General features: G+C 45.0%; 5 protein-coding genes and 1 non-coding gene across 16 annotated transcripts; 4 read left to right on the top strand and 2 right to left on the bottom strand.

Annotated features, from left to right (window-relative positions):
- The first annotated feature begins 12,988 nt into the window (after positions 1 to 12,988).
- Positions 12,989 to 88,582, top strand: PIAS2 (protein inhibitor of activated STAT 2). Of its 6 annotated transcripts, XR_004421048.1 has the most exons (15): positions 29,798 to 29,863; positions 41,251 to 41,725; positions 48,762 to 48,846; positions 56,849 to 56,899; positions 57,033 to 57,123; positions 60,216 to 60,350; positions 62,697 to 62,802; positions 64,137 to 64,210; positions 66,134 to 66,294; positions 71,362 to 71,495; positions 73,042 to 73,213; positions 80,015 to 80,154; positions 82,126 to 82,298; positions 84,968 to 85,005; positions 87,700 to 87,803. XR_004421048.1 is itself a non-coding variant. In XM_033087139.1 (14 exons), the coding sequence occupies exons 1-14, from the start codon at positions 13,156 to 13,158 to the stop codon at positions 87,780 to 87,782; spliced, it is 1,743 nt and encodes a 580-aa protein (XP_032943030.1). In that variant the 5' UTR covers positions 13,001 to 13,155; the 3' UTR covers positions 87,783 to 88,582. The 6 variants fall into 6 exon arrangements, 5 of the variants coding, with proteins under 5 accessions (XP_032943031.1, XP_032943030.1, XP_032943026.1 ...); XM_033087139.1 differs by lacking the exons at positions 29,798 to 29,863; positions 82,126 to 82,298 and adding an exon at positions 13,001 to 13,179 and having other exon boundaries at positions 87,726 to 88,582; XM_033087135.1 differs by lacking the exons at positions 29,798 to 29,863; positions 82,126 to 82,298 and adding an exon at positions 13,001 to 13,179 and having other exon boundaries at positions 87,697 to 88,582.
- A 43,834-nt stretch (positions 88,583 to 132,416) lies between these two features.
- ST8SIA5 (ST8 alpha-N-acetyl-neuraminide alpha-2,8-sialyltransferase 5) lies at positions 132,417 to 187,577 on the top strand. Of its 2 annotated transcripts, XM_033087417.1 has the most exons (8): positions 132,417 to 132,547; positions 141,648 to 141,755; positions 160,891 to 160,983; positions 169,999 to 170,085; positions 173,615 to 173,759; positions 177,482 to 177,594; positions 178,371 to 178,463; positions 179,605 to 187,577. In XM_033087417.1, the coding sequence occupies exons 1-8, from the start codon at positions 132,417 to 132,419 to the stop codon at positions 180,071 to 180,073; spliced, it is 1,239 nt and encodes a 412-aa protein (XP_032943308.1). In that variant the 3' UTR covers positions 180,074 to 187,577. The 2 variants fall into 2 exon arrangements, with proteins under 2 accessions (XP_032943308.1, XP_032943309.1); XM_033087418.1 differs by lacking the exon at positions 141,648 to 141,755 and having other exon boundaries at positions 179,605 to 180,073.
- Positions 187,578 to 198,201: 10,624 nt separating this feature from the next.
- On the top strand, positions 198,202 to 342,138 carry LOXHD1 (lipoxygenase homology PLAT domains 1). Its single transcript, XM_033087872.1, has 41 exons — positions 198,202 to 201,807; positions 206,106 to 206,220; positions 212,588 to 212,668; positions 214,943 to 215,127; positions 233,675 to 233,773; positions 236,177 to 236,325; positions 244,217 to 244,340; positions 246,899 to 247,149; positions 248,945 to 249,080; positions 249,636 to 249,796; positions 250,808 to 250,894; positions 251,319 to 251,454; positions 261,710 to 261,864; positions 263,344 to 263,504; positions 268,803 to 268,879; positions 269,735 to 269,931; positions 272,312 to 272,504; positions 274,323 to 274,483; positions 276,759 to 277,233; positions 277,707 to 277,861; positions 279,658 to 279,791; positions 283,937 to 284,076; positions 284,817 to 284,921; positions 288,452 to 288,580; positions 289,744 to 289,908; positions 292,959 to 293,140; positions 297,779 to 297,895; positions 298,606 to 298,768; positions 302,503 to 302,657; positions 306,662 to 306,871; positions 306,997 to 307,132; positions 309,061 to 309,269; positions 310,115 to 310,300; positions 313,260 to 313,387; positions 319,282 to 319,399; positions 320,304 to 320,478; positions 321,987 to 322,172; positions 331,149 to 331,319; positions 334,045 to 334,177; positions 335,532 to 335,690; positions 341,117 to 342,138. Exons 1-41 carry the CDS (start codon positions 201,675 to 201,677, stop codon positions 341,595 to 341,597), a joined length of 6,813 nt encoding a protein of 2,270 aa, XP_032943763.1. The 5' UTR covers positions 198,202 to 201,674; the 3' UTR covers positions 341,598 to 342,138.
- LOC117011999 (U6 spliceosomal RNA) lies at positions 314,196 to 314,302 on the top strand. The gene has a single exon (XR_004421081.1). It is a non-coding gene; the product is annotated as a U6 spliceosomal RNA (small nuclear RNA).
- A 5,294-nt stretch (positions 342,139 to 347,432) lies between the features above and the next one.
- Positions 347,433 to 450,066, bottom strand: ARK2C (arkadia (RNF111) C-terminal like ring finger ubiquitin ligase 2C). 2 transcript variants are annotated; one of them, XM_033087695.1, is made up of 8 exons: positions 449,953 to 450,066; positions 369,761 to 370,076; positions 368,131 to 368,241; positions 362,907 to 363,036; positions 360,849 to 360,953; positions 360,419 to 360,514; positions 354,106 to 354,212; positions 347,433 to 353,583 (listed from the first exon to the last, which is right to left on the bottom strand). In XM_033087695.1, the coding sequence occupies exons 1-8, from the start codon at positions 450,011 to 450,013 to the stop codon at positions 353,466 to 353,468; spliced, it is 1,044 nt and encodes a 347-aa protein (XP_032943586.1). In that variant the 5' UTR covers positions 450,014 to 450,066; the 3' UTR covers positions 347,433 to 353,465. The 2 variants fall into 2 exon arrangements, with proteins under 2 accessions (XP_032943586.1, XP_032943587.1); XM_033087696.1 differs by lacking the exon at positions 368,131 to 368,241.
- A 52,342-nt stretch (positions 450,067 to 502,408) lies between these two features.
- Positions 502,409 to 570,137, bottom strand: ARK2N (arkadia (RNF111) N-terminal like PKA signaling regulator 2N). Of its 4 annotated transcripts, none has more exons than XM_033087154.1 (5): positions 570,013 to 570,137; positions 545,673 to 546,455; positions 525,531 to 525,713; positions 514,989 to 515,115; positions 507,010 to 507,381 (listed from the first exon to the last, which is right to left on the bottom strand). In XM_033087154.1, exons 2-5 carry the CDS (start codon positions 546,385 to 546,387, stop codon positions 507,192 to 507,194), a joined length of 1,215 nt encoding a protein of 404 aa, XP_032943045.1. In that variant the 5' UTR covers positions 546,388 to 546,455; positions 570,013 to 570,137; the 3' UTR covers positions 507,010 to 507,191. The 4 variants fall into 4 exon arrangements, with proteins under 4 accessions (XP_032943047.1, XP_032943045.1, XP_032943044.1 ...); XM_033087153.1 differs by lacking the exon at positions 570,013 to 570,137 and adding an exon at positions 569,397 to 569,660; XM_033087155.1 differs by lacking the exon at positions 570,013 to 570,137 and adding an exon at positions 568,342 to 568,363.
- Positions 570,138 to 576,716: the final 6,579 nt, after the last annotated feature.

The following is a 576,716-nucleotide window of genomic DNA, read 5'->3' as shown; positions in this document are numbered from 1 at the left end:
GTACGTTTTTGAACTTCTGTCACATATGTACATATCCATAAAGATACAGCACTGTTTTATGTTTTTGAAAACTACATAAAAGGTACATAACTTTTTTTCCAATTTGGTTTTTTCATTTCACATTGGTTTTGTGAGTTGTTCATGCTCTTATATGTCGCTCTGGCTTATTCATTTTTTTCTTACTCTATACGTAGCACGTTTTTGCAAGAACACACCACAAGGCTTCTATCCACTCTCTTCTTGATGGACAAGATAGGTTGTTTTCAAATTTTCACTATTACAAACAATGATGTAACAAATATCCTAGTATATATCTCCTAGTTCATATGTATGTGAATAAGCATTTCTCCAGGTTAGCGCTTCCTAACCTTTTTCAGGTCATAGCACACAAAGAAAATGATAAAATTTCTGTGACATGTTGATAAGCTGGAGGGAATTTATGAACTGGAGGGAATTTATCTACCTGCAACTTGGTGAAAAAGCTCACCATTAATTATAAGAAAAAAGTGAATGCTAACATAGTAAGGAAAATATAAAATATTAAATCTGTTAAAACTTCCAAATAAAAAATTTCAGAAGTTTTAATGAAAAGCTTGAGAGTACTTCCATGAGCAGATTTAATGCTTGAAATAGTTACACTTCCTGATTAAGGCATTTTAATGACAATGTCTTCAAATTCCTATAGATACAATTGACAAGAAATTGCATATTTTTACAATCATTCAAAAGTTGAAATTATATATTTGAAATCTAATAGCCATTACTTTTCTATCATTAACAAATATAATTTTGAAAATTTATGATTAATAAAATAAGTTTTAGATTCCAATTGTGCACACAGTAGAGTGTCCCATATGTCTGTTTCTTTTTTATTAACATCATATATTTATATGGTACATATGTCACAACTAATGAACAAATATCAATCTATTATTATTAACTAAACTTCATACTTAATTTCCTTAGTTCTTGCACTGGCCTTTTTTTGTTCCAGGATGCTAGCCAGGACACCACATCATATTTATGTCTCCTTAGGCTCCTCTTGGCTATAACAGTTATTTTTTCTTTCCTTGTTTTTGATGACTTTTACACTTTTAAGAAACACTGGTCAAGTAGTTTGTAGAATGCCCCTTAATTGGGATTTGTTTGATTTTTTTTTTCATAATTAATCTGGGGTTATGGGTTTTGAGAGGAAGGTTACAGAGGAAAGTGCCATTTTCATCATATCACCTCAGGGTATATACTATTACCATGACTTTTCATATCTGAGCAAAAACTGGGAGATGATAAAAAAAAATTGTCTCATGACAATCTCTATGGTAGAGAAGTGAATGAAAAACAGTCTTGTAGCAGTTCCTCACAAACCTCCCATGTGGGGTTTAGTCACTTGATCTTGTTTTCTAGCATGTCTGGTAATTTTTTAGTAAATGACGAGCATTGTTTATGAATTATATGTTAGTTTTCCCTTTCATCAATTTATTTGCTTATGTTTAACATGTCCTTCCTTTTACTTTCCTTGGCTTTATTTTTTTGTACTGTTTTTTAAAGTTTAGGTCAACTGAGTATCAGCCTTTTTTCTTTTTTAACATATACATTTAAGGTTTTAAATTTCCCTACAACCATTGCTTTAAGTACAGTTTGCAAATTTTAATATGTAGTATTTTCATTATCATTTGGGTAAATAGTTTTAATTTTTTCATTATGATTTCTTCTTTAAGCCATAGATTATTTAGAAAGGTATTTCTTAATTTGCAAAAATATGGTGATTTTCTAGTTATCTATTTTTGATTTTTAGTTTAGTTGTGCACAGTACATAATCTGATTTCAATCCTTTAAAATTTGTTGTTGAAACTCAAAACAAAACAACAAACAACTGATTAAAAAATGGGTAAAGGACTTGAATATACATTTCTCTAGAGAATATATACAAATGGCCAGTAAGCCCAGGAAAATGTGATCAATATCACTAGTCATTAAAGAAATGCAAATCAAAACCATGAGATACCACCTAACACCTATTAGGATGGCTACTATTAAAACCAGGAAATAACACGTGATGAGGATGTGGAGAAATTGAAACGCTTGTGCACTGCTGGTAGGACTGTAAAATGGTGGAGTCAGTTTGGAAAACAGTATGGCAGTTCCTCAAAAAATTAAAAATAGTATTACCATATGATCCAGCAATTTCACTTCCAGGTATTTACCTAAAAGAATTGAAAACAAGGTCTTAAAGAGATATTGGTACACCCATGTTCATAGCAGCATTATTCACAATAGCTAAAAGGTAGAAGCAACATGCCATGGACTGAATGTGTCCCCTTAAAACCCGTATGTTGAAGCCCTAATCCGCAGTGTGATGGTATTTGGCGGTGAGGCCTTTGGAGGTGACTGGATTTAGCTGAGGTTATGAGGGCAGAGGCCCCATCATGGGATTAATGTCCTTATAAGAGAAAGAGACCAGAGGCCCATCCCCCACCACGTGAAGATATAACAAGAAGGTGGCCATCTGCAAATCAGGAAGAAGGCCCTCATCAGACACCAAATCTGCTGGCACCTTGGTCTTGGACTTCGCAGCCTCCAGAACTGTGAGAAATAAATGTTTGTTGTTTAACCACCCAGTCTGGTATTTTGTTGTAGTCCAAACTGATTAAAACACAATCTCAATGTCCATCAACAGATAAATGAATAACAAAATATGCTATATACATACAATGGAACATTATTCAGCCCTTAAAAAGGAAGAGAATTCTGTCACATGGTACAACATGAGTGCACTTTGGCGATATTATGCTAACGGAAATAAGCCAGTCACAGAAAGATAAGTGCTATATAATTCCACTTATATGAGGTACTTAGTCAAATTCATAGAGAAAATAGAATGGTGGTTGCTAGGGGATGGGGGAAGGGGAGAACAGGGAGTTACTGATTAACGAGTAGAGTTTTAGTTTTGCAAGATAAAAAGAGTTCTGGGGATGAAAGGTTATGATGGATGTGCGACAAGTATAATCCACACAATAATCTGTGTGGATTATACTTAATGCCACACAGAACTATACACTTAAAAATGAATAAGATGGTATCTTTTGTTATGTGTATTTTATCATGATTTTAAAAATGATTGAGACCTGTTCTATTGTCAGCATGTGTTCAGTTTTTGTGAATGTTCAATGTGTACTTGAAATAATACATTTTCTGCACATTATTTATATTCACTGGGTCAAGACTATTAATTATGCAGTTCCAAAGTTCTATAGCTTTAATGATTTTTTTTGTTTGCCTTTTTTATCAATGATTGAGATAGGTGTGGTAAAAAGCTTCCCTATATTTGTGGATTTCAACTATTTCTCATTGTAGTTCTGTATGATACAGAGGCATGTCATTTGATGCATACAAGCTTAAAATTGCTATATTTCACTGGTAAACTCAACTCTCTCAGGAAAGTACCAAGTATGGCATCCCCCCATCAGGTATTTATAATTCATTTTAATTTCTCCTCTAAAGGCAATTTTCGAATCAGAGATGATTTTTTTTTTTAAAGTTTATTGGGGTGACAATTGTTAGTAAAATTACATAGATTTCAGGTGTACAATTCTGTATTACATCATCTATAAATCCCATTGTGTGTTCACCACCCAGAGTCAGTTCTCCTTCCATCACCATATATTTGATCCCCCTTACCCTCATCTCCCACCCCCCACCCCCCTTACCTTCTAGTAACCACTAAACTATTGTCTGTGTCTATGAGATTTTGTTTCTCATTTGTTTGCCTTGTTCTTTTGTTGTTTTTAGTTCATATACCACATATCAGTGAAATCATATGGTTCTCTGCTTTTTCTGTCTGACTTACTTCGCTTAGCATCATACTCTCAAGATCCATCCATGTTGTCACAAATGGTCCTATTTCATCTTTTCTTACTGCCGAATAGTATTCCATTGTGTATATATACCACAACTTCTTTATCCATTCATCTATCGAAGGACATTTTAGTTGTTTCCATGTCTTGGCCACCGTAAATAAAGCTGCAATGAACATTGGCGCACACGTGTCTTTATGGATAAATGTTTTCTGATTTTTTGGGTAGATATCCAGGAGAGGGATTGCTGGGTCATATGGTAATTCTATTCGTAATTTTTTGAGGAACCTCCACACTGCCGTCCATAGCGGTTGCACCAGTCTGCATTCCCACCAACAGTGTATGAGGGTTCCTTTTTCTCCACAGCCTCTCCAACACTTGTTACTATATGTCTTGTTGATGGTAGCTATTCTGACTGGGTGAGGTGATATCTCATTGTGGTTTTTATTTGCATTTCTCTGATGATTAGTGATGTTGAGCATTTTTTCATATGTCTATTTGCCATTTGTATGTCCTCTTTGGAGAAATGTCTATTCAGGTCATCTGCCCATTATTTTTCAATTGGGTTGTTTGTTTTTTTGTTGTTTAGTTGCATGAGTTCCTTGTATACTTTGGATATTAGCCCCTTATCGGAGGCACTGTTTGCAAAAATCTTCTCCCATTCAGTTGCTTGCCTCTTTATTTTGTTGATGGTTGCTTTTGCTATGCAGAAGCTTTTAAGTTTTATATAGTCACATTCATTTATTTTAGCTTTTACTTCCATTGCCTTTGGAGTCAAATTCATAAAATGCTCTTTGAACCCAAGGTCATTAATTTAGTACCTATGTTTTCTTCTATGCAGTTTATTGTTTCACGTCTTATGCTTAAGTCTTTGATCCATTTTGAATTAATTTTGGTACATGGTGACAGATTGCAGTCCAGTTTCATTCCTTTGCATGTGGCTATCCAATTCTGCCAGCACCATTTATTGAAGAGGCTGTCTTTTCTCCATTGTATGTTTTTTGCTTCTTTGTCAAAAATTATCTGTCCATGTTTATGTGGTTTTATTTCTGGCTTCTCAATTCTATTCCATTGGTCTATGTGTCTGTTTTTCTGCCAATACCATGCTGTTTTGATTATTGTAGCCCTGTAGTACAAGCTAAAGTCAGGGAGTGTGATACCTCCAGTATTGTTCTTTTTTCTTAAGATTGCTTTGGCTATTCGGGGTCTTTTGTGGTTCCAAACAAATCTGATGATTTTTTGTTCTATTTCTTTTAAAAATGCCATTGGGATTTTGATGGGGATTGCATTAAATCTGTATATTGCTGTGGGTAATATGGCCATTTTAACTATGTTGATTCTTCCAATCCATGAGCACGGAATGTCTTTCCATTTCTTTGTGTCTTCTTCAATTTCTTTTAAAAATGTCTTGTAGTTTTCAGCATATAGTTCTTTCGCATCCTTGGTTAAGTTTATTCCTAGGTATTTTATTCTTTTTGCTGCAATTGCAAAAGGAATTGTTTTTTGTATTTCTTTTTCTGAGATTTCATTGTTAGTATATAGGAATGCAATGGACTTTTGTACGTTGATTTTGTAGCAGACAAGTTTACTGTATTCGTTGATTGTAATAGCTTTTTGGTGGAGTCTTTAGGGTTTTCTATATATAGCATCATGTCATCTGCAAAGAGTGACAATTTAACTTCTTCATTCCCAATTTGGATGCCTTTTATTTCTTTCTCTTGCCTGATTGCTCTGGCAAGGACTTCCAACACTATGTTGAAAAGCAGAGGTGATAGGGGAGAGCTCTGTCGTGTTCCTGAACGTAGAGCAAAGGGCTTCAGTTTTTCACCATTAATTATGAGATTAGCTGAGGGCTTGTCATATATGGCCTTTATTATGTTAAGGTATTTCCCTTCTATACCTATTTTATTAAGTGTTTTAATCATAAATGGATGTTGTATCTTGTCAAATACTTTTTCTGCATCAATTAATATAATCATATGATTTTTGTCCTTTATTTTGTTTATGGGATGTATCACATTGATGGATTTGCGGATGTCGAACTATCCTTGTGCTCCGGGGATGAACCCCACTTGGTCGTGATGAATAATCTTTTTAATGCATTGTTGTATTTGATTTGCTAGGATTTTGTTTAGGATTTTTGCATCTGTATTCATCAGAGATATTGGTCTGTAGTTTTCTTTTTTTGTGTTGTCCTTACCAGGTTTTGGTATCAGGGTAATGTTGGCCTCATAAAATGAGTTAGGGAGTACTGTCTCTTCTTCAATTTTTTGGAAGAGTTTGAACAGGATTGGTATTAGATCCTCTTTGAAGGTTTGGTAGAATTCACTAGTGAAGCCATCTGGCCCCGGACTTTTGCTTTTGGGAAGGTTTTGGATGACTGATTCTATTTCATTACTGGTGATCAGTCTGTTTAGATTTTCCAGTTCTTCATGGTTCAGCCTAGGAAGGCTATATGTTTCTAAGAACTTGTCCATTTCTTCTAGGTGAATTTGGTGGCACATAGTCCTTCAAAGTATTGTTGGATGATCCTTTGTATTTCTGTGGTGTCCGTGATAACTTCTTTTTCATTTCTGATTTTGTTAATTAGGGTCTTCTCTCTTTTTATCTTAATGAGTCTTACCAAGGATTTGTCAATTTTGTTAATCTTTTCAAAGAACTAGCTCTTTGTCACGTTAATTTTTTCTATTGTCTTTTTGTTCTCTATTTCATTTAGTTCTGCTCTGATTTTTATTATTTCCTTTCATCTGCTGACCTTGGGTTTCATTTGTTCTTCTTTTTCTAGTTCTTTAAGGTGTAACATGAGGTTATTTATTTGAGATTAGTCTTGTTTCTTGAGATAGGCCTGTAATGATATAAATCTCCCTCTTAAACTGCTTTCGCTGTATCCCAAACATTTTGGTAGGATGCATTTTCATTGTCGTTTGTTTCTATGTATCTTTTGATCTCTCCTCTAATTTCTTCTTTGACCCGGTCGTTCTTTAAAAGTATGCTGTTTAATCTCCATGTATTTGTGTTTTTTCCTGCTTTCTTTTTGCAGTTGATATCCAATTTCAAATCTTTGTGATCAGAGAATATGCTTGGTATGATTTCAATCTTCTTAAATTTGCTGAGGTTAGTTTTATGTCCCAATATATGGTCTATTCTTGAGAATGTTCCATGTGCACTAGAAAAAAATGTGTAGTCTGATGTTTTAGGATGAAGTGCTCTATATATGTCAATTATGTCCATTTCATCTAATGTGTCATTTAGGGCTGCTATTTCATTATTTATTTGCTGTTTGGATGATCTATCCATAGCTGTCAATGGTGTATTTAAGTCCCCTAGTATAATTGTGTTTTGGTCAATTTCTCCCTTTAGTTCTGTTAGTAATTGCTTGGTATATTTCGGTGCTCCCTGATTGGGGGCATAATTATTGATGACTGTTATGTCTTCTTGTTGTATAGTCCCCTTTACCATTATGAAGTGTCCGTCTTTGTCTCTTGTTACCTTTTTCACCCTGAAGTCTGTTTCATCTGATATCAGCACGGCTACACCTGATTTTCTCTGGATACCATTTGGTTGGAGTGTCAATTTCCGCCCTTTCACTTTGAGTCTATGCTTGTCCTTGTAGCTGAGATGTGTCTGTTGGAGACAGCATATGGTTGGGTTTAGTTTTTTGATCCAATCTACTACTCAGAGATGATTTTTATTGTAAACCTCTATCATGTTGTTGTATGGAAAGAGCTAGAAAGTTAGCTGAAGGTCAAGTTCTCATGCAGAATGCGAAAGGGTTTTGTTAAGCCTTTACCTACAGTATTTTTCATTAGTCTGGAAAATCTCAAACTTTATCTCTTCACACATTACTTCTGCCTCATTCTGGATTTTTCTGTTCTTTGAGGACTCCAGCTAAACATTTGTTAGACCCTTTCAAGGTTATCGTTTATCTCTCAAATCTATGTCTCGAATGTTTTCTTATATATTTTCCATCTTTTTTGTTGTCTTTGTGTTATTCTAATTAGCCTTCTAGCGTGTTCTGGTTGTTAATTTTTGCTTAAACTGTGTGTAATATACTAAACTTATCAATTGAGTTCCTCTTTTTTTTTTTTTTTTTAAAGATTTTATTGGGGAAGGGGAACAGAACTTTATTGGGGAACAGTGTGTACTTCCAGGACTTTTTTTCCAAGTCAAGTTGTTGTCCTTTCAATCTTAGCTGTGGAGGGTGCTGTTCAGCTTCAAGTTGTTGTCCTTTCAGTCTCAGTTGTGGAGGGCGCAGCTCAGCTCCAGGTCCAGTTGCCGTTGTTAGTTGCAGGGGGCGCAGCCCACCATCCCTTGTGGGACTCGAGGAATCCAACTGGCAACCTTGTGGTTGAGAACCTGTGCTCCAACCGAGCCATCCGGCAGGCAGGTCACCTCAAGGTGCCATGTTCAATCTTAGTTGCAGGGGGTGGAGCCCACCATCCCTTGTGTGACTCGAAGAGTTGAACTGGCGACTTTGTGGTTGAGAGCCCCTTGGCCCATGTGGGAATCGAACCGGCAGCCTTCAGAGTTAGGAGCATGGAGCTCCAACCACCTGAGCCAACGGTCCGGCCTCAATTGAGGTTTTAAACCTCTCAATTTTAGAATTCCTGTTAGATTTTTTCAAACTTTTAATTTAAATTTTAAAAGTGTAAGCATGCTTTTATTGCAGTCTTTTTCTGATTTCTGACTCTGCTAGTCATTTTATTTGGAAAATTATCTGTAGGATAATCTGAGGTTTGAGGTAAAGATGCCTTCATCTGGAGAGGATTTTTGTTTGTTTCTGCCCAGTGACTGTGGCGGAATGCCAGTCTAGGACCTATTTATTTAGTATTCAAGGCTTGAAGTTTCTTGATTACTGTAAAACCTGATTGGAAGTGCTGACTTACTTCTGGTTTATCTTTACCTTATGGGGTCTTGTATTAAATATGGGGAGTGTTTATGTTAGACTTTCCATCTTCTGTGGCACTAGATTTAGATTTATTTCTCTCTTGCTCAGGAATCCTTCAAAAGTCATAGCTCAGTTTATAGATTTTACCTTTAGATTGTCAAATGCCTTCCGGAGAGATATTTGGTTTAACTACCTAGAATACTGCCTTCTAAGATTTGGGCTGGATAATTCTTTATATTAGGTATTTGCTTTTGTTTTTCTAAATTCAGATATTTTGATTGTTCTCAATTGGTGAGTTGAATCAAATTATCTAGCTGTTTAATATTTATGCCAGCATTCCTGGGGTAAGATTTGTTTATAAGTTAGATAGGAAAACTAATTTTTGCCTAGTTTTGGCATTGAAGTTATAATAGCATTTTATAATAAGTAGAGAATGTTCCTTCATTTTTCAATTTTCTCTGTAGTATTAGAAGTCAGATCATTGGTTGTTTCTGGTGGGAAGTTTGACTGGGAAGGAGTAGGAGGGAACTTTCTGGGGTAATGGAAATGTTCTGTATCTTGATGAGCATTTTTCAAAACTAATTGAAGAGTTTACTTAAGATATGAGGATTTCACTATATGAGAAATTCACTGTATGATGAGAAATTATACCTTAATAAAAATTGTTCAAATATTAACAATTGTTGAATCTAGCTAGAGTGTATACAGATGTTCATTGTATTATGCTTTTAATTTTTCTTTACAGATTAAAAACAATTCAGAACAAAAAGTTGGGGATGTAAAATTAAAAGATAAATTAATTGTTCAGTTTCCTTGATATTAGTTTCAGTAAAGGTGAAGCCAAACACTATTTGCAAAATGTAAACGAGTGAATATATGTGATTAAAATAGATGTATGTTTGGCAAAAGAAGAAAGGTGACCTGAAATTATCTAGGAGGCTTGAACATGGTTATAGGAAGAGGAAATGAGTGGAAAGGAAAAGAAAGATGTTGAGATCAGGGATAATTGATGTGTTCAGAGATAGAAAGGGAAAGAATTAAAAAGACCGGTTCTTGGGACTAAACTCAATTTTCCATGAATGGTCCAAGTAGGTTGAATACTCCTTTCTGAAGATACTAGGACATACCATATGGGTATCTGAGTGCTTCTTAATACTTTTTTTGGTGTGTTTATCACCTATTTAGATACAAAAAAATTATTATATATCAATTTTATATTGATATATATTTTTATTATATATCAAGTTTATAAAATGCACTCATATACCTTATCTCATTTAATCGTCCAACATCCTTAGATCAGTGATAATCATTCCTGTTTTATAGATTAGAAAAGATAGGTTGAGACTTTGCTAAAGTTACACACCTAATAAATGGAAAAGCCAATCCTGAGACTTTTGACTGTATGAGTATGTAGTATAATCTTAGGACACTTTCATTGTAATACTTATTTTTAATTGGAGCCAGATTAAGATGATAGCCCAACCAGGTAATTGCCTAGAATCTCAATCCATAAAACAGATTTTATCCTTGAAAATGTAAATAAAATAGTATTTAATGGAATTCCTCTGGGGAAACAATTCTGTATGTGGCTGGAGTGGTACTTTGGTATGTGGTCTACAGTGGTGGTGAGCCTACTGTTATAACACATTATAAGGAAGTTAGATCCAAGTAAGTGCAGATTTGTTTTTGATAAGTAGGATATATTACAAATTTGAGCCAGAGCTGAATTGCTCATGACAGTAAAGAGAGAGGCATTCTTTCTATACTTTACCACTCAGCTTTCCCTTGAAAAGAATATTGAATGAATATAAGGAGTATAGTTTAGAAAAGATGCCAAATTAGTAATCTGGCCTGGGGAGACAAAGTAGCATCCTGTTTCAGAATTCTTTTGGTTGCAACTAACAGAAAACTCATTTCAAACTATCCAAGACAGTAAAAAGGAATTGGCTCAAGAACACTGGCAAGTACAGAGGTGAGGTGGGTGTCAAAGCTAATTTTGATTTTTTTTTAGTGATTCTTGCCAATGACATGGGTTGGTCCTCAAGCTGGCCCCTCGTAGCAAAATAGCTACAGCTTTCCACATTCTAGAGAGTCTCCTCAGCTCTAATCACTGAATATCTAAGATATTTATTGCCCTACCTGATTGGCCTACCTTGGGGGCAGGGGCCCACACTTGACCTAATTGGCAAACCTGGAAATGCCCTGTAGTTGGATTTACAGGAACAGTTCTGATCTAATCACGGTATCCAGGAGGACATCAGTTGTTATTGGCATAAACCAGTCTGGACCAGCTCCTAATACTCTATGCAGTCAAACCTACCCAACCCTACAATGAACACTACAAACAAGTTTCAGTGCAGCCTTGCTTCTCTTAGTTTTGTATTCATGATGGTCCCTCTTATGGGTTGTAAGATCCTTGGCGGAAAGGCTTATTGTATTCTATTCTTCTTTCTGTTCCCCAAACTCCAGTCCACAGTAACCTTCATTTAATGTCTGTTGAATAATGTTAAACTCTACTGAGGTATAAACCAAGGCCTAAGGAGACTAAGCTAAGATCAAGAATAAGACAAACTAAGACCACAAAGTTAATGGTGTAGAACAGGGGTGTCAAAATGCAGTCCGTGGGCCAACTGCGGCCCGTGGGTCAACTGCGGTCCGCAATCCATTGTTAATTGGCCCACAGCAAATTCCAAAAATATATTTAGTTTACTTAAATAAACCAGGTGAGGCAATAAGTACTTCACCTCGAGTGACTGGCCCGGCTGTTTGTGTATTTTACCACATATGGTCCTTGGTGAAAAACGTTGAAAAAAGTTTGGACACCCCGGTGTAGAACCTACTCTAGATACTGTTCTTCATTTCTTCATTAAACAAATGAATAATTTGTCAGGCGTTTATCAGTCATTAGTCTAGTGGGTTAAACAAATTTTAAGGTAAAAAACTTAAAACACTATTTATGTAATAATCACACAAATAATTACATATTTACCAGGGAGAAATATTACGAGGAAAAGTTCAGGTCCTATGAGTCGTCGTAGAGAGGGATTTGAATTGAAATGGGGCATGTGGGTTTAGGGAAGTTCTTCCTGAAGAAGTGATACTTAAACTGAGACCTGAAGGGTGAACAGGAGTCCAAGAGGGGAAGAGGGAAAGAGTGGGAAGTTATTCTGGGCCCGAGGATCAACATTCAGAGGTCTGAAAAGGTGGTGGTTGATAAATCACTGTCTCATCAGTCGTGGTAGTGGGTCTGATGGAGGAACTGACGGAAGTGCATTGTTGGTGAAGCGAGGGGGAGTGGGAGGAGGCAGTAGGTAGGAACCAGATTAGACGGGGCCGTGGAAATTCTATTAAGTGTTTGAAAGTCTTTTCGTGGATGAGTTCCATTCACCTCTTCAAGGAAATCTGAACCCTGTACTTGGTCCAGCAAATTTTCTGATCAGTTTTCCTCAGCATCTTCTCTCATCCTTTATCAGCAAGTCAGAAGTGCCATCAAGCTTCCTTCCATCTTCTCTTGCCCTTGCCATTTCATTCTTCCCTAGCTATCAGATTTCCCTGACTCCTCGACTTTTTATCATGGCCCTTCTGATAACTCTCTTATTTCACTTCTCTTCCAGTGCCGCCCCTGCCCCCAACCCTTTCAACTCTGCTGGCCATGACATTCAGTTGCCCTTCAAAGTCAGAATCAGCCCCGTTAGTACTTTGAGGATATTAGCAATCCAAAGAGGCCGCAGCAATCCTGCATCATTAGATCGGAACAATGGCTCATCCAGCACCCATTCTTAGATCGTTCCCACACAACTACGCTGGAGGACGGTTTCATTGGCAGCTGCTTCCTCTGTCCACAGCCACCGTGTGAAAGGGCACCGTAAGAATTCTCCCGAAATGTTCCTGTCACGAGTCCCGACCTCTTCTCAGCCACTCCCCGGGGCCAGGTCTCCTCCAAGCCCGCGGGTAACGCGGCAGTTGCGACGGCGCTTCAGGGGGTCGGCCTCCGGCCGCCGCTCGGAGGAGGGAAGTCACCGCTCGGGGCTGAGAGAGGACCGCGACAGGGCTAGGCACGAGAAGGCATGCGGGAGGCGGGCAGGGCACGATAGAGGGCGGGAGCTAACGAGAGGATCACGCAGAAAGCGGGGAGCGCGGCCGGAAGAAGCCGGCGGAAAGTGGCGGGTCGGGTGGGTGGGGGCGCCTGGTGGGCGGGGCCGCGCGGCCGGGGGCGGAGCTCCTGTGCCTATCACGTGACGGGCCCGGCGGCGGCGACGGCGGCGGCGGCCGCGGCGTCTTCAGCGGCGCCCAGTGCAGGATGGTGCTGGAGGCGGCGGCGGTGGCCGTGGTGGCGGCGGCGGCGTCGTTGGCGGCAACGGGAGGGGGTGCTGTGGCGGCAGCGGCGGCGGCGCCCGCGGTTGGTATAAAATGGCGGATTTCGAAGAGTTGAGGGTAAGCGGGGGCGCGGGAGTGCAGAGCGGAGGCCGCGGGGGAGGGGAGGGAAGGCGGGGAAACCGCAGCGTCGCCGGCCGCCACCTTCTTGCTACGCGGGGACGGGTTTGTGGAGCCCGGAGTCCCGGCCCGCGTCGGAGTGAGTGGGCGCCGGGGCAGGCGGCGGGAGGGGGAGGGGAACGAGGCGGCGGAGGACGCCGGGGCCGCGTCGGGGTTGGCGGGCCCGGGGCCCAGGGCTAGCGGCCCTTTGGTCCGGCCTGGGCTCCGCACACCTGGCGCGGGGGTCCGGGGCCGCCCTCGGCAGGGGCTCGTGGGGACGCGACTTCCCCGTTATTTTAAGGGCAGATGTGGAAGCAGGATTTGCTTTTCCACCTTCGCGAGGGGTGTCCGAGTCTCTGGCTATTCAGAAGTCCACATGCTCCTCACTCGGTGGGAGACTGTTTTCTGAAACGTGAAGTTGGGTTTAGGAATTCTCTTTTCTCTACGACTGATGCTACCGTTTAGTCAGATGGGTCACGAGAAAGGCCCCTCCCACCAGTGCTTCCTCAACGTGTTGGAGAGAAGCGTTGTCTTTTGGGAACCCTGCCTTCAGTTATCGGCCTTCAACCTTGATATTTTCTGAGGGCTATGGTAAGAAATCCGCAAAGTCCGTGTTGTCATGAGGTGAGTTTGTGAACTCGTCTTGCTGTTGAGGAAAAACATTTTTCCTCCTAGCCTTAGAACAAGGTCACAACTTTATTGTTGATGCCTTTGTACAATAGAGGTTTGAAAAGGGGTGTGCTGGAAGTAGAACATAAAGGATATTCCCCCCCCAACCCACCCCCCGGGTTGATAACCTTCAGAGTCCTCAGCGAAACAAAACTGTGATAAAGGGACCAGATTTATTTTTTATGGCTCACTTGAATTACTGGTGACATAACTGGAATATTTAAGGACGGAAACCCTGATTTTTAAAACAAAGTCAAAATAGAGATGAATATAAACTTGAAATTCACTGTAAACGTTTTGCTTAACATGAACGAATGGTGTTAGGATTACTTTTTTGGAATAAGAAGGAAAGGAGTCCGGTAAAAGATTCAGTTTTGTATGTTTATTATTGTTTTTTGGCAGGGGATGGGGTCGGGGAAGGATGTTGGCCGGTGACCTCGCTGGTACAGTGGACATCAGCAAAAGAATGCATGAATTATTCTGATCTAAAGGGAGATTGTTACAGTTTGTATAATGCCTGTCATTTTTTCCTCCTGCTGTTTCAAGAATTCTTTAATTCCCAGTAAAGATAAAAGTATATTAATGAATTAATGCCCTCTACTAGTTTATACAGAGAACCACGATAGTAGGAAACAGGTGTTCGTAAGGCTAACGTACGTATAAGGATTTTAGTGTCTCCGAAGCCCAGCTGCAGAGCTTTCACACCTGTGGAGCTTTTGAAGCAACCAGGCCTTAGCCTCACCTGTGTAAATTCATGTGTTAGGTTTGGGATGGGTTGAGAAGACTGAAGTTTAAAGTTAAATTTATTTTTACCTGCAGTATTGTCTTAATTTTTGTGTAATAACAGATGTACGAGGATACAACTTTTCTAAGATTTTTTGTTGATGAACTTTTCCAAGTCTTGCATTACACTTTTTACATATTGGTCAAAGCTTAATAAAAAGTAGACAGTTTATTTACTGGTATAGAGCAGAAAGAACAGTCAGTGCTTTGGTTGGAGTGGAACCAGAAACGGCCAAGTGGTTGGAAATCAAAGAAGCTTTTCTCTCTGTGTCTCCGCCTTCCACCTCTTTCCCTTTTCTGATTTGTTTTGTGGGTCAGCTTCATCATCGCTTTCTGTAAATCAGTTGTGATTACTTCTCCCTGCACTTGATAGAAGATGGCCCCCTCCCTCACAGTTCACATTAGGTAACTAACAATAGATTAATGGGGAGAGTTTTCAGAGGAGGGGAGCGTGCGGGCTGTGGAGATGCTGGAAGAATTATCCACTCCAGTCGTTGCCTTAGCTGCTCCGTGGCGTCTTCTACATTTAAAGATGAACTGTACTCCCGCCGCCTTCGGCCCCCTGCCAGTGCGAAGGGTGATGATGATAAGATAATGCAGATATCCAGTAGAATATAGTGCTTATTACAATACATGCCTGGCTCTGGTCTAAGCGCTACACAGACATACTTAATTTTCACAGCAATTCTATGAAGAAATTGAGGCACAGAGAGATGAAATAATCTGGCCTAGATCACGCAGTTCGAGTCTGGAAGACGTGGGATTTTTAAACCTCAGGTGTCTAGCTTTAGAGTTGGTGCTCTTCAGAGTCTGAACTACACTGCACTGTTCATTTTCCTTTGGGTCCAGGCGGCACTCCCAGCTATCCTCCTGTAACCCATGGACTAAATTGCATGATAAATAACCAGCACCCTTCTTATGTGACTGCTGAGGTAAGAACGTCCAAACCTATAGAAAATTTTATAAGAGTTTATTAGAATCAAACTGAAGACATGCCCAGAAGCAAGAGCTCAAAAATGCTTCAGCGAATGGCAGTTTTGCAGTTCTTTTTATACATTTGGAATGAAAGGAGGGAATGTATTTTTACTATTTTTACAATGAAATCTATTGGTGGTAGTAGGTTAAGGAGGTGGAGAGAGCAAGGAGGGGAAATCCCTATGACTAGATAAATATAAAATAGAGAGATATATTTCTTTTACATTGGTGGGTACAGGGTAGTTTATATTTAACAATCACAGTAGGAAATAGTGATAGTATATAGGCAACAAGTCTATGAGCTTCCTTGAGGATGATTACCAGAGGGGTTTGGAAAGGAGGATTACTCTGGCATTTCAAAGGTGTATTACCCTAGATTCGAAAGAACAATGGACAGAGCTTGCTTAACATGAAGATAAACCTTTCACTAAGGAAGTTAGAGGCCTGGGAATGACTATCCACCAGGTAGGAATTTATGATCAGATCACACTGTGAGGTTACTTTGGTCACTGAGCTTGTCAGATTTGTTACATAGCCCCCTTTTCCTTCACATAACATATAATATTGGAGGGACAATTGACTGAAAAATCTATTTAGAAAAGATGAAAAGGGAAGAAACATCTCGGACATTCTAAGTGGCCTTTGCTTCAGACTATATTGCTATGGTCAGAGTGATAGTCAAGTAAATTAAAGCACCAGGAAAAATCACGGGGATTAGTTTGTTGGCTGACTTCTTGGCAGTAGAGGAAACAGCCGACCTGAAGCCACATGTTTGGCTGCTGTTGGTCTGCTGAGAGGATTTCCATTATCTTTGTCCATTATCATTCAGGGCCACTCCATGAGTCTGTATAACCAGAGCTGGTCACTTCTGGCTGGTGCTGCCATCTCCTGTCCTGGAGGTCAGGAATTTGGGGAGAGGTCATTCTCATAGTGACTCCTGTGCTTTTGCTTTGTACGCTTGGGGGAGGGGAGGTTGTTTGAAGGGACAACTCCTGTAGAACCTTAAGAGGCTGCTTGACAGTTGCAGTTTTTGAGACTGCTGTGTGAGCCAGTACCAGAGATCTTGTCTGGCCATAGCAGAATATGGCAGCCCTACACTTTCCTTCTTTCAGTTCTAGTGACCAGTAGAATACAACCAGCACACCTTTCTTCCAGTTCTGGGAGAGTGATGGGCTGACCTTAGGTGAGAGTCCACTTCTGTTATCATCATCTATTGTCAGGTTAGAGTCCCATCATACAAATCTGACCCATGAGAGAACCGTGGTGGGTTGAGAGAAAGGAAGGGGCAAATTCCCTGTGAAGGGAAATTGCAGTCTGAATAGTCATCGATCTTGATTATAATAATACATCATGTATTAGAAGCTTCCAAGGTGCTAGAGAAGAAATGACTCAATTCACCAGTTGCTTATTTGCAGCACTTACTATGTTGGTAGGAGTTTGCGATTCACTGGTTTGCAGATTTAACTACTGTGTTTCCCTGAAAATAAGACCAGGTCTTACTAATTTTTGCTCCAAAACACGCATTAGAGCTGATTGTCTGGCTAGGTCTTATTTTTGGGGAAACACGGTACTTCTCTCCACTCAACTGGAGGGATTGAAGGGGATCTATTGTTGTTAAGATTTTTTCAAAAGGATCGCTCTTCTGTATTTTTCACTATTCTTTTTGTGCATTGAGAATTTATTATCTCTGTGTGTCAGAACACGAGAATGAATGCGTGTGCAAATCTCTGGTTATGTATTTGGGCTAGTGAAAGTCAGTGATTATAACTTTCTTAATTGATACTGGTAAACCAGACACAGAAGATCTTTTATACTAAGAGGCTTAAGTAACTTTATAACAGAAGATTTTCTATCTAGAAGGGTTGAGTGTTTAGTTCCCTATACCTAGCAGGACTTGCCATCCTGGTAGCTTCAGGTGCTGTTGGGTTGCAGAAGGAGAATGGGAAGTTAAATTAATGGGGGACTAGAGTTAGAGGTCCTCATAACCCCCAACCACTGGGCAAGGAAATAGTGTAATACACATAGATGTGATAGATGTAACAGAATCCACCATGTGATTCAAAGCTATTAGTGGTGTTAAAAGATAAACTGAGGCATATTAAACTTTTAGGAATTTATTTGAGCAAAAATTGATTTGAATCAAACAGTGCCAAACCAGAAGTGGTGAGGAGAACTCCGTTGACGGAAGCTGGGGGAAAAACTTACAAAGACAGAAGCAAAGTAAGGAAATTATTGACTGGCTATAGCTTCCACCCTAGTTGGCTGTTTACAGGCTTAGATTTTGGTTTCCTTACATAGGTGCCAAGCATTAGTGTCACCTCAGTCTGAAGGCCTCCTTGTTTGATTAACAATTGTCCCCTTTTGATTGTCACGTTGTACGCAAGAGATTGACTAGAAACTTGGTATTAGCGCCACCCGTAAGTCACCGTCAGAGTTAAATTGCTCTTGTCTCATTGTGAAACGCATAGGTTATGATCCATGGAAGAATTGCTTTTGCTGCTGATCCCATTGTTCGTCTTGTGTCTGTTTCTGGGTAGCGAGGAGGATCTGGTATGGTCCGTTTCAAAGAGGTTCAAGGGCATTCTTTCTTAGGTGTCATTTCCAGAAGACCTACTCTCCAGGTACTAAATTGTGGAATGTTTGACCATCTGTTGGAGCTTCACGGAAAGCTTTCTTCACCGGGTGGAAATTTACTTTGGCATAATTCATTAAAGCTTTGCCATATATATATATATATATATATATATATATATATATATATATTTTTTTTTTTTTTTTTTAAGATTTTATTGGGGAAGGGGAACAGGACTTCATTGGGGAACAGTGTGTACTTCCAGGACTTTTTTCCAAGTCAAGTTGTTGTCCTTTCAATCTTAGTTGTGGAGGGTGCCATTCAGCTTCAAGTTGTCCTTTCAGTCTTAGTTGTGGAGGGCGCAGCTCAGCTCCAGGTCCAGTTGCCGTTGCTAGTTGCAGGGGGCACAGCCCACCATCCCTTGTGGGAGTCGAACTGGCAACCTTGTGGTTGAAAGGATGCGCTCCAAACAACTGAGCCATCCGGGAGCTCAGCGGCAGCTCAGCTCAAGGTGCCGTGTTCAATCTTAGTTGCAGGGGACGGAGCCCACCATCCCCTGCGGGAATCGAGGAGTTGAACTGGCAACCTTGTGGTTGGCCCACGTGGGAATCGAACCGGCAGCCTTTGGAGTTAGGAGCATGGAGCTCCAACTTCCTGAGCCACCGGGCCGGCCCAAAGCTTTGCAATATTGAGTCATATCAGAATTTATGAGTATAGGAGACACATGTGGTTCTATCATAAAAGACATAGGTCTTTCTGTTACTATTTTATAATGTGCTAATTTATGCTTTTCTATAGGTGTTGATCTAATTGCCATCAAAACCAATGGTGAGAACTTTTGTCCAGGGCAGTCCAGTTGATTCTATTAATTTAGCTAGCTTTAGTTTTAACTTTCCATTTGTCCATTCAACTTTCCAGATGACTAAGGACAGTAAATGCAATGTGTCAGCAGTGCCTTATTTAATTGCTTAATTATTTGTCCAGTGAAATGAGTTCTCCTATCATTAGAGATTTCTCTGTATACTCCATAAAGGAAATACAGTTTCTGAAAGTTTCTTAGCCACTGTTGTGGCATCAGCTTTTCTGCATGGAAAGGCTTGAGTCCAGCCTGAGAACATACAAACAATTACAATATGAACATATTGATTACCCATTGTGGGAGGCAATTGAATGAAGCCCATTTGTAAGTGTCCAAAGGTCTAGTAGGTGGTGGGGATGCTCCATCTAACAATACCTTAGTGGTCTTTCCAGGGTCATGGGCTTGACAAATAAGACACCGGTTGTAAACGACTTTCGCGACCTTGGAGCAGTCATCCCATCAATACTTTTCCATATTGTGTCCGTGCCATGATGAGTTGCTGAATGTAGAGCTTTTAGTAATGACATTTGTAAGGGTGCAGGAAGAACCACGTGGCCGTCCGGGCCCTCAGTGAGTCCTTGTTTAATATTAACTTTGCACCCTTATTGGTCTCAACATTGTTACTCCAGCTTAGGTGCCTGCTTTTGTCTTTTATGTAAATTATCATAAGTAATTTGGTTAGACTCAATCTTATGGAGTTCGTTCAAGTTGCATATTGTAATAATTTTAGTTCTGGCTAATGTAGCATGGAAGTCTGCTAGAGCATTTCCCAGATACGCAGGTTCTGTTTTTCTAGTATGAGCTTCAGTTTTAATTGCAATTTGGTTGGGATTCCAGTAGAAGTGAGGAACCCTCTGTATCTATAACATACCAAAGTCATGGACCACCCCAAGGGCATATCTGCTCTCAGTATAAATGTCTGCTGCTTTTTCTTTGACCAGCTGCCAAGCCTGAGTGAGGGCATGTAGGCCTGCTGGTTGAGCAGACTTAAACTGGGGAAGGATCCCCTTTTCCAGTAGTTCACGTTGGCTTGTTTCAGCATATCCTGCGTGACACTTCCTTTCTGCATTCTTAGCACAGGACCCAGCAATGAAGGGCATTAAATCTGGGCTTTCTAATGTGTTTGTAAGCGAGGGCTTAACCGTGACCCCGCATCTACGCAGTTAACAGTGATCGGTGCCATCGTCAGGCAAGGGTCACAGGGTTGAGCAAGTTGCAGTGCTTAAAGATGGAGTTCAGAAGGTGAAAGGAGAATAAGGTATTATTCTCCTTATTATTCATAAGGTATTAGTCTGCTTGCTGAAAAATGTTGAGTCTGATTGGACCTTAATAGACTCTCAGTAGGATGAGGTACTTGTAAGTCGTATCCTAAGACCCATTCAGTTGAAGCTTCCCTCAATTTAGCTGCTGTGGCTACTGCTTTCAAACAGTTTGGATATGCTCTGGCTGCTGGTTCTAATTGTACGCTATAGGAATAGGTCTGTGTGTTCCTCCATGCTCTTGTGTTAGAACTTGTGCCTGGTTATCACGCTCGTGGGCAAATAAGCTGAAAGGGTTAGTATACTTTGGGAGTCTTAGGGCTGGAGTTTGTTGTAGGGCCAATTTTAGTTGGGTAAAGTCTTGCCATGATTATCTTCCCAGGTAAGGGCTCTGGAATTGAGTTCCTTGTAAGCTCCTATAGGGGAGTTGCAATCAGAGAAAAATATGGAACCCAAGATCTACAGTATTCTGCAAGTCCAAGGAGGCTCCTGTATTGTAATTTAGATGCAGGTCTAGGGAAATTTTGGATAGTGTTTATGCTTTCAGGTGAGAGGGAAATGCCTTCTGCAGTCAAATCGTGCCCTATGCTGTGAACCTTCTCTTTTGAGAATTGGAGTTTTCCCTTGGAGGCCTTGTGGCCTTTACAAACTAATTGCTGTAATAGATAAATTGCATCTATTTCTGAATCCTCCCTTGGAGGGGAAGTTAGCAATAAGTCGTCTACATATTGAATGAGTGTAGAGTTCTTAGGGAATTATAAGGTTGCCAAGTCTTGATGTAAAACCTGTAAAAAAATAGGATAGGGCTTCAGTGTATCTTGTGGCATTACAGTCCAGGTATATTTCTAGTTTTTTCCAAGTGAAGGTAAACAAATATTGATCCTCCTTGTCAACTGGGATACTGAAGAAAGTAGATCAAAGATCCACCATTGTGAATCATTTTGAGTCTGTAAGTACCTTAGATAACAAGGTATTGGGATTTGTAACTATAGGAAACCTTGGTATCACAGTTTTATGAACTGCACGCAGACCCTGGACAAATTTCCAACTTCATCCATTTGGTTTGTTAATGAATAAGATCAGAATGTTACAGGGATTAGTGCACAGAATTATAAGTCCTTTCTTAAGTCTTCTACAGTTGGTGAGAGTCCTAGGATAGCTTCTGGTTTTAGTGGATATGAGGGGAGTTAGGCAGGGGTTTAGAATGATCTATTTGGATTTTCTTGGGTTCAGAGCTCTTAATTTTGCCTTTGTTGAAGAAGAAACCCATCAGCATTCAGGCACTTCTGAGAGATCAGGGCTTTTATACTTTCTCAATTTCATCCATTCCTGCTTGCACAGGAGCACAGTAGCTCAGGTTCAGGAGGGTCAGGAAATTCTAAGATCATTTCTCCTTCTTGGTTAAGTTTTATATGACTTTTCGTTTTAGAAAGCAAAATCTCATCCTAACAGGTTTACTGGGACAGTGTCAGTCACACAGAAGGAAATGTGGTTTCCTGAAAATGGCCCTAGTGTTATCTGGACCGGTTTAGACTCAGGTGCCCTTTGAATTTGGTTAGAAACTTCCAGTACAGAAATATTCTCTACTCCCAGGGATTTGCTGTTTTATGGAACTATCCTCCAATACGATACAGAATTTTCCATTGATTTTTATCTTAGTGTTTCCTCTTGCTCGTTTAGAGATATCATGAAGAGCAATTTACTGAAGGATTCCTCAGAGCCCCATCAATTCCTCAGAGCCCCATCAATGATTATTATTTCGGTAATCAAATTTTTTTAAGACTTCCCCAAAGGAAAAACAGTCTCGATTAATAGGTGGAGGTCTATTAAACAATGGGTTCAGCATGGGGCATTCCCTTTTCCAGTGCCCTGGTTGTTTACAGTAGAGGCAGGCATTTTGGGGCAAAGTGTTCCTGAATGGAGGATCTCTAGGTTCTGGCTTGAAATGTGTACGCGGAGGTTCTCAGCCTGTGGAGCTGTTGTAACTGCAGGGCCATAAGTTTATTGGCTTTTTAAATTTTATCTTGCTGCAAGTTTTTTCCAAATGCTCAGCTAGGGCTGTTAATTCAGCAAAAGGGGCAGTTTCCCAGCCCAGCTTGTGTCTCTTTGTTTAGTTTGGACTGGAGCCTGCTAATGAATAAGGAAATCAAGGCGTTTTCTGTGTTTGATAAAGCCCAGAATGTTTCACAGAATTGTTTTCTAATTTTTTAGTCTGATATTGGTTCATCCTTCTTTCGTTTGCAAGATCGAATGATAGAGCAGTCAGTCTTTTGAAGAAAATGCCTTATCAGTACTTTCAAGTAGGTCGTGGGCTATTTTTCTAGTGTGTTTTGGGCCAACCCTGGCAGAGCGATTAGTATGTGGGTCTTTAATATTGCTCTTGGGATCTTTCCGTGTGGCTTTAGCCATCTACATTCAGGTGTCGCTAGGTCCTAATGTCATATGAATAAGTTGGTAGATATCCAGGAGTTCCAGATTATAAGCTCTACTTAGAATTCCAACTTACTGAGTTTTTGAGCATTCTCTTTAGGGTTTGGAAAATCTTTGACAGTGGCCGGAAGTTCAGCCTTTGACCATAGAGAAAAGATGAATGTAATGCATTTGGTTTTCCAAGCTCAATAGATGGCCTCACTTTAAAAGGCCTTTGTTTAATCTCTAGCTCATCTTCAGAGTGAAAGGCAATTGAGTACAGGGATTAGTAGGTTCAGGATATTTAGGAAGAGAAGGGTAAAGGGAAGACAGTTTGAAAAAGTGTACACTTCCTTTTAGATTCACCATCAGCTTGTTGCTTAAACTTTTCATTTGCCTTTTGTAAAGCAGCTTTTAAAGAGGCATTTTTAAAATTCATTTAGTTTTTTAGAACCTTTGCATACCAATAAAAAAATACGTCCCATTGTTTAGGGGGAAATTCGGGACCCTTTTTTCTCTAGAGCACCTCATAAATGGATAGGCTTATCTAGGTTGAAATTTCCCTACTGTGACCACTGTACTTCAAGATTATTTATTGACCATGGGTTCAGAAAAACACAAGTTCTGGGCCCATAATTTTTCTATATACAGTTAGCCACGGGCCCCAGATGGAGGAGTCCCAGATTGTGTGGACTCAGAGGCACCCACCTTTCTCTTTTTCCCCCCTTATTACCTGAGTTAGATCCAGTCCAACCCAAGTTGGATCCAGTTCGGTTTCTTTTAAGTCTGCCAACCCCAGACCCAGTCATGAGAAAGAAATACTCAAGTAAATTCGAAGTGCTCTTTTAAACACAAAAACTGTGGAACTCATATTTGAGAGGGACTTACCTGTCACCTCCAGATGCAGCAGGAAAGTAGTGGGCTCAGTGGGCTCAGTGGGTGCCTTCACCTGGTTGCTTCTTGCTCTTTGGGGTTGTTGGGGGGTCTCTTCTGGGTCCTGCATCTGACACCAGACCTGTTAAAAGATGAACTGAGGCATATTAACATTTTAGGAATTTATTTGAGCAAAACTTAATTCGAATTGGGCAATATCAAACCGGAAGTGGGCCGAAGTGTTAGGGATACCAGGACCGGAAAGAACCCAAGCGGCACTCAAAGAGTTAGGAGAGTCAGCTTTATTACCAGGGGGTCAGTGGGATCCTTCCCAAAGACTGAGCCCCTAGCAAGGTTGTGAGCAGGTTTTTATGGGTTGGGGACTTCCTTGAGTTGGGGAAGGGGTGGTGTCGTGTGGTGATTGGCTCGGGGTGTGGCTTGGAGGGGGTTATGTGGAAGTGGGCTGGGGCTTAGGCTGGGGACTTCTCTCTCCGCTCGGGCCACCATCTTAGGTCGGTTCCATGTGGCAGGGAACCATTTTAGGTCAGTTTCTCCATCAGAAGTACTCTGTTGACCAGAGGTGGGGAAAAACTTTTATAGAGAAAGGGTGAAAGCAAAGTAAGGAAATTATTGACTGGCTATAGCCTTAAGCCCTAGTTGGCTGTTTGTGATGGTTGTCTTTAGGTTTTGCTTTCATCAGCTGGAGGTATTTACAGGCTTAGGTTTTGGTTTACTTATGTAGGCACGGCAGAACTAATGCCACCTTAGTAGAATGGGCTTCTTGCTTAATTAATTTAAGAATCGATACTGGTAAACCAGACGCAGAAAATCTTTTATACTGAGGCTTAAGTAGTTTTATAACAAGGTTTTCCGTCTAGAAGGCTTGAGTGTTGGGTTCCTTATACCTAGCAGGACTTGTCATCCTGGTAGCTTTAGATGCTGTTGGGTTGCAGAAGGAGAATGGGAAGTTAGTGAGGGATTTGAGTTAAGAGGGCCTCATCCCTCCTACCCCCAACTATTGGGCAAGGAAATAGTCTAATAGATACGATAGGTGTAACAGAATCCACCATGTGATTCAAGGCTATTAATGGACACAACTGAAATTTCCAGGAGGACCTCACTTGAGATCATGGCTATGAAAGCACGTTCAAAACTAAATATAGTTAATATATAGTCACAGGATGTGGAGTACAGCATAAGGAAGAGTGTCAGTGGAACTGTAACAGCTATCTGTATACGATGTCAGAAGGGTAGTAGGTTCGGGGAGGGGGTTGTCACTTGTGAGCGGTATACATGTCTATTACATTGTTTTGTACACCTGAAACTAATAATACTAAACTAAATATAGTTAGTTGACCCTTGAACAAAGGCAGGGTTATGGGCCCTGACCCCTGCGCTGTTGGAAATCTGCACATATCTTTTGACTCCATAGTTGGCCCTTCAAATACTCAACCAATCACAGATTGAAAACAGTATTTTCAGTCCTTGGTTGGGAAACTGCAGTTGGGAATGCAAAAATACTGTTTTTGACCTGTGACTGGTTGAATCACAGATGCAAAACCCTTGGATGGGGAAGAGCCAACTGTATTTGTTGGGGAAAAAAAACCCATGTATGAGTGTACCTGTTCATACATGGTACGGTTCAGACCTGTGTTATTCAAGGGTCAATTGTATTTAAATTAAAATGAAATCGTTAATTCCTAGTAGTCATTAAACCAAGATATTCTTACCTATAGTAGACACTTTTGCACTTCTTTGCTCCTTAGGTCTGCACCTTTCCTCTGGTAAACACAAGTATCTTTCCTGATAAAGCTGACATTTTTCTAAGTATAACATTCTCCAGATGTTTCTCTTGACTCAGCATTTTTGCCTTTATTTTTCTGGATTGGATCTTAACTAGTCTTTTTAGATTTTTTAAAATTGGGATATACTTCCCATACCATAAAATTCAGCCTTTTAAAGTATTCAGTTCAGGGTTTTTGGTCCCTTTATAGAGTTGTGCAACTGTCACCACCATCTAATTCCAGAACATTTTCATCGTCCCCAAAGAAATCATGTACCCATTAGGAGTCACTCCCTATACTCTCTTTCCCCCAGCCCTCAACATTCACTAATCTACTTTCTGTTTATGGATTTGCCTATTCTGGGCATTTCGTAGAAGTAGAATCATACATGTAGCCCTTTGTGTTTGGCTTCTTTCATCTAACAGGCTTTTCAAGGTTCATGTAGCATACATCAGTACTTGTATTCCTTTTTATGGCCGAATAGTATTCCATTGTATGGACTAGACTACAGTTTGTTTATCCATTCATAAATTTATGTACATTGGGGTTGTTTCTACTTTTTGGCTAATATGAACATTCATCTACTAGTGTATAAATTTATGTGGACATATGTTTTTCAGTGTTCTTGGGTAGTTTCCTAGGAGTGGAATTCCTGGGTCATGTGGTAACTGTGCTTAAGTTTTTGAGGACCTGCTGTACTGTTTTCCAAAACTGCCACACCATTTTATACTCCCACCAGCAGTGTATAAGGGTTCTAATTTCTCCACACCCTCGATCTCATGGGTGTGAAGCGGTATGTCATTGTGGTTTTGTTTGCATTTCCCTGATGCCTAATGATGTTGAGCATCTTTTCATGTGCTTATTGGTCATTTATACATCTTCTTTGGAGAAACATCAGTTCACACCTTTTGCCCGTTTTTTAATTGGGTTATTTGTTTTTTTATTAAGTTTAAGTTCTTTATGTATTCCAGATACAAGTTCTGCATCAGATACGTGATTGCAAACATTTTCTTTTTGTATACTTGTCTTCACTTTCTCGATAGTGTACTTTGAAGCTCCAAAGGTTTTGATTTTGACAAAGTTTATCTACTTTTTGTTTGTTGCTTGTGCTTTTGATGTCAAGTCTAGGAAACCATTACCTAATCCAGCGTCATAAAGATTTACTCCCATTTTCATCGAAGAGTTTATAGTTTTAGCTTTTGCATTAAGATCATTGATCCATTTTGAATTAATGTTAGTTTATGGTGTGAGATAGGGATTCAGCTTCTTTTGCATGTGGATATGCAGTTTTCTCAGCCCTATATTTTGAAAGATGATTCTTTCCTTATTGAGCTGTCTTGACAGGTAGTGTTTTTCTTCAGGTACCTCACCATCACAGTTGAATTGAAGTACAAGTGTTATGTGGTATCAATTGGTGTCATAGTCCAAACTGTTTTCTATGAATGTTCATTTTGGACCCCCTAGTAATGTGGCCTTTTCCCTAGACTTTTTGGAAAAATAGTTTGAAACAAATGTGGTTTTTTTTTTTGACTTTGCAGACAATATAAACCTAACAAAGACATTCAGAGCTCTCCATTTGCTTATTCATAGTAAGAGAAAATCTTGATTATGTCACAGAATGTGTATTTTTTTGATATTAGTATGCTATTCAATTTATGATGTCGAACAAGTAATTTTACTTTTTTTCTAATCTGGAAAATGGTTTTAATATTTTTTATTCTCTTATTTCCATTCCTCATCGCTCCCCTCTTCTCCCTACCCCCCCCCCCCAAATAAAAGCAATACTTGTGCAGACAGTGCAGGATAATTCCAAAGGAAAAGTCCTTCCTTTCCCCACTAAGTCCCACTTCTGATATAACTGCCTTAAACTGTTTTTTGTTTTTTTAAAAATTTTTTAGGTTAATTCCAAAACTCAAAAATACCACCTATCTTTCTATACCTTGAGTTTTCTTTTAATTCTTAACAGTATCTGTTGCTTGACTTTCTAGTAGATAAGAAATTTAGGTCATTATGTTTCCCACTTTTTCCTAATTCTGTTGTTGATTATTTTTAACTTTTTGTAATAGTTAAATTTCTGTTTTTGGCCTATCAACTTTAGACATCTGTTCAATTCCCAGCCTTTCCAAGAAGGATTTAACATCCACCCATTTCCCTTTGTTTCTCTTACCTCCACACATCCTTTCCATCCTGCTTTCATTTTTTATTACATTATCAAGATTTATAGCATTTATATTATGGTTTATAACTCTTCTAAACTGTGCTTCTACAGGAGATTCTAGAAATTGAGTACTAAGAATCCGCTTTGTAAAATGTATGCTGATGATACGTCTTAGTCACTGTAGAACTAATTCATGTGGAGCTGTATAATTCATGTGGAGCTGTAGAGCAACTTCTGTTACTAAACCAGTGCTCCTTAAAGAAGTACAACAAAGTCCTGCTTGAGTGAGGGAAGCTCATGGATATCATTTTTAAAATTTCATATTACAGTGTGTTCTGATCTTTTAACCATTCAGCTTTTCTTGAAGATAGGCTTTCTGGAGCGCTCGACCTTATCTCATTTGGGCAGCTTGCTTTCTTGGTGGCTTATACAGCTGTCATCCTGGGATTACTTTACATTGCACTCCTGTGTTAGGTCTGTTGTTTGGATACCATGTCTTTTTTTTTTCCTTCAATTTTTACTGGAATATAATCATGGGTAGTTGTTTCAGCAAGGATACATGCTGGTGATAAATTTTCTAATTTCTTGAATGTTTGAAAATGGCTTGCCTTTGTTTCTGATCGAAAATTTAGATACAGAATTTTAAGTTGATAATACATTTTTTTCGCTCTGAACTTCGAAAGCTTTGCTGTAGGAATTTAAGACACCCGGTGTTGCTAATAGAGGTCCATTGCAAATCTGATGATTATCCTTTTGTAGTAACTGTTTACAGTCTTTATGGTGATCTCTTTATCTTTGCTTTTGTGAAATGTGTTTAGTTGTAGGCATGTTTCATTCATTGGTGAGGATACCTTCTCAGTTCTAAGACTCTTCAGGTCTGAAGAATTATCTTCTATTTCTTTGATCATTTCTTCACCTCCTTTTCTATTTTCTCTGAGACTCTTGACAGGTGAATGTTGGACTTCCTTGAAGTTTTATTTGTTTACACTCTGGAAGAGTTTCCTGACTTTGTCTTTGAGTTTTTCTACAGAACTTATTTCAGAAATTATATTTTTAATTTATAAGAGCTTTATCCTCTTTTTCTCTTCCTTTGTATTGTGTATATTGTATGTAGCTGTAGTTTGTTTATGCCTTTTCACTAGCAAAATAATAAGAGTTCCAGTTGCTCCGTGTCCTTTCTTGTCCACCCTTTTAATTTTAGATATTTTGGTGGATGTTCAGTGCTTTTAAATTGCATTCCCTTATTCCTCTAACGGGTAATGATGTTAAGCCCCTTTTAATATACTTATTGGCCATTTGGATATCTTTTGTGACGTGGTTTGCCAAGTTTTACACCCATTTTTATATTGGGCCATCTGTCTTTTTCATATTTATTTGTAGGAGTTCATTACATATCACTGATACCAGCTCTTACTGGTTATATTTCACAAATATCTTCTCTTTTCCCCAACCCTGTCAGTCTGTTCAAACTTCTACTTGACTTTTCAACCTATCCGCAGGTCTTTGCTATCTTTGCAGCGCCTTATGCCTTCAGACAGATGTTTTTTTATGTTATGTTCAGTGTTTGGGTTTTCACTGGGAGGGTTGGTTTGAAACAGTCTATCTAGTCAGTTATTGGGGTACATGGAAGTAGGTCAAGTCCTCCTGACTTGTGGTTCTTTAAGGAGATTCTTGGCTGTTTCCTTCTCCATATACTTGCAGAATTATCTTTTTAAGTTACCTAGCTACACACACACACACACACACACACACACACACACACACACAAAAAAAAAACCTGTTGGGATTTTGATGGGAAATGCATTGAATCGAAACCAATTTGGAGAGAATTAACATTTTGTTAAGTTTTCTTAACCATGAACATTGTAATCTCCATTTATTTAGGTCTTTTACTGTGTTTCTCAAAGTTATAATTTTCTTCAACTAAACTATTGCAAACATTTTGTTACATTTATTTCTGGGTATCTTATTTTTATAGCAAATCATAAATGGTATTTTTATATAATTATATTTTCTACGTTGCTGGTGTATAGAAGTAAAATTTGACTCTGTATAACAACCTTGCTATACTCGTGTGATAAATTATCTGTAGAATTCGTTTGGATTTTCTATGCAGACAGACCAATCTGTGAATAATGACCTCTTTGTTTCCTCCTTTCCAATTCTTATGCTTTTTTTTCTTTCTTTGTTTTTCTTGTCTTAATGTGCTGGCTAGGATCTCCAGTACAATGTTGAATAGAAGCGATGATGGGGGCATCCTGATCTTGTTCCTGATTTTAAAGGAAATGCTTTCAGAGTTTCACAGTTAAGTATGATGCTTACTGTAGGTTTACTGTCGATAATCTTTTCAGGTTAAGGATGTTCCTTTCTATTACTGGTTTGCTAATTTTAAAAAATGGATGTTGAATTTTATCAGCAACTTTTTCTGCATCTTTTGAGAGGATTTTATTCTGTAACCTCCTGTTGGGTTTTTTTCCTGTAATCTGTTAATATGATGAAATACATTGATTCATTTTCTGATGTTTAAATCAACCTGTGTTCCAAGTATAAAGTGAACCCTGATCTGTCTCTTTTTTTCATTGTTGGATTCAGTTTGAAGATAGTTAATTCAGGATTTTTGCCTCTAATAATGCGCAATATTGACCTGTAATTTTAAAAATACATGCTTTTCCAGTTCTGGAAGAGTTATTGTAAGATTAGAATGCTGTTAAGTGTTTGGTAGAATTCCCTTGTAAAATTGTTACTGGTGTTTTCTTTGTGGGACACTTCTTAACCACGGATTCATTTGCTTTGGTTATAGGATTGTTTGTATTCAATTTTCAAACTGGTTTTGGCAGGGTGTACTTTAATAGAAAGTTGTCCATTTTATCCATGTTCTTGAAATTATGGCATTAATTTGTTGATCTCTAATTTTGTAGTGCCTGCAGTTAATGTCCGTTTTCTTTTTAAGCCTTCTTTTCCTTGATCAGTTTTTAAAAGCTAAAAGTTTGGCAATTTTTAAAGACTTCAAAGAATCAAGTTTTTGTCTTTTTTATGCCCTTTAGTGTATCCTTCCTCTATCTCATTAATTTCTATTCATTCCTTATGCTTCCTTTGGGTTCATTTCTATTTTTCTAATTAAGTTGGACGCCTTGCTTATTTTCAACGTTTTAACATAGGCATTTAAGACCATGAATTTCTGTGTATCGTTTTTCCTGCATCACACAAGTTTTGATGTGCAGTATTATCACTATTTTTCTATTTTCCACTGTGAATTCTTTAATTTATGAGTTATTTAAACTTTTTATTCCCAACCGTATGGGGGTTTGTTTAGTTATTGATTTGTAAGTGTGTTGTGGTTAGACAGCATGATCTGTATGATATCAGTCCTTTGGAATCTGTTGAGACTGTGTTACCAGTTTTTATAATTTTTGTTTGTACTTGAAGAGAATGTCTATTCTTCAATTATTGGTGCAAAGATTTATATATGCCAGTAGTTAGGCATCTTAATTCTGTTGTTCAAATCTTGTATCTTTATGTTTTAGAGAATCTTTTTATGTTTTTCCAGTTTTTCTTGTAGTTCTATCAATTTTTAAAATGTATTTTTAAGTTGTTATTAGTACATGAAAGTTTAAATTTGTGATATTTTCTGTTGAATTGAAACTTTTACTCTGTGTAGTGACTGTCTAGGAATGCTTTTTGTATTACACACTGCTGTCTGATATTGCTGTACCTACACTGTTTTTCTTTTCATTAGCTCATTTTGGCTGATTTTTAAAATTCTCCCTCCCTGTACGTTCTACTTTCGTCTCTTCTGAACATCATGTTACTGATGGTCTTGCTTTTTGTAATTTTAAACTTTTTATTAAGATAATTGTCAGTTCAGTCAGTTGCCAAGACATAATACAGAGACATCCCATGTACTCTTTACCCAGTTGCCCCCAGTGGTAACATCTTGCAAAACTGTAGTGCAGGACCACAGCCAGGGTATTATGGACACAGACAAGATACATCCCTTTCCATCACGAGGACCCTCATGTTGTCATTTTTGTAATCACACCCACTTCTTTCTCTCCCCTTAATCTCTGGGACCATTCATCTGTTCTTTATTTCTATGATTTTGTCTTTTCAAGGACGTTATGTAAATGGAACCGTACAGTATGTCACCTTTTGGGTTTGGTTTTTCTCACTCAGCATCATTCCCTGGAAACTCCTCTTTGTTGCTGTGTGTATCAAGTGTTGAGTAGTGCTCCCTTTTCCTTGTGGAGTAGTATTCCACAGCAGGGGTTTGTTTAACCACGGACCTCTTTAAGGCATCGGGGCTGATTACAGTTTTTGGCTATTATGAATAAAAGTGCTGTAAAAATTTGTGCATAGGTGTTTTGTGAACATAAGTTTTCATTTCTTGGGATAAATGCCCAGGGCTGCAATTACTGGGCTGTACGCTTCTTGTACATAAGATTTTAAAGAACTTGCCGAACTGTTTTCCAGAGTGGCTGTACCATTTTCCCTTCCTACCAGCAATGTATGGAGTGATCCCGTTTCTCTGCATCCTAGCCAGCGTGTGGTATTTCAGTGTTTTTCATTTTAGTCATTCTGGTATGTATCTAGTGATATCTCGGTAAGGTTTTAATGTGCATTCCCCTAGTGGGTAATGATACTGAAGATACTTTCGTGCTTATTTTTCATTTGTATATTCCCACTGGTGAAATGTCTCTTTATGTCTTTTGTCCTTTTTCTAATTGGATTTTTTTCCTTCTGTTGAGTTTTGAGAGTTTTAGATACATTTTAGATACTAGTTGTTTGTTGGTGTGGGGACAGAGCCAAGAGGGCAGTTTCCAGGCCTCACGTGGAAAAGGGCTGGCTCAGGTAGTAAACGGCCGTCAACTGTGATTGGATGGCCATCAGCTGTGGATAGTTTGCCATCAGCTGTAACCAGTGAGCCATTGGCCAGTAATATAACTGCTGTGGCTACGCTAGCAGAAAATGGGGACTAGCAAGAAGACGGTGGCTGAGCTAGCGAGAGTGGATTGCAGTTAGCACGGCAGATTGCAGTTAGCAGGGGTTGGTTGGTTGGCAGAGAAGTGGACAGCAGGTTGTGGATCGTGTGGCTCCTGCTTCCTGTGTCTCCAACCCAGACGGCAGTGAGAATATAGTGGCATGGCTCCCCATCTATGGCTCTGTGGGTGTTCCTTTTTGGCCTAGCCATGTCCTGCATTCTTATGTGGGGAGCAGGAGCATGACAGTTGGATGTGTGCTTTGTAAATATTTTCTCCAAGCCTGTCGATTGTCTCTTCATCCTTTTAACAGGGTCATAACAGCACAAGTTTTAATTTTGGTGAATTCCACTGTATCGTTTTACCTTTTGTGGATCTTGCTTTGAGCATCACGTCTAACACTTGATGTCTTTTTATAGCCCTAGGTCCTGAAGATTTTCTTCTTGTTTTTTCCTAAAAGTTTTGTTGTTTTATTCTAACACTTAAGTCTGTGATCCATTTGGAGTTAGTTCTTGTATAAAATGTGAGACTTAGGTGGAAGTTCTTTGTTTTTTGGTCTATCTATGGATGTGCAGTTGCTCCAGCACCATTTATTGAAAGGCCGTCTGTCTTTCCTCCATTTGAGTTACTTTTGCACTTTTGTCAGAAACTATTTGGGCATATTTGTGTAGGTCTATTTCTTTATCCTTTTCCATTGACATATGTGTCTCTCTGCTAATAGCCCAGTCCTGATTACTGACCTAAGATGTGAAATAGGATAGACTGATAACTCTATTCTTTTTCAAAATTGTTTTAGCTCTTTTAGTTCCTTTGCCTTTTCATATACATTTTAGAAGAATGTATATCTATAAAAAAATCTTGGTGGGATTTGGGTAGGAACTGTGTTAAATCTGTATATCTGTTTAGGGAATATTGATGTTGTTACTTTGTTGAGTCTTCCAATCCCTGAAGAACCCATTTATTTAGCTTAGACTTGTTTCATTAGTGTTTGATAGTTTTCAGCATTCAAGTGCATGTTTTGTTATGTTTTAAAACATACGTATTTTAATTTTCTTTGGAGCGATTATAAATGGTATTTTTTTAAAACTTGTTTCCACATATTCTTTGTTAGTATATAGAAATGTGATTGGTATTTATGTGTTGGTCTTCATATCCTGCGACCTTGCTGAACTCATTTATTAGTTCTACAAGTTGTTTTGTAGATTCCTTGGGAACCTTCAAATACAGGCAGGTTTATTTTTTTTCCTTTATATTTTTCCAACTGTATGCCTTTTATTTCCTTTTGTCTTTTCCCACCAGCGAGAACTTCAGCACTACACAGCTCAGAGTAGACATCTTTGCCTCGTTCCCCATCTTAGAGGGAGGCAGTCAGTCTTTCACCGTTAAGTATCTTAGCTCTAGATTTTTTTGTAGATGCTTTCTGTCAAGTTGAGGATGTTTTTCTCTGTTTCTGTTTTTCTGAAAATTTTTATCATGGGCGGGTGTTGAATTTATCAAATGCTTTTTCTGCATTAATTGTTATTATCACATATTTATCTTGTTCAGCTACTAATAAAGTGTACTATGTTGATTTCAAACATTGAACCAGGCTTGCATCCCTTGAACAAACATCACTTGGTCATGGTGTATAATTCTTTTTATAAGATGCTGAAATCTATTTGCTAATATTTTTAGTATTTTAGCATTTATATTCACGGGGGATATTGATTTGTAGTTTTATTTGTTGTACTGTCTTTGGATTTGATATCAGGGAAATACTAGCTTCATAAAATGAATTTGAAAATATTCTGTTATATTTTCTGGAAGAAATTACACAGACTGGGTGTTAATTCTTTAAATGTTGGGTAGACTTCCCCTGTAAAATATTCTGAGCCTGGTCGTTTCTTTTAATTATGAATTAAGTTTTTTGAGTAGTTGGTGGGTAGTCACATGATCTGTGTCATATTTGGTGAGTTTTGGTGGTTTGTATTTTTCAAGGAATTGGTCTTTTCATCTAAGTTGCCAAATTTATGTGTATAGAGTTGTTCATAGTATTCTTGTATTCTCTCTTTGATGTCTGTAGTTTCTGTGGTGATATCACTAATCTTGCTCCTTTAGTTAGAGTTTATTTCATTTATATTTGTTGGAATTACTAATGTATTTGCTTTTCTTTACCTCTTCATTTTTTGCTTCCTACTTTTTCTGTGTTTTCTCTCTCCATCTGTTTTCTTGCCACCTTTTGAGGAGATTTTTTTCCCTTTTCTCTATCTCCTGTTTTCCCCATTTACTAGTTGTGAAATTATATACCTTTTCAATTAAAACTCTTGAAGTTTTCATGAATTTTCTTGAAGTTTTAATACATGTATGGAAGTCTAAATTTACTATCTTTTTCTCATCTACAGAATACTTGAAACTGTATACCACACTACCAACTTATACGCGTGCCACTGTTGCCCAGCATTTTTGTTCTAGCTTTTCTTAGCCTCACAAATTTGATGTTAGTTTTATACAGTAAATGTTTGTTTAAGCTGATCACCTCCCTCCTCAGTTTTATCATTTTTAGCTCATGATTTTACTATCTTAATACTCATTCTTCTATATTACACTGTTGAGCAGTGATGGGCTTTTTAACTTTCCCTTCAATGTGTTAGGCATGTGCTTTCCTCCTCAGAACTTGTGCACCCATTGTGTCCTGTGCCTTGGACTCCTTTTCCTCCCGTATCCATTGGGTGCTCTCTTATTCCTTCAGTTACTCAGTTTCCTTCTCAATGAGACCATCCCTCCTTTAAAGTGGAAATCCTCTGCCTCTTCATTTCCTGTTTCCTTTTCCTCCTTTATTTTTGCCCATGTATTCACCACCTGCCTTATTATACATTTCATTTATGTAGAAACATATATTCCTTAATCCATGTTTTTTCTCATCTTTCTGATAATAGCCATTCTGATAGCTGTGAGGTGATATCTCATTGTGGTTTTGAATTGCATCTCCCCGATGATTAGCGATGTTGACCATCTTTTCATGTATCTGTTGGTCATTTGTATGTCATCTTTGGACACTGTCTATTCGGATCTTCTGCCCATTTTTAAAAAATTGGATTGTTTGGTATTTTGCTATTGGGTTTTATTAGTTCTTTATCTATTTTGGATATTAATCCCTAATTAGATACTATATGATCTGCACATATTTTCTCCCATTCAGTAGGTTGCCTTTACATTTTGTTGATGGTTTCCTTTGTTATGCAGAAGCTTTTTAGTTTGATGTAGTCCCACTTGGTTTTTTTGCTTTTGCTTTTGGTGTCAGGTTGAAAAAAATCACCGCCAAGACCTATATTATGGAGCTCATTATTGCCTGTGTTTTCTTTTAAGGGTTTTATGGTTTTAGGTCTTACATTCAAGTCTTTAATCCATTTTTAGTTAACTTCTGTGTAAGGTGTCAGATAATGGTCCAATTTTATTATTTTGCATGTGGCTGTCTAGTTTTCCCAGCACCATTTATTGAAGATACTGTCCTTTCCCCATTGTATACTCTTGGCTCCTTTGTTGTATATTAATTGACCATATATGTGTGGTTTTATTTCTGGGCTCTGTTCTCTTCCATTGATCTGTGTGTCTGTTTTTATGCCAACACCTTACTGTTTTGATTACTACAGCTTTGCAATATAGTTTGAGATCAGAGAGTGTGGTACTTCCAGCTTTGTTCTTTGTTCTTAATATTGCTTTGGCTACTTGGGTCACCCCAAATGATTTTAAAGGAAATCCCATATATTGTATAATTTTATCCATAAATATTTCAGTTTGTGACTATAAGGATAGAGATCATCTGAACCAAGTAATTAACTAAGTTTATGTTAAACCATTTTTATTTTCCTTGATTAAACTATATTAGGGTACATTGAGGGCTTTCGTGTCTATACTCACAGGAAATATTGATGTGTTACAGAAAGACTCCTTATAGTCTGTATTGGAAAATGAGAAAGAAGAGGTAGCATACTAGGCCCCCTGTTTCATCAGGCTTTTGCCTAAAGTTTTGGTTGGATGAGTAGACTGCCTGCTGAAGTTTGAAAAACAATAATTTGCATGTTTTTAAAATTTTGTGTTCAACAAATTTTTCCATGTTGGTCTTCTAACATGTATTTGACTTTCTTTTATTCTCTCAAACAGTTTTAAGGAACAGAATTTCATCTTTTTCTTGAAGGCTTAGTAGAATTTATTCATTAAGGTATCTTGTCTGGGTAGATGCTTTTGGAAGTGGAGAGAGGCAAAGATAATATACCTCTTGGGCCGGCCCGGTGGCTCAGGTGGTTGGAGCTCTGTGCTCCTAACGCCGAAGGCTGCCGGTTCAATTCCCACATGGGCCAGTGGGCTCTCACCCACAAGGTTGCCGGTTAGACTCCCGCAAGGGATGGTGGGCTGCGCCCTCTGCAACTAACAGCGGCATCTGGACCTGGAGCTGAGCTGTGCCCTCCACAACTGAGATTGAAAGGACAACAACTTGACTTGAAAAAAGTCCTGGAAGTACACACTATTCCCCAATAAAGTCCTGTTCCCCTTCCCCAATAAAATCTTAAAAAAAAAAAAATATATATATATATATATATATATATACACACACACACAGATATATATATATATGTATATATATACACACACAGATATAGATATATCTGTGTGTGTATATATATATCTATATTTTGAAGCAGCTTGAGTAATTTACATTTTTCTTGGAAATAACTTTTGTCTATGTCTTTAAGTTATTAGAATGTAGTTGCATACGCTACTCTCTTTGTTTAAAGAAATTTCCTTAGTGTTTGTGGTCTTTATATTCCTTTTCTCATTCTCAGGACTGTTTCATTCCTTTTGGAACCTGACTTTACAGACTTTTCTGCTTTTTGCTTTCTAATTCATGTTTTATTTTTTAATTCTTTACTCTTTTTGAAGATGTGTGTTTATTTTGTTGTTACAGTCAGCCTTCTGTATCCACGGGTTCCACATCCGTGGATTTTGGTCCTGGAACCACTCCCCCAGGTACCAAGGGACCACCTTACTTTTTTGTTTCTGAACTTACTACTTATTTTCAATCTTGTATTGTATAATAATAGAAGCATTTAGGGGGATGTTCTCCTAAGCTTTGGCTTACTTTATAGATTTTGAAATGTACTATTCTCTTTATTGTTTGTTTTAATAGTTGACTTTCAATTTTGATTTCTTTAGCTGAGGAGTTACTTTAATCAGTGTGTAAGGAAGAGATCCACATAAGGGGTCTCAAGTAAAAGAGGATTTAGTTATAGGGAATATGTGATTTCACAGGAATGCAGGGCCAGTAACGGGGGCCTCCTATGGCCTCTGAAATGGGTAGTAGTTAGGAATATCTGATGGTTTTTCTTTATCCATTCCTACTTATAAATGAAGCTGTAGATTGTTTTAATGTTGTAGGTGGCATAGGCAATATTACTGTGATTTATCAGTTTCCCTCAGCGGCTCCTCTCCCTACTCCATATAATACATGATCGCAGCTAGAGGATCTACAAAGTTTGTATTGATCTTTACCACGGCTTCCAACCTGTTAGGGCCTCCCCAAATTCCGGGCTATGTGTGGCAGTTTCCATCTTATGTTTAAGATTTGAAGAGCAATTTCAGGGAAATATTTTTACTCACTTGTAATCACATGTAACTATCATATTTACTTGTTTGATGAGTTATTTTCTAAAGGTAGCACCTTCAGTTTGCCTTCACACTTACGTGTAATATTCCATTATGTAATGTCCCAGCTTTAAAAGCTTTTATAATTTTGTGTTACTTAGATTTGATAAAGAAACAAGGTTGATTTGAAGTCTTAGTCTTAATTTATATTAGCTTTTCTTTGGAAATCCAGATTTTGTATCTTTTTAAGAAATCCGTTATGCCAACATATTCCTCTGTAGTTCAGAGAATTTCCTTAAAGTCAATCAGCAAGCATTTTTTAAGAAATTCCTCTGTGTAAAGCTTATAGCATTTGTAACTGAGGTATTAGAAGGGAGATTTTGGGAGGCAGCAGGATGGACTGGATAAAATCCACTTAAAAATTATACTAAAGATGTAGGCAGCAGAAGTCAGTGGAAGAATGATAGCTGAAATCCATTCTTCGTAGCAGTTATGGCAGACTCCACCTTACCTGGTGACGGCTGAAATTGGGTTGAAGATTGAGTCAAAAAAAAAAAAAAATATGCATCACTTTAAGAAGAATGGGATCCAGCAAGGATTGTTAAGAAAAACGTTCATAGAATTTACTCAGTAAGCTCCTTAGGGAATATCTTAATAGTAAATGCTAAATAAAGGGCAGTTTTTGTTGTTGTTTGTTTTTAAATAGATTTGACCAGGGGGATGAAGTGACTTTCCCAAGGTCCTGAGTCTTGATGCTAGTATTTGACCTACAGACAACTACTTACTACTGTTGTGAAGTTTTCCACAGGAGACGATCGAGTCTCAAAGCCATCGTCTTTGGGAGGGCTTGACATTACTTTACCTTTGGAGCATTTTGCAGTACAAAGACTGTCCTGGCTGCTATTGTTTTCTTTGCCCTTCCCCAAACCAGAGGGCTTCTTTTTTGGGGCAGAATCCTGTTATTTCACATTTGTAGGTCTAAGCCCTTATCTCTTTCTCTCCTTTTGTTTGTATGTTTACAATAGCTAATAGAGCCATTTTCATTAGCATTCTTTGTCAGGTAAAGTTACCATTGGCAATAAGTGAAATGAGACCTCCTTTTTGAGAGCCAAGCTTAGGATGACTTGGTGTTCTCTTCCTTTATTTCTGTAAAACAGGTTTTCTTAACAAGAATATCTAAAAATAACTGGAAGGAGGGAAGCAAAGTAATGTATTCCATTTCTTTAGAAAGAATCACAGATGTCTTGTTTCTTTATGACTGTCTTTGTTGGGTGTTAGTGTTCTCCATGATTGAATGTTGCTTATACTACTGTAACATAAGCACACTTCAGTTGAAATATTTAGTATGATTGGGGACTTCAGGGAAGAAGTCCCATTTCTTGCTTGGGAAGACACTTAGCCTGGAAAGCTGTCAGTCCTTTTTAATGCATGAAACCTTGAGTAAACCGGAGCAGGTGTATGATGAGATAGGCCAAGAATTTTCTGATTTTCCGTCTTTGTTTTGTTTTTCTGTCTTTTTTGTCCATAGCATAGGGGTAAGATAAATTTAATATTCATCTTAACACATGGAGAAAATCAAGCGAGTTAAAGTATGACAATGGCATTATGACACATGTTGCTGTGAGAGTGTCATTTAGAGCTACACTGGCTTGTGTGGTAGCTACCCTGTTTCCCCAAAAATAAGACCTAGCTGGACCATCAGCTCCATGCGTCTTTTGGAACAAAAATGAATTAAGATCGGGTATTATATAAGACCCGGTCTAATACATACTATAATATACTATAATATAATATAATTAATATAATATATAATACAATATCGGGTCTTATATTAATTTTTTCTCCAAAAGATGCATTAGAGCTGATGGTCCGGCTAGGTCTTATTTTCGGGGAAATACAGTATTTAAATTTGTTTGCAGTTTAGAAAACTAAAAAGTGTTATTCCTGACAACTATTAGAAGCCAAGGAGAGTTTTAAACAATTGCTTCTGGGCTATCTATGAGACTTGAGTGCAGAACAGAGGAATTACGTATTATGAATCAGCGCCTGCTGTAGGTATTGCCTACGCATAGCTCCCAGGTTGAGAAGGAGTCCCAGGGAGCTGTGGAGTGTGCACTACTGAGGACGGGCGGGGCGGGGGGTAGTTTCTTTGGGTCCATTTCTGAAAGGGTAGGTTTCTGAAAGGGTGTTTGGTCAGCTCTAGGTCATACTCTTCTTTTTGGCTAGGTGGTATGTGTGTGACACGTAAATCTGACTACCTTCATTGTCTGAAAACACTAGGTGGATTTCTGAGGCAGCACATCGCTGAAAGTATATACTAGGTTTTGTTGGAAAAACGGACGGTGAGATCTGAAGCAGGAACGGCTTATACCCTTCATTTTACACCCAAGAACAAGTCAGTAGCGAATGGCTTGGACTCTTGTCCTTTGAGATGTTTGATCACTCATTTCCTTGCTCTTCAAAAGTCTTTTTCTCATTGGGTGCTCAGTTGGGACCTTCAGTCGTTTTAGAAGTTTGATATCTGCTAAATAAGATATATGAATTTTTAGCTTTACTTTTAAAAAATAATTTCCTTGTATTTTCTGTTTCTTAATATTTGAGTTAGGTGAAAACTTCATTGGATCTCATTTCTGTCTTGATTTTGTAGATTTACTACTTAGCATCAAAAGTGACGCATGCAGTATTGTAAAATGTAATTCTTCGGTTAATTAATAATACCGTGACAGACACGTATTGGTAAGGCTTAGTTTCGAAAAGGTACATTTTCATTGGTTATAAATTTCATAATCAGAAAGCAAATACGGGTTTTCATGTGTGTATAGTTAGATAATGGTTTAATAGACACCAATAGACTACCAAAATTCAAAGTACAACAAAACATAACACCATAACTTCAGTGTGATTTGGCGGGGGCGGGAATGACAGCATGAACAGGAATGAATGTAACTGGTAGGTGGAAATGCTGGTTACTAGCACATGCCAGTTGAAAGAATGCTGGAAAAATCAGAATGTATAGTATATTTTAAATAAGGTATTTATATACTTGAAGGTGACTGACTATTTGCTTATGTCTTTTTTTTTTCTCTTTCCTTTTAGAATATGGTTTCTAGTTTTAGGGTTTCTGAACTACAAGTATTACTAGGCTTTGCTGGGCGGAATAAAAGTGGACGCAAGCATGACCTCCTGATGAGGGCGTTGCATTTATTGAAGAGCGGCTGTAGCCCTGCGGTTCAGATTAAAATCCGAGAATTGTATAGACGCCGATACCCACGAACTCTTGAAGGACTTTCTGATTTATCCACAATCAAATCATCCGTTTTCAGTTTGGATGGTAGCTCGTCACCTGTAGAACCTGACTTGGCCGTGGCTGGAATCCACGCCTTGCCTTCCACTTCAGTTACACCCCACTCACCGTCCTCTCCTGTTGGTTCTGTGTTGCTTCAAGATACTAAGCCCACGTTTGAGATGCAGCAGCCATCTCCCCCAATTCCTCCTGTCCATCCTGACGTGCAGTTAAAAAACTTACCCTTTTATGATGTTCTTGATGTTCTCATCAAGCCCACGAGTTTAGGTAAGTGTTAGAGCAATGCATTTATTCTGGGAAAGCGAGTAAATAAAGCAGGAGTCCTTCAACTATTGAGTAATGATTTGCTATTAATATTATAAAATTGAGGCATTAATGCCAAATGTTGAAATGCCCAGATAAAAAAATATTGGCAACCACGACCTAAATCTAATATAAAACTGTTGATTCATCATTCACGCACGTTCTTATGGCTTAGAACTCAAATTGCTTCTGTGTGTGTGCGAACAGACACAGATCTTATTGCCTATGATTCTGTGTTTTGATACTTTGGATATTTTTACAGAGAGAATTACTGTTTAACATACCTTTTAAACTGCTTTTCTAAGAAATAAACCTTTTATAACTTAATTTTTTTCTAAAGTGGCACAGGGAGCTTGACACATGTTTTTAAGCTTTTTTTTTAGCTTAATATCCATCAACTGCTCAGAAAATTTAATAAATTTTATTATATTACTAAAATTCGGTATGTGTGACTTTTAACAAATTTGTACCTAGGTTGATGACTTCTGTGTTATAATAGCATAATTTCTTACTGCCTAATGAAATTGTTTACAGAGATATTTTACTTTATTGATGAAATAATTGTTTGGGAAGTGATATTTCATAGTTAACCTGAGTAATTATTTTCTTTTCCATCCTGGGAAAACCTTTTTGTTTTAAGTCATTTGAAAACTCTTAAATATATCAATATGCTTTGGTCTTTTGTATAGGATTATACTGCAGATTATCTTGGTTGAGCCAGAAGGAAATTTTGAGGGCAGAATTGGTTAATTGGGTCAGTATGACCTAATTGGTTGGCAGGGCAAGGTTGCTATGCTTTTCCCAGGTCCTTGTTTTAATTGTTTTTATTTAGTAATACTGAGCCAGGCAGGTAAAATAGTGCATTTCATCCCTTCATTTTGAAATACCGTGTTTTCCCGAAAATGAGACCTAGCTGGACCATCAGCTCTAATGCGTCTTTTGGAGCAAAAATTATTATAAGACCCGGTCTTATTTTATTGTAAGACCGGATATAATATAATATCCGGTCTTACAGTATAAGACCTAATTTTTGCTTCAAAAGATGCATTAGAGCTGATGGTCTGGCTAGGTCTTACTGTTGGGGAAACACGGTGAGAATTCTGTTTGTTTGCATTTTCATATTTGTACAATGTCCTATGAATAGAATTATTGCATGAAAGATTAAAAACATTTTAGATTCTTGATAACTAACATTGCTAAATTAGTTTCCAGAAGAGCTGTGCCAGTTTAAATTACACAGAGTGAGAGAAAGACTGTCTCATTGCACTTTACTTTCTGCCTTGATTAGGTGTTATTAAAAACAAATCTTTGTGATTTTGTGGATGAAAACTTACTTAGTTATTTTATTTTTAAATTAATAATAGGAGCAAACATTTTAAATGTTTGTTACCCAGTTGCCTTTCTTTTATGATTGTACTTTCATCTTTAACTTTTTTTTTTATAGGTCCATTTATATGGTTAAATGTTTCCATAATTAATTTGTTTATTTCTCCCATTGTCATGGTTTTTGGTTTATACCAGTGCTACCAATACACAGTATCATGGGCATACATACGTTTCTTTTTCAGCAGTTATTGCAAATTTATTTCTTTGTATGTATTTTGAGAAAGATTTAGACTAGTGATATGCTTAGGTGACCGCCTCCTGGGACGCTTCAGGAATCTGGCCCAGGTGAGGGCTGAGAGATGAGTGCCTGTGGGGCTGTGGTGACAGTGGAGGGTGTTGCTGAGACAGGGTTGAGGGCCTAAAAAGAAGCCTGGAGACTTGAGACAAGATGGAGCATTGTGTCTGCTCTGCTCCCAGCATCCGGGGTGTGCCAACGGCTGAACCCTGGGGAGGCTTCCTGCTGTTCTTTCCTTTCCTGCTTGGTTCCCAAATAGAAATAGACATTTTCTTGCTTTTCTGTATTCTTCATCGAGTTTGTCTTCAGTAACTTCAGTAAGGTTAAAGAAAAATAGAAGGGTTTTTGTAAGTTTACTAAAATAAAACTTTTGTATCTCATTTGGCTTAGATCATGCCAGAGGTATTTTGTGTAGAAGAGTGGCTTAGAAAAATCTGCCCTTTTCTTATAGTTAGAATGTCAGAAACATATATGTAACCTCAGGGCTTATAAAATAACTTTTTATCTCTGAGCTAAAAACTGGGTATTTATATGTTTTTCAGGAGTCCTGCCTATGACTGTTTTTCTAAACTTATGAACTGATTCTTGTTTTAAAATAAGGCTTAAACATTTTTTTATTCTGCCTTCTTCCCTAAAGAGAAAAAGAAAAGAATTTTCTTAATGTGTATAGTCTTATTAATATTATGTCTGTTTGATAAAACAGTGATCTAAGAAATGCTCTTTTAGACTTTGAGGTAGAAAGTTTAAAAATCAGCATAGTACCACATAGTCTGCCAAATAAACGTGGAAAAAATATAATAATTTCCAGTAATGACGTTTAACTGAAAATTGTTAGTGTCACAATGTCTCACAATGTCTAAGGCAATATTATACGACCTTCAGAAGTTCCCTTAGTTTTTAATGATTTGGTTTCAATATGTTGAAAATACTTCTAAAAATAAAAATTCTAGGAAAATTCATTTATGGGGAAACCTGTTTACGTTTGGGAACTAAGAATTAAAAATCCTCACGGGTCAAAGAGAGATATCAAATCCATGTTTCACAGCACATATTCTGCATAATGGCAAGCCAGTCTGTGTGCTCTTGGTTTTATATGTAATTCATTAGGTGTTTCCTAAACTGTCACCATATTGTTGAATGGGAAAAAATTGACAAGGGAGAGAACGGAAGAGCCATGGTAGAAGAAACAGACACAAGAGGTCAAAAATGTCGTTCTAAGATCTCTTGGGATATTGAAACGCATAGCCCTTTAATAGTAAGAAAATCGCTTATATCATGATACATGTATTAATGCTATAAAAAAAAAAAAGCCCCAGAACAACCATGGTGAGTATATTCTGTTTAAGAAGATACATTATTATATATTTTGCAGATTGGAATTATTTTTATTCAAAATGGTTAAAATAAAAATTTTTAGCATTTAAAATGACAGACTGGCATCTAGAAAACAAATGTACACAGTGCTAATTGAGTTCTCTGTAGCTAAGGTTATACTGTCACAAATGGATAATCCCCTAATCTAAAAACAAAGTAACCAAAATCTCTGTTCTCCTCACTTAAATAGCTAGTCTGATTTGCTTTCACAGGCAGTCTTTCTCTTCTTTTTTATTTTCTTTTTTCTTTAGGATAATTTCTTTTGAAGGTGAAATCCTTTGGGAATTTTATTTCTATTTAAAAATTTTGTCTATATTCAATCTACCCAAAAGAATATATATGACACATTTAAATTGTAAAGAACATGAATGAAGTGAACACCTGTGACCCTTTTCAAATTACAAAAGTAATTTATGCTAGTAATTGAAAATTCAAACATCATAGAACTATAACAGGAAAAGTCCATAATCTCATAATATTATCAGCTAGAGCCATATCAGTAGCTCTCTGTTTTTCTTCGTATGTTCTGTCATCTTTTTTGGCTTGTCTTTCTCCTAAGATGTCTGGGATCTTAGCTGAGAAGACTTCAAGGCTGGGGGTGACTTGACTAGAAGCTGGAGGTATCTTCACTCAGCATGTCTGGTGGCTCTGCTAGCCATTGGCGTGGACTGAGCATGGCTGTTAGCTGGAATACCTACACATGTGGCTTTGTCATGTGGTCTAGTTTGGGCTTCTTTATAGCACAAAAGCTGGGTTCCAAGGGTGAGTGTCCCCCGAGAGCAAGGAAGAAGTGGTGGTGCCTTTCTGATCCAGCCTTGCAACTTGTATCGCATCATTTGCACCGAACATTGCTGGTTGCTGCAGTCACAGAGAGCTAGTCAGGTTCAAAGGGAGGCTGATACAGACCCCACTACTTCACTGCAAGAGTATCAAGGTTACGTTGTAAAAAGGGCATGATGGGAGATGTAGCCATCTTTGAAAAACAGAATCTACTTATGAAAGGTGGTTGAAAAAGGAAAGGGTTTGAACAGTGTCATATCTGATTCATGTCCCTGAGTCATAATCTTTTTCCTTTTCATTTGCTGCTGTTAACATAAAAGCATTCATTGGGTCTACCGTGTTTCCCCGAAAATCAGACCTAGCCGGACCATCAGCTCTAATGCATGTTTTGGAGCAAAAATTAATATAATCTTATTTAATATAAATTAATATAATCTAAATTAATATAATCTTATTTAATATAAATTAATATAATCTAAATTAATATAATCATATTAATTTTTGCTCCAAAAGACGCATTAGATCTGATGGTCCGGCTAGGTCTGATTTTCGGGGAAACACGGTATGTAGAATTGGTTTTCTGATCCTACGTTGGAGAACCTAATGGGGAGAAAAACCACAAAACCTGCATGCTTCTACTTTACACTTTGCCATTCTTTCTCCTGATCTGCATTAAAATGAAAGTCTAGCTAATAGATTTACCTTATGGCAAGTTTAGTGTGTTTTTGGCTACTGTTCTGTCATAAAATTGCCCTACCTAAAAACTGTCAGTAAGTGTTAATACAAATTCGATTTTATTACCATACACACTTTTTTTTTCTTGCTGTAAGTTCCTAGAACCTAACTATCGTTCGTAGTGATGAGATAGATCCATTTTTCCATAGAAATGGCGTGATTATTTGGGATTATATTTTGGACTGAAAATCTGGCAGCAAATAATTGATAAAGCCAAAACTATTTCAGAAAAATAAAAGGCATAGCAAAGATGTGTCTGTTAGGATATAAACTATTAACATTAAGCTGCAAGTTCTATAAATTGTACATAAATGTTGGCATATGTTGACTATGGAAGCATTCCAGTTTCACGGTAAGGTTCATGGTATATGGGTTTCTCTGGGTAGGTTGACTCCAGTCCTAGAAGGACCTCAAATACTGGCCTTTATGCTGATGAATTCACTGAAGATCTTGTACCAAGCTTTGTAGGTGTAGATACCTGACATTTTAGGTACACTAAGAGTGGATGTCTCTGGAGATTTATGTTAATGAAACTTATTAGAATGAAGTAAGAATCTCAGCTGTTGGGTAATTTCATTTATTCTTTTTGCTCTTGTCATGTCTTTTACTTCTGCCTGTGTTATAAATCCTGCCTTTCAATGCCACTACTTTATGTTTTTAAAGAAATCATAAGAAAAAACTGCATATTAGTTTACCTTTACCATTTATTTACTATTTGTGGTTTTCATTCCTGAAAATTTGGTTTTGAATTTGGTATCATCTTTTTTTTTAATCCTGGTAATTTCTTTTTACATTTCTTATACTATATGTCAGCCTTCAACAAATTCTCCTTGCTTTTGTTTATTTAAAAGTCGTTATTTCACCCTATTTTTGAAGGGTATTGAATTTTCAGTTGATGGTGGTTTTCCTTTCACCACTTTAAAGATAACTTCTGGCCTACATTGTTTCTGATGAGAAGTCAGCCTTTATTCTTATTGTTATTTCCTTGTACTTACTGTTTGTTTTTTCTCTGACTGCTTTCAAGATTTTATAGTCATCATTGATTTTCAGTAGTTTGATTTTGATGTGACTAGGTAGATTTTTGATGTGACTTGCTTTGTATTGATTTTGCTTGGAGTTTGATCTGTAGGGACTTTACCCGCTTCCGTCAGAGTTGGGGGATATTCTCCCATTGTTAAGTATATGCCCCATTTTTCTTCTTCTGTGTTCGACCATTTGAGTTTTCTGACTGGAGGGACTGGGTGCTCATACCATTAACTAAGATTGGAAAATCAAGTATGTTTACCGCTAATCTCTAAATACAGGTTATTGAATTGGGCAGTTAAGAGGTCATTGGTGACCTTAGCTATGGATAGAGTGGAATCTGCACAAGAAAGAGTGAATGGGAGGGAAGAAATGGAGAGACTTAGTACTGTAGTTCTGTGTTTGTGTTTATGCCCCACGGTATGGTTGTGATTTACATTTTTGATTCATTTTCAGGCCTTCATCATAAACAGCATCCCTCTCCCTCCTCCTTTTTTAAATGTACTGTGAAAATATGAGCCACTTTCTGACATTTCTAGGAGCGTAATTGCTGCAATACACTACCTGTGCTTAAAGAAAAGATAGTTTTACCCAAGGAGTTAATATTCTCCTTGACTTGGTGTGACTTGTGGATTGAAGGCCTCTGACATTTGATATTTAACTGGCATCTTGTTGATTTATCTTCATGCATCTGGAAAAATGTGGCTAGAAACATACAAGAGCCTTTTTTCCTTTTCTTGCGTGTTTCAGTACTTGTTAGGAGCAGAAGACTTGAGGGCTCTGTATTAGCTTTGGTTTTGTGTTAATGGGCAGGAGAACATTAGTGAATAATATATCAGTATAATACATCTGTTGAAGTTCTTTGTGAAGTAAATATATTACAATTTTTAATAATCTAGTTACGGGTGACTTCATTAGGTCATCTTTTTTAACTAGATAATATTTTGTGTGCAAATAATCATGTATCTTAATATTCTATCAACTTAGAAGTTTTAAAGTTTTAAATTTTCTCTTATATGAATGATATGTGTAATTGAATATAAAAGTATTGAAAGCAAAACACAACAAAGAAAGAAACAAAACACAACAAAGAAAGAAACCCAAAAGACACCTGCATCTTGGATAGCGTTCTCCTGGGGAAGGGGGATTGGCTTGGTCAGATTTTCATTAAATGATACTATATAGTCAAGGATGAAATGTAATTTTGAAGGGTTGTGTCATATTTTGACTTATAATTTGTGTGTTAGAATAAAGAATGATTAAATGCTTAAAAGTGAACCTGCTTTAGAGTGACTTGACTTTCATGATTCCAAGATGAGTGCAGTATAATACTTGTTTATTTTGGAGTATTTTAAATCCATAAAATTTTTAGAATTTGGCCGACTCTATTAAAAGTACTTGGTTATTGCAGGTGCTAATATCCTTGAATTTGTTATTTGAATATTATCTTTTTTTCCCCCTCCCCAGTTCAAAGCAGTATTCAGCGATTTCAAGAGAAGTTTTTTATTTTTGCTCTGACACCTCAGCAAGTTAGAGAGATATGCATATCCAGGTAAGAGGAATGTTTGGAATATATTTCTCCATGAATGTTGGTGTGTTAGTCTGCTAGGGCTGTCGTAACAAAGTACCACACACTGGGTGGCTTACACAACAGAAATTGATTTTCTCACATTTCAGTAGGCTTGAAGTCCAAGATTACGGTGTTGCCAGATGTGGTTTCTTCTGAACCCTCTGTCCTTGGCTGCGGATGTCCGCCTTCTTGCTGTGTGTACTCACGTGGCCTTCCCCTGTGGGCCTGTGGTCCCTGTGTCTCTTTCTTTTCTTATGTGGATGCCAGTCCTATTGGATTAGGGCCCTAACTGGATGACCTTATGTAACCTTAATTACCTTTTTAAAGTCCCAGTCTCCACATAGGTCACCTTGGGGGTTAGGGCTTCAATATGAATTATGGGGCATGCAATTCAGTCCATAAGAATTGGATTATTTCTCCTTCAGTAAGTGTGGTATATAAAACTAAGGTTAGTCAAATATTTAATAAATACTCTATATGAGAAAAAAAATGTAACCTTTGAGTAAGACACCAGAGTATCTTTGAATTACTTTTCGTCACATTTGGCAATAATTTTTTTAATGAAAATTTTGTTTGAAATATAACAACATAAAAAAGAATTTGTGGTAACAGCCCACAGGTAGGATGATCTTATATACTTTATCATGCAAACTGAGGTATTTTTAGAGTGAAAGTTAGACATTATTAATAATTTTCCTGGGACGAGAACATAAACTGGGACTGTTCTGAGCTGTATGATCACCTGGACAAAAAATTGGCAGAAATCTGAATACAGTTATGAAAAGTACTCTTAGCTTTGCCATTTAGAAAAATAGAAGAAACGTAGACGCATTTGTAATAAGTAAATGAACTAACAGATACCAGAGGAAAGAAGAGGACATCTGTAGTGTATACTTTCCAATTAAAAATGTAGTCATCTTTGGGGCTGGCCTGGTGGTGGCTCAGGTGGTTGGAGCTCCGTGCTCCTAATTCCGAAGGCTGCCGGTTCTATTCCCACATGGGCCAGTGGGCTCTCAACCACAAGGTTGCCAGTTCAATTCCTCGAGTCCCGGGGGGATGGTGGGCAGCGCCCCCTGCAACTAAGATTGAACACGGCACCTTGAGCTGAGCTGCCTCCCGGATGGCTCAGTTGGTTGGAGCGTGGGCTCTCAACCACAAGGTTGCCGGTTCGACTCCTGCAAGGGATGGTGGGCTGCGGCCCTTGCAACAAGCAATGGCAACTGGACCAGGAGCTGAGCTGCGCCCTCCACAACTAAGATTGAAAGGATAACGACTTGGAAAAAAAGTCCTGGAAGTATGCATTGTTCCCCAATAAAGTCCTGTTCCCCTTCACCAATAAAATCTTTAAAAAAAAAAAATGTAGTCATCTTTGATGTTAATAATATTTATATGACTTTTTGAAATTGTATTCTTAAAGATTTAGCATAAGGAAATTGAGGCTCCTGGAGGTTAAATAATTTTCTGGGGTTGAGAATTAAAAGTGGAACACAGAGTTGAGCAAATTAGAAGTCTTTTACTTCCTTTCAACTATTCATTAAAATACTCATCTTTTCTGATATGTTGAGAGTTTTTCAGAAGTAAGAATTCTGCAGTTAAGTTTTAGAAATTCTGTGTTCAACAAAATTACGTAAGTTCTTTACTGTCGGCCTTTTCGGAGGCTTTAGTATGTTCATGTTCATTTTCAATTTCCCAGGATGGTGGAACCACATTTATAGGCCTCGTATCGCTTTTAAACACCCTAACATCTTGGAGATGCACTGTTATGTGGAAGATCCTGGGGCACAGCTTAGATTCTTTCACTAATCATATCACTTGCGGATAGATAGATAGAGTGCAGATTTTCAACAAAATCTCAAATTGATTTTATAATCTGACCCTGTAAAGGTTGAGCTCCCAAAGAGTAGTGCGTAGACAGACTGGCTCTCTCACAAAGGGGAAAAAGACAAAAGTGTTGAAAAATAAGGTTTAAAAAACCAGACAGTACAAGGATTAGTCCAAAAGATCCAGTATCCAAATAATAGGGGTTTCAGAAAATACAGAGGGAATTTAGAGGAGACATTTATCAAAGAAGTAAAATGAATATAGCTTGATGGAGTTCATGTTCATCGGGCAAGGCATTGCAGTGAGTTTTTGTGAATTGGAAGGACTTTCAAGCTTGGGGATGGTAAGAAACCAACAAACAAATAAATAGAATAAATATTTTATCTAAAACCTTATCATTAATTTTAAGTGTTTTTTATTCAGTGATGTTTCCTTGTTCGAGATCAACACTTACTAGGTGTTTTATTAGGTACAAAGCACTATATTATATGATATGACCCCTTTCTACAGGTTGCTTGTAGTTTTGTAGTGAACTAGCTCATATACGTGAAATGATCACGTTAGCATTGCTAGGTATTGTATGAAAAGAGCCAGTTCAGTGATTGACAAGAGCTTATTCATAGGAGGAGGAGATTACTCTTAACCTTGGAGATCTGGGACAGCTTCACTAGAGTGTTGGGTGGGCCTTTGAAGGAAGGAGATTATTTAGAATAAGTAAATTTCAAGATACAGGTTTCAAGATACAATTTTATATCTTTTTGAAGTTCAAACTATATGAATGTATTAACTAATCAAAAAATGAGTGACTAAAATTTGAATAATTTTCAATTTAAAATTTTAATCATATTCTGGAGATGGATGGTGATGATGGTTACACTACAGTATGAATGCACTTAATGCCACAGAACTATACACTTAAAAATGGTTAACGTGATAAATTTTCTTACGTATTTTTAACCAACTTTTTTTTAAAATTAACATTTAAAGTTATTTGCAACCCTCCCCCCGAAGAAAAAATAAAACACACATACACATGTACATATAAACCCCAGCCTTTTCAGAGTTGTGTAATCAAATAGTAAAACACCTTCTTTGTGAGTGGAAGTAAGTTTGATACCCATTACCTAACTTCAATTAATCAACATTTTGGCAGTCTGTATGTGACCTCCCTCCCCTTTTTTTCCTGAAATATTTTAAAGCAAATCACAAGTATCATATAATTTCACCCAAAAATACCTCAAGATGCATGTCTGGTTAAGTTTTAACGTAATCACACTAAAAAATTAGTAATTCCTTAATATAGAACAATGTCTAGCCCATATTCAAATTTTCTCAGTTGTTTCTGTATTTAAACATGGCCATGTATTATTACCTTTGACTCCCAAGGTTTTTAAAACACTTTTTACTTTGAAGTAATTACAGATTTACAGAAAATTTGTAGAAATAGTAGATATACTCTTTACCCAGCTTCCCTTCATATTAACATCTTACATAACCATAGTGCAATTATCAAAACCAAGAAATTAACCTTGGTACAATACTATTAACTACAGACTTTATTTGGATTTTACCAGTTTTTCTGCTGTTGATTTGCTGTTCCTGGATCCAATCCAAGATCTCAAATCACATTTAATTACGTCATTTTGGTCTCTCAGTCTGGGATAGTTTCTTAGTTTTTTTCCTTGTCTTTTATAACTGTTGATACTTTTTGAAGAGTACTGGTCAGGTATTTGTAGAATGTCCCTTAATTTGGGTTCGATGTTTTGCCATTATTAGATGGAGATTATGCATTTTTGGCAAGAATTCCTCAAGTTACATACTCTTCTCAGTGTATCCTATCAGGGGCTACATAATATTGACACATCTCAGTTTTGTTGATGCTAACCTTGATCACGTGGGTAAGGTGTTGTCTACTAGATTTTTTCACGGTAAAGTTGTTGTTTTTTCCTTTGTTATTAATACATATCTTGGGGGAGATAGCTGGAGACTAGGCACTTTTCTGTTTTTCTTCAGAGTTCCCACCAACTTAGCTTTCCCTTGTGGATCTTGCCTTTAGCAATTATTTCATCAGGAACACTCTTTTCTAGTGGTATGATTTTCTATTGTCCTTATTCTTTTTTACACTGAAGTTACTCTTTTGTAGGGAAGGAGCTGTCCCTTTCCACCCACTTTTTAATTCAAGTATTTACTTGTATCCATGTGGGCTCTTGGGTACTCTGAGGGTCATAATTCAGTGCTGTAGTAATTTAGGTTGTTGCTCAAACTGTTCTACCTTTGGCCACTGGGCATTCTTTCAGGTTGGCTCCTGTGCCCTTTTTGCGATGTCTCCATCCATTTCTGAGCACTACTTTATCTTTTGGCCCAACAAAGATGCTCCAGGCTCATGTTGTAATTTCTCTGCCCCAGTTCTGGAATCAATCACTTCTCCAAAGAGCCCTGGTTCCTCTCTTGTTATCCTACTTTTACCACTGTCTTTAAAAACAAAAACAGTCATTTGACTTCTGTAGCATATTACACATCCTCGATTTGGATGATTGCGCTTATTGTGTCATTTAACTTCTGTCCCTGTAGTTCTCAAACTTTGCTGCATGTTAGAATCAACTGGGGAGCTTTTAAGATTCCAAATACCCAGACTTCATTCATACCAATTAAATTAGGTTCTGAGAATGGAGCGCAAACAGTAGTAGTTTTTAAAGCCCCCGGGTGTTTCCAGTACGCAGCAAATTTGAGAACCACTGCTGTGCATCCAGCGCCTCTTTGCCTGTAATGGTAGTAAGGTCTAAACCAGAGGCTTTAATACATTCATGTTTGGGTTTGCTCTTCTTACCACATCTTGTGAAGATTGATCAGTGAGTTCAGCTCTCGTCGGGGTTTTAGCACTCCCCCTTCCGTTTGGTACTGCTGCCTCTAATCAGGCTCTCGGTCTCTGTCTTCTCAGTCTCTGCCATCTGTGATCAGCTTCTCACTACCCCCCGCTGGTACCCATGAATGTGCTTTGTTATCTTTATATTGGTGGCTGCAGAACCACCAACACTTCTCCCTGGAGACCTTGCTCACTGCTTCTACTTTGATGACTCACAGGTACCATCAAACAGCACATCCAGAATTGAACTTGCTTTCTTCCCAAACCTGCTTGTTTGTCTTTTGTTTTTTTCATTTATTCATATAGTTTCACAGCATATGTTTATTTACTGTTTACTATGGTCCAGACAGTGTTCCAGGCACCAGAGGTTCAAAGTTGAAAAATGAACTTGGCCTTCAAGGAGATTTTTGCTTGGCTTATTTCCTCCTACTGCGTGTTTCATCAGTGGCATAGGATCTGCCTGGACAGAGGCGTCTTTGTATTATCCCACACTTCATCGACCACATCCCTTCAATTTGCTACACTCCGTTGATTCTTTTACTTAAAACAATGCAACTCAAGGTTTAAAACTTGACACAACTCCCTTTGAGGAAGCCAGCATTGCCTTTAGAGTAAGACCAACTAGGTCAGTCACATAGCTCTGTATGCCGCTGGGTAAGGGTAAGCTACTCAAAGCCCATCGAGTCTATTTACCCAGTGTGTAACATTGGCAAGGTAATCGTGACCTCACTCAAGTTAGTGAAGGCCGTGCTTGATCTACCTCTTACCTGGGAGTAGTGTCACCATCTGTCCACTTGCACCATTCCAAACCCTGATAGCTCCTAGATGCTTCCCTTCCCTTCACCTACCTTCCGGCCTCGAGTCAGCCACCGAGTCCTATCAGTTTTTATACCTCAGTATCATTCAGTGGTATTCATGTTTACATAGCTTTTGAGCCTTCATCTTTTGCTTGTACAGTTGTGTTCTCCTGACTGGTGGCTGACCCTGTGGTGTTTCTAAAGCTAATTCAGTTTTTTCTCTCCTGTGCTTAAAACCCCTGTAGTGAACTCATGAAGTCCACACTCTCTTTGCCTGGCAATTCTCTTCCACATTTTGCTCTTACTCATCTGTTTTTATCACCTCATGTCCTGTCACTCTTCACTGGCAGCCTGTACTCCAACTAGGCTTTCACAGCTGTTTGCATATCCTCTTCCTTGCTACTCGTTTTAAGGGCCAGTTCAGGTCTTAACCTTTTCTGTGATACCTTTCCCGATTTCCCCAAGCACATCCTTTGTCTCTCATTGTACTGTGTACATATATTCTATTAAAGTGTTGTTTCATTTATTTGACCACTTGCATTTCAAACTTCTTAATGAAAGCAACATCTCCTACTCATTTTTATATTCTCAAAGCCTGTCACAGTGCCTGGCATATAGTAAATGCCTACTTTACACCTGATGAATGAGAGCAACTTGTGAAAGTTCCCAGGACGGTGAAACGCAGAAAATGAGTGTCAGAAGATGCTTAGTCATTACTTATAATGTTTGTGAAGATATTTAGCGCATTGCATTTCCCAGTTTGGTACTTTCCCATACTGGAATAAAGTCTAAATCTTTAGCGAGCTATTCCAAACCCTTTATAACATGCTTCCATCTACCTTTCTAGGCCCATCTTTAGTCATTTCTCCTTTTTTCAAATTATGTTCCCCAGCCTAGTCAAGATTCTGTTATGTAGCTCTGGTTGATCCTCACCCTTTTGTTGAGAATCACTGCACTCGTGAAGCCACTGTTACTGACGGAAGTGTGTCTCTTAAGTAGAAATACGCAGAACTGTTGTACAAGCAATTTTCTAATTTGATCGGACCAATTGTAGATAACTGCCTTGAACTTTTGAGACAGAATTAAATTTCCCGTTTTTCTATAGCATTTATTGTTCATAATGTACTATAGCACTTACTACATTTTATTTTAGTTGTATATATGTTACCTACTAGCATATACGATTTTTGAGAGCAAATATTGTCTTATTTACCTTTGAAGCTCTAGCCCCCAAATTGTGAAATGTTTCTTGAATGAGTGAAGTGATACCGGTTACTCAAAAAAGGTCGGTGTGGCCTAGGAGATTGGGATGCTTTGAATAGACACTCGAGAAGGGTGGAGGCTCCCACTGGCAAGGGAAGCAGTGAGGACATAGTTAACAATATTAGTAGCCAGCTGGTCACACATATTGAGCACTTCTTGTATTCAGGCACTTTTAAGTGTGTTATTAACACATTTAGTCATCACAAGAACTCCATGGGGTAGATGCAGTAATGTTCCATCTTTAACAGATGTAGAAACTGTGGCCCAGAAAGGTGAAATCATTTTCCCAAGGTCATACAGCTTGGCACTGTAGACCTTAGGGTGGTCCCTACTGTGCTGGACGGCCTTCCAGTGAACACAGAGAATTGGAAACAGTGAAAAGACGGGCTCAATAGAGCAAGAGGAGGGCTTAGTGTACCCTCAAGAAAGGAATTATCTCTAATGTTATTCTCGCTGAGAAAGTCCAAGATTGATGATAGTAGCTACGGACAGTACTTCTTAAACTGGTAGTATGTGTCATTTAGGGATCTTGTTAAATGCAGATTCTAATTCTGTAGGTCTGGGCCTGAGATTCTGCATTTTAAACAAGTTCCAAGCAGTAACATGCTGCATCATTGTGGATTCCATTTTGAGTGGCAAGGGTTTTAGAAGGTTCAGTGCCAGAGATATTTTATATGGGACTCTAGTAGGTTCTCATCTGGAAATTCAAAGAGGTTCTGTGTCCTTGGTTGGATACATAATTAGGAAGTTGCCATGGTGTAGAGATATTGGTACCAGTTCTTTGTTGTAGTTCTGTATTAGAATCGCCTGAGTACCTGTGAAAAACAAATGCTCAGGCTGACCAATAAGAATATCTGGTGAATGGGCCTTTATGTTAAAAAAAAAAAGGAGCAAGTGATTAGAATGCTCAGCCAAAGTTAAGAACCGCTGTAAGCAAACAAATTAATTTATTAAACTCTACTAGGACCTAGGGTACTCCTTTTTGTGTTAACCAAATCGGTTGCCTATTGAAATAAATACTGCATTGTGAAAGTTCTGTGAAGTGAAAATACCCTAACATTACCACAAAGACGTTTATTACATGTTAAGTAAATGAGGGTTATCATCCCTGGCTTATTGGTAGGCTAGTGTTCATCTTTTAAGGAATAAGAATAAAAAATGCTAATGTTTTTTTCTGGTGAGAATGTTCCTGTGATTCTTGTTGTGCTTTCGTAACCCAATTTCTTTCCTTTTTCAACAGGGATTTTTTGCCAGGTGGTAGGAGAGATTATACAGTCCAAGTTCAGCTGAGGCGAGTTTGAAATTTTCTCTTAACTTTAATAACATACTTGCTGACTATGTGCATATAGCATGAATTTGAAAATACATAAGTATGTTTGAATACGTTATTTCAGAATAATTTCTTTTTTTTTTCTTTAATGCAGACTTTGCCTGGCAGAGACAAGTTGCCCTCAAGAAGATAACTATCCCAATAGTCTGTGTATAAAAGTAAATGGAAAGCTGTTTCCTTTGCCTGTAAGTTGCTTTTATTCACCAGGGGGTGGGGTAGAGTGGTAAAGACTGATTATGAGTAAATAAATTATTGAATTGGATGATAGGGGTGTGGGGGTTTATTATACTTTTACCTCTTTTTGTATGTGTTTGAAATTTCAATAATAAAAAAAGATAAAAGACATCTTTGAGGCAGTTGAGAAATTTTAATATAAACTATGTTAGATAATTTTTTTAAATTATGGTTAATTTTGTAAGGTTGTGATACTATTTTTTTTTAAGGTCTTATTAAAGAAGTGTGTAAAAGTATCTGGGTCAAATGGCATGTCTAGAATTTGCATTTAAATACTCGGGGGCAAAACCAAACATGTTTATAAGTATGGTGTGTGTATTTTGGGGTGGGCTGGCAGTGAGGCCAGAGGCAAACAAAGCATAGCTAGCAACATGTTGATAATCATTGAAGCTGGTTGGTGGGTACTTACTGTTCTCCCTACTTTTGTATGTATTTGAAAATTTCTACAGTAGAAAACTAAAACACATTTGTGTTGATGGTATTAAAGTAATAGTGGTAATTAGAAAATTCTGGGGGAAATGTTAAAGGTACAACACTGTCAGCCTTTGTCACAATTACAAGTAAGGTAGGACGTTGTCATCGCATGTAACAGAAAATGTTCTTTGAGTATATCTTCTATTGAAATGTTAGGTTGAGACTGAAACCAAATCCATCACTGGCTCTCCAGCAGCGTTTACGTAGGAAGCCTTTCGATTTGCTCCAGAGGTTCCCTGTCAAATGAACTTCATTTTATTTTTGCTTTAGATTTGGAAAATTGTTCGAAATATGTGCAGGCTAAACATTTGTATTTTACAATATTCCAGCTATATTCTGTTCTTAATAGCCAGGTAATTAATGGTTGAGTGGAGGTGTTGCTGATGGTCAGAGGGAGAATACAAGTTAACAGATAACTCAGTTACCAATGAAACCAAACTAGTAAGTGTGGAAAAGTATAGATTTAAAATACTTAAGGTGGTTAAGACTGGTACTGCACTTGACTTTGAATTTGCTAACACCTCATTCTTATCGTCTGTTATTCTCCCTCACCCCTAATTGCTGTCTTTCTCTGTCAAAGTAACTTAAAACAGGGTTGCTTGGTGTCTTAAATTCTAATCTCCAGAGTTCACCGTTCAGCCAGTTCATGAGTTATTATTACCATCTTGGCAGATGCTCTGCCATTGTTTTTATTTGGTTGACGTACTGGAAGACAGAATTCTCTTCCAGGCCAAACACTATGCAAAACAAAGGTTTCATTCAAAATTACCCAGATAGTGGTGTTGATATTCCATATGCCTGTTGCTCATTGAACCAGTTCCTAGAATCTTATTTATAAGAGCACTTATAAATTGTTTTATTTCACTTGAACAACTTTAGATGAGCATACCCTTCTGCACACACACACACCTCCCTTTTCCGTAGTATAATCGAAATTCTTTTTTTATCTTCTCTTCCTCTGTTCAAACTTTTTAAAAATGATTTTCAAAGTCTTGTTGCAAGTTGTAGATTACAAATTACCATGTGAATTCCCACTTCATAAATAACTTACTAGGTAAACCTCCTGTGAGGCGGTGAAGGGTGTTCCCTGAGTTGTGACAGACAGGATGTGTTCCTTAGCTCTGCTGTGTGGTACCACCAACATTGTATTTCTTTTCTTTTTTTAAGGTGCTTATTTTTAACATCCCTAAAATCCAGAGGTGTCTTAATTCGCTAATGACCAGGTGGCAGCTGTAATGTATTGTTGTTGCCTGCATGTGTACAACCTAGATGTTACTCGCACGGCAGGACCAATGAGCTGCACGCCCTTAGTTTTTCATTCAACGAATGATTTTGAGGAAGGTACATGAATCCTGGCTGTATCCAAAAACCTTTGATCAGTATATTCTCATAAGATCCAGAATATATCAGCATTAACGGATGCAATGAATTTAAGGGTGTCAGTGACTTGAAGGAAATCTGAGAAATGTGAGTGGAGTTGAATATATTAATAGTTTTATGCTGAAATTAAATAAATATATAGAATACTTTCTCCAGAGCTCTTGGTGGCATATAGGAGAGTATTGTGTGGAAAATATATGCATTGATGACTGAGTAAAAAGCAATTCAGAAGATTCTTATGTAGATCCAAAAGGAATATGCTAGCCAATTCATTTCGCGTACGAGTATTACTTCCGTGCTATATACGCAGCAACAAGTAATGATACACTAGATTGTATCATTAGTGTTTTTTCCTTCTTGATGGTAATGGTACATAGTTAAATTACATCAATGGCATTTTATTCAGTAAAATATGGCATCTACTTCAATACGTAGATGTTTTTGCAGCTTAGAAATTTTAATATTCTAAAAATATTTTGGTTTTGAAAATCACAAACTGAAAAGTGGTAGTTGAGATTTGGATGTACTGTGAATCAAAAATGAGTGCATTTGCTATTTAAAAAATGAGTACATTAAATACTTAATAACTAGAAAAAGTAGAATAAAGCATAAATAGCAATATTATAGCCATCAAGCTAATATACTGCCAGTTGAAATATTGATTATTTGTTAACCCGATGTTGAAGGTTATAATCTCTGTTCTACTCGGGAAAAAGCAGTGGAGAGCATTTTTGTCACTCACAAGATTGTACTAATTCCTTTGAAACTCATTAATTTGTTCTCTTTTTATTTTCCAAACCTTGTTTTCCCTCTTTCCCATCCCCATATTTCAGTGCATTTTGAATGGGAGCTCCTAAGATGAAGCAGTACAAAGAGGTGCAACTCCATCATTTATAAAAAGGAAAGAGATTCAGAGCTAAAATGGCAAAGTGTCAGCATCTTTAATTTTAAGGGTGGAACATGGAGTTTGTTTTTTTCTTTCTGAATTTGTGAACTACTTTATAACTTTTTTAAAAGGTCATTTTCCTTTTCTGGATTGGTAACCTTAAGGTGAGGACTGTGTGATTTCCAGGCTAAAATAAAAATAACTAGTGTAACTGAAATTAGGCAGGATCCCGAATCTGTCTTAGAGAAAATGTTTGATTGCCTATAGATAATTTTAAATTGGTTTTCTTTCTTATGGTTATAGGGCTACGCACCACCACCTAAAAATGGGATTGAACAGAAGCGCCCTGGACGCCCTTTGAATATTACATCTTTAGTTAGGTTATCTTCAGCTGTGCCAAACCAGATTTCCATTTCTTGGGCATCAGAAATTGGAAAGGTAAAGATTCTCTCCTCTGGGTAACATGAACGTAATCCCTCTAGGAGTTGATTTATTTTGTTTTTTTCCTTAGGTTCCTGCTCCAGCTTGTTTTCATTTTCTGATTGTAATTTCTAAAAAACAGTAATTTCCAGTTTAGGGGTAGAGGTGGAGATCCTTAAGGTTATAAAATTTAAAGTTTTCCTGAGTGTCCTCTCTTTATTTTCCTGGAAAGGGAACAAGTATAATTACAATATTTCTTAAGGTAGTGGTTTAATCACAATTGTGTTTAAGTAGTATGTTAAGAAACTTGAAACGTTGGGTTATGTTACGTATTTATGAAGAGGAACGAAGAAGCTTTATTAAGCTTTGGGGAAACTAGTTTACTCATGTTGTGATGAGAAATAATCTGTTCCAGCTTTTACATAAATCGTTGATACTTCAGAGACTATGTGGACATCTCATGAAATATTTACATAGAATTGTGGTATTTTCTCTATACCTTTATACCTTTAGGTTGATGAACCTGGCTTTCTGCTGATTCTTTATCTCAAAACGCATTATTTCAGTTGTGAGATACTGATTAATACAACAAAGGATTTCCATTTTAGAACTACTTGTTCATATAACTGAAATAATAGAATGGCAAAAGATATTTAATTTCTGAGCATAAACTTTAAAGTTGCTGTTTCATAGAAAAAAAGGGTAATATTTCTATTTTATGGGTGAAGAAGTTGAGTCATACATTTGTAGCAGGAATTTTTTTGGTTTTATTACCAAGGTAATTGCAGAGCTGGACATAAAGAAGGGTGTTTTTGTATTAATTTTTGGACTGTAAAAATGTTACTATCTCTTTAATGATTGTTCTCTTGTACTCTCATTTCTGTATTTTTACTGAAACTTATCAGTATTATCATAGGGTGCTGATTTCTAATATTTTTCATTTGTGTGAACAGTGCAGTGGTAAAATATTGGATAAGTATTCAGAAACTCTTGGCTTAGTCCCAAGTTGGCCATTGTTTGATTTTGGCAAAGTTGTGTAATTCTTTGAGTCCTACTTATAAAGAATTAGTAAAATCTTGAGAATGGGTGTTGTATACAAATGTAAGAAACATTATTAAATGAGCAAGTATTAATGCTTTAAAGCTTAGTAAGAGGAATTTGAACAGAAGAGTATATCTTATTGAAATGTTCAGATTTTTTTATTAGTTTCAGGTGTACAAAGCAACATAATAGTTAGACATTTACACACCTCACAGAATGATAACCCCCCCACCCCGAGGCTACTACCCCTCTGACATCTTATATATAACTGTTACGATACCATTGGAAATGTTCAGATTTTTGAATAAATAATCGTAGCCAGTGAAGACCTGGTTGGTTTGTTTTTGTGCCACATGAGGGGAATAATATCCTTTCCTTGTAATTAAAATGATTAATTGACTTAAAATTTGCACATATATTAGGTATTCAAATATTTAAAAGGACTATTGCAGGACATTAAAAATATTTAAAACATTTGGTTTGGCAACTACTGAAAGTATTTTGTTTATTGTAGAATTGATTGAATGAATATATGTAGTAAAATGGTAAGATAGATTTTTAGCATTTAGGTAAAATTATATTTTATCCCTTTATAGCTCTATAAATAGCTAATGAAGGTTCCTTTGTGCCAGATCTAACAGGTATGGGACTGGCCACTGTTATTTTCTAGCCTTGTCTTTTTGATTTTTATCATTTCTTCATGTGTCTTAGATACTCCAGTAGCTGCCACTTCCCTAGTAAAATGCCCATTTGGGAGCAGGAGTTATTTGTCAAATGTTTCCTCAGCTGAAAGCTGATTTGGGGTTCATTTGAATGATTTGTTCAAGACCATGTAGCAAGTGGGTTCTTCTGACAGAACTGGAACTTTGGAACTCTGGATGTGAAGGTTAATTCAGACCACTGGTGTTTGAGCGTTGTTTCTGCAGTGGAACTCAGTTTTCAGTGAAAATATTGTGAGAGCCCGTTACATAAAAACAGAACAGTTCTAGTTAGAAGGAGGCATGGGAGGGTACATCTCATTCATATCATGGTGGTCCCTAAGGTACCAGTTTTGCTAAATTAGAAACACAATTTGAAAAACTGATTTATCTTTCACATGGATGTGTTAAAGTGATAAGTGATTGACAAATATCTTTAATCTGATTGAGCTTTTATCTTCCATGATGGAGCTGAGCTGATTTTGTTCCCTTAGCAGTCATTGACCTTCCTGTGGAAGTTATTTTGAATGTTATTTTTAGAAATCAGAGGTTCTTAAACAAGTATTATGTGTAAATAAGGAGACTATTATCTCTCATCTTTAATACAGATTGTCTTTCTTTGTAGAATTACTCCATGTCTGTATATCTTGTACGACAGCTCACATCAGCAATGTTATTACAGAGATTAAAAATGAAAGGTATTAGAAACCCTGATCATTCCAGAGCACTAAGTAAGTAATGTTTGTAAGACTTGAGCATATGAGATACTTTAATGGAAAAAAAAAAGCCTCACATATACATCAATACAGGAATAATTTGGGGACAATTACTAGAAACATAAAATGAATTTTGAGTTAAAAAAAACTCTAAATTTTAAAAACCCTCCTTTTAGAAGTCACTCCCAAGAGGATTAGTTTTAACCCAACTAGTCTGATTTTGGGCGTTTTCATGAAAACTAATTTAGGTAAACCTCAGGTTGATGGTCGTTTTGATACATACATTGAGTTGAGAATACGAATGCAAGTTTTCAAAACCTCCAGTGTTTAATAGAATGTACATTTTTATAAATTCTAAATAATAAAAAGTTCTTTTTGCTGAAGAGATGTTGATAACCACCACCAGTATTTGCCTTCTAGATGTTTTATTTTGTACTTTGCTTTCATAATATAGAATAATAGGTAGAGAAAAAAATGTCTAGTTCGAACTGTAAATAATTCAGTTCAATAACTGAATTTAATTGAAAAAGACATTTTTCTGGGAAAGGGAATATTTCCCCCCAATCACCTCCATACCAGTGAATGAACCAGAAAGGAGAAAAGGATCTATAGATTTAAATGGGAGTCAAGTATGGCTTTTGAAATGGTATTTTGTTTCTTATAACTCAAACCATTTCTCCTCTCCTCAAACAGCATAGTATGGATCTTCCTGCCTAGAGCTGAAAGCCAAGAAAACTGTTTCCTAATTTTTCGTACCCCACTCCAATTCCACGGTCTCCAGTTCCAGTTCCATTCTCCCTATAATGGTGTTGAGAATTAGGCATCTGGAGGCAGTGCATATATTTATTAGCTTGCATATACAGTAACTTGTATACATTATCTGGGGAATAAACTCAAAGGCACATTACCACATTTTTAGTCATTTTCAGCTGTCAAAGGAAGTATAAGAATATTTTACCTTTTCTGTTTACAAATGTATTAGGGTAGCATTGAAGCTCAGAGTATTGCTGCTTTCCAAGTGTCTTTCCTAATTGTTTTGTTCTTAAGTCTTAAACAACTTTCTGTTTTGAAACTCTTCCTTATCTGCAGTTTTACTTTTAAAAATTCAATTAAATATGTGATCTAGAGTTTACAAGTTTATAATTCTTTAACCTAATACTGGAAATATGCTTGTGTTTTCAATACGTTAGTACTTAACATTTTGTTTTTTTGTTTTTTGTGTTTGTAGTTTCTTGACCTATTCAAAGTGTTTGGAAAACTTAAAATAAGATGATATGTATTTCTTCAACTTTGTTCCTATGTCACAATTAATTTAAAAAAAATACTGTTATTTTTCCTTCTTTTTAAAGTTAAAGAAAAACTTACTGCAGATCCTGATAGTGAAATTGCTACAACGAGCCTTCGGGTATCCTTGATGTGCCCTGTAAGTAAAGTAACAAAACATTCTGGGGTGTTTTAATTTTTAATGAATTACTAGTTTTCCTATAAAAGTACGTGTGATAATGAATGACATATTGTGACAGAATTGTAAACTTTTGTTGTTTTCCTATCCAGGAATCTTCATGCTTACGCATTTTAATTCAAAAGAACGCACACATTCTTCAGGCAATGACTAAGCAATAAGAGACCTAAAAGGATATTGTAAGAAAGAGGGAAGAGAGCTTTAGGTTCAGAATAATCTGTCATAGGTAACGCTATAGGTAATCTACAGCTGATAATAAACATATGTAGTGAGTTGGCTCCTCCTATCAGAATATAAGCAGTATTGAAAAACAGCAATACAAGTACTAGGACCTGATAGATGCTAATTGATGGTTCTGCGTTAATGAGTTAGAATGTGTGAGATGTCTTAATTCATTTGTAATGTACTTCTAAATTGCACAATAATTTTCATTTTATATCTCCTTACATAGAGACTGAGGCAGAATCAGTCAGCAACTCTAAGATTCTTCTGTGTGCTTGGCACTGAACTAATTGTGGGGAGAAATATTGAGGACTTGATAAAAAGTTTTCAGAAAGATAGTGTAGTTTGAGAGAGAAAACCAACTCACATGAAAAAGCAGAAGCCTATACTTACCGCATGTAATTGTGCTATTGGAGTATCAAAGAAATGATGGGAGAGGTCAAAAGTGGATAAAGGCTTTAAAATCAGTACTATTGGAGGGGACCCTTTCACATGAGAGGAACTTTATATGGAATCTGGAATTTATAATGTAGTTTGGGAGGCATTTGGTGACCAGCCACCATTGTGAGACATGTACAGAGTTTTAAATGGAGATAGAATTGTGTCAGAGAGAGAAGGGAATAATTTGTTCAGTTCCTATTATGTGCTTCTTATTTAACTGTCTTGGCACTCCTGTATGAGAGTTGTTCCCATTTTGCTGATAAGGACACTGAGACTGAAAGGTTGGCTAACCCAAACCATGCAGTAGTAACTTGTAGTAGGACAAGGATAAAAATTTTGGTCTGACATTCCAATTCTCTTAACAATATGTATACCATATTGCCACATTGGACTAAAATATAAATATCCTGATTGTAAGTCCATCTCTCTATCATCCTGGAAAGTGGTGTTTGCATATATCTTTCTGAAGTTTTTTTTCTATTATCTTTAACTTAAAACTAATTTACCTTTATTGAAAGTGAATAGAATTACATGAAATTGGGATTGCTTACAAATTGGGAACCTGTGGTTATCAAACTCAGAGAGAAGGTCTGCAGTCCCAGCAGGGGAGGACATTAATGCCCTGAGGTGGTGGCAGAGGCCCTAGAGACCATGTGTTCGGACAGGACCTTCTCTGGTCATAATCTGTGTGCAAACCTTCAGGCATACGTTCTCATGCTTCCTATCAATTACGGTGCCTTCGTATCCTGGTAGCTTTTTGTGTATTGATACATGGGAGACAATCACCAAGTTATATTATGTGGTGGAAGGTTCAAAATTATGCATATTGTATGCCACCATTTGTGGAAAAATGTTTTTCAAAACACACACTTGATTATGCATAGAACATCTAGGAAAGGACATGCAAGAGACAAACAACAGTGATTCGAAACACGGGAGCGGGTGAGAAAGAGACATGTTTTCATTGTATATGGATCTTTTTCTACCTGTGAATTTATGTTACCTATTTTCAGAAAGTGAAATGGTCTTTTAAAAATTATAGGGCAATCATCGAATACTAATAAAATATTCAGCGATCTTGTTGGAAATTCTGGTTTGAATTTCTTTTTCATTTTGATCTTCCTTGTTTGATTTCTTCAGACTTTTATGACTGACTGTTCCCTTTGAGGCTTTGTTCTCCTTTCTGATACAGTTCCCCATGTTTTCTTCCCTGTCCTGTAGTTAGGGAAAATGAGGCTGACAATCCCATGCCGGGCAGTGACTTGTACACATCTACAGTGTTTTGATGCTGCCCTTTATCTGCAAATGAACGAGAAGAAGCCCACCTGGATATGTCCTGTGTGTGACAAAAAAGCTGCCTATGAAAGTTTAATTTTAGATGGGTAAGTACATCCCGATATAAATGTTAGCTGGTCTCCGTTCATACAGCCTCACATAAATTCTACTCTAGCATTAAGTCCAGGTGTTTGTGTGATTTTTGCTTTATACTTAATTATACTCAATCTTATTTTTAAATTGTGGTTAGTGGCCCTTTTATCTTTATTATTTGTGTTGGGGGCAAGAAGGTGAGTAGTTTCCTTTTCTCTTTGCTTCCCAAGATCATATTTTGTAGCCTATAGGCAAGAGGGCAAAGTCCACTTAGTGATGTCATTTTGCTTACCTACCGTGTTTCCCCGAAAATAAGACCGGGTCTCATATTAATTTTTGCTCCAAAAGGTGCATTAGGGTGTATTTTCAGGGATGTCTTAGTTTTTCATGTACAACAATCTACATTTATTCAAATACAGTCATGTCATCTTCTTCTGGAACATCGTCATAATGGACTAAATGCGTCCTTCTGGCTGACAATCTTAACTGGGGCTTATTTTTGGGGTAGGTCTTATTTTGGGGGAAACACGGTAGAACTTCTTGAAGAGAAACTAAAGTCTATGCAAAAACACAGAGCAAGTAATAGGGTCGGTAGAGTTCTGTTACGCAGCTGGTAAATTCAAAACTGGAATACACATCCAAGTTTTTCTGATTCAAGTCCACACTCTAAAGCATTACCTCTTGTGTCATGTTGCATGTGTCAGAATTAAGGAAAATGATATGAACTATCAATAAAAGTGAGGTGCCCTTTTTTTGAATAACACTTTTAAAAAATGACCTATATCATCCATGCACCACTATAAGTTTAGAAAATACAGTTAATGAAAAGATTAAAATAAAATTATCAGCATTTCATCCTATGGTGATGATTTTGTTATTGATGTATTAAGAAGATTGAAGTCATACTTTACATAATGACTTGTCTGTACATACGCTTTTTCATTCAATATAGAGTGAAAAATATCTTAGATCTTTAAAGATACTTGTACAACATTTTTTTTTTAAAGTTTTAAAAGAGTATTTACTGTAGAAAGGAATGAGGCAATGAAAAGCAAATGGCACTTTTTGCTTTTCTCTTTATAAACTTCCACCTTACCGGGTTTTACAAATTTTTTAACTTACTTTGAAATAATTTCAAACTTATAGAGAAGTTGCAATAGTAGCACAAAGAACCTTTCATATACCTTTGACCCAGGTGTGTCAGTTGCTAACATTCTGTCATACTATTTGTTTTATCACATTCCCTCTTAATACATATGTATATACATTTTTGGTGTGTGTGTGTGTAAAGAGAAAGAGATGATTATTACTATTTTCAGAATTCTTTTGAGCCATTTGAGAGTAAGTTGCATATGTCATGCCCCTTTGCCCATTAATATTTTAGGGTGTGTTTCCTAAATACTTGATCCATTTTATGGGTTTACTACTAATCATTTCAACATTTTTTTCTGTTATTGCCTATATTTTTTGCTTCTACTTTTTCTTTTTTAAGTTGCCTTGTGATGTGAACATTTTTGAAACTTGTGTGTATGTCTATGGATTTTTCTTTACATTTTTAGAAATTGCAGTGCTGAATCAAAGAAAATGTATGATTTTAAGGCTTTTACTATTATTAAGATGCTTGCCAGAGGGAGTAAACTATTTTACTCTTTCCTAGAAGTCATTTTACTCTCCTGCCAGGAGAGTATTAAAAGCCTACTACTTCTCAGTCTTCTTACCAATCTTATCATATCGTATTAAATTTTAGTTTTTAAATGCCTTTACAAATTCCCTTGTTGAAAAGATATCTTACTAGTTTGATTTCTATTTTTTTATTATAAGAATTATCAGACATTTCTTCATCCATACATTGATTGTTATAGTAGCTTATGAATTGCCTCTTAATGTTTTTTTTCCTCCATTTTTTAAATGTGGTTGTTGATATTTTTCTTACTAATTTATAAGTGGTCATTATAATTTGAGGACATTAATTTCTCTGTCCACATGTGCCAAATATATTTTCCCAGTTTGCCTTCTAATTGTATTTATTGTGTTATTTTTCTGATTCAGAAACTTTGAATTTTTATTTCATCAAGTTTGTCTTTTCATTTTGAATTTCTGTCTTTCATGTTTAGAATTTCTGTCTTTAATGTTTAGTGTTTAGAAAGTCCCAGAGATTTTATATGAAATTCACTTGTTTTTTTTTTAAGTACTTTTAAGATTGCATTGTTTTTTTCCTTTCAGTCATGTAGTTCTTCATTCTATCATGCATTCCTTCATGAATTTATTCAACACAGTATTTATTAAATACCTGCTATTTGTCAGATTCTGGGTCTAAAATGGTTAACAGAGCACTTCTGGTGTTTGGAGACAGTGAAGAATTGCGTATCACTGTTTTTTGCCGTGTATAATGCACACTTCTTTGCCCACATTAGTGAGGGGAAAATAAGGATGCGCATTATATGTGGTTGGTACTAATTCTGTATCTATATAAATGTTTTAAATTCTTTCATTTAAGCTTATGAGTTAAAAGTGTAACTCTAGAAATCAGTGACAATATCCGTATACAAAATAATACCCTGGAATACCGTAATCAGTTTTGTTGAACTTAACTACGAACTTGTGTAACGATAAAGTGTTCTTGGCCTTCTATGGTGTGTAAATATCATAAATTTGTTACCGGTACATAAAATTTCTTGTACCATAATATGTTAAAAAATAAATGCCAAAATTCCTTTATAATATTAAAAAAAGCACATAAATGTAAACAAATAAAAATTTGAATTAAAAAATTAAAATGAAAGATTTTTTCCTTGAAAATTTGTGCCAAAAGTGTGGGTGTGCATTATACATGGCAAAATATAGTATGTGTTAAGTGCTCTGAAGGTAAAGAATGGAACTATGTGAGGAAAATTTGGGATGGGAAGAAACTTTAGGTTGGGAGTAGGTGATCCCATTATGGTAGGGTCACTCCACCCTACCACCCTGATTGTTAGTCAATAGTCTCACCAACATTGATTGAATAATCTCTCCCATGAACTTAAGATACTACCTCCATCATTTAATACATTCTTATATACAGTAGTGTTAATTTCTGAACTGCTATTTGCTCCATTGATCAAAGTATTAGTGGGCCAGTATAAACCTGTTTTAATTATTGGATTTCTGTTACGTGTTAATATCTCTTAGGCCATGCATTTCAGAATTTTCTTTACTATTACAATTCTGCCATATTCACTTAAATAAAAGTATTCTCAAGTTACACATATATGTATGGGTTTATTTCTGGACTCTATTCTTTTCCATTGATATATCTATATTTATGTCAATACTGGACATATGGTGTCTGACTTTGTTCTTTTTCACAATTAATTTGGCTGTTATAGATCTTTTGCGTTTCGTTACAAATTTTAGAAATGGCTTGCCAATTAGAAGCTAGCGAGAGATTTTGATTTGTATCTCATTGAAACTATAGATCAGTTAGTGATGACTTAACAGTATTGTCTTCTGATCCATGAACATGATATATCTCTATTTAGTTAATTAGGTCTCAGTAATCTGGTAGTTTTCAGTATATTAGTCTCGTACGCCTTATGTCAAATTTATCCCTAAGTAGTTCATATTTTTGATGTGGTATTGTTTTTTTGTTATTTTAGAAAAATTTCTGGTTGCATATAGACATATAGTTGACTTTAGTAGATTGCTCATATCTTGAAAACTTACTGAACTCATTTTGTAGTTCTAGTTGCTTTATTGTAGATAATAGAGCATATTCTATAGACAGTGATGTAGTTTGAGTAAAGTCAGTTTTATTTCTTTATAACCTGATTGCCTTTTGTTTCTTTGTCTTGCTGTCTTGAACTGGCTAGTTTATTAACATTATGATTTACGTTCAAATGTTAAATTAATCATGCATTCTGGTGATAAACCCCACTTGGGTTTTTTTATCCTTTTTATTTATTTTTGTTTTGCTAAATTCATGTTTTGCTAAATTCATGAGGGATTATTGGTCTGTTTTCTTGTAATGTCTTTGTCTGGTTTTAGTATCAGAGTAACGCTGGCCTTATACAGTAAGTTGGGAAGTGATGGTATTCTGTATCCTCAGATATTTGGTAGAATTGCCTAGTGAATGTTTGGCCCTGGAATTTTCTTTGTGGTAAAGTTAACTATAAATTCAATTTGTTCCATAGGCATAGGGCTCCTCAGGTTATCTGTTTCTTTTTGATGAGCTTAAGTCTGACTGGAAGTTGGTCAGTGTCATTCACCTTAAAGTGCCAGCTTTTTGGTTTCATTGATATTTCTATTTTTTCTATTTCATTTGTTTTTTTGTCATTTCCCTTTTCTTGTTTATTTTCACTTTAATTTGCTCTTCATTTTCTAGTTTCATTTAGGTAGAGGCTGAGCGTTTTAGTTCTTTTCTAGTAGAGGAAGATTAGTACTAGAAATTTTCCTCTTAAGTACTGCTTTAACTACATTCCACAAATTTTATTACATTTTCATTTTCTCATTTAGTTCAAAATACTTTCTGATTTCTGTTTTTATGTTTTCTTTGTCTCGTGGGTTGTTTTGTTTAGTTTCCAAACAGTTGGTGATTTTTTACCTATTTTTCTGATGATTTCAAATTTAGTTTCATTTTAGCCATAGAACATCATTTGTATGCTCTGAGTTATTTTAAATTTACTGACACTTGTTTTATATCCCTATTTCTTCATTTCCCCACCCTATAATTCTTTTTTCCTTCGTAATCTTATAAATTGTTTTTTGTATAGCAATCTTTATGTTTGCTTATGTGTATTTTACGTGTTGTTTGAAGGTGGTTCTTTACTGCTAGTCTCAGTTTGGAGGCTCCAGGTGTCTATTTCTGTTTAACCACTAATTTTTTCGATGACTCGATAAGTCACTTAACTTGTATTGCTCATTAAAGACCTAAAACTTAGGAGGAAAGGGGTATAATAGTTGTGGTAAAGTGTGAAATGTTGAAATACTAAAACAAACCGAAATCAGGTTTTACTTTTGTCTCCAAGGTAATGTGTATTTCTTTGTTAAAATTTCACCATTGAACAAAGCCATTGATTACATTTATGTACTTAATTGATTTATAGGCTTTTTATGGAAATTCTCAATGACTGTTCTGATGTGGATGAGATCAAATTTCAAGAAGATGGCTCTTGGTGTCCAATGAGACCGAAGAAAGAAGCTATGAAAGTGTCCAGCCAACCCTGTACAAAAATAGAAAGTATGTGCAGAATGGCAGCAGAGAATGAAGCAGTGAGATTTGTGCAGCATTATCTTTATCGTTAACCTTGTCCAGTAGAACTACATTTGGAGCTCAGTTTGCTAACTTTATCTTTTGATCATCTATTCCATATGTAATTTCCCCCAAGTAATTTTTATTCTTTAAGAAATGTGCTAAAGATTATACCATCTTATAATCAGCCTTTTCATAGTTTATTTTTCATATGTGAAGTAAATGAAACAGTCATCTAAAATTGTTTTAATATATGGTGTTTATACAAAATGAAAAATTATAAATGATATTTCTGTGGACAGTTTTTCAGAATTGTTTTTAGAGTACCTGTTGGGGTAACCCCAAATGGAGGTGTGGTTAGATTTACCTCATCCATTCATCCAGGGTAGGCAAAGGTGGCCACAGGTTAGTTAAAAAAGTTAACAAATTGTTTCCATTTCTTTGTGGGAAGGCATTTGACCATTGCCTTGGTTACCTAGGATGTATACTCAGCCTTCAACTCCCTGCACCTGTCCACATTGAGTGGGAAAACTAAGGGCAGTCTGAGTAATTGAAACCCATAGATGAACTTACTGGTTTCTTTTTATCTAATCTAATCCACTCACTGCATTTGAGTTTTATGTTGACTATTTTTGATGTTCTAATAACCAGTGAATAATAGGTGTTCAAAATAAGAAGAGAGGCAAAAGGAAAGGATTAATGTCAATATTAATCATTCTCCTTGATTGTTACTGAACCTATGGGTAAAATAATTAAGGTTTGTTTCCCTCATCTTTGAGGAAAATAGTGATTTAGTTGATTAATTGCTGCTGCTTTTTCATTATCAACTATAGCATTCTTTTTCTACTAAATAGATAACAGGGCATAATATACTTTCTATGAAATAGTGAGTTAAATATGGTGCATGAGATCATCATAGTGGACAGAAAGGAGAACCTAGGTGGTTAGTAGGTAATTGATAAGAAAAGTTTTAAATGTCTGAATCACTTAAGTGAGAAGTTGGGGGTTTTTTCAAGGTGAAAAGTTTTATCATGTTCTTGCTTATGGTGAAGAGCCTATACATTCTTTTGACATGAGCACCATTGCTTTTCTAGAATGGAAGTATCTGATTCTACTGAACACTGCCATGTGTCTGGGGGAATACATAGCCAGTGAAGCCACATCCTCTTGTCCCTGGCTAGCAATCAGCCCCTTAACTCCAGATGTCTGTCTGAAATGACTGCTTACCTGGGGAGACAGTGTGAACTGAAGGGTATGCACAAATGCATTGTCAGTACTGGGGAGATAACTAAGAGCCTGCTGCCTGAAGAAGGCTTTTGACCTTCTGTCGAGGCTTCACCCTGGCTCCCCAGGTTAGTAGTCATTTTACATACAGATGTCTGGTGTTAGAAAGTTGGTGACTTTCCAAGGGACAGAGTATGTGGCTTTATTGGCTGTGCATTGTCCTGGACATGCTGTACAGTTAAGACTCCTATGACTAGAGTTTGTGTCACACCTTTGAGTTTTTTCTTTTCCTTCTGTTCCTTACATGCAGGTTCAAGTGTCCTCAGTAAGCCTTGTTCAGTGACTGTAGCCAATGAGGCAAGCAAGAAGAAAGTGGATGTTATTGACTTAACAATAGAAAGCTCTTCTGATGAAGAGGAAGACCCCCCTGCCAAAAGGAAGTGCATCTTTATGTCAGAAACACAAAGCAGCCCAACCAAAGGGTTTGTTAATTTATAGTTCACTATTGTTTGTTACACTTGGAACTAACTGTTATTGGGACAGGTTTGTAAATATCTGAGTTACATAATCATAGAAGGCTATTTTAATTTGCCTTTGTTCAGCAGAAATATTTTCAAGTGAGCATGTTATTTATAGGAAAGCAAATTCGGATAAAGAAAATATTCCCATCTTTGGGAAGTGAGAGTTGAAATCTCGTGTCACTATTTCATATTTGATACTTTTTGTCAATTTCTTGAACCTGTTTGGCATCACAGACCAACGGAGAAAGCCTGCTGTAAGAGAGTGTGGAATTGGGAATCTGGCAAATGTGGATTCCAATTTTGACACCATTGTTGACTCATTCTGTGATCTTGGATGAAGTACTTAACTTGTTTGAGTCTTCTTTTTCTGTTCTGTAAAGTGGGGTTAAATAATGCCTACCTCATGAAAGTATTTTCAGGTTTCAATAAGATAATGAAAGAGCTCAGCCTCAGTGTCAGGCACCTGCTAGTTTTTCAGTAAAGATTGATTGCCTTCTCTCCCTCTTCCAGGGCAAAATATGGGCAAATTAAATGCCTTCCAAAATATATTCTTTACGATTAATCTGGCAGAAGCCATTGTTCGCCTATAGTAAGTGACAGGTTTGAGTAGTTAGCAATAGGTGCTTTTTAGCCAGAGATTTTGGAACCTGCAGGAAAATAGCAGAGAGTTCGCTTGGACAACACATGAACGCATTCTTTCTGTCTTGGGTGTGCCAGTCTTGTCTTTTTGTCCTCTCAGTGCACTTATTTTTTCTAATGACTTTATTGGGGTATAATTTACATACCATAAAAGTTTCCCAACTTAAGTATTCAGTTGCACAGATCAGTGATTTTAGTAAACTCATAGAGTTGTACAGTTATCACAATTTAATTGTAGACTATTTCCAATACCCAGTAAATTTCTCTCATGTTCATTTGCAGTTAATCCCCATTCATATCCCAAATCTAGACAACCATTGGTCTTCTTTTCATCTCTATAAATTGGCCTATTCTAGACATTTTGTATAAATGGAATTATTCTCTCAGTGCACTTCTGCAACATTCTTTAAAAGGTGCTTGTGAAAACAGAATTAAACCTTTTGTGCTGCCTTCCTCACTGTTAAAATACTTCTATTTGCAGATGTTACTTAGAAGGGTGTATATATATGTTTTTCACCCATTTAATCAGAATGTGATTTATTTATTTATTTTTTTGGTGGACCAGAAAATGAGAAAAGTATTTCAAGTGAGTTTTTTTCTGGGATGCTGGTCATTTATTATTCCTTTCAGAAAATTTGGTTGGAGCTTCTAGAATTTAAATGATAAAAAAATGAAAATAAAATTTCTAAATGTTTACTGGAGTGGAAAATCATGGGAATGAATATTTAGATGTGGTGTCTCCAGGCTTTACTTTTCTTTAGAATATGCTGGAAAAACACAGGTTTCACAGTATTATAGTTAGATGATTCATGCCAGGTTGACGGGTCATGCATAGTGATGCTGACTCATGAATTGATGTGGTCTTGGAGAGGGTCTTTGGTGGCCATAGAGGTCACCATGAAGGTCTTCTGTTTGTCTGTCCTTTAGCACATTTTTACCAGTATTTGATGACACGAGACTGGAGGAATGGCATGTACTTTGGGTGACAACGTGAAATGACTTCAATATGCAGAGGAATATGGCTAGTTCACATCCGTGGTCAGCTATTATAGAGCTAGATGTAGTGCTCCTCTTCTAGGTTAAAAAGAAAACGAAAACTAACATTGTAAATAATAAGGTGGAAATTTGTGATCACACCAGCAACACATGAAAATCGCATCTATAAATGCAGCTACCCAGCTCATTCCATGAAAGTCAGCATAACTCTTAGTATCCAAACTAGATTTACACATTAACAGCCATACAGAACGACCCTTATGAAACCGGCAGACATTGGGACGATCAATGAAAATTCTGAATTCAATCTTAGGAAACCATTTAATTATATATTAAAATGGCATCCCTTATCACCCCGTAGGGTTTATCCAGGAATGCTTTACTATTAGGAAGTACATTGATAAAATGGATCTTGGCATATGGACAACTATATAGTCATCTTAATAGGTACTGGAAGAGCATTCAATAAATTAATAGCCAGTGCTGATAGAAACTCTTTGAAATGTCAGAATTCACTTAATGATTTGAAGGGTTCACCATATAAGTTGCTTTGTTGTTAGGCAGCATTGATAAAAGTTCAATGTGCAGGGTACACACATACATTGCTAGTTTGGTTGAATTTTAGGTTAGATGCCTTTCACTTTGACCATTTTAGTCAGTGCTGGTCATCACGAAGAGTAGTAACAGATGAGTGTAGTCAGAGTTGGGGAACGGGATGGTAAGTAGTGGAAACTGTAGCATGATGGGTGAATGGGTCTAGCGACTGAAGTTGTTAAGTCGGGAGAAGAGAATATGTAATAGCTATCTTGTAGTTCTTTATAGGGAACCATTGATTAACTGGATTAAGTTTATTCTTTGTTGTAACATTTGGTAGATCAAAGTCCAATGGAGGAAAGATACATGGAAAAACTTTCCACTGGAGCTTTCTGAACACTAAGAAAGTTGATGCTTTGTGCTAAAATCACATTTTCTGTGGTAAGGTAGAGTAGATGGCACCGGTCACAGTCAAATAGTGGAGACTCATGCTATAGTTATCTCTGTACTCCCTCCAACTCTTACACTTTTTTGGTTTTGTTCCTGGTCATTCTTTTCATATCGTCTCTTGTGGCTCAGCATCTAGAATTTTTATGGTTTTCCTTTGCTATGTAAGTTCATCATAGGACTTCTTGCTCAGTAAGCAAATCAGAAAGAATAGAGAATGAGAAACCAGGAAAACTTACTTTAAGTTACAGTACAGAAATTATGTCAGCAGTTATTTTTTAAGAGGTGTAGTTTTAGTAAATATTATACTTATAAACAATTTTACAAAGCACCAAGAAGTTGAAAGCATTCTGCCTGGAGATAACCACTGATAACATTTTGATGGTAATCCTTCTAACTTCTTTCCTTGCATGTCCTTAAATGCAGTCATGTAATAGCTATCAGAAGAAACTGGCACCTTAATTTAAGGCTTTTGGAAAACCTCTGATATTTTTCTACATTAAAAGATGATTTTAAATATTATGCCCCTACCCCACCTCCTGGAAATTGAATGATTGCTTTATCATTAATATGGAGGTATTCTAAAGACATGAAACAAAGAATAGAGATAAATATGTATTTCTCTGGATTAAGGATCATTAGGAATTCATAGCAGAATTTACCTTTGTGCTATGATATTATGGATAAAGGTATAAAATTTAAAAACATATATGTACACATATGCCTATGTGTGTTATTTCCCAATTGTACGAGGAGGCAGTAACAAATGTTAAAAGCTTTTAAAGAATTTTTATTACTTTATAGCATCACATTTTTATACTCACAGTTCCACCAGACATAAGCCATTTACGTTTCTCCATGGTCCCTATTATTCTACCATGTTTTCCCTAAAATAAGATGTAGCCGGACAGTCAGCTCTAATGCGTCATTTGGAGCAAAAATTAATATAAGACCCCTTATCCATACATAATTTGATAATCCTAGCAAATGACTAATTTCACCCAATATATATAAAGTTGTATGTGTTAGTGGTTGAAAAGTTCAGGTAATAGGAATTAACCTACACCAAATAGTTTAGTTTTTCAGATGTTTGCTGAGGTTTTAGATGTTGATTTAATAATTTTTGCCTTCACTAGATTTTGACAATTTTACATGTTGTGACAGTCATCAATTTTATATTGAAGAAACAAGGAAGGTTAATCATTTAAGTAAAGTTTCATGTTATAAGATTACAACATATGCAATAAGATGTTATTGTGACAGATGGCTTGTTGGGACATTGATCTGACTCCTTTACAGATACAAGTAAAGGGGCGGGAGAGAACAGTGAGTTTTGTTGTTGTTTCCTGTAAATCTGATCCAAGTTGAACAGTCAGTTCAAGATTAAGACAAAAGAAAATCTCCAGTGTAAGATATCAGAGGAAGAGAAGGGCGAGCAGGGGAAGGTGGGCATTTTCTTTTTCTTGTAAACCTGAACATTTTCTTGTAGTTTCTTTTAGTGTCAGTGGAAAACTAGATAGATTAAATGTACGTTTAAGTAGGAACTTGTTAAAAATAAATGAAATCATGTGTGTGTGTGTGTCTGCATATATATATATGTGTGTGTGTGTGTGTGTGTGTATATATTTGTCTTTAAACAAGATGTTAATACTGTGAGGCAGCCAGAACGATAAAAGCCACTTTTTAAACCCCTTCCTCAGCACTAACGTATCAATCTCTCCGCCTTACCCCTTGTGCCCCCTCTCCTAATTTCTGATACACATTCCTGTGTGGGAAGGAGGGTCATGTGTAATTTGAAAATACTTTGGTGATTTCCTGTTTTGCTTTCGTTCCTATAGAGGACAACTGTTTTGAAACCTCCAGAAAAACGTAACTTATTTGATCTCATCCCAGGTTCTCTCTTTCCCTCTCCAGAGTCTGCCTTTTCCAACATTGTTCACCTCCTGTTTATCCTGTTAGGTCTCCAGGTCACATTGGAGGCTAAGAAGTATTGATTCTAAGCTAAGCAGGCTGCTATTTGGAAGATGACTTCCTTCCATCTTCATCTACCTCTGGAAAATGTTTTTTAAGTACTAGGCTTGTGTTATCGTCTCAAGCATATTCTATTTCCTATGCCTCCTAAATGGATCTGTTTTTCAGATTTCTGAACTCTGACCTATGTTGTTTATTCATTTTTCTGAGATTACTCAGTTGCCAACGCAGCTGTATATACTCTCAATATGACTTCATTTTGCACATTTACCATGACATCCATATTTCTGACATACTGCAGAATAACAGCTGGACAAGATCCTTATGTCATAATATAAACGAGTTTTAGAAAGATTCCAGTGTCTAAATAGGTCGTGGTTATGTAAGTGGTTTGAAATTTAAATTGAGGTTATGAAGTAGTTATGTCAGTTGTTTAGAGTATAAAGAGTGTCATGCAACTATGTCATCATATATTGTTACTAGTATTTAATAATCTGAGCAATAACAAAGTGTTTTAGCCAAGGGAAAGGACATCTAGAGGGCCTAGTTATCATCTCAGTCTAGCTTTGTGACCATGGTCCTACTTGAAGTTTCTGTCGGTTTTACTTTCTTCCTCTTTGTAATCGTCCCTTCCAGCTACAGAATTCTGTGCCTCTCATTAAGCTTGAACTAGTTTTCTGGCAGTGCTTTGGGATGCTAACATAATGTCCCTGTGTCCCCAGCCCACCCTCCCTTTGTTTAATAAAGTTTTATTTTTCAAAATGTACAGTTGGTAGGACCTATTTATGCATCAGGGGCATCTCCACTGTTGGTGTTTCTGGTGTAAATCACTTGAACTTTGTGCTTGGGAACCAGTTTAGTAAAATCCTTCACTGAGGGGCTCCTGAAGGGCTGCCCCAGCCAGGAACTGCGAATCTTCAGTCTCTCAGAGCAATAGCTGGGGTTATCAGCTGACAGTTGGGAACTTCCTTCACAGAATTTGTTGTATGTGGCTTTGTCAAACAAGGCTAGATTATTGTGCTTGTCCCGAATTTTGCTTTTGAACTACTACTTCTTTTTGGCCTTGCTCCCAGATTTGTTCCCTGGGTCTTTGTCTTTCTTGGCTGACTTTCTGGCACCTATCGTCTTGTCATCTTTGAGTGACATCTTGGGTGACATCTCAAAGCTCAGAGAGCATTTGCTACCACTGCAACCTCAATGAGATGTCGGACAAAAAGATGTCCGCCATCAGCCACAGGACGGTAACATTGCTTAGTTCCTTGTGTACGTCCAAGATGTTTTTCTTGTGAGTTCTAATTGTTTACCCTGGGGCCAAGACAAAATGAAGCTTAAATAGGAAGAATGCAAAATCATCTTTTATTCCTGAACTTTTTCAAAATTATGTGTAATTATACTGCTTAAAATTATAAAGTTATAATTATATATAGTGTGTATATATAATACCAGTAATAAAGGTTTTCTTAAGTGTGTTAAATTTGTTTAATTAGTTTTAGTAGAATGAACAGCTAATTTCAAAGCCATAAACCTCTCTTAGAAGAGTAGATGGTATCATAGTAGCCAGTGTTTTCATTTCTGAATATTATATCTTAAATCCTGAGTAGTCATTCTAATTTCTGATTGCTGCCTGTCGTCATCAGGTTGGCTGGCTTTAGGATTGGCTATAATTGCTCAGGTGATTCCCAGATAAGAGCGCTAATAATTAACACAATTCAAGTTAGAGTGGAACAAATTCTGGTTGAACTACAGTAAGTAGCTTCACTCATGAAGGAGCCGTGATTTAAATTAAATTTTAGGAGTCCTCTATTTCTAAATTTCTTTATAAGTAAAACTATTAACACCTACGTGTTACACATACATTAATAAAAGCATATGTAAAGTATATTTCTATTTGTGGATGAACATTTTATGTATTACTCCAGCACTACTGTTCATTACATTATGTTTCAGTACTGACTTGCTCTTACATCGCAGCTGCTGTTGAGCCAACGTGCATTCATGTTAAAATGATTGTTAAGGAAAGAGGAGAGGAGAGGGAAGTACTGTGTAGTGAGTAGCTGCCAGATAGTTGTGTTGAGACTTAGTGAACTTACGACTGAGAATGCCCCATAGTGCAGCCCTTCTCTCCTGTGAACTAACAGCCAGATTGTTTGTAATTTCCCGTGCTATTTAAAACAGGGTTCTCATGTATCAGCCATCTTCTGTAAGGGTGCCCAGTGTGACTTCGGTTGATCCTGCTGCTATTCCGCCTTCCTTAGCAGACTACTCAGTACCATTCCACCACACGCCAGTATCGAGCATGTCATCAGATTTGCCAGGTATGTGAAGAGTTGTTTTGTTTGGTTTTATCAAGTTTTGTCGTTTATTTTTAATCTTAATCTGTGGAGCAAAATTAGTTAAAAAATTTTAAATAGAAAAGGCTAAGGAAATCTGAAGGCTTCGTGTAAAGGTAGTGTCTTTTAATATATCATATTCAATTCCTATCATTTTAACTATAGAGCAATCCATAGATTCCTGATGGTAAAAATACATAGTAGTAGGATAGTAGGAAATTTTTATAGAATTTATTCTCCCTCACGGAGAGTTTGCATTCAGAGACTTTTTTTTAGTTTGTTTATTTTACAGGCTTCACAGGTTAGGGAGAGAATTTTCTCGTACTCTTCTTGGTAGCCCATCACAACTGCAGAATATGCTGGTGTGCTGTGGCATCAGTGCTGCCTACTAGCTTTACCAGTTGGAGTTTTTTCCCTGTCAAAGTAGGATCTACCAGCAGTTTCCCTAGTGCATCGCTTCCTATTTGGGGATATCTCTATATGTATCTATCAAATGGGAGCAGGTTAGAACCAGTGCCCCTTATGTTCATGACTTCCCTTCGCTCTGAAGGGCCCTTTTAGGGGAATTCAATTCCCTCCTCCTCTTATTAATTTCCTTTTTTAGATTTCTGAAGTTAATTTTGACCTATGATTTATTCTTCTTAGTCCCCTTAATGAGGTCTTTAAGAACTGTATATTCTATTGGGCAAGATTTGTGTTGTGTAAACAGTTGATAGTTGCATTATCTGGCCCAGTGTAATTCTGCCATGTGAAATTTGTTCAGATTATTCAAATGGAAAAACATAGGCTAACGATAGTATCCATCAAAAAATGTTAAATACCTTTTGCTTCTTAAATATGTTTATTCCATATGTGCTTTGGGAATTGATATTTTAAAAAATTGTTCATAAACCCAGCCATCACTAATTATAACGTATTTGTTGTATACAAAGCTTGATGCTAAGGTGCAGGTGAGATTTTCATGGTCCATAAGAAAGAAAAAAACTTGGAGGGTCTTAATTCCTCACTGCCATGTTTTGCTCTAATGTTGGCTAGTTTTAAGTGAACTTGAAGAGTGTTCATATATCATTTGTATATATGCAGTATATAAGTAAGCATTCCAGAAGAATTTGTTTCCTAAAGACTTTGAATTAAAAATAATCCTGATATGAAAAAAAAGGACAAATGTTCTGTTTATTAAAGTGACCCTGGTGGCCATTTAGCAGTAAACAGAATTTATAAATCACTTTGTTTTCAAATTGTGTGATTGATTCTGGAACAATTTTTCGTTTATATTTAAAACAGATTTTTAAAATTAAATTTATTGGGGTGACATTGATGAGTAAAATTATATAGTTTTCAAGTGTCCAATTCTATAATAAATCATCTATAGATTGCATTGTGTGTTCACCACCCAAAGTCAGTTTATAGTTTTTCAAAATTTGGGCATAAATTGAGACTATTTACTTTATAAAATGTGTAGATTTGAGAAAAGTGCAATAAAATATGTTAACTGTGTATTTTATAAAATACATTTCAATCTAGTATTAAGGAACTAAGACTAATATCCAGGGTTGATATTTAGCCAAAATAAACCAATATGGTGATACTGGTTATTAAAATGTTGAAATGCTTTCTACCAATTCATAAACTGAGTAGAATAGGATCTGTTGTACTTTAGAAGAATTAGCAGTTTATCATCATCTGTGGATTATGTAGCAGTTACTATATCTAAATAGTTTTTACTTTGGTTTTATTGTTAATGTGCTCTTGTATAATTAGTAATTACTTTGGTTTTATTTTTGTACATAATTTTTATGTAATTAGTCATACTGTACAGAGTTTTGATATTTATAAATTTAATAATTTATAATAAAATATTAAATAGAACACCAACAATGGAGAGATGACAAAGTTTTAATACATTTTTTAACATTCCTTTTAAACATCATAAACATGAATCTTCTGAATCTGCAGGGGAACAAAGAAGAAATGATATTAATAATGAACTGCAGCTTGGAACATCTTCTGATACTGTGCAACAGTGAATTCAAAATAAAACAAATAATTTGTATTTATGGAATGGAAACAGCTTGATTATTTCAAGAAAAAATATGACTGCCTTATTATTGCTAGTGCCATATTGTCAGGTGCGAATGGTGCTCAAAAGTTGTATCATTAAAATTTGAAAGTGCTAAACATTTACATATTTAATCATGTAGCAATCATGTTTTGTTCAAGCTCATGGCTCAAGTAAGGAAAATGTGTTGTTATTAATAAGATAAGTAGAGTCAGTTCCACATAAAGAAGCACTTAAAATCTAAAAACTACAATTTTATCAGTGTTAATAAAATAAAAAGATTTAGAATGTACCATCAGAATTTTTAAGAGTACCTGATTATTAGTTAAAAATAATTGAGCATTTTCAACCATGAAATACATAAGAGGACATAAATATGTATCAACATAACCTATTGTTGCAATTGAAAACTTAAGGTGAAATAAGAAAACAGCATTTTGCTAAACTTACAAAATAAGAAAGTAACATTAATTGCTGTTCATGAAACTTCATCTATTTCATACAAGTTTTAATAGTCTACTTAAAATGTAAAATGCAAGAAAGACTTTGATAATAAAGTTTTCTTTTGAAAGAATAACATCTGAAATACTATATCAAATTTTAGGTTAATGTTTGAGAAAAAATGGTTTCAGTGAGAAATATTTACGTTAGAAGAGTGTTGGATTTTGTGTAGACAGCATCTGTGTAATGCTAGGGAGATAGTCTAGAGTTCAACCAACATTTTAGAAAAATGTCTAGGTTATTTTACTGTGCGGTGTGTAAGTTATCCCTGGAGGAGGTGTTAAAAGATGCAGGTCAAGTAAATCTTTTAAATCAATGGATTGTGTGTGTATATACACACAATCTACATACACACACACACATACACTGGCACACATGAAATTATCAGAGATTTACACTACGTCTGAAGAGCTGGAAATTGATAATGAAAATAGGAAGACGCTTTGTACTTCAGTGGGCAGCCTTCAGTGCTGGAGCTGCAAAAACAAAGTTATATCAAGCCTGTGTATGTATTTATATTGAAGTTACGAAATGGGAGTAGTTTAACATTTAGAGAATGAAAGGGGTTTTTTTTGAGAGATTTGACTTCAAATATTCGAACAGAGATATCAATACTTTCTTAGCTTTATATAAAGTTTGTTATTCAAGTGGACTGAGTGATTGAACAAACATTAAAAGTAACTGAATATATAAAATTAAATAAACTATAAAAAGGCAGAAGCTATTATAAAAAGAAAAATGTTACACCATTTGAAGCCAAACAAAATAAAATTAATAAAATTAAACCCCTTAATTAAATGACATGCCAATAAAGTATTTTTGTGACTTATTCAATAATAGAAATGTTGAATATATAAAATTCTCAGATGGTATTTTAAGCGTTAGCACATTTTGAATTACTGTTCAACAGAAGCAGAGAGAGGATTTATTGAATGTTATCATTAATGTGAAGAGAAACTCTCCTTATTGAAATACATCACCTACTGATGAATAGGGAAGTTGTTTGAAAAGTTTGTTTTGATTCCCTTTGTCCAGTGTTGGCTCAGACCCCACTATATCATATAGCTAATGACAGGCATTATGGAGTGAAAAATCATATCAACAGTTTTTTTAAATGCTTTAGAAATGGAATGATTTCTTTCAAATGATTGGTGCTACCAGCTTCTATCACTTGATAAGCATTTTTATCATACCTTAATTTAGAGATTCTAAGGGAATAAATATACTTTAAAATTGAGTTATAAATTATTCGTTATTAAATATTTTAAGTACCATTCCCACTAATATTCTCTACTTTGAGTAACAGTCCAATATCAGACTTTCACTCTGTATGATTGTTATTTAAGGTGACATTGAATTGCTGGCAAATAAAAATGGATAGAATTGAATAGAAATTGAGCCTGTCTTAGTGACCTATACCTAGCATGTGGTTATTCTTTTTTTTAATGTTTTGCAATTTAGTCAAACAGGGAGGTAGGTCTAGGGGAACGGACTTTGAAATTTATTGCTGGACTTTTCACACCCGAGACTTTTTATTATTTATTGTTATAACTTGAATACTTCAAAATGGTATTTATGGGCAACCTTTTTCACATTCCTATTTCTAAAGCTTAATTGGAGAATCTTAAATCTTTGGTTTGGAAAACTGCATTGGCTTATAACCCAGTATGCCTTGGTAAGATTGAGCTTGTTAGTGAGGAGAAATTACCAAGTGCTTGCTTTGTGCAGAGCGTGGAACTGTGTACTATTGATGCGGGAAGGGGGACAGAAAGCGCCCCATGAAATAGACATCTGTTTAAGAAGTGGCATTTTAGATGAAGCTCAGTGTGGTGTATTGCTAAAAAATAAATGTCAAGTTTCTTAAGAGCCTAAGTATGTTTTTTTAATGGTCCGTATCCAGATCATTATCTCATCATTTTTATTGCTTTTCATTCTGTTAAGTGATGAAGCGGGGAAGTGCTTCCTTTCACTAAGTCCTACTTCCTCTGGAAATTTTTGGACTCCTCCCTTTAAGTCTCTGGGAAGTGATTTTTCCAGATGTTTTCTCAGGAAATATGTTCGTATTGGGGTTTTATGCACATTATATATCACTGCTTTTGGTGTAGAACTTTCCTATCGCAGAATGGTAAGCACTTACCCCTAGTGTTTTATGCCTTATGATAAATACAGAATGATTTTGGGAAATAATTCTTGTCTCCAAAATATGAGACAACTATTAACAAAGCATTTTTGTTTTAGGTTTGGATTTTCTTTCCCTTATTCCAGTTGATCCCCAGGTATGTATCCTGAATTTAAGCAACTAATTTGTATTTGATTGTTGCTTATGTCACACTAACTAAATATGACCAGTTGCATAAAATCAGGACAGTCAACTCTCAGTTACTCAAATTGATGGAGAGGAGGTGCTTTGTGACTATTTTACAATTTTATTTGGAGGAATAAAGTTACTGTTTTTCAGCTTATGATATTTTGGCCTTACTATCTGAATTTTTAATTATATTTTATTTAGTTTAATAATCAGTTGGCATTTCTTACAAGCATTTGAGTCATTAAAATGAAAAGAAGCAGTGCTAGATGACAAAGTGAAAACTTTGCAGAAATAATTATAAAACACTTGTTCTATGCATAGGAAATAGCTGAAGCTGATTAAATTGACTTGAATCATTATCTTGATTTTTCCTTGGTTTTAAAGGCAGTCAGATTCAGACTTTGGGGATGCCCCAATCTAAAGTTGCTGTAAACCAATTATTCCTGTTCTCTGTCAGGAATAAGAAACTCTGGTATCCCAGAGGCCCAACATGAAGTCCAGATGAGTGTGGACTCTACTGACAGGTGTATAGCAGAAGGAGAATGGAGGAGGGGAAAGCATGGGAGAAGCCAAAGGGGAAAGTGAGACAGAACAAGAGAGAGAATTTGAGAGAACTGTTGAGAGCAGGCTGTTCAGAGGAAGAACGTGGACCACCACTTCATAGGCTGGTCAGAATCCGTCAACTACAGGTCTTGTATCGGCCTTCTGTTTGAATAGTCTGATCACACAACACTGGAAATTTGGGCCCAAAGGAGCTTGCACAGAAGGAGGAATTTCTTCTCACTCTGAGTTGACTTTGACATGAGTAGATTCTATGTATAGCAAAAGTATATTATTTTTTTAGGAAATGGATTCCTCAGGCTTACAGTATTACTGATTTTTTTTACGTGAACCATCCTTTAAAAAAAACAGAACAAAACAAAGATCTTGGAACCTAGAAGGTTCTGATTTCATAGTGCTGTTTGGCAGGCTAAGTGTCAGGCTAACTTATTGACAAGCCAGTAAAAGGGTGAGGTTATACCTTCAGTTTTCTTTAGAATCTTTAGATTTATTCTAATTTTCCTCCATATTGCCCCCTAAATTTGTTATCCTTGGGCAGGTATGTGCTGATTACACATAATAAAGGATACAGTTAGAGGTAAAATGGCCATAACCTGAGTATTATAAAAATTTAAGGCATCAAGCCTGTTGAAAGCAGGGCTGTAGTATCTAGCATTCATTTTATAATTGAAATAGAGTGCTTTTTCACTACTAGGCAGTCAAAAACTGCCGCAGAGGAAGTGGAAATAAAATGTGTATTTCTGGGCTTTTTTCTGAATTCATTCCCAATTTTAGTGGAAAGTTAGAAATTTATTGACTTTTAAAGAAGTTTAGTACCTGAGAGTTCAACGTTCTTTAGAACTCTTTAGAAACTCTTCTCCCTCTTAACTAATGTCCCTTGAATCTCTTGTGCATGGCATTCATTTTATTGGCGAACCAAGACAGTTATCCATCCTAAACATGAAATTACTTTTTTAAAAGGCAGCCTGAATTGTACTTGTTCATCCACTGACTAGCTACTTAAATCTGGGGCTGTCATTCCCATATCTTTTTGAAGAGCATATAGTCTAAACAACCTCAGTTTCAAAGTCTCGTTCTATAACAATATCTCTAGTGATAACCGACTATAGAATTGATAATACTGGTCAGGTATCCTTACAGATCTTCCTTCACACTATCATTCTAAAGACAGACCTAGAACAGCTCTTATAGTATATACTAGACCTCACTTATTTTACTAAAGTTACTGCAGTTGTTTCTCACATAAAATACGGTGGTGTGAAAAAGCTTTTAGCTCTTGTCTCTTTCTACTTCTCTTGGTCAATATTAGAGTATTAAACGGAGGTTTGAATTTGTGTAGGAACCAGCAACCAAGATGGTAAGGAAACGAAATAGGAACTCTTGGAGAGGGGTGTCAAGCAAACATCACAAGGAATATTAGACTAGATCTCCTTTAAGGTTCATTTCAAAATTCCGTGATGACACGAGAGAATTCTCTGTTCTGAGTGTCCCATGGTAGTTAGCCTCCATGTAGTCTATTTTAGAATGAATGACGTCCTTGTAATTACACAAGTATTGTTACACGTATGTACAAAGGAGTCAAAAGCCACCATTTAGCTGATCAGTCTTAACATTATTCCTCAAGGGTCTGATGGAGACTTAATTTTGAAAGACTTACTGAATTTTGTATTAGCATTTCTGCTTAATACCATTTAAAATAAGTATTTACTAGCCTATTGCAGTGTGATTTAAACCTGGTGTAAATGCATTTAGCAAGCAAATTCTTTTTGAGGTTAACTAGGAGTCATAATTGTGGGGCCAATATTTGCTATTAAATAACCAGTTATTGTTGACATTTTGTAGTTGGACCTATATGTTTAGTCAACAAACAAATTCTGTAAGTTTTGAGAGACTTAAGAATAGGCTGCATTCACTAAATAATGTAAAATAACTAAATTCATGCCACCTTCCATCCAAAGACGTGAAATTTTGAGAAAATTTTAAATCCCCCTGGGATTTAAAAATGTGGCTCTCACTTTTGCATATCTAACAGTTTCTAGTCTCTTTATTTAAAAACCAATGTAGCCTTTTCCTCATCGGCATCATTGTTTGTTTCAAGCAGTACTGTCCTCCTATGTTTTTGGATAGTCTCACCTCACCCTTAACAGCAAGCAGTACGTCTGTCACCACCACCAGCCCCCATGAGAGCAGTGCTCATGTTAGTTCCTCCAGCAGCAGGAATGACACAGGGGTCATTACCAGCAGTGGAAGTAACATTCCTGACATCATCTCATTGGACTAAAGGAGGACTCACTCGACTCTAGGAATCATTCATCAGAACTGCTCTTTTCTTGGATCTCTGGTCCGTGGAAGCTCTTTTTTTGGTATCAATTACTTTGATATTTATTGAAATGTCAAATGGATTCTTTTGCTTTCTGAGAGATGAACACAGACGACTGCAGCAAGAACCAAACGACACACAGCATTTTTCTTACTTGTTCTGTGCTCTGAGCATCAGATGCATTCAGCTATCACTGTCTTCTTGGGAGACGGATTTCAATTTCGTATGTGACTGGTTGGATTCTACAAATCAGTTAAAAATTTTTTTGTTGTAATAAACAGCAATAAAATTACGTACATGTTCAAGTAAACTTTTTTCTAATTAAAAAAGATGTAATTAATGATTCTAAAATGATAGCAACTTTTGTTTAACCTGATGTGAAAGAAAAATACATGGAAAGAAGTTATGTTTGCCGAATGCATCCTTTCCATGGAGATTTGTTCTATTTTGTTGAAGTAATGAAGTCTCGGTAAGTGGCCAAAGCTTGGGTTCCACTTCTCTTCTGCAGTTCCACTTTTCTTCCTGATTCCATCAAAGAAAAATGGCCTTTGTGTTAATGCATTTTTTCCCTGGTTGTCATTTACACTTTGATACTGTTCGCTACTGAATGCAGAGTGAAGTTTTAAGATCTGGCTGCTCTTTTTAGTGGGTATGTTGAGCACTATGCAGATTCCACCCTGATACAATGTGTGTTATCTTTCGTAATTGAACATTCTCATTCTAGGGATTTCTATAAATTTGAGGATTGCCTTCTCAAAAAAAGAAATTCTATGCAGCCATAGAATGAAATGTTTTTGGAGTAAGGTGTGGCTGGGATGTTTGTTAGAATTTTGTTCATACTGTCCAGAAATACTGAGCTTGGAGGCAGTGGCAGAACAGATTTAGGGGTGGTGGGAATAGCGTTTAATTTGCTCTTAAGAACTTCTTTTGCTCATTTACTTCACAGAATAATATTCAAATCTTTGTTGAAACTTTTTAGACTTTAGTAACACTGACAAAGAAAATACCTTTTAGATCTCTGATGATCATGTTTCTCACCAATGTAATCTGTCTCCTAGCAATCATTTTCAAACTCAAAGAAAAAACAATCGATAGGGACGGCATCCCTTTTTTTAAAAGGAAATCTTTCCTGAAACCACAAAAGGTAAAACAGAAATGTTTGAATTTAAGCAAGTAGCGGTTGGGAGATGGGCTTGAATCCCACTTTGAAAACCGTTGTCTTACATAGTATGTGTTTGATTTTAAATCCCTCAGGAAACTGAGTTTTACCCTTAGAGAAACATTTTCATACAAATTTTATGTTTCCCGTTGCTTCATTTGGCTTCCTAAATAATTTTTGAGTTCTCAAGGAGTTAATACTTTCCCAATGTTTAGCTTTCTCTCCCTAACTTGTATCTGCTTTAAAGATAAAACCCCCTTTTTAAATGACTGATTCTCAAGCTGAAGTGCCCTGATGGAGAGTTCCAATTTCAGTTAGAATAGGGGTGTGTTACTTCAGGGTTGGTGCAACTCCACGGAGCTGACTTGTCACTGCTTGGTTTTCACATCTGCTCAAGTTTTCATGGCCTCTGTGCAACTTGTACTGATTTAATTTCATGTGATTTTCTGTATCATCCTTTGTTTGGCTGCATCATCCACTTAATGTATTGTCCCTTTTTGGAGAGCGGCTTATTAGGAAAAACGTGGAAAACAAACTTCTTGCAGTAGTTGCACCATAGTTGCCAGTCTTCTTGTCGTTAGATTTCCAATCCGTGTTACAGTCCTTTGGTCCAGATATAGAATTTCTTCATAGTAAGATTTTAATGTTGCTGCTTCAAATACAGATGCAATTTCTGTAACTCTGTAAGCAGAAAAAGTAACCTGATTTGTGTGGTATAATTTGTTAATAAAGAAATGATGTATATTTGTTATCATTTTGTTACCTTTTAGATTCTGAGACTACTCCCCAATTTAACCAACAGAGTTTTATAAGGTAAATGAAAATATTAATAGAAATTAGTTTATTTACTTGGTTCTTGTAACCAATACCTCTCTGCTTTTATAGTTGTGATTTGTTTCCTTTTCGATATTTTATGTGAACAATTTTAGTGTTCGTTTTTGGTGCTTTACACTGAAATTATATACAAATTTATCTCATTTATCCAATTTATCTCATACAGGTGACTTAACGTTTTTAAAAATGCACTTTTAAGTTTGTAATCTTAAAATTGGGGCTTTTGTGTATGTATCTTTGAAGGTGAGTACTTTTCTTTCTGCCTTTGGCCTGATGACAACAGCATAGTTTTGAAGCCATGATCCCTTTTTTACTATGGTCACTAAATAATTTAACCGAGACCCTGACTTTTTAGCAGTTGATTTTGCTAGCCCCGATTTCTGCTTAACCAAGCCCAGTATAACGTGTTCTTGGAGGAGGTTGTCTTAGCTGTTACTTAGATGTCAGCCAACCTGTATGTATGTGGAGCATCTCGTTTAAGAAAAGGTACTGCAGTTCTGGTCTCTTACAGACACCAGCCACCCTATATTGTTACCTTGATTCACATAGAATATTAAGGGCTTTTCTTTGGTAACGCCTGACAGTGTAATTGGTGCTGAATACAGCTTTACGACTAAGATCTGCTTACATTCACAAACTTTCTGACCCTTAGGTGAGCCACTCGAGGATTTTACTTGCATTTCTGCACAGAAGGTATAAATATTTGGCATCTGTCCTAGGATAATTATAAAGGCCAAATAAAACAATAGAGGTGAATATAGATGATGTGGCATTTATCTAATAATGTGATTCAGGAAAGCTAGAATGAAAATACGATTAAAGATCATGAGTATAAATAAATTCATCTATGACTCTTGGTATAAAACAAATTTCCCTAGGGTAGAATCTTAAGGAATTTGAAGAAAGATGTTGGATTTCAAGTGGTGTTCAACAGACTGTTCTGACTTTGAGGTTCAGACCATTCAGGCATTCTACCTTCAGACCAATCCTGGACACTGGTCATTTAGTGACCGACTTTTCTGTTTTTCTTCTGCCAATGAAGTCCTAATTAGTTAACATTTTGTCTTTTTAAATAAAGTCGATTTTTACAAAGCGTTAGTTTAAGTCTCAGGTATGCCGTTCATTTCTCTCTAGCCCCCATTCGGTAAAATACCACTTAACTGTTGTTTTTGTTTTTTACTAAAAACTTTTATTTTCCTAATGTTTTTCATCTTGGAAAATGTAGAGCAGTGTGCCATTTAAACTTGGGTTTGACATTTTATTTATTGGCCCTGGATCCATGTGGTGTAGGAGCTTGGTGTTGACATTTAGATCCATGATTGATGATTCAACCTGATTCACCGTCGTTTTGCTACAGTTCTACATATATAAGGTGCAACTTGTGGAAAAGACTAAGAATTTCTCTGCTTTTTTAAGAGTCTGATACGACTGTCAAATAGATGATTGGTTTGTAAGCTTTTTTTTCTTTTTGGTCATTGTTGCTGGGAACCACACCAATTCCTAGCAGAAACAAATAAAGCTGTGTGAAAATGCCTATTCTTTAATGCTTGCCTGATTCAATAATGTTTTTGTTTCTGTTTATGCCAGTAATACATTCTCATTATGAAAAATTTAGTCAACACAGAAAAGTATAAAGAAAAATAATAATTGCCTATAATTCTATTACGTAGAGGGAAAAAAGCACTAATATTTTTGCACATTTCTTGCCAGTCTCTTGTGCATGTTTTTACATAGTTTCATTCATTTCTCAGTATAATTTTTATCTTGGTCTTTTTCTCAATCTGCAGATGTTATTCCATGTCACTAAAAACTATGTCAACCTTTATTGCATGCTATTCCATTGCATGGATGTGCCATGATTTATATCACCTTTCCCCATGGGACATTTTAGATTGTATCTCGTACTGTTACAGTTGAATGTCTTTGTGCACAAATTATGTCCTTAGGAAAAATTCCTAGAGGTAAATTTCTGGGTCAAAGATAGTTCTTGATTCATGTCACCTTTCCAAGTGGATATGCTAATTTATACGCCCACCATGTGATATGAGAGGAGCTGTCTGATTGTATTTTCCACAAACATATCCATGCAGCATCTGCACGATAACCCTCTGCCCTTCTGACCCTGGTGAGCCGGCTGATTTGGACGTAATTGGCAGTGATTTTCCTGGGCTGTCTCATCAGATATACCGTGTTTCCCCGAAAATAAGACCTAGCCAGACTTTCAGCTCTAATGCGTCTTTTGGAGCAAAAATTAATACAAGACCCGGTCTTATGTAAGACCAGGTATTAATATTATATATTATCCGGTCTTATATTAAAATAAGACCGGGTCTTGTATTAATTTTTGCTCTAAAAGACACATTAGAGCTGATGGTCCGGCTAGGTCTTACTTTTGGGGAAACATGGTATGTATCTGACATGTTCCAGAAACACCTATATACTATATATGGATAGCCAAATGATTTTTCACGTAGTTTTACTTGCACTGTGAAGTAGCCCATTGCAAGGCTACATTTTTCTTTCTTAGAAATCCTGACAAAGAATAAAAATAAAAAGCCATTTGTGCCTAGGGCCAGCCCTTAGTGGCCAGTTCTCTTTTTCCTCTTCCTGTAGGCTCCATTTTGGCCTTTCTGAGCTCCCCAAAGGGGAGCAGTCCCACACAAACTGGAAATGTGGTAAGGCTAAAACAGCAACAAAAGCTGGGCCAAGCTTTTTCACTTTGTATTCTATGTTTTCAGTCAGATCTTGGTATTCTGAGGGCAGCTGTGGGGAAAGAAACAGATTGCTGTTTTCAGAATCTTACTGTGTATTCTTGATTGGTATACCACATTCATTATTTCCCAAATTGCCTGTTAAAGCTTTTGTTTTGAGTTCTCAGCATTTAACTCTTTTAAATGAAGAGTTTTGTGTTACAAAGTAGAATGTGCCTCAGAGTTTGGCCTTCAACAAGCTATTCAACAAATATTTATTCAGTGTGTTTTGTAAGTGTGTGGCATACAATAGTATAAACGATCTGGTCCCAGACTTCAAAGGGCTGATAATCAAGTTGTCAAAAATCAAGAATTCTTACCTACTAATAGGCATTGTGCTAAGTAAGAACTTCACAAAAACATGTCTCATTCCTTACCATATCCCTTCAAAAGAAAATGATATTGCCCCCATTTTACAAATGAAGAAAACAGATTTAGGTCAGTTTCACAGTGGACTTGGGAGTCTGAAGTAGACATAACTCAAAAGCCCTCTGACTAAACTGAAGTGGCATTCATTAGGTATGCTATTTAGGAGACCGATAAGGGAATCTAGACATAGAATTAGGAAAACCCATTTAAGACGATGGCCACAGGAATAAGGAAGGAGTGGATACTGGAGCCATTTCAAAAGGGTTACTCCAGATTCAATGTCTGAATGGGTATGGGGGTAAGAGCCGAGTCCATTTCTCAAGCCTGAGTCTTTTAGGGGAGACAATGATGCATTTGATGTTAAGCATGAGAGATTTCAGAAGGGAAGTGTCCATGAAACCCTTGTTTTTCTTCAGTAAGAACTGCAAATTTCCTTTGTCCTCCCTTTTCACCTTCACTTGTCTCCATTCTGTATATATTCTAGTCACTTAAAATTGCCCTTCTACCCACTCTCATCCCTAAACCATGCTTGGCTGCATTTCAAACCTTTTCATTTTTCTCTTCCCTGACTTGCCCTAACAAATTTGGCTGTCACCTGAAGTCCTGCTGTATTCTGTATCTTTCATCAGTGTGGCCTATGTTCACATTCCACATCTCTCAAGAGTTGGTCATTGCTGCCCTTCTATGATAATTTTGAAATTTCTCCCAAGGTCTCTAACAAAATCTGCCCCTTTGCAGCCCATGCCAGGAGGTTATACTCTCAGCTACTTCTACCAAGTAATCTCCTGATCACTGACTCCCTGAAGGCTTCACTTCCTGACTCACAGTGTTCTTGCCATCTCTAATTCTATCATCATTCTCAATATCTTCAGTGTTCTTATGAGTGGTCCGTCCAATAGTTGAGCCTGTGAGGTTTTTCATTTTCTCACCTCCACCATTTTCTTCCACTGAAACTTGCGCTATTTTGCTCCTTGTTTTGTCTGTACTTTTGTCCAAGTTAGACTGCTCCTTCATCACAGCCTTGAACATATGCTTGGATCCCACCCTGAGTCACCTGTCGGTCCTTTGACTTGGCAGTGCATGGTTCTTCGGCCCATTCTCGTCAGTTATTACAAATAATACCACTCCTTTGTGAACCCACACTCTTCTCAGCGGATAACTTTGCTTTCTAATTCAACCAGAAGATCTAGTTACTTCAGCCTGGTTTCTCTGCACCTATGCCCACCTTCATCTTTATTTCCATTTCAGGGTGAGGTAGGCCTGAAGACCAGTTCAGCCACATAGACCTGTCATCTTCATGGCCTAACTTCCATCAGGCTTTCCCTCTTTCCTCCATGTCTTTCAACTTCTACAGCTGTTTTTGGCTTACAAGTCTGTCATCGAGTATTTGAGATCCTACTATGTGCCAGATACTGTATCAGGCACTTGGAACACAGGATGGATAGGTACCTACCTTCACCAAAGTTGTACTCAGTAAAGTATGCAGATGAGTAGATTATTAATATATTAAAATGCAACCGTAAAAGGCGAAGTAGAGGGTTCTATAGTAGCACACAGAGGCAACTAACCAATTTCATGGAAGTAGCATGCAAGAGGGAATAAGAGTTTGTTGGAAGTTTGTCCAGTAAAGAGGATTGAACATGCTCACAATCGCTGGAAATTTGCTCAGGAATAGTGAGTATGTAAGAAATCATGAAGGACCTTGTACAGCAGTGAGAAGGCATTGAAGAGTTCTCATAATCACGAACAGTAGTGAGCATTTACTGAGTTGGGTATGATTATCTCTTTTACAAATGTGGAAACAGATTCTGAGGGTAAGTTACTTGCCTAAGGTCATGCAGCTTATAAGTAAGGAACCAGGCTTCAAATACAGCTTTTAACCACAAGAGGCCTCTCCTGATCATTCTGTCTAAAAAGATGTTTCCTAACTGTATCACAGCGCTCTGTTTATATTTTACATGGCACTTATAACCTGTGTGTTTATGTATTTATGTGCTGTTTCCTTACTAGATTGTAAGCTCCATGAGGGCAGGGGTGATAACCTTATTTCACTTGCTTCCCAGAGCCTGACAAGGTGTGGTGCATAGTAGGTGCTCAATAAAGATTTGTGAATGAAAAAATGGTGGGTAACTGTGTATTTGCTGACTTATGCTGACTGTGGAAATCATTTTAATACCTGAGTAGCAGATGTTCACCAAGAAAGGAAAACAGGAGGTACATGTTTGGGGCAGATGGTAGAGATGAAAGGTGCTGGGGAGTTGGGAAGAAGTCAGTGCACTGAACTGCTAGACTCCAAGATCTTATAGCGGCATGAGCCAGGAATGGGGGATTGGTAGGGCAATGTACACAGTGGGGATAATATGCGAGTAGTCCCAAAGCCTGTGACCCTTCGTAGACCCAGCCTACTCTATATAAAGCTGGGGAAATTCTTCGTGTAACGTATATACTGAGGAATACTTGGGCTAGGGCAGGTACACTACACTGAGTTACACAATACAGTCATGGGGAAACATTCTGATTTATCACCCTCAGTCTCTCTAGGCCATCAGCTTGACCCAAGTCCTTATTGGACTCAGTACTTTGTAACTGGAACAGGATCAGTTAACTTGATGTCTCTGGACGTCATGCCCACACATTAGGTGAGCTACAGGCTCATCCTACAACATGGTGTTGGTACTGAAACCATGAAAGTGCAAGAACTCATCCAGACAAGTTGGTGAGGAAGAAAAGAGCTAGAAAAGGAACACAAGGAGATTGAGAAGGAACAGCGGAGACAGGAGGTGTGGTATCAGAACGGGAATGGTATCACAGAGACTAAAAGAATAGAGGGTTTCAGGAAGAGTGGTCAGTGGAGTTAAAAGCTTTTGCTATGATGTAGCAAACTATGCTAAACTATAAAATAAAGTAGTCATTTAAAAAAAATCTTCAGGGGCTGGCCAGGTGGCTCAGGCAGTTAGAGCTCCATGCTCCTAACTTAAGGCTGCCGGTTCGATTCCCACATGGGCCAGTGGGTTCTCAACCACAAGGTTGCCAGTTCAATTCCTCGAGTCCCGCAAGGGATGGTGGGCAGCGCCCCCTGCAACTAAGATTGAACACGGCACCTTGAGCTGAGCTGCCGCTGAGCTCCTGGATGGCTCAGTTGGTTGGAGTATGGGCTCTCAACCACAAGGTTGCCGGTTCGATTCCTTGGTTCCCGCAAGGGATGGTGAGCAGTGCCTCCTGCAACTAAGATTGAACACAGCACCTTGAGCTGAGCTGCCGCTGAGCTCCCGGATGGCTCTGTTGGTTGGAGTGCGTCCTCTCAACCACAAGGTTGCCAGTTCCACTCCAGCAAGGGATGATGCTGTGCCCCCTGCAACTAGAAACGGTAACTGGACCTGGAGCTGAGCTGTGCCCTCCACAACTAAGACTGAAAGAAGAACAACTTAAAGCTGAACGGCACACTCCACAACTGGGATTGAAGGGACAACGACTTGGAAAAAAGGCCTGGAAGTTCACACTGTTTCCCAATAAAGTCCTGTTCCTTTTCCCCAATAAATAAAAAAAAAAACAAAAAACTTCAGAAACACCATATTTGATTGAATTTATAACTGATTGATTCTAAGACGTCTTTATGTATTAAGTTGGTGCAAAAGTAATTGCAGTTTAAAAGGTTAAAAATGCAAAAGCCACAATTAGTTTTGCACCAACCTAATAAAAAATTAAACTATGACCCATTGCTTTCAATTCCATTGGTTGTAAGATGTCGCCCCTTAAAATGTGGGGGAGGAGGGAATATGCATCTTAGAATTTAAGAATTATGGTAATCTAGCTCTTCCTTTGGCTTTCCCCACCAAGCCATAGCTAGTAATTTCATCAAGAACAAATTCAGTGAAATGATGAAGATTGCATCCAGGTTGCAGTGGGATGAGTACTGCAAAGTAATGAGGTGGGCAGGTAATGGAGAACTCAAGAACTGGCTGTGATGAGGGGTGAGGGTGTAGCAATAGAACTGTGTGTGGTTGAGGGAATTTAAACGTGGGAGAAGCTTGAGTCTCGTGTTTAAATGCTAATTGGATGGTGGCATGGAATCAGAGTGGGGGAGTGAAAATTTGGGGTGTGTGGGAGGATTGGCCAAGATCAGAGGCACCCCGAGGTTCCTGAGCAGCAGGGGGAAGTTGGGATCCTTATCAGAGACAGATGAAGTGAAGGATATGGACACCGGCACGTGGGTCATTTGAGTGGCAAGAGTTGAAAGTTTACATCCAGCAGTTTTGCTTTCATGTCTTTGAGGACCAAGTGATGTGGCCAGTTCCAGAAGTGGGGAGGGGGTGAGGATGGCGGTAGTATAAAGATAGCAGAGAGAGTTTGAAACAGTGACCCTAGAGAAGGGGAACAAAGATGGACTAGAAAAGAGCAGCAGTTAATTGGACACTAGAGGCTCACAGTGGCATCCATTTACCTGGGACGTTTCTTCAGCAGTGCTCACTGGTGGAGCCTATTTTCTCAAGGCTGAGTTTTTGTCAAGTAGCTGCAACAGAAGAATGACAGGGATAGCATCTTGGGGATGCTGGCAGGTAGTTGCCATGATGGAATCACACTCCTCAAATGATTCTTGCTGAAGTAAAAATGTGCACGTAATTGTCAAGTTCCACGGACTTGACTTTCGCTAACTTGCACATCTGCATTTGACCCAGTTCCTTCCATTCCTTGGTTTTCGTAACAACAATTATTTTTCTGTCTTCTTCAGGAGCGCCTTTTCTCTCATTTCTGCCTGGAAATGTAGATGTTTGTGTAACCTTGCCTTTCTCCAGTCACTTAACCCACATTTCTTGGTACACCCAGTCGTTCCTCTAAAATGTAGGTTCCAGGAAGGCTAGGGTTTTTTTGTTGTTGTTGTTAACCACACTGTTGCAAACGTCTACAATAGTTTTTACTTTCAACCTAATTATGTTACTGTATTTGAAGTGAGTTTCTTGTAGACAGCATAGCGTTTATTTTTTGGTAGCATCTTTACTGAGAGATGATTTACATACTGTTTTAGTGTGCTAGGGCTGCTGTAAGAAAGTTCCACGAAGTGGGTGACTTAAACAACAGAAATGTATTTTCTCGTGAACTGGAAGCTACAAGTCTGAAATCAAGGTATGAGCAGAGCTGGTTCCTTCGAAGGGCTCTGAGGGAACGATCTGCTCCAGGCCTCTCTTTGGCTCATACTGTTTCCCCGGAAGTAAGACCTCGCTGGACAATCGGCTCTAATGCGTCTTTTGGAGCAAAAATTAATATAAGACCCGGCCTTATTTTGCTGTAATATAAGACTGGGTCTTATGTAAGACCTAGTATAATAATATATAATTATAATACAACCGGGTGTAATATAGTTAATGTTATATAATATATAATACCAGGCCTTATATTAATTTTTGCTCCAAAAGACGCCTTAGAGCTGCTGGTCCGGCCAGGTCTTATTTTCGAGGAAACAGGGTAGGTGCCATCTTTGCCCTGCGTCCCCTCACATTGTCTTCTCTCTGTGCATGTCTGCGTTCAAATTTCCCCTTTTCGTAAGGACACTTGTCATACTGGATTAGGGCCCAGCTTAATCTCATTATAACGTGATTACTCTGTAAAGACCCTATTTCCAAATAAAGCCATATTCTGAGGTACTAGGGGCTAGGACTCCAACATGTCTTTTCTGTGTGGGACACAATTCAGCCCATGACACTTATCATACAATTCACTCCTTCAATGTGTACAATTCATTGATTTTTGGTATAGTCATAGAGTTGTGCAACCATCACTGCAATTAATTTAGAACATTATCCTCACCCTTCAAAGAAACCCCATATCCATTAGCAATCAGCTACCCCTAATTTCCCCATCTGTCACAGCCCCAGCACTAGGCAACCACTAATTGACTTTCTGTCTATATATTCGCCTATTCTGGACATGTCACGTAAACTCATATGTGGCCTATCGTGACTGAATTCTTTCAGTTAGCCTAACGTTTGCAAGGTTCCTCTACATCATAACTTATACTGGTCCCCCCCTTATCCATAGGGAATGTTCCAAGATACCCAGTGGATGCCAGAAACCATCAATAGTACCAAACCCTATGTATACTGTTTTTTCCTATACATAGTATACATACCTATGGTAAAGTTTGTAAGTTAGGCACAGTAAGAGATTAACAATAATAATATAATAAAATAGAGCAATTATCACAATATACTGAAATAAAAGTTATGTCTATGGCTTTGGGGCCATTATTAAGTACAATAAGGGTTACTTGAACATAAGCACTGCGATACCAAGACAGTCTATCTGATCCCCGAGATGGCTATAAAGTGACAACAGGCAGGTGTATACAGTGTAGCTATGTGGACAAAGCGATCCCGGGCAGAATGGAGTGGGATGGTGTGAGATTTCATCACACTACTTAGAATGGTGTGAAATTTAAAACTTATGAATTGTTTATTTCTGGAATTTTCCTTGTAATATTTTTGGACTGTGGTTGACTGTAGGTTACTGAAATGGGGGAAAACGAAACTCTGGATAAGGAGGGACTACCTACCGTACATCAATACTTCATTCCTTTTTATGGCCAATTAATATTCCAAGGGAAGGATAGACAACACTTTGTTTATCTATCCACCACGTGGTAGGCACCTGGGCTATTTCTACCTTTTGACTATTACGAATAATGCTGCTGTGAACATATGTATATAAGTATTTGTATGGACATCTGCTTTGATTTTAGGGGATTTTCTATTGTATTTTTCAGTCCTAGAATGTCCATCTGGTTCTTCTCCCTATCTTTTTCTTTGCTGAGACTATTTTTTCAGTTGGTTCAGCATGTTTGTAATGGCTTATTGTGAAGCCGTTTTATGATGACTCCTTTAAAATCCTTGTCAGATCTGATTCTAACATCTGTGTCATCTCATTGGAATCCATTGATGTTTTTTGTCGCATCTTGGACACTTAGGGTATTGTGAGACTGGAATTTATATAAATCTTTTGTTTTATCAGGCTTTCTCTGGCCTTGCCCTGGTCGGGGAAAGGGAGTACCTCACTACTGCCAGCTATGGGTAGAAACCCAGGTTCCCTACTTGGCTTCCATGGACACTCAGGGAGGTAGGAGCACCTCCTTCCTGCTGGGCAGAGGTAGGAGTCCTGGCTCTCTTCTAGGCTGAGACCATCCTGGCTGTGAGGGGTAGGGGTGCCTTGTTATTGCTCCCCACGTGGCACTCACAGACGCCAAGTGGAGCAAGGTGGCCTCCTTCCCTCCAGGTGGTGGGCAAGTCCTGATTCTCCACCAGATGTCCTGTGATGATAACACGGCATGAAGGGGGAAGGCTGCCCCGTTATCACCAGGTGGGGGTGGAAGTCCAGGTATGGTGGCGTATGGTCTCCACTGACGGGGTGAGGATGGGACTCTTCCCGCTGACAGGTGTGACAGTCCCGGCTCCTCCCTCAGCTGTGTGTGACTACACACACACAGTGGGGAGAGGCACCTTTCTACAAGTGGCTGAGGGAGGAAGTCTCGGCTTTCTGCTCGTCCTTTGCTGAAGGGTAGGGATAGAACCCAAATTTTCTCTGTGGTGGTGACTACAGTGATTATTGTCTAAAAATTATTTTAAAAAAATAATGTATTGTTTTTTAAAAACAATTTTGTTATTTTAAAAAAACCCTAAGATATCAGGGTGTTATGTTTTCTCAATTAAAAGGCCATGTAGCACATACTGGCTAATAGAACTTGCTAAGGAATGAGCTCCTGCAAATGGCTAGACCTATTTTAGAGTTAGTGGTCAATCTCAAATAGGTTGTGTGAGGTGATTTTGTTAATCTGTGTTGGCATTTCATTGTTTTCTGCAGACTTCTTTAAGTTTCAGTAGCCCCTATGTTGACAATGGGGATGGAAGGAGCATTAGAGAACAGTATGTATATGTTTGTTTGTTTTTTCTGAATACAAAATTCATATACACTCATTTAAACAAAAAGAGAAATCTGAAATTATGATTAAGGAGATAGAGTCTATATTTCACCCAGAGAGAATTATATTTTTAGCTTTCCATTTCCCCCGCCATTTGCTGCCAATTCATTAATATCAAAATTTCATTAATAGTCAAGCCGCCTCATGAGATGACAGTTGTTTGAGCTTTGATTGTTTCTTAAATCATATTCCTGTACCTCTCAGGGGAAAAAGGACAGAAAGTCTTGTGAAAGTTCTGGCCCCTGGACTTCGCGATGTGGGAGTCTCTGCGGACTCCAACAGAGGCAGTTGCAGGCGAGTGGTGAGAACAGAGGAGGCCTGGCTGCAGGGATTCATGGGACGGTGGAGGAGAGAAAGTGAAGACAGTGATGACTGACAGCTTTGGGAAGAGGGCAGTGACTTTTAATGCTAAAGTGTAAGGTACAGTGTTTCCCCGAAAATAAGATCTCGCTGGACAGTCAGCTCTAATGCGTCTTTTGGAGCAAAAAGACGCATTAGAGCTGACTGTCCAGCGAGATCTTATTTTCGGGGAAACACTGTATGATCATGGCGTGGGTGCTGAGTGAGGGAGGAACGGCAAGATTAGGAAAGGAGACGATATCCAGGAACTGAGAGGCCAGGGTTGGAAGGGCCACCTATGTAGATATTGAGGTCCGCAACAATTATCGGAGTGGCGTTGTAGAGAGATGGGGAGCCAAGGGCTTGCTTCAGGGAAAGAGGGGAGTGTCCTGCGGGCCGATAGATGACTGCAGTAAGGACAGGTGGTAGAATCTGACACTAGGAGCTGGAGGTTTTCAGGGAGATGGGACAGAGAATCATCTGGATGCAGCCATTGGTCCAGTGATGCAAAGACTGGTAGAAAAAATCCACTTGAGACGGTTGCCGTGGTCCTCGAGGGAGAAGCCAGGTTTCTGCTAGATCAAGACATAGGGATTTTGCTGGTGATGGATGGACGCTGAGTTGCAGAGGGCACCGTGGAAGGGTTTGGAGGGTTGAGAAATGATGGGAAATGTTAGATTGGGGAATGTTCAGAGCCCAGTGGGATGAGAGTCTAGGCGAGTGTGGGGTTGGTTGGCTTCTTATGATGACATATTAATAAAGAGGAGGGCATGATGCCATTCTTTCTGATAGATCTTTTTTTTATACCAACTTCATTGAGATAGAATTCACATACCATATACTTATCTAATGTGTACAAGTCATTTGGTTTCTAGCATATTCAGTGTTGTGTAACCATCACCACAATCAATATTAGAACATTATCCTCACCCTCAAAGGAAACTCCATACCTGTTAGCAATCTCCAACCTTCATTTCCCCGTCTGTCACAACCCCAGCACTGGGAAATCACTCATCTACTTTCTGCCTTCGTATGTGTGTATTCTGGACACAGGATATGTCGCCTTTTGTGACTGGCTTCTTTCAGTTAGCCTAATATTTTTAAGATTCATTGATGTTGTAACATACACCAGTATTTCATTCCTTTTTGTGACCAAATAATATTCCATTGTATGCATATACCACACGTTGTTTATCCATCCATTAGTTGATAGACATCTGGACTGTTTCCATCTTTTGACTATTATGAATAATGCGGCTATGAGCATTCATGCACAGGTATAAAGTTTATTATTTTCTTTCTTCTGTGTACTTTGGATTTAATTTCTCCTCTTTTTCTACTTTGCTAAAGTGAAAGCTTAGATTATTGATTTTAGATATTCTTCTTTTCTGATATGTGCATTCAATGGAAAATTTTCCTTTAAGCATTGCTTTTTTGCCACATCCCACAAATTTTGACAAGTTGCATTTTCATTTTCATTTCGTTAAAAATATTTTAAAATTTCTCTTGAAACCTTTGACTCATGTTGTTTAGAAGTGTGTTGTTTAATTTCCAAGGATTTGGCCTTCCTTCCTCCTTCCCTCCCTTCCTCCCTCCCTCCCTTCCTCCCTTTTTTCCTTCCTTTCTTTTTTTGCTAGCTTCCTGTTACTGATTTCCAATTTAATTCTATTGTCATCTGAGAGCATACTTTGTATGTTTTATGTTCTTTTAAATTTGTTAAGCTCTGTTTTGTGGCCTAGAATGTGGTCTATCTTGATTAATATTCTGTGTAAGCTTGAGAAGAATGTGTGTTCTATTGTTAGATGATATTCTGTAGCTGTCAGTTAGAGCTGGTTGATGGTGCGGTACAGTTCCATTATGTCCTATGATTTTGTGCCTGCTGGGTCGGTCCATTACTGACGGAAAGTTGTTGAAATCTTCAACTGTATAGTAGATGTATCTAGTTCTCCTTGAAATTCTATCAGATTTTGCCTCAAATATTTTGACTTACTGTTGGTAGGTGCTACATATTAAGGATTATATGTCTTCTTGAAGAATTGACCCCTTTATCATATAATGCCGCTCTTTATCCCTGCTGATTTTCCTTGCTCAGACGTCTGCTTTGTCTGAAATTAATATGGTGATTCCAGCTTTGATTAGTGTTAGCGTGATGCATCTTTTTCCATTTCTCTTCATTATTTGTCTTTGTATTTAAAGTGGGTTTCTGATAGATAAGACATAGTTTCGTCCTGTTTCATTTAATCCACTCTGACAAGTTGCTGTCTTTTAGTTGGTGTATTTATACCATTGACATTTAAAGTGATCATTGATGTAGGTGGGTTAATATATACCATATTTTTTCTTGTTTTATATTTGTTGCCCATATTCATTGGGTTTTTTTTTTTTACTCTCCTTCTGCCTTCTCTAGTTTTAATGGAGCATTTTACATTATTCCATTATTTCTTCTCAGCATATCGATTATACTTTTGTTTTTCCTTTTTTTTTAGTCGTTTCCCTTGAGTTTGCAGTATACATTTATAATGAATCCATGTCCTCTTTCAAATAACACTATACCACTGCATCTTATAATATCCCCAACACCTCCCTCCACCTCTTACGATATTGAGGTCTGAGAAAGTCTTTATTCCTTCTTCACTTTTGAAGGATAATTTTGCTAGATATAGAATTCTAGGTTGGTGTGTTTTTTTGTTTGTTTGTTTTGTTTTAATAACCCTTTAAATATTTCAGTCCACTCTCTTATTGCTTACATAGTTTCTGAAGAGAAGTCCAATGTAATTCTTATCCTGGTTCCTCTATAGGTAAGATTTTTTTTCCTTTGGCTTCTTTCAAGATTTTCTCTTTGTTTTTTATTTTCTAAATTTGAATATGATATGCCTAGGTGTGGATATTTTTAGTATTTATCCTGCTTGGTGCTCTCAGAGCTTCCTGAATCTGTGGTTTGATGTCTGTCATTAATTTTGGGAAATTATCTAGGATATTGTTTCAAATATTTCTTTTGTTCTTCTCTTTTTCTTCGCCCTCTGGTATTCCCATTATGTGTATGTTATACCTTTTGTAACTGTCCCATAGTTTTTGGATATTTTAGGGTTTTTTCCATTTTTTTCTCTTTGTGTTTCAATTTTGGAGGTTTTTGTTGAAATTTCTTCAAGTTTACCAATTCTTTCCTCGACTATGTCTAGTCTATTGATGAGCCCATGAAAGGCATTGTTCATTTTTTGACAATTTTTTTTTATTTCTAGTCTTTCTGATTCTTTCTTAGAGTTTTTATCTTTCTGTTTACATTACCCATCTGTTCTTGCACGTTGTCCATGTTTTTCAGTACAGCCCTTACCTTATTAATCACAGTTGTTTTAAATCCCTATTTGATAATTTCAGCATCTCTTTTATATGTGAGTCTGGTTCTAATGTTTATCTCTTTGAGTTGTGTTCTTTGTTTTTCAGTATGCCTTGTAATTTTTTGTTGAAAGCTAGACATGATATACTGGGAAAAAGGAACCCAGCACTGGGTCCTTTGAAGGTTTCTGGTTAGTTTGTGATTCTCTGTGTCTGCCTGTCCATCTCTCCAATATTTGGGGCAGTGGTATGTACCGTGATATTAGTTCTCTGTTGGATCTATGAAGAGTTGTTGGTTTTCAATTTGTTTAGGTTTTTCTTATTGTTAGGGTAGGAATGAAAGGAGCTTCCATGCTCTTTTCATACTGGATTGGACTCTCTCCAACTTTGGAATGACACTGTTAGCCTCTTCCTGCATTGCCACTCCTTGCCCTGTGACCTAAAAATCTCTTGATGAGGAAAAGTGGGTCAATCCCAGAGCTCATCTGGTTTATTTTTCCTTTTCTCTAAGATCACTTTCCTTAACTACCCAATAAATATCCAGTGTCTTGAGAACTATTATTTCATATATTTTAGTTGTTCATTGTTTCAGGTAGAGGAGTAAACCTGATTCCTGTTATTTCACGTTGGCCTGAAGCAGAAGTAGCAGATTTTATTTTCAATAATAATATTTAATGCCAATTTCCCCTCAAACACTATATAGCTTTATTTCTTGGACATGTCTACTACTTTAAATGAATTAGATGAGAAGTAAAGAAAGCGCCACTCTCCCTCCCCAGTGGAGCCACATCTGGGCCAAATTTGGCAACATTTATCTTTTGTTATCTTAGCTTCTGTTCTAAACTCTTTTCCTCACTGGGTGCCTCCTCTTGCCCAGGACACGAGAGCCCACAAGCCTTTTCTCCCATCTTCCTTTACTGCAGTCAATCCTTTTTCTTTTATCTCATCAAATGATAGCTCAACTCAAAGCATCCACCTATGTCTTAAGTTAAAAAAATAAAGCTCTGGCAGTATGCTTAAGTCCTTAAAGCATTTTATTTTAGTAGTAGAAGAGGTGGCAATAATAGCATTCTAACTTAAAAATGATACAGAGTTCAGTTTTCCACATCCCTTATTTCATCTGAACCTCATGATAACTTTGTATTGTCGGTTGGACAGGTGGTGTGTAATGATCTTTACATCACGAAAGCAAGGTGAGTTACACCTGAGCAGCAAAATAGTCCAGGAGCTAGACAGGAAAGTGAAACAAAAGAAACCCTGAATTGTTTTGTATTAACTAATTTTGTTCCTCCTTTTAGCCTGTACATTCTTCATTTCCTTCCTTGCAATGCCTCTTGATCCTTTAAGACAGACTCAAGGAAAGCATCTTTCAAGTTGCTTTACGATTATTCTCATCCAGCCACCAAGGCTAAAAGAAATACCCCTTCATTAGTGCTCTCATCATCACAGGCATTGTGGAATAGTCTTTTTTTGTCCATCTCAAAATTCACCCACCTCTAGGAAAACGCAGAGAATGACTAATGAGGGGTGAACCATTCTCTTTACATGGTAGACATGTAACGATAATGCTGAGTGGCTGGGAGAAGAGGAGAAGCTCTTTTGTTAACGTCCACCTTTTCGTATCTATGTAGTTAGAACTGTGTGAATTTATTACTTAGTTTTAAAAGATAAAGTTTGAAGTGAACTTTGATTTTTCAAAATGTGCAGATTATGAACTAATACTGGTTTCTTGATGATTTAATACTGGTTTCTTGATAATCATTTGGAGAAACTACATATTTTCACAGCTGAGTCGCTGTCTCTGTCGTTCATATGTTAGGGATATGGAAGCCCAGATTTTTCATTCTTGAGGAGAAACTCATTCCATCTTAGCAGGTTATTACATGGTTTGGCTGCATGGGGAGTCAGCCTGCATATGTGTCTTCTCTTGGACTATTGTAACTGTAGGAAACATGTATTGTTGCTTCTGTCCCTGCCTCCCTATGGCTATTTCTCACAGCAACAAGTTCGTCTTCTTAAAACACAGATCAGATCATGTAACTGCTCTGCTCAAAACTCTGCAATGTTTTCCTTGCTCATTAAGGGTAAAATTCAATGTTTTTACCATGACCTACAAGGCCCTACATTAGTGATTCTAAACTTTCAATGGTGACCATAGTAAGAAATATATATTATATTATGTCTCAATATACACACCATATATATATATACACACACGTATATATATATGTGTGTGTGTGTGTGTGTATATATACACACACATATAATATATATGTGTGCGTGTGTGTCAAGAAATGCTTTTATGCATCTTAAAAGCATATAGGATTTCATTAACATTTAAATACAGCATGACTAATCATCTGGTAATTTTATTCAGTATATTTTTCATCTCTAGAAGTTCATTTGGGGTTTGTTTTTAGTATCTTCCAAGTTGCTATTTGATTTTTTTGAACAAATAAAGTTATGAAAACTCTATAACCATCTTTATCGGCGAATTCTAACATCTGGGAGAGTTCTGGTTCGGTTCTGATTGATTGACATTTCTCCTCATTATGGGTAGCATTTCCCTGCTTCTTTGTACACTGGCAATCTTTGTTTGTATGCGAGATGTATGAATTTCACCTTACCAGCTGTGGGATATGTTTGTATTCCCATGAATATAATTGAGCATTGTTCTAGGTTGCAGCTATGTTACTTGGAAACATTTGTTCCTTTCAAGTCTTGCTCATGATGTGTTAGGTACCTCCAGAACAGGGCTTTCTCTCAAGCTAATTGTTCCCCACCTCTGAGGCAGAACTTTTTTGGTGATTGTACCCAATGCCCTGTAAATTAGGAGGTTTTATACTTTGGCTCTTGGGAATAGGCACTCTTCCTGGCCCCGCGTGAGGGCTAGACATTGTTCCCTCTCATTCTTTTGGATGGTTCTTCCCCCAACCTCAGATAGTTTCCTCACGTGCTTTTTTATTGATGACCACTGTGATGGGTTCCTGACGGCGTCCCTCTCTAGGATTCTGGGGTTTCCTCTCTCTTTAGCTCCTAATCTCTGGTATTCTATCCTGAAAATTCTCACCACTTTGGTCTCTGGACTCTCAGCTCCATCTTCTCAATCTGAGGGGTCTGCTGGGCTCTGCCTGGATTCTCCTGTTCTGCAGCTTGGAAATTCTCAAGGCAGTGAGCTGGGATAATTGCAGGGCTCACCTCCTTTGTCTCCCCTCTCTCAGACCACTGTTCTTTGTTGCCTGATGTTCAGTATTTTAGAAGCAATTGTTTCATATATTTTTTTTGGATATTTTGATTGTTGCACGCAGAAGGATAAATCCAGATCCTTCTTGGATAGAAGGAAGTCACTAAATTTTTTTTTTTTTAATGTTACGTTTCAAATTTTTCTCCTGGAATGTAATGATTCAAAGTTTGACAGAGAAATGAGATATAACACTGTCTCTAATTTTATTTCATTCAGAATTATTGTCATGAAAACGTTCAGTCCTAACAATGTTAGGAAGTAGGATAGAGTGATAACTTTATTAAGTCTCGTATTTTACTTTGAAAAATGCTACCTTTGATAATATGCTTTCTGAAAAAACAAACTCATCATATTGACACTGTCAGAGTATTGACATGTTTAACAATAGTGAATTACATTTCTGTGCATTTAGCTGAACTAACTGCATACTATGTTAATATAAAATTCAAATAATGTAGCCATAACCCTCCCATTAGGAAATTGACCTTCACATGCGAGAAAATCAAATGCAGCACCATTCTACAAAAGATAAAATGACCTATTCCTTCGACTTTATATATTCATCACATGCTCTTGCCTATTTTGTAATATTTTCTATAGAGAGAACAAATTGTGAATTCAGTTTTCTAGGAAAGTTGATCAGAATTTATTTACTGCTGATAGTTGGGATACATAAAGCCTGCAACTTTACCAACAGATGCACCCACTGTTTGTAGTACCACTATAGGTTTGTGCTTAAAAAACACAGGAATTTTGATACATTCTATTTTTCACAATCCCCATTTTTAAAAATCATAAAATGCATTTATAATTGCATATATTGCATTATTTGCAAATTTTTGCAAACACACGTACATATGACCAGGTGAACTGTTTACTAGGGCTCTCCCTCGGCCTTTAAAAGGATCCTGGTGCTTCAGTTTCTTGAACTTCATGGTCCAGTATCCTCATATAGTGAAAAGGAAGAGCTCTGGTCTTTTCACTCCTCATAGGGGCTCTGATCCCATTCCTGAGGCCCCCACCCTCATGATCTAATCCTCTCCCAAAGGCCCCACCTTCCAATACCATCCCTTTGGGGATTACAATTCCACATACGCATTTTGGGGTGGGGCGGGTTAGGGGGGATACAAACATTCAGTCCATAGCAGGTCAGTGAAGCTTTCTCCTTGAGGCCCCTCATCCCTGGAGCCTAAATCTTCCAATTTAGCTATAACTCAGAATATTTCCTTATTACTAAGAGAATGAATTTTATAAAATTCAAATCTAAATTCCTACGTCATTTAGCATAGGTAGTGTTTTGCCGAAATCATTTAGTAAGCAAGATTGACACATGAAATTCAGTATAGAATTGGACACTAGTTTATTGGTATTTAATGGGTAAAGAATAAAATTAAAAACACTGATACATGAACGAATGAATAAAAAGAAATACAAAGTGCTTATATTTTATAATAAAATAAACCAGGTTTAAACTAATAAGTTAAATACAACGTGTAGAAATTGACAACATACTACAAAGTTGGCTACATTAGCATTCAGAAATGGAATGGGTGGCCGTTCCCAAACTGTCTCCCCGTACCTTCTGGGGAGAGAGGGTTGTGGGGAGGGAAACAGAGGCAGTAACAAGCCTCAGACTCAGGCTGGGCAGCAGGGATGCTTCTTTGCTCATGAACCCTGCTCACCTAAGAATACCCATGAGAGAACGGTGACAACTTACAAGTATGTATTTTGCCTCACTAAAGCTATTAGGAAAAAAACATGGACAAAATAGTTCAACCTGAGATCAACATTTGCGACAGGAGGCCTCACCCTGCTTCCCAGCAGAAATGTGAGTGTCCCCAGAGATGGAGACCTCGTCACATCCACCCTGCTGTGACCACCCTGAATATGGGTAACATTTAGGCAGCACTGTAGCTTGAAAGCACTTTTACTTATATTCTCTTATTCACTCACGTATCATGGTAGAATGATTTACCAAAGTTTGTGGAAAGATATCATACGATTTAAAGTGGCCTTTCTCACCCTTAGCTGCACATTTGAAACACCGGCAGCCCTGGCCCATCAGAATTCAGGGGCTGGGAGCCGGGTGGAGCGGAAGCCACAGAGAGCTGCTTTCTGCTGTAATGTCTACCTGGGCCTTGGCGCCTGGGTGAGGGTTGGGCAGGGCCTCTGGCCTCTGAGGATCCTCCACTTCTTTGCCTGGAACAGCTGGCCCCCATGGGAGGGATGTGGAGCCCAAAGCAGGAGGGGAGGGGGCTTTGAAGAGCTTCTTGGTGAACAGAGGCTTAATGAAGCGCAAACTCAGCCTGCTGTCCAGCTGCCCCAAATTATCTGAATTTAGAAAGGAACACACAATTATAGTGAGTGCTGTATTTTATTTTGGCTCAGGCAGGCCCAAAACCACTGGTAGGAGAGAGATTAAGGTCCCAATTCAGAGCCTACCTTTTCCGAGAATTCGGGCGATTTTTCATTTGCCTCCCTGTCCAGGAGCAGCTCACAATGCAGAGCATCTGCTTTTCTTTTATAAGCCACGTTCATTGTTTACCAAATTGCGGTACATGTTTTGGTTTATTTCTGTACTTTCTATTCTGTTGCGTTAGTAATCTATTCCATTCAAGTGTCACGACCGTACTGTTTTAATGACTGAGGCTCTACGATGAGTTTTAATATCTGGTCAAGCTATTTCCGTCTTACTGTGCTGCTTTTTCAGAGTTGGGGGAAAAGGTTTAATCACAGTCACAAGTTTAGTTAACCTCCATTTAACCTTGCACGTCCATGGTTTGCAAATTCTTTCCCTCCTTGCCCCTGGCCCCTATTCTCTTTTGTTCATTTTCGGAGAAATTGTTTTCTTTCAAATTAAATCTTCTAAGTAGATGAAGAGGAGTGGCCCAGGTGAAATGTGGTGGGTGCTGAGCCTGTCTAAAAGTATCACCATAGAAACCTATGGTTTTGAAGAAGGGTCTGAAAATCACTGACTCATGTACTTATCATGCTGCATGATAATTTGCTAGAAATGGCAAGCTATTCTTCTAAATAACTGCAATTACAATTATTTTTATATTGACAACCAAAATTAAAAGTTTTTCTCTTCTCATGCTGTAAACACTCTATTGACTATTAATAGTATTCCCTTACCTGATGTCTCTCATTTCTTCTCTCTCTCTCTCTCTCTCACACACACACACACCCTCCCTCCCACCCACATTTTCCAGGGGCCATACCCAGACCTTCTTTCATATCCCTCAGGAATCATGTTCGGCATGGCATTTCACAGCAAGACCCCCTGAAGACCCTCTGCATCTACTCGTGAATGCCCCTCATTTCTTTTACAAGAGAAAAATCCTTTCATGACCTAAAAGAAGCTGGCCAGCATTAGTGTGAATACGCTTTACTCTAAGCATGTATGAATCCCTTCTTCTTTGGAAAGCTACCAAACAAGAAAATGAGACACCATGGAGACCACTGCAGGGCTCAAGGTCATAGGAAAGGGAGGGGAGGTATACAGAAGACCTGGGGACTTCACAGGTTTGTAGTGGTCTCTTGTGGTCATTATCTTTCGCTGGAGTGTGTCCAGTGAGAACTTCGGGCTGATGTGAGTTGGGGCCAGAAAGATGTGGTGTAGCCTCTGATCATGGAAGCTTCATTTGTATTTGTGGGTAAACTCTCCTGTTCAGCCATCATTATATCGACCATCTATTGTTATACAAAGTGTTGTGGGCAATACGGAGACTTTTTTTTTTTTTTAAGGATGCGTCCTTCAAGGTTTTTATGATTTCTTAGAGAAAAAGCAACAAGCTCACAAAGATAGAAGTGAATGATAAATTCATTAGAAGATAATAGGTGAACATCTGACCTTGGGTATCATGATGGCTTTTTACATACAACACCAAAGGCATAATCCATGAAAGAAATAACTGATAAACTAGATTTCATTAAAATGAAGAACCTTCTGCTTTGCAAAAGATACTGTCAAGAAAACGAGAAGACAAGACACAGACTGGGAAAAAATATTTGCAAACGACACATCTGATAATGGATTATTATTCTAAATATACAAAGAACTCTTGAAATTCAACAGTAAGAAAACAGACAACTCAATTTAAAAAATGGGCCAAAGGCCTGAACAGACACCTCACCAAAGAAGATACACAAATAAGATGGCAAATAAGTCTATGAAAAGATTCTCAACATCATATGTCATTATGGAATTTAATGGCATTGTGTCATTATGCAACTTAAAGTAACGTATTAGAATGGCCAGAATCCAGAACACAGACAACACCAAATACTGGCAAGCATGTGGAACAGCAGGAGCTCTTATTCATTGCTGATATAGCCCCTTGGGAAGACACGTTTGGTTTCTTACGAAATGAAACATACCTTTACCAAGTGATCCAGCAATCGCACTCTTTGATATTTATCCAAAGGAGCTGAAAACGTATGTCCACACAAAAACCTGCCCATGACGCTAAGAGCAGCTTTATGCATAATGGACAAAAATTGGAACCCACTAAGACGCTCTTCAGTAGGTGATGGATAAATAAAGTGTGGTCCATCCACACAGTGGGATACTAAGCAGCACTAAAATGAAATGAGCTATGAAAAGACATAGAGGAAACTTAGATGCATATTACTAAGTGAAAGAAACCAACCTGAAAAGGCCACGTATTGTATGATTCCAATTATCTGACATCCTGGAAAAGGCAAAACTGTGAAGACAATAAAAAGGTCAGTGGTTGCCAAGGGTCGGGCGAAGGGAGGGATGGATAGGCAGAGCACAGGATTTTTAGGGCACTGAACTATTATGTATGACACTGTAATGGGGGTACATGTCATTATACGTTTGTTATAGAATGTACACCACCAGGAGTGATCCCTGATGTGCACTAGGGATTTGGGGTGACAGTGATGGGTCAGTGCAGGTTCGTTGATTGTAACACATGTATAACTCTCATGGGGGTGTTGATTTTGAGGGGAGGTTGTGCATTAGCTTAGGGTGGGCTAGGGGCTATATGGGAACTCTTTGTACTTTCTGTTCAATTTTGCTGTGATCCTGAAGCTGCTCTGAAAAAGAAAGTCTTTATATTAATGCAGTGTGCACAAGCAAACAGTTGAAATTTCATCAGCTTAGAAACGCATAGAAATATGTCAACTATCAATAGTTAGTTGTCTCTAAATAAAGGAATCATTGGTTAAGAAAAAATTAATCATAGACTTAAATGAAATACCGAAAACTGTGAAACTTACAGAAAAAGACAGGGAAAACATCTTTTTGATCTTGGGTTAGGCAAAGATTTCTAGGATCAACACCATAAACATTTACTAAAATCAAAACAAAACAAAACAAAACAAAAACCACATTGAGCTTCATCAAAGCTCAATGTATTTTTTAAAACACATGGTTGTAAAAAATGAAAAGATGAGTTACAGACTGGGAGAAAATATTTGCAAAAGACATATCAACATCCAGAAAAAAAATTCAATATATCTGTGTGTGTGTGTGTGTGTGTGTGTGTGTGTGTATCCAAGAATAAGAAAACAACTCATTAAATGGGCAAAGATTTGAATAGAAACTTCACGAAAGAATAGATCTGGATGGTAAATGATCGCATACAAAGATGCTCAACATCATTAGTCATTAGGCAAATGCAAGTTAAAACTACAGTGAGACTTATTATATACCCGTCAGAAAAGTCAAAAAAGAAAAAAAAAAATAACAGTACCAGTTCTGGAAAGTTCAACTCTCATACATTGCTGGGGGGAATGCAAAATGGTACAGCCACTTTGGAAAACAGTTTGGGAGTTTATTAGAATGTGACACATACAATAGGATCCAGCAATCCCACTCCTCGGTATAAACTGTGATACAGCTCTGCAATAAAAAGGAAATACTGCTGATACCCCCAATAATATGGATGAATCTCAAATGTATTGTTAAATCAAAGAAACTAGACTCAAAAGATTACATAATATGTAATGCCATTTATGTGACATTCTGCAAAGGGCAAAACTGGAGGGATAGAAAGCAGATCCGTAGTTGCCAGGGCATGGGGGTGGCAGGAGGGATTGACTACAGAAGGTCATTTGGAATTTGGAGAAATGTTCTTTATTTTAATTTTCATGGTGATCAAACAACTCTGGCTTTGTTAAATCTCATAGAACTGTATAACTAAAGGGGTAAATCTTACTGTATGTAAATGTGATGGTTAATTTTGTGTGTCAGCTTGACTGGGCTAAGGAGTGTGTGTGTGTGTGTGTAGAGAAAGAATTTACCGAATTGGCTCTGGTGATTGTTGGGGTTGGTGAGCTCAAAATCTGCAGGTAGACCAGCAGGCTGGAGACCCAGGGACTGGCAGCTCAAGTCCAAAGGCAGTCTGGAAGCAGCAGTCCCGCTTCCTCGGGGAGGTCAGTCTCTTTCTCTTAGGGCCTTCAACTGATTGGATGAGGCCCACCCACATCAGGGAGAGGAATCTGCTTTACTCAAAGTCTACTGACTTAAATGTTAATCGCATCTTTAAAAATCCCTTCACTGAAACATCTAGAATAATGTTTGACCAAATATCTGGGTACTGTGGCCTAGCCAAATTGACACAAAATTAAGCATCACACCCAGCAGACATTGACTGCACATATATCTTCCCTGATAGAGCAGTGAAGGAGGGAAAGGTTCCTGCTCGCAGCGATCTCACAATCTGGTCATGTATAGCAGCTTGCACACATGGCAGGAAGCAATGAGCTCACCCTGCAGGTGGGCATGAGGGAGTGGAGCGAGGGAAGGCATTTCAGGGGAGGTGACGATTGAACTGAGGCTTGAAGGCTTATTGCTGTATTCTGAGTGCCTAGAACAGTGCTTGGCACATAGCAGGTGCTTAATAAATACTTGTCAGTGAAGCTGGGAGCTATGGAAAGAGGTAGAGGAAGACAGTAATAATCCTTGCTAAGGAGCTGCAGGCCATGGAGAGTGACTGATAGGTTTTAAACAGGCCATGAGATCAGTGTCTGGTGGCAGTGTGCAGAATGGACTGTAGGGGCCGAGGGGAGGCTGGGAGAACCGTCCAGAGTCTATTACATGAGACCAAGCATGAAACAAATAGACAGCTAACTGAGATGTTGTCAAACCTACCTGGTGAGGGATGGAGAGTGCAGAGATCTGGAAGGCATGGACCAAACACAGGAAGGCCCCTCGCATGCCCTTAGGAGAGGCCCAGAGGAGGGAAGCAACTTGCCCATGGCCACACAGCATGCCGATAGCATATATTGGACCAGAACCCAGTTCCCAGCTCTGCTCAGGTGCTCTTTCCATGCAGATGGCCTGTGTTCTCTCTCGCTCTCCTAACCAACCTTGTCCTCGGGAGGCTTTCCAGTGCCATCCCAGCCTCCACCGTGGGAGGCGAGCCCCCAGGCCTCTCACTCAGCGCCACCTTAGGCTGCAGAAGGAGGGGCCGTGGTGCTGCCCAGCTGGAGAGTCTGTGGGACAGCGATGGGGGAAAGGGTCACCTGAGGCCTCTCCCGGGCACAGTCCTTATCCCGGAGCAGCTGCCTGCTCTGCGTGGCTGTGAGGCTGACCCAGAGGGGTGGTGGTTATTTTAAGTAATTCCCGTTGGAGGGAGGAAGTGACTGAGGAAAATGTGAAAATGAGTAGCTCTTGCAAGATGTGTGTGATAAAGGAAACAGGGAACAGAAAGACTGACGAGGAGGCACATCTGTTATTTTTGCTCCTTTTTATAGCAGCCTCTAAGTCAGACTTTTCACACTAAGTAGGAACCCCTTAGCGACTGAGCGATTTCCTGACCCAGGCGCTCATTAGCCCTGATGGGAGCAGAGGAAGGTGGGTGCTGCGGGGGCTCAGAACCAGAGGGAGCCCCCACCCACCAGCTCTGTGCAGGAGGGGGTGGGGCGCTGAGTGCCAGCCCTTCTCCCACTTCCACTCCTTTAATTGGAGAATGGGGTGGCCTATCTCAGTCGGTCCCTAAACCCAGGGCCATCTGTCCCAGACTGTTCCTCACAAGTAGCCAGGAATGCAAAGGGGACGTTTTTGTAAGAATACAGATACCTTCCCCTTAACATGGGGCAATACTGGCATTCTTTTTTTTTTTTTTTTTTAATTTATTTTTAATTTATTGGGGTGACAATTGTTAGTATAATTACATAGATTTCAGGTGTGCAATTCTGTATCACATCATCCATAAGTCACACTGTGTGTTGGAGGCGGATGGTGTGCCCAGTGGCCGTGCCGGTAGCGACTGAGCCTGGGGGCTGGCGTTAAGTGTCAGAGGCGGGTAGGGCTGATGGAGCCAAATGATTCTGAGCTTTCTTCAGGGGAAGAGCGCTCTGTTCCAAGGCCCATCAGCTGTGGGGTGGAGGTGGGGTGGGGGGGTGGGGGGTGGGTCCACTGTCCCTAAAGCAGCCGCTAGGGTCCTCCGCAGTCCCCCTAGGTGCCTCCTTTGGAGTGAAGCATCAAAGGCTCTGGTTAAAACAAACCATGGCAGGAGAGTGTATAGATGAAGCTCTTAGCCATTAGTGCCTTAGCACTCATCAGTGTATTTCTGTGTGTGCTCAGCTCTGTGCTAAGATTTCTTGTGGGATTCAGGGGACAGAGAAGGCCTGCTCTTGCCAGGGTGGCAGTCGGCTCCTGGTTGGAGCTGGAGCGGCTTCAGAGGAGTGAAAGCAGAGTCTATAGACAGATGAGAGGAAGACGGGAGACGAGACCTTCTGCCAGGAACAAGGGTGGGAAGAGTGTTTCAGGAAAGTGATTGAACAGTTGGAATAAGTGCCATGTGCTGAGCAAGAGGGAGGAGAAGGGCCTGTCCGGGAGTATGGGGGCGCAGTGGCTGGAAGCCAGGAGACTGCGGAGGTGCCTGTCAGCGTGGTTCTGTTATTTTCTCCAGCAGTGGGGACAGCCCGGAAGTGGAGGTGGATGACGAAGTCGGCACTGGCTGTGGATTGGCCAGCTGGTACAGCGAGCGGTAGGGCCATCCTCCCCATTTCTCCCTTTTATTGGGGACAGGAAGTGAGCAGTGAAGGTGTGGCTAAGTGACAGGATTCTGGCTGGTGAGGTGTAAGAAAAGGTGTTGGATGGAAAGGCTCCAAATAGGAGGATAGACTGCTGGGGCTCTCCCTTTTGTTCTTCCCTTCTCTGCCTTCCTCCATGCTGCTGTCTGGAATGTAGACACAATGGCTGGAGCTCAGACAGCCATCTTGGACTATGAAACAATGTGCTAAACATGAGTGAACAGCCAGAGAAGAGGAGCTTGGGTCCCTGATGCACTTAGAGCCACCATCCCACCTCTGGGCTAACTATGGATTTTTTTATGTGAGATATAAACCCTAATGATTTTAAGGATTGTTATTTTGGGTTTTCTATTACATGCCATTGAACCTAATCCTAAAAGGCACAGACCAAGTATGGGGAAATTGTAGGTAATTATAGGAATGTCAGTAACGTGATTGATCAAGGGCATCTTAACAAAGTAGGAGAGGATGCGAAGCCAGGAGCGAGCTGGTACACTGGAGAATGGGGGCTCCCTCCCTTGGGGCGCTAACACAGGAGGGTAGGCTGGTGGGAGCAGAAGGCCTTTAAGAATGGAAAACAGGAACTTATACCTCATTTGACTGAACCAAAATTGTCCTCGTCTCAATTCCCACCACCATGAGGGAGCCTCCCCGTGAGCATTTTCTCATCTATAGTATCCCCTGGAAGAGCTAGCCAGGGCAGGGCTGGCATGAGAAGTGACCACTGCCTTGCTAAGTCTATTTTCCTCAAAAATCAGTCAAGAGTCGTTGAGTTCTCTAGCTGTTAGCACACCCAGGCAAAAGGAAGGAAAGCCACCAGGACTGCACATGTCACTGACCCATGACAGAGTAGATGTAAGTCTATGATAAGATGAACTAGACCATATGTAGTGCCTGACTTAGCACTGACTCCCGTCGTTGGAGTGAAATGGATCAAAGTTTGAATCAAGGCCCGTGGCCATATAACATTGCTTTGTTGTACTTTTGATCAAGAGCTGCTCCTGATCACTATTATATATTTTTTTTTCTAGAAAGTCTAAAGTTGAGAATATGTCGATCCTGGCTTTTATTCCAATATTTGGATGGAATAAGTTTTAGGGTAGAATTTTGTTCAGTTTGGATTGAATCTTGTTGAAAAATAAATTCCTTGTTTACTTGTTTGATTACAATTCCCTTTGTTCATCCTTAAGAGGTAAAACTGCAAGGTAACTGGTGTGTTCTGTGAGTCTGCCATGCTTAAAAATTTTATAAACACTTGATATTTTTCACTGATAATTGATGACGGCAATAAATATATATTGTGAAAATGCATTCACAATAAATGGAATTCCTCCAAAAAAAAAAAAAGAAACAAAAGGAAAACAGGGAGTTGTGGTTAGAAAGCAGAATTTCTGATTTATGGTTTCGGAGTTTGCTTGACAAAATGTGGTCTTAGTAAGTGCTCACATTTCCTAAACTCTTCCTAGACAGCCAGCTCCCTTTTAATCTCGCTCCTCACAGTAACCCTGGAAGGGAGTTTCTTTTATTAGCCTATTTCAGAGGCTCAGAGAAGTCAAGGAACTCATCTGAGGGGACAAAACTGGTAACTGGCTGGGTTGGCATTAGAACCCAGACAACATGACTCCAGAGCCCACGCCCTTAGCCGTATCCTCTCTTGCACCGTACTGGGGACCACTGGGAGAAGCAGGCGAGCACAGGGGTGAGGGCTGGAGGTGGCCGGAGGCTGCATCTTCTGGATGGACGTCTAACCCCCCCAGCATGGTGGCAGGAGACGAGGTGGAGGGGAAGGCAGGGCGCCACAGTACCAGGTGATGAGTTTACAGACCAGGGCGAGGAAAGGGTGGGACAGTGGTGACAGGAGCCTGGAAAGGGTACGAAGGAGTTGAGATCTGCCCACCCAGGAGCACCCCAGCCCTACCCTGGGCCCTGGGGTTCTGAGCCTTGGAAGACAATACAGGAGTCTAGGGAACCAGCACCCCGCAGCGTGAGTTAGATTTCGGCTGAAGCAGAAGAAGGGTGGGCTCTAGAACCAGGTGGTCTGGGTTCCTCCCACCGTGTCTCCCCTAAAATAAGACCTAGCTGGACAATCAGCTCTAACGTGTCTTTTGGAGGAAAATTAATATTAAATAATTTTTAGTAAAAATTATTAGTATTAGATCTTATAGTAAAATAAGACCGGGTCTTATATATCATATCATATCATATATCATATCATATCATATCATATCATATCATATCATATCATATCATATCATATCATCATATCATATATCATATCATATATATAATAATATAATACCAGGTCTTATATTAATTGTTGTTCCAAAAGACACATACAGCTGATTGTCCGGCTAGGTCTTGTTTTCAGGGAAACACGGCATTTCCACCTCAGACAAGTTCCTGAACCTTTGTGCCTCGGTGTTCTCACAGTTAGGGGCATAGTAGTAGCTCCTACCTCGCAGGACCGGGAAGATGACGTGAACAAAGACTTTGCCCACAGTGACCACTCAGTACTGTGGAGCTTGGGGTTTCAGAGCCTCGTGGAGAAGGTGAGGAGAGAGGAGAGCAGGACGAGAGGAGGAGGACGGGAGAGGCCTCCACAATGCACAAAGAGAAAGCACAGAGCTTGGCCAAACCGCCTCTCAGGGAAGGCTCTCACCCTTGTCGTCTGGATGTCACGTCACGTGGACATGCCCTAGGCCCCTCTCCTCAGGTTACTAGCTCGTCAGTCTGATGTGTCTGATATCAGGAAAGAACTGACCCCTGCTAAGTAAATGTCTGAACATCTTGGGAAGGGAGAGGACTTTTCCTCTGAGCCCCCACACCACACATGCCCATGTATCACCCAGCGCCTGTGCCCGGGGCATCATTCAGTAGTATTTGCTGGGTGGTGGCATGAACTGCCCCAGGTTTGCCAACACAGGCAGGACGGGGCCCTACTTGGGTTCGCTGCCCTCATGCTGCCAGGTGCCCTGTCTGCCAGCTCCAGGCCCTGCCCCTGCCCTGGCTGCGGACGCTGACTTGGCTCTGCCCGTTCCACGTTGCCTCGTCCTGGAGGGTCCCACCCACTCTTTGCATGACTAGGTATTTACTCCTCTGGGTCTGCAGTTATTATTAGGCACGATTGGGACCCAATCCTGCTGAGGGAGTTGTTTTTATTAGCAAGTGTCATAAGGTTGGCGTCTGTGTGTCGGTTCAGGAAAGGACAGTGAATCTGTTAAAGAACCAGGGACCCCTGGGCCAAACGCATCTGGATGACTACGGGCTGTAGGCAGGTCTGAATTCCCTCCCAGCAGCGCCTCTGGGAAGGAGGGTGCAGCTCCCGGTTGTGTAGGGGCCCAGCTCAGAGCTCAGGGTCCAGTCTGCGCTCTACCGCTGACAAGCTGTGTGATGCTCGACAAGTCATTTTGCCTCGGTGGGCATCCGTGTCAATCTGTGATATGAAAAGACTGAATGTTGCCTCACAAGGCTTTAAAAAGGCCCAAACAAGAGAATTAAAATGAAAACACACTGACTGTCACGTGGGCCACCACGTATGGAGCCTGCTGCAGGTTGTGTGGGAAGTACGAGAACCAGCAGGCATGACCCTCAGGACAGTGCTTGGGTAGGTGTTGGAGAGGTGCCTTCTGTCACCCGGATTCACAGAGCTGGGGAGCAGAGGAGCTGGGGGTCTCGATCTTGGTAAGTCTGGCTCCAAAGGTCACGCTATTTCCTCTGTGCCAGAAGGCAAAACAGTCTCAAAAAATGACCACCCCACCCCCCTGGGTTATCTGGGAGGCCTGGAAATGAGGTGAGCAGAAAAGGAAACAGTGCTAGGACAGAGTTGTTAAGAAAAGTGGAGAAAAGGAAAGGATTCCAGATGGGCACATTAGATTGGGAGGGGCACAAGGTGGGTTCTGGGGGCTGGGGCTCTCTCTCTCTCCCCGTCTCTCTCCCTTTTCCTTTCCCTCTCTCCCTTCCTGTCTCCCTCCCTCACTCCCTCTTTCTTTTTCTTAGTGGTAGTTACATGAATGTCTTCACTTTGTGATAATTCATGGAGCTGTATACCATGATTTGTGCACTTTTCTGTACATATGTTACACTTTTTTTAAAGGTTAAAAAGAAAATAGGAACTTTGTAGCATATAGTTCTTGAGTCTAAATGTATTTTTAAAGTTCATGTTCATACTATTACTTATGCAGCTCTCACCCACATCTATTCAAATGACATTAAAAGTTACTTTTCAGAAGGACTCATACATACAGAGAACAAACTGATGGTTGCCGGGGGGTTGGGGAGTGCTGGGGGGTGAAAAAGGTGAAGGGATTAAAAAAATACAAATTGGTAGTTACAAAACAGTCATGGGGATATACAAAACAGCATGGAGAATATAGTCAATAATATTGTAATAGCTATGTATAGTGCCAGGTTGGTATTAGACTAATGGGGGATCACTGCTTAAATTATATAAATGTCTAACCACCATGCTGTACTCCTAAAGTTAATATAAAATAATATCGAGGGGTGGCCGGATGGCTCAGTTGGTTAGGGCGCGAGCTTTTAACAAGATTGCCAGTTCCATTCCCGCATGGGATGGCGGGCTGCGCCCCCTGCAACTAAGATTGAAGGACAATGACTTGAGCTGATGGGCCCTGCAGAAACACACTGTCCCCCAGTAGTCCCCAATAAAATTAAAAAATATATATATCGAATGTCAACTGTAGCTGAAAAAAACTAAATAAATTTCAAAAAATTTACCTTGAAGAATCTGAAGATACCCAGGTAAAATCCTCAAGGATCTGGGTCAGCGTACAGAACTGAAGTTCTGGGGATTGCTCACCCTTCCGGTGGCTGACCAGCTCCTGACATGTCAACCGCTGTCAGTCATCCGTCCTCCTTCCTTCTCCTGCCCAGCTAGAAGACTATTTTCTTCAGCCTCCTTTGAATCTAGGTTGACTACATAACTCAGGTTAGCCAATGAGATGTGAGCAGAAGAGTTAGGTGAGACTTCGGGGAATGTTCTTAAAGGGAGAAAGACCCACCTTTCTTTATCTCTTCCTCTGTCTTGTTAACTGGACCTTAGAGGTGATGGCTGGAGCTGTAGTGTCTACATTGGACCATGAGGACCAGAGCTACATCCTTGGGATATTAAAGTAATGAGCTGGAAGGAGCCCAATCTTCAAAGACATGTTTGAATAGAACTACTCCTCTAGCCTTGAATTGCTTCCCTTTGAATGTCATATGACAGAGAAGAAAAAAAAAGTGCATTTTTATTAAATCTTGCCATTTAGGGATCTGTGTCCCTCAGAGCTGAACCTAATTCTAATTCATATGCTCCCCAGGAAGGACACAGTGGCCTGTCCTTGTCCTTGGGCCTCATGGTTAACCAAGGACCTGATGGGAGCCCACCCTTTGACAGGCCCCACGGTGGGAAGCCAAGAGGTCTCTCAGCACCCGGAAAAATGCCATTAACCACTTCCTGACAGTAGTAGGTCCTGTATGAAAGCTGAAAGGATAACCCAAGTAGAATGATTTTAGAGGATCCAGGGAGTCTCCTAACTACCTCTTTCACGTACATGGTGCCTGAAATTCCATCGTTATGTATTACTTCATAAGATTATACAGCTTTGAGAATTCCTCCTCAGATACAAATGATGCTAGGGAGGAGTACTAGATTACATCACCTCACATTAGCATGAAGTCATTTATCTTAGAAGTAGAGACTGAGGATTTCAAAGACGAATGGAACCTTGGGGGATCAGTTAGCCCAGTGGTTTCCAAACTATGCTCTCGCGAGCCCTCACATTGGTGAGCCCCTCGCTAGGACGGTGCCCAGGGGCTGCCGTTTAGCTGAGAAGGGACATGAGGGGAGGACAGAGGACACAGGGCATCCTTGTGCTTTGAAGCCAGGGTTTCAATGCTGGGAAAGTTTTAAAAACCACAGCTCTCTTTTATAGGCTAAAAGTCCAAGGTTGCCAATAGGTTAATTGAGCCTGAATTCAGAGGGCCAGTTAGTGGCAGAGCCAGAACTAGAATTTAGGTTTTTGACTCTTAGGACATGCTCTTTCATACTTCCTTCAGTTAGCTTCCGACTAACAGTTAAACTTGAGACAATTAACCTTCAGATTTCCTGCAGGTTAGCTTCAGACATGTATTATGGAGATGAGATAGTGAGACCCAAGGCAGGTAACTTGTGGTGGGAGGAGGGTGAAGAGGGCAGATCCTGGCCTGGGTTCCAGTGGGGATGCTGGAGAGTCCTCCTGGCACTTGGAGTGGTCAAGGGCTGTTGGGAGTCAGAGGGAAGCTACAGAGGATGCCTGGCCACCGTCACCGATTTGTTGAGACTCCCCATTTGTGAAATCTCTCCCTCTCTCTCAGGCCGTAGTAAATAATGCTGTTTATCTTAGAATTATACAGCTTTATAGTTTACAAAGTGCTCTTATGTTTTCACATGTGATCTTCACAAACTGGTACGTTGAGTGACAGGTTTCATATTTTCCAGTTGACATGTGAGGACACCAGTGGGTGAGAGAAGGTCTTTCCTGAGCTCCCAAAGCTGTGACCTAAAGCATGTCTCCTCCTGACTCCACTCCTGAGATCTTTCCCGCCATCCTACAGCACCTCCCACATTCCAGGACACTGTCAGCCACTTTCTCCAGCCTGTCATAGCCTTGGCAGCCAAACACTGCGGCGCTCAGACAATAAACATCATCTGTTTCCACACTTGTAAGTTGGCTGACCTGTGCCTGGCTTCTTAATGAGCTTGGTGATTACAGTCATACGTACTAAGTGCTAGCACCAGTAAACGTGTGTGTGTGTGTGTGTGTGTGTGTGTGGAGGGGCGGGCAGGAGACATGGCCACCGGTGCTTCTGGACATGGTTCTGAAATGTGTCTGGGCTGTTGAAAGGGCGAATGTCACCACTCTCCCATTTCTCTGTCATCAAACACAGCTGAGCCCCAGCGACAGTTACAAGGAGGAAACAGGCAGGGAAAAGTGCTACTCTCGATGCAGTGGACATGGTGCTTGAGTCTCCGGCATCCTCCTGTCTCCATCTGTGCAGCAGCAATGTGGTTTCTGGAACTGACCCCAGCTTCTGAGGAGGGCTCTTACTAGATTGAGGCAACTATGATAACACCATCCTCTTGTCGTGGTGCAGGGACCCAGGTATAAAGCAGTCAGTAGCCGGCATCCCTCTGCTGATCCCCCAGGTTGGTCCCTTCCTCTCTCTCGCTCTCTCTCTCACTGCTGGAAGCCATCACATGGCATGAGGACAGCCATTCTTAGGAAGAAGCCTAAACTTTAACTCAGAACCTTCAGATTATGAGACTGACTACGCCAGTAGGGCTGCTAGAAGCCTATGCTTTATTTTTTCTGTTTTTGTGTATACATTTAAAAAAAAAATTTCAATTACAGTTGACGTTCAGTATTATATTAGCTTTAGGTATAAAGCATAGTGGTTTTACAAAGTAATCTCCCCGATCGGCCTGGTACCCACCTGACACCATACACAGTTATTACAATGTTATTGGCTAATTCCCTAAGCTGTACTTTACATCCCCAGGACTGTTTTGTAACTGCTAATTTGTACTCCTCAATCCCTTCACTTTTTCACCCAGCTCCCCAACTCCCCTCCCATTTGGCAGCCCTCAATTTGTTCTCTGTATCTATTTGTCTTTGTTCATTTTGTTCTTTAGATTCCACGTGTAAGTGAAGTCATGCGGCATTTGTCTTTCTCTGTCTGACTTATTTCACTTAGCATAACACCCTTTAGGGTCATCCATGTTGCACATGGTAAGATTTCATTCTGTTTTACGACTGACTAATATTCCATTGTATATATGTACCACCTCTTCTTTATCCAATCGTCTATTGATGGGTATTTAGGTTGTAGGAGTCTGTTCTTTAGATGGCAGAGCAGAAGATGGAAAGAACCTGCATTCTAAAAATACTGATTAGCCAATTGTAGAGCCCACCCCACCTTTTTCTAATATATGGGACAATAAATTTCTCGATGGTTCCAGTTACTTTAGTCAAAAGATCTTAATTGACACTGACCTTCAGGACATAAGAATTCAGGACCCAAGGAACAGAACCCACATTCACGCTCAGTGGTCCCTGGTGACGAGGGGCATGTATTTATGAGACAGCTGGATAAAGTTAGAGGGCACTTTATACATGGAAATGTTATCCTGTCATCTCTAAGCTACATCTCAAGGATAAATGAGTCTGTGCTAACACATTAACGGTGGATAAGGGTTAACGTAATAATTTATCCTGCCTTTGTAGACATAACTCCTGAACATGGGAATGACTTTTACAGTGACTCCTTAGGTCAATGGGTTAGGACTTTTTGCACGGGGCTCTGCATATCACATGGTTTGTGTCAGGGCCAGCAAACTACAGCCCGTGTGCCAACTCCGGTCATGCCCATTCATTTCTGTATTACTTGTACGTCTACACTGCAATAGCAGATTTATATGCAACAGAACCTGCAGAGTTTGGCTCACAGAACCTGCAGCATTTACTCTCTGGCTCTTTCCAAAAGAGCTTGCTGACCCCGGGGGTATCGCGCTGTCTACTCGCCCTAGAAGTAATGACAACCTGGGCAAACCCACAACATAGGAAGGCTAGGCTGCCATATTGGTGACTACACTTGTGGCCAGGCAGAATGCACCAATCCTATTGTTTTTCACGTGTAAGTATTGACATCATTGGATGACCAGAAATTTTCTTTAAAACAAATTCTGTCTCCACGAATTCCTACTATAACATCAGATAGGTATTCCTCCAGAAAACCACTCCCCACTAGAGTGCATGGGACACATTTGAGGATGGAGTTAAGGTGATGTAGGTTTCTTTACAGTGCTCGGAGTACACTTCTCATGGGACACCACCTTTACTACGGGCACAGATGACACTTCCAGTTAAATTTGTCTCCATTAGGAACACTGGGATTTAAATGAAAGCCATCAGAGCCTTTCCCAAGAGCAGGATTTTAAAAGGAAGGGGGAAGAGAGTGTTTTTGCCCCAGGAACCTGTGGAGCAGAGGGAACCCCAGAAAGTGACCAAAAGAGTGTGCCAGAGACAAGCTCTGAGGATGTACCAGTGCTCAGGGGACCATCCCTGGGTGACCATGCTTAACTGATTTCTATGAATATCCAATGAATTGGATGATGAAGCACTTACTACAGTGCCAGCTTTCACAAGGCCACGATCCTCTGCCTCTCCTCGCCTGCTCCCCTGGAAGGAGGCAGAGAATTCATTCTCAAGTTGGTACAATAATGAGACATCAATGGAGTGTGTGACGGGGGCTGTGGCAGTGGGAGGGGTCTGATGGTGTCAGTGAGAAGAAAGATAAGCTGTCGCACCCATGTCTTTTCAGGCATTTCTTCCTCAAACTGTTCTCCACCGGCCCACATGCTGCTTTATCTAAAATGCAGATCTGATCATATCATTCCCCTGTGTAAAATCTTGCAATGGTTCCATGGATAAAATCCCAACTCTCAGTGCTCCAGCTCCTTCCCACCCACACTGCCTCCTCTCTCCAGCCACACTGAGCAGACTGTGCCACATCTCCCACTGCCAGCCTTTGCCCACATTCTCCCTCTGCCCAGCACACTCCATCCCACTCATTTGCCTGGCTGACTGACCTTACCTGTCACAATTCAGGTCAAATCTGCCTCCTTTGGATGCCTCCTTGCCATTCCACCCCCTGCCCACCTCCCCACCCCTGCCACCTCCAATTTGGGTTAAAGGCATATTTATCCTACTATTGGGAATGTCTGTCTGCTGTCTTCACCACGCTGCAAACTCTTTTTTTAGGGCACCGACTGTGAATTGCTGATCCTCATGTCCTTGTCATGTCACACAACACCTAGCACATGGTTGGCACTCCCGCCAGCCTACCAAATGCCTGCAGCTGGTAGAACCTAGGGCGGTGGTGAAATGACGCATGCCTTGCTCTGGCCATGGCATCAGCACTGAGCTTTAGAAGTGGACGGCCATAGTGGGACACTCATCCCCTTTCTCTTCTCAGGTACCCAAGGAACATTAAACATTTCAGAGCAGCTATGTTTATAGGGCATTCTTTGAAATTCTGGCATCATACAGCCCACCATCAGAACATATCTAGGGGCCTGCACTGGATTGGAAAATAAAGCATTTTCTCGGCTGAATTCATCAGTGCTCTTCTTCAAAGGTGTTTCTACCTCAGGGCTCGGCCTTTAAGGTGAGCAAAGGAGAGTCCAGCGCCATTTTGGCCACCATGTTGTCTAAATATGTTTTGAGTGACCTTATTATAAATAGTGTCACTGTTTCTGGCTACCTGCGGAAGTATGACCTACCTGCAGTGGAAGTGAATCTTTCTGCTCTGCGATGCTTTGGATGCATAAACAAACCATTATGGATGATTATGCTTATTATTATTATTATTATTATTAATGTCTCTATCCTTTGAAACAAACTGGATAAATTGGGGCCAATGCAGGAGAGGAACACCTGAGAGGTAGTGCTAAGACAGAGGAGGTTGTTCCTCAGGTTGGAAATAGGAAGGCCAAAAGCTAACTTCATTTCCATGTTCAAGATTATTTCCTAAGTTATTTAGAACACAGTTTGTACTTCATAGGGGAACTGAACAAGAGGGGTAATGTGTAATTCTATTCTGTAATAATAACTTATTGAAAATACGCCTGATGCCGCAGAGCCCAGGGTTCTGCAGCTGACCGTGCCATGGCAAACCTGGCTCTCTGGATTACGAGGTTATCGACAGGCATTTCAACTCAGCGGCTGCAAGACCCCTCATCACAGACCAAGTGTCCCCCAACCAGGAATCAGCCTCTTGAAGTCTGCCTTGTAACACAAATATAAAGAGGCACAAGAACAGCGTGTACTTATCTCAAACTCCTTGAACACATGGGTGGAACGTCACTTACATAATCTGGCAGGTTGCACTTGTGCCATCTGATACAAAACCTGGCTTTTTTAAACCAGTAGAAACCTCTAAGATCTTTGTTAAACAGGAATTTTTTTTTTCCATTTTACATTTGAGACCACGCTCACAGCATGAGCCGTGCCCATCAGTTATCAGTAATTTGGTAGATTGTGCCCGTGTTGACGTTTGTTCTCGGCTTCATTGTGTGCGAGTGTGTGTTTGAAACAATGACGCAGCTGTCCCCATTCCTGGCAATTAGGATGTAAAAACGGTGCTCGCTGACTCTGGCATCGTGATCAATTATCCATGTGTTTACTCTTTTGTTTGCAAGGCTTTTTGAGTGTTTGCTGCAATTCTACCATTAGAATATACATTCGGCTTAAAATGGAACCCACATCCACATTAATAGACACAACAAGGATGGCAGACCTCCATGTTGCAAGGTCTGCTGGGTCTGATTCCCACACAGATATGTGTGTTTGTGCGCGTGTGAAAGATGCTTCCTTGCCTGGCTGTGAAGACGGTCAGATTTAAAACCCCGTCAGGATTAGAAGAGCAGTGTCTGCAGAGGGGCACTGGCCAACGCTGATCATCTGCAGAGTGGCAAGTACTGCAACCCCCACCCCCACCCCACAGAATACTGCCACCAAGTTCTAAGTGTGGCTAATGTCAGCTGCAGTCTTCTTCACCGCGAACTCATGCACATGACCTGGCCATTGGGGAGAGTCAGTACCAGGGCTTAAAGCTGTTACTTCTCCTCAACTATTTCGGCTCTTGGGTTGGTGGGCTTTTTGCTATTAGATTAGCCAGTTAATGTTAGTGTCAGCGAGGGTGGGAACCAGTTCCTTATTAGGTCATGGCAAGTCTGAATAAAATACCTATGAAAAGAATAATGTACCCCTTTGGGAAACTCTTTGGCAGTTGTCACTATAAATGAACACACGTACCCTCTATGGCCCAGGAATTTCACTTCTAAATACAGCGGTACCTCGGTTTTCGAACATAATCTGTTCCAGAAGACCGTTCGAGTTCTGAAACGTTCGAAAACCGAGGCACGGTTTCCCCAGAGAAAGTAATGCAAAATGGATTAATCCGTTCCAGACCTTTAAAATCAACCCCCTAAAACGGCAAATTTAGCATGAATTGTACTATCTAATGATACCATAGATCCATAAAATTTACGGCGTTCGTAAACTGAAATGTTCGACAACAGAGACGTTTGAAAACCGAGGTACCACTGTACTGATACCCACAGATATACACGCATGTATTCACCAAAAGACACATACTGGAAGGTTTATGGCAGCGACTACCCAGGGTCGATCAACAGTAGGGTGGATCCATCCGTTACGTGCAGTCCAACAACGGTGTACGATGTAGCAGTAAGATCAAGTAAACTCTAACACACAAACGTTCACTTTCTATCACTATGAAACAAAGGTCCACAAGTTTTAGGGCTTAAAACAACACACACTTACCAGCTTGCAGTGGTGTAGGTCTTAAATCTGCACACTATATAGCTGGGTTCTGTGCTGAGGGTCTCACAGGCTGGACTTAAGGTGCAAGTGGCTGGAGCTCAGGATCTTCTTCCAAGTTCATTCAGGTTGTTGGCAGAATTCAGAGTCTTTTCTGGGATTGGAGGACTGGCTGTCATTTCCTTGCTGGCTGTCAGCCAGGGGCCAATCTCAGTGCCCAGAAGCCATCTGCATCTCTTGCCATGTGGACCCCTCTGTCTTCCAAGGCAACAGTGAAGAATTTCCCTCGTGTCAGTCCCTCTCATACTTCAAATCTCTTTTGCTAGAAAGAGCCCAGTCCCTTTTAAAGCCTCATGTGATCAGGTCCATTGAGAACAATCTCCCTATCTCAAAGCCAACTGACTTGGGCTTTAATGATTACATCTGCAAAATCCCTTTACAGCAGCACCTCAATTAATGTTCAGTTGAATAAGTGGAAGAAGGGGTGTGTATAAGAGAGGATAATGGAATCAATGGGGGCCACCTTAGAACTCTGTCTTAGAACTCAGAGCAACATGGATGAGTCTCACCATCGATGGTGAGCAAAAGAATTCAGACACGGAAGAATGTATTACGTACGATTCCGCTTGTATAAAGTACAAGAACAGGAAGCACTCTCTTTGGTGTTAGAAGTCAAAGAGTGTAACCACTCTTGAGTACAGAGGAGCTAGAAAGGGACAGGAGGCGGTCCTGGGGGCTGACAGTGTTTTTGTTTCTTGATCTGTGTGCTGGTTACATGGGTGTGTTCAGCTCATGAAAACTCAGCAAGCTGTACATTTTTAGAATATTCTGCATTTATTACTTTAAAATAGGTTTTTTTTTTTTTTTTTTGCAAGGAAGTATGCATCCAAAGACAGCTATCAGAGTGGGTACCTGATGGGGGTGGAGAATAAGCAGGAAAAGAAAAGAAGCAAGAGCACCTTGCCTGGAGTGATGATGATGGTACCTCATGAACTCTGCAGGTTGAGGGCCAAATAGGTGAACAGTTGGAACTCTGTCAACTTGGACCTGTGGGCAGGACCTGCCACATAATTTGTGTGGCTCAGTGCAATGTGAAGTGCAGGGCCTCCTTGTTCAAAAATTACGAAGTGGAAGACAGCAAGCGTGGAACATGAAGCCAAGGGTGTGGAGTAGGCACTGGTCACGCTCCCATGAAGCCCCCTCTGTCTGAATGTATGGGAGAAAGAGCCACAAGACTCCAAAGACTTCTTTCTAGGTGAGTTACTTTGGGCAACTAAAGCTTTGATCCTTTCCACGGTCAAATGGGTTAGCCAGAGGCTAGGGGGTGCTAATTCATTAATATATGTGCAAGAGCAAGTACTTTTTGATGTATAAGGCACCAAACAAGTATCAGGTTTATTATAATAATGGGCTGTTTAGATGTTTGTTATTTCTTTAATTGGTTAAAAATACTATCTGCGACCCCCTCACCGGTAATACTTATTTGATACATAAATTCTGTATCTATAGCACAGGGTCCATTTCCAGCTTGTGAATTCACAAGAATTCCAAGTTATCGGTGGCACCCTAATCATGAGATTTAAGCGTGCATTTCTTTTTAATCTTTCTAGTGCAAAGAGGAAACTATTAAATGCCAAGGGCAGCGTTTTGGAGTCTGGGCACTTTCCCATCAAAGTTCTTTTCTTTTCTTTTTTTTTTTTTAACCACTATTCCCCTTTCCTTCAAGTTCCCAGTCGAATCTCTGCCCTGACTCCAGAACCTCTCCCAGTGGCTGGAAGGTCCTGGGAAGGGGCGCCCTAGAACCATCCAGCGAAGGCTCAGTAGTGAACGCCACGGGCACGTGACTCCCCAGCGCCAGAGACTGTGGTGTCAGGATGACAGGGCTGTCGCTTGGTGTGAGGGCTGGGGCAGGGGGGGAGGGGGAAGAGTAGTGCCTTGAGGGGTGAGGATTTCTGAAGAGGCACGATTTTGGCATTGCATTTCTGTGTTTATTTTCCTTGGTGTGCACTCTTGAAACACAAACCTTTCTAGACTTAGTGACTTACTAAAGCTTTCGGGGACTGTGGTACCCGAAGGTGGCCAGCTGTCTGACCTAAGATTTACGAGTGGTTCCAAGGATGAGACAAGGTCCCAGTGTCTGGGTGACAACAAGGTCTTTGACGAACAGCCGGGAGCTGCAGTTGGGGAGGGAGAGGAGGCCTGTGGCAGGGACCGAGAGCCCCTGAATTTCCTCCCCGCAGGAGTTGGGCGCCTGGCGCCATCAGCATGCGGAGCCGCGCTCGCGCTGTCCTTGAAGGGCTGCCCGGCTGACCTTGCTCTGCATTCTCCGGAGAAATCTCCCGGAGAGCGTGAGGACGCGGCCACCGCGGTGACTCAGTGCCCTGCGCGCCGCAAGCGAAAACTCCCCCTCCAGCAAGCACAGCTCCGCAGCAGCGGCTTCCCTTTCCTGCCCCCTTTATAAATTCCACTATTTAAACCTGGCGTTTTCCATTCCACCCTCCCCCTCTCCACCGCCCGCCTGTCATTAGCCAGACTGTCCGGGTATTTTGTCCCCCACCTCCCATCTGCAGAACTGAAGGCCAACCTTCGCGCTCCGTCGCTGCAGGCGCGGGGATCGGACGTGGCCCGCCGGGGCAGGGCACCGCGCTGGGCAACCGCGGACCCGAGCGCGACCGGAGGGGGCGGTGCGCGGCGCTCTTGGGCGCACGGCGCCAGGGCCGCGCTCCCGATTGGCCGCCACCTCCGCGGGAGGGGCTGCCCGGGGTTTGGGGCACTTGGCGTCGCCCCTCCGCAGGGAAATCGGCGGATGCCGGGCACTACAGTCTGGAGGTAAAGACATCGGGAGGGAAGGCCCCGGACTGCGGCTGAGCTCCCTGCGGCCAGCCCTGTCCTGCCCGCCGCCCCGGCGCCGGCGACGCTCGGATGCCCCCTGCTCCGGCCGCGCCATCCAGAAACTTTGCCCCGAGAAGTCCCCACTCGCACAACCACTCCAAGAGGCGCCTGGTCTATCGTGCGACCCCCGGGGTACCGGAACCCTGCGCGTGATCGCTGGGACTACCGGCGCCAAGCGTCCGCCGTGCCCCGCCGCGCGCGAGCCGCCGCCAGGATGCGCTACGCGGATCCCTCGGCGAACCGGGATTTGTTGGGGAACCGAACTTTGCTCTTCATCTTCATCTGCGCCTTCGCGTTGGTGACCTTGCTGCAACAGATCTTATATGGCCGAAACTACATCAAAAGGTGAGAAAGTCCGAGTGAGGGTGGGGGTGCGCGGAACGCGTGGGCAAGCCCCAGGTGGCGTCCGCAGCGTCCCCCACTCCCCGGGCGCCCCCAGGGTGAGTGACCATGGGTTTTGCACTTAGCCCCGAGCACAGCCTCGTTAGGTTTGGGTCACGGTGGCGCTCCAAAGTGCCTCTCTCCTCCCAGCCAGAAATGAGAGCCTGCCCAGCGCCGGCCAGAGGGGCTGACAACTTTGTTCTGTTGTGAAAAATGGGGACAAGCTAGAATTCCTAGTGGCTAAGCTGATGATAAATCCATTTGAATGCCCGGAGCGGCGACAGGGGTCAGAGCGGTGTCCCCCAAATCTAGAGTGCCCTGGCCGTTTGGTTCCATGGCACTCTAGATTTGGTTGGATTACCTCTCGAGTCCTGAACTTTCGTGGGGGCCCTTGGGAGGAAAAGCATATTTTCACCCCGGAGCGTCAGTTAGGTGGGTGTGATGGTGGGCTGGGACGATGCGACAGGGATAATGAACTTATAAAGCAGTAAACTCCGGATCTGTGAAACTCACAACCTGAAACAGGCAGTTGTTTCTCATTCTTACTCAGAAGGTCAGAGCTCCAGCAGAAGTTAACCCTCCCCTTGCTGGACTCTGCTCACACCCCACCCCACCCCATCCACCCGCCAACTCCATTAAGAGAAAGAGCAGGAGGAGGTGTCCCTCGGAAACTCGGGCCCAGCCTCAGTCCCTGTGTGTGCGGAAGATACACCGAATGCCAACCGTTTCCTTCTGCCCTCTCTGCAGGCGGAGGGGAAACGCTTCGGGTTACTCTGCTTGGTTTCAGGGCCTGGGGAGAGCACTGCCATAGGATAGAATGCGCCCATGTCAGAGGCTCTTCGGGAAAGAGCCCACCTCTCCTTTCTGCTGTAGGTTTTTTTCTTGGCTGCCAGTGTCTCCCTACTTTCACTGCCCCTCCCCCCATAGAAAACAAAATGCCTCTCTAGCTATATAAACATCCCGTCTCTTCTCTAAACTTCCAAATAATAAACACAGTTGTTCCCTTTTTATCCTTTTGGTTCCACATCAGTCATTTGTGCCCCCCAGTCTGGGCTGCACGTGATGGTGGGAGAATGAGGACTGCTGCTGGGTTTGGCACTCACAGCAGGAAAGCCAGTTAGGCCATTTCCCCCTCCATGTCCCAGAGCTGGGGAATATGAGGCCCCTTGTGGGGACATTTGCTTCCAGCCAGCCACTGCTCCTGGCCATCCCTGGTTGAAGGCAGATGATGAGCTCTGCATGGTGCTGGCGGCTTGAAAGGACATTTTCAGGGAATCTCCTGGTTTGCAGGAGCTCATTGGGCCTGCCTCCTCTTTTGGTTACTGCCACCCTCCCACCCCACCCCAGATGTCCCTAGGCAAGGGCAGCTGCGCCCCAAATGGTGTCCTGGGGTTTGAAGTCTGTTTGGGGAAACAAAATGGCCACAAATGAGATAGTTACAAAGTAAGTGTTAAAATGTCTGTGGGGGTAAGCACTCCTGGGCTGAAGTAGTTAGGGAAGACTTCCTGGAGGAGGTGGACCTGAGTGGGCCTTTAAAGGAAGAATAAGGTTTGGATAGGTGGAGAGGAAGAACTAAAGAAGGCAGCAGCGAACGTGCAGAGATGTGGCACCACCTCCTCTCACTTGGAACCACATCTGACCCTACCCACACTGTACCACTTGGCCTGACCTTTGGTTAGTTCTGCATGGAGGCTATCCTGACCCTGAACCGGGTTCTTTTTCTAGCTTCTTAATTTGGATGCGTATCTTTTCAAGTTCTAGTCTTTATTATTTTCTCATGTAAACTTTTAAGACTATAAAATTTCCTCTAAATACTTCTCTGTTTATATCCCTTAAGTTTCGGGATGATGATGATAACAACTCAGAATTGCATTGCATTTACTGTACCATACTGAACCCTAACAAGTTCCTGTTCCTGTTCTCATTTTATAGATGAGGAAACTGAGCACATGCGGTTAAGTAATTTGTTCAGGGTCATACAGTTAGTAACTACCGGAAGTATTTACATTATTGTGAATTCCAGGTATTTTCTAATTTCTATCATGATTTATTTTTTTTTCACTCATAAATTTAGAAATGCTTTAAACTTTCCAAATACTTTCTTCTTTTACTTTACGTTTTTTGAATTTTTTATTCAAATGCTTGGTGATTGGAGAACATAATATTTATGATGCTGACTCCTTGAAATTGGTTGAGATTTGCTTTGTGGTCTAGTAGGAGGTTGGTTTTTTCTAAGTATTATGGGTGTACTTGAAAAAAATGTGATTCTCTCATTATTAGGTGTGTAATTTATTTACACATCTGTTCAATCAAGTGGTTTTGTGTTTTTCAATCTTCTGTATCCCTCTTGATTTCTTTCCGTTCTGCTTGATCATTCAATTTCTAAAAGATGTGTGATGAAATCCTCCTCCATGCTAACAGATTTATCAGTTTCTCCTTATCAACTTTTGCCTTATGCATATTGAAGTGGTGATGTTATTAGATGCTAGTTTACATATATCATCTTCCCAGTGAACTGAATCTTTTGTTATAATGTAGTGACTTTGTTTATTTCCGGTACACTTTGAGCCTTCAAGTCCATTTGGTCTAATGTAATACAGTGAGGCAACTTCCATTTGGTTAGTATTTGCTTGTTATAATAATACCACCATTACAAGGGGGGCATGAATTGTGGGGATTGGCAGATGCCCCTCGGGCAGCTGCTAGCTTTACAACTCATCTACTCCTTCTTTCCTTGCCAGATTATTCATTCGTTTAAGAAGACATTTTATACATATTTTAATGGTCATGTTAGTGTTTTTTTAGTGGGAGATGTTTGCCGAGTGGGTTTCCTAGAAAGCAGACTCTAAGCGAGAGATTAGACTGCAGCATCTTTATTCAGATGTGTTCTTGGGGTCAACACCTGAAGAAGGGAGAAGTAAGACTGAGCAGAGGGAGGCCCTGCGCTCTGTGCAGTCCTGGAGAGACGGCCTCATACAGGGAGGCCTGCGGAGTTGCCTCCCGGTGAGGAGGCCAGGCCTTTATACCTCTGTGTCAAATTTTCAGTCGTAAGATGTGGGCTCCTTCTGGAGGAGGGCGTAATCTTGGCCAACTTGAATCTTCTCGCATGAGGCAATTCCCAGAGGACACTGAGAGCTGGGGGCTGCCGGCTCTTGGCACCCCAACAGGTGAGGAAGAAATCCTTCACTCCTGAAGGGGTGCACGCCACAGAGGATTTTTCAGTCTGCCATTTTGCCAGGACTGGAAGTCCTTGAATGTCTCCCTCCCCCACTCCCTCCTCAAGCAGAAGTCTCCCCCCTGTGATCAGTCTGTACCTGAAGCCCCGCTCTTCAGGAGACCATGGCTCCTGTCAGCCAGAAGTCTTTTACACACATCACGTCTGTCCTGATGCTGTGCCTTTACCCACCTATGTGCCCTCTGCCGTGCCTTACCAGCTGTCTCCCTGCCAGTCCAAATCCGGCTTTTCCTTCCATTCTCAGCCCAGTGTTCTCCTCCTGCTCTGAATTCACAGCGCCTGTGCTGTCTGTACTCAGTACATTCTGCTCAGCTGTCCTGTTGCTTTGTGTGTCACCGCACAGCGGCCAGGAGCTGAGGCGGGGCCTATTTTGTCCTGCCTTCTGTAGAGAGGACTGTCCTATATGCTGTCTTCCCCGCAGCCTTCTTCTGTCCAGCACCTCAAGGGCGCAGATCTGGGCTGCCTGCAAGTGGCTGGTGCAGGCCTGAGACTTGAGGATGAGAAACTGGGTCAAGGAAAAGTACAGCCTGACTTTGTGCTGTATCTGAAGTGTATATTCGAAGTGCTCTCCTCGCTGAGCCAACTCTCCCCACCCCACCCCACCCCTTGGCCCCCCTCCTAGGGACAAAGCCTTCTGTTTGAGTGACCTGAGAAACAGGCACAGCCCCAGGAGATGGGACCATGGGACCTAAGGATCTATGCAAGGGGTAAGTCTGGAAGGAGAGGGTGCTTAGTGGGTGCGGGGGATGGAGGTGCAGGGTGCCCCACAGAGGAGGAAGGAGCTGAGCTGACTGCCCCCTGAGATGTGTCCCATGCCGGCAGAACAACTCAGGTTTTGCTGGGCAGAACAAGTTTTTACTGAGTACCTGCTGCAGGGCCGGCACTAGGGTATGGCAAGCAAGGCACCCTGGGGACAGAATTTCAGGAGGCCCCCTCTCAGGTGTCTGCCCTGCACTCGCACAAGACTGAGAGTGGGGCCACCCTCAATGGTGTGCCCCGGGCGCCCTGTTTGCTTCACTCTAGTCCTGGCCCAGTCTGCACTCGGTGGTGGGTATTAGCTTCCTGTCCCTTCCCCAAATGTCTGTCAGGGACACGGTGCTGTCCTCTCACTCTGCTCCCTCGCCCATCTCTCTTTCTCTAGTCCTTTCCTTTTTGACATTTGTACTTTTGGGAAATTTTTACCTCTTAGAGGATCTAGCCTCTCTTCTTTGAGCTATCCACGCCCATTTACTTCTCATCTAATAACCTCTCACCCAATAATTCTTCAATTTAGCTCTTAACCCTGTGTGTAGGGACCGCCCCCCACCACACACAGGTGAGATTCATCAGGCAATAGTATTAATGATTAACATTCATTAAGATTTCATGAGCCAGGTTCTGATCTAAGTAGATAATCCTGAATGAGGATTGCTTCATTTAATCCCCACGATAGTCCTGTTAAACAGATACAATCATTCTCATTTAATACTCAGAGAGGGTGAGTAACTTGTATAAGGTCACACAGCTTGTAAGACCCTTGTAAGAGATGTTTTATTCATCTCTGGATTCCCAGGACCTAGCACAGTGCCTGACATTAACTGTTGAATGAATGGATGCATACAAAGGAAATCCCAACACGTTTTTCCTAACAATCAACGAGTACCCATTAAACACCCATTCAGCTTTGTACTGGGGGTGAGGGGGTGTTACTAAAGAATTATTAGCTGCGATACATGTCCTTAAGGAACTTCCAGAACACGGAAAGAGACAAATATGAAAAATACATAAGACAGTGTAAAATAAATTTGTAATTGTATGGCATAGACTATCAATCTTGTAGGTTTCAGAAGAGACATCAATCAGGATGGTGAGCAGCCAGGTGAGACCTTACCGGACGTGCAGTTCAGGGCCTGAGCGCCAGAGGAGAACTGGAAGGCTCGTGTGTGTTCCCCTTTGCAGGCTGGTGTGTGCTTTCCTCCTTGAAATTGATATTGACCAAATATTTCACAAAGAGTAGCCAGACATTATTGGATGGCCTCGGGGGGCTACTCATGGCGGTCTGGCCCCCAGGGGAGGTCGGGCAGGCCTGGAGGTCTGGAGGCAGGACTGTTTGGAGGTTGGCCTGGGGTGAAGGTGGAGTCCGGGCTCCTCTGTGGTGCAGTGGCTGGGGGCAGTGAAGTGGTCCCCCAGCTGTGCCTGGAGCTTGTCTGATTGCTCTCTCTGGACCCCTTCCAGGGCTGTGTAGCCTCCCTGCCTCTGTCTTAACACTGCTAGCACCTGAACTCCCCCTGGGTCCTGCCCCAGCCGCTTCTTAGCCGGAGGTCTATGCAGAACGATGGACAGTCTTAGAATTCAGGAGGCTCCATCCACTCCCTGGCAGCCCAGGCCCCAGGCCTGGCGGTTCTCGGGGAGGCCAGCCCTCTGCCACCTGTAGACTCTCGTGCCTGCCACTTGCTCTGCCAGTCTCCTCCTTTCCCCTCTGGGGGTGCAGAGCATGGAGGGCCAGGTTGGGGAACACCCCCGACCCCCCATTCTTCTCCTCTCTCAGGATGCTCCCACCTGCAGCATCTTTTCTGTTGCCCCAGATGAAGGCCCCACAGTCAATCCTTGGGGAATGAACCCACTTCCCTTTCCCCTTGAGGTTCTTTTGGGCGCTATGTTACCTTCTGGTGCTTTGCAGATAAATAACATGAGTCACTAGTGAGTCAGGAACAAGGACAGGCGAGGGAGAACGTGGAACCTGATAATTATGCCCATGCATCCCTCTGAAAGGCTTTCCAGCTGGCAGGCATTTCCGCTCTGACCTGGGTGGGAAGGTCCTAGCACCTTCTCTGGCAGGCCTCCCCTGACCATCCACCCAGCGCCTTATGTGGACCTGGGGAGCGCAGGGGACTGTGGGAGGTGGAGGAGGGCAATCTGGGCACCCCAGGGAAGGCCCAGCCCTCACCGACTTTCGTGGTGCCCCAGCTGAGTTCTTTGCTCCTCACAAGATGACATTGGGCCCAGCTCCCTCCTAGATGGCTTTGAGGGACCACAGAAAGGTGGCGCTGCATCTGCTGCCTGCCCCTGGCTCCTTCAGTCCCAGCTGCACGGACCAGCTCGCCAGCCCCAGAACAAGCCATGGCATTCATGCCCCAGGCATTGCAGAAGCTAGTTCTCTTCTGGAACGTTCTTCCCCAGGATCCATCTGCTCCCTTGTCACCCAGTTTCTGTCCTGCTCGATGTCACCTTCTCAGGGCGAAGACCACTCTATGTGGAATAGCACCCCGAAGTCACCTCAAACCCTTTATCTCCCTCGACTCCCTTTATTTTTTCACCACAGCATTTCCCCCCTCTGACTCGTTACATATTGTGTCAGCGATTAGTTTATGGTTGATATATCTGTCTCCCTCCAGTAGAAATTGTCATTGGGGCAGGTCCTTTGTTAATTTTTCACTGTTGAACCCCAGCTCCCAGCCTGGAATGGCCATTCGGTAAATATAGAATAATATAATAAAGTAAATATTTGATATGTATACATATGTAATAAAATAAAAATAGCATGAATGGATAAAGGAGAGGTATCCTTAGTCAGCTGTGAGGTACAATGCAAGTGATTTGCTGATTAATACTAGAAGAATGTTGATACATTTTATTTCACAAGTTCGTTGTGAAAGAAATGGCTCATTGCCTCAATTTTCTTTTGATTAAGAAAAAGACTAAACCTCATCCACCAGCTGGTGGGAAATTTGGTCTGTCACTGTGGAGGCGTCTTCATTCCACCCCCGGCCCCCAAGCTCATGTGAAGGTCGAGGGGGCTGAACAAAGATTGGGGAGACTCCCCAGGCCACCCCGGGCCTCAGCCCATCCGCTCACTGCTCTCTGGAGGCTTCTAGCTCTAGGTCCAGTCTTCTGAGGTGCCCCAAGTGGCGCTCTTTCTGAGGCCCTGCTTTTCATTTAGAGGGAGATGTGGGAGAGGAACCCCAAACCGCCAGAGCTGAGCGGGCTTCCTGGGCCTGAGGAATTTTCTGCTCAGCCGTGGTGGTCTCTCCACTGCCACCCACACCTCCTAAGACCCGAAGGCCCTCTCACATCCCTCCAGGATGGTGCAGCACAATTTCTTTCAGCCCCCATCCATCCCACGTGACCCTAACTAAGAGGGTGGGGGAAGCCAAGCTACCTTCTTGGAATGGGGATGAGAGAATACAAATGAAGAATGCAATAGATTATCCCCCCAGGAAAGTTAAGTACTGATGTTTTGTGAATGATTTTCTTCTTTTATTATTTTTTTCAAATAGAGCCGACTCACGGATATCCTTGTAATAATAGCACAGTCATTTGCATTCCTATTATGTGCTTTGTTGAGTGGGAAGGAAAGGGGTGGTTACAGGCAGGGCTCCTGAATGCGCTCACCTGGGCTTCCTCGGTGGGTGCCTTTTGCAATGGTGAGCATGTCTATTTGTGCTTGAGGCAGAAGGCTGAGGGTGGCTGACCCGCCCGCAGCTGGAAGACCCCAAGGTGTGCTGTGTGCAAATGACACCTGGGACAGGAGCCAGAACTTTGGTGGCAAGAAGACTGAACTAGGAGTCAGGACTCCTGGGTTCCAGGCCTCGAGTTGCCACCAGCTGGCTGAGAGGTCACTTCCCACTCTCTGCCTCAGTTTCCTCAGCTGTGATAGATGAGGCCCACTCTGTCTCCCTCGTAGGACGGCGGTCAGGAACCAGCAAGATGATTTGAGTTAGGAGGTGCTAATGGCGGTCCCCAGGCTGCTTTCTGCCTGTAGCATGGAGTATTTGGTCTGCACGGTGTTTCAAGTTTGAATTGATCAGCATTTAAAATGGGGGAAATTAAAAGTTTAGATTTCCAGCATCTCTTGGAAACAATGAACAGAGCGGCATTTTGTTGTAGGGACCTATCTTCCCATATGGCAACAGTGGGCTGGAGCTCAGGGCACCTGCCCTGGCAGGCAGGACATACACAGGAGGCAGTTCCTGCTGCCTCTTTTTCACTCATTCTCTGTCTGGTCCCAGACGCTTGACTTTGCTTCCTGGTGGAAATGAAGCACTTTGTGGGAACATGAAATATTAAGGTACGGTTGGATTTTCATTGGGTGTGTTAGCCAGGGTGTGTTCCAGTCTAAATGGTCCAAGGAGAGTGAAGATGATGGGTCCTTAAGGGAAACTGAGGGCATTATGGGACCATCCCTCACTTCCTGAGTTGTGTACGGCGAATAGATGTGCTTCTTATAGACAGTCAGGATTCCACTCTCTCTGGTCTAAGGCACTTACCCACTTGCTTTTCATCTTCCCAAATGTCATCGCTAGCGCCCTCCCACCCCTGTCTCCAAGCCCATGTCCTTACTTATTCCTTTGCTGCCACGTCAGCCAGGTTGGAGCAGGGAGCGGAGATAACCGTCTGTGCTGAGTCCATCATCTTAAACCAGGACAAGTGTTGGAAAACTAGATTTCATTAAACGCTTTGCAGTGTGTCTGGCCTCTGAGAATGGCACAGTGTTGGCAAGAGAGAGCTCTTCTGGTGTAAGTCTCCAGAGGTGGGACCTGAGGGACATGCCACATCGGAGGTAGGGGCGCTCCGCGACCTTGATCCGGCTCAGCCTCCGTGTCCCTGTGTATACAATGTGTAACCTCAGCTCTGCTGGTAAAGGTGCAACGAGGGAATGGATGTGGATGAGCGGAGAGCACCGTTAGGCTTTATTCTCCTCCTCCTCGTGGTCGGACATCACCCTCGTCCCCACGAAGTGCATGATCAATGGGATGTGTCACTCGACACAAGGACAGGATGTGGCTCTCTGGTAGACAGGCTTAACCCAGAACATCAGCATGAGTACCGACTGCCTCGTTCTCTTGCCAGAGGCCTCCAGTTTGGTTGGCAGAATGGCGACCAGCTGGCCAATTGGACGGGGCTCTTTAATGTCACGGACGATCCAGCAGTGCAGAGCGGCAGTGACTCCAGCTCCAGGTACAGACCCCGGTGAATGACCAGGGAGGGGGAAGTGTGTCCTGGGCTGATCCCACGGGCCCCTGCCCCATGGCACTTCCCCAGAGCCGCCCTCCGGGAAGAAGCTGGCTCATCACAGTGGCTCAAAGCTCACTGCGTTTTAGGATCCTGCCTTGTCTTCTTTGACACGAGGGGTGAGGCCTCGGGCCATCCACAGCAAAGTTGGGACTCACTGGCCCCTTTCTGTTGGGGAAGTGGCTGGTGGGGGGGGGTGGTGATCTGGGTTTCAAGCCTCCATTTGAGGTGGGGGGTGTCAGCTCTCTCCCAGCTGCAAGGAATTTGGACATAAGCCTGCAAGGGCATGTAGGTAGCATGAGGGGTGGGTGTCAGCCGCGGCCTCCCTGCTCCTCTGAAATCCCACTGTGGAAGCAGTCCCTACTCTGAGGCTGAGCTAGGCTGGGAAGAACCGTTTCCATCCAGAGGGCACTGAGATCCACACTCAGACCATCACGTGGTTATTTCTTGTTGATCTGCTGTAATGTTGGAGCTGAAATCAGTGATTAAGGGTGCTCTGTATATTTGGGAGTAGGAGTTCGGTGACTAGATGTTGAATGAATGAAAATGAGTGGGATTCACTCATCGCAGGGGGCGCATTGCGGGGAATTTTTTTGAACAGGGCTTTCTCTGCTGGAGCCGGGCATGGCTGGAATGTGCCAGCTAAGGGTTTCCAGGGGCTGATTACGTTGTTAATTCCTTAACTTTGCATTTCTAAGTATTTGCTAACTCGCAGATCTGTTTCTCTGGGAAAGAGGCCTGCGTTTTTGTTACTGTTCATTTTGATGCCAAAACATTACATTGTTCGTGCAGAGGAGAAATAATGTGTTTTTCAGGGACCCCCCCAATATGTGATTTTGTTCAATACTTTGGAAAAGAAAAGATATGGCTCCAGCATCCAAAGTCAGTTGGGGAGGTGGCTACAGACAGGCCTGAGGGCGTGGGGCTGCAGGCCAGGGACCGGGATTAGGGTCTTATTCTGGCCTTTTAGGAGCTCAGTTCTTTCCACGAATGTGTGCTGGGAGCCCGGACCAGCTGCTTGCCCCTGGGCTGTCACCCAGGCACAGTGAGGAGTCCAGAGTTGTGCCTGGTGCTGTGTGACCCACCTATCCCAACGGGGCGTGGTCTAGATAAGTCAGCAAGTGTCTGCCTCCCTGGGAAGGGCTCTGCGAAGGGATCAAGAAAATTTGACTAGAAAAATGCTAATCCACTGAGTAAGATGGCTTCTGGGAGGCCATTTCTGGACAGACGTCCCTGGGCAGTGGCTGAGATCACTGTAAGAGTTCTTCTTCTAACTTTTCCTGCTGCCATCAGCTCTGCTCTTCCCTCCCTCTTTCCACAATGTTGTCTCTAATTTCTCTGCCTCTCTCACCCCACCTATTCTCTCCTCTCCCTTTCTTCCTGCCGTCCTCTCTTGGTCCACTTTTTTTTCTCTATCCCTATTTCCTGCCTCTCTCCTCCACTTCCTTTCTTTCCTACTGCCTGTCTCATCTCCCTCCCCTTTATTTTCTCTTCTCTCAGTGACTGGGCCAGCTTCCTCTTCCCTGTCAGCTGGGCTCTATCAGGGTCAGAGACACTGTGACACTGACACAGTGTCAGTTTGGTTTTGGAATTAAGACACTGTGTTGATTTCCCTCCTGAGAGCCACCATTTCACCGAGAACTCCCTTAGAAATATGATGACGACACATCCCAAGTTTTTCGGAGACAATTTCAAATTCAGATCTCAATTTTGGGTTGACCCCAACAGTACCCATATATGTGAGGCACCACAATATGCGGGAGGTAATGGTTAATGGAATTAGACCTGACCCGTTTGTCCGGGAATTTTTAACCTTGGCATAGGAGTGGCTTCTGCCTTCCTCAGAATGTGCAGGACAGCTTCTAGCAGCAGATTTGCAGGACTTGGAGAAGGACGGAAGTAGGATGCCATAGAAAGTGCTCTGCAGACTGAAACACATCATCCCAACGCACACTTTTCGTGCCTGGATTGTATGACGAGCGGGTGGTATTATCCACCTGCTGAATAATTCAACACCTGCCATATTTTGCTCTCTATAGTTGTGTGGTGTGTGAGGTGTGGCACAACCTGTTATCATTCATTATTAACGGAGATGGAAGGGAAGTCAGAAGGTACCATGTATTTAACCAGAGGATAAAGAGGGGCAAAAAAAGCAAATGACTCATAAGTCATATACTCACCCAGGAGCCACAAGGAGAAGAAGCAGTCCAAATGATGCGTCCGGAAAATGCCAAACCGATCACAAAGAAAATCTAGGCCAGACAGTGCTCGGGGAGGCCGTGGTCAGGACTTCTCATTGGACATGAGCTGGGGGAAGTCCAGGCTAAATTGGAAAATGTGTGAGTTATAAAATACACACTGGCATATAGCTTTATTAATTTCAGGTCTAGGTCTAAAAATGTGGTCCAATAAGCATCCTTAAGGGAACTGCTTGAACGAGCAGATAGGAATACTTTTTAATCAGCAAGTATGTTGATTTAAGTGGGTGCTTTGAAGAAGCAGGAAGGGTTTTGAAGGCAGTTCTCACTATGTTCAAATGATGTGTTCTGTTTCCGTTTCCCCACTAGACAGCAATTGTACGTCTCTATCTTTGAATTCTCAGCAGGCAGTATGGCACCTGCCATGCAGTAGGTGCTCAATAAATGTTACTTGAATACAAGAAGGAATTAAGCAGCGACATAGTAAAGGCTATTGGTAAGAAAGCAAGCTTCAATGTCAGTGTCCCTGAATTCTCCCTCCCTTAGAGATTTGTTCCTTTGGATTAAACCTTTTCCTTTCCTGCCACTGTCTTTAAAAGTTAATCCCCAGAAAGGGGAACACTTTGGAATCATAAACCCACTCACAGTTTGGAATGATCAGAGCATTTTCTCTTGAGAAGAGCAGGTAGTAGGGTGGTCTGAGAGTTCTGGGTGGCAGTGTGGGAAAAGGGAGACTCAAAGTGTGGGGGGAGGGCGTGTAGATGAAGCAGAGAGAAAGCAATGAAGGCAGATTATATACTTCTGCAATAAGTGACTGAGAAACCCTCCCAGACACTCCTCACACAGCTTCACAATTCTGAGAGGGGGGTCGGGGGGGGGAGAAGAGGAGAGGAAGGGCCCTCTCTGCCCCAGCCGGCTCAATGCTTTGCCCCCTCTAGCCCGGCCAACTGCCTGCCGCCTAATGACCCCTCAGAGAACAAGGGAGGCGGCAATGCCGTTGGTGGTCCTGGTCCTGCAGGGTGGGCAGCATTGCACCTGCTACCTCAGGACATCTCAGGGAAAGGATGGGGGTTTGAGAGCAGCTGAGGCAGAAGCCCCCAAGGTGCTGACTCTCAGCCTGGCCCGTAGCCGCAGCACAAAGGTCTTTGCTCATCTTCAGCCAACTGCGCCCTGCTCCCCATCTAGATAAGTCCCTGTCCTGCCAATATCCACCTCCTATGCCACCTCCTCCTTGAAGCCTTCCCGGATAGCACCTTTAGGTCTACATTCTGTAAGATGTGTCTGCCCGGAGGGCTATGTCTATCACTACACACAGAACTCTCCGGCCAGCGCACATACAGCCTTCCGTGTTTGCTCAGGTATTCCCCCAAATCCTGAGGAGCCTCCTGCCCTGGACAACTGGGCTGGACCCCTGTGCATGCAGGGCCGTCTGGACCCTCTAACTTCAGGTACATCCCACAGGGTTCCGGCCTCATTGGCCCCTTCTCCCAGCCTCTGCGTAGCCTTGGCCTTCCTGGTCTGGTCTGGGATGGTAAGAGGTGGTGCGCAAAAATAACTCAGGGAACACTGCTCTCTGAGGTCTAGAGCAGAGCCGGCCAAGCTGCCACCCACCCAAGCTGCCTGTTCCTGGGACAGCATTCTCCCTGTGCAACTGGGCTTCAGGTTGGGGTGCAGAGGCTTCCTCGTGGGAGGGTAGCACCAGCCACAGGAGAAAAAAGCAAGCCCCGAGCTGCATGTCGAGGTCCTCGCCCAGAGCCCATGTCTCTGGGTTGAGATCTGTGTGGATATTCTAGCGTGCCCTGCACAACATGGGGTTTGGAATTGTCATTTCAGAGCTGGAAGGAACTTGATGGAATTTAATTCAGTGCTTTATTATGTTGTATTGAGTTGTTCCCTAATTGTTTCAAGACAATGTATCATTCAGTAACAAACTGTGTGGTCCAAATGGTGAATGCTCCAAGAGCTCAGTGCAGGAGTGAGAAGTGATTCCACGGAGGGGCGAGACGTGGCTTGGACCTCGACAGGCGACACCTGTGGCAAAACACTATTGGGGGCTGTTTGTGTGCCAGGCGTCTTACTGCATTTAATCCACACCCTCCCACCTTTGGGCTGGCTACTGTCATTGCCCCCATTTACAGATGATGAAACTGAGTCACCACCTCCAGGCGAGGGTGGTGGTGGAGGTGGGACATCTACCGTTCAGGGTGACTCTGGGGTCCCAGCACTGATGGGCCGTGGACAGGTCACGAGGGTTGGGCTGGGCCTCCGCGGCATTTCTTCCCAAGTCCTCTCACACCATCTAGTCCTGCCCTCCCCTCCTGGCTGTCAGACCGTAATCAAACGGCCAGGCTGAGTTACGTAGGTAACTGCGCCTATTCCCTCCCTAGAATGACTGTTGTCATTAGTGCTTCTCTCCTGTCTCTTTCCCACGTTTTACCTTCTGTGTGTCCCCCTCATGCCCCAGTCTCTGTGCTTAGTGCTTGCCTGACGGTCATCCCTGACAAATGCTTCCTTCCACCTGCTCCTGGCCATTCTGCATTTCGCAAAGGAGCCCTTGGTGGCAGGGTTACCCCCACGGAAAGAATTTTCCATGGCGGACTTCCAGGGGTGCTGACAACTGTTGGGGGCCAGGCAGCAGTGGGTCTGCACATTGTGGGTGTAGGCTGGCTTAGTATAAGGCTTTCTGGTCAATTTTCACTTCTATGGAAAAGGACAAAAATAAATGTGTAAATAAAGGGCCCGAGTTCTTGGGCTCCATCCAGCTGGGAAGAACTGGAAGGATCAGGGCTGGGTGCTGGAAAAACCAAACACAGATGACACAGCTTCCCCCTGTCCTCCCACACGCCTGAGTGGGCCTCTCGGGGTTGACAGACAGAGGAGGCTGTCTCTGGAGGCGGGGCTGTTGGTGCCTTGACTTCCTCAGGTGGTGTCATTCCATGGGCTCCCTTGGCCCCCTAAGCTTTGTGGCCGTTAGTTGAGTCAGAATGGAATCTCTTGGGCAAATAACCACAGAACCCTTCTGTGCCTCACTTTCTTCATCTGTAAAACTCCACTTGCTCATTCACTTGGGGTGGGGGGTCCCCTCAGGGGACCTCCCAGGTAGAGCCTGACCCCAGCTTTGCCCCTGACTCACAGGGGCAGGAGACGCTCCCTCTCGGGGCTGCCTTTCCAGGTCAGATGATCAGGGATGCCTGTCTGGGCCTCACCCCTTCCTCACCCCATGTCAGCTCCCCAAACTGCCTGTTACTCCCTTCCGGTCATCATGCATCCTCCCTCCTCTCCATCTTCGTGGCTGCCGCGCTTCCTGCCTCTTAGACCATCTTCAAGAATGTTATACTAGTCGCTTAACAAAGGCAGGAGGCCACAGAAAGGAATGCGAATGGAAAGAAATGGAGAATGGGAAGGAAAAGGAGGTAGGTTGGGCCGGGAGGACCAGGCATCCACCTGACAGTCAGTTTCGCAGTGCTCAGAAGGTAAGGCACCCAAGGCTGTCCAATTTGCCGTCCCATGTAGCCAGCCACGCACAGCTCTCATCCCGTTCATCGACGGCCATGACGGAGGGCAGGGAAGGCTGCCAAAGGCCGCTGAGTGCTGGGCTGTAGGAACTGGGGAGACACTGCGAGGAAGAGTATTCCAGACAGAGTGATTCAGGTGAGAAAGAAAAGCCTTTCAGGTCCCTCGCACTGGATGGGGAGGAGACCTGCTAAGGAGGTCAAGGTGACAAGACTGGGTGGGAGATGAACGAGGAGGAGGCCACTAGGTCGCAGCTCTTAGTGTGGGCGCCTGGAGGGACGGTCCCCCAGGAGCAGTGGGACAATATGTGTGTGGAAGGCTGATCAGAACGAGTTCCGGCTCTTGGCTGGTGAGCTGAATCTTCCAAGAGGAGCTTCTCAGGGCTCACTGGTCTGGCCCAGAAAATAAGATCGCCACATCTGTGCTCTTCCAGGGAATGTGCTAGACATGTGATCTGGGGCCCTGCCCAACTGCTGGTTGGGGGAAGGAGGAATATTGGTATCAGGCTTTGCCCTTGACCCCAACGCCCCCCCCCGACCCCCCATGCCAGAACAACACGCGGTGAGGTTCACACCAGGAGCAGATTAATCATAAGACTATCAAAGGTGGCTCTTAGGCCATCGGGCTGTTTAACTTTTAGTTCTGATATCTTAATCGAGCTCAGGGGATTCCGGTGGACAGACGAGGAAACCCTGGCCCAGAAAGGGCCGTGGTCCAGGCGCGTCTCCTCCTGGCAGCTGCAACCTGCAGTTCACAGCCAGCTTTTCTTATCTCTCTCTACCTATTTGGGAAGACAGACACTCCAGTCCTGTGAGTTGTCAGGCTGCAATTTTCAGACTCTGATTTCCGTGTGTTTGCTCTGGCGCGTAGTGTGCTGTCGCCAGTCGGCAGCTGTTCTGGCTCTAGAAATAGCACTGAGCTCACTGAGGGCTGTGGGCCTTGGGAGGCGGAGGGGATTGCTCACTGAGAAAACCCCAGTGACCTGACCGTGGCTTGTCAGAGGCAGAACGTGGGTTCTGGGCTCTTGGAAGCCTGAGGTTCCCTTTCTAGCGTCACCGTTTACTAGCTGAATGACTGTGGACGAGTTACTTTACCTCTTACAGTCTGAGGCTTGAATACAAAATGGGAAAATAATGCCTGCCTTATCGGGCTGTTGGGAGGATTAAATGAGAGAAAGTTAAAGAGTCCAGTATCAGGCTGCCACATACAGTTGTACGGGATGGGCACTGCACAAAAATACTCAGCCAAGGGGACAAGTGGGGCTGCAATCCAGCTCACTCTCACTTGACAAGCCATGTGCCTGGCATATGGCTTTGTTCATCTGCAGACAAAGGTGCTTTTCCCTAATTTGCTCAGAGGTGCCATACTTACACTGGTTTCCTGCCCAGTGTGGAATAAATGAACTACTCTGTGGTTCTCAGAGACTGTACCAGACTTGACAGGAGCCCAGGGGGTTAGATTTCCGAGCTGGGGCTGGGGGAGGCCTAACAGGCATGAACAATACAGCAACCTCCCTGGGCTCCTGTTCTCTTGAACAACATCTGTGTCTGGGGAGGAACAGGGTGTTACATAGAAGGTAGAATGCATGGGCCTCATCCTGTACCAGCCAGGAGTTACTGGGGCCCCCAAGAAAGACTTCATGGTCCTGAAGAAGCTCTGGAGGGGTGATCAGGCCTCAGTGGAGGCCATCACATTCTGATCAAGCCGTCAGGACTGCCCAGCGCTGCCCACCACAGTTCCTGGGGGCACAGGACAGGGGGCAGGACGGATGTTGCTGGCACCAGTATAGGACTTGGCTGCCGGAAGCCAAGTGACATCTGAGATGAGCTGGGCTCCTATCTAACTGGCTGGGACTATTTATACCAGTGAGGTGCCCGAATGTGATGCCAGAGTCCCCTCCCCTTTGAGCTGGATAGAGATCGTCTTTCCAGAATTGAAAGAAGAGACAGTAACTAACTCACCTTGAGAGGCAAATGGAGTTAAGAAGGTTGGAGAAACTGCTTCTCTCGACCTTCTAGTAGGTTAAGGGGACGCTGGAGCAATTTCAACGGAGATCTAGATTTAAAATAAAGGGTCTTTATTAGTGATTTACAATAATGAAAGAGTCACAACCCCATTACAGAAGTATTTCAAAAATCACTCATAATCCCAATCCTTGGAGAAACCCATTATTAATATTTTGTTACAGTCCTTTTCTTTTCCTGTGCATTCACATAGGTATAGATAATTCTTTTCGGAGATCATGGTTTTGTAACTTGCATTTTCCACTCAATATTATCATGTGAGCCTCTTCCTATGTTATTACACACACACAGAAATTTAAGCATCATTTTTGATGTTTGCTGAATGGTCTACTTATATATCCAGACCAAACAGGGATTTCCGTGGCTTCCTCCAGAATGCAGTCCTCGGGCATCCTGTCAGAAGCAGGATCAAGGGGTGACCCAGTGTGGCAGTGCTTCTCGCCATTTTATTGCCTCAAATCAGTCATCTTTAGAGACTGTGATGGAGCAGTATAGTCCCCCAAAAGTAAAGCCGAGGTAGGATGGAGAAGGAAGCGAGGGCTATTGGCTTCATCTTCCAGATGGGAAAACTGAGGTTTTAGAACCAGGCATGGAACAGTTTTGATGGCTTTGACTTAGGAACCACCTGGCGTGTTTTCAGGGCACCTGGGATAGCAGCCTGGAGTGTGAGAGCAGTTGGCGGGGTGAGGTATGAGCTCTGTATTGGCTTGCATAGGGAAGGTGTGCTCGCAGGCCAGGGAGTGATGTGTCCCTTCCTCTGGGAATCTCTAGGCTAGCCCTGGGAGGGGCCGTCTCTCCACTGTCAGCAAGGCCCCAGATGTCAAAGGTCAGAAACGCATAGTTAATCCATGGAGTCTGCAGCAGAGATGGGTGATCAAGGACATCCCCACGTCCACACAGAACTCCGCGTGGGCTTTATCCGAGCAGAGGTAGGGGAGGGGTTTACTGATGGCAGCAGACGGAAGATCCAGCCTGTGGAGAAACTTCCTGAGTTATTCACACCTGACTCAGCCCTGCTGTCAACCAGCTGAGGGACCTTAAGCAAGTCTCTGACTCCCGGGGTGTCCTCTGTCTGCTCTTGCCTTTTAATGGCAGGAAAAAGGGCCAGAAAGGGAATGAATATTTCTTGGGTGTTTCCTGTGTGCCAGGCACTGTGCTAGTTGCTTTTCCTGAAATTCTCATCAATATCTTATCTTAACCCTGTTACACATAGGCTGCATTTTTTATGTTGATTTTAAAGTGAGGAAACTAAGGTTCAGAAAAGTGATGGGCCTAGGGTGGCCAGTGAGAGGCAGAGAAGGGATGTGAACCCTGTTTCTAAAGCCTCTCGCCCTGACAGCCACGAAACACATGGCACGAGACCATTTGGGATCATTGTACTGCCTCGTTCTGTATATGAGTGGTGTTGGGGATTCAGGAGAAAGGGACATGGAGTGGAGGCTGGTGGAGGTAAGGCAGGGGTGGCCTTATGAAGGCAATGGAGGTGCTGGCTGATTGCAGGAAGTTGCGGCTCGGTTTCAACTTCCTCCTGTTTGTATATCATTAATTCATAGTATTGTTCTGGCTTGGTTAGTGAATGGGAAACACCGAGGGAACCTTGGTACTGAATTTTAGTGCTGAGTAGTACTTTAAATATCACCGAGTTCATACAGATTATTTTAAGGAGGAGAGAGCAGAGGCCCAGAGACAGGAATCGATTTACCTAAAGTTACACAGCTGGTTTAGAGGCATACCAAGATGTGTCCACAAGGCTCCCAACTCGCTGAGCACGCTAGGGTAAGTCTCCTTATAATTGTCTCCTGCATCATTTGAATCTGGAGCTTTGCTGGCAGCAGCCTGAGATCATGGCTTCAGATGACTTCGTATATTCCAAAAGGCTTAGTGCCACTGGCTCTCATTGCAAATGATAATCTTTGTGATAAGATACCAGACCTCACTTACTGTGGTGTGACTGGAAAAGGACATGAGTTAGAGCCAAGGTCATGGACTTTATTTGTGGCCCCAGGCTGACCCCTGGAGTTGCAGATAACAGAATCTATTTTAACTAGTTCAAACAGAAAAGGATTTATTAACGGTACGGCTAGCTCAGAATCATTAGAAAGGCTGAAGAAAGACACCAGGCAGAGCTTCCAAAAATGCCTCCCTAACTGCATCGTGAAATGGGGCCACCATGAAAGCTGCTGCCTCTGATATAATCAGGAAGGTGTTGCCACCACTGCAGTTTCCAAGAGCCATGCCACCTCTGCCACATTCTGCACCCCCAAAACAATGCTTTGAGCTTTATCATTCTCCTATAACACCGCTCTGAATCAGTCTTCTGATTGGTTGAACTTAAACTGAATCCCAAACCCAAGCTGCAAGGGAGTCTGGAAAATGTCATTTTGTAGCTTTCCTGCCTCTATAGTACAGAAGGTACAGAGATAAAAAAACAACAACAACAGAGTCCCTGTGTTTGAGATTCTCTTAGTTTGGAAGGGGAAATAGATATATAAACAGACTTTTTAAAAAAAATTTATTGGGGTGACAATTGTTAGTAAAATTACATAGATTTCAGGTGTACAATTCTGTATTACATCATCTATAAATCCCATTGTGTGTTCACCACCCAGAGTCAGTTCTTCTTCCATCACCATATATTTGATCCCCCTTACCCTCATCTCCCACCCCCCACCCCCCTTACCCTCTAGTAACCACTAAATTATTTTCTGTGTCTATGAGTTTTTGTTTCTCATTTGTTTGTCTTATTCTTTTATTGTTTTTGGTTTATATACCACATATCAGTGAAATCATATGGTTCTCTGCTTTTTCTGTCTGACTTATTTCGCTTAGCATCATACTCTCAAGATCCATCCATGTTGTCACAAATATTCCTACATCATCTTTTCTTACCGCCGAATAGTATTCCATTGTGTATATCTACCACAACTTCTTTATCCATTCATCTATCGAAGGACATTTTGGTTGTTTCCGTGTCTTGGCCACTGTAAACAAAGCTGCAATGAACATTGGAGCACACGTGTCTTTATGTATAAATGTTTTCAGATTTTTTGGGTAGATACCCAGGAGAGGGATTGCTGGGTCATATAGTAATTCTATTCATAAGTTTTTGAGGAACCTCCACACTGCCTTCCACAGCGGCTGCACCAGTCTGCATTCCCACCAACAGTGTATGAGGGTTCCTTTTTCTCCACAGCCTCTCCAAAACTTGTTACTATTTGTCTTGTTGATGATAGCCATTCTGACTGGGGTGAGGTGATATCTCTGTGGTTTTTATTTGCATTTCTCTGATGATTAGTGATGTTGAGCATTTTTTCATATGTCTATTTGCCATTTGTATGTCCTCTTTGGAGAAATGTCTCTTCAGGTCCTCTGCCCATTTTTCAATTGGGTTGTTTGTTTTTTTGTTGTTGAATTTCATGAGTTCCTTGTATATTTTGGATATTAGCCCCTTATCGGAGGCACTGTTTGCAAAAACCTTCTCCCATTCAGTTGGTTGCCTTTTTATTTTGTCGATGGTTTCTTTTGCTGTACAGAAGCTTTTAAGTTTCATATAGTCCCATTTGTTTATTTTAGCTTTTACTTCCATTGCCTTTGGAGTCAAATTCATAAAATGCTCTTTGAACCCAAGGTCCATAAGTTTAGTACCTATGTTTTCTTCTATGCAGTTTATTGTGTCAGGTCTTATGCTTAAGTCTTTGATCCATTTTGAATTAATTTTGGTACATGGTGACAGATAGCAGTCCAGTTTCATTCTTTTGCATGTGGCTATCCAATTCTCCCAGCACCATTTATTGAAGAGGCTGTCTTTCCTCCATTGTATGTTTTTAGCTTCTTTGTCAAAAATTATCTGTCCATATTTATGTGGTTTTATTTCTGGGTTCTCAATTCTATTCCATTGGTCTATGTGTCTGTTTTTCTGCCAATACCATGCTGTTTTGATTATTGTAGCCCTGTAGTACAAGCTAAAGTCAGGGAGTGTGATACCTCCAATATTGTTCTTTTTTCTTAAGATTGCTTTGGCTATTCGGGGTCTTTTGTGGTTCCAAACAAATCTGATGATTTTTTGTTCTATTTCTTTAAAAAATGCCATTGGGATTTTGATGGGGATTGCATTAAATCTGTATATTGCTTTGGGTAATATGACCATTTTAACTATGTTGATTCTTCCAATCCATGAGCAAGGAATGTCTTTCCATTTCTTTGTGTCTTCTTCAATTTCTTTCAAAAATGTCTTATAGTTTTCAGCATATAGGTCCTTCACATCCTTGGCTAAGTTTATTCCTAGGTATTTTATTCTTTTTGCTGCAATTGCAAAAGGAATTGTTTTTTGTATTTCTTTTTCCGAGATTTCATAGTTAGTATATAGGAATGCAATGGACTTTTGTACGTTGATTTTGTAGCCAGCAACTTTACTGTATTCGTTGATTGTTTCTAATAGCTTTTTGGTCTTCTAATAGTCTTTAGGGTTTTCTATATATAGCATCATGTCATCTGCAAAGAGTGACAATTTAACTTCTTCATTCCCAATTTGGATGCCTTTTATTTCTTTCTCTTGCCTGATTGCTCTGGCAAGGACTTCCAACAGTATGTTGAAAAACAGAGGTGATAGGGGACAGCCCTGTCGTGTTCCGGAACGTAGAGCAAAGGGCTTCAGTTTTTCACCATTAATTATGAGATTAGCTGAGGGCTTGTCATATATGGCCTTTATTATGCTAAGGTATTTTCCTTCTATACCTATTTTATTAAGTGTTTTAATCATAAATGGATGTTGTATCTTGTCAAATGCTTTTTCTGCATCAATTGATATAATCATATGATTTTTGTCCTTTATTTTGTTTATGTGATGTATCACATTGATGGATTTGCGGATGTTGAACCATCCTTGTGCCCCGGGGATGAACCCCACTTGGTCGTGATGAATAATCTTTTTAATTCATTGTTGTATTTGATTTGCTAGAATTTTGTTTAGGAGTTTTGCAACTGTATTCACCAGAGGTATTGGTCTGTAGTTTTCTTTTTTTGTGTTGTCCTTACCAGGTTTTGGTATCAGGGTAATGTTGGGAGTACTGTCTCTTCTTCAATTTTTTGGAAGAGTTTGAGCAGGATTGGTATTAGTTCCTCTTTGAAGGTTTGGTAGAATTCACTTGTGAAGCCATCTGGTCCCAGACTTTTGCTTTTGGGAAGGTTTTGGATGACTGATTCAATTTTGTTACTGGTGATCGGTCTGTTTAGATTTTCCAGTTCTTCATGGTTCAGCCTTGGAAGGCTATATGTTTCTAAGAACTTGTCCATTTCTTCTAGGTTATTGAATTTGGTGGCATATAGTCCTTCGTAGTATTATTGGATGATCCTTTGTATTTCTGTGGTGTCCATGATAACTTCCCCTTTTTGATTTCTGATTTTGTTAATTAGAGTCTTCTCTCTTTTTATCTTAGTGAATCTAGCCAAGGGTTTGTCAATTTTGTTAATCTTTTCAAAGAACCAGCTCTTTGTCACATTAATTTTTTCTATTGTCTTTTTGTTCTCTATTTCATTTAGTTCTGCTCTGATTTTTGTTATTTCCTTTCTTCTGTTGATCTTGGGTTTCACTTGTTCTTCTTTTTCTAGTTCTTTAAGGTGTAACATGAGGTTATTTATTTGGGATTTTTCTTGTTTCTTGAGATAGGCCTGTAATGATATAAATTTCCCTCTTAAAACTGCTTTTGCTGCATCCTAAAAATTTTGGTAGGATTTATTTTCATTGACATTTGTTTCTATGTATCTTTTGATCTCTCCTCTAATTTCTTCTTTGACCCAGTCATTCTTTAAAAGTATGTTGTTTGATCTCCATGTTTTTGTGTTTTTTCCTGCTTTCTTTTTGCAGTTGATATCCAATTTCAAAGCCTTGTGATCAGAGAATATGCTTGGTATGATTTCAATCTTCTTAAATTTGCTGAGGTTAGTTTTATGTCCCAATATATGGTCTATCCTTGAGAATGTTCCATGTACACTAGAAAAGAATGTGTAGTCTGATGTTTTAGGATGAAGTGCTCTATATATGTCAATTATGTCCATTTCATCTAATGTGTCATTTAGAGCTGCTATTTCATTATTTATTTTCTGTTTGGATGATCTATCCATAGCTGTCAATGGTGTATTTAAGTTCCCTAGTATAATTGTGTTTTGGTCAATTTCTCCCTTTAGTTCTGTTAGAAGTTGCTTGGTATATTTCGGTGCTCCCTGATTGGGGGCATAAATATTGATGACTGTTATGTCTTCTTGTTGTATAGTCCCCTTTATCATTATGAAATGTCCATCTTTGTCTCTTGTTATCTTTTTCACCCTGAAGTCTGTTTCATCTGATATCATTATGGGTACACCTGATTTTCTCTGGGTACCATTTGGTTGGAGTGTCAATTTCCACCCTTTCACTTTGAGTCTATGGTTGTCCTTGTAGCTGAGATGTGTCTCTTGGAGACAGCATATGGTTGGGTTTAGTTTTTTGATCCAATCTGCTACTCTGTGCCTTTTTATTGGTGAGTTCAGTGCATTTACATTTAGGGTGATTATTGATATGTGAGGATTTCCTGTCATTCTATCTTTAGTTTTCTGGTAAGGCTGTGTCTCCATTGTTTCTTTGCCTTTTTGTTGTTGTCTATTATTTCTGTGTGGTGGTATTCTATGATGTTTCCCTCTGTTTCTTCTTTTATTACAGTATATATTTAAGTTCTGGATTTTTTTTGAGTGGTTACCCTTAAGTTTATGTAAAAGAAAGTTTGATATTTAGAGTATTCCATTTTCTTCAGCATGCTTACTTTCTCCATTCCCATATTCTGGTTCAGGCCTTTACTCTCCCCCTTTTTATGTTTTGGTTGCCACAAATTGTCCCTGTTGATGGTGGTCGAATAGCCTCCTTTAGTATTTCTTGTAGTGCAGGTCGTGTATTAGAAAATTCCCTCAGCTTCTGTATGTCTGGAAAGGTCTTTTTTCCTCCTTCATATCTAAAGGATATCTTTGCTGGATATATTATTCTTGGCTCATAATTTCTCTCTTTCAATAGTTTGAATATTCGGTTCCACTCCCTCCTGGCTTGTAGAGTTTCTGCTGAAAAATCTGATGATAATCTAATGGGTTTTCCTTTGTAGGTTACCGTATTCTTTTCCCTGGCTGCCTTGAGGAGTCTTTCTTTGTCGTTGATTTTAGACAGCTTCAATACAATGTGCCTTGGAGAAGGCCTGTTGGGATTGAGGTAATTAGGTGTTCTATTTGCTTCTTGGATTTGAGGATCCAGTTCTGTCCACAAGTTTGGGAAGTTCTCATCAACAATTTGTTTGAATATATTCTCTGTTCCCTTCTCTCTTTCTTCTCCTTCTGGTATGCCCATTATTCTTATGTTGCTCTTTCTGATGGAGTCCGAAAGTTCTTGTAGAGTTCTTTCATTTTTTTTAAGTCTCAAGTCTCTTTCTTCTTCCATCTGTGTAATTTCCAGGTTTCTATCTTCGATGTCACTGATTCTTTCCTCCATCTGGTCAATTCTGCTACCTAAGCTGGTTATTTCATTCTTAATTTCTTCTATTGAGTTCTTAATCTCCAGAAATTCTATTTGGTTCTTTTTTAAAATTTCAATCTCTTTCGTAAAATGCTCATTTTGTTCTTTGATTGTGTTTCTGAGTTCATTAAACTGCCTTTCTGTGTTTTCTTGCATCTCATTGAGTTTTTTCAGAACTGCAATCTTGAATTCTCTGTCATTTAAGTCACGTATTTCCATATCTTTAAGTTCCTTTTCTGGAGACTTTTCACTTTCTTTCTGAGCTGTCTTGTTGCCTTGGTTATTCATGGCAATTACTGATTTATTATTTCTCTTCCTAGACATTTACAGGAGTGGCTTCTGCAACAGGTTGATAGGAAGAGGTCTTTCTTTTGTTTTCCAGTACTTGTTGGTAGACTGTTTATTTTCTCTCCAACTGCAGCCTTCTTTTTCTCTCTCACACGGTAGTGCTATGGTTTCTCTGCACTATTCCAGCTTCTCACACAATGGGGAGATTCCCTAGGAGATGGGCTTCTCCTCTGTTAATAGTTCGCCTGGGTCACAGGGTGCAGTGTCTGTGTGGGTATGTGGAGAGCTTTTGAAGTTCCAAAACTCTTCCTGCACCAGATTCAGAGCCGTATGTTTCAGCAGTTCTGTTTACTCCTGCAGGGATCCGCCCAGATAGGTGGGGCCAGGGGCGGGGTGAGTTGTGAGAGGTGGTCCAGAGCAATGGCGGCAACCACCACCACAGCCAGTCCTGCTTCCACAGCTCCCTCCCCTCTGCCGGAACTAGTTGGGCTGCGAATCTGTGTCTGCGGTTCACAGTTCTCAGAACAGCAAATATTCTGTTCTTTTGATCTGACACTGCTACTGTTCCACTTCTAGCACCGGCCAGGTGGGGGCGGGGCGAGCTCTGGGAGGGTAGGGAGGGGGCGGCTAGTCTCAGTGCCTAAGGCTTCCATTCTCTGCTCGGCAGTGAGGGCTTAAACCACCGTTTGCAGGCTTCTTCCCTCAGTCTTTGCTCCGAGGTCTATGCTGTGAGGGTTGCGTTCAGCTGTGTTATATGCTGCCCCCTCAGCCCTGTGGGCCATAAATGGAGCCCTAGCAGTCCGAGTTCTTCCCTCTCCGGCAGCTGCGGTAGTTCCGGGATGCTGCGAGATTGTAGCACTGAGCTAGGTCTGCGTCGTTCGCCCGCGCAGCTCCATCTCCGCACTTCTCCCTTCTCTCCGCCCCTGCTCGCACGATTCGCCCACCTTTAGGTGAATTCAGTAGTGGGCCTCTTCGTCTTGCCTGTCTGCTGTGCAGGGAGTCCTTTGTGGAGTTATTGTTGTTTGATTAGTTGTAAATTCCAGGGGAGCTTTACAGAGGTCCACCTCATGCCGCCATTTTGATGACGAAAATCACTTTTTTTTAAATTGGGGAACAGTGTCTTTTTCCAGGGCCCATCAACTCCATGTCAAGTTGTTGTTTTTCAATCTAGTTGTGGGGGGCGCAGCTCAGCTCCAGGTCAAGTCATTTTCAATCTAGTTGTGGAGGCCACAGCTCACTGGTCCATGTGGGAATTGAACCGGCGACCTTGGTGTTATGAGCACCGCACACTAACCACTGTGCCAACCGGCTGCCCATGGGTGGCTCAGCTCCAAGCTCAAGCCATTGTTTTCAATTTAGTTGTGGAGGGGGCAGTTCACTGGCCCATGTAGGAATCGAACTGTCAACCTTGTTGTTGAGAGCTCGTGCTCTAACCAACTGAGCCATCCAGCCGCCCCATAAATAGACTATTTTAATATGATATAATTTGCTTTAATTTAAGAGACAGTGTACAGAGGTACCGTGGAGGTGGGGGTCAAAGAAAGCTTCCCAGAAGAAGGGGCATTCGAGCTGAGTGCTGAAAGGTCAATATGAGTTTGCCAGTTGAAAATGACAGAGAAAAGAGTTTCAAAACACAAGAGAAGCAGAAAAAAAAAAAGTATGATATTTTGGGGATCCCCAGTGCCTCATTTTTATTAACTCTGCTTCAATTCTTTTATGACAGTGGAACAAGGAACCAACTTATTTTGTAAATAGGAGCCAATTTGTTGTATAAAATGTTTCCATCTTTTGAAATATTATTTTAAATTACTTAAATATATAATTGTAATACTTAAAAAATTAACTATAAATTTTATTATTACAATTATGAAGAACAGAGATTTATAAATATAATATTTTTTAAAGTATTAAATATGAAATTATTTTTAAAAGTTATTTAAAAAACAAATATTTTTAAAGTTATTTAAAATACAAATATTTTTAAAAGAAGCAATAAAACACTTGGGATAAAACGACTTAGTATTTCTAAAGCAGCACATACCTAAGTTTGTAAGTTAGACATGTGAGAATACATGTGAAATAACTACTGCCGCATGTTGGGAGGGTGTCTGGGAAATGTTCAAGGGATAACTTTACTTTAAATCCTTGCTCATGCCTTGCAGGGCCCAGGAGGAGCCCTGAGGCGCCACTTCCACTTCAAATTCTCCACAGCCACCTATTGTGAGACCACTGGCCCCACGTTTCATGTGGCTTGACCCTGTAGGCGTCTTGATTCTGTGGTGTTGAGACTGTCAAGGGGTTTAACTCTCCCAGCTGAATCTGTCCCAGCCTCTTCTGAACAACCTCCAGAAAGAGAGGACATGGGGAGAGGGTGCACTGGCCTCTGCCCTTGGAGGTCCCACCCTGCCTCTGTGGCAGCGCCCGGCAGTGAACTACCGCATTTTATCACTGCGGAAACCCTCCACCAAGCCCCCCGGTCTAGCAGATGCTCTTCCTTCCCTGGGCTAGTACGAACTGTCAGGTACGAAAAAGGGAGGCCTTAAATGTCCCCTTGTCCAGTGGCTGTGGGAGACCAGAGGGCCCTTTCCAGGGGACACCAGCTATCCTTGTAGCCTTGACTCAGTGTGCAGGGTCATGTTCCAGCTCTGCCACCTTCTAACAACATGATTCTGGGCAAGTGAGTTAACTCCCAGAGCCCGTTCTGATGCTTATGATGGCCACTTTCCTCATAGACTAATTACATAGTGAATTCCTCCATGTCAAGTCCTGGCCCCACACTTGGCCCGTGGTAAGAGCTCGGCAAGCACTGGCTAAAATTGGTATTGTCATTCTGCATGAAGCTGCAGAAGGGACACTGAGGTGGCTCTGACATGCCTGGAACCAGCTGATGTTTGGGCCCCCTCTACAGTGGGACCCAGAGTTCCATCTGTTTAGCCTCAGTTTTCCCAGCTGCCAAATGGGGAGAAAGAAATGTCAGTCTCACCTAGTCACAGCGTGGGCCTAAGGATCAAGTGAGCTGATAGAAATGGAAATGCTCGTACAGTGGGAAAAACAGTAGATCTCAGCTATGAGTGTGGCTGTCGTTGTGTAACTTTCCCAAGAGGAGGAAAAAGGGGCAGGAAAGGGCAGGACCAGCCGAAGGCAACAGCCTCATTGCCCACTCCCAGTGCTGCCTCCTGCAATAACTGACCCCAGGGAGAGCCAGAGTGAGAGAGTGCACAGAGCACCCGCCTCCTTTTCCTCTTCTTCGCACCAACTTAGAACCGGAGCTGCTTCTGAATGCCATGATGTGCTGAAATGGGGTCACACTCCCGTAAATGCCGACGCTCCCAGGGTGTTGGGGATGCTGTGTGATGGAGCTGGAGGCCCCAGTGGTCCTGGAGCTGCCCACGAGGTCATCTGGGTGGGGCTGGTTTGCTCTATTTGTTTGACCAGGATAGACCCCACCCTCCCCAATAAGAGCCCAGGGAGACCCCCAACAGTCAGGCCTGCTTCTCTGCATAGTAACCTCTGTCCCTGTTGGTTTCCAGGTACTTTGAATTTTACGAGGGCCCTTTAGAATACAACTCCACAAGATGTCTGGAGCTGAGGCACGAAATCTTGGAAGTGAAGGTGCTGTCCATGTGAGTGTGAGCGGGGTGGGTGGTGGGGCAGGGTGGGGGGCAGGGTGGGGACTGGGGCAGAAGGAAGCAGGAACCGTGGTGGGGCCCGACAAAGCAAGAACTAAGTCTACTTCCCAGGACCCTGCATTGGGAGCGCCCTGGCCAGCGGCACTCAGGGATGATGGTGTGTGTTTTATGAAAAAAAAATCCAAGTGTGCAAGGTCACCTGTGGTGACTTGGGCCTTTGAGTCCCCGGCTCAATTTCCAGTCTCTGCGATTATCATCACCAGCTCCTCGTGTGTAGAAATTGAAGAGGGCACGGGAGCGTCTGACCTGAAATTCAGTCCTTTGTGCCGAGGGGTGCACGTTGCCTTCTTGCTATCGCCTTTAAAAAACTGTATATTCATTGACGTTTTGTATTGTTTTGGGTATTTACATGACACAACATTCAAGAGGTACAAAAAGGTATATACAGTGAGAAGTCCCCACACACAGCCGCCCAGTTCTCCTCAGAGACAACCCGTGTATCCTCGTACCTCCTTCTAGAAAGTCTGTGCAAAACCCAGCACCTACGTATGGATAGTCTTTGCTTTTCCTCTTCTTCTACATATATGGCAAAAGAACTGTGCTCTCTTCTTCCCAATGAGCAGTATGTAACTTACGGCTCTTTTAGATCCTGTGGGAGGAAAAGCACATTCCATGCTGAGTGTGTGTGTGTGTGTGTGTGTGTGTGTGTGTGTGTGTAGCACAATTTTCCCTCCCTCCTAGCACTGCCATGAGTTCAGTAAACCCATTTAGAGGAATTTGGGTTGTGTTACTCCTGAGAGGATGTATATTTATTTGAAAATAGTTATATCTAGATGTGGAAGAAATACAGTGCTTTCACAGTCAGGCAGTATTGGGCATTTGTGAGGACTCATGGGCCCCTGACATGACCCCCAGGACGCTGTCCATGCCCCACGGGCAGGAGCCATTGCTCCTTGAGCCGTCTGACATGATTTCCAGGCCGTGTGGGTCGTAGAAAGAGCCTGGGCCTTGAGGTCAGGCCGATCTGGGATCCAAAGCCAATGCTGCGCCTGGCCAGCTTTGCATCTTTATACAAATGAATTAATCTCTCTGAGCCTTTCCTTACCTACAAAAATGGGGACCTTGTACCTAGCTTTTAAGGGTTGCCATAAAGACTAGCTGAAATAACGTGTCCACATACATAGCAGTCCACATACATAGCAACACACAAAATAGGTGCTCAATAAACGTTCAGGTGCCTCCTCCTTCCCCTTTCTCTCCCTCTGGAACCACCACCAGCAACAGCAACAGCTTTCTTGGCTGTCATTCATGCTTCATAAGCTTAGTAGCTGCAGGAAAGTTCCAAGATAAGACCACACGTTCAGCTGGGATTAGCTGCATTGTTTATGGCCCCTGTACCAACCAAGGGGCTGTGTTCCCGCTCTGGAGATAAACACTTGGGGCAGCTCGCCCTCCTGGCAGTCCTACCCAGCCCTGGGCTGAGGACACACAGTGGTACCTGCCCTCACGGAGCTCACAGCCCAGGGTGGGGAAGGGGCGGGGGGAACTGATCACCCTGGGAGACGAGGGGATACAGGGAACTTACTCTGGGCTGGGGCACGGAGAGGTTGTCAGGCAAGGCTGCTCTGAGGAAGCGACGCTGGCTCTCTGCTCTGAAGGGTAATAGGAGTTAAGGAGGACAGAAGGATTCCAGACCAAGGGAACAGTTTGTGCAAAGGCCCTGTGCCAGAAAGGATCCCTCTGTGTCCCAGGCTCGGAAGGGTCAGGGCAGCTTGAATGGCAGCATGAGAGGGGAAATGGCAGCTGTGTCACTAGCGGAACCTTGTAGGGCAGAGCCTAATTTAGATTTTATCTTTATCTGAGGGCACTGGGAACCCACGGAAAGTGTTTTACGCAGGAGGTGGTGGGGCTATGATGTAATTGGTGCTGACTGCACGCCACCGAGGAGCTGGGATTTAGTGGCCAAGATAGCTGCCCGGACCTCAGTCAGGAGCCAAATCCATAAGCTCATAGGAAGAGAACCTTTATCTTTTCTCAGAATTCAAAGATCTCAGGCCCTGAAACATTGTAGTGTGGAAAGCCAGAGCACTCCCACGGAGAGCTCACCTTAGAGTTTTCAAAGGGTAAATAATTATATTTTTAATTATAAAATGCAGACAGTTTCTTCACGGTTACTTCAAGGTCTGCACAGGAAGATCTGAGAGACCCCATAAATTGAGCCTCCTTCTATGTCACTTCCCACCTCTCTACCCATATATTGTCTATATTTTAGTATGGGTCCCTGTGTTGGTTTGCTAGGGTTCCTATAACAAAGTACCACAGACGGGGTGGCTTAAACAACAGAACTTGATTTTCTCAGCGTTCCAGAGGCTAGATGTCTGAGGTCAAGGTGTTGGCAGAAACGGTTTCTTCTGAGGCCTCTCTCTTTGCCATTTTGATGGCCGCCTTCCATCTGTGTCCTCACAGGGTCTTCCCTCTGTGTACCTGTGTCCTAATCTCCTCTTATAAGGACATCAGTCACAGTGGATTAGGGCCCACCCTAGTAATGTTATTTTAACTTAACTGCCTTTTAAAAGACCTTATCTCCAAATGTCGTTATATGTTGAGATATTGGCGGTTAGGGCTTCAACATACAAATTTTGAGGGAGACACAATTCAGCTCCTACTAACAGTCCCTATATCACGCCTTCCATTTAGGGACCAAATGGGACATAACCTGGGCCCTTTGTTTCAAGCCTACATCACAAACATGGGGTGTGATGGGGAGCCTGATATTTCCCTGTGATCTGTGCCTACCCTTTGTGCCTCGTCGTGGACTCTTGTTGGTGGCATTTGGTCCTCTGCATGTTTGGCTCTAATTCTCATCTTTGCCTTTGGGACACCCACTCTGGTCTCCTGAACTGAGCCGCCATCCCAGCCGGTGCCCTCTGGGCCTTGCACGCCCCTGTCTCTTCCATGGCAGTTGCCCTCTCTTTGGTCCCCGGACCCGGGGAGTCTTGGGGTCTGAGAGGAGAGGAGAGGCCAGGGCTGGTCACGGGGCATCCGCGTGTGAGCCTGGTGGCACGCGGGGGAGCAGCAAGGCCAGTGCCCCCTTTTCTGAGTCAGTGGGCCCTCCAGGGCTGAAATCAGAGAGCCCAGAGGCCAGCCTCTGATCCGAGTAGTTCTGACACCACCTGGGTATCTGCCGTCTTTGCTGTGCTCTGGCCTAGAGCGGTGAGCGGCGCTCCTGGTGGAGGTCCTGAGTCATCGGGAAAAGGTTAAATCCCCATCTATGAACAGAGGGGGCTGGACGGATGCACTGCACGGCCCTTCAGGCACATGAATGTCAGCTGGCGTTCTGTCTGAGGAGACAGGGACGTACGTGTGTGATTCATCTGGGAACGACTGTGATCCAACATTGCTCCAATCAATGGTAAAAGTCAGTCAGCTGGAAAATTCCCACATGGACAAGGCCTCCTTCCCTGACAGTGTCAGATGCATGAAGAATTGCTCTATGCTGATTTGTTATGAAAACACATTGTCGCTAATACTTACAAAAATTATGTTTCAACTTAGTCATTCTAGAGCCTCTTTATTTTTAAACCAGCTGCTGCCTGTGCTCACACCCAGGTGGTCTCACCTCACCCCTCTGGCCTCTCCTGCTGCCCCTTCCCCATGTTTCCGGGGTGGGGAACCCTGGCTGAGCCCTGTACTGAGACAGGAGAGAGGCTGGGGGCCAGGGCCGGGCAGGGCTCTCCAGGGTGGGCGGCTGCTTTGTTCCCAGGTGCCTCTGAGTCACGGAGCCTTACCCTGCATGGGCTCAAGACGCTTTTGTTAAGTGAATGAGTGGATGGAGGAGTGGACGAGACCTGGGTGGAAAGAGGGGAGGCCATGGAGGGAAAGGGGAAAAAAATCAAGTAGAATATAAAAGCTTGTCATAATAAAAAGCGACAGTCTCCTGTCCCACACCTTCTCCTACAGCACTGTTCCTTCCACCTCTGGGCTATTTGTTCTGGTAGTTACCTCCATACCTCTAAGTACTACATGCCTGCTGCTCTTTCCTGACTGAACCCGTTTGCACAGCGCTCGCTGATGTCCTGCTTCAGTGGGTGAGGATTCAGCTCCCTTACCCCTCCCCCGACCCCTCCCTACTTCTCCCTGTTGAAGGGTATTGCTATTTTTAGCTCTCCTGTCTATAGATTGCCCAAGTAACCTATTTCTCATTCTACCAAATATTGACAGTATCTCTTGATCCTGTACTTTGTAAGATGAGGTTGTTAAAATGACCCCTACTTTTTAGTTGCAGCCTCTGGCTTCAGTCATCCATGAGTTTACTTTTAAAATGTCAAGGCTGATAACATACATTCTGTTTGTAACCATAGCAAGTCCTTTTTGAGTTTTCTCTATCGGTTAACTCTAACGTTTGAAGATCAGACAACAGTGATTCCATCTCCTTTCTCGTACATTCCCCACCCCCCTTTTTTTCTGGAGATTCTAGTCATCTTCTCTCCCTTGAACTCTTTATCTCTATTATGCCCTATTTATTTTTTTCCTGACTCTCCATCAATCAGGCATTCCCCCAGGGTTTCCTTCATCCTCTTGCTCCAAACTGGATAGGCTGCCTTCCTGATGGGTCACATGTCATTGTCCGGGGACTTCCTTCTCTGCCTCCTTAGGTCCGACTCACCTTGGCTTAGAACCCATAGCTGCTTCCTTCTTGGTTTCCTCCTTCAGTTTGCTTCCATCCATCTTCAAGTCAATTCCCCCAAAATGATGGGTGGGAGGTAAAGTTTGGGGTCCTTCTATGTCTAAATGATTTAATTCTTCCTTTACACTCGATTGTTGGTTTGGTGGGGTCGGTATTTTATGTGAAAGTCATTTTCCCCCAGAATACGACGACCTTCTCCATCACCTTCTGGAATTGAGGACGTTATGAGCAGGACACTAATTGTTCCTTTGGCGGTGACCTGTCTTCTCTCCTGAGTCTTTTCAGATCATGACTGTTCTGAAATGTCCCGATTGTGTGCCTCAGGGTTCACACCCCTTGGGACCTCTTCGCCTGGGGCTCATGTCCAAAGTCTTGAACTTTCTCTTAAATCTCTTTTCATTTCCTCCTCTGCTTCCTCTTTCTAGTTCCTCTGGGTTGTATACTGGATTTTCTTCGTAGCTCCTCTAACACTGATATATTTTAATGTCGTCTTTTGCTATCTCTTTTTCCTTTGAGAAAATTCCTTGGCTTTATTATCTTCCAGCTCCTCTAATGAACTTTTTCTCAAGAGCTCTTTCTTTGTTCGGTTATTGTTTTAAGGACATCATGACTTCTTGAAGATCTCTGAGGACACTAAGTAGAACATTTTTAAGTTATAGTTTGTTCCTCCAATAGTTCTCTCTGTGGTCGTTTTTTTAAACCAGTATTTACTTATTTATGTATTTAGTTTGTAGGTACAAATGGTGATTAATATGAATAGTTTAATTAGATATACAGGCTTATATTTTGAATATGTTTATGACAAAAGACAGTATAAGAAAAATAATGAAAACAAGAAATAGAAGAAATAATACCCATAATCATAACGTACCAAAAAAGTCCACAATTTTCTTTTTTAAAAAATTTATTTTCAATTACAGTTGACATAAAATATTAGTTTCAGGTGTACAATATAGTGATTTGACATTTATATACCTTATGAAGTGATCATCCTGATAAGTCTAGTACCCACCTGACACCTTACATAGTTATTATAATTTTATTGGTTATATTACCTATGCTGTACTTTACATGCCCATGGCTATTTTAATAACTGGCAATTTGTGCTTCTTAATCCCTTTCACCTTTTTCACTCATCCCACCCACCCCGCCCCAATCTGGCAAGCACCGATTTGTTCTCTGTATCTATGAGTTTGTTTCTATTTTGTTCGTTCATTTATTTTGTTTTTCAGATTCCAGATAAGTGAAACCATATGGTCTTTATCTTATTCTGTCTGCCTTATTTCACTTAGCATAAATGGTAAGATTTCATTCTTTTAATGGCCGAGTAATATTCCATTGTATATATGAGTATACACCCGTTTTCATCCATTCATCGATGAAGGGACGCTTAGGTTGCTTCCACATCTTGGCTCTTGTAAATAGCGCTGCAGTGAACATAGGGATGCACCTATTTTTTTGAATTAGTGTTTTGGATTTCGTGGGATAAATTCTCTGTGGTCATTTTATCTGATGGTTTATCTTGGTCTGTTTCCTTCAGGGTGACCAGGTGATCCTTGGTTATCTATTCATATTTAAAATTAAACAATACAAAGCTGATGGGAACTCGAGTCTGAGAGCAGGCTTTCCTTGTACTTAGGTGTTCAAGATGCTGCTGGCCCTTTTGCTGCTAGAATGCCCAGATCTTTTCACTACGAATGATAAATTACTTTTAGGCAGGAACTGACAGTCAGATTCAATCCCTCTCCCCTCATTGGACATTAAATATTTGGCTGCTGTGGGGTGGGCTTGATGGTTTTGGATAGGGACTCACAACTAATCCTCCTTTTAACACCGCGTTCCTTCCGTTCCCTCCACTGCCCTTTAAAATTTTCCATGCAAATTGGTTCTATCTCTGGGCTATGCCATCCCTGCTATGTCACTCCTTCTCCTTCCACACACTTGTAGAAATCTCTCTTCCCCTGAGACCCCACCCCCACTCCCATTATTCTGTTCATCTGGTAGGTTTATACCTTATTTATTCTTCTTGTGGAATATTAATGGTGTCTTGGGAGAAAGGAGATAAGTGCCTTAGATCAACCCTTCACCTTTAGAGATGATCTGTGCATTTGTAAAGCAGTTTTTAAAATATTTTGCCCACATTATCTCATTTGATCTTTCTTAAAACCTTTGAGATCTGCAGGGCACAGGTTATTATATCCGTCTTACAGATAAAGCAGCTGAGTCTCAGAGGGATTAAATGACTTATCCGAGGTTACATTGCACGTCGGGGATGGAGCCAGGTGTTCAGGCCCAACCCTGGTCCAGTGTATGACACAGGCGTTGGAGGCACAGAGAGTTGGGGCCCTGACACCGGTAACAGTCAAACTTGGGACCCCGGCCTGCAGTGTTACCACAGCTGTGTTTCTGGCAGGCAGGCGTTTGAGGCATTGGCAGCACAGGGGGCTGCTCTAGGGGCCTGTGGTTTGCAGGAAGGGGGGGAGGGAAGCAGTGGGTGAGCCAGGCCACCTCTGTGTAATGACATCTCTCCTCCAGTGTCACGTGAGCTTGAGATGTGAAAGCTGCTGTGGGAGCATTGGGAAAGCCAGAAGGAAGGGTCAGGATGGGAGGAGGGGCTCCTTCCCGCTCTTTGCAGCTGCTAAGCCAGTCCCATAGTTAAGGAGTATCTGAACTGGGTCTGAGGCTCAAGTCCCTGTCTGCTTCCCAAATCCACGTGCTTAGTCACTATTCAGTAGGACTTTTCCTGCAATCACCCCACCAGTCACGTATTCCCTCTGTCGGTGAGGCTTGCACTGTTTGAGAACAACGATTTCCCCGTCCAATTAAAGAGACATGCCTATGTAAAATGGACCTGTTTTGTACCTTCTGGTTAACTGAGTATTTGCCTTTTTTGGGGAACCATAGACCCCTTTGGGAAGTTGATGGAAGCTTCAGATTGTCCCCAAGATACGCACATGGGTGGATAGACATGGGATTTTGCCTATGCTTCAGAGGGCTCATGAGTTCCCTTAAGCCCTTCAGGGGACCTCAGAGTAAGAGCTACAGTTCCAGTAGTTTTTTGATAACACCCAGCTCCTGGGAGCTGCTCACTTCCCCAGTCGTGATCAAACCAGAAGGACCTTGAAAGGGCTGCTCTCTGTACCACGCCCAAGACCAGCCAGCTTCAGAAAGGGTCCAGAACCAGGTGACCCTGAACAGCGGCAGCCCGGGGACTGTGGCAGTGGTAAGGAGAGAGAATTCATAGCTGTCCTTTAAGGAACTTAACGATCTGTCCAGCATTTCCCAGTGTTTCTGAGGAACTCCAGTCTGATGCCCTGCTCAGTGGGAAAAGGGTCCCATGATCAATGTCTTTTGCTGGTTTCAGTCAAAGGGAGACTCCCACGTGATGTAGACATTCCCCCTCCAGAGTGTGCTTCAGGCTGTCAGAAGCTGAGGTGTGTAAGAACCGGCTGGCGTAAAACCTTGCGGGCGGGTGTTCAGACAAAAGGAGCACATCTCAGGTTTCTCATCTCTTCCTTTCTGTCATCTGGAAATTGTGGCCTGCCCTTGGAAATGGCAGATAGAGGAGGCGCGCCCTTGTCATGAGCCCCACTGTGTGCTGAGCACAGTGGGGGTGATTTACAGACCTTCCCTTAGGGGAGTGGTCTCATCCCCTTAGATGTTCCTGAGACAATTGGTAGGTCCGTGGGGAGTGGGCACATGAGGGAAAACGTTTTAAAATGTACCTGGGGTTGGTTTTAATCAGATGTGGTGAGACACACAGAATCGGCAATGACTCAGGAAGGACGCAGATCCCTGGAAACTGGCGGCACAGTTCGCCGTGCAGGGCCACAGGGGAGACACCAGGGTTGGCTGGAGGCAGACGGGTGAGGGGATGACCTGGGGGAGAGCCGTCCGTGTGGTTTTCATGGGAAGGAATGGGCAAGGCGGGGTAGACAGCTTTCGGGTTGGCTAGTTTGAATAATGTCGGTGGGCCCTGGGGCACAGGGCCTGCCCCTGGTGATCTGATGCCTGGCCCTGGGATGGTTCGGGCAGGGGCTGGTGGCTCAGTGGATGAAGGAGGTGGGCGAGGGTGGGGGCTCTGGATTGGTTGGTGTGCCAATGAAAGGTGCGCTTGCAGGAGAGTTGTTTGCCATCTCTAGGAATTAGCAAGGCCCCAGGTACCCAAGCATCAAGACGACAGACAATAAGAACAGATAGTCAATGCAGAGGACCAGCCCGGGATTTGGCATGTGTGGAGCAGGAAGGGAGCATGTTTGGGAAGGACGACATTTTGTCCAGCCTGGCCCTCTCATGGCCTCTTCTGTCCTCCACTCCCCCAGGGTGAAGCAGTCGGAGCTGTTCGACAGGTGGAGGAGCCTGCAGATGTGCAAATGGGCCATGAACATCTCCGAAGCCAACCGGTTCAAGTACCTATGACTCCTCTGTCCTGCCTGGCCCTCTGCCTGGGTGGTTTACCTCCTGCCATCTCTTCAGATGTCCCTCATCCTGCGAGGCCCCGCCCCAGGGGCGTCTCCCGGGAGCTGGCCCTGACAGGGCTTTGGAGTCTGGGCAGGGGGGCAGGGGTCTCTGACTCAGCACGCAGGCTGCGGTGGGCGCCTGCAGTATGCCGTCCTCCACAGTCTCACTCTGAGTCCTTGCAACAGCCCTGCAAGTTCAGTGCTGCCATCTCCAGTAGAGCTGAGGTCACCCGAGACGTAATGGTGACGCGGTTTGCAGGAGATCTCCAGCCGGCCTGTGTGTTAAGTCACCTTAAGCACCTTCCGTGGCCTCACTCTGTTCCCCTCCCCACTCCTGGGGCAGCTGCTCCAACTCAGCAGCCTCCTCTTTCTTGGAGCTCTTGGGTTCTTACTGCCCGTACTGGACGTTTGAGCCCTGTTGTAGGTTATCTTCCAATTGTTCTCTAACCAAAATCGACAGATTATAAGCTCCCAGAGAGGCAAGAGCTACATCTTAAAGTTCCCCTGTCCTTGAGAGCTAAGCGGCTGCCAATGTCCAAACATTCGTTTTGATTAATGGCGAACTGTAGGGTCCTCTCGACCTCTAAAAGTCTGTGAGTTCAGGATTTTGCTTCACTGCAGGTAGAACGTATTAGTAAATAGAATTATTAGGCTCCTGGCTAAGTGTGCATAAACTGGATTTCAGCAACTCAGCTTGTACTTTAAATGTACTGAGGGGCCATCAGCATGAAGGAATCCCACATGGGAGGCTGTGAGATGCAAATAACACTAAGTGTTGTGTATTTTCTTCATAAGTCATTTGTTCCAGTTTGCTGCAATTCCAGGCCGTCTAGAGACTGGGTAGTAGTTTTAAGTGGCATATATATATATATATATATATATATATATATATTTAATGTGGATGTTTAAAGTGATCACCCCTAAAGAGCATGTGCCTGCAGCCTGGAACCAGAGTCCTCTGTGACGCTGCAGCAACCCAGCTAAGGTCCGACAGTAGTTTTCAGAGACCCATGTATCAGAAGTAGAATCTGAACTTGAGCCAAGTACTGGAAGAGCGGGGAGAAGGTCCAAGGTCTGGGCTGTAAGTGCTGCCCCAAGTCCACACCTCAGAAAGAGCTGTCACTGTGGGCACTGGGCAGGCAGGTGTCCCTGGGGATGGGTGAAGCTGAGTTACACTGAGGGAGTGGCTGATAAACACTCAGCGTGGACGAGGTCAGTGAGATGCAAAAGGATGCTGTCCAGGCTGAGAGCTGGACAGAGGCCTCATCAGTGGGACTCACATACGTATCTAAGGAAGTGATGAAGCAACAGGAGGATGATGGGGCAAGAGGAAAACAGTGAACCTTTGGTGGGGATCAGCCAGCACTCTCCAGGAGAGAGGCTCCAGGGGAGTTGAGACCCTCTGGCCGGGGCAGTGGGAGAGTGGCTTTGGGTGTGGAAAACGGAGGTGAGTGACATCAGGTCGTGCCATGCTCTAAGTGGAAAAACCTTCAAGCCAGTCGGTTGTCTACCTTTGTTCTTGTCACAAGCTCATTGAACAGTGATGAAGTTGTCAATTCAGGTTCACAGGAACGCAATGCAGTGAAGTGGGGCAGGGTGGGGAGGGTGTGATGGAAGATCTAAGCAGGCATAAGGAGGCATAAGCATGCCCGTTACAGGGAGGGAATCCTATAATGGAAGCCCTCTCTCACCCTGCTGCTTCCAAGTAGATACACCGGCATTCTGGTTTATGTATCAGTCACTTGTGAGCTTGGTTAGTATAAGGCCTGCAATGGGGTGATCTCCAGTGGGCTGACAAGCTTGAGTTTCTGTACCAGCAAAGCTAAACAGGCCAGATGCTTGTTTGTCATACTGACCCGTGCGTGGCCCCGTGCGTGGTCACATTCTGAAACCCAACCCTCCATAGGAAAGAATGTTCTCAGTAACCAGCAGCGAGCCGAGCTCCTCAGTGAAGTCCCTGTAAGAGATAAAGTCATAAAAACGTATGTGTAAAACCTTCTTGGCTTTGGCAACCTGGAGTCACAGAATTACAGAGGGTCAGAAGAGCCAACCCTGTATTCTACAGTTGAGGAAACTGAGGCTCAGACAGGGAAAGAGTCCTGCCCAAAGCCCCACAGCTGGACCCAGGCTTCTTGACAGCAGGTTGGCAAGCCAAGTTTCCATCCTAGATCTAGGTTGTGAACTTTCCAGGAAGCCCCTAATGGTCCTCATCCAGGCTCCATGGGGAAGGTGTTCCATTTCTCCCATGGCCGCCTGGACCTTGTCTGTGACTTTGCCGGGAGCCAATGTCGGGAGAAGAAGGCCAGGGTGTACTCAGCCCACTGCTGCTGTTTTAGGAGAAAGTGGGTCCTCGTGGGCCTGAAGTCCCCGATGTGAGAGGGTGGCAATTTGCACCCTTTTGTCAAGCCCAGCCCCTCTGCAGCCAGGGCAGAGGGCTTGGGGTCCCCAGGGCACGGGCAGTAAGATGAGCCCAGGATCTGACCCTATCACCAAACCTCGCCAGCAGGCCTTGGAAAACACACTGCCGATGGGACAGCAGCTGCAGATGAGAGAAAAACCAGGCTCCTCTGGCCTGGCTACCTCCCGTGCTGCCCTCACTCATCAGCCGCATCCTCCCGTGGAGGGTGTTTGTTTTAAGCCTCTTTGTATCATCTCAGCTTTATCCCGTCTGGAGCTCATGTTGGAGTGTTTTTTTTTGAGTGAAAACCAAAGGGTTATTATTATTTTTTCGCTAAATAATGAACTCCTGCAAATGTCTTTTGGAAGCGAGGTTCTGCTTTCTGCAGGAAGTCATCCAGTTATCAACGCACCACCCCAAATTTCTGGCCCTCCCCTGTTCCTGAGACAGTTTCTAAATGATTGAAGTGGCACATTTCTGTTGACCGTGTGTATCTTGGCTTTTTGACCCTATCAGACCAGGTAAACGCCTTGTCTAGAGTCCAGTATGAGGGCCAAGAACCCAAGGAAGAGCTCTGCATCCCTGGGTTTCCGTGAGGGCTGGCTCCATAGTGTTTCCGGGAAGTAGTAGGATGCTTAGCAGATCTTGACGAAAGCTCAGATGAACGAGTCATCCCGCAGTCGGCAGGTACCAGGTAGTCGAACACTCGTGTGACTGACATTGCAGGAGCCCGAGAGGCGGGGACCCTGCCATCAAGGGGCTTTCATTCAAGCAGGGAGGGAGTTGCAGATGGTGAAGCAGGTAGGACCCAGTGTGTACTCCAGGCCTGCAGAAGCCAGTGTGGTCTGGGGATGGGGCAGCTGGGAGTTCACATTGAGAAACGTGACTGGACCCTGAAAGACCTTGGCATTGGGAAGAGTACTGAAGGGGGAGGGGACCGTATGAACAGATGTGTGGGGAGGGACGGGGTGGGTGGGAGAAAATGGTTCTCCCTTGTCTCCCCAAGGGACCCCTCTGTGTTTCAAGAGGCTTGCTCAGCCCTGTGTCACCGGTCTCTCCCATCTGTCGCCTGCCCCACAGGTCCACTCTGTCCAGGTGCTGCAATGCTCCCTCCTTCCTCTTCACCACCCAGAAGAACACTCCCCTGGGGACGAAGCTCAAGTACGAGGTGGATACCAGCGGCATCTACCACATCAACCAGGAGATTTTCCGCATGTTTCCCAAGGTGCCGCTTTGAGCAGGGTGGTCGGGGTGGGGGTGGGGGGGCAATGGGACTGACCCAGCCTGGCCTCTGTGGCCATGGCGCTGTGGTTGGCACTACTCTGCTTTGCCCTCTGCCCCCACTTGTCCCGGCCCAGGTTGGCCATTAGGCTTGGTAGAACATCTTCTGGGATCCTTGGGGGGTTCTGTATGGAATGAATGCCAATTATTCGAATAATGGCTATTATTCGAATGACTTTTGGCAAGAAAGTGGTCATAGAATGTTGGTGGTTGCGTTGTTTGTAGAGGACATCCTGAAGATATCTGGGAGAGTGATAAGCATTTGTCCCCCACCCGAGGGCAGCATAACAGCCAAAACATCCATGCAAAGGTTGCGTGTACACAAGAAATCACCAACCAATGCAAAGCAAAGCACCGAAAGCTTGGTCATGTCTTGGATGACCTTAAGCTGTCATTTTGTTTTTCTAGGCCTCAGTCTCCCCATCTGTAACACTGGGGTTTCGACTAGAAATAGGTCTGGGTGCTTACAACAGAAACTCTCAAATAGCAGAGACTTAAAGAAGAGAGACATTTATGTTTTTCCTTTCACATATAAGAAATCTGCAGGTAGGCTGTTCATCCAGGGCTCCCTGGTCACGGGGTAACCACAGAATGAGTGAGTGATCGACGTGGGCAAACTACTCAGATCACTGAAGCTCAGCGACATGCACTCATCACATTCTCAGAGAAGGCGCCCTGGGGACAGATTCTGATGCTTACCCTCTGAAGCCGAGGAAGAGTCCGTGGGACGTGTTCACAGCCACCTCCTGGAGAGTGCCGGGCTCAGGGCAGGACCTCGTGGGTCTAGTTTGTAAAAATGCTGAGTGGGGCCAAGTTCAGGTCTTTCTGCATGAAATCTGAGGGCCCCGGCTGCCCTGCTTCTCGAGGACGTGCTAATGAAACACTTCCCAGGGTTCCCTGCATCCTGTTCCTTGCACCAGAGTGTACTGGTGAGACTGGACATTGTGGGGGCGCCGGGGAGGAGCTGAAGGTGGAGAGGTGTCAAATGGACCCTCCCACATCACAGTGGTGGAGGACGCTTTGGTGTGAGCCATGTTGACAACGTGGGTCTTGCATGGCCTGGAGCACTAGGTGGACAGCAGGTAAACTTGTACCTCACGCAGGTAATCCCGGTGGGTGACACACAGCTTGGTTTTGACATATGGGTCTGCAAAGGGCCACGGGTATGGACTGCTGAGTCCCAGAGAATTACAAGAGGGATCGCCAAATGTTCTCTGGAAAGGGCCAGAGAGTAAACATTTTAGGCTCTGCAGGCCATCTGGTCTCTGTCACAACTATTCACCTTTATTGTTCTTGCACAAAGCAGCCATAGAGAGGAGTAAACACGTGAATGTGGCAACACTTGAGTTCCTCTGAGATGCTGAAATTTGAATTTTATGTTATTTTTACATGTCACAAAATATTCTTCTTTTGTTTTTTTTCCAACTATTAACAAATATAAAATCATTCTTAGCTTTCGAGCTATGCAGAAATAGGTGGTAGGTCAGATGTGGCCCACAGGCCATGATTTGAGACCCCCTGGATAGAGCATGTGACACAGAAGTCCCGAACTTCCCTAAAAGTATTTCTTTGAGTTTGTTAAAACAAACAAACAAACAAACAAACAAACAAACAAACAAACAAACAAACAAACAAAATAGAGCCTCTCAGTCTCCTACCCCCACCCTGAAGATTCTGATTCCATGGTTCTGGGATGGAGCCCAGGAACTCGTATTTTCAGAAAGTCCCCCAGTCATTTTTGATTTACAGAAGTTTGAGAAACACTGACAGAGAACATAAAAAGCCTCTGATGGTCTCTCCAAAGATGACTTTGTTTTTCCCCTTTCTCTAGTAAAAGTCAGTGTGGTTCCCCCACTGGTCCTGAGACACCCTTGTTTCCCCGTCTTGGCCCCAGGCCCGTTTTCACTTCAGGGAAAACGGGCCATGAAGGAGGACAGTCTCCTACAGATGACGCAGCATCTCCTTGAGACTCAGTGTCATTCCCCATGATCCTGTCGTAGTGTGATTTTTCCAACGGCCCATCTGGCGGTCGGTCCCGATGGAAGCCCAAGGTGCTGACGGGGTCCGCTCTCCTGCAGGGCCAGCCAGCTAGTGTGTGCTGGCAGACCTGCCCAGTAGGCTCCCGGTGTCACAGATGGAAGGGACCTTCAGGGCCACCTCATAATAACAGCCTGGTCTTCTTGCTGAGACCCTTCTGGGCCGAACCCTGCTGTAGGTAGGCTTTTCTTTGGCATCCATGGTTCTCCACCAGGGGGCCATTTGGGGACATTTGGCAATGTCTGGAGACATTTTTCGTGACTTGGGGTCATGACTTGGGGTACGCTTGGCGAGGGATGCTGCCACGCATCCCACAGAGCACAGGTCAGCCTCCACAACAGAGAATGGTCTGCTCCAAACTGTCCACAGTGCCAAGCTGAGAAACTGCTTTACATCAGCTCATTGAATCACATGAAACACACATTACCACCCTAACTGTACAAATTACAGCATTGTAATTTGTAACAAATGTTATAAAATGTACAAAATTGAATTGCTGAGAGCTCTAAAAACTTGTCTATGTTCCCTCACCTCACGATGGGTAAACCCAGGATTGAACTTGGGCCTTTTGACTAGGGTGCCCAAACCTGCTTCCCCAGACTTTCCCAGTTTGACCAAATGTTAAGTCCTGCATCCCGGGCCAAGTGCCCCAGTCCTGGGCAAACTGGGATGGCTGGTCACCTTACCCTTGACTTCAGGCCTGTCCTCCTGCCCCATGCCTGCCCACTTCTACCTGCCTCAGGGGGCCCATGAGGGGATTATGGCCTAGAGTGGGGACATGATAGAACCAGGTCTCCTAACTCTCAGGCCACTATTTGCTTTTTCCTGCCAACTTGCCTGTGGTGCCCTGGAAAGCATGTCCAGGGAGCTGTGTGGGCAGCCAATGCCCAGGCCAAGGTAACCCTGCCACCTGAGGTATGACAAGGTCAAAGCACTGGGATGCTCGGTCCCGACCTCCCGTGAATGTTATCACTCGGTGTAAGTCCTGGGCTCCCCTGGGCTCAGCGCCCTCTCTTTGCAGAGACGCCAGGCGTCCCAGCCTCTCAATGCTCCCCTGACATGGCCTTACTTGCTCTCTCCTAGTGTCTTATCCCTGCTGCTGCCAAGTCCTGGCATCTATCCCAGTCCAGATGACCTCTCTGTCTCAGTCCTGTGTCCTCCTCGTGGAGCAGAGGGAGGGTCTGTCCCTCGCCCTGACCTGACGGGTGAGGGCCAGGTTTAGGGCCCTGGTCCCTGGATGACCCTGCCCTCATTTCTGCTGCTGTCATCCCACAGAACACGTACATTAATCATTAAAATATGTAAACTCGCTGTGATAAAAAAGCTGAGCTTCCAAACATTGGGAAAACTAAAGGCAAGCAGGGCTAGCCATAACCTGTCCTCTCTTCTCTCTAGACACCAGGGCTTATTGAAAAAGGCTATGGAGACCTGGTTTCTGGTTCCAGCTCATTCATAATGGCCTGTGGAACTGAGAATAGGTCTTTTGACCTCTTTTCTCATATGCAGGTGGAATAACCACTTTTCTCTCATGTTCTCCACCAGGCTGACTCATGGGGCCATGAGGAGTGGAGGTGGATGTGGGTATGGAGGTAAGAGCACCGGATGAAGGCTGTGCCCCTGTCTCCTCAGGACATGCCCTACTACCGGTCCCAGTTTAAGAAGTGTGCAGTGGTGGGCAACGGAGGTATCCTAAAGAACAGCCGCTGCGGGAGGGAGATCAACAGCGCTGACTTTGTTTTCCGGTAAAAGAACCACCTCGGTCTGCTCCTGCTGCTCCTGCTGCTTCTGCCCCTATGGCCCTCCCCCTTCGTGCCTTCCCCTGTGGTACCCCACCCCCATAATGCTGCCCTTTATATGATTAATCCCCCACTCCCCACCCCTGCAAACCCTGATGCTCTGGCTTGTCCCTTCTCCTCTCCAGTTCTGCCCTGTTGGGCATGAGGTCGAACCTCTCAAGTCCTCAGTCTCCACATTTGCAGAATGGGAGCCAATGGCACAACAGATGTGAAAACACAGAGATCTCCCAGGGGCCAAGCAGATTGGTGGGTGAGGCTGTCTGAGCGGCCACCTTCCTGGTTGGGTTCTACTCTTCCACAAGCACCGTTTGGAACCAGGGTAGCCTTGTGGCTGACACCAGTATGAACTTCACCCTTGCTTTCCCTACGCTAGAGACTGGACCCTGTGTTTCTTCTTTCTTATGTAGAGCCCCCTCTTATTTCTTTGGGTATCCTTATTTATGTCTTCAGGTTGGGTAAAGAAGATAGGTTGAAAATAAAAGCTTAAAGTAGAGAGGCTTAGGTCGAAGCTGCCTGGGTCATAGATTCACAATTGTTGCGGTTGGTGGGGCAAGGGGTCAAACTGTCCCCTTCATGCCCAGGCCACACAGATTGCACCCAGCTGGCTGCCTCTGCATCCCTCTAACTCGTGTGACCATCATCCCGTCCTTCCCCTCACCCTCGCCCGACCTCCATCTGGAATGACTGACCACATGCTCTGGGCTGTCTCATCTCTTCTGCAGGTGCAATCTACCCCCCATCTCAGAGAAATACACCACAGATGTTGGGGTGAAGACAGATGTGGTCACCGTGAATCCCAGCATCATCACAGAGAGGTCAGTGGCCCTCTTTCTAGACCTGTGCTGTCCAACATGGTACCCAGTAGTCACATGGGGCTACTGGGCACTGAAACATGGCTAGCGTAGATTGAGATGTACTGTAAGTGTAAAATACACACCCGATTTCAAAGACTTAATATGAACAAGAGGATGGACCATATCTCATTAAATTTTTATATTGATTGCATGTTGAAATGATAGCATTTTGGGTATATTGAGTTAAATAAAATATAAAAATTAATTGCACCCATTTTTTTCTGCTTATTTAAATGTGCTTACTAGAACATTTAAAATGACATATCTGGCCTGCATTGTATTTCTTCTGGACAGCACTGGGCTAGACTGTCTTCACCTAGGCATGGGTCACAGAGCTTTCAGTGTGTGACAGGGAGTGGGCAGCTCCCTGTCCAGTGTGTCCAGGTGACACTGGGGAGAAGCCTCATGCAAAGACCTCAACCCCCAACCTGGCTCCCTCTTGGGGTCTGTCCATCTGGGAGGCCTCAGGGGAGAGGGTTAATGTGTTAAAACTCCAACCTGGGCATAGTCACACCATCCAGGTCAGATGAAAGGTAAGAGGAGGGGGAACTGTTAAATTGCGTCAGAGTCCCAGGAGCACCGACAGAGCCAGCAGAGTGAAGGAGCATTAGACAGGTGTAAGAGGAGGCAAACTTGAGAGCCATTTAATGTAAAGGACAGGTGAGTGAGGGGGGGCAGGCGTATGGCTGAGAGGACAGGCAGCTGGTTTGGCGTCCTGCATTAGGATCTTGGGGAAGACCCTACAGGTAAATGCCCCCAGGGCTCTGCACACCCTCACCACCTCCCCACTGAACCCACCGGGGCCAGCCTCCTCAGTTTGGGTTAAGCCTTGCCCTCGCCTTGAAGCCACACACTATATATTGGTCACTTTGGGTTCAGAATGTCCTCTCCTGCCTCACTTACAAAAATATAACTGTCCCCAAGGAAGGCTGGACATTCACCTGTTGAGGTGACTGAGATGAAAGGACGCAGGGAGGGCCTTGTGAGGCCCATCGGTCCTTTCAAAGGATCCCAGGGTGCAGGGGTGGGGGAAGCAAGGGCCCTGGACCTCGCCGGGAGTGGGCAGCCGACCCTGTCCCTCTGCACCCACCCGCCCGCCCAGGTTCCACAAGCTGGAGAAGTGGCGGCGGCCCTTCTACCGCGTGCTGCAGGTGTATGAGAATGCCTCCGTCCTGCTGCCCGCCTTCTACAACACACGCAACACCGATGTGTCCATCCGCGTCAAGTACGTGCTGGACGACTTCCAGTCGCCACAGGCCGTCTACTACTTCCACCCGCAGTACCTGGTCAACGTGTCGCGCTACTGGCTCAGCCTGGGGGTGCGAGCCAAGCGCATCAGCACCGGCCTAATCCTGGTCACCGCGGCACTGGAGCTCTGTGAGGAGGTGCACCTGTTCGGCTTCTGGGCCTTCCCCATGAACCCCTCAGGGCTCTACATCACCCATCACTACTATGACAACGTCAAGCCCCGCCCGGGCTTTCACGCCATGCCTTCTGAGATCTTCAACTTCCTGCACCTGCACAGCCGCGGCATCCTGCGCGTGCACACGGGCACCTGCAGCTGCTGCTGAGGGCAAGAAGGCTGCCCGGCCCCACCCGGCACCCAGCACCTCACCCGTCCTCTCCCCCCTGCGCCGGGCAGGGCAGTGCGAGGGCCTGGATGAAACGCCGCCACTCCCTCGGTAGTTCAGCTTCGTACTTGGGTCCTGTGGGCCCAGAGACAGGGGTGGGGGCTGCGGCAGTCAGCTCTGTGCCAGGCATCCTGGACCTTAGCCTGGGCCCTGTGTCTTGGCCCTGAGCACAATGAGAGATCTGGGCCCTGGGGACTGCAAGTGAATAAAGCACATTTCCACTCAATTTTAGCATCCAAAAGGAGCACAAACTGTAGCGGCCTTGTCACCTACAGGAAGGAAGGCCCACAGAGAATGGAAAAGGGGGAGACAGGACCTGTGAGCATGTGTGAGGTTTAATTCAGACTTTTGGGTTCCTGAGTTTTATACCTAGGCCTCAGCCCTGATTTGCTCTCTAGAATCTCAGAGCTTAGAGGGCAACCCAGCCACCAGACCTTCCTGTGAAGACAGAGTGGCTCAGAGAGGTCCAGAGGCTTATCAACCAAGGTCACACCAACTGACTGAGTCCATTAAAGTGACATCACGAGATGGAATGCAAGGCCTGTGTGTTAGGAACTTCACCAAGATACCCTCAGCTGAGGAGAGCCACAACTTTCAAATACACACACACACACACACACACACACACACACACACACAGTCTTGGTGCCTCCAAATCCAATCCTGCATTTGATCTTTTGATGAGAAGGAAATAAACCAGACCAGCCCTTGCACTAAGGTTTTCAAGCCAATGTTATCGACTTAATAAGTGCTGAGCGATTTGCTTCCTCTTCTGTCTCCTTATTTTCGGCTGTTTTAACCAGGAGTGATTTATAAGATCCATTCCTCTTTCTGTTCCTGAATCCTGCAGAATCCTGCTATATCGCATTCCTGAACAGGAATCGTAAGGCTCTGGCTGGCTGGTGCTGACATGTAACTGGAGAGCTCAGTGCTTAGTGGACGGAAGCACATCATGGCCTCTGATACCGGCGTCACTGAAGGGTCTGCTGTAAAGATGGGACTTCCCCCATGGCACAGCCTGGTGGCCTGCAGGCATATGGACCCACAGGGCCTGCACTTTGGGAAGTCAGCTGTGCCTAGGCTGAAAGGGCTTTAACCTGCCATGTTGCATCTGAAATCCATTCCCTTTGCTTCCCGCTGGCGTCTCCATCATTAACGCAGCTGTGCCTAGTTGACACCGGTGGTGAATTGCCTTAGAATTCAGCTTTGTGTACTCAGCGCTTGGGGGACGTCAGCCCCTTCCCTCCTTCTATCCCCCCCCTTCCCTCCTGTCCCCTTTCCCTTCTTCTTCCTTTTCTTCCCTCCCTCCTGTAAACAGGCCTATTCCACAAGCCTGTTCTGCTTTGCTCTGGGGGTGGGCTTGGGAAGACATGATGACAACTCCGGGCGTACCTCGTTTTGTTGCCCTTCACTTTATTGAGCTCTTCACAGATGTTGTGTGTTTTTTACCAATTGAAGGCAAGACCCTCCACCAGCAAAAAGGTTACAATTCACTGTACGGCGGTGGTCTGGACCCGACCTCGCAGTGTCTCTGGGGTCTGCCTGTCTAGGCGGTATTTCTGTCTAATAGGGATAGCGGGCAGATCATTAACAAAATCCAGCCCCGAATGCTGGGTGCTCTGAGGAGGGGGAGGAAGAGCCAGGAGAACACAGCCGGGAGCGTGCTTTTATCTGATCACCTTAGTTTACAGGCAGAGCAACAGGCCCAGCCAATAGGAGACAGCGGAGAGCGCAGGTGCCATCCTGCGCCTCCAGGCTTACGACCCAGGCTCTTTCTTGGCGAAACCACTTCACTTTGGCTTGTGTTTCATGTTGGTGGGTCATTATAGACCATGTGCTCCTTGCACAGTGCTGTTCTACATGCTGACCTTCCACCTTTCTTCTGAGCTCCAGTCCCAACTTGGAAACCATCTGGTTGCTCGGAGCCTCAGTCTGCTTGTCTGCACAGCAGGGAAGTAGCCAGGTGACAAGGTTGGCCCAAGTCCTTGGTAAAACGGGAAAAACTGCTCAAGGACAGTTATGGATGGTTATGCTTTCTTGGCTTCTGCCTGTTTCTCCCAAGGAAGGAGCTTCTGGGAAAGATTCTGGTAAACTGACGTTTTCAGTCACTCGTCTGTAGTTAATTGAGCCCAGTTCTTGAGACCATGGAATGTCAGAACTAGAAGGCTCTTAAAGACCATTTTGTCCTACTTAAGGAAACAGGCACAGAATGAGGTGTCACCTTGGTCAGGTCATACCTGGGTCTCTACCGAGTGCCTGCTGTGGACAGACCCACTTCCGGAAGCCCTGGGCGTAATGTTTATGTTCCAGGTGGGGCAGTATTTGGGAGTTGAAGCCTCGGTGAGTCAGACATCAGGGTTCTCACAGCCGAGGGTGTTGTGGGCTGGTGTCTGCCTCAGCCAGGGCCGTTGTAAGAGCTGGGGATGGAGCAGGAGGAGTCACCCCACGTAGGAGCTGGGTCACATGACTCATGGTCCTATTTCTGCTCTAGTCTTAGGGCAAGTCTCTTCCTCTCCCTTAGGGTCTCAGTTTCCGCATCTCTACAACTAGAGGCTTCGGTCTCTAGGGTCTCTATAATCTCAAATTTCTTTTGAGGCATTCATGATTTTCGGAACGAAGCCATAAATGATATTTATGATCATCATAGCTAAGATTTACCGACTCATTCTGTGTCAGGCCCTAGACTGAGCACTTTCTGGGCACTATCTCCTGTAATCGTCACAGGACTTCCCTAGGTAAGAAGGCTCCCATTGGACAGATGGGGAGACTGAGGCTCAGAGTGATTCAGTGACTTGCCAATGGTCAGGCACCCAATGAGGAAGCTGCATCCATGTCGTAGAACCCCTAAGCCTGTGCTCCAAACCTCTGTCTTCGCCACTTCCCAACCAGTGTCGAACAAGATGGATCCTGACTGAGATTCCACTGCAGGGTGGTACTCAGCCCTCTCTAGGGACAATTGCTTTGGGAGGCTGAGTACAGGAGGCTGTCTTGGGTCCAAAACGCAGTCTTCGCTTATAGGCGCCCCACTCCCCCTAACCCTGCCCCTGGCAGTAGCACTAACCCACCCACAGTAGAATGGATGCCGTCCTGGCACTGGAGGGGAACTGAGGCCATATCCACATTTTGCAGGTGAGGAGAGGTGCCCACATTAAATGGCAGCATGTTGAGTGACTTGCTCAAGGTCCCATGGCCAGCTAGTACCTCAGCTGGGACTCGCCCGATCTCCTGATTTCTAGGCCATGCTCTTTTTCCTGCAGCCAGAGTTTGTAGAACAAACGTTTTTCAAAGGCTCAGAAAGACTTGGGCATTGACTCAGGAAGCCTCCGTCACGTTCCTCACTACCCCACCCTGTGTTGTAGACTACCAGTTAAATTCTTATTTAGGGGCAGTTGACGCGCCACAAACAAAAGTGCATCTTCCTTTGTGCTAAACCTACTGCTTCAGGGTTGAAAGGCAGCAAAAACAAGTAAATAAATGACTTGGTGCTTAGCCAAGCAAAAGGGAAGGTGACCCACGGTCAGGTGCAGCCTCTGAGACCATTTCAGCAGTGCTGTCACAGCAACTCTGCCCAGCTTATCACCTGGTGCCACAGAGAGCCCATCACCCTTGACTTTACTGAGCATGGGGAGGAGGCAGGGGCAGCACTTTCTGACAATCAAAGGACAGCACAGAGCTGGCGTCAGCCAGGGCTTCAACACATATTAACTGAGGGCTCACTTTGTGCCAGGCATTGGGCTGGGTGCTGGGGAACTCTCGTGGTGATGACCAAAACGTAGGCCCTGCCCTCTTGGAGCTCCCAGTCCAGTGGGTGTATCCAGATGCTGAACCAGGAGGCCCACAAGCACCCACGGGCTGTGCTGAGTGCTGGCAAGTCCTGGCTTGGGGATAGTTGTCAGGAGAGGAGGGCAAGCACATGGCAGAGTCCAGCCTGAATTCTGAAGGTGGGCGGGAGAAAGATGGTAATCGCCAAAGCAGTGGACACTTCTTAGGCCTCATCCTTGACATCCATGTGACATGTGACAGAGGTGGCCTCTGGTTTTTTTGAGTCTTCTTCTCCTTTGTTTCCTGACAAACCACTCTCCCCCAACTTTCCCCCTGTCTCTCTGAATGTTCCTGCTCTGGCCCCTTTATTGATTCATCTTCTGTGAAGTTACCTCAGGGTTCTCTTCTCTTTCTAGGAACATTCCTTCAGAAATCTTCTCTCTTCACAGCCTCAAGTCTCTCCTGTCCTTGCATCTTAAACCCCCTCCCTCCAGACCGGTTCTCCCTCAGAGCATCAGAAATGTGCTCACTGTGGCCTCCTACACACCTGTACCTACGCCCTCTCAAACCTCAATGTGTCCTCGACTGGGATCATTAAAAGGACAATCTGGACTCCGTGTCACCTCCTGCCACTTACTAGCTGGGTGACCTCCGGGGAGCTGTGAAGCCCCTAGAGGCTCAGTTTCATCATCTGAGAAACGAAGCCAGGATACCAGCCTCACCAGTTGTGACAAGGGTTACGTGGATTAGGGTTACACGATGCCCAGCACAGTAATCGGCACTAACTAGACACCCAGTGTTTGCAGGTTCCCTCTGCCTCCTCCCTTCCCCGGTCATCCCTTGGTGAATGGCTCTACCCCACCACTGGCCACTTAACCCCAAACCTGGGTCACCCGTGGTTCTTCCTGCTCCTTCACCCTCTAGGTTGTTTTGTTTTCCAAATCACGTCAATTCTAACTCTTAAATGTCCCTTGAATTCATTCCCTACCTGCATCTCTTCTGCCCTCAACTCAGGCCCTCTGACTGATCTTCTGCTTCTAGAGAATTACTTTCTGGAAACCCCTTTGGTGGAGTCCCTTGCCTGCCTGTACCATATAGTCCAGATTCCCTACTGAGTCAGGTAGGGCACGGCCCACGCTGGCTCACTCACTTCCTAGAGACCCTCCTGCCATCTTCCCACCCCATCCCCATACTCCGCCTGTGCCTGTGCCCAAGCTGTTGCAAATGCCGGGATTGGCCCCACATTTCTGCCTTCCTCTCTCCTCCCCGTTACTCTGTCACTCTTGAAGATGATGTCAAGTCATGTCCTGTGTCCTCCCCTCTGTGAACCTGAGCTGGGCACCCTCTCCTCTGTTCTGCCCCAACCGTCGCTGACTTCTGTTAGGACATCCTCATGGCACATGGCGTGGGCATCCTGTGTCCTTGGCTGAGGGTTTGTCCTTTCGCTAAGGGAAGCCGCCACATCTGGCTCATCTTGGGCCCCCAGCACTGGCACATAGACACATGTTTACGTGGCAGTGGGGTCTCCGGTTACCTAGTGGGCTCCACGGGTCAGGAAACCCTGTTAATAACCTGAGTAACACCTGTGAAATTATCAGCTTAAGAGAGTCCTCTGTATTTTTTTTTTTTTTTTTTGCCTAGTACCTTTTCTGTGGAAAGCTTGAGCTACTCAGACTCCACCGCCTATCCTCGGGGAGCTTGGGGCCCAGGAGGCTGAACTGTCTGTGTTTTGGTGGCTTGCTGGCTCTCTCACCGTGTCTCTGTTACCCTCTTTGTTTCCCATTACAATCTTCTTGCTCATCCCTTTTGCCTGCTAACCAACCCTGTTTCTCTAGTTTAAACTAAAGAAGGGAAGGATGTTTTCTTTTTTCCCTTCCTTCCATTTATCTTCCCTCCTCAAAACCGTATAGAGTTATCAGGATCTTGTGTCACTGTGCTGAGGTGCAAGTTGGCATGAGGGATTTATCAATAGTGTCACAAAAAACAAGTGGAACGTGTTACTTATTGGCTGAGAAAGAGATGAGCTAAACTCTGCCAACCGTGTGCTCCAGAGGCCTGGTGGAAGGCCAAGACCGTGGGGCTCTTTTCTTGGGGCGGGGCAGAGGATGGTGCTGTCTGAGTTTAGCACACACCCTGGCCTCTCCCAGCCACCGAGGCACCCGTCCTCGAGGAGGCCGCTTGTGGCGCAGGGTCAGACAAGGCCAGCGTGCGCCTACTGGTGTTTGGAGGTCTGGTCAAAGCAGGGCAGTGTTGGAGGTCGCTCACATCCTACAAGGCATCGTGATACAGCAGTGTGTTCTTTAAAGGGGGGAGTGCACATCACCTGTATCGGAATCCCCTGGGTGCTTGTTAAAACCCCAGCTCTGAACTCGGGGCCTGTCGGGGGAGGGCAGTGATGCCAAGGCATCGGCTTGGCGCAGCGTCCCAGGTGACGTTGGCAGGCACAGCTGCTGGAGAACCACTCTGCACCGCTTGTGGTTCAGGGGCTGCCGCCAGGTGAGGGGACGACGTCCGGCTCACAATTCAGACTGGAGTCTTAAGTTAGAAAAGAGTGAAAACAAGAATCTGGCACACGACCCAACTTCTGTGTTTTCTATAAATATAAATGCACCACATCACCCGCTATTAAACTAGCATCACAAATTCACTGCTCAGGAATCTGTGACATTTACAGGACCTGTTTTGGCCTTGACATTATCAGAGATTTCTGGGTTTGTTTTTGTGTTTTGTTTTGTTTTCATTTTTAATTGTGGTAAAACGCACATAAATTTACCATCTTAACTATTTTTAAGTGTACAGTTTGGTAATGTTCAGTATATTCACACTGTCACGCAACCAATCTCCAGAGTGCATTTCACCTCCCCATGTCCCCCTCTCCCAGCCCCTGGCAACCACCCTTCTGCTTTCTGATTCTGTGGACCTGATGCCTCTACGTACTTCATATAAGTGGAATCGTACAGTGTCTGTATTTTGGGGACCGGCTTATTTTATATAGAATCGCTTAGGTACTAGCTGTTCTCCAATGACATAAACTGTTTTCAGTGTCCCTATAATAGAATTCTGATTTTTGTGTTTGTCTCGAGCAGTTGTCCTGGGTCAGTCCCTGGCTTCCGGCAGCCTTGGCGCCTTTGCCGAAGGTCAGAGCAGACCTGGTCTTGCTTGGACAGCTGGACTCCGTGTCCCAAGAGGCAAAAGCTTTGCACATGTTTTATGACACTTTGGATATTTCCACTGCATAGTCTCTTTTGTGAACCTTTTTCTCTTTAAAAAACAAAGAAAAGAAAGAGAAATACACACGACCATGACTTAGCTCTCGGCACCAAAGGCAGAAATCAGTGACTGTCTCTCTTTCCAGTTGGGGGATGGTTCCCTTGGCAACCAAGTAGCTCATTTTCTTCAACTAAAGAATTTGCTCAGCTTTGGGGTAAAAGTTTTATATCCTCTAGAATTGTGGGGGGAGTTCCTGGCCCACTAGGGGAGAAAGCTGGGCGCAGGGCTCTGGCTTCCTCCACCCCCCAAAAAACAAACAGAAGGAGGGTCCCACAGAAATGAACTGAGTGACCTGGAGCTGGATTCACACCCACTGGATCATGTTCTTCCCTCCTTACCCACTTTCCCTTCTGAAAGTTGAAACCAGCTAGTTTCCGTGTTTCCCCGAAAATAAGACCTAGCTGGAAATCATCTCTAATGCGTCTTTTGGAGCAAAAATTAATATAAGACCCGGACTTATTTTACTATAATATAGGACCGGGTCTTATATAAGACCCGGTCTTACATAACCCGGGTCTTATATTAATTTTTGCTCTAAAAGATGCATTAGAGCTAACGGTCCATCTAGGTCTTATTTTCGGGGAAACACGGTAGCACCTGGTCCCTGCCTAAATCTCTTCTTCCTCTAACTGGAGACAAGTCCCCTGCCCTTTCCTCGAAGATGCCCCCAGCTGTGTGGTCCCAGTGAGAAAAGTTTACAAAACCCCTGAACATCTTGACTTTGTTAAAGGAGGAAATGGTTGCTATTTTACTGAAACAAGGTCCAAGCACTCCTCACTTCCCAGGACAATATATCCAGTGAGTTCACTCAACCTCCAGGGAGCCAGGGACTCAGTGACGTAAAATTAATTTTCAGCACCTCAAATTGATGCTGTAAACTCCGTACCAAAGACCAAATGTTTTGCTAACAGCACGTCCCTCAGGGCGTCCCCTTTCATTTTAACTTCAATTCTAGTGCACTTGGTTCTGGCTTCTTATAATCAAGCAAACTAAGAATGACAAAAGGTGCTAGACATAGCAGAAGTGGCAGCTAATAGCTTAATAGTAATGGCATTAAAAAGACCAAAACTATGTGTCTCAGAAAACACCACATGATCATTTAGTGGAGGGGAAAATATGTCCTAATAACTGAAAGGGAAACGAAACATTTCAGATCAGTTCCCTCTGCGACATCCACACCAAGCTGAGGTATGAAAACCGTCCAACATTGTTCAGCACACTGTAAGAAGGCAGAGAAGCACCTTAGCCACTTTAGAATTACTTCCATCCCCGACCATCCCCAAACACAACGCGTTCATTGCAATCTTGGTGCTTAAAAGGTTCGCCCTCAGTTATCTTGAAGTTCCGGTAGGTGAAATCATTTATTATCCGATGATGCAGGGTAAATGCGATGGGGAAACTCACTCTTTGGGGGCTCACATTTCCCTCTCTTCCTCCTCTTCTCCCAAGAAAAAGGACAGGAGGAGCAGAAACATGTCTCTTTCACCTTCCTCCCTTCAGAGGAACTTGCAGTGTGGTCAGTGGCGGTCCCAGGGCAGCCTCTTTCTGCCCTTCTGCTGGGTGGCTGTGTCCTTATTGTGGGGGCGAGGTGGGGGTGGGAGGTGGTGATCAGGCCCTAAGCTGGGGCCGGGCTGGCTCTGCAGTGACTCAGGCCTGGATTTACTTGTGAATTGAGGAATACGACTTTCCCCTGCACGGTCAACACTTGTGCTTTATAAATTCCTTCACCATGCTTTTTTCTTACCTGGCCTCGCTGTATTCCTGTGAAGAGGGCGGGGCAGACAGGGGCATCCCTACTTAACTGAGGCCCAGAAACATGACAGTGTCATGCCCCAAGTCACACGGGATGGGAGGTGGTGCTCTGTTGTTGTGTGCCCAAGCTCCCCAGGGGCAGGGGAAGGTGACCATGTTTTGCTGTGTCTCCTAGGCCCTGTGCTTTTATCCCTCTGATGATCAGGTTGTTCAGCTGATCTGGGGTCTGGTCCAGGCCTGGGCATCACTCCTGGCCTCATGCCCTGCCCAGTATCTGTGTGGAGGGGCCTGTTTCATATTCATTTTTCTCTGGGCTCCAAGCCCTGAGCACCCAAGAGTTAATAGCACTGGGTGGCTGTCCCTGGTGGGGTGGGAGGGGAGGCAGAGTCACCCAAGGCCACAGCTCTGAGCAACATGAGAGTGTGGAGAGCATCAAGCTTGTGCTGCCAGCCCCCTGGTGCTGTGGCCATTTGGGAAGAGCCTGATGGGGTTCCAAGCGGCAGCTGTTGCCAGCCCACCCAGGAGCCAGCCCTCCAGCACCTTTCTCCAGCAGGACCCTTGGTTCCCACCGTGGCTGGCTTCTGAACAAGTTCCTGCATCCAAGGTCACTTTGGGGGGCCAGCTAGTCCTCTCTGGGGCTCCTCCCACACTCTGCACACACATTTTAGGGGTGTGGCCGGGTCGTGGTGGCTTACAAATTTTCTTTCTGGACCTGACGGACCTTCCTTCAGAAAGCTATAACTCTTCTTCAAAGCCGTATTGTTTGAACCGTGAAACATATGTATACATATATATTTTTTTAAACTAACACTAGCTCCATGAGCATACATTGGGTGGTTGCGTGGTACAGGTTGGAGTCAATGTCCTGCCACTCAGTCCCAGAATGAAGCCAACACAGCAATGGGGTCAGCAGAAGGACAGCGGAAACCTTTTGCCCTGCAGCATCTGGGCACGGCTTCAGCCAGGCTTGATGTCCATTTCCAGAAGGCCCTGCCTAGGGGCTCATGTGAAGGTAGCCCGTGGAGCTTGTCCCTGAACTGTTGGTGGCATCCACTCATCCCTGAGTGGCCTGTGGTGTGTGAAGACAAAGTGGCCACACAGCCATGACCTTCCCGTGCTCCTCAGCGCCGTCCCTGCCCTGCTTTCCTCTCCCAGACGCCGAATCACATGGCTTTGTGCTCCATGGAGCCTTTCTCATTGGAAAAGAAGAGGGAGACCACGACGTCCTTTGCTGGTATGTGGAGACACTCCATCTGTGCGTGGAGCTGGGGCATTGCTTAAAAAGTCTCTCTCTTGCTCTACTGATTTGCTCACCCTGGAGAGAAAAGCTCTCTGCCCTTCCAAGGAGCCCAGGGGTGGGGGGTAGGGAGTGGACCGGGGGATGGGGCTGCAGCCAGTTATCTTATTTTCTTACAAGTGTTGTTTTCAGAGCAGGGGTTCCTACAAGCTCCTGCAGCATAACCCCAGCTTGTATGTGGCTGACTTGAGTGATTCTGAAGGGATAACTGTGGCTTACGCCTCAGAACATAATCAGGGTACTTTGTATCTGTCACCGTGTTTGAAAAGCACTCAATTTCCACCCAATAAAACCAGTCAAACGGTTCATCTAGCAAAGACTCGGGCCATTGCTGTGTGTGTGTGTGTGTGTGTGTGTGTGTGTGTGTGTGTTTGGGGCCAGGGCTGGGCAGCCCCATGTGGGAGGCTGCCAGAACTTGCGAGGAAGGCACAGCCACCCATGGCACCTCTTTGGGTAGGGTTGGGGTTACGTAAGGATCAGGAGGCCTGTTTGTGGTCGGCATGGCAACCCAAGTGGGGATGCACGTGTGCTCACCGGAAGAGCTCAAAGACCAGGTCCGAACCACGAGGTGGGGAGCATTGACCTGACTACATAGGGAGCAGAAGAACATGGAAAGAGGACTGCAGGCTGCTATCAGAGAAGTGAGAGTTCCTGAGGGCTGGAGGGCTGCCAAGCAGGGGAAACTGAGATATGCTCCTTACCTGGAAGCCGACCCCAATATCTAGCTAGCTTCGCAGACATGCCTCTCTTTAAGCAAAGTAGCTCTGTCAAGGTCCAAAGTCACATCAAAGGCATCTGAGCACTAATTACCCTCCCCTCCCCTTTTTTAAAAAAAGTTCTTTTCATGCTCATCTCCTATTTAAAATAGGGTTATATTAAAAAGAAATTGTTTGTTAGTTCCTGTGCAAAGCACCCCTGACTGGAGCCTGCTGGTCTATGAGATGTAGAAAAGACGGCTTGGCTTCCTTACCTCCGCATCCTGTGGACGTTCAAAGCCTTCCCTGTGATCTCTGCAAATTCGCAGGGATGCTTTTGTGAGCCCTCTGCCTAAGATTCCTGCTTCTGAGCGTGTTTCTGTTGTATATCATTTAACCACCCGGAAATTTGTGCAGCCCTTTCTTAATTTGATGATCATAGAATGTGGACCAAAATGTGGTGGGAGGAGATGGGAAACAGATGGAAACCACTTCCAAACAGGCGACTTCCAATGGAATGTTAGGAGTCCCCGGCTCACGTGTCCTTGGACAGCCCATCGATGGGCCGACCTTCCAATGTGGACTGGCCACGTGGCGCCAGCCTCAGCCCGTCTCTCTGGCCCCTCTTCTTCCTCTCCGTTCTTTGCTTCCCAGTTCTCATCTCCCCAATTCTGTCTCAATGGAATACACATTCCTGCCATTTTCTCTCTGGGGCAGTTTCAGCATTTACTGTGCGGTTGGTCTCCTGCTGAGCCTGGATCTCAACTCCGCTTCCATCTTGGAGAAGTTCAGTGCCAGCTGCAAGACGTTTAAACATTTCCTTATGACAGTTGCATCTCATTGTACTTCATTAAGTTGTGTTTCATGCTTGCCAAACACTCAAGCAAGCAGTTGTGGAACCTCAGGACACTGTTCGGGGGCAGTCCTGACGCCTGGGTATTGTATTCGAGTCTATCATAGTATGAAAAAGAGCCGAAGGTCAGGGAAGTAGGACTTCAACACATATTTTTGAATCAATCAATCAATCAATCAATCAATGAGCTGGGGGACAGAAGTTGAATGTAGTCCATTTATTTATTTAATAAACACTTATCAGATACACACTACTTGTCACTTCATTCAACAAGTTTTTTTACATTTATTTTTTAAGTAGAGTTGGTATATACAATCTTACATTGGTTATATGAGTTTCCAGTGTACAATATAGTGATTTGACATTTTTATACATTACAGTGTGACCACCCCACTAATTCTAATAATCATCTGTCACTGTGTAAACTTATCACAATATTACTGACTGTATATCTCGTCCCCTTTTCACGCATCCCCCACACCCTCCCGTCTGGTAACCATCACTTTTGGTCTCTGTTTCTATAAGTCTGTTTTTATTTTGTTTTGTTTTTAGATTCCACATATAAGTGAAACCATATGGTATTTGTCTTTCTCAGTCTGACTTATTTTACTGAGCATAATACCCTCTAGATCCATTCATATTGTTGCAAATGGCAAGACTTCATTCTTTTTTATTACTGCGTCATATTCCATTGTGAGTGTGTATATACTCATATATATATGTCCTTTTCAACAAGTATTTCCTGAGCCTCTGCTTTGGGCTAGGCTACTTGAGGATTTGGAAATGCAAGGATGAGCAAGGCACATGCCATCTCTACATTCACGGGACAAAGAGTCTGGCCAGAGGAATAGAGATAATAAAAAAATGCACAGCTCAATGTTTAATTATAGCCCGTGCTACAAAGGAGCCTTCAAGTGTGGCCGGAAGCTCAGCAAGTCACCCTGACTTGAAATTGAGCATGAGAGCACTTCCCTGGAGAAGGAACGATGGAGATAGAGCTGAAAGGTGAGGAAGCATTGGGGTCAAATTGTGGGGGAATAAGTCCAGACAGAGGGTCCTATGTGGGGAGAGAGCTTGGAACCTTGAAGAAGAAACTATGGGAGATAAATTTGGAAGGCTGGATAGAGGCAAGACCCACGGGGAAGAGGTGTGCCATGTTAACAATTTTGATTTTTATTCTATCAGGTAGACATTGGAGGGATTTAAGGAAGAAAAGGACACGATCAGATTTACATTGAAAAAGCTCTCCCCTGCCTTGGATGTGGAGAGTGGAATCTCTGGGGACCACTTTGGAGGCTACTGATGGTGGCAGAATGGAGGTAGTGGGCGTGGTAGGGAAGGAGCAGAGGGGACAGAGTTGAGAGCTCCCAGGAGATTACCCGCCTAAGTGGTCAAAGGAGCAGATTCAGAGGTGTATTGGGTGGGGATGGGGGAGAGAAAGGGAGGTGGCCAGGATGGTACTTTCTCAGCAGAGGCACAAAGGCTGAGATATCAGCCCCACTCTGTGGATGGGATTGCTCTGTGGAGGAGAGAGATCAGAAAATATCAAACTGAGTGTTTCAACCAAGGCACCAAGCTGCAATGGAGGTGCTATATCACGTCAGACAAATTAGCTGAAAACCAGGTACACTGTTCTTGGTCCTTTCATGCAGATCAAAGGTTAGAAAAGAAGTGGCAGAGAACTGCTAGGGTAATCGACTTTTTGAAAAGACTTTCCAGTTTTGAGAACTTGGAAGCCCCACCAACAAGGTGAGTGCTGTCTCCTCATCCCAGACTCAGTGAGCTGGGCTTCCGTGGGACCACCCAGGGAGCGCACTGTGGTTCCCTGCAGCTGGAGCACAGAGCACTGGTGCCCCACTCTTGCCTGGAGAAGCTCAAGTGACCCAGGGCAACGGAGTCAAGCTGAGTTGGGCAAGTTCCCATGGAGTCCTGGTGCTATGGATGTGTCTGCCGAGGATTTTCCAGAGGTAAAGGGTGGCTTCTGCCAGAGTGAGGGGACTCTGGCAGTGGAAGGCTGTGGGATATACTGTTGGGGCAGAAGCTGAAGTGGGATTGGGGACTGTCCACCCAAAGGAGGGCAATGGCTCTGTCCAGGGCGCTGGCTCTGAGAGAAGCCTGGGAGCAAACCCGCCAAGATTCCCGTAGAAGACTGGGCGTTAAACATCCACAGAGACTAATTCTGTGGTGAGGCTGGGTCAGACCTCAGCTCCCAAGAGAGGGAGGAGGTGAACAGGGTAGAAAGTGATGGCCTGGCTGGGAAGAGGAGCGAAAAAGCCTGCGTTTTACAAAGATTAAATGAAAAACATTTCCCTAGTATTTCCCAGTAGTCTTGAAGGTCTCCGAAAGAACCTAAATGGTATTCACAACAGCGGTCAAACCACACGGTGGCAGCAGGGGGCGTGCGTCACCCACAACTAAACCTCCCTAGTATTGCTCATCCTGACGTGTGTGTGTGTGTGTGTGTGTGTGTGTGTGTGTGTGTGTGGTTTTCTCTTTTCTCTTTTTTTCTTTTCTGTTGTTGTTGTTATTGTTGTTTTTGTTTGTTGTGTGTGTGTGTGTGTTTTTAGTTTCAGGTATACAAAACAGTGTAATAGACATTTCTTCATTCTGATTTTTGAGCTGTCCCTCAGCAGGACAGGGGACAAGGCGAAGTTGATCTTTCCTGGGTAATGAGGATATTTAGGATCAGAGCTGCCTTCCATTTGTGGGGACCTGGGTGGCTGCAAAGAACAAAGCTGCCCCAGGCCTTGGGGAGGATGTGAGTGTCCACTGCTGCTCACATGTCCTGCATCAGCTGGGAGCTTTGAAAACTCCGTGCCCAGGCTCCACCCCAGATGGAGTGGATCATGATCTCTGGGAGTGGGACCCAGGCGTCAGCATTTTTGGGGGGTGGAATAGCTTCATAGTCTTAACATTTCTTTCTTTTATTTATTTTGAATTATGTGATCTTTTAAACTTGCAATTTTAATACTCCTTTTTTATATGCCGTTTTGATATGTATTGAAGTGGAAAAATATTTTTTTTACTCCTATCCCCTACCTCCTCCTCTTTGGCAACCATCGGCTTGTTCTTTCTATCTATGGGTCTGTTTCTGTTTTGTTTATTCATGTATTTTACTTTTTGGATTCCATATATAAGTGAGATCGTATGGTATTTGTTTTTGTCTGACTTATTTCACTTGACATAATACCCTCTAAGTCCATCCATGTTGTCGCATATGGCAAGATTTCATTCTTTGTCTTGCTGAATAATATTCCTGTGTGTGTGTGTGTGTGTGTGTGTGTGTGTGTGTATACCACATCTTTATTTATCCATCTATTGATGGATATCTAGGTTGCTTTCATATCTTAGTTTTTACTAGTAATGCTGCAATGAACATAGGGGTCCATATATCTTCTTGGATTAGTGTTTTTGTTTTTTTTGAATAAATACCTGGAAGTGGAATTGCTGGATCACATAGCAGCTCTATTTTTAATTTTTTGAGGAAACTCCATACTGTTTTCCATAGTGACTGCACCAATTTACAATCCCACCAACAGTGTAGGAGGGATCCCTTTTCTCCACATTCTATTGTTCCACTTCCTATTATTCAATACTATTACTGTGGATTTCTCCTTTTATGTTCATTAATAATTGCTTTATATATCTAGATGCTCCAATGTTGGGTGGACAGATATTTAGGATTGTTATATCCTCTTCTTGGACTGATGCCTTTAGAATTATGTAATGTCCTTCTTTGTCTTTTTTCACATCTTTTGTTTTAAAGTCTGTTTTGTATTATATGAGTATTACTACTTCAGTTTTCTTTTCGTTTCTACTTGCATGGAATATATTTTTCCATCCCTTCATTTTCAGTCTGTATGTGTCTTTTGATTTGAGGTCTTTTGTAAGCAGCATTTAGATGGGTCATGTTTTTTAATAGCCACCCTATTGGAGCATTGAATCCATTTACATTTAAAAAAATTATTGGTAAGTAGGTACTTATTGCCATTTTGTTAGTTGGTTTTATAAGGTATCCTCTGTTCCTTTCTTCTTCTCTTGATCTCTTTCTTTTGGTTTACTGTTTTTCTTTAGTGTTTTGTTTAGGTTCTTTTCTCTTTGTTCTTTGTATATCTTTTGTAGGTTTTTGGTTTGTGGTTACTATGAGGTTTGTATACATCACTTTATAGTAGTCTATTTTAAGCTGATAGGCATTTAAGTTCGAATATTTTCTATGAGGACTGCATTTTTTCCCCCTCCATGTTTTATGTTATTGATGTGATATTTGAGATCTTTTTGTGTTGTGTATCTCCTAACTACTTACTGAAGTTTGAGTTGAATTTGATACTTTTTTTTTAACCTTTGTAGTAGCTTTTTAAATATCTGATTTTCTGTATTTGTTGACTATTTGAGAAGGTTTTTGCCCTTCTCATATTTTCTTATTTTTGGTTATGGCCTTTCCTTTTCTATTTAAAGATGACCCTTTACATTTCTTATAAAGCTGGATTAGTTTTTGCTTGTCAGGGAAACTCTATCTCTCCTTCAATTCTGGATGATAACCTTGCTGGCAAGTTATTCTAGGTTGTAGGTTCCTTTCTTTCAGCACTTTAAAGGTATCCTGCCTCTCTCTCCCTTCTGGTCCATAAAGTTCCTGATTAGAAATCAGCTGATGACCTTATAGGGTTTCCTTTGTACGTAACTTGCTTTTCTCTTGCTTCCTTCAAGATTCTTTTTAACTTTTATAATTTTAACTACAATATGTCTTGATGTGGGTCTCTGGATTCATCTTGTTGGGAATTCTCTTTGCTTCCTGGACCTGGATATCTGTTTCCTTTCCCAGGTTAGGAAATGTTTCAACCGTTATTTCTTTAAATAAAGTTTTGGTTCCTTTCCCCCTTCTCCTTCTCAGATCCCCATAATGCAAATGTGTGAGTGTTTGATGTTATCCCAGAGGTCTCTTCAACTATCCTCATTTTTAAAATTCTTTTTTCTTTCTGCTGTTCTGATTGGTTGATTTGCAGTAATCCGTCTTTCAGGTTGCTGATCTAGTTCTGTATTAATCTACTGTTGTTTCTTTCTGATGTGTTTTTCATCTCGGTTATTGTATTCTTCAGGTCTGCATAGTTCATTCTTATACATTCTAACTCTTTGTTGAAATTCTCCCTAAGTTTCTCTATTTCACTCTCAAGTTTGGTAACCATCTTTATGACTATGTCTTTGAATTCTTTATCGGGCAAATTATTTGTTTCAATTTCCTTAGGGTTTATTTTTCCCTGGGGATTTTTCTTATTCCTTCATTTGAGAGATATTCTTCTGTCTTTTCATTTTGTTTTACTTTCTATGTTTGATAAATGAATTAGACAAAAATAATTTTGTCTCTTCCATTCTTGGACAAGTGTCCTTATGCAGAAGTGAGCTCTGTGTAGACTGTGTGTGCCATGTGGATTTGGCAGGTGGTAGGAGCCCGAGCAGGTACCCAAGGCATATGGGCACCGACTTACGGAGCTGGAGCAGCTCTGGGTGGGGAAGCCAGGTGTCTGTAGTAACGCCTTGTCGATCTTGCTTTTTCCCTTTGTTCGGGCTGAAATGTGCCCTGGTGGTATGTCTGGGAACGTGCTGCGGTGACCTTGCAGGCAGGCCAGAGCCTGTGGATGAAGCCCCCACCCACCCTATGGAGGTGAAGGGTGATGTGGACAGCACTGCTCACCATCCCCTTGGACTCCAGAGCCTTCCCACAGTCCCTGGAGAGCTCCCATGGCTCTTCGGTCTTCTCTATATAGTCTCTTGTTTGTTGTACTGAAAGTGGTCCTGTGTAGGAGACTTATGTGTAGGTGCCATGTGCCCGATGGTTTGGGGAAGCTGCTTGGAGCCAACCATGAGCTCACCGCCTCTGGGGCACTGGCCTTGTGGAGCAGCTCTCGGCAGGGAGGGCAGGTGGGTGTGGTGATGCCCTGTCTTCCTGCTTGTTCCCTTTGTTGGGAGACAAAGGCTCCAAGCATAATACTCTATAGATCCACCCACGTTGTCACAAATGCAACATTTCATTCTTTTTTTATTACTGCCTAATATTCCATTGTGTATATATATATATATATATATATATATATATATATACATGACACTTCTGTATCTATTCATCTATTGATGGACTCAAGGTTGCTCCCAAGTGAATTAAGTCAGGCAGAGAAAGACAAATACTGTGTGGTTTCACTAGTACGTGGACTCTGAAAACAAAATAAAAACAGACTCATAGAAACAGCAACCAAAGGGATGGTTACCAGCAGGGAGGGGTGGTGGGAGGGTGAGTGAAAAGGGGACGGGGAATATAGTCAGTAATATTGTGATAAGTTTACACAGTGACAGGTGATTCCTAGAATTAGTGGGATGATCACATTGTAATGTATAAAAATGTTGAATCATTATATTGTACACGTGAAACTCATATAACCAACATATAATAAGATTGTATACCAATTATACTTAAAAAAAAAGAAAGGCTGCAGGCAATGTAGCTGTGAATGCACTGTGGTGATCTTGCAGGTAAGCCCCACGTCATAGGATAGAGCTCCCCCAGCCCTGGCAAAGCAGAGAGAAATGTAAACAGAGGCTCTGGCAGGCTCCTCCCTCCCTGGAGAGTTCCTGTGGCTCCCAGAGGGCTCTCTTGGCTTCCCAAGACTTCTGTATTTGGTCTCTTTCACTTGTTTGTTGTCAGAAGCAGTTCATTAAGTGCTTGGTTGTCTCACCTGAGTAATTGCTGTCTATATACATGTATATTTTATTTTGCTCGTGGGAGGAGGTGAGCTCAGTGCCTTCCTATACCCCAGGCATCAGCATTTAAAAACTCTCCCTGTGACTCCAATGTGTAGCCCTGGGATGGAAGCTTGCTAATCCTTTCCGCAAAGCCAGGTGAGCTGATCAAGGTCACCTGGGAAGGTATAGACTACTATGGCTTCCAAATTTTAGTTCATATGACGTGCTACCCCCCTGCCCCCAGGTGAGGTTGTTGTTAAAATTGTAGATTCCAAATTTTACCTTCAGTAGGTCTGGGAGGGCGGGGGACACAATAAGGACAATAGAAATTGGCATTTTGATGAGTTCTTGTGCAGAATTTAATCCAGGTGGTCCTGGAATCCCATTTAAGGAAACATTGACCTTGACAGAGGGCATCTATGAGGGGAGGAGACCCAGAACACAGAATACAGGTGGTGGCCAGGGATCTTGGGTGCTGGAGCTTGGGGCTAAGAGCTCAATAGTTGGACTCAATGCCAGGCAGAGAGGTGGTGGGACACAGAGGTGACAAGAGAGGAGCTTGTGAAAAGTCGTGTGGTGGCTGCAGACCAGCTAGCTCCCTCCTCCTCTCTGAACTGTGCCTCAGGCTGGAGGCCCCAGGCAGGGCTGGCAGACACTCTCCTGCCATCCTCTCAGTCCCCATGGGTCTGGGGCAGAGCCCCTCTCTCTGGTCAGGGTTTTGCAGCCAAGCCTGGAGCTGGCCGGTGCCCTTCCCTGGCCCCTAGCCCATCACAGAGGACCCTAGATGGGTAACCTGTCATGGTTGCTCTAGTGTCTACTTGTACCTACCATTCAGTGCCTTAGAAATTCCCAGCTACTAGACAGAGGCCTGTCAGGTTCAAATCCACAGGGACCACCAGAGCAATTCCTGCTGTCGGCTGGCAAGGGATGCCTTCCAGACCTCACATCTCTGTCACTCCACAGCCACTGCCACCCCAGGCAGGACTGTGTCCATTCCTTCTTCCTGGATTGGGTGGAAACCTGCCTTTCTGTAATCACCACCTCTGGTCATAAGACTGTCCTTTCAGCCACACAGGTGGATCTAGTGCTTGCTCCACAGAACAGTTGTTCATATTTGTGAAGGTAGCGCTCTTGGACCCGGGAAATGACCTCTTCTCCAGGCCAGTGGCACTCAGAGTGGTATTTGTTCTGGAACATTCACTTCACCAATACATCATTTAAAGTGTGGTTTCTTCTTAGCCCATACTGTTTTCCTTGTGGAAATAGTGAAAGCCTTATGTTCATGGCTGCTTTATAGACAGAACTGCCTGCAATTCAGTCATTTATTTATTAACTGAACAAATGCATATGGAGGCCCACTGTGTGCCAGGTTGTGCTGTAGGTTCTGGGAGCCTCACGGTGACCCTGGTGGCATGAGCCCTGCCCCCATAGAGCTCATGGCTGGGAGAGGCAGGAGGAAGGTGACAAGTAAAGAAGCCCTTACAAGGCAGTCCTCCCAGGAAATAGGGGAGACACAGATGTTCCAGGCTGTTCACTTGTGGCCTCTGATATGCTACAGAGAGAGGGAACCCGCAGAAGAAGGAGGACACAGAGGGCCGCTCCTTGCATACAGGAACTGAAGGAGGGCTTCTGGAGCAATTTGAGGTGATAACAAAGCATCACTCCCCGCTCCACGAAAAATAAGAAAGAGAAATTCAGATTTAGAGTCCCAGGCATTTATTAAGCCTCTATTGTGTTCCAGAGGCTTCCACTTGCTGAGCACTTTCTCCAAGTGCCCAACATGCTTGCAGGCATCATTAGTACCCCGCTTTGTGGGTGGGGAGACAGGCCTTGGCCGGGCCACATGGCCGAGAGGTGCTCATCAGGCCCAGTTCTGGCCAGTGACCTCACGCTGCCAGGACAGAGGAAGGAGAGTTCCAAGTGGACTGAAAATTTCTAGCAGTTTAAGATTTACATAGAAATCTTACGACTGGGGTTGTAAGAAATCTTCATAAAATCTTAATTAAGTGCCTTAATAAAATCTTGATAAAGTACAATAAGCAAGGAAGAGGAGTGTAGTGGCCCTGAGGGGAATTTTCCTTTCTGACTGAGGGTAGAGAGGGGTCTGTGGGCCCTGATTCTCTTGCTCCAACTGAGAATCTCCCGTATGGGGCTGCAGGTGGAGAAGGTCAGGGCCGAGGGGGGTTGGCACCTGCAATGGGCTCGCAAGGTTTTTACTGTTTTATGTGAGAGCCCAGAGGGCAATGCGGGTGAGTTCTTGTTATAACACATGGAACCTTGCCCGGCTTGCCTGGGCATTGTGGGCTCACCCAGGACACTGAGAAACCCCACCGGTGGGCTTCCTCAGTGTCCTTCTCTCGGGTCTGCCACTGCTGTCACTCACAACTCAGTAAATGCTTTGTGGGTGGTCCGAGCGCTCCTCGGAGCAGCACCCCTGAAGGGTAGCAGGTCTCCCCTGGCTAAATGGCCACTTTAAGGAGGCAGCAATCTTGAGATGGAAGCAGAGAAAGAGAGCAAGAAAAATCCAGCAAGAACCTTGCCTGCTCCGTAAGACGATCAGAGGTCATGAATAATGGAGAGAAACGGGCCTCTGCGTCCTGGCAGCTTGGCTGATGTGGGGCCCTGCTCTCCTCAGGAAGGTCCCAGGCCCAGGGGCATCGTTCACGGCCCTCAAAGCCTGTGGGGCTAGGGTGATCTCCAGGGCGGGAGGCCACCACCCACCCCTCGGGTGGCCTGGAGGAGATCCAAGGGGCCCCCTTGCTGGGAGGCCAGGTGGGAAACTGCTGCCAAGGGCTCGATGTCACCTGATTCTGCATGAAGGGAGGAGAGAGAGCTGTTGGGAGGGGCACGGAGGAAGGAGGACAGCCTGCCCTCAGCCCCTATGAATAAGTGATGAGGCCCAAGGAGAAAACCCAGGGCAGGTGCAAGAGGAGGTGACCAGCAAGGGGATGGCAGAGAGAGGGGCCAGGGACAGGAAAGACAGAGATAAGGCACTGAGGTTCAGCTCAGAGGCCCAAGAAGCAAGGGGAGCAGGAGCAGCACTGTGGGCACAGGGGACCCAAGTGTGGCTCCTGGCCCACCCAGACGTCACAGGAGCCCAGGGAGAGCGGGCCGAGGGTCCAAGGTGGTGCAGGGAGGTAGGCCCGGTCAGCTAGCGAGGGCCAGGAAGAAGCAGCCAGCAAAATGATGCCCCAGAAGAAAAAGAGGAGAAAGAAAGACATTGACTTTGTAGCGCTGTATGAGGAGGAGCTGCTGAACTATGCCTCCGACGACGACGACGAGGAGGAACTGGAACACGAGTACTACAAGGCCAAAGGTGCGCGGTCCGGCCTGTGGGGTGTGGGGGTCGCAGCCGAGGATCTTGGCCTGTGCTTTGAGGGAGGAACTTGAGGTTCCAACCCCTTTCTCATGGATTTCCTATTGCGTCTGTACTATCTATATCTCCTTGGAGTAAACGGGCAGGCATTACGCTAGCGCCCCCTGCTGGATACAGGCGACCTGCCCTTTGTCACAATCTTATTGGCACAGAATAGACTAGAACGGCAGTGCTCACATTCTCCAGGTCCTTGCACCAAGAGCCACATTGCAATCTGGTCTCCATGGCGTGGCCTGCTTTAGGCAGAGCCTGACCTGACAGGGCTGTGACTGGGTGTTGTGGGGAGGACGCCTGACCCCTGGCAGCGTGTCCAGTGGGGCTCGGGGCTGCTGCCCACCGTGGCCAATGGAGATGGGGGCCTGGGGCTTTGCAAGGAGAGGCTGTGGCCCACGTGGAGAAGGCAGGGGTTGCTCTGGACCCCAGGGCCTTGTCCTTTTAGTCTCCTCTTCTTGTGGGGCTTTTGGGAGCTGCTTTGAAGTGCTCTACCTTCTTGCCAGGTAAACCAGAGAAGGGGTGAACTGCAAACCCAGGAGCCAAGTTTGGCCTGCAGAGGGGTTTTTGGTGTTTTGTTTTGTTTACTTCTGCCTTTTAAATGTTTTCAAATATTTTTGGCTGTGACTGCTTCTAGGCTGTGGACTTCTGGGTTGTGATAGTCTCCACCTCTCCTTGTCGTTTCATACTAGCCGTGTGTTATCCATCGATGCTGCCTGTCTAGTCCCTGAAGGCACTAAAATTCTCAGCACTTACTCCAGAGGGGCTCACTAGTCCCTGTAAGCACCATAGCCATTCATTCGTTCATCCATTCCCTCACCCATTCATTTATTCACCAAGTGTTTGTCGAATGCCTGCTCTGTGCCTGCCCAGGGCTTGTTCACAATCCCAGCATCTGTTGGGAGACAATTCCTCAAGGCGGCCTCCTTGGGGATATTGTTAATGGAGACGATGCAGTGAGGATAGGAAGGATATCGATGCTGATGACGACAACAATGGAGATGACAATGGTGGTGATGATGATGACAGTAATGGTGACCGTGATGGTGATGATGATGATTGTGATGGTGGTGAGGATGATGATGGTGATGATGACCCTGATGGTGATGATGGTGATTGTGGTGATGATGGTGGTGATGGTGATGATGGTGGTGATGACCCTGATGGTGATGATGGTGATGATGACGATAATGGTGATGATGATGATGGTGATGATGACACTGATGGTGATGATGGTGATGATGACGATAATGGTGATGATGATGATGGTGATGACCCTGATGGTGATGATGGTGATGATGATGGTGATAAGTACTACTTATGGCATGCATATCTTTTGTCCAACTGTGGAGGAGTGTCTGTAAGATAAATTCCCAGAAATGGAAATGCTAGGTCAATGGGTATGAACATTGAAAACTTTGTTTTATTTGCTTTAATCCTTACCATAATCCTTCAAGAAAGAAATTATCCCTACTTCAGAGAGGAGGAAATTGAGGCTCAGTAAGAAATTTGGTTGAAATCACATAGCCAGTAATGGTAGAATTGGAATTCAGATAATAATCCATTTAGTTCTATAGTGCATATTCATTTTATTGATTGTTTCATTCATTCATTTATTTGCTCATCCATTCATCCGGGTAATTACTTATTGAGCATCTCCCACTTGCCAGGCTCTGTGCTTGGGGCAACCTCTGTTGCTGTTAATTCTTTGTGCTGACAAGGGGACTTTATGAGTTGGGGTCCTCCCCGTTAGAGCCAAACAGAATTTTACATCTTCCACAGAATTTGTTTTTCCACAAGATAGTTCTTCAGATATCTGAGTTTTTTTAATTAAAAATTTAAATTTGAGGAATAATATATATACAGCACAAAACTCGTAAAGGTATAGCATGATGAATTGTTACATATGCATGCTTATGTAACCACCGCTTAGAACAAGACACAGAACACTTCCAACCTCCAGAAAACTCCTTCGCTCGCCTTCCCAGAGGTAATAGTTTTCCTGATTCTATCCCCATAGATTAGTTTTTTTCTGTTCTTGAACTTCAGATAAATGGAATCATGCAGTATACACTTTTTGTGTGTAGCTTTTCTTTCACTCAACATTGTATCTGAGCAATTTATCCATGTTGTGACACGTTATATAGTTTGCTCTTTTTTGTTATGGTGCACTATAGCATTTTATGAATACATCACCATTTATTTAACCATTGTATTGTTGATGGACTCTTGGGTTATTTCCAGTTTTTAGCTATCATGAATAAAGCTGATACAGATCTTGTACTTGTACACATCTGTTGATGGACATATGCACTCATTTCTCTTGGATTTATAATTGGAAGTAGAATCCCTGGGTCATAGGATGGACATTATGTTTAACTACCAAGGCTCATAACAATTTACACTCTCACCAACAATGTACGAGAGTGCCAATAGCTCCATATTCTTGCCAATACTTAGTATTGTCAGTCTTTTTAATTTTAGCCATTCTGGGGGGTATATAGTAGTATGTTATTGTAATTTTAGTTCACATTTCCCTGATGAATAATGATGCTGAACACGTCTCCATACGCTTATTGGTTATTTGGATACCCTCATTTATGACATGCCTGCTTAATTCTCTTGTCCATTTTTCAACTCTATTGAAATATAATTTTGCAATGAAATGCATCCGTTTTAAATGTGCTGTTTGATGAAGATGGGCACATGTATACTTTCGTACAACCATTAGCCCAATCTATATATAGTATATTTAAATTATCCCCCAAATTTCCCTGTGCTCCTTCTCAGTCAATTCCCCTACTCCCAGGAAACCATGTTCTGCTTTCTGTTACAATAGATTATATTTGTCTTTTCTATAGTTTCATATAAATGGCAGTATAATGTATAGTGTTTTATGTCTGACTTCTATGGCTCAGCATAACGAAACGAGCTTGAGATTTAGCCATATTGTATGTGTCAGTAGTTCATTCCTTTTTACTGCTGAGTAGTATTCCATTGTATGGATGTACTACAAGTTGTTTATCCATTCACCTGGTGATGGATATTTAGGTTGTTTCCACTTTAGGGCTATTATGAATAAAGCTGCTATGAACCTTTGTGTGCGGGTCTTTGTGTAGACATGTTTTTATTTCTTTTGGGTAAATACCTCAGAGTGGAATATCTGGGTCTTAGGGTAAGAGTATGTTTATTTTTTAAACAAATTGTTGCCTATTAAAAAGATTGTGTGGTCCTTTTTTAAATACAGATTTGTACCCTTAATGGACTATTGAGATAGTTTCTTCATTCTTCTCCTGTACCCCAGACTCTCCTTTTCTCCAAACCAAGCATCTCCAGGCCTCTCTATGTCTTCTCTCATATGATGTGGTTCTAGAATTTTTGCCAGGCTGATCATTTTCCTATGGACATTTGGTTTGGAAATGCCCTGGTGTATATGCAAGCCATGTGGGCAACACTTCAGGGCCCAGAGTTGTCCCAGGGAGGGCTCCAGGAGTTGTTTGCAGATCAGATACCCCTGTGGTGTAGACTAGGAAGAATTAAGCCTTTGGTTATTGCAAGAGACAGAGAGTCTTGCAAATATACTGCTTCCTTTCTCTCCCTCATGGTGTCTTGATGGGGACCTTCATTAGAACCAGGGACATTAAAAGGAAAGGTGTCAACAGCAAACGGAACAAGCTACAAGGGGTCGAAAAGAGGAGAAATCAGTGCCCCTACCAAAGAGGGACTCCTGGCAAAGCCCTGCACCCCCAGCCCTGGAATGAATGGCTTATCCTGAGACAGCAGTGCAATGCCCAGAAGGTCATGGGAGGTGAGGCCTGACAAGGCAGCTGCATTGTCAGAGGGCAGAGAGGAAGGTGCGAGCTTGGCGCAGGCTGTGAAGAAGGTCATGTCTAGGAGGACCTCCATGTGCTGTGCTGGAAAGGCCACAGACTGGACATCTGGAGGCCATAGGCTGGGCTCAGCTGTTGACGCCGTATAATGTGTGACTTGGGCTTGTCCCCGTGCCTAAAGGTTCCTTACCTGTAAAATGAGTATGCAGCATGAAGTGCGTGGGTTTGGACTCACAGCAGGACGTGGTGTGAGTCTGACCCTGGCTCAGAAGCTTGCAGGTTGTAGCAGGGTTCACAGGGTCCCTTGTGGCTGGGCATCCCCTGAGGGGCTGGCAGGAGCTATGGCTTCTCCAAGCCCACGTAGGATTCTGGGTGTGTTTTTCTGAGACTGCCACCTGTTCTCCTTTCCTCCTCCAGTGTACGAGGTGGTCACATCCACAGGAGATGTTCGGGGTGCAGGGACAGATGCCAATGTGTTCATCACCCTTTTTGGAGAGAACGGGATCTCTCCTAAACTCCAGCTCACCAGCAAGTGAGTACTAACTAAACCTTCGTGGGGTCCTGGGTTGGGAGTCAGGGGAGAAGATGTGTGCGTCCACAGGGACGTTACGTGGCACCAGCCTCTGCTAACGACAGACCCACCTGTCAGCCAGGTCTCTCCCAGTGATTTCCTGTCAAGCTTCCTTAGCGCCTCTCTTGATTTTTTTATGTACAGTAATGTCTACTTTGGATCTCAAAATGTGCAAGAATTCAGATTAGTTATCCCTTGATGTGGGAGAACAGAACTCAGGACCAAGAAGCCTGGGTCTGGGTCCAGCTTTACCACTTAGTTGTCATGTAACTTGAGTCAAATCTCTGGTATCCAAGGCCTTGGATTCCTCATGTATCATCTGGATGTGATAACCCCCTTTACCAAACTCACAGGGCTTTGGAGAAGAGGAGACAAGGTCATGTATGTGAGGGAGCCATGAGCTGAAACACTGCTCCTACCTCTCACCTAGCACCAGCATCGTATCAGACCTGCCTGCCAGCTCACGCACACTCGAGTCAGCCGTTTACATTACTTTTGTGTGTGCTTATGTGTGTGTGTGTCTTGTGTCTTGTGTCTTCCATTTCCTTGGAACTCATTGAGAGCAGGACCTGCTCTCTTTTTGATGCTTTCCTCCCACTGCACACGGACACTCACAGATATACGAGTACTCAGCCATGTTTAGCAGAATCACTGAATTCCAGAGAGGTCTAGGGGCCTTACGGACGGTTGGTTTGCAATCTGTGCTAAACGGCACAGGTGACATATCAGCTGATTCTGAGCCCACCGTGCCCCATCCTTCCTTCCTCCTGAGCAGCTCAACTTAGGATTGTTCTCCCCACCAAGTTTCTGGGTCAGGTTCTATTTGCGCCAAGAGAAATTTGAAAACTGCTAAATCTAATCACCCATTTTGGGGAAACCGAGGCCTTGAGTGGAGCAGTGAGCGGCTGAGTCATGGAGCTTCTCGGTGGTAAATCTGGTCCTCAAACCCCAGGTTCTTGATGTAGACATTTTCCTTGAACATGTGTCCTGTGGCCCTGGCCAGTGTGTGGAGAGACCCCTGAAGGCTTTCTGGGGCTGGAGGCTGTGACCTTTGGGGATTATGGCTTGGCTCCTCCAGCGATGGCAGGGGAAGCTGTGGAGGGCTGGGGTCAGAACATCCCCGAACTGTGTCCTCAGCAGACTGACCAGGCCCCGTGCCGCTCGTTTACTCTGAGGGCGGACTATGGCGTAAAGGCCGCAGTGCTGAGGCAGGCATAACACCCTATTTTGTCCGTTTTCCGCAGATCAAGGTACCCGCCTTCTTGTTCTGCTTATACTGCAGAATGATTCGTTTGTGGAAGTCTTTCCCTCCAGTGATGGGGGCACGGTAAAGAGAATACATGAAATGTCCATCCTATTTGCCATGCGACCTCCCGGAGGGCACCCGCCCAGGGAAAAGCCAGTAGACCCTGTGGAGTTGGCCAAGTTGTTTTCTGGAGTCCCCAGCCTGCTTTTTTTAAACAAAAGGAACAATTTTCTCCTTTCATGGTGGTTCCTCCCTGTCTTTTGTGCATCCAGTATCCTTAGACTCTTCTCCCTCACCTTTTTCAAAACACCTCTCAGGAAGGCCTTCAGGGTCATCTCTTATAACCCTGCCTGAGGCTTTGTCACTGAGTCCCTGTTCCTGGGAATCTGAGTTCCCGCCTTCCTTCTCTACAGGGAAGGAAAGACTGCATCAGGGTAAAGGAGTGTAAAGCATGAATGAGCTGGCAGTGTCAGCAGGATCTCCAGACACTGCTGGAAGCACACGTAGGCAGGCAGCTTCTCTGGGCTAGCCCACGGTTAGGAATCAACAATCTCCCCAATTACCCCACAGGTCTGCTGGTGGGGGTCTCTCCCATGTCTGTGTCATACTCCAGGTAGGACAGCAGGGACACAGATCTGCCCAGGACCCCAGTAGGGCTGGTCCAGAGGGTTCTGCAGGAGCCCATGGCGGGTGGTCATTTCAGGGACACGGGCATGTTTTACAGACACAGCTGTATGCCGTCAAGAGGCTGGAGAGGTGATGCCCAGAGAGATGCCAGGTAGAGCCAGAGGACAAGGGGAGGTTTGCTTTGGGCCACCAGCTTCTATCCCTGTTACTTACAAATAGTCAGAGCTCTGTGCACGAAGTGGGATCAGGGTGGCTAGAGTGAGACTTTATAGGGGAGGGCACAGTCGGGGTGTCACATGGTGAAAAGAACTCAGGTAAGAGAGGAACAGAAAGAGGGTGCTTTAGAAGGGGAACAACTTGCAAAGGTATGGAGGCTGTGTGGGCCCCACAGGCCTCCAGGGGCCGGGAGGTTGCTGGCTACCTGGAGGGGCACAGAAGAGGAAGGTTGCAAAGGCAGGGCAGGACCAGACTGTAGAAATCCTTGTTTGCAAGCCGATCAGGGGACGCTCGACTTACTATGCAGCCAAGAAAATTTAATCTAACCACGGTGAGCAGATAAATGGAGAAGGAAGAGCTAGACTCTGGCTGCTGTAAGACCTGAGAAAACGGCCACAAAGAGAATTGCATAGAAACAAACCTCACCAAGACCCTTTCGATTCAAGACAGAGACCTCGGGTCTGAGAGGGGAGCATTGCTTTCCAAGGAATTCCAGGTACCCATGTCACCCGGATGCCCGTGGCCCTGGTGGTCAGCATGCTCTGTGAGACTGAGATGCAGTGAGTCCAGCGCAGCCATCACACCTGCCAGTCCCTGGGTCTGCTCAGATGCCCACGCGTCTCCAAATCTCTCATATCACTGTCTGCTGCTGTCCCCTCCTTGTCACACCATCTCACCCCAAACCAAAGCCATGTGTCAGTTGGAACCGAGCTTCCTTTTCCTTGCTTCACGCACACACAAACACACTACAAGGCATTTTTGAGTGTATCAGCCTGCACTGATAGCTTGGGGCACCAGAAAGAGTTCACACTGCAGCAATGCCAACAACTTACATTAAGCCACCACCTTGCCTGGAGTTTTTCCCTGACGCCTTTCTCTGTAGCCGCTGGCCATGTCTCTCACCCTGCCTTTCCCTCCTGCTTCTTCCATGTCCTTTTCTCTCTCGTGTCTTCTCTCCTACGCCCAGCCTTTCCCTTCCACTTCCAAATGGCTTCTTAGGAGTTTTGATTTTTTTCCAATATAGGAACATTGGGGCCTGAAGTTAAAATGCTGCCTGTCCTCACCCTCATGGTCTGGTGTCTAAATTCCTCCATACACATTGGGTCCTCTCCTAGGCAGCAAAGGGTGTGACATGTTCACTTTGATTCCCTGTTAGCTGACCTGCACACCAGTTTAGTGCCAGCAGCCATGGCTCCCAGAGGCAACCCCCATCTCTGGGTTTCCTTTCCAGTCACCAAGACCAGCCCCCATACTGCATGACGTGGTTAGAATATGGGAAAAGGATGGGATCTCATGTATCTTCTGGATCACGGTTCTCCTGTTGAGAATTCACCGTCTGAGAGTGTCAGAGAATTCCTGGCATGTTAGCCTGCTGGCTCGGCCTGGTTTGCGGCTAACATGCCCTGTGCAAACTGTACAAGCCCTCCTGGGGAGGAGGCGTGGGCTGGGCACCGGGCTGTGTTCTGTATTAGCCTTCATTCCTGGATCTCCCAGGAGCCATGGAGAAGCTGCAGTCTTCCACCAGGGAACGTGAAGAAGTCTTCATTTCTAATGTTTCCTTTGACCAGGGAGGGACCCTCTGTCCTTTGCTATTTCTAGTCCATCCCAGTCACTTTTCTCAAACTCTTAGGCACTTGCCAGAAGTGGGGATTTCAGAATCTGACCCCAAGTGGGGTGGGGTTGGGCCTTGTTTGGGATCATCCAGCCCCTCCCTGAGACAAGGGAGTCCGTATAGCCATGTCCCTGAGTCCTTTTCCTCTCCCTCCTCTGAAGAGAGAGACCCCTGTGAGGCAGCAGCTTCCTCTTGTCTGCCAAGACGATGTTGGTCTTCATCTTACAAATACCGGGATGATGGTTTTGTCTCCTGTGATGCCCTGGAAGGCTGCAGTGTGGCCATGAGTCAGTGAGAGCGCTCCCTGGCCCACCCTGGAAGGCCTTTCTCTCCCGGTCTCCTTTCCTCCACCTCAGTTGTTAATATTTGTTTTCCGAGTGGCTATAAAGACCATGGTCAACTATTCAACACACACACTGGAATTTAGGAATCCACGTTCCTCTTGGTCCATGCACAAGGCCTTTCTGAGGCACGGAGCCCCACTTACTGCTCGCAGCTGTGGGAGCCTCTTGTCAGAGGCACCCCGGAAAGCCAGCTGCTTTCCTTCCAAATCACGTCTCGTCTTTTCCTTTCTAAATCACCCTCCTCTTTCCCTAATCATCAGCATTGGCTGTTGCCCAAATTCCACGCACCCTGAGAAGATGAAGCCAGCAATCCTCAAACTCATTCCAGAGAATTCGCCACAGGCAGCTGCAGGCTGGGTGGAGTGGGGGCTCTCTGAAACATGGGGCTGTACTTTTTACATAATTAACCAAAACAAGACGTTCTCCCTTCAGAAAACTAAAGAAAAAAAATATATATATATAGACCAGAATAAATAACTAATACTTCATAATAGTCTTACCATCTAGACATGAGGTTTTTGTATAAATCCTTCCCATCTTAACTGTTTTTAAATGAAGTTGCTATCCTGTTTCTATTGGTTGTTGTTTTGTACATTCTATTTTTAACCTGCTTTTTTTTCTTTTAAGCCTATATCATAATCTTGTTTCTGTTTCACAAAATCTTTTTTTTTTATAACAGGATTTTTAATGGCTGCATAATATTCCATTGTATACCTTCCCAAGGTTTATGTTTCTTAGGGTATTTATTTGAGGTAAAGACTCTTATCTACTTATTCTAAAAAACAAAAACAAAAATCAATTTCCTTGTCTCAGATATTGAAACAGAAAATATCTCGTATTTATTTCTTTGTTTCCTATTCACACAAATTGACGCACAGGATCCATGTTTATGTGTTTTCCAAGTCATTTGACAACTGCTTTGACTCTGAAACAAAATGCGGGTGTGTTGTTATTCGCCCTTCGAGGTGAGATTCTGACAGGTACATGCAGCGAGCCGGGGAGTGGGCCCTTGCATCCAGCAAAACAGGAAGGTTGTACCACTCTCCCTCTCCCCCTCTGTGCCCAGACTGCACCATTGGGGTCCCTTTTCCCTGACAAGGCCACCCCGATTTCATGAGCTCCGCACTGCTTTAGGAGGGCCACAGGCCCATGTCTCATGATATACCCACCGTAAGGAGAACTCTCCGTCAGCAGGCTGTTTACCAAAGTGGGTCTGTTTGCAGAATCACAGCTTCTGAGAACCTTAAAAGCCTTCTGTTACTGAGAGAGCCTGAGTCTTGTTGCTTGCGGGAGAAGACCCTTCTCCTACCTCTTTATTCTGAAACACACTGATGTCCAATAAACAGGTGTAGGTCTTTGTGCTTTTCTTGCCCCATGGGCTGGGTGTTGGTGCTGAGAGCCGGGGGCACCGAGGGAGGTCTACAGCTCTCAGCCGTGCAGAGGCATCACTGATGGTGCCGGAAGAGCTGCGGAAAGTCCCGGGCGGAAAGAGCAGGGGTCCTGGCCCACACAGGGGAAGGGGCAGATATCCACTTGAGCTTCAGGCTTCCACTCCCCCCGTAACAAGTCGGCTCCAGCCCTCCCACCTACACTGATCGAAAAAGGGTGCTCCCAAGGCTGGGCTCACTGCAGAACGTCTCAGGGGTACTTGCTTCCGTTTGCACCATCTGCAGGATGCCAGATATGCCTTTCCTCACCGCCTCACTTCCCCGGGTGCTGACTTGGGTTGAGTATTTTCTTCCTTGTTGGACTGGCAGGACCATGGACCCCCACCCAAGTTCTGCATCCACTTGGGGCTGCCATTGCTACTTTCCCCAGCAAGAGCAAGGCAAGAAAGGAAGAGAGGCCAGAAAGCCTGCAGAACTGAGAGCAGCATGGCATTCAGCACGCCTTCCTTCCTCCTCCACTGTCCCAACCCAGAACAACCAGAGGGCATTGGATCACAGCTTTGGAGAGCTAGGTTCTGGTCCCAGCTCTGCTATCAATTAGCAGTTTACTTGTTTGTAACGTGGGGCTAGTATTGCCCACCACGCTTGCTTTGACAACACATGGCAAGGATCACATGGGAACGTGAGTGTGAAAGCAAGGAATGAGTACTAACCGTCCCTGCCCTCTGCCTCTCCAGATCACATGAGAAAGGAATATCAGAATAGGAGCAGTTCCTTGTAGCACTTCCCAGGAGTGGGGCGGTGGAGGAGGAAGGGGGCTGCCAGCCCTTGGCTTTTCTCCCTGGCCTGTGAGCCGAACATTGATCTGGGCTCACTGTGCACATGTTCATTGCAGGAGTCAGTCTGCCTTTGCGAAAGCCAACACTGACGTGTTCCGGGTAAGGACAAACAACGTGGGCCTCATCTACAAAATCAGGTGAGACCTGGCCCCTGGCCGGGGGCAGGGTGAGATGCAGGCCAAGGACAGTAGGAACGGACTTCACGTTCGACCCTTTCTGGATGTTGATTACTCTTCTTGTGTCCTTTGAGGAGTGACCAAAGACTCAACTCTTTATTTTTATTTTTATTTTTTAAAGATTTTATCGGGGGAAGGGGAACAGGACTTTATTGGGGAACAGTGTGTACTTCCAGGACTTTTTCCAAGTCAAGTTGTTGTCCTTTCAATCTTAGTTGTGGAGGGCACAGCTCAGCTCCAGGTCCAGTTGCCGCTGTTAGTTGCAGGGGGCACAGCCCACCATCCCTTGCGGGACTCGAGGAGTTGAACCGGCCACCTTGTGGTTGAGAGCCCACTGGCCCATGTGGGAATCGAACCGGCAGCCTTCGGAGTTAGGGGCATGGAGCTCCTACCACCTGAACCACCGGGCCAGCCCAAGACTCAACTCTTTCCTTCGCAGCCTGAGTCATGGTGCCCTAAACTTCCCCATTAGAAATTCACTTCTCTGAGTTAAGACAGTTTGAGACAGTTTTCCACAAACTTGGGAAAGAAGCTCCGAGAGACACTAGCATGGTGGTTAGGGCCAGACTGAGTCCAGACCACGTTGGTTCAGATTTCTGTCCTGCCATTTACTAGCTGTGGGACTTTGGGTCGGTTTTCTCTCGAAACCTCAGTTGTTTTCATCTGTAGTAATGGCACCAAGCTCCTCGGGTTAGTGAGGACTCAGTGAGTTGTGCTTAGCACAGTAACGGATACACTATAAGCACTCAGCGAGTGTCAGAGATGACAGGATGCTAGAGTGTTAGCAGGAAGATGAAAGGTGTTGCAGGATGCCTTTTGATAGAGCGTGCCCCTGAGCTTGTTTGAGGAGGTGGGGCTTGTGAAAATGAGGAGAGGGATAACTCAGCCTCTTGCAGAGGAAGAGCCTTCCATTGTCCCTTTTTATCCCCCTCTTCCTGCTCCCTGTTCAAGTTCATGCCGATTTGTTGGAATGTCAAAAATCATCTGTGGTCTGACTGCACTCAAACTGGGGCCTAGACGGGGGTCAAATGCTGCCACACTTCAGCCCTGATTTTCGTTCCTCCCACTAGAAAGTGTGGTGTCAGGAACTCTATTTACTGGGGAAATAAGAGACACATGAGGCCCTGGCATTGGCTGTGTGGGGAAAAAGGGCTATGAGCAGGGAAGGCGCTCTTACAGGGGAGGGTTGGGAAGAGGGTGTCGGTATGTGGGGAAAGGAGACCACTAAGACGAAGTCCTACTATGTGCCAGGCTCTGTGTCAGATATAGGCATGCATTCTGTCTATATCATATGTGTCATTCAGATGACATTCAGATGACACATATGGGGTTGTGTGTTAGATGAAGCTACATTTGTCCTGTTAAGTCCTGCAAGGGAAGGTCTCACTGTGATAGGCAGGGATGAGATGCTTGGTGCAAAGCGAGGTTGTCTAGGGGTCAAATTCTGGGGAAGAAACTGACCCCAAAGAGGAAACCTGGGCCCCCAAGGATGAGAGGCACTCTATATAGAAGTGGGGGAAGTTACTGGGGCCCAATTATGAAGAGTCTGGATCTGTGCTGTGCTGTACAGCAGTCCCCCGGCCACTTGTGGCTATTGAGAACTTGAAATGTGACTAGTCCAAATCCAGACATGCTGTGCATATAAAAACACCAGATTTTTAAAAACGTAGTACAAGAAAAAGAATGTGAAATATCTCAATAAATTTTTACATGGTTACATGTTGAAATGATAAATGGATTAAATAGAATATATTATTAAAATTAATCTCACCAGTTTCTTTGTTTCTTTTTCAATGTGGCTACTATAAGATACAAAATTACATATGTGGCTGTCACATGCAGCTCATGTGATATTTCTATGGGACAGTACCAGTCGAGATGGCTATGGGAGAATCCTCTGGGTAATGGGACCAAGGAGAGTATCTGGGGTGTCTGGGAAGGAGTCAGGGAGAGAGGGGAAACTGGTGATGGTCCTGTTGCAAGCCTTGGCAATCCTGGATTTTCTATGGAAGGCAATATTTCCTTGCAGGCAATGTAACAACGTAATCCTCATTAAGAAGCACATCATTACTAAGATATCCCCACTTCATAGATGAGGAAACTGAGGTTGGAGAGGTAAAGTAACAACACCAAAATGATTGAACCTCTCCTTGGAGTACACATTTGGCTATTCCTGCATGGAAGGGCATTGTCTCCATCTGCCAGTAACACTGTGGGTATCTGCTTCTGCTCCAGGATCGAACATGACAACACGGGCTCCAGTCCCAGCTGGTACCTAGACCGTGTGATTCTGACCGACCTAAAGCGGCCTCACCTCCGTTATTACTTCAACTGCTGCAGCTGGCTGAGCGACCTGGAAGGTGACCGCCAGTGGTGCCGCGACCTGTTGGCCAGCTTCAGCCCCATGGAAGTGCCCCGAGGTCAGTGCCAGCGTGGCCTACCCACTGTCGCCCCCACTCAAGCCTCTATCTTGTTCTGAGCAGTCCCATCGCCCCTTGCCATCCTCCAAGGTCTGCCTGTCAGGTAGGGCCCGAGTGAAGCCCCATCTCTTCCCTGTGGCCTTCCGAGAGCAAGCTTACGTGGTCTGGGGGATCAAGGAAGTGGGAACTATAAGACGACCTAGAAGCATGAGGGAGGGATGGGAGCAGCCCTGAGCACATCCAGTGTTTTCAGAAACGCGTGTTGATATATTTCTACCGAGCGTCCCTCTGAGTTCAAAGGCAGCTTCCCCTGCCTTCCTACTCCCCTGCCTTCCTTCTGATGCCCAAGGAAGGCGAGTTATAGCTAGGGCAGGGGGCACGGGGTCAGAACTCAGCGCTTCCAGCATTCCATCGTGCTGCCCCTGACTCCTGATTGTACGAATGAAACAACTTGAAGTACATCTCTGGCCAAAGGCCTTCAATTCAGTCATTTTAGCTCAGCAGGAGGCAGGGGAACGAAGCCTATAAAAACACACACGTGTCCCATGTCTGATTTTATCACACCTTTGTCCCCTAAAGTGATGAGGCTCACCTCACCCCATTGTTGAACACATTTGCCTTTCCCAAAAGGGGGGCATCATCATAATTCCCTGCTCCCACAGAGTCATGGGCTGTCGGACAGAAAGGCACTTGGCAGCCATGAGAAGTGACTTTCCCATGGCCACCCTGCAGTACAACATGCTGGATTCTGCCTTCCACCGTGTACCCTTGGTCTCCAAGTTCCACCGTCTTTTGCAACCCAGCTGGGCAGAAACAAACACACCCTATGTCTCAGTGGGCTTTCTTTCTTAATTTTTCTGTCTGCCTCTGATCTCTCACCTTGAACGCTTGCCTTGCTCCTCTGTACTCCTCATGGTAATAACTTACAACTTTATTGATTCTTTTTTTTAAAAGATATGTTATTGATCTTTTGTCTTATTATAAAAGCCACATTTGATCATTACAGAAATTTTAGAAAATAGAGACAACACAAACATAAAAAAAGAATACTTGTTAATTCCATCACCTGGAAAAACATCACTTCTGATATTTTTATGCAATCATTTCCAGTCTTTTCTATGCATATGGCATTTGAAAGAATGAGCTGTTAAGAAAAGAACTTCCAAAAAGTCACCATTGAGAAAGAATTAATGTAACTCAGGGGTTCTCCAGCTTCCCACAAGAATCATACAAGGTAGTGTTTTCTTGATTCCTAAAGGGAAGACAAAGATACTCTCTGACCCCATCTCTGAGCCAGGCTGCCTGAGCGCCCCCTTACCACTTTATAGGATAGTTGGCATTGTAGTTTTAGTATTTCCATGCTACATTCCAGAAGGAATGAAACCCAGGATCTTCAAATATTCAAATGACTGTGTTGGTAAACCAAAGGTTAAGTTTCTTTGCTTTTCACCTGTAATTATTGAACGTGATTTTTGATTGCTGTCAGAGGTCTTTGATGATCAAAATGGGGATGGTAATTATTTCTTCATCCATGCAGTTTGGTAGGTAACAGTATTTCAAAACGTGGGAGGTTGGCAATAACAGAAAGAGGAGAGAGGAAAGGGAACGTTTTCAGTGTATATTCCACCCCCCATCACGACCCACCAAGGGAGGATGGATCCTCAGCTGGCCGTGTTCCCTCCCCCCACCTCTGAGAGCCATCTCCTGAAGTTCTGGCTGATAATCATCTGGAACCTTCTTTCATTCCTGCTCCTCAGGGAAGGCAGGTGTTCTAGGCTGACCAACTGACCCTTTGACCGATGTGACCCACAGATAGCCGTGGGAGTGGAGCAGACTGGACCGTGATCAGGTTTCTAGATGGTTCCTGTAAAGGGGATTTTGCACACCCTGCTTAAAGCCTCAGGCATGAGGGGAGCTTGCCCCACCTGTGGTGCAGGTGACTGCTGCCGTGGACAAAAACATCGGCCCTTGCTCAGGGCACCGTGCCTCATCTGCCATGGAGATTACCCATCCCTCTCTAGGCTTCTCTCTACATGTACCTTTTAGGGGAGGCACCCAACACATTCCTGGCACTTTGGGGGTCAATAACCTGATCAGGGCCCCCTTTTCCTGGAGCCCACTGGGGAGAAGGTAGGCATGAAGTGTTGCCAAAAGAAGGAGGCAGAAGCTGATCAACTCCCAGTTGTGTGGATGGAGGAACCCAGAACCAAGTTCAATTTCTTAGTTGTTCTCAATTGGCTGGTAAAATCGCTGCACCTGGCACCTTAAGGAAACCAGGCAGTAGGACCAACCCAAATACTTTGCCCCTTGGTTTTCTCTGGGTCTGATTGCCAGGTCCTGGGGATCTGTTGTGGGGCCTGGGAGCCAGGTTGGTGTATCTCCTTAATCCATCAGTGGTCCCTAAACACACATTCAATCCACCTTCAAGATTTTTGCCTTATTCAAGTACCACTACCCTTATTATTTACTACGTCTTCTTTAACTCACTTTTTGCAACCTACATTAACTTGTAAGTTTGTTGTTAAAAGACTGTTGATATTACTATCATAAAAAACTGTTATCATTTGCTACAGGTATCAGATTTACATTAGTACAGAGAACCGTCCCGTATCCCAAGTAGCATCCAGTATACCACCAGGTGTGTGCAAACTGCACCCTGGGAAACACTGCCAGCCCTGATCTGGGAGGAAGGGAAAGCCAGGAGGGCGGGGAGGAGGGCTGAGAAGATATCTGGGCTCTCTCCTTCACAAGTCCTTGCTTCACGTACCACACCTCTAAGGCTGAGGAGGTGAGGAAAGGCTGGCAGGTGCTAATTACACAGATGAGTAAACGGAGGTCCAGGGAGGTGGGGACTCATCCAGGATCAAACAGCCAATCACTGATGGAGCTGGGACTAGAATGTGAGTCTCCTAATTCTTGGGGGAATATGCTTTTCGCCTGTCCCTTAGGCAGGGCAAGGCCAAGGACAGTCTGGCACCTAAGAGATCAGAGCTTGAGGAATCACGACGAGGGCTCATGGAGGTCCGTTGGACCAATCTCCTCCTGTCACAGGAATCCCTTCCACAGCATCCCCACCAGTGGCCTCTCCAGCCCTAGTTTCAATCCAGCCTTTCTTGAGTGTTGGATAGTCACAACTCATTCCACTGCTAAGCGGCACTGGTAGTCAGAAAGACCAGCCTGAATATACACCCCATCCGGTCTCCGCAAGACTTCTGCTTCTCTGTTCTGGTCCTCCCAACACACCACGCTGTGTGTTTTCATGTCCGCCCTTCAGCTGTGTGAAGACAGGCTTCTCTCCTCTCAGGATCACATCCCCAGGTTCCTCAGCCTCACCTCTTGTAGCCCTTGTCCAGCCTGCCTCCTGAGTGTTTCTGGTTTGTCAGTGACCCTCAAGAATGGACCTCCTAGGCTAGAACCTTGTGTTCCAGATGGAGCTCATCGGAAGAGAGTGCAAGGGGCCCCCTGCTTCTTCTATTATTATTATAAAATACATATAACATTACATTTACCATCTTAACGTTTTTCAGTGCACAATTCAGTGGCACTAAGCACATTCACACTGTTGTGCGATGCCCGTCACCATCCATCTCCGGAACTTTTTCATCTTCCCTAACTGAAACTCTGTACCAATTAAACACTAACTTCATATTCCTGTTTCCCCATCCCCTGGTAACTTTTATTCTACTTTATGTCTCTTTGAATTTGACTACTTAGGAATCTCACATAACTGGAATCATACGTATTGATCCCTTTGTGAGCGACTCATTTCATTTAGCATAATGTCTTCAGAGTTCATCCATGTTGTAGTATGTCTCAGAATTTCATTTATTTGTAAGGCAGAATTGTATTCCACTGTATATATCTACGATCGTTTATTTATTCATTCATCTGTCAATGGACATTTGGGTTGTTCCCACCTTTTAGCTCTTGTGAATAATGCTGCTATTAACATTAGTGTACAAATATCTGTCTGGGTCCCTGCTTTCAGTTCTTTTGAGTTTATAGCCAGAAGTAGAATTACTAGATCATATGGTAATTCTATGTAATAGAATATGGTAATTTTACTTTTTGAGGGCCTGCCATACTGTTTTCCACAGCAGCTGCATTGTTTCACATCCCCACCAGCAGTGCACAATGGTTCCAAGTTCTCTACATCCTCATCAGGACTTGTTATTTTCTCTATAAATAATGACCATCTTCATAGGTGTACGGTAGTATCTCCACTGTGGTTTTGATTTGCATTTCCCTACTGATTAGTGATGTTGAGCATTTCGCCATGTGTTTATTGGTCATTTGTACATCTTCTTTGGAGAACTATCCATTCAAGTCCTTTTTAATCAGGTTGTCTGATTTTTTTGTTGTTGAGTTGTAGGCATCTATCTAGAATGTATTTCTGGATATTAACCCCTTACCAGATATATGATTTAAAATATTTTCTCCCATTCTATGGGCTGCCTTTTCACTCTGTGGGTGTACGTTGATATACAAAAAGTTTTAATTTTTGTGTAGTCCATTTTACCTATTTTTCTTTTGTTGCCTGTACTTTTGATTTCATATCCAAGAAATCATTGCCAAATTCAATGTTATGAAGCTTTTGGCCCATGACAAAAGTTTTCTTCTTCAGTGTTTTGGTTTTAGTTCTTACGTCTAACTTGTTGATCCGTTTTGAGTTAATTTTTCATATGATGGAAAGTAAGAGTGCAATTTAATTCTTTTGCATGCGGATATCCAGTTTTTCCAGCATAATTTGTTGAAAAGACTCTGCTTTACCCATTGAATGGCTTTGGCACACTTGTTGAAAATCACTGATCACAGACATGAGGGTTTATTTATGGGCTCTCTGTTCTGTGCCGTTGGTCTAAATGTCTGCGCTTATGTCAGTACCACACTCTTTTGATTACTGCAGCTTTGTAGAAAGTTTGAAATCAGATGTATGAGACCTCCAACTTTGTTCTTCTTTTTAAAGATTGTTTTGGCTTTTCAGGAATTCTTTATGTCCTGCTTCTTTAATTCATTCTAAATGTCCACTAACTTTTTTTTTTTAATTAAAGTTTACTGGGGTGACAATGGTTAGTAAAGTTACATAGGTTTCAGGTGTACAATTTTGTAATACATCATCTATATATCACCTTGTGTGTTCATCACCCAGAGTCAGTTCTCCTTCCATCAACTGTTGTTTTTTTCTTTAACAGTGAGAGTATACCATATTGGCTTTGCAGTCAAAGGGCTCTTCCTTACCTGGAAGAAAGGATGAAAATGCCATCTCCACCCCGAGTCCTCAGTTCTTGCCAAGAACGTCAAGCTGCTGGAGAAGCCTCCTGGATTCTCCTGACTTATCCCTATGTGGAGTCAGCAGGGGTTGGTGACCCAGTCTTGGCTGGCTCCCTCCCCATATTGCCATGGAACGGTCCAGGCAGACATCACACCTCCTGATTAAGAATCTCAGACATACGTGCACCCTAACAGGGAGTCAGCAGCTGTCTCTATGCTTGTCTCCCTCTTAGAGTAGGCGTCAGGGGTCCTGTACTTTCTGGGGCCTAGGGAAGTCTGGCAGCCACTTTCTCAGCATATCGGCATTGGTTGTCTGTGGGAACACAGCCTTGGCTATCAAATTGCTCCAGAAGTGTAGTGAGTTTTCCCTCTTGCCATCTGCTTCTTGGCATTCCCTCCCTTGCCATGGAAGCCTGACTCCCTTTCTGGAGGATTTCTTCCATCCTGTCTGGAATGGCTCACTCTGTTGACAACTCAGCACACAGAGGACACCTACACACGTATGGCAGCCCCTGGCTGAATCTCAATGTGGTCTCCCAGGCCTCAGATTGAAGCATCATCATAACAACTGCCATCGGTGATGCCCCGCTGAGCTGCTCTTAGATACTGGATTTGGGGTAAGGACACGGTCCTTGCCCTCCAGGCGCTCACAGTCCAGTAGAGGAAACAGATGGCCGTAGTACAAGGCACTCACCCACAACAAGGGTGGAGGGTGTCGTGGTTCAGATCTCCATGTGTCAAGTTGGAGTCCTAGGTTCAAATCCCAACAATGCCACCTACTAGCTACGTGACCTTTGGACAATATACTTCTATAGCCTGTGTCTACATGTGCATACAGTTAGTATCTTATTCAAAATCCAGAGCACTCCTAGGTGGTGAAGTTTATTATTATCCCCACTTTGCACCTGCAATGAAGGTTAGTCTCAGGCTAGCAGCTCCCATTTCTCAAGCTATTTGCTCGGATTGCATTGGCTTCAGTGTCTGGCAGGCAGTGGCTCTGAACATGACTTCTCTCTAGCACTAATAGGGCATGAGGAGGTTTCAAGGGACCCACAGGAAATGGGAGGTTTCAAGGGACCCACAGGAAATGGGACATGATGAGACACCCTCTCCCCACCGGCCCCCAGATTGTGGAGTGGAAGACAGACCACTGACAGGGATTCGGGCCCCAATCCATCAAGCCCAGCAAAGACCCAGCAGGGCTGGTCTCCCCGGAGCCCCAGGGGTCTCCCTGATTGCTGCCTGGGTGGATTCTCCGTGCTCCCAAGTCAATTAGAGAGAAAACCACCATTAACACACACACCAGGGTCCGAGGAAATGTCAAGGCCAGCGTCTCTTCTCCTCACTGCTCTCTTTCATCCTCTCCTTCAGTTTTCTTCATGTCATCCAAACCCATTGGCTTTCAAGCCCCGGCCTCTCTGGAAAGAGTCATCTGCTCCCTTGCCTTGGGTCCCCCAGCCCCTGCAAACTCCAGAGAAATTGAAGTCTGTGCTATCCACTGTAGTGCAGTGGCTCTCCGTGGGGTCCCCTACCCCAGCTATAGTCAGCGGATGTGCAAGGAATCTCATGGGCAGAGAGGAGGAACTTTGCAACCTGTCCCCTGAGGTTTAGACTCACTCTGGCTGAATCACAGCCAGAATGAGCCATCGTGGCTGATGGTGTGGGTTGTAGCCCAGGTGCTTTGAAACAGGTAAACGGCTGAGAAACACCAGATCTCAGGGACTGCTCTTTGCCTTTTTGGGTGCTAACTACTTACTATGTGTCTATCTGGTCTCCCCTGCCAAGCCCAAGTTTCTCTGGGGGTAACACTTTCACTGATATTTGCCAGCTTGGTCATTGGAACCTAGGAATGCAGGTGAAGACTGGTAAGAAACAGGCTCATGTATGTGTGGTGAGGGTCATGTGTAGACGCAACCTGGTTGGAAAGAGCTCTACTGGGGGGTGGAGCACTAGCTTCCAGTGTCGGCCCTCGGTCATTGTACGCCTTAGGCAAGTTACTGGTCTTCTCTGAGCTGCCCCTCCTCTTATCCGAAGATTGTACTGGGTGTTCTCTGAGGTCCCTCATTGGGCTGGCTGTCCCTGGTATTCTGCTAGCTAAGTGTCTCCTCGTCTGTCTTGCCTGGCTCCAGGTGTCTCCTGCCCACTGATTTCACTCCCCCTACCTTGCTGTGTTACTTTTGGTGTGACCTGCATGGGACAAACACCCAGGTGCAGTTGGTAAGGACTCTGTGAGTTGCATAGGCTGAGAACACAGGACTACCCACCGCTCTGTGGTCTCAGGGAAACTCAGGGCGCATCCTTGAGGCTGGTGGTGGGATTGGGGGCAGAAGCATAGGATGGGAGGGGAGGTGGGGGTGATATTTGAGTTAGACAAGGTGGTATAAGATGGTGTGATCTCTCTGGGTAGATTTGGGATGACCCAGTGTTGAGTCTTGAAGGAGCCTGGGCCAGGGCCTGTCACCTGGTAGGGCAGCGTCGGTTAGACCTGTTTAGGGCAGACCTGCCTGGGCTTCTCACTGCTGATATGATGTCATTTCCTGCCTTCTGGCCAACTCATTGTCCCCATCCCAACACCAACCCACAAACCCTCCCACCTTGAAAAGCATTGCGATGATCACGTGGCTTAAATTAGTCCTGAGCCCACAGCACGTTGCTTAGGGAAAGCTCTGTCAGCTTGGCAATGAGACAGGCCTCTGAAGCCAAGAGCTGAGTTCCAGCTGGCCTGGGGGCTGTTCACACCCCAGGACTGTCAGTTCCCAGGCACAACAGCTCATCAGTGTTTCAGACCCCAGCCCCGCCGACAGCAGAGAGGGCCCTTGCCCTCAGAAGGGGCCAGTTTGAGATAGGTCCTGGACCCCGTCCCCTGCTCCAGCTGGGACCTGCTCCTGCGGGATAAGCCTTCTTCTAAGGAGCGTTGTCTTCTTTGGTGGATTAATAATAAATATGCCTGCAGCCAGTTTTGTGTTATGCTCCAAACAGACCAAGGGGCTGGTTGTTGGAGGAAAGAGTGCTATATCAAATGGGACAGCCATTGCTGGGGCTGAAAGCTGCCTGAAGCCTGGGGAATGGGTAAAAATGGGATTGTGTTTGTCCAGCACAATCACTGTTCCCACTCCCGGTTATTTCATCAGGTAACTGGGTTATAATTTCATACAGCCCACCCTGTGCTGCACAATGATTATCACACAGCTCCAGACGTGCATCCGGTCTCAGCAAGACCATGTTGGTCACGGTACCCAGGGTGCATCTGGAGAAAGGAGGGGACAAGAAAGGGATTGTGATTAAAGTAGTAGGGGTATGTGCAAATTGCCTACCTGCAATGGATGTGGACCTGCCAGGTCTGCATGGTGCAAGAACAAATGCAAAATAAAAGCAGCCTAGGTGATTGATGGGAAACACTCCCTTCATGAGGGTTCTGCCAAATAAACCAGCAGCCATGACTTGTTCCCAGATTCTATTGGATGATACCAGAGAGTAATTAGATCATTAATTTGAAAACATAGCTCCCAGGTCACAAAGCTCAGGGGACTGAATATACACCCTGAGTTCTCGTTCTGGCTTTGCCCCCGTAGTGATGAGACCTGGGGCAGATGTCAGTTCCTCTCCCAGCCTCAGTTTCTTCCCCTGTAGAATGGGTGTACTAGGTGGCCACTTGGGTCTTTTCAGGATTAGTAGAGTGTTTACCTTCACAACCAAACAGAAAAGGATGGGCCTAGGGCTAGCCCTGCTCCACAAGGTGAGAGGAGATTGGCTTTTGGTGCCCTCCCTTCTGCTGTGGGTATTCCTTCTCCGTTTCATCCCCCTTCCTCTCATACTCCCCATCTTTTCGCATAGTGCCCCCCCAATTTCTGGTCAAAACCTGGCTCTGCCAGTCTACCAGTTATGTAAACATGAGCAGGTGCCGTAAGCTCTGTGCCTCTATTTCCTCATCTGTAAAATGCAGATAACATGCACTCCCACTTTATAAAGTGGTTGAGCTGATTAACTGGGGAAATGAACATAAAAGACTAAGTGCAGTGCCGGGCATGAGTAAGTGCCCGGTGGATGTTGCAAGTGTCGTGGTGGTTGTCGCAATCCTGATGTTTCCCCATCTCCTTCTCCCACACTCTGGCTTGTTCTGACTCTGAGACGCACAGACTCGGGATTCTGACCTTTCAGAATCGAAAAGGATTTCGGAACTACTCAGTGCCGGGCTCCCCTCTACAATCGGCAGGCTCATCCAGACACCTGGGAATAGATTCATGAACTTGATTGTTGCTGAAGCCGGCAGGGGACACCTTTCTTTCCAATTCTCTTCCTTCTCCCTGACATTACCCCTTCACCCAGCGCAAACGTTCCCCAGGGCCTTCTGAGCTCTAGTCGCTGCGGGTGCTGCTCGGGAATCCTTGTTCCTTCGAACCATACAGAGGTAGTCCTGGGCCCACGGCCTCACGGCTGCGAGGACTCAGGGTAGGGAGAGCTGGGCCAGCCCTGCAACGCTCTCCTCCTCTGAACCTCACAGCAGCTTCCCGCCCACCCCTCGGCTCCCACCTCGCATTGCAGAAACTCATCTCGGGAAAGAGTGGGAAGAAGAGAACTGCTTTGAATGAGGCCCCACTGAAGAGTAGCAGAGAATTTCAGAACCAAAAGGGACCTTATCTATTCCCCCTCCATTTTATAGAGGAGAAAACGGCAGCGTCGGGAAGTTAAGTGATCTGCTCTTGGTTACCTAGATGCCAGCTCATGCTCCTCCAATGCCATTCGGTGATTCAGTGATCATTTATTGGGAACCTTCTATGCACCAGATCCTGTGCTCAGGGTTAATTTGTACAGGCCTTTCTCTTAGGATCCTAGAACATAGAGGGGAGAGAGTCAGGTCAGTAAGTAATCACAGTGCAAAGGGATAAAATGCTTTGATGGATGACCAATGGAAGCACAGAGGAAGGGGAAATCAGGAGGACTTCTTAGAGGAAGTGATGCCCAGGCTAAGACTTCATGATTGACAGGAGTTTGATAGGCTTTTAAACAGAATGAAGCTACTTGGGGAACTGATAGGCTCTGTAGCTCATTCACCCAGCTGGCAACAGACCCTCCAACTCACAGCTTCACTGTGGCCTCAGGCCCCCCCGGGACCACCGTCAGTCACACTCTCTTTTAATCGAGCAGGCAGAACTTTTGGGAAGTGCACGAAATTGTATATTTGCCCTGTACTTGATTATTTTGATTTTCAAATAGGTGTTTATATAATAACCTTTTTGTTCTACTTGTGGAAACGGCACTTTCTCAGTGCTGATTTTGTGTACATGAAAAGCTGAACTTATGGGACAGACATAGCCTTGGTCCTGCTCCAGCTGTTGGTGTCCAGTCCAGCCACCTATGTTTTCCTGCTGGACCTCTCCCCTGAGATCCAAGTGTTGGCCAGAGCGAGCCCAGAGAGAGTCATAGGAGGGGTTCCCACTATGGGGCTGGATGTCCACCTGGCGGCCCTTGTGTCTGTTTTCTCTTCCTCCCTCCATCCTCCAGCCTCATAACCACTCTTGCCAGATCAAAGGTTCCTGGTGCCGAAGCCAGCCTGAGGGTGTAAGAGCATCTATTGTGTACATGGATTTTCTTTAGGCATGTCTTATAGACTGGCAGGAGTTCTCAGCAACTTCTGGACTACGGAGGACTTGACTTATTCGAGTATTAACTTTGGGTGACTTCGATCTTTAGTTTTCAATTACAGGGAAAAACATGGCTGCTATAAAAAATGTTAAAAGTGTGAATAAGCAAGAATAATAATAATAAACTCTTCTGTAATCCCATAACCCCAAAATGATAATAGTTCATTTTTATTGGGCACTTAATCAGGGCCAGGCATAATTCTAATCAATCTATCTATCTATCTATCGATCTATCTATCACCTATCTAATCTTCACAACAACCCCACAAGGGAGGGATTATTGTTTTTCACTTTTACAGATAAAGGAAACTGAGGCACAGAGAGGTTAAGTAATCTGCATATAAGTGATGGAGCCAAGAGCAAACCCAGAACCCTGAACTGAATCGTGTGTCGGCTAGCCCTAGAAACCTTCCTGTTAACATTTCGGTGAATTTCCTTCCTGTTCTATTTTTGTGCATGAATGTATTAAACATTACATATTGATTTTAAGTGGTACTGTCTTATGGTCAACTTGCGACCTGGTTTTTTGCACTTAACGCTATATTGTAGCATCGAATAATCTTCTAAACCATTATTTTAAATAGTTACATGGTATTCCATGAATGAGTGAATATCATCATTCACCCCAACGATCCCCCATTTTGGATCTTTGTAGGTTATTCTTAATTTTTTGTTATTAACAATGCTGTGACAGACATCTCTATGGGTAATCTATGAACACAATATGCTCGCATAAACTCATTGTTATACACAGGGATTGAATTCTTGGTTCCAGGGGTTTGCAGAATGTTAAGGCTTTGGACACGAATGGCTCACCTGCATCTAGAAAGGTTGCATGACTCTCTGGTTCCACCAACAGAGGATGAGATGTGCTGGTTTCCCAGCGCTACGGGCAGATAAACTCCAGCACTGGAGTAGAACCTGGGTCGGAAAGGGAAGAAATGGAACCAAGGTTGCCGAGTGCAGGCGGAAAGGAAGGCTCTTCTGTGGAGCAGCAGGGGTAGGAGCCAAGAAGAGTCCCTGAGGGGCCCCCGGAAAGAGCTCCATGGGCTCGGCAATGAACTGGATGGAGGGGGTGAGCACAGGGAGCTAAGGGGGAGAAAGCAGAGCTGCTCCATACAGTGTTTCAACACCTGGTAACATCAGGCTTCCCTTGAACAGCTTCCCGGGAGAATGTGCTAGTTGTATATTTATTGGGGGGTGATAAAGAGGTAGAGTGTTTTATCTTGATTACTTCCCATGAGCAGCTATTAATGACAAAGTGATGTTTCAATGTCATTGTATAACCAGGCTCAGCTGAGGTCAGCCCGTGTCGTGTCAAATGCCAAGTAAATGACACAGACCCCAGGAGTTCTGGAGTGGAGTACATTGGCTTTAAGCTAGACTTGGCAGGGCGGGTGAAATGACAGCTGAGAGAGCGCTTTCCTGTCCTATCTGGGCTTCATCCTTTCTAACTGTGAGAACTTCGTTACCTTTCGGAACCTCCTGTTTCCATTGCCTCATCAGAAAATCGTGCCAAGAGTAGCAATAGGATGTGTCATGATGAGGATTAAAGGAGACAGCAGATGTGACTGGCCCACAGTATATCCTCAGTAACCATCAGAGGCTCTTATTATTTTCATCAATGGATATATTTTCGAGGGCAGCCAGGTTGAGAAAGCAGAAAAGTTCCAGTCCCATTTGAAGAATAGGGTGGATCTGGGTGAGAGATTTGGACCTCTGGACCCAAGGGAAAAAAGAGGAAAACGTTTGGGGGCAGTCTGGGGGAGGGCCATTGGCCATTGGTCAGTGGCCCTGACCCAGCTACAGGCATGTAGCATTGCCACCCATCCTTGGGTTCTGCTAACCACCCCGCCCAGCACCTGGGAAGGCTTGAGTAGTCAGGGGCCTTCCCTGGCTGGGGGAGACCATTCCTCCTCAGCCCCCACCCCCAGGGCAGCCCCGCTGCATTTCATTCCTCACCATGTTCATCTCCCACGCAGCGCCTGTGATGTCTCACTTCTCTGTGTCTGGCTCTGAGCGAGCGGAAGTGATGGGTGTCAGGGTATGAGTTATTGCAGATTCGAGAAGGGGGGATAAAATCAAGTCCAGTCATCCTCCTGCCAGCCCCCCTCTCCTCTCCTCACCTGCCAAAATAAATAAAGACACGATCTAATTGCAGAGGATCTGAGAATGGGTGAAAGGCAAGGGAAAAAAACTCGGTGAGTCAGTTCACCATCAGTTCATTCATGATTCTCTGCTTCCTAAAAAAGCCTGGAGCTTCTCTCTCTGTGGCTCAAATGATGGTGGGTGTGGGATGGTCCCTTCCTCGGCAAGCGGGACAGGGGCTTAGTTAAAGGACATTTGCTTGACTTCTGTTGTGAACATGAGAAGCAGCTCAGCCAGGCTCAGTGCGCATGTGGTACCAGGATTTGGGGGTTCCAGCCCCCTCATGGCTGTGCCTCCTCCCGCCTCCCAAGGTGGCTCTGTGGAGATGTGTCTTGTCACTGCTGTGTGCTGACTGTTCCAGACAGCGCAGGGGAGGCTGTGGAGGCGGTCGGCGCACCAGGCGCAGGAGGTAGCTGGGGCCTGCCAGTGCCTGCCTTTTCTGGAAGCCCATTCAGGCAGCTTCCGGCTGGCCTGCAGGGGACAGATTTCCCATTTGGCAGAAGCAGACTGTGCCTCTGCCATGAGGCCTGCAGAGGAAAAAAAAAGAGGGCTGGGGGAGGCAAGGCTGGGCTTGTGTATCCCCTGGGCAGGGCAAGAAGGACACAGACCACCTTCTACGGTGGCCTTGAGGCCAGCAATGCCTTTAGGCTGCAACTACCGGTGACTCCACAAGTTCAGGACCTCACCTCAATTTTGTTTGGCTTTAGAAGGCCCTATGTGATTAACTTAATCCCTAGTCTGTGTCCCTTATTGCTTGCTTTTCAGATCAATGCTCAAATTAGTTTGGCCTCTCAGAGTCCATAGTGGCCTATAGCAGAAGAAGGCTACTGCCTAAAACGTATGGTAGCTGGGTTGTTGTGCAGGTTGTGCACTGCACAAGTGTGTCTGTGTAAAGAGATGGAGGCTGTAGATTTGTGCATTTATTATGACAGTTATCCAACAGATGGCAGTAAAGTGTCTTGAGGAAGGGATTCTTTTTTCTAGTCTGCACAGAGGCACTGTATAGGATAATGGTAGCCCGACTGAAAGGCCAGAGAAAAATCAGTTCTAGGGAGAATTTTCTAGCAGATAATATGCCAAAGAGGTAAACCATAGGCCAACCCTGGCTTGGGCAGCAATTCTCGTGATCTGTCACTTAGCCCTATTTCTCTCATCCTTGCTAGTTCCTCCTCTAAGTTGACCTTCTCCCTTCTTCCCATCTCTGTTCCTGAGTTGAAGGCACAATGCCTAAAGTTGCAGAACTGGTGCTGCCATCTGTCCCCACTTTCAGGAAACCCTGGCCCAGGCCTCTACTCCACTGGACTCAGGGGAATGTCAGGCTCAGCTCAGGCACACGGCATCAGGCAGGCAGGGAAAGCTGGCCCTGCCTGCCCACATTGCGCACAGGGACAGGCTCCTTCTCACCCTCTCCACTTCAACAGAAAAAGGACAATAGTTCCCCAATCTTTGAAGATTTGAGCTGCTTAGCTCGTGGTTAGGATGTGCTGTGGTTATCCTGCAGCCAGCAGCTGACCACCCCTGCACCAGGCAGTATTGCTCCCATTCCAGGAGCCAGTGTTCTTCCTAGACACACACAGAACAATGCCTGAGAGCCTGGCGTGGGGGTGGGGGTGGCCAACTACATCCTGTGGGCCAAACACCTCCTGCTGCCTGTCTTTGAGCTAAGAAAGGACCTTGAGCTAAGAAAGGTTTTCACATTTTTAAAAGGTTGAAAGGAGCTCAAAACAAGAATAATATTTCATGACACCAGAAAGTTATATGGAATTTAAACGTCTGTGTCCATAAACTTTTATTGGAACATAGCCACACCCACGTGACTACGTAATTTTTATATACTAACAATACTGCATATGGCTACTTTGGTGAGACAACAGCAGCATTGAATAGTTGAGACAGAGACCCAGTGAGCTGTAAGACCTGAAATATTTACTATGGGGCACTTTCCAAAAAAAGTTTGCTGACCTCTGGCATAGAGCAGGAGAAGCCGTGAAGTATTCTGGAAAAGGCTCTGGATTCTGAGACAAGAGGCCTGGCTTTGAGCCCCCCTTGCACCATTTAGCAGCTGTGTGTCCTCAGGCAAGCCACCTTGCCCTCTGAGCCTCAATTTCCTCATCTGTCAATGAGAATATCAACAGTACCTGTCCTGCCTGTATCATGTGGCCATTGTGTGGATCAGATGACTTCAAGGATGACTTAGTGCCTTGTGGGAAGCAAGGCCTGTGTGAATGTTTAGTATTATTTGCCTTAGAAGGTGGGTCAACCCTGGCCTTCCTCCTTTAGCCCTTTCTTCTCATCATCTTTCTCTACTGCCTTGATCCCTTCTGGCCTGGGGCAGAGATTTTTTTGGCCCTTAGCTCTCCCTTTGTGAGCAGGTTCCTGTTACCAGATGGGGAACCATGTTCCACATGAGGGCCTTTTGCCCTCTCAGTGATCACTAGATCTAAGGAGCGAATCCAACATACCCAAATCCACTTGTAACCGGAAATGCAAGTTTGCACTCATTGAAATTCTGATCACAGGAAGTTGGGGGGGGTTCTTAAATGACCACTGGGGAGAAAGGTTTGATGCACTGCTCTGACAGTTTGCCAACTGGGAGAGAAGGAAGCCCTGCTTTTATTCAGGGCTCGTTCATCGATATATGCACTTAATTATAATTTAGGTTTGGCATGGGTCCCTAGTCCTCGTTAGGGAAATAGCAGATCAGATAGTCTGGGATTCTGCTTGAAGAGGAAATGTTAAAAAGAAAAGAGAGGAGAGTAATCTAATCAGTATCATTGGCCCTCTAACCGTGGGACCTTTTAAAAACTGGTTGTGACTATGCCTGCCCACCCTGCTGCAGCGCTCGCACCCACCCACCCCCCAATGTGGTTGAAGGTCATCCGACACACAGAGATCCTGCTATCTATGTAGTCAACTACGTGGAGACCCAGGGCAGTTCTCAGAGGTTAGAAGACCTCTTGTCCCAGATGACTTCCTTCTGCCCTCTGTTCACCTGACTTCACGATCTTTGGGTCCCTTGTCTGCCTCAGTCAGAAAGACCTAGAAGCTCCTTCCCACTCCAGCTCTGTCTGACCTCTGGATCTCTGCCCCTTGGCTGTCTCCACATTGCCTCACCTCGGCCCTGATGCTCTGCTTCTCTGCACTTTCCCAGGACAGGGATGCTCTGTGTTCCCAAAGCCAAGTGGGCCCCTGCTTCCCAGGCCTCACCTGCACAGGCCTTGGCTACCTCCTCCATCTTCTTAGATGCCCCCTTCACCTCCTGGCTTCCCTCCACAGTCTGCAGGGCTGTCTTTCCTGGTCAAATGTCAGGGAATTGTAGATTGAGAAGGACTGCTAGTGTGCTCACGTTCTCTCTCGTATAGCCTGCTCTCCACAGCCTCCCTGACAGATAGTGATGCCTGGGTATCTCTAGGGACAGGAAACTCACTTCCCCCAAGGGCATCCCATTCCTTGTTGAATAACCCTAGTTCCTAGAAAATGTTGCTTTTGGTGAGCTAAATTATCCCTCTTGATAACTCAGCCCACTCGTTCTAATTCTGCCTTCTGTAATAATTCGGAATGTCTGCTACTCCACCCGAGAGGCTTCCTGGACACTCATTCTTTCTCGTGCTTCACTGTGCCCAGTGCCCTCTGGAGTTCTGCTGCCCCTTCTGACTGACCAGTGCCCAGCAATGGCCTTCCAACTGCCACCACACTGTGGCATCACCAGCCAAGGGGCCCTGGGCAAGTTGCCACACTGCAAAGGGGTCTTGCCTCTGGGAGAAGTGAGGCCCGGGCTGGACCTCACAAAGAATGTGAACCAGAGGCCCTGCCTGCCTGGGGAGGAAAGCAGCAACCCTTCAGCAGGAGGCCTCTGCAACTTGGAAGACAATCAAGGCAAGATCAGGGAGTCATGGGCAAGGCCTTCCTGGTTCTATACAATCGCGTATCACAATCTGAGAGGGGAGCCTGGAAATCTGCCCTGTTTACAAGCTCCCCAGGTAGCCTGAATATGGCCCAAGTTTCAAGCCACTGACTTCGGGGTTGCCTGGATCTGGTCTCCTCTGAAGGCCACGATTCTGTCTTACATCTCAGAGGGGTCTTCATGGTGAAATAGGAAAGGGTGGGAACCTGAGAGCGACTGTCTTACTGCAGCCTTCAGTTGGGGACAAGGATTGGAGAGTCTTCCTTCCCCCACGGGGAAGGGAGCATAGAGGAGAGAAAGAGAAGCTTTTGCTCCCTTCTGGCTCAGGGTTCTTAGCAGGTCAAAGACCAGCCTTCAGGGCTGTGTGGGTGGTGTGTCCTCTGTGGGTCCCCTGCAGTATGCTTGAGGAAATTAGAAGCCTTACCTGCAGGAAACAGCAAACAGTAGAAGGCAGTTGATGGTGAACTTAGAAATCACTGACATAGCCAACATGGCTGAGCCAAGGAGTGCGGAGGAGAAAGACCCCTGGGGGCCGGGATGTCAGGCGTGGCTCTCGGAAGAAGCTGGGGAGGGGCTGACTCTGGGCCTCAGTTCAAACGGCTCTAATTTTTATCAGCTTCACTTACTGGGCATAAGATATCTGAATAAAAGATTCCACTACATAAAACATAGCAAGCCATTGCAGGAAGGGAAAAGGGAAGGCAAAGTTGCCTCAGCCCTTAGAATTGTTGGCATATAAAGAAAAGCTGGAGGGGTCTCCCGTCCCACACCACACAGCAAGCCCTGCCCTTTGCTTCTCACCCTAAGGCAGGTTCCATCTGGGAAGACCTGGGCAAGGCTCAGAATGTTGTCAAGTTTACGTTGAGCCCCCTCCTGCCTCAAAGTCAAGGCCAAGACTGAGGCGTTTGGGGGTAACGGAGAATAGATTTCTGTTCAATGAATGGAGCAGAGATACAGGAATCAGAGATACAGCAGATGTAGGTCCTTCAATGAGGTAACCCCAACGTATGCATTTGCTGGCCCCTGTGGGCGCCTCTAGTCTTAGCATTTGTTGTGGCCTTGACAGTTTTCCTTTGCAGAAGCCATTTTCCCCAATGACTTGTTACCCTGTGATGAAGTGTGGAGAACAGATTGGAGAAGAAGGCAGAGTAGATGCAGAGGCTCAGATAATGGAGGCGTTTCAATATCCAGAGGAGCCATGCGGGTGGGTTGGGTCAGTGTGATGCTTTGGGTGTGGGCTGATTCCTGCATCGCAGGGTAGGTGAAAACAGAAGTCTCCTTTACCTCTGATTTACGCGATGCCATCAGTTTAGCAATAACCATTTGAGTTTTTTTAAGCTTTATTGAAATATAACATTGGTAAGTTTAAGGTAGACAATGTGTCGATTTAATGCATGTATGTATTCGCAATGACGATTTGGAACCAATGTCAGGCAACTTATTTCTTGCTTATTAACAGTAATGGTGACCGTTCATGCATTGCTGGAGGGAAGGGCAGATAGCGTGGCTGCTGCTTTGGGGTCTCTATTCTTCTCTCTTCAGTATCCTAGTGAGCTGAGGCTTTTTCTGTCCTCATCCCCAGGTAACCGGTATGAAATCAAGGTGTACACTGGCGATATCATTGGAGCAGGGACGGATGCTGATGTCTTTATCAATATCTTTGGAGAGTACGGAGACACAGGTAATAGATTTGAAGTCTTTTCTTCACAAGCCATGCCCAGAACTCCTTCTCAGGTGGGCTGTTTCCCACCATCCTGGAAGAGGAAGGCAGCGCCAGTCTCCTCTAGGCTGGTCTGTTGAGCATCTCTCTTCTTGCAATGTGGTGTCATGGCCTTCCCTGGGCAGCAAAGGGCCCAGCTTATAAAATTTATGTGTGAGATGTGTCTTCAGAATAAGGTATGCTTGGAGTTGAGGTTCAGTTAAAACTTTCCTGCATCCTAGAACAAATCCAAGCTCCACGTCCCCCGGGAACTCATACTCACTTACCTTCTTTATCTCCCTAAGTTTCATGTCCATCTTGAGATATAGTTTGGAATGTGGCTGGGCATGGCCTGATTCAATGTAGTGGTTTTGGGCAGACCAGAATGGGGCCAGGGGTAGAATCGTGTTGGCCTCATGTATGGAGCAGGTACTGAGAACACAGACACCGCTACAGGTATTCATGCCTGCAGAACTGAGACAGGTGGTTCTCTCCTGCTTCTTCCCATTTAATGGGATAGCATAGGAGTCAGTAAAGCTATGTGGATTTTGGACACACTATATTAGAAAATTCAAAATGCATTGCTGAGCTTATAAGAAAGAAAGAGAAGTCTCTAGGTGCCAGAAATGAAGAGAGAATTCAAAAAGTATTATCTATGAAGTAATGCCGTGGCTTTTGAGAGGAGAGAACTTTCATGTTCAACCATCTACAGGATTGTCATCAAGCTACAGGGTTTCCATACCCTTTTGGGGTCATGAAATGAGATACTGGCTGTACAGAAGGCAAGATGTGCAAAATTAGAACCAGTTTTTACAAATGTACAGCAGAGGGTAGGTACAAAAGAGTCCAGGTCAAGCCTAGTTACAACAGCAGAAAACTAGAAACAACCTAAGTGTCTATCAGTGGAAGAAAGCATACATAACAGTCTTTTCTTCCTTCAATGACTAGTATACAGCAGTTGGATGAATGAACCAGTTACTAGCTTCAACAGGGTAATCTCGAAAGCATAATATTAACCAAACAGTAAGTTGCACAAGGCCATGCGATGATGATGGTGACAGGATACTGATAACAGGGGAACTAGAACAGCCCCAATGACAACAGCACTTATTATAAGTGCTTTGTGTGCACCAATTCAATAAATGCTCACAGTAGACCCTACAAAGTGGTGCTGTTATTATCCCCATTGTACAGATGAGGAACTTGAGGCAGAGATATGCACAATATTATTTATGTAAAATTCTAGAACATGCAAAAGTAGTATATTTTCTTTATGGATACAAATATGGGTAAACAAAAATTCATGGCAACAATTCATACCAAGCAAAGATCCTGTTTATTTGAGGGAAGGTGTGGGGGGTAGGGATGAGGGACAGTGAGACTTTAGATCTGTCATGATTTATTTCCTTTTAAAAAGAGAAAAGTCTAAGCCAATTGGACAAAATGTTAACATCTGTATGAACTGAAATCCAGGTGGGTGGGAACATGGATATCTTATATTATTTTCTGTATGTTTGAATTGTTGCAGTTAAAATTTAGAAAAACTTAAAAAATTGAATTTTGGAAAAGAAAACAGGATGTGGCATAAGCCAAAAGTCGGTGCTTCGATGGGGCTGGAAGGGTTCCTGTGACCTGTTGACTTGCAATATAATAGTGGAAAATTGCAAAGTAGAAGGAATTGGTTAGAATGAGTCCTAACGACATGCTTATTACCTGTGTGACTTTTGGCAAGTGATTCAACTTCTCTAAGTCTCAGTTTCCTCATCTGTAAGACAGAGTTGATAACACCTCCTTCTTGGATTGTGGCAAGGAATACGTGAGGGGGAAAAAAATCCATGTTAAACAACTGGCAGTGTGTGATGGTAGCTCTCGTCACTGCTTTCCAAAAAAGGAGTCAGGCCTGAGGACGTCTGTGTGCTGCTGGCAGGGTCCCAGCACAGCCTGGCACCACACGCTGTGCTCCTAGCTCAGAACAAGCAGTTGGTACAAGTGAGGCCGGGCCTAAAGGCTAGGGATGGGGGTGCAGATTGGCTGAGTAGGATGGGGACTCCAGACTAAGGCAGAAATCGGAAATCCGTTCTGGACCCCAGGCACAAGCCACATACAGCGCAAGCTTCTGCCTTGACTGGAGGTGGAGGCCTTAAGGGGCCCGTAGATCGGAGTGAGGTTACCCTGGTTGAATTTTGCGTGTAGTTTAACTGTGTTTTTAGAGCAGTTTTAGGGTCATAGTTGAAGTGTAGGCACTTCAGAGAGTGCCCGCATCCCGACTACCCCCCACCTCACAACCTCCTCCCCTGCTGGGCTTTTGAGGCCCTTAAGGCTTGGAGCGGGTTCTTTCTCGTCCTCTGGTTTTTCATTTTCGTGTGTGTCTCCCTATGCACACAGGGGAGCGGAAGCTGGACAGCGACAAGAAAAACTTTGAAAAGGCAGCTGAAGACAATTTCACGCTGGATGCCCCTGATTTGGGGCAGCTGATGAAGATTACCATCGGCCATAACAACAAGGGGCCGTCACCCGGCTGGTTCCTGAACAAGGTGGGCTCCGCGACCTGCCTGTGGGCCCTGTACCCTGGAAGGCGGAATTCGGGCTCTTCAGAGGGTTCTAGCTCAGCCACCACTTCCCCTAATAGTCCAACTACCTTCACTCGCTACCTAAGCCCACGGGCCATCACCTCCAAGACTCTGCCCCGGTTATCACCTTCCTAGAAAGCCCAGTTTCCTCATTTGAATCCAGCCAGGACCTGCTCATTCTCAAGGCTCTGCCCTGAAACTGTCCTGACTCTGGCCCACCAGAACCTCCCGCTCCCGTGAATGTTTATAACCCTGCCTGCGTAGAGTGTTCATTTGATCCTCATCGTGAGCTTTCTTGTGACTTACCTTGGGCTGCTTGCTCTAGACCTCAAATTTCTGAATCTCAGGTCCCACGTAACTTCACCGACCCAGGACAAAGCTAACAACCAAGAAGATGGTTAAAAGGCTTCTGAGAAGCTAAGATACATCCGGTTCAAAGTTTGTAAGGAAAGTTTATGCCCCTCGCTTTATATTGCTCTGCCCGCATAAAGACTCCTCAGATTCTCGTTAACGGTGCTTACTTGCAATCCCTTCTAGCAGATGTGCTACCTGCCAATTTAAACCTATCACAGGAAACCAGAGGCAGAAAGAGGCCCTGTAATAGGTAGGGATTTGAGAACTATAATGGGGAGTCAAAGATGATATAAAAAGCCAAAGGAATATTAAAAATTGATAGAAATCTGAGGTCATTTAGAAAACGGGTTACCAGCCCTTTGCATATATTTCCCTTAGTCGTGGGGCTATCAGTGTATCTCAGCTCACCACAGAATGATCGGAAAAGTGTAATGTCTAATATATTTTTAAAAAGTATTTTGGAAAAGGCCTTATTGCTTAAAACAGAAAACCCTCAGATTTAGAGCAATTTGACTGGAGAGAATGAGGCTCTCTGATAGTTGAGGTTTTGTTATTACTTAATTTCATGTACCTTCTGGTAGCAGTTAGGAAAATAGTTGGCTGCAAGTGTCAGAAAATTGAAGTGCAGTGTTAAATAATTAGGGGCTTCTTTTTCTCATTTCACATGAAATCCAGATGCGGGCAGCTCAGGGTTGGTGCAGCTGCTTTCTGAGATACCTGTTCTCTCACTGCATCACCATTCTCAGCACGGTAGCTTTCGTCCTCTGACTTGTTGCCTCACGATCATATGATGGCTGCTGAACCTCTAGCCATCTTATCTGTGTTCTCAGCAGGAAGAGAGGTGAAGACCAGAAGGGAAAAAGATTTTTTCTGGCAAGCTCTGCCTCACTGTGAGAGAAGCAAAGCTCCCCTGGGAACTTCTGGCTGCATTTCATTAGCCAGGCATGTGTCATGTGGCCACCCTAGCTGCAATGGAAACTGGGACATCAAGTGTCTAGTTTTCCAGCCTTTATAGTGGAAACAGGCTAAGAGGAAGGTGATTGGAAATGGTGTTGGGTGAACATCCTAGAGTGTCTGTTACGCTTCTCTCCATAACTAGCCCAAAAGTCTCTTGAGGGTACCTCTCCAGCGTTTGGCATGGGACAGGGTCCTGACTCAGTGAAGCAAGCAATGGCCATTTCCTTTGGAAAGGAGACAGCTTGCCTGACCCTCAGAGCAGGCAGCCTGGTGCTGTACAGGACTCCGGGAGGCTACGTGCTGATGGATTGGAGAAGAAATGGGGCACCAGGAGACAGTCTCACTGAGTTGATTCAAGGACCTCAAGAAGCCTCCAAAAAGCCAGTGCATAGACAGAGACATCCTCAGGAGGTTGTCGTTCAACTGGGCAGACGCAGGAGAGGAGGCAGGTGTGTTTTGTGACCTCAGCCAGGGTGGGACACAGAGTAGGTACCTGGAAGCCCAGTTCCTTCCTCCTGGGAAGGAAGGCAGTCAGTGAAAATAAGGTTTAGTGGAGGGAACCGCAACATGTACCTGAAGGCCTGGGTGTGGCCTCGATGTGGTTATTGCAGCCACACCCTGTGGGGTCAAGTTCCTTCCGGTCACATGGACCCGCTCACGCAGTGTTGTCTGGGAAGCTTCACGAAGCAGGCAGCTTCGCTTGCCAGAACAGGACCTTTTGTTATTGTCATGCTCGATGGAAAGGGCAGCCTGGCAAAAGGTGAACGCTACGGGTGAGAATATTTTCGCCCTTTAAAACATTGTACAATCTTGTTCCATTGTCTTCTGAAATCTGACATTGAGGCCAAACGGACTTTCGTTTCTTTCTGCACAAGCTGTTTTGTTTTCTTTTCAGCCAGGATGCTTGAATGATTTTATGTTTTTTTACATTTATCATTCAAAAGTCTTGCCAGAAAATGCCTAGGAGTAAGGCCTGTGTGAGTTCATTCATCCTCCCTTCCCCTCCAAAGAGTTCGGCTCTTCTGATTCTTCAGAATGATGTTTTCTTCCTCCCTCCATCTCTCCCTCCCTCCCTTAATCCCTTCTTCCATTTTTTCTTTTTTCCCCCTTCTTATTGTTTGCTATCCAGACACTATTTGAAACCAAAAGGCCAAGCATGCTACTTTCAGTGTGAGGTTGGTTATTCTCTTTGGGGCCATGTTAAGTTCATAGGCACGTTCAGGGCCTTGCAGGTAGGTCCTCGTCTGTCCCGGCAAAGCCAAGATGGGTGTTCCTCTCAAAAGTTCACTGGCTTCTCAAAATATCCTAACAGCCTATTCCTTTAACTTAAGCAAACCACAATGCTCCCTGGGGAGAAGACAAAAATAATTCAAGCATTTTGTAGGTCAGTGTGCCTGGATTTACTAGATATTTTTCTGAGGAAAGAATTTTGGTGAGAAAGGAGGAAAGAAGATTCTAGGTCCCAGGCACGGTGGGTACAAGGTGGAAGCCAGAGGCTGGGGCAAAACCCAGGGCCACCTCTGGCCTCTTTCTGACTATGCCAGGGATAACCAGCTCTCACCTCCTGCCTCCCATTATTGGGCTTCCATGCTGTCCCCTTCTTGTTCCGCTCTGATGGATCAGGTTGCCCTCAGCTCCCCAGAGACGCCAATGAAAGAGTCTGTTAAACTGACTACATATCCAGATTGGACATGTGACAGTAAGTGCTCCCATGCTCAGTTGCCAGGCTGGGTGGCTTTGGACTGCATATGACAACTCCTCCTTTGGTATTTATGTTTAAGGGTTTAGTGGGACACATCTAAAAGCCAATATAAGTAACCCCTTTTTAGGTCGTCTTCCTCCTCTTCTGTCCAGTCGGTTGACCACGTGTCTTGCTCAGCCTGGCTGATGGGCTTCAGCGTGGCTGACACAGCCCTTCCTCTGTTCTTTGCCGTCTCCCTGGGGCTGGCACCCTCCCTCCGCCAGGCTGTGCACGTGGCTTTGGTCACCACGTCTGGTCAGATCACCAGTTGTGATGAACTCAAATGGTTAGTTCAATTCAACAAGCACTTCAAACGATGAGCAGCCACAAGGTGGGATGTTATGCGGCCAGGGGGCATCCTCCGTGGTCTAACTGCTTCAGGAGAGAGACTGGCTCAGGGCCCCACAGCTCTGCAGTGGCAGGACTGGCTCCCACCCCAGGTCCTCTGGACCCCCAGTCTGGATTCTCTCCATTGAGCCATGTGTTAGAAAAGCCTCGAGTCAGGGGATGGCCTGCTGCGTTCTGTAAGGAGTATAATTCAACCATCAGCACTGGCTCTGAAAGGAGGAGGAGACAGAGGTTCATGGAGTGGATTCAAGGACCCCGAGAAGCCCAAGGTGCCTTCATGTCACCAACTAATACTCAACGGGCAGCAAACATTTACTGAGTGACTGTTACGTCCTAGACCCCACGCTACAGCTGTTATAATAGCAATAGTCCTGCTTCTAAAAGAGATTAGACACATCCCTAACTAATTACTTACTGTAAGGCAGGTTACTTACTATAACTTACCTCCCGAAAGTTCAGGGATATTCAGCTTTTAGCGACTAAACATTCTACCCTAGGGGTCTCACACGTGTTGATCAGACCACGTTACCCAGTTTGAAGATCAGAAAACAGAATCACCCAACTTTTAATGCAAAGCAGGATGAGATAAGAGTCTTGAGTGAGTACAAACAGATGTCGTGGGGGTGCGCCATGTCTGATTGGGCATCAGAAGAGACTTCAGAAAGGGTCCATTGGAGCTAGGCCACGACAAGGGGTAGGGTTTTGCCAGGAGGGGGAGGAAGGAGGACGCATTTGGCCAGAAGGAGTGATAGATGAGGAGGAGAGGGAAGGAGGGGCAGGCGCGTTGCACAGATCTGGACGCAGAGAACTGAGAAATGACGTTCGGGCGGTGGATGAGGACAGGACCATGCAAGGTCTTTACTGAGCCAGGTAGCCTGAGGTGGTAATAAGGGAGAGGGTGTGTGGGTCGGTTCAGAGAAGAGGAAGAAAGTGTAGAGGAAACAGCACGAGTATTAGGAATATCGCCATTCAAATGCTGGCATTTACAGTTATTTGTATTTATGGCATATTGTACATGATGGGACAGAAGAGCAGCCCTGTGACAGGAGGAGGAGAAGAACCCCACCTTCCTTTGCTGGCCTTAGTTTCCCCCCTAGAACATTATCTCGCTCTCCCGCAAGCCCAGGTCTCTTCTGCTAACACGTGGACGCTGAGGTTTATTTCAGAGTGGGTGCATAAACTCCAGAAGCCTTCCTCCCTTCTTTTCCTGTGTCAAAACTCACCTGTCCCTTTTCCCATGGTCTTAGAGCTCTAAAAAGTAACCACAATTCAATAGTGTTCTTGGAATGTGGCCACGGCTGCTTACGGGTCAAGCGCCACCTTTACTGGATGACGTATCTGCGTTTTTAAAGGGAAGATTGAAAACAGAGACTTGTGTTACATTCATTTCCTGCTCCCGTGGCTGGTACATGGAGGGTACATCCTGCGAGTCACTCAGGTTGTCCACAGCTCGGGCATCTTGGCACGTGGGGGAGGGAGGAGACCCTTCAGCCTCCCCAAATTGGTCTGTGTGTATGGGGTTCGTTCCTCCTGCACACAACGGGCCTCTGCTCCAATCAGGTTATTTATTTAAAGTTGGTGGAAGTTATTCCAATATGAAGGAGGGAGAGTTGCTATAAATAACAGTTGACATTCCACATTGATCTAAAACTTATTGATTCCAAGACCAACTCCATATATGGGAGACATGTTTACTTTTGGGGATCAGGGGGTCACCGAAGGCACAGAGGCCCCACATCTGTTTGGACGTATCTGTGAACCATCTGGAAAGAGCCAGAAAGAAGTGACAAAGAAGTGACCCTGCTCAGCAGCTCCATCGTTTCCTCCTTTTGTTTGGGGATGGTTTATCTTTCTTGGCTTTTTGTGGTCTTGCCTTGGGACTTCTGTGTCCCTGTTGCTGCAGGATACAGTGGGCTCCACCGTGGACAGGCCCCTTCTCTGCTGCCATTTCACCTCGAGGGGCTCATGACCCCTGGTTTCCCTCTCCCCTCTCAGAAGGCCAGCCCTGTCTGTGGGCTGCTCAGCAGGTGGGGAATATTCCTCCAGGAGATATGGCTCTTGTTTTTTATTAGCTCATTGTTTCTCTCTCTCTCTTTCTCTCTCTCTCTCTCTCTCTCACACGCACACCACACACACACACTCTAGGTGTGCGTTTCTAGCATTCATGGTGAAGGGTGCTTCTATCTCTCCTGTCTTATTTGACAGTCGTCTCTGCCATAACAACAGAATCTGTGAAACAGTGGTCTGGAGGAAACACCGCCATTTCATTCTCTTAGCAAAAACCATTCCTGAGATGTCTTGAATTCTTAAAAGGAACCCCATGAAAACCCAGAGTTGTCTGGGCAACTTGTGAGCCAAAGTGGGACAGCTGCTCGCTCCTCCCGTGGAAGGGGCCCTTGGTAATGCCCTCTTAAGCAACAGGGGTCATGGCTCAGCCAGGACCCGTATCAGTGGAGGCCAGAATGCCTCTGGGACAGCCCTCTGCCCGCTTCTCCCTGTGTGGTCTCTACACACTGGAGCGTCTGCGTCATTTCCCTCCCATCTCACTCTTCGCTCCTCCCCACTTCACCCATCACCATGTGCTACTAGATGTGTCCCAAAATGTTTCACCCTCCAGGAACTGGCTTCCTCCAGCCTCATCCTGCAGTCCTTGGGACCAAGAGATGCCATAAATAATTGTTTACATATTTTGATATGCATCTGGAAAATTTCTGGAACTTCATGGACTTTTATACTTTCTGTACCAGTTTTTAAGCTGTTATGTTCTCTCTTGGCCTTTCTTTGTTTTTTTCTTTTTTGGTATTTTAGAAAGTCAAATTTTTAGAGTCTTATTTGTTATTCAAACATTCATTCAACTATTATCGCTTTCCCTTATGGTTCAGCTGTGCAAACTAGTTTTGTCCTATAGAGGTATCTAATGGTACACATTCTATTTCTCAGATTAGCTAAACTGTTCAAGTCAGGAATTTTCATCAGAGAGCAGGCTAGTAGAAGGTCCTCTATTGATGACATCTCTATGAGCTGTGACGGTATTTTCCTTGCTCTTCAAACCTTGGCTGGCACACGAGTCTGTGAACATTTAAAGACAGAGATGGTGAATCTGTATATCTAGGTTTATTAGTAAACTTGACAGCTTATCTGATAAACTAAGTCCTCTTTCTTTACCTTGCTTTTCCAACTCTGTGAGAGTCAGAGAAAGGGGGCGAAGAGGCCGGCTGAAGCCTGTCTCAGACCATGGGCAGTGACTCCCCAGTCTACCCCACCAACCCCAGGAGACGAAACCCATAGGAAATGAGCAGATCGATGAGATTTGAGAATGCCTGGACTACCATAGCATAAACCCCTCTGAGCCACGGTGGTCTCCAGTCACTCAGCTTTAAAATGACAGACATTCAGTCAAACCAACAGGCTCTGAAGTGTGACTCACACCAACCAAACTCACAAGGGACTGATTTATAAACCAGAGCCTGAATGCTGATTTATTTGGAGGACAGAAGACTGGTCCAGGCGACTGGCTTCTCCCTGGTAGGTGGTGTCCTCAAGAGCCCCCAATGTTCTTTGAACACTCGATTCAAACCAGGTGAGACGCCTTCAGGCAGCCTCGTGTGTGCCCTGTTTCCATACTGTATGCGCTTTGATCTTAGGAAGTGAGTTTTCATGGAAAATCAGAGCCCCTCTCTTCCGCAGTCTTGGGAGCACCTGGGCGGATATTGTTACTTTCCAACTCAACGGGTCTGTCACCAGGTGTTCTGCCTGCTCAGCGCTATGACTGGAGGACACATCCTAGTTATTGACAATTCCACTTATGTTAGAGTGAGTTTCCAGTTGGGTCTTCCCAGGACATTTTGGGAAAACCCCTCAGCTTCTTGATCATCTCTAGAAGGCACATATCTCAGCGTTGTCAACTTAGCTTACATGTGAGTCTCTCATGGGAAGCTTCACAGGTGACAAATTCCATTAGCTTCACGGTCAGTGGCTGATGTTTTCCGACCTGATCACCGGATCCTGGGATTCCGGGCGCCTGATTTGCGTCTTGCAGTTCCCTTTGCATGGACTGTGCTTCTCACTAAGAAGGGTAGCATCCCGACCTTCCGCAGGTGAGGAAGGTGATGATCTTGTTGCCATCTGCACATCCAGGCTCCCAGTTCTCATGCCCCAGGCTCACGAGGTAAATCCTGCCCAGTGTCTTGCACTCCATTTTTAAAAAATAATCTACAGCAGAAGAGGGAACAGTGGCTAAGTCATTCAAGGAGGAGGTAATTGCCAGCCATCCCTGTGTGATGCTCAGTGTTTTGTAAGGTTTTCCTGGTGACAGATGTGTCCTTGTAGTAAGTTTTTCTTGAGCCACTAAGAGGAGCGTGTATAATTAGAGTACACTCAAGGAATGGAGGAATTGGATTGGATCACAAGGTGCGCCCTCGGTGACACTTACCACTCCTTCCCTTCTCTTCCCAGATTTTCATCGATGATATTGCAAACAAAAGAAAATACGACTTTCCTCTTAACCGCTGGCTGGCCTTAAATGAAGACGATGGCAAAATCCAAAGGGATATCTTAGTGGGCGGAGCTGAGACCACAGGTAGAACTGAAGAGAGAGGAGGTCCCATTGGCTAACATTTCACTTTCTGCCGGAGGCGCAGTGTTCTCATCTGTGGACCCAGCGGCCTGGGATCAAGTGGGAGCCGCTGTGTCTGCAGACCACATTCCTCCTGCTCTTGACAGTGTTCTGTCCCTCTGGACTGGAGTCTGGGGCTCTGCTGATGCCAGAGGAGATGGGCAGATGCCCCTGAGCAGACACTCACTGCCCAGGGCAAAAGAAGTCATCCATGGGAGGAAGCCAGAGCTCCTGAAGCATGTGGGCATTTATGAGGACACTGATTTACTCTCAGCTCCTCCTAATATTGAGTGCTTACTACATGCCAGCCCCTGCTAGGCACCTGACCCAGGCCACGCCTTTAATCCTCACAACAACCCTGGAACATAGGAACTGTTATTGTTTCCATTTCACAGATGAGGAAACTGAGTCACATGGAAGCCAAAAGACCTGTCCAAGGTCTCAAGCTGGTAACTGACAGATCCAGGATTAGGTCTGCTTTCTAAAATCTCTACCCTGTGTGAATTCCATGGAAAACCTGCTATTCACAGCATGGAAGTGTATAGATGTCCCAGAAAATCGATGTGGATGAACGCATATCTGAAAATGTGCCCTGGTGCAGAACCTCCCGTGTCTCCCACTGCCGAGAGAATAAGTCCAAGTTCTTGGGTGTAGTGTGCAAATTGCTCCACAATTTGGCTCCAGTTCACCGTAGCAGCAGAATCTTTCCACATCTTCTCCCACCACTTCCCCACACCCTCCGTCTCCCTCCACCTCATTGGCATACCTTTCACTCTTCCCTGGACCCCCACCCGTCTACTGTCCCCCCACCTCATCCACATGCCTTCCCTCTCTCCCCTCCCTTAGCTGCTTGCCTTACTCTTTCCTTTTATTTTTGGAACTTGCCTTCTCCGCCTGTAATGCCATTTCTCTTCTTTGTGTTTCCCAAATTCCTGCTTCCAGTCACTTCCTCTGAACCCTCCCTACCTCCTCTAGACAGGGCAATTCTTCCCTTCTTTTGCTCCAGACATTTTGGGCAGACCCCAGCTGCTATTGTTCAGGACACCGAAAGCTGCTCGGCTCCAGCACTTTCTAACCTCAGCACTGTGGCGCTTTGGCCGGGCTGACCTTTGTTATCGTGTTTCCCTGAAAATAAGACCTAGCCGGACCATCAGCTCTATTACATCGTTTGGAACAAAAATTAATATAAGACCCGGTATTGTAATATAATATAGTATAGTATAGTATAGTATAGTATAGTATAGTATAGTATAGTAAAATAAGACTGGGTCTTATATTAATTTTTGCTCCAAAAGATGCATTAGAGCTGATGGTCTGGCTAGGTCTTATTTTGGGGGAAAAACAGTAGATGTGGCACAAGTCATTTGTAACTAGAGTTTGCAAATGATTTACTTAAAAACATGAACTAGAATGGATTTAGCAGAACTCCTTTAATTATGATACTATACTTGCCTCCAGTGGCAAGTCAGAGGCTGGAAATTGCTGATAACCCAGGCCACGTGAGAATGAGTTGTGTGAGAATACCATCTATCTATGAGTTTTGGAGAATAAAGCTGGAGACCCGCTCTTTTACGGCAGTGGTCATTCCTTTTTAGCTTCATAGTCTCCCAATATCCGGCATATACTAAGCACTCAATAAATGTTTGTTAAACAAAGGCAGGTGTAAATATCTATGACTAAATACTGCATCCATGTAGTTGCATGTACTAGCTTCCAAAGAAATTTGGGGTTTGTATTTCTCTGGGGTCAAGGGGTGAAGGTAGGGCGTGGAGTAGGGTCAGGAGTAGGTGGGGGCAACGAACAAGGACTAAAATGCAATTAGCTTGGACCCCAGGACAGAACAAACACACGAGATCTTCCCGTCCAAGCATCTGCCTTTGGTGTTTTCTCTTCCTCTGTCCCGTCTCAGATTTGAATCTCCCCTTGCTGGCTCTTCCCTTGGACTCCATGTCCTCCTGACCGACCAAAACCCCCAAATGGCTCCCCCCACCATGTTCTCTCCCTTTCTCCATCTTCCCTCATCCTACAACGTCAGCCAGTGAAGGACATTCGTGTCCTCTATTAAAAGTTATATTTTTAAGTTTTGAGCGAAAGAACAAGCTAAATGAATCAGATAGCCCTGAATATAAATCTCTATTGATGGAGTTGAGCACTACAATTCAATAAGACATAACAGACTTCGTCTGGCAGGTATTAATAATATGTACACGCTAACTAACATTAACAATAAGTACTATTCTTAGCTAACCCGTAGTCCTCCTTTTCTTTGGTAGTTTCCTATCATCAGGTCTGGCAGCTTCCTGTAATAATACCTACAGTTTATTCCTAAACTCAGATACACTGACACACAAACTCTGAAAAAGATAAAGTGAGGTTGAGAGGAGCACTGCCTGTCATCTGGGGAAGGAAGACAAGAGGCAAAGAACTCTGTGGAGGTGGTGGCCAGGTAGGGCAGAAGTTGGTAGGATATTGTAATTAGCTGGTACTGAACCCTTTCCTTCCCCCTGTTGTTTCCACACTAGCTGTCTCATATATTGTCACCATCTTCACTGGGGATCTCCGAGGGGCTGGGACCAAATCCAAAATCTACATGGTCATGTACGGGGCCAGAGGGAATAAGAACAGCGGGAAAATCTTCCTGGAGGGCGGTGTGTTTGACCGCGCCCGCACGGACATCTTCCACCTCGAGATGGCTCTCCTCCTCAGCCCCCTGAGTCGGGTCTCCATCGGGCACTGCAACGTGGGTGCCAACAGAGGCTGGTACTGTGAGAAGGTAAGGGATGGCCCTGGGAGGACCCTTCCCTGGTTCAACGCCTCTCTTCTTTAACTTGCAAATACAAACACTAACCTGCTTCCTGCTTCCTTCGGACCAGTAACAGAGCACAGGGGCAATCCCTTTCAATGGGCATTTCAGATGGTATTGTGCCCACCCATCTTGTCTTGCTGACACTCAGGAGCGGGGGGGGGGGGGAAGGGACGGGGGGGGCGGGGAGACGGTTCTGTTCATGCATTCAAGGACCAAATGCAGGGTTGAGTATCTGGAGGTGCTCTCAGCTGGCAATTCCTCGTGCGGTGTTTCACTTCAGCTTATAAATCTCTCAATCAACCAGTATTTTTAAATACAGAAGGTGCCAAAAAAATGTATACACATTTTAAGAAAGGAAAAAAGCTATTAAAATTGTAATACTCAATATAAACTGATAACCAAACATGGATGCAAGTCTCATTTGACTTCTGCAGTTACAAGAGGTGCTCACAGTGGTGCCATCCGCGTCCAGACATTTCTGATTACGGTGAACTACTGCTTGAGCAATGTTGACCGAAGTGTCCACTTGTATATATGTTGTTGGCACCCCCAGTATATGTTTCTATTGTGGGATACTTATGTTTTACAGAATATACATAACAAAAGTGAGATATAGAGAATGATGAAAAACAAATAAGAATTTTGTCTACCACCCAACTTAAGAAATAAAACATTCACCATGCTTTTGAAACTCCTCTGTGTCCTTTTGCCGTCATATAATCCTCTCTGTCCCAAAAAGAATATGCTATCATAAATTTTGCCTAAGGGTATATTGATAGAAGATTTTGTAGTGTTCTAGAAACATTCCTTTAAACATCTATAATATGAGTGTCCCGGGCTAGATAGACTTCCATGTTCTAAATTCATGAGTTTGGAAATTGGCTTGAGATGGAGAGGGTGAAGGAAAGAAGGCTGAATGAAGATCAAGCCCAGAAGAGGCCAGTTTGTTTTTATATTAAATTCCAGATATTAATTATCTTTCATGTGATTGACCTTTTACCTGTAAGACAAATATAGGGAATTAATTTAGTGTTCTAGTTAATTTGGTTCAGATTGAGATTTTACCATGTGCATAAAGAAATATGGTGTTCGCTGCACTGTACACCTGAAGCTGAAGCTGAATAATATTGAATGTCAACTATAATTTAATATATATGTAGTCACATGATATGGAGTACAGCATAGGGAATAGAGTCATGGAACTGTAACAGCTGTGTACAATGTCAGAGGGGTAGTAGATTTGGGGAGGGGGGATTATCACTTTGTGAGGGGTGTAAATGTCTAACTATTATGTTGCTTTGTACACCTGAAACTAATAAATCATCACACTGCACAATTAAACAAAGAAAGAAAGATGGTGTTTAAAGAGGGTATTGTGCATAGAGGGAAAGGTTTGCGATTTGGGCTAGTAAACTGGAGAATGGATGATATCTACCTGGGAAGATTTCTTGAAGAAGGTATTCCTTTTTTCCCCCTTTTTCCTTTTTATTAGTTTCAGGTATACAAAGCAACATAATAATTACACATTTACACCCCTCACAAAGTGACAATCCCCCTCCCCCAAGCTGCTACCCTTCTGACAAGGAGAAGGTATCGCTTGATCTAAGATTTAATGAGACAGGCAATAGGAAGAAAGTGCCATTTCTTGAGGCTCCTAATGCCGAGGACCCTTTACGTAGGGCTGAGGAGGTGACTGAGCATGGCAAGGAGGCCCCAACCCAGGGAACTGCTCCAGGAGATTCTTGTGGTCTGCTCCCCCCAGGTGGTGATTCTGTGCCCCTTCACCGGCGTCCAGCAGACCTTTCCTTGCAGCAACTGGCTGGATGAGAAGAAAGGCGATGGGCTGATCGAGAGGCAGCTCTACGAGATGGTGTCTCTCAGGAAGAAGAGGATGAAAAGTAGGTGGGAGGGATCCAGAGTCTGGTGGCCTCCCAGACAGGGCCAGGGGAGGCCAGGATGTCAGACCACTTGGCAAGAGCTTTGAGGGGATCCATTCCTGGTTCTCAGTTCTCTTCTGGAAAGAAAGGAATAAGGCATCCCAGGGAGTTTAGTTCTCCAAGGTCTAGGCCATACACTTGGCACCAAGGAAGATACTCTGGAGTCCCCAAGTTGAATAAACTGCTGTGATGGACTAGACATTAAACCAAATGCTCAACACAGTGTATTCTGAATACACCAGACATAGGGTGGGTGGAGTCAACTTTTCTTCCTATTTAAAATACACTAATATGCTTCCTTGATTAGAAGGAAGATTAGGCACCCTCTTTCAAATAGCAAAGAGTCTTTGGCTTCTTCAAATTACACTTGTTATAATGGGTTTCTAAGAGTCAGACGCACCTGTGCAGAAGCTGTGTTTCAGTCCTGATCACCTTTGATTTATTCCTTTTCCCCACTGGTGCCACGAAAATCTCTACTTCTTGAAGTTTATGGTACAACCTGACCTGTCTCTGCAGAGTTCTGTTGGTCCCTGTGGGTCCTGACGACTGACCTGAGGAAAGCTGGTACCAACACTCCCATCTCCGTCCAGATTTATGGGAAGAAGGGGCGGACGGATGAAATTGTCCTGAACCCCGATGGCCAGTATTTAAGACCGGGCATATTCGAGAAGTTTAAGGTAGGAGAAAAATGTGACAGGGTGGGAGGGAAGAAGGAAGAAGGGGTGTAAGAGGTATTTGTCATGGGATTCTGGTGTTTCAAGGCAGGTGTAGATCACATTTGAAGACAAAAAGGTATAATGGAGACTTCAGGTCCCTGCAAGGAGTACCAAATTTGATCTATAGGCAATGCATAAATGGATATGGTTTCGATCTGTCCTTTCATCTGAATCAAACAGTCCAGAGTCAAGCATGAGGGATGAAGCAAGTCTGGAATGGTTTTGAGCATCCGGGAGCCTAGCAACTTGGGGAATCAGTGTAGAACAGAGACCTTGAATAGAGTGTCAAACTGACCAACCTGAACTGAATTGAGGGTGAGGAGCAAATTTAAGGGGAAGTACATATTTCAGAACATTTTAAAAGAAATTCAGCTTTACATTTCCAGTATGTGTATAGCTAGAGCAAGGCTGGTTTTGCCAACAGAAGTGCGGCTCTGACCTTTAGGTAAGAATAATTTGTAATTTGCTGCTCTCTTCTCAGAGCACCCCACCGGTACCTCTATTATACCACTCAGTTCATTGCTCTTTCTTTATTTGTCTTCCCGGCTAGACTGCGAGCCCCTAGGGAAGGGCACCACTGCTGTACTGATCTTTTTGTCTGTTTCAGTGCCCAGCGGAGCTCTGGGGCCGTGGGCTTGTGCTAATTTGCAGGGCTGCCATATGGATTTTGTTACTGGAAGTTTATTGCTTGGAAGATTTTCTTTAGTCTGGATCCTACTGTGGGTCAGTTATTTTTGTTCAGTTTCACCAGCTCAGACTGAACCCGAGCTCTACATGGCTATCTCGTCCTCACATGCCACTGGTTATAAGGGCATGAGAGGATAGAGCACAGGACGGTGGCTTGAAGCAAACCCATCCTCACTGCTAAAGAAAAAGCCCCAAGCTGGTGCCCTCCTGGCAGGGGGTCAGCTATGAGGCTAAATACATTCCACTTGGTCATGCCCACCCAAGCCTTGTTATTTCTCACCATAGATTGAGCTCCCGGATCTCGGCAGGTTTTATAAGATTCGAGCATGGCATAATAGAATGACTCCTGGTGCTGGATGGCATTTGGAAAGGGTGAGATGTACCATCTTGGGGCTTGGGAGGTGGCTGGGGGGAGGAACAAGAACGGTGCCTGTCTAATGAGCCTGTCACATAAGTTTGCTTGTATCCATTGGGTGTGAGGGTGGGGAGGAGTTATGGTGAGACATGAATTCGGACCCAGGACACAGGGACTTCCTGACAGGGAAGAGACTTCCAAAGTAGACTAAGAAAATGCTCAGTTGTTTGTTCTTTACTTGCATTCTGCCCCGGTCACCTGGCCGTTAGGCACATGTGGGCCTCAGAGGACCAGAAAGATCAATCTTAATCTGGCACTCCACCTCCCACAAGAGTCCTCTCTAGGGGATGGCCGTAGCCTCCCAGAGATCAGGGAGCAGGGGCCTCAGGGCAGGATGAATAGCTTCAGTACCCACTTGCTCACCCCAGGCTTTCATTCCAGATGACCCTGATGAACACTCTGACCAAGGACAAATATAACTTCAACTGCAGTCGCTGGCTGGATGCCAACGAGGACGACAATGAGATTGTGAGGGAGATGACCGCAGAGGGCCCAGCAGTGCGGAGGATCATGGGCAGTAAGTGCTGGGCAGCTCTTCATCCTGCGGGAGGCAGTGGGAACGCCTGCTCGGTGAGCCAGAGGGAGTCTGGTGCACGAGCTGACAGTCTATTCACTGCGCATCCTCCCTGTAAAGGCCAGGGTACAGTTAGAAGGTCCAGACTCAAGACCATCTTGAAGGAGCCATCTTCCAGGCATGATGGGTGTGGGGGAGGAAGGGGAGAGTAACGGTCTTCGGTTTGGTTATGAGGGGACGAGAAGAATCTACACTAGACGGTGTTTCTCTAGAGTGTCTCTGAAACTAAAGGAAACGTTCTCTTCAAATTATGCATGAGATGCTCCCCAGCATGGAAAGCTGGATTCGGTAGCCATGCTTGGCTGTCCTTGATGGGTCCTCGATTTCTATTTAAGGCTAGTAGGAGAGGGCCTAAGCTTGTAATCTGGAGTCTCATATCCACATTCAAAGGGGTAAAGGGAGATCATTTTGTCCCTAGGTTATATAGCAGAGTGTTGGCAAATACACAGCACATGTCCCATGCTTTTCCCTTGGCAGACATTACTGAGTGATCACAGCATTCTCTGCCATTGAGTCTGAAATGAGCTTCATAGCCCTCAATGTAGCACTCCGAGCAGACATTAGCAATTGATCAGAATTGACATTTAAGATAATTAGCTTACCTGTTATCCTTGTGGTAGTCCTTAATTTGTTTAAGGACAAACCACAAGTTATACAGTAATACTGCAAAATTACAAAGAATTAAGAATACATAGAGACTAATGTCACCCATAGTTCTAGTAGCCCTTCTAAATATTTGGATATCACTTCTCAGGCATTTGCACATCTAGTAGAAGCTGTGTATATATTTGTTGAAATGATTTGAACAGATTTAAATACTCAAAAACATAGACGCCCCAAACAGCAAATATCTAAAAAGAGATCAGCCAGTCTGTTAGTCTAATTAGGCAATGCTTGTAGTTAACACTATTTTTTGATTCTTCTTCATTTTTATTTAAAATATATGGCTATGGAATATTTGTGTTCAAAGGTCCTTAAAAATAGCCTGATTCTCAGAGACAGAGTTAGACCAAGAACAAGGTCTCCTGCCTCCAGGATCAGTGATGATACCCTGCCTTTTCACATTCAGTAATATTTTCTTGGAAACAAGGCAGCCATCTCCCTGCAAACATGAGAAATAACATGATTCTGCCCCACATTGGGGCTTTATATAATATGTAGCCCACCAAGGCAAAAATACATCTGTCTTACTTTATCTGTCCCCCATGTGTACCAAAATTGAGCCCACAGATATGAACAACTGGTGGGGAGGTTTTCTAAGCCCTTCTTACCAAGCCTCATGATTTCAGCTCCTCACTCTCCATTTCCACAGTTTCCTGGTGCCTGTTTGTGGGGTTGCGCCTCTGATTTTGCAGCTGACAGTTTCGATGAATTCTCTCTGGTCTGCTAAGTCAGGGGTCCTCAAATGCAGCGTGCCTCATCACCGAAGGGCTTATTATAACACAGATCACTGGGCCCCACCCGCGGAGTTTCTGATTCAGTGGGTCCGAGGCGGGACCCAGGAATTTGTTCGTCTAACAAGTTTCTAGGTGGTGCCAGTACTGTGGGGGAGGAACCACTGTGCTCAGAGGAATTGATCACTTGTCTAGCTGAGCTTCAGCTTCCAAAAGTTTGGTGCTGTTGCCTAGGCTTGACCCTCTCTGTTAGCCGTATTGGTGAAACCATTTTTGTTTGGTTAAAACTCTAAAAGAACCTGTATACTGTCAATGTAGTGAGTTGGTGTTTTTTTTTTCAGAGAGAAATCTACCATTTTGATTTAGAATGCCCGGAATAGTCTTTACCTCTACCTCCTCCTTACCTTGACTGAAGCATGACTTCCCTACCCGCAAACCCTCTTTTCCCTCCTCATAAACTGTGGGCCCAGTGAGAGGGGACATTCTCCTGACTCCCTCTGTTCTTTCAGACTTGAGGCTCACCTCATCTCACCATGTTTCTTCTGCCCCAGCTCAGTTCCACCTTCTATTGGCCTCTGGTCAATTTCTTCTTTGGCTGAAGCTGTCCTTTGGTCATTCTCTAGACTCCCAAGGCCTGCCGTTGTTTTAGAGCAGCGTATTAATCTGCCTAGACTGCCATAACAATATACCACAGAGTAGGGGCCTTAAACAGCAGACATTTATTTTCTCACGGTCTGGAGGCTGGAAGTCCAAGGTCAAGGTGGGTTTCCTCTGAGACCTCTCTCCTGGCCTTGCAAATGGTGACTTTCTCCCCGTGTCCTCACACATTCTTTCTTCTGTGTGCCCCTGGTGTCTCGCTGTCTTCTTTTAAAGGTATCAGTCCTATTGGATTAGAACCCACTCATATCACCTAGTTTTACTTTAATTACTCTTTACAGGCCCTACCTTCCAAATACGGTCACATTCTGTGGTACAGGGGGTTAGGACTTCCACATGTAAATTTGGAGTGGGACACAAACACAATTCAGCTCATAACAGGTAGTATTTCCCAAAGAGTGGTCAAAGGCCCACCTGTATCAAAATTACCTAGAGTGTGGAGTATTATGCAGCCATAAGGAAGAAAGAAATCTTACCATTTGCAACAACATGGATGGATCTAGAGAACATTATGTTAAGTGAAATAAGTCAGACAGAGAAAGATAAGTTCCATATGATCTCACTTATTTGCGGATTCTAAAGAAAAGAATAAGTGAATGAACTAATCAGAAACTGTTTGGGAGACAATGAGGAAAAACTGAGGGTTGCTAGATGGGCGGGGGGAGTGAGGGGGGGGAGGGTGAGGGGATTGGAGGGCAGTCGGTGACCACAGGATGGCCACGGGGTTTGAAAATTAATCTGGGGAACGTAATTTGGTGGTTACCAGAGCGTAAGGAGGTTGGGGGGTGGGGGATGAGGGTGAGGGGGATCAAATGTACGGTGATGGAAGGGGAGCTGACTCTGGGTGGTGAACACACAGTGTGATTTATGGATGATGTGATTCAGAATTGCACAACTGAAAGCTATGTAATTCTACTAACAATTGTCACCCCAATAAATTAAAAAAAAAAAAAATACTGCTTAAAAAAAAAAAAAATTACCTAGAGTGCTTGTTAAAATGCAGATTCCTGGGCCCAACTCCAGATATACTGATTCGACTCTGAGGGCTATTCTTGGCAATCTGTAATTCTGTCAAGCATCCCAAGTAAGTTTTATGCATGCCAAAGCTTCAGCGCCTTTGTCCCGCTGTTTTCATTCACATCCTGGTCCTCTCCCACTGTGTTCACCTCCACCCCCCTCCCACTGAACCAGCCACTCCCCAGTACCTTACTCGGGATCACCCCACAAAGCTTCTTCTTCTCTGCACTCCATGCCTCTGCCTCTGACCCAAGCTCTTGCCCGCCCAGCCTTCTGATGAGCTTGGTGACACTCCACCCCACCCTTGAACTCCTTCCAGCTCCTTCCTCCCCACATTGCTCCTGGGCTGCCAGGGGCTGGCCCACCTGTGGGTGTGTGAAGGATGGATTTTAAGGGCAAAACTATAAACAGTCTTCCCAGGAAGAGAAAAAGAAGTCCCAAAGGGGCAGGGATCCAGTAGACTAGAGAGGAGAAGATACCTTCAATAACTATTTTGAAGATGGACCTGGCAGGACGTGGTGGAGATGTCACAGCGGCGAGATAAACTTCCTGCCCAACAAGTTGGGCGAAACTTTGCAGATGAAGTGACATTTGAGCTAGGTTTTTGTTGGGTAGGGATTTGACAGATAAGGAGAGATCATGGTGGGGAAGGTGGGGAAGAGCATTACTATAGGTCATATATGTAAACATGTTGTAACCTTTGAAACAGTGTACAAGATGTGGGGTTAGCATAGCTGCTGTTTTTTTCAATTCTGCAATACTATTAAAAAACCATTTCAATGGGAAAAACAAAACAAACTCTAGTGAATAGCATTGGACGACAGAGCTGTGTGTCCTTGCTGTAAAGTCAGGTTAATGCCGTCCAGGGGTCCTTAGCAGTACTTTGGAGCCCACACCAACGTGGCTTTGTTTTTCTCAGCTGTTCTTTCTCTTATGCTTGGAACACACCCTTGCCCTCACTCACCTCTACAGGATCTCAAATCTCCTTTGTTGGTCTGGGTGCTTCTTTGTAACCGTCAATAGAGCTGGTGGCAGCAACATCCCACTTCCCCAGCTGATGCCGGGGTCTAATGAATACTGGGCAGGGCTTCCTGATAACCCCCAAAGTGGAGTCTTGGAGTTATGTAAAAATGAGTCAACACCAATTTAAAACCAATGCTCTAAATTTGAAATTGTGTGCTCCTAGTTTACTTAAAAAATAAGGGCCAAACAAGCAATTAATGGCCATGTAGAAAGCCAAGAAGCTCTGAACTGATAAACGCAGATTGGGAGACGTGGACAAAACATGCACTGGTTCACAATTTATTTCCACCTTGCCTTTCCCTTAGGAGCCAGGTGAGATAGTAAAATCAATGAGATCAGCATCCTACCCTGCATGCCCCGCAAAAGTGATTGCATAGCAGTGAAGAGTGGGCCAGAGGCCGTCGGACGCCAGTGCCGAAAGTCAGAGCTTCTTGTTAATCAGGCTGAGCTGTAGTTCTTAAATTAAAGTACAAGTGGCTGATACCCATCTGTTTAAAGTCTTTCACTGCAGATGGCTAACAATATAATTATGTTTACTTGTCCACAGACTTTTTGCCAGGAAGGAACGTGGGACCTCAGTGGTTGGTGGGATGGGAGGGACCGCCTAGAGAGGATCAGAACCCCTGAGAACTTCCAACCAGCTGAATCTTAGAGCTCCTGAACAAAGAGGGCTGAAATTCCCAGGCAAAGGGGTTTCTAAATTCCCTCATTCGTTTGCTTCTGGGAATTACCTAGTATCTACAGTTACAAAGACCAAAGTGACTTTCATCAAAACCAAGAAAGAAACGAGGCTGGTGTTCTCCCTCCCTATTGTGTTTCCATGTTTCACTCCAGTTGACTCTATTCATTCCTTTTACTGTCATTCTTCGCTTTTCCTTTTAACAAGTGCTTTTGCTACCGACACTCTTATCTTCATGAACCCACATATTTAGTGGTCAAATTTACTTCCCGCTGTCTTTATATCTCCAAAATAAAAGTGTGTATGTTACTGAAAAGAAATCATTTGTACATCGAATTAAACTTCCTGGAAATTTGTCTCATTCCTGACAGACTTTATCCTCATTTTCAATGGACTACCAAAATGAATAGTATGTCTATTTTTAAAAACTACAGCTTTATTGGGATATAATTCATGTACCATGCAGTTCAGTCATTTAAAGTATGCAGTTCAGTGGCTTTTAGTATATTGATTTAAAAATGCATCTATCACCACTATCAAATTCTAGGACATTTTCATCACCCCCTCCCCCCCCGAGAAAAACACCATTGCCATTAGGAGTCACACCTATTCCTACTCCTCAGTCTCTGACAACCAGTAATCTACTTTTTGTCTCTGTAGATTTGCCTATTTTGGACATTTCATATAAGTACAATCATATAATATGTGGCCTTTTGTGTCTAGTTTCTTTCATGTGGCATGTTTTCAAGGTCCATCCACACTGTGGCATGTACTTCTTTTTATTGCTGAATAATATTTCATTGTATAGGTAGATCACACTCAACTGCTGATGGACATTTGGGTTATTTCCACTTTTGTCTATGACGAATAATGCTTCTATGAACATTCGTACACAAGTTTTTGTTTGGACATATGTTTTCAACTCTCTTAGGTGTGTACCTATGAACAGAATTGCTGGTTATATGGTAGCTCTTTGTTTAACTTCTTGAGGAACTACCATACGATTTTTCAAAACAGCTGCACCAATTTGCATTGCCATCAGTCATGTGTGAGAATTCCAGTTTCGCCTCATCTTTGCCGCCACTTGTTGTTCTTTTTTATTATTTCTTTTCAGGATTCTTTTGGCTATTCTCGGTCCCTTGCAATTCCATATGTATTTTAGAATCAGCTTGTCAGTTTCTATAAAGAAGTCAGCTAGGATTCTGATAGAGATTGCATTTTATCTGTAGATCAGTTTGGGAAGTGTTGCCATCTTAACAATGTTAAGTCCCCTGATTCATGAACTTGGGATGCTTTTCTATTTATGTAAATCATCATCAATTTCTTTCAACAACTCTTTAGCTTTCAGAGCCTAAGTTTTTCATTTGTTTTTTTTAATTGAGGTATAACTAACATATATTAGTTTCAGTACATGTTTTGATATTTGTATATAATGATCACCACAATAAGTCTAGTTAACATCCATCACCACACATAGTTACAGAATTTTTTTCTTTCCGTAAGACATAAGATTTACTTCCTTAGCAACTTTCAAATATATCATACGGTATTATTAACTATATTCGTCATGCTTTACATTACATCCCCATGACTTACTAGTTTTTCACTTGTTTTCTTAAATGTATTCATAAGTACCTTATTCCTTTTGATGCTATTTTGAATGGAAATGTTTCCTCAACTTTATTTTCAGATTGTTCATTGCAAGAGAATAGAAATACAATTGATTTTGGTATATTGATCTTGTACTCTACAACTTTACTGAACTGATTTATTAATTCTAATATTTTATAGTGGGTTCCTTATGATTTTCTATATAGAAGATCACATCATCCATGAATAAAGATAGCTTTACTTCTTCTTTTCCAATCTGGGTGCCTAATTGCCTGGGCTCAAACCTCCAGTACCATGTTGAATAGAAGTGGTGGGAGCAGGTATTCTTGTCTTTTTCCTGACCTTAGGGGGAAAGCATCCAATCTTTCACCATTAAGTATTATGTTAACTGTGGGTTTTTCATAAAGTTCCCTTTTATGCCTAGCTTATTGACTTTTTTTTTTTAAATCATGAAAGTGATTTTGTCAAATGTTTTTTTCTGAAACTATTGGATGATCATGTGCTTTTTGCTTATTATATTGATATGGTATATTACATTAATTGATTTTCAGAAGTTAAACCGAGTTGTGCCCCTGAGATAAATCCTCCTTTGTCATGGTGTGTAATTCTTTTTATGTTGCTGGGTTTGGTTTGCTAGTATTTAGTTCAGGATTGTTGCATCCCTAGTCATAAGATATACCTGTCTGTAGTTTCCTTGTGATATGTTTATCTAGTTTTGGTAGCAGGGTAATGCTAGCCTCATAAAATGGGTTGAGAAATAGTCCCCTTTGTTTTTTTGGAAGAATTTGAGAAGAATTGGTATAATTCTTCTTTGAATGTTTGGTAGAATTCAGTGATAAAGACACCTATACCTGGGCTTTTCTTCATGGGTAGTTTTTTGATTCCTGATTTAATCTTTTCACTTGTTTTAAGTCTATTCAGATTATCTATTTCTTCTTGAGGCAGTTCTGGTGGCTATCCTTTTACTTTCAACTTGTATATTTGAATCTTAAGTGTGTATCTTCTGTTAATATATAGCAGATAGATTCATTATCCATTCTGCCAATCTCTATGTAATAAAGAGTCTGACTTCTTTTTGATGTGTGACTGCTGACAGCTTTCAAACTACACCACTCCCCGCCTCTTTTCTGCCTCATATCTGGGCAATTTGATGAGAAAGCCTGGATGTTCCCTCCCTTAGCGCTAGTGGAAATTTCAAGCCACACACGTCTTTTTTGTGTGTGTTGAGTAGATATCGTCTAGAACACCATTTTAAGTCCTTTGTTTCATACACACAAACCCACACATACCCACACTCGTATATATGTATATTTGAGTTATTTTCTTAATAGTTGCCCAAGAAATTATAATTAATACCTTAATTCACAACAATCTAATTCAGATTAATGCCAACTAATTTCAATAACGTACAACTTTGCTCCAATATAGATTTGTCCCCTTCCGCTTCTTTTGTACTATATTGTTTTACAAATGACATCTTTCTACATTGTAAACCTCCCAATGCAGTTTTATATTTATTGCTTTGTGCAGTTGTCTTTCATATAAGATATGAGAAGACAAGAGTTACAAACAAAATTACATGTATACTGTCTACATATTTACCTATCTCATTACTTTTCCTGGCGCTTTTTATTGGTTGGGGTGAATTCAAGTTACTCTCTAACGTCTAAGGTGAAAGATTCCCTTTCACGTTTCTTGTAGAGTAGGTCTGCTATTGATGAGTTCTTTCAGTTTTTGTTTATCTGCGAATTCCTTAACGTCTCCTTCATTTTTTTCGATTGACATTTTTAGAGCAGTCTTAGGTTCAGAGTAAAATCCCCCCTACTTCACGGGCTGCTTCTTCTCATCTGCGTTGCTCGCTTCTCCTGGGGTTCACCTTTAATGCTATTGTCCCCCTACAATCCTTCTCTACTTTCTCCCTATAGGGGTTCTAACCTGGTTCCATGGCTTTCAGTGGAATCTCTATGTCTGTGCTGACCAAAGTCATGTCCATCCTGACCGTCTGGATACATATTCAGCGGGCACCTGACCCCTCTTGATGGACATGGAATAAACACCTCAAATGTCTAATGAGTAAACAGAACCATTGAGCTCTATCTCCAAACCCATTTCCCCTGAGGCATCTCTACTTCTTATTGACAACATTACCTAGTTGCCCAAGCCGAAAACTTAGGAGTCACCCCTGATTCCTCTCTTTCTCTCAATTACCTATCCAATCTATCACCAAGTACTGTTGGTTCTACCTCAGAAATATGTCTCTAATCTACTGGCTTCTCTCCATATATGCTATACCACCTGTCCTAGGTACCCTCCTCTCTTTTCTAGGCTACTGTACTTATGCCACCAACGGGCCTCTCTGATTCACTTCTTCTTCCCCTACAATCAATTCTCCACACGGTAGCCAGAATGCTCTTTAAAACATGGGTCAGATCAAGTTACTTTCTTGCTTAAAGCCCTCTAATGGCTTCCTGTTGCATTGAAAGCAAAAACAAAAACAACGGAAGCCACACTTCTTACTTCGACCTGTTACATATCACGTGTCTGGCCCCTGTCCACCTCTGGGCCTCTTCTCATTCCCCTCCCACGCCCTCTACTCCAGCCACACTGGCCTTTTCTCTGCTCCTGGAGCACACGTTGCTCATCCCCACATTGGGGTCTGCACTTAGCAGCACTCTCTTCTCTCGGCGTTTCCTGTGGCTGACTCCTACCATTCTCATTTTAGCTCAAACGTCATTTCCTTGCAGCAAGCTTGTCTGCACTCTAAATCATCTTCACCCGCTCGCCACACTCCTCCCACTTCCATCACACTCTGCGGTATCACTCCATTGTGTTCTCTTTGTTACAGGTATAACTCAGAAATTTTCCTGTTCATAATTTTTTATGATTTTACTATCCAACTCTCCTCTCCATGCTTCCTTCCTTTCTTTTCTTTTTTCCATCTTCCTTTCCCATGGAAGCTCCATGGAAGCTGGAGTCTGCCTATCTTGCTCACTGCTGAATCCTTGTGCTTATAATGGTGTTTCATACCTACTAGGCTTCAATAAACAGATATGGAGCAAATGCATGAATAAATGAATGAGTGAATGAATGAGGGAATGGATGAATGAATGAATTTCACTTTCCAGCTTATTTTGAGTGAGAGGTAAGGCTGTGATGTGCAGAGATGGAGGTCTGCCTCCTTCACTGTACATTTTCGACATGGGAGGAGACTGCTACCCATCCCATAGCGGCTGCATTTTGTGCCTTTTTCTCTGTTCCTCTTCCTGGCATGTCCTTAGCACTGGAGAGTTCTGAAGATAAGGGAAGATTCAGTTCTGATTCACAAAGAAAATATATCTCACTTGGGAAGACAAGACCCGTATGAATTGGAGAACAACCAAAGGCAAAAGAGTCTACTGATTTGGATGGAATCAAATGCCAAAATGTTTGCATTCCACTTGTGGTCCCCAAACACTGCTAACTCCATCTGAATCTCCTGGGGGAGCTTGTAAACAATGCAGTTTTAGGGGTCCCACCTCTGAAAACTAAGATTTGTGAAGTCTGGAGTGGGGCTCTGGAATCTGAATTTGTGTTTCCCAGCAGATTCTGATGACAGACTAGAATTGGGAACTTCTGATCTGACTGGGAAAAGGGATTTGCAGGTTTGCAGGCACTTGACTGGTGTGAGATAGGATTTGGACAGCTGGGTGAAAGAGCAAGGTCAGCCCAGGTGAGAGCTGGCGGGAGAGGAAGTCAGTGCTTAGACGTGGGGAGCAGCAAGGCCACTGCCGGGGAGCAGGGGCTGTCAGCCAGTGGTGTTCCTCTTTCTGCCTGCCAGTGGCCCGGTACCGTGTGACTCTGTGCACTGGGGAATGCGAAGGTGCAGGAACAGACGCCAACGTCTATCTCTGCCTTTATGGTGACGCGGGGGACACCGGGGAGAGGCTGCTATTCAACTGCAGGAATACCGACAACATGTTTCAGAAAGGCAATGTAAGTTGCACCGGTGCACCACCCCCCACCCCTACTAACACCCCCACCCCGTCACCGCTCCATTCCCATTCCCTGGTCTTCCCTGCTCTAAGTAGAGCTGACAACTGTTACTGAGCCACCAGAGAGGCTTACTCTGGGTGAAGGGAACGGGGACCTAACATGCATGACACCCACTAGGCTCCTAGGACTAGCCAGCTGGGAGCTGGAGAGCCACTCTAGGGGCGTCTTGGTCCCTTCCCCACCCCTGAGCTTTGAGAAGAGGGCAGAACAGGAGGACGTTAGGGAGGCAGGAGCAGCACCTTTCTTCCCTCAGGGGTGGGCAGGCAGGGAAGAAAGCTGGGCACGTCACCTACGGATTGGAGGACACAGGCTACTGGAAAGCTGGGACGTCTGAGGGCCAACGTGGGAACTTTGCGTCTCGCACTAGGCATGACCCCTGGGAGCACCTTTTTTGTTTCCTTTCTGAAAGAGAAACCAGGGAAGACACCAAACATGGGGGTGGAAGAACTTGATTCTGCTCTTAGCCTCATAACAAATGTACTGGTGTTTCCTGTGTCTCCCAACAATCAAATGGGTTTACTGAGAGGCCATGTAAAGCAATGGGGGCAGGAAGATCTGGGGGCAAACCCAGCCTGGGCCAATCATTCCATTTCCCCCAGCCTCAGTCTCCTCATTTCTAAAATGTGGGAAGGGACGCCTGCCTGTGGCTGGCTGTTTTGAGGATTCAGGACGGCAGATGCACTTCGCTGCCTGTGGACCTGGCCCAGAGCACGGTGTACAGTAAAGAGTCCTTATTGCAATAATGTGAGGCTCACGGTTGCTGTCCCGTGAGGGGGAGATGCAGACAGACTGTCGCCACATAAGCCTCTCTCCTTTCGTTCCTCGGCGGCTCTTTCCTTGGCAAGAGCAGGGCAAGACCTGGAATGTGGGTGTAGCTCTCTCTTCATCCTTTTTCTCTCCCTTCTACAGCTTCTGACTCCTTTGTCCTTCAATCTTACCCTCTGTGTTCCTGTCCCTGGAGGCCCCAGGTATGCTCATGGAGACTTGGCACCTCTCTAGCTCCTACTGCATTTCGGCTGCCTCTTCGGCAGGCAAAACTTGTGAAATTAGCAAGACCCCTGGTCGCCCCAATCAAGTCTAATGACTCCCCTTCTCTAAAGGGACCGGTATCCTCCTAGCAGGGAGCCTAAAGAGATTAGAAAAGGAGCTCCATCATAATCAATTGTTAGTGCTTGCCAACAGCTTAACGTGTTCACCCTCCAGGGGCATCAATCTTTTAGAAGGAGATCTGAGGGTATAACTGTTGTTTGTCCAAAAACTAGAGATCTCAATTGCTGGGAACTTGACATCGAATGAGAGAGATTCCAGTGGGAGACACTGGGGCTCCGGCTTTGCTGATTTCTAGGTCCGTGTCTCCATTGGGTGTTTGGGACCCAGGGGAGCCATTTCCAACTGGACTTGCTATCTTCCCCTCTAAAGGTTGACGAGTTCACCATTGAGTCCGTCACCCTGCGGAAAGTGAGGCGGGTGAGAGTCAGGCACGATGGTAAAGGCGGGAATAGCGGCTGGTTCCTCGAGCGGGTGCTGGTGAGAGAGGAGGGCCAGCCGGAGGATGACAACGTGGAGTTCCCGTGTCTCAGGTACGCGAGTCCTGCTTGCTTTGAGTTTTCTCCAGCGGAGGGTATGTGTCCTAGTGTGGGGAAGACCCACTTCTACGACCAGGACCAGGGAGCCAGTTAGTGGCTTACGGATATCGGTGCAAGGAAGAGGCGGCCCTGCTGGTGGTGCTTACACCTCCTCCCCACTCCACGCGTGGACGCACACACGGTTGGGTGCCCCAGGGTGTGGCTACTGTGTCCATTAAAGTTCCAAAATGTCAGAAGTTTTTAATGATAAAATACGACAATTCCGGAATTTTGCTGAGAATTACTTCAGAGAGTTAGCTACGAGCTGTATCAAATTTTTGCATCAAAGGTCGTTTTTTTCGAATTTGGATAATAGCCTTCCAAGCACGACTTTTCCCGGTTAATATCTATTTAAGATATCTTCCTTTGTTTTCATTTCCTTTCCCCAGCTTACTAGTGAGGTAAAGTTTCTTTTCTCTTTTTGCTCAAACGTTTGGATTTCTTTCGCTGCCAGTTTGGGCTCCCATTGACTTCTAGAAGTTCTTGAAAGAGACATTTTTAAAACAAGGGACAACATGAGTGTTTTTGCACTGCAAGTTGGCCTTTCACGTTAACCTGTGGCAACATCTGGGAGGTGTACCCAGTATGCTTAATTTGAGGCTTAGGACCAGCTGGTCTCTGCAAATCCCAGGTCCAGACTGAGTCCTGCACCTGTGGACAAGGTGCTGCGTGTCCACGCCCACTTCGTTAGGGCTGGCCCAGGTTTCGTGATGGCGGCTGCACGAAGTACAGCCCTCTTTGGAGCAAGCTGCCCGACAAGCTGCCCAACAGCCCAGCCATGAATGCATGATTCTTTCTCTGTCCACACACACAAATGCCCTCATGTGCACACACGCATGCACACAGACACACCTTTGCTACAGCTGGATTGCTTACTATCCCATGAGCCCAGGAAGAGTTTCCCAGCCGTGGAGGGCCACTGGGATGACCCCACGGGACAATAATTGTGAAACTTTTGTGTCCATGACAAAGGTCTCTAACAGTCTTCAAAGTGTAGCCACTGTTCTAGTATTACAAGGGATTTCATTAAAAAGATAAGTAATGACAGAGGCAGTTCCAAATCAGTGGCACTAATAGACAGAAAGAGGCTCAGAGCCAAGGAAGGCTTCCAGGAAGAGGTGGAACTGGACCTGGGCCTGGAAGGAAGATCAGAGTATCCATGGATGGAGAAGAGAAGGCTGGGTGGGTCATTCAGGCTGAAGAAGAGACATGGGGCTGAAGAGGTTGGCAAGGGGTATCCTGACACATGGAGAAGAAGCAAGAAGGATAGGGTCCTGGAACAGCTCGGGTCTTTCTTCAAATCGATCACTGTGTCGCTTGCCCCCTAGTGAACGTGGATGCTGGATGGAACAGCCATCATTGTTTTATTCCCATCCACTCAAAAAGTACTTATTAAATACTTACTATGCCCTTGCTTCCTACTCTCATGAAGTTTATAGCCTGAAACATAAACTAAACGAACCTAAACAATAAGCAAGTGAATAAGCAAAGCAGTAATTGCAAATTCTTGAGGAATGCGATAAAGGAAGTGTCTGATGGTGGCAGAGGCTGATGGGAGGTGGCTGCACTGAAACAGGCTGGGTTAGAGATGGAGATGGTGGGTAAGGTCTGTCTGCAGAGGGGACATCTAGGCTGACTTCCTGAGGGATGAAGAGTGTCAAGGAAAGAGCTTGAGGGTTCTAGAATTTCAGTCAGAACGAAGCACAAAGGAGAAGGCCACCAGCTGGGGTCAGAGGTGGACAGAGGCCCATGTCAGGCAGGGCTTGGTGGGGCCCTTCCATTTTAGGAAGTTCCTTTGCTTTCTGGGTGGAGGACAGGCTGTAGGGTGTCCAGTGAGGAAACAGGGAGACTTTGAGGGGTCTACGCGTATTGGTTCGCGAGGGCTGCAGGAACAACATACCACGAACTGATTGGTTTAAACAGTAGAGTTAGTGTCTCACACTTCTGGAAGCCAGACGTCCAAAATCAACGTGTCAGCCTGGCCGCGCTCTCTTTGAAGGAGCTCTGAACAGGTTCTGCTCACGCCTGTCTCCTAGCCTCCGGTGGCTGCAGGTGCCCCTTGGCTTGTAGGTGGCTACCTTCTCCCTGTGTCTCTTCACAGTGTCTCCCCTCTGTACACATCCGTGTCTGTGCCCAAATTTCTCCTTTCTGTAAGGACACCAGTCATGTTAGATCAGGGACCCTCCCGCCCCCCATTTTAACTTGATTACCTCTGTAAAGATACTATTTCCAAATAAGTTCACATTCTGAGGTACTGGGGCTTAAGACGTGAATGTATTTTTGGGGTGAGAGGGAACACAATTCAACCCATAACATGGCAGCTTGGCCCGTGGTGGTGGCAGTGAGGTGGGGAGAAGGGGCTACAGCACAGATGGATCCTGGAGATAGAGTTCATTGGACCAGCCAGTGAGAGAGAGAGAGAGAGAGGGAGTGAGAGAGAGAGAGATTGGAGGATCCAGGTCTCTGCCTTTGGTAAGTGGGGAGGTGCCAGGCTCGCTGCTGAAATGGGGAGCCTGAGAGGTGGGGACGGCCTGAATTCTGGAGGTGTAGTTGGGCATGTTACATTTGAGATGGCTGTGAGTTGAGTGGGCAGAGTCAGCCTTAAAAAATCAATTCAGAAAACGAGAGCTTAGAGGTGAAATTTTAAGGCAGGGAAATGGACGGGATCCTTTAGGAAGAGCGTGGATAAAGAAAATGGTGAGGAGTAAGCACTGAGACTGGTCAGGAAGAGGAGGGGAACCTGGAAAAGGGATGAGGAAGAAGTTGTAGTGTCCACATGCATGGTGCAGAGGGAGCTTGGGACCAGGAGTCTCACTGCCTACTTGCTGTGTGACTTTGGGAAAATCTCTTAACTTCTCTGGTCTTCTGTGCCTTCCCGACCAGCATGATGATGACGGTGAGGGTGAAATGCGGTTCCACTTTGAAAGGAGCCAAGTCTGCTGAAGGTGGTGCCAAGGCCAGTGATGCTGGCTGCAGGGCAGGAGGAGAGCTGAGGCCCCCAAAGCTCCCAGAACTCACCCTGCCCCCAAACACTTCATGCACATTTTAGAAAATAGATTCTGACATCATGCTGAGGCATATGGTGATGGCATTTGCTGACTCAGGACCCAGGAGAACTTTGAAGAGCCTGGAGGTAGAACCTGAGCTCACACACTGCTGCTTTTTCACCTGAACTATTATTTTAATTCCCTGGGAGAAAGAGACAAACCAGGCCTAGTTTTCAAAATGTCTCTGCCAGGATCAGGGAGTGATAAACATTTTAGCTATGACAGGTGTGTGTGTGTGTGTACATACGTGTGCATACTTGCATGTTCTTGCGAGCCCAGGGAAAAGAGTCATCAAACCACCAGCAAACTGCCTTAGCCAGTTAGCAACATCTCACTCTGAAACTGGGCTGAAGAGTTTGAAGCTGAAAGAAAAGGCTATATTTGGAAATATCTATTAATATCCTTCAAGTAGTTAGGTGGAAACTGAAATGACAAGTCATGGTTTCCTTTGACTGCTGGGGAGGGCCTGGGGACAGATAGGTGATGGAAAGAATGGAAAGAGAGCAGGTAAGATGTGCCTATGGCTGTGGGCTGGCTGATTTTCCATCCTTCCTGTCTCTGGGAATGTGTGGCCAGGGCTGCTTCTCAACCTTCTCCTCTGTGGTCTCCATGTCTGTGGGAGATGCCAGAGTGACCTCAGCAGGACAGACTGAGCAGGAGGCTCCTACCGGGTTGATTTGAGGGGCTCTAGCCCGCAGTTCCCTGCTCCCAAATATGTCTCCCTTCCCTTTTGGTGCTGTCATCAGTGCCTGGAATTCCCCAGCTGTATCTACATGTTTTGCAATAGCAAGTGTTCTTTTGTGTTTGAGGTTCACAGCACCGAAGCCCATGGGAAGTGTAACAACTTAGTTGTCAGCATCACATTTTCATGCTAGCTAACAGGCAGCTGACAGCAAGGTCCCATCAGAATGTAAGACTGTGTTCTCGGGGAAGGAGGAAGTGAGGGATGGAGAGAAGGGATGGGGACACCACTGTGCCTCCTGCTTTTACCCCAGGTAGGGGCAGTATGTTGGCTGAGAGAACTGCCAGTAGGCGGCCTGAGCTCCATGTCAGAGGGCTGGAGAGGAGGCAGTGCCTGGGCTTCCTCTGACAGTCCTGTGGCCCTGGAATTGCCCCCCTCTCAGGGGTATAACATGGGTGGGCTGCAAAGACAAGCAACGAGGCATCGAAAAATACAGATACTTGGGTCAAGATGCAAGTGTCTTGGCTTCCCCGTTGCCCCGGAGAACACCAAAAGTGTCTCTTCTGCTGCTATCACCCTCTATCAGAGACCATCTCGAGTACTGGGGCCAAGGCAACCTGTGCTTGTACGGTTGTCTGATTTCTCAGGCTGGGTCTCTGTGCTCAGTGGAACAGGGCTTTTCAAGTGAATTCGTCTTTGCGAGTGGATGACCAGCAGAGAGCTGTTCCATTGCCCACTGCGAGGGATTGATGAGTGACAGCTATCCATCTGCAGCTCTCCAAGGTCCACACCAGCTTCTCCTTGCTGGCAAATCTCACTCGTCCTTAAGAACTCAGATCAAAGCCCCTCCACCACGAGCCTTTCTTATTTCTCTGCATTCCTGCCGCACCTACGTTGATCCATCTGCCATCTTTGTCTTGGTCTTCAATGCCTCAGCCAGTCTTTCCTGTCTTCTAACCAGACTGGGGTCCTCTAAGGGCTGGGCTGTGTCGTATTCATCCCTAGTTCATCTCCTCTGCCTCTCCCCACCCCAGAGCCTTTAGCACGGTACCACTCACAGGAAGCTCTTAGAAATAAAAGGTGGTTGTTTTTGTTGATCATGGTGACATGGCTCTTCATGGCTTTTCGCACAAACTTGTTTACCATGACTGCCAAGGCTCCACAGCAAAGGACCCCTCCACCGTTCCATCCTTAAACCTGCCAGCTCTACCCTTCGCTCACTGCACTCCATCCACTCTGGCCTGCAGTCTCCTTATCCCAGCCTCTGTTGTTCCCTCTGGAGGGCCCCTCCCTCTTCTCCTGGTTAATTCCTTGTTGCCCTTCTAGTTTCAGCCAAATATCACCTCCTCAGGGCAATCCTCCCTTTGCCGTATGGCTTGGTATCCCCTGTTCTGAGCTCTACAGAATGGTTTCCTTTGCTGAGTTCAAAGCGCTGGCCTCCCGAGTGACTCTGCACAAATTGTGTGCTGGTTGGTTGTCTGCCTGCCCCACTCTACTTGCTAATGGCCTTTCGTTTGCCCCCAGGTGGCTGGATAAGAATAAGGACGATGGACAGGTGGTCCGAGAGTTGCTACCCAGTTACAGCAATGCGACACTCAAGAGTAAGTTGTCCTGATGACCGGTGATGGGGGTTCCCTTGGCAAGACAGGCACCCTCCCTGGGCTACACAGAAGCCAACTCTTGGAGAAAGCATGTGTTTTTCACTTCATTCCACAGAGGCACCACTGGGGAGCGGGGAGAGGAAGAGGATTTGAGGGAAACCTCTTGTTTGTCTGCTCTGCAACACAGACTCTTTGTGGCCTTGGGTGTGGGGCCCTGAAAGCGTATGGACCTCTATTGATAAGAGTAACAGAAGCAATAATACTAGCTAAAAGGGATTCTCCTTTTCCTAGATGATGCAGACCTTTCTGAGTGATAAAATGCAGGAACATCAGCATGGTGTCCTAGTTAAGAGCAGGGAGCTTGAGGTCCACAGTAGGACTTCACTCCTGACTGGCTATTGACCAACTGGTGACATCTTGAGCCAAAGACATAGGCATCTGAGGCTCAGATTCCTCCTTTAAAAAGCTGAGATCAAAAGTCTTAGCAAGAAGACTGTGTATATAATGTTCTAAACACTATTTGTAAAGGTCCATGCTCCATTTGCCCCAGTTTCCTTGTCCATCAAATGAAAAATTGGACCAGGTGTTTGCTTGCTTCAAATCCTTTGTCTCTTACCTTTGGTATTGCCTGGCTTCCTGTTCCCAGCATGTTCACCCCTTGTGGGGCAGGTCAAGCAGGTATTAGGATTTTGAAGTTATAGATGAAAGGACTCCACAGAGATGGAGAGAGCCCTGTTCCAAGTCACAGGGCTACTTAGAGAGAACAAGAGCCAACCCCGGGCTGCAGACCACCCTCCTTCCCGATAGTCCTGTATTAAACTCCTTCCTTCCTGCCCCCTGCCTTGGACTGTTCAGACTTCCGCTATCACATCACCTTGAAGACGGGGGACATCCCTGGGGCCAGCACAGATTCCCAAGTCTACATCAAGCTCTATGGGGATAAATCTGACACGATCCAGCAAGATCTTCTTGTCTCTGACAACAACCTGAAAAGCTATTTTGAACGTGGCCGGGTGGATGAGTTCACCCTCGAGACCCTGAACATTGGAACTGTAAGTCTCCTTCCCAGAACCACAGGACGTCATCTCACCCATTCCCCTGCAACACACACACACACACACACACACACACACACACACACACACACCCCTACACATGGATGAACCCATTTTGAAGGGGGAAAAAATACCCACTTGGGGATTGTTTTCCAGCTGTGACTTAGAGCAGCCGAAGATGGAATGCATATTTTCAGTTGTTGTAGTCCCAACATTTTCTTTACCTCCATACCCAGGACCAATGTAGCTCAGTCTCAGACACCAGAGAAGGGGACCCTGGTATGTGTGCAGGGAGGAAAAGGAAGAACTGAAAAGAGGGCCTGAATGTAATTCCCAATTCCAGACTTGAGCGTGCATCAGCGTTCTGCCCAGGAAGCTTGTGTCCATGCACACTGCCAGGACACACCTGAGAAATTCTGCTTTCGAAGAGGGGACCTGAGAGTCTCCCTCCACCAGGGCTCCAGGTGGCCCAGCCACAGGCGGTCTGAGCACTTCATCTGGAGAAGCACGGGTCTCACTCCCTGAACTTGAGGTTGGAAATGTTTCTAGAAGTACCTGAGATGGGCTTCGTGTGAACACCTGCCCCTTTCAGGGTATCACTTGTTGATATTTCAGATGGTGACAAGCTTCCTGTCTGCGACCTCCCCTTTCCTGCCCCTTCTCCTCTCAGGGAACGTCACCCTATTTCAGATGATCCATCAAAATACACACTAGAGAATGACCTCATGTCGGTCATGTTTATCTTGATGGGATTGCGCTTAAATCAAGCTTTTTTTTTAAATCAAAATATATTCACATTTTAAGTTAAATTAATAATTGTAGAGTGAAATCTTGTTCCCTTTACTAAGGATTTCTGGCAGCAGCCAGCAGATAATTTGGACATCTGAAGGAAGGGGGAGGGCATTTGGGCCATTCCTTGTATTTTGGAAGGCCCCTCGACAAGCAGTGTGGCCAAGCGATTGGGGGTGTGGACTCTGGCTGAAGACTGCCTGGGTCTGAGGTCTGCTGGTTCCACTTACCTGCCATGTGTAATTTACTTAATCTCTGTGTGCTTCAGTGTTTTCATTTATGACAAAAGGGGATCCTAATGGGATTATTATTACCATTAACTATGTTAAGTAACACCCCCATGCACATAGTACGTGCTCAATAAATGCAAGCTGTTATTGACTGAACAATTGCTTCAAGTCTGGTTCCAGGTGTTATGGAATTAAAAGACAGTCCCTGCCCTTAAGGAGCTTCCTGTCATATCAGGTAGACGACACCTGTCCCTGTCCTTACTCTGTCAATGGTTCCTCTTCAGGACTGTCACAGTCCCAGGACCACAGAAAGACAATGAAGCTCTCCCATGTTCCTTGGCAAGCACCCAAAGGGTTCTCAGACTATGTTTGTAAACATAGCTGGTTTCCCTCCAACAACTCCAGGGGACCTGGCTACATGCATTCAGCTACAATGAGGTTTCCGTTACCAGCTGCAAAGAGGCATTTAGTACTCATGAGAGCGAGAGCGGGGCTCATACGGACAATGTTCTAAATCTGGTGTTTTGGCACCAGACTCATGGCTAACATCACCCCTCCAAACCATCACAGAGAGAATCTAAGGGGCTGCAAGGGACCTAGAAGGCCATCTGATAATCCCATCTAATGTCGGAATTGCCCAGTATACAGCCTTTCAAAAAAAAAAAAAGTAATTTGAACATCAAAGAGCCAAGTACATATAAGGATGATTGCATGAACTTCTATGCAACCATCTGTGTTGCCAGTGGGCAAAGATGTTACAAAGAGAAAAATGTTCCTCAGGTCCAAGAAGGAGAGGAGGAACTGGACACAGAAATGGACGTACCCTGAGAGGCTGTGTATGGTCACGACGGGGTGGGTGTGTCAAAGAAGAAATGCAGAAATACTTACAGCAGTGTGTTGTTTAGAACAAAACAAAGCCCAAAATAACATGGCGACCAGACACAGATGGCTAACGCTGTGAATGTTTGCTTTCTTGTGAAGCCGCCACATTATTACCAAGTGCATATTACATACACCACCGAACATTACTAAGTATATGCTGGAGCTTTCAAAGTTCATGCCACACCTGTCCCCTCACTTGCTTCTCACAACTTCCCTAGGAGGTGAGCTGGGCTAAAGAGGAGGCAACAGACTCCAGGCAGGGGAGGTGGTGCACTGCCCCCCGCCCCCTCCAGCAGGCTGATGGCAGTCAGGACGGGTACCCCACCTTCCTCCTGCTTGGCCTCCCTCACCTGAGGAACTGGGATGGGGTTAAGGAGAGCAGTTTGTGCAGGTGTTTGGGGAGGTGGGGATGGAGGCATGGAGGTTTTAGGCACTGCTCCTTGTTCACCCACCCACACCCCTGGATTTCCTTCCAGATCAACCGCCTGGTGATTGGGCATGACGGCTTGGGCAAGCGCGCTGGCTGGTTCCTGGGCAGTATACAGATCCGCGTGCCCCGCCAAGGCAAGCAGTACACCTTCCCTGTGAACCGCTGGCTGGACAAGAACAAGGCCGATGGGCGCCTGCAGGTGGAGCTCTATCCCAGCGAGGTTGTGGAGATCCAGAAATGTATGGAGGTGGCAGGGCTGGGACTCAACATTGTTCTCCTGTGGGGCGGGGTAGTGGGGAAGGAGGAGGGTCTGTGGGGTGAATGGGGTCTGGTCTTAAGGGGGAGGCTGAGGGAAGAAAATGACGGCTTCCAACTGCCTCTGGTACCACGGTTCTGGGAGAGAAGAAGGGTTCATTGTACAGATGGGGAAACTGAGGACTCAAAGGATGAAACATTTTGTGCTGGGCTATAGGCAGCAAGTGATTTTATTAAGAAATATATATTCTCAGCCCTGTGTACAAGAGAACAGAGTCCAGGTCTTCCCTGGGAAGACTGGCTGAGGAGATAAAGCTGTTTATTCATTCATTGCTTCAACAAATATGTGTCAAATGTTTCTCTGAGCCAGAGCCGCCCTAAGCTCTGTGGAGGCAGCCATGAGCAAAACAGACCAAAGCCTTGCCCTTGTGGACGTTACATTCCACCAGGGAGACAAACAATAAATATATCCTACAATGCCAAGTAGAGCTATGAAGAAAATGAAGCAGGATGAGAGGTTAGCAAGGGTGTGTGTGAGGTGGTGGACCTTTTTGGACAGGGTAAAGGTGAAGTTCGCGGTGATCTGGCCACCCATTGCACATGATGTGACAACCATGCATATGGCAGGGCTCAGAGAAACAAGAGGTTATCTAGGGTTAAGAAGACCGTGGGACCAAAACCTGGCACCGGGAATGTCACTTTTCTCTCTTCTGTGCTTCCATAGTTTCCCCGACATCAAATGCCCAAGGCCCACTCTCACAGGTAGCTTTTCTGAGAAAAAACCCCCATAGCAACGCAGCTCTTCCTCTTCCACAACGCTTTGTGTCTTTTCGTGTGTGCATTTTCTCTCCCTGACTAACCTGCAGGTTCCTTGAGGGCTGTGTCACGTGCACATGCTTTGTAACGGTACCTGCCAGTGTGAAGAATCAACCCCTCCCCTCTTTTTATTAATTAGAACTTAATTTCCATCAGAGTAATACAGGTATTAGTTAACAAGATAAAGATAAAAAGAGCAGTACTTCCCTTCCTCCTACCCCATTCGCCTTCTTCAGAGGTAACAACTTGTAAATTACTTTAGTTTTTCCTTCTGAAATTTACCTCCGTATTTTTAACAATGTGCGTAAATCAATTTCTTGACTCTTCAGTCATGGACATTAACTATTGACTTCCTGTTATGCAAGAGGACGATTTAGTTCTTTCAACATGCATGCATGTGCGTGGGTGTGTTTGCACACATACACATGTCCCCTCCTTCCAACCTTCAATAAAATTAAATTGGTATTCAATTTTTACATTATTATGACTATGCAAATATTTTTCACTGCTGAGCTATTTACTGCATGATGATCACATTTCATCTTTTGCACAACTTTTTATTTTTTCTGGAGTTAGCGATAGCCTCATTTTTTTCATTTGTATTGTTTTCTATGTACCAGTTTGTATTTCTATGTACCCACCTACCTATATTAGTGTGCTAGGGCTGGTATATTGACTACTCTGCATTCCTGCTTCCAGAAGACACATGTGGTGCAGTGGATGACTGGGTTTTGGAGTCTGATTGCTTGAGTTTGCCACTTCCACTCCCTGGTCTTTTCCTCTGTGCCTCAGTTTGTCCACCTGCAAAATGGAAATGATAGTACTTACTCGTCATATTGATGAGAGGATTAGATGAAACACTACGTGTAAAACACCAGACACATGGTACCAGCTCAGGAAATGTTTGTTTTATTACTTTCGCTGTTAGTATGACTATAATTGTTACTACTGCTAAATGTGCCATTTCTCCCCGTGTGTCCACCCAGTGGTCCACTATGAAATTGAGATTTGGACGGGGGATGTGGGCGGAGCATGCACCACTGCCCGCGTCTACGTACAGATCTACGGTGAGAAGGGCAAGACAGAAGTTCTCTTCCTCTCCAGTCGCTCCAAAGTTTTTGATCGGGCATCCAAGGACACGTTCCAGGTGTGTGGGGGTAAGGCAGCGGGGGTGCCAACAGCGGGCCCAGTGGATGCCTGAAAAATGAAGGGATTGGATTAGATCAATGGTTCTCATCTCTGGATTCTCATTAGAATCACCTGGGAAGCTTTAAGAAAAAAGTGCTGCCTGGTCCACACTTGGGTCAGTTAAGTGAGAACCTCTAGGATGGGATGCTGTCTGGGGATGCTTTTAAAAGCTCTACCAGTGATACAATGTGCTGCCAAATCTGAGAACCACTAGAGTAGATAAACCTAATTTAGCAAAATATGGCCAGCCCTGTGGCCTCTGATTCTACAGCTCTGTCAGCCTGAGGGCAGGGCTATGCTTCCCAGGCAGAATCCTGGGAAGCTCTGGGGTCTCCTGGCTGTGTTCTGAGTGCCCTGGACCTCAAAACTTCCCTTTGAGCAGAGGAGAAAAACCGATGGCAATGTGAGCATGTTGGCAGGCGAGGAAGATGCAAGGGTGGTGCCCACCGGGGGACACATGAATGTTTTATGTGGGACATGGGTGTGTGCTTGCGTGCATGTGTGTCTGCAGATATGTGTGTGCAGGGAGCATGTGCAGGCAGGTGCTCTGTGTGTGTGTTTGTGTGCCACAAGCAGCTGGGCCCTCAGCAAAGAGTCCTAACCCAGCGCCCAGCAGGGCAGGGCCTGGCTGAGCTGGGCCAAGGTTGCAAGTGTATAGACCGTTAGTGCTGGAGGTCGGCCTCATGGAGTCTGAGCCTTTATTACACTGAGGAGGAGGCGATGGCCCCAGCGTTGTACGGCTGTGAGCCTCAGATCCTTCATCCGTTCACACCCAGCTTTATAACACCTGTCTGGCCTGCTCCATAGTCCATGGAAGGATCATTGTCAGGGGAAGTGCTTGGGAAATTGAGACCAGTCGTGGAGATGTAACACAGCAGCACATCTTCTGGATGCTAACTGGCTAGGTGGCTGAGATGCATTCATATCTGGGCAGACAGATGGGGGAGGGGGACGGCAAATGGCCCTCCCTGGAGAGGTTGATTGCAGGGATGCTGTGACCTGGAAAACGCTGGACAGGAGATCCAGTGTGCTAAACAAGGGACTCAGCAGGTTCAGAGCCCATCCTCTCAGTAGCTGAGAAGAAACTCCTCTTTCCCGGGGATCCTGGGCTCCATTTGGCATATAATTCTTTCACAAAGGTGATTTGGGCGGCATCATAGCTTCATGAACAGAGAGTCAGAAGACCTGAATTTTTATCGAGGTCTGGATTCCAATTATGGGACACTGGGCAGCTCATGAGACAGCCCAGGGCCTCAGTATCTCCCGGCCCATAAGTGGGGGAACTGATGGGACAGGACTTTAAAAAGTGTCAAACACCGGGAAGAGGACCCATTAGCATGATAGGTGCCCTAAGAGTGGCCCACGTGATGGGGACACCATGTGAGCCCCGCCCCCCGAGATCCACAGACCTGATTGTGAGGCTTAGAACAGAGTGGCAGATGGGAGGCTGAGAACCTGATCATCGGAGGAGAAGCTAAACCCATCCACACTGCCATTAGAGCCAGCCACGTGTTAGGCCCAGCAGGGAAGAGACGCGAGAATGAACAGTCCCTCCTCAGGAATTCCCACCTGAGAGGGCAGAGACCAGCACCTGCGGAAAAAGAGGGCATCCGGGCCAGGCCAGGCCGACCACTGAGCTCTGGGGCCCCTCTGAGCTCTCCAGGAGGGGTGAGGCCATGTGCTAGGGGAGGAGCCTGGGGCCTCTGGGGGCAGGATTGAGATTTTTGTTTTTGAAAAATAACAGCACTTTTTTTACTTATTATAAAAGTTATATATCATTAATGCTGAAAAGCAATTTTGGAAAGAGATCACAGAAAATCACAAACTAATCATAGTAATAAAGCTCAGAAATCTGAGTGAATACATCTTAGGGATAGAGGATGGAATAAAGGCATTCTGGGTGAGGGACTGCATGAACAACGATATGGAAATAGGAATAGTGGGGTGTGTTTGTGTGTGTGTATGAGAGAGAGAGGGGGGTAGGAAGACCATCTTGACCATCACAGGGGTTTGGAAGGAAATAAGTCTGGGTGGAAGGTGGGGCCAGCAGGAGGTCCTGGAGAGCCAAGAAAGCAAGCTGGATGTATAGGAGAGGGAGCTGGTGGCAGCGTCTGAGCTCAGAGGGCCCGAGCCTCTCCATCCTGTAGCTGCGCACACAGTCCCGTGCCCGGCTCTGCAGGGGAGGCGGGGAGGATACAGGGGCCGCCCCAGCCACTGCCCTGCGCTTTGCACAGCTGGAAGCGGTGGACGTGGGAGAGGTCTTTAAGATCCGGCTGGGGCACACGGACGAGGGCTTCTCGCCCGGCTGGTTCGTGGACACGCTGTGGCTGCGGCAACTGCTGGTGCAGGAGGTGGAACTCACAGACGAGGAGGAGGCCCAGAGGGAGAAGGAGAAGTCCAAGCTGCAGCAGGTGCTCAAGAAGGAGTGGCTGAAGGCCAAGCTGCAGAGGAAGATGAGGAAGAAGAAGATGAAGAAGGGCAGCGAGGAGGAGGAGGAGGGGGAAGAGGAGGAGTCCTCATCGGAGGAGTCGTCGTCGGAAGAGGAGGAGGAGGAGACTGAGGAGGAAGAGGAAGAGGAGGAGTTCGGGCCGGGCATGGAGGAGGTGGTTGAGGAGTACAAGTTCGATGTCAACCGCTGGCTGGCCCGGAACAAGGAGGACGGTGAAGTTCTCCTGGAGCTGGTGCCCGTCGGCCAGTCCATTCCTGAGCGTAAGCCTGAGGAGGGGGCAGACCGTCCCCTAACAGGGGCCCAGGGAGGGGGAGGGGCCTAGCTCTCCCACCGCGTGCAGACCCCATAGATGGGTACCCGTCGTGGTTCCCAACTCGCTCTCCTGACCTGTGTCTGAAATACCACCATGGAGGGTCAGCCTGGCTCTTGTCCTGCGGCTCGCAGAGGAATTGGATGGCGGTAGGTGGAGCCCCGATATAACTCAGTGTTGGGGGGCATAAAATAGGAGGGTTGCTGAGGGCGAATTTTCCCATGACTCATGACATCTTGAGCTTCATGGCAAAGGAAACCCTTAGGGCGGGAGGAAGGACAAGTTCAGTTCCAGGTTAGTGTAGGTGTGAAGGTATGTGTAGGTCCTTCCTGTTTCCACCATCTGCCTGGATCCTAGAGGCTGAGTCTCAGGTCCACCCTGAGGCCCAGGTGTCCTCAACACTGCATCTTTCTCTGTCTCCAGCCAACACCTATACAGTCCAGGTGATCACCGGGAACGTGTCCAACGCCGCCACCAGTGCCAACGTCTACCTGACCATCTACGGGGAGGAGTATGGGGACACAGGCGAGCGGCCCCTGAGGAAGTCGGACAAGTCCAGCAAGTTTAAGCAGGGGCAGGTAGGCTACGGACTTTCTGCCCTTGGGCAGGTGGTTGGGACTCAAATGGACAGAGTCCTCCTGTGAGTCCCAAGGCTGCCCCACCCACAGTGACCACTGCGTCCAGCAATGAGCTTTGTTCAACCCAACTAGGTGTCATGGAAGTGCCTCCTCTGTAAGTACCAGTGGGGAACATAAGAAAGGCACAGGTGGGGGTCCAGCTCCATGAAGCCCGCAGGAACTGGCCATAGATAATATAGGTGCTGAGTGACTGGAGCAGGGGTTCAAGGAGGAAGTGCTGCCCAGAAGATGGCCCTTTGGGGACAATTGGTGGGAAGAAGAGATGTAAACTGGACCTTGGTGGATGAGTATGTTGTAGATGTCTAAAGATGGCAGTGAGAGGTGTTCTCTGAGGACAGGACCTCATGACAAAGATGTGGGCGTGGAAATGCCGGAGGCCAGTTTGAGGACAGTGAGGCTTCCCGCTGCACTGTGGGTAACAGAGCCATGGGGGGTGCTGCCTCTGGGGAACCTGGTGAGGCCAACTCAAAGGGACGGGGGATGAGGGCCTTGAAGGACAGGCTGAGAAGCCTGCACTGTATCCTGAGGCGGTGGGAGCCACGAAGGCTTTTGAGCACTGGGAAGAAAGGCACCACCTCCCTCTTCCAGACAGAGTGGGAACAGCATGAAAAATACAACTGTCATCTTTGTCCTTAGAGATTTTATGATATCCTCTGGCTAGAAGACTGTCCCTCATCTCACCTTTCCCATTCCTGCCCCTGTCCGAAGCCAGGTTCCCTCATGAACACCAAGGAAGAAAGAAAGAAACCAAATCCAATAAAGGCTCATCACTTGATGTATTTCCGAGGTCCTGGTCTTTCTTTCCACGCTCCTTTCCCATTACTTGAGGATCAGGGTTTATTTCTGTGTTTCAGTACTTTCTTTTAAAAATTATAGCCACTATGATCCTGAATTGGAAGAAAATTGCTGCAGAAGACATAGCTGGTACAATTGATAGAATTTGAGTATAGACTCAATGTTAGGTAATAATACTGTTGATGTTACGTTTCCTGAATTTTGTCATTGTACTGTGATTATACGAGACTGTCCTTGTTCTTAGGAAATCTATGCTGAGGAATTTAGAGGTGAAGGATCATAGTACTTACCATTCATTTTCAAATGATTCAGAAAACTATATATATATATATATATATATATATATATATATATATATATATAGAGAGAGAGAGAGAGAGAGAGAGAGAGAGAGAGCAAATGTAGTGAAATCGAAGTGAAGGATACACAAAATTTCATTGTGGTATTTCCGTAAGTTTTCTGTAGATATGAAATGTTTTTCAATATTAGAGAGTTTACAAAGTGACAGCCAAGAAGATCCCATTCACTTATCCTGTCCCGGTATCATCTGTTTCCTGTTGCCTCCAGTGTCTATACATATACACGTTGTACACGTTTTGTCTTCCCACCTCAGTAGCAAGCAAGTCCAGGTCTTCTGTTTCTGTAAATCACTTTGGATTTACACTTTGGTTCATAGCAGATGCTTAATCAGAATTTGTGGTTGAAGGAGATTATGCACACGTGTGCACACACCCAAGCAACAGGCCCTACACACACACACGCACGCACGCATGAACGCACGCACGCACACGTGCACACACATCCCACAACACAAATGAGGGTGTCCCTTGCTGGTTTGGGTCTTACAGCAGCCTCAGGCTGTCCCAGGTCCTGGGAGGGTAAAACTAATGGCAAGGTGGGGAGGGGGTCACCCCTCTGAGTGCTAACCTGGTTCTTTCCAGACAGACACCTTCACCCTGACTGCCATGGACCTGGGGCCCCTGATCAAAGTTCGGGTTCGTCACGACAATGCAGGCAAGAATGGAAGCTGGTTCCTGGACAGAATAGACATCACCGACGTGAACAACGATACCACGTGAGCGGGGCTGAAAGGGAGGGCGGGCAGGCCATTCCTGCCACTAGAAGAGTCCTGGAATGAGGGCCGAGGGTGGGGTGGTGCTGAGGGCACCTGTGATGCCTGCAGGTGAAGGCGGGGGTGGTGAGCTGGGTGTGGCCATGTCGCTGGTTGAGTGGGCCTTGCCTCCCTCCCTTCCCTCTCATTGGGCTGCCCCCAGAGAGCTGCTTGTCCTGTCAGGTGACAGTCTGGTAGAACGTCCAGTCCAGTGTTTGAGGGCCATTAACTCAGAAGGTTGGGTGTTCTGTCCCTGCCAGACATTTATTGGCCCACTCTCTATGCCCAGACTTAGTTACCCATAAGTCTCTCCACCTATAAAGCGACTTCCAGGACAGTATTCTAATGTTCCAGACCGGGGATAAGCAAATCTTTTCTGTAAAGTGCAGATAGGAAATATTTTAGGCTTTGGGCCCTTTTGCTCTCCGTCACAGCTGCTCTTCTTGGCCTTTGCAGCAGGCATGCAGCCATAGATGATACCTAAATGAATGGATGTGGCTGTGTTCCAGTAAAACTTTATGGACACTGAAGCTTGCAATTCATGTAATTTTCTCATGTCACAAAATATTCTAGTGCTTTAGGTTTTCCCCAATCATTAACAAAAAATCTGAAATCTGTGCTCAGTTTGTGAGATGTACATAAGCAGATGGTGGGCAGATTTAGCCCCCAGGCCACAGTTTGCTGGTCCCTGTTGGGGTTTCACAACTACCACATGAGCTAGGTTGGGAAGCGGGTACCATCTTCCTAAAAGGTGAAGGAACCCCCCTGCCCCCAGGGAGGTGAAACTGCAGCCCCAGAGCCAATTCGTGCCCGATCCGGGACCAGAACTCGAAACCATTAACGATGAATCTACTGTTTCCATCATTTGGCTACATTGACTCTTGTGCAAAAGGCACCAAGGGGCAATAAATATGAAAGAAGTCCCTGAGATGTGGTAGGGGGTGAGGTGGTGGGGAGGGAGGCAGAGAGAAAAGCCCACAAGATCCGGAATTGGTTGTGGAGCTGCGCAGGGCCGTCCAGTGCCTGGAATGTCGCGGGCGCCCAGTAAATCAATATTTGTTGACTTGACCTTCTTGGCCTGCAGCCTGGTGTCTCCTGGGACATGCCCGCTTCTTGGGCTCCCCTCTGTGCAGGGCAGGGGGTGATGGGGCTTACCTCATCTCCCACCTCCACCCTGCCCCAAGAGGTGACTCCAGATGGGGACACTGAGGCACTGCTCACACACGGCCTGATGTCATGGATTTGCACGAGGTCATCATAATGGCACAAGAGGGCAATGGTACAACCCCATAGTTGGGAACCAGGGTCCTGACCTGGGGTAGGTCCTCTGCCAGAAACTCACCAGGTCTCCCTGGATAAGTTGCGCCATCTTTGTGGGCTTTCATTTGCTCTTCTGATAAATGGGCTTAGTGATGTCAGCCCAGCTTACTTCTTAAGGTATTTTGAAAATCGAAGGCATTTAAGTGGAAAAGGATAAAGTGCTACAAAAAATCATAAGGAGAAGGACAAACTGTGAACGTCTCCACCTTCCCCTTGCATCTCTGCTAAGGTCAGTTAAGTCTTTTCCGTTGATTTGGCATTTCTGGGCCAGCCTAACAATTTTTAAATTATTGTAGCTTTTTAGTCGATTTTAATATCTGTCACTACTTGTCCTCTTTCATTATTCTTTAAAAACACTAGCTATTCTTACCTTTTCAAATCAAGACATTAAGTCATTTGGAAAAAAAATCCTGTTGGAATTTTGATTGCTATGCCATTAAATGCATGTGTGGAGAATTGCATATACCTCACCCAGGTACACATTTCCATTTACCCAAGCGTTCCTTTAGGTATCTCAGTAATGCTTTACAATTCTCTACATATAGCTGCTACACATTCTTGGTAAGTTTACACCCAAGTATTATATATTTTTATCACTCTTATGAATGGAACCATCTCATGACTCATCTCTCTTCTTCCCCTCCCTTTCTGTCTTTCCTTCCCACTTTCATTCTTCACTCGCCTCATCTCCTCTTCCCTTGCCGTCCTTTCATATTGGTGTTGTGTATTTACATGGCTTTGTTTCCTTGATATTGAAGCAATCGTCGGGGCTCTGTGATGAGCTGGCTCCAACCACTGGCAAGCTCAGAGAGCAGCTCTGAGCAAAGCCTGCTCTGGGAGATAGACAGAAAGTTATGCAAGTTCAAGGAAACAAAATCACAGCAATGAATCTGCTCTCTTTCTTGGAGAGGCACCCCTTTCCCTGACAGTGTCCTGGGGCCTCCCACGACCTTGATTAGCTCAGGGTAAGGGTACATGAACACTGGCTTCATCCCTCAGCTGCCCTGGACCCAGTCGCCCGCCTCCATGAAGTTAGATGTCCATGGCCCTCTCTGCCTCTCGTGCCTCACCCCTAATCTGTGGGCCACGTTTTCCTTCAGAAGAGCCTGACTCAGCCCCCATCTGCCATCTTCACCATCCCCTCATCAAAGTCTCCGGACTGGTCCCTCTGCCTCCCTGGCTCTCCTATTATCTGCAGCAGTCTGGCCTTTAGGGTCACGTCCCCTTCTGTTCAACAACCTGCCGAGGCTCTCATTTCACTCAGGGTAAGAGCCAGAGAGAGCGATTCCGGTGGCTGCCCCGCACTCCCTGCTTATCTCAGTCCTGGCCCCCCTCTTGCTCACTCCTTGCTGTGCCTTGAACCCAACAGACATGCACCCCCGCCCCCCCAGTGCCCCTGCGTGTGCTGTTCCTTCTCCCTGGCACTCCTTCCTCCAGTGGCTCACGCTCACGCTTTCTCTAGGCAGGTTTCTGTGCAGGTGTCACCTGCTCAGGGAGGCCACACCTCCAGTTCCCAGAACTTGAATTCTTCTTCCTCTGTTTTTCTCCATATCACTTATCATCTGACCTCCAATAAACTGTTGTATTTAGTTATTGTTCCTCTCCCTGCAGTAGAAATAAAAGGTACGTGCATAAGGTAATGACTTCATCTGTTTTGTTTATTGCTGTGTCCTCCCCAGTAGTTAGAAGAGTACATGGCCTACACGAGGCGTACCATAAACACTGATTAAATCAAATAACACATAAAAGTTTCATTTGATGTACTGATTCATCCATTCATTCAACGAAGACATGCCACGCTAAGTGCTGGGGATGAAACAGCCAGCTCAGCCTCAAACATTGAAGAGTGGAAAACTGTGGCAGTCAAGGGGGTAGATGGATTAGGTTCAATTCCTTTCTCTCCTCCTGTTGACTTGTGTGGCCTTGGGAAAGTCACTGTACCCCTCTGAGCCTCAGTTTTTCTGATAAGCAATGACTAATGTTTTAGTATGTCCCAAATATTGAACAGGACATACTTACACTAAAACATTATTCATTGCTTAGCTAAAACTCAAATTGAACTGGGAGTCCTGTGATTTTCTTGGCTAACTCTGGAAACTCTAATTCAAGGTCACCTGAGTATAAGTGGCAGAGTCAGGATTTGAACCCAGTCTGGCTCCAGAGGCAAGTCTTTAATGATCCCACTTTGCTGCCTCTCTCTTGCCTGGTCCACTTTCCCTTCCGTTCAGGCACTTCCATTGCCCCAGGCCTGGCCTCTACACTGACGAGTCTAACTTGGACCTCCCTTCCTCAGATGCCCCCGCTGTCTGAGGCTAGTTCCTTAGCCACACTCTTTGTACCTTCCAAAAGCATAATTGGGTCATCCCACTAAAATTCAACATTTATGTATTGAGCAGTTTTTATGTATAACCCTCTCTGCTGAAGTAGCTTTGGCTAATAGATTCATTCCAGAAAGGGTTGAAACAGTCCCCAGAAGTTCCTCGTCTTTTAGATACCTTCAATATGACCCCGATTGCGGGTCTGCTATGCTCCAGGCAGTGTTACACAGCCATTTTCACTGAGTTGTCTGCAGACTCATCCCCACGTTTGTTCTCTGTTCAAGGCAAGTGACACTAATGGGGTGATTACCAGGCTAGAGAGGATGGAAGGGCAATGCTGGGGGGGGCGGGGGCAGAGAGGGGAGTATTTGGCACTACCGAGGGCCTCTTCTTTCTCAGTCCATGACTAATCTTTTGTAAGATCTTTCCAAGGAGACATTCCCAACCTTTCCTCATTTCCCACCCCCTCAGGTACTATTTTCTATGCCAACGCTGGCTCGCAGTGGATGAAGACGATGGCCAGCTGTTCAGGGAGCTGTTGCCAGTGGATGAGTCTTATGTGCAAGACGAGGACGAGGGTGGTGACAACAACCTGGGCCTGGAGCAGAAAGGTTTCCTCAACTAGAGATCACTTCTTCCCTCCAGCACCCATCCCCTCTCTCTCTCCCCACCCTAGATCTCCATCTTCCCTCTCTCTCTCGTGAACTCTAGTTGCTTCTTTCTCTGGCATTCTATCTGTACTGCCATCTCATTACTCCACAGCAAGAATAGGGAGGTGGGGGACGTAGTCCCACAGCATAAGGCTGGGTATAAAGTGCAAGGCATGGAATCGAATGGAATGGAGTGGAGTGGAGTGGAGTGGAATGGAATGGAATGGAATGGAGTGGAATGGAATGGAGCTGGTTCTGACTTAGTCTGGTGTCCTCCCCTCCTGGCATATTAGAGGGTCTCAGTACATTTCTGTCAAGGGAAAGAATGAACTTGCAAGAGTTCTGTGATGCTCGTGCTCCCCTCCTTGAAACTTCCATCTTTAAAATTCTTCCCAACCTGGGACATTCTTCCCAGCCCAGGGCTCCCGGCTGATGAGTCTCTGACCCTTGCCGTCACCCGAAGTCTCCCCTACGTATCCTACAACGCTCCTGACTGAGGGCTTCCCGGGGGAGCTGGGGGTGAGGGAGACCTCAGGTCTGCTTCTCAGACTCAAAGCAACTGCAGAGCAACACATCCTGCAAGGAAAGCTATTCATAGAAATGGTCAACACGCGCATTGGATCATGCACAGTCCATTTCCTCTTGCTTCCTTCATCGGAGGAGCAGTCTGCCACTCACTTCTCCACACGCCTCTCCTGCAGATAAATGTACCACATTCTCAGTGACCGTCAAGACTGGGGACAAGAAGAATGCGGGCACTGATGCCAAGGTCTTCATCACGCTCTTTGGCACAGAAGATAACACTGGTAAGAAAGCAATGGAGGGCCACACACGTTCTCCCCAGGGAGACTGTTCCAAGGAAATCCTGGTCGTGTCCCCCGCCCCATTCTCTGTCTCTCGCTCCCTCCTTTCTTCCCCCTCCCTCATTTTAAGAATTCTCCTTTGTTGTTTTGTTTCGTTTTGTTTCGTTTCGTTTTATTTTATTTTATTTTATTTTATTTTATATTATGGGAAGAACACTTAACATGAGCTCGGTCCTCTTAAATTTTAAATGTACAGTACGTTGTTGTTCGCTGTCAGTATGTGTTGGACAGCAGTTTTCTAGAGCTTCCTCATCTTACTATTCTGAATCTTTATGCCTGTTGATTAATAACTCCTCATTTCTCCCTCTCCCCAGATCCTGGTAACCACCATTCCAATCTTTGATTTTATGAATCTGACTATTTGGGACCTCCTATAGGTGGAAACATTCTGTATTTGTCTTTCTGGGTCTGACTTACTTCACATAATGTATTGTTTGTCCTCAAGGACCATCTATATGTTGCATATTGCAGAATGTCCTTCTTTAGAAAGGCTAAGTAGTATTCCATTGTGTGTCTAGACCACATTTTCTGTATCCACTCTTCTGTCAACGGGCATTTAGGTTGTTTCCACATCTTAGCCATGGTGAATAATGTTGCAATGAACGTGGGGGTGCCAGTATCTTTTCAAGATCCTGATTTCCATTCTTTTGGATAGGAAATCCAAAGTAGGAAATCCAGAAGTAGGATTTCTATATCATATGATAGATCTATTTTTAGTTTTTTTGAGGAACTTTCATACTACTTTTCATAGCAAGTGCACCATGTTGCGTTCCCACCAACAGTGTGCAAAGATTCCAATTTCTCCACATCCTCACCAATGCTTGTTGTCTTTGGTGTTTTTGATAGTAGCCATCCTGACAGGTGTGAGGTGACATCTCATTGTGGTTTTGATTGGCAACTCCCTGATAACTGGGGACAATGAGCTTTTTTTTTTTTTCCATATATCGTTGGCCATTTGTATGTCTTCTTTGCAGAAATGTCTTTTTAGATCCTTAGTCCATTTTTTAATTGGGTTATTAGTTGTTTCTTGTTACTGTGTTGTAGGAGTTCCTTATATCTTCTGGGGATGAACCCCTTGTCAGATATCTGGTTTGCAAATATTTTTTTCCTATTCTGCAGGTTGCCTTTTCACTCTGTTGATTGTTTCTTTTGCTGTGCCTAAACTTTGTAGTTTGATGTAGTCCCACTTGCTTATTTTAGTTTTTGCGGTCTGCGCTTTTGGTGTCACATCCATGAAATCGTTGCCAAGGCTAACGTCATGAAGTTTTGCCTCATGTTTTCTTCTTGCGGGTTTACAGTTTTCAGGGTTTCTGTTTGAGTCTTGAATCCATGTCGAGTTGATTTTTGTGTATGGTATAAGATAAGTGTCCAAATTAATTCTTTTACATGTGAATATCCAGTTTTGCCAGCATCATTTATGGAAGAGACTGTCCTTTTCCCACTGTGTATTCTTGCATGCCTCTGACTCTGGACAAACTGCATGCAACTAGCCTTATCAGAGAAAAGGGTTGTGAATGTCAGTTCCTTTGGAAATTCTTCCTAAATCTTGCTAAAGCAGTCCAACTGCACTCTATGGGGACAGAGTCTCTGCCCTCTCTCCTGTCTTCCTTGCTGCCTCTATAGCCCTAGAAGTGTGTGGAAGCCATGTGAAGCATCTTCCTTTCAGCGTCCTCACCCAAGGTAACGGTGACCAACCCTGTGGGCAGTCTTTTTCTAGGCCTTTCTGAAAGTTTTTACCATTTCCTGTGTCCTTCCTAGAGATATCACTCAGTTTCCCTTTCAAAAGCATACTTAAGGGGCTCCCCAATCCAAACAGTGAGTGGTCTCTTCTCTGTGTTTTCTGCCAGCTTTCTCCTTCCATTCTAATGGCAGAGGTAGCCCTAACTCTATCCGCACCCCAATAAGGACAATGGTGGCTCTTCCCCACCTCCAGTGAGATTCAGCCAATGGATTCCATGGTACTCTCAATATGAGATGCTCAGGGAATTTGGAGTCATTCTGGAACTTCTGCCCAGGTACTCAGAAAGGTGGTACTTAGTGGTGGAGTCAGCCATGCACTTTGGCCACCTGTTCAGTCATTCAGAGTGAGTTCAGAGAGAGTCCTTCAAATAGCCATCATGTATTTGCTCAAAGTCCTGTGGCTCCAGAGCCTCGTGCTAAGCATTGCTAAAGGACAAAGTGACCTAATCCATGATCTTGGGGGTTTATAATCTTAGCTCACATGCTAATACCATGGTGTGGTGGCAGAGCATGGACTCAAGTTTTACTGATTGATTTACATTTCTGCTCTACCACTTATTATCTGTGTGACCTTGGGAAAGTTGCTTCACCTCTCTGTACTTTAGTTTCCCCCATTTGTAAAATGGAGATTAAACTAGTGTATATCTCATAGAGTTGTGGATTTAATGAAATTGAACATGTAAAATATTTGAGACAAAATGACCCTCAGTAAACAGTCAATATTATTATTTAATAGGTTAGATCATGTATAATGAATGAATTGGGTGAGAACTTATAAATGTATGTCATTGTGGCACTGAACAATGTGCCATGGAATTGAGGGTCTCTAACAACTCCTTTTATTTGCGTTAGGTGCCTTCTTGAGCACTCAAAAGTCATCATCTTATTTAATCTTCACAACTCTATGGGAAGGCACCAAGACCACCCGTTTTGAAATTTGAGGAAACCAAGTCTCAGAGAATTAAGTAATTTGCCCACAGCCACCCAGATATTCAATGGGAAAGCCAGGCATCGAACGAAGGTCTGTGTGGTTTTGGTGCACTTAAACCAGTCTGTAATGGGCCTAGGAGTATCAGGAGACTTCCTGCCTGAGGTGGGCTCAGAGCTGGGACCTACAGGGGCAATGCAGTGCATGCTGAGGCGGGGAGGATGGCAATGACACTGAGACTGCCTCAGATTTCAGACTGATGTCATAGCCAAGGTCCCAGGTCCAAGGTCCCAGATTACATAGGTGAGGTGGCTTGTGGGGGGCATTTGAAGCCATCCCTCATCTGTTATTCAGAGAAGAGTCTCCAGAGAATTCCCACATGCCCCAGCCTGCATGGGAGTCCCTGTTTCTCCGGGGAGCATGGGGCGGGGGGCTTTGACCCTGGCTGTCTCCCCATGTGGAGAAATGGGAGGGGCGTGGAAGGAGAGCAGACACTGATAGGGCCCTACCACTTTCTCCTGGAGGACCGTGGATAAGGCACTTCGCCTTTAGATGTATCTACTTTTCTTGAGATACAAACTGGAAATAAGAATACATACCTCAGAGGGTTTTTGTGAAGCTCAATAAAAAGATGTACATCAACACAAAATATGCGAAAGGTGCCCAGCGGATAATGATTGCACAGTCTAAAACTGATGAAAATTCACAAGTTTGGTCATTATGATGAAAGACTAAAAGGGGTGGTCAGACTAGGTTTGAAAGTTCTCAGGACCAGCCAATCATTTTGGGGTCATTTGGTTGGCAGGAATCACCTTCCTGGAATCTTCCAAGGTCAACAGCGACATGTTTGAGAGAGACAGCATCGAAATCTTCACAGTGGAGACACTGGACCTGGGAGAGTTATGGAAAATCAGGATTGGCCACGATAACACAGGTCTGGCTTCCCTCCCCTCTGTTCCCTGCTAAGAACAGAAAGACCACAGACAGGTCCCTGTAGGGGTCTGGGAAAGCATCTAGGGGCAACTTGGATGTCATCTGCTTTCCCTAATGACACAACATCCTCAATCCCTTCAGCCTAGTGGAGCCCTGGCTACACACAGAAATTCTGATCTAATTGGTCTGGGATGGGGCCTGGACACTGGTGAATTTTAAAGCCTTCCCTCATCCCCCACCCCTAGTGATTTCAATGTGCAGCCAGATTTAAGAATCCCTGATCTAGCTCAGCGGTTCTCAAACTTGAGTGTGCATCAGAACCATCTGGGGAAGGGGGCGTGGGGCTTGTTAAAACACAGATTTCTAGGTCCCATCCCCAGAATCTTTGATTCAGTAAATCTGGGCTGGGACCTAAGAGTTTATATTTCTCACAAGTGATGCTGAGGCTGCTGTTTTGGGGACCCCCCCTTTGAGAATCACAGATCTAGCCAGTCCTTTCCAAGACCCATTGACACTCCAGCAAGACAAAGGATGTATCCAAGTTTGTTCTAAGTAAAGCCAGACTCATTTTCTTGGTCTTCAATCCACGTCTTCTTAGTCTACAGAAGGTGGCCCTTCTGCCAGCCCCTGGGACTGAGGGAAGAGGTTCCCTGCCTGGCTGCCGTTGCCTTCTTTAAGCTTGAGCACTCCTCTCCGCAGGACATATGGACCATCAGTCCTTCACTGATTTCCCTGCCCTTCATGATCACAAACTGAGGCCAGGGATCTGGGAGTGTCATTGCTGTCACGGGGTGAAATTATAAAGTCCTGTTAACATAGGCCCTCTTTAGCATCTCTGCGCTCCCTGTTTGGAGTGCCTTCCACCAGGGACAATGTCCTTGCTTTTCTCTCCTCAGACTCCCTACCCTCCTGTCATCTCTTCCCCGTGCTCTTTTGCGCCTGCTAATTTCATTGACCGCAGCCTGGAGGGTGAGCCAGCTTCAGCTGGGTGCATGTTTTCACAGGAATCATGTTAGCAATGCTGTAAACAAAAGGGACGACACGTTTATGGTGAAGCTGTGGGCACCAGCCACTGAGGAGGAAGGATGTTCGGAGTCCCTGAAGTTATCCATAGGAAGCCACGCTGTAGAAGTCATTGACGGGTCCTGTCTCCTCTCCTTCCAGGCAAGGCTCCGGGCTGGTTTTTAGAGTGGGTAGAGGTGGATGCCCCATCGCTTGGAAAGAGCATGACCTTCCCCTGCGGCCGCTGGCTGGCCAAGAATGAAGACGACGGAGCCCTCGTCAGGGATCTCTTCCACGTGGAGCTTCAGACGAGGCTGTACACACCATGTAGGAACTATACCCAGCAAGGCTGCCCTGTTTTCAGGCTCCATCACCCGCTCCCCTACCTGGGTCCCAAACCCTCCTCCAGTGTCCACTCTGGGCCAGGCCAACCTTAGAGATTGCGGTCTCTTCCTCCTTTCCCAAATTCCCTGGACCCCATGCAAACTGTGGGCTGAGCCCTGGTCCCAGGGAAAGAAAATATGGGACTCATTCCACGTTCCACCCCAAACTAGCTGGTAACAACAGGCAGAGAGCCTGACCTCTCTGGGATTCAGTTCCCTTGTCTGAAAACCAGAGATCAGAATACAGGATGGTCGTAAGATCCAAAAAGGAAGAAAGATCAAGGTCTAACTGGGAGATGTAATTATCAACCGCATCGTCAGTCCGCATTCCATTCACTGACACACCAGAGGAATTACCGCTATAAGATTTCATCCTGATGGGGGGAGAATGAAGTTGAAAAGAAGTTAAATGTAATTCCTTTACCAGCTAAAGGAAAAGAGGAAGGGGGATAATTAGAGAAGGTTTTGACACTTCCCTTCCACTGTCATCGTCAGAAAGTATGTATTAAATATTTATATACTCATGGAGGTACATACTAGACAGTGGGACTCAAACTGAAATCAACCAAACCGAAAAAATCTGTCTGAATATGCTAAAATCTGCACCAAACCCAGACAATACAATTTCTTCCTAACCAAATAATTAGGTATCCCAAAAGATTTCCCCCAGATAATTCATACTTAAACAGTGTGAATCAGTAGTGATGAAGATTTCCCCCCAAACAGCTCATACTCAGACAGTATGAATCAGTGATGAATGTTTTTTTTATTTTGTTTTGGTTTTTTTTGTGTTTTTCATTTTATTTTATTTTATTTTATTTTATTTTATTTTATTTTATTTTATTTTATTTTATTTTATTTTATTTTATTTTTTTGCCTACAGCAATTAAACTGGAAATGACCAGATCATCAAAATACTTCTTGGTGCAAAGCCTGAAATAAAGTGGCATTTCCCTCTAGTCAAGTCCCTGCATATACAAAGCAAGTTCTAGATCCAGCCTCAGCCCCCAGAATCTGACTGTACTCTAAGACAGACACACCGATCTGACAGATGTACATAGAGCTGGCAGCAGTATTGGCAGGGAGCCTTGCCAAACAGGGACAGAAGTACCCGTTTCGCCCTTTGTGCCGTAGGATAGGCCTCGCTCTCTGTAGGAAGAAGAAGAAAAAAGAATTTGTATAGCCTGACCTTGAATATATTCAGTTCCAGTCTGATATTAAAACTAATCCACTTGCCCTTTGTCTTACACACACATTTGCCAAAAAGAAAACAAAGTGCAGGAGAGACTTGACTTTCAGACTGACCAGTCTTGGAGGCAGCTTCAAAGTGCAGCTCTCCCCAGGCGGGAGCACAGAGAGGCGGGGTGTGCTATTCAGAACCTACTTCCCTGATAGGTAAAGATCTTGGGGGCCCAAAGCCAGAGAGTTCCAGGGACTGGGGAGCTATAGTCCCAGGAATGGTGGGGAACAGTGCCCAGCCATCATCATCAGGAGCCTAGAAAGAATCAAGACAGTTGGTTCATCAAGGCTGCTCAGTACGTGTGAAACCACGAAGAACAGAACCATACGAAGCCGTGCACGGACCGGCTGAAATGTGCTGCCCACACAGCAGAGGCTTATAAATTAGGAAGGGGGATGTTGTGATGTCTGAACGTCTAGGCTCCACGGAGAAGGCGGGAGGCAGTGTAGAGCCCTGAATGTCAGAATCACGCCATGTCAGGGCTGGGAGGGACCTTAGTCTTCCACCTGTGCTCTCAGGATCCCAAAGAGTTGAAGCCAGCATCTGAGGGCAGCTGGAGGGAGGAGGGGAAGGGCCAAGAAAGGACAGCTTCCCCAGTTCATGCCATCCACAGCAGCTCCTCAGCTTTAACGAGTCAGCATTGTTTTCTGAGTAAATGTATTTATAAGAATCCCACAGTTAAAGAGGCTGAAAACCACAGACCTAGATAACCCCCTCATTTTATAGGTAAGGAAACTGAGACCCAGAGAAGTATAGACATTTGCCCAAGGACACACAGCAGCTCAATGGCAGAGGTAGAACTAAAAACCAGGGAGCAAATTGGAGCCCAGGGTTCCTGCCCAGACATTTCTAGGGCTTCTCCCACTGCCGGCTAATCTCAGGAAAGCTCAAATCCATTGCCAGTTTCTGTGCTCAAGGCCTCTTGGACCACAGGCCATGGAGAAACCCAAGAGGACTGAGAGGAGAGCCCTGTTCAGGCCCTGTGGGACCAGCAGTCACCTGCATACGCCACCCCTCCCTGTGTCTTGTGGGTAGGCAATAGTACTCACCTCCAATTTATGACAACAGTACCCATAGAGGTTGACCACTCAGGATTTGGGGACAGACAAGCCTGGGTTCAAGTTCAAGTTCCACCACTGACCGGCCATATGACCTAGGGGTAATTACTTCGCCTCTCTGAGCCTTGGTTTTCTCATTTGTAAAATGGAATATAATAATACCTACTCCATGGGGTTATTGTGAAGATTAAATGAGATAAGGAATGCAGCATGCTTAACACGAAGTCTGGCATATAGCAAATACTCAATGAATAACAACTATTACCACTGCAAATATATTACAACAATTCTACAGCAAAGTAATCATAATAAATGAAAAGCAAGTTCCTCCTCTGGAGAAGGTTGGAGTCACCTGTGAGAAGGTGACTTCTGAAGTGATTCCTTTTGAGGGTCAAAATCACGGAAAAAGGTTAATTTCCATTTGAGCTGTATCTCTGGGTTTCCTTTCATTTTTATTGTGACTCAGAGTAAGTATACACATTTATATACAAATACAAAACACAAAAATGTCACAAAGAATTTTAGCTCACTATGTTAGGTAAACCTGGACCAAATGAGGGTCCAGGTCCCCGGTGGGGCAGCAGCTCCTGGGGAAGAGGTCCAGGCTGGTGGTGCTGGTGAAGAACTTGACCTTGCCTGTGTTTGGTTCTTGTTCTCATGACCCCTCTGATTTAACCCTCTGTCCCCTGCCCTCAGTTGTTCCTTACGAGATCACCTTCTACACGAGCGACGTGTTTGCCGCTGGGACAAACGCCAGTGTATTCATTGTCATCTATGGCTGCGACGGTTTGTGCACCGAGCAGAGGAAGTTGTGCAGCAACAAGAGGGAACAGAAGGTGTTCTTTGAGAGGAAGTCTGCCTCTCGCTTCATTATGGAGGTAAGTGGGCTCAGCAGGCTGCTAGGGAGCCAGGCTTGGGGGGTGAGGTGGGCCCAGAAGACGGGGGACGAGAAGGAGCCCTGTGTGCAGAGGCAGACGTGTCTTTCACCTGGATGGGCTTCTGTGAGTGAGAAAGATGGGCCTCTCTGGGCCTCAGTACATCTGAGGAACCAGGAGGATGGTGAGTCTTGCCCTGTCTCTCCAGAACTGGTGCCAGGGTTAAAGGTCATAATGAGTGGACAGAGCTTGGGAAAATCAGAGGCACAATTCCACCCCCACCGGGGCCATCTTTAGTGCTACCAACAGCAGACATGTATCCACGGGAAGAGCCTGGCTTCCTGACTCACTCATCGCACAGCTGTCTCTCCCGCTCGTCCACCAAGCTCTGGCCAAGGAACCTGATACAGAACACCCCATATGCTCCTTGCCTTCCTCCTCAGCTCTGGCCTAGAGGTTTGGTTGGTTGATGTTTGCGATGGATATGGGTCACAGCTCCTTGATCTCCTGTACACCTCAGTTCAATACCTCCCGTGTGCACCCACTGTGTTAGACTGGGTGGGAGAGACAAGAGAAAGGGAGGACCCAGACTCTGCCTGCAAGGGGCTTGCAGTCCAGCTGGGGAACCCCCAACCTCCACATAAAGTTAATGAGAGAATTTGGTAACCATCCCAATGGGTGCTCCTGTGGGTAAGAAGACGCTGTCATACAGCTTTACCTGTATTAACTTCCTTAACCCTCCGAGCAACCATGGGCTGTGATTATTATCCCTGTTTGAAGATGGGGAACCTGACGCACAGAGCGTTTAGTCGCTTACATAAAATCACACAGCTGAAGTGTAGGGGAAGCAGGATTCAAACCCAGGGGGACTGGCTCAGAATATGTGCTCTTAGCCCCTACAGTAGACGAGCCCATGGGGATGAGGGCGTATGGCAGGGCTGAGTGAATCTGCGGTGGGTGTCAGAGACGAGAGGCTCCCTGGAAATGACGGCTGTGAGCTGGAGCTGTAAATGGTCATAAGAAGGGACAAGGAGGGGAGGACTGCTGAGCCAGGGGACCATCGTGGTAGAAGGAAACACAGCACATGGTTTGAGATTCGGCCAAAGGAGACATGACTAAGGGAGAGGACCCGATGAAGCAGGACTTAAAGGGGACACCTCTGAAGGAGAAGAGCTGGAAGTTTCAGGAGCCTGGACTCTCCAGGTAGTGGAGACCTTTGGAGATGTGGCCCCTATTTTCTGATGGGAAACAAAGTCCAGAGCCCCTTCCTTCTTCCCTGGCCAGTGTCTGTCCCAGGGACTCCTTGCTCCCTCCCCACCTTCTCTGGGAGCAATCAACACGTGTGGGAAGGTTGCCATCTTGGTGGAATATTTTAACAAGGAAAATTCAAGAGTGATTCATCTATCTACACAAAATCACATCTCATCCACCCAAGATGTCGTGGGGAGTGAGTCATCCCAGCCTGATGCTTCCAGTGGCTGGGCTGTGATTACACCTCAACATGACTTCCGGGGGGTTTTATCAATGAAATCCCCACTAACAGGCAGCTATCATTTGCTAGTCATTTGTTGCTTTTTTTTTCCTTTTCTCTTTTCATATCTATTTGGGTGTTGGGGGAGTAGAAGAACTTGGAAACACATGAAAAAGATTTGCTTTTTCTTCATATCTCTTTTTTGACTGATCTTCGGGTAAGAGGATGAGCTTTGGATTGCAAGGCCATGGCCCTGGGTTCTGGTTCTGGCTCAGGCACTGACCGTGAACAAGCTACACCTTCTTTCTGTGTCCTCATCCTAAGACACAGGAATTGGCAGGGAAAATTGCAGTCATAGCTAATATTTATTGAGCACTTCCCACGTGCCAGCCCTGTTGTAAGCACTTGATGTGTATCAACTCTTTTAATCCTCACCACCGTTTCAAGAGTTAGATAGTATAATTAAACCCCATTTTGCAGCTGAACCGGCATAGTAAGGTTAAGTAACTTGCTCATGGTGTCATGATTACCGAACAGCAGAACCAAGGTTTAGACTCAAGCAGCTCCATTCCAGAGCCTTCCCTGCTTAATTCTTTCACCTCTCGGAAGAACACTAGGGTCCCTTCTGATTCTGGCATTGTCTGAGTGCATCCCTGAGGCCCCCCACCGATGGCCAGCGGTTCCCCGAAGCCCTCCTTGCTCTCTGAGGGTCACGGCTAAGATGGCCTTCCTGGCACAGCCCAAGTGATGGCTGGATGGTTAAGATTACAAAACTATGATCAAAGCCCGGGTTCACACATCTCACACCTCAGAGATGGGATGGGGAAGGAGGAAAAGAAGTCCCTGGACATAGGGTGAGGCTGACGAGTCTTCACTCCCTGATTCTGACAAGCAGGTCAGTGTCCTCAAGGGGAGATTCTCTGAGCCAAGGATTTCACCTATAGCCTCCATGTTTCTCCCACTATGAAAAAATAAGGCCTCGTTAAAAATATCCACAGCACTAACATCAGCCTGAAATTTCTGACCTTTGTTTAATGATTCAGAAAGCCCCTTGGGGGCTTGCAGGGCACTCCACTTCTCTGATGAAGCTTGGGGGAGCTGGCCAGTGGGGAGTTGGGGAAGGGATGCAGGGTAGCAGAAGCAACGGCATCTGGAGCACCCCTGTTAATTCACAGTTTCCAGCAATGTGGTGCCACGCTAGTCACCCGGAAGGACAGCACAGTTGACAAAAAGAACCACATCTGGGGTCTTAGAAGTAACCTCAAGGGTGTACCCTTCCCACACCCCTGCCTTCAGTTGGGTGAGACATTATTCTCCCCCTGTTTTATAGATGAGGAAGTTGAGGCCTGGAAGGTCAAGTGGTTTGCCTCAGATCACATAGCTCATAGGTGGCAGGGCCAAGACTACAACTGGGAAGGACGAGGGTGGAGTGGGAGTCGGGGGAGGTTCCCCGAGCAGTGCTAATGGGCCTCCCCTCTGGCTGCCTATTGCGGGTGGGTGTGTGAGGAGGGAGGACACCTGGTGGGAGGTTGTTGCAGTTCATTCAAAGGTCATCTGGGGTTACAGAGTCTTCACATTTGATGAATGACTCAATCATTCAGACACCATTCACTTATCAAGAGCCCTCATCCACCTAGAGCTGACTATGCTGCCATCTCCTTGTAGCACTGAGAAGTTGGTGGAGCAGGGCAGGCAGGTAGCCAGCTCCGCAGGGGGCCTGCAGAAAACTCAAGTCCACATACACACACACACACACACACGCACACCCAACTGTTAAATCAAATCTTGAAGCATGAATTCCATAAGCCAACCATGAGCCAGGGCATCTGGACACTCCCTGTCCTCTTTCCCTCGTGCCCCAATTTCCTCATCTCTTTCTTTGTCCTGTTATTGCCCAGATGCCCACAGGGATAAGGCAGGGTGTGGATCCATATGTATGGCACCATTTCAGAGGAGAGTGTGACACAGGAGAACTGGGAGAGGCCCAAGAGTTCCTGGAGACCCTGGAGTGACAGCCTGGCAGAAAGACAGCCAGGGAGGCAGCTGCCAGCTGACTAGATGACCTTGCCTTGTGTCTGGCCACCTCACTACTTCCTTAGAGGGCTCCAAGAGAAGTATCAGTCATTCCTGACTGAGCCCCTCCCCTAAACGCCGGCCCCACAGGCTCCAGGCAGGCGAGAGGAGAGAAACAGAGAATACAGCTTCTGAATTTCAGGGACTCACTATGGCCCACATGGACCCACTTTTCTGTTCAGTGGGACTTGCACATGCGCCAGCTTGGTTACGGTTCAATATTGTATGTGAGAGAACCTGGCCGACTTTACCACTCGCATTTTGCTGATGAGGAAGCACTCATTCTTTCATGTTTTCAGTCAGTCCTTATTCAGCACCTAGGTCACAGGCTGTTTTCTGGGCTTTCGGGGGCCTGCCCTGCAGCTTTCAGGGGTGGAAGAGAGGGAATCACACGAATAGACTTCCAACTGTGAGAAGTGCTCTGTGTTGGGTGGGGGTCGGGGGTGGGGGGTGGGGCGCGTAGGATGCTATAAGAGTCTGTCGGGAAGAGATCTGACTTTTTCCGGGTGGTTCAGGGGGTTTCCCTGTGGAAGGGATCCTTGAGCTGAGACCTGAATGACGAGGTTGAACAGACAGACACTGGTTTAGGTAAAGAGGAAAAGAGGGGCAGGGAGACCATGTGCCAGGGCTCTATGGCAAGAGAATGTCAAGTTCAAGGGACTGGAATGTGAGGGATGTGGCAGAGGAGTGGCTGGAGAAGGGGGGCCTCTTGGGAGACCAAGGAGAAGATCAAGCTGGCAAGACAGGGCACAGGCAGAGCTAGAACTCACCTTCTGGTACCACGTCAGTTCTCAAGCTGGGAATGAGCTGCTCAAAGGTAAGTCGTGGAAGAGTGAGAGCTGGGCTCCGCCATGAAAAGAAGGCGGAACCTTCCAGAGGTTGATTGAACTGAGTTCCGGAAACGAGGCTGATTTTCAGGGGGTGGGGGAGCATGAACATGGCGTGTGTGGGGGCTGGCGTGGCTGGACAATGGAGAGAACGTGACCCCTGGAAATTCAAAGGGTCTCCGGGTGATGCCCTGTGAGGCAGGTTTTTGTTCAGGTTGTACTTTCTTGGACCTGTCAGCTAACATCTGGTGCATTATCTCCTTTCCAAAGTTAGAAGATGTGGGAGAAATCATTGAAAAAATTCGGATTGGCCATGATAATACGGGTATAAACCCTGGGTGGCACTGTGCCTACGTGGAGATCCGCAGGCTGCTTCCAGATAAAGATGTGAGTTTCTGATTGCTCTGTCCTGCTGTTCCTAGTGTCTCTTTCCAGAGAGATTCAAGGCAGATTCGTTATAAGAACCTGCAGCCTTATTAAGCCGAGAGAAAATCTTCTGAGACAAATTCTCCCAGTTCACTCAGCCTACGGGAACTAACTCGGTTCCAAGCAGAAACTTGTAGAACCTGGTTTAGGGGTCTGGAGGAGGGTCTGGGCAGCCATGACCCTGCTCCCCACCCCAAGGCCGTACTACTAGAGAGTGATCAAGCATGCCTTTCCTGCTATTTGAGGTGAATACAGAAGGAAATCCACCTGCACAATTTGGAAAACATTCTGAAACCACAGAATTCCAAACCTAAGAGGCAGCTCTCAGTCATGGCTGTGGATCTGTGTGACTTGGGAGAAACTGAAGAACACAGAGCCCCTCCCCTTGCCCACTGCATGTCCATCTCCAAGATGGGAGTCCAGATATCTATTCTTAAGTGACCCTGGCAACCCCGGCCTTCAAGAGCCAGCCCTGATACTGCTGTATACGAAGACGAGATCAGCTGGAATTGGGGCGGGGTTGTTGGGGGGACTCCCTGTGGCTTTTTCATTATCTGTGGGGCTCCATGACCTTCGTCCTTGGTCCCCATGAGTGTTGACATACTGATGAACCACAGAAGGTGGCAGTTTCCACACTAAGGACTAACTTTTTTCTTGCTTCCTCACCCCAGGGTACAGAGACCTTTACTTTTGCTTGTGATCGATGGCTTGCCACCTCAGAGGATGATAAGAAGACCATTCGAGAACTGGTCCCTTTCGACATCTTCACTGAGAAATACATGAACGATGGATCCTTAAGGCAAATCTATAAGGAAGTGGAGGAGCCGCTGGACAGTAAGTGGTGCGATCGCCCTCCTCAGCTCCCTTGTAAGGCAACTTCCCTGTGCCAGGCGGGGCCTTTGTACCCAGGAGGAAAAGTCTATTATTATCTTCATTCCGTGGAGGGGACAACTGAGGCTCACAGAGGTTACGTAACCTGCCGAAGTTCACACAGCTAATAAATGGCAGGGCTGTTCTTCAAAGTCTTGGCTGTCTCAGTCAAGGTTTGTACTCAAGTTCTTTCCTGGTCTGACAGTGTGATGGTACATCCAGATAATGTGTTCTCCTGTGCCTGGTCCCAATTATCCTGTTCCTGATTCTGTCCCTTCTCTTGCTTTCTTTGGCTACAGTCTGTGGGACTTGGTCCTCTCTGCTCTTTCTGGATTCAGCTGTCCCAACCCAGGATGAATCCAGAAGCATCCTGGATGAATCCATGACTGGAGCTATGGTTTATTTGTTCTCAGGGCCTGGCTGCAGCTTCGGAGTGACCGAGGTCATGGGTTTCTTTTCTGTTGGAGTCAGTTACCTTAATCCATTCCTCACTGATGTCGTTTCCTCTGCAGGATTTGCATCAGCCTGACCATCCACTTCTTCATTGCTATTGAGCCACCATTTTGTGGCTGTCTTCCTACCTCTCTGACTGAATGCTATTTTCCTTTCTCGTGCCGGGTGGTATTGATTCCAGACTCAGTTCCTCAGCCTTCTCTTCTTTCTTTCTACTGTGTGTGTGTTTACACATGTGAGTGTATGAGTCACACACACACTCACACACACACACACACACGTGCATTCATCCTGGACCACATGGACAGAGTCACAGCCCTATTTTGGCCAGCGGTGCCAATGTTCATGTCCCCCACTATGTTATTCACCAGCTACCAGCTCTAAATAAGCTCTAGCCGTGTCAAAAATCAAATTCACTTGCAAACCAACAAACTTTCTACCATGATGACATACAAGAGAATATTTTTGTATTTTAGCTTTGATAAAAGATCGGAGACGCTATGAAACCTTGGAAATCCGGCTTATATTTGTTGCACTGCCTTCTTGGATAAAACTGGAATAAAAGCCAAGATTCCAGGCCCCATATGGAGCCAGGGGATATAAAATAGCTGTAACATTTCTGTTCATCTGAGCTGCCACTGCTTAGAGATAAGAGCAAGTATTGCCTCAATAACATGCCGTTCCCTATCCATATCCTTTTCCCTGCATTTTCTTTGTTATGAAATCTGGGGGATAACTCCCTTTTGTACTTAGATCCCACAGGACCTTCTGGAAAGCTGTCCCAGTGGCACCTTTGGGCTGCTCTGTATTAATAACATGCTTCAGACCCACTGGGCTTGGTGATGTTTCTAGGGAAACATCTTTCCACTGAGCACTGTGTGGCCCGGGTGGGATGGGGAGGGAGGAGGATCCAGAAATAGCTGGATTTGACTGCATAGCTGCATTGCTCAGCGTCTGAAGCTGAATCAGTTTTCCTAATTCCCAAAAGACTAAAGAAAGCAGTGGCGGGTGGGAGACGGGGAGCAGGAAGGCCGGGGGGACACAGCACCCCACTCTGGAACAAGGGCTCCTAGAAAATGTCCTGCCCAGGTGTAGAGCATGGCTGAATGCGCAGCCAGGAAATGGATGGAGAGAAAAATGGGGGGCAGGGGGTAGGGGCGCTGGGGAAGACAGTCCACTGTTATGTCTACACTGTGACAAAATTCCACATGTTACTCATGTCAGTGTTAGCCAGACAGGCTTGGGTAATGTTGACTCTTTTCAACACCAAAGAGAAGGTTTTATTTAGGAATGCAACATGTGAAATGCTGGCGGAGTTCTGCACTGAGCTGAGCGAGGCGGGTGGAGGGGGCAGGGTCACTAGCCCTGGTTCCCACCCTCGAGGGAGGCAGGGCTCTGAGAGTGGTTCTCACAGTGCAACTTGGAGGTTTGGAGAGCAGAGTGCTGGGGAGGGCTACGGAGACGGGGAGGATGGGTAGGGAGAAGGTTTGCCAAAGGGGGTGCAGGAGGGCATAGACTTCAGGTTTGGACATGAGTTGTGACTGTGGTCGTCAGGTGGACATGTCCCCTTGGTGACAGAGGTACGGATCCAGAGCACAGAAGATACAGACTCAGGGAACTTACGGAAGTCAACACCCAGGGCATGCAGGGTGAGAGCCGAAGGAAGTAGATGGAACTGGGAGACAGTGGCATCCAGGGGCAGGCAGGAGATCAGAAACCCATAAAGCTGCTCAAGAAGGAGCAGCCAGAGAAGCAGAAGGAGAGCAGGGGAGAATAACGCTGTGGAATCCAAGGGGAATTGAAGAAAGTAATAGGAACCAAGTGGTGGGCGTCTATGTGTTCCATAACCAGGGATATGAGCAACTCCTATCACCTTACTTTTCTAAATTTAATTAAATGTAGTTCTGAGCCCACTTGCAAGGGTTGGTAAGAAAGTCCATGCTGTCCCTGAAAGGAGGGAAATCCCCCTTTCTAGGGTCTTATAAGAATCCCAAGGCTCCCAGGAGGGGTCTGGCCCTTCGTCCAGGATGGGTACCACCTGTACCTGTGCACTCCTGCCAGTCAGAAACACTGCTGTTGGCTCCCTGCTGACATGCAGGTATTGTTTCTCTGGGTGGCCAGAAATACTTCTCCACAGACCTTGGCTTTGTCACAAAATCCTCTCTTCAGCCTTGAGATCTCCTTGTTTCAACTCCCCAGATAAGCCATAGCTGTCTCCCTATTGGGTCTCTGTGTGCAGGTGAGGAGTAGCTGATACCCATGGAGACTCCCAACTCTTACCTGCTCCCAGGCTGGGAAAACCACTTTCCTCCCAGCTGGGCCACTTCCACACTTCACCTCAAAGCCACAAGTTCCCTCCCTCTCTTGGGGATAATCCAGCTAAGTCCCCTCTTCCTTGGCCTGAAACTGAAAAGTTCGTAGGACAGAGGAATATGGAGAAGGGACAAAGAATCCTTAGCCTTCATAAAACTCACGACTTGCCTTCCCCGCCCCTCCCACCCCAGAGTGACGGTTGGGAAAGGAGATACTTTATTCTTCCTCCATGAGCCCATAGCAGCAAAGCACAAACAAGACAGCATTCATTTTTATGTTCCTTAATAATTTTTAATAATTGTCACGCTCATTTTTATCAGGCCCTTCCCACAGGCCATGGAGATGAAGGGGAGGGTGGCAGGCACTGGGGCTTTGGTGAGAGGGGTTTTCCTGGAGCTCTGGGAACAGGTAGTAAATGGCAGTTGGTTGAAGAATAAATGAAAACTAGGAAATGGGCACTGCGGGAAACTATTTTTTCAAAAACTTTTGATCTTTCCCATAAACTGTTTAGAAGGATCTGGAGTGGCTCCTGGTCACCCGCCAATGAGAAGGGACATGATTGTCAGTGTGTCAGGGCTAGTAGATTTAGTGGCCACAAGGTGCCCAGGTCAGGCAGTTTCCTGAGTCTTTTTCCCTGATGCTATAGGCAGCTGGATGGGTAGTTTGAAGGGCCCTGGGAGAAGTCTCCACCCTTTGGGTCTTAGAAGTCCTGAGTCTGGACGAACTTCCTGCTGGTGAATCCACACAGACTTGTAGCAGAATGTACATAATTGGTCAAATACAAGGAAGATACTACTTCTTCTTTGAGGGCTGGGCTAGAAGTCTAATACCTCCTGCAAATCCAGTTCCCCCAAACCTAAAGTGATGCCACCCTTTTCTTCCCTTTGTCCCTCTGTCCCTCTGTCTGTCTGTCTGTCCAACTGCCCGCCCAGTTGTGCTGTACTCGGTACAGATCTTCACAGGAAACATTCCTGGGGCAGGGACGGATGCCAAGGTCTACATCACCATCTACGGGGACCTGGGGGACACCGGGGAACGGTACCTTGGCAAGTCAGAGAACCGCACCAACAAGTTCGAGAGAGGAACGGTAAGAGGGACACACGGAGTTGACCCCCTTCCCTTCTCCTCCCCAGGTCCAGGTATCTGGGGGCTGGCTCTTCTTGGTCCCCGAGGCTGTCTGGGAACTTTGCCCTTCCCCCTGCAGAGGGCTGGTCCCCTTGCTCAGCCTGTGCACAGGCCCTGGGTCCTGCATATCAGGTGAGGGTGGGGCTTGAGCAAGCAAGAGGCCTATTGGAGCCGCGGGTTGCCAGCTATAGGGAACTGGGCCGTCTGCAGAAACTCCGGCCCACTGTGGGCAGGTCGTGAGGAGGAGTGCCATGTCACAGAGTGGCAGGCCGGCACAGACAGAGGCTGGAACTGGGGTGCTGGAGGCCTGGTTCTGCCACCAATTCCTCACCTGGTTAAATTTCTCTGGCCTCCCTTTGCTCATCTCTAAAATGAAGGGATCTGACGTGAGTCAGTTCCACTGTATTGTGCAGAGCCCTGGGCAGCACCGAGGCCCTCGGGAACCACGGAGGCGTGGAGTCAGCAGATGGGCATTCAGTCCCCCAACACGTGCATCCATTTGACCTGGACAATGTGTTGGGGTGCCAAGCAAAGGGTTCTGTGGGTGAAAACACAACAAACCAAAAAAAGCTTGTACACCACGCGACCAGATGATGTCTAAAGCCCCGCCAGCTCTGTCCAAATTTCCCTTCCCACTAGCTCGGCTTTCCTCTCCCAGCCCAGCTCCTCGTTCTCCGGTGCCCTTTCTGCCTTAACCCCCTTTACTCTCTCCTCAGCCTCTTTCCCTTCTCTCCATTCACCTAAATCTGCTGGAAACCCCATAGTCCAGGCTGATCGGAGCAAGGTGATTGGGTCTTCATCCAATCTGTGGTCCTGCCTGCAGCCACGAACACGTGGGCCTTTTGTGCATCGACCTGTGGGCGTTTATTGAGGTCTCCCTAAGCCTGACCCTCAGCCAGGCATGACCTTTAGTGTTCAAACATTTGCTGCAGATGAGGAGGAGATGAACTCTGGAACAAGGAAAGCAGGTGTCATCCGATTGGATCTGCAGCTGGCTGGTGACTCCATGAGCCAGGCCACCTGGAAGACGCCCCAGCCTGGCCGTGAAGTCCCTGTGGGGTCAGGTCCTGGGCTCCCATTCATTGGCTCCATCATCCCGATATGAACCATTTCCCTTTAGCTCTGGTTTATTGTTTCTGAAGTAGAAATAGTACTGTGAGAGCTACTTAGAGCCTAGAGCCCTGGGCTGAAAAACAGGACGAGAGACATAACAGCACTTTGTATGAGGGAAGAATAATTTCATACACACACACACACACACACACACACACACACACACACACACACACAAGATAGAACTGTCCCTGCACTTGTAAGGTAGTATGTAAGATAGCTAATCGGAAGTGTATCCATTTTGGAAAAATGGAATGTCCAAGAGGTCAGTGACTCATGGATTGTTTCTCACTCTATGCTAGGGATGTGATTATCAGGCTCACTCACACATGCTGCTGTGGGATGTGGCAGTGCCAGGCAGTGTCCAGGCACCGAGACCAGTGGCTGGGGCCAAATCACCTAAGTTCAGATCCTGGCTCTGACACTGACTAGCTAGCTGTGTGATCTTGGGCAAGTTACTTAGCATCTCCGGGCCTCAGTTTCCTCTGCCATAAAATAAGTTCACTGAATTAAAACATATGAAGTGCCTAGAACCATGCCTGGCATGAAGCTGGCCTTTTATCAGTGCTGGGTGTTGACAAGGCTTGGGAGACCCCACCTTTCCCTGCCGTCACGGATGCCCACACCTGACGCCTGGTAAATGCTTATCAAACAGCAGTGTGCCTCATACAGCTGGTAGGTCCATCTTCGTTTGTGGCTATGTCCACTGAGCCTGGCACAGAGTAGGCACAAGAAATATTTGTTGAACGAGTAAGTGAATGACAGTATAAATGAAGATGATGCAATCCATTCCTCTCTGTGTTCAGAGTCAGAGTTTCTTTTCTCCTAGCCATTGTGACATTACAACAAAAATCGTCGCTCCATTCTGCCCAGTCCCTTTCTCTTCCTTTCCTTTGGTTGTGACGTCTCATCGGGGGAGCTGGAGCTGCTGCTGGCTCTGTCATGATGATCTGTGTGACTTTAAGTTCACTGCTGAGCATCCAAAAGCTTCTATTTCTCTAAACACTGGCTCCAGAATCCAGGAATTGTCCTCGACACCCCTCTCCTCTCAGCACCCCCGCCCCACCCACATCCAGTCAGTCACCAGGTCTTGAAGATTCTCCCAGATGAGCCCTGTCGACTCCACCTCCATTCAGCCCTTCCTTATCTCTTCTCACTTATTGGACCAGCCTGACTCCCTGCTCCAGGCTCCTGAAGCCCAACCCATTCTCTGGCCTTCCCAGTTAATCTATTCAAAAGTGATGGAGTCCCTCCCTCACTTCAACCCACCAGGGGCTCTCTACCCATCCCAGATCTGGCCTGAGCCCTCCATGCGATTCACAAAATTTCATGGCTGGGCCCCAGTTTCTAGAATGCCCCACACTCTGTCCTGTCTCCCAATCTTCCCAAGGCTTTTCTCTGCATCCACGTACATGTGCCCATAGAAAATACATAATAAATACATAATGCTGTTCTGTGGGTTTAATTTTTTACATTAAAGGCATCGTCTTATAGGAATACTTCTTCACCTTGCCTTTGGCATGCAGCGGGATACCTTGAAAATCTTCTATGTCAGGGTATTGAAGCATAGATGGAGCTGGCTCATTCTTTTTTAACCACCACACACGTAACATTCCACACACGGTGTTGACATAGTTATTTAGCTGTTCTCCAAGTGGTGAACACCTAATGGCTCCCAATTTTCCGCTGTAAAAATTATCCTGCAGCAAATATCCTTGTATACATATGAAGGTGTCCCACCAGGACACATGCAAAGCAGTGGAATTGCTGTGTCATAAGGTTGCCCGTTTGTGCTCTAATGAACTCCGTCACTTGCCGGTCCCCCAAGGCCTGCATGGATCCACGCCTGCCATCAGCCATGCGCCATTCACTGGCAGATTCCTCCGCCCACAGACTGACCTGCCCTGACAGCCTGGAGGGCCCAGTACCCCCATATTCAGCTTCATACCCCTCCTGGAGAGTCCTCCCAGCCCTGCCTTCAGTCATCACACAGGCGGCTGCTCCTTCCCCCTGGACTGTCCCAGAGGACATCCTATCACGTAATCTCTGGGCTCCCTGCCCTCAGCTCTGTGACTCAGCACATCTTTCAGGAGAAAAGTGGTGTCACTCAGGGCTACCTGTCCCTCCTGCTCCTCAGGCTCCTATCTGCCATATTCAACCTGTGTTTTGACTCCACTTTGCCCAAGGCCTAGAATTCCACACCTTGCTGAACAATTCCAAAAGAATCCGAGCACCCAAGAGTGTAACGTCACTTTGCTGAAGGGATAATCAGGGACACAGAGAAGGGCTTCATGTCACCCCCCCGCCCCACAAAACCTTCATGAACCCACATTCAAGATGCTGTCCCCTGACCTCTCCCAGCCTCGCCTCTGCCAGAGCCTGTCCTGTCTCTGCCTCCTCTCCAGCAGCTTGCTGGCTGGCTCCTCTGACTGCCTCCCAGCTTCCCCATGGACATTTCAAGTCCTCTCCCATCATTCAGAATGATTTCACCTCTTCTGTAGCTCTTCCCCGCCAGCCTCCCACCAGAACTCATGCCAACACTCAACATAAATAAGGATGTCCGGTTACCAGGTCTGGGCAGAGCACCCTCTTCTGTCCCACCCCCACTCCATCTTCCAAACATCCACAGGGCTTATCCCAAGAAGAACTGGACTGCAAACTGGGACCACGATGGAAGTGAGGCCTTGGAATACTAAGCACTGGTGTAGACCTACAGGTTCCTGGGTCCCCCCAGCTAGGAAGTTCTGTTTAGTGCAACAGTTGAGGGGTATGGAAGGTACTGGCTGGATAGGGTTCAAGTGGGTAGAGGTGGGAAGTGTCCCTCCCCCAAGTCCCCACATCTGGACATCCCAGGCCGACACCTTCATCATTGAGGCCGCTGACCTGGGCGTCATCTACAAGATCAAGCTCCGCCATGACAACACCAAGTTGTGTGCAGACTGGTACGTGGAGAAGGTGGACATCTGGAACGACACCAACGAGGATGAGTTCCTGTTCCTGTGTGGGCGCTGGCTGTCCCTGAAGAAGGAGGACGGGCTGCTTGAGAGGCTTTTTTACGAGAAGGTGTGTTAAAGTCGGCGGGGGCTTAGCTCAGCCGTGGCCTGCCATCAGCCTCGTCCCTGAGGGAGGCCACATGGGGCAGAAGGTGCCAGAGGTGTCATGGGCTTAGGTCGTGCTCTTCCGGACAGGAGTACACTGGGGACCGGAGCAGCAACTGCAGCAGCCCCGCTGACTTCTGGGAGATCGCCCTGAGCTCCAAGATGGCGGACGTGGACATCGCCACAGTGACGGGGATCATGGTGAACTACGTTCAGGAGGGCACAGGTAAGCCAAGCAGAGGGCTTGTCAGAGGAGGAACAGGCACATGGCCGTGCGTTTAAGCTATTCTTGGACAGGCCATGCGTTAGCCCCACCATCCCCTGACTTAAATCTAACATCGTGCAATTTACACACAGCTTGCACACCTGTTGCCTGCTTGCATCCCCACAGCAGCCCTGAAAGGTGAGAGGGCAGGGATTCGTCCCCTTTAGAGATGGGGATACAAAGACGTAGGAGGTTAGAGTGGTGATGCCTTTTATCCGCTGATCCAGCACCAGGAGGGTATCATTGTAAACTCTGCCCTGACCCAGACTCGCAGGACGTAGATTCAGCTGAGAGGACCTAGAACAAGTCTCATCAGACAGAAGTCAACAGCGGCCATGCGAATCCTGTGTATGTCAGTAACGCATCACACAAAGGACTCGGCCACGCGCAGTTAAGGCGTGATGTGGGTGGTGGGGGGGAAGAAGCTGGGTTTTGGGGATTTAAGTTCCACTTCTAGTTCTGACTATAATACGTGAGCTGGGACAAGTCACTCTTTTGGCTTCCATTGTTCCCTCCTTTGTAAAACAATACTGGAATCTCCTGACAAGTTCATTTTTCCAACCAGACTTTTGAGCTAAGGCAGTTCTATATTTGTCAATCAGACATTTAAATGCACTGCCTTTCTGTTCAGTTCTTTTAAATATAGAGCATGACAACCACTCTCTTCCCCTCCAGAAGACCACATGGTGGGTCTGTGGGGTTGAGTAGAGAGAGCGGATCATTATATATTCTACCTTCTCACTATGTGAATAAATGACAGGACCCCCAAGAAAGTGCCTCTCCTTAATTAAGCACTGTGATCAACTGTGGCAAGGCCCGTGGGGCTCTCCTTATAAAGATTAAAACGAGGCCATAGGCAGGCGCAGAAAGAAAACAATGCAGGTCATTCCATCCAGGAAGGTCTAATTTGGAAACTTTTCAGAGACACAGATGACATAACCTATCACCCATGACATCAAGGCCGTGTCTTTCAAGCTACTGAGGAACACGAGCCAGGAGAAGGGTTTCCAATTCATATCAGATAGCAACTTAAACAAGTGAGGGGTTTTCCTTTTCTCTCACATAAAAGTTCAAGGGTCAGCAGTTGATACTGAAACAGCAGCTCCAGTGACGTTAGAGACCGAGGCTCTGTCAACTGAATCACTCTGGCAACCTCCTAAGTGGCTTCCATCTCAAAGGTTGTCCGTAGTTCCAAGATGACTGCTGAAACCCCAGCTATCACATCCACAGTCCAACAGGATGAATAGAAGGGAAAGGGGCAAAAAGGTGCCCCTCCCAGTTGCGTCAGACCCTTTGAAACAAATTTTCCCAAGCTTATCAGCTTGTATGTCATGACCACCCCTAGCTGCAAGGAGAAGAAATACTGGGTGGGCAACTAGAACTCTATGCTACACTACATGGGCACCTTTCTATCCTGATGAATATAGTTTGATGGATGGATATGGGTGCCTTCTAGAAGGTAACTTTCGTTTACTATGTTACATCTATAATCCTATTTTATTATTCTTCCCTAAATTTCTCCTTCCTGTGAGATCTTGCTTTTGCCGAGCTCATTTTTGCTCTTGCGGTAAGCTTTTCAGGCATCCCCTATACTTGGGGAAAGATTATTGTTCTTACCCAGTTTCACATGGGAGTGCTAGGCGCAGCTAAGACAATTGGTCACAGGGCTTTTTGAAGTGACAAGGATGCTCTGTTTGCTCTTCACTGGGGAGTTACCAATTCCCTCACTCCTTGGAGAGTAGACACTCAATATAGATAACTCGCCAGTCTGGAAAGCTCCATTGCACTTTGTCTCAGAGGCAGGGAGACAAAGTCTCCGAGTTTCATTTCCAAGCCTGCCCTGGTTCACCTGGCCTGTTATGAGCCGGGGCTCCCATGATCTCTTGCAGTTATTCCCTACTATGTCTCAGTCACCACTGGGAAGGACAAGGATGCAGCCACCGACAGCCGGGCCTTCGTCATCCTCACTGGGGAGGATGACGAGTGCAGTAATCGAATCTGGCTAGACCACCCCCGAGGGAAGAAGGGCTTCAGCTGCGGCTCTGTGGAAGAGTTCTACGTCGGAGGCTTGGACGTGGGCGTCATCAAGAAAATAGAGGTGCTGGCCCCTGGGGCCTCAGGATGTGGACCATTCCCAGGGAAGGAAGGAGCTGAACTCTCCATGGGTAGGATGGGATGTAGAGGGTGGGCAGAGCAACCAACCTGAGACGTGCCTCAGAGCAGGTAGCGGGGGAAGACCTCCTGTCCTCTGCCATCATGTTGGGTGAGTCACTCACCCCTCCAGGTCACAGTTATCCACCTACCTGATAGGGACGCCTTGTGTACTCGTTTTCTATTGCTGTGTAACCAATGACCATAAACGTAGTAACGTAAGACCACACAAACGTATTATCTCACAATTTCATTGATCAGAAATCCAGAGGTTAGTTAGCTGGGTCTTCCTTCCTTCCACTGGGCTGAAATCAAGTTGTGGCCAGAACTGCAGTCTCATTTGAGGCTTGGGGTCCTGTTCCCCAAGCTCACTGGTTATTGGCGATATCTATGAGTATTTCCTTGTGGTTGTAGGACTGGCGCCTCCGGTTGCCAGAGGCTGCCTGCATTCCCTGCCATGCATCCCTCTCCAAAGCATGGAAGGCCAATAAAAGATGTCTTCTGCTTCAAATCTCTCTGACTTCTTCCATCTCTGACCTCTAGACTCTCTTTTAAAGGGCTTGCCTGATTAGGTCCGGCCCACCCAGAATGCTCTTGATTAACTCAAAGTCATCCGATTAAAGACCTTAATAACAACTTCAAAATCACTTCCCCTCATGGAAAGGACTTGGGTCAGTTAGTCCAGAGAACATTGGGAAAGCGCTGAGGGAGGAAGCTGCAGGATGCTGAGCAGACACGGCTTCCTTTCCAGTCGTGCCAAACTCCTCACGACACCCATGTGTCCCCTCCCAGCTGGGCCATGATGGGGCCTCCCCAGAGAGCTGCTGGCTGGTGGAGGAGCTGTGTTTGGCCGTGCCCACCCAAGGTACCAGGTACACATTGCGCTGCAATTGCTGGCTCGCCAAGGACCGAGGAGATGGCTTCACCTCCTGCGTCTTCGACCTTCTAGATGCCACAGTGGTGAACATCGGGGTGAAGGTATAGAAGGGGCCTCTGTGTGTGCGTTGAACAGCGAGGGCACTGCAGATTGAGGGTATGGAGCACTGAGGAGATGGAAGTGAGGGAAGCAGGATACTGTCACTGGGGCACTGGCAGAGGCTTTAGCCTGGTATACCAGCCAGATGTGCTTTGCTAGGAGCCAGAAGACTCAAGTCTTCTGGTCCGCTACTGTGTGACCTAGGACAAATCATCTCAACTCTCTGGGCCTTGGTCTTCTCACGTAGCACATGGAAATAATGCTTCCCATTCTGTTCCACATAAGATCTTATGAAATAATGAGATCATGAACAGTCCATGAAGAGCTTTGCAAGGTTACAGCTCTACATAGATGGGCAGAGTCATTATTCTCCAAGGATGCTCCATTAACACCGGTAGGACGGGGATGGGGACAGACGGTAGTCAGGATTCTGTGAGCCTCTGGGTCTCAGAGTGCAGTGAGACCTGTCTGCACAAGGCCCTTCTTACGTGGAAAAGGCTGGAAGGCAGGAGCTCTGCGCTTGTCTCCTGGCTCCACCTCTAACTGGCCAAATGACCTGGGACAAGTTTTAGAAACTTACAAGTCAGTGCTGGGCAGGAGACAGGATGCCCGGGAGCTGGGGCCCAAGAGCACATGGCCCGTTGGCAGCCCAGAGGCCTCTGGTTCACGTGACCCTGCAGGGTTTTCTTTCTCTCTGAAAGCTGTGGGGTCTAGAAGACTCCCGCCCTCAACTCTGTCCCTGAATCCAAACCAATGGGCTACAAGATTTAGGTCAGACGCTGCCCACAAAGGTGAGAAGGAATCACCCTGGACCTGAGCATGCCCTGCCTGTTTTATATATTGAAACAGAAGGAAGGGCTGAGTTATGGGCTGTGAAAACCTTGGCAGGCAGAAGAGTGGATGCCTGCCCCTCCCCTACTGGAAAGCCAGAGGGCAGAACTTTCTACAACATAGACAGCCGCCCCTCCTTTCCCCAGATATCTCCATCTGTGGCCAGATGGTCAATGTGGGCGAGCATATAATTCATCCAGGGACCTCTGTCTTGACCCAGTTCCCAGTGTGCACGTGGGCATGTGTGTGCCTGTGTGTGTGCCACCCCCAGCACACATGCACCCCCCCTCAGGGTCGCGGCATCTCCCTCTGAGCTCTTTAGTCCATGGAAATCCGGACTCACATCCCTGTTATTCATGTTACAAAAGAACACAGGTTTGTCACTTTACAAAGAACCGCAGGGTTCTTTGGATTGGCCATCTCCCCAGGACGTCTGATAGCAGACCGGAATTACAAAGCCCTGTTTCTGTGTCTCTTTCTGGAAACACACCTGTGACATAAAAAGAGATGTGTCTGTATAAAGGAGAGAAAGATAGACACAGAGAACATAGGAGTCTGGAGGCACCAGCCTTCAGGGGCCAGTCTCCTTGGGGCCAGAAAGCACTCATTTTGATCATTTTATTTTTTATGCCTGTCTGGGTAAGAGCAGAAAAAGCATCAGGCTCCTGCTTTCATTCTCAATAGCTCTGCGCCCATCACAGAGGCCCTTGTTAGATGGTCTGAGCAGATTTTCCCGGTAAAGCACGAGCATCTTCAATTACTGCGTCGGCAAACCTGTCCTCCGAGCCAGGCCTGAAAATACTACTTCTAACCTTGCAGTATCATGGCGAAGATTCCAGCTGGTGCTTGAAAAGCAACCAGCACCCAATAGGCACAATGTGATGAATAACTTGGGTTCTGAGTTCTAAAGGTTCTGGTTAGTGGGCACCAGGCACCTGTACAGGTGACAGCACCCTGTGGCAGCCACAGGGGAAGGGAAGAGTCAGGGATGTACAAAGGAGATGGTTAGCCTGGCATTTTCTTGGCCATGTATGCAAGCCTCTCCTGAACCATTTTGGCATTATTTCCATGTGCTATATGAGAAAATCAAGGCCCAGAGAGGCTAGATGACCTGTCCAAGGTCACACATTAGCAGACCAGAAGAGGCTTGAGCCTCCTGGCTCCTGGCAAAGCACGTCTGGCTGGTATACCAGGCTGAATTAGGGACCTAATTGCTAGTCCCCAGTCATCTGGTGAAAAGGAGTGGTGTAAGAAGCCAGGACCAGAAGGCACCGCATATCATGGATAAAGAGGCCCCCCTTGCCGTGAGGCCGGCTCTCAGAGGAAGAACCAAGGCAGGGGCTTCAGTGAGGCCACTGTCCTGGGAAGGGCAGCCTGCTCCTTCCCCCTCTGGTGGAGACAGACAAAGGGAATATGCACTCTTCGGGGCAAACTTCAGGTAAAAGGGCAACATCCCAAACTAAAGCGAAAGAAAATCAGATAGAATATGTGATTGTCCCGCTTCCCAGGTGAGTGGAGGCAGAGCGCCCTTAAGTATCACCTCTGAAGTGTTCCTTGCTCACTGACGCTCAGGGTGTGTGTGGGCTGCAACATGACGGAGGGACAGTCACCCAGAACTGCTGCTGCTGCTGGAAGCCATACCATGTGACAAGCCCCGCGTCTGTATCTCTCACAACTCTGTAAAGTGTTTATCCCCCTTTCGGTGGACGAAGCAAAGACTGGCAAACAGGGGGCAGCTGCCCAGATTCAACAGCTAGCCAGTGGCAAATCTGGGATTCAAATGACGCTTTGGAAAGCTCCAAAGGCCACTGTCCTGCCACAATGTGCTGCTAGAATACAAGGACTTAGGTTGGAGTTCAGTTGACAAAGAAATCGATGAGCGCTGGGGCTCTCAGTCCTGTTCTATTGCGCACGTGTTCTCTATTAGAAACAGAACTCCCCTCTAGTACTGAACTGAGCACAGTGGGGGGACAACAGAGTAACAAAGCCTGACTCTTGCCCTCTAGTCATTCACAGTTGATTGGGTGGGGGAGGGGGCACTCTTTTCAGAGCCACGGAGGTAGGAGAACATGTTGTATTGCCCTGGTGAGAATAGGCCAAGGCTCAGGACTCACATCCTTTTCCTGGCAGGTGCTCCATGAAATGACAGTATGGACAGGTGATGTGGTCGGCGGTGGCACCGACTCTAACATCTTTATGACCCTCTACGGCATCAATGGCAGCACAGAGGAAGTGCAGCTGGACAAAAAGAAGGCCAGGTATCCAGGGGCAGCCTCTACCCCTTGTCTTTCCACACACCCAGTCTTCCACCCTCAACCAGACTGCTTCCCTCACATCCCCCTCATACCTTGCAACCTTTCAACCCTCATGTTATTGTCCCTGTGATTCTTCCCTCCTGAAATGCCCTTCAACCACTCTCTTGTGTCTCAAGGTTTTTCTCTTTCAAGGTCTACCTCCTCCAGGAAGGCTTCCTTGATTACCTCAGCCCATAACCAACCTATCCTTCTTTCATTCGTTCCTCCCTTCTTTTTTTTGTTCCTTCCTTCCTTCCTTCCTTCCTTCCTTCCTTCCTTCTTTCCTTCCTTCCTTCTTTCCTTCTTTCTTTCCTTCATTCGTTCCTCCCTTCTTTCCTTCCTTCCTTCCTTCCTTCCTTCCTTCTTTCCCTCCTTCCTTCCTTCCTCATTTCCTCCATCACTTGGAAATGTTTATTGGAAGGTCTGTAGATTAGTTGATAGCATTGTGTCGTTGGGAACCGCCTGAGCCTCTGGCTCAGGACAAGGCTGCTGAACTTTTCCAGGGTTTGCCCTGCTCATCTCCTTAGAGGAGCCTCTACTCAGCAGCTGAAGAGGTGACATCTGGGAAGTGTGGACTTTGGCTGTCCCTCACTCCCTTCCTATTCTGATTTTCTTCTGTTCCCCACCCCCTATCAAAGACTGTCCTCCCCAGCACCCACTCATACATGAGTCTCTGTGACTGCGAACAGCCTGTGGCTAACCAGGGCCAAAGTCTTAGGTTGAAAAGGCAACTATTTTTCAGAAGAATTTTAGACATTAGAAAACATGTATCGTGCTCGCTTCGGCAGCACATATACTAAAATTGGAACGATACAGAGAAGATTAGCATGGCCCCTGCGCAAGGATGACACGCAAATTCGTGAAGCGTTCCATATTTTTGGAAGAAATCAAAAGATATTTCGAGATAAATGAAAATGAAAACACGACGACCCAAAATCTTTGGGATGCCGCGAAAGCAGTCCTAAGAGGGAAATTCATAGCTTTGCAGGCCTACCTAAAGAAACAAGAAACATCACTAATCAACAGTTTATCTTCACATTTAAGGGATCTGGAAAAAGAACAGCAAAATAAGCCCAAAGGGAACACAAGGAAGGAGATAATAAAGATCAGAGCAGAATTAAATGAAATAGAAACCAGAAAAACAATACAAAAGATCAATGAATCCAAGAGTTGGTTCTTAGAGAAGATAAACAAAATCGACAAACCATTAGCCAGACTCATTAAAAAAAAGAGAGAGAGGACCCAAATTAATAAAATCAGAAACGAAAGAGGAGAAGTGACAACGGACACTGCAGAAATACAAAGAGTTTTAAGAAGTTACTATGAGCAACTATATGCCAACAAATTTGACAATTTGGAAGAAATGGACAATTTTCTAGAGGCGTACAACCTTCCAAGGCTAACTCAAGAAGAAACAGAAAACCTGAATAGACTGATTACCACCACGGAAATTGAATCAGTAATCAACAGTCTCCCAACAAACAAAAGCCCTGGACCAGATGGCTTTACAGGTGAATTTTACAAAGCGTTCAAAAAAGAATTATCACCAATTCTCCTCAAGCTCTTCCAAAAAATCCAGAAGGAGGGAAGACTCCCAAACACTTTTTACGAAGCCACTATCACCCTGATCCCAAAATTAGACAAAGACACCACAAAAAAAGAAAACTACAGGCCGATATCTTTAATGAACATAGATGCAAAAATCCTCAACAAAATATTAGCAAACAGAATTCAGCAATACATTAAAAAGATCATTCACCACGATCAAGTGGGATTCATTCCTGGTATGCAGGGGTGGTTCAACATCCGCAAATCTATTAATGTGATACACCACATTAACAAAATGAAAAATAAAAATCACATGATCATATCAATAGATGCAGAAAAAGCATTTGATAAAATTCAACAGCCATTTATGATAAAAACCCTTAAGAAAGTGGGAATAGAGGGATCTTATCTCAACATAATAAAGGCCATATATGACAAACCCACAGCTAACATCATACTCAATGGGGAAAAGCTAAAACCATTCCCCCTAAGATCAGGAACAAGGCAAGGATGCCCATTATCTCCGCTTCTATTCAACATAGTTCTGGAAGTTCTTGCCACAGCAATCAGACAAGAAAAAGAAATAAAAGGCATCCAGATTGGTAAGGAGGAAGTAAAGTTATCATTGTATGCAGATGATATGATACTATATATAGAGAACCCTAAAGACTCCACCAAGAAGCTATTAGAGCTGATAGATGAATTTAGTAAAGTGGCAGGATACAAAATTAATATTCAGAAATCAGTTGCATTTGTATATACCAATAATAAAACATCAGAAGGAGAAATTAAAAAAACAATCCCATTTACAATCGCTCCAAAGACTATAAAATACCTGGGAATAAATTTAACCAAAGAAGTAAAAGATCTATACTCAGAAAATTATAAGACACTGATGAAAGGAATGAAGGAAGATATAAATAGATGGAAACACATATCATGTTCATGGATAGGAAGAATTAATATAATTAAAATGTCCATACTGCCTAAGGCAATATACATATTCAATGCAATTCCTATCAAACTGCCAACGTCGTTTTTCACAGAAATAGAACATATAATCCTAAAATTTATATGGGACCATAAAAGACCCCGAATAGCAAAGGCAATCTTGAGAAATAAGAACAAAGTGGGAGGTATAACAATACCTGACTTCAAATTATACTACAAGGCTACAGTAATCAAAACAGCATGGTACTGGCATAAAAACAGACACATAGATCAATGGAACAGAATAGAGAGTCCAGAAATAAATCCACGCCTATATGGCCATTTAATCTACGACAATGGAAGCAAGAATGTACGATGGAGTAATGACAGTCTATTCAATAAATGGTGCTGGGAAACCTGGACAGACACATGCAAAAAAATGAAGTTGGACCACCTCCTTACACCATATACAAAAATAAATTCAAAATGGCTTAAAGACTTAAATGTAAGGTCTGAAACCATAAAATACCTAGAAGAAAATATAGGAAGAAACTTCTCAGACATTACCCGGAGTAAGATTTTTACTGATATACACCCTCGCGCGAGGGAACTAAGAGAAAGAATAAACATGTGGGATTATATCAAACTAAAAAGTTTTTTCACAGCAAAGGAAACCATCAATAAAACAAGAAGGGATCCTACTGAATGGGAAAAGATATTTGCCAGTGATATATCTGATAAGGGATTAATATCACAAATCTATGGAAAACTTACTCAACCCAACTCCAAAAAAACAAACGATCCAATTAAAAAATGGGCAGAGGACTTGAAGAGACATTTTTCTGAAAAGGACATTCAGATGGCAAACAGACATATGAAGAAATGCTCAACCTCACTAACCATCAGAGAAATGCAAATAAAAACCACAATGAGATACCACCTCACCCCAGTCAGAATGGCTATCATCAATAAATCAACAAACAACAAGTGCTGGCGCGGATGTGGAGAAAAGGGAACGCTTGTGCACTGTTGGTGGGATTGCAGACTGGTGCAGCCGCTATGGAAAACAGTATGGAGGTATCTCAAAATTCTGAAAATGGAACTACCTTATGATCCAGTAATTCCACTCCTAGGTATCTATCCGGAGAAATCCAGAACTTCAATTCAAAAATCTCTATGCACTCCTATGTTTATTGCAGCACTATACACAATAGCTAAGACATGGAAACAACCAAAATGCCCATCGGTAGATGATTGGATTAAGAAACTGTGGTACATTTATACAATGGAGTATTATGCAGCCATAAGGAAGAAAGAAATCTTACCATTTGCAACAACATGGATGGATCTAGAGAACATTATGTTAAGTGAAATAAGTCAGACAGAGAAAGATAAGTTCCATATGATCTCACTTATTTGCGGATTCTAAAGAAAAGAATAAGTGAATGAACTAATCAGAAACTGGGAGACAATGAGGAAAAACTGAGGGTTGCTAGATGGGCGGGGGGAGTGGGGGGTGGGGGGGAGGGTGAGGGGATTGGAGGGCAGTCGGTGACCACAGGATGGCCACGGGGTTTGAAAATTAATCTGGGGAACGTAATTTGGTGGTTACCAGAGCGTAAGGGGGTTGGGGGGTGGGGGATGAGGGTGAGGGGGATCAAATGTACGGTGATGGAAGGGGAGCTGTCTCTGGGTGGTGAACACACAGTGTGATTTATGGATGATGTGATTCAGAATTGCACAACTGAAATCTATGTAATTCTACTAACAATTGTCACCCCAATAAATTAAAAAAAAAAAAAAAAAAAAAAAAGAAAACATGTATCAAAGGCTGACCGCTTCTCCAATAGCAACCCCCACAATGTGGGAACCCTACTGCGTGTCTACTGAGGTGCCTTGAGGGGGTTTGGAGCAGCAGAAGGAGGCGGCTAGTGAGTGGTAGAGGGATGAAGGGCCAAGGAAGGGCTTTCCCTTTGGATGTGAGCCTTCTGCCCTGAGGAGAGGCGGTCCATCCGGGTGTAATGGGGTTTAGTCTGTAAAGAAGGGTGAGGGAGCAAAGTAATCCACTCTGCAGTCTTCTAGAAGAAAAGCTCATTTCTCCCTCTCTCTGAACATTTGCTCACCATAAAAATCTCCATAAAATGGAGATACATGGCTAAATTCTAAGGGTGAAAATGAAGGAGAAATACAAAGCCAAAATTCTCAAGTTCCTTTGATCTGCAACATTGCGCACCTGGCAAGAGTAAGGAATCAAATGAGTTGAAAGATTATGTGAGAGTCTCTGTATATGATATGAGCTTGACAAGGGACTTTGTGAGTTCCTCCTTCCAGTATCCACATGAGCAGAGGGGCGCACTGGGCTTAAATGAGAGCAGGAGGGATTTCGGGCAGACTTTAGGGCGAACGTTTTCCCTTCTAAAACTCATAAAATGCACATGAGCAAGTTATCAAAAGAGATTACACTTCACTGCTGTTCCCCCATGGCCTTTAAAGACTAGGAGTAATTAGTTCTCGGTTTGCAATATTTGCAGTCCCGGGGCCCACTGGCTGTAGCCTCTGTTTTTAAAACTATATCTCGTATTCAGGAAGGCATAACAATTGTCATGCAGTGTCATAGCTTCAGTGCCACCTGCATTACCCCCAGGGGCTTAGCAGCAGCAGCAGCATCTGGAATCAGTGAGCGATCAGTCAGCATCGAAGTTCACATTTTATGTGCCACCCTGTGGGAAGAGCAGTAAGGAATAAAGATAGAGCATCTCGGAGATGATGAGGTCATTCAGCAGAAAAATTGTAATAGCAACAAAAGCAACGTTACCTTCTATTCACCTGCCATTTGGCAGTTATTAGTAGCATTACCCAATCGAGGGCCGCTGCAGTCAGTGGTGCAGATTATGTATTTTCAAAATGTGAATAGCACCATTTAGAGTTGTGCAGTGCACAACCTGCCCCACCATTCACGGCGACCCTGTAAAGTTTTCCAGGTATGATTTTTTATTTTTTATTTTTTTTTACATTTCATGTTGATTTCACATGTATTTGGTCCTTGTGACACTTTTGTGAGATTTCGGGACTAGTGTTATTCTTCCCAGACTATGGAGAGGAAATCAAGTTTCAGAGAGGAGCTAGGACTGCTTAGGTGGCTAGAAGAATGAGAGTAGGTCTTGATTCAGGGCCACTCCTACCAGTCAAACCCACTTCACCCAGTATTTTGGAAACACATCTGCAGTGCAAGACACAGGCTAATAGAGAGTCACTGGGAGCTGAGAGAGAGGCTGAGTAAAAGCTTGTGTTCTCCTTACCGTGAATCTGGTTTCTGGCATGAGCTGAACCCCTCCACGTGGCAGGCTTTCCTTCCTCATGCCCGTTCTCTCCACCCCCAGATTTGAGCGGGAGCAGAATGACACCTTCCTCATGGAGATCCTGGACATCGCTCCATTCACCAAGATGCGGATCCGAATCGACGGCCTGGGCAGCCGGCCTGAGTGGTTTCTGGAGAGGGTAAAATGTCCACACCCTCACCTTCCCTTCCACCCACTGCCCACCCTTCTTCCTGCTCTTTTGGGTAGTCAGCGGACCTTGATAAAGTGCAGACGTCACCTTAAAGGGTTATTCCACAACCCGCCCTCTATAATCCAGTAGGCCCCTTTGATGTGAATTAATCAGAAGACATAGGTTTATTTATTTGTGTCCAGTCAAAAGTGAATCAACTGCCAGAGAATGCAACATGCACAGAAGTGTGCAGAGACGTGGGCTTCTTGGAGGAAGTGAGTTGGGAGGAGTGAGAGAGGAGCCAGGAATGGGACAGCGAGAGACTCTAATGGTGGGAACTTCAGGCAGGACAGCAAGGCGGCTTTTGGCGCCCCTGTGATTACCCAAATAGGTTCTACCTCTTTCTCCAGCTTGGACCTCTATGGCTCCCTGACCCAGTCCTCTCATCCGCTATTCCACCAAAGGCCATCTGTCCCGAGTCCCCTCAGGCTCCTACTCCCCTGGTCAGCTATTAGCAGATTTTTCTTGAGCCAGCCATATGCCAAGTGTCCATGCCAAGGACGATGTGGCCAATTCGGTGCACTGGTCCCAGGTGTTCATGGCTGACCGTGATTTGGTTGGTCCATTTTCTGCCATTCATGCAGCAAACATTTCTTGTGCACAGTCTTGGAAACATGTTTGGACAAATTGCCCATTTCCAAGTCCCCAAACAAGGGTAGTCATGGTGGGGGTTTCAGACCCTGCGCAAGGCACACAGGGCAGGGTGTTTGTCCTGGAGACGGCCCAGTCCACACTTTGGTCCAATCAGAAGAAGTTGTCTCAGGTCTGGGATCGTGGGTCCGAGAGGCTGCATTAGCGGGTAGGGGTCTGTGGAGGAGAGGGAGGGTGCTCCCACACTGGCTTCTCTCACCAGATCCTCCTGAAGAACATGACCAATGGAGACCTGACCATGTTCTACTATGGAGACTGGCTCTCCCAGCAGAAGGGCAAGAAGACGCTGGTGTGTGAAATGTGCGCCGTCATCAACGGAGAGGAGATGATGGAGAAGACTTCTTACACCGTCTTAGTTAAGACCAGTGACATCCTGGGTGAGTCAGAGGGTCCCTCCCATCTCCCATGACTCTGGCCCTCCAGGTTCTGTTTCAGGCCCTGGGCTCCGGTCAGGACACTTTTCCTTACATGGCCTTCCGAAAGTTAGTCAGTGTGTCACTTTCTGTGTGGACAGAAGTATCTCCTCTCAATGACTGAATTGGCTCTGTCCCTCCTACCTCGGAGAAGTGGGGAAACATTATCAAGCAGTATGATCAGCACTGTTGAAAATGGAGCGTGACTCAGAGTCCTCTGTCTTCCTGCTGCCTCCTGATGCCGTTCACCCAGGTGCCGTATAGCTCTGGGCTCCTTCCCACATCCCTGTGCTTGGCAACCATCTGCTGTGTGCCAGCTTTGGCCTGAAGTCTTAGGATGGAGATATGCCCCTCGGCCTTTGTGGGTCTGACGTTCTCGTGAAATGATGACAGTGAGGTTCTGTCAGCACAGGTGCTGGGGACCCCTTACCTAGCTGGGGATCAGGGACGGGTCCTGAAGGCCTTCCCAGAGGTGATGCTAAAGTCTGATCCAGAAAGACAAACAGATGCCACTGAGGCAGATGGGACACTGGAGGAAGGGCCTTCCAAGCAAAAGCACTCGTGTGTGCAAAGGCCTGGAGCTGAGAGGGAACATATTCTCGTCGTGGAGGCAATGCCTCCCTACACCAAGCCTGTTCTCTAGGAGCTGTTGCAAGGAATCTGGCAAACTCATTCACACTCATTGTAAATGGCTAGTGAGAGATTCACTTGTTGGCCCTGGTAGGTTACATGTTCAACAGAGAAGGCTTCAGCCAAAGAAATGAAGCTCTCATGGTAGGATCTCAGGCAGAAGTGATGAGTCAGTACAACCGGTAAAGTCTGTTTTTGGCACCTCCCTTCTTCCTTTTCTCCTCACGGTGGAACCTCTACTCTTTTTGCTTAAATTCCAAGTGTCCACATGTTTTCAAGCCCCTCCAATCCCCTCATGATACACCCTCAGAAAATAATTGATAAATTCATTGGTAACCACAGGGTGTGTATCAGAAAAGATTCACAGGGTCACCTCTTTCAGAAGTATTTTCTTTCTAACTGGGGTCGATATCTCTATTTGGCTTAAGCAAATGATAGGAACTCTAGTGTAGAATGTCAACCAGAACTTTCCCCTGAACCCATGGTGTGTAGGAGGGAGCCCGTATTTGTAAACTATACAGGCAGCCTTCCCGGTGTGCCTTGTAAGTGTGGATGTATTTCTCCATCATGAGATGAATTCTTGTACTAAACCATTCAGACTTGCTAACTGGGACTCCAGTTAGTGCACCAGCATATACAAGGCACAGAGTTACAATGAAGGGTAGAGTCGGAGACCCGAGAGTCCCAGGACACTAACCAGTCATTTCTGACCTCACCTCTGGCCTCGTTGACCCTGAACTTGTCCATCTGCACTTCTGGCTCCTCCAAGGACCAAGGCCAGAGCAGGAGGGCTGTGTTTCGGAGAAGCCAGTATCCACAGCCCTGGTTTTGTGCACTCCCAGGTGCGGGCACTGATGCCAACGTGTTCATCATCATCTTTGGGGAGAACGGGGACAGCGGGACCCTGGCCCTGAAGCAGTCGCCCAACTGGAACAAGTTTGAGCGAAACAACATGGACACGTTCAGCTTCCCGGACATGCTGAGCCTGGGCCACCTCTGCAAGCTGAGGGTCTGGCACGACAATAAAGGTAGCTCCCGCTCCAGGTCTGGGTGGCAGGGGGGACAGGCCTCAGCTCTCCACCTGAGCCCCTCCTCATCTCCCTGACACCGTGTCAACCCTTCTACCTCAGGGTGGCCCGCAACTGAAAACAGCTGATTGCCACCATTTTGATGCTCCCATCAAAATTTCTGGACAAATTTTAGAGATGAAGCTTTGTTCCTCCTGCTTTTTCCCAGTGTGATGAGTGGTTCTTAATTTTCTGTGATATTGGAGCATTAATTCTTCCTAGTTCAGGCATTAAAATTAAGGAAAAAAAGGCTATATCACCAAATTCACTTCCCAGGGATTTTCTATGAAGGGTTATGCTTGTTTATTTATAATAGCAAGTCTAAAATTAGTCAAATTCACTTATAAATGATGGAATAGGATATAAGCCAAGTGAAAAATTTATTTTTAACTTCAAAGTACCTAAGGAGACGTTGTCCCATTTGTAATTGTGATGAAGTTCATGTTCTCAATATCTCTTTGGTTATCCTTTTGTTGTCTTCAGGCCACATTGACCAGTTTTTTTCTGGCATCGGGCCTTTAAGCTCTATTTTATTTAATTAGAGAACAGTTAGATACCAAATTTCACCTCCTGTGAAGCATACTGCCTTCTTAGTTCATCCCATTCTAACTCAGACCTCTTGTCCTCCCTTGAAACTAGCATCCGCTCAAAGCCTTCTCCAGCCTTTCTGAATCTCCCTCATGAATGGTCCAGAGCTGTCCTGGCTGTTGTATTTGTCCTTCCAAGTTCCCACTGAAAACCAATACGTCTGTCATGGTGACTGATTAAACCCAACTTGGCAGTTTACAACTTCTCTTCCTAAAGAGAAGCTAGACCCTTTTGCTTTAGCATAGGTTAAACAGTTAAATATTTTCCATGACACGAAATAAATTCATATTAGGTACAGGGAAAATAGTCTTCAAAGCAATACAATAACAAATATTTGCACAGCACTCCACAATTCTCAAATGTCATTGCCATATCATTCAGTCATTCATTTAGCAAACATTACAGTGTTCACTACATGCCTGGTGCTCTCTTAGGTACTAAAGATACAAACATTTTATCCTTACAACAACTTTGTGAATTACTGCAGCATTTTATTATCTCTTTTTTCTACAACCAAAACCTATTGAGGCCCTGTGAAGTCTGAAGATCTCACTTAGTGCCATACAGCAGGGAAGGGATACAGCCAAAACAAATCCAGGTCTTCAGATGCAAGATCTGATGCCTGTCTTGGTACACCATGCCAGGTGCCAGCCCATCCTGCCATTGCCATGCTGCACCCTCATCCAGCCACTGTGCCAGTGGGCCAAAAAAAAAAAAAAAAAAGATGAGGAGATGATGGCAACTTTTTCTATCTCTGTTGGCTGTGCCCCCATACATGTTTGTTATCAGGATGTGGGGTGGGGGATGTCTTATCTAGAAAAGGCTTCAGTGGAAGGAGACACTTCTTCCTCATGTGTCCATTCAGGTGTCATCATTATGAGTCTATGGAAAGGAACATATTTGTAGGAAATTCTCAAAATATTCCTAACGGCTCTCCTTCATGTGAAGACACAGCAAGAAGGTGGCCATCTGCAATCCGAAGAGAGAGCTGTCACCAGACACCTACCCTTCCAGTGCCCTGATCTCAGACTTCCACCTTCCAGAACTGGGAGAAATAAATCGCTGTTGCTAATCCACCCAATGTGATATTTTTTTATTGCAGCTCAAGAAGACTAATATACCCAGAGATAGGGATTAGCATTTCCTTTCGGCCTTGATATGAATAAGAACACATAAAAATAAATATACGTATATATAAATAGGAAAAAAAAAGAATATATATATATATATATATATATCCCTAGTGAATCACTCCTCTTTCCTAAGAAAGAAACAAAACAAAGACCCCTGAATTTTTTTCCACCCTCTCGTCATCCATTATGATCGTCTTAGGACTAGTAGCAGGACTAGTGTCTGGTAGTTGAAAGTCTGACTTCCTAACAAGAGTCATAATCATTAAGACCGTCTTCTTCCCCAGAGAGTTCATAAGACCAGGATGAACTCCTGCCCATGACACCCAACAAATGGGTCACTCAGGCAAGACAGTCACTTCAGTGTTTAATTTGGCTACCCATAGCTCAGTGAAAGCCCTGTACCCCACTTGTGATTGTGTGATCATGAGCCTTATTAGAAGGATTTGACAGATGAGATTAATAGGAGTGAGATGGGGGTGAGGGTCGGTCTACCCTAACATCCATGCACACAGTTTGCAATTGCACTATCCACAACAGAGGCAAACGATTGTTTAGAAAGTATATTCCCAGGAAGGATGTCCCTGCTCTCATCACAAAGAAACACATTGTATCCATGAGCTCCCAACTCTCTGCCTGGCTACCAACACACACTGACATGATATTAGTACTTTTGAGAGCAGAGGGGCCATGCAGCAAAGAATCTGCCTTGGGATTTGCTGCTAGACAGAAAAGTATTCAAGGCCACTGGGCCAAGGTAAAACACACCAAATCCAAGTGCAGTCCCATCAGAGAGCCTAATATCAGTGTGGTTAACTGCAGCAGCTAGAGTCCAGTGAGGCCAGGTAGTCCAGAGTTATCATTCTCAAGGTGACAAACTCATTGCTCTTAACTTTGGCAGCTGGGATCTCCATAGCCCTGCAGGCAGTTCACTGGTAATCGGGGCTCAGAAACCAACTATATTCCTCTAAGCAAGAAAAAGAGGAAGAATCTAGAGCTAAAATCATCATAAACTAGCTTCTGTTCTGATTCTGGACTTGTCATATAATTCCAGCCATTTGGACCCCGCCTCGTGACCTCACTGCCACCATACACCCTGCCATAATTACGTGTTTATAATTAACACACTCTCTTATGTCCTCACCTCCTTGATGAAAGTTCTTCTTATTTCTAGAACCACCCCCCACCCAGAACAGTCATCATATTTGTAACTACATACTTAATCTGTCTCCTTTACTTGACTGTCAGCTCAAGTACTGTGGTCTTCTTCATGGTTCTTTCCCTAATGCCTATCATACTGCTTGTGACATATTTTAATAGAATTTATTCAAACCTTTATTTTGGTCTCTTAGATCCATCCCTGTATTTTCATGCTTCAGTCACAGGGAACCCACATTTCTCCAGCATCAGAGTTTTCCCTTATGTCTTAGTATTTTCAAAAATTTAGTCCTGGCCATGACCTCTTTGTGATCACGACTAAGCCCTCTACTACCACTGCCCACATCTGACATTGATTGTGTGCATATCTAGACTTTCTCGGTTTGCTTGATGTGTTTTTCTTCTATGCAAAAACCCAACAGTCAATTCTTTCTGTCTTATTGCTGTCAAAACCCTGAACGAGCAGAGAAATGGTTCAGCACCATGGACAGCTCCACACAGTTCCAACTGTCTCATTTGTTGCTACTAAGATGGATGGTATAGGTACCAGGCTCTTCAAAGAGTTTGATTCCTCCCTTGGATAGCCTAAGACTATGTGATTGCTGATTGCTTTGGCCCCATAACGACCCTTGGACTTAAAGAAATCCTGAGTCATTGATATTATCCTCTTCCCTTTGTAGGCAGAGGAATGGGCCTCCTCCCCTTCAATCAGATATTGGATCTGAAAGCAGGACCATATCATTGGCAGGGAAAGGAACATTTCTATATCTTCACTGAACCCAGGTGGTTGGGATATTAGGGTCGGGAGAGGGACAGGAAGTCCTGGTTGTGTGCCTAATTTTTTCTTTGTAGTCGCTTTCTCCTGCAGGGATGGAAGTTTAAATGTTAAAATAAGCTAAGACAGCTAAACATGTCCTTAAGTGCTCTATGCCACATTTTTTCATATTTGGCTTAAAAATATTCAAGCTACATTATGCTTCCTTTGCATAGAAATTTATGAGGACAAATATATTTTGTTTGAGAGTCTTCCACAAAAAAGTTATAGATCCTGAAAAATGACTGTATAAGTCAGGTTGCAAATGATTAGTTAATAGCATAGCAATTTTCTCTTTCCCTGAATCTCCCTTTCCATCTCTTTTTGTTTATCCAATAGTTCTTTTTAATGAAATTTTTAAAACATGCACAAAAGTGAAGAGAATAATAAGTATAATGAACTTCCACATATCCATCGCATAGATTCAAGAACTTGATTTGTTATACCTGCTTTACCTTTTCAGTTTTCTTTCTTAATTTCTTTTTGGTTGCTGGAAGATATAAAATCAAATGCTAAACCTCATGTCATTTCATCCCAAAGATATTTAGTATGTTGCTCTTTTAAAATGGACATTTTCTTAAGAAATCACAATGCTATTATCATACTTAACTATGATTTCTTTGTGTCATCCAATTTCTACTCCATATGCGAAGTTCCTTAATAACACAAAAAATGTCTTGGTATTTGTGACTTTGTTTGAATCATTATGCAAACAAGGTATACACACTACATTTAGTTGTTAGGGCTTCTTCGCCTCTTTTAATGAAGAGCAGGACCTACTCCTTTATTCTTCTAAGTCATTAACTTGTTGAAGGAACCGAGTCCAATGATCTATAGAATTTCCGCATTCTGGACCTGTTTGCTTCTTCGTGGTATCATTGTATCTTTATTGCCCATATTTTCTATTATCTGGAAGTTACCATGTTTCCCCAAAAGTAAGACCTAACCAGAAATTAAGCCCTAATGCATCTTTTGGAGCAAAAATTAATATAAGACCCAGTCTTATTTTCGGGGAAATACGGTAGCTTGGCCCACCCAAGAGGTACCGTATTTCCCTGAAAATAATACGAAGTCTTACATTAATTTTTGCTTCAAAAGACAGATTAGGGCTTATTTTCCAGTTAGGTCTTATTTCTAGGGAAACACGGGAGCTCTCAAGGCTTGATTAGATTCAGGTTCAACTTTCTTTGGCAAAAATACTTTAAAGGTAATATATGAAGTTCTGACAATTAAGTTTGCGAACTTGTTGCAACAACGTTGCTAACCTTTTTAGGTATCAGAGGGATTATTCATTATGAATTTGTACCAACTGGACAAACAGTTAACCAAGTTTACTATTTGGAAGTGCTGAAAAAACTGCATGGAAAAGTTAGACGACCTGAACTTTTCTCCAACAATTCATGGCTCTTGCATGACGACAATGCACCAGCTCACGGGGCACTGTCTGTGAGGGAGTTTTTAGCCAGTAAACAAATAACCGTATTGGAACACCCTCCCTACCCACCTGATCTGGCCCCCAATGACTTCTTTCTTTACCAAAGATAAAGGAAATATTGAAAGGAAGACATTCTGTGACATTCATGACATCAAGGATAATATGACAACAGCTCAGATGGCCATTCCAGAAAAAGAGTTCCAAAATTGCTTTGAAGGGTGGACTAGGCACTGGCATCGGTACATAGCTTCCCAAGGGGAGTACTTCGAAAGTGACCATAGTGATGTTCAGCAATGAGGTATGTAGCACTTTTTCTAGGATGAGTTCGTGAACTTAATTGTCAGAACTCGTACCTGTGTACTTCACATTACATCACAGCAGTCCCACTCTAATTGATGCTCACACAGAATAGTGGATCCAGGGGGGGTCAGCTTGATTATTCCACTGTAAAGTCCCCCCATAACTCTTCACATAATGGCTTCATCCAGTGGTGACCAATTAGGGTTACGAATGGTGATTTTCTAATTTTCACTTCTTATCCACTTATTAGCTAGAATTCTGTAAAAAAAAAAAAAATCCCTCAAGCTATTAGAAGTATGGTTCATAGAGGAAAATCAAGATAAGTGCTTAATTCTTCCCCGTAATTCTAGTTACTGAGAGAGCTTTTATAATAGTGATTATAACAGTGTGTTTATTTTCTAATTCATCTTGCTCTTCTTCTTACTTCCTCTGAAATAAAAACTCTATTGTGAAATGAAGAATTTTTAAATCACAATATGAATTTATATGTTTTCTTTTCAATAGTATAAATTCACAGAAATATAAAGGACCTCATAAATACTCAATTTTATCCCCATCACATTGTTCAAATAAGGAAATTGAAGCATGGAGATAAAATGTGTGCCGTTTGTAAATATGCTGAGAATGGAACCCAAGTCTACCAAATCCAAGAGTGTCACCCTTGGCGTCCTAGCTCAGATGATGTGCATATGAAAGTGTTTGTAGAAAGATAATAACTAGATTCTTGTATTCCTTTATGGATAGGGCTCTGTGATGGCTCCATATCTCATTTCAAACAATCTTATTTAAGAAATTGATCTTATTTAAGAAAATTGATTTACCCACCTGGACCCTTAGCTTGCCAAAGGTTATTTTTAGGGGAGTTGTTTGTAGAAGTAAATTATCTATTTATTCAAACAACATTTTCAAGGGTTTGTGCTGGAATAAAAAAACTGACAGTTCATACTAAATATAATTTATCAATTCTATGTTTATTATTGAGTCAATATTCCTGTGATGCAATCAAGAGGTCATAAGACATAGTTCCCACATCTTAACATCTTACTGGAGAAGTGAAAGATACACGTAAAAATCACCATAAAAGAGTTGAAGCATGATCATGACCTCAATAGCAAAGATATCCAAAGCCATCTGTGCCCATGGCCCAGTGAGTAGACAGTAAATGCGGTAGGCCTGGGGATTTTGAAGGGCTTCATGGAGGAGGTGGGGCCTAAGTTGTCCAGAGGACAGGTAGGAATTTAAGCCAGGTTCAGAATAGCTTGGAGCCTTAATGAGAAAGGAAAAAAATACCAAAGTTATGCTTAATAAATCCATCTCACTGGGATGGAGGATTTACATAAGGGCTCTTCTTTATGGACTTAAGAAATACAGTGAATGGAGTCAGGTCCTAAACACAGAGTTGGTCTCTTTTTAAACACAGAGTTGGTCTCTTTTTATTCCATCAGATGTGGGAAACCACTGAGGAATTGCAGGTAGTAGATGGCATGATGAAATCCAGGGAGTACCCAGCAGTCAGTCTCACTCCCATACAGAGTCTGCCATCACTTGCCTGGAAAAATTGGGGCCCCACACCGGTTCAGTTTTTAAGCATTTTTCCTACAATAAACTTTAGAACACTGGGGATAAAATAATCAGTTCTACTAGGACAGCCCGTGTTCCCTAGTGGGGCTTTGAATTATTCCCCTCCTTTATAAAATATGGCCACCAGTGCCATTCCTCCTTGTTCTTCCCTATTCAATAATAGTACACATTCACGCATTCAACAGACATTCATTAAATAATGTGCCAAGCACTGTTCCAGACACTAGGACATAGTGGTGGATAGATCCGGCAAGATTCCTGCTCTCATGGGGCTTGCAACCTAGTGGAGAAAGACAGACAATACGCAAGGAAATAAGAACAAAATTATTTCAGGTTGTGAAGTGGGTATGTGGTGATGTGATGGCAGGTAACTGGGGATAAGGAAGCTTCTGCAACTAGTGTGGTTAGCAAAGGCCTTCCCAAAGACGGGAGATTTGATCTGACACTTCAGTAATGAGATGGGATGCGCATTCGGCCTCGGGGATGTATTGTCCCAGGTAGCTATAAAAATAAATGCAAAGTTTCCGAGGTAAGACCGGGTTTCATATATTAAAGCACTAAAAAGCCAGTGTAGATGGATACAGTACGTGAAGTTGCAAGGAGTAGGAAATGAAGTCGGAGCGGAAAGGGATCAGGTGAGCAGTTTGTATTTCATTTTGAGAGTGATGGGAAGCCAGTGGGCAACTGGAAATGTGTGTCCATTTTTGTGTGTCCCTTTGTGCTTATAAGACTGTTGAGACCAGCAGCAGGATCTACAATTGTTGCTTTGGGTACTGTCTGATCCTAGCGAAAAGGTTTTTGGTAGGAACAATGGGACGACCCCCACAGCCCTACGTGGCATGAGAGGGCAAGATGTGGGAGTAAAGCATCCACATGCCTTCCTGGCGGGGTTACTTTGAGGACATATTATGAGCAGCAAGTGTCATCACCATAACCTGTCACACCACTGGGATTTCCCCCCACCTAGAGCCCTTTGGCTTTCTGAGTTATCAAGGACATTGAAGGGCGGAGAATAACGGAACCAGTGCATGATGCAAATAACCTGCAGCTGTCACAACAAATGCATATCAATTCATATGCAATAGCTATGATTTGGGAGGGACACTTCTGAAAGAAGCCCTGCCAATTCCAACTAAGCAGCTATATGTTCAATATTAGGGCAAGATGTGTCAGGTTTAGCAGCGTCCCCGAAAAAAAAGAGCGGCTTCTGATTCCTCCTGTAACTGTCAAATAGCAAAGGTTCTTGAAGTCATAACATATTCATTCAGCATTCATTGAGTGACAAGTACATGCCAGTTGCTATGCTAGGCACTGGGGAAACAAAAACAAATAAGATGGGTCGCTGCCTTCAAAGGCTCATGATCTGGGGGAAAGAGACACATACGAACAGGGTGGTCAAGATGTGGCCAAGGGAGGCGAGGGAAGCTATGGGAGCAAGGCAGATATATGATACAGGCTGAGTGGGCCGTGGTGGTGATGCCTGATGATTCTGGAAGGATAATGGGTGTGAGCTAGGTGGATACTGGTGTCAGGAAGTCATCCTTCAGCGTCGTGAACTCCCCAAGTTCTACTTCCTGGGTCAGAGAGCCCATTGCGAATCTTACAAAGCTATAAGCCCTATCCCTGGTAAAATGTCCCTGTATAATTATAACACAATTTCTCAGGGCCCGTAGACTGCTGAAATCTCATACATAAATCCTCTATGGCTTCATGAACCCCAAGTTAAGGGTTTTATAAAGAGAATTATATGCGCTGGGCTAGAGGAACCCTCAGCGATCATCTAACCCAACCCCTCATTTCATCAACAAGGAGACCAAGGTCAAGAGAGGACAGAGAACTTACCCGGGGTACAGGGGGCTCAGGGGAGTGGAAGTCTGATGGGGGAGGGAGAGCGCATGCAGCCTCCTGTCCTCACGATCTCGTGCCCACAGGGATATTTCCTGGCTGGCACCTGAGCTACATTGACGTGAAGGACAACTCCCGTGATGAGACCTTCCGCTTCCAGTGTGACTGCTGGTTCTCCAAGAATGAAGGGGACGGACAGACACTCCGCGACTTTGCCTGCGCCAACAATGAGATCCATGATGAGCTGGAGGAGACCAGTATGTGGGGAGACGGGTGGGCTCAGCCTCGCTGTGATGGCTGCTCTCGATCTCCAGTGTTAAACGAGAATTAGCTTAGGGAGGAGGTGGGCCATGGTGCTTAAAAATCCAGAGAAGACATTGTTACAGCTGGAGGGGGGATCAGATGCTGAGTGAAGGAAATACTGCTGTGGAGGTGCATAAGTCAGCACCCTAACTGTTGTTCGATGAACCTGGGCTGGCAAAGAGCTTGCAGAGGGGAGGCAGCATGTGTGTTCGTTCCAGAAGGATGAGTATGAACTGGAGATGGAAGAGTAGGGGCACCGAGCCCAGGAGATACCCGGATCCATCTGTCTGTACTAGGACCTGCAGAGGGCAGCGTGGCACCCTGTTATGCTGCTCCTAAGGGGACGGACAACCACACCTGTGTCCTCAGCTGGAGGTTCATGCTGGGGAAAACCAAGGACTCAGCTGGAGCTAAACATCCCGACCCTCAGCTACTTTTATTTGACCATTTGACAAATACTTACTGAATACCTACTAAGCGCCACGGCCTATTCTGAGTTCTGGGGACACACCAATGAATAACACAGAAACCCTGTCCTTGTGGCACTTACATGTGGCACTTACATTTCTTTTTAATCAACCTAGCTGTCCTTGCCTAGACACCTTACTTCTCTCCCTGACCCTCAGGACCCTCAGGAAAGAATGTGCTACAGTCCATATGCCCTTCATCTGCATCGTTTCTCGAGTCTCCTCCCTGAACTCATCGTAGTGAGCAGGAAGGTTCCTAGCGCTCCCGCCTCCTCTCCTTGGTGCTGATAAACCATTTCCTTAGCAACACCCAGGATCCACTTTGAATTCATGGGTGTCTGGTTTGCAGACCATGCCTTACCCTCTGTTAGGAAATAAGTTGGGCACCGTGGGACCACTCTCCGTCCTGTGATAGCTTCTGGTCCCTGACAGTAGCTCAGCCGTTTCACATTCCTCGGCTCTGCAGGCCCCGCCCTTCTCCAGGTGTCATGTACTTTCTGGACATCTCTTCCCTGTTGTTGGCTACCTGCCTCTGCTCTGATTCATTCTACCTTTTCCAGGTAGCAGAGATTCTCCTTGAGAGAAGTCACAAGGGCAAAAGCGTTGCTGAGCGGCTGGGATTGACATTACATTGAGCTGCAAGCATGGCCATCCCTTATCTTAATTGTTTTTATCACGTCTCTGAGATAAAGGCACAGACATAGAGCTATCCCTTTGGATCCAGAACCCCAAACCCCCACTGATTCATTTACTACAGCAAGAGCTGCATGCATAGGTGACATTCCAAACAGATTCTTGCTTCTGTGTGCTTCTGTGTGCTAGCTCCCTGCCCGGCCTGGCCCCTGAGGAATGGCTGGACCACGTGGTCTTCAAGCCCCTCTCACCTCGCTCAGTATCTGCTTATGCTGCGCCCTCCGCCTTGAACACTCCTCTATTTTCTGCGGATCGTCATCATGGCTCTTTAAGCCCAAGGTCAAATGCTACGTCCTTTATGAAGTTTCCTGGGATTAGCCCAAGCATTCATTCATTCACTCAACAAATATTTCTTGAGTGCTTCTGTGCCGAGCACTGTTCTGGGCACGTGGGAAGACCCTTGCCCTCATGGAGCTTACATTCAGCCGGGAGGGGGCATACCATAAACAATAACGTAATAAGTAAACTACATAGCATGTGTGAAGGTACTAGGCAATAAGGACAAGAGAAACCAACGGGTAAGACCGGCTGGGAGTCCTAGTGAGGATCAGGCTGCAATTTTAATTAGGGTAGTTGGAGCAGACCTCTGTGAGAAAGTGACATTTAAGTAAGGACGAGAAGGAGGTGAGAAAGTGAGTCAAACCAATATGGGGTTGGTGTGGGGGAGAAAGAGTGAAGCACTGGGGGCCGAGGGGACAGTCAGTCACTGCAGAGCTCTGAGGCAGGAGCATGCCTCAGTGCTCTAGGAATAGCACAGAGGCAGAGTGGCTGCACTGAGTAATGGAGAAAGTACTAGTAGATGAGGGAGGGAACAGGGAGCCAGATTTTTCTCCTCTGACTTTGGCCCTTTGTTGCAAGCTTACCACATTCCATCTTCTGGTACAGTCGGTGTGTATGTCTGCGGGAAGAAATTGAGTTCTAGTGTTACCAGATGCTAGCCTAGTCCTGACACTTGGCACCCACTTAACAAATGTTGGATGGATGAATGAATGTAGACGTGCTTGAGGGAACTGCAGGGGAGGCGGCTGTGATGCTGAGTGTGACACCAGAGTGAAAGCTGACACAAGACTGGGAGTGAGACTTCTTGCTAGAGAGTTGAGGCTCTTCTGGAGTCTTGCCTGCCTGGGGCTTTCCCGTCCCTTTCTGTAGCTGGGCCCCTTCTCTTTATATGATCTTTGCTTTGCATCTCAGGGACTGATCCATCCCTGAGAGCCAGGCCCCAGCATCTCCTGGAAACTTCCTGCTTTCTGGAAGTAGAAGTGGCTGGTGCTTCACTCCTAGCAGCTACCATGTTCTCCAGGCAAAAAGACTGCTGTAATAAATAAAATGGGAACAAACTACTGGCCCCCAGTTCAGTGCACAGTCTATTTCTAGTGCCTCAACAGTGAGGATCTGAACCTGCTCTCCTCACCCAGGCTGTCGTCTGAGATCAAATGTAAGACCTGGAGAGAGTGGCCATTGCACTCCTGTCCTGACGCTGCTTCCCTCTGCTGACCCTCTCCCTCCCTCTCCACTGCAGCCTACGAGATCATCATCGAAACAGGCAATGGCGGAGAAACCAGGGAGAACGTCTGGCTCATCCTGGAGGGCAGGAAGAACCGATCCAAAGAGTTTCTCGTGGAAAATTCTGGTAGACAGCGTGTCTTTAAGAAGTAAGAAGAAGGGTGCCCACAGGGGAGTGATGGTGGGTGGGGTGGGTAAGAGAGGAACCCCAAGGATCAACCCCCTTGGTAGGTTGATATCAGCATATTGATGGGCCTAAACTACAAGTACTTATTGAGTACCTACTGTGTGCTGACCTCCAAGGGAGGCAACAGGAGATTTATAAAAAGGAAAGCAAGGAGGGGACTGCCATTTGAAGAGAGCCCACTAGAAGAGTCTAGAACTTAATTAGTCCAACTACTAAAAAAAAGGATAGTTATGGAGCGTGATTCGGACGCTAATTATCACTGCAATGCAATCATAGTACAATATATGTTATCAAATTAACGCGTTATACACTTTAAATTTACGCAATATTATACATATCAGATATGTTTCCATTTTTAAAAAGTTAATGGAAAGCTACAGCAACAATAAATTAACTAAAGAGAGGCCACTATGCAGCAGGATGGAAATCACTACAGACGTTATCCCACGTCCACACACACAAGGAGCTCGCTGTCTAGTTGAAAAGGAAGACATTCGCGCATAAAATTGCAAAAGGGTCAGAAAAAACAGCTTAGAATTAAGTTCTAGTTAAAAGGAGGGACGGAAGAGAGAGCCGCTAAGACGCTTTACAGGAAAATCAAAATTCGGTCTGGTGTCAAGGCGCCGCCACTCACCACTCCCGGTGGGCAGACACACCTGGAGAATCTCACCTCCTCTCCCACATCCGAGCTGCCTCTGAACTGCTCAGGTGCCCACTTCATCTCCCCTCTCCCTACAGAATTGCGTGAATAAAGTCTCGCCTTCCCATAACCTACTCTACCTTTTATTTAAAGTCCCTCTACATCAGTTCGAAGTCTGGGCTCCTTCGATTGGCACTTACAGACCACCACTGACTGCCACACCCCGCCTCCTTTCCATTACCGTTTCCCCCACTGAGCCCCAACTCCAGCCAAACCAGCACTCCTCCCAGAAATGTCTGCACCTCCACACCCCACTGTTCTGATCCTATGGCTTTGTCAAGTCAGGTCCACCTCAGAGGACTCCTCCCTTCCTCCCCCTCCCTCTGCTCTCTGATCGCACCACCCTCCTCCACCCACCACCCAGGGCCCAGGGCCTCACCCTCCTCCCAACTCCTTCGGATGTTACCATCCACGGGGGCTGGTCGGGCTTTTTAATGGTTGTGATTGTCTTCTTCCAAAGCTAGACGGAACCCCTCCAGGCAGGGGTTGGATCATGCTGGTCATTCTATCCCTGTTCCTCAAACCAGTGCCTGACATACAGCAGGTACTCAATAAATGCTTCCTTCCTTCACTGGGCACGAGTAGCGCTCAGTGGCCACACCTTTGTGTCCTGCAGGGGGACCACAGACACATTTGAGTTTGACAGCGTCTATCTGGGGGACCTGGCTGCCGTGTGTGTGGGCCACCTTGCCAGGAACGACCGGTTCATCCCCAAGAGAGAGCTGGTCTGGCACGTGAAGACCATCACCATCACCGAGATGGAGTACGGCAATGTGTACGTATGTGCCTCCTGCCTGTCCCCCAGCAGGGAGGGGCTGAGGCTGCACCATGAGCAACAGGGCAGGGCATGTGGAGGTGTCCCCTTTGAGGCTGATGTCACCTCATTCAGGAGGCTTCTGGGACAGGAAGAGAAGAGGCAGCTGTACTGGTTTGAGCTGTCTGAACCATAGGCCTACCCCCAGAGGCAGGGGACTAGACCAGATGACCTTGGGTGCTCCAGCCTTTTAACCCACGGTTGCTTTGGAAGAATGTTGAGTACATCACACAGTGCCAGACAGCGAGACTTTTCTTCCTCTCCCCTCCTATTGCTGAATAATGACAGAGAAATACAGCTTTGAAGCCTGCTGCTGTCACGGTCCTAGTGAAAGGCTGCCATCTGTGTGGACAGGGTAGGGACCAGAGGCAGCCGGGGTAATGTCGTGGCCTCCGAAGACCCCAGATAAGGAGTTTTGCTTTTCCCCCACCAGGGCCTTCCGGGGACTCAGACATCTCTGGAGGATTAAGGGTCTTAGTTTCCTGGGTAACAGTCCACAGCCATCAGTTTGTCTAATTAAAACCATTTGGTAAGCACACTGGAAGCCAGAAAGGGCCTGCGGCTCTGAAAAGCAGGAAAGACACTGAAAAGAGGAGGAAGGGGAAGCTGAGGGCACTGCTTGCCTCCAGGAGGGTAGGCCCAAGGAGTGAGTGAGAGCAGAGGTCACAACTCATGCTTTCCTCACTAGCCCCTGTCATGGCCCTGCCCATGGTCACGCCTTTCAGAATAAGCAGACCAGACAGAAGTAGCAGCCAGGTGCAGGCATACCCAACGCAGGTGGGTCCCTCAGCGGTAGGCTCCAGCCTTCAGGAGCCCAAGCTTCTCTAAGCAATGTCTGTCCGCGCTCAACCTGAGACCTGCAGGCCCCTGGGATTGGCTCTCTCTGACCAAGCTTTCCCTTTGGGAACTGGGCAGGAAAGAGTTGTGACTTCTGAACTGTTTTAGTCACCTTGGGCCCCCATAGCCAAGTGCCTCAGGCTGGATGGCTCAAACCACAGACATTTTTTTCTCACAGTTCCCAAGTTTAGAAGTGCGATGTCAGGGTGCCATCATAGTTGGGTCCTGATGAGGCCTCTTTTCCTGGTTTGCTGTATCTTCATGTGGGGGGGGGGGGAGAGAGAGAGAGAGAGAGAGAGAGAGAGATCCCATCTTGGCGTCCCCACCCTCATAACCTCGTCTAAACCTAATTATCTCCCAAAGGTCCCATCTCCAAATGCCATCACATTGGGGGGTTAGGACTTCAACGTGTGAGTCAGAGGGGGACACAATTCAGTCAGTAGCAGCTTCCCTCTTGGGCTGCAATGTCATTGGTTGCTCTTTTAGAGAAAGACCAGCTAGTGTACAACAGCTCCTGTAGAAGTCACTGGGTGTGGATGCTGGGAGCAATACTGGTGTGGACTTGAGAGCTAAGACACCGAGGGCCCAGAAGAGTCACCAGGGACAGGCCAAAGCCCCTTCTGCAACTGGGCACCTCCCAGCTACAGGGAATGCGTCTGCTGATACTGCTCCTCTGCAAACCCCCAAAATAAATAAAACAAAATACTGCTGTACAATAGAATAATAAAATAAAATAGTCACCCCTTTAGTTAACTTGAAACCAACAGTGTTGGCTGTGAGCAGAAGAGAGCCAAAGATCTTAGCACCACATGGCACCTTCTGGTCTCAAGAGGTAGGGAAGTGAAAGCCCAGTCCATGAACTTCTGGGGCTGAGTTGTGGGATTTTTCATCAGTGCAAAGAAGCCGCTACTCCCAGTGAAGCATCTTTTTCTACACCCTCAAGAGTGTGGCCTTTGGCCAGTTTGTCCTCAGGCTGGAGGGGGAGGTAGGGATGTCCTCAGGGCCGGACTCTTCCCAAAGGGATGGCGGGTGCAGGGGGTCCAGATAGCAGAGCTGTCACCTAGTCAGCTGCGTGGCCTCAGGCAATAACCCATCACCTCTCTGTGCCTCAGTCTCTCCTTCTGGGAGGAGAGCTAGATGCTCTCCAGAGTTTAGAGGTAGGGGAAGAATGGGAGGGGTTCCAGCCTGGGGAGGACTCAGAAGTCCTACTCCAGCTCATTGCCTGTGCAGGGCTCAGGCCTATGGTTTCTGCTGGATGAGAATCTGTGTCCCCCCCAGAAATATCACCTCCATCCAGAAGGAGGACCATCCATGTGGCGATTGACATGTCACCATCCTAGAACACGCTGGCATTCTGCCGTTAGAGAAACCAGTACATAACCCTGTGTATGCAGCTCCTTTCCAACTACCATGTTAACCATCACACTTGGATTTGCATGGATGACAAATGAATGTAATCTCAAGTTCTTATAAACACAATAATCTCAAGCTTTCCTCTTCCAACCTTTCCCAGTTCTGACTCCTTTCCAGCGGTGTGCATTCCCTTTCTGACCCGTTCTTCATCACTGATGTCCCCAGGATTTCAGTGGGAGGATACACAGAGAGGTGCGTGTTTCTTTTTTTAAGACCAAAAACAGCTTCATTGTTCTATCCCGATATCATATACAATACATAATCATTATAAAAATTCAAATAATGCCAAAAAAAAAAAAAAAGCGTACAGAAGAAAATAAAAATTCCCTAAAGCTCTACCCATCAGAGGCGGCCACCATGAGCATTTGGTGACCTCAAGCTCTCTGGCATTTTTCTAACATCTCACATACACACTGTTCACAGAAGTGTGATCATAGTCTCCATGTTTTTTCATATATTCAATTTCTTTTGTGTTTGTTACGCTCTTCTCTTGCCTTCACTCTTGCTGATGACCCGCCCCCATTTCCAGCAGGAACAGCCTGGCATGTGTCCCTTCCACAGCTAGAGTCTTGACTCCACCAAGCTCGGAGGTCCCACGTTTTGGTGATCTTATAATTATGTCTATTAGAAAACATTTCCTTATAGCTACCCCAGGGGATATTTCTCAAGCCACTAAAAATAATGAGTTAAATAGGTACCAGATGACTTGGAGCAATTCCCAGGAAGGACGGTTGAGTGAGAAAAGCAAGATATGGGAAAACACATGTTGTATGATGCCGTTTTCTAAAGGGAACACTGACGTCCCACATGTCTGTGTCTCTGTGGGTCTGTGCAGGTTGGGTGAAAGGGAGGGAAATTTGGCAAGATACCCTTGCAGTTGTTACCTCGGTTATCTGAGGTGACATTGGGACACTGAATGGAAATGAGGGAGAAAAAAAGGAGCTAGCGCCAAGCACAAAGGAAAAGGAAAAGAGTGAATTTAGAAAAAACTTGCATGTGATCACACGATTTGTGCATTTATATAGAATTATGTATATTCGTGGGCCTATGCATCAAGAAATACATTTTAAAAGAATTTAAAACAAAGAATGAAAGGATATACCCCTCCTCCCCCAGGAAGTGTGGTATGTAACAACCCAGATTTATCAAGTGATAAACTGGGGGAAGAGAGACCTCAAAATAGAATAAGGATTTCTTGCCTCGAGCCTTTAAATGGCTGGCCCTTCAGGTGGCCAGGCAGGCTGGCTCTGGGCCCCAGCTCGGGGTCACCGTGAGCAGCAAGTTCTCTCCTCCAAGCCTTGCTTTCCCTTTTTGTGAAATGGGAGGATGCAACCTACAACTGAGGGTTGTTGTGGGAGTTAATGAGGTGGAAGAATGCGCAGCCCTGGCATTTAGTAAATTTGCAGAAAAGCAAGTCTTTCTGCTGTTTTGGATTTTTATCTAGAATAAGACTTGATTTGGCACCACTGGGCACACCCTTTATGGGCTGCGTTCCTGAAGTCACTAGCCAGTGCCAGGACTGCTTATTTCCAACACTGGTAAAAGATGAGCATTGCCAATGAGAAAACCAAGGTCTAGGTAGGGCATGTGACTTACTCAAGGTCACACAGGTGCCAGGGCTGGGGTAAACCCCAGGACCCCGTACACCCTATGCAGTAGTTTCCCACTGTGCCCTCTGACTTTCTCCTTGATACCCAGAGACTAAAGTTGAGGGTGGGTGGGGGTAGGGAAGGGACTTTCTGATCCACGACCATTTCTCTTGGCCCTGGACTTGCTTCTGCTGGCTTCTAATTTTTTTTTTTTTTTAAGATTTTATTGGGGAAGGGGAACAGGACTTTATTGGGGAACAGTGTGTACTTCCAGGACTTTTTCCAAGTCAAGTTGTCCTTTTAATCGTAGTTGTGGAGGACGCAGTTCAGCTCCAGGTCCAGTCACCGTTCTTAGTTACAGGGGGAGCAGCCCACCATCCCTTGCGGGAGTTGAACCTGCAACCTTGTGGTTGAGAGGACACACTCCAACCAACTGAGCCATCTGGGAGCTCAGCCGCAGCTCAGCTCAAGGTGCCTTGTTCAATCTTAGTTGCAGGGGGCACTGCCCACCATCCCTTGCAGGAGTTGAGGAATCGAACCGGCAACCTTGTGGTTGAGAGCCCACTGGCCCATGTGGGAATCGAACCAGCAGCCTTCGGAGTTAGGAGCACGGAGCTCCAACCACCTGAGCCACCGGGCCGGCCCTATGCTGGCTTCTTAAGTAGAGGACTTTCTCTTAGCTCGTGCACTGTGCCGTCCATGCGCATGTTCTCTCTCACTCTCACTCTCTTGCTCTCGCTCTCTCATAGTTCAACTCAGCCAAGTGTGAGGGATTTGGGAGCACACATTCCACAGCCACGTTTATACTTGGCTTTGCCTGGAATTGTCACTCTGAATCCCACAGAGTGCCTCTGAAAGTGACAGTATCAGGTAAAAGCATTCATCAGTCCCTTTGAGGGAGCCAGGGGATCCGCGTGACTGGCATGGAGTGAGCCTCAAGGAGAAGGGCAGGGGACAGGTCGGAAAGGTAAACACTGGGAAGAGGGTCAGATCACGTAGTGTCTTGCAGGCCTTCATAAGGTGGTGATTTGTGCATAATCTGGGAAGCCATTGGAGGGTTCTCAGCAGATGAACGGCGTTCTTGGGCTTATATCTGCACAGGCTCACTGGGCTACTGTATAGAGAATTAACTGTAGAAAGCAAGAAGCAGCGAAACAAGTTAGGAGACTGATTATTCCAGAGGGAAGATGGTAGTGGCCTGGACCAGAGGGGCAACAGGGCAGATAGGGAGCCACTGCCTACTTTTCCAGGTGAGCTGATTCTGGATCTATTTTAGAGATCAGCTCATCGGAGCTGGCTGGCGGATCAGCTATGGTGTGTGAGGGGGGAAAAGAAACGGAGAATCAAAAAGCAGCTAGAAGAATGCAGATGCCACTCACTGGGAATTTGAAGATTAAGAAGACCCCCTCCTCCCACTTTAATGCAGATATTTCCAGCCCCAGTCTCCAGTCCCCTTGGGAAGGAATCATTTATGGAGGGCCCGAGGTCCTGCGGGAGGGTATGAGCCTTGGCGGTGAGCACTCAGCCTCGCCCCTCCCCCACCCCCAGGTACTTCTTTGACTGTGACAGCCTCATCCCCCTCAAGAGGAAGAGGAAGTACTTCAAGGTATTCGAAGTCACCAAGACCACCGAGAGCTTTGCCAGCAAGGTCCAGAGCCTGGTGCCAGTCAAGTACGAGGTCATCGTGACAACAGGCTTTGAGCCAGGGGCGGGCACTGACGCCAACGTCTTTGTGACCATCTTTGGGTCCAATGGGGACACAGGCAAGCGGGAGCTGAAGAAGAAAATGCGCAACCTGTTCGAGCGAGGTCAAACCGACCACTTCTTCCTGGAGACGCTGGAGCTGGGCGAGCTGCGCAAGGTGCGCGTGGAACACGACAGCAGCGGCTACTACTCGGGCTGGCTGGTGGATAAGGTGGAAGTGACCAACACCAGAACCGGAGTGGCCACCATCTTCAAGTGCGGCAGGTGGCTGGACAAGAAACGCGGGGACGGGCTCACCTGGAGAGAACTCTTCCCTTCTGTCTGAGGGGCTGCAGGCGCTCCGTCCGCTCGGGCCACCCTCTCACCCAGCTGCTCCTGGCCACACCTTCCCACCCCCACCTTGGCCTCCAGCAGTCTTTTCCTGAAGCCTCCTGGAGCTGGGACTGGGGACCAAAAGGTGGCCTGTGGCACCGTGGACCAGAACTTCATGGTCCTTTGAAGGCCACTGCCGTGACTGCTGATGGAGTTCTGCACCCCACCCCACCCCCTCCCCCGGACCTACAGGAATCCGTCAACATGTGTCATAATCCGTGGCTGCACAAAACTAACTCTTTGCATTTGCATTTTCTCTTCCAATAATAGCGGTGACCAGGCTAAGACTTGCTGCCAGGTGTGAGAATGGGAAATGGGGGCTTCACCCAGGGGAAAGGAGTGGGGAACAAGAGGCAGTCGCGATGGTATATTTTAAGCAAAAACTAATTAACACTCTTCCCCTCCCCCCACCAAAAAAGCTGGGCTAATTAAATTATTACCAACCACACCCCCCAAAGAACTCATCTGGGCATCTGCTCCCTACAAATGCACTCTTTTCCCCAGTTTCAATAAATCCAGTGCAAACGGAGAAAACCATCAGGAGGAAGTGTTTTTGCCAGGGGGATTTATGAGCCTGTGAAAAGGTACTTGCTTCTTTCTATCACTTTGCAGAGAACGCATGGCCAAGTGCCCTCCTGCTGCCGCAGCCTGTGATAACACAGTTGAGACGTGGAGACCTAAGCAGACGGTGATGGGGGCACAATACCTGGTCACCGCTGCATTCGGGCTGGGAGGGGAGAAGGGGACATCGGGGTTATTTAGCACCTACTGGCTGTGGCTCACTGTGGGCAATGTGCACTGACAGCTGCCCTCCAGGGGGTCATGACCTTGATGGAGAGGCCGCAGGAGAACCATGTGCACGTGTGCACGTGCATCCCCCTCCCCCTACACACGTACCCAGTCCCTGACCGACAGTCACAAAGGGCAATGCACAGGAAGAGTGCATCTGAGCTGAGCCCCTCTGATTTTCAGCACGGGGGCCTGAGCATCGAGGTGCATTAGGCTGAAATCTTCCTATAGGCAGGCACCCCAGTGAGGATTTCCCCGCCCTGCTTTGTCACCCTGTGCCCTCCAGCAGACAGGTGTAGATTCTTAGCAAGGCCTCATGGCTCTGAGGCAAGTTTCGGGAAGCCTCAGAGCCTCTTGGAGAGGGGCGGAGGTGGAGGGCACAGGCTCCGAGGCAGCCTGCCTGGGCTTGAGTCCCAGCTCCACCTCTCACCGGCTGGGAGAGCTTGGGCACATTATTTCATCTCTCAGGCCTCGGGGTCGTCACCAGTGACACAGGGAGAATGATCGCACCTCTCTCGTAGGTTAGTATGAGGACTACATGAGTTCATACGCAGATAGTATTAACTCAGCACCTGCATAGAAAGGTGAGTGTGTCCATCTGTGGATCAAGACTCAAGGAGGCTGTTTTGTCCTAGGGGACAAGTAATCGTTAAATGGTTTTACTGTATCTTTTTCTGTGGAACTGATTCTTCCTCTGTCCCTGTGAAAATTGAGGCAAGCCTCGCAACTCTTCTGGACTTTCTCAGGTCATAAAAAGTCCAACAACCACTTTTTAGTCACAAAGTCCATCTCAACTCTGTAATTTAAATGTCTGGCTCCAATATAAAATCTAAAATGTCACACTTAGAGCTGAGTTTCCTGGGTGCTATTGGGGTCAGTGTCTTTCTTTCTGGACTGGCAGGTGTTTGGAGCCTTCCTCTCACTTGCACTTATTGTGGGGTCTTTCTCAGTCTCTGTACACTCTGTCTCGTTTCAGATCTGAGACACCACCCCCCGCACCTGAGTCCCCATGTTCCCAGGACCTGGGCCATTTCCATCGTGGGCAAGTTGCCCACAGTTCCATGCCCCGTATGTTACCCTCTGGCTATGAGACACTGTCCTCTCTGCTCTGCCTCTGCTGGAGCTGTTCTCTGCTGGAAGTCCCACCACCCATCCACTCTTCCATCCCACCATGCTCGTCCAGTCTCCCTGTTTTATAGGAGTGGGATCAGAGTGGGCCTCTGACTGACTCAGCAGTCCACAGGGACAAAGCTGGGCTCAAACTAGGCTATCTGACGCCCTTCACATGCTGTGGAGGAGCCTGGGATGGGGGCAGATGTGCATGGCGGTGGACAGGAGATAGCAAGGGGCCGGGAGTCTTGGAGAATTCAACGTCTGTCAAGTCCCATCTCCACAGCCCTCTTTGGGATGGGTACAGCCCTTGGGGTGGGGGGGCAGGGAGGTGCTGGGGCTCTGGCAAGTTCTATTGCTCGAGGTCCTACAGTCCTCCTTTCTCCACCCAGGCTGTGCAGAAGCGGTAGGTGAAGGTGGGAGGGAACCACTTCAAGGTCTGGGGAAAAGTGGGGAAAGACTGACCCCTGCTGCATTCTGCTCTCACCTGGCTGCTGCCCACATGCCTGCCCTCTACCCTGAGGAAGGAATGAGGGATGCCCATGAGAAACTCCCAGGAGCAGGCCTCCCTCCAAATCTTACCCCTTCTGCCTTTGGTCTGGGCTTTACCTTTCAATTCCCATCTCTTCCTTGCAGGCAATCTCAGGAATTGTCCTTTTGACAAAGCCAAAAGCAAAGCTGGAATTAGGCAGAAGTAAGCAAGGAGCCCAGGCTGCGAAATGGAAGGATCACCTCAGGCTCATGTGAAAGCAGGGCTGGTACCTGACAGGGAGGCCTCCTCAAATGTTGCATCCACGGTACTCGTTTGCCTCCCCCTAGTTCTGGCTCTGGCAGAAAGCTATTCTTCTACCCAAAGCCCCCACAAAACTCTGTACCACAAGAGTCCTAATTCCAGGGCTGAGATCCAACAGTCAGCCATGGTGAAGGTGAACAAGCCCCTCTCTTGCAAGGTTTCCTCTTCAACCCCTCTCACCCCAGTGCCCATGCTGCCGACATAGCCTCTGGTCATTCCTGGGGTTGTGGGCCAAGGCCAGGTGGTGCTGGAATGCTACCTCTCCTTCCACCAAGGCTGAGTTCCCTCACTAGAGCTCAGGGGCAAGAAAACAAAGGAAGGAATGGTTTCTTCCTCCCCCAGTACCTTCCTTCCCTCCCTGAAGTTCTTGCTAGAGCTGCTGTGCCTTCCCCAAACTCCCCTGGTGCTGACAGCTCCCATTGTCATAAAGTTCTTCCTTATAAGGACGGCTTCTTGAATGATGAGGTTTTATATCAGCTCTCTTTCCTCACCTGATTTAGAGACAAGCCTGCATTAAAAATATTTGGAAAGAACCTTAATTATATTGCTTTCGAGTAACTTATTTCCAAACAAGTATCTCCTGGGGTCTACATCAAAAGAAAGATAAAACTCATTCGCAATTAACACAAGCTATTTACATACAAACTGTTGCACCGAAGCCTAAAGAACATTTTGCTCTTAAGTAGGTTAAACAAAAGCCTTCCAATATGATTTTCTCCTCTCTGGCTGAACAATCCTTTTCGTCCAAGATTTTGATAGAAGTAAACTCAGCCAGTTCAGATACACCCCTTCTGAATTCTGATTCTGAGGAGTCAACTAGAGGAAGTAGTGCGGGCAGGTGCCCCACTCCCTGTGGACCCCTGGTGCTGTGTGTCCCTCCTGAATAGACAGACACCCCCTTTACTCCCAGTCCATTGGCAGAGCAAGGCACCAGGCATCAACCACCAGCAGAGATGCAGACACCCTGAGTGAGGGGCTTCAGGGAACAGGAGGGGGAGTCTGGACCTCAGACAAAGGAAGGAAGTAAATGGAGCACACAGGAGAGAAGGAGGTTTGGGACAGACAGGCTTGGAGAATAAATGACTTTTTAAGAGAGGAAAGAACATTTAAGCCCTAAATTTAACAGGAAAATTTGGGTAGTGGCACCTGGATGGTGGGAGAGGCGGTGTTGTTTATGAGCTGGAGGGAAGATGGGTTCTGTACTCCGGCCTAGAAGCTTCAATGTGGCCTGGGGGAGAGGTGAGGAAAGTGTGACGGTTAATTTGATGTGTCAATTTGGTCACAGAATGTCCAGATTAAACATTATCCGGGTATGTCTGTGAGGGTGTTTCCAGATGACATTATGTGAATCAGTGTGTTCAGCAAAGTGCTTGCCCTCCCTGGGGCGGGCGGGCATCATCCAATCCACTGAGCGCCTGAATAGAACAAAATGGTGGAGGAAGGAGGAATTTGTTTCCTTCCTGCCTGCCCGCTTGAGCTGGACATTTGTCTTCTCCTGCCCTTTTAGTGAGACACCACTGTCTCCCCTGGTCCCCAGGCCTTTGGACTCAAACCACATTATACCACCAGCTTTCCTGAGGCTCCAGCTTGCGGACAACAGATCAGGGGACTTCTCAGCTTCCAGAATCATGTGAGCTAATTCTTCTTCATGATAAATTTGTCATCTATCTATCTATCTATCTATCTATCTATCTATCTATCTATCATTTATCTATCTTCTTTTTCCCTGGAGAGTCCTGATGAATACAGATAGACTCTGCTCCTTCTTAACCTCCTGGGGGGTCTTCATGGTGACTAGGAGTCACGGGCCCACACAGAGCATGAGTCTGGATGTTTTCTGAAAAGTTCCTTTCCTCCTGGGCACTGCAATAGGGACGTGGGGGAGAGGTGAGGGTGAGGAAGGCTGCACATTTGCCCCGTGTGTGTGGGAGGGAGAAGGAGAGGAACAAAATCCAAGGAAAGAAAACTTCCAAAAGTAGCTCAGGACTTTGAGCAAAAGTAGCTAGGACAAACTCCATTGTGTAAACAGTAATTAAATAGACAAGGATAACAGAGGGAGGTGGGACCTATGAGTAGAGACCTGTGGAAGGAAGGAACTGGAAGGAGCCTCGTCTACCATCCACATTTTTACAGTTGGCAAACGAGGGAAGGGCAGTGTCTTTCCCACATCTACACGCTGGTTAGTGGTGGAGGCCAGGATTAAAGAGCCCTGGTTCGTAAATCAAGAGACATAGATGGAAATACGTGGAAAGCTAGACAGAATTTGGGATCATCTCCCTTGAGCAAGAACTGGGGATTTAAGTGTTCATTAACCTAATGTAAACGATGGACTTGAGTCAATATAATGTATTGCTATTGGCTCATCCATTTTCATAATGTACCCCACTAAGGCAAAGTGTGAATAACAGACAAACTGGGTTCCAGTGGCCAGAGAATATACGGGAACTCTCTGTACTTGCTGCTCATTTTCCTGTAAACCGAAAACTGCCCTAAAAACGAGGTCTATGACTTTTTATTTAAAGTTCATTAAATAGGTTCTGTTTGTAGTTTATGACCAAAAGCCATCTTTCAGTTCACTGACGCACACGCTGAGGACAGGTCCCAGACAACACCAACTATCTGAGTCCGGGCTCTGCCAAAGGAATACAAACTACACACCAACTGTCAAAAATCAAATTCCTTCTCTCCTACAGGGAAACAGAGGAGCCCTCCTGCGCAAAACACAAGAGGTTACACTTGAAAAATTGATCAAAAATGGGAACTTTTCCCTTTAAGACCCATAAATTAAAGTTTAGGAAGCAGGTTAACCAGCTGGTTGGTTCACAGCACAGCACAGATTCTTTGAGAGAGAAAGAAGTAAAAGAAAAGAATACATAAGAGAGAAGGAAGAGGAAGCAGAGGAAGAAGAAGAAGAGGGGAGGGGAGAGGAAGGAGAGGAAAGACGGGGAGGGAGGAGGAGGAAAATGGGTAAGGAAGAGACACCTACTATTTATTACCTGAGTTCCTGGACACACAGACCTGGGGGAGGCTTTGTCTGGACATACCCTGGGTCTACGTAGAAATAAGCACCCTGCACGAGTGAGGTGTAGTTAGCAATGCAGTTCATTTTTATTAGTTATAAATAAAGTACAAAAAATCCACCAAAAGTGAATCTAAGCATTTACACAATTCCTAATGTCTCTGCCTTTTCATTGATGCACTATTGCTTTAATAGTCATAATAAATATTCTTCTAGCTTTCTGCTATAAAATAGTCTATGTAGCAAAATGTCGCACAGCACAACAGAACAGAACAGCAGGAGGATTACAAAAAAGGACAATCAAAACTGAGGATAATCCTTTCACTTACCAGGGGCAACCAAATTACCCCCTGGAGGGCCCAGTTGGGCTGGCTCCACAGCTGAGAAATGAGCCACAGCCAGGGCCAGGGGTGGGGTTAGGGGAGGGAAAGGCTGGGGTGGGCGGGGTGGGGGCATAGGCCAGCCAGGGCAAAGGGCCCCTTCCCACTCTGACCCTGCAGAGCAGCATAAGGCATGTTCATCCAGGAGCCTTGCCAAGGGGGCAGCGTCTGCCAGGCCTGGCAGTGTGGTAGTCATACGCCCCGGTGGGAAAGCAAGAGAACAAGGCCCCAGAGCAGAGGCAGAAAGGGAAGCTGGGCAGGCAGCAGGCAGGAAGCCCAGGGAACGGGATGCATAGTCTGGCCAGAACAAAGGTGGGACTTAGGGACCATGCATGGCCCAGCCACTCTTACAAGCCTGACCAGGCAGTGTGGCGAATTGGGCCTCCACTTCCTCCCCTGTCAGCACCATCCCAGGGGGCCTCACGTGGAGGCTGGACTTCTCCACCAGCAAAGGCAGTGATGTCAAGAGGCAAGAGGGAGTGATGGGCTGGAAAAGAAGGGAAGGAGGAAAGGAGGGAGGAGGCAGACATGCAGAGAGCACAGGAGTGGGTGATCCTCGCACTCCGGGCCAGGGTCCGAGTCCACGCAGAGTCTTCTCCTGGGGCCATGGACCTCCTCTCTCCTTTGGGCCCAAAGGCATCTGGGCTCACTGCTGTGCCAGCCTTTGAGGCAACTGTTTCCCCAAACCCTCCCCTAGCACTCTTCCCACGGAGCAGTGACAGAGAGAGTAAAGGAAGAGGGACCATGAGTCTAAAATCTGTGTCCCCATCTTGGGTTGCCAAGGGTGATGCCTTAAAAACAAAGGCTCTGGGAGATGAGAGGATGGGGTGCCAGTCCCAAACATCATAATTTGGGCTTATATTTTGCCTACCCCATCCCCATATCTAACACGACATGGATTTCCACTCACTCTTCAAGTGATCGCCAAACCTTGTGAGAGAGCAGGTCCCATGTCTGGGGATGTGTCCAGCTGGCCTGCCTCCCTCTCACCCACAGGATGCTGCAAAGGACAGGAAACCTCCAGAGGTCTCCTTTGAACCAATCTGCTGGATAAATTCTCAGGCCACTCTCTTCCTCTCCTCTTTCCTTTCCCTAGATACCCTCCAGTTCACCTCCCTTTACCCCAGCCCAGAAAACTGAGACACAGAGAGGCCCAGTGACTTGCTCAAGGTTACAGGAAAGTTTACAATAAAGGTCATCTGAAAACCGGAGCCTCCTGACTCCCAGTCCAGGGCTTGTTCTAATAAATCATGTTTTTTGGCTTTCAGATGCTCCTGCTGGTCATGTCCGAAGGGAACATTCTGGAGGCAGAGAGATTTGGACCTCAGGTGGAGAGAGTGACCTCTAGTGCCCCCGGATTACCTTCCTCAGAGGATGAAGGCAGGGTGGGCTAAGGTTGTGGGAAGGGTGACGGAAGAAGGAGAAACAGGGTAATGATGGGGGTGGGGGTTGGAGGGCCAAGGGTAGCAAGTGAAAGGATTACCCCAGTCTGCTGACGAGTGCAAATTATATTTATATATGTGCTAAATACAGTCACTATATTGGAGTTTTTCACTAGATCACAGCATACAGAATCAAAGGTTTGCATTTCGTATGGAATGTATCCAAAGAGGCCAGCACCACAGTAGGACAGCTTGCAATCACACACCCTGATAGTTTGGACGAAATAAAGTTCGCGGAATTTTATTTAAAATTTTTTTTTTGTATTCGTAGTTGTTTGTCATCGTACCAATGCATGCAAAGCATTCCACTCCCAGAAACAACGCCAAAATGAGGTAATAGGAGTAATAAAAAAAATTAGTATCCTTTCTAAATAAATAAATTATAATTAAAAATGCAAAACAACTATAAAAATAATTAAATAAGAACCCACGATATCTACAAGTTAGTCATAAATTATGATTGTTAAATATAAGGCATTTAAACTCACAAAACCCTGTAAACTAGCAACGTGCCATGTTTTTGTTTTTTGTGTTTTTTTTTTCATTTTTGTTTTTCTATCAGCTGAAATCGCTCTAGCATTTGCTCTACGCGCGCGCAGGAGATGAAACACGAGGGGGAGACCTGACAGACGTTGCTACAGCCCCACTCGGGGAGTGTGTGTCCCGCCGGCAGGCGAGGGGCTTGGAGGATTTCTTCAGGGGAAAAAAGAAAATCTGGTGCTTTTTACTCACCATTGAAAAAACTGTGCTTGTTCATTAGGCGTAAAGAGTTAAGAATACTTGCACGGAGGCTGGGAACATTTGCCGAAGAGGAGCTTGAGTCCTGCCACAGGTGGTAGGCAAGGGCTACAGGGCCCCAGGGGGTCCCGGCAAGTGGAGGAGCTCTGTGCCCCCGCCCTCTGCCCGCGCAGTCTGGGCTTGTGGCATTAGTTTCAGTGATTGGCACCTCAGTGGACCCACTGCGGCCGGGGCTGTGCTGTGGCTAGGAGGCCCAACTTGACCCTGGGGCAGCTCTGGCCCCAGAAGGCACTCATGCGTCTCAGTCAGGAAAGGGTCTGAGTCCCTTGAGTTGAACAGAAGGAGAACAACAGGAGGTCTCACCTCCTGGAGGTGGTAGGTGTGAGATACTGAGGCCTGAGCCTGCCTCTTCTCTACTCTTCCCCGGCTCCCAGACAACGGGGGAGGGGGCCTCCAGGGAGCAGAAGCACAGACCCCTGTCCTCTCTTCCCACCCTGACGGCTGCCCGGCTAAGGTTGCTGGGAGGTGCCTTGGTCCATGTCACCTCCTGTGCCCACCTGTAGGGGAAGAGGGCCCCAGAGAGAGCGGAGGAAGAGGGAGGCTTTAGGATCTACCCCCGGCAACTGACCTCTACCCCTCCAGGTGAATCCCACCTACCCCACCCAGTCAGTGCCTAAAGTTCGCCTGGGGCACTCAGGGAGTCTGCAGATAATTGGGAGGAGGGGACCACGCCCCACTCTCAGGCTCTGAAACAGATGTTGGTGCCCACAGCAAGTCATTTCAACAGCTCAGTCAGCACACAACTCTAAGGACTTGAATGATGTGTTGATGTTAGAAGGATCAGAGAATGTGAATGTTGGAAGGAAATTTAGCAAGCATCCTATCCAACCTCTGTGTGTTACAGCTGAGGCCCAGAGAGAAGCAAGCAGGTTTCTAGGTCTGCTCACTTTGTCACCAAGAGCCAAGACTGGGACCCAGGAAGCCAGCTCTCATTCCATCTGGCCTCCACACACACTCCCTCTACCTGCTAGCTTTTCAAACTGGCCTTGGAGAGAAGAACAAGAGACTAAGAGGGGACGGACCTTCCCTAGGCCACCCTGGCTACCTCTGGATCGAAGCAGGCTGGGGAGGATTCCCAACTCGCAGGGGCAACTATTATAATAACTAGCTTTCCCCCAAATCCTGACTCAGAAGTACTTTCCACGCTGGTGAGGTCTCCAGCCGTTTATCCCTAAAGACATTGCTCACACACCGGAATCACTGAACGGAAGGGACAAAGTCATGCTCACCGCCGTCAACCCTGAATCAGGCTCTTCACCATTTCTGCACTGTTGTTTGTGTCTTAGCTCCTGGGCTAGACTGTATACTCCTTGAGACGGGGATATAGTCTTCTTTGCTATTGTCTCTCCCAGTGCCTGCACTGCCGGGCACCCATGAAGGTGGGCACGCAGTGATCATTGCCTTCGTCTGAAGGTTCCTCAAGGAACCCTCCCACAAGAAGCCACCTCCTTCATTCTCTGCCTGTAGGTGTCCAGAGCCGTCATCCCTCCACCTGACAGCTCCGGTTGTGCGAAAAGCTTCTACCTCAAGCCAAAATCTGCCTCCTGGTCATTTTTACCCATTGGTCCTGGTTTTATCCTTTGTAGCAGCAATGCAGACTCAGATTTCCTTAACTTTATGGAATTCCTTCATATATGTAGTAAGTATCCTATGCCCTGTAGTCTTCTCTTATTGTGATGAGGGCATTGAGACTGGGGCAGAGGGAGGCTTTGAGGGCAGTGCAAATGAGGGAGAGGAGGAGGGGGATGGTAAAGGAGGAAGAGAGCAGAATTCCAGCTGAGCTGGTGTTTTCCTCCTCCAGATAAAGGAAGTTGGGCTGGGATTGGGGGATTTGGTGCAATTTGGTGGATTTTCCCATCTCCATGCTTTTGTCTTCCCATCTCTCTGCTCGTTTGAGGTTCAGAAAAATTGTGGGGTGGTGCAGAAAGACACACTGTGCAGTGTCACCTGGAATTTCCAGGTCTGTCTCTCCTACCACCTCCATCCCGGAACCGCAAGGAGGTTCCCAGGTGAATGTGTTGGGCAGGTAATATTGATCCTCATAACATCTGGGTGACATAGAGGAAGTGGAAATGGGGATGCACTGGTGTTTCTCTCCACTCTAAGGAGAAGGAAACTGAGGCACAGAGAAAGAAAGGGACTTGCCCAAGGTTATCGAAGAGTCAGAGAAAGAGCCAGAGGCTAGGGGCACGTACCTCCCAAACCCTGCAACGTGGTCTCAGGGCCAGGGCCAAGTCTGAGGGACTCCATCAGGATCCGAGACATCCCAAAGGAAGCTCCATGTCCTCCTCAAGGTCCACACTGTTTGACCATAGCCCTTGCGTGCTAGCTGAGAGCACTTTGCCCAAGACCAAGCGTTCATCACCTATGCTATCTTATCTTCATCATCGGGTTCATTTTTTGCATAGGGAGGCAGTGGCCAAATTGCCTCGTTGTGACAAGGCATGAGCACAGCCAACAGGAAGAATCTAGCATGAGCAGGGACATCCTGATTCTGAGGAACCCAGGGCCAGCTTTCGTTGAAGGCTGGCCCCTCCCTGGTTCATTGTGGAGCCTGGGGGACAGCTGGAGCTAAGTAGATAGGCTCTGGAACTGGAGATCCCTCCTTCAAGACAGAATTCTCCTCCTACCTACTCAAACTCTACCTTCCCAACCCTGGCTCAGCCCCTCAGAAGTCCACCTAAGACTCCCATCTGCTCCTTTTTTAGTCCTCCCCTTTCCCACATGCCCCTCTTCTATGCTCCGTGCACTGTAAACATGAGAAAAACAAAAGCAAAGGAAAAAAACAAAACCAAAAACAAAACAAGAACCCCCCTCCCGCCTCCCAACCTGGGTGAAAAAAAAATCCTTTTTCATCATAAAAAGGATTTGGCTTTTTTTTTTTTTCCACCGTTTTTTCCTTTTCTCTCCTAAAGACGGGAAGATTTGGGCTGTCGTTGGTTGGTTCAGTCAGGCACCAAAACAAGAAACTCAATGAGAAATATTTGGTGCGAATTCGGTAATAGCGACATGTCCACCACAAGATGACTAGAGCACCACACACAACATTTTTCTTAAGCTAACATGCTCCGGCTGCCATCCACAGAAATAGCTAGAGACCCCTACATGGTTTCTACGTGGTCGAGAGGTATATATACAATCCTTCAAAGGACAGGATTGAGGGGCCGGTCTATCGGCTAGGACCTTCAGGATCACATCTAGATTCTCAGCAGCGTGGGCCCCCCCTTCCCACCCCTGCTCCGGGCACGGCCAGCTCCCTCCTTCCCGCGCAGCGAGGTGGATGGGGGCAGTCACCATTCTGGATGGAGGGGTCCTCCCCGCCACCCTTCCTTTCCCTCAGACACTGATACCACCAACTCTTTCCACAAAATGTGCTTGCAGGCTTTTCCTCTACGTCAAATGGCTCAGAAGGCAAAGTTTGGCTGCAAGGGCTATGGCCGTGGGGGGACCTGGTGAAGGAAAATGGGGCATCCACTGGCTAATTCCTCCCTCAGCTGTCGGCTCCCAGTTGTGTCTCAATGTCCACCCGGCAGATGGGGCATTTCTTGCTCATGGCGAGCCATTGGTCCACACACAGTTGGTGAAAGAGATGCATACATGGTAGGCGCCTGAAAGAGAAGGGGAGAGTCAGAGGAATGGTTGAGGGGTAGGGGCCCAGGTCTCTTCCAGAAACTGAGAAGTAGTGGCTACTCAAGGGACCAGTAGACTCACACCTGGGACCACTGGGGGATTGGCCAAAGAGGGCCTTGGGAGCCCTTCCATGGAGTGAGGTTGTGGCTGGGATGGGAAGTCATGACAAGAAGGAAAGCCCAAAGCCCTCTTCTCCATGAAGCTCTTTCATTTTAGCCTCAAACCCATCCAGACCAAATAGCACACTGTTCTCTTAAACTTAGTATCCGTGAGTCCACACCCATAGGCACCACATATCTAGAACGTTCCACACCCCATCTTCCTAGAACAACCACAAAGCACACGATGACATAGTTGACAGTCACACGCACGCATGCACACACACACACACACTCACACACACACACACTCACACACGCACAAGCAAACCCCACCCCACACCCACTGTGCATGAATGACCCAAGAACGAAGAGAGAGGGAGTCCAAGGCCGACCTCCTACCTGACATCTTCTCCATCTTCCAGCACAGACAGACAAATTGTGCATTTCTCATCTGTATCTGACTCCTCTCCCTCTTCTTTCTTGCCCTTGCCATCTTGGGGTCTTCGCTATGAGAAGCAGAGGAGGAGCATTTGTTACCTGGAGTAGACTCACCTGGGGGTCACTGTCTTTCATCCGCAGCCTCCCCCACTCCCTTACAGCCCCTTCCCCACCTCCTTCCCCCTGTAAATCAGTCTCTTTTTAAGTTCCTAAGTAATACCCAGGCTTCCCATGCTCTTCCCAGATCCTTTTCCCTGCCTCCTCCCCAGCCCTCTTCCTTGCTGAGGATACAGAAGGTTAAAGCCCAGTGAAGAAGAAGCCAAATGGACTTTAATTTTGTTGTTCCAAGCAATTCATGTCCCAGGCATAAACTTTATACTGTCCTAAGACCATAGAGTTTGGAAAAGAATTGTGTACCGATGTAGCAATCCGTTGCCAAATGATGGCTGTGCATAAACAGCTTCCTCCTTTCTGTTCCCCTCATGCTGTCCACTCTTCCTTCCACCCTTTCCAGCCTAGATCCCTGCCTCCCAGCTTCTCCCTCCACTTTTAGGTCCAGCATTCATCCATGCATCCATTCATCCCTTTCCTCCCTTCCTTTCTTCCTTCCTTCCTTCCTTCCTCCCTCCCTCCCTTTCCTCCTTTTCTCTCTCCCTTCCTTCCACTCACTAATGTCTATTTATTTATTCATTCGTTACTAGATGAAGGCAAAATTCTTCAATCTGACATTAACATCTACAATTTGTACCACACTGCTATTTTATATTGTTGGGTTTCTCTTCCTGTCCAGAAAGTTCCTTAAAATAGGCACTAGTTCCAACATAAGATCAGTCATTATGCAGACACTCTGTTTATACTTATTGACTTTAATTGTCCTGTTTTAAATTCTATGCTAATTGTTTAACAATAGTTAACCACCGTGTAGAAAGTTCCAAGTGCTTAGATGGCATGGCCTATGGACTCCTCTCCTTTAGGTATCACCCCACACTTGGCCAAGTATCCTTAATAAATATTCTGGGGAAGAAGGAATGTAATCAGTGAATGAAATCAGCCCCTCTTTTGTGTTTCCATCTCCATACTCTGCAGTGAAACACCCATGTGAAGAAAACCAGCCCTTCTGTCCCCTCTCCAGGAATAAGCAGACTTAACGATCATTTTGCCAAGAGAAAAATCTGGAGAGTCACAAGATGAAGACCACCCTGACCTTGGGGCCAGGCCTAGATGCCAGATCTTTTCACTCTGGGCCTTGGTCCTAAGCTCTGGAGTTCCTTAGTCTGATTTGTCTGTAACCTCACTGGAACGTACAAGAATATCCATGCCTTTTGCTCTCAGACTCCCTGTGTCCTACACCCCACTGTAAACCACTCCAGGCTACTGCAATACATTTCTCCCTAATCCAGAATCCAGAAAAATTAGAATGACATTCATAGTCCCACATAATTGTCATGGCTTTTCAGTATGAATGGAGCCGTGATGATCCGCCAGCCTAAGAGCCCAGCTGTGTTTCCTGAAGGAGGGGCCTGCTTTTCACTGGCCCTGTGAGAAAAGGAATGTTTGATAAAAGATACTATTAAGAATCAACTACTTGCCTATTCTGTATTGTTTACTTCCCCACAATTATTCATGATTTCCTTTTTATAGTTAATAATTTAAACTTAATAGTCTTACTTTGTTTTACTATATCTAATCTGTATTTCTTGGAACTATTCTCTTTTCCAATCTTACCCTATTTCCTCTTTTGTATTTTTAATCTTTTAGGTCTTGTAGTTTTTGTCTTCTCTTTTCATTTATGTAACTGTTATTTTAACTTTAACCTTTTTCAGCATTTAACATTTTTTGATCCCTTTGGCCCATACCTTCTTAATTTCATTAACATTCACTTGGATGTTATTGATTTTAATTTTATGTCGTTTTCATGTCTTTTCCTAGTTCTTATTCTTTTTATATTTTTCTATTTGATTATATTTTTGTATACTTTTTATTCTTATATCATTACTATTTTGAAATATCCTTTTTGTTTTATATTATTTTACTCTCAGTTTAAATTTTTAAAGCTTTTTTTCCCACATTTTATTTGGGTCCTAAACTTTATCATTTCTCATTTTTAATTATTTCTATTCCTTTTTAATAATATTTTTATTCTCCTAATTCTCCCTTTATTCTCATTAGGTTTTTTTTAATTAGTTTCAGGTGTACAAATAATATTATAGACATTTACACACCTCACAAAGTGATAACCCTCCACCCCCAATCTATTACCCCTCTGACATCATATATAGCTGTTACAATTCCATTGACTATTCCCTACGCTGTACTCCACATCCTGTAACCATATATATATGCATATATATATATACACACACATATATGTATACATATATGTAATTATAGTTGACATTCATTATTGTTCAGCTTCAGGTGTACAGTGCAGTGATCAGGCATCTACACCATCCCTGAGGTGGTCTCCCTAATAAGACAAGTGTCCATCAGATACCCTACAAAATTTTTACAACATTTTCAATTATGCTCCCCAAACTATCTTTCCTATCCCCGTGGCCATCTTGTGGTTACCAATTTGTGCTTTCTACTCCCCTCACCTTCTCCCTCATCCCCATCCCGCTCCCATCTAGCAACCCTCAGTTATTCTCTATATTTCTGAGATGGTTTCTGAGTAGTTTGTTCATTTATTCTATTCTTTAGATTCCACACATACGTGAGATCATATGGTGTTTGTCTTTCTCCATCTGACTTATTTCACTTAGCATAATGTTCTCTAGGTCCATCCATATCGTTGCAAATGGTAAGATTTCATTCTTTAAGGCCGAGTAATACTCCATTGTATAGGTACCACAGTTTCTTAATCCAGTCATCTACGAATGGGCATTTTGGTTTTTTCCACATCTTGGCTATTGTGAATAGCACTGCAATAAACATAGGGGTGCATACATTTTTTCTAATTAGCGTTTTGGATTTCTCTGGATAGATACCTAAGAGTGGAATTGCTGGGTCATAAATTAGTTCCATTTCCAGGTTTTTGAGGTACCTCCATACTGTTTTCCATAGTGGCTACACCAATCTGCAATCCCACCAACAGTGCACGAGCGTTCCCTTTTCTCCACATCCGCGCCAGCACTTGTTGTTTGTTGATGTACTGATGATAGCCATTCCGACCGGAGTGAGGTGGTATCTCACGGTGGTTTTTATTTGCATTTCTCTAATGATTAGTGAGGTTGAGCATTTTTTCATATGTCTGTTGGACATCTATAGGTCTTCTTTAGAGAAATGTCTCTTCATGTCCTCCGCCCATTTTTTAATTAGGTTGTTTGTTTTTTTGGGTTGAGTTAAATGAGTGTTTCATAAATTTTGGATATTAACACCTTATCAGATGTATCAATATTCTCATTAGTTTTTGTTTTTTTTTTTTTTTTTAAAGATTTTATTGGGGAATGGGAACAGGACTTTATTAGGGAACAGTGTGTACTTCCAGGCCTGTTTTCCAAGTCAAGTTGTTGTCCTTTCAATCTTAGTTGTGGAGGGTGCCGTTCAGCTTCAAGTTGTTGGCCTTTCAGTCTTAGTTGTGGAGGGCGCAGCCCAGCCCCAGGTCCATTTGCCGTTTTCTAGTTGCAGGGGGCGCAGCCCACCATCCCTTGCGGGAGTTGAACCGGCAACCTTGTGGTTGAGAGGACACACTCCAACCAACTGAGCCATCCGGAAGCTCAGAGGCAGTTCAGCTCAAGGTGCTGTGTTCAATCTTAGTTGCAGGGGGCGGAGCCCACCATCGCTTGCGGGAGTCGAGGAATCGAACTGGCAACCTTGTGGTTGAGAGCTCACTGGCCCATGTGGGAATCGAACCGGCAGCCTTCGGAGTTAGGAGCATGGACCTCCAACCGCCTGAGCCACCGGGCCGGCCCAATATTCTCATTAGTTTTTAACTCAACTCTTCCTCTCACTGATTCAGTCCACTTCCCCTTTTCATCCTTTGTATTTGTTCTTGTCCTTATTTCCTCACAACCTGTTGCAATGATGGCAGGTGGAGTGTGTGGCCCTTGCAGGAGTGAGCACCCCTTGGTCAGGGAAGGAGAAGCTGCTCCCAGGCCCCTGAACAAGCCTCATTCCCTTCCATGTTCTTCTCCAATAACTTGAAGCTCTCTCTCCAGAGAATGGTCATTTTTCCCTTGCAGGTTCTTAATTACTGAAATATTGTCATTTCCTCTATTAGTACACTATCCATATCTGACACATAGTAGAAACTCAAATGTTGGTTGAGATCACTTAAGGATAAATCCAGGGCCTCACTGAGGAGGTGCATCGACCAAGATTCATGGTCTTTGATGGTGACCCCACGGGCACCTGGGCAAGCCTCGAACAAGTGAGCGTCACATACAGGGAAGAGAAGCTCACCCTTGTTGAGCACTCCCCACTTACCAGGCCCTGTGCTGAGCTGTGTACATGCACTGTTGCACTGAATCCCCAGAGCACCCCAGAAGGTAACGACTAATATATCATTCCCATTTGACATTCAAAAGGGCAGCGAAGGGGGCAGAAAGGCCAAGTAGGTTGTCCAGAGTTACACAGCTATAAGTGGTAGCTATAGACTGAATGTCTGTGTCCCCCCACCCAAATTCATATGTTGAGGCCCCAACCCCCAACGTCATGGTATTAGGAGATGGAGCCTTTGAGAGGTGATTAGGTTTCGATCAGGTCACTAAAGTGAAGCCCCATGATGGGATTAGTGCCCTTACCAGAAGAGAAAAAGACTCCAGAGCTTCCTTTCTCTACCATGTGAGGACAAAGCAAGAAGGCAGCCATCTGCAAGCTAGGAAGAGAGCCCTCACCAAGAACCAAGTCTACTGGTACCTTGATGTTGGACTTAAATGTCTGTTGTTTAAGCCACCCAGTCAATGGCATTTTCTTACAACTCCTTAAACTGACTAAGACAAGAGTAAAACTGAAATTCAAAACTGGCCCTGTCTGATTCCAATACCGAGTGCTGACAAATACTGTATCCTGGGGCTTCGTGAGGAGGTAAAGATGGGCTCTGGCTTGATCACAACGCTCGAAGTTTCTCAGTGCCTGTCAAGCTTTTAATTCTTAAATTCTTAAAAATTATTTGTTTTCATAGCAGACTTTATTTTTTAGAGCAGTTTTGGTTTAGATAAAAATAGAGCAGAAAATATAATGCATTCCCATTTCCCTCTCCCTCTCAACACACACATTTTGCCCCATTTTTAACATCATGCATTAGTGTGGCACATTTGTTACCACTGATGAACCGACAGTAATACACTGTTATAGACGAAAGTCTGTTAGTTTACATTAGGGCTTACTCTTTGTGTTGAACAGTCCTATGAGTTTTGACAAATGCATATTGTCATGTGTCCACCATTACAGAATCATACAAAATAGTTTCACTGCCCTAAAAATCCCCTGTGATTCACCTATTCATTCTTCTGTCCCTCCCCAAAGCCCTTGCTGACAATGGATCTTTTTACTGTCTCTAGTTTTGCCTTTTCCAGAATGTTATATCGTTGGAGTCCTTCATATGCAGTCTTTTCAGGATGGCTTCTTCCACTTAACAATATGCATTTTAGGTTCCTTCATGTCTTTTTATGGCTTAATAGCTCATTTCTTTTTATCATGGAATAATATTTCATTACATGGAGTTACCACAGTTTGTTTATCCATTCACTTATTGAAAGACATCTGGGTTGTTTTCACTTTTTTAAATTTAATTTTTAAAAAAATTTTATCTCGGATTCCTGGCAATAACCCTAGAGAGTCTACCCCTATAGGCAAAGCCTGTGAATCTGTGGCTTTAAAAGCTCTCCAGGTGATCCTGATGCTCAGTGAGAATTGGAAGCCTGCTCTAAAGTCTTAGTTGCCCATTTGTCCACCTGGAAGACTGGACTTGGAATTCTTTTCTAAAGACAAGTCTTAGCCTTCAGTGCAAGTGCTCCCTTTGCCCACTGCACTCAGATACAAATATTTATTTTCCTGTACACCATCTTAGTATACCCATTAACAAGTCCACATGTACACACATACCCAACCTCCTTCTTTACTGATAGGAGGCCCCCATCTCCCATCCTGGTCACACCTGGTAGAGGCAAGGGACAAGATCCTGGGAAAGTATCACTGCTTCAGAGAATCTGTCTAGAGCAAAGGCTTCTGAATTTTGGACTGTGCTCCTCTGTGGAGAACTAGGTCAAGGTCAAGTGTACAACCTGTACCTCCCACCCGCTAACTAGGCAGGTTGGCCTGCTGGCCAACTCACCTTCTTATACTTGTGGGGGAAGGTGAACCTCTCAATGGTATTCTGTACAGCTCCCCGAGTCACATTTCCCAGCCTGTCCTCGAGCTGCAGCAGCTCCTGCAAAGAGAAAAATGGATATGTGCACACTGTGCATGCAAAGGCACACATATACACATGGTGAGGAAGAGGGGCACTGAGAAATGTTAGCAGGAAGAACTCACATGGCCATTGGGAAGAACTTATCTGATGCGAAAAGATCACAATATCTCTACTCGTTCTCTCTTTTTTTCTTCTCTCTCAAGAGGTTCCCCTTCCCACCCATGCCCCACCCACTAGCGGGGGGACAAAGAGGCGACACAATGCATGATAATGATGAATGATAATGGCTTCTCCACCAACCCCTCTGGAGTCAGGCTGGCAGGAGGATTCCCAGACAGAGGGGTGGGTGTACCTCGTAGCTCTCCCTCACCGCAGAGGTGTGTCTGCTGGGGTTCAGTCCTTGGAGAGCAAGGAAGTGAAGCTGAGGGTAAGGGTAGTTTCGGATTTCATGGACGACCTGTTGGGGAGAAAATGCTTCAGATAAGATTCCAGGGTCCATGAACGCAGCATTTGACTCCTCTTCCCGTAACCTCCAATCTGCACACCCTGTGATTCTGTGGGCAAAAGTGCCATCTTTCCTGCTCCTCGGTCCCCCTTTCCTCCTCAAGAACCAAGCTTGTGTTAGACCAGGCCAAAAAGAATAGCAAAATCAATAAAGTAATGCTTAACCTGATGGGACATTTATTTCATAGCAGGCACTGCTCTAAGTCCTTCAAATGACTAACAAATTTAATATTCTCATCTGATCTATAATGTGAGTGCAATTACTATGCCCATTTTACTAACAGGGTAAATGAGACACAAACAGATTAAGTGGCCCAAGTAACGCAATCGAGTGGCAGGACCATGATTTCAAATCCCGGCAATCGAGGGGCACAGTCCATGCTCTTCCCCTTGACTCCACACTGCCCACCAGGCTGGGTCAAGCGAGGGCTCAACATTTAAGGGGGCGCTAAAAGATTCAGTAATCAAGATCAAGAATATTTTAATGCAATGTCCCTTTTTAAGTCAAAATTAATGCAAAAAATCCGTAATGAACAAAATATCAAACTATTAAATAAAGACAGAATTTGCCCCTCTACTTGCATGGTGCTGCCTCACCAGGTATGAGTCAGAGGGGCAGGTGTCCAGCCTAGCTCCTCATCTTACTCATTGCATGACCCTGGCCCATTACTTAACTTCTCTCTGCCTCAGTTTACCAATTTGTAAAGTAGGGATACTACCCTTTTGTGTGGGGGGTTGTTGAGAGGCTTAAATGAGATAATCCATATAAAATGCTTAGAACCGTGCCTGGCATGCAGTAGGGGCTCAATAAATGTTAGCTTTGATTCTTAGGAGATGGTGCCTCCCATAGATGGTGAACCATAGAACCTCAGAGCTGACAGGACGTCTGACATTACCTGCCCAAGCCTCTCATTTTATAACTAAGGAGACAGGCGTTGAGTAGGAAGAACTTGTCTGATGCTGAAAAGCAGAGGCAGAGGGTTGGAAGGCTGGAATTATGTTTTAGGGCAGCAACATGAAGAAGCTGTCTGGGAATGAGATTTTCAATCAGTCTTTCGCTGCCTTAATGGAATATCGCCACCTTCCTTCCATGAAGCTGGTGAAGCTCCATACTTGAAGGAGCCCAAACAACCTGTCCTTCTGCGGTCTGGGCACCGGCAGTGAGGAGAAGGCCAGCCCCTTGCAAAAAGCAGACGGGATCAGCAGACCAGGCCCATGGGCTATCTTTGGGGTCTCTTTCGTTCCTCACTCCAGTCCTGTGAGATGGGCCAGGCAGAGATCTTCATCCCATTTCACAGATATATGTCCAGCAAAGGGCTGACCCTAAGACATTAACTAAATGAGGTCATACAGGGTGCAGGGACCTCTTAACCCTGAGTCTTTTCCCCACAGTCCACAGCCTGCCATGCCCACCCCTTTCCACCCTCCCAGTCCTCTCAGAAGCACTGGCTTCTAGTCCAGCAGTTTTCTTTTCTTTCCCTTCAAGCCAGAGTGGGAATAGGAGCTGGGAGGGGAGGGGTGCTGTGGGCCTGCCAGGGAGCAGGATACAGGGAGGCAGGACATGGGGGCGAGGGGTAGGACACGGGGGGGTTGGGCAGGCCACGGTGGGGGCAGGACATGGGGGGCAGGACACGGGGGGCAGGACACGGGGAGGGCAGGACATGGGGGAGCCAGACACAGGGGGGCAGGCCACAGGGGGAGGGGTAGAACACGGTGGGGGGGGCAGACCACGGTGCAGGCAGGACATGGGGGGGTTGGAACATGGCGGGCAGGACACGGGGGAGCAGGACACAGGAGGGGCAGGACACAGGGGGCAGGACACAGAGCAGGACACAGAGGAGCCTCAGACCTCAGCCCACCATGGCCCCCAACAAGAGTCAGTTGCCAGGCAGAGCCCCTCACTCACCATCTGCGTAGAGGAGGAGTTTCTGGGAAAGTGGTGCATTCGAGGCGTTGCTAGGTAATGCTGATAGTGCTGAGGGATGGGCCGCACCTGGAACTGAGCAGGACTCAAGCCGGCGTCCACACTGAGATCCCTGCAGGGACACGGCCACAGTGAGCCACAGGCGGTGGGACTCAGCCCGGGGGTCACAGAAGGGACCTCAGATATCAAGCCGCTGCTGTAGCATCAGTCACAAACTGCCAGAGCTGCAGCAACTGGACCTCACCAGGTCCATCCCTTCTTTTTATAGAGATAGAAACAAAACCCTGGGAAAGAAAGGGCTCTGCATGGTCTGAAGGGGCTAGAACAGTCAAGGCTCCATACGACTTCTTGAACTAGTGCACCAAAGCACCCTCCCAAGACACAGCCCATCCCCAAGAGGAATGCTAAAAGAAGAACAAATTGAGCTGGTCAGAGATGCAGAGCAAAGACAACGTCCGGAGAAAGCAGAGGGTGCAGCAGAAGCCATGCTTCTACCACTTAGAGAAAACAATAGAAGAGGGTCCTCAACAGCAGTGAGGCAGGAAAAGCTGTTCTGAATCGCAGCCCCCACCCCACTCCTAAAGTATAGGACAATTCGTTTCACTTAAAACCTGGTCAACTAATGCAAGTGAAAAGGAACCAGGGCTTCTTGGAAAATGGCTACTTTCAGGCCTGGGGCAGAAAATGTGCAAATTGAGACTGAAACATCTTGTAATAACCGAAAGCCAGGCAGTTATTAAACACTACCAAAGTCACGTCAAAAGGATTCAGGAACCCTCCAGAAGAGGCTCCCACTGGCCAGGGTTTGGACAATTTGCATGTCAATGAGTATAATTGCAACAGATTCACACATGGCATAGGTACAAATCCATGAGAGTGAAATGATGCTAAAGAAAATCGGTCCCTTTGAAGGATGCTAGGGAACCAACTCCTCATTTTGAAAACTAGTAAATAAAGTGGGGGGCAGGGGGGTGGGAACAAGCATCTATCTTGCCTTGCCTTTATTAACTGTACTTCAGGGTAACAAGTAGCTGATGAAGTTTCTCTTTGTAACAGTTTTCTTGCTAATAAATGAAGAAGGAATGATTAAATTATTTGTCACCTTTTTGTATCCCCTCAAGAAATAAAGGATCTAGGCAAAGATCATCAATTGCTACTAACATCACAAAAGGAGAGGCAACCAGCTTCCTGCTGGAAACACCAACACCACCTCTAAAGTATTTCTGCCAAAAAATAAGAGTTGAACCTGAACCTGCTCAAGCCTTGGTCTAAGTGCCAAGGTATAGGGAGGTAGGAAACGGAGGGACATTGTAAGTGATACCACCAGGGTGTGACCAGCAAAATCTAGATAAGCGGAAACTAAAAAACAGCCCGATTTCTTCAACAAAAACACTGGGGAAAAAAATGTATATGACGGGTGATAAAGATGAACTGGGACTTCAAGGAAACTGATCAGGTTGGGAGATCTGTGGGCGGAGCTGGGCTCCTTGGTCCTAACTTCCTTTTCATAAAACTCAATGGTTCTGACTTCCTGTCTCCCTGCCGTATATTTACCCACCATCTTGGCATGTGGTCAGAATGTGCACGTGGCTCATGGGGTCTGCACATTCTCATGCTGCTGTAGTACTTTCTCCTTTACCCGAGTAAATCGTTTTGGTGACGGACTACCTAGTTGATGGCATTGTTTAGTCAACAGGGGCATTAAAGAAATTTCTGCTTCCAGCTGTGATGTACATATAAAATGTAATGTACATATTCCTATATTTTCTATATATATTAGCCCAGATCCCTGGAATAACTCCTGATGTCCTTTGGGAATCTGTCCTTTAGGAAATGAGTTAAACTCTTGAAGTAAACGTAAAAATTCACTAGTCCAGCCGCTTGTTTCCACAGGTCGAACTAAGGCCTGAAGAAGGGCAATACCTTGGTCCTTGGCCCGCCAGTTAGGTCCCGCAGGGTTTCTGACCCTCGCCTGGGCTCATCCCATGGTCTGCCTCAGGGAAAGGAGTTCCACGGGGCACCCTCATGTGGCAGAAACTCTGACTCTTAGCATTTACCCAGCAGTTTCAGGGAGCCCAGCAGATTCAAAGCAGCCAAGAGACGCTCAGAGAATTCTACCAAAAGCAAAGTCCCAAGGAACTTGGAATAGAGTCATTCCAATTCCAAGAATGCTGACTAGAAAAGCAAAAGGAGAAGGATGAGCTGCCTGGGTTGGGCCTGCACAGGTTCTGCGATGCACCTCTTATCATCTCATCAGAAAATTCCTTCCTAAACCCAGGATCTGTGAACAGGGGACGATGCATGACCCTAAAGAAGCCTGAGTCAGGACTTGCCTAAAGAGACTATTTCCTGCACCTGTAAGGAGACATCAGCCCCTGGAGAAGCAGTATGTGCCTCCTTTCTGCTGTTGCCACCAGCCGTGAGAACCAGGCTGAGATGCACCAGTGCCAGAGCCTAGTCCACCCTTCTGAAAGGGGTCACAGAAACCCCCCAAAGGTCTAAAGCCACAGGGTTACCCAAAACAGTGTCCTGGAGATTTCTTGTGGACATTGTCTCAATGAGCAACTTTTATCAGTTGTGTCTAAACGTCAAACTGAACTTTATTTGCCACTATCAATGGCCTTGAAACATGGAATAGTCTGGTTGCTATGCTGACTCTCCCATTCTTCTGACTCTCCCATTCTTCGCAGGGAGCTTGCCCCAAAAGTGCCTCACCAACTTGCAGGTGAGTCCCGAGGAGACTTTGCTGAAGCAGAGCTGCCTGCAGGCAGGCTAAGGACAATAGAAAGTTCTCATCCTCCACCCACCCTCCCCCATAAGGTGCCTGGAGGCCTCCACCAAGGCAGGAAGAGAGCTGGGTGGTAGCGTAATGTGCAATCTGCACTGGGGGACAGAACTGGAACTGCAAATCTGGAATTGAGTCAGAGACGGAGGAGGATGAGGATGGAGACACTGGAGTAGAAGCTCAAGGTCAGGGTCAAGTTATTGGGCCTGGGCCAGAAAGGAAACATCCCGGCTGGAAGCAGCTGCTTGGGTAGAATTAAAATATCCTAAAGTAAGGGGGAAAGGTCAGGACAGCCTCAGGCATGGGGCTGGACAATAGCAGCTGGGGTTTCCCAATTCCTGGAATGACCTAGGGCAGAAGTCAATGGTTTCCTGGTTCTCTAACAGGAAAAGGGGGTGGGAGGATTGAAGACACACTCTCCCCACCTCCTTCCTCCCAGGGTTCCTCACAGCAGGTCAGAGTAGCCCCTTTATAATGCATTTCCTGTCATCTAATTTCCAGACTCCACATCTCCTGGCAGAAGAAGCCTCCCTAGAAAAGAGGGCTGGATGCCATTGGCGTGACCACAATTACAAAAAACCCCTCATCACCAGGAAGCTGGTCCTTGTTGGAGCAGAGCTAATTATAAGGGAGAAGAAAGTGTCACCTCCTCCTCTGGAAAGGGCATCCTACTTGGGAAGTGGGGACAGGACAGGCAGAAAGGGCCCAGGGGGTGAGCCCAGGAGGGACTCACGGGAGGTCCTCCCAGCGTCTCCTGATGGGGCAGAAACCAGACTCTGGAGCCTCAGTCTTTATGTTTCTTGGAACAAGTAGGAGTCAGGAACACAATGATTGAAATGAGTGAGAAGGCCGGGGAAATCAGACTAAATAAAGAAAGCAGCAAGGGCTGAACACCTGCGCTGCTCCTCCGGATACCTCTCCAGAACACCTCTCACCTGTGTCCCTTGTCCAGTCCCACTTGCCACATTGGACCCCGTGTGTTTGTTCAGATCGCTCAACCAAATGCAAGGGCCCTGAGCGCTCCGTGTAGCTGGATTGAATTAAATTGAATTGACTTGACACTGAGGGACAGAATTCAATCTAAACTGCAATTAAATTTTTCCTGATTTGAATCTGCTAATTAGAAAAAGTCTGGGCTGAAGTCAGCTGTTGTGCAATCTATCTTTTAAGGGAGTGTTGGATTTGACAGCGTGTACCTGAGAACCAGCAGGGGTTGGGGACAAGGGAACATGTTAAAATAACTATTTCCTGCACCTGTAAGTAACTTTAGCATTCAATCAACAGAACTATCCTTTTGAATCATTCCTAGGCGTCTAGTCCTAGGTTGCTTCCAAAGCAACCCTTGACTAGGCCCGTTTGCCTGACTAAATGGCTGAGACATGACACAATTGCACGTTTATTCTTTTTAAAAGTCCATCCCTTTTCATTGAGGTTATTTTTTGGTTTTTGTTTCTACATTCTTCTTCAAAAACAAAAGCAAAAAATTTTGTTTTTAACCTCAAAGTTGCAAGAAGAGCACGAAGAATTCCTGGATAGCCTTTACCCAGATTCCCCAAGTGTTAATGGCTTACTATTTTAGTGCATTTCTATTCCCCCACCATACCTCTCTCTCACTTACATACAGACATGCAGACATACATATACATGTACTTCTCCATTAATTTTTCTCCTGAACTATTTAAAAATAAGTCACAGGCATGATTCCCTTTACCTCTAACTACTTCAGTGAACTGCACGTCTTTTTCAAGTGTTTGGGGGTTCGGATCCAACCCGAGTTTAGATCATCTCTCTTCTGAGCTAGAATCAGAGTCTGGGGACCAAAGATCCAAAACCAAGCAACACTGTGTCCCAGGACAGCCAAGTCCTCTGTCCCAAGTGCAGGACACTGTGGGGAGATTTCATAGGGACATCGTGCCTACAACACACCACAACGCCCTCATCCTGTCTCCCAGCTTCTCTCCCCAGTCCTTGCCTCCAACCTGTCTGGCTCTGTCTCCATGAGCCTATGTTTTGCCTTGCTGGCTTGACTTGGCTCTTCTCTGTGGATCCCTTGAGGTTCACCTTCTCCAGGAAGCCTTCCTTGACTACCCTAGCTCCCGAGACTCTTCTTTTTGCACTTTCCCCAGGGACCACCACTGGTTCCCAGCCTTCATTGAATTTGGAAATGTTTTGTAACTCTGTCCCCACCTCCCATGCAGGAGCATGAGCACTGAGCCCCAGGCTGGACTAACTGCTGGGCTAATTGCTGGAACCAAGTCCAGCGGGGGACAAACTGACCCTGAGGGTGACCAGGTCTAGGGGCAAAGGCTGGGGCTTGAGGACCAGGCCTCCTGCACTATTTAAGTGAAGGATACAGGAACTCCATGGATTAGGCAAGACCCTCTCCCCTTCTTGTCCTCCCCAGGGACCCCAAAGACTCACCAGTCAGTGCCCTCAGCCAAATACCTGGGCTGAGGCGTTTGGAGTTGGTGGCCGAAGTCAAAGCTGGGGTGGAGGCGGTGGGGGTGGACAGACACGCGCTCCTGACTCCGCCTGCACCAGAAGGGAAGGAGGGCCCATGGAGTCAGGGCTGCCCAGGGCCAGCCCAGCCCCCAGGAGCTCTGAGAAGGCCCAGCCAACCTGAGCTCACAGCTTATGGAGCAGCGAGCTTTGCCCCTCTTTCCAAACTTGCGAGGAAGCTTCCCACCTGGGCAGCAGCCGTTAACTCAGACATTCCCGCTGTCTTCGGCTGCCCACTGTACTGCCTCTTCCTGGCTGTGTCTGTTGCAGGTCACCTGCCCCACCCAGGCTCTCTGTATCTGTTCCTCCTCCTATTACTTCCCTGGTCCTTAGCAGGCTGTCTTCAAGACAGGCAGGTATGCAGGCTCTCCCACCTCTGTGCACCCTATGCTCCTGCCATGCTCTTACTCCTCCATCCTTCTCCACACTTTTCCCAGTTTTTAGACCAAAGCCGCCTCCTGCAGGAAGGCCTCCCTGAACACTCCAGTCATGGCGACCTCTCCTCCCTCTGACCTCCTACAATACTTACTTTCTGTCCTAGGCTCCCAACTCCTACACTCATGGATGTGTAGAGCCTTAGAGATCACCTAGTCCAGCAGTTCTCAAAGTGTGCTCCAAGCACCACTGGGAATCCCTTCATGGGGTTTGTGAGGTCAAAACTACTTTCCTCATAATACTATGATATTATTTTCTTTTTCACTCTCATTCCCTCACAAGCGAACAGTGGAGTTCGTTAGAGAGATTTGCAAATATGCCTTTAAAAAGTCACTCTTCTCACTACATTTATTTATATATAGCTATTTTTCAAAAATGTATTGTTGGTATTAACATATAACGAGTTTGTTATTGTTATTTTTAAGTGAATTAATAAATATTTCTTAAATTTCTCAGTTTTAATTCCTAATATGGTATCGATTGTCATAACCCATAAACACAGAGCTTGCTGTAATCTTCAATAACTATTAAGAGGGTAAAGTTTCCTGAGGAAAAAAAGTGAGAACCACTGATCTAGTCCAACTCTTTCTCTTGACAGTTGAAGCTCCTGAGGGGAAGTGACTTGCGCAGGGTCCCACAGCTCTTTCACACCCTTTGATTAGTGTTGTCCAACTTACTCTCCATTTATTTCATAGTTGGTCTCTCTAACAAGACCAGGGACTCTTTGAGAGCAGGGCTGACCCAGCCATATTCTTTGGTATTCCTTAGGGACCTTGGCTATTAGAACCAGGTGATAAGGAAGCTAGAGGGGACATGAGGCATCCCTCCCACAATGTGGAAACGTTCATTGCAAGCATCATGGACCACCAGCTCCCCAGCTCTTGTCTCTGCACCTGGGCAAGTGTGACGGGGACACCACACTAGCTACCGAGGCAGGCAGCCCATGTAGAGTCAAGAGAGCGCTCATCGCCTAAAATGAATGTCTCAACCTGGAGCAAAAGACGCCTCCAGCACAGACCCACATAGTAACTGCCGGCCAAGCCCCGAGGGGTAACCTGCTGTCCCGCCCTTGGCCCCACACAGGCCCCGCCCTCGCCCCACCCCAGGAAGCACCCACCTGGGATGCGAAACGAGCCTGCGGTGCTGGGCTTCCAGGAGCTGCTGCTGCAGGAGGTATTGCTGGTGCAGGGCCTGAGGTAGGAAGGAGGGACCTGTGACGTCCTGGAACTGCAGGGTGGGCAGCGGGGTCAGCGACTGGTGCAGGGCGCCGCTGTGCTGGTGGGCCTGGGCCATGTGGGGGCTGAGGCCCGGCTGGGACTGGACCGGATGGGCCAGGGGGAAGTCCGGCGCGAGTTGCTGCGGCTGCGGGGGGCCCAGGTGGAAGTGGCGGCAGGAGGTAGCGTGAGGATGCTGAGACCTTTGAAAGGGGGCACCTGGTGAGGCAAGGACAGGGAGAAGACTCCGTGGGTACCGGCACTGCGCCCCTCCCCCACAGACACCTCCCAGTTCACGGCCCCAGGGACACCCTGCAGCTGGTAAAACTCAAGAGCTTCATAAGAACGCAGCAATGTCATCACTTTTATATCCATATGGTCATCTTTAGTGCTGCCAAGTAAAGGCTCTATACCTTATGTGTTGGAGGAGAGAGGGAGGGGTGCTTTCTTTAATGAATACATGAAAACATCCTGTTTTCAAAATTAACACACTTGTTAAAGGAGTTTTAAGGTCTCGGAGGCAGTTTGGCTTTCTTGACTTAGACTCCTTCCATGCCACCTCTTTGACCTTACAACCTTTTCTAATAGATGCCACATGGAGAACCCTGAATCCAGCCTAGCCAAACTCTGAACTTCACTGAAGCCTTGGCTATCCGGGACCCAGCCCAGACGGAGCCCTCATTTCCAGAAAGAAAACAGGCAGAAGTTGTTTTCCATGTAGTTTTAAGAAAAGAAAAGAAAAACTAATCACACAAAATAACTTTTATTTAAATAATAATTAAATAATTTGTTATAACTTATTTAAAAGCAGTCATTTTTAGTTATAAGCTGGGTTCAGGCTGCGTTTAATCAAGTCACCACTACTTTTCTAAATAAAATTGACCTGGATGACCAGCAGGCCTTACAAATTCTCCAGGAGCAAAGATGCAGCTCTTGGCACTGGAGTCCTTTAGTAAAGCAGAGAACTCAGCACTTCAGGAAGGTTTTCAGAGCCTTCCTGCTAAACGTGGCAGATTTAACACGTATCTGCTTCTTCCCAAACCTCGCTGATAGGAGAGCAAAGTAATAAAGAGAAGATAAACAGACAAAGACAGAGAGAACAGGAGAAATGACATCAGCAGGCAGCAGATGTCAACAGATTTTTGGAAGATGGAAAGCAGATGGAGGAATTAGCAGAGCTGAGAAATCGGAAACCAAGTGCCTACCAAAGGGACGGTCAACAAGGAGGGGACAGATCTTGCCACCCATGCTGGAAGCGTCAGCAGTTGGAGGCAGTGGCTTCTGTAGAAGCAGGAGAGAGAGGAGCTGAGAACAGGGAGGCTGATTACAAGTCTGTGAGGAGCAATTCTGCTTGGGTCTCCTCTCTTTTCCATGTGGGACACTGACCTCCCATCCCCTATCCTGGCATCTTATGGGGAAACTGAGCCAGAGGGTCTCCGATAGAGGATGGCAGGACACAGCACCAAACTGAAACAGGGGGCTTAAGTGAACATCTAAGCATCGATCTTTGGAAACCCCTCCCCCTTTCGGCCACTTGGTTCTGAAAGCACTATCATCCAAGGGACCTTCCCTTCACCTTCCATAGCCCCAGGCTGGAAACTGGTCCCAGAAAGAACTCTACAGATACTTCTGGTTGGAAGTACCCCAATAAAATGGCGGGTCCCCAGCTGGCCACTCTATAATGAAGCCCATACGTTGAAAAGTACACACACACAGGTTTCTGGAAGCTTTTAGTGACCTATTCTTCAATATGAACAGACAGCCCAATGGTGGCCAGTCTCGAGTAAAATTACAAAGTGAAAAGAGAGAAACTATACTATATTTTAAAAAAGAAAAATGAAATAAACTTAAAGGAACTGAAGTAATGCAAAAAAAAAAAAACAGGAAAAAAAATCTTCAAAATACTATCATTAATCTCCTCAGAGAAATAAGATGTTGGATCCATTAAACAACAGTTCTTCTAAAAGGTGCAAAGAGAAAATAAGAAAGAGCTCTTGGAAATTAAAAACATGAGAGGCGAAATCTGAAATTCAACAGAAACATTGGAAGAAACACTAGGGAAATATCCCAGGAAGCGGCAGCCCGCACCCCCCCCCCCCAAAAAAAAAAGACAATAGGAACTAGGAGGAAAAGGATACAAACAGTGAGGGATCCAGTCAGAAGAGTCTACGTTGACTAGTAAGAGAGAACAGAGGAAACAACAGAGAGGAAATTACGGGGGGAAAAAGAAATTACAAAAACTGAAGGCCTGAGTTTCTGGATAGAAAGGACCTCTGAGTGCCAGCAAAATTGATAGGGGAGAAACATCACACCAAGGCATCTGACTATGAAATGTCCAAACAGTTGGCGACAAAGAGATGATTCTAACACCTTCCAAAGAGAAAGCAAACGGGCTACACAAAGGTCAGAACTCAGAATCACATGAGATTTTCCAAGAGCAAGCTTAGAAACAGTAGATCAACTGCCTTCAAAGTACTGCAGGGATAGGGGAAGAGATTTTCAATCTAGAATTCTATGCCCAGCCAAACTATTAATCACATGAGAAAATAGAATTAAAGCCATTTTCAAACATGCAGGGTCTCAAAATATCAACCTTCTTGGAACCCTTTCTCCGAGAAACTCAAAGAGAGGAGCAAAGCAATAGGGGTTGACACCCCAAAGAGGTGGGGTTTCCCAAGCACACAGCTGTGTAGGGGCTCCAGCAACCATTTCAAGGGACGCAGGAGGGTAGGCAATCTAAGAGGGTATGGCAGGGGGAGATATTAACAAGAGGATAAGCAATAAATTTGGCTACATGAAAATAGTATTTGAAGGAATTTTACAATTTGATAGAGAATTTTGTAAGAATTTGTAAAAATGTCATAGAAAACAAGGCAACCAAAAACAATGAGGTAGTTATTACCTCCAGGAAGAGAAAACGTTGTGCAAGAAAGTGTAATCATTGTGCAATACTTGGTTCAACAGTGAACGATATTTATTATGAATAATAAAACAAACATTAATAAACTATATTAGAACAGAAAAGGACATTTCCCTCATAATAAGAAGAAAATAGCCAATAGCAAAATTGCAAAAGCAACAAAGAGATATAAGAATGTATTTAGAAATTTACTTAATAATTGATGTATTTCAGGAAGTGCATACCCGAAGAAGAGTTGGAAATATTGAGCTTTGGGGAGCAGGACCGTGGTGGGGAGGGCAAGGGGCAGATAACTGCTCTGTCACTAAATGTGACTTATATCAGTGCTATTTGACCTTGTAAATGATGTGCATGTCATTGATAGATTTTTTTTTAATGTTTTAAAAATAAATACTTGCAAAACAAAATGAAAATCAAAAGAATTTCTGACTGCCCTCAAGTGAGCCAGAAAAGAATTCTCTAGAACCTTAATTTCCACAAGCATTCTGGATAAGCTTCGATGAGTCCAGGGACTGTGGCCTGAGCAAGCAGGTGAGATGCCCACCCCGAGCCTGATCTTGAAGCTCCCTCCTCCTGATCCCCACTAACCCATCACTCCCTCCCCCAGCCATCCACATCAGTCTATTCAAATCTCCAGACACACCGTGCCCATTCCCACCGAGTGGCCTTTGCTCACGCCTCACCGGCTGCCTTCCCCATCTTAAAAGGTCACCTCTCAGCTCTTCTGAAAATGCCTCCCCTGCCCACGTCCCCAGGGATGCCATCCTCCTCTGCATTACTATAGAATGCCCTGTCTGTACCACGCACGGGGCACCTGGCAGTGGCTAACTTGAGCTGTTTCTTCACACTCGCCTCCCCCAGCTGGCTGAGCTCTGTCTTACTGTCTCTGGATCCCCACATACCTCGCTTGGAGTTGGCATTTAGTAAAGACCAGGTTGATTGACTATTGGAGGGACTGAGGGGGAAACAGTGGCTCACAGGGACGGACGCCATGAGGCTGGTTGAAATCTGACTGGTTTGAAATTGAGTGGGAAGGAGGGTGGCAAGGAGGGCTTGGGCAAGCCCTGGGTTCTAAAGCTGTGGCTTGGCAAGCACAGGTCAGACGGGGCGAGCCAGTGTCCTCTCCCTGGGGCACTGGTCGAGCCTCTCACTGCCAGGAACAGCAGGGGCATCCCTCCCACAAGCCCATCCTGCCACAAGGGTGCCCACCTGCGAGGGGGCGGTTTCTATGGAGACCCAGTAGGAAGAGGACTGACTGAGTCCCCTAGCCTGGAGAGGTGTCCACTCTCCTGCAACCTATGCCCTCCAGTTGATGCACTGGAGGGCAGGTACCCTCAATCAGGACGGACAGCAAGAGAAAGGTGAACGAAAGTATCTATTTGTCCCATTAATATTTCAGACAATTTCTACCTGCAAAGGTCCTCTGACTTCTGTTTTGAGACTCTGTACCCCTCCCCTGTCATCTCTATCCCCAGAGGGTTTTAGGTGTCATCACCTGATTGGAAGGGAATTGAATCCAGGAGCCATTCATTCAGGGACCCCCACCTGGCCGCAGCCCTGTGTCACGTGGGGTCTGTGAAAGTAGCAGGTACTAGCTGTTCTATTTGGTCTCTAAAACCAGAGTGAAGTTCTAAGCATGGGCTGTCTGGGCCCATGACAAGCCAATGATTAGTGATGTCTGAACAACACTTACATCCCAAAATGCCCCCATCGATAGACAACCTACAATTTTTCCCACTAGAATTACTCCATTGGGTTAAAAAATGATCTCTAGATGTCCCCGATTACACTATCCATTTATCATATTTACCCAGGGCTGAAATGCCATCAGTTGCATTCATCATGAACTAAGATTCATCATGAACTAAGTACCATTTTCGGGGAGACGGGAGAAGGACCGGTCTCACAGAAACAAAGCACCACTCGAGTTTTTGTAAGACAAATTCATTGCAGAAGCGTGAAGAAAAAATATGTGCATCTTAGAATTCAGGAAATCCATGCTGACTGTTGGCACCTCTGACAGCTGGTTGGGAGCAGCTCCTTCAAGGGGCAGGGGCATGAGCGAGGGGGGCAAGCTGGGGAGGAAGGCCCCGGTTTAGCTCTGCACAGCTCGGGTACAGGAAACCCCTGGTGTGGGGCTCGCCTGATGCCCACCTGGCACACGCAGGACACAAGAGGTGCTGCTCAAGTGCCAGGGGACTGGTGGCTGATTCGTGCCTCGTGGGCAGGGAGCCTGAACAGGCTGACAGCTGGAGAGTGGGTGGATCAGAGGACGGAAGAAACCACACAGCCCCACAGGGGAGGGAAAGGTAAGGGAGAAGCAGAGGACTCGGGCCTAGGGCTGTGGCAGGTGGATGGAGATAACAGAGGTAAGTGTGGAAGACTCACTGACATTCACGTGGCAAATGACAGAGTGGAGATTTTACCAAGGTCTTTTCTGAAAGCCAGTTTTTGCTAGGAGGGCGGGTGCAGAACCAGGGAACTAAGACGCTTGAAAAAGCAGAGGTGGCAGTTAGGGGACCTCCCAAGGAGGAGAGGGGTGCAGAATCGGGGCCAGGACTCCCAGAGGACACAGTGGGCCCATCTGTGGTTTCCTCCAGACTGGGGAAGAGGAGCCTGGGCAGAAGTCCCGAGGGGCCAGGCCAAGAAGTCAGAATGACAGAGACATCCTGAGACAGCAGAACCATGAGGCCCAACAGGCTTCTCCAGAGCAGGCAGCGTCCTGAGCTGGAGGAATAGCCTCGCTGTCCTACTCTGGACCAACATGGTCCCCCTGACTAATGTAACTTTCAGCCTTATCTCATTCAGAGTTGAGCGGCATTGCGTTCAGTTCCTTGACCTAAGAGAAAAGGGGAGGAACAGGCTGTGTGGTGGGAGAAGGACAAAGGTGGGAACCTGACATCTCAGGATGTCCTGCCCCCCACCCAGGCCACCCCTGGGAATGATCACCTTCTGCCAGTGGGCGCCTCCGGCACCAGGCTGGCCCACATCCCTGTTGCAAACCCCCCAGCCTACCAGACCAGGGCCACGTCTCCCCCGCTGCTCCCAGGGGTGCGCGACCCTAGGAGAGGAGGGTGGGAACCAAACCCTCCAGGTCTCCAGGGAAGCCAGCCTGGCCGTCCCATCCTCCCCAGGCCCGTTCTCAGGGTGTCAGGTTCCCTGCTGTCACTCAGCTCATTGACCCAGCATCACTCTCCCTCACAACTGGGAGCAGAACAGGCATCCGGAAGGAGGAGGGGTAGTGGTGCCGGGATGGCCAAGGAGACTCCCTCCTGAAGGCGCCAGGACGGTGTGGGGAGAGAGGACAGGGGACAGCCGGCTGGCAGGGACCAGGGACCAGAAGGCTCACACTTGTCACTGCTGAGTGCTTCTTCGAAGCTAGGGCTAGAGTCACATATTTCTCCTTTCTGAAAATCCTGCTTTCAGGTTGCGAAGAAAACCCATCTTTTGAAAAGCAAATTTATGCCCACAAGAGGCCAGCAAGGAAGGCTTCCTGCTACCAAAGAGGCTTTCAGAGCCAGGCAGTTGTCCGGTATAGGAGCTCAGTCCTCGTGGCCAGGGTGCCTTCCCTCCCCATCAGACCTGATGGGACATTGGACTGCAGGCCCTAGTTGCTTAACATGTGACCCACAATGACGCGACAACTGCTCTGACACACCCGCTAAAATCTCTCCGCTGGCTGGGGCCACAGACATCTTCTAGCCAGGCCTCTCATCTCGCTCCCAGGAAGACGTTTGTGAACTGAACGTTGTGACTGCCCCAGAGTCCCACAGCTGCACAGCCCAGACCCTGGTCTCTCGCCACCACCCCCTATTGAGATAAGTGTGTGAGTGTTCTGTTGCCCTGTCCAGCACTGAAGTGGGCTGGAGACAGTGAGAAGCAGGGCAGACCAATGCTGACCTTTGAAATCCGCCTTCCACATGGCTGCCACATTATCCTAATACCCAATTTGGAACATTCTGTAACCTGCCCAAACTCCCCTCCTGGGGTCTCTCTCGGTCTCTCTCTCTCTCTCTCTCTCTCTCTCTCTCTCTCTCTCTCTCTCTCTCTCTCCCCCTTCCCTCTCTCCTCTCCCAGACCCGTGGGGCCTTGCCTGCCTGTGGGCCTACAATGGCCATTCTCTACCCCCCGGTCCTGCTACCCTACCTCACTAGACAGTTGCATCCTGTCCAACCTCGACTACCCAGGACAGATCTTAACTCTGAGATATAATCTACCAGCTGGATGTGACTCCTCTATCCATTGGATTTGTGGCATTTGCCTGTGACACTTGGCATTTTACTTGTGGACAAATTTTATCTCCAATCATAAGCTGCGAAGTGAGTGTTTTCATGGCAAATACCATTCAGTAAATGCCCCTTGTTCTTAGAAGGGGCTTAAGAATTTTCTAAGATGGGAAGGAGGGGGGATGAGATGAAAATGAGAGAATGGAGGACAGAGGAAAAGAGAAAGAAAGGGGGAGAAAGGTGACAAGAACACAAGGAGGAAGAGGGAAGGAAGGAAGGAAAAGGAAGAAACACCTCCATTATCTTTAAAAAAAAAAAGTTAAGTGTCAAATTATCAGCTGCTAAGGAAATATGGTTCTTCACGGGGTCCTCAAACAGTGGAGCTAAATGAGGCTCAGAGATCACACGGCCTTCGTTCTCCGGATGAAGACCCCATGGCCAGGAAGTGTGAGGTGGCCTCTCCGAGTGCTCTCGGGTAATGTACAAGTGGGGGCCAGAGTTGTGGCCTCCGAAGTGCAGTGCGGTGTGCTGTCCCCTGGCCTGCCATTTCAGAGTCCCCCTCCAAGAACCCAGATCCCCGTGCACCATATACGTGCACACATGGTATTCCCTGAGAGAATACCATTCCACTTGCCCAGGAGTGACATGCCATGGCCCCGGTGGTCCCACCTCCCTCCCTATCCCCATCCCTCTCCTGAGCTTCCCCAGAAGGAAACCAATTCCTGCCTAAGGAAATAACCATGAAATGGCACGAGACGAGCTGCTGGTCCTCATGGAGAACGGTTTTGAATCTCTCCTGGGGGAGATGCTATGGCATGGCCATGCTGAGTAAGATTGCTTAGGCTCAGTCCACCGTGGCCAGGAGCCCCAGGCCTCCTCCCTGGCCTAAGAAAATGCCCAGGGCGAGCCCCAGCTTTACGGGGGAGCCCAAGGTGTTTCTAGCCCATCGGGTGCTTCTGTCTCAAGGCAATTCCTACGGGGCCCCTGGAAATCCTCATGCAAAAGGCTTCATTGGGGTCCCACTTTTCACAGGGTTTTGGTGATGAAAAAAGATGGCAGAAACTTCTGGGGTACTGGCACCGATTTGGTGCACCTCATATTAACACGGACCCTGGACTGTGGTGCTGGGACCAGGCTTATGAGGAAACTCGAGTCGTCTGGCGTGAGGTCAGGTAATAGCTGCAGGCAAAGGGCGTAAGGTCTTCCTGGTAGATTTGGGTCAACATAAGGAAGACATTTCTTAGAATGTCACCTTGGCCTCTGAAGTTCCTCCTCATTGAGGGTGTCCATGCTGAGGAATGTGAACACTGCAGTAGGTGATGGCCTGGAACGCATCCAGGTCCCATTCTAAGCTCCCCAGGATACAAATTCACGACACCTACCCCCCGCCTGATCATAGTTAGGCCAGACTGCTCTATGAAGGCACAGAAACGCTGGCTTGGGTGATGGGCGGAAAGAGGAAGGAGCGCGGCAGCAAGGAGAGCGGAAGGCTGAGTACTCAGAGCCCAAGCCTGGAGGCCAAGCCTGGAGGCCGGAGCCCAGGTGCGAGGAGGAGATGCCAGTCAAGGCAGGTATCCAAAGACAGACTCCCTGTTCTACTCAATGTATCCCCGACTCCAGGAGCCTCCTCTGCCCGCTGCACTGACAGCTCAGAATTCCATTTCCTGCATCTTCTGAGCCTCCCAGTGGCCCACTGACTGTGCCAGCCTGGGACACATCCAAGTTCCATGGGACTAGGTAATGCATCCTTTGTGATCCATCCATTCAGAGGCAGGCTGCTTGGGGAGTTAACACAGGAAAGATGGGGGAGGGACATATTGTGGGGAGTTTTGAATGGTGGAACCAGGAGTCTGGGGTGTACTTCATAAGCTAGCTGCTTGACTATATACCAGACAAATCAGAAGAATATGGAGAATGACCATTTGCTCAGAACCCAGCTTCCTGAGCCATCCGGGCTTTCTTATCTTCTCCAGGTGAATTGGTTTAACCTCTCTTGCTCCAGTCTCATCAACCCCAAGAGGCCTATTCCCTGGCTTGGGTCCTTGGGCTGCCAGAGGTCTGCTTTCCTCCCTCTCCGTAGTTTGGTTCCCTGACCAACAGAGAACACACAGGGCCTGGAAAGGAAGTGATATGCCCAAAGGGATCCCTTACAGCCAACAGCAGCTTTGAGAATGCTTCCCCAGGGCCAGTCTTTGATCTCTAATGAAAAGCTCCGCTTCTTCCAAGAAACTGAATTCCCCACTCTCAAGACACTGATGGGAGGAGACTCTCCATCCTAAGGAAGCCTGCTTACCCATGGGCAGGAGACAATTAAACAGCAAACCTCCAGCAGCAGCAAAGGGCCAGTATTTGGCTCCAGTTGCTGTCAGGGGCCAGGAGTAAGGGAAGGGAGCGGCGGGGGTCGGGGTTGGGGAGGGTGTCTGACTATAAACAGGATGCAATTACAGAAGAAAACCCCTGTGGGTAATGGTACAGTCTTCTGGGCATCATCCATCCTAGAAGATACCTTTCCTCATAAAGTAATGCCAAATGCCATCTAATGCCAAAGAGGCTTATAAAAAACATTCCCGCTGTCGTCAGAGGAGGACATTTTGTGGAGGGCGTCTATGGTCATAAGACCTCTCACTCCACGAAGGCAGAACCTGGCTCAACCTCAGTCACTTCCACCTCTAGTGTCTGACACAGATCCTAATACATACTAGTAAGAACTTGCTAAAGGAAGGGAGGGAGGGAGGGAGGGAGGGAGAGAGGGAGGGAGGGAGGAAGAAAGAAGGGAGGGGAGGAAGGGAAGGAGGGAGGGATGGAGGGGAAGAAAGAAAGGAGGAGGGAAGGAGGGAGGGGAGGAGGGAGGGGAAGGAAAGAGGGAGGGAGGGAGAGAGGAAGGGAGGGAGGAGGGAGGCAGGGAGGTAAGTGTTGAACATTAGGACGTAGCCTCTTGCTAAAAGCCTCAGTAGTCTGCAAAACAGCTGCCTGCCAGCATTCAGCACTAGTGGGTTTGCCTGGTGGCAGAGGAACACATGTAACTATAGGAACTAATGTGTAAGGTATTAGGTTGGTGCAAAAGTAACTGCGCTTTTTGCAATTATTTTTAACCTTTTAGACCGCAATTACGTTTGCACCAACCTAATAGAAAGACTAACCTGAGAGACACTGCAGACAAAAAGATTGGAATTCTTTCCATGAATATTGGGGCCTAGTTGCAAGTCCAATATGGACCCACGTGGCCCAGCACACGAGATAGTCAGTACAAATCACAACCAACTAACCCAGCAGTGGTTTCTGACCCAGAAAGAACCCGCCTCCTGCCTGACCTGACAGAGGAAGGAGGAGTCTGCCCTGGGATTGGTGTCCGTTGTAAATCACACGTAGTTCCTCGTAGGTTATGAGTTCAGATATTCTTGATAAAGACTCAAGTAAATGTTAGTACAGCAATTCCCGAAGCCCCAACAACTTTCACAAAGTGGTAGGGCTCTCACGTTAGCATTGCCCGGTACCCCAAACAGGCAGACCAAGTTCAGAAACCCGTTTCAACTAGGACTCTTCCTAGTGAGGTTTGCAGAACACACAGTCCACGGACATAAAGGACCTGTGAGCACTGTGGACGGGCCTGAGGGTAACACCAGTCCTCTGCCTCCCTTTCTCCCAGGAGAGTTCGCATTCTCCTGACCGCAAGTTTTCCTGCACTCCTCTGCCCTGCTCCAAGTCTGGCCCTCATGCCCATTCACTCTGAACTGCAATGGAGAAAAGTTAAGGCAGTGGCTTTTCTCAGGAGCAGTTGTTTTGGCAAGATCGCATCATGAAGTTCTAATGGTGGAATTTCAGACAGCAGCCAGTGAGTCTGGGCACTGTGGGAGTTCCCGGCCCTGCCATGCCCCTGAAATCAAATTACACCAGCGGGCAGATATCCACTAGCTTTCAGAGGAAGCCAGAGGCAATTAAATTAGATTCCCAGCCATTACTACTCATGGGTATCTCAATCTAACACCCTGGGGTGGGGTGGAGTGGTGTGTGTGTGTGTGTGTGTGTGTGTGTGCGTGTGTGTGTCAGAGACAGACAAGACAAGGAGAAGGGAGTGAGGGAAGATGCTGGAAGAAATATATGAGGGAGGAGAAAGGAAGGCAGGAGAGAGAAGGCTGTAAGAGAGAACAGGAAGAGAGATAACAAAAGAGAGTGAGGGAAGAGAGAGGAGGGAGTGAGGGATGGAAAGGAGGGAGGGAAGGAGCGAGGGAGGGAGGGAGGAGATGCCTGGAGAAGCAGGGTTATAGGCATCGCAGAACTGACAGGTCCCAGCAACAAAGGCCCACCTCAAGTCACCTCGGGTGCCTCTGTCAGCTCCTCACCTGTCCCTGGCTTGGCCTGTGACTGTGCCTGCCTCCCCCTGCCTGGGTGGCCCTCCCTGGGCAGGCTTGGGCCAGCTGTGCCCTTGTTCACTCCACTCATTGCTTTGTATCTTGTATAGTTATCAGTCCTGGTCACTATCCTTCCAACCAGGTCACCCCAGCGAGACTGAGAACGCCATGTGCCTGCTCCCATGGAGGCTGGCCCTGGGCAAGCCCTCAGGAGAGCAACTGATGCCCCCGACTTCGTATCTCTGGCCGCAGCCTTCTGATGTGCAAAATGAGCACGCAGTGCGTCACCTGCCCACCTGGCAGGGGAACACTATGGGCACACCTGTGAAAGTGCCTTACAGAGGACAAACGCTTCTACTGTCCCCTGGGCCCTGCCCGGTGCTGGCTGCAGAGATGGCGCTCCAGTAGCACCCACTCCTCCCAAGTCTCCTCTCTCCCCACCAAGCCCCAAGCATGGTCTGGGGTGAAAGCCAGGCAGGGAAGAGTAGTCAGGGCACCCAACAATAGGCCACCCCAGGGCTCCCTGCCAAAGGACCCTGGTGAGCCTCCAACTCCTGCGATGAACCCAGGGACCAGAGAGATTCATGAGGCAGTAATAGCAGTCCACCAGAGCCAAAAATTCTCCAGGAGGGAGTCAGTGCTTTGGATTAAGCATTTCCTCTCTCTCTCTCTCTCTCTCTCTCTCTCTCTCTCTTGCTTAAGATGCAAACACCCCTAAAAGAGCAACACACTAAATCCCTAACATTTAGTGTGGATGAACTTGCAAGGCTCTCTATCTATCGAGAGAGAGTGGGAAACCATGGAGATGTTGAGTGAGATGGCAAGGCTGTGAGAGACAGACTAACTTGATCCCCTTCACAGCCCTGCCCCAGCAGCCTGGGAATGAAGACAGCCAGACAATCTGGTCACATGCACTTGATTGGTCAACTGCATTTGATTTTGAACTTGACTTACCCACTCACCAAATACTTATGCCTACTACGTGTTAGGCTCCGCTCTAGGTGCTAGGGGTGCAGCCATGAATAGCCGTCAGAAATCCCTGCCCTCATGGGACTGTGGTCAAATTCTGCACTGTCCAGGGTAGTCACCCCACGTGACTGTTCAGCATGTGAAATGCAGCTAGTCCAAATGACATAGGCTGCCAGGATAAAATAGTCACAAGAGTTCAAAATCTTAGTAATAACAAAATAATGCAAAAAAAAAAAAAACCCACAAAAACGAACAACTTTGCAAATTACTTGTATGTTGAGACAACACATTTTGGATATGTTGAACTAAATAATGTATATTATTAAAATAAATGTCACCTATTTCTTTTTACTTTTTTAATGTGGCGGCTAGAAATGTTTTAATTATATATGTGCCTTACATTAAATTTCTGAGATGGCACTGGTCTAGACAATAAGTAGATATATTAAAAAATACGTCATTTATTGATGATGATGATGGTGATGATAAAAGCTCTGGCGCAAATGGAAGCAGGGAAGGGGATGAGTAGGGGGAATGTCTTTAGATTGGATGACGAGGAGAGCCTTCCCGAGAAGGTGACTTCTGCATAAAGAGGTGAAGGAGCATGAAGCTATCAGGGGAAGAGCTTTCCAGGCAGACGGAACTGCAAGTTTCACGGCCCTGTGGTGACAGCATGCCGGGCATTTTGAAGAACATCAGAGACCAGTGTGATTGGAGCAGAGTGAGACGGGGCAGTGGTAGGAGTTTAGGTGAGATGGATGCTGGCGATTCAAGGAAACAGATCACGCAAGACTTCAGGGATATTATAAGATGTTGGCTTTTACTATGAGCGAGATTAGGAGCCAAAGGTGGGTATCTGAGCAGAGAAGCGACAAGATTGGACTCACTTTGGCTGCTGTGTTGAGAAAAGGCTATTGGATTAAAAAGGATGAAGCAGGGACCAAGAGAGAGGCGATGGCTTCTTGGACCATGGTGGGAATCCGACAGAGGGAGGAAGAGGTGATCAGATCCAAAATATATGTCAAGGATTGTGGTGACCAGATTTGCTGACGGATTGGATGTGGGACGTGAGAGGCATCATTGTTATTGGTTCACATTCTCAAGGAAACACGTGGACCTGTGGGTTTCAAGTCTCTGTTGCTGTTGCGGATGGAATCTCTAGAAAATCGAGGTTTAACTGATCGGTTATTGATAAGGACTCCAGATCTTTTGTCCTGAGCAACTAGATGGATGGTGTGGTTGATGGTTTGCACAGTGGCCCCAAGTCCTCCCTTGTGGGCATGCACACTCCTTGCAAAGTGGCTTTGCAGCTCCTCCCATCAAGAGGCAGGATCTATTTCCCCACCCCTTGAATCTGGGCTTGGCCACATGGCCGACTTTGGCCAACAGCATATAGTGGAAGTGACATCATGCTGGTTCTAAGCCTGGGCCTCAAGAGACCTTGCCCTTTCCACTCTCTCTTGGACGCCTGCAGCTATCCTATGAACAAGCCCAGACTAACCTGCTGGAGGATGAGAGACCACGTGCAGCAGAGATAAACTGTCCTAGATGAGACCATCCGGGACCAGTTTGTCCCAGCGGACCATAGATATGAGTGAGCCCAGAAAAGACCAAAAGAACTTCCCAGCTAAGTTCTTTGAGCCTGACCCAAATTATCAACCCACTGAATTGTGAGCTGAATAAATGGTTGTTGTCATAAAGCCAAGCTTTGGAATGGTTGTTATATAGAAAAACTAACCAAATCAATGGTGTTGCCATGGCTTGAGGTGCAGACTCAATTTTGAGTTATGTTCTCATTGTTTTGAATGTGAGTCTAGACGCTTGGAGAGCAAACTGCTTGTTTTCTCTCCCTGCAACACCCAAAGCACCCTTGGTTAAGGGCTGGATGGACTCTGGGTGCTCAGGGCGCACTTACTGGGTGGATGGCTGGATAAATGGATGGATGAATGACTGGTTAATTCACTCTCTAAGCACAAGCCATGTCCCTAAATCACCTTTCCCCTGACAAAGCCAGACCTTTAAACGCCTCTTCTCTCTGCCTGTTGCCCCCTGGAGGGTTTGCAGTTAAACCTCGATTTCCTAGAGATTTCATCAGCGATAGCAACAGAGAATTGAACCCCACAGTTCCCTGTGTTTCTTTGAGAACGTGAAGCACTGATTTTTAGCCTGTGTTGACCTTCCACACCCAGCCTTTTCCCAGCTGTGCTGGCAAATAGACAAATCAATTGTTTTGAGTTTTTCCTCCTCTCTACCCCATGACACGTTAATTAGCAGGGAAAATGCCAGCAGCAAAGTCAAAAAATCTGAGGGCAATCCCCCGCCCTGAGTAGCCAGCTGGTGCCGCACTGGTCATCCTGACTCTTCCATCCAATGTTGGTGTCCATTTCTGGGACTTTGGGCACTGTTTCCTGCCTTCCTGCTTGTCTTCCCTGTACCCACATGCTCCAGGTCCCCCAGGAACTCCACTCCGGTCGCTTTCTGATGCTGACAGTAATATCAGTACATCACATCATCTCTTACAAAGCAATTCCCACATTCAGCCACACAACCATCCGGCACAGGGAGTTACGGAAACGATTCCCAGTTTGGACATGAAGAAACTGAGGCTTACTTAGAGGGTTAGGCAGACTTACCTAACATCACTTGGCCCGGGGCTAGGAATTTGGAGCCTGGTTTTCGGACTCCAAGCCTGTCTTTGTTTCACTGTCAGCACCATCAAAATACAGTCTTGAGAAAGGGCCGAGCACACTGAGGAGGGGGCCTCCTACGCAAATTACTGGTGAGGTTGCCATGTGAGGTCTTACGTGGGCATCTGACTGGTGTCAGTTAAACTCTGGCCAAGGTCATCCAGGCCCAGGTGAGGGGGCACTTTGAAGAGACACAGGGGCCCTCCCAGGCCCGGAAACTATCCTGTCCCCATCTCCTCAGCTCCAAGTGTCATCTGAAGCCAGTGGGTTGGTTGTCCATGAGCCAAGACTAAAAGTCCGTCTTGCCAAGTTCTGAAGAGGCCCCACAGGACTTGTGGCTTATATCAGGCCCTGGTCCCTCACACATTCTCCTGCAGCCCTGGTGGAAGTGCATGCTCCCCCTTTGCAATTCTGTGGTGCACAAAATTAAGATGTTTATTGTGGGCCAAATGGCCCCTGATGAACCTAATACGGCTTTACACGGTCATTCCCAGCTACCAATGTGCCCTCCTTCTCCACTAGGGCAAGGAAGCCACGAGGAGCAAGGGACTCCACATGCTGCGTTTGCCCTTCTGGAATGTGAGGGGTATGTGTGTGCGTGTGCGTGTGTGTGGGGTGAACATGTGTGTCTGCCTGTGTGTGTGTGGGGGGGTGAACATGTGTGTCTGAGTGTGTGTGTGTGTATATGTGTGTGGGGGGGTGAACATGTGTGTCTGCGTGTGTGTGTGTGTGTGTGTGTGGTGAACATGTGTGTCTGAGTGTGTGTGTGTGTGTGCACGCTCATAACTTAGTATCCACAACCTGTTCCATCACTTGCTGGGATTAGTCAGACTAGCCTGTTGGTGATACCTACACAGAGTCCTGATTCCCCAGGTCAATTACTTTTCATTAAATACGTGCTCTATACCCAACACAGTGTAGGGGAAGTAAGGTATTTTCCCTCAGGGAAGCAGTGGGATACATCTGCCTGGGGAGTCAGGCAAGTTGCCTTCGAGTCCCATCTTAATCACTCATTTGCTGTGTGGCCTTCGACAGGTAGCCTACCCTCTCTGACCTGCAGCTTCCTGACCTACAAAATAAGCATAAGGATATTGCCTTCTCTACCTCCAGGATTGTCAGGGATTCAGATGAGACATATAAGGGTAAGGTGCTTTGGAAATTATAATGTGACTTATACCAGATGAGGTCTGGTATTAAAGATGTTACAACAAACATTTATATGAGAGGAATCGGAGGATGCTGCAATAGCTTAAATTAAAGTGTGTGGTTTATAGTGTATGTGCAGCAAAAGTAAATACGCAGAGGATTTCTGGAAGGATCCATGAGATCTGACAACAGTGGTTCCCCATGAGGACAGAACCTGGGTGGCTGGGCACAGGGGATGGAGGGGAATGTCGTTTTCTCTGTATATATACACCTTTTGTACCATGTGCAAATGTTACAGTGATTTTTTAAAATACACTGAGTCATTTTAAAACATAAAATAACTTTAAAAATTAAGTACCGCAAAATGGAAACTATCGTCAATCTTCAGTTCTGCCCCTTTTCTCATTCTCCCACCTCCTCTACCCCAGGTCCCAGGGCCTCCCACAACTGTCTGCATCTCCTCTCCCCAAATTTCAGCTCTCCTTCTCTCCCCAGTTAGAAGATAAGGAAACGGAGATGACAAGACGGTAAACAATCTGCTATCGCCTGTCCAAGCTGCAGGCTTGCACCGGCGGATGTGGGTTCAGGTGCAGAGAGCTCTGTAGGACTCCAAAGCCAGAGTGTCCTCTGACCCCACTCAGAACTTCTTAGAAAGCCAAAGGAAGGCCCCTGCAGTGGTGTGGGCTCAGGTACTGTGGGACAGTTTGCGCAGACTTACTTTGGGGTGGCGAGGGTCATCCCAGGACCCCTCAGATGTCACCACATATCTACTTCTGGATAAGGCTGGGCTTGCGTGACTCTGCTTTATAAAAGTTGCTTTGGGGGCCGGCCCGGTGGCTCAGGTGGTTAGAGCTCCATGCTCCTAACTCCGAAGGCTGCCGGTTCGATTCCCACATGGGCCAGTGGGCTCTCAACCACAAGGTTGCCAGTTCAATTCCTCAAGTCCCTCAAGGGATGGTGGGCTCCGCCCCCTGCAACTAAGATTGAACACGGCACCTTGAGCTGAGCTGCCGCTGAGCTCCCAGATGGCTCAGTTGTTTGGAGCGCATCCTCTCAACCACAAGGTTGCTGGTTCGACTCCCGCAAGGGATGGTGCGCTGTGCCCCCTGCAACTAGCAACGGCAACTGGACCTGGAGCTGAGCTGCGCCCTCCACAACTAAGACTGAAAGGACAACAACTTGAAGCTGAACACCACCCTCCACAACTAAGATTGAAAGGACAACAACTTGACTTGGAAAACAGGCCTGGAAATACACACTGTTCCACTGTTCCCCAATAAAGTCCTGTTCCCCTTCCCCAATAAAATCTTTAAAAAAAAAAAAAAAGTTGCTTTGGGAGGGAACTTGAGAATCAGTGCCCTTGGAAAGGGTCAGGGCAGCCTGCCTCATTCTAATCCCACTCTAGAAAGAAGAGGTTCTGGGAGGGTTCCCAGCTTGCAATGTTTTAACCAAACAATTTTGAAAAGTGAGTTCAAGACCTATCACCCGAAGCAACAAACTCTAACAGAGGGCCACAGAGCCTAGCACCCCCTGGCTGAGATGGGCAGACACCTAGGACAGCTTCTCAAAGAGGAGACTGTGTTGTTTGAAGTTGAAGCATCCCTCACTCTTTGCATCCAAGGGCTCGAGAATTCTAGGGTGTTTTGAGGATCTTCGTCACGTCACGGAGGATTGCCAGTGACCTTGGCCAGAAGCTCCCCTTCTGTGTCCTCAGTCTCTGGTGCTGCCAGGGACACAAATGGTGCTGCCATTTGTGTCCTCATCGATAACAGGGCACAGTGATTCCTAACCCATAGGTGTGACATCTGGAGCGTGAGAGGTGTTCACTCTGTACTTGCTGCCAATAACATCTCCATTTCCACGATAGCTCCAGCCTGAGGTAGCCTTGTCCTTCTCCAAGAGTGGTGGTAGGGGTAGTCAGGACCACTAGCAATTGCCCTTCCTGTCTGCTCTGGGTCCCCTGGAGGGGAAACATGTTATAGCCAACCTGCAGCTCAGAGGCGCTTCAATCAGAGACTGCAGCTGCTGCGGGGGAGCGGGAAGAGGAAGTGCAGCAAGTGAGAAGAAATAGACAAACAAGGCAGCCTCCTCAGCAGTGTGGCTGAGCCCTGGCCCCCCTGGAGCCCTCCCCACCACCCGGGGCTGCACGCAGCATGGGGCTCAGCTCCCAGAGGGACGTTTGACAGGCGGGTGCCTGCTCTCTGCTCTGACTCCCACTGTCTTCAGAGCCTGACAGGCAGCTGTGAGCTGCTACCAAGAGTCAAAGACAGTGGCAGGCTGCAGACAGGCAGGGACATGTTTGCCTGCAGGCTTAGTGGTGAGTCTCTGGTGCTGCCAGGCAACCAAGGGACCAGGGCTGTGGGCCCGCCTCCAGCCAGCTGGGCAGCCAGCCCAAACCAGCACATGTCCCTTCGACCCACAGTCCCTGGAGTCTAGCCCTCCCCAAACCAGAACATGTGGTGGTGGCAAGATTCATGGGCAGTTGTCCAATGTGAGATCTGATTTTGAAGGATGGGGGTGGGGAGATTTATACCCCAGCGGGGAGGGGGTTGCTTCTGGATTCCCAAGGCTCAGAGATGAGCCATTCTCTCCTACTGAGCTTGAGATCTGCACTTGGGGAAGAGAGGGCGGCTAAAAATAGTATGACTGACTTGAATACCTCTGCTCCCTGCCTGCTGCAAGTCAGATCCAATTACTCTGCTGACAAGAGGCTTTTAGCCCAGGGAGCCTGGCATCCTAGGTGCCCCTCCAGGGGGCGGGGTACCACGGCCCCTTCTTCTCCTAGTGGGCATCTAAGGGTCCAGGAGAAAGGAGTGTAAAGATCACACACACATGGCCCAGCCCCAGGCCATAATTCGGACACGTCCAGCTACTTGGCTGAATCTGGTTTCCTTGAACAGCTGCCCCCCACCCCCGCCCCTTTTGCTCACATGGGTGAACAGCCCCGAATATCTGACCCATGCCTGAGACTCCACCAGTAGTTTCACTCCTCTGGAATGTGAAGACTCGTTCAAGATTCACCACTAAGATCCAAGTGACCCTCCCTGGGATGGGTACGAGAGCTCAGTCGGGGACACACTAGAATGTCAACTGCATGAGGCAGGACCTCTGCTGTCTGGCTCACTGCTGACACACAGCAGGTACTTGCCAAATGTGCGTTGAGATGAATGGATCAGGAATAGAGGAGACTTGGCAAGAAGATGCCCATGGCTGCATGCAACCCCCTCTCAATGGCAAGGGTGAGAAATGATCGACTGACCCCGAAGCCCACGTCCTGTCGATGACGGCCACATGGCACCACCTCATCAACAAAGGCCAAGCACAACGGCCCCTAGGAAATCTCGTCTCTTTCCTTTCTCCAGCCAAGGCCACTGCAGTTATCTTTCAGCAAACTCGCCCAACCCAAGGGAACTTGCCCACGACCCTGTTAAGCCAGCAAATGCTAGAATTAGTGCTCACTCTTGCAAGGCCTCGGCCCACCTGCTCCACACAGCGGTCCGCTCCTGACTACTCTGGTTCTCCCCCTTTCTTAAACTCTAAAGATTCTCAGATGTTCAGGGAATGCAAACTAAGAGAGCTGTCACGGGGGGCAAGGGATGGAAGAGGGTAACTGAATCCACTGGGCATGTTTGGCCTGTGTTGTTTATGACACTTGTCAACTTTCCACTCTACGTATCGTCACAAGGAGGCTTGACTTAGCCACTTTCTCGGGGTGGAGGCAGGGTCTTAGTCGTCTGCCAGCCACACACAGTAGCACCTGAACACACTGGTGCCCAGGAGATGTTTGATTAATGAATGTATGTGTGTGTAGGGTCCTGTAAACATTACAAAGACACAGGTAAAGAATCCAAGGGATCATTTGCTGACCATGTTCATTAGCCTGGAAAACTGAGGAAATGACGCATGACGCAAGTTCACCATGTGCCATACCAATGACGAGAACGGGAGGTCCCAGCACCGCTTCCATTCGCTGGATGGTGTCCACACTTTCTTTGTGACAGATTTCCATTTGTCCACTTGTCTTGGAGGCCCTCCCCATCAGCTACGCCCATGGACGGTTACCGGTGATAGCTTTGAATGTTTCCAGACACGGCTTCAGGGCACAACCAAGATCTAGGCCCTACCTGCATGTCCCTGGGGTGACATTGCCACCGAGTGTCAGGAGCCTTGGTAAGCTAAGTGTGATGATCCTTCAGCAGAACCTGACCAGTGAGTTAGCCCTTCAGTCTCAATGCCTAAGGGGTTTTGACCTTCACCATAACACACACAGCTGGCTGACCTCCTTCTCTTCTTCCTCCATCCTGACCGTGGGAAGCCAGGTGTGTGTACACAGGAGTTAGAATGATGACAGTTGTTGGCACATCACTGGTAAAACATTGAACACCTGGAGCTCTCTCTCATTCATTCATTTTCATTCTCTCTCTCTCTCTCTCTCTCTCTCTCTCTCTCTCTCTCTCTCACTGGGGATAGCTGGAGAGCAGAAAAGCAAAGTGCAAGGAAAGGAGCGAGAAGGCCAAGCCCAGCTAAGCATTTGATACCATAAAAAATGGGGCAGATCAGGACCCTGACATCATGTAGCCTTAGCCTTAGAAGGTGTGTTAGAGGGACTGCCAAGACTTCCCACCCCTCACCACATAAGTGAAATAGCTGAGCCCACAACTTGGCAGGAGGATTATAATGTGGTACAGCCTCTACAGAGAGTAATTTGGCAATGGCCATGAAAATCATAGATGTACAACCCCCGTCAACTGGCAACTTCCCTTGGCATCCTACAGATACATGCATTCAGCTCCATAAAAATATATGTACCAAATGTACACTGTCGTTTATAAGTGCAAAACACTGGAAACAACTGAATGTCCATCAATAGGGGGACGCATATTCCGGGAATATTGCGCCGTCATGAGAAAGAAATGTCCGTGATCTTTAAGATGCTTTGCAGTGAAAAAAACAAGGAACCTGAAAGGCCCTTCAAGGACATCTACTCAGAATCCTTCAGTTTTTAAATGGGGAGGCTAAGACCCAGAGTGAGGAATGACAAAGCCGCCACGCTGCCCCTTAGCCGCCACACCCCAATACTTAGTAACCCGGAGTCAGGCAACTCTTTCTCTTTCACACCCAGACTCTCCCAGTGCCGTTAAGTGAGTCCATTTCCTCCTGCCCTGCCCTTAGCCACACTAAGGAAGAGTTTGTCACCACCCTTTACCTGTAGACATGCCCCAAACCTCAAAGCATCCTTTGATCTCCTGCCTTCTCTCTACCTCAGAAGATCATACCAGTCAAACAGAACTTGCATATTCTAGACCATGGTGGCAGCTCCCTAGGACACCATGCAGATCTGGTCCAGCTTTCTCATGTCGCTGTGTCTCTTTCATTGTCTTTAAGTGGAAAATAAACGTGCAGACTCTCCTTCCTTTAGGCGCACTGGAGGCATTAACAGTCTTTCTCCAATCTCAAGGCCTGTAGTTATAACGATGGCTGACATTTATATGCATCCATTGAATGCCAGGCACTGTTAGATGCTTCATATACGTTATCTCAGCACTCGGTGGTGTAGCTATGGTTATTATCCCCGCTTATCAATGAGGAAACCAAGGCACAGAGAGGACAAACTGCAAATAAGAAATGGCCCTGAAGGGGAACAACTAAAGTGTCCTTCGATAGATGATTGGATAAAGAAGATGTGGTATATATACACAATGGAATATTACTCGGCCATAAGAAAAGAGGAAACGCTGCCATTTGTGGCAACGTAGATGGATCTTGAGATTAGCATGCTAAACGAAATAAATCAGACAGAAAAAGTCAAGAACCATATGACTTCACGCATATCTGGGATATAAAACTGAAAGTAACAAACGAACAACACAAACACACACAAAAAAAAATCACAGACACAGACAATAGTTTAGTGGTTACCAGAGGGTAAGTGGAGGGGGCTGTAGAAGAGGGTAAAAGGGGTCAAATATATGGTGATGGAAGGAGAACTGACTCTGGGTGGTGAACACACAATGCAATCTATAAGATGATATAGTACAGAAATGTACACTTGAAACCTATATAATTTTACTAACCATTGTCACCCCAATAAATTTAATAAAAATTAAAAGAAAGAAAGGAAGGAAGGAAGGAAGGAAGGAAGGAAGGAAGGAAGGAAGGAAGGAAGGAAGGAAGGAAGGAAGGAAGGAAGGAAGAAAAAGAAATAAATGGCCCTGAAGGCAACGAGGCAGAGAATAGAGAATTGAGACTTGAAAGAGAACCACAACTTGCAAAAAGGCCTGTGCAATGACTCATAAAACAGATAAATGGCACAGGCAGACTATCTAAGCTCAAATTCTTTTGACACTAGCTCACTCACACCCATATGTTCCAAGATAAGACCACAGACAAACTGATCCGACAGCAATTCCAAATAGGCTTGTGTGTTCTAAAGATACGACTTCCGACTGTTCCAGCAATCCGTTAGTTTACCAACTCTGACCAAAATCATGCTATAGTTAACACCAGCCCCCACACCCCATAAGTGACCTCTTTAAAGCCCCCCTGGAGGTGCCCCGCAGTTTTCCATGATGTGTGCTCTCCCTTCCTGTGTTTGGCTACAGGTCTGTTCCTGGTGGTCTTGGCTGGTGGGCTTTAATGGGATAGACCTGGAATTCAAACCAGGCAGTCTGGTTCTGTGTGCTGCGTGTTTCACTCTATGGACACTTGGCTGCCTGAGGCAGTCATCTTGGTTGCCATGAGCCAAGCTGACACCAGTCATATCAGCCTGAGACCAGGGATGGCTCCGAGTAGGCGGGAGGTAGGGCCGAGAGATGGCAAGACAAAAGCTGCTCCTTGGCAGATCCCCCCTCCATGTCCTCAGTGGCTTCTTCACTGTTCCTTAAAGCAGACCCAAGCTTCCTCCTGCTCACCGTCGCCTGCATCAGCTACGTCCATGGCTCTCCTCTCCCTCCAGGACAGCCAGCACCCTTCATGTCTCACTCCAGGCCAACACCCCTACCTCACTGAGCTACTACCAGACCTGCAGACACACCTGGGCTTTTTTATGCCTCCAAATGTGTCCCCAGGCCGTTTCCCCAGTCTGAAATGCATCCCCTCCCCCAACATCCCTCTGCAAAGACTTTAAAGCTCAGCTGCCTCTCCCAGGAAGACTTCTCTGACCACCCCAACTGGATGTTTGCCACCCTGGATTCCTAAAGGAGCCATCGATTCCTGTGCTTCTCAATGGGCACGGCCCCCCCAAGCAGCCTGTGTCATCTGCAATGATGTCATGACTGTGATGTCACCCAGCGTTTTCCCCTGGGTGGATCTTGTCACCCCAACAGGAATGCATGCTCCTTCCAGGCAGGAGTTACTTGATACGTCTCAAGGCCAGCTCCCAGCCAGTGCTCCCTGGCTCTAAATTTTAAAAATCCAGCTGTGAACAGCAGCTGTGATTCATTTATCCCCCCCTGCAAGCCTGTGCTGGAGACTCAGGTCTGGGAAGGGCCTCTGCATTAGGAGGGATTAACTTTCAACTTTAAAAAAAAAAAAAAAATTGAACTCAACAAGACCTCATCTGCTAGGGAGAAAATTTAGAAAGAAGTACCGACAAATGAATATGGTCCTATTGAGGATGCGATCCGGAATGCTATTTTCCAAATTTCTTGTTACGTGTTTTATAACGGGGAAGAAATAAAGCCATATAATAATGATCAGGACAATATGTACCCACGCGAGAAAGCTCGTGGGAACAAGCAAGAAAGAGCTAATCCCCACGCCGGTCATTGGCCCCAGTGCTTGAGTGGGATGTCGGAGAGCCTGGCTTGGAAGGAAAACTTGGGTCTTCCAAAGGGCTGGGTGGGTCTGAAGCTGTGCGCCTGACCAGAGCTGGTCTCCACGCTGTGTGGCGAAGGCTGCACACGCCCTGGAAAGGGAGGCAGTAGCCCTTGTCACTGACCCCAGTACTTCAAATAGATCTCAAACACAGGGAATTCAAGACCAATCAAAGCAAGTCCAACTGTATGCGGTAGGAGGCAATTTATAGTCCTCATTCCCCCCCAAAGGTGGTAGAGGCAGGGGAAAAAGACAGGTTCAAGAAGGTTTTAGATAACTCTTAAATAAGAGCTCCATAAATAGTCATTTTTAAAGGGGAACTAGGCTATTCGGGGACAGAAAGAGGGTGACGTCAGGAAAGACAACCACCTTGGCTTCCCCTATGGCTGGGTGTCCCCATCAGCGCTAGGATTCTGGGATAGGTGGGCCAGTGTGGGAGCTGCCTGACACCTGCCCTCACAGCCCACTCCCAGCGGCCATCCAGGCCCCACCCAAGGGAGCACAGCGCTGGGTGGGACAGGGAGGGGGCATAAGGAGCCTCATAGCCCAACATCTGGCCTCATTGCTATAAGGGGGCCCTGTGCCTGACCCTCAAAACTCGGGCTCCCTCTGATTCCTCTGGGGTCACACTTGGAGCCAGAGCAGTGAGACCCCCCCCCCCTTGCTCCAGATCTTGGTGCTCTAGTCCCTCACCTGCCATCACCTGGCAGGGTGACCCTAGCTAACCCAGCCCCTGTCATCTGTACAACAAACCAGATGAGAGGCTCGCTATGGATTCTTCTAGTTCCAACGCTTTGCTCTACTCCAAAGACACCCTGGTCTTGTATTTCCTGGAGGCGTGGAATTTAGGACAGAGCTGCAAGTCCCGAAGCTCTGAGACCAAAGGGTGGGTGACAAGTAGGGGTTGGGAGCCACCCCATGTGAGGCCACCTGACTGTGGAGCTGTCACTCTGCCTGGGTACTCAGTCCTTCGATAGTGGCCGCGCCCCCAGGAACCTGAGAAGGGCTGACTATGCAGCAGGAGCAGTAGATGAGTGGGAGTGGGTGAGTGAGAGGACGCATGTGCGTGAGGGCGTGTGTTTACGTGAGTGAGTGTACGGAAGTGCACAGGGTGGGCGTGTGGGAGTGAGTGTGGGTGAGGGGAGCGTGTGAATGGGCTGCATGAGCGTGTGTGTGGGGAAGGGTGCACACGTGTGTGTGTGTGTGAGTCGGTATGTGTGTGAGTCGGTATGAGCGGACTTTGTACGTGGGCGTGTTAAAGTGTACATGTGTTGGTATCAGTACAAGTGTGAGAGTGTATTAAGGGAGTGTGTAAGCATGTGTGTGAAGGAGTATGGTATATGGGTGAGTGTGTATGGGTTTCCACAATGTGTGTGTGAAGGTGTTCTAGACGTGAATGTGTGTATATGAGGGGAGGGTGGGGGTGAGCGTGTAAAGGTAACACAAGTGTACAGGCAGGGGGATGTATGCGAGCATGTGCATGTGTACAAGTGGGTGGGTGAGTGTGCAAGGTGCACACGTGTGTAAATGCCCAGGCAGAATCTCATTCTGGGTAGGAGAGAGGGAATGTTGATTCTGCAGGAGGTAATTTCAGGGAAGGTCTTACATACAAATAACTAGAAAACGGCTACTCTCACAGCAGTAACCCCAATCTCTCCCGCCAGCCCCAGACCTTAAGAAGCTCTTTGCCTGGCTCTCCCACACACACTTCAAATCCGACCCATCCAAGTCAAATTTACTTCCCTTCCCACCTGCTTCTCCAGCTGTCCTACCCTGGGGTGCACGGAGCTCAGCTGGACCCAGGCTCAGGCAGGACTCTTCCTAGCGTTTCCCTCTTGCTGTCCCTCCCCTTCACCCTTTCTGTTGTTTCTACTGCCTCCCACAACCATTCCCACCCTCCCGCCACTCCATCCCACTGCCTCAGCTGAGTCTACGGCACTCATTGTTCCCACCGGAGCCACTGCTGTCCCTCTCACCGGCTCCACCTCCCATCTGGTCCACACTGCCCCACACCTGCAGTCAGCCACGTCCAGGTGCCAGCCCATTGTCACACAGAGTTCCATGGTTCCCAGAAGCTGTACTGACCACTTCTCTGGCCACAGGCACTGCTATTACTGGGGAGCCCTCAGAGCTGAAGAACTTGCTGACTGTCAGCTAAAAGTTCTGCTATGCAACACTCCACAAGTCAATTTCTCTGAGTCCCAGAAAGCAACACCCAGTCTGCCACATGGCACACAACAGATGAATTCAAACATAATAAAGTCATTTTATGAGTCAGATCCTACATAAAAAGGAATTCAATGATGAACCTCATCACCCCCCCAAAAAAAATGGGGTTTGCCATATTATACTTGCACACACGCGAAGTTAAGCTCAACTCCGTAGTACAGTAGAAAGAACACAGACTTTGAAGCTGAACAGAGCTGGATGTGAGTTCTGTATACATCACACAGCCATACCAGCTCTGTGAACATAAGCACCTCATTTAGCTTCTCTAAACATGTCAGCCTCAGTTTCCCCAACTCAAAACTAGGCTAACAATTCCTACCCCCATGGAGTTTGGAGAGGGTGAAATGATATAACGAATGCTGGCTGGGTGCATTTCATGTCTGACACAAAATAAGTGCTTCATACCTGTTCCTTTCCCTCTGTCACCCGATTTCCTGTCCTTGACCTACATGCATCAAAGTACTTAGTGAGAATTCATTAGATGAAGTTAAAAAGAGTAGGGTAGCCGTCCAGCACATTCACTGAACCTACACTTTCCAACTACATTCAATTACAGTGCAGCACAAGGGGAGACCAGGCGGGTGTGACCTTAGGACAACTGAGCAATTTTTGAGGAATCAAGAAGCACAGCAGAGGGCAGGTTTCTCAGACCGTAAATTCTGTTGAAATATTCCCATAAGGAAAAAAGATGAAATCCAGAAATTTGAAATTGGAATATAAAACACCTTGACAAATTTTTAATGGATTTTAAAATGGTTGGCGGTCACTTAGAATGGGAAGCGGAAGCGAGAGGACGCTGATAATCACTCGGGGCCAGGACAGTTCCCTGAAGAATGAACTTTGGTGACCGCTTTACCTAGTTGGGGAGATAAAGACACCAGAGGGTAATGGATCTGATTTTCTCCAGGCATCTGGCACATTGCACAGGGATGTGTTCAATAAATATTCACTGAAATGGATGAAGCAGAAAATTGAAGAAGACTGTTATGAATTCTTTGTAGCTAAAAATGAGAAATGTAGTCTGCGTATTAGATACTACACTTAGATAAATTGGCCCAATGAGTGTTGGCTAATGTTAACTTATAGGCAGGGAGGGGGAGAGGGAGAGGAAGGGAGAGGGAAGGGAAGGGGGAAGGAAGGCAAGCAGGGAGTAGGGCTCTCTCCAGGGCACACCATAGGTGGCTGTGCTTAGCTTTGGCCTGGTCCACATTTCCACCAGTTACTTGACTGAAGAGCTGCAGTCAGGCTTATCGGATTTAAATATATTCTAATCTGGGAAGGATAGCATTTGGCTATGTGAGAGACTCTGGCTTCCATGGGATTCCAATGTCTTAGAAGTATGGACAACCCAACAAGCTGAAAGAAATAGCACCGGCATAGATGGAGAGGCCAAGGCTTAATTCAAAACCTCTGCCTACGGGCTGAAGGGGAGGCCTGCCTGACGGCACCCACATAAATGTGAGCCATGGTTTTTGAGTGTGACAAGCTCAACAGGAGCCACAGGACAAGACTTAGAAAGGCTAACATGATCTTGACATCATTAATTAAACTTAAGGCATTGAGACGAGAGGAGGTGCTGTCCAGCACCCGGAAATACCAGGAAGGTTCACGACTCGTGGGAGTAGTGAGACCGGTCTTCACACATCAAAAAGGCTGTCCCTTGGCAGAGGGAACACATGAATTCTCTACAGCTCAAGAGCGTGGAGCTTAGGGTTGCCAGCTAGAAAATAAAAATACAGGATGCCAGTTAAATTTGAATTTCAGATAAATAATGAATAATTTTTAGTATAAATATCTCATGCAATATTTGTATGAACATGTCGCTTACAATACTTGGGACACACACACATTCCATTCATTGTGTATCTGTGATTCTAATTTAACGGAGCATCCTGTATTTTATCCAGCAACCCTAGTGAAGCTGAGGTTGGAGAGTAAAATTTAGCGGCAGGTTTTAGCTGAATATAAGATTGTAACTGCCCATTGCATGTAAGTAGCTGATCTAATAAATGAATAAACAATTGGTCAAGAAGGATTAACCAACAGGGAATAGATAGGTTCACAGGTATTAAGTTGGTGCAAAAGTAATTGCGGTTTTTGCAATTATTTTTTAGCCTCCCCTAAACCTCAATTACTTTTGCACCAACCTAATACCGTGTTTCCCCGAAAATAAGACCTAGCCGGACAATCAGCTCTACTGCGTCTTTTGGAGCAAAAATTAATATAAGACCTGGTATTACATTATATTATATTACATTATATTATATTATATTATATTATATTATATTATATTATATTATACCAGGTCTTATAGTAAAATAAGACCGGGTCTTATATTAATTTTTCCTCCAAAAGATGCATTACAGCTGATTGTCCGGCTAGGTCTTATTTTCGGGGAAACACGGTATGTACACATGTCAAAACTCATCAAATTGTACATTTTAAATATGTGCAGTTTATTGAGCATCAACTATACCTCAATAAGTCTTTTTTAAAAAGGAGAGAGGAATGGGTTGCCTCATGAGCAAACGACGCGTGAGACCTCTCCCAGAGAAAGTTCAGTCCAAGGCCTCTGGGCATAGCAAGGAGATGTTTTCTGAGTTTGCATTAGATTTGTGGTTCTCAATGTCTTTTCTGTGTCTTACTAAGAACCCCACCATAGAGAGCCTATAAAAGCTGATGGCCCTCCCACAGTTTAAAGCCCCCCACTCTGGCAGGAGATGCGTGTTGTCAGCCAGACTCCTGGACCCAGGAGGTACCTTCCTGCTGTGTTTGGGGACTGTAAGAAGAGACCCCTCCAAGGCCTGCTCAACTCTAGGGTCCCGTGGCTCCAGGAAGCTCCACAGAGACATTTGAGCCCACCAGGGCTGATGCGATGGTGGGTACTCCTTAAGGGGCAGCCCTGAAGGTGGCTGACATTTGTTAAGGAGGTTTAGTGGGAAGATGGCAGGAGAGAATGGGACCCAGCTCCCTTCATGTGTGCCTTTGCTCTGTCCTCTGACTCGGGTACGGTCCAGACGGGGTGACCACTGGCCAGTCTCTTCGCTGGTCTAGAAGCGGACGAGGGGTTTACGCAGATCTTTTTGTGCCCTCATGTCTTGTATCCATTACACAATTTAAGTGAAAGGAGATTTCGTTAATTGAACACTGAGGGTTCTGAGAAATTCCGCAATAAGGAAAAAACTGTCCTGAGTGACATTTCTCTTAGTTAGAGAAATGGAGGATGAGCTGAAACGCTGTGTGATGCTCTCTGACTTTGGCTGGAATTTTGTCTGCTGATCTGCTGAGTTTGATGTGGCCTCTCGAGTGGCTGGGAGGCCCTGGGCCATGCCTGGGTGGCTGTGGCCAGAAAAGTGACTCCCTGGAAATGGACCCATGTCTCCGGTCCTCACTCTCGGGCAGGGCCGAGTGGAGCAGGCTTTGTCCTTGCCTCTGAGCAGGACCAAGCAGACCGCTGAGGATCCAGTCCCAATGTTTCTGTGACCTCACATCCCCTTAGGTTCCCAGCCCACATCCCGTGACCCTGGAACTCTCATCCTGCACAGTACCTCCTTTCCCTTGTGGGAGGGCCGGGCCTCCCAGCATTTCCAGTACAAGGCTCAGCTTTGATGCTGGCAATCTTTGCGTCTTAGCAGCTTCAGCTGCCCTGTATGCCCTCCCCCACCCTTTCTACCTGCCCAACCCAAACCTGCTCTCCCCAATAAAGCCAGAGCGGGTGAGTTGCAAATATCTCCATGAGCCTAATCCTGAGTCCCTTACCAGAATATTTCATTCTAACAGAAGACCAAGGAGGAAAAAAATGCAAACAGTGTGGGAGCAGGATTTAGCCATTAGGAACACAGTGACAGGGCTGCTGGAAAGCTGGCACAATTCAGGCTGTGTTCAGACCTAGAGAGACGACAGAGTGTCCCTGACAGACGGTCTGACTTGGGCCTGACACACTGAAGCTCACTGACGCACCAGAGAATGTTCTGAACAGCTGGAAACCCATGAGAACAGGGGGGCGTTCCAACTGCCTGGAAACGACATCATATAGGCGACGCTGCTTCCGATCTCTCCTTCTCTTTCTCTGTCCCCCAAAGCATGTAACATGGACTCAGGGCAGGTCACACAATCTTACAAACTGCCCATTAACAGACCGAGGGGCCCTGTTTGATCTGAGTCAGAGACGGGATGAGGCCCATTACAGCATCTTCTAACAGGCCAGCAAAAAGCCATCGGAGCCCTTAACAAAGCCTCATCTAGGCACTGAGGAGCTGCTGGGTGCCCAATCCCTCTTTGGAAGACACAGACAAATGAGCACTCAGATCCCTGCCCTCGATGAAGACACTGGCCAAGCCCAAGTACAAAGACTGCAGCCAGAGACTGCCCACGTGGCCAAAGTACAAGGCTCAGAATAGAGGGGAGAAAAGCATAAGGGTCAGAAATATCCAGCCCATTCTTAGAAATCAGGGCTGGCACTAAAGAGAGAGACTGGGATATCCAACCAGGAGAAACAGAACCAGAAGAAGGCTAAGAGATGGGGGGAGAATCCCAGCCTGAGCTTGGGGGGTGCCCGAAAAGTCAGAGTTCCCAGCACCCCAAGGGGCTGAAGATCAGATCACTGGGAGAGAAAAGACAGTGAGCACCCAACCCACTGACTGAGGAGCGCTGAGCAGAGGGGGAAATGGGTCACTGCCTTTGGGATATTTGGCCTCTCCTGTCCCCGGGACCAGATCCCTTGATGGCAGCAGCTTTAAGGCCACTGGTCTCCATAGGGTCCCTGGGGGGTGGACTGCATGCTCTCAGTTCAACAGCAGGCGGCCACGCCGGGCCCTCTGCAATTCAAGACCCACCAACCAGGTAGAAAGCTCAAATTTTCCTCTTTTTCGAGCTTTCCCTGACCTCCCCACTGTGTGTTCCTCTAGCCCTGCAGTTATAGCCACACTATCTGACACTTCACAGGACACTGTCTGGCATTGCTGGCCCATGGTTCCACCTGTGGTAGATTATTTTCCCCCCAGCGCTGGGCACCTTGGGAGCAAGGGGCTAGGTGTCTTCTCCTGGACCTGCCACAGCTCCTGGCAAGGGTTCAGACCACCTAACGCATATTTGATGTGAAACACCTGGTCTCCTGGTATCTGCTCTTCCTCCTACCTACCTCCTTCCTCCCACCCTGCCACTTCTCCATGACCCCCCACAGTCCCCCCCGACACACACACACACACACTCACTCATTCCGCTTTGCGCTAAGTGACTGACATAGCGATCCCTGCTCTCAGCCTTCACTGAGAAACCATGCACACTATCTGGTATTTCCTTCTCTGGAAGGAATCCCACTTTGCCGCCCACCCTCAAGCCCTACTCCTGACCCTCGGAATGGCAGAAGGCGGAGATAAGAGATGAAAATGATGTCTAATTAAGACTCCCTTCCCTCCTCCTTCAAGCTAGAGGGCAGGAAGAAGGGACACCTCTGACACGGCCCCCCTCGACCAACACGAAGCTTGGACTCCAGGTCTGGCCAGGGGAGGCGAACCTCGCTGACTCCTGGCAGAAGGCAGCAGGCAGCTTCCTGTTTCTAAGAATCTGGTGCTTTGAAGGGCTTCTCCCATCCCGGCCGCCCTTACACAGACAGCATTGTGGTGAATCTGAAGTACGGTCTCAGATTTCCCCTCCAGAGCTCTCAGGCTTTCAAAGGGAAAGGGAAACCAGCAGGCTGTGCAGACACCCGCTGAATTTGGTTAACTGAGCCCGTTGCAAAAACAGCAGAAAACCTACCCAGCCAACATGGTGCCAAGAACTTCAGAAGCTTCCGGAGACGGGGGCCTCCACCGCGCCCTTCCTTGGATGGCCGGGACTCTCACAACATGGGTGTGATGTGCAAGGCCAGCACTACCATCTGTCTGGATCCCTGCCCCTGAGGGCCCCACCCGCCACGCCGGAGCTTTGGTTCTAGGCCCTGAGGACAATCCAATGTCAGGAGCACCTGGCAGGCTAGAAGGAGGGAGCTGTCTCAGGCTCCGGCTGCGAGCTGGCGCAGGGGCTGGGACACAACCCCGGAGGCGCAGGCCTCGGCTCATGCTTGTGTCCCCAAGGGTAACTTTGTGGTGAAATCAGTCCGTGGACTTGATCACTTTCAGTTCCTGTTTTCTGCCTCTTTAAAGCCCACCTCACTGCACGAGGCACCCACTGTCTCACCATCCCTAATCACTTGTCCCTGAGTGAGAAGAAGTTTCTGTTGGAAGGAAATTAGTGAAAGGCTGGTTTGCCACAGAGTGTGCACCCAGCCGAAGGGCAGCAGGAAACTGAAGAGAAAGGTTGGAGCACCTAAAGTGAGCTCTCCCTGTTTTTCACAATGCCGGGAGCCAGCCCCATGGGAGCTGCCGAGAGCCCCCCCAGACAGTGGTCCCCTTATTGCTTCTAAGGCTCCCATCAGCTGAGATTCAGAGAGGTTAAGTACCTGCACAGCCAAGACAGGCTTTGAACCTAAATCTGTCAGACTCCAGAGCCCAGCTGGGCAGAATAAGTTCTCGTGACTTCTGTGCTCTCCAAGCCATGGTCAGTTAAGTATGTCTGCCCTGTCCCAGGAGCTGAGCTGGTAGCCTGCGTGCCCCACACTGTACCTGTAACGAGATTAACCCTGAAGTCATCTTCTGCTTCAAGAGTCTGCTTTTGGGCGAGGACCCTGGTGTTTCAGAAGTCCTCGGTAGCGGAAGCTAGAAGCCGTTCCCCCTCAGTGTTTGCCTCCACAATGGAAGCTGCCTGGGGTTTCTGTGTGTTCCCATTCGGTGGGCTCTGGCACCCCTCAGTTGACCTGCTTGCCCAACTCTGGACCTCCTCCAATTTTGTGATGTCCTCCCTTCCCACCCTCCACACCCACTCTCAGGTGGCACTGGAAGCGCAGGAGTTTCCACATTTGCACAGCCTTGAGGGGACTTTGGCATCAAAGTTTGGACAAGTGTTTCCCCTACACGTCCTGGAATACTGCAAGTTCTGTACAGTTTTCCTGTCCACAGAGCTAAGCGCTGTTTTCATACTGGATTCACTCCCAAAGGCGTCCACTGTCCTGAGGACAAGCAGCTTTCCCGACTTCAGGGTGGGCCCTGGAGCACTGCCTCAGAGTCGTGGGGTGGGGTGGGGGGCTGGTTTTAATGCAGATCCCCACACCCCAAGCCCGCTGTGGGACTTTCTGGAGGTGGCGCCTGGTTTTCTGTCCTTTTCTCACATGCCTCAGCTGGATACTGAAGTTGACAACCACAGGGCATCAAGAAATGTGTCTGCTGCACTAGCCAGACCAGGTCTCTCTGCATATGAGGCATGTCAGGATATCGCTGCCATGAGACCGCCAGAAGTCCCTGTTTCCCTGACCTGGCCCACTCTCCCGGGTCACCTCACCACCTGCACTCTCGGGGAAGCTGTGAGGAATGAACAGATGAGTTGTGGTGCAAAGTGCCTGGTCAGCGCCAGCACCCAGCAGTGCCCAAAATGTCAGTGTCCTTCCTCCCTTCTGCTCGTATTTAGCTGCTCCTTGGCCACCCAAATCCTACTCAGCATGCCAAAGGTTCTAGAAATCAGAAGATGGAGGGCTCCCAAAATGACCTAAATACAATCTGCTATGTGTAGAAGGAAGGAGAAGGTGGTGGGAAAGGAAACTAATTGCTCCTCTGAGAACTTCTCTGGGGTCCCATCCATACCCTGGCTCTTTCTATCTACTGCGAAGAGGCTCCTCACTTAACTGACAGCAACTAGGGGCGGGGAACAGGGCATTTCTGTTTACTATTCTCCCCTCACCTACCTGCTTGGCATGAAATGGGCTCTTAGATCTGTTGCATGGATGGAAGGAAGGAAGGAAGGAAGGAAGGAAGGAAGGAAGGAAGGAAGGAGGGAGGGAGGGAGGGAGGGAGGGAGGGAGGGAGGGAAGGAAGGAAGGAAGGAAGGAAGGAAGGAAGGATTGTTGGAATGAAGGAAAGAAGGATGAACCTGGGGTAAAGACATGGAATACCATAGAAAGAGACCTGGGTGCTAGTTCTGGCTCCAGTATTTACGGGCCTTAGAAGAAAACTGGTATTATTGCCTCTGAGCCACTGTGTCCTCTGAAACAATGATGGGTACACCTGCCCCAACTCCATCATAGTGGGAGTTCATGTCTCAAATCAGACGAGTACATATATGGTGGCATTTAGCAAAGCATCAGATTGTATAAATGTCAGAGATGGTGCTGAGAATGATGAAAACATGGATGATTGAAGAGTAGCCAGGGGTGTCAGAGTCTGCTGATCCTTGTACGTGGGTGGGGAAAGCTCTCATTCAGCCTGCCTCAGCTTGTGGGTGCTGAGGCAGCCAGGAGAAGGGGGATAAACCCTGGGACTGTGGGGACCCGGCAGCATTCCCTTCTCACCCATGAGACTATTCCCTCTGAACTGATAGGCCAAGTGCATTTGCTGCCAAGGCCCCAGGAAGCTGTGGGTGGACCCTGATACTTCTTTTCTGGCAAAAAAACAAAAGCAAAAAACTGAGACGGAGGCCCAGATAGCCTGCAAGATTTCTCCTATGGCAACAGGGTCCATGGAGCCAGCGTGTCAGAGCTGGCAAAAACCAGGAGGTAACCTGGCCCCATCCCCTCATTTTATGGAGACAACATTCCAGTGCTCCTGGCACGTGTTAATAAAGCAACTCCTCCAGCACCAGACACCTTACTGGGCTCAGCTGAAATACTTAACACTTACAGGGGAAAAAAACCACTCTTCCAAGAAGAAGGCAAACACTGACTTATTAATTAATTACCTCCAGGGGGTCCTGCCACATCTGCAGAGGTGGATCAAGAAGGGTGGGGGTTGGGTAGTGCCGAAGCTCTGGAAGGAGGTGGTGGGTGCTTAGCTCATACCCCGGAGGGTGAGAGGTGACACCTTTAGATGAGAGGCTGGTATTTAGATTTGCTCTCTGTGCATTTTAAAACAAGACTTATTCCTCCTTCCACCCATCAGCAGAGAGGAGCAGAATCTGGGGGAATTTAGAGGCTCCAGAGGCGGTTCTCTGTCCACTCTGTCAGCAGAGGCAACGTGGAAAGCTCCAGTCTCAGCATCAACATCCTTCTGAATCACCTTCCTCTTCAGAACCCCTCACTGCACACGCGCGTGGCACACGTGCACACACATGCACGCACTGTCTTCCTAGTGCCCAGGGCCTCCAGACAAGACAATCTGTCCCTAGTCATTTGCACTCAAATGTGAAGCTGTACCACCACTTTTGTGTCCCAAGAGAACATACCTTCTTTGAGTAACTCTGATTTCTGTGCCATTTGATTTAGGACCCAGGAAGCAGCTCTGTAATTGCTGGAGTAGGATGGGCTTCTCCTGGCCTCTGACGTCACAGCATCCAGACAACTATAGTCCCCAACCCAAGAGACAAGAGCTGGCGCTAGCGTGGTGAACAGGACGTTGGAGGATGTATGTTGGCTGGACTACCTCCCATTGGAACTACAAAAGTTTTGCCAACCAAGATATTGAAGGGAGCCCTGGAGACCACTCTGAAAATCTCGGAGGAGGAGGGAATAATTTTCCTATTTATAGATGTGCTGTCTGTGCCAGGCTGAGATGTCAGGCATGGGGTGCGTGGGGCTGGAGCAGCCATGCGAGAGCTCTGCCAGGGAGAAGGAGAGCCGTTTTCTAATTCCTGTGAAGGTGTGGCATGGGCCAGCCTCGGTCCCAAGTGGGAAGAAGAGGAAGATAGGGAGGGCCCCTTTCTCCTGGGGAGACTGTGCTGCTTCATGGAGCACCTGAGTGTGTGGGTTTGCTTATCTGGGAGGTGCTATGTGTGGGTAATATATCCATGGGAAAAAGTCAAGGAAAGAGCAACCGATTTTGGAGAGAATAGAGAACAGGGGCCAGAGGTGTTTCAAGAAAGAAGAGGCTCTCGAGCCCCAGCTCTGGGCAGAGCCCGGAAGGAGAGTTCTTGTGATAAAAGGAAGTAGAACCTCACAGACACATGCTCACACACACCAGCCTGCAGGTTCTTGGGAAGATGGGGCCCCACAGGGAGCCCCAGATGAGGTCTTGGGCACCCCTAGCTCTCTGGGACGCATGTCCATCATAAAGTGCCCCGGTTGTTCGAATAACCAGTCAAGTTTTACATGGGGGGAGGGATTGACCAAGTTGGGGTGCAGGGGCAGGGCCAGCTAAGAGGGACAGTGGCCTTGGATGGGGAACACCCTGCTGTGCCATCTCAGTGTTGGGCTGTCTCTGGCTGGAATCCCTCAGTTTCACCTCCTGGCCACTTCTGCCTGCTGTTAAGAAAAAAATACCCAAAACTTTGAAATAAGGCAAAACGAAGACTACATCTTTTCAAAGTCATACTAGAACACGTCTGACAGTCCTGCCTAAGAACCGTCTGGCTTTCTAGGCCAACATCACTCTGTCTGACTCACTACTTACTATTGGTAGAGCTCAGTCTCTGTCAAGTTAGATGTTATCGTTAGAAAATTGATAAGATGCTCCTCGAGTCCCGCAAGGGATGGTGGGCTCCGCCCCCTGCACCTAAGATTGAACCTGGCACCTTGCGCTGAGCTGCCGCTGAGCTCCCGGATGGCTCAGTTGGTTGGAGCGCGTCCTCTCAACCAGAAGGTTCCGGTTCAACTCCCGCAAGGGATGGTGGGCTGTGCCCACTGCAACTAGCAATGGCAACTGGACCTGGAGCTGAGCTGCACCCTCCACAACTAAGACTGAAAGTACAACTTGAAGCTGAACGGCACCCTCCACAACTAAGACTGAAAGGACAACAACTTGACTTGGAAAGAAAGTTCTGGAAGTACACACTGTTCCCAATAAAGTCCTGTTCCCTTTCCCCAATAAAATCTTTTAAAAAAAAATAAAAGAAAGAAAATTGATAAGATGCAAATGACTTTTGTCCAGTGGAGAATATAATACCAAAGGGTATGGCTTTATTGCCTGCTGGACATTAGTTAGCTTTGAATCTAATTTAGCAATCATATTGCAGCATTCTTTTTTTCTCCATGAATGTGTATGGTTATAAATATAAATAAATATAAAATAATATAAATAGAAATAGAAAATAATAAATAAATATAAAAATATACTTATTTTTAATTCCTCTTTCCAACTATCGTTCTGCTGGTTCCCTCGTTCAGGACTTAAATAAATCTTTAACTCATGCTCACTACATATTTATAGGAGAATTATGTTTTTAACGTTTTGAAAATGTGTCACTGTCTTTGGGCTCGTCCTCTGTCTTCAGCCCCAACATCGGCCACCTCACACAGGTGGGCGGGGTGTGGCTGTGTCTTTGTCTTGGTCAGCCATTGTCCAGCCTGAGTCTATCTCACCCAGCCGGCTCCCGTCCCGGCCTGGGCGGGGCCCTGGGCCTGACCCTGGCCTAGCCCAGTGAGAGGAAGGAGGACACGAGGTGAATCCCATGACCTGGCCAAGCTGGCCTGGCAGGCTGGCATGTGCATGAGGTTCCAGACCTGGGGACTAGGAGACTGAGACCCTTCAGGCTCTGCCTCATCACCAGGAGGAAGCCTCGGGCCAGCAATGAAGCTCCAGGAGCCTCTTTCTTTCCCTGCACACAGAGGAAATCACACCTGTGCTACCTGCCCAGGCTGTGGTGGATATCAAAGGAGATGGACAATAGATGGAGGATGGTTGGAAAAGCTGGAAACTTAGGATATGCAAGTGTCAACAGAGCCTGCCGGGGATTCGTGGGTTGAGCAAGGTTTTACCTTCAGGAGAAAGCAAAATAAACAATGGGAAAATAAGAGACTGCACTACATGAAAGATTAATGCAAAACATTAAATGACATACAAGGGGAAGGATTCTTCTTTAAAATAAAAAAAAATCTCATCTCTGAAAACCACAAGTTTGCAGAAACCCAAACCCAGCAGGGGCCCAGTCCGGGGCTCTGAGCTCTGCAGTCCATCTGAAGCTGGACAGAGCCTGTGGATGGGGCCCTGACTGCATCGGTCCAGGGGGGGCTCCTGCAGTGCCCCCATTGCTCCCCAGCTGTAGATCTTAGGGACCCCTGCCACCTTAGGGACCCCTGCTCAGGAGAAAGGGAAATAGTGGTCCAGGGATCTGTGCTGTCAGGCACCCAGCTGCTCAGCTGCCAAGACTTGCTGTGTCAGAAATCTTCGCTGCCTCTCATTTACAAACCAAAGCTGCGCAGACAGAGGCAGAGCCGAGGAGAGCCTGCACCCGCCACACTTCTGTCTCCCAGCACCTCTGGAGGCTCAGCCACAGGGCCCGCGGGGAGCACCTTGCCTGTGAGGCCTGAGGGACACACTGCAAGTGACACCGTGGGCACCTGAGCTGAGTTCTGGGCCAGAGGGCCAGGGAAAAGTGCATCTCTCCAAAAATACCTTCTCACCGGTCGTCCCCGAAATCCCACCCCTGGAGTTTTGTTCCTGAGAATCTTAAAGGATGTTTTTCCCTCCAGGAGGCCTCTCTGGAAATAGCACACTAAGAGGGGCCTAACATCAATGCAGCGGAGAGCTCTGTGACTGGGCAAGGGCCAGCCGGCAACGTGACTGCTGGAGAGAAGGCCAAGGAAACAGGGAGGGGGTGCCGAGAAGCACAGCACCGCCTGGGTCCAGGTCACTGCTCCCTGGGGCTGAACCTGCCTTTGTGGCCTGAGACGGGGCACAAGTGTGGGTGGAAGCTGGCGTCAGTGTGGACAACAGAGGACGTGCCTGGCCTTGTCTCCAAGCTGGGCTGGCTGTAACAGCAGTCCCTCCTCACTTTACGACAGCTCTGCTTCCCTTCCATGGGGAGGGCAGAGTGTTAATATTGTCCCGTTTTACAGATGGGGAGACTGAGACCCAGGAAAGTGCAGAGCCCAAGGCTGTGCCACACTCCCACGCTCCCACGCTCCGCAGAGGAAACCAAAAGTGAAAGATGTTTTCTACAACAGATTCTTTTTTGAAACAAAGAAACACAAGCCAGTCTGGGGTTGCATTCTATGTAGGTTTCCCTCTGTCCCTTTCATCCCTTCTCCATCACGGGGCTGGCTCTGGGATTCTCCTAACACTTTGGGGCGGAGGGCTGGGGAGAGTGTGACGGGACCTGACCCAGGAGGGCAGGCCTTGACTTCCCACTTCTCTTTCCTGTTATCTTGGAGGGGCCACTCACAAGCATCCAGCACAGGGCTGGGTTCAGAGTTCCAGGATCACAGAGACTGGGAGCTAGGGGACCTCAGAAGTCACCGCACCTGAGAGTCTCCAGCACCCAGCAGCGAGCACAGTGTCACTGTAGGCAGCAGGTTCAGAAGCTTGGGGACCTGAGGAAAGACAGGTCCCTAGACCAGAGTTCACAAAGGTAAAGAGCTGAGACCAGTGCCTGGCACACTGCAAGGACCACAAAAGCATCCCTGTTACTATTACCACTGCTATTGGTCCTGATGACTTGGCTGTCCACGTATTTATCACCTTTGCTTCCTTCTTGGTGAAACCTGGAACAAGTTCTTTGGGCCTCCTTCAGACCAGCGGATGCCCTGCAAACCCACCTCAAGCCAACGGGGGAGGAAGGAAGACAGGTCCCTGGGTACGCTCCTCCAGGGCCCACCTCCAGGACCCCAGCCTGGGCAGTGACAGGTTGGCCATTCGAACCTGTGTCCCCTCCCAAACTTGCACACACAATGACTCCGGTTTCTTTTACGGTTCCCATACTCCCCATCAGTAGCCTTTCCCTTCTCCCTTCCTGTGAGTCACCAAGTCAGATATGGCTGAGCTGAGGGGCAGTGGGAAGACCCTCCAGCCCCACTCTCCTATTTTATAGAGGAGGAAACTGAGGCCCAGAGGCAGGCAGTGGACAGGGAGGCAGAGGTTCAAGGCTCTTCCTCCTCCCTGTGCTCCTGAAATCATACCCTTAACTTCAGAAGGCTCATTCGGTCCCCAGAGTGGCTGGCTACACGGTGGCCACCTTTAGAGAGGCCATGCCTCGGGGTTAGCTGGGCTGGGTGAAGAACCCGAAAGGTGGTCTAAGGAGGAACCTTGTCGTAGGAAGAGAAGGAGTCAGGAAGAAAGAGATGAGGACCGGGGCTATTGTCCAGGCCCACAGGACAAATCACTGTGTGACCTTGGGCAGGTCACTCAACCCCTCTGGGCTCATTCCCTCCTCTGTAAAATGGAAGGTGGGGGAAGGTGCAGGAGGGAGGCTCCTCTCAGAGTCCAGAGAGATGAGGTATCAGCCCTGAAACAAAACCAGCACTTTGCCCTATGAGATTGATTTGTTCTCTTAAATTTCAAATTATGGTTAAAGGAGAGTGTTCTGTGTTTGTCGTCAAAGTGGAGACACGTGGGGTCCACAAGCTTAAATGACTCCCAATAGAGAGTAAAGAGGGTTTTCCTTGATTGAATGACTTACCAGGACCATAACATTCCCAGCTCCTCTCTTTTATCATCGGGTACAGTTGGGGGCTGTGGTGGGGGGCTGGGGGCTCTTAGCAGGGTCAGTGAGGCCCCAAAGCCTTCCCCTTCCTCTGCTACCTGCCTCCACCTGTGAGTCCTGGGGAGCAGACGCTGGCAACTACCCTTTGGCTCCCCCCTGCCCTCCCCATTCCAGCCCTAATTAGGAGCAGGTAAGCCCCATGTGGGCACTGGGGTCCCTCCACTTAACGTATCGTTAGTTTCAGCTGTTTATCCATCTAAGTTGTGCTGGGGGAAAGGTAAGGGAAGAGGGGTGGGAGGTTACGCGTACCCTGCGAAGACACCTCACAGCTCCCACCAAGCTCCCTGAAGCCTTTCCAGTTGGGGTGGTGATTTATAGAGACAGGTGCGAAGGCCATCACTTTTCACCCTGTCCCTCCCACAGATTATGTTCAGACGAATGAATATTCTGGAGGATATGCCTCAGGTGCTTGGCCTCTAGCACCAGTGCTAACCCTACCTCCTAGGTGGCCTTCAGCAACTACCCAGCCTCAGTTTTCTCATCTGTGTTATGGGCAAAGGGAGAAACTATTGTGAATTACTGTGCATACTAGAGCTTGGCCGCCAGAAGGCGTGTGTGGGGTCCTTATCTCACTTTGGAACACCATGCCCTCCAGGTTACTCCCCTAATACAAACAGATAAATGGCTGGGGGTCCCCTGGAGCATTAATAAAGTCTGCACTAGGATCACAGAACAGGCAGTTGCTAAAATGCAAACCAGGGTCATCTTCCACCAGCCTCATCTCTCAACTATTTCAACTCAGCAGCTGCCAAGACCCACCATCCTCTTTCTAAATGCCCCTTGAACCCACCCCGCCTCTCCATTTCTGCACCACCTTCCTTATGCAGCCCACCATCACCTACTAGCAGTCCTCCTGCCCCAGATCTTCCTCTGGATGCCTGATATGCCACATCCCACCTTCTTATACCCCTTGCCCTGGACCTGGGGACCTGAATAAACATCATATTCTGAATATACCATGCATTTGGTGACTCATGCCACTCCTTCTGCCCAGAGTACTCTCAACCTTGCTTAGTAAACTCTTACTCATCCCACAATGCCCCAGTCAAGCACCAGCGCCTCCCTGAAGCCTCTGTCTAGTCCCCATGCCTCTGCCCTCAAGCAAAATTAATTACCCTCTTCCCCGACCTGCCATACATTTGGCTCATAGAAACTTCATACGTGTTTTTCTCTCTACTGGACACACTCTCTCCAGTAACCCACCTCAACCTCCAACCCTTCTCCTGACAAAATACTGCTGCCCTAGTTACCTCTCCCACATCACTTCTTCCCAGAAAACTTCCTCCTGCCACTCCCGGCTCCAGATCTGAGCGACATGCCCTCCTGCGGGCTCCTGTGGCACCACCATGCACAGCCATTTTGGAGCACTGTTGATGTTACTTTTCTCTTAAAAAATAGACTTCTTTTTTAGAGCAGTTTTGGTTTGATATTCCCTCACCTCACTGAAAACGTCTTATTCAGTGTGTGTCTAGGACATAGCAGGTGCCAATAAATACCTATTGAAGGGGAGAGAGGGAGGGCGCAGGAGGGAAGGAAGGGCGGGTGACATTAACTGTTAAGTCTCGAACTTCCAGCCTCAGTTTTATGAAACATGAGTCTTTTCATTAAGAGCTGTTTAGTAAAGATATAATTAAATGTGATCATTTTATACCTTCTGAAGATCTTCCATAGAAATATATTCACACTCTGAAATAATCCCTTGTCAGTCCCTGAGCCGACGGGGAGCTCAAATGCAGTGGCCTTAGGTCACCCGCTTGGCGCACGGCCGCCACTGCATTGCAGCCTCTCCCAGTAGCCTGCTCGCGACCTCAGGGCCGGGGCTGGGTTTTACCTCTTTGATCCTCTCCCAGTCCCTACACATAGATGATCCTTAACCATGCTTGCCGAATTAAATTCAATGAACTGAATAGAGGCCCCCCAAAAAACCTCCTTCTCAGTCACAGGCCATAATTTTGCAACATCCTACAAATTCTGGTCGAATGTTCCGGGGCACAGGTCCCACAGGGCCTGGGGGTCCCACTCAGGAGGCTTCAAAAGGCTCCTGACCAAAACATCCCCCCAGGGGCTGCATCCTGTGTTTCCTTCATGACTCTGCTCCCCCTCTTTTCTCATTCAGAAGCCAAGTTCAACGCCAGGCTGGCCAGGGCTGGGCTGAGGCTTCGCCCAGGTCCTAACCGTCCTAACCGTCCTAACCATATTGTCTTGGGCATGCCCGTTAACCACCCTGGACCTCAGTTTCCTTGTCTGGAAAATGATCGTGCTAACACTTACTCACCGAGATTCTTGCCACGGAGAAGCCCGCCACCTAATGTGGCTTCCTCCCTGTTGTATGTTGATTTTAGAAAGAACTTAAAGGGGACCGGAATGACAGGTGACAGTTTTGCTGTTTAAAAGCCAGGGACCTAAGAGCTGGTACAGACAAGAGCCTGCTGCCCCTCAGCCACAGGTTAGGGTAATACTCAGAGTGGCCAGTGCTTGCTGGGATTGACTGCGGCTTGTTCTAAGCACTCCGCGTGCTCTGTCTCATTTAATCCTCGTCCTAGGAGACAGTATCAACCCATTTGACAGATAACGAAGAAAAAGTGAAAAGAGGTCAAGTAACTTGCCCCAAATCCCACAGTGTCCTCGAGGGCAGGGTCTAAGACTGTTTTATTTCCATAGCCTGAGCCCAGGCCCTGGCTCATAGTAGGTGAGTCCATGGTTGTCATGGATTTATGGGACACCCAAAAGGTACTCTATTCCGTGTGCTGCTCTCACTCCAAAATGTCACCCCCACCTTGCCTGTCACGGGGTCTGAAATTCTGTGTGCTCTGGACCTTCACATAAAACTGCCAGGAGTCAGGAGGCACCTGATGGACCTAGAGTTCCCCAGGTGCATAAACCCACGCAGCAACTAATACTGCAATTAACACCCACGAGGCACTACGGAAATGGAACTCATGACGAGTAATTTCTTATGAAAGGAAAAGGAACTGTCTAGAGCCAGTATACAGGTGAAGCCAGTATACTGAACAGAATAGAACAGAACGTGGCCAGGGCAGTCTGGAAGGAGTTGGAAGGCTCTGAGGGCAGGGAGAGTGGGGAAGAGAAAAAGTGAATGGGAGATGGAGCGGAGGAGAGAGAGGCTCCTGCCAGGTCCTGGAAGAGACTCACACAGACACCGATAAACGCAGCCTGGAGGAGGTGTGGGGACAGAGCCAGGAGTGCAGTTTCCAGGCTCTCAGCCTCACGTGGAAAGGTGCTGGCTCAGGTAGTAAATGGTCATCAACTGTGAATGGATGGCCATCAGCTGTGGCTAGTTGGCCGTCAGCTGTAACCAATGAGCCATTGGCCACTAATATAACTGCTGTGGCTACGCTAGCAGCAAATGGGGCCTAGCAAGAAGATGGTGGCTGAGCTGGCAAGCGCGGATTGCAGCTAGCAAGTGAGGTTGGTTGGCAGAGAGAAGTGGACGGCAGGTTGCGGATCGTGTGGCTCCTGCTTCCTGTGTCTCCAACCCAGCTGCCAGTGAGAATATAGTGGTATGACTCCCCCATCTATGGCTCCGTGGGTGTTCCTTTTTGGCCTCACCATATCCTGCATTCTTACGTGGAGAGCGGAAGCTGAGACCCCGCAGGCCGCCCTGCATGACAGGGGGTTTGCAAGAAGAAACTCCAAATCCCCCAGGCAAAGGATGTTTGTACCTTCCTTTGTGTTAGACGGGTCTGGAGGTCCTGGCTGGGGCCCAGGGACATGACGAGGACATTTCGGGGGAAAACAAAGGAAGGAGGATGGAAGTGCAGCGATGGAGGGAGGCCAGGGCCCTCAGTGCCAACAGGTAGACCTAGCGTCAACCAAATTGTCCCCACTCCCTGGGGCACAGCCAGCTGTGTGCCCAGGAGATCCTGGAAAGGGTCCCAGGGATGCCAAAGTCAGGGTGGGAACCCCAGCTCTCTCAACTCAGCCAGCGCACCTCTGCTCCCGTCTGACTCATCTACTGGGCTTCCAGGTAAGGATTTTATCGAGGAAGAATAAAACTGAGGGAGAATTCCATCACTTTTTTTTTTTTAAGTTTAAAAATTAAAGATTTAGAGCAAAGCATAAAGAAGACATAAAGCTACTTGGCTGGGAACGGAAATTCTGACACATGGTACCACATGGACTAACCTTGAAGACAATATTCTAAGTGAAATGAGCCAGACACAAAAGGACAAATCCTGTATGATTTCGCTTATATGAGGTTCCTGGATGAGCCCAACTCATAAGAGACAGGAAGTGGAATAGAGGTTGCCAGGCGCTGGGTGGACAGGAGACTGCCCATTCGGAACAGCTGCAGTTGGGGAAGATGAAAAAGTTCTGGGAAAGGACGAAGTGATGGTTGCACAACAATGTGAATGTTCTTAATGCCACTGCACTGTACCCTTAAAATGGAAAATTTGCTTCTAAAACGGTGTGCTTAAAATGGTAAATTTTTAATGTATATTTTTACAATAAAAGTTAATTAATGTATTAAAATAGAACAATTTTAAAAGAAAACAAAAGCCCTCTGCCTAGCGCACAAGCTGCCTGGGCCCCAGTTTTCCTGATTGTGAGAAGGACTCCACACAGGGACTCTGGAGGGGGGGGCGAGTGGGACACCAGGATGACAAGAGTGCCCCAGCCTGGCAGTGCTCACACCGGGAAGAAAAGAACACCGGGAGTAATTAGAAACATGAGGGGCCTGAGTTTGCCATGGGAACCGCAGCACGAGTGCCACACATCCCCTTTGTGGGAGCAACTGTCCATCTGCTTCTGGGAAAGCAGGCAGCTGCCGGGAGCACTCAAGGGCACGGAGCTGGGGCTGGGGGCTGGGGGCCGCTCTGAGCCCCTCTGAGCCCAGCTTCCCCAGGGCATGATGCAGATAACAACTCCTCCCATTGCTCAGATGCTGGGGTGGGTCCAGTCCGGGAAAGAACCAAGGAGGGGCTATTTGCACATGTGTCTGCTCTGGGGGTGACAGGCAGGCTGTTCAGGAGCCCATGGGGCCTCTGTTGGGGTGACTGGCCCCACCCTCAGCATCAGCAGGGGTTTCCTAAGACCTCTATGTCCTCGACACTATGCTCTCATATCACCACATCACTTTCAAGTGGGTCAACAGCAACAAAACACACCATTGGGGTGGCCTGCTCTCTGGGATGCATCAACCAGGCCAATCCTCCCAGGAAGGACATGGGGGGGCCGCTGGGGAGTCAGGAGGCCTGGACAGAGCCCACCACTCACTGGGCCACTCCAGCTTAGTCCCTCAGCATCCCTTGATCTCGCTTTCCTCATCTGCCTGATAGGCCAGCCGTCTTCACAGGTGGTTTTGGAATGAAAGAGTAATGGAACCTAGAAAGCCTGCATGATGCTCTATGGACAATGTGCATTGGGGTTAGCCCAGGCCTTCAGCTGGCAGGGCCATTCCCCAGAGGCTAAGCACTGGCCATGCTAGGCCAAGAGCCACACTATCACGCTCACTGCTTTGGAGGTACCCTGGAGGGGTACCCCACTTTTGCAGAGGACCCACTCTTGCAGGGGCCAAGTGAGAGAGACAGGAGGCTTGGGGTTTGTAATGAGAAGAATGAGAGGCCCCTCTGTCCACTCATTACCTTTGGAGTTTTAGGTCCACATCCTCCTACACACACACACACACACACACACACACACACACACACGGCTTCCTGTTTCAGAGCAGGAAGTTTCCCTTCCCTCAGTGGGGCTGCTGGTGCCACTGAGAGGCTGTGAGGAAAGAAGGGAGAGTGGAGGGGTGCCGGGGTGAGAAATCTCCTTTTCCCTACGCCCCAGGAGGCTTCCTGGACACCACCCAGCCCTTACATAACAGCAGTGCAGTGTGGTTAGAATAAAGGGAACGTATGGATTTGGTCCCTCTCGAAATGTACAGGGTTTCACAAGTACAGATAAAACAGCCTGGCCAGAGGCAACAGAACCTTTTGTTCCTAGGGCCAAAGCAAGAGACGTCTTGCTACCTCCCCTCCACCATCCTAACAGGAGGACCCCTACCCCTTCAGGCCAGCACTCCCAAGACTATGCCTGCCTGTTGCCAGGGTAACATGAGCTAGTTCTACTGACCATGACCCTCTCCTGCAAGACCGAGACAAGCTCGAATGTGGGGTGAGCTGAGAGTGGGCCTAAGGTGCCCCACAGAGGGGAAGGTAGAGGTGACAATGACCTGGTGTTACAGAGAACTATTTCCAGGCTGTCTTGTGCACGGGGCTTCCAGGAGGGGCCGTGGCTGGTCTGTGGCTCCGCATCCCAAGGCGGGAAGAAACAAAGTGGCTTGAGTAGGATGCACAAGTGAGTGGCAGGGTCAGCAGTACAGTGAACTCTTCCATTCTCCAGTCAGACTCGCTCAAGAGAGATCTTGACCAGCACCCTCTGAAGGACCCCAAGTGAGAGCTGCTGGGTTCTAGAGTGTCCCTGAACTTGGCATTGCTGAAGCGTGACAGATAGTCCCGCCTTTGAGGACCTGCCAGCCAACACAAAGCGCACCAGCACTCGTCGTGGTGCAGTCCTATGTAGATTCCAGTCCCTTTGTTCTAACCTGAAGGAACTCTGCCTTGATCTCAGGATACCTCCTGACACGGCCTGTCCAGGACTCGGTACCCAGCTTGCAGAAATGACATGTGGCCAAGCCCAGCTCATTGTGAGTCAGTATTCAATAAACAGCTGTTGGTGGAATGGATATGAACAAACAAACATGAGAACATTGAGGTTTTCAGAGGTTAAGTGACTTGCCCAAGGTCATATCAGTAGTGAATGGCAGAGCAGGATTTGAACCCAAGTGCTCTCACTCCAGACTATAATCCCAACCACCATGCTGGACTTTCTGTACAAGTCGCCCCTTTCTTTATTCCTAGCCAGGCCTTGGCACACAGCAAATGCTTCATGACCCCCTATGTACCTGAGAAGACTGAACTCCAGGTCCGGAAGTGAATAGAACGACACAAATGAATTGCCTTAGGAGGGAGGTCCAGCTGGCTTCTCCTAGACAGCAAGTGAGGCTAGGGACAACACCCTATGACACACTTGGATTAAGGTGACCTGGGTTTCCTGGGTCTACCAGGAAGCTGGGTGCACTCTTGGGCTTCTTCCTGCTCTTCTATCCCATAACTAGACCTGGTCCCGGAGTCTTGGTTTCCCACCCAATGGCCCTGGGGGGTTAGAGTGGTGATGTGGGTAGGAGTCTGGATGAGAAAGGAGACACATGGGGGAAGAGTGAATGATTTAACCAACATCTTTCATTTCTCTGTTCGGGACCTTACACTCCAAGCCAATCCCAGCCAACATCAGGCAGGCCCAGCCTACATCGCCAAGGTAAACCTACTGAGCGAACTTCCAATAAACTTCTCCTGGGAGGGATTTCTGTGTACAAGCACATGGGCTCATTGAGGTCCAGGAGAGCAGACAGGCCAAACACAATCATTCTCCACTGTCCGCATGCAACAAAATCATCCAGCAGCGCCGGGGAGGAGGCCAGGAATCTCCATGTTTAACAAGCTCCCCAGGTGAGGGTGCTGCCAAGGGGACCACACGTGGAGACGCTGGCCTCAGGTAATGTGGTTCTCTACCCTCACTAGTCATCGAAATTAGATAGGTGATGTGGTTAAAAATATCCATGCGTGCCCTCACCCGAGACCAGCTGCAGCGACTATCAAGGAGTAGAGCCCAGCGATCTGAATGTTTTAAGGCATTGAAGTGATGACAATGCTTAAGAAGGCTCCAGAACCAAACCTCTAATCTGATAGTCAGGGGGCTGGAGTCTGGTCTTGACTGAAGCACAAATTCACAGACAGCTGGTGAGGAAACCAAGGGTAGTTTGGTAGAGCATGTTGCCAAAGGTTATACAAACACAACTTGCTACATACTGGACGCTTTAGGCAATGTGGGTTTTAAAGCCCAGGTTGGGGGCCACCTTTTTATGGAAACGGTCTGATTATGAGAACACCAGGTAATGGGTCCAATGGGCCCATCTGTGATTCGAGAACCAATTCCACCCTGCCACAAAGGGTATCAGTACAAGGCTTTGGCCCAAATGCATGGGACGGAGAGCCACTTTTCTTCCAAGTAGGATCCCACTTCCTTTCCAGGTCACAACTATGGACAAATTGTTCCCTGCCACTCATGACAAACAGTAATGCAATCTTCCAATTTGAGCTCAGATCCTAAAAAGTCCTGAATTGCTGAATTTTAAAGCGGAAGGAGACCTCAAGGGTCATCTGGTCTACCCAACATCTGGAGAGGGTTTAACCAGTTGAATAGGAAGCTAAATCCCAAAAGGTCCTTGGAAAATCCCCAAAACTCGGCGTCTGTAAGAAGAGATCCCACATCCCCCACAGATGGGCAGCCTGGAAGGAGCCTTTCATCCACCCAACCCCAGTGTCTTCCTGTTGTGTTTGCTTTATAAGGTCTACAGTGTTGTTTTGCTTTGGTGATTTATTTCCTTTTTCTTGGAAATTAAGTGTATGATGAATTTCCTTTTGGTGTGAATCCCAGAAGCCCAACGGGAGGACTGGGCCCTAAGCCAGTTTCAGAAAATCCATTCTTTTCAGCAGGACACAGAAGGCCTTTTGCTAGACTTGCATTTTTACTCTCCAAGACTATTTTGTTTCCTCTCATTTCCCTAGCCTCTAGCACAGCGCCTGACATATAGGGGACAATCCAAAGGTGTGTGTTAAGTAAATGAATGAATGAATGAATGAATGAGTGAGTGAATGAATGAATGAGTGAATGAATGAATTCAAACCAATCTCAAGCCGGAGAAGGAAAGATAAAAGTCTCAAGGCAGAGCTACGCTTGAGCCATTCCAGAAAGAAACAACTTTCTCCCAGTTTAGAAGCTTTTCAGAAATCCTACTATGCCTCTCAGTCATGACTCCAGCATTTAATAATAACCACTGTGCTATCAAGAAGTTCTCCTGGAATCCCCAGAAGTCACTGCTGGGCACGGCCACTTCCTAAGAGCACACAGAAAACAGGGAGGAGCACTCCATGAGCCCTCCAAGTTCTCAGGGGCTTATCATAAAATGAACTATGGAGTAATAGTAGGGCATTTGGGAAAAGCAGGATGTCCTCTGAGGCTGGGCTGGACTTGGGGAGGAGGAGGGGGAGCTGTCAGCTGTTCCCGCTCATCTCTCCCTAATCTTCCAGAGGGCTTAAGCCTGGACCACAGGAGTTAACTTAATTAGACCCCAGCTTGTACTGAGGCTCCATTGTTTGTTCACAAGCCATGACACGTCCTTTGCAGATGATTTTTAACTTCCTTCAGGGCGACCACCTAGCTGGACACCTCTCAGTCATTCCTATCCTTTGCCCACACCCTGCGCTCTCAGGCAAGTCTAACCACAAAGTTATATCTCCCTGTTACTGAGTGAAATGTGGAAACTCAGAAGTGAAGTGAGATGTCCAAGGTCACAAAATGAAAAGGTGCCCAGGTCAGAATTCACACTCGGGACCCTACATATCAAAAGCCAGCATCTTTGTGAAGAAATAACTACATGTGTTCACTCAGCATAGAAAAGGCTCCTCCAGGGACTTCTAGAGACAGACGGGTCCCAAAACAGAACCCCTGGACCCTTGACCCTACGTGGCCGAGTCAGGGGTGTGGGATGGGTGACACAGGACTTGGATTTCTGAAGATTCCACATGGGAGCCTGAAGGCCAGGGTTTAGGTCACCTGCCATCTAGGCTTCTGTCATCCAAGTCCCCTTCCTCCCACCCAGGTCTGGTTCCAAAGAGCAGCTCCACCCCACCTCCTCTAACAAGAAAGCAGGAAGTTGCCTGGAGAAGCAGGGGAAGGAGACACCTGAGAGAATCAGACTCATAGGGCGTTAGAAGCAAGGGGAGTTCCAGAGACCCCTAACCCACCACCGTCTCTTGTCGCAGAATGAGAAACAGACTCCCAAGACGTGGGAGGAAGCCAGCTGTGCCCAGCTCTCCTGGATCCCAAACCAGGGCTCTTTACCACTTGAACCACCCTGAAGTTCCAGGAATCCTGGCCAATCCATAAGCCGCTTTCAGAGGCCTCCAGCCTGCAATACAGAGAGGAGCTTGGAGGAAACCATGGGGCCTGGTTTTCCTGTTTCATCCATGCTCCCAGGGAATGTGTGGTCCTCAGGAAAAGCCACTCCCAACCAGCATGCAAGGACAGGTTGTCAGAGCAGGCTAAGGGAAGCCCTATGAAACCACCAAAGGACACTACAGAGCCTCCAGCCTCTTTGTGGTCACCACTGAAGAATACAGTCTTCAATTATATACCAATCCTAAAATCTAGGCATCGAGCCATAGATGGAGGAGGATTTCTTACAATGAGAGGTGGGGGGTGGGGGGGTGACCTAAAATCACATGCCCAGGGGTCACCTCACCTTTGTGCAAGGCAGGCATCACTCAGGCCCCATAAAATGAGCCTCTCTGCAGGTAGAGTACATGTTCTATGTCCTCGGGGCTTTTTCTTTGAAGTTTTGTCATCACACCACAATATATTTTGGCTAACCGCTGAGGGTTTTTTAACCTAAGCAAACTTCTGGTTGGGGAGGAAGTGCATGGGGAAGGGGTGGGGATCACAGGTCCCAGAAGACCTCTGGTCCTTAGAAAAGTGGTTTGGGGAGCAGCAGCCCCTGGTCTTCAGGCCCTCTGACAGGTGAGTCTGGAAATCACACTCTCATTGATGGGACCCAGCTATTTCATGCGACCACAAGGAGACCCCAGACAAAGAGGCATGTTCCCTGCCCTCAAGGAGCTTGCAGCCAAGTTGGGGGACATGGTGAGCTCACTGTGACAAGAAGCGATAGCTCCTCAACGAGCCCATCAGCCACCACAGGCTCTGCTGTGACTTGACTACCTGCTCTCCCCCACGTCCCCTCCCCTGGGCCCACGACAGGCTACATACACAGTCAGCATCAACCAGCACACAGGAGGGGGTGTGCAGGGGTGAATAAGGTGAATGCTGATTCGTGGGCACCTCCAGTGGAGGAGCAGCCAAAACCCTGGGGGAAGCCAGGTACAGGCACCTCTTGCAGGCTGCACAGCTCCCGTGAAAGCTGGAGCTTCGCAAAGGCAGATCTGGCTGGAGGCCCTGTGGTGTGTTCCTTTCAATCTTTTTAATACCTAGAATAGAGCCTCTGTTCTGCCAAGAGAGAAGGTTTGACCTTTGCTTCCTCTGGAGCCAAAGGAGGTGGAAGAATTAAGAATGCTCACCTTCGGGGCCACACCCGAAGCCCAGAGAAGATCTTTTCTTAGCAGACGGCACAGCAAAGCCACATTTATTCAGACCCCTCTGATTTAGAATGTGGTCCAGTAATGTGATCAACTTCATTTGGTCAACTACTATGTAGTGAGCATTTACTCTGTGTCAACCCCAGGCCAGGCGCTGAGGATTCAGCAATTAACAAACCGGGCAAAACCCGCGCCCGCGTCAGCTTCCGTTCTGGTAACAATAGAGGCTGGCCTCCGTTTAACTCTAGGCTCTTTCTGAGGCATGGAAAGATCTCTGTGGGCTCCACGCAAGAGCTTCGGGGTCCGGCTTGCCCTTGGCCAGTATATCTTTCCATGATTTTTCCCCTTCGCGACTCAGTCTCTACCTCTGCAAAATGGAGGGGCTGAGTGACACATCTCTCAAGTCCTTTCCGCTCTAGTATGCCATGCTTCTGTGACCTAAAGAAAAGGACCGGAGGGGACTGTTGAAAAGGAAACCTTGTCAAGTACTTTGAACACACCTACTTCAATATAACTGAACTTGGTGTGGTTATCACAGATCCCTCTTATTTGTTCACGAAGCAGGTACCCAAAGTTTTGTTGGCCAAGGTCGAGTTACCCTGAGTCTGTAAGTAACAAAGCTTCAATGCTTTCACTGGTTCAAATGAGTGAGGCGTGGCTGTGCCACCACCTATTTTGGCAGCTTCCATGCTGCTCTTTGCGATTTTCAAGAACAGAATATGAATCACAAAGAGGATATCCAGGATGGAACTGCAAACTCCTAGGACCTGTAGGACCTCTCCATTATGCTCCCCCTGCTCCGCCCCCGTTCCTGGAAGGCTAGCACCTTGGGAAAATCTGTTATTTCTTTTAGGAGTGCCCTAAGGGACTCACCCAGCTGGCTCTTAGGCTTAAGGAATCTCAGGTAGAAAACAACTTTCTCACAAAACTTTTTTTAAGGGAAAACCTGACTTCCTTGAGAATATATCCCAAGGACGAATGGGGCACACCTCGGGGCCTGGTGGAGAAAAGACTGGCCTTGAAGGGGAAAGCCACTGCCTCCTGACCCTTTATCACCTTGGACCTACGCCCAAGCCTAGAGCCAGGGCCTCCCCACTACAGTCCTTACTTTTTACTAGGGAGCAAGTGGGAGGCGAGTGCCTTCAGCTGGCCAACTACAGCTGAATTTGAGCTGCATTTTGCTTGCAATCTGTAAATGCCTTTGAAATCCTTCAGGGACATAAATGAGCTATTATCTTCAAAGCTGCCCTATTTCTTAATTTCTTTAAGTGGGGAAGCGGGGCATGAAGTAGATAATAGGATCATGGAAATGTGAGCTAAAAGGGATCTTCTACAGCGTCTCCCCCAACCCCCTCATTTGCTAGTGCAGGAGAGTAAGGTCTGGGGTGGATTGGAGATTCATTCACCTAGGAGCCAGCAAAGGCAGGGGATGGAGGCCTCCAGAGCCTCCTAGCTCACACCTGAGAAGGGGACAGGCCTTCGCACCTAGGCCACCACTCAACTGTGAGGCAGGCTCTTCCCCAGCCAGTCAGCCTGCTTTAATGTCCTTCCATAATCGTGTGCATATAGTAACAACCTTGAGAATAACATTGATAGAGACCAAGAGGGCCAAATGGGACAAGCAAGATCCTCGATGGGGTCCAGAGGAAATTGTGGAAGGCCACCAGGGGGCTGGACACAAGAGAGGAAGGGGCCCTGCTTTCACTGTGTGTACACTGCCTGCCTTTGGATACTGTATCGTGTGCATATAACGCCCAGTCAAATTTATATATATATACATATATCTGTATATGTATATATACCTGTGTGTGTGTGTGTAATCTCTATATAACAGGGGTGCCCAAGAAAGGTATACAAGTGGACACTTTGGTCAATGTTGCTCCAGCAGTAGTTCACCATAATCAGAAGTGTCTGGACGCTGATGGTAACCACTTTGAGCACCGTTTGTAATTGCAGAAGTCAAATGTTACTTATATTCATCTTTTGTCAGTATATATTGAGTACTACAATTTTAATAGTTTTTTCCTTTCTTAAAATGTGTATACATTTTTTGGCACCCTCTATATATATCTATAGATATAGATATAGATATAACACATATATAATGATTTGTATATTGTTATAAATACATACAATTAATATTTTTCTCTTCTATTTCAGAACAGCAGGGATGCAGGGATTGGGTTGAAGTTTCACTTTGGAGAGCAAGGGTGAGAGTTCATTTTTTCCTTTCGCTTTTCCATCTGAGCCAGGGAGAAGCCAGCTCAAAGCATCCCAGCGCTCCTCTCTCGGGAGATTGAGAAATTAGTACCTAATCCAACTGGACCGCAGCGGTGTGGGTGGTGTGGTGAAACCCTTTACACTGGCTATCAGGAAAATGCACTCACACCCCAGCTTTGCCACCAGCTAGCCAGGTAAACCTGGGCAAGTGGCTCACCCCTTCAAGGTTGTTTCTCACCCGCTGTTCACTGAGGGGCCGGCTGGAGTCTTCAACTTTTTCTAGTTGCCATGCCTTTCCTTCAGATGCAATGTCCGGTGGAAGCCCACTTGGAAAGCTATGGGAGGTTATCTGCTGCGGGCTGAAGCCCTGCCCCTGGGCTCCTCCCTCCTCCACAGCTCTGTCCCCAGGTGTCCCCAAGAGCAGCTTGAGCACTCCAAGGCTGGATGGCATTCAGCTCCCTCCCAGCCTGAGCACCTTGGTATCAGCCTGACTCTGCTGGCACCACCCCAGACAGAACTCCACAGCCCACTTCCTGCACCTGGGAGAGGCAGTCCTGGGGATAGGGCAGGCTTCTCCCATCACCTCCTGGCCTCCAGGGAAACTCAGACAACTTTCCTAACACAGGGGTCCTTTGCCTGGTGCTGTCTGATGCTTTCTTCCCAAAAGAAAGGAAAGGAGGGTCAGGTTGGAAAGCGGGGTTGCCATGGAAATGTCTTTGAGAAAAGGATATAAGCAACGTGGGTCTTGAGGGTTTGTTTGTAAATGAGTTGTTTGGAATTCCAATTGCATTTTCCTAAGTAACCCTGAGTTCCCAGGTTAGCCCACAGAAGCAGGAAGACTGCTTTCACAGTCGGACCTGACCACCAGTGTAGCCCCGTGTTTATAAAACACCCTCTGTTCCTCCATGGCTGGCCGTCAACACATTGTCCCTCTTCCTGCCATCCTAGCAACAGGAATGAAAACCCCCAATAGCCTCAACACCTTGATGGGGAGTGAGGTTTCCATGAGGGAGAGGAGGTTAGTCCTCAAATGAACCATGTTGATGGGAGGAGGATGGTTCCATTTGGAGGAGTGAGGTGGAAGCCCTTGAGTGGGGCCAGCTCACGAACTTATGATGCAGTTCATGACATGTTTGACCCAGAGTGCCCTCATCAACTAAAATATTAAACATGGTAACTATGATGGAAGCCATGGGCTATTCCCCAATATCCAACTTTCTCTCTTTCCGTAGTAATAGAATCTCTTATTCTTAGCTGGCCCATGGTTGTCTGGAATAAAGATACTTTCACAGCTTCCCTTGAAGCTAAGCGTGACCACGTATGTGACTGAAATCTGTCCAGTTGGATTTAAATGAAAATGGTGCATGCAATTTCTAGGAAGTGCCTTAATTTGAGAAAGCATCCCCACCGCTTCCTCCTTTGCATTTGCTGAAATGAAGACACGAGGGCTGGAGCTTTAGCAGCCATCTTGGGCCATGAGTGACTTTGGGAATGGAAGTCATGAATGACAGAGCAATTAGTAGAAGGAGCCGGAGTCCCTGTCACGATGGGGCACCACACCAGCCCTGGATTGTTCTGTCAACTTCTTCTAAACAGGTGAGAAAAATACACTGTAGATTTTAAAACAAATTGAACGTTAATGCATACAATAGCCTTTCAGATGGAGTGTTCTGGGCTCTCTGGCCTCAGTTCTCACATCCTCTTAACTCTCTATGCTCCAGCCACACCAGACTGCTCTCTATTTCTAGGCAGGCCACGAACTCTAGCCTGCAAAATGCTATTCCTCCTGCTGAGAACTCTTCTCCCAGTCTTTGCCTGGCTAATTCCTCCTTTTTGTGCCACCTCCTCAGGCAGGCTTTCTCTGACCCTGGAACCAGCAGAAATCCAGACTACACCCCGTCAGAGCTGCCTAAACTCTTCCTTTGCACAGCTCATCATTCTGTAAACTCCTTACGGACGATCCAGCTTTCCCAGCAGACAGACCATCATCACCCTTGCTGGCAGGGAGCAGCCTGCCTTGTCCAGCCTGAATGCCCTGGGCCTGACACCACAGAGTTCAGATTGTTGAGCAGGAACTCAGATTGTCAGCTCAATTGAACTCCATCATTCTAGCTTCCTGATAACTGTTGACATTTCCCTCTCATGTAAGCCCTGTGAAGGGGATATTACTCCCTCCACTTTCCTGAGAGAGTAACTGAGGCCCAGGAAGGGCAAGTGCCTCACCCAAGCTTTCTGTCAGCTCAGTGGCAGTGGCAGGACCTGAGCTCGGTCCTCCTGACACAGAGCACGAAGGGCTGAGAGAGCTGAGTCTTTGCAGGGATAAGGTCTGAGGAGCAGACCCTCTCTAGGCGCGGGGCATACAGTGATGAATAAGGCAGGTGTCATCCCACCTACATACAAGTTTCTCCCTCAGTGTGTGAGAAGGGAGGGAATGGAAAAGGCAGTTGGTTGGGGTGGGCATACGAAGGAGAGGAAGGGATGGTTTGGGGTGTTTGGAGCATGTCCTTGAGGGTCAGAGGCTGTGACTTTTGGGGTCACAGGTTAGCTCATCCCAGGAGCCCAGGTGACAGTCACCATACCTGAAGGCCATAGCCAGCAGGAATCGGGAAAGGTCTCCGAGGAAGGCTGGGAACATCACACAGGCCCCAGTCACTTCCTTCAGGAGAAGAACAATGGGTTACTTTTAGGATGGCATTGCAGGCTTCAAAATGACTGTGGCCTCGTTTTACTGAGCTCGCCATTATAGAAAGGGGTCTGAGGAGGTCCCCGGAGCCTCTTCCCCATGGCAGTGTGTGCTTTTTGCACTCCTGCCTCTGCCATCTTTTACTCATGCGCTTGCACGCACTCTGCCCTCATCCCCATGTACCTGGATTTTCCCAAACCATCAGGATTTTCCCCTTCCGGAAGCCTGCCCTGCCCTCCCCACCCCGGCCTGCAGGGACCATAACCCCTTCCTTCAATCCTTGCAGCCCTCCCAGACTGTCCCGGTTCCTGGGCCTGCATGTTTCATCCTTATTGTGGGTTGAGTTGTGTACCACCCCCGACCCCCAAAAAAGAGACCTTAAAGTCCTAACTCCCAGTACCTGTGAATGTGACCTTATTTGGAATCAGGGCCTTTGTTGATGTGATCAAGTTAGGATGAATGGATTAGAGTGGGCCACAGTACAACGACGGGTGTTCTTACAGGAAAGTCATGTAGAGACATAGGGACACACAGAGAATGCCACGTGATGACAGAGGCGGAGATTTGAGTGAGGTTTTTAGAAATCAAGGAACTCCAAGGATTGCCAACTACCACCAGAAGCCAGAAGAGGCAGGAAGGATCTTTCCCTAGAGACTTCAGAGGAAGCATGACCTTGTCAATACCTTGACTTCAGGCTCCCAGACTCCAGAACTGCGAGAGAATAAGTCTTTATTGTTTTAAGCCCCTCAGTTTGTGGAGCTGTGTCATAGAAGCCTTAGGAAACCAATACGATCCTTATGGATATGTTCTGTCTCCCTAACTGGAGGGAGACTCCCAAGCATCAGGAGAGTTCTTGCTCCCCTCTGTCCCCCAGGCACTGAGTGAGAAGAAAGTGGAGAGGGTCCTGGGACCCCACCCCCACCCCGAGGGTTCCTTCAGAATCACCTGGGGTGCTGACTAGAAATCACCCACCTCTTCCAGCCCAGCCCACCAAACTGAGGTCGTGCCTGCCATTCTCTCTCCTGACACCCTGTTCTGCTCATGCCTGACCCTTGTCACATTTCACAATTCCATATTTGTGGGTCATTTGTTCCCTCCCAGTCACCTCCACTAAACTATAAGCCCCATGAGGGCAGAGACATACGGGTTTGTTTAACACAACATGTACGGTGTCTAGCAGAGCGCTTGCTACTTAACCCAGGATGAGTCTAACAGTCGTTACCTCTGGGGGGCAAGGAGCCTGGGGGGCAAAGGTGATGGAGGAAGCAAGAGAGAAATTTCCACTGTTCAGCAGAGTTTTCCGTACTGTTTACATTTTCTCCACGTGTATGTCTGTCTTCTTTAATGACAAAACAACTAGCAAATACATAAAAATAAAGATTCCTACCCCAGAAAGGTAGCTCTGCTGTGGGACCTGGAAATACGGGTTTTTGCAAGCTCCCCAGGTAACCCTAATGACAGGTATGGCAACTAGACCTCGCCATACCTTCAGGTCCTACCTGAAGTCTACGCTGCAGCTCAAGGCACAGAACGCTGCCTTTCCAACCCAGGCACCATCTGTCCCTGATGGAAGCCTTTGAGGTCTCAGTTTCCTCTGAGTGTAAAACCTCTGTCACCTGCAGCATGACCAGATGTGAACAAGGTCTAGATTGGAGGCAGGGAGTCAGAGGGAGAAGAGGTGACACCATGAGAGGGGCAGATGGCAACGCCATTGAGAAGGGCCTGGGGAGGCAGAGCCTTGGAAGGGGGTACCAAGACCCCAGGAGCGCTCCCAACCCCCAGCTGCCTGTGTCTAATTCACTGCTGCATCCTCAGCATCTAGAACATGACTGGAAGAGGGTCAGCCACTCAATCAACATTTATGGAATGAATGAATGGATGAATGAATGAATGAATGAATGGAAGGAAAGAAGATAAGGCAATCTCTTTTTTTAGCCTCTGCATAGTTCCTAGCACAGAGTAGGGGATTAATAAATAGTTATGTATAAATAAAGGGGACAATGAGGGAGGAGTAGTAGAGATATAGTCCTGGGCTTGCATTGAGCCAACCTCATCCTTGCCTGGGGCCAACGGCCATGGCATCCCTGCCAAGGATGAGCCCCCAGGGCCTTGGTCCTGCAGCTGCCCCTGCCTCCACCCACCAGAGACCCTTCTGTGTCATCATCATCATCGGTGTCTGTCAGATACCTCACGTGGTGGGACAGTACTGGGTGTTCAGGTCTGAAGTCCTGCAGGTACAGTGGGGCCGGGTAAGGCTTTGGATCACACGTGCAATGCTGGGGTTAGGAAAAGTCCTGAGGAGGGCAGCTGGGTACACAAGGGTGGAATAAAGGATGGGGACTGCCAGGAGGCCAGGGAAGCATTAAATGCAGGGGCAACGGAGGTCCTGGGAAGGGACATCCCAGGGTGCTGGGAAACCATGGCTGTAAGAAGAGCAGAAGGAGGGCATTCCATAAGTGTCACCTGAGTGTCTGGAAGGTTGTTGGTCCTCAGATAGGCACAGGAAGGGGGCTTGGACAGCTGATTTAGGGAGAATATTAACGCTGGGGCATGTCTGAACGTTTTTAGAAAGCAAGTATCCCTGGTAACCTTCACCAGCCCCTAAAGAGTGAGGCAGAAAGAGGGTGTTCTTCCCACTGGACCAGCGGGGAGCCTGAGACCACCAGAGAGGTTCACAAGGCTGGTCTCCATCAGAGGGGTCCCAGGACTCCCCTCTCCCTATTCACTGTCTTCTGGATGTGTTCCAGAATCCTTGGGTATGAGGGGGTCAAGAAATGTTAAAAACAAAATGAAGGAGGTGTGTCTGGCGAGAAAGAAGCTGGATCTTCTGAATCACAGACTGGACATTGATGTTTGACTTGGAGGCTTCCACAGACTTATCGAAGGCCCCCAAAAGTCTGTGAACAGGGTATATAAAAAAAGAGTGACAATTTTCACAAGCCCTAAATGGCCACCTATCGCATGGTGCACTATCACTTTATGAACCACTGAAAGATTTCTTTAAGACAATTAAAACTAGGACACATGGGCATTTATAAGGCACATCCCAGTTTCAGAGCTATAAAACGTGAACGCGTGTGCCTCTTAGAAGCTCACAGGTCCTGTGGCTCACGGTAGTGCTATGTTCCATGAGCACCCTACACAGCCTCAGGCAGAGACCCTTAGGATGGTCTAACCAACTATTGAGACTTGTAAAGATTTCAAGGTCCTGCTTGACCTCTAAGATGTAAGGGGGTCCTGTGCTGCTAATAGCACTGTTGGATTTCGGACCCTACACACCCTGATCATATGTCCTCCATCCTGTGCCTCGTGCACTTTCATCTTCATAGCCCAAATGGACAGAAGCCTTCACAATCGAATGGCCCCTCAGAGTTTACAAACTTATGTTAGTCCATCTCCATCCAAGCCCTGGGAGGCAGGTGTGATTTTGCTCACTTTTGCCCTTCAACATACACCAGTGAGCCTAGAAGTTGGCATCTGAGCCCATCCTGCAAAACTTCTTCCCCATCACAGCTGCCCCCCCAAAAAAAGATCGTCCCAGAGCCACTGCAGGAGTCTCTGCTAAGCTGCGTGCCCCTCCCTTAACCTTTCCAGGCATGAAGATTTTGTGGCTCCTGCTCTCCTGGTGCAGGAGTGAAATGGACAATGAGTGGAGGGGTCCTGTGTCCTCACCTCCTCTGAGCCCTTGGCCAAGTCCTTTCCTCTTTCTGGGCCTCCTGTAAAATGAGGGCTTGGGTGATGGAGCAGATATCTCTGGGATCCCTTCCAGCCCTGCCATTCATGTGTCCCATACAATCCATGAGACCAGGGTCTTGGTGGACAGCACCCAGCCAGGCCACTAACTAGGACTCCCTGGGAGCTATGCCCCTAGTCCCAGGTCTCTGGACCCTCGACATGGGATGTCTGTGTCTGGTTAACACTTCTGAAGGCACATCACATTTCCCTCACCAGAGGGAGAACCCAAAGCAGGAGCGTGGGGCAGTGGGCACGACACTGGCCTAAGGAGCCAGAGCCCTGGTCCTCTACCCGCCAGCAGCTCATGTCTCCGTGGTCCCATCACTTCCTCCAAAAAGAGTCCTCCCCATCCTTCGCCAACTATCTGTAGAGGGATGGTGTGGAATTAAGGAATTTTTAGGTGATGTCCCTTACCAGTGGTGGCGGGTAGGTGACAGGGAGCAAACCAGTCTTCATCGAGCACCCACTGCTTGCCAGGCACCTGTGCTAAAAGCTCTCTGTACCCCATGGAATTCTCACAGCCTCTCAGGACGTTACAGAGCCTCGTGCACACCCAGCAGCCTGACGCAGAGGCTGTGCTCTTAACTCCCAGGCTATCCTGCCTCTGTGGCAGCGCCCGCTCCCTGCCCCAGACATTGCACAGGGTGCTGCCTCTGGACTCTCTCTGAATCTTCCCAACAACCCAAGGGGCGGATCATGATTACATCCCCACTTCTCAGATGAGAAACTGAAGCGCCAAGAGGGTAAATGCCTCGCCCAAGGACACATAGCTTTTGTTGAGGGTCTACTACACACCGCACCCTGGGGTGGGCACTCACACTCATGATCTCATTCTTAGCTCTAACATCCTACTATCTTCTTATGGACAAGATGGGAAAACAGAGCTAGTCACCAGAAGAAGAGGAGAATTTGTAACTAGATGAGTGAGCACATCCCATCAATACAGGTCAGTGGTTTGACACCAACTTGTAAGTGGCTGGTTGCTTCTCGCTTCCTGCCTTGGGGCTCTGTCCTTGCCTGTTAGTGAAGCCAAGGAGGGCATGCTAGCCCCACCGACCATGATACCAAACTGAGAGGGGCAGACACATGACAATCTTTAATTAGGATCAATGTAAGGCCTGAAGTGTGGGTCCTAAGAACCAACTGAGGCAAAGATGACTGGTTGTCTCCCAATATCTGCTCTCTCCTTCTGTGGTAATAGAACCCGTGAATTCAGCTGGGCTCATGTCCTTCAAGAATAAAGACTACATTTCCCAGCCTCCTTTGCAGCTACACATGGCCATGTGACATAGTTCTGGCCAATGGGATGTGAGTAGGAATGATTTGTGCAGCGTGTCTTGTTCTTCCTACCTTTTCCTTTCTTCCTCCATCCTGCTGCTTGGAAAGTAGACATGAGGTGAACTGTCATGGACCATGCAGAAAAGGGCCACACCCTAGGGAGGCTGGAGCAACAAGAGGGGAGGCACTTGAGTCCCTGACATCAAGTACCTGCCCAGGACCACGAATTCTAGGCTGTTCCAAGAGAGTTGATATCCCCTGTAAGCCACGTTTATTTTGAGTCTCTGTCACCAAAGCCAAACTGACACCCTACCCAATAAACGAGCTCCACTAGGCAAGGACATAGCATCTCCATAGCAACTGTTACCAGATTCGAGAGTTCTGGTCCCTATGAATTAAGCTCGAAGACAGGATGAAGTATTCCCAAAACATCTCATGCAAACTTAGGCTACATTAATGGAAGTGTAGATTCTCAGTGAGGGGAGGGCATCTGATGGAATTCATATTGGCTTCCTTCCCATCTTATGGGCTTTGAACAACCAGAGTTATTCAAGGCAAGTGTCCTAGATGGGACCCAAGGCATCCAGGAGAAAGGACTGGGGATGCTTGGCATGAAGGATTCTCAAAAGTGCCCAGCAGAGCCCTGTGGAGCCTGCTAAGAGGAGAACCACTGGTGGAAAGGAAAGGCCAGGGCCTGGGAGGCAAAGAACATAAAGCTGGCATCCTGGGACAGACCCAGGAAATGCAGGGACAGGCAAGGGGCAAGGTCACCTTCCATGGACCACCGATGGGGGTTATGTACGTGAGCCAGGCCCTCCTACCCTACAACCAACTCCCCCACTAACCTGCAGTGACAGGGCCACCAGTGGAGAAGGACCCATTGTCTTCTGCTCCAGAGGCCCCCAGGAAAATACACCCACCCCTTGGAGAAAGACTGCTAGGTGGGTGGAATTCCTGTGGACCCCATCCCAAACACACACCAGTAGTTTTACTGTCACTTGAAGGATGCAATGTCTGCACGTGGATTCACAGAGGGGCCCGGCAGCCGGGTTGTGAACACTGCCTCAGGTCATAGAAGGGACCTCGGTGACATTGAGCTAGATTTAAACCCTGAGCTCTGTTTCTAGGCCATGTAACTTAAAACCACCTCTCGCAATGCCTTGGTTTTCTTATCTTTCAATTGGGTTTTTTAAAGAAGTCATCCAGGGGCAGCCAGATGGCTCAGTTGGTTGGAGCGTGAGCTCTCAACAACAAGGTTGCCAGTTCAATTCCCACATGGGCCAGTGAGCTACGCCCTCCACAACTAGATTGAAGGACAACGACTTGGAGCTGATGGGCCCTGGAGAAACACACTGTTCCCCAATATTCTCCAATAAAAAAAAATGTTTTTTTAAAAGGTCACCCAAAGATCAACATAAAATGACAGAGAGATGATGCCGATAAAGCCTTCGTGAACTGCTGTTTCTCTCCTGCTTGGCAGGAGGGACGACAACGCGTGGCAGGGGGAGGGTGAGTCCTCCACAGATGGAAGGAGACAGGCTTTGCTAACTTTCCCATTTTGGTCAAGACCCCACCTCATTCTTTGCCAGCCTATCTCTTGTCTCTTTCTCTTCAGATATCAAGGGAAGGGAAGCCTATGCTTGGAGCAGGGGGAGCCTGGAGGGAACCACTAAGGTCTGTTTACCTGCCCTCCATAGGCAGAGACTCATGGGGGCAAGAGTGCAGCACCGGGCACGTGTCCTTTGCGAAAACTACAGTCCTGGGGAAGTCCCAAGCCCCCTCCTCAGAGGTGGTGACTCCACAGGGCTGAAAGAATCTGTATGTTAACAAGCTTCCAGATGATTCTTACTTAGTGTGGACTCTAGAGTTTGAAGCTCCTTGGCCAGGTGATGTCCCGGGTTCTCTCCGGCACGGATGGTTGTGGGTGCCCGCCCAGCTCCCTGGGAGTGCGGACTGGCCCACCCACCAAACATCCTCTCCCCAACACTGCCAGCTTGGAGAGCTCCGAGTCTCTGGTCTCAGCACCGCTGCTGCCTTCCGTCATGATTTATGGCTGTGACTCCCATACACACTCCGAGAGCGGGAAAACCCAGCGCAGTGTTGACAAATTAAATCCAACCCTCCTCTCCTCCCAGGTAATGGGCCCATCTGATGATAGAAGAGCTTATAAGCAGCTATCGTCAAATTAATCTCAATGTCGCAGAAATAATAGCAGCCATAAATAAAACTGAGTGTGCCTGGCTCACCAGCTTGTTAGGACACTTTATAAAACTGGCCAGCAACATTAATATTGCACCATCTCTTTAATTCCCCGAGCCACCTGGGTGCAGAGGCTGAGCACTGGCTGAGGAGTCTCCCAGGCGTCAGGACCACGGCTCAGGGTGCAAGAGGAAACCCCAGCCAAGCAGGGCTGCTGGCCACTCCTTGCCCCCACCTCTTCTTCTTACACCTCTGCCCAAATTGTCCCCACAACTGCTGCAGGGTCCTCAGGGTTGGGGGACACCAACCAAGCCACTCCTCCCTGTGCCCCTCAGGCAGCCTCCCCACCTCAGTGCCCTCCCCTCTCGAGCTTCCTACTGACATGGACCTCAGTCTTCAACCCCAGCTTGAGACCCACCTCCTCCACGAAGCCCTCCAGACCACACAGCATCCCAAAGGGGCTTCGCGATGTTTGTTTAATCCATCACCAGGCTGGCTATAGCAGAGACCACAGCAAATCAGCTGTGCCTCCCTCATTAGCCCAGATGGATACTACCCCTCGTGAGCCCCAAATGAGGATGGTGACAACTGGGTGCCATTGCCCAGGTTCTGCAGCTCCCCTTAAAGTTGTGCAGGAGCCATGCATGTACCTGTGTGTACACGTGTGTGTGAGCAGCACGTGGTTAAGCGTATGCATGTACAGGCATCTGTGAATGTGTGTGTGTATATGCTGCGTGTTCTCACCTAGTACAGATATTAGTGAGTGTCCATGCTGACATCCTAAATGAGTGTGAATTGTGTACAAATGTGGATCACAGGGAGGTCACGTGGGGATGGCTGTGCCTTAAGGATGAGCATCTGCACTATTCTCTGAACGTCGAGTGCTACATGGACCAGGGGCCGTGTGTCAAACGTAGCTGTGGGTTAAGGCCACAGGCGCTCCCAGCTGGGTAGGGAGAAAGCCTGCCTCCAAGGAATCTGGACAAGGTCACGAATAGAAGGCGGTGGGAGGGAAGCCCGTAGCAGAGTGGGGCTTTGATACAAGGTCAGTCCATCAGGGGCTGAGAGCTCCGTCCAGGGTCGGCGCGGCCCCCAACCCACTGGCAGAGCTTCCCCCGGGTGGCCAGCAAGGCTGTCGCTGGGAGCGAGTAACGGCTCACCACTGACCTCTGACTGTCCCTGATGCAGGGAGGGATGGCGCTCTTGGGAGGAAGGCTGGGGTGGGGGGACTTCAAGACAGGCAATCACCAACTGATGAGCCACCTTCCGTGGCCTTTCTCGCAGTTGCCATTTCCCCTCAGAATAAGGGAGGTGCTTTGGGCCAGTCTTGAGCTAGATGACCCAGTTCTCATGCCAGCATTTCCCAAACTGCGCTCCATGCCCCACGTGCAAGGCATGTTTCTAGGAGTCTCACACACACACACACACACACACACACACACACACACACACAGAGTGCTGCACTCAGATAGTTTGGGAAAATGCTACGGAAGCAGAACCAAAGGGCTTCCTTTACTGCGGGACTTACCACAGCCTTTATCGTGCTAATATGAATCGGGACTCTTCGAGACAGGCGTGTAGCGTACAGCATTTTCCATGTTGTTGGAACATGTAGTTCATTTGCACCAACAATTTTTAACAGCTCAAGGGGTCCTGGTGCTTGGTTGGACAGTGTGGGAAGTGCTGCCCCAGGCCCTTACGTCAAGAGTCAGCTGCACCCCCACATTCTCCAGGTCTCTGACCCCACAGCCCCCTCCTCTGAACTCCCAGCACCCCCAGCGGCTGGCCATAATAACCTTATTGTTGTTCTTGTTGTGAGGAGGATGATGCCTCATCATCTTCTCGTGGGCATCTGTCAACACCCCAACCTTGTTTTCTAGATCCTCAAGGGCAATGCCCAGCCCCCGACCCACACCCCAGACCTCAGCTCAGGACACTTGAAGCTCTAGGTGGATTGTGTGCCCTTTGTTCTTGACAAAAGCCAATCAGCCAGCAGCAATGCTGATCCACAGGCAACACGGCTATGCTGACAAAGAGCAGTGACAAAGCCCCAGCTCCCCCCACCCCAGGACAGCAGCCTCCTCCCCAGGCCCCTTCTGCAGCACTCTGCTTCTCCACGCACCCTCTGTCCTCGCAGCCTCTCTGCCTGCAACACCCTGGCCCCACCTGGTCGGCCCCACCTGGTCCGCCCTGAGCATCCTTGAAGACTCAGCTCAGCATCAGCCCCTCCAGGCCTCACTTTCCCCAGGACAGCTCCCCGCAGGCTGAGAAAGCACCCAGCACACACCTAGGACCAGACTTTCCGATTGCTCACGTATGTGTATCCGTCCAGACTGTCTCTTTAGGGCAGGTAATGTGCTTAGGAGAGTGCCTGGCCCAGAGCAAGTGTGACAGGAGCATTTGCTGTTGTTATCATTATCCCCGTGTATCCAGTGCCCAGCTGGCACCTGGTCCAGCGCACATGCTCAGTGCCCATCAGTGAGATGAGCCACACAAATCCATGATCAAACCTGAGGCTCATTGTAACCCTGTGGCGGTTAGTAGGATTATTCCCATTTTACAGGTGACAGTGCTAAGACTCAGAGAAGCTTTTCCCCCTCCCCTTTGTTCCCCTTACCAAATTCAAAGTGCCTCGTAGGAGCAGGTGGGGGGTTCTGCATGTAGAAACTCCCCAGTAGGGAGCCATGTACAATAAGAGGAGTCCCATGCTTGGTGCCAGACGTCATGGTGGGCACATTACATCTGCCGTCTCATTTGATCCTCACGCAGCCTGGCAGGTAAGAAGGAGTACCCCATTCTGGAGTAAGCAGGACCAGTGACCCGAGAGGGTTGTCCACTTCAGAAGGAGGTCACGAAACCCCTCGGCCAGCCTCACCATCTGCCCAGCTCTCCCAGGGGACAGCGCATGGACGCAAGGGAGCCCTCAGGCAGTCTGGCTGGGCAGAGTGATGGGAGAGGAGACAGAAAATTCCAGGGGGAATGGCCAGGGCCAAAGGGATGGGAGGGAGGTAGGGGACTGGAATGGGTGGGATGACAGTGAAATGAGAGGCCCAATACTCCAGAAAAGAAAAAGAAAAATCAGACAAGGTGACAGCCCCAGGACTCTGAACATTCACCTCTTGGCTCCAACCTGGGCCTACACGGGAGAGGGGGCAGGGCAGGGGGGCACACTGAGCTGACAGCTTCCCCCAGGCAACAGAGCTACAGGTCTCCCTCCTCGAGCAAGGCTCGGCTCGCCTCTTCTTGGAGGCAGGCCCTCCTCACTTCTGCAGGTCTCAGTGACCTCTCCCCATCCAGGCCTCTGGCCAGCTATTTCCAGGCTGGACCACACTCTCTGGCCAGCGTGACCATGGCCTGTAGCTCAGTCCATGCGTTCTCCACCCACTTCATGGGTGCTCAAGGGTCTCTCCAGCTAGGCCGCAAGCCAGAAACTGTCCGTGCCTCAGTTGTCCACAGTTCAAAATAGATTCTCATTAACTGCTTATGCAATTAACATGGCTGGCCCTTTCCTGTCTGTCTGTCCCCTTTGCACCCCCCTAGGCCACCTCAAACTGCTCCAGACGCAAACAAACAAGGATGTGTGTTCGGAGGGGGACAGCGGGTGTTGGGAATGGCCATTTTTGCTCAGTATCTCCCAGGCTTTCGTGTGCTTTGTACTCTGTGTGCGTCATAACTCTCTTCATCCTCATGTCCCCATGACACTGGTCTTAATAACGATTATCTTCATTTTTTCCGATGAAGAGACTGAGGCTCAGAGAGGTCCAAAGTCACCCCACGCATAGGTGGTAAGGCCAGGAGTTGAACCCAAGACAGCCTGATGCCACAGTCTGTGCATTTCTTGCTACCACTTGTCCTCCCCCTGCCATCCTCAAGAAGCCCCGGGAACTGCAGCCTTATCAGAGGGCAGGCTGCAAAGTCAAGGGGCCCTGAGTTTCTATTTGGGGAGATGAAAACCTTTTGGGGATAGAAAATGGTGATGGTGGCACAACGTTGTGAATGTACTTACTGCCACTGAATTGTACAGTATAAAACAGCTAAAATGGCAGATTTTATGCTAAATATATTTTACCACCGTGAAAAAAGCAGGGGGGTGGGGAGAGTCCTTAGAGTACCAGGGGCAGCCCCCACTGGGTGTGCCCCGAAGGAAGGCCTCCCTCACATGCCTGTTCTTGGGGTTCATCTCCATCCCCCCACCTCCCGCCTCAGACCCTCGCTCCCAGTCCTGGCCCTGCCTCTCCAGACAGACACGTGTACGTCGGTCACCATATTGAAATGCCACCCTTCTCCCTCTGCCCAGTTAACCCCCATGCTGTCTTCAGCCTGGCCCATGAAGTGTCCCTTGCTGGGACTGCTGGAACTCGGACTGCTTCCAACTGGCCTTGCGTCAAGACCCCGAAAGGACACTGGCCCTCAACAGACAGGGTCCCAATCCTGAAGGGACTCTTGGGAGCTGGCTTTGCGACTCCAGCCACCAGACAGTCTTGGGTTTCTAGTTCTGTAGGGAGAAGACATTGCACCACCCAGAAACACTTCCCCACAAGCAGCCAGCTATCAGAGGGCTGTGAGACAACCCCGGCGTCCCAGCACCCCAGCCACAGGGGCCTGGCCTGGCCACCCGAAGGAACCACGTCCTTCAAGTTCTATGTTTCTGCACAAAAGTTCATGCAAAATGTGCCATTGGTGACAGAGGAGTTCCTTGTTTAGTTTAATGTAAAAATCTGCTTTTCCCTACATTTAGCAGTAAAACTGGAAACCATGCTGAGTTTTTCCTGTGGCGTGGCCAGGCCCGTTTTAGCCCTGAGCGGAGGATTCTGCTCACTGCTCCACACCTGTCCGGTCTTCCCTCTAGCCTGGATCCCCCCAGAGGGCAGGCCTGGCCCACCCACCCGTGACGAGCACGAGGCAGGACTCCGCACGTACCAGCACACATTTGGTGAGTACCCATGAGATGAGGGGTACCTGCTAAGGGGTGGGGGGGACGGTGACAACAGAGCATGTCTCTGACATCCTCCTCCCGCCTTCCCATCCTTCTTGGTCCCTCTTTCGTTCACCTCTCTCCTAGGAGAACCTAGCACTGGTCAGGAACCCTTCAGGATGGGATGAGGATAGAATAGGAAAATGAAAATGCCATCCCAGGTTCATGTCTGGGCTTCTCCTCTACCTTCTCCATCATGCTCCCAGTTCACCTGCCCAGGTACTCCCTTCACCCCACATGACCTCTCTTCCCCCCCCCTTCCTTAGTCCCATTCCTGCTGGTGGGGAGAGAGCTGGATGCCTCAGACCTGGCGGGACCCAAGCTCCCTCCCCTGGCCTCTCCCTGCCCTTCCCCTACTGCCATGGGCCATGACACCCCTGCCTCCTGGGCACCCCTGCCTGGGGCAGCCGCAGTATCTCCTCAGCCAAAGGAAGACAGGCGGGAGCTGCCTTCCAGGCCCAGCTGCACTCAGAACAGCTGACTGAGGCCCCTCTTCAGGCCTGACCTCCACCTATGCCCCCGAGGATGAGGCCACCAAAGATGAAACCAAGGTCAGAGCATGTCAATCCTGGTGTCCCAAAGGGGCTCTGGTGAACGCCGACCGAACCAGGCTCTGTCCAGCTGCTTCTTCTGTCCTCTCTCAGTACCGAGTTGGGTACAGATACTCCTGGGCCTTGGGGTGAATGGCAGTGCAGGGAGCTTTGAAAAAGGGGACTGGCCTGTGGGCCCAGATCTCCCCCAGTCAGCGCCTCACCTTCCCCAGATTTCTCAGCTGTGGTCCGCAGGGCCAGGCCTCATAGGTGCGTGGGGGGCGGGGGGAGGGCAGGATAGGACCTCCTCCTCAGTGCATTCCAGCTCTCCCTCCAGGAATGCCATGGAGGCTGAGCCACCCCCCACCTCTCCCAGGAAGGGCCACACTTGGGCTTAAAGAAAGCCAGGGTCTCCAGCCCTGGGGTGGGTTGGGCACATTAACCCATTAGTGCCCACAGAGTTTGGGAGCAGAAGCAATTGTTGTAGGTGTGGGGTGGTCCTGGGGGGCAGGCAGCACTGCAAGGCCCCTGAGTCATGGGGAGGGACGCCCTGGCAGCTGCAGGACCAGAGCCAGAGCTAAGCAAGCTGGCTGGGGGAAGAGAAGGCTTGGAGCGCCTCCACCCCCTTCCCTCCCGCTCACAGCCCAGAGGGGGAGCAGCAGCTGTTCCAAAGCTTCCTGCCCTTCCTTGAGACAGGTGTTGGCTGAATTCTCACTTCCTCCCAGCTCTGAGAGCTCCTCCACCCCCTCCCCTCCCCACAGGCTGGTGCTGAGTCAGCAGCCGCCACTTCTCCTAGGCTCTGGAGGCCACACTGCACAGCCACTGCCACCTTGGGAGAGGAGCTGAGCCCTGTGATGGGACAAGCCACCTCGGGGTAACTTCCTGGAGGGTTGTCCCCTGCCCAGTAGCAGCACAGGACAACATTAGGAACCAATGATATGTACAGGAACTTCTAGCTCTGAGGCCGAACAAGAGCAGCAGGGCCAGGAAGTAGGAGCACCCTAAGCTCGGGACCCCCATGGGGCTTGCGCTCACTGCCCTGGCACCAGCAGCCAGAAGTAACTGCCCCTCCCCTTCCCTCCTACAGCACAGCAGCCCGGCCAGGGGAAGGGCAAATGCCTATCTGCTGAGCGCTAAACTGCCCCGGAGAAAGGCAATGGAAATGTAAGTTCTTCTCATCAAGAGGAAATCACAGCTTTGTAGAGCAAGAGGGGGCAATTAGGCCAATTATCTCCCTTGGCAGATAGGAAGTGTGGGCGCAGAGCAGTCAGACTCAGCCAACATGTCATACGGGTGGTTACTGGCAGAGTGGGCCTCACAGCCGGGGCTATTCCCACTGTACTGTGTGGCCTGTCTGAGGCTGACCACCATGAATAACGTGAGTCGTCATTGTTACTGTTGCCTTTGGTTGGCTTCTCCCTTTGTTTCCTATGTATTCCTTCATGTGACAAGTCCTACGAAGCAGAAACAATGGGCCTGTTGTACCCATTTCACAGATGGGAAAACTGAGACCTGGCAGAGGACGTTGACTTGCTCAAGATCACAGTGGAAGTTTGCGGCAGAACAAAGACCGGAACCCAGACCTCAGAATAGTTTATCAAACCTTCTTCCTTCCCTAAGCCCTCTCTTCTCTGCCCTCCCCTCCACCTACATAGGCCTGTTAATAGAAGGGGCTGATGGTGGGCAGAGACACGGGTGCTGTCAGACGCATTCCACTAACCACCTCCTCCCAAACAGCAGTCCAGGGGAGGTGGTGGGCAGACCAGCACGGAGCGGCCCTGCAACTCAGGGCCGTTTGTGTGCCTCAGAAGCCACTGAGCCTGAGTACAGAGCCACCATGCAAGGGGAATATTACGCAGCCATTAAAAGTGATGCTTGTGAAAACAATGTAGCAGAACATGAAAAGGCTTGTGATAAAATGTTAGGAAATGGAGAATACAAAATTGTTTATGACTGTGTTTACAGTTCTACATATATATGTATGAACCAAAACGTGGAAAGTCCTTCACTAACACGATCACAGAAGGATGGACTCCTAAGAGATTTTTTTCCTTTGGTCTGTTTTCTAAACTTTCCAAAATGTGATGATACGACTTCCGTGACATAACACTGATATAATGTCTCAAGGCACTTAGATGAACTGACAAAAAAATGGAAGATGTGCTCCCAACTTGGGAGCCAAAGTCCTCAGAAGGACACCCGATTATTTGTGTGACAATCAGAGCAGAGTCCCCCCTGCCCTCCCATCATGCCAGCCAGGCTCCCTCTGAGTTTAGAGGACTCACCACTCCGGTTCTGGCCCCCTGTTCATTTCCTACTTGGGGGGGACTCTGGTCCATCGTGCACCTTCTTTGTCTCTCTGAGGCCCCTTTCAGGGGCCTGGGGCTCAGTGTTAGAAACTCAGACCCCCTCATAGCTTGGCCGGCCCTCAGCTGGACAAAGGCCTCTCCCAATGCAGGCAAGGAGCCTCGCTTTCCGAATTGGTCCCCCCAGACGTGGAAGAAAAGTGGGGATTCCTTTCCAGTTCTTGCCTGGGTCTATCGCCTAGGGTTCCTAACAGCGTGTAGGCATGGCAGGCAGTGCAGGAAACACACCTGGCACTTACGTGTGGCTCAGCCATTTACAAGCTGGGGGTGGGGGCAGGGCGTGGCAAAGGCTTTCCCCACCCTCAGCCTCAGTTTCCTCCTCTGGTCCCCAGTTACCTCCTCACAGGCTGTGTCCAGGAGGAAATGAAATAACAGAAGAGAAAAAGGTTTGAATTGGGGAAAATCAGCTCTCTGCGGACAGGACCAATCCTGCGGTCAGAGTCCGTGCCCCACCTGTCACCCCCTGCCTTTGTCCCAGTTAGTGCATCCCCATACTCTACTATCGGGGGAGTCCCGCCAGCTCCTCCTTCTCCCATGGGTAGTGACAACCTTTTTACAAACCTATGCAGGCAATAATCCTGGCACTTGCTTGCCTTGGGGTCTCTTTTCTCAAGAAGGGCGAAATTTGATAAAAATTGTTCACACTGATATGGGGTCCAGGGGTCCAGGAGTGTCAGTGTGGTAAGAACGGTTGCTGAGTAATGAAAGCTATATATGCATAACCAAAGAAGGGGATTTCAAGCATGGAGAGTTTTTTGAAGGGATGTCATGTAAATAGGAGTTTTATTATTGAAGTTAATTTCCTACCCCAACCAAGTATTAGAAGTTGTCAAGTCCAGGGCACTGCCATAGTCCCCTTCCCTCTGTCACTCTCAGCATCTCAAATTCAGTCTGTTATTTGCATGCTGAACCCATCTCTCCCCAAAACTGTCTGTTTCTCCCATCTTCCCTGTCTGTCTTCGTGGTCTTATACTCTCCCAAGCACCCCAAATTTCCCTGCCCCTCCACATAGACTCAGTTCTCCTTACTGCCTCTTATAGTAAGGCCCCTGGTGTGAGGCCTTCTTTCCCATCCCCCAGGCCCCAGGTTTGGGCTTCCATCACCCCCGGAAGCCTGCCCCAGCCTCCTCCCTGGCCTCAGCCAGCCCCCTAGGCTCACCCCTGAGTCATCAGCGGCCAGAATAAGTTGTTGAAACAGCACTGTCCCCAGAGAGGCCCCAATGGCTAAAAGAGCAAGTCTAAACTCTAGTGGAGCTTCAAACGGCCTTCAGAACCTGGCTTCCCCGTCTCTTCCTGCCTTATCTTCCACATTCTCCAGAACTCCCGCTGCTTAACTCCTGGAGCCGTGCTCTAGGGAGGGCTTCCAGTGCCCTGCACTGGAAGGCAGGGCAATGGTCCTGGTGCCACCTGTAGCTGTGCAAGGCAACAGGCCTGCACACACACACACACACACACACACACACACACACACACACAGACCCCTCTCCCTCCTCAGATGCACTTTCTCTTCTTGCCAAATCAGCAGAACCACTTGGCCTAGGCCAAAGTCTCCCTCCTTCCCCACCCCCCAGCCCCCACCTGGAACTCTCCTCCTTCCTTGCTCCTTTGAGGCACACCTCAACCCCACCTCCTCAGCAAGGTCATCTCTGATTTTATTTGATCCCTCGGGCCAGTAAACTCCTACAGTTGTGGGGGATGGGGGACAGCCATCTCACACACCCTAGGCACCTGCTGTGTGTCAGATACCTCCAAATAATCTAGGCACACCCTAGCAGGTCGGTATGTATGACAGTTATTGTTTAAAGGACGGTCAGAGCAGTGGCCTAAGTTCACCTTTCCAGGTCAAGGCTGGGCTAGGACCCAACCCTAGATGGCTCCAAGCTCTTTCCTCCTCTCCAGTCAGGATGCCCTGCCATCCATTTGGGCACTTAAGTTTCCCCAGCATAAGTCTCAGGAGGGCAGTCACCCAGACCCTACGTTGCTTTCGTATCCCCCTTTGTACGGCCCCAAGTAGGTATTCAGTAAACATTCGGTAACTAAATGAACAAACAAGCGAAGAAATGAATGACTGAATAAATGAAGTACAGGCATTCTGAGTGGTTCAGCTGTGGGGTTATGAATGTTTGCTTTTCGTTCTTAAGTCATCCGAAAAGTCTGAGTCTCTCTCTAAGATAAGCCCTCCCCTCTACCTGCCCTCCCTCCCAATTCTCTTGGTCAACTGCAGCTAAACCACGCTGGAAACAAATAAATACTAATTCACGTTCACACTATGGTAAGCCAGGAATTTTTAAAGAGCTATGTAGATCCATAGAAAAACTAAGGCACAAATCTCTTGCCCATTTGTGGAAGTGCTTGGGTTGGACTGAGAGATCCGATGTCACACCCTGAATCAGAAGCAAAGGCCTGTGTGTCCTGGCAGGAAAGGGGCCTCCACACTGTACTTGGATCCTGCATGGAGCGGTTGGCTTCCTTAGCCCAGAAAACCATTGTTTTCCAGTTGACACTGCAGCCTGCTTATTTAAAGATGGGAAGGACGTTGGGGGTGGGGAGTAGGGAGGCAGGAGGTGAGCAAACTGCAAAAAGAGAGGTGACCCAGTCACGGTCATTTGCATAGGAAGTCGTTGAGACTCTTGGTGGGCTTTTCTCCTAACCTTGAATGCTATGATCAGTATTTGCTTGTTTATGGGATACTATTATTTAAGAAAACTCATCAGTTAAGCGGACCTTAGCTGATGCTAGTAGTTTCAAGAGAGACATTCTCTAGTTCAGAAAGAAAAGCTGTCAACAAGAGTTGTGTTCCATCTTATTACAAAGTCTGTGGTATTGGATCTACGGAACCGCTGGCTGGTCCGAAATCCTGGAGTCAAAACGTTATCAAAACAGGTATGTGTCAGATGGTTGACAGAAAAGCTATAAAGTACAATGGCTTTGTAATGATTGGATTGTCCCACCAGAAGAAAAGATTCCTTCATATGAATGTGTTTATTCTGACAATCTGTGTGCAGATACAGTGTGCATTTGATAAGTTGCTAAAACATGACTTCCCATTAACCCACAAACTTTCTATAGTATTACTAGGTTACTAAACCATCCTCAAAATGTGTTGGTCCAATAATTCTGACATACATAACACTAATTTAGAAAAAAATAAAACCTTGGGGTTGGTTAATATTGATCTAATGAGCCACTGCTCCTTAGGACAAAAATGAGGGTGATCACCTGACTTAGGTGCTTTTCTCATGATGGAGGTTGGGTTGGGAGTGGTGTATTGTATTTCTTAAACTAGGTGCAACATGTAAAGTTTCGTGTAAACCAAAATAAAAGAAGAGGAGGATGAGGAGAAGAAAAAGAAACCAAATCCTCGAAGACCTGCATATCTCTTCTTGTACAACTACAGCATGAGCCTCCCCTGGGGACTTCCATGTGTGTCCATGTGTCACAGTAAATCAGCTCAGCTTTCCCACTCGGGCTGGGGAGAGCGCGAGAACAAAGGGCTAGAGCAGCAAGGGCAGCCATGGGGGGGGAGGAGAGTTGCACCAAGCCACAAAGAAGGCAAGGAAGCACCGTGGTCAGGCAGGGGTGCACCTGCCCAGGGAAGGAACCCTGGCAGAGAGGCAGAGGCAAGCCCGAGAGACAGCCCAGAGGAGGGGCAGGGGAGGGGAGGGGAGGGGAGGTATGTCAGCCAAGGAAAAGCCCATCCAAAATGATGACCCTTCGAAAGAACCGTGAATTTCTTTAATCAACTGATTTCCTCAGTGTCTAAAATGCCTCATTTAGCAAGGCTTGTTCTGGGCTGAAATTGAATAGGTATAATTGACAAATGCTTGAATTTGGGTTCCACTCTGGGGAAAAAAAAATACCTCTCTACTGGCTTCTCAAATGTAATTATGGGACAAAGATACATTTTAAGGATTCTTCTTCCAATTCAATTTAGGGATACGTCCTGACTTCCCTCCTGATCCCTCCCTTTCCCCAAACACACACACACACACACACACACACACACACACACACACACACTCAGACAATGGCAGAGTTCTGGCTTTCTTTCTCAAAGAGAGGCACTAGGGCCACAGATAAGGCAGCTGTCAGGGACCAGGCTATAATCAGCTTGAACTGGCTCCCAGGCTGCAGAGGGCATGGACCCTCTTATTTCTACGCTAACAGGTCAGGCTGCTGGCCCTGGGATGAATGTGGGGGTGGTCTGAATTGGTTTCTCTTTCAAACTCTTCCTGATGCAAGATCTGAATGCAAAACTTACATTGCCAGTCCCAAGAATGTAAATATGCACACAGAAAAGGGTACTTTAAAATTCCAGATCATGGCTTCAACTACATGTAACATGTCACCCCAGCATGATTTAGAAGAACAGTCAATCAATGAGACAGTAAAAGTTAAAACACAACTAAAAATGGGTTTGTCAGGCAAGTCTGAAATGCTACAAGATTGCTAGTTAAGAACAGTATCCCTTTTCTCAACTAAGTGTTATATCCCCTTCACCAGCATCATAAAACCGAGTGACAGTGTAATTTGGAAACCAAGATGAAATGTGGAGGTTCCCGGCTACACAGGTGGCCAAAGATAGGGATTCTCTACCCAGTTGAGCTGTTTGGATGTGACAGGACAACTGACCCTCCATCACCCCAGACACCTATTATAAAAAGATATGGACTGGATGAAATTAAGATTACCATATCTGTACTACAAAACAAAAGAAAAAAAGTAAAAAAAAAAAAAAAGAAAGAAAGAAAGAAAAAGGCATTCACTCGAAATCTTACAATGGGAGGTGGGAGTGGTGGGTGGGTGAGGGTGGGGATAGAAAAGCAAGGGGAATATCTAAACAGCAGGATACAACAATAAATGGGAAAACAGCAAGAGAAAAAGCACACTAGGTTAATATAGGAAACTAGTTCTTTATTGAGAGATTGTATATTAGTATTAGTGGATTCTGTGTGTAACAATGTTGTCATGCACACGATACAAAAAAAAAAAAGGAAAAAAAAAAGGCTGGGCCCACCATGCTTCGAAGGGCAACAGAACAAAAGCAGCGTACAATGAGCAGATGGCCCGGGCTACACGACCACAGTACGGTTCAGCAGGGTAACATCTCTAACCGAGCGCTGTACATTGTCAACTGGGGAATGTAAAAAAATACAGATCATGCTTTAGTTTTAGTACAAGAAAAGGTGAAAAAGATACACAACCAAAAGGATATTTGATACAGAAAAAATTACCCACAAAATAAGAACAGGAAGTAATTCAGCACAGCAGAACACGCTATCCCTGTTTAATGGAAAACCATTTTGCTGGAAATTCTTTTTTCTTCTTCCCCCACCCCCCCGCCCCTTTTCTTTCAGATTGCCACATGGCAATCTGGGGAGGCCACTTGGGACTTTATTTTGGAAGGGCCCTCGAAGTTAGGGGCCTTCTTCTTTCATTATTGCTCTGTTTTGTTTGTTGTTTCAAGCAAGTCTGGCCCACAAGACCACAGAAGGCAGCCGGCTGTTAAAGGGGCAGCTCGGAGGGCCAGGGCGAATGTCCCAAGATGCTCTTGACATTGTCCGACTAAACAATTAAGACACTTTGGTATGGCTCCCCCTTAAGCCAGGGACCTTGCTGCACCAAATTTTCAGAGGCTATGGAGTAGCAGCAACTGTCATTTCATCCCAGATTTTCATATATATATTATTTTTTGCCTCCAGTTACATGTAATCTCTTCACTTATGCCTGGGTGCTAAGTGGGAAATGGGGAGGTTACAGCCTCCAAGCCAAGGCAAAAGGAATCCACTTAACAGGGATTTACAGTGCAATGTACTCGGCTAAACAAGATGAAGATACAAAAATGGTTATTTCTCTACATCTATTCTGAAATGGCCTACATACATCCTATACTACTACAATGGAAACTAAAAAGAACAGATTTAAGCTGGCAAGCTATCTAATAGTTTTACAAGAAGACTGTGGTTTAGGACCTTGTTGGGTTAAGCATTAGTATCCTCTATCCGAAGGTCATGAATTCTTATCACATTGTGCTAAATTTTACCCACAGCCGGAGTCACCATCAGCCCTCGAATTTCCTGTGGGCGTGTTTGCCATGAAAGTAAACTTTGACTGACAGGCAGAATTTGTTCTGTTTGGATTTTTTGTGTGTTTGTTTGGGGGTGGGGGGGGGGTTGGTATTAAAAATAAAATGTAAAGGCAGCTGAGCAATTTGAATTTCAAAACACAGAATCGGCATCCTGCAATGGCATTTAGAGATTGGTGGTATTAATGAGGATGATAATGATTTAATCAGGATAATTATACTTTCAGGCTCAACATCCTTCTTAATCATTTTTGAATTTCTGCCTAGTGTAATGTTCCACACCCGTTTTCAGAGGAAACGCCAAGTAATAAGACATAAGTGTGATTTGGGGCAGGAGGGATTGGCATTTCCAGGAGGACCTCATCCCGGGCCCCCCCCCCTTCCTCACACACCCATTCCTCCCCCGCCCCCCAACGCTAGGCCGGCCTGAGATAGGGGATACTGCCGCTTAAATAGCAATGCCTTCCTCAGATGGAGACAGGAGATGGTTAGGAGGGGTGTCACAATACAGCTAAATGCGGAGGCAGAGGGTCACAGCGCACACAGCAGCGAGTTGACCATTCACTGAGCTACACAATGAAGAAAAAAAAGATTTGATAAATGCAGAATGTCATCATTCCATCATCACACACGAAAACAACTGCGCTTCAAACAGGCCTACGCGGGCCAACCTTGCCTTTTAGGTTCCGGGGAGAGGCGCGGGGTTGGGACAGCTGGGATGGAAGAAAGAGGGCTGGGCTTTCATTTTCTCGCCCAATCGGGCCCCCGGGGCGCACTGAAGTGCTGGCCCCGCGACCCCACCCCCCACTCAGACTTGGAGCTGCCCTGGTCGCAGGGGGAAGACATCATCCTGTGCGTGAGGGAGGGCGGGGGGAGGGCTTTAGCCCGCAGGGATTTAAGGAGACGTGGAGTGGGAAAGGAAAGAAGAAACATTTCCAAGAAGAGAAATTGTGAGTCCAGACGCAGAATACAAAAAGGAAAAAAAAAATGAATCTAGATGCATCTCGGATCTACTTTGGGAGGTGGGAATTTTTGATTAAAAGGAAATGGAAGAAATGGGTGTGGGGGAGAAGAGGGGGAAATCAAGCTATTGTAGCCGAATGGGAGGGAAAGGGATGTGGGGAAGGGGACCGTGCAAACACACCCCATATATCACAGTTAAAAACAAAGCCTGCGCCGGCCTGCTGCTTGGTCAATGCCTGCCCGGGGCAGAGGCCTGACCATGGGGCAGCTTCCCACCTCATCCTCACACACAGCAACACCCAAGAACCGGGCACCCCGCTCCGTCTGGGCCCAGGGGTGCACAGCACTACACGTCTGACTCTCCGAGGCGTGCACACTCTTGCACACACACACACACGCATCTTGAACCCGTGAATGCAACTGTCATACAAAGACAATGAGGGCTAAGGGGATAACACAAGGGCGACACACACTTAAAGGGTTAAAGGGAGAAAAGAATGGGACTGGAAATCATGCAAGTGCCCACGAGAGGGTGGGGGCTGGGGCATGGGATGGGGGCAGATACCAGATCCCAGCTAGTCAGCCATCGGTATCAATGGCCAAAAAATGAAATACAAACACAAATAACACAAAACACACATGTACCTCAAAAACAGCAAATCATAGAAAACCAAGTATGTTTCCACACACAGAAACACACGCACGCGCGCGCACGCACACACACACACACACAGTCATGTATCTCTCTCCGTCTTTCGATCATACAGGGCTAGGTATTAGGGGAAGGGGCTGTGATTTGGAGGAACTGCATCCGCCGCAAAGAATAAAAAATGGGGTTGGGGATTCACCAAACCCTAACTTCACTGCAAAAGCTCCTACGAGGTCGGCCGCCTCCACATTCGGGGGTCCCCCCAAAAGAGAAAGGGGAGAAGAGACTGCTCGCCCTGCGTCCCCGCGGGTGTGCCCTGAGCCCCCCGTCGCCCGCAGCGCCCGCCCCCGCCCCGGTGCCTGCGGCAATCCACGCTCCGAAGCGGACCCCGAAAGGAAAAAGCGATACCTCTGTTTCGCACAGAGCCAAACACTGGAAGCACGAGATAGCCGACGTGGACCAGGACCATCCTGGCTCCTCGCGCAGCGGCGGCGGCGGCGGCTGCGCGCGGGCCCTTTGTGGCGCGGCTCCGGGGCGCGGGCGCGGGCGGCGGCGGGGCTGCGGGAGCCGCCGGGGCGGGAGGCGGAGCGCGGGGCGCGGGCGGTGGTGGGGCGGCGGCTGGCGGGGAGACAGATGGCCCATGGAAAGGCTCCCTTTCCGGCCCCTCTCGACATTCAAAGGCGCTGGGGCCGCAGCTGCCGCCACACAAAGGCGCGCGCAGCCAATGGGAGCGGAGCGCAGCGCGGCGCGGCCTCGCCGAAACCGCGGGGGACAGCAGGGACCGCGGGCGCGCGGGTGGGGGGGGAGGGAGGAGGGAGGGGTGACGGCTGAAGGGGATCGGGCAGCCAATCGCAGTGGCCCGCGGCCCGGCGCGGGAGGTGAGGGGGGCGGGGGTCAGCCCCGGGAGACGCGTGGAGCCCAGCGCGGATCCTTGGCCGCCCGCAGGCCGGAGCGCGCGCGCGTGAAGTGCCCTGCACACAGACACGGGCGGCGTGCACACGCAACGTGCACACACCGAGTGGGACGTGCACCCAGACATGTGGAAGTGCATTCGTGCGTGCGGAAAGACAGGCACGAGCGCACCAAGTGCACACGACCCTGAGGTCCTTGCACACCGCGCACGGGTCACTTGGGGACGTGCGCATGGAGGCTGGCGCACGTGCAGAGCCTGACCGCGGGCACAAGTGAAGCTGGAAAGCGAGCAAACAGGCGCACACAGAACCCAGGCACTGTCACACACACATGCACACACCAAAATCCTTGTCAACGCAGGAAGTGTGCCAAGAACACATTCCCAAAGACACACAGAGCGGACACACAATGCAGATACATACACAATGCAGATATGTACGCTCCTTGCCTGTCGCACCACTGTGCTGCTCTTGCAGAGCACAAAACTGGCAATAATTATTTGTTGAATTGAAAGTCACTCATCCACCGAGATATGTGCACACATTCTATACAGAGACACACCCAGAAAACCCAGAGTCATTCAACCAACATTCGTTCCACTCTGACACAAGCACAACCAGCCATGTGTACAGACACGCCCACTTCCACAGGAGGCAGGCACACATATGACATCAGGGCTACCAGGCTCCTTGGATTCACACGTGGAGGCACAGCCTCGCTGTCACGTGTGGCCTGTGACTGGCCTACCGGGTATAAGCAAGACAAGCAAAGAGCCTTCATCCCGCAGCCCTGTTGTCAGGTGGACTGCTAAGATTGTTCCTGCACACTCAGCCCACCTGCTATGAAAACTCTCAGCACAACCCTCAGACTATGCTTGGGGGGGCAGGGGGGAACAGAGCATCCACAAGAGGAAAGATAGAGGCCATGGCCTGCATTGGGACTTGTCTTCAAAACCCAGCGGCTCTTTTATTTAACGAATTTGGTTAAAAAAATGAGATGGTAAAATCACAGTGTGTGGAACTGGAAGGAATCTAATCCAAGCCAACCTGCCATTCTTTTAGAGGTAAGGAAAAGGAGGACCATTCGTTGAATACATGTTGTACTTGTGTCAGGGCATAGGACAGTGATGCAGATCCTCCTGAGACCCCCAACCCTTGCAGCCCAGAGGGCACCTCGGAAATGTGAACGCAATCACCATAAAGCCTGCCAGGTGCAGAGGTGGGCATCAGCATAGGGTGGTGGAAGGCGATACCTAGGAGGGGTGCCTAGGCCAGTGGGTGGGAGGTAGGGCGGGCAGTTGGGGTTGATTCCAGAAAGTGACTTCTCAGCTGAGACTTGAAGAATGATGAACAGAAGTGAGAGGAGGCAAAGGAGAAGACAGCAAAGGGAAAACCGTAGGCTGGCTTTGCCAAGACAGTTACCACATTCAGTGGTGACGGCAGGGTCGGACCCCAGCTCACGTTTTTCTCTCACAAACACATGGATCCTCTTCCCCACATTAAACACCTCCAGCTGCCCCCAAAGAACTCAGGGAGGAAGGCAGTCAGGAAAGACCTCCCAACTGTCCCAAACCTCACTCTAGAAGATCATTTCAACCCATTCCTGCCACCAGATCTTTCCTTTTTCCATTATCTGTCAAATAAACATAATGCCACCACTAATACAAATCTTCAAAATGAAAAGACCTAACAAACACCTGACTAGTAGAATTTTTGTCCTGTTCTATGTCAGGCTTTGCCAATATGCATATACGTCGGATTCATGGTCATAGTCTACATATTTTTAATCCTGCTTTTTAAATTTAACATTTTCCCGTCCTTTTACAAAATTTCCATAATTGTCATTTTAAATGTTTTCATAGTATTCCAACAAGTGAATGTACTGTGAAATTACTTAATTATACTCTATTCTTACACCCTTAATTTGCTCCCAGTTTTCCATTATTGCAGATCATACAGTGAACTTCTTCATGCTTATGGCTTGTTGCTTTTGTTAAACTGTGCATATAAGCTTAGAACAAATTTCTAGGATTGGCATTCTTAAATCGACAAGTATGGAAACTTTATGGTTCTTGCCACATACGTGTATTGCTTTATAAAAAGATTGAACTCGTCAATGCTACCAGCAGTATTTAATGTGCCGATTCCTCTGCAACCTTGCTAGCTTTGGGTAGGCATTTGTTGTTGTTGTTTTTAATCTTGGTTAAAGAGCAGTTCATAAAGGCTTATGACTACCCAATCGGATCTGAACCACAGAGTGATTAGAATAAACTGAAGTCAGATTGCCTGACTTGACATTCTGGCTCTGCCATTGACTAGCTTGGACAAGTTATTTAACTTCTCTAGGTCTTGGTTTCAATATCTGTAAAATGGGCATGATTATAGCAACCTTCCTCATAGGATTAATGCGAGGACCAAGTAAGTTAATACTTATAGAGCACATACTCATAGAAAAATACCTGGCTGTTAGCCTTAGTTGTTTCCCCTTTGCTTGTCCATCCCTCCTTACCCACTTCTTTTTGCCCTCCTGTTACTACTTGTGATTGCCTAGTGTTGCATTTCGTGTAAATTGTACCGTGACATGGACCATGCATCAGACAAAAGCAATTATCAAGGAATAGAACAGTGCTGTAAACCTAGAGAAATCTACCTACCAACTGTACCCTTCATAGTTACACATCAGAGAAACACAGCAGAGAGATGCCCACATTCACCAATACACCAACATTCACACACAGGCATGTGCCTCCTGCTAAGAAGGAGTTCATGTGGATTAGGGAGAAGAGTTTCATTCTGAATAAAATTTTGGACAAACACCTACCATTCCTCAGCCTCAATGCATGACCTGTCTAATGGGGGATAATATTGTCAGATTTTCCTTAAAGGTCTACTGTGAAGATAAAATGAGAAGATAGTTATGGAGTCTATAAGTAATAAAGAAAATTCTAGAAGCATAAATACAGTGGTGTCTTCAAGAATGAAACTTGATTATTGTGTTGCTCATCTCCTTGTTTTACAGGTGAGGAAACTGAGGCTCAGAAATGGAGAAAAGGTCACTACCATTCCTGGCTGACTTAGAACTAGAATCCATATTTCTTAGCACACAGCCCAGTATTGCTCCTACTTCTCATTTCCTTTCATTGTGCTGGGATGACTGTTTTCCACTCCCCCTCCCATGAGGTAAAGCCCACAAAAGTACAATAAAGTAGATTCTTGAGAATAGAAAGATCTGTAGAAATATTTCATTCATTGGGTTTTTTTCGTTGTATGTTCTTCCCACTCCCTGCCAAAACCAATACCAAGAGCATGTTTGCAGGCTTAGCATTGTAAAACTCAGGAGTAAATATAAAAAAGTGAAAGGTGAAGGTCAATCTATATTTCCTGATCCAAAGTGGAGAAACATGACTCTCTATGGCAGTAAAAACAGCACTGTCACCTTGAACAACCACCCACACTTTGATTTCTAACTCTCTTTTGTCTCCTCTCTGATCACCTGCAGAAAGGTGTCTAAGAGCATCGTGTTTCTGGAGCCCAGAAGCATGTTTCGAAAACTCCTTCGGAGCTCAACCTCAGATCTGGGGTACAACCACCGTTGCTTTTTAATCAACAAGTGGAAACAAATCTACCACAGGAGTCATGTTGATATCGAAAATTGTCCAAGACTGATGACAAAATCCCTGCTCTTCTCTAGGTTGTGTTGGCATCAGGTAGACAACACTTTGAAAATCTGTGCAAAACAGCTGCACTTCAATCATCAGAACCTTGTGACTGGGGTCACAAGGGCCCTGCGCTAAACATGGTAGGGGAGACAGATGCAGCCTGCAGCCGCAGAGGCCCAGCCCCAGGGACTGACAGTCACTGGGGAGTGAGAGCATAAATACAAGCAAATAAGAAGGATTCAAGAGGGGTTGCTCATAACCAAGGATGATGGGTAGTCAGACGGAAGTCTAAGTGGCACGGGCGGGCGAGAACTCTACAGGGTGGGCCCATTTCCAACAGGCTGAGAAAATGCGAAGGCCTTGTGTCTCAGAGGAAAACATGTAACTGGTAAATCGGAAACATCAAGCCTGTGTCCTGCCTTTCCTTCTGTGAACTCCATTTTGGGATAATGAAATATTTGGTGAAGGGAAGTTTCTCGTATGGAAGTACTGGCTAATAAACGAAGAAGGAATGATAAAATGAGAATAGCATCTTAATGAAATAATAGTTCTAGACAATAGCCATCACCAAAAGAGAGACAATGGGACATGACTTGCCTCCTGAAAGAAGAATGGACCAGCACCTATGAAATAGTCTTTCTGGAAAATGGAACCTGAGCCTAAAAAAACCTCTAAATCACAATTAAGAGGAAGCACAGGAAACAGAGAAATATATTTGAAGATATTATTGGGATACAATTTGCAAAATCCACATCATGGAGATTCTACGAGATAAACATTTTCTTCAAAAAATAAATGATAAGGGGAAAAGAGATGGTGGGGGAACTTATAGAGACATGGGGACTTATCAACCAAATGCAACATTTAGACTTTTGTGAAACGTGATTAAAACAAATAAGCTATAAAAATAATTGGGGAAATGCAAACACTGACTAGATGTTAATGATATTAAGGAAATGTTGGGTTTTCAGATGGAATAATGGTATTGTGGTTATGTTTACACAAAGAATCATTATATTTGCAGATGCTTTACAGATGATATTAAATGATGTCCGGAAAGTTCTTACCTCTCCCAGGGGGAGAAGTATAGATGAAACTAGATTGGCATTGAGTTGATAATTGTTAAAATTAGATGAAGGATACATAAGGGTTCATTACATTATTCTCTCTACTGTATAGTTTATGTGATGGTTAACTTTATGTGTCAACTGGACTGGGCTAAGGGATGCCCAGAGAGCTGGTAAAACATTGTTTCTTGGAGTATCTGTGAGGATGTTTTCTGGAAGAGATTAGCAAATGAATTGGTAGACGAAGTAAAGAAGATCGAGTCTCCGTTGTGGGTGGCCCTCATCCAATCTACTGAGGGCCTGGATAGCACAAAAGGCAGAGGGAGGGCAAATTCACTGTCTCTGCTTGAGCTGGGACATCCATCTTCATCTTCCCTTGGACATCGTGCTGCTAGTTCTTCAGCCTTCACACTCAGACTAGGACTTACACCACTGGCTCCCCTGCTTCTCAGGCCTTTGGGTCTGGACTAGAACTCTACCTTCAGCTGTCCTGGTTCTCCAGCTTGCAGATGGCAGACCGTGGGACTTCTCAGTTTCCTTAATCATGTGAACCAATCCCTTATAATAAATCTTCTATATATTTATATACATATCCTAGTGATTCTGTTTCTCTGGAGAATCCTGACGAATAGAGTTTATATTTCAAATTTTTACAAGACGGTTGGCACACATTTTTTGCCCTCTGCAGGCACACAAAAAGATGTTTCCCCTGGTTGGGCAACTTAGAAAATGGTGCTTCTTGGGGTGGCTGGTTAGCTCCGTTGGTTAGAGTGCGGTGCTCTTAACAACAAGGTTGCCGGTTTGATCCCCACATGGCCCACTGTGAGCTGCGCCCTCTGCAACTAGATTGAAACAACTACTTGACTTGGAGATGATGGGTCCTGGAAAAACACACTTTAAAAGAAGAAAATGGTGCTTCTTCCTCATATGCGTCAGAGCCCCAGGTCAGGAGCCTGGGCTGAATTTCAGTGCCCACTCCCCCCCCTCGGATTGTCTCTACTCTGCTGTACGAAGGGCTCTGGACCACAGACTGTTCCAGCACACCTCCCATGGCTGCTGCTGTGGACAATTACCTATTTCACAACCTTCCTATGAGAGAGAAATAAGCTCCTATCTTGTTTAAATTGCTGCTGAAAGAGTATACCTATTCAGGTGGATAGGCTAACTCTTGCTACAAAAATATTGCATAAGAAAGAGGTATAAAATCACAGTGGCACACAACAATAAGCATTTATTCGCACTGGCTTGCAGGGGCCAGCCCCACCCCTGCGCAGAGGCAGCTACGGGAGTCCAGCTCCTCACGCCAATCTGTGGGTTGCTGGGTGGCTCTACTCCACGTCTCTCATCCTCCTTCAGGATGCGCAGCCAGGGCATGCTCTTCTCCCACAGGGGCGAGTGGAAACTTGCTAAGGTGTGCCTGTGGTCGTGATAGCCGCTTACGCAGAAGCCCACAGACGCCAAGGCACGGGGTAAGTTAAGGAAATAGTCAGGATTTTATTTGATGGGAATAGCCTCTGTGTGTGTGTGTGTGTGTGTGTATGCACGCGCCTGAGGAAGAAATTAGGAGTGTTTTGGTAAACTGAGAGAGGAGCCCTGGATGTTTCTGAGCAGAGGAGTGAACTGATCAGGAAGAGTGATCTATGCACAAAATGAACAGGGGTGGGGGTTGATTATAGGGGCTGGGAAATCAGGGATACCTCATGGGGTGGGGCTGAAAATCAGACTAGGAATGGCACATTGAGCCTGAGGGCGGGGGTGTGAAGGAGGAACAGAGGACACAGCTAACATTTTTATCCAGAGAAAAGAATGTTCTGTGAGCACTCCTCTCCTCATGAGAATGTAACATTCCAAAGGTGGTCCCCACACCCAATAGCTCCTACATCCAAAGTGATTATATACTGGGGGTGCCAAATAAATGTATACAAGTGGACGCTTTGGACAACGTTGCTCAAGCAGTAGTTCGCCATAATCAGAAGTGTCTGGACGCTGATGGTAACAACTTTGAGCAACGTCTTGTAATTGCAGAAGTCAAATGGGACTTGTATTCATCTTTGTCAGTATATATTGAGTATTACAATTTTAATAGTGTTTTTCCTTTCTTAAAATGTGTACACTTTTTTTTAGCACCCTCTCTATATTCATCTCTGAGAAGTTATGTTTTACTCTCATTCCTTTTGTAATGATCTGATTCTAACTCTTACTAACTTTTCCACATTTTCTCTGATTTGTTCTTAGTAGACATGAAACAGTCATAGATATTCATAAATCAACTCAAATGTAAGCATCACCATAGAAAACATGCCTCAGATTGAGGAAGACTACAGTGGTGCTGCAGAATGCTAGCAGCCCCTGTTTTCTGTTCTCCCCTTCTTGCTTGATTATACAACCTGACTTTTAAGTAGACATGGCCACCTAGAATAAAGACTACATTTCCCAGATTCCTTTGCAGCCAGCTGTGTGCCAAAGATCTAACCAATGGGATGTAAGCAAAAGTTCATGTGTGACTCCCAAAAAGTGTTCTTTAAGGTGAGGCGGTATGCCTTTCTTTTCCTTTTTATCATTTGTACTAACTGGAAGATAGATGTATGGGGCGGAGCTGAAGCAGCCATATAGGACCATAAAGTGGAAAGTGTATAGTAAATCTCATGCAGATGATGGAGAAGCAAATTTGAGAGCCTGGACACCAGATGATTTCACATAGCCACACTATCAGCCCCAGATGCCCGCCCCATGACTTCCTTAAAATAGAAAATAATTAAATTTCTTTCTTTCTTTCTTTCTTTTAAGCATCTCAGTGTTCTTTTTTTTTTTTTTTTTTGATTTCTCTCACTGAAACCATTGTTATTTTGCAACTTTCTCCTATGTGCAGCCAAGTGTAAAATCACCATATGACCACTGATTCCTGCCTATGTGGGTACCAGACAGAGGTGACATGTTGGCTATGATACAAGGCTTTGTTCAGGTTTATGGAAATGTGTCAGTTGTAAGTTCCTAAGTAAAGGCACTACTTTCGTGAACGTCAAGAGGCAATGGGGAAGGGAAAGCAGGGGGCAGTGGTCCAATTGTAGTCAACGGAATGTTAGGGAAGATCAAACAAATTGGGTGTGACAGATGAATGACTTCACCTGTCCTTGCAAGCCATGAGGGCATTATGACCTTATCTTAGCTCCTTGGGTCCCTCATTCTTTCTTTTTGGTTGGTGGGGGTGGGTGAGGGCTGGAAAGCCACATGAGAGCAGAGGGGAATCCCTAGATTCACCATCCTTAGGTGCTGGTTCTCATACTTGAGTGCACATAAGAATCACATGGAGAACTCACTTAAAAGGTAGATCCTCAGGACCCAGCCCCGGAGATTCTGACTCAAGGGCCCAGGAACCTGCATTTTAGTAAGCCCCACCTGGTCCCAGGTGAATCTCATGCAGATGACGAAGAGCCATCTAGGAAAAGCCAGCTGTGAGATTGAGACTGTCAGCCACTCGGGCAGCCTGCCCTGTGTGTGTGTTGCTCTTCATCAGATGCCCAGTACCCAGCAGGCTGCCAGACCCGTGGCTACTCCATGCCTGTCTATTGGCAAAGGGGAACCGCTCTGCATTTTTGAGCAAGAGAGTGACTTTAAAAACACTCCCACTTCTGCTGGCTCTGTGCTCTGAGCCTGCTGAGAGAGAACAAAAGAAATGTCTAATCCAACAGGAATGGAGGAGTTTCTTTTAAAAAAAAAAAAAAAAATCAGATTCTCAGACCAGCATTTTTATCCTCAGCCGACTTTCTGACTTTGCAAGCCAGGGTCTCATTGGCCCGCAGTGAACTCTGTGTTAGTAGTAGGTGATTCATCCTTTTGGAGCCGGGGCCTGAGAAGACCTCGAGGAAGGAGACATGGTGCGGAGGTCAGGTTGTTTGGGGCCTGAGGCCTCCCGTTTACAGAGCCTCCCACTGGTGTCCTTCTCACACGGTGCTCCTCATCCCTCCCTGCAATGGGCACAGTGACTGGTGACTGTGCTTGTCCCATTTCACAGGCGAGGGAACTGAAGCTCGGTCACTTTATCCAAGTCAAGGGCAAAGATTCACACCCAGGCGTGCTTCCCAGCCCTGGCCGCGCCACCACAGACATTAGGTGACTTGCTATCCCAACCTCCAGAAGCCAGGCTGGCCCCACACATCACTGGGGGCACTGGCCTCACTTAACAGTAGAACTTGAGGGGCCCAGGATTCCCACGACATCCCCTCAACATTTCTCCCCAAATCAGGCACAGTGCCTTAAAATATCACCATCCCTCACTCCTTTGGAGTCCATGGTTTAACCAGTGAAGCATTTTGTTCACTGGTTTAGAATGTGGCCTTGGGACAAACCAGTAAATTTATGCAAGAGGCTCCCTCTGACCTGTCAACTCTCTAGAAGCTGAGTCTTCCCACAGCTCAGGAAGCACGAGCTCAGCCCTCCTTAGCATATTTACCACGGTAGCTGAAGTGATCTCCAGAGCCTTTTTTCTCCCTTTCCCCTCCCCTGGGTCTCCTGTCCCCGCTTCTCTGGGCAGTCTCCGCACCTTGGGTCAGACTCCCAAGAATTTGAGGTATGGGCCCAGCAGAAGGCTAGATTTCAGATGCCTTCAGAGGCTGGTCCTGGAGATAGGGAAGGGGGAGGGAAAGGCTTAGGGCAGAGGCCCGGCCCCTATCCCTGAACAGGCTTAGAGGGAGGTGGGAAGAGCTCAGGGCCAGCCAGACCTCCTGGGGACGTCCCCCTGCAAGGCAGATGTGGTCCAGGCTTCTCTGAATAATATGTTCAGGTTACATCATTAGGGCTGGATTGATGGTTGATTACCAATAATAACCGCTCCAAAGCAAAGCCAGATGGGGAGTGTTCAAACTGAATGAAGAGGGAAATGAGCTGCCATCCACGGGGAGCATGGCTTCATGGGGGGGCCTTGCATCAGGGACTCTCAGATGCAGAAGGGACAGTCCACAAAACCCAGTCCACGCACGACTCAGGAAGGAAATCTTCATTGCAGCCTCACTCATAACTAGTCACTCAGTCTTTACAAAAATACTTAAAGTGACAAAGGGCTCTTATGTGCCCGTCCTTCTGGGACCCATCTACCCATCTGTACATGTAGAGGGTCACCCAGACGTGCTCCAGAGTCCCTGCCTGTTCCAACAGTCTCTGATCGTGGAATTCTTAAACCCTGTTGGGCATCTGACCCAGCAGACTTGTCCTTAAATGAGTAATAGCTGAAGGGAGATCTGAAGTGTCTAGCCAGGGTCTGCAGCATTTTCATCCTAGGAGCTTCCAAATAAGGCTGTGAGCGTGAATCCCAGGTCTCTGCACAGCCCAGGGGTGGGGAAGGGGTGGGGGTGCAGACCCGGGGCAAGCTACCGTGAGACACCTGGAAATCACCAGAGGTGAGAATGCAGAGGACCCACAGCCATTTCCTGTCGGGCCACAGGCTAGCTTCCCCAGGAGGTCCCAGGGCAGCAGAGGTGGGGCTTTGTGTGTGATTGTTTAGCCGGCAGAGCCCTGGTGTTTGAATTTTACATCAAATCTCCTTACTCCCCCATATAGACCTCACTCCCTTTGGTCTTTACTCCCTTCCCAGGTTCGCATATCTCATTTCATTACCTGCCTGCCCCTGAAGGCGTTTGAATTTGCCATTCCTGTTTCATCCCTCTGCCAGGACGCCCTCCCAGATTGACACCTCCCCAGCTAACCCTCTCCTCACCCCTGGCAAAAGGCTAAACCAGCCCTGGGCTATTATTTTGCATGTGTTCTTAAACCCCTTTATTGGTTGTGTTTTCTCCCTGCCCAGGCCTGTCTGTATCATTTTTGTTTCTCTACGTTTCCTAACAAAAGATACAAATATTCGCAACCTGGGCAACCTGGGCAAAATTTGAGCCTCACTTTTTTGTTTTGTTTTGTTTTATTGTAGTCCAATATAAATTTACCATTTTGACCTTTTTAGTATACATTCCTAGTAAGTACTTTCATGTTAACATAAGAGCATTCACAATATTGTGTAACCATCACCCCTATTTCCCGAACTTCTTTATCACCTCATACAGAAACTCTGTACCCGTTAAGCACCCCATGCTCCCTCCCCAGCCCCTGGGCACTTCTAATCTACTTTCTGTCTCTATACACTTGCCTATATTAGGTACCTTATGTAAGTGGAATCAGATAATATGTGCCCTTTTGTGATGGCTTATTTCTCTTAACATAATACTATCTGCAAGGTTCATCCCTGTGTGGCATATGTCAGAAATGTCCCTCCTTTTTAGGGTTGAATATTATTCCTTTGTATGGATAGACAAAATTTTGTTTATTCAGTCATCTGTGATTGGACATTTGGGTTGTTTCCTCCTTTTGGCTATTGTGAGTAATGCTGCAATTGATGGAGAAACTGACCTAAAATGGTTCCCTGCCACATGGAACCGACCTAAGATGGTGGCCCGAGCGGAGAGAGAAGTCCCCAGCCTAAGCCCCAGCCCACTTCCACATAACCCCCTCCAAGCCACACCCCGAGCCAATCACCACACGACACCACCCCTTCCCCAACTCAAGGAAGTCCCCAACCCATAAAAACCTGCTCACAACCTTGCTAGGGGCTCACCACACGACACCACCCCTTCCCCAACTCAAGGAAGTCCCCAACCCATAAAAACCTGCTCACAACCTTGCTAGGGGCTCACCACACGACACCACCCCTTCCCCAACTCAAGGAAGTCCCCAACCCATAAAAACCTGCTCACAACCTTGCTAGGGGCTCAGTCTTTGGGAAGGATCCCGCGGAGCTCGCCGTTGTAGTAAAGCTGATCTTCCTAACTCTCTGAGCGCTGCTTTGGTTCTTTCTGGTCCTGGTACCCCTAACACCATGAAATCAAGTATCTGTTTGAGTTCCTGTTTTCAGTTCTTTGGTGTACATACCTAAGAGAGGAATTGCTGGGTCATATACCAATTCTATGTTAACTCTTTGAAGAATCACCAAACTGTTTTTCTGAGCCTTGCTTTTAAATCCACAAAATATTCCCTCCACTGTGAAGCTTCAGTCTCCAATTCTCTCCCCTTCACCTAAGTCAAAATAACCAGGGCATCCTCTGTGTTCCAAGGCACCTATGCATATGACAATACAGCCCTTGTGACGTTGGCCTTGGGTCATCTTTTGCTGGTGTCTGGACTGTGAGTGCCCAGAGGGCAGGGACAGGGTCTTCTCCAGTCTCACCACCCCGAGCCTACTGGGTTCTTGTCTCAGGGTGAAATGAGGAAATGAATCCATGCTTGTTTGACTGACAGATGACGAGTTAGTTGCTCATTTGCTCACTGACTAGCTGCTGGTTGACTGACTGACTGAACAAACACAGCCTTCTTCCTATTATCTCTGCCAAATTAAATCCTCTTATTCTTGGCTGGAAAAGGGATACTCGTTTCCTGTACACCTGGGAAGTGATTAAGTGTGGGTGTAGGATCCAATGCTTACTAGCGGTGCTACCATGGAAAAGTTTTGGAAGTTCTCTGAGCCTCAATTTCTTCATCTGTATAATGGGTATAATACCACTACCTACACAAGAGGGTGGTGTGCAGACTGAATATAAATTGTTTAACACAGTGCTGGCCATAGCAATGCCCCGTACGTATCCTGATGAACGCAGTGGTAGCATCGGCATAAGAAGTAATCCTGCTTAGTCTCTTTCTGCTTCACGCCTCTTATATCTTTCTGGTTTGGTTTTGATACAGGAGAATGGGATTGCTATGACTGGCTTTGACTGCTCATGACCCACCCTGGGGTCGACCTAACACCAGCCACAACAATCAATATTCTGTTAGGTGGCAAGAGAGGCCATGGTTGTTGGGTGAGCACCGACAGTGCCCCTCAGGGAGAGACATGGGCTGAAGACTCTAGAGCAAGAGCTGCTAATGCACTGTTGTCAGAAAGGGGTTAACCTGACCAACAAGAGTCAGCCCCAGTTCTGCAAAGGAGCAGCCTGGGCTCCAAAATGATCAAGCTTCAGAAGGCAAGCATTTGAATAAAGACCAGAAAGAACAGAGTCAGTGTCTTTCCAGTGTGTGGCCCCTCCTCCCTGCTATCCACAGCACATGGACACGTAGGCAACTGTAGGGTCCACCCAGGCTGCCAGGCTGGGTTATCCTCAGCCATGCCTGGCAAGACTCCACCCCTCTCACCCCACGGCCTATGCCTCCCTCCCTCCTAGCTCTCTGTGAAGGAGCTGCAGGTCTTCGAGGCTCTGAGAGACCTGGGGTTGGAGTGGGGTGGGGGCAGGGGGTGGGGGAGGGCTCTGTCCCTAGGGAACCTGTCCCTGCCTCCCAGCTGCAGCAATTCGAGAAGCAGCCCAGTGGGGGCCTGGCCTAACTGCCAGGTGACAGAGGATGAAGTCAGCAGGACTGAGGCCTGTAAAAGGATCTGATCACTTGGTAGACTAATCAGAGCCTAGTGGGAGAGCAGGCAAAGATGGCAGGTTGAAGACACATACCTGAGTTTGCTCCCTTCCACAATTCACTAAAACTAATAACAAAAAAAATGTTTAAGACATAAACCTACAAGGACAGGAAAGACAGGAGAGGATACAGCAGCAACAAATTCGGGGGGTGGGGGTGGCTGAAAAGGAAATGGACAGCGGGTAACTGGAAATGAGCAGCCCCAGGGGAGCTGAATCCTAAGCCAGTGGGAGAAAAACTGAGAAAGGATCCAATTCCACTGCAGAATTCTCAACGGCTCAAGAGCTGACCACAACGGTACCCTTGGAATTGGGAGTAAGGGGGCTGCTGAAAATTAGGAGGTTTGAGAAGCACTCCACAGCTGGGCATCGGCCCCCTTCTCCATCAGGGTAGGGGTCTGGAGGCTAATTCTCTGCAAAATAAACAGAGAGTCTTGGAGCAGGGAATTAATTAGTGCCCCCTCACCCCACGTTCTTCTCCCCAACTCAGCCTCCACAACACTGGCACCTGACATTTACGCTGCAGACAGAAGATCTGAAAAGAACTCTGGACATTTGACCATTCAAAAGGAAAGAGCTAAATAAAGACATGACCCAGAGGTTCCCCAGCGAAGGGTCCACCAAGATCACTGTACAGAGAAGCTCAAAGTCAAAGTACCCCCTCACCACTCAGAGTTTCCAATCAGCATTTTGGTGCCTCCCCACCCACCACTGCACTTAATTATAAGCAGACAACCAAAGGTTACCAGACTTCCTATGAAAACTTCTCTAACACAGAGACCAAATGACCTGAAGGCAGCAGACGTTATGCAGGAAGAAGAAAAAAATTAAAGATCATTAATATCCCCCAGAGAAAGAAGAGATGTTGCATATCAAGAACGGAATGTTATTTTTTAAAGGAACATTCAGAGAACAGCAAAAAAAAGGTTCTTGGAAATCAAAAACGTGAGAGCAGACATGTGAAACTCAATAGAAGGGTTGGAAGATGAACTTGAGGCAATCTCTCAGAAAGGAGAACAAAGACACAAATGCAAGGAAAATCCTGGAGCTCTAACATCAGAATAAGAGAGAGAGAGACAGAGAGACAGAGAAAATGGAGATGATTAAATCATTCTCGAAATAATTTAAGAATGGTGTCCCACCCAGAAGAACATGAGTTAGAGAGCTGTTGTAAACATGGGTCCTTCTGGTCTTCACCTCTGACATGCCCCAGGATTCAAGCAGAATTTCACATCTCCCAGTAAGTGGTAAGAAACAGTCTTTACTGGAATAAGAAAAAAAAAAACCACAAGGCCAGGGTCTGTGAGACGAGACATGAAGACAGGTGTGGGGACTCTTGAATTTCCCATCATTCCAGAGAGGCGTGTTAGGGTCAGGGTGCCGCTGGGACACACTGTGGGTCTGGCTGCAGTGGAGGGACCCCACTCTCACTGTGGGTCTCCCTTTTATAAGCAATTGTAGGAAAGCAGCCTTGCTAAGAGGGTAATAATAGTCTACTGGGTACCAGGCAGACCTGATGTTTGCAGTTGTTGGGCAATACCAGTTGTCCAGCATCTGGTGACCTTGGCGTCTGGGCATTTCTATGTGTACCCCCAGGTTCCCACTGGGAAATAACAGGGGAGAGGAAGCTGTTGGTCCTATAGGAAGTGAAGCTTAGGTATAGCTCCTCCTACCAGGACATGGGGACCCTGAGGCCCAGCTAGTTCATGTCTAGGCAACCCAGAGCTGTGTCCCAGTTGAGTCTTTTTAATAATTCTGTACCATGAAAACGACATAGCCCACTGCACTTCCAGCATCGTGGCTGAACACAGTGCCATTCCCGTGGACATCACTGGGAATTTTCAGAAGGTTGAGGACAAGAAGAACACCCTGCAGACGTCCAGGGAGAACAGCACAGGTCCCACAGGAGGGGTCGGAGAGCCCACTGGATTTGAACCTCTCAGCATCTGTCATGGTAGAGAGGCTGATGAAGCAAGGCCCTCATCCTTCTAAAGGAACATGTTTTCCACCCCAGAATTCTTTATCCAGGGAAATTATCAACAACATAGGACAGTGTTTTTGTCTTCGTTTTTGTTTTTTCAGTCATGCAAAGTCTCCAAAAACTACCACTCTAAATCCTTTCTCAGGAAGCTCCTAGAAGGTGTTCACCACTAAAACCAAGAAAGAGGAATGCAGGAAACAGGAGAGCCAACCAAGTGAAAAGCCAAATGAATTTCGTGGAAGATGACGGAGGAAGGCCCCAGAGAGTAGTCAGTCCAGACGGGAGCAGACATTGTTCGCCAGACCACATTATTCGCCTGACAATGTGCTTTACCAAAGCAAGGGAGTAAACCGAGAAAGAGAAAGCCGTGAGATCCAGGATACATAGACCCACGACTCAAAAGAAAGGCAAAGAGAATTTTAAGGATGACAGCAAAAGGAAGTCCCAGGATGACAACTGGATGGCAGGCCTAGAGAGAACAACATTTCCAGTTTAGAGAAAAATGAAGGTGTCCCAGAAGGAGAACTCCAGGAAAAAAATTAATTAATAGATCACCTCCTACAATTGACCTTATGGAAAAACCTACTGAGAGCGTTTTCTTGATTCGTTCAGATTTTGCTTACTGGCAATTGCCATCAGTTTCGTTCAATAAAATCACAAAAATTCAAAAAAGAAAAGAAAAGCCTACTGTGAGAAGAATGTGCAATAGATATAAAGAAAGTTAAGCAAATGAAAACAACAAAGCAATTATTAACTTTGTAAAAAATAAAAGCAAAAAGAAAACAATAGCATGCATTACAATGCTTGGCTGTGAATAAGTTTTAAGCATAATAGGCATAGTAACCAGACTCCGAATGTTGATTTAAGCAAAAATGATAAAATAACCATATCGGCAGGATGGGGGAAGAGAAGGAGAGAGGATATTGGTGTAAGAGTTCTAAGCCTCATCTATCATAATAAGAAATCAATCAATAATGCCTAAAGTTAAGTAATCAAAGGACAACAAACATAGGTATATTCTTCAGACATATATTCTGAATATATTCAAATTCAAATATATTCAAAGACCATAGGTATATTCTTCAGACATATAGAAATGGGTAAATTCCAGAAGAAATAGGTAATGGAGTACCGTGGTGGCTTTGAAGGAGGAGAACTGGGGTAGTGGGAGAAGGTGGAACCGGGAACTACCACTTACTATGTCATAAGCCGTTTAGTACTCTCTTTTGTAAAATGTGTATATGTATCGCTTTAACTTTTAATACTCATTAAAGTATAGCAATATTGAAAGGCTCTGACTTGGAAATTGTTCCATTGTCTGACTTGACTGACTTATAAACATACAAATTGCTCTTACTTAATAGCTTTGGGTCTGTGATTCTCCCCAAGAGGGTGAATGTTGCCAACATATACAATAAGAATTTGTAGAGTGAACAAATGAACCAACAAGCGAGGCAGCCACCAGAAGTGAAGCATAACATCCTCATCAGAACCCGGTGGATGCAGGGTTACAGAAGCCGTCTGTTAGGAGCCAAGGTGAAGATGGCTGCCCAAGAGCAGGCAGCCTCTCCGTAAGGGACAGCTGGGACCCAGGAAACGCCCCCTCTCTACAGAAGGTGTTATAGTCCCAATTCCAGACCCACAGGGACAACTAACCCCAACAGCATGGGTACCTGTGTACATAGGGGCTTGGGCTTTGTTAGTTGGTCTCCTTTGGTAGAAAGAAACCAAGACTCACCTAAAACATCTTAAGAAAGGTGGACATGAAGGTCAAGAAATGTGAAGACTGAAACTGAACCAGGCCAGGGCCGACTGGGAAGCCACCAGAGGCAGCTTCCTGTTAAGGAGGCCGGTCTAGCCTGCTGGAGGATGAGGCGTCACATGGAGAGGAAATGAGCCACCCAGCCAACTGCCAGACATGTGCACAAGGTTTTCATAGACCCTCTGTCCTGGCCAACCTCCAATTGAATGTATTATAGTTACATGAAGGAGCCTAGATGAAACAGCAGAAGAGCCTCCAGCGAACCCATAGAATCATGAGAAATGATTAATCGTCATTGTTTTACACCACACAATGTTTGGATGGTTTGTTCCATAGCAGTAGATAACTATTATATCAAGTTAGTTACCACTGAGGGCAACTGGAGCCTGCTCCTGCCGGGGAGCTCTGGGGGACACTGTAGAACATGCCTCCGAGAGCTGGGGTGTTTACTCATCAATTCCCCATCCATCATAGCTTGAGAGCTGCTTCCAGAAGCACGAACTCTCCAGCACTTCTGGTTTGCCCTACATGCAAGCCAAGCATGCTCCCTGTAGCCAGAGATATGTCCCATTCAACGGGCTGTGGTGAGGCCAGAGTCAGTGTCTGTTGCTTGCATCCTGGAACCCTGACTGATGAAAGTGTGTCTGCATTCCAGTCCTCCCTGGCTACCAGCTGACCTGGTCCCTCTCTATTCCACAGTCCAAATCCTGGAGGCAGCCAAATGGACTGGCTCTCCACACCTCCATCCATCACCCCTGATGGGCAGAACTCTTCCAGCCAAATGGTCACCAAGTGGCCTGTACATAGGCTGCCTACAAACAGGGACCTGCCTGGACCGGTCCGGGTTCAGTTACTTCCCTGAGCAGGGCCACTGAGTGTGTGCAGCCTCCGTGACTTATGTGCTCCAATGAGGTGGGGAGAGGTATTTGTGCCTGAATTCCTACCCCTGCCCTGTCTCACCATGGAGACATGGCCCATTGTTCCCCAATTCAGAACTTCTGGGTCATGGAGCCTTCAGTCCACCTTGGGGGAGAAGTAGGAGTTCTTGGTCTCCATAATACTTTTCCCATCCCCTAGACTCTCCATGGAGCCCCCAGTCCGCTGATGCCACTTAGAAGCCAGATACATATCTGAACTCCAAATTGGAACCTGAAATGCATTTTCCCGTATAAACCACACTTTAAATGTTGACCAAGAGCAGTTAACATTGCACTGTTAATGATAAACTTCAGGAGTATTATGAGTTAAATAGAAATTTGTGGACTGGCCTGGAAAACCAACCGCCATTTATAACTTGGTTTCTATGGGAAAATGCATTCTGAGTTCCAAACAACTGGCTCACATGGACATTTCTGGAACACAGCCTGGTCATAACATTGGGAACTGTAGGTGGCTTCTCAGCATACCCAATTAACGTGGTCATTGTGGGTAGTTATTAGTGGGCTCTCGTTCCAGGCTCAGAGAGCCCTGGAGAAAGGTGTGAGATACTCTGGGCAACACTGTGGAGAACTCCGCCCTTTCCTTCTGGAATCTGGAAGGGACCTTGGAGCTGATGGCAACTCAGGGTAACACTCCTGACAATATCTGCTTATATGCTCCCAGGACCAAGGAACTCATTGCTTCACAGAGATTTTCTGGGGTCAACGGTCACCATTCAACAATTCTTTCCTATATTGAGCTGAAATCTGCCCTCCTCTTTCTCCCACCCTGATTCCACCCCTGCAATTTCTACTTACCTTTCAAACCTTGCGCAGGTTTTAACTTCTCTGTGAAGCCTTCCCTCACCCCCGTCTTCCTCCACGTTAGAGTAATGCTAGATGCTGTAACAAATAAACTTGAAACGCTTCGGAATATTTCCCTCTTTATCATAGTGGGGGTCTTAGCTTGGGCTGCTATCACTAAATACCACAGACTGGGCAGCTTAAACAACAAACACTATTTCTCACAATTCTGGAAGCTGGGAAATCCCGTGATCTAGTGATGGCAAATTTGGTGTCTGGTGAGAGCCCACTTCCTGGTTCACAGACAACCGTCTTCTCACTGTGTGCTCACACGGCAGAGAGAGCTCATCTCTTTCATGTCTCTTCTTACATATAAAGGCACTAAACTCATTCACAAGGGCTCCACCCTTATGATCTAATCACCTCCCAAAGGCCCCACCTCCTAACACTGGGCTTAGGACTTCAACATATGAATTTGGGGAGACACAGTTATTCAGTCCACAGCAGTCGTTGTTTCTAGCTAGCAGGCAGGCATCACTTCCCATCTGGTGATTTAGGGACCCAGGCTCCTGTCAACCTGCCAACTTCCCCATGGCAGGTAGGAAGGAAAACAGGGAGAAAGCACACCTGCTTCTTTTTTTTTTTTCCAAAGACTTTTTTTTTATTATTGGGGATGGGGAACAGGACTTTATTGGGGTACAGTGAGTACTTCCAGGACTTTTTTTTTTCCAAGTCAAGTTGTTGTCCTTTCAGTCTTAGTTGTTGACGGCGCAGCTCAGCTCCATGTTCAGTTGCTGTTGCTAGTTGCAGGGGGCGCAGCCCACCATCCCTTGGTGGGACTCAAGGAGTTGAACTGGCAACCTTGTGGTTGAGAGCCCACTGGCCCATGTGGGAATCGAACCAGCAGCCTTCGGAGTTAGGAGCACGGAGCTATTCCCACCTGAGCCACCGGGCCGGCCCCCACACCTGCTTCTTAATGGCCAACACTTCTTGTCTGGGAAGTGAGCCATCACATCTACTTAGTGCCATTGGCAAGAACTAGTCACATGGCTCCACCCAGATGGAGACAGAAAAGAGGCCTGGAAATGTCATCCATAGCTAGACAGGCATTTCTAGTGACAACTATAGACCAAGGAAGCAGACGCACAAAGTTTTGATGGACATCAGGTTCTCTCTCTCTCTCTGTCACACACACACACACACACACACACACACACATCCCGAGCCTGCTGTCAGCAGATACATGATTCCCAGACAGCCTGCATGTGTTAAGCAGTACACTGAGCTCAGTCTTATTGAGGCAAAAGACCAGGCCAGTCTTCCTGCTCTAAACGGATCCATGTGTCCCAGAGGTCACAGGACACAGAGGGGACGGGAAGATCAATGCTCTCAGAAATCCTTTCTCCAGCCAGAGACACAACGTGAACAGAAGCCTTTCGGATTAGGGCTGGAACTATCTGCAATGTATGAGCTTGAGTGAGGCCCTACCTGTCCCTAAAATGCTCCTTGTTGGCGGATGCCAGCAATTCCACCATTAAAGCAGTGCAGCTGAGGCCTCAGGCACTATGGGCAAACAATAATAATCACTCACATTTACTGCACACCTAGTATGTGCCAGCATTGTTCGGAGAACTTGACACATTAACTCAATTAATCCTCTTCCACCTCACAAGTGAGCTTTGTTACTGTGCTGTATGTTACAGATAGGGACGTTGAGGCACTGAGGTTAAGTCATTTGCCCGAGGTCACAGAACCAGAATGTGGAGGAGCTGGGCTACAGTCCCAAACTCTGCAAAGCCAGGTTCCGCTAGCCACTGGACCCCTCAGTCCTTTGCACTTGATTGTAAAGCCGTGCCAGCACCCTTCCATTCAAGGGATGGCGAGGAAAGGAGGGAGGTTGAACACCCTCCTCAACCCTCCTTGGTTGAGGTCCTCAGTGGGCTTGGGTGTCCACGCAGAGAGCAGCATTCATGTGCCCTGGGATCCAGGGCTCAGGACTCTCCCCAAGCCCCTGCCCAACCCTCCCCGGTTGGCCACCTGTCACCAGAGCAAGCAGAGCAGCTGTGGGCCTGGGGGCCCCCTCCCACGAGGAGGTCCCATGACAGGGAAGGGGAAGCCTACCCAGGCTGGAAACCCCCAATGGCTTTTCTGCTGGGCTTGCAGCAAATCCCCCAGCCCACGTACACCAGGCCCCCTAAATGGTCTAGCCTACTACATGCCTAGGCTACCTGGTGAAGCCTATTGCTCCTGGGCTACAAGTCCATACAGCACGTTGCTGTACGGAATGCTGTTGGCAACTGCAGCACAAGGTAAGTACAGTACTTTTATATAACTAGCAGCGTGGTAAGTTTGTTTACCAGCATCACCACAAACACATCAGTGCTATGACTACATTAAGACAATTACAATGTCAATAGATGATAAAAAATTTGTAGCTGCTTTGTAATCTGATGGGACCACCATTGATTGTACATGCAGTCTGTCGTTGACTGAAATGTACATGGCGCATGACTGTATATAGATATATACATATATATATTTACCATAATGATAGTAGGATGGAATAATTATGGGGAAGTTTTCATTTTCTCCTTTGCACTTTTCAGCTTTTTAAAACCCATTTTCTACAGGCATTTGTTACCAAATTAAATTTTTTTTTCCCGGTACCAAAAACCTTAATTTTACTGTATCTACTCTCCTGCTCCCCAAAACACCAAAGGCTCTTTTGAGCCCACCTAAAGACCCGGAAAGACCTTTCTTGCTGAAACCAGCTGGGGCAGTGATTTGTAACTCTTCAGGAGCCACAGACCTGTTAGAGAGTCTGACGGAAGTCGTGGGCTTCTCTTCAGAAAAATACACATAGACTCTGCACACTTTATGTGACTTGGCAGGAGGCGCTTGGACCCCATGAAGTCTGTCCACAATCTGTTTAAAAGTTTCTGATCTAAGTAAATCCCAGGCCAGGAGAAAGCAACTTACTGAAGGTTGCCAGCAGGCTAGTGGCATTCAGGTTCCTTTAAGGCCGTCTTGCAGTCTGGCTCGCACCAGCCTTCGCAGCTTTACCTCCACGATTCCCCTACACAGACGAGGTGACCCTGCTCAACACACCTGGCTTTCTCCAGGCTGTCCTCCAGCCATTGCTCACCAATCCTCGGCTACATGCCCTTTCTCCTCCTCTCTACCTTCCAAATCCTCTTCATCAGTACCAAGAGTGGTTTCAGCTGCATATAAGTGACCCTCCTCCCCCAGGAAGAGTGGCTCAAACATCCAAGGCTGTTGTCTATCTAAGGTAAAGTGAATCAGGGAATAGCAAGTATTCTGGCTTGATATGTGGCAGGGGGTTGAAGGTCTATAGAGATTGTACTAATCCAAATGGCGTGCTAGTATGCGTGGGGAGAATACTATTATTTTCCCCCACTATGCAGGATTTTACTGCAGAGACTATCGTATTTACGGGGGAACTTCAGACATTAGTTAGAAAGTGTGATGAGAGTGATGGAACAGGAACACTAGCCCTCGCAGTAGGGAGGGGTGGGAGGGCTGGGTCCTAAAATGAGTCTCCAGGGACTGGATATAACATGTGAAATTCCACCTAAACTTGAGGCAGCCTTCGCTGACCCCCAGTTAAAACTACAAGTGCCCTGGGAGAGGAAGCTCTATGATCAAGCCTAGGAAAGAACAAGTTTATTAGACCTCTTAAAAGTGATGAAAGGGGCCAGGCTGAGTGGAGACAGGGCCAGGGGGGGTGGGGGCCTCTGGGGAAACAGCTGGCTGTGGTCGGGAGGAGAGACAAGGCCACAGATGGAGAGGTTAGAGGTGGTCTAACTCCATTGGGCTCCAGGCCAATCCTGCTTCCCAGCCAAATGCCCCATCAAACAGAGCAGATTAGGCCTCTCTCCGCTACATGGGGCCTGGGCCAGGGCAGCGGCCTAGGGGTTCCAGCGGCTCAGGGCTCCCAGAGGGACCCTTTCAGGCCTGGAGCCCTACCTTCTCCCTGCACAGGACTGACCCCCACACGGGTATGCAGGAGGTGGGAGGTGGTGGGTGACCTCTTGCATGAGAACAACACAGTTCAGGAAACAGTCCCTGAGAGGTACAGAGCTTGTGGGGAGAGGTGTCCATGAAGCCCCCCGGCCCACTATATGTTTCCTAGGGCTGCTGTGATAACTTAGATTAACTTCATGGCTTAAAACAAGAGAAATTTAATTCTCTCACAGTTCTGAGTCCAAGATGAAGGCATCCACAGGGCGTACCCCCTCCAGAGGACCGAGGAGAGACTCCTTCCTGCCTCTTCCGGCTTCTGGTCGCGCCAGGTGTTCCTGGGGCTGCACCACTGCAATAGCTGCCTGTGTCTTCACCTGGTCTCCTCGGGATCCCTGTGTCTTCTCTCTTATTCTGTCTCTCCAAGGCCCTTGCCATTGGAATTAGAGCCCATCCGAGTAATCTCATCTCAAGATCCTTAATTATGGCTGCAAAGGCCCTTTTTCCAAACAATGTCACATCCACAAGTTCCGAGGTTAGTCCATGGACGTACCCACTACACCCACCGACTCCCACGGGCACCTCAGAGCCTCTCACCTTCATTTCCAATGGATCCTCCAAAGGCAGGTTACCTTTCCTCCCACTGCGCCGGGGAGAGGTAATCCATGTGGTTATTACTAGTGTCCCCTTTCACTCTAACAAGTGTGGAAGACAAATTCCCTGGTGACACTGCCCAAGGGTCAGACTCCTCCCAAGACTCGTTGACACACAGCATCTCACTCCATCCTCCTGTGCCCAGCAGGCAGCCAGGTAAGTCCTGTTCCATTCTGCAGCTCCCTCCCTCCCAGTCCCCTCCTGGCTCATGCCAGGAGGAAGTCCCAGGTCTGGCTGAGGTCCCTGAGTTGGGGCCAGTGCTAAGGTGAACGTCCAAACACCCTACTCCCACACTCAAAGGGAAACTAAGCTAATTCAATGTCCAGGGCAGCCACATGCCCAAAAGGGAACCTGGGGGAGGGAACAGGGGCGATGGAGGCCACCAGGGCAGTGGCTTTCATTTTGCGCTGAGACTGAGCAGAGGTCCCTTAGGGGGCATGGGTGGGAGGGGTCCAGCCTCCCTGCTGTGATCGGAGTACCTCTTTATCGTTTAGCCAATAGGGGTTTTCTGACAGCAAACACATGACGTGAACATCCCTGGCATGGATACCCGGTGTCTCCCTACTTTCACCCAAACACTGCACCTGACCTCCCAGCCCCACTGGTGAGCAGCAAGGTACCTGAGCAGCTAGGCCCAGCACACCTGTCTCTTTCATTCTGCTGAAGGATGAGATAAATGATCCCTGCCCTCCTCTGACAACAGAAAGAAATGGAATGAACAGGACACATGGAAACAGTCTCTTCCTGAGCAAGGCTGACTCTCTCCTGGAAGGGCTGAGGGGGGACCAGGAGTTATAGTAAGAAGTGGCCCTGTCCCACTCAGCAGCAACCCCACTCGCTTCTCCGGTGTGGTCCTCTCCTCACCCACTGCGAACATCCACTGGCAATAGTGAGCCCCACTCACCATCCTCGTGAAAAACCTCATTCTGTCTGCAGTGTCCCTTGTGCCCTTCCCCAGCTAAGTTACAACCCCCAGAACATGCAGAGAATGGTTCTTCTGTTTGTCACACCACTTGTGCAGCTGTCACCTCATTATATCACACACACCAGTGAGGCAGGGAATTATTTTAAAGGTGTGGAAACTGAGGCACTGAGAAGAGAAAGCCCCCCATGGTATGGCTAGGGAGAAATGACAAAGTCTTATCTGGAACACTTAGTCCTTCATTCATTCAATGTTTGGGAGAGATGGTGGGTAAGGACAAAAGATTGCAGAGTCAGGCAGACTTGGCTTCAAGTTATCACCAAAATAACGACAGCATGACCTTGGGCAAGTAATAGGATCTCCCTGAGTCCCAGTTTCCTCATCTGTAGAATGGGAACGGCAAACTTCCTATTTCAGTGTCCTGAGGATTAAATTAGGGAATGGATGGAAAGTCCTAGCACAGCGTCCATTGCATGGTAAGTGCACGAAATGTGAGGGCTTGTGTTTTTCTTTTCTTAATTTTTATTTCAAAATCATTTCAAACTTATTTAGGAAAAGTTGCAAGAATACTTCAGTATGTATTTCCTAAGGACAAGAATATTCTTTTATGTAATCATAGTATAGTTATCAAATTTGGGGAATTTGGTACATTGCAAACATTATTTACGTTTGTAATATTGATAAAATTTTTTCGGATCTAAAATCTATATTCCAATTTGTCAATCGCCCCAATAATGTTCTTTATACCACTGCAAAAGGCAAGCTTTCTAAGCAATCAAGATTTATTTCTGGCTCTTTTAGTCTGAATATGGAGGGATAAAGTACTGTATTCAAAAAATTACATGGATTGCTTCTTTTTTCTTTCAGTGTGATTATTTTATTCATTTGAAATACAGTCGGATTCATTTATTTCCACTTGAACTCAATTTTAGGGTACCCCCATTCTTGTTGAATTAATACGTTTTTTCCTACATAGAATATTGACGTAATTCCAAAAGTCAAAACCAAATAAAAAGGTACCCTCAGAGAAGTGTTCTCATTTGTCTTTCCTCCAGCCTCCCTCCCCCGCCTGCCCCGTGTAGATCCCCAATTTCAGTAGTTTCAGTAGTTTCCTTCCTGTGCATATTTGGGGAAAAAATAGGCAGATACATGCATGTTTTCTTATTTTCCCTTCTTTCTTACGTAAAAGGTAATACTACATGCCCTTTCACGCATGTTGCTTTTTCACTTATGGTATATCCTGAAAATCACTTCCGATCAGTCCGAGCTCTTCCTCATTCACTTCCCAGCTGCATGGTACTCCATTGCGTGGGTGTTCCCTGGTTTATTCAACCGATCTCTTGTGCTTTGACACTTAGGTCATTTCCTGTATGTTGCAATCACAAATCATGCTGCCACGAACCCCGCATACTCATGTATTTCCATATTGTTGAGGTGTATCTGCAGGGTAAATTCCTGCAGTGGGCTTCCTGGGTGGAAGGGTACGTGTAGTTTTCTAAACTGTTGACGACTGTCTGTGGGGTTGTGCGGTTGTGCATTCCCACCAGTAATGCCTAAGTGAGGCTATCTCCCCACAGCCTACCAACAAAGCGATTGTCAAGCTACTGCTGTTTTGTCTGATGAGTGGGAAACGGTGTCTCAGTGTGGTTTTCATTAGCATTTCTCGACATATTTTTATTTGTTTAACGGCTGTTTTTATCTTTTTGTGGGTATGAATGGTGTGTTCATACCTTTGCCCATAGAGTTTTAAATATTTTTTCCTTCAGTTTTTAAACATTCTTTATATATTAGAGATATATCATTTTATTACGATCGTGCCAGCCACCATACTGGAGACTAAGTATCCTACACCTGAGGAGGTCAAGTTTAGAAAGGGAGAAGAATTTGACACAACATCCTCAGAATTGTAATAGAGACATGAAAAAGGTAGGAGAGACTTCTCTGCCTGATGGAATCCAGGAAGGCTTCACAGAGGAGGTTACCTTTAGAAAGCTGACTGTCAAAACTGCAAAACATAGAAAGGCAAACAGGAGCAGGTGGGTAAAGGCCGAGGGAAAGAAGGGGGTGGCCTGGACTCCAGGGCCCTCTCCAGCACCTTCTGATGCGTAGGCTTGGAGGCCAAGCTCAGACCCCTCCCACTGAGCCTGCTTTCTGGGCTATCCCAGTGTCCTCCCATAGAGTCATAGTTCTGCCTGGCCTGTGGTCAGCCAAGGCCTGCCAGCTGCCACCGCTACTTTTACTTACCCAAGTTGGTTAGACTAATGAAGCAGTGGATATGGCATTTTCCTGCTTTAGACCCAACTGCTCAGCTGTTTCAGGTACATCTGGCCTTGCTGTCTTGTTTGTGGGCCTGAAGCTATCTGTGTGTGTGTGTGTGTGTGTGTGTGTGTGAGAGAGAGAGAGAGAGAGAGAGAGAGAGAGAGAGAGAGAGAGAGAGACAGAAAGAGAGAGACAGAGACAGAGAGAGAGAGACAGAGACAGAGAGACGGAGAGACAGAGAGAGAGAGACGGAGAGACAGAGAGAGAGAGGGAGAAAGCGAGAGTGAGCATGCATGGGGTATGTGCCCAGGAACACCCAAGAGAAATGTAATCCATTACTGAGAGTCATGTTTCCTCCATATGCCTGCAACCTGTGGGTTTGTTGTTAAAATTAGCTCTTGCCTTCCCTCTGCCAGCTGAGACTCCCGCCATCGCCATCCCGGGCTGGAGAATTCACATTCCTGTCTCCCCCACCTCTCTACCAGGAAAGGGAGGGGACTCTGGATGGCTGGGCAGGGAGGGCCGGAGCTGAGGGCCGGAGCTGTCAGAGGCCCGGCCTGAAATGGTCAGGGAGGGCTTCCAGGCAGACATGGTCAGAGCTAGACTGTGAACGCTGAATGGGGTAGAGAAGCTGGGGAGGTAGTGGGAAGTGTGAGGAACCAAGGAAAAGACAGGGATCCAGCGCTCAGCACATTGAGGAAGGTCCGCAGCAGCTATGGAGACGGAAGTTGAAACAGACCCAACAGGTGTAGGGAGCTGAGAATGCTGCTGCCGGCCTGGGAATGGTGGAGGTATCGTGAGGGCAGGTAAACTGCTGTGATCAACAGATCCCAGATACAGAAAGGCTTAAACACAATAGAAATCCGATGCTCACGTCCCGGTGCAAGCCACAGTCCACGCCTGCTTAGGGGACAGCTCTCTTCCGTGCAGTGATGCAGGTTCCCAGGCTCATTCCCTTTTGTGGTTCTACCATCCCTGACCTAAGGTTTTCTTGTGGGCAACTGCCTGGTGGAAAGAGAACTTGGAGGAGGCATGCCCACACCGTAAAAGCCTCAGCCCAGAAGTGAGACATGTCATTTCCACTCACACTGTAGGAGGTGGTAGCCATCTCTCCAGGACCTTGGCACCCTGCGCCCTATTCCTTTAATGGGCCCTGCTGGAGTCACGGAGCCGTGGCCCCGCCCCTGCTAACCACGGCCTCTGCCAATCCCAGCCGCTCTCCTGTGTCCTGTTCTGGGGTTTGCCGGCCTGGATCTCATGTTTCACATTGACCAAAACAGCAACCTGGGGCTCTCTTCGATGGTAAATTTGGATGCTGACACCCGCCTACATGCACACATTTGCGCATGCTCACATGTACGCACGTTTGTCCGTGGAGACTGGCCAGCTCAACAGGAAGCCCCAGACCGTCCTCAACACACGTCCCTACAGGAGCCTCTGGAGGGGTTCCACCCTCACAGAGCATGAACCACACCCAGGTCCAGGTTCAGCCTCAGCCCTTGGGCTCAACCCTTTCAAAGGTGCTGAGAAAGGCTAACTAAGGGATTGTGTTGGATGGAAGGTCTCACCTGTCCCCCTAAAGATCAAAGGGCCCAAATCAGCCACCTTCTCCCCCGTCCCAGAGACAATATCTCCTGCCCAACCTGGTCAGCCTCTGGCTTCTAGCACTCGTCTCCAGGGAGCCTTCTGGATTAACAGCCCCTGACCACAACCTACCACGCAAAGGCTCAGTGAGGGCTCCGATAATTGGTTCACGTTTGATCTATGGACGGTTTCAGAGTCATTTAGGCTCCAGAATGCTCTCCCTTATTATAGTATGACTCTCTAGAGCAGAGCGTGCACGACTCTCCACTCTCGTTTCTTTTTTTTCCCACCTGGTTCATGTCCCACTGTGCAATCGTTCTGTACCTTCACCAGTTCAAAGTCTGAATCTCACAATAGCACGGTCAAATGACACTGACGCGGGCTAGTGTGGCCACTGGTCACTCACCTGTGATCAGCTCCTCAACGCTGCTTTCTCTTCTTGCGTGCAGAGAGATACTTCTCTCTCTGTTTTTAACTATGTTTTAAAAAGAACATTGTATCTGTCCTTTGTCCTTTTTTCTGTAAGTCTTGAAATGGCTTTTGGACAAAAGAAAAAAAATGTACGCCCTTAATGTAAGGGTGAAATTTGGGCATCAATAACAATGCTAGTTTGCAGTTTAACTCACCACATGGCTTGCCACTTGTAGTTACACCTAGTTTGCAGTTTAATCCATCCTGATATTCAGCTGTTTCCTCTTTGTTTCTCCCCTCACCGATTAATTTAAGAACTCTGTTCTGTTCCCTTTCTCACGGCTACCCATACCTCATTAATCCATTTAATCAACAGAATCCCAACCTGAAAAGGGCAATTTCTTAATCCTCAGGCGCCCAGACACCTGAATCCAATTTGCAACTCCCTTGCAGTTTTTACTGGTGACACAAAAGCCCCAGGCTGTGGTGGTCCAGTCCGAGTCTGGAGTCTGGAGATAACATTATCTTAAAACAGACCAGACCCCAGGAAGCGATGTCAGCCCTCAGACCTGCCTGACTGACTCTCCTTTCCTATATAAGAAAAAGCTAACCCGAAGTTAGGTGCAGCTGTCCCTATCAGACTCTGCCCTGGCAAACTCCTTTTGCCAGTATTTCTCTTTAAAATAGAAACCCGCAGCAACCGTCTTCTTTACACAGTGCCATGGGCATTCTCTCTCTGCCCAACGTTCAATAAAACTTTCTTTGCTCTCCTACTTTTCTGAGCCTTATGAATTCTTTCACCTTCTGTGAATGACCAAGGGTCAATTCTATGCCAATACACTTAAGAAATTGTTAATCAACACATTTCCCATTTTTGAAAATTATATAGGCTTTATGGTTTTATGTGGAAAAAAAAAGTAAATCCAAACTTTATTTCCAAAAGAAGCATTTAGAGGTGGTTTGTAAAGACTTTTACTTCCTTCTTTCCCTCCCTCCCTCCTCTCTTCCTTCCTTCAATTTCTTCTTTTTTGTTTTATAAGATTTTATTGGGGAAGGGGAACAGGACTTTATTGAGGAACAGTGTGTACTTCCAGGATTTTTCCAAGTCAAATTGTTGTCCATTCAATCTTAGTTGTGGAGGGTGCAGCTCAGCACCAGGTCCGGTTGCCGTTGTTAGTTGCAGGGGGCACAGCCCACCATCCCTTGGAGGGAGTCGAACCAGCAAGCTTGTGATTGAGAGGACGCACTCCCACCAGCTGAGCCATCTGTCCCCGGGAGCTAAGTGGCAGCTCATTGACTTCATTCTAGTTGTGGAGGGTGCAGCTCTCTGGCCCATGTGGGAATCGAACCAGCAGCCCCGTTGCCTAGAGCTCATGCTCTAACCAACTGAGCCACCCGTCCTTCCCCCATTTCTTCTTTCTCTTCCTTCTTTCTCTCTCCCTCTTCCCTCTTTCTCCCTTCCCCCCCCCCCCACACATTCTCTTTCTTCTCTCATTTCCTTTGGATCCCACTTCCTTCTCCCTCCCTTTTCCTCTCCATCAGCACCTTCCTAACAGGATTCATATTTTTAAACCTGCTTGTTTGGGCCACATATCACTTTAATTAATGTAAATGGGTTGTGTTATGGATCTCACTCTCTGATGTTTTTCTCTCCACTCTGTTTTAAGCCCCTCCATTCGGCTGCCTGTACATCAAATCTGTTACTTCTGACTGCTGCTGTGTGTGTGGGGCGGGGGGGGGGGGGCATCTGACAGATCTGAGGCCAGAACAGGGAGGCTGGTGCTAGCACACAGGACTTGCGAGGGTCCAGGGTTTGAGTTATCTGAAAGAGCACAGCCCCGAGGCCCTCAAACATTAGATTTGTCTAATCTAATCTCCAGCAGGGCCCAGCTTCTTAGCCACACTTACCAAACAGCTGCTGTGGCTGCCGTGCGTCCATGTCCATCCAATTAAACTTGGATTAATTCCAGAGGTATTGGCCTTTGTTGGGAGTGGGGACAAGGGCGATTGGGGGATGTCCTGCAAGCACAGCAGGGGAGAGGAGGGCGTGAAGGTAGGGACTGCAGCTGGGAGTGGGGGGCAGCTCATGTCATCAGCTGTCTGAGCCCTAGGGAGCTACTTCTAAAGCACTTCCTGTCTCTCCCTGATCCCTGGGCAGGGGAGGCAGGAGTGTTGGAGTTAGATCTTCATTTTTGTACCCTTCCCCTCAGCTCCCAGGAACAGAGAATAGAAACTTCCAGAGAATGGCTATGGACCCCAGGATTTGGGACACTGTGGGCTTGTCTCTGGGTCCGTGCATCCAGGAAGGCCCTGCAGACCAGGAGCCAGCCTGGCCAGGTGGGCAGCAAAGAAGGCCCTTCCTTAGTCTCCACTGCCCACTTGCTAAGGGCCCGGCAGGAGTTGGGGGATGGAGCTCTGAGTTCAAGTGCTGACTCTGCCTGGACTGGCCTCAGAAAGGGTGGGGTAGGGAGCGGGCCTCCTTGTGCTGAGGAGACCTTCCCTTGTAGAACAGCTTGCTTCTCCAAACACAGCTCCCCAGCCCTAGGGGCCCATAGAGGCACCTCAGGGAGAGTACCACCCCCCCACCTCCCTCCCACCCCGCCCGTCAGTCCCCAGTCTGAGCACTTGAGTGACAGCATTTGAAGAAAGAGCTCTGCTGCCATTTGAAAATCACTACAAGGCACTGCCCTGTCTTAGCTGAAATGCATTTGGTCTTCAACACCTTCATGAAAGTGAGTTTAACCTGTTTTCTCCTGAACTGGCCCTTGGGTAGATTCGGGCCTGAGCACCTTGGGGACCTGGGCTACCAGAGAGGAAAGAAAAGGGGAGGCTGGGGAGCCTGAGAAAAACTGCCTTCTTCACAGGGTGCCAAAGACACCTGCCAGGCGCCATCCCCCACCCCTTCCCCCAGCTTCCTTCTCTGGTTCCAGGCTTCCCACCTGTTCCTGCTGAAAAGGAAAGACTGTCTGCAGGACAACCCCTAGTTCCCTGCAGAAGGGATGGGGATGGGTGACACCAGAGACTGGTTCCCCAAACCGGTCTCCCCAGCCCCTGACAAAAGAGGGTGGTCCCAGCTGAGCTGAAAGGAGATACGGGCTGGGCTGGATTTCAGGAGAAGACTCTGGCCTTCGGCATCCGGCCTCCTGAGGGTGAGGAGCCTGCCACTAGCCTGGGCCTCAGAGAAGAGAATATACCTTTCTCTTCACCCTTGGCTGATGAATAACAGCAGAGGCTAATATTTTGGAGTGGCAGGTGTCAAATTCTGTGCTAAACACTTTATGTGCATTATCACATTCACGATAAGGGGCTTCATTATTTCCATTCTATAGACAAGCAGGCAGATTCCAGGGTCCAGTGACTTGCCTGGGCCAAGTGGCTAGTGAGGAGGTGAGGTGGGGATTCGCCCAGGCAGTCTAGCCCCCAGGCCGGCTATATATACAGCCCCTGCTCCACCCTCCGCCAGGAACAGATGGCTCCGTTCTGCAGTGAGCAGATCTGGGCTCTCGGTTACTCCCATGAGCCCCTTGGGTGGTGGTTCTCATCCCAAAGGTGGGTGGGTATCATATTTGCCTGGGAAATTTTCCAAAAAGCACCTGTCCTCTCCCCATTCCGGCTTGTATCAGAATAGGCGGGGATGAGGCGCACAGCACATAATGGGAAAAAGTTCCCCAATGATCATGTTGCTGCCCCACCCCCACCCCCACCCCCAGGCCTGGCCGTCTGGGGACCTGTGCCCATCAGACCCCTGGGAGAAACAGCCTCAGTCCCATTTTGTGTTCCAAAGGAGCCCCAAAGTTGCTGCTGGCTTCCTGTCCCCGCCCCGCCAGTCAGATTCTGCCCATTTCCAAGCTGGGTGGAAGGGTTCGGATGTAATCACAACCATACCTGCCAAGTGCCATGAAACGTGGGGGTAGCACAGAGAGAGGATTCGGACGCCGAGGTTTAACTCCTGGCTCCTCCACTGCCTAGCCCAGGGCCACCGGACCTCACCAAGCATAGCCTGCAGCCAGGGCTGTGGTTATTCCACCCCCTTTGCATACATTTATTTGAACGTTTCTATAACACAAAAGCGGGGCTTTTTTCCTCATGGTTTTCGGTAAGGATCGAGTGAAGTAATGGATGCCCTGTTGTAGTGCAGGGGATCCTGCCGACTTCGCCAAGTGTCATGCGGGGCGTCTGGCGGGGTCTCCGGTCCCGCCCCCCAACACAAGAACGCAGGACATGGTGAGGCCAAAAAGGAACACCCACGGAGCCATAGGTAGGGGAGTCACACCACTATACTCTCGCTGGCGGCTGGGTTGGAGACACAGGAACCAGGAGCAACACAATTCTCAACCCTCACTGCACCGCTTGCAGACTCAGCCACCATCTTCTTGCTAGCTCCCCCCTTTTTCTTGCTAGCGTAGCCACGGCAGTTATATTAGTGCCCAATGGCTCACTGGTTACAGCTGACGGCCAACTAGCCACAGCTGATGGCCATTTGATTAGTCGATGGCCATTTACTACCTGAGCCAGCACCGTTCTATGTGAGGCCGAGAGCCTGGAAACTGCTTTTTGGGGCTCTGTCTCCACACCTGTGCTTTGCTCCTGCAGGTAGGTGTGAGAGGTGGTGGCGAGATTAACTGGCTCATCTCTTTAATTCTCCCCGGAGGAAGGTCTGGTGCAAAGTCAGGGCACCAATCTTGATTGGGAGGAAACACAAAGAGGCGGAAAGACAGTGACCACGTCACAGATCCGCAGGGCAGGGACAGAGGGGCCTGAAGTTTGTACAGCGGTTTGGTTTTTTGGTGGGGTTTTTTTTGGTGGGGGGACGTGGGAGTAGGCCTCTGTAAAAAAATTATACAGGATGACAAATATAAAATTAGTACAAACATGAACATTTACCTAGAATGAGAAAAGAAAGCATAGCAAATTACAAATGTTAAAAAGCTAAGAAATACCAAATACTACAAAAACGCAGAAAAACAACATTTTTATTAATTTATAGCCCAATCCACCTCCATTATACTTTTCTTCTATATTTTTGGTGTTGCATACTCTTTGCTTACCTCTTCTTGGGACAATTTCGTAATTTTTTCTGTAGAGAAAACAGAAAGATATTCTAGGCTTTCCTCAAACATGGTTGATCTAAATTTGTTTTTTTATGATGGATAGTTTAGAAAATGTTCATGTTCACAAATTAGTATGGGTTTTGTCATGGAAATGTTTAAGATTGTTGCTAAACTTGGGGAAATCTCTATCCTTTTCTTCTGTATGTGGGTATAGGAACTTAGGGCATTTCATGTTTTCTTATTCAAATCAGCCAGAATTGAAACACAAGAAAATCTGATAAATTCTAGTTCATATGATTCCCACTGAAAAAGAAAAAAAAGTATGGTGTGTGTTATGTTAAAAAATTTTTATTTAATTTTATATGTATGTACATATATATTTACAAGAAGCGGAGTACAGCATTAGGAATAGAGACAGTGGAAATGTAATGGCTGTGTGCGATGTCAGAGGGATAGTGGATGGGGGCGGGGGGTTATCACTTTGTGAGGGATATAAATGATAAATGTCTAACTATTACATTGTTTTGTACACCTGAAACTAATTAAATAAGTAAATAAAAATTAAAATAAAATGAAAATCTTATTCATGCTGCTTTTTAAAGATGGTAAGGAAGAATTTATGGGGGGGCAACTACAATGGGGGCTTTAGTAGGGGAGAGAGATCAGGCTGAATACAATAAGGGAAAGTGGAAATTTATAGCGAAGGAGCAGGGTTGGGGGTCAGTGGGTAGAACATTACTAAGAGGAAACATCAGGAGTAAGGGGGTATCTGGCTCAATGGACCTACAGGCTTCTCACTGGAGGAACGCCAAGGTGATCAGACGTCATCTGGGTGAGGGACAGGTAGGAGATCAGGGAGATCAGATATGGAGGGTGGGGGATTCTGGTTAAACTGACGTAGCAGGATTCTTGCTAAAACGGGACAATGAAGAGAGGAACATGGAAGACCCAAAAGTCACGGCCTCGTTGAAAAGAGAGTTCAGAGGAGCCTAACTAGAGTTTGGTCAAGGAGAGAATCTTTGTCAATTATAGGATTGCATTTCCATTTTGAATAAGGATTGATAAGAACCAAAGTTCTTGATTTTATGCATTTGATGGTCAAAAGAATGTTTCCCAGACTAGCTTCTGGCTCCATCATTTGAAACCTTATTTTTCCTATGCTACCCACATGTCCTGTAGTCTTGCCTCAGAGGACACGCGCATCTTGGGACACAAACCTCTGGCCATATGCCCAGCAGCCATTGCTATACCGGGATGACTGGCAATAAGCTAACTATACATGGAACTGACCACAAACCACATAAATAAATCCCACTTGACTCTAACTCTCTGTCCTGAGTTTGGTTCAGCAAATAAGGTCATTCTTATTGCCACTGGAGTGACCATCAAAACCTAAACAGCTCTGCCTAATTTCCAAAGCCTCTACAATCAAGCCCACCCCGTGTATCTATCTAGAATACACTCCCTCCTATCCCTTCCCTAGTCTACCTTGTTCAGTAAAGAAAGTACCCTCACACGTGCAGGAGACACATTTACTTTACTGTAAAATGACATTTATTCGATTTTTAAAGTAAGTCGGTTGCAGAAAACTTGAAAAAAATCGAAACTGCCCAAAAGGTGAAAAGCATCTTCCACAGCCCGAGCATTAATATTCATTTTCTTGCCACCTCTTTTCAATGAATATATACTTCCCTATGCTTCTCACAAAATTGAGAGCACGCCGATTTGCAAACATGCTCGTAACATTAACGGAACACATTCTTTCTGCCTCCATGTCTTCACCTCTAGATCCGTGAATCTCAGAGTTGAAAGGAACCAGAGCAAGGAGGGAGCTCTTCGGTAATATTCCGAAAAGAACGTGACTAAGAACCAGCTTCTGCTTGAATAATCCCAGTGAATGGGAAGCCCCGCCTCCCCGAGGCAGCCGGTCCCTGGGGTGGGCGGAGCTTTCCTGGAAAGCTCATTCATTCTCAGGGAGCTGAGACTGGCCTCTCCGGAGCCTCTGTGTTCGAGCTCTGCCCTCGTGAACAGTACGGATGAGCCTTCACATTCTTCCCAACAGCCTGTCAAGTCTTCCAAGACTGATGTAGTATGAACCCTTTCCTAGGTTCAACAATCCAGAACTCCTCACCATCTTAAATCTCACCATCATTTTTTTTGGTCATGCTATTAAACCATGCCATTCAGGGAGAGTTACAGGTGTCTTTTAATTACTTCCTTATGATCTTCCATATTTTCCAAATTTTTTACCATGAACTTGTATTACTCGCGTTAGAAAAAATTACTTCTCTGCTGGTCTATTAATTATTTTTGGCCCTTCATTAGCTGAGTCCTTAAGTGCCAACACTTACTCTATTGTGCCATCCCTCCCCACCATGTGTTCCCTCTGGCTCTTCAATGACTGGACTAGCGCCCCATGGCCTGACACCAGGGACAGGTCTCCCGGTGGATATTGGTCCACTCGTCCAGCTCTTGGGGAGAAACTGTTCATATTGTTACACACCAGATCTAACCACATCACGCTTCTCATGTTTCTCTCTCCTGTCCACACGGAGAGTGTGGGAAACTTTGTTGAGTGCCTTGCCAAGATAGCCTTTGCTCTTCCTAACATGCTGACAACAAATATGTTGAGTGAATGAAAAAAAATCCTTTGGTAATTACATCGCTGCGAGTTTGGTCTGACATGATTTAATGAATTAATTCTGGAACAAGCATGGTTCTCTGTAAAGTGCTCCCAGACCATCTGCTGACTAATTCTAGAATGCTGTTGAGTGACATTCAGCTTACAGCCCAGGAACCACATTCTCTTTTTGAGAATCAGGACATTTTGCTCCCTCTGGCTGATTAGTCCTTCGTCTCTTCTCTAACCCATTTTACAGGTGCTGTCTCCTCAGGTCATTCATTCAGGACCATTCCGCGGCTCTGCCCTTTCCTGATCTCCTATAATCATACATAACCACAACACAACAGCAGCAGTGGTAATAGCTACCACTTGTTAGAGCTCGCTCTGTGCCAGAAACTTCACTAAATGACTCTACAGACTTCATCACATGTGTCACTTAATCACTTTTGAATACATAAAGTTTTAAGCACTTGAGAAACAGGTGTTATTATCATCCCCATTTAGCATATGAGGAAACTGAGATTCATAGAGGCTCAGGTTCCTGCACTGCTCACTGTTCTCAGCTGGGGAACAAACCTGGGTCTGTCTGGGTCCAAATTCCAACCTCTCACTACTTTCCTTACCTGCCAGGAACCAGCGTCTGTGTTACACAACCCAGCCCTTCATTTTGAGCCCTTCTCCTGTTGTTTCTGGGGCTTTCATCTTAACATTTCTGGCACCTCCCGGGTAGCACTTAACATGGCCATAGGCACAGTCAGTGGATCCTTCGCTGCTCAGTGGCTTTTCTTGAGCACGACCCCCTGGTCCCACCCCTCGCTGGCTGCTGGCTGCATCTGACGTCTCCACCGCCAGGCCCTGGGAGAAGCTGCCTTGGATGGGGCTGGGCAAGGTGCACAGAGGACCCAGCCCAGCTGCCTCCACCCCTCACCTCAGCATAAAGGACAGGCCACATGACAGAAGCCAAAGGAATACACCCAACCCTCTGAGACACAGCGAGGATGACACTGAGAATGTTCTGCCATCTGTTCTTTCCCACTGAGCCCCTAGGGGTTGAGGCCCCAGCTGATGATTTTGAAAATCTAATTCTCAACAAGGCCTTCCTGACTGGTAATTAAATTCTGTGTTTTTCTTCCAACCGTCAGGGGGCCTTACTCCCACATCTGCTGGGCAAACCCCTGGGCCCGGAAGCGTGGGAGGGGCAGAGGCCTGGAGACCCTCCTCAGCCTCCTGGGGCTTATATTTCCATTGCCACAGGTGCGAGGCTGATGACAGGACTGAGTGGCACGTCCGTGATGGCTGGCCTTCCCAGGACAGTCACTGTGGTTAGGAGGGCTTCAGGAACATGAGCGCTGGAGTGGAGATGGGGGATAGACTGAAAGCAGGATTCTGGTAGATGAGGAGGAAAGACAGAGGCATGGGCGAAGGCCTGGAGAAAGGAAGAAAAACTACGACACACTGAAGTGACAAGAAGTGAACCTGCCTGGATGGGCCTTCACTGCCGTCAACCAAGGGATGAGTTCCTGGGCAGTATTTGGTTGGGGTTGGGGGGTGACGTCCATTCTCATCACGCCTATCGCTGTGCCTCGGTCTACAGAACAGAGAAAACTTGGGGCTGGGGCTGGGTGTAGAGGGGGAGTGCCCCAACTCAGTACATGGCCCACCCAGTTTGTCCAGCCCAGAAATGCAACATTTCCTCATCTCCAACTCCTGCCTATTTCACCCTTCTATCACCCCTCTGCCCGGCGGGCCACCAGCACATCTGACTGTCCCAAGGCGACGAGCCCCCTCCCTGGTCGCTCTCCTCCAGCACTGCTGCTCTCGAGCACATTCTCCATACGTATCTCCACACGGCTCCCCGACACCTGAGACTCTCCAGTAGCTTCCCAGAGACGTTAGGTCCAGAGTGAGGTGATAAGGCTTTCTGTGATGTTGTGTCCCCATCTCTCCAACATCATCTCTTGTCACACTAAGCGCCTGAGATTTCCTGGTTCATCTCTGGGTCTTTAGCTCAATTTATAATTACAACTCCAAGAGTAATAACTAACATCTCTTACACATGCTTAATTCTCATGGGGACCCCACGGGGACGAGGAACAGAAAAGTTAAATGACCTGCCTGTGGTCACAGCGGCTCGTAAGGGTGCAGCAGGATTCTCACCCAGAGGGCTTGTCTCCAGAGCCCAAATTCTTCAACAGTAGATTATAGCCCCTTTGAACCCTCGATGGGCACCAGCGGTCCCCTCCCTCTTGCACATTCCCCTCCAGACCATGCTCACTTGCAAGCCCCCAATGCATTTAAGGTTTCTGACTATACAACACCCCCTCCAGGAAGCTTTCTCAAGGCCCCACACCCCAGGTTTAGGTAGGGGCAGGGGCCCCCTACTTCACTGCACAGTGGAATCACCTGAGAATCTCTTTAAAAACTACTGATGCGGGGACGACCGGATGGCTCAGTTGGTTAGAGCGTGAGCTCTTAACCACAGGGTTGCAGGTTCGATTCCCGCATGGGATGGTGGGCTGCAACCCCTGCAACTAACATTGAAAATGGTGACTGGACTTGGAGCTGAGCTGCACCCTCCACAACTAGACTGAAAGAACAATGACTTGGAGCTGAGGGGCCCTGGAAAAACATGCTGTTCCCCAATGCTGTTCCCCAATATTTCCCAATAAAAAATTGAAAAAAAAAAAAACCAAAAAAACTACTGATGCTTGCCTGCCGCTCCCAGACATTGTGACCACATTAATTGGGGTCTCCCTCCGCCCCCCAAGATGACTGTAAAGTACGAATGGAAGCCATTGTCAGATTAAAGCAGGCATCAGCATCATGGCCCAACAGCCAGGCCCACCTCCAGGTTTCTGATCCTGTACCTTGGGGTTAGAGCGCTGAGCTAAGGAGTCCTTCAGGTGTCCACCTGTTCCCAGGGCGTCCAGTGCTAATCACTTCGCCCTGATCACCTCTGTTGGAACTGTGTGCCTCTCGGCCACCTCGGTCAGCCCCGCAGTTTTCTGCTGTTATCTGTGGTAACAGGTGCCAACACATGCTGGATCAATGGATCCGAGATGCCAGGCAGGCTTCCACCGTGGCTGGCATTCTGCAGCCGTCCTGTTTCGAAGTGAGAAGTGCAAAAGGAGCTGTTAGAACCAGTGTTGTGTTGAACACAGGGGTAGAGTAAGTCGCCCAGGACACAGATGGAGAAAAGGGCAGAGCCAGGATTCCATGCGTAGCCAGGCTCCCAAGCCCACACTTTTAACCGCTATGAGGAAGGCCCTTTCCTAGGTGACCCCAAATCTCCCCGACCCCACTCACCCAGTTTAGCCGCCCAGTGGGTTTCAGAGCACAGGTCTCCATCTATTGGCGGGTGTGAGCAGCATTTTTTAATGATCAAATCTCGGGCAGAACTGAACAAACTAGAAATAGATCAGAGTGCACTCAAGTAGTAAGGGTAAGTATTGCTTAGCAAAATACACACGTGCGTAAACTTACACTGATGTAAAATGCAGGTCCAACTGTGGGTCTTGGTCAAAAAAGTCTGCCAAACACTAGCTTGGCGAAAGTATCTCCACCAAATCGCCGTGCAGCGGCTGTTCTCCCGCCCGGACCCGGACAGAGAAGAGCGAGGCCGCCCCCTGCTGGGCGCCGCCAGCACTGCACCAGGAGTCCTCAGCCGCCCTGACTCGGTGTGGGGGTCTGGGGAAGAGGTACCAATTTCCTCTTGGGACAAAATCAAAATACAAAAACAAAAATCTAAAACACAATGTTAATTCGTTTTAATTTCCAAAATAAATGCGGCCCTGGTCATCAGCGCCACACTCAGGCTTCACTTTGTCTAATCATGTCATCTCCCCAGGGAGAGCTGCAGCTCTAGAGGACAACTTGGATTCTGCTTATCTTAACCCGAAACCCGGGTGGTGAGGTACCGTGTGGGTGCTCGACACTCACTTGCTGACTTATTGACCAGCACTGAAGAAAGAAGTTGCCCAAGGTCACCAAACGTTTAGCTAATGATTCTTGAGCACCCAGGCAAGAACGTTAAGGCTCGGGTATTTTTCTTGTTGCAAAAGCAGAGGTGACAGTGGTGTCTGGAACATATTAAGTAGCTACTGTGAGGCAGGCATTCATAGATCCTGTTTCATTAAATCCTTGTTCCTCCCTTGGCATCCGCACTTTGCAGATGAGAATACCAAAGATCACAAGGCTGGCAAGTAGAGAAACAAGTTCCAGAAGCTGGGTCTTCTGACTTCTCTAGGCCAGCAGGAAGAGAGTCGGTTGGGACCCTTTTCCCAGCTGGGCCGCTAACTCACCTCTAGCTTTGCTCTGCCTTCTGACTTCTCCCTACACTGTCCCTGAAAGAGCTAATATACAAGATATTATTACAAGGTATTATTACAAGGTGAGATGATGGCTTGGAAGAGTGGGCCTTCCTGGTTTACAGTGGGTAGCTGCAGTGGGTTTTGGCATAAATCTTAGAGGTCCCTCCCCAAACTCTAACTGCTAAATTTGTTGTCTGGCATATCAAGCACATTTTCACGATTTTTAACCATAACCGCCTTCTAACAGAGGATGAATCTGTCTGATAAGAAGCTCTCTTGTCCTCTGTGCACCATGATGGTTTGGATAAACCTGTCTGGGATGAAGAGCTCAGGAGAGCTGAGAAGTAGAAGGGTTTGGAGATGAGGGCAACTTGTGGGAAATAGATGAGGAGCAGTGAAAGGGAGAGAAAGAACAAAGTGCTCATAAAATGGCATGAGGGTGGGCACTGCAAGACCCCAGACCCTATTTTGTATAATAGAATGAAAAAGGTTTCACGTCCAAGTTTAAATCCATGGCAGAACAGAGAGAGCATGTACAGACACAGGAAGCAGGAGGCAGAGGTGACCCCAAAAACCTAAACCCCAAGTCCATAAACATCTTGGAGAAAACTTTGAATTTCTACAAGCATTCCATAGAGAAGGGGAATTTCAGATGATGTCTCAGGGGAAACCTGAGTTTCCATGATAACCTTATGTTCACCTTATGCTTATAAGCATAACCTTATGCTTATATTCCTCTGGAATATACTAGGCAAGAAAAAGGACAAACTTTCCAAGGAGACTTTTGGAGGAACAGAGCATACAAATCACAATATAATAAACAGCCATATATAATCAATCCACAAATATTATTAATCATAGCCTCTTACCCTATCACTCTCCCCTTACACCCTATAGACAGCCATCTCCGAGACACACAAAGAACAAAAAGGACCCAGGTAAACCCCTCAACACTCTACGCTCCCTCCCCTACTGTATGTATAACTACGCATACGCTTGCCTCCTTCCAGCTTCAGAAGAAAGAAGTTGCCCTGACCTGACCAAGTTAGTGCTCTGGGTTTTGGTTCCATAGATGTCCCTGGGCTCTGTCTTCCATCAGTCATCCTGTTTCCTGTATCCCTGCTGATTATCATCAGCATATATAGGATGTTTGTCTCCCCAGTATCTTTTTAAACGCTTCCTCTAGTCTGTAGTTTCTTGTAGCTAATCCCAACACCTCTTCCTTTCATTCACCTCAAAGCTCCTGGAAAGAATCTGTACTTGTTTTTACTGCCTTCCCCGACTCCAAACTGACTTCTGCCCCATGTTGCTGATGAGACTGCTTAAACAAAGGTCCTTGTCACTAAGCTAAATGGACAGTTATTGGCTCTAACGTCCCCTGCCCCCTTTGCAGCATGACCTGTGGCCTTCTGGCTCTGGGAAACTGGTTTTCATAGCACCACTCTCTCCTGGTTTCCCTCCTACCACTCTCACGGCTCCTTTGCAATCTTCTTAGAACAGAATTTCTCAACCTCAGTAATACTGACATTTTGGGTTGATAATTCTGTGTTATGGGGATCTGACTTGTGCTTTGTTGGATGTTTAGCTGCATCTCTGACTTCTACCCACGAGGTGTCAGTAGCAACAACCGTCTCCCCCTCCACCCACATTGTGACAATTAAAAATGTCTTCAGGTGTTTCAAATGGCCCCTGGATGAGAGCCTCTGCCTTAGCAGGGTGCTCCTCTTTCGTTAGCCTCTTACATATAAATTTCCTTTGGGCTTGTGGTTTTGGTTTTCTCTGCTACCTTATGCTAATATATAAGTCTGTATCTCCAAAAGTCACATGGCCACTGCCTGCCACCCATTTCCACTGGGTCTCTTCGACCCGTCAAGTGTAGAGTGAACTCAGTCTCTTCCTCCCTGTCTTAGTTTGGATTCTCCCAGAAGCAGAGCCTGAGACAAAGACTCAGGAGCAGGTGGTTTAATTGGGGGCGGTCTCAGGAAATAGGAGTGAGGAATGGAAGAGAGTGAGAGAGCAAACGGGGAAAAGTCTGTAAGGTCCATTATGAAAATTACTGCTATGAGCAGTGCGGGCTCAATTCTGCTGAGATTCCTTGAGAAGTATGCTGAAGGCTTCCAAGAACCGTCCAACCAAAAGATGTACCTTTACGCCCTGGCTAGCGTATGTGAGCAGGGGGCATCTATCCACTGGTTCTCATCCTCTGTTGTTGAAGGCTGTCCCAGGGTCATTAACTCCCCTGACTTCAGGGCTGTGTTGGAGCCACGCAAGCCAAACAGACTCCCATGGCTTTTTGAAGAAGACCCTAGAATAGACCTCAGAATGATGCATTCCATGGGCTTGAATCGGGCGTGCTGTCGGCATGTGTCCAAGCTTACCAAGGACTGTCTACCACGGCTGCCGCTGAAATCAGAGGTTGACAAAGGGCATCCAAAATGGTCCATCCAGTCTGCCCCTGGAACCACTCTGATCCCCTTATGCCCCACAGTGTCTATTCAGTTGCTGAGTCTTCAAGGTAGTGGCCAGCCATAATCTCGTGAAAACACTTTGTACAGGAGAGTTAGTGGGAGAAGCTACTACCCCACTCACTGCAGCAGCAGGTCTAGAGGCTAAACTTGCTGATCATTATCTTTCTCCACTTCTCTTCTAGATGTTCCTGATCATCAGCTGGTCTAGGTTGCTTGCCTGATGGAGTGACCCGGACCTACATTCCTAAGGGGTCTGAGCCCTCAGCCGACATGGCCTTGCCAGGCCATGGTTGTTCCAAGAAACTATTCTCTAATATCACCAGACTTGGAAGCCCTGAGGTCCAGACTTATTCCTGAGTGAATCTCCTGAGTTTCAGACATTTTCTCACCTGGTACAAGTGGCCCCTTGAGAGTGATGGTGAGAGGGACCAATCCTACATCCACCTTTGATTCCTGGGCCTGCATATTCTAGCAATTGGGGATACATCAAGTGCCATAGAGCAGCGACATTCTGGATGAGAACACCCAATTCGAGTGGAATCTTTGAGTTGGGACCTTCGCTGAGATTTTTATAAGCCATTCCATCATTCTATTCGGTCCACTGCTCCCAGTAATTTGGTATGCACCAGACCAACGGATCTCCTGGTCACTCACCCATTGTCACACCTCCCTTGCTATAAAATGGGCCTCTTTTTCTGAGGCATTGTTACGAGGCATCATATGTAGATAAATCAGGCTCTCGGTAAACTCTTGGATTAACGCTAGAGTAGGTATTAATCCCAGGAAGAAGTTTTACTGCTCTTTCCAACGTACAAGGGACCTGATGTAATCAGCTTCCCTCAAGTAGCCGGCTGGGCAAGGGCTCAGGGGAGCCCAGGCTGTTGAGTGCACACCTAGCTTCCATCCGTCACCATGGCTACCCTATTCCCTCATCAGACTCATCGTGCAACCCCTGCGATGGCCGAGGTCAAGGCTGACCTCCAGAGGGCGTCCTGTTGTCCAGCACCTCCTCTGTGGTGGGTGATGTCTGACAAGTATTAGCAGGAACATAAAGACCCACACACATTGCACCCACTCCCGTAGGATCATCCACACGCCCCTTCCCCAGGCCTCCTGTGCGTCGCTTCTTCTTCCTTTTGGGTCCCTGACCAACCAACCAAGCCCTTTGCCACTGCCAAGGGACGCATCCTCATGAAATACTTCCCCCTCTGGACCACACCGACCAACAGGCGCACAGCTCGAAGTTCTGCCCACTGGCAGAGGTTCCACGAACCAGTCTTTCAAGGCTGCCTTGGCTGGGGCTTCAGGGAAACCAGCAGTCTGTTTGTGGCTAACACCAACACATGGAACTAGGCCCGGGACCCTTCTTCCACCCTTAGCTGGTCACAAGGAAATGCTTGGTGTGAACTGAGGGAGAGTCATCGATACCACGGGGGGGTTGTGCCTTGGAGGTCTGGGGAACAGGCACGTGCCGTCTATTTGTACAGCTGACTTGGGCCCACTGGCCCTGCTCATGTCAGTCCTAGATGTACCACTTCCATCTTAGCATGGACTGCTGTTGGGCCTGCCGGGATTTATAAGGTGAATGGTACACAACCCAGCTCACGATGAGCCATTCTAATGTCTTTGTCAATTGATGTCCCATGGTCAGGGCCCAAGAAAGCATGGTGGGAGCTGCTTTTCAAACAGTGAATAGTTCTCTGCTCCAAAACCCACAGGGTCCCTGATATAGCTCCCTGACTGGGGCTTGTCAGAGACTCCACACTGCAGCCTATCCATCACGAATTTCTCCAGCATCACTGAACTTGTTGGGTCATATGGTCCAGCAGCAAGGCAGCTGCAGTGTAGCCTGCGCTTGCTGCGGAACCCCTCCTTGCACCAAACCACTCAATGAATGGGCTGGAGCAGTATTTCCAAATATGGCATGGACTGCGTCCCAAAGCCAGAGATCCACCAAGCGCTGTCTCCTTAATGGCAGAAGGTACAAAGGGCAGTAACTTGTCCTCATCTTGGAGGGGTGTGACATGAGACATCAAAAGCCTCCTCTCCATTCTCCAAACCTGATCCTTTTTCTCCTGCTCAGTGGATGCAAAACATGGGAGCCTCTCTTCCTGACTCGTTCTTCCTCACCCCCATGCTCTGCAACCCCCAGCTCCCCAACACTCTGCCTCCAAGTCCTGAAGATACGACCTCTTAAATTTGTTTCTTCACTCTGACCTCCCTGTTCTCCTTCCCCCCACCAATTCAGCCTTCTTCATTTATCTGTTCAATTCCTGCAGAAGCTTCCTAATCAAATCCCCCACTTCCAATCTCAATTGTCCTCTAATTCACCTCCCATTTTACTCCCAAGGAAAAGCTACTTACTCGCCCCCTCCAAACCTTCATGCTCCCATCATTTCATTTATGTATTTAGGTCTCCATTTTCTGCCGCTAAATGCGGGCTTTTGGAGGCTAACGTCCATGTTCTATTGGTGGAAACCAATCCCCGGAGAGTCTGTGGGATGTCAGGGAGGTGTTCAGGCCCTTGGCCGCGTATCTTCAATGTTCTCCCCAGCACTCACCTCCTTTCCCCCAACAATGGCTCCTCTGTTGAGCTATGCTCTCTCTCACCTTCATGCTGTACCTGAGCTTTGCGCCTGGAATGACATCCACCCACACCCTCCCGTCTCTACCTCCTCTGACCCCCTAGTTCTTCCCCATCCTGCAAACTCAGCTCAGCCACCACCTCCTGCAGGAGCTCTTCTCCCATTTGCTCATTCCACCACAGGAGCCTTCTGTTTGTTCTCACCGCATTGAGCTCTGTCTTAGCGCTTGTCGGGCTTTGTGACAATGGTTTGTGACACCAGACTGAGCAAGTCACTTGAGGGTGAGGACTGGCTTCCAGTCCCGTGTCCCTGGGGTCTGGCTCAGTGCCTAGCACACAGCAAGTGTTTACTAACCAGTGAAATTTGCATGGTGCAGAGGTAGCAAATTGGCAGCCTGCACGCTAAATCAGGACTGCAGACAAATTTTACTTGGCCCACACACTTCCTGGATGAGCTAGGCTAAATAGAATCGCTCAGGTTACAGGCTGGTGACACCAACGACATAGAATTGGCCTCCATTCCCTTTCATTGACTGTCTAGTTAACCAGAGATGTACTCAGGCAATACACAAGACCATGGATACAAGTGACCACAGCTCCTTGGGGTGCATGCCTGCTCCCCTTGAGACAGCTCCAGTCTCAGCGGCCTGTACAGCATGAGGGTCAGAGAGCCGAACCACCCCAGGTTCACTGCTTTTTATCCCATGCCAGGACTCAGGGAGTGGAGAGTGGGGGACATAGAGGCTGCCCAGGTTTACTCTAGTCTTCTTTCTTCCTGTACCAACAGGTCTGTTTAAGCTGTATATTCAGCATGTCTGACCATGGCCACACAAGAACGTCTACCAATCAGAAATTTCACATTTATATTTTTAAAATCCAAATTTTCATTTTCTCTTGAAAAACCCATAGATCTGGCAATATCAAGCCTGTAATCTCTGATGGCAAGAGATGCAACTTTGCCCTGTAGACAAAACAGAAGCTCTCTCGCTGCCACACTCCACACTCGTCTGGCCCAATGTATTACTTCCACTACCACCAGCCTTCCTTTGAAAGGGCTTTGAATCATCCTATGCTACCCTATTACCTTATGTGAGTCCCCCTTCCCCCACCCGGGGATAGTCCTGCAAGTATCCTCCCTTCATAGATGAGCGGGTTGAGATCCAGAGAGGTCAGTGACCTTGGTGGCTAACACAGCTTGTTAGCAATGAAGGCAGGACTCAAACCCAGATCCGGGACTTTTTTTCACCACCCCAGGCCTGGTACCACATACCCAAATTGTGGCTTGCATGCTTGCTTCAAAGTGCTTCACTTCTGTTTCCAGAATGTTGTAAGGATTTAACTTCGCTGTTGTGAAATTGTCAGCAGCCTACAAATTTTATTTGGTCTACACGCTTCCCGGCTGAGCTAGCCAAACAGACTGGTGCAGGGTTGGCAAGACTGGTGGCATGGATTTGGCTTCCTCCCCTCATTTACTCCTTATGACAGTCCTATAAGGTGGGTACGTTTGTCCCCTTTGTGTGGGTGAGAACCTGAGGCACAGAGAGCCTAGGTGAATGCAAGACTGATTTCTGATGGTGCACTACTCTGGTTCTATCAGTTGTTAAAATAATGGGAAAACAGCCCAGCCCTGAACTGCTAGCATGCCTCCCCGACCACCCTGGTTGCTCCCCCAGGATCCACAGCCCAGCCACGACTGGGTTATCCCACACCAGCCACAGGAGCCTGTGCCAGCCCCTATTCCAGTGCTAGTTCTGACTGGCTAGAGCCTGTGAAGGATTTTGAGGATTTCACCGCTGAGTGGTAAGTTCGTGTTTTTAATGCTATACATTTTTAATGTCACAGCAAATGAATGTACTCTGCTAAAAGCCCAAAGAGCTTATCAGTAGAAGTTAGCCAGCTACTTTGGCATGTGGCAAATTACTAAATGGATGAACGAGGTGCTCCCCAGGACTGCCTACAGCCAAGGTGCCAACACACTTTCTGCCTCAGCACCTGAGACCCGCAGAAAGTGAGCGACGTTCTGCAGCTCACAGCAGAATCTCACAGGAGACAGCGGCATGCATAGTTAGGAAATTGCCCCTTCCCCCACCCCAGTGACTCACTGCCCAAACGATGCAGTTAGGACCACTCTGGCAGGATGTCAACTGTCAGAAATTGTACCTCAGGGTGGCTGCAAACTCTCTGGGCAAGAACCAGGGGCAGGTCCCAGGGGCTCACAGGCTATGGTCCTGACCTTGTCCCGAGGGCAACCATTCACATTTCGGGGAGCAATGGTTGGTTTCTTCCTGAATAATCTTGCACCTCCGGTGGCAGGTCTGAACAGCTTGGAAACCTCAGCAAGTCACATCTCTCTTCACAGAAGGTAGGTCCCCTCCTCAAGGGGAGGGGTCCTCAGGGTCAGGGCAGCCTGCACCCAATGAGGAAAATGCTCATTCTCGCCTTCAATTACTGTCACCTTGGTCTCCTGAGTCCCCTTTCATAGCTGGGTTGCCACTTCCTGTTCTTTATGCCCCCACTATCTAAACCCATTTTCCGCGGATTAATGGCTTAAATCATGGTACCCTCAATTCCAAAGGTAACTGGCATTTTTTATAACAGCTGTATTGATATATAATTCACATACCATAAAATTCACCCTTTTAAAGTGTATAATTCAGTGGTTTTTAGTATATTCCGAGTGGTGTAGCATCACCCTATGGAATTTTAGAATATTTTCTGCACCTCCAAAAGAAACCTCTCACCATTAGCGATCACCCCCTATTTCCACCTCCCCCAGCTCCTGGCATCCACTAATCTACTTTGTTTCTATAGATTTTTCTATTCTGGACATTTCCTATAAATGAAAGAATATGTGGTCTTTTGGAAAGGCCTTCTTTCATTTAACATGTTTTCAAGGTTCATCCAGGCTGTAGCATGTACCAGTCCTTCATCCCTATTTATGGACAAATTAACAATTGTACGGTTACGCCACATTTCGCGTATCCAATCATCAGTTGATGGACTTTTGGGTTGTTACCACCTTTTGACTATTGTGAATAAAGCTACTACAAATATTTGTGTATAAATTTTTGTGTGGACGTATTTCGTTTCTTTTGAGTGTGTACCTAGGAGTGGAATGGTTGAGTCACATGACAACTCTATGTTTAACCATTTGACGAACAGTCAGTTTTCCAAGGTGGCTGCACCATTTTACACTCCTACCAAGCAATGTATGAGGGTTCTGATTTTTCTACCCTATCACCAACATTTGTTATTTCACTTTTTTGTTCTAGCTATCCTCGTAGATATGAAGTGGTACCTCACTGTGGTTTTGATTTGCATTTCCTTGATGCCTAATGATGTTGAGCATTTTTCCATGTGTTTTTGACCAATTGTCTGTCTTCCTTGGAGACATGTCTATTTAGATCCTTTGGCCATTTTTTAATTGGGTTTTTGTCTTACTGTTGAGTTGTAAGAGTTCTTTATGTTCTAGATACAAGTCCCTTATCAGATAAAAGATTTCCAAATTTTTCTCCCATTCTGTGGGTTGTCTTTTCATTTTGATGGCATCCTTTGAAACACAAAATGAATTTTGATGAAGTCCAATTTATCAAATTAATTTTTTGTTAATGTTTGTGCTTTTGGTGATATATTCAGTAAGTGCTGGGGATCAGCTTTGGATCCTATTCATTCCCACTAATGTCAATCTGTAAAGTCAAAAAGAGCTTTTATTCTTTCTACTTGAGACAGAGAAAAAATTTAATTTTATTATGAAATAGTTAAGATACACATAAAGGTACCAAGAATAAAATATATCTGTGTCCCCACCACCGACTTAAGAAATTTTAGCCTGAATTTGTTTATTGTTCTCATGTATTTCTCTATTCTTTGTCAATATGTAGTATTGGTTTGTCTTTTTAAACTTCATCCAAACCCATCATGTAGTACATAATCTGCAACTTGCTTTTCTGCACTCCACATTGTTGAAGATTTATCCATGTTGGTATACCTGGTGTAAGCGTGTAAATATAGCTCTAGTTCATTAATTTCCACAGTGAGTGGCTAAACATTGTATAATACATTATTTATCCATCCTATAGATAGATATCCATGTTGAAATAGATAAAAACCAGGGAAAAGGACATTAAACATTTTTGAGCACATGAACTAGCACACAGCACAGTTTAAAAACTGCTCAAGGGTATTACCCCAAGGAGTGAAATTGGGGGGCCATGGGCTGTCTGTCTCAGCTTGCGTTGCCACAACAAAACACTATAGAGTGGGTGGCTTAAAACAAGACATTTTTTCCTCCCAGTTCTAGAGGCTGGAAGCCTGGGAGCAGGGTGCCAACACGGCTGGATTCAGGTGAGAGCCCTCTTCCTGTCTTGCAGGCAGCTGCCTTCTCACGCGTAAGGCTTACCTCAACTTCTCTTCTTGTAAGAACACTAATCTCATCATGGGGCCCCACCCTTATGACCTCATCAAAACTTAATTGCCTCCCAAGGATCCCACCTCCAAATAACATTACACTGGGGAGTAGAGCTTCAAAATATGAATGGGGGGGGCACGCACAGAAACATTCAGTTCGTGGCTTGAGGTATAAACATATTCAGCTTTACTAGATAATCACACCCTTTTCCAAAACAGGTGTAGCAAACTATGCTCACACAAGACAAGGAAGTTGTCCTTGGTCTACCTCCTTGTTGGATTGAAATGCACTCCTATCAATGTACTCCTATTCTGCCTGGAAGAAACGGCATGTGTCATGTAGGTATGCATTTCCACAGTCAGTAGTGGGCCCAAGCATCGTTCCTGTGTTTATTGGCCATCTGTATGTTCCTGCTCCATAAACTATGAGAGAGGAAATCTACGAGAAAAAGTATCTACAGAAAAAGTTTCCAAGATTATCCCAGAGCCTGAGTTGGGACGCATACTCAGGTGTGACCACTTGCTGAAGAGAAAAGGGAACCAACCCTTCAAACATTACCTTCTCAGGAAGACTTTAATTCTTCTCAGGCAGGCCAGTGCAAAGTAGAATCAGCAGCAAAAAGAACGACGACGAAAAACCCAGGTAGAAAAAAGAGGTTTTGTTTTTCTTCAAGCATAAAGCCCTCATTTGAATCATAGAACACAATCTTCCCTTGCGAAGTCGAGCTATGTAAATCTGGATAAGCTGTTGTTCTTCTGTTCTCAGTCTTCCGATCTGCACAATCAGGACACCAATCTGTACCACTGCTTACCCTGCCCCATGTGGAAATTCTGAAATAAATATTCTTTCAAATCTTTGAAAATAAAGAGTTTGTAGAAATTCAAGGCTCTGTGTGCGTTATCATCCAATGCCTTCCAAAAGCTTAAGTGAGAGAACTGTAGTTCTTTGAACAGCGTTTTGGAGTAAGCGGATCTCCTGAATTCCTGCCTACACAGCCTGATGAATCTGTGGAACAACGAATTACCTCCTAAAGTCACACAGTCCTACCTTTTGGTCTCAGAAAAGAAATCTAAGAAATTCTTCACCTTACAGGTACAGAAAGCAAATCCCTCAGTGGTCAGGTGACCTTTCTGGAGTCTCCTGTCCTCTGGTTCAAGCTTTTCATATATTAGTCACCCCACCCTCTGGTGTGATCCCCCTCACGCTGCAGGGGCCGAGATCCATCCTAAAGTCAGACTTGCTTGCTTTAGACTCAACCACAAGAGTGAGGGCTCAACAGGCCACAACACTTTACCTTCCAACTCTGAGGATGAAGCAATCATGGGACAGAAACTGAAATGATTCCTCTGAGGTGTCAGTTATCAAAGTACAAAGAAAAAAGCTGGTACCAAATATCTTCCTTCACCAAAGCAGCAGCAGCTAGTTCGATATAATTTACTAGCAAGGGGCGTTGCCAACGAGCAGGCCAGGGTCTGTGAGACCACACCAGCTGCTGCCGCCACACCTCCTGTCAGAGGTTGGACTTCACTGCAGCCGGCACGCTCATCATTCACTCACATCCACCCCACCAATGGACCCCAAGGCTCAGCAGACAGCAAAACAGTGACTCCTCATCACACAAAGGGATCCCTGATGCCTAAAGCCATCTCCAACTAGAAGGTCTGCCACCTGCAGAGCAGCATAAGGGCAGCTGAACTGAGCCCACAGCCTCATAACCTCTGCTGGAGCAATGGGTGCTCTTTCTGCATCTCCATGAGGTTCACCAGCATCACCTGCAGCTTCTCCTGAGCTCACTGCCTTCTTTGCTCCAGGCACGTTTCTCCCAGCCAACGCTCCACGGTAGCCAGGACCTTCTGTGATTCTGTGAGTCAGTGCTCTCAAACATGGAGTCAAACAGAGAAACTCATACCTACCAAAGACCTAGGAGCATCACTCCTTCACAGATCAGTGATGTGATTAAAACAAAACCTCAGAGAAATTCACATTGGTTGCAAAATTAGAGCTGAAGAGGTATTTATATATTTCATAAAGATTTATCTATAATTTTTCTGTTGGGACTAAAGTTACAAATAGCTGTCATCTACTGTGAAAAAACATTCAAATAAGGGAAAGCAAGGCCAAAAGCTAGCAAAGAAGAGAAGGAGGGAGCCAGAATGAGATGAAGTACTACCCACAGATTATTTTACTTACTCATGCTTGGTCTATTCTTTAAAAGCAGCATCCAAGGGCAAAAGGCTTGAAAAGCAAGGACTTAGGTAAACAAAATTTTTTTCAACCGCAAGAAAAGAGGTGTCACATTGCACTAATACGTCTAGGTCTCAGATATAAGACAGTGTGTAGAAGAACCATTTCAAAAAACTGGAAACATTTCCTAATTGTTGATAGTACACTTCCTAGTTGTTAACAGATCTCCTTCCAGTGTGAGTCGAACTGAACATTCCTGAGGAACATTAACAGATCCAGGACTGGATGTTTAATGAATATAGGCTGCACTCTCCCTGGTTCCTCACTGTCCTTTACGGTGAAGATAAGTTACAGAAGTCACGAGATATTAATATAGTATTTCCTATCATTTTGATAACCAAATGAAAAATCTGAAACTGGAACCAAACGAGGGGAAAGTTATTCAGGCTATTTTTGAAACACGTGCTTCGGTGTTCAACCACATGCAAAATGTATGCAGTCCCTTCATCTTACCTGCTGCACTGACCTCTGGGAAGTAACTGTCAGTTGAGTTTTGTTCCCGGGAACAAAGGTGCCTAAGAACTAGGGAGACGTCAGCCCTCTTTGAAATCTCACTGGTCCCAGCCGGAAAGGGGGTGGGGCTACAGGAAAGCCACTGCAAAGCTATTTTTATCTAGATCTAATACACCAAAGGCCACTTGCAAAACATTTTGGGAGTAGGACACAGCTATTGCTTGAGAAAATCAGGCATCTTATAACAATAAGCTCTGTTAACAAAATATAATCAATCCACATCCAAAAGCTAACTTGGGAGCTGCTCCAGGCACCTCTAATTAACTGAAGCAGATAGAAAAAAAATCCTCAGAAATTATCATTGTTTAAATACACTCTATTTTATTTTTATCTTAAAATAGTTTAACCTTTATGCTACAGACTTATTTCAAAAAACAGAAAATCTTATCTTGCACCAAAAAATATATATATAACACTCTGTTTTATTATTTTTTTCTCCAAAGACCATTAAATACTAAATGGAAACAAAAACTAAATAATGAATGTAAAGAACCAAATTTTGTTTTAAAAACTAGAGTTGCACATTTTAAAACATTAACTCTAAGCAATGATTTGTCGTCACTGCATCAAGTTCACGCTCACACTCCAGCAACAGCAGATCTGTTAACCACCAAGTGCATTGGTTCCTAGCCATACAATGGCTAACATTTCATTTTCACGGTAAGAGGAGCAAAAGGCTCAATGACCTTTGTACTCTTTTAAAAAAAACACACACAAAAAAAAACAACAAAAAAAATATTTCCTAGTTATCCAGTGATTTTTTTAAAAGATCACTACCCTTTAAAATTTGTTAAAAGAATAAGTACGTAGTGTTTTAAATAAAATGAAAAAAATACAACAGCATTGAACTAAAATACGTGATTATTTTAAACAAACAGTGCACAATCTGAGGAAGTTTGGTTAGGGCGCAATCATTTTTATATATACATGGAAGTCACATCATACACATACTGGAAAACAGGGATTAGGGGCTCTTTGCCTTTAAAAAAAAAAAACACGTTTAAACTGAAAGACAAAATGGTGTCCCCAGCTTTTTCAAACAACCTTGTGACACAGTACAAAAAACAGGCAACATTCATTTTTAAGTTACCTATGGTGCTCATCTGCTAAAAGTAACAATGAACAATTGACTAAATTAGCAAATCAGACAGTTCATATTCACAATTGATACTCATAAAAACAAGAGTTTATGGGATGCTCAATTGTAAAGAATAATGGAGTCCATTCAGTCTGGCCCCTTCCATCAACATGAAGACAACTACTGGCGAGCAGCAATTACATGTTATAGGGCAGTTGTGCCGCTACAATAGCTAGGTTCCTGTTCTGTGGTTTCAAACTGGGGGGAGGAGTGCCATAAACCAATGTGTGACCCAAGGCTCCCATTTAGCAGATCTATTATTACTCTGAATAAATGAGGTCCTGTGAAGCATAAGTAAGTATTTACGCTACCAAATGCAAAACTTTGGTTTAAAAAGATCCCCTTAAAAGAAATTTCCAATATCACAGGAGTTGCTTACCACAGAGAATTTTCTCATTAATACCTTGCCAGACGCCACATCACTGCTCTACTGGATCCGGCAATGAAAAGAGTTGGAACATCTGTCTCTCTACACTTAGTAGGTGGACAAGTTCCAACCTAGTAGGGGAAAAGCTGAGTGTCTCTTCCGTCCCTTCCCCTCCGCTTTTTGCATCTTAATGTCTAAATCTCTGTTCTGGTGGGTTAAGTCAGGTAGTCGGGGTGCTGGAACAGGGAGAGAGGAGGGCAAAGTGCAACCGGATATAAAAGCAAAAGCCAGAAAGGAGCTTGGTTACAACTTCGTTCTGCTTCTAATCCACAGTGCACACTGTACACCGGAAGAATTCTCTTTAAAGGATGACTATTAGGGGCTAAAGAAAACACATCATGGGAAATCACCTGCTATATGGAACTGGACAAACGTACTGTTAACACAAGAGAGGGTAATACAAAAACGTTCTCTAAAATGGGGCTCTGCCCTGATACTGGGGACAAAATAAGCTGCAAAAACTTCAAGTCACATAATCTATTCTTTTCCCAATGATTTTCCTGGAAAACACAGACCAGAAATTGTACATTTCTGCTTTGTCTGGCATTTTAATTCAAGTCAAAAACAACGTGTAACAGTAAAATTCAATAAATTAATCTTAAAGTAAAACGTGAAGGTCCAAGAATACACCAGTAGTGAATCTGCAGAAGGTCCTATTTTGCTCTGGCCTCTGGGTCTTTGGTTTTTGTCTAAACTGTGGCCATGTGAAAGATTTGAGATATGAGGTGCTACAACTGGAGGTTCATGGTCTTTTAAAAGCCTGATCTATTCAAAGTAGCTTGACAGAAAATTAAAAGTTGGTGAACAGAGGCCAGATCAAATGAGATGCTATCAGAGAAGATCACAGAACGCATGCTGGAATCCATTCCCATGGAAGAGGTGTATGGAAGAACTAAAGCAGCAGGAAGAACGGTAAAGGGATACATGAGTCTTTTCCACAACAGAAGAAAAGGCCAGGCAGGTGGAGCCAGGCAGTCACTGACGCATGCGCACGCAGGGGGTGTCATTCGTTTCAGCGGCCCCAAAGCCCCCACCCTGCACAGTGCCTGATGCAGAACAGGCACTTGGTGTGTGTGTGTCCGCTGTATGAAAACGGAAAATGGTGGTTCTCATGCTCTTACGATAAGGAAGAGCCACCAAGGCATTGGAGAGGGAGGCAGAGAGCTTTAGCAACATTGTGTGATAAAAAGGGAAACAAGACACCCCTCCAGCCCCCCAAAAAGCAAACAAAAACTGTGGAAGAAACAAAAGGTGAGGTCTTCTAGGCCAGTATTACTTCACTCCTTGTGCACAGTATGTAGTGTTCTAACTCTAGGTATTGCTTGTAAAATAATTCACTAGTAACTACAACACATCGTAGGAAAAAAGGTAGTAACTAATGCCACAAACTCCAACACTGACATTTCCTGAATTCCCTGAAGCTCCTATTACTCTCTGCTATTCCTTTGAGATAGTAAAACCTAGTGCCATTAATGTGCTTTGCATCTGGTTTCTTATAGTATTGTTTTGGTTTTTCCACTTTTAGAAGGAAGAGGAGGAAAATACCCAAATGTAGCATCAGGTCAACTTCAGCTCAAGTGTTGAACAGTTGAACATCTGTTATGGAGAAACCAGCTATGAAAGAAGGCACTTTCCTCTCAGATTTTCAAGTGCCCATAGCCTTGGAAGCCACGCAACTGTTTATATTCTACCCAAGTAACAGGTTTCTATGTTCTGCCGTTATTTGAATTAACTAGGAAAAAAAGTTGAGGGACAGAGATTTTCCTAGTGATCTCTCAATACTCTCTTCCCACGCCCAGAAAACCTCATGGTGGGTATGTATCCAAAATGCCTCAGGCCCCAAAAGGAGACATTTCCCAAAGAGTTCTGAATTATTGCAACAAGGAGACCAGGTAAGTCACCTCAGCAGTATTTATAAACACAAAAGGGCACGTCAATTATCTGTGCTGTAGGAAGTCAGACAGGAGCAAAGTCAGGAAAGAAGGCAGAAGTCTTAAGCTAAAAGGAAAGTAATACTTCTGTCTTCTATTTTTAAGGACAGGTTTCCAAATGTACATGCCCTACTAGGTGCCAATAAAGACCTGACTAGTATGTGTGCAAATGCCCTAAGGTGGGAGTGCCAATGGGTAGGCTGACAGTGGTCAAGTCTAGATATTAATTTTATTACACAGCAAAATAAATACAAGATTCGAAAACTGAAATTCATTTCACCTGGTAATTAAAATAGTATTCTAAAAGGCAGAGTTTCCTAAGATTAAAGGTCACCAAGTAAAATGAATTTGTCTAATTCAATTCATCATTTTCATATTCCTACTGAGGGAAAACAGAAATTCTTTTCTCTGTGATAAGTTATTTTCCTAAGTGACCTCTTTTAATTAAAAAAAAGGGGGGGCAATTTTCCATGAGTTTTGATTATACAAATGCCACAAACAGCTTCTGAGGCTGAAGCTATGACAATGAACTTCCATGTCACAAAAAGGGGGAGGAAGAAGTGGAAGGGAGCAGTGCAGAGGAAACACAGTGACATTGCATTACAGTAGGTATTTACGTCTGCTGTCCTCATCCAAGGTGAGGTCAACAACTTCGGCGGGGGAAGCCCACGTCTGCTGGGGAGTCACAGCTGTCCATGACTGTGTTTGCCGGCTGCTAACATACTGCGTGCCTGCGCCATGCTTCCATGAAGAAACGCTCTGAATCACACCTCCTCGAGGATGGACACACCTGCAAGTGAGATGAAGAGAAAAACATGGCTGATCGAACCGTAGGCAAGATAGAAGGCAATACAGCTTCACTAGTACTGATCAATGCCTTTACTAAGTTCAACCTATTATTCAAGTTCATGAAACCCACAACCAATATCCTTCTTCCTCCCTTCTTCCCTCAGTGTCTGTCTGTCTGTCTGTCTCCCCCTCCTCTCAGTTTAGCCTAAGAAAGACCAAGAGTCTTGTCTCAGAAACCGAGTTATGTCTAGGTCTGTTACCGACAATGGATAAGATGACGTTTCTCTGAACTCATTCAAACCTTGAATTTTCAGGACAGGGCACCATATAAAAACCCAGAGCAAAATTAAGACGGCCAATCTTAGTCTGAACAAATGAAACAGTAAGAAATATAGGTGAAACTTGTTCTTAAAATGAGCTCTGTGCCGTATTTGGTAATAATACCTTCAAAGACAGTAATAGTAACACCCTTTTATAGATTAGATTTCTAAAATCCATAAGGATCAATTCCCCTCATCCTGAAGGTTACAGCAGAAACCTTTGGCTGGTTCATCAGAAGCGCTCCTGCTTTACTTCAGTGAAAGTAACAAAGCTCAGCTGAGGAGATTCTCTAAAAGAAACGACTACTCAGTTTAGAGTCCCTAGAAGTATTCCAGCAGAGGGACAGAACTGCCTTGCTGACAATCTTACCAAGAGTTCGCTGGAAGAGGATTGTTTCAGAAACGCTGACATACTGAATTTCACATTCCAGTCAAACGACAGGGCTGTGGGCCTCCAGTCTGAACCATTAAGTTTTGATTCAAACAAGAGCAGGCAGGCAGCTCATGCCATCACTGCTACTTATGTCCTCACATCAAAAATGCTGACCAGTTTCTAGGCAGCATGTGTGAGAAGTGCCCAGAGGCATGGTTCTAGTCACACAAACTAGCATAGTGGATCTTGAGTAGCTGTTCTGACAACTGTATAGAACGAGTGATGCTGGGTCACTTGAAAATTCCAGCCTTGATTCAAGGCGAGCTGCACCACCAAGTTCAAAAGATCATTAGAGTACAAAGGGTAAGGTTCAGTTGAAGAACTGCTCCAAGGACCTTAAGTTCCTGGAAAAAGGCCCTGCTCCTACAAAAGCTAAAAGGACTCCCTTACCAAGAAAGGTGCTGGGAAACATCCCACGGGGCCAGAGCAGGGGCAGAATGTAGACTTGTTACAGTACCAAGGCCAATCACATGTTCAGACATGGGTCAACAGCTACTAACCCGGGGCTACCACATTTTCAAAGACTAGCTAGTAAAAAGCATGAAATCAAGGGACGTAAACTCTAAAATTGAATCCAAATCTGTCCAACCCATTAACTACACTCAGATTAAGTAATCCTGCAGTCACAGAAGACTGCCAGCCAAGGAGTCCATTCAACATTTATAGAAATGGTTTTGATGATGGATGGCAGTAGAATACTAAGCTTACTGAGCAGTTTTACCTCCTTTGACACTCCCAACAGACCTATGAGATAGATGTGGAAGTTATTAGCTATTCTACAGACAGAGAACCTGAGGATTCAAAGAGGTTACATGATTTGCCTAGGGTCGCATTGCTTGAAAATGGCAGGCCAAGGAACTCCAGCTTCCAGTCCAACGCGCTCCACGTCATGTTGTCTGTCACTTTACAAATTTGTGTATTAAATTAGGTGAGGCACACACAGCGAGAGTCAGCAGAGCACAAAGACAGGTCCAGACTAACAATTTAAAAATATATAAAGTTCTTCAACAGTTCAAAGGCTTATCTGTACAGTACTATTCTAAGTAAAGCTGCTACAAAATTTAGGAGGAATTCAGGGAACGAATGGCTACAGAGTCAAAAATCTTTGGCAGAATTCCTAGAAATAGCTCTGAAGTAATAGGTACCCTGTACTGCTTCCTAAGTAATCATAAAATACAAGGTAAATCTTCAGGTAGTTGCTTTAAGAGGGATCTGAGCCAATCTGCTCATATAAAATGAGAAAACCAAGGCCAAAAGACAACTGGCCAAGGTCTTAAGCAAGTTAAGCACAGAATCAGGACAAAATCTGGTCCCCGCTGGGGAGTTCATTTTCTACTACATAACTATGCCATCCTCAGACTACACCTGAAGATTACACTGTGTTTAACTGTAAAGAGCACTGCCTCTCCCCTGTGGGCCACTCAAAAAAATCAGCAAAGCAGATTCTAGAAAATGTCCAGAATGAGAGTGAGATGTTCAGAGGCAGTGGTGACTACAGAGGAATGGTTGAAGAGAGAGAAGAAGAAGGAAGTGAGGCACTTCTTCCATCTATCTGAATTAGATCACTTCTGTAGTTACGTTACAAATGGTTCTAGTTACCAGAAGCCTACTTTAAGCACAAGGGGAATTTATTAGAAAGACACTGGAGCACCTCAAAGAACATAAGGATGATGGAACAACTCAACCTCATTCATTTGACTCAAGCCCCAACCCTCTCCGTCTGTTTCGCCTAGTTCAACTGTTAGATTCTCTGGAAAATGTGATGGTTCCGTCTTTGGTCAAAAACTTTCCAGGCCCCGATTAACTGCACTGGAAGGGCAGTTCCCAAAGAAGGGAGAATCACCATGGGAGGGGCTACTCCACCTTGTACAGTGCTCTCAAGAGCAGAATATGAACCATTTATCAGTTTCCGAAAGGCAAGTTTTGGATGATGCTTACTACACAGCTACAGCCATTACAAGATGGAGGGAACTGCCTTTTAAACGTTCAAGTAATTGCTGGGCCATCTGTCAGGACTATCAAGGGAGATTCTAAGATGACTTCTACGGTCATCAGTGACTTTAAGATTTTGAACAGTACAGGCAAAACTTCCCTGTTAGAAGTCAGAATAGTAAGTTACAGGGGACATGGTAGGAGAAGGATGTGACCAGAAGGCGGTTCAAGGGGGACTTCTGTTGTATTTTTTGATCTGAATGGTCACTTGACTATGAACAGTTTGCAAAAATTAAAGTGTATATTTATGACATTTCTGTGTATATTACAAGCCAAAAAAACATTCACAATTTTTTTTATGACTCAATGATGTGAACCATCTTGAATGATGGCTAGGAGATGGATGAGAACAGAAAGAGGCTTTTAACACATTTTTTTTTGTTTTTTAAGTACAGGGGGGAAAAGGTCAGGCTAGTAAACAAAAGGGTGCTAGAGAAACGTTTCAGTTATTTTATAAGACGGTGTACATTACAGAATAACTTATGCCAGAGAAGAAAGAAATGCAGGAGGAAATGGAACCACAACAGTTATAACCCCTATGGAGATGCCTTATAAAGAAAAAGGTGAGAGGCTCAAAATTTTGTAAGGCAACTAACATAACGCACAGATTTTCACATATTATTTTTCTGCATTATGAAAGATATAGGATGGGAGCATATGCAGCTACTTTTCAATTGGTCCAATCCAATTCTAGAAGATACAGGCTTTGTTCTCACATTTGCGTATGAATGAGAACGATAGCTATGAAACACAGCCTAGAGTCATATTTTGAGTCTTATAACCAAGAAAATGCTTAGGCCTTCCTTTCCTCAAACAAACAAACAAACAAACAAAAAAACCACAACACTTTAAAAATAATAATTTTGATATAACAATTTTCTGCTCTCCATACACTGAAACCAATAAAGGTGAGACTTCACAGTGGAAAACAAGGGAAAAAAAACACAGAGCAGAAAGAGGGCAGGCTCTGCTGGTCAGCTTTTGATACACTTAACTTACTATTCTAAGAAAACAACATTAAAAATTAATCATTTTTGCTCTCATTTACAGAGCCTGAAGGTGACCTCTTAGATAACACTCCTACTTATTTTTCCTAACAGGATGAAATGAATCCTTGCGTCTTTAGGGAAATACTTGTCTGCCTCCCTTGCTTTTTTAGGATTAGCGTTAGCAATTGGTTCTAGGAAGCAACAAGTCTTAAATGCAAAAGCCTTCCCGCATCAATTCTTTTCCTGAGGGATGAACCAACATTAACACCAGTGAGCACAGGACCAAAGAGTCCAGTGAAATGAAGGGTCTGGTTATCACAGAAGCTTCAGAGAATAGGTACGGAAGGAGTTGCTTGTGACAGTTCCGTGACAGAAAGATCTGCACTACATGGATTTATCTTCCCAGGGCAATTACCAGTGAGGCTGGTAGAAGAGAAGGAAAAACAACCAAAGACGAAGAAAAATATTGGCACGAAGGTCATAAATGAAAAATTCTGGCAAAATTAAGTGACACGGAAGAACTGGAGAAGTTAGAGAAGTCTCCATCTCACTGGCAAAGGACATCTTGTGAAACTGGACTGTCTAATAATTCATATCTAGAAATGACAACATTTAGGTCAGGAGTTCATCACGGCAATACAAAGCAGCCATTAAAGATGCAATCAACCATTAGTTCAGAAAGCATGCTTTCTAATCCATGGCTACAAGAAACACATCAAAATCTAAAGTAAAAGAGCAGGGAAAGATATTAACATGCAAGAAAAATAAAACTTTTATCAAAAAGAAAGGACACATCACAACTAGAATTATTGAGTGCAAAGGTCAACCAAAATGCTTCCAAATACGGAAAAATGGCACTCAAAGCAAGTCAGAGCAACCACAATGCCAAGAGAACTCAAGGACCAAGTTTGAGTTTTTAAAAACTCCCAGAAAGCCCACAACAAGGTAAATATTAAAAGAAAAAATAAGAACAGAAAAGCTAAATACAAACAAAACATCTATGCATGCAAGTCAAATTAAAACAAAAAGATGTGGATCAAAACCTAAAACCTTTTTCCAAGCGATAACCCTGCCAGAAGCCCATCAATACTTCATAACTGCAACCCTAGACCTGTAAAAGAAATAAATTCCAGATGAGATACAGGCAGCCAAAGGGGCAATTCTGAAGCAACCATTAAGAAAACCTATCCCCCACCTGCTTCTCAGCATTTTCATCTCAATGTTTGAGATATCAGGCTTCTAAAGAAACTGCTGGAAATTTTTTCAGAAAGGTGGAGAGGAGCCAGTGAGACTCTACTCAGTCCTAGACCCAAAGATCAAAATAAAATATCCCCTCAAATGGATACAAGAGTCAATTCAAAGTACTCCAACAGTATCTGTCAACTCTACATTTCATTGTATGGATAATATTATCCATCACAGAGACTTCAGAATGGATTTGTCACCTCCAAGACAGGATTTCCCCAGGATTCAAACCAAAGGATCAGAATAAAACACATCTTTATGCTTCAGAGCCTGTAAGAAAAAGTCCTTGAAAGTAATGTTACAGCATGTCATTTAAAATGTAGCCAAGTCACGTGACTTAGTACAAGAGTGGAACATGTCTATAGAGTAAAATGACAATCTGGGTATGTTCAACCTAACAAGTTCAAAGAAGGGTGTACTGGAGATATAATTTGTGTGTGTGCGTTGGAGGTGAGGAGGGACTCAGAATTTAAAATTCCAAGTTTTAATAGAACTATAATGATAATTTTAACTCCAGATACCAATAACATTTGTACAAAAAGAAGCAAAAGATTTAATGACAGAAGACAAGTTGAACAAAGAAGCTGAAAAGAAGGGTGGCTAACTCTGTAACATTTCTAGGCATAAGGAAACAGTGAAGAACGAAGAACTGGACCAAGTGATATGGCTCAGCAGAGTCACAGATTAGATAAACAATGCACATTATTACCTACTCTTGCGTACTTAAGTAGGAACACATGAGAAACAGTGAATTAAAACGTGAAATGTAACTCAGGAGGAAGTTGGTGAGTGGATAATCTGCTCCTGACACAACTGAAGATTATTTACCCACGTTAATCTGTCAATAGGCAGGGGGAGTTTTACAGTAGGGAGCCTAAAATAAAAAGTACTATTATAATCTAGAAAGATCCTGACATGGGGCTTAAAAGAATAATAATGTCTTCTGTATTATAAGGAACAACATTTGCTGAAGTAAAGGAAGAAACAGGAGTTCTATCTTCCTCATCTAACAGGTAAGTCAGCTTGAAGGGAACAGATAGAAAAATGGAAGAGACCTTAATAGGAATAAGTTTTTGATTAAGGAAGAAAAAAGAATGAAATAAAGAAAAGATTAAAGAATGAAAATTCCTTCCCACAAGAATAGGGGAAGTAACTATTAACAAAAGAAGAAAAAGAAGCAGTTATGCAGGCCTATTTATGGCATAAATAGAGAACGAACTGCTAGGACAATTCTAGTTCTGACAGAGCACTGGCCCCTCTGAAGGCTAAACTATGACTTAACTCTACATCCTTCAAGTCCCAACTGTTTAACTGAAAAATGCTCTCAGCATAATCAGTTTTCATTAGAAAAAGGCACCCTCAATTTAAATGCATGTGTATTTTGCCCCTACTCTCCACTCCTAAAGTCTTACCTTTTATAGCAACAGAGGAAATGCTGATGAATGTTTTATTACCTTACTAATCAAGAGTAAAATCAGATTTAAGAGCAAGGTAATGTAGATACTGGGGAAATCAGGAAACCACAACTTAAGATTTGTGACACAGGAGAACAGTTGCCTGCTATATAGAATATGGATTTTCCAAAGTCTAAATTTTTGTTTTCTATCTATATGTGAGTGTGTTAAATGTTCCTCATGAATACTTCTGAAAGGGCTGCATCCAATTCTTAGGAACGTATCTTAAAGCAAGAGTCAGTAAATTTTTTCTGTAAAGGACTAGACAGTACATATCTTGGGCTTTTGAGGGCTAGAAGTTATCTGTTGAAACTTCTCAACTCTGCCACTGGAGTTCAAAAACAGCCATAGACTATATAAATGAACAAGCATGGCTCTATTCCAATAAAACTTAAGTTATGGGTGAATACATTTTATTTGAATTTCATGTAATTTTCATATGTCATAAAACATCATTCTTCTTTTGATTTTCCCCTCAACCAATTAAAAATGTAAAAACCATTCTTAGCTCGAGATCCATACAAAATCGGCAGCAAGCCAGATTTGACCAATGGGCTATAGTTTGCTGACCTCTACCTTAAAAATGCCAAACTTCATAAATTAACTTCATAATACTACAAACTAATTGGATGTCTTTTGGCTTTTTTTTTTATCTGGAGAAACAAGAATCCCTGAGTCACATGCACATCACTAGAAATATACTCTGTTAGCAACAGACTATAGTAACTTACAAGTTTTAATGAAAGATAAGGAGAGATGGTCTAGGAAACAAGCAAAAGAGGTTATGATGTCAGGTGCATATTTCCTAATTGTTTGCTCCCAATACATTTCACGGTAAAGTGAAAGGCAAGAAAATATGAATAAAAGGGAAAACATATAATGATACTTATGCCCTAAGAGAAAAATCTGTCAAGCAATCTAGGCAAGAAAAACATCAGTTCTAGTTCACATACACATATGGTCGAAATGTTCTTGATATGAGACAATTTATGCAACACATCTTGTAGCTAATATCATGTTTAATCAAGTGTTTCTTAAGCCAAAGGAAGCTGAGAGATAGCTCTCGCCATTCATGCCAGCCATACCATGAGGCCTACCATTTTCTCCTCATTTGTTTTCTGTTTAAAATAAAATTCACAATGTAAAACATCAGAATATTCCAATTAATATCCTACCTTGCATGTTCCTGAACTCCCACAATCTCCACTTCACTATCTGAAGAGGCAATATTAATTTCTTCATTGAGTGGTGCATTGCCAGCAGATGTCTTATCACTTGCTAGGAATCCTGGATCCAAATGACCTGAGAGAGAAGGGGGAAAAAAAACACATTTTGTCTTACAAGCAGCAGAAACAACTCACTGACAGGTCTCATCCAGGTTTAATCACAGAAACAGAATGGGCTTATGAGAGCCTGCCACAGTGAAACTGTTACCCATGGCAAATAAGCCAGGACAGCGCTCTATTAAAAAACAAAAAAGTTAAAAAAAATAAATAAATAAACAGAATACACGCTCATGGCTAAAAGAATGTTCAAACAATGTGGAAGTACATCAAAGTAAGAGCTCCAAGTCTCACTCTCTATTCCTATCCCTTAGGAGAAAAAACCTGGAGTACTTTGGTAAGTATGTGCATCTAAATATAGGTATATAAAAACTGTGATAATACTCTTTATTTTATTTCATAGTTCTTTTTGCATTCAATTACAGTCTTTAAGTTACCCACGTAACAGTTTTGTCACCACTGAGACAGCAATGGAGTTCTCTACTGCTTATCATTTTAATAGAACAAAATTCTACCAAAAAAGCTCAAGGCATAAATGAAATAGTAGAAGTAGTCATTAATATATTTATACCAGGATGTGTTATGAAAGATTTAACAATTTTCTCTAAGTGAATTTAAATTTGATAAAATCTGACCCAAAATCACATGTAAAAGAGAAGATCTCAATTTTTGCTCTGAGCAACTAAAACATAACCTGTATGTTGCTGACAGTTCTCATTAGACAGACACACACCACATAACTCTGGAGAGTAAAACAGTTGTGGCACAGAGGCATGTAAGTTTTCATAGTGGTCTTCACAAAGCATCTATTACATGGTACAATAAAACACATTCTTCAACATCACAGAAATCATGAGCTTCCACAGAATTCTCTCTCAAGAAAAACTAATGACAGCATCAAAGTACACAACTCTATAAACAATTTGAACAAGAGATAAAAGTCAGCCTATGTACCCAGTTCTTGAATGCTCTGACTGAAAAGGATGAATTTTAGAATATCTAGGAGTTAACATGGTATAAACAGAGTTATAACAGGTGCAAATTTTCATTTACTATTTAAAGAGTATTTTTATTTAAATATATTGTCATCTGATACAAATTTTTTCATAGTAAAAAAAAAAAATCTTTTGTGACACCTCACATAAACTAAACCAACACCAATAAGATTTTACACATAGAACTCTCCCTTCCTTCACCTCACTCATTCCAATGCTTCCAGGTCATTGAGAAACCTTGCACTTTCATACTACTGCCAACTTTTAGTGGAACCCTTTTGAAAGTCATAGGTAGTCCCAAAGCAAAAGCCTTACAACTTTTACCCCCTCTGACCCTGTAATCCCACCCCTGACAATTCAGTCTAAGGAGAAAGAACTTTAAATAAGCAAAATGTTACGATGTCCAGAGTCACTACAGTGCTATGTAGAAGGTTGGGGAAATGTATGCACATACAAGCATCACACGTAACACTATAAAAATACATCGGTGCTGGGTAAAAGCTGTGGAAAGGAATCAAGTCTGAATACATATGACTATGGATCTCTCTTACAATTCTTTAATATAATTTTCACTTTTTTTCTTTAATTGAAAACATGAGAAAACAGAAGACGAAAAAGCTTAAAATGGTTTCCAGATACAACTGGTGATTATCTTACAGTCTGCATGAGCTTGTTAACCTTCTGTATCAAAGAATAATCTAGATGGGGTTCTATGTGGCATTGGCAGTCATTGGCATTCATCTTTGAACCCTATAAGCATACAAGGTGGCATGCACCAGACAAAACCCAGTTTTGTTACATCTGGGGCTGCTTACATGGAGTTTAGTTAAGTCTAGATTTGGTAAACCTGGATTCTTGCTCTGACCCCAATACCTTGCTGGTGGCCAAGTCTTTTATCCAATTCCTACTTCGGTGCTGTAGTGATTACTGTTGTCATGCAGTGCTGCTGCTGCAACTCCAGGGAGGGATACAAATTGACAATCTCTCTTTTTTCAAATCTGCACTTTGTCCCTATTCAGTATTTCGAACAGCCTTGGTTTGTGTGGGTCCAACAGTTTACTTCACCTATTTGTTCCTACAATAAATATTTGTTTATGATACGCACCATGCTAAGTGCTAGGAATACTACGGGGAACAAGGCAGGCGTCTCTGCCCTCGACGAGCTTACAACATATCCAGGGATGATAAAAAGCTTTCCATTGCACTATGGCTTGAAAACTGCTCCGACGGGGCAGAAGCACATCGGAACCCTTTTCCCAGACTTGAGGATAATCAAAGAAGCTGAGCTCTCAGAGAAGAGCAGGCACAAGTGAGGGAAAACAGCGTAAGGAGCACGGTGTTGCCCTTTAGGGTGTACAAGTTCAGTGAGATTTGGAGTAACGGTAGTAAAAAGAGAAATGAGAAATGAGGCTTGCAGTCAGCAGAGGTCAGATCATTGTAAGGAGTCCGGACTTGACCTCGAGAAGTCGAAAGCCACTGAAGGATTTAAGCAGAGAAGTGACATGATCTGGGTTTCTATTTTGAAAAATTTCCTTTTGGAAATGGAACTAACAGTGGGGCAAGGAATACTACAGGCAAGGAAAACAGTTTGCTGTAGTTTCGTGGGTGAGAAATGATTATGGCTGACCTAGGGAAACAAAATGGGGACTGTTCTGTGTGTCTGTGATGTACAGAGGGTTACTAATGTTGGAAATCAGACAAAGGAAAGAACACAAGTAGTAAACAGTGATGTCTAGGTTTCTGATTTAGGAAGCTGGGTAGTTACAGTGGCATTCAGTGTACCAACAAATGGCTGAGGGTGGCTGCTTAGACCATGACAACGACATGCCTCTGAGATGTCCAACAGGCAGCAGCTGGAGGTACTGTCCTAAATCTCAGGTCAGAGGTCTAGAGAGGAAACAGAGATGCAGTAAGTCCTCAGTAATAGGTGGGAAGGTGCAGCTCACCCAGTGGAGTGAAGAGGGCCTAAAACAGGACTGTGACAAGTGCCAGTAACTAAGGGATGGACAGAGGAGGGGTGCTCACCAAGGTAAGCGAGGTAGAAAGAAATCCCAAAGGTATGAAGCCAGGACACCAGGGAAAGAGCATTTCTAGAAAGAAGTGCTTATCAATGCCCAACAGAGCAGGCTGACAGGGGAGGGACTAAGCAGAGCCCATCAGAATCAGTGACAAAATGACCATATGTGACCTTGGTAAGAGGAGCTTCAGAGGGGTGATGGAGTGGAAGCAAACGCAGCAAAGCAAGCTGAAGAATGAAAGGGAAAGAAGAACTGAGAGAGGTACTGAGAGCGGAAGAAGGGTTTGAGTGGGGGGGATGTGTATGTCAGCAGTTTTTAAAGACAGGAGAGACCAGGCCACATTTAGAAAAAAGGCAGAGAACAAAAACAGGTTTGATGACAGAAAGCTGAGGAACGGCTGACCTGTGAAGAATGTGGCCAGGCCATCTGCAGAGCACAGGTGTGGGTGGGGAGTTAGAAAAGTGAAGTCGCCACTGTGAGGCACGAATGCTGCTGAGAAAAGGCACAGGGCAGCACTGACGCCAGGGCGAGGATGCCGATGAGGAGGTTACGCCACCCCGAACCCCCAACCATGTGCTTTTCTCCAGCTGTGCGGAACCGTGTGGATCCAGACTCCAAGTGTGCAGGGATGCCGACGATACAAGGAGTGGAGGAGGCTGGCAAAGGACAGCTGGGCTCACAGATGCCAGGCAGGGAAAGAAGGGAAGCTCGGAGGGGACCGTGAAGGGTGGCTGCTGGGATCCACGAGGCAGAAGAACAGTGCAGGGGAGGGAACAGCAGGAGAGTAGAGAGAGGCCCCCAGTGGAAAAAGAGCAAGCATTAGGAAAAGGTAGGAGGAAACCAGAGCAGCCTTGGATTGTATGGGTGTAAGTTTACTTCATCTACTTGTTCCTACAATAAATACTTGGTTACGAGACGTAAAACACTGTATTTCCACCCTCTTGGCCACCCACAAAACATAAGCCTCTGGACCTGTCGGTTTGTCTCCCACCTTCTCCTCCACTCGCTGTTACTACTCTCGTTTGCCACAGCCGCTCATGCCTCACCTTCCCACAACTTTTGCACTGGCCTCGGGAATGCCAGCTCCACGGAAAACTGCAGGAACTTTTCCTCATCTCCTCGTGGAAACCTGACTTTCCTGAAGTGCCACCTCCCCTCCAGTCCTCTGAAGTGGCTCCTCAGTAACGGACCGTCCGCCATCCTCCTGGACCGACACCAGCAGCCCACATCTCCCAGGATGTTTCCCTTTCACTCAGACATGGACTCCAGGGCAGTTTCACTCCTTCGTGAAACATTTTTGGCATCTGGCTTGGTTTCTCTCCCCCCACCCCATCCTCCATCTCTCTCCACTTTAAGTCCCGCTCTCATTATTACTCATTATATGAATACTCACTGTTTACATGTACAACCGTGGCAAAATTCTCCATGCCTACTCACTAAGAAGCAAAGAGCTAAGTGAGCCCCAAGAGACACTTAAAGCGCCCTGTGGTAGACTCTCAGCAAGGGCCTCAGGCCTTACCGTCCGCAAAAGAAACAACTGAATTAAACTAAATGGGCAGACTGTAGGAGTCACGGTTGCTATAACCAAACTCTTCCTCCTTGATTGCTCAATGGTTTTAAACAACAGTGATTAAGAAAACACCACAAGAACGTGACAGAGAAAGTTAATTCTTAGTATCTCTGTGCCCAGCTCTATCTCCATAGTTCTAATTTATAACTGCAACTTGTGGAATATTCTGTGAAATGTCTCCGTCATCAGCATTTCTGAATAACCCATCTTCACTGAGGAGGCCCGGCATCCTGACCCTACCACCTACATACCCTAGTTTCAGACCTGGAAACATCATAACTCTGCCTTTTTTTTAAAGAAGGGGGAAGAAATGAAAAAATAACTATGCTACTTTTGCTCATAACTTTATAATATCTTAAAAAGAGCAAGATAACCATCACCAATATTTAAGATTCTTCTAACTTTATTCATCCATTATGGATCTAGAAACTAATATTTTACACATTGCTTTCACATTATTAGATCAATCCAAACCATTCTGGCAAGGCTACTTTGGCCACAAATATTGTAATCCAACCCTGCTGGAATTTAATAGAGAACTTGTATAATGTTCTAAAATCAGGTTCTGCTCTTGTAGCCAATATTCTTTATTACTTAGTCTAAAACTCAGTACGAGATAAAATAAGGGACATAAGATTAACTGATGGGGGCTAAATACAAATTTTTCTAGTGAATGTTAACTCTAGACCAATGGTGTGAGAATTCTGCCACATTTCCTGTCAGAGCCATTAGATCAAATGTGCCACTCAGATAACAAGTCAGCTGATCCACACCAATCTATGGGGTGCCATACTCTTTGAAAGACACCAAAGCATTCTCCAATAGCCAGGCAAGCATGCCCCCCTTCTGTCTATTTCCGAGCCAGGACAATGAGTCCTTTCCCTGCAATGTAACCCTCTTTAGCATGTCACATATTCCTTTGGGGGCTCCTGTGCAGTCTGACATTCTCTGGCCTTTGGGCCATTCCCACCGCCTCCCCTCGCCAGGAATCCAATGGCAGAACACTGCCTAAAGAATCTGCAAAAGTAAGCCAAAGATGCTATGAGGTTCTTCAAGTACTGTCCGTGGTTGTAATCTATTCCTGTTCGAGGACAAGAATAAGCCCTGTAGGAAAAGTGTAAATACCACAATTATCATACATTAAATTGGAAATAAATCAGAGGACTTATATTTAGCTCTATGGCAGCTGGCTATCTCTGTGTAGGTCTTTGCCTGTGTGGCTTGTTGGAAAGATAACTTCACTTTATGAGAAAATTCTAAATTTTTGTCCTCCCACTACAACCTTTTCAACATGTAAATCAGAAAGAAGCACACAAAAAGTAGTAACTAACGTATCATGGCAGACATTTTCTTTTGTTTGTCTTCCAAAGAAATAACGTAACTATATTTTAACTCACAAGTCTACTGGGTAAGAACTAGTCCTGGGCCTATTTGCAGCATATTAAAGGAAATTATTACATACTGGCTAACAGTGGTGTAGGAGCTATAAAACGGGTTAATTTAAGTCCCTACTCATTTTGCTTTAAAACAAGCAAATTATTACCTTGTGTTTAGTTTTTTTTTTTAACAAGAATGTTAAAAACAACTTTAAAAAGTGGAAGAGCAGATCAGAAATCTAAAATCTTGTGGTCCATATGAAGCTGGTAAACAAAAAGAACGTGACCAAACTTGATCTCCTTCACAGGACTGACATATTGACTTCAAAGTGCTAATCACAGAAACATGGCCATGCTGGTCCGATTATAAAAAGCCCTATGCTAAGAACAGGAAATCCAAGATTTGTTTCTCTGCACTACAACTAAGCTTGTGTAACAGACAAATCAAGATTACCATCCCTATTTTAAGAATGGGAAAATGTTCACAGCCTACCTTCTTGACAAGAAGGCTGACAGAAAAATGAAATCATTTGTTCAAAATTTTTAATTTTCCAGGGGGGAAAAAACTGTAAATAAATTTAGTTTACCACAATTATAAGCCTTCCACACCAAGAAAATGTCAGACTGCTGCTTCTCTTAGCTTCATCTACATTTACAGTGAGCTATTACTAGCAATATACAAAAATTAAGCCATTTTCAGATGTATCAGTACAGCTTCCTAAACATGTCTAGTGCAAGAGTTACCTGGGGGTAATCATAAAAATCAGATTCCCACACTCCATTTCAGATCTATTTACAGAACCTTTAGGGAGAAACCTAGGAGTCTGAACTTTTGTAAGCACCTCAGATAATTTCCATGCTTCAGCAAAGTTTAAGAAATACTGCAGTGAGAGCAACTCATTCCAAGGCAGGACAGTAAATTAGAACCCCACTGACTGGGTCCATTAATCACTTCCTTATTCAGTCTATTTCAGTATATATTAATATAATGTTGGTTAGCATTCCTGAGGGCCTACTGTGTGCTGTATCCTGTACTAATCACATTATGTTATTTCACTTAATGATTAACAATAACCTTTTGGGGTGGATACTTGTTTTATCCCAATTTTGTAAATAGGGAAAATTGAGGCTTTACATAATTTACCTGAGGTCACACAGTTTGTAAGTGGCTGCTGGTTCAAAACCAGGCGGTTTGTTGCCACCTACTATACTGTTCAATGACAGCATCAAGTAAGAAAAAGTGAACAGATAGCAGAGTTGAAATGGAAAGTTTAGGTCTTTTGTTGACTAGGGGCTTTCCTAATTTCAACTGTTTGCTTTGGTTGAAACTAAAACTAAACAGGGGCGGCCAGATGGCTCAGTAGAGCGTGAGCTCTGAACAGGGTCGCCGGGAACAGGGTTGATTCCCACATGGGCCAGTGAGCTGCACCCTCCACAACTAAACTGAAGACAACGAGCTGCTGCTGAGCGCCAGAGGGGCGGCCGGATGACTCAGGTGGTTAGAGTGTGAGGTCTGAACCCCAAGTTTGCCAGTTCAATTCCCACGTGGGATGGTGGGCTGTGCCCCCAGCAACTAAAGATTGAAAACAGCAACTGGACTTGGAGCTGAGCTGCACCCTCCACAACTAGACTGAAGGACAACGACTTGGAGCTGATGGGCCCTGGAGAAACACACTGTTCCCCAATGTTCCCCAAATAAAAGAAAATAAGTAACAACCAAAAACCACTAAAACTAAACAGGAAAAATTATTTTGCATTCTATCATTGATGGTCCTAAATGGAGGAGGGCTGCAGACCTAGTCTGAGAAGCTGCTACTGATTAACCCCTGAATAGTCTATTTAGTGACTGGGTTTTATTTTGTTGAGAGGGAGAGAAAGACTCAGATTAAACATTAGAACATTTATCTTAAACTCAAGCCATAAGAATGATCATCCAATTGATAGATAATAGCTCATCTCAAAACTATAAACTGACCATTGAGGATAAATTCTTTTAATATTTTGTTGCAACACTAAGTACTTTTGAGTTTGCAAGATGAGTTCCCACTATGACAATTACACTGGGACTCGAGTATACTAAGTTTTATTTATTACTTATACCTGCATTGCCAAATTTAGGGGGGAAAAAGCCTTTGACTGAGCCAATAAATGACTTTATAAGAAAATGTCACAGCTATGACCACATCCTATGATATACAAAAATCTACACATAATTTATGGTCTGACAGACACATACGTTCTATTATATCCTAGAGAAATGATCACACACATGTACCGAAAGACATGTATAAGAAATGTTAATGGCAACATCATTTGGAATAGCACCTTAGATATCCAAAAGAATGGGTAGGTCAATTGTGATACAGTCATTCATACAGTGGAATACTAAACAGCAGTGAAAAATGAATGAACTAGAACCACACTTACTTACAAGAACATAGCTCAAAAACTGTTGAACTAAAAAAGCAATTTGTAAATGATTACCTTCAACGTAATACCAATCAGCATTAAAACATGCTTGTTTACAGATACGTAACAAATGCAATAAAAAAATAAATACATAGTAATCCTAAACATCAAATACCAAATTCAGGACAGCTTCCGGGTAGAAAAGGGAAAAGAAAGAGGAACAAAGTTGAAGCCACGAGTGCTTCCCTCCTCACATATTTTTGCCACGTTTTATTTCTTAAGATTGGTGATATACGTTTTATAACTCTGTGGGGCTGAAATTCAAAAAGACAACCAAATATAGAATTAAGCAAACAAAGGCTAGTGATGTTTTAAATAATCAAGCTAACAATTACTTGAATCTGAAAATGTGATGCTTTCTCCAACGCTGGCAACCTTAATGATATTTTAAGATCCCAAACCTGGCATTATTAGGTTGAATTAAATGAAATTGCTGGGTTTGTTATAGGTCAAAAAGTCAGATATTAACAATTCCATATGGCCCAAATATTAAAATTAGCTATATGAAAAGCAAAAAAAAGTTAATTATTCATGTTGTTCTCAAGAATTTACTATAAAGTGGTCAACATTTAATGGCCAGACTAAAACAACAGGGAAATAAAACTGAAACAGAATGGATCACTTACTTGTCAATGAATGAAAAGTGAAGATAAATTAGCCAGTATACAGAACAAATTATAAAACTTAGAAACACATATTACACAAAATGTGGTCAAACTACTCTCCTTTGATATAAAGTATTATTACTTACTTCTTTTAAAAGTACTTTTACATATTAATAAATCTTTAAAAGACCCTTGTTGGGCAAAGCAAGTATTTATACATAGAAAAATTGAAGTTCAGAGGAGAAACAGCTCATCCAAGGTCAAACAGGCAGTTAGCAGTCAAAACATAGTTAAAATTAAATTCAGGTCGGGCTCCAAAATTAGCCATAATACATTAATTAGAAGTTCAACAAATAAGAGAGTTTTATTTACTTCCATCAAAAATTATGAAAGGAAGAATTAAGGACGATGATCTATGGAGTTGTTTTTTTATTTCCTAACAATTTCTATATAAAATGTTCTAAACTATAACCCATTGTTATTTTTGTAATACAAAACTCATTGCCCATAAATATATTTTAGGTAGTGATTAAGTTACTAGATTCACTCATAAAAGCCAATGCAATTTATAATTTAACTAGGAAAGCATGATCCTTCCGTAACACGAAAGAAAAGACACACTATATAAGCAGTCTCTCAATCTCCTCCCCTTCTTTTTTTAAACTTCAATATTAGTACTTTTAGAAAAAGGTTTTAATTAGAAAGAATGTTGAAAGAGTTTTGAGAAACATATTGAAGGAAACTTGGACTCACTGTGCAAGATTTTCAAAGGTAGTGGCAATGGGTTTTTTAGTGAATAAATATCACTCTTAAGAATCATCACAGAACCAAGATAAGTAATGCAAGACAGGGAGAGGTTTCCCTGAGGTAACAGAGGCAGAAACTGAAAGAGAAGGGTTAGAAAAGACCAATATGAGAACTATGGTGGGGAAGTAACAGTGACACTGCACACAGAGAGGTGGAAGGAAGTGCAGCACTGCATAGGAACAGCCCCACAGGGCAAGTTTAACAGCCCCTCCCCCAGCTTCAAGGCTGCTGTGCAGTCACCTGAGGGAAACAACTGAGAAATGGAGATGGGCCGGGGCAAGGGGAGGAGTATTGGGTGGTTTTTACATGTTAGGCATTTTTAATCAAGAAATTCGCCTACTGAGATCTACCTATGCCTATAATTAATGTCTTATGTATTGTCACTTTTGCTTCCTCCCGATTAGGAAAGATGAAGGACGTTACCCAAATCTCCTTTCAGTTTGTTATACACGGCACCCTGGGTTGTCCACCATCACCTAGCGCCAGATGCCTCGGGTTAGCCTGCTCTCCTCGGCAGGGTCCACTACAAGGAACAAGCTACCAGGACACATGCACATGACACCATTAGAGAAGGGGAAAGGGAGGGAGACCAACCTGCCTCCGCATTCAGCTCCTCTAGAAGCCCGCTGGTCCTCCAGGTAGCTCCTGTGTCCTGGCCTCCTACAGAATTACTGTGCTCTTGAACTACTGCAGCCGCCAGTAAAGTGTCCACATTTACCACTTCTGGGTCAGAGCTGGTGTCAGACATATCATAATGAGCTACAACTGGAGGTCCATCTAGGGAGGAAAGAAAATGTATACTTGTATCTAATGTGTGGGGTGAAAAATACTTCTGAAACTAAGAGCCCTCTAAATGCCAGTTGCCTTTATCTTATTCTAGCTGATCAGAAAAGCTGCACTTTATATATCTAATATTTTGTACACAGGGTGGGAGTGGAAAAGATAACCCAAGCTTACAAAGATGAGGGACACATTTGGGAAGGAGGTAAAGGAGTGTTATGAAGAACAGAAGACAAGACTATACTGAACAGTTACACTGAACTGACGTCATACTCTTAGAGCAAAAGATTAAGAAAAAGGGGAAGACTCCACAGAGAAAGTGAAAATGATCTTTTAAAGAAAAAAACAGATGCAAATTATTAAAACTCAATTTATATTTTTTAAGAGAATGAATCTAGTTCTTTCTCTTACTAACTAATACTAAAACTCCCCAGTAGATTCCAAAGAAAATCAAATATATATTTTCCCATTTTCTAAAGAAATAAGGTTAACACTAAGAGCTCTACTTGACTGACTTAACTATTTCCAGTAAAGCTCTTTTATAATATCAGGGATGTTATGCATTTTACAACATTCTACAAAAAGACAATACTCACAAAATCCATCTTCAGGATTTTGCTTTGGATGTCTTGTGAAGGATATTTATATTTTCTTTTCCCTGAGAAAGACAACCAGCTCAGACTCAAGGAAATGATACGCTATCTTATGGGTTATTCCAGAGGAAGATATTAAAGTTCTTACTGGAAAAATAAGAGCTCCCTTCTACCTCTAAACCCCTAACTAGCTGGAAAAGGGCAGCTGAGTTCCAAAGTAATTACACTGCAGTGATTCATGCTAAAATAACTCAATGTTCATGCTTGTAGAACAGATACATGCTTTAAAATGCTAATCTAATCTTTTTCTAACATAACAGCAAAAAGCATAGTTTTCATTCAAGTATGAAACCATCCCTTACTACTACCACCAATTTAGAAGCAGAAATAAAGGAATGTTTCTTCCCCCAACAACTAGGAAATGCAGGCAAATTATTTGTTTCCATAAAGATTTTTTAATATTATCCTACAAATTAACATTAAACACACCTATTTTATGGAAATCTTGACTATGAAGGAATACATATGCCAATGAATCATTAAAATAGAACACAATGAAAGATTATTGTTTTAATACAAACATCCATTGTGTAAACTGTCACTGAATAAAACATGGAACATACTTGGGTATTTATTTATCCATTAAAACTATGTTCCCAAACCACAGGTTTATGTAGCGACATTTTTAAAACAAAAAAATGACCAAACGTAAAGGCAAATGAATTGTTAAGTGCCACTGTATAAAGAACAGACATGTCACAACATGAAATTCTGACGATCATGACAATTTCAGTTGACTACTTAAAAGCAATTTCTAATTCCCCCAAAAGGGTAAAATCGAGTTCATAAAACTCAACAGTGTGGCCTTGGTATCAGCTGGTAATGGATTTTAGTTCAAATGGGAAAAAAAAAAAATTGGTTCATGTTTGAGGTTTTTCTTTTCTAAAAAAAGAAAAGAACGCTGTATCATTTATTGAGTTCTCGTCAGAGTTCAAAATGATTATTATGGAATTAAGGTACTATGTGATGTCCAAATACTTGTGTCCAAAGACGAAGGTCAAGTACAATATTGACTATTTGACCAAATGTTCTATTTTTTAAAGGGCTTTATTTTTTTTTAAGTGTTTTGTGTTTACAAAAAATTAGTGGTTTATTTTTAAATTTTATCACTAACACCACTCACAGCCACTTGCCCCACAGCCCTCCCCCACAACTACCAAATTGAGGCAACAGGTCAACAGTCAAGTCAAAATTGTACCACTCCTACATGTATAATCATGCAAAAAAGTATTGTGTATGTGTACATGCAGAGTGATATCACCTACCCATGGAAATAACTTGTCTGAAAGTCTTCATCAGTAGGAAATACAAGCATAAACTTGTTATCTGGCTTCATTCTTGCATCTTCCATATTTCCAAACAGCACACCTTATAGCTTAGCTTAAATTTTGTATTCATCATAAACAAAGACAGTAATATTTTCATATTTTAATTACAGTTAACAGTTAAAACAAATGATTATCACTGTCATTTTTCATTTCCAGTATATTCAAGCGATGACAAGTCAATACTATACATATTTTAATAAAGTAAAGGAATAGTTGCCCTTCCAACTTTGTCTTCCAAGAAACCACAATTAAGGACCTTGCATTCCAAGGTCACCTTACACTTACCATTAGCAAACCAAGATTACGTAAGATGTGTTTAATGCACTTAGCATCAGGGATTGGATTTTGAATTATTAAGTGAGTATTAGCTAGCTGATGGTGACAATTTGTAATATTCTTTTAAAATGTGACTCATGCTACATAGCAGAATTAAGAGACAGGTAAGGTCCTGTAGTAATATTAATGATCTTTTCAAAGAAGTATCTCTTGAAGAAAAAAAAAAGAAAATTAAACCACTGAGGAGGAGCCAGAAAAATTCAGCACCCTGACAGAATGTCTCTGTCAATTCATTACAGGATGGAATAAACATGGAGATATTGCCCTTCCTCTTACTTGATTATTCCTCTATGCTGTTAAACAACTGGACTGCTACTAAGATTATTCTGACTTTCAAAAACATCCAAATAGTCACTTCAAGTAAAGTTACACATGGAAACATTTCCAATTTACGATCTGGTCATTAACGTAAGCACATTTCATTTTTACAATATTTAAGGTTATCCAAACTCCACATTCTCCTACCTGCTGTGATCCCTATTAAAATCTTAAAACAAAAATTTATAATAATGAACTCACTAGTTTTTCTACAATTGAAGTATCACTCTTACAAAGGTAAATTTAACACAGTTAAATTTAACACAGTTAATAACGATTTGGTCTGTGGTTAAGCAAAGTGCTATGTCTCCTCCTGACTGGAACATTCTGAAATTCTGCTGCTTGTTACAAATCACAAGGCAAGAAAACTTAAACGTCCAGCAAACAGACTACTTTTTGTACGTAAGAACATCACCTCACCCATTTTATGCTAGAAATAGGTTTGTACCCTCTTACTGACCTCCTAGCCTATAAATAGGTTCTAACTTTCAAATACCAAAATGTAGATGTCATCACACGTTCCTGACAATGAGATTTATACTTCTACAAACTTACACCTTCTATATTGTTGTCATCAAATGTTTAATTTTATAAATTAGCTTTCTTTCAGTCAAATATGTTCTCTTCTATAGAAATCTCATGGAAACAATGTGAATCACATAAACCAAAAAACAAAGCAAAACCTAACATCCTTTACTACATTTAACCGTGACAAATCCTTCCTTTCAAATTTGACAATCAAAAGCACAAAATTTTGAAACTATACAAGGTAATTACAAAATTTACCACAACCATTTTATGGATGAGAAACGTGAGTCCTTGTTAGGTGGAAGGAAAGAGAATCGATTACAGTTGTTCTCCTTGTTGAGGGAACAGGAATGTACAGGTGCGACTGGGAGCAGCACAGCAAGCACACACAGATTTGGGCAGCAAACACATGGGTTAAAATCCTGCCTGCTGCTTCTCCACAGGGCTATGGCGAGGGTTAGAGAAGACGTAACCCAGAACACAGGAATTCAAATGCTGGTCCCCACCTTTGCATTGTAATAGCACCTGCTCTACTTCGCTATTTGTTGGCTTACCTTTGCATGTAAACTCTGCTGTACGCAGTATGCAGAAAGCTCTGAGGCACTGCCTGGCTGGTGCCTTCTATGGGTCATACATTCATCTAACTTCTGAAGTCAATGCGTGGCTGGAGTTAACCACATCATCACAAATGGGCCTTTCGGGTTTTTATTTTTGTTTGAAATGTCAGCTTGGATGCATTCATATACAAGTATTTCAAAGCGAAATAGAGAGCAGTTTGGGTTATTTCATATTTAGCATCATCCTTGCCTACAGAGCCCTCCCACTAACACAAATGTTGTCAGTCTCCCAGTACGAAATCTAGATCCAGGAAACAGGAATTCCTCTTGTATCCCTGAGATACCTGGAAACGTCACTCCTCTCTATTGCTGTCTTAGGGCCAAGGAAAGGTGGGGCAATGAACCGATACATTATTTGCCCCTTCAAATACCATTTCTATGGTTACAGTAATGAACAATAAAACTCAGAAAAAATTCCTTCTTTCCTCCCTACTACAGCCAACCTCAAAAGACCCCTCACTAGGAGAGGAAAAATCTACCTTGTTGCTGCCAAAGGACCTCATACAGGCTCTGTCAGCCCCGTCATAAAGGGGCCCAGGTCCAGTGCCATTATCTACAACATTAAGAGAAAAGGGGAAAGGGTGGAAATCACACTCAACCTCAATCCAGATAGTGAGATTCCAAAAAAAAAGTTACACCCGAAAGAATTCTTAGCACTTACCTAGCCAAAGTGTCTAAGAAGGCGTGTGGAGGCCAGGTGAAGGGAATAGGTGTGGTTAAATGAGGTGTGGGATTGAGGGAAAAGGCTGACCTCAAGAGTTACAGAAGGGAATTTGCATTTTAGGAGAATCTATCCAAGAAAAAACACCTTTTTCATTACACACCAAAATATTTACCAAGATGACAACTTACATTTGCAAATGAGAAAAAAATACAAAAATACTTATGCTGTATTTTTATTACTATCAAATAATAAAAATATATACATAGAACAATTTGCAAAAATAGAAAGTAGTCATTTTGAAAGCATCTCTTAGAAAAGATGATTAATTACATCAACCAAAAAAGACAAAAATCTATGTAGAAAAGTGCCATACCTAGAAAAAAAGGAGCTTTAAATACCAAAAACTGCATTGTGTATATTTTCTTCAGAATAACATCTTAAAACTATTTTAGTAAAAAGAAAACTGTCTGAGAAGATAGGGCTAAAATGGAAATGAAATGTGGCAATACGCACTGAAATTTTGTTTGGAAGTCTTTTTTAAAATACAACTGAATCAAGGACCTCCTTTGTACTTGTTTCATCATACCTATCTCAATTACTAAAAATGTAGGTGTTGTGAAGATTCCAAGGTGGGAATAAAGTTTTAAGGATTACATCTGTCCTTATATCATACTGGTAAATGACAGGTCATTTTGTCCACCTATGCTACTGAAGAAGAGTTAATTATGAAAGGATCCAAGAAGAGGTAACAGCAAATATTTAAGATTATCAGGGTAGTTAAAAAGTTGATCCCAAAAAAGAAAAACAATTTAATTTTAACCCATCATCACTAACTACATAGTTGGGAAAACTGAATCAAGGAGTTACTCAAGAAAGATGACTCACGTAATTTATCTGGACGTTGGAGAGAAAAATACAGAAAACGGGGCAGTGGAAGAGGGCACGATCTTTCAATTTATCTTTCTATTTCAGGGGCAGGTCCATGACCTACTGTTTTGAAGGTTCAGATCTACAGAGAATAAAACAAATATCTGCACTTCATACACAAAAGAAAAACACAAAAACTGGATAGGATTTTGGCTACATCCTCATGTCCATGTACCCTGCTATATAGCCTCATTCACTCCAACTTTTTAATTACTCCTCAAAGCAGTCTAAATTTTGTTATTTTTAAAATCTTCCTCAATTTTTAACAGGATAATTTAGGACATATCAAGGAAAAGAATCTTGACCTTTTATGTTAAATATGGTATTCTGTTATTTCCTTTTTCAACATACCAATTACCAAAAAACTGAAAATTATCCACAAATATGTAAATTCTATTCTTAGTTTTATTAACTACAAGCTAGTATCATTGATTTCATTATGGAAAAGCAGGTTTCTTGACTCAGGAACACTCACTGTGAATTAACTGGTAGGGAATCACTAATATAACCACACTGTCCTCAACAGAGTAACGAGAAACATTTCCTTTTTAAATTTTTTATTTATCTAGGTCAGTTGTTACATTTCAAACGCACAGTCAGATAAAAGATATAAAGAAAATGCAATAAAATAAAAATCACAGTAATTTAATAACATTCTTCTCAAATCTTAAAAGTTATAATAGGAATAAGACTTTGTTACCAAAGAATACACTTCCTCGTGAATTATTATTCTTTCATTCTATTATATGTTGTGATAATATGAAAAGATCGACTCAATAATACTAGTAAACTCAATTTGGTTTCAATCCCCACTAACTTTCCTAAACTTCAGAGGAATTAAAATTAGAAATCAAGAAAAAAATTAAAAGTATATATAGAAACTCCGAAGTTCTTCATGCTAGTTTGCAACTCATAATACTCAAACAACTCTTGTAGACAAATTTAAATACAAATTTCTTATCTCTACAATGATTGAGGGCATATATGCCATTTCTGGAGAGGATTTTGAGAAGAATTTTTCTTTGAGAACAATTTTTATATAACAATTTAATAATAAATAAACTTTAATAAATTTGCTGAAATTGTTTTGATACTGTATGTTCTCTGCCATGTGGCATTCCACAAAATTGTTTTCATTGTGCCCTCACTATACTACAAACAGGAGAAAGGGAAAACAGTATAAGCCAAACAAAACAGAATGGGTACAATTACTTAAAAGGTCACCTTCTATAAGATAACTTGCCTATAATTAGTTATTCTAAACAAATGATAGCAACAAAGCCTGTATGCCATCTCTTCTATAACTTTCATGTAACTGTACCATTAGGCAAATTCAGTTGATATTAAAAGTGGAAATCATTAGTAATATCAACCTGAGGTGCTCTGTTTGCTCAACAAAAGGACTCACTATATCACTTCTTTCATTACCAAGAAGATTTAAATGATTTCATTTCTAATATTTGGACTTGCATACAAATTTTAAGTAATAAATCTTATGTAAATTAAGATATATTCAGAGATCCTTGCTATTAAATCTGCATAGCAGTAGGGAATGACAAAAGCAATGAAGCAAAATAAATTGTTGTATATTCTTTTACTCAGTCTGCTAGTGAAACAAACAAGAGGTCGAAAAACTTTCATCGACAATAAAAATAAATAAAATGACTTTTTCCCTCCAATTTAATCACCCTAACTAGTTTTATCTGTTGGCAACATTTTTTTCTTACATATATTTAAGACTCAATGAATGGGTATTATATTAATGACCTGAATCCAGTAAAATCCCTGTATACTATTGCAGTTATCTGTCTCCAGAAAGTTGACAAATATAACATTAATGAACATACAAAATTAATTATTACAGAATTCTGAAGGTGGGTACACACACACACACACACACACACACACACACACCCTTGAAACTAGGCTCATTTCTCTGCATTGGTAACCAAAAACATGGGCTTTTCTTTCTCTTGAAGATCCAAAATGACAGAATCCTTTATTCTACTTCTAAGTGGGGAAAAAAAACACTTCATGCAAAATATTAAATCTTTTTTTTTTCATCTTAAGATTTTAATTTCACTGTGTTGTGTTCTAAATTAAAATTTTATTTGGGCTTTTATTCCACTTAATTTTAATAATGCACACAAATATGCATCAATGTAATTATGAATTACTATTACCTAATAAGCAGCTCAAATAGTGAGATCAGTCGAATCTGCCGGTTAAATTCGCTTAAAATGATTAGGTATCTAATGTCCTAGAACACTGAATTAACACAAACTAGGCAGAAAGCAGTCTACAGACAGATCATTAGAAAACACATTTACCTTTAGTGAGGTGATGACGCCTTCTTTTAAATACCAGCAGCTAAATTCTAGGTGCATATATTAGAGAAATGCAATAATCCAGATATAGAATTGTATTCTTAAATAAACAGCATTTCAACCATGTCTTCATTAATGCTATAGGTTGAAAGAAGTTTCTTTCCAGCATTAGCCCTTTATAGACTACAAGAGTCTAAACAGAATACACTCCTCATCCTTTTAAAACTCAAGAAAAATTAAGGGAATTCAAGGTAAATTGAGGAAAGACCACTAGACACTTCTAAAACAATACCTACATGAAAATGTCACCATACAATACAAAAAGTAATTCCCACTTCTTAGTATTAGTACTTGTAAGTACTACTTATAATCTTAGGAATACAGACTTTGCCTCAGTAAAAGCATTCAATAATCCACAACAGCAGTTAAAAAAAAAAAAGAAGTATTAAAACTACTGCCAATACTTGATGCTTCTTTACATGTCCATAATACAAAAACAAACTTTTTGAAAGAGGAATTTTAAAATTGTGCAACCTGAAAAGGTGTAATCATTTAAAGCACAACTCATAAAAACATTGTTTTTCAAAACAATCCTTAAGACAGCAACATATTTTCAAGGCCCTGTGAGAAACTGAAAATCAGGATAAAATTGTATGTTTCTGCTACAAAACTCTCCAAACCCCAAAATATTAAATTTTACTTTAAAATAAATTTTAGCATTTTGGCATATATTCTATGAATTAAATCAATATATTCTGGTGTTCCCTTTTTACCAAAACCCCTCTAATCTTTATCCAAAATTATGTAGAAAGGCTTCCCAAAATTATTAGTGTTTAATACCTTCTAAATATTCAAAATGTTATTACCTTGAATATCAATTATTAAAACTTATGTTTGAACCCTTGTGTAAATCGGTACAGCCACTATGGAAAACAGTATGGTGGTTCCTCAAAAAATTAAAAATAGAACTGCTATGTGATCCAGCAATTCAACTTCTGGGTATTTATCCAAAGAAAATGAAAACACTAAATTGAAAAGATATCCATCCCCATGTTCACTGCAGCATTATTCACAACAGCCAAAGCATGGAAATAAGTGTCCAAATGGATTAATGGATAAAGAAAATGTAGTTTTACATATATATTCGTGCTATTCATATATATTCGTGCTATTCGAATATATATATCTCTCCATTCATTTTTATGGCAGCCATAAAAAATGAATTCTTGTGACAACATGGACGAACCTTGAGGGTATTATGCTAAAACAAAGACAAGTGCCATATCATCTCACTTACAGATGATATGAAATCTAAAAAAACAAAAACCAAATTCATAGATTGGTGGTTGCCAGAGGTAGAGGGCAGGGTGCGAGGAGCTGAGGGTTTATGCGTGAAGGGAGTCAAAAGATACAAACTTCCAGTTATAAAATAAATTAAGCCATGGGGATTTAAGGATGCATGGTGATTATAGTTACTAATACCATACTGTACACTTGAATGTTGCTAAGAGTAAATCTGAAAAGTTCTCATCACAAAAAAAAATTCTGTAACTAGGTATTGTGACAGATGTAAACTAGACTTATTGTAGTCAACTCACAATACATACAAATACTGAATCATTATGTTGTATACCTGAACATATAATGCTGTAAGTCAATAATACCTCAATAAAATAAAATAAAGCCTTTGATAATTCCATTCCAATTCAATTTTTCATAGAAACAAAACAAAACAGAAAAAACTCCAGACTTCTTACTCTGTTATCTAATAATATCAGAATATATCCAGTCAATACTAGGAATTATTTGTCTATATGTTATTCTTAAAAGATGAATTCTTATTTTCTATTTTAAAAATAAAAAGCATTTCAGAACATGCTTATATATATATATATATATATAACAAATATTAAATCAAGAAACAAAGTGCTTGAAGCAAAACTGCTTCAATACATGCATAGAAAAGTATCATGTTAACATGCTGAAATTAATATTTTCTTATGTCTAACATTCTATGTCTAGTAAAATCTGTGCACCCAGTAAAAAGTTGAAGACAGAACAAACTTCCCTGAAAACATCTCAACTTCAAGTAAAGATTATAGAATTAGTTCAAATTTGGTCGGTCATCCAAAACCAATATGCTCTTTCCATTGATACAAAACTTAATTTTTTTAAAAAATTAGCTGAAGTAGTTTACAAGTGTTGCACTATTATTTCTGAGAAAAATCCATCAATTACAATAAACTCCTATATTTTGGTGAAAAGTCATACTAACATTATGTAAGAGTTTAGCATATGTGAAGAAATTTATCACAAGTTGCATTGGTGCTCAAACCTTACTGGTGACAAGCCCTACTTGTCAAATTATGTTCAGGAAATCTGACAGTCATTACACAATAAAGACGACACTTCTGGTCTTTTTCATCAATTCATACATATATTCTTAAATGAGAACTGAGCACATTAACAAGCCTTCCCCCCAAGTTAACTTCCAATGCTCATACATCAAGTTCTATAAAAAAGAAAACACCAAATAACATAGTTATTTTTCAGTTCAAAACTAGAAAAGAAAAAAAAATTGGCTCAGTCTATTACAGTTAGTTTACAAGTTGCAAGTATGCGGATACAGAACTGAGTAAAAAAAGTGGTGACAGTTTTTCTGAGTAAAATTACTGGTAAATTATTAAAATAAAGTTCTTGATTGTTTATATATGAAACTCCAAACATACCACCTATCCTTTGTCTTACAAAACACAGAATTAGATATTTTCCCTAAGTTGCAACTTCATTAGATATTAAAATATTTAACTTTTTTCATGTTTAGAAATTGTTATAAATTTGAAGGGAAAGACTAATAAATTTTTATTTGTACAAAGCACAATTTTTTTAAAAAGGTAGTGTTAGCAAAGTTACATATTCCTATTGAAAAATTTCATCCTAATTTAGCTGTTTCTCACAATATTCCTACCAATGCAGAAAAGATAAAATACCAGTATCTCCCAATCCTGGGCCGCACATACAAATATCATGTTGCAAGACTTTCAATCCTGTGACATTTTCTTCCCTTTGACATACTCCATGGGCCCTTTAACATGCCAAAGACCATTTATTTTCAGTCCAGGGATTGAAAACAAAATTAAATTGGTAGTACATTAGCTAATACACGTAAGTCACTAGTCACTTAAAAATCCATTCAATACATACCCTAATAGAGTGACCATTTCATCTGTTTCCTCAACAGGTACCTTTACATCAGGTACTGGACAATTTCACTGGATGATATCTGTCAGGCACTGAACTTTAAGATAGAGCTCAAGATCATCTATGTAACAATGAAAGACTATTGTTCTCATGCATGATATCAAATTCCAGTCTAATCTGCTTTCCCTACAGTATCTTGCATAGTACGTACAGAGTATATATTTGCTCAAAAATTAATTCATTCTTCCTGCATACAAATGCTACTTAATATTATAATTCATGGAAGACTAGCAACAAACTAGTTCATTAAATGACATATGGAAGAATGATATAAAAATGTTCATGCAATACATTCATTCATGATCTTCAGAGTGGGATTAATTATGTGATTCCCCCTACCGGAATGAGAAATAAGTCAACAGTGTTTGTAGAAAATAAATGCTAAAAGATTCTCAAAGAATTAACTACTTACCTATTTGGATTCACTAAGATTCCCTATTTTATACCTTTATTTATATTTTTGGCATAAAAAAACATAAAATAAGGATCATTCCTAGTTATCATATAAATATGGTTCTACATTCCAACCATATGTAACAAAACTCTAAGATTTTGTCAAATTCCGCTTTGCTGTGAATTTCTAATTTTTTAAAAAGAAACTGTTTACTATTATAATTTTTAAAAATCAAAAGAAACTTACAATGGGCAAAAACAAATTCTTTCTTACACAATCCAAAAAGCAGATAGTTAACACAATTTTGTGACATATTCAAAGGTTGTTCTGAAATATTCCCATTCTCAGCCAAGTTAACTGAAAAACTGTTACAAGTCTAGGAATTCTAAGGTACTGTCAACACTCCAGCAAGTCACATAAGAATCAAAGGGCTGCTGTGGCAGTTCTTGGAAATCAGGCATTTGCATGTAAGCACCTGATTGGGTGATACGGGAAATGCTTTGGCCAACTAGCTGCATTTTAAGTTCCCTGGGTTCCAGCAGCGGATTGTTCTCTTCGCCAGTGTCAAGGTGAGTTAACTTTTCCATCCACACGCAGAGCGTCTCCTCTGTCTGCCTCTGCATCTGGGAAAAACAGCTCATGGCCTCTTCTAGGACACTGCCTACGCGGTTCCTATCACACACAGCACCCCTGTCCAGTAATCCTGGAATTTCCCTGGGCGCTCCTTCAGATCCCCCATCACGAATGAAGCCAGCTTTAAAGACATTGAGGCAGGCCATTTGATAAAACAGCATTAATTCAGAAAATTGTATTTTTATTAAGACATGCTTATTCAGGAAAATAGCATACGCATTACTAAGAACAACCACATACACAGAACAGTGATAAGCAGCACTTACATTAACTAACCAAACTAAAGTAATTCCAAGAAAAATAAAACAACTAACGTAACCACCATTTTTCATAGCTTCAATATATCTGCCTGGCAACACATATTCTGTTACAATACAAGAAACTATTAATCTATGACAGTGGTTTTCAACCTTAGCTAACACATAAAACCAGGAGTGGTTTAACAAATACCAAAACCTAGGTGGGCTCCAAGGCATTGTAAGTTTGTTTGGTTTTGTTTGAAGCTCCCCAGGTGACTGGAATGTACAGCCTTGGTTGAGAACCACTGTACCCTCCAATATTTTTATTGCTTTGACTTTAAAATTCTAAGTGTCATTTTGGCAGCGGGCCCATAATATATCAGTATGCAGTAATTCTCAGCTGAGTCTTACCAAACACTCATTTCAAGTTTTAAAAAATTCCTTATGGAAACCACATGAAGGATATACACAAGTTTGGGATATGCTACCCACCCCTCCGGAGAGCAAATCAATGTCTGAGTTGTCCTGCAATAAAAAAACCTGTTTCCACATGATCCAACACTTTCCAAATGTGCACATAATGTACAGCTATTACTATCCACTAGAACAGTGGTTTCATAGGATTTCAGTTTAGAATATGCTCCCCTACATATCCTGTTTTGTCCTTGAACGAGGCCAGATTACCTTTGGTTTGGGTCCCATACAGTTTGGGTCTCTAAAAAAAACTAATTATACTGACCTCTTCATTTTTTCAGGGAGCTATTAAAAATGTTACCTCCTCAGACCACTTGACTACACTATCTAAAATGGCTTTGCTATCTCACCCCTGGTCGTCATCTCTTATACCCTGCTTTATTATTATTCATAGTGCATATTCCTAGCTGACACCGTTTCCCCGAAAATAAGACCTAGCCGGACCATCAGCTCTAATGCGTCTTTTGGAGCAAAAATTAATATAAGTCCGGGTCTTGTATTAAAAAAAGACCGGGTCTTATACTATATTAAAATAAGATCAGGTCTTATGTTAAGTTTTGCTCCAAAAGACATATTAGAGCTGATGGTCCAGCTAGGTCTTATTTTCGGGGAAACACAATAGCATATGATAATTCATTTATAGTCTCCTCAAAAAAGAGTAAATTCCATGAGGGCAGGGATTTTTCACTCACTGTTGCATTCCCAATGCTGCATAGTAGGTGCTCAACTATTTGCTAAATAAATGAATGATTGAGGGAATCAATCTTGGCCTTATACCATCTACCTATATATCAAGAAGTCTTATTAAAAACAGCCCTATGAAACGCTCAATTGTAATTAACCCCAGATATTTCTGAAAATATGGTTCACTTTATCTTAATAGTGGTTTTTAATGAAGATGTAAAAGAAAAATTTACCAGGTCTCAGTATTAAGTGTTTCTCCTAGACAATGAGAACTGTTTAACCAGTTATGCCACCTCATTTCAATAACTCAAAGCATGGGACAAATTTTTAGCACCATTTTATCTAGTAAATAAAAACGTCATGAAGTTTGTTACCAACCTTCCCTCTAACTTCATCTTACTGTTTTTCCCGATTACTCCAGCCTTTCTTCATGTTTTAAAAAAAATTTGTTTATATGTAAACTTCCTCAAGAATGAAGTACCTTTCCCCAGAGTATGGTATATTTAGCTTATGGAAAGATTAAATGGAATTTAAAGAATATCAAACTTTCTTTACACAGTTTCCCCTGTTTTAACTGCTGGGTATAGCACAGGAAATCAGACGGCTACTTTGATTTGTTTCAGATTCTGGCATCCCTTATTTTCCAACAAACAATTAAAATTGTGTATTTAAAAGCTCAATTCAGAAAATGGTATAAAAATACTTATGCTGGGGACAGTGAGATAAGTTTCAGCCTCATAAAGATGACTACCAGCAATAAACACTGATAAGCAAGATATTTTGAGATCTTAAAAACAGGGACCAATTGGACATTTGTCAAAACCCATAGGACGTTCAACACTAAGAGTGAACCCTAATGTAAACTATGGACTCTGGGTGACAATGATGTGTCAATGCAGGTTCATCGACTGTAACAAATGTCCCACTCTGGTGCGTGATGCTGACAGTGGGGGAGGCTGCGCATGTGTGAAGGCAGGAGGTATATGGAAAATCTTTATACCTTCTGCTCAATTTTGCTGTGAACCTAAAACTGCTCTAAGAAATAAAGTCTATTAAAAAGAAAACAGGGACCATATTCTCACCTTAAACACACATATGTTCTTTTATTAATACTAAGATGTATCCTACTTTGAGAAAAAGAATTGTATCGAAAGCAAAGCTTATGCTTTTGCATATACAAAGTTAATATAGGCACTCAACTTCAGGAAATAAGTTAAGAAAAGCAGACCAAAAATAATACCTTGTTGCTTTAACATTCAAGATTGCAAAAGGACAGCCATCAGTAAGATATCAAAGCTTCTAAACTTAAGGTAACACTATCCAGACATTGTAGCATAGAGAAAACCACATTTAAACAACCCATGCTTTTAAAAGAATCACTTAAATGGAATAAAAGAAAAAAGTGCTCATGCTTGTTAATTAATATAAAGCTACACTGTGGTTTTTATAATTGATAAGATTTTTAAAAACTAGACTCCACTGTTCAGACCTTGGTACCCACTAGCACTAACACAACTTAACTGAACCAGACTACCAGTTTCACGATGATACTTAGCTATGGGAGACTTAAAATATCAGTTCTCAGCTCTGGCTGTGCACTGCCACCACTGGGGGAGCTTTACAAATGCTGATGCCTGTATGCTAAGTGAAATAAGTCAGACAGAAAAAGACAAAGACTGTAAGATTTCACTTACATGTGGAATCTAATCAAACCGAACTCACAAAAACAGCAAATTAGTGGGGGCGGGGGGGGGGGGAGAGGATGGGGGAAGGTGATCAAAGGCACAAACTTCCAGTTATAAGATGAGTAAGTCCTGGGGATGTAATGTACAGCATGGTGACTATAGTTAACAATACTGGATATATGAAAGTGGCTAAGACCTTAAAAGTTCTTAATAAACACAAATTGTAACTATGTGAAATGGTGAATGTGTTAACTAACATTATTGTGGTAATCATTTCACAATACAAATATCTACCAAGTAATCACGTTTTACACCTTATACTTACACAATGTTATATGTCATTTATATCATCAAAAAGCTGGGGGTCGGGGGGGAAATGCTGGTGCCTGGGTCAGACCCAGAGATTCTGATGTAATTGGTCTGGAGTGGTGCCTGGGCATCATAAATCTTAATTGCTCCCCAAGTGATTCTATTATATAGCCAGATTGAAAACTGCATGGATTTTACCTGCCTGTTTGCATTTACTAAGCTGAAAATAAGCAGTTTTCACCTGATTACTCTGTCTCAGTGTTTTGTTACCAATGTATTTAGTGGGTCTCCTAAATAGCTACTAAAATACAACCAGATTATAAAAGGCTTAAAATGGGAATGTGGGCTTTTAGCCACTTCATATTCAGTCTAGGAAAAAGGTCATAGTATTCCCAGTGTGGGTTTGCGGTCTTCTACCATCAGTCCCCCACTGCTTAAGTTAATATTAATTTTTTTCCAAGTAATTCAATCCCCAATAAATAGGCTAAGAACCTTCACAAATCATAAAACAAATGTGGCAGGAGGAAAACGTGCAAAGAACATAAGATTGTTTACCAAAAGAATACAAATGGACAAACATGATTTTTCAACTTCACTAGTGATCAAAGAAATACAAATTAATGCTAAGATACAATTCTTCCGTCGAATCAGCTTTTTTTTTTTTTTTTTAAATAAATACTCAGCAAGAATAAAGTGCACCAAACCCTCAAGCTCTTAGGTGGAATAAACTAAATATATTCTTTAAAAGCAATGTGGCAGTATGTGTCAAGGGCTGAAAGTGTTCACACCCTTTCCCATAATAGCAAAAACTAGAAACAGCCCCAAAGGACCAACGTTAGGGAAGTTATCTTACAGTTAGCTAAATTACTTTTTTAAAAATAATAAATTTTACGGAGAATATTATTTTGGTTGAATGCTCAAAATGCAATGTTAAGAGGAAAAGAAAAACAGAAATACGTATACATAGTATGATACATTTTGTTATATACTATGGAAGGCAGCATATTCAAATGGTAACATAAAACAGGATTATGGGTGATTTTAATCTACTTCACATTTCTCTATTTTCAGAAATTTCTACAAAGGATTTATTACTTAAAAACTTCTGTTTTTTAAATTTTCAAGCAAGAGTAAATTGATCACAAGCATAAGTCTCTACCACAGAAAAACTGTGAAGCAATGTCACAATGCATTTCAGTGCATAAACGTGTTATGAGGAATAACGGGTGGTGACATGCGGCGTGAGTGGGGCTGAGCGGTTCCGGCCACACAGTTGGGGAATTCAGGTGATCTCACACTGCTGTCCTCAACAGCCTCCCTGACATTCTCCAAAATAGACCAATGAGATTTTCTAAATACAAATCAGCCAAGACAACTGACCCTTACCTACCAAGGTGGTTACTATTTTTGGAACCTGTCTAAACAGGCATTTATTTATATGGTGACTATTAAACCACATTAAAGCAGGTCATTTTAGCCAAAACAAGATTCAGCTACCCTAAGGTTTACTCCAGGCTAAATCTTTATGAAAAACAACACTTACTGAAAAAACTTTTCCCTGCTGCCCATGTAAACTGATGCACGTAAGTTAGTCTGTTCAGAGAATTTCTAGAGCTGAATGAAATCTGATGTCCATTATTCATATTCACTAAAATCAAAATTCCCTGAAAGAGCAGACTTTACAGATCTAGTCTCAAAGTGATTTTTACAGAGACACGCCCCCTTCAAGAGAAATAATGCTCCCATCATAAAACTGCAAAGCGTGATTAACAGTACAGCAAGATCATCTATAAGATAAATGAGACATCTGATAAGAGCCTTGAATGCTCAAGACCATCACACAGTATTTTCACATTAATAGTCACTATAACATATTCCATTTTTGCTCATCTCCAAGTCCCCAGAATGAACGAACTGCCAGAATTATCTTGGTATGCCTCCAAACAGATTCTTAAAACAGTAATACATTTTCAAAAACTTCAAGGACAGAACGATCTAGTATGCATACTAAGCTGCTTTCCAGTTAACTGTTAACTAAAAAAAAAGTCTTCATAAAAATCTGTTGCCCAGATATCAAACTCAATTATTAAGCATTATCATGCACTATGTAAGTCTGCATCATTATTTTCCCTCTTAAAAGAAAAAGCATTAATTGTTAAATTATTTGGCATAAGAGAACACTTAGCATGATTCCTTCTATGTTGAAGCTGCTGCCAAACAAAAGCTGATAAACGAAGCATTTTCTGAATTATTAAATTAGATGACATTGATGAAAGAATAGAGTGAGAATCTCAATATAGCAGAATCCTCTTGGTTTCATTCTGTGTAAACAGCTGGACTCAGATTTCAACATCCCCGAGATTCTGTTAGGCACGTCCAGTCTAAGGTTCGCCTGAGTGTCCATGTTGTTGCACTCAAGTCAGTTCATAATTTATCCTATCTGTACAATTTCCACAACTTTCCACAACTGCCCTTGCTATAGAAGGTTGAGTGTATCCCCCTTCTCCATAGTGATAATGTGACTCCGGAAACTGAGGTACAAATAACGGCTGTATTAAAATGCACAAGGTCACAATTTTTCCGGGGTAACAACATGGACAGTTGAAATGAACTTCCTGATATTTAAATGTAGGCTGTTCCATCTTTGCTGCTTTGCATAACTGCAGGAAAGACCATTCATACCTGTCTCATGTGAACAGCACCTCCTAAAACTGTACAGGGCACAACCAAGGCAGTCACATACAGCGACCTTGCACCCTTACCTACCACTTTATTCTCCGTGATGACCTTAAAAAACTTGACATATTTTCAAAAGCCACAAACTTACTAAATCATGTGAACAAAATAAATTTTAGAAACTAAAATTTACAGATACTAATTAATAATTTACTTTGGTGTTTTGGTAAGTATTCAGTTCCAAATAGACAAGAAACAGACCACTGATGGTTTAAAAGTTTTAAACACTGGTCAAGGTAGTCAATTAGCAAACAGGTTTGGAAAATATAAACAAAGCACATCTAACCTATGTAAGCCAAATGAAGAGCGCCCGTGAACACATTTCTCATGCCACCTCTACAATGGGGTCTATCTTCAAAGAGAATTTTGTTCACCTACCTTCTTCCTTCCCATAAAAAGGCAAAGTATTGGGGTGGTTACACAAAGATCTGTTTAGTGAGTGCAATTAAGCACTGTATCAAGAGATCCATCATGATTAAGATTAGAACAGAACATAAGAATAAACAAGTATTAATACGTTTTCTTAAAAATATTAAATGTAAAACTGAAATATATGTAGAAGCTGCCTTAGAACAACCCCAAAGTCTGTTTCCCTCATGCACTTAACTGATGAGCTTCAATTAAATCCCCTCCCCATTAATTTTAAGGAACTACCAAAAGAATTCAGTAGATATTAAAACAGTAAGCCTTTCTTCTGACTGTTAAAAACTTATATTTAATATACTATATGATGAGACTTTTACTATTAGAAGTTGAAGACTTATAAAGTGCTTTAAAACCCATCATTCTTGTTTTGAGTTTATATCAGTTTTGATTAACTAGAGGTTTAATTAACCAATATTCTTTTTCTTGAAATATTCTTTGTATGTCAGCAATATGCTGTCTGCATATGTAAAAACAAAAACCTTTCAGAAAACTAGGAGGAAAAAACATAGTCACCCATAAAACTCTGAAAACTTCCCTCTTTAATGTAGCAATAAACAATGCTGTCGTGACCTAATGAAGTGCCATCTAGTTTACATAATGTTCCTAACCCTAAGAGTCTCTTCAATAATGAGAATTCACCAATTAGGAACTGTTCAGATCTCATCTTTCTTCCACTATGAAATCCAAAGACTTCCTTTATCATGCACAATACCAGATGTGATAACACGGAGAAAAAGATAGTGTCAAACATTTAATAAATTAAACCCTATACCAATAATGCTGGAACAAGCAGATTTCTATCAAACTTTCTAAAGCTTTGGGAATACGGGGGAAATTTTGCAAGAACATTATTTTCAATGAGAGTGACCACTTAAATAGAAAAATGTGCACCAAGGATAACTAGCTTATCATGCACTGAATTGAGGAAAAACACAGAAAACTATTGTTAGAGAAGGAACAGTTATTAGAAAACTTGAACAAAAGATAGAACATGTTGTTTCAGACACCAGAAGCTCAAGTGCAGCGCTATGTAATAAAGCAAGGTGCCGATTCCTGAGGATAGTGTACTTAGTAATAATGCTGGACAGTGAGTCCTGACTCTAAGCAGTGCTAAAAAGGCAATGATGGGAGTTCGTCATGTGTTACAGAGAAAGGGGTGTGGAAAATTCCATTACTTAAAAATAATCTTGTCCCTATCATTAACCATGTAAATATTCTTTTTGCTGACGTGCTAAGTGCACCGGAAACCTCAGAACAGGTTTTTTAAATTGGCCACGTCTTTTTAATACACTGCAGACTTCAAATTTACAGAGCTGCAGGTCGCCTGGATTTTTTCAAGTGTCACTCATCTAACTGAGCCTGACAGCTGAGAAATGCCGTCAGGTGCTCAAGAGTCAGTTTAAAAAACATCCTCTACCTGGTATCTCTGCAGTGATTGTCTTGCTGCTCCCTGAAACCTCTTCATCGTCATCTGACGAGCTCGTGCTTGAGTCACAAGTCAGGTCACTGTCACTGGTACTACTGTCCTGCAACAGGTTGTATTTCTTACGCGCAGCAGCCTCCCGTTTCTGCCTCAGTAGCCTGATTCTCTCCTTGTGCTTTTGGCTCCGGTGACCTTTAACCTTGGCAACTCGCCCGTTCTGTTTATCACTGGATTGCCGGTTTTTCTTGGCAGCCATAGTGGATGTTTCACTTTCAGAGCGGGACCGCCGAGACTTGCGCCCAACTGTGGCACCGGACACTCCAGAAGGGTCTCCTTCTACCGCAGTTTCTGCCTGGGAGGGTTCGTTCTCCTCTGCAGAAGACAATGTATCGGAATCAGCCAGGTGACCACTAGAGGAAGGGGAAAGCATGCAGTGATTAGAGGAGTCACTCTCATAAACGCGGCCAGTTGTCGGCTTGTCACTCTCGGTGGACGCTAACTGAGACTCAGAAGAGTCCCTTCTCAGTTCCATCAATAAGCAGGGCATTGAAGAAAGAACTGGAGAATCTACTACACCATCTTTCTGAACTTGAGATTCCAGTTCTACAGATCCGTCTTCCTCCTTAGCTGTCTCTTGTTCGGATGTTTTCGGTGGAACTTCCGACTCAATGAGTTCTTCGACTTTTCCAACTGCCTCCTCCATCTTCATTTCAGACTTCCAAGTTAAATCATGGAGCAGTCTAGGAAACTATGTCAAAGATGTCACAGGAAAGCAACCTGTACAAAAACACACAAAATCAATTAACAGAAATGGCAAATTCTTTCATAAACACAATATGCCTACCTTTCTAAGTGGGTGGCAAAAGTTATTAACATACAGACCTTCAAAATATATGTATCTTCATATATTCATTGACAGTCAAATTCAAAAGATTTAGCACTATCAAAATACTAGCATACACAGCTACCAAAAATGGCACAATACTAATCCTCTATTCCTGAACCTGCCAGGCCAGCAAGCAACCAAACAAAGGTTTTCAACTTTAAAACTTAATTTAATGTGTTTAAGAAATGGATCCTCAAAATTCTGACATAGTTAATATGTACGTTTTGACTTTAAATGACAAAGAAGGCTCTTAAAATGCTCTAGAAAACAACTGGAATGATTAATTTTACACTCAAATCATCAAAGAAAGGGGGCGTGGGGGAGAGTTACAGTGGAGTAGCATCAAATGTACCTTTATGTTTTTTAAAAAAACACAAAACTTCAACTACGGGAGGTGTATTTGGCAAATGAGCAACCAAAGCAATTACATGCATCAAACCCGCCTGCTCTTCCTCTCAGTAAGAGCTGCTCTAGAGGGCACTACGACCAAAGGCCTGAATGTGTTATTCCCTCAGGCCTTCCTAGTTCCCACGTACCTCTCATCATGCCGAATGTGAATCTAGTGTTTAACCATATGTTTTATTTCATAAACAGCAGCCACTAAATACAGAGCAACTATTTTGTGAACTTAGAAAACCTAGGACACTCTATTCTACGAATGACTTGAGGGGTTTCAGAGCAAACCCCCTACACACATTTTCCACCTTGATGTTAACTTTAGGACCTAAGAGCCCTACCCCACTGTGTGTGCTATAATCCCACTAAATCATGGAGAAACAGGACATAATCTTTAACCACAAGAGCTGTGACCTATACAGTGCAAGCTTCATTAACTGGTATTTTTTAAGAGGATGTTAAGAATGTGCAGGCCAATTATTACCTCACTATGTACATGGGAAGTTAAAGAAGGCACTTCTCATGATGGCCCACAGGTCACACAGCGACACAAACATTAGGCTAAGCAGTATGCTGGTCAGGTACAATAAGACATCATCACTTCACTCCGAGCTACCTGATAGTTCACTATGAGGTAGGCAGCAACTAGAAAATATCTGAAAAATCCTTTGATTGGGGCGGCCGGATGGCTCAGCTGGTTAGAGCGCAAGCTCTGTACAATAGGGTTGCCGGTTCGATTCCCACATGGGTCAGTGAGCTGTGCTATCCACAACTAGATTGAAGACAACAAAATGCCACTGAGCTTCTGGGGGCGGCTGGACAGCTCAGTTGGTGAGAGCTGCGAGTTCTCAACAACAAGGTTGCCAGTTCGATTCCCACCTGGGATGGTGGGCTGTGCCCCCTGCAACTAAAGATTGAAAATGGCAACTGGACTTGGAGCTGAGCTGCGCCCTCCACAACTAGAGTGAAGGACAATGACTTGGAGCTGATGAGCCCTGGAGAAGCACACTGTTGTTTCCCAATATTCCCCAATAAAAATTTTTCAAAACTCCTTTGACTGATCTATCATGCCAAGCCTACCTTTTTGTTTAGCATAAATATGAATTTTCTACATACCTGTTTTTTGTTTTTCATGGCCCTGTTCTCAGCCGCTGATAAAACAGACATTTGGATGAAGTTTCCTTATCACATTCATGAAAACCAGAACATTCATAACCACTAGAAACAGTTATTAATTTTAAACAATCCCATTTATATAGCCTATTTCAGAAGCATATTTGCATCGTTACTAATTTTTGAGTTAAATGAAAATAAGCATAAATGTTATTCCTAACACCATTACAAAAGGAATGAAACACCTCTGAAAGCCAACAGAGGGAGTAAAAGTGAAACCATCAAACTGCTGGTGTCATAAATGAAAAATGCTGGCAAAACAAACAGGAAATAAAATATTTGCAGATAGGAAATACCCCCAGGTATGAAGAATAAACGAAGATTTTCTAACTGAATAAAAATGAGAGTTGATTCTTCTGTAGCAAATGAAGTTTATATTCTGGAATAAAGCTTTTTCTTAAAGCTGAAATACCTGAGAAATAATACTCAAGTGAAATGAATGCCAGCCATAAAGCACAAGCATCACAAGTCTCAAATTAACTTCTGAAAGCAGAAGAACTGGACCTTTCAAACTACATAATATAACACTGGGTTGAAAAGTAAATTTATTAAAATAACCATAAAACTCTTGCTTCTTCTGTAAATAGTGTGGGTAGCACAAATGAATCTTGACTTGTTTTTCCTTCTAAGAAAACATGACAATATCAGTCTTTCAATATGACACATCAATCAAACGATTACCTTTCATTTCAAGTTCCTTAAACTTAAGTGTTTATCAAGATTTATGACTTCTGCTGCCTCAAAAAGCAACCAGTATTGCAGTCAAACCCACATACATATGCCCAAATCAACCACAAATACTGGCATCAACCATAAATGGGACACAAATAAATAGCTTATCATGTGTATGTCCACACAAGAATGGCCATAAAGAATGAAAAGTTCTTTATATACTAATATGGAGCAATTTTCAATATATGTTACATGAACAAAAAAGGTACTTTATACCATTTGTGTCAAAAAAGAACAAAATTATATTTATAAATGAGTTTGTCTGTAGGTGCACAGACTCTCCAGGAAGATACTTAAGAAAATGTTAACACCAGCTACCTTGGCAATGAAATAGAGTGAATGAGGGAATAGGAATCAAGACTTTTTACTGTACCTGGTTTTGTACCTCTTAAATTTTGTATTACATACAAGTATTATATATTTAAAAATCCACTCTCACGTAGAAGTCTACTGAAAAGTCTTATGAAGAAAAAGGAGTTGTGTTTCTTCTGCTCATGACACCAACCACTATTCAGGTCAAATATGGTCAAGTGAATATTACTAGAATTTCCCCCTATAGTGGAATTTTGTTCTAATTCATAAAACACAAGGGAAAATAAGCCACAGGAAGTGAAAATAGAAGCTCTGACAAAACCCTGAAGTGGAATAAAAATGAAGTCCCCACAACACAGGGGGAAAAGATGTCATATGTACAGATTAATCTTCCCAAACAACCAGATTATTTACTGCATATATTGGTTTGCGGAGGGGGGATGTGGACTTTTCTGGTAGAGGTAGTCCAAAGTAGATAGCAATAGAAAATGACAAAATTATCAAATGGGAGTTCGATCTTATAAATGGGATAAAAGGCTCTCAACCCTCTGGTTTACTGTTCACAGAGAATGTACAGTGAAATACTAAACATACAAAATATAGCATTTATCCTATTAGAACAGCATTTCCTCCATGCTCTTCTTCCCTCTAATCTGCAGGCAATCAATCCTCTTCTGTGTGGCTACGACAGCTCATCCCCGTCTCAGCTCCCTGGAACCCCACGTTACTGACTATTCCTTGGCACTCCTCAACATCTCACACTCAACTGGACCGTCCATTCATTCATTCGTCCATTTATTCATTTTTTTAAATTCTCCTTCTGCCTCCCCTCTCCCCCTCTCAGCTCCCCCTCCAGGTACCACACTCACTTCTTTCAAAGCTGACTTTATTAAGAGTTGTCTAAACAGCCTGCCTCTATTTCCTTACCACTCACATTCCCTCTCCAACCCAGTCCCATCTGATACAGTGTTTCCCCAAAAATAAGACCTAACCGGAAAATAAGCCCTAGCATGATTTTTTTCAGGATGACATCCCCTGAACATAAGCCCCAATGCGTCTTTTGGAGCAAAAATAAATATGAGACCCGGTCTTATTTTCGGGGAAACACGGTATCTGCTTCTATTAAACCAGTAGAACAGTCCTTACCGGGGTCAGTAAAGACCCCCATATCTCTAAATCCAACAGACACAAGCTGGCTCTCATCTCACTTAATGTCTAAGCAGCATTCTCCACTCTCTCTCCTCCTTAAACTACTGTTTCTTTGGCTCCCAGATTTCCTTTTCTTGCTGCTCCTTCTCAGGCTACTTTGCAGGTTTAATAACTTCTTCTACCAAACCTCAGCAGTGAGTCTGAGGGCTGGGTCCTTCACTCACCCACCAAAGTGACCTCTTCTACACCCAGAGATTCCAATACCATCCCTCTATGAGTAATTTTGTTACTCATCTCAGACTTTCTCTGGACTAGTCATCTCCATTTAGATTTCACAAGGGCACCGCGAGCTCTTAGTGTCCCATAGTCATCTCTGAACTATCCCCCTCTGCTCCTTCTCCTGCTTTCCCCAGGCTCAGAAATAGCGTCACTATGATCTCAGCTGCTCATGTCAAAAACTTGAGGGCTATCTCTGATAATGCCTTATCCAGTATTCACTGCATCCCGCCAATTCACTAATTCCTATCAATCCTACCTCCTTAGATTTCTAGCCTGCCCACTATTCTTCATCTCTATTGTCAACCACTCTAAACACAATCTCTACCATTTATTTTTCAATGGAATGATTGACAATCATCTCCTGTCTCTCCGTATTTAGTCTTGCTCCTACCAACCCACCAATTCTCCATACAGCAGGTAGAACAATATTTTTACAAGGCAAATGACATGTTTATATGAGAAAGATTTTTTTTTAGATTCCAGATATATAGAAAATATTTTTTAAATGTCCTATGGGGGGGGGGAGGGCGGTGACCAAGAGGATAGTTAAAGGCAACTTGAATTTTATCTGATGTTTTTCTCTCCCCTTTAAAAGGATTTATTTGCAATAAGTTTTAAAACCAGCTGTTAATTCTGGACAATGAAAGTGCAACATTTGTTCTATTAGTCCTGTACTCTAAGACAGAAGATGAGGACAGGTAGAAGAGTTAAACCATGGAAAGGAAGCAGTATGCTGCCCCCTCTGAGGAGGCAGGGAAGTAAAAAGCATAAGGCTGAATGAGGCTACTGTGAAAATCAGAAGGGAGTTTATTTCATATCAGACCTCCTTCTTGGTCAGCAAAGCTTAATACAAGGTGAAAAGGAAGGACGGTTTGGGGTTTGTGAAAAATGGAAAAGGGTTATAACATTTGTGACAGAGAATAAAACAGAGTCAAAAAGAACAATTCACAATATTCCATTTCCAAACTCCAGAAGGATCACCGACACAAACTGAAGAGGAGCGGGAGGGGCTGTGCTTGCTCTTCCCTGCCCAAAATCTGTCCACAGCTCCAGCTTCATCAAGGGCCACTCACACCCTAGCTCTCTCCAGCTATAAAGAATGTCACATAAACCGTTTTTTTCAGATCTTTGACCTTTCACCCTCATTTTGTGCCTGCCCTCTTGCTGGTACTCTTGCTGATATCAGAATAAATATTACTTCCTTGGGGGAGCCTCTGGAACTGTGAAGACGAGTAAGATCCCTGTTATAAACATTTTACCATCTATTTTCCTCCACAACACTTTGTGTAATTGTAGCTAAGTAACTGTTGTTTAATGCCAATCCCCCATACATAAGGACATATAAAGCTTTAAAGGAAAATAAAATTATATAAATCCCCCCCAGCGGATTTAACACAATGATTAATGGCCAAAACGTACCTTAAGGCAAAAATTATTATCGAAACAAAAGGTGTCATTCTACTCTTGCATCGCCCAATGACAAGCATAATGGGAATCTGTGGAAGTTTTCTTCTGACTGCAAGTTTCTTCTCGAGGAAGTAGAAAGCAAGGTCATTACCAGTTAAGAATGAGGATGAATGAGACGGTGGTGTGGCTGATCAGGTGTGAAACAGTAGTGCGAAGGGGAACAAACTAGAAGTACAATATATGACTTCCAGACAATAATAAGGACCCACTTAAAGGGTTATAGACATGAACTTAAAATTAAAGTGAGACTGGTACCCATGGTTACGTTTTTCTCCTTTCAAGTTCAACTGCATAGTAAGTCCAAGGGCAAAGGAGGTAGAAATTGGATTTAACCAGAACTGTAGTTTTGCCAAGCAAGGAGAACAAAGCAAGAAAGAAGCAAGACTGTGTGTGAGGAAATGATTTTCATGTCACATCAAGAAGGTACAAAGCAGTGAAATGTGGTAGGACCGATGGAATGGACAACCCAGTGCAGTCGGTACTATATTCATAGAGTGAGCTGGAAAGATAGAAGGTGGTAATCCAAGGGCACCAGAAATGAAACTGAGATGAGGGGAGCGTTGCAGTTATTGGTAACTGACAGGATCTAAAATAGTGCCACTCAAAGTGTTGTTCCCTGAATGACTGTCTGCAATGAGAGATGTATAGAAATTAAGAGTAATTGATTAGAAACTTACAGCAATTTGATATTGTTGTGACAACCAAACCGCGTTTCAATTTCCAAGTAATTGATTTTGACTGTATTTTACCCAGAAAAATCTTCCACTGAAAATAAAAATATACGGGTACTTCACAACAGATAGTTTGAGAAGCATTTGGTTAGAATATGACTATGGAAGTAAGTTGGCTGAGAAAGGGTGGGTAACAAAATCATTATGGGAAAGTTCACAGAATGAATGGGCATTATCAGAAGGACCATCTACCGTGTCTCCCCGAAAATAAGACCTAGCAGGACAATCAGCTCTAATGTGTCTTTTGGAGCAAAAATTAACATAAGACCTGGTATCATATCATATATATCATAGAAAACCTGGTCTTATAGTAAGGGTCTTATATTAATTTTTACTCCAAAAGATGCATTAGAGATGACTGTCTGGCTAGGTCTTACTTTCGGGGAAACACGGTAATTATAAAATTGTATTGCTAGGTTTATAATATAAATAGATGCTACACATATTAAAACAATAGCATAAAAGTGAGGGAGGAGAGCAAGCTCTCCAATCCTGGAGCAATGTTTCTATATTTTATTGGAAGTATTAATTTAAGAAGACTGTGGTAAAGATACAGATGTAATCCCTAGAGCAACCACTAAGAAAATAACAAAACATATAGTTTAACCCATCCCCAAGGCAGTAAAGGAGATACAGAGAAGTAACAAAAAAGAAACATTAGAAAATAAATAACAAAATGGTGAATGTAAATCCAACCATAGTAATAATTACATTAAACATCAATGGCCTAAATACTCCAACCAAAAGGCAGAGATTGTCAGGTTGGATAAAAAAGATACACCTGGGGCCAGCCCGGTGGCTCAGGCAGTTGGAGCTCCACACTCCTAACTCTGAAGGCTGCCGGTTCAATTCCCACATGGGCCAGTGGGCTCTCAACCACAAGGCTGCCAGTTCAATTCCTCGAGCCCCGTAAGGGATGGTAGGCAGCGCCCCCTGCAACTAAGATTGAACACGGCACCTTGAGCTCCCGGGTGGCTCAGTTGGTGGAGCGCATCCTCTCAACCACAAGGTTGCCGGTTCGACTCCCGCAAGGGATGGTGGGCTGTGCCCACTGCAACTAGCAACGGCAACTGGACCTGGAGCTGAGCTGCGCCCTCCACAACTACGACTGAAAGGACAACAACTTGAAGCTGAACAGCACCCTCCACAACGAAGATTGAAAGGACAACAACTTGACTTGGAAAAAAGTCCTGGAAGTACACACTGTTCACCAATAAAGTCCTGTTCCCCTTCCCCAATAAAATCTTAAAAAAAAAAAAAAAAAGATACACTGGTAGGCACTTTAAACAGATGTACCTTAGATTCAACGAAGAAATACAAGTTGAAATAAAAGAAAGGAAAAAGATATATTATGCAAAGAGCAACTATAGGAGAGCTGAAATGTCTCTAGCAATCAGACAATTTTACTAGACACAAAGAGGGACACTTCATAATGATACAAAGGTTAACATAACAGGAAAACATAAAAATTACACACATACATCTACATATAAAATATATGCACTTAGGCTCAGAATACGTGAAGCAAAAACTAACAGAATGGAAAGGACAGAGATAATTCAACACTAATCGATTTCAATTCCTTATTCTAAATGGATAAAATTAGACTGAAAATCAGCAAGAATATAAAAGATTTGAACATTATCAACCAACTCCACCCACACAAATTATATGTAGACCACTCCACTCCTTGGGTGGTTACTGGCATATGCAACTGGATAGACGGTAACCCCAATTAAGATGTGGACTACAGGAAGAGTAAAAAGAGAAATAATCAACTTTGGTATGAACTAGATAATTCTCACAGGAACACAGGTCTCAAAGAAGAGAAACACAGATTTGGACATCATCATTAAGTAGAGGTGGTAGCTGAACATATCAGTTCATCCAGGGAGAAAGCATAGAGTGAACAGAGAAGAGACTTTACAAAAGAAAAAAGAAAAAAAAATGCAGCAGCAGCAAACCAGTTCTTTGGTGTATAAACTGGTAGGTAAGAAATAATTCTTGGAGGAAAAAAAAAAGATATCCATAAAACACACAAGAAGAAAGTCTTCCTTCTTGCAATATATTCTTAGATGTTTAACAACTTCCTATAGACTTAGAATTGTGAGAAAGAACCATGACTAATGGAGTCTTAGCTAAGACTAACCGTACAGGAAGCCCTCCTGAGGGTTTTGACATGGCATGTATAAAGTCATTAAGCATTCAACATAAGTAAGACTTGCCTTTTATGACTTTCAATTTTACCCCTTGTGAGAAACAACCATCATTAACCAATCCCTTAACTGACACAAAATGAATGAATAAACTGAAACTGTGTTGTCCTTCCTGATGTGACAAATGCAAACTGAAGTCATTTGCTGTTAACAAGTTTACTGTTGCTACAGGCACTTTTCTGTTGAAACCACAAGCTGACACAAGCACAGCCCGTTAAATGAAACTGCTTCTAGGCAAGTTTTTGCTCTACAGTCATGTAAAATGGGGCATTCTAATTGCCAGCACTCCTGCATCTGTTTATTTCCTGTCACCACCATGGAACTGTAAGAAATACAAGCAGCTACTACCTCAAAAATGATCTATATGAATCAGTTAACTTACACTGATTCTTTACAGGTACAAGCCACAGTATTAGATAACTCATGAATTCCAACTTTCTCTCTTGCACAAAACAATATTCTGAACTAATTATGACTTTAGACAAAAAAGCAACTCTAAAGACAGTCAATGTTTTGCTAACAAAACAAGAATGTTTTTTCCGACTAGAGAGGCTATAATATTTTCCCATCACAGAAACTTAAGTTTAAAAAAGAAGACTTACAGGTAATCCTGTCTATTCCCTTGCAATGCAGGATGGTCCAATAGGACACCTTCTTCTGTTTTATTTAATCTAGATTCAAATACCAAGTAATAAGGCTTATACCAACCTTCTTTGAGAGAACGCTATGTTTCAAAAAGAATTGATAATATAGTTTTTTTCCCAAGACTCAGTCTACTGTAGTCCTTAATTTTAAGTTAATACTAAATATTCTATTATCTGTGACCAACATATATATTCAACATAAAAACGGTCCCAAGAAACACACTAAAGATCAACTTTTCATGTGTCTGCTCTTATTTTTAATTTAAATTCTTTACCCACTTCCCTTCACCTGCCCAAAAAATCTATATCCACAAATTTTCTAAAGTAGTAATAAGTGGGTGTTAGAGCACTCACTATAAAACAAACTTGGGTACTGAATTCTCTGCTCTTCAAATCAAAATAGATTCTACCCTCTAAGTTTTATTCTTTTTTAAGGACCATTTGATTGAAATATTACCATAGAGAAGTGTACACATCATTAGTGTGCAACTTAATGGACTTTTTTAAATGAACATATCCATGTAATGAGCACACAGATACAAAACATTCCCCAAATCCAAAGCCTTCATGCTACCTTCTAGTCATTACCTGCCCCCACAAAAGTAACCATTATTGTGACCTTTATCACCACATATCAATTCTCCCTGTTCTTAACCTTCAAGGTGACATAAATAATGGGGGGCTATTCTATGTTCATGGTTTGGAAGACTCATTGTTTTGTTTTTACTTTTTGGTTTTTTAATTTTTATTGGGGAATATTGGGGAACAACAGTGTGCTTCTCCAGGGCCCATCAGCTCCAAGTCGTTGTCCCTTAATCTAGTTGTGGAGGGTGCAGCTCAGCTCCAAGTCCAGTCACTGTTTTCAGTCTTAGCTGCAGAGGACGCAGCCCACCATCCCATGTGGGAATTGAACCAGCAACCTTGTTGTTGAGAGCCCATGCTCTAACCAACTGAGCCATCTGGCCGCCCCTCTGGCAGCTTGTTGTCTTCAATCTAGTTGTGGAGGGCGCAGCTCACTGGCCCATGTGGGAATCAAACCAGCAACTGGTTGTTAAGAGCTCGCGCTCCAACCAACTGAGCCATCCGGCCGCTCCTGGGAGACTCATTATTGTTGAAATGTCAATTCTTTCCAATTTGATCCACAGATTCAACATATTCCCAATCAAAATCCCAACAAGCTATTCTGTAGATAGGGGCATAAGGATCCTAAAGTTTATATGGAAAGGCAAAAGATTCAGAATTATCAACACAAGTTCGGAGGACTTGACGCTAGCCAACTTAAAGACTTACTACAAAGCTACAGTAATCAAGACAGTATAATATGAGGCAAAGAACAGATACATAGGTCAACTGAACTGGAACAGAGAGCACAGAAACAGACCCACACAAACAGTAAATTGACCTCTGACAAAAGAGCAAAAGCAATTCAATGGAGAAAAAGTCTCCTTAACAAATGGTGCTGAAACAATTGGACATCCATATGAAAAAAAAAGTAAAGTAAACATATACCTTACTTACCGCCTTTCACAAAAATTAACTCAAAGTGGCTTATGGACATAAGTGTAAAATGAAAAACTGTAAAACTTCTAGGTGAAAACAATAAAAATTAAGCTGAACTTAGGTATGACAATGAGTTTATATATACACATACAACACCAAAAGCATGATCCATGAAAGAAAAAAATGGTAAGTAGACTTTCTTAAAATTAAACACTTCAGCTCTGCAAAAGACACTGTCAAGAGAATGAAAAGTTTAAAAAGTTTAAAAAAGACAAAAACAAAAGGCATCCGTCTTTCCTGCTCTACTTGCAACTGCCAAACTTTAAGAACAGTCAGCACTTCGAATTCCTTACCCTCCACTGCTTAACCCAACGCAATCTAGTTTCTATTCCTATTACTCCACCTAAAGTTTTGCTAAGACTAACATTACCTCATATCACCAAATCCAGGAGTTTTTCAGTCCTCGTTTTTCAGTCCTCACTCCTTACCTCTCAGCAATATCCAATACTGTTAATCATGCCTCCCCCTTCCCGAAAATACCCTTCCTTGGACTTCTATACCATTACACTATTCTGGCTTTGCCCCCTTCCTTTCCAATTCAACCAACTTATATCTCCTTTGTTGACTCTTTCTTCTCATCTCTTTAAATTTAGTTCTTCATGGCCCAGTTCTAGGCTCTCTTTTATTTTACTTCTAGGTAATATCATCCATATCCCTAGCACCCAAATTCATACCTCTATCCCAAAGGCTCTTGCAAAGATCTCCAAACCCAGACGATCAGCTGTCTCCTTGACATTCTATTTAAATTATCCCAAAGATATTGCCAATTTAAGATGCTAAAATAAATAGCCAAATCTGTCCTGCCCCTAGCAAGCAATTAATGCGCAATTAATTTGGTACGATTACCACACCCAAAACCACACTGCCCCAAATCCCATTCCATCACCAAGTCCTACCAACCTGGCCACCCAAATATCATTCACGTCTTCCCATTTCTCTAGTGCCTACCTAGTCCGAGCTACCAATACTCACTGCCTGGACTACATTAAAACATTAGTAGTCTCCCCACATCCACTCCTGATCACTACAATTGCAACCCAAACAGTTTTTATTTAAAAATGAAAATCTAATCTTGTACCTCTGGTTAAACTCTTCAAAATACTAAAACTATTTTTAAAAGACTAGGACAGAAGATATTTAATCAAATAGCTATTGTGTCAGACAACATGCTAGGTTCGTGATTACAAAAATGAATAAATCACAGTACTTGCACTCGAGTACTATCAAAAACAAATATCTGTTGAAGACCTGCTATTTAAGTGTTTCAGGGCAGTCAAAGACAGTAAGCAGCTCACACAAATGAATTGGATGAGTGTAAGTAGGACAGAAATGGGTAAGTACTACGGCAGAGGTATAAACAACTCAAGATCAGAACTAGAAAACAGTGTCTATATAAAGAGGGTAACAATTTAACTGGGCTTGTGAAGGTAAGAATAATTTCAATTAATAAAAACAAGAGTAAAAAAGGGATCCTACAAATCTCAAAGCTATATTCTATAACGAGAGACATGAGGAAAATCAAAAGAAATAAGAAAGGTCAGAGGCACTGGACTCAAAATCCAAGAAGGGATTTCAAAGTTTCATCTGAGATCACTTAAAGATTATTAGATTTAGATGAAAGGTCTATTTTAACAAAGATAATAATCCTGCAAAAACAAAAACTGCTGAGAGTCAGTTTTCATCAATGCCACTCTCAGCACTAACACAATACGGTGGTAGCCACGAGATACAGTGATCCAACATCTTTCAAAAATGAAAACAGAAGTTCACAAAACATGAGTCCTAAGGCTAGAGAAGAAAGGGAATTTGAAGTGCTATGGTCCACTAATTATTGATGTTCTCTAAACCTCGGTTTCCTTCATTGTAAAACTTCAGTCGTTGGTAGGAGGCAATGAGTAATACATTTAAAGCACCTAATACACAATCAGCACAAAGTCCAATAAATAAAGAAACAGTATTTTTTAAATCTTTATATTCTTTCCTCTTCCTCTTCTCTTTAAGCCCCCCATGGAATTAACAAGTCGCTTCTCTACAACCAAAGTCATCTGGATTCATTCATGCATTTATCACATACTTACTGAATACCTCGTATCAGCTACCTGTGCCAGGCACTGGAAAATATACTGTACCTTCCCAACAAAGCTTACAGTCTAAGTAAGAGACAATCAAATAAACACACAATTGAATAATCACACAAGTAAATATAAAATGTATTTATGTGGTAAATCCAGTAGAGAGAACATATGTTGGCACCATGAAAGGAATTAAACTGTAACACAGCCTAGGACGTCTAGGAAGGCGGCCCTGAGGAGTTAATAGAAACCCACTGTTTCAAATAAACGAGGGAAACATATGAGGTGTGATCAAAAAATATGCTTCTGTACAGCAATTTCTGTCAAATAAAAACATGACAGTGTGTCCTCATCCACCTTATTCACCGGATCTGGAACCATGCAAATTCTGGCTTTTCCCCAAAGTCAAAATGATTCAGGACATCGAGGCAGCTGTGACAGCACAAATAAAGACACTCACGAAAGAGGACTTCCAGAACTGCTTCAGAAAGTGGCAAGAACGATAGGATAAGTGCATTCAAAGTGAGGGTGAGTATTTTGAGAGGGATTAATGGCAATGTGTCTTTTACTGTAATAATTTTTTTTAATTTAAACATTCACTATATTATTTGATCACACCTCATAGATTTAAGCTGACTTGTACTTCAAACAGACCACCCAGGTTGCATAATGGAGACTGGATGGACAAGACAAAAGTAAATGTCAGTATAACAATTTGAAGGCAAGGCAAAAAAATTATGGTAGCTCTAGACTGATGGTAATGACAAAAAAGAAATGTGAATGAATCTGAGAGATCATTGAGTAAATATGGGGGAGAAGAAAGGAAGGTGTCAAGTAGGGCAGTGAAACTATGTAGTCAGATAGTGTAATGATGGATAACATTTGTCAAACCCACAGAACTGTTATTCAGTATTACTCAACAAAGTATTGTTTTTCACCACAAAAAGTGACCCCTAATGTGAACTTAGACTTGAGTACTGTAGCAACATTAGCTCATCAATTGTAACAAATGTAACAAGCTAATGTAAGAAGTTAATGGAGAAAACTGAGGAGTGCATATAGAAACTCTCTGTACTTTCTACTCAGTTTCTGCAAACCTGAAACTGCTGTAAAAAATAAAGTCTAGCAGTAGTATAGTGGTAGTAGTAGAAGTATTTTAATGCTGAGGAAACTTGTTAACTTGGAGCTGCTTGGGGCCAACTTTTGCCCTCATGAGAGGAAAGCCCTGCTGAAAAATGAAGCCACAAAGAAAAGCAGTACAGAGCCAGAACACAAAGAAAGAAAAATAATGCCCAGATGATAGCAAATGAGTTCCTAGATCCAACTAGGCCGCAGGCCAGTTGCACATTGGACTTCTCACAGTTAAATGAACCTATTAAATCTCATTTTCCCTTTCTTAATAAATGCACGTGGAGCTACTATATATACGTGTATGTATGTTACAGCCGTCTTCTGCGTAAACATTTTCATGGGAGCCAGGGTCACAGCACACAGAAAACCACTCCAGTTAATGGTTCTACTTGCAGACTCCATGAAGAGGGCAACATGAACACAATGTGCATTAGCTCGGCCTTTGCTTCCCAGCGCCGGAAAACTAATGCCTCCAAGCGGCTCCGCTGATCAATTTTAGACACAGAATAAACATCCAACCATGAATTATCCAAGACCTCAATGTTTTCAGAAAGTTTCAAGGGATATTTTAAAAAGCAAAAAGATATAGGCAATTTCATTTGAAAAACCCACTAAAAGAATGCTTTAGTCACTAGTGATGTTTTTTAATTGATGAATTTTTATTACATATTTGTAGGATTTTTAAAAAACTGTCATTTAAAAAGATACACAGAATCTAAACAACTCTATTTAGGTTTTCGGAACATTTTAATTATTTTATTAATTATTGCTCATAGTTAACCTGAAATGTATAATCCCCATTTCTAAGAAAAGAATATGTAGGTCAGTGGCCAAGATATATTTAGATAGATTTAGACAGATATATTTAGAACAGTTTCTGAATTTCCAACCTGCTTCTTAACCTAAGACTAGATCACGCTACACAAGCAGCCTTCTCTAACCAAAATAAAAGTTCTGAACGTCTGGATCTTTACACAAGTTAAATTAGGTTATACATTTAAAAGATAAGATTTTGAAACAGACCCTTTTAAAATAAGTTTTCCTAATGTATTTGAAGTTTGATATTTGAAATTGGGTTTTGCCCACAAATCTACAGGAACACATCTTTTGTATAAATCAAGGCATATTTACATTTTACACTTAAGAAGGTGAACAAGACTGCTCCTCTGATAATTTTCCCTAAAAACAAAACATCCGTTGTTTTGATTCATTTTATACAAACCACACAACCACCATTTCTTTGTTATCTTTATATTAGGAGAAGATTATAGTTTTCCATAGTGTGCTTACTTTAAATTATGCCCAAGGCACACCAAACGGTTAATCAATGAAAGTAAAAACTATGCCATATAAAAAGGGAAGGGAGTTATTAATAAGCAAGCGAGTTGCAGTTTAAATAGCCTCAACAGTCTAGTATAAACACATTTTTTTAAGTTATTTTTTAATAGGTTTAGCTTCAAAATCCAAAAATTGTTAGCTGGCTTACAGTTTAAGTATTCAACTAAGCATGTTTATTACTGAATCTGTGAGTCAAAAAGGATGCACTCTCCTAGCACTAAATATCAAAGCAACTGGCCTCTTTCTAAATTGTTGCAAAAACAGTTACTTCTTATATGGATGGGACTTTAAAAAAAAAAAGTCATGAAACCACCAACAGGAATGTAGCTAACCTTAGAAGTTTCTGCCTCCAAGACAGTTATAATATAAAACAGATTACAGCTTGCATCTATTGCTAACTCATTTTTTAAAAAGTCGTAGTAACTAAAGTAGTAAGTAAATCACTGGGACCAAGGTTATAAAAACAAAATCCATGGCAATCAGTTGTAGGTCTTTAAAACTACCCTCTTAAGCTCTTTGTCAAACTTTGGCTACTCTATACCCAGAAACTTAAAAAAAAAAACAACAAAAAAAAAGGTAAGGTGTTTTAAAGTTTTGCTTGGCTTTGTTTTTTAAATATAAACAAGAACAGGAGACCAGGACCAAGAGACAAATTGCAACCCATGAAGATAAAACTAGAATGAAGCAGGACTTTCAAACAGTATTGTGTGCCTACTTCCTGCTGGTGTTGGCAACTGTCACAGAAAAATTATAAAGTGACTCTACAGTTAGACAAGTTGGATATCAGAATAGATATTGTGACAATCTAACATTGGGAAATTATCACAATACTAGTAATCATCCAAAAAAATTAGAATCTAATGATTACTACCTGATTTTTCTGTGACACCCAAATACACTGCTGTAAGAGGATGATTTTTAAAGCAAACGAAAGCAAACACACACACACACACACACACACACACACACACACACACACAGCAATGGCTGAGAAAATTTAAGTCCAAGAAATTAAGAGTTAGCCTTACATATGGGGGAGGAGGGAAATAGCACATTATGAGGAAAACAATAAAAAAAAAGTTATTTGTGTAAATGTTTTCACTCACCCCCCTCAAACTCATTATATTACAATCTCCTTTGAAAGCAGGGAATATGTTAATCATCTTCAGTTCACTCACAGTTCCTAACACACAATATTTAACAAGTATTTGTAGAATTGATGAACTGAATCATTTTTAAAAATCACCAAGACCACTAATGAAATGCCTTGTTTGTTTAAACCTTAGTACTACTGACTTGTATGTAAAAATGTATTCCACTATAAAGAATCAACATGATTTCTGATAGAGTAACTCTCCTTTTACCTTTCCATATAAAAACATAAGCAAAAACTAACACAACTGCCAATAGCCTAGCAAAGCTGTTTCCTTATATTTAGAATACTGTATTATAAAATCAAGGCACACTCCTGCATAAAGAAGCAAAAACCAGACACTATAAAACTAAAGAGGTAGAGAGCATCTTACTGAAAAAGAAAACGAAGTCCCCTCTCTCCAGATGTTCGGGTCTAGGAAGAGATTCCATTACGTCTATTAACAGTGATGTTCCCAAATCTTCTGAAATAGAAAAATTAACCACTTTTCTAATTTTTACATAGAAGTGCTAATTTAATGACAACATCACTCTTATCTTAAATAAGCACTAATACTGCAAAACAAATTTTGCTTTCTAAGGACGTCTTTCCATTATGTGTCAGGATTTGGGGTTAGTTTTTCCACTGAGAAGTTGTAGCATGGATAACGTGGATAGTGCAGGAACCAACGATGACGATTAAAGTAAAAATACTAGAGAATTATAAATACGGTGGAAATGGCGCTTTTCTCCACAGCAACTTTCCCCTTCCTTTCCCTTCACTTAGCTCTCTCAAAAGGATGAGGTTGAAGAGGCTATAAACAAGATACGGTATAAAAGACTCAGAACTGGGAATGACAAAAGGCATTCAGAGTAAGGAATTATGAGTGATAAATTAATGGAGCTAAGCAATAAGCATCAACAGCTGCTAACATCACAGAGAACCACAGACTATGTGCCTCCTGGTGGAAGTACTCAGCAGCATCTATAAAGCATTTTTGCTCAAAGTAAAAAAAAAAAAGAAAAACAGAGAGAACAGACCTCATAGAAACCGAATCTGATCCAGCCTCTAAACCTAATATCAATTAACAAGAAACCCAGGGGACAGAGGAACATGTTTAAAACCACCACAGGAATGTAACTGGCAAATTCAAACTGCAGGAAAATTTCTGTATCTTCAACAAATAATTTGCCAGAGAAAAGAAATGGAAGGGGTACCTACAGATTACAAAACAATGCAGACTTTATTTGACTCTTGATCTGAATAAATGCATTTACGAGATAATAGAGAAATCTGAACACCATCATGATATTAACAAATTATTGCTATTTTTCAGTTTTTGTTTTTTCCTTCAAGAGTGAAGTTTAGTAAGAAACTAGAGTGCTAAAAGGGTGGAATACCAAAAAGGCACTCTAAAAATTAATGCAGCTGACTATTTGGCCTACCCAGAACTGAAATATAAATTGTGAGATTGCAACCACGGGAAGAGAGTAGCTTTGCTTGCTTGCTAGCCAACATTTTCTCCACTGATATAAGCTCTATAAATAGGCCAAGAGTGATAATGGCTGCTCAAATCACTTCATGTAGCAGATACTACCGCTACTGACATGCATCTGGCCCAGCACCAGGACTGGGGATCCACGAGCATCAAGTAAGAAACCAAGGAAGTTGCCCAATGCAACGAATGCACCATGGCTAGTGAGAAACCATCTAAGTACTCAAAAGCGCCATCCATGTAAATCAGAATTAATTTCAAGATTTCTAAGATTTCTGCTCTGGCCACTTCCTATTTTCTATCTCCTTCAGAAAACAGTACACATAAAGATGAGTTACCACATGCTGGGACCTAAGGTCTCCAAGATCAGTATTGCCAAAAACCTATCCACTATACATGGCCTAAGGCTCACAGCAAATTGTTTAGTGGATTGCAGTGGAGAAAAATGGGAAACCCTTGATGATGAAATGTTGATTTAAGAATAAACTATGCTTCCATCTAGGTTAAAACTAAGGCAGACAGGATACTGCTTAAAATCTTAACCACATGAGGTTTTTGTTCTTAATACAGAAAGGAAAACAGTCCTGTTTTCCTAGAGTTTTAGTCCACACCCAACTTCCCTCTCCCCAACAATACCTTTCTCTAATTATAAGGCACCTAACAAAATGCTGACTCTGGACATCATAAAAGCTATTTGTTTAAACCAGACAACTCAGTGAAAAACAATTTGTGATCCCTTTGGTAAGTATCTTGTTTCCCTAAAGTTAATCACGTTAATGAAAACTTCTGATTTCTACATTACCTACACACAATCCTAGTTTATCCGCATTCATGGGAACGGCTTAGATAAGTTTTAACAGATTTAATTTTGTTCCTCTTTAAACAATCAAAACTAATTTACTAATACATGGACTTGAATTCCAAGCAGAGTAAAAAGTATTTTGTAAATGAACTGGTAGTACAAAAAGAACATTCAAGACTCCAATCAATTTCTTTTAAGCTTAAGGACTCATTTAAGAAAAATACTATTTTCCAATACCTTATTTTAAATGATTTTATAAAGGAAAAGACTAACCCCATACTATAGTTGTTTTGTTATACAGTCTACTTTTCTCCTACAGTGTACTTTTCTTCTCCACAGAAAGAAACTTAGAAATCATCTGGTTCGCTACATTTGAAACCCCTGAGCAGAAATGATTTCTTTTATCTTCGTATCCATCCCCACCTGGCACCTAAGTGGTCAGTAAATGGGTTTATTATTTAACCAGGTATTCATACCCCACATACAAATAATTCTGCAGATAGATTTCTACTTTTGATTAATCTTAACTAGAAAATACTCACCCATGTAGTTTTAAAATCAAATAAAGTCAAGTTAATAACAGGATTTACACCATCTATCCACTGGCTATTAAGTGACAGAATCTGAGCAAAGAGGAATGAGGTCCCTGTTTTGAATAAAGACATGAAAGAGAATAAACAAAATTTAAACACTGTAAATTAAAGCCACAAATCCTAAATAAGACAACCATCAAATCGGAATCATACTGGTTATTTTACGGAATTTAGAAATCACATTTTCTATTATCAGCTACTACTAATGTTATGATAAATATGCATAACATACACATTTCCTCCCTAGCAGTTTAGGAATACACAAGAGAATAAAACAAGCAAGATGCTTTTTTAGTTTCACCCTGCGCCTCTCTTTTACCACAAGGACGGGAATGCTGCGTGTGAAAACTGACTGAACATCAACCCCACTTCTGCTGAGAGAAGCTGCCCACACAGAAGCAGAAAATACTGTTTATTTCCCTTAAATTCAATCATGAGTCCTGAAAAAGTAAGGAAAGTAGGTACAATTAAAGATAAAGGCTAAGGATTTCAAAATTTCATGACAACAGTCGAATTTAAATTTAAGACTAGAACTGGCAACTAAAGAAGAATAACTATGAAATTAGTCTGATGATCAGGAATCAATCCAAAATAAATAAAACCAATAAAGTTCTAGTTACTGAACTGAAGGCTAAAGAAAAATCTTTCAAAAGGAATGCCCATCTCATCTTTTATATTCCACCTGAGGTCCCCGCCCCCTGCCAAAGAAACAGTAAAGTAACTAACTCATTAGCAGACTAAGATACTGCACCTTCACAACTTGGCCCTACCTTCATCTTACCCTACATATCCTCTCTGTAAATTCAAGGCACTCGCCACACTTAACCATTCGAGATCATGGATACTCATGACTTTGCATAAGCTGTTCAATAGCCTGGAATGCCCACCTGGAAATCCATCTCAAATCTCAGGTTTAAATGTGTAAGTTCCTTTGGCATCAGGAAATTTGTCAATCTTACTCACCAGTACAGCTTTAGCAACGAGAGGTCTACTGGCACACAGTAAGCAATCAATAAATTAGTGTGGTGAGAATAAAGAGGTTCCACCTGAATGTTTTGTTGTCTGTATTTTCCCAAAGATTTCTCAATAGCTCTTACCCCTTTCTATAGTCTCATAGCTTTTTACTCAGTTACTAACTCATACATCTATTTCTTTTATACCCTATAATTACAGCTACCCAAGAAACTTCATTTGGCCCCAAACTCTTTCATAAAATAATAGAGAATACTGAAATCAGTGTGGTTCAAAAGAAAGCACATCATAGTTATTTTTCATCTTTTACAGGTTTTCTCAAGTATTGTCAACTCCGTAAACATGTTCCTAGTTACATGCAGAAAAATTACAAAGGTCGAAGATAATTTACCAAAGTTACAAATGTAGAGTTTGGGTCTCTAATTCATAATGGTTCCAAACTTAAAAAAAAAAAAATCCTTATTACCCATACATCAAGTCTATTCATGCACACATCAAAACAAAACCATAAGATTGAAGATCCCAGCAAAACAACCCCTTGAATAATGAGTGACTACAGAAGCTCCCAAAAGTTATTCATCATACAGTAAGGAGACTTAAGGTACTAATGAAAATAGAAACCTTTGAAGGTCACACATTGAGCACTCAGTTCTAACAGAACTGCATTAAATTAGAATCTAAAGCTGAACCTATCTTAATATATGGGTCTTGGATAAATCATGAAGACTGTAAAACAAAGTATTATGACACTTGCTCTTTCATAAACGCATTTAAGAATAATATAAACTGAATTAGTGAGGAATGTCTACACTGTGAACTTAATATGGTGCTAATAAGGGAAAAAGTTTGTAGCTCCAAAATCCAGTCCCTCCCCTTTTCCACAAAAAGATGTCAGAAAACAAAAATTTTCCATTAAGAAATCATATTTAGCTGACGCCTACGTATAATTACCTTGAAGTTTCTCCCTTCCTTTCGTATTGTATACCTGTATGTGAAGTTTACACCTATATCTTAACATTACAAAAAAGAGATGGTTTGAAGCGTTAAGATTGCAAGTGGTATTTAAGAGTAGTCTGAAGGAACCTGATTTAGAAATGTTTAAAAACATTTTCAATTCTCATTTAATGGAATTGCATGAAATTTCACGGAGGCTCTTTTTAAAGGAGCATACAGGTTATCACAGTAAATTCCATCCTAGTTTTCTCAATTCAAATTGAATTCATAATTTTTGTATTTACTGAGCAGATAGCACTCAACTAGGCATTGTATTAGTCAGATTACTCCGCCAAAATATTACACTTCCTATTAAAAAACGGTTCGCTTTGTGACTCCCCAGGACATCAGGTAATAACTATCCATTGTAGGCCTCTAAAAATGCTTGTTAAACCAAAAGGCAATGCTTACTGGAGGAATCCTGATTGCCAGGATCAGCAAAACGACATTAAAAAGTTAATAGACTCCGTCCTTAAAATATCCCAGGAGAAGAAAAGGAGTGATTCAAACTGTTAGCAGGTGCCCAACGACACTGCACAACAATAGCCTAAGCAAAACTGCCAGAGGTATTTGTAATGAAGAGGTCCAACCTTGACAAAGCATCGTGCAGTGGGGTTTTCATCCTACTAGATGGAAGGATTCAGAAAGCAAACACTCAGGCAAGCAGCGAAAAGCGCCTCCGAGGATAAAGTGCTCAAGCGGCTCCGTCTCGGAGAACGCGTCCAGCGGTTCACGCCATCCAGCTGCGAGCATCTATCCTGCGACAGCGGCGAGGACGACTTAACAGGCCGAAGGAATGACGCGCGGTTCTGTTGGGGGCAAAGGCTCCAACGACACACAGAGGTGGGCGCTGTGAGAAATAAAGCACGAAGCGCTCCTGGGGACAAGAAGAGAACTCTGGGGACAGTCCGAGAAGACGACGGTCTGGAACTTGGAGGTTCGTCCATTTCCATCCTCGCCGGTTTTCCGAATAAAGTGGGCAAACTCACCAGAAGCGGTCAATTTTGAGGACGGACGCATCCCTGCCCTTGACCGGAGGCGACCGCCGACCGAACGTGGTGGAAGCGCAGAGAGGCCGGCGGCGCCGAGCCCGAGAAAGCGCTTCCTCCCTCCCCGAGGCCAGCGCGGCCGCCTGGGCTCTCGGGAGTCGGGGCAGCTGTCGGCGCCAGACCCGACCCGGGCGGGCAGAGCCGCCGCGGCCGCTTCCCCCGCGGGCCCGGGCGCCGGAAAGTTGCGTGAAGGCAACTCCAGGGCCGCGAGGCCGCCCCCCGCGCGCCCCACAGACTGCGGCACCTCCCGCGTCCTCTCAGCCCCGGGTCCCAGCGCTCCGGGGAGGCGAAGGGGCCTCGGCCCGCCAAGCCGGCCGGGTCAGGAGGACAAGAGGGTCACCAGCGGGCGGGCGGGCGGGCGGGCGGGCGACCCCCGTCGTTGGCCCCCACGCGAGCCGCGCCTCCCGCCAAGTCCGGGCGCTCACGGCCGGCGAGCGCCAGCCGGGCCCGTCACGACGCCAGCGCCCGGACGCTGCGGAGCTCTCCCCCGCGGCCCGCACCCCTCCGACTCCACTCCACCCGGGCCCGACAAGCAGCCCGGGTGCCGCTGAGCGACCCGTAGCCAGGCCGCGGCCCCGCGCCCCTGCCCGCCTCACCTGCGCTCCGCGGCGGCTCCGCACCTCCTCGCCGGCTCCGCGCGCCCCGTCGGGGCACGCACCGACCCCCGGGCCGGGACTCTCCTAGCCGCGGTCACTCGGGACGCGACGGCCACCGTCGCCTGCTCCTGCTCGGCACAAGCCCCAGCGGCGAGCAGAGGGTCGCGGTCAGAGCCCCGCCGAGGCTAAAGGGAATCTCGCCGCCTCCGCAGGCTCTACGACCAAGTCCCTTCACTCGTCCGCGCCGCCCGGAGAAAATGTCACCAGAGGCCGTTCCGCTCGGCGCCTCACTTCCGCCCGGAACCACCGAGCCCGCACCGAGTCAGCTAGAGCGGCCGCTGCGGCGAGAGCCTCTAGGGGCTGGAGAGGGAGGCCGATGGAAAGCCACACAGCGCCCTCTGGCGGAGGGAACCCGCGCTCCTCTCACTGCAGGGTGCCCGGCGAACGGGCACCGGCTGGCTTCCCGGGCTTCTTTCCCGCGCTCCCTCCTTCTGATCAGGCAGCTCCGTTCCAGAAATACCTTTCTCCAGAGTCAGAAAGCCGGTCAATGCAAGCCAAGGACAATGCCCTGAGAAAAGGACGGCGCTCCCTTTCCCGGGCGCTGCTCAGTACTCACCCTACCTGAAGCCTTCCCGAATGAAGCTCGTAGTGTCCGAATGCTCGAGTCACTCCATTAGGGATGCGCAGCCTTCTCTCCTCACTTTTTCGCGGATGCCCAGCGCTTGGCTCTGGGAGACTCGGTCATGCAACTCATGCAATGGCATCAACATCCCGTAAGTTTCTGGAATGGAACCTTGCAGGCCTCGCAGATAGACCGCCACCTGCTGGTGAGACGGGGTGGGCCAGGGACACCCCGCTCCGCCCTTGTGCGCGTTGCAGACGCCCCAAATTCCACCTATGCAGCGTCACTCCCCTGACTGGCAGTTCACCTTGGGAAGGGTGACACACCGGTGCACTCTATGAGTTTTCGAGGCCCTTCCTTGAGGCCCAGGGTCTGGGGAAACGTGCTGGACGCAGGACCCGGCGGGAAGGTGAAGTGGGCACACGCCACTTGGTGGGGTACAGGGCTTCCGAAGGCTGGAAGATGAGGTGCTGAGAACACACCTCTCTACTCAAGATCTGGCCAAGAGGCTGTGCTCTCTAAAAGCAGGGTTTTGATAAATAAATAAATAAATAAATAAATAAGGGCTTGGGAAGAAAATGTTAAAGATCTTGACCTTTTCAGGAGCCATGCGGGGACCTGGGGTGACACTCCCCAAGAGGAAATTCTGAAAATCACAGCGCTGGCGCCACTCAGCCCTTAAAATCAGTCTCCCCTTTTTAAATCAGGCCCTTCAGCTCCCCCCAGTTCACTCATTTAGGCTGACTGCCTACAAGCATGGGCATCCCTGACTAAATAAATAAATTGATAAAATAATTTTATAGTAATAGCTAACTTTCATTGAATGCCTACTATATGCCAGGCACTGTACTATGCATTTAAATGGATTCATTTATTTAATCCTCTCAACAAACCTATGAGTTTGGTGGTATTATTAGCCCCAAATGACAAAGGTGAAAATGAGACACAAAGTAGGAAAGTGACTTGCCCCAGGTCACACGTCACAATAAGTGTCAAGATTGGATTACCACACAGACAGCCCAACCCTAGAGGCTGCTTTCTCAATCACTACCACCAACTGCCTCTTTGAAATTAACTGAGATCATACCGCATACCATCTACACATTTTGTCTATGTAGGTTATTTCGCTCATTCATTCACTTATGCATATATTTCCCTGCTACTTTAGTCCTCAAGGAATTTGAGAGCCTGTGTAATAGTGACAAGAGTCTAAGCTCTTTCAGGAGAAAAAGAGAATAGAAAAGAACTACTAAGATCATAGCTGTCAGTCTTGGAATGAATTAATTAATGTGGACTAATACATTCAGTTTTTGTTTTTGCCTTTGTTTTTTAATTTTATTGGGGAACAGTGTGTTTTCTCTAGGGCTCATCAGCTCCAGTCGTTTACCTTCAATCTAGTTGTGGAGGGCGCAGCTCAGCTCCAAGTCCAGAGCCATTTTCAATCTTTAGTCGCAGGGGGCACAGCCCTCCATCCCATGTGGGAATTGAACCGGCAACCTTGTTCCGAGCTCGCGCTCTAACCAACTTGAGCCATCTGGCCGCCCTACATTCAGTTTTAAAATAACTCCTTGACAGTCTTATCTGGTCAATACTGTAGAAATACTGAAGTAGGACCCTGACTACTGAGGTACCATCTTGGCTCCTTTTCCTGTTTGATATCAAGTCAATTCCCTACGGTGAGTGGACTCTACATATTTTTGGAGGCTAGAGCATTTGATATCCTAATTACTATTATCCCTATTACTGCCATATTTAGATTGCCAATAAGGCAATTGCTTTCTTCTTCCTCTCTATAGGAGCATGAAGGGCTGAGGAGATGATCCTGCTGCCGCCTTAGATTTATCTCCTAGAATCTCCTGTGCATCACATACTCAGCTCTCCCAACTCCTGAAATCCCATTTCCATAAAACCAGCCCAGCCCAGACACCACCCGTATCACCAGCACCTTTACCAACTCCCTCTATCCCATGGCCGCTACAGAAATTTCTATTAAGAATACTCTGCTCACAGACATTGTCCTATCGACATGTGCACCCCTTGGCCTCTCTGCAGTGTTACTACTGAATCATATCAGCGGTTCTCTCAACTTCTGTCCTAAGCCCTACAGGCCCAGGTCAAGCCCATCAGCATCATTGTTTGCATCTGATGCACCTGCAGGGCTGGGCCTGCAGCAGATGCTATTAGAAGTGGTGGACTAACCGGTAGCATCAGAGTGAGTTGCCCCTGCTTTGACTATTCTGTATACTCTGTTCCCTCCTGATGGAGCAGGTTACTATAAGGCAGCTGAATGGGGGATGGAGGCACGGATAACCTTCTCTGCACTGAGATGGCCACGTATGCTCAGACAAGTCACCTCTTCCAGAGTTAACATTACCGGCTTGGCCTCAGAGCATCCGTTATTCCACAGAATTTAATCACGTCTCCATATGAAAGGCCACCCAGAGCATTCTAAGGATTCCAAATAGCAGAAGGTGACCTGGCCATCAGGACCAGGGGCTCTGGAGTCCAACAGATCTGAATTTGGATCTGGTTCTGCCTCACTTCTGTAACCTCGCAGAGCCTCAGCGTTCTCCTGTGTCAAACACAGGTGATCCCTGATACTGCTGTGGACGGAAGACATGTTCAGACCTGAGGAGAACTTTCATGAGTTTACGTGAGCCAAACTGAGGACAATTGCCGGGAAGCACAATCTCAACAGATTAAGAAAATTCTCTGGAGAATGGCTGTTTTGCAGCTTATTTTATACATTAGAATCAAAGGAAGAGACATAAGGAGGGTTACATGAAATCCATTGGGGGTAGATTAATTGCCGCGATGGTCAGATATAGCTGAGTGAACATATCCGAAATTTTTACACATAAAAATAATGTCATTTATACACAAAGCAGCTCAAATTGTTATTATTAAATGCATAAAATAGTCAAAATATCAACTTTTTGTTTATTTTTGGATTTCTGACACATTTTGAAAAAAAAACCTTGAAATCAATTAACACAGCAAAAGAGCTAAGGGGGTGGGAGAAAGCAGAGCAGGAAAATCTCTGGGATTGGATAAAAAGTAAAATGGAGAGATGCATACTTCTCTTACATTGGTGGGTATAGGATAGTTAATAATTAACACTTTACAGCACATAGAGATGGTGTTCCGGGTACAAGATAACAGTGAGGGGTTCTATAGTCTGTCTGCTCTGGTGCTGGTGGGTTGTGCCTTCAGGGGTCCAGAAAAAGGAAGTACTCTGACATTCCAGGGCATGCTATCTTAGATGCAAAAAAGACAATAGACAGGCTGACTTAAGGTAAACATTGACCTTTGTCAAGGAAGCTACAGGCCAAGGATGTGACTACCTGCCATGATCCACTCTTAGTTAGGAATTACTATGTTCACACCATTCTATGTGGTTAATTTCAGTCTCTGAGTTTGTAGGGCCTGCCATGCTGGCCTCCCCCGAGTTTGTCACGTTTAGTATGTGGCCCCTTTTTTATCCACACTACCTTGTAGGATCTTGTGAGGAGTGAGGGTGAAATGAGTCAAATGTGTAAAGCTCTCAGGCCAGCTCTTGGCTTAGAAAACACTCTATAAAAAGGACCACTGTTCTGATGGCCGACACGCCAAGCCAGCACCTCCAACAGGCACAGACTCACACTGGTCAGTACAGTGGCACTGCCATCTCAACTGAGTCATTTTTCAAGAGCAACAGGTCATGTGGAACCAGAACAGAGCAGGACAGAAGGATGTCATGAACGTGGAGCCACGTGGTGGCTGAGGGTTGGTGAGGCAGAAAAAGGGTTAATAAAAGTGAGCCTGAAGGAAGACTGCCCAGGCCTGTATCCCCTCCCCAGGAACTGCCCAGGCTTTAGAAATAAATCAAGATGTCCAAACACCCTTAGAAAAAAGAAAGAAGACCCTAACCAGAGTAAGTTGGTTCTTGATGCCTACACAAACTGCTGGAACCTGTCCGTTATTTGAACTCTAGCCTCATTATAATACAATGAAAATAAAATGAACGTTAAGGCTTGCCCCCCACCCTGCGGGTTTTTCTGTAAGAAATGGGTAAGAGCATGCACAGAAAGAAAACTAATTATATAACCAACATATGCCAATCAAATGACCTCAGTCTATACGTCACATCTCCTGCTGTAAGGAACTGCACCTACCCTCTCCTATATCAGAAAAAGCTAACCTAAAGTGAGGTGCAGTTTTCTAAGACTCTGCCCCTGCAGCCCCTCCTGCCGCCCCCGCCGGTGTTTCTCTCCTTACTGCCTGGGACAGGCTGGCTTCTTTAAACACGGACAATGTCTGTCTGCCTGACCTTCAGTAAAACTTCCCTTGCTCTCCTCATTTCAGGTTGAGTCTGTGAATTCCTTCACCTTTTGCAAATGAACAGCGGTTAATTCCAACGACACAAGGGTGAGTGAGAGAGACGCCTCCCTCAGCTCCCTCCATTCTCTGGGATGGATAATCCAAGCTCCTCCATCTTGGGCTCCAAGTTCTTTCCAGCCACGGGATCCCCCTGACACCCCTTCTCTATGTAAAGTCTGTAACTTCTAATAAAAACTAGAAATAAAAGCAAAGGACAGCTTAAAATTTTTCAACAAGTATATATTATTGGTCTTTCATCTTTCAATGAAAAAAATAGCTCTATGACACAGCATCAGACCTTGGGGGACCTCCGGGGTAGGCGGGGTGAGGGCTCCTCTGACACCCCATTTAAACTAGCACGCCCACAGCCCATCACAGCATTGTTTGTTCCCTTCCCAACACTGGCCCTCCTGAGTACCTGTTGTGCGTATTCTTCTTTCTCATCCATCTGACACCCCAGACCATAGGACACGGGTTGTTCTGCTCTGCGGTACACGGATGTGAATGGAGGAAGTCCGTCTAAGCATCTGGGTGGGAAGACACAGAAACCTGAAAGGATGTCAAAACAAGGAAGTGGTGCAGGTGCCAAATAGGTGAGAGCTGGGAGGAGGGCAATTGGGGGATGCCTCACAGGCCCTGGAACCTGCCTGACTGTTGTTAAAAAGGAGGCAAAGAGCCAGTGCCTTGAAGGCAGAACTCACACCATCCTTCTTCTTAGCCCTCTTGATGTCTAGCACAAGACCTGGCAGATAAGACACATTCAACAAACAGGTGTGACTGAAGGAACAAGTCTGTGGAGAAGCTGACCTGGAGAGAAGGGAAAGGGGGCAAGAGGTGGAAACGCCCTGGGGGTGTTTGGAGGATGAACTACCCCAGAGCAAGGCTGCCTATGGCTGGACAGCAGAGGAGAGAGAAGGCCAGAAGGGAGGCGGGGGGCTGAATGGGAGTGTAAGGAGTCTGGGCTCATTTTTCAAGAACTAATGGGGAAGCAGGTGTGACGTGTTCTCACCTAGAGTTCTACTGAGTGTTGTGGTCAAGCCCAGCAGAAAGCAGTCCCTCCCTGGCCCACTGACAACCTGGGGAGAAAGGAAAGCATTGACTCTAGGCTGACCACGCTACAATGCAGGTGGAGCTCTGGGAGGGCGAAAACTGAAACTAAGGACTGCTGAAAGAGCAGAAAGAAAGCAAAGCACAGAAAAGAAGCGAAGGGCCCGCAGCCCTGGAGAACTTCCTCGTGGACACATTCCAAAGACATACTGTGATTTGGAAGAGACAACTCAAGGACTCTAAGGGCTCAGAGCAACTGAAACACCATCTTCATACAGAACGTCCCTGTCCTCCACCTTCCCCCGTCCAGTTCCGAAAACTGATTTTTAGGGAAGAACAACATCAGACGATCTGTGGTATAATCATAGATATAGATATAGATATGTAGTCTTTGTCCTCTGTTCCTGCCACAGAGCTCCCAAAACCCTTGTCATTTCCTGAGTGATGGGAGTGTCTTTTGTTATTCTTAAGAAACTTCTTTCCACTCTACCCACATTTATGCTAATGAGGTGACTCTTGGTGGACCCCCACTAGGTCCCCTAGGTAACTTCAGGATGAGGGTTGGTCACCAGAGGAACCCACCTCAAGATAAGAGGGTTGGAACTTTCATCCCCACTCTCCCTTCTGGGAAGGGGAGAGGGGCTGGAGATCGAGTTCAGTCATGCCTGGCCGGTGATTTCATTAATCATGTCTACAGAATGAAACCTCAATAAAAACCCCTAACTGATGGGCTTTGGAGAGTTTTCGGGTTGGTGAACACGTTGAGATGCTGGGAAAATAGCTCGCCCAGAGAGGGCATAGAAGCTCTGTGCTACTCCCTCTCTCCTATGTTTCTCTTCCATTTGACTGTTCCTGAGTTGCATCCTTTCTAATAAGCCAGCAATAACAAGTAAATTGCTTACCTGAGTTCTGCGAGTAATTCTAGCAAATGATCAAACTTGAGGAGGAATCATGGGAACCCCCGAATGTATAGTCTGAAGAGAATAGGTGTGGACAGCCTGGGGCCCCGCCTGTGGCTGGCATCTGAAGTGAGACACTATTGTGAAATGAGCCCTCAGTCTTTGGAGTCTCCGCTACCTCTAAGGAGTTAGTGTCAGAATTGAACTGAACTGTTGGACTCCAAGTTGTTGGAAGATTGATGTCTGGGGAAAAAACAACACACAGGATCCTAAAACTTTGGCTTTAAATAAATACGCTATATTCGATTTAAATAAACATGTTACATTAAGCAAGATCAGTCCCAGACCAAATCTCACTTCAGACTCCTCCTTCCCTGTGACCATGTCCACCTT

Source organism: Rhinolophus ferrumequinum, chromosome 19, assembly GCF_004115265.2.
Source record: "Rhinolophus ferrumequinum isolate MPI-CBG mRhiFer1 chromosome 19, mRhiFer1_v1.p, whole genome shotgun sequence".
Lineage (NCBI taxonomy): Eukaryota > Metazoa > Chordata > Mammalia > Chiroptera > Rhinolophidae > Rhinolophus > Rhinolophus ferrumequinum.
Note: the sequence above shows the minus strand (reverse complement) of the source record. Positions and strands in the feature narration are given on the sequence as shown.

What these genes read in the sequence shown, in the direction of transcription:
- PIAS2 (XM_033087135.1), top strand. Translation starts at nt 13,156, where the DNA reads ATGGCGGATTTCGAAGAGTTGAGG. An exon ending in GGGTATCCTTGATGTGCCCT is followed by an intron (nt 64,211 to 66,133) that starts GTAAGTAAAGTA and finishes CCTGTCCTGTAG; the next exon opens with TTAGGGAAAATGAGGCTGAC. An exon ending in TTATTCCAGTTGATCCCCAG is followed by an intron (nt 85,006 to 87,696) that starts GTATGTATCCTG and finishes GTTTGTTTCAAG; the next exon opens with CAGTACTGTCCTCCTATGTT.
- ST8SIA5 (XM_033087417.1), top strand. Translation starts at nt 132,417, where the DNA reads ATGCGCTACGCGGATCCCTCGGCGAACCGGGATTTGTTGGGGAACCGA. An exon ending in GGCAGTGACTCCAGCTCCAG is followed by an intron (nt 141,756 to 160,890) that starts GTACAGACCCCG and finishes GTTGGTTTCCAG; the next exon opens with GTACTTTGAATTTTACGAGG. An exon ending in GAAGTGAAGGTGCTGTCCAT is followed by an intron (nt 160,984 to 169,998) that starts GTGAGTGTGAGC and finishes CCACTCCCCCAG; the next exon opens with GGTGAAGCAGTCGGAGCTGT.
- LOXHD1 (XM_033087872.1), top strand. Translation starts at nt 201,675, where the DNA reads ATGATGCCCCAGAAGAAAAAGAGGAGAAAGAAAGACATTGACTTTGTA. An exon ending in ACATGTTTCAGAAAGGCAAT is followed by an intron (nt 261,865 to 263,343) that starts GTAAGTTGCACC and finishes TCCCCTCTAAAG; the next exon opens with GTTGACGAGTTCACCATTGA. An exon ending in TGGCACAGAAGATAACACTG is followed by an intron (nt 284,922 to 288,451) that starts GTAAGAAAGCAA and finishes TTTGGTTGGCAG; the next exon opens with GAATCACCTTCCTGGAATCT.
- ARK2C (XM_033087695.1), bottom strand. Translation starts at nt 450,013, where the DNA reads ATGGTCCTGGTCCACGTCGGCTATCTCGTGCTTCCAGTGTTTGGCTCT. An exon ending in ACTCCTCCTCTACGCAGATG is followed by an intron (nt 360,954 to 362,906) that starts GTGAGTGAGGGG and finishes TCTCCCCAACAG; the next exon opens with GTCGTCCATGAAATCCGAAA. An exon ending in CGGTGAGGGAGAGCTACGAG is followed by an intron (nt 360,515 to 360,848) that starts GTACACCCACCC and finishes TTCTCTTTGCAG; the next exon opens with GAGCTGCTGCAGCTCGAGGA.
- ARK2N (XM_033087154.1), bottom strand. Translation starts at nt 546,387, where the DNA reads ATGAAGATGGAGGAGGCAGTTGGAAAAGTCGAAGAACTCATTGAGTCG. An exon ending in GGAGCTGAATGCGGAGGCAG is followed by an intron (nt 515,116 to 525,530) that starts GTTGGTCTCCCT and finishes CTTCTCTCTCAG; the next exon opens with GTCATTTGGATCCAGGATTC. An exon ending in GGAGTTCAGGAACATGCAAG is followed by an intron (nt 507,382 to 514,988) that starts GTAGGATATTAA and finishes TCTCACTTGCAG; the next exon opens with GTGTGTCCATCCTCGAGGAG.